Source organism: Nycticebus coucang, chromosome 7, assembly GCF_027406575.1.
Source record: "Nycticebus coucang isolate mNycCou1 chromosome 7, mNycCou1.pri, whole genome shotgun sequence".
In the NCBI taxonomy this organism is placed as follows: Eukaryota; Metazoa; Chordata; class Mammalia; order Primates; family Lorisidae; genus Nycticebus; species Nycticebus coucang.
The window spans coordinates 46,755,303-47,236,389 of NC_069786.1; the positions used below are offsets into that span (position 1 = coordinate 46,755,303).

The following is a 481,087-nucleotide window of genomic DNA, read 5'->3' on the forward strand; positions in this document are numbered from 1 at the left end:
ATCACTACTGTTTACCTTGGAATTTTAGAGGAAGTATAGCTCATTTCTTCATCTTTTATTTTATTTATTTTATTTTATTATTAAGAAGATACTAAGGGACAGGACCATGACCAGAACAGGACCAACCTTATAATATTCACTCAGATCCTGTCAAAGGAGCGTCCAGTGTGGTTCCTCTGATGTAAAAGAGGGAGAAAGGGATGGTATAACTTTCCTTGATGATGGAAGCCTATTTATTTATTTATTTAGGGCACACAGTCTGTTCCCAGGCTAGCGTACCCTGGTGTCAGCCTAGTTCTCAGTAACCTCAAACTCTTGGGTTCAAACTATCCTCCTGCCTCAGCCTCTTGAGTAACTAGGACTATAGGCACCCATCCAATGCCCACCTGATTCTTCTATTTTTAGTAGAGCCAGGTCTTGCTCCTGCTTAGGCTCAGCTCAAATTACTAGGATTACAGGCATGAGCCACCACTCCTGATCAGGGAAGCGCTTTTAGACAACTATATTCTATTAGCACTGAACCATGTGCTGTTTGGGATTCAAAGCGTCAGGGAAGCGCTTTTAGACAACTATATTCTATTAGTACTGAACCATGTGCTAACTGTTTGGATTCAAATCAGGTTCAAACCTAGTACTCTGCAAAGTGCTGAAGATCTAACAGCTTGGATCCCGGACTTTTTTTTTTTTTTTGAGCCAGAATCCTTGGTAGGGTGCCATGGCATCACAGCTCACAGCAACCTCAAACTCTTGGGCTTAAGCGATTCTCTTGCCTCAGCCTTCCAAGTAACTGGGATTATAGGCACCCGCCACAACACTCAGCTATTTTTTGTTGCAGTTGTCATTGTTTTAGCTGGCCTGGGGCTGGGTTAGAAACCGCCACCCTCAGTATATGTGGCTGATGCCGTAACCATTGTGCTATGGGCACCAAGCCTGGACATATTATTACTAATTGTAATTGTTAACATTCACTAAGAACTCTTGGGCATGTTGTAAACCTATTCACATTAATATTAGATATAAATATTTTACCCATTTTGCAAATGGAGAAACTAAGGCTTAAAAGGGACCCATAATTGACCGCGTGCATGGTGGCTCCCACCTAGAATCCTAACACTGTGGGAGGCTGAGGCAAGAGGATTGCTTGAGCTCAGGAGTGAGTGCCAGTGAGACTGGTCTTTCTAAAACTAGCCAGGTATTGGGGTGGGCACCAGCTATTCAGGAGGCTGAGACAGGAGAATCACTTGAGCCTAGGAGTTGAAGTTGCTGTGAGCTAGGCTGACCCTACAGCTCGAGCCTGGGCATCAGAGTGAGATTCTGTCTCTAAAATAATAAAAAAAAAAAAAAAAGGTGACCCCAAATCAAATAGTTAATACATGGTGACATTGGTATCATACTCCACTCTCAACTTATATCTCCAAACTATTCTATGGTACATGGAGAAGATAAAATTTTATAGCCAAATATGATTAGGAAATGCTGCATACAGAATTCACTTTTGGAAATTCACAGTGTATATCAGCACATGAAGAATTATAAGTGCTGGGTGGCACCTGTGGCTCAGTGGGTAGGGCGCTGGCTCCATATACCCAAGGGTGGTGGGGTTCAAACCTGACCCCGGGCAAACTGCAACAAAAAAATAGTCAGGAGTTCTGGTGGGCGCCTGTAGTCCCACCTACTCAGGAGGCTGAGGCAAAAAAATCACCTATGCCCAGGACTTGGAGGTTGCTGTGAGCTATGACGCCATAGCACTCTACTGAGAGTGTTAAAAGTGAGACTCTGTCTCTAAAAATAAATAAATAAATAAAATAAGAAAAAAAATAAAAGAATTACAAGTGCTCCAGGAAAAAATTAAAGCATGCATTTAAAAGGTTAATTTTATTTGACTTTAATTTATCAAACTAATTTGACCAATAAATTATTTTTTTAAGGAACAGCTATTAAAATCTTGGAGAGTTTCTAATGGGGCATTTCAAGTAATGCTTTACTAAATTATACCATCTTCTAATATACAATTTATTGAGTGTTCATCGTGCACTCAATATATTATGTTGCGTGTGAGATGCTGTTGAGCGTTTCATGTAAATCTACATGGATATGAGATATAAATTATATTATGCATTTGTCTACCCCACCAGATAGCAATGAACTCTTCCTAGAATACCTATAAGCACACAGACACACACACACACACATCTGTGTTACACACAGTGTAATGGATGCAATGAAGAGATAAGATACAGGAGTAGGGGTGGCACCTGTGGCTCAAGGAGTAGGGCACCGGTCCCATATGCCGGAGGTGGCAGGTTCAAACCCAGCCCTGGCCAAAAACCACTAAATAAATAATAAAAAAAAAAAATTAGAAAAAAAAAAAGATACAGGAGTAGTAAAAGATAAAGGAGAGAGTAGCCCCCTCTACCAGAGAAGGTCAGGAAAAATTTCCTTCACAGAAGAAGCAAAAACTGAGTTGATTCATTCAAGTAAAGGAGGTAGGCTGAGAAAAAACTAGGTTAAAAATCCCAGAGGCATGGGCAATGAACATTTATATTCACCCAAAATGTGTTTGTTAAAATCCTAACCCCCAAGGTGATGGTGTTAGGACTGGAGCCTCTGGAAAGTGATTAGGTCACGAGGGTGAAGCCCACATGAATGGAATTTGTGCTCTACAGGCCCAAAGGAGCTTGTTAGCCTCTTCCACCATGTTAGAATACAGAGAAAAGGCAGCCTCTATAAATCAGAAGTAAGTTCTGGACAGACACTGCATCTGCCTGAGCCTTCATCTTGGAGTTCCAGCCTCTAGAACTGTGATAAATAAATTCCTGTTGTTCATAAGCTACCAGTTTTTAATATTTTGTTATAGTAGCTTAAATGAACTAAGACAGATTGAGAGTCACCAAAAAGTTAGTGGATATGCAAACATGAGAAAGCTACCCAATATCCACTATATTATACTCTTTCTTTTTTAGAAAATAGGGCAGCTGCCCTCAGAATGGGAGAAAATATTTGCAGGTTATACCTCCGATAAAGGTCTAATAACCAGAATCCACAGAGAACTCAAATGTGTTAGCAAGAAAAGAACACGTGATCCCATCTCAGGGTGAGAAAGGGACTTGAAGAGAAACTTCTCTAAAGAAGACCAACACAAAATCTACAAACACATGAAAAAAAGCTCATCAACCTTAATCATCAGAGAAATGCAAATCAAAACTACTTTGAGATACCACCTAATCCCAGTAAGAGTAGCCCACATAACAAAATCCCAAAACCAGAGATGTTGGCATGGATGTGGAGAAAAGGGCACACTTCTACACTGCTGGTGGGAATGCACACTAATACATTCCTTCTGGAAGGATGTTTGGAGAATACTTAGAGACCTAAAAATAGACCTGCCATTTGATCCTATAATTCCTTTACTAGGTATATACCCAGAAGACCAAAAGTCACAACATAACAAAGACATCTGTACCAGAATGTTTATTGCAGCTCAATTCATAATCCCTAAGTCATGGAAGAAGCCCAAGTGTCCATCGACCCACCAATGGACTAGCAAATTGTGGTACATGTATGCCATGGAATACTATGCAGCCTTAAAGAAAGATGGAGACTTTACCTCTTACATGTTTACATGGATGGAGCTGGAACATATTCTTCTTAGCAAAGTATCCCAGGAGTGGAAGGAAAAGTATCCTATGTACTCAGCTCTGCTATGAAGCTAAATTATAGCTTTCACATGAAGGCTAAAACCCAACTATAGCACAAGACTATGGGGAAAGGGCCAAGGAAGGGGAAGGGAGGCGGGAGGTTTTGGTGGAGGGAGGGTAATGGGTGGGGCTACATCTATGATGCATCTTAGAATGGGTACAGGCGAAACTTACTAAATGCAGAATACAAATGCCTACATACAGTAACTAAGAAAATGCCATGAAGGCTACGTTGAACAGTTTGATGAGAATATTTCAGATTGTATATGAAACCCGCACATTGTACCTATGATTTAACAATAAAAAAATAAAATAAAATAAAAAATAAAAACCTTTATTACTAAAAGTTAAAAAGAAAATAGGGCAGCGCCTGTGGCTCAAAGGAGTACAGTGCTGGCCCCATATGCCAGAGGTGGCAGGTTCAAACCCAGCCCTGGCCAAAAACTGCAAAAAAAACAGAAAAGGCCTCATAGTAACCAAGTCTCATAACCAAGCTTATGCTACTGTTGCTAAGATTTTGGTGATAGGGTTTATAGTTCATCCTAGAGAAAGCTGGAACTTATATCCCAGCATTGGGCAAGATCCTGGGAATTAGGTAATATCATTCTCATTTTCAAGAGGTTTGCCATTGAAATGTATAAATGATAAAAGAAAATACCTTACTCTTTATTCGGCATAAAGTACTATACAGTTAAAAGTATTGTTTTTATGTCCAAAGTGATTTTGAATTCCAATTTTAAGTGACTGACATTTTCTCATCTGTAAAATAGATTTGTGGCAAATAAATTAGAGTCACATCAAGGACTGAGCACATTGCCCTTCGTGTGGTAGCACAAGGCAAATGGTACCTGTTAGCCTTTCATACTATGGTGAGGTAGGGTTTTTTTTCCAATTTTTTCTTGCACATTTCTTTTATGTTTGGTTTTCCTTCCTAGTACTTTTAAGAAAAAAGTCATTTTTTTTTTACAGTTCATGCCTATAATCCTGGCACACTAGGAGACCAAAACCAGAGGATCACTTGACTTTAGGACATCGAGACCAGCCTGAGAAGAGCGAGATCCAGTCTCAACAACAACAACAACAAAATGAGCCAGGCATTGTGGCCAGCGCCTATAGTCCCAGCTACTTGGGAGGCTGAGGCAAGAGGATCACTTGAACTTGGGAGTTGGAGGTTACTGTAAGCCAGGCTGATGACGTGACACTCTGCCTAGGATAATAGAGGAAGACTCTGGCAAAAAAAAAAAAAAAAAAAGGAAGGAGAAGGAGAGAAAAGAAAGAGGAAGGAAGAAAAGGTCATTTTAAAAATTTCTTTTGACGGGGCGGTGCCTGTGGCTCTCAGTGGTTAAGGCACCAGCCCCATATACCAAGGGTGGTGGGTTCAAACCCAGCCCTGGCCAAACTTCAACAAAAAAATACCTGGGTGTTGTGGTGGGCGCCTGTGGTCCCAGCTACTCCAGAGGCTGAGGCAAGAGAATCGCCTAAGCCCAAGGATTTGGAGGTTGCTGTGAGCTGTGACCTCATGTCACTCTACCAAGGGTTAATAAGTGAGACTCTGTCTCAAAAAAAAATTTTTTTTTCTTTTGACAGGTAAAATAAATAAATAAAATAAAATAAAACAATAAATAAAATAAAATACCCCATAAATTTCTTTTATGTTGTCTGCATAAAAGAAAAGTACATAAACCTACGGTGACTATGAATAGTGCATGCTATATAAGTGGTTATTTCTAACTAGTTGTTAAATACCAGAGTAGGAGTCAGATACTCTGGATCCATTGTTATAACCCCTGTGTATAGATTTTTATTTTTGTGTGTGTGAATAAGTTCATATAAGTGAATAAAATATTGTGAAAAAAATCAAATATTTAGAAATAGAAATAAATCCAAGCAGAATAATATTAATAAAATGAAAGAATAAGGGACTTTATCTTGTTGGGAGTCCTTCCTGGGCCACTGATTTATTATATAAACATGATTGATCAGTCAGAAAATTCTGTTGTGATAAAGAATGAAGCTATTGTCTTTGACAGTGCTATAAAAAGGGAACAATTAAAGTGTTTTGGTCATGAACTAAAGGCTGAAAAATAAACATTACCCTTGGTATTCAAACTGGTAAGATCAAGCAGTGAACCTCAATATTATATTAAGGAAATTATTTTAAAGAAATCTGGAAATACTGCTGCTGTGTATTTGCTTGTCTAATTGCAAACTAAAGACTGCTCTGATAGGACCTTTATAGGATGAATTGATGGTAGAAAAAATCTCAACTGCTTGATTTGAACTTAAAATTACAAGGAAGAAAAAGTTCAAAGAATCTTGAGAGTCTCAGAGACTCAAAAAGAATATAGGCTTGGAATGTCGGAAAAATTGAAATATTACCTTCTGATTGTTTTACCATCAAAAATCCTGAGTGAGAAAGAATCCAGCAAAGCATCTAAATAAGACAATTTAGCTTCTCAGAGAACTCGTTTTTATAAGAAAACACGCATAAACGTAGTGAAAACAGCCAAAGAAATAGTAGGAGAAATTTATTTTGCTTGACTACCATTTTTTTTTTGTAATTTTTTTTTAATTTCCTTGCTTATTTTTTATTTTTATTTCTTTGCTTTTTTTTTTTTTTTTTGAGACAGAGTCCCATTCTGTGCCCTTGAGCAGAGTGTGATGGCATCATAGCTCACTGCAACCTCAGACTCGGGCTGTGGGCATCCTGCTGCCTCAGCCTCTGGAAGCCACTGGGATTGCAGGCACTCTCTGCTGTGCCCGGCTGGGTTTTTCCATTTTTTTTAGAATGGGGGGTCTCAGTCTCCCTCAGGCAAGTCTTGAACTCCTGAACTCAAGCGATTCTCCCTTCTCAGCCTCCCACAGTGCTGGGGTTACAGGCGTGAGCCACCGCACCCCGCTTGACTACCTTTGTTTTTTGATTTGGGAATTTGTAGTTTGTTTTTGCCTAAGGAGCTAATTCTAAAAATTGCCAAAAAGCAAGGTCTGAGTATGTTTGAATGAATTGTTTCTGATTATTTCTTCATCTTGCATAGAGCTTTTCAAGCGGAGTCAAATTGTTGCAATGATGAAGGTCACTAATCTCTTCGGAATATTAAAAACCATAACAGACAAAGGAGCTCAATTTTTTGTTCTTTGCTAAATTCAGATTCTGATTGCCTTAGTGGGCTATGATACCTATTGTTTCCCTTGAAATGTGTGGAGAAGAAAAAATGTGTTTTCTGGTCTAGGAGACATCCTGCAGACCCAAGCTTCACAAACTTTAATAAGCATATGAATCAGCTGAGCATCTTGTTAAAAGGCAAATTCTGATTCTGTAGGGTCAGAGTGGAGATTCTGCTTCCAAAAGCTTCGAGGAGATGCTACCGAAGTTGTTCCTTGGATTACAAATTTGAGTAACAGGGCTGTAGAATAATAGCTTCACAAGCACAAAGAACAGCCAGCAGTGGTCACTCTGGAGGTTTCATGTGCTACTTGGCTCACGGGTTCTAGCTATCAGGAAGCACAGGGTCCCCCTCTTAGTTGCCAGTCTGGCTAGTGGGTGCATGGATGGAAAGTGAAGCATTTCTAGGTGTCTCTGGCGTGCTTTTCCTGAGAAAAAAGCAAGAGGCGCTCCCATCCTCTGTGCTGTCTCTCCTTCAGAGAGCGTTGGCTCCTTGCTTGTAGCTTGGCTACCATTGCTCTGATATGGAAAGGAAGGCATAAACAATGAGGGTGAAACAGTCAAAATGATTCCAAAGGGCAGAAAGAGGAAATAGAAGGAGACAGGGGAAAAGAACAAGACGAATTTATTTGGGAACTTGAAAGGAATATTCTTTTCTCATTCATTGATGATTCCTTTCAGTTTATTCTAGTTGCCCCAGTGCACAATGTAACAAGATAGAATGACCTCACATACATAAAATGACTTCATTTTAATAACATGTCATCTGCATGGGACAGTTTGATGGTGTCTAGTACCTAAAGCCAGAGTTAATTTATCCTTCTCAGGGCTTCAACTCCTCCAGGGAAATTATAAATAAAAATAAGCTTCATCTCCAATAAAAATAAAACAAAAAAGTGTCCTTCAGATCTTTCACAAAATTCTGTTTATGAATTGCAATGGAAACATTATTGCCTTTTGGGAGGTTGACCTCAGCTGTTTTTCAGCCTTTTGAAGAATAAGAACTCCAATTTTGGTGCCAATGCTCAAAGAAAAGTTCTCTCAGGTGGATGAACAACAACTGGTAGGTAGCTTGTCATGGAAACTGCCCCATTTTAAAATCACCAGGAGAACCAAAGTGTGTTTTTGCTTTGATTCATACTAGTTCCACGAACTTGGGCCTATATGATGCGCTGAGCACATATGAGGTGCTCAAAAAAATAGTACTACTGATCATATTTCCCCTAAGCTTTCTGAGAGTCAATTCCTCGGTTTCCTCAAGATTAAAAATGAAGATGTTTATTTAACAATTTATAATGTTGTGTGAGGATTAAATGAGCTACATACTCCTTGAACAGTAAATGAAAAATTAAATAGCATGATTCACAGTTAACATTATCTTCTGATTTTGAACTATAATTAGAAGAGTAGAAAGGGGTGATTGTTGGATAAGAGAAAATAGCCAGATAAATTTAATAATAAAATAGAGGACCTAAGTAGAATCACCAAGACAATTGCATAAAATGGCACAGGCTGTGCACGCACAACACCTCCTGATGTCCCCTGCAATTGTGCAATGCATGCTAGCGAGGGATCCTGGGCTGCCTAGACTTGTTGGTTGGTGGTTTAGAATTGGCTAGAACAAGTTAAGTGAAATAATGATGAAACCACCTATATTAAAGTAATGTAGGGTCATAAGACAAAAACTGGGTAGAAGTCTGATTTCTACAGAAATATAGACATAGCTAAAGTTAACAAGTCATTGTTTCTTCACTTGCCTTCCTGTGATGGCTTACCCCTCAGGAGTAAGTTTACAGAAAGCCACTCACTCAACAAGTACCTGCCTGGTATATACGTAGTTCATAAAATAATATAGCAAAACTAAGAGAGGGCCTGAGGTGGTGACTCATGCCTGTAATCCCAGCATTCCTTAATCCCAGATCCTTAATCACTAATATTGATAACATCACTATTGTATAACCTGAGACAGGTCTTTGAGATATTTTCCAGATTCTGTATTCAGAGGGACCAACTGATCCCAACCAGACCAGTGGCCGTGCCTGGGAACTTCCAACAGGTCCTGTGACCCATCTCAGCACAAGAAAACAACGTCTCCTTCCCAGCCAGGTGAGTTTATCGCCAGCCAATCAGCAGACCCAATCCCTTAACCTTCCATCTTCCAAATTACCTTTAAAGAGAGTTGGATCCACACTCAGCTCCCTGTGATATGAAGACATCAAACTCTCTCCTCTGCAACCCCTGCTGTCCCAGTGTACTGCCTGCCTTCCCTCTGTGGGGTGGGCTTGGGACCCAGTCGAGTGATAACAAATTCTAGAAGATATTTCTTTCTTTCTCTCTCCCTTTCTCTCTCTCTCTCTGTTTTGTTCTTTAGACAGTCTCACTCTGTTGCCCTGGCTAGAATACCTTGGCGTCATAGCTCACAGCAACCTCAAACTCGTGGGCTTCCTCTTGCCTCATACTTCCAAATACCCACCACAATGCCCAGTTAGTTTTTCTATTTTTAATAGAGACTAGGTCTCCCTTTTGCTCAGACTGGTCTTGAACTCCAGCTCAGGCAATCTACCGCCTTAGCCTCCCAGAATGCTGGGATTACAGGCATGAGTCACCACCTCAGACTCTCTCTTAGTTTTGCTATATTATTTTATGAACTATGTATAAACCAGGCAGGTACTTGTTGAGTGAGTGGCTTTCTGTAATCTAGTCTCAACCCCACTACCTTGAAGGTACTCCAAGCAGCAATTTGAATTTCTCTACTGTTCACAAAGCACCTTCTGTGGCCACAAACCTTATCTGCCTTCCTCCTAGAGACAATGTGACTGGCTGGCCAGATTTTTTAAGACTCAATCTTAAAAACTCTGTCTAGTCTCATTCCATAGCCAGTGTCTCTTTTTGCCCACACATTCTTGCATGAAAATTCATAATTGATTGCTTTATTCCAACAGGACTTTTCATGATGGCTAATTTACATCTGAGTTTAACTTGCTAGTGATTCTTTCTTTCCTTTTATCCTGCACACCCCTGCCAGATTATTCTTCTGGAAGTGCCATTTTTGTCATGTGGAATACATGTGAAGCACTTGCCGATGACACAGTTTTGAGACGGACTGTGTGATGGTCCATTATTACACTTTCTTTTCTTTCCTTTTTTTTTTTTTTCATAGCCCTCCATAAAGTGCTATGGCAGAAACAGCTCACAGCAACCTCAAACTCTTGGGCTTAAGCAATTCTCTTGCCTCAGCCTCCCAATTAGCTGGGCCTATAGGCACCTGCCACAACGTCTGGCTATTTTTAGAGATGTGGTCTCACTCTTGAATCTGTGAGCTCAGGGCAACCCACCGCATCATTCTCCCTGAGTGCTAGAATTACAGGCATACACCACCCTCGCCTGGCCCCATCATTTCACTTTCAAGTCGATGAAATCCTTTCTGATTCACCCGTGCAAGTTTCAACTTGGTTGGCTTATCAGTGTTGCTGGGAGAGCTTCATTTATTTCTGTCCACACGAATTTTGCATTTCTTGATTGTTGTGGATCTCAAAACTTTCATAATGACCCATGTATACAGCCTAAATTCCAGAGTGTAAGATGTACCCTCCCTCCACACACTCCCAGTTCCAAACTGTTTTCACAACAGGCTGACTATAGCTTGTGTGCCTAACCTCATCAACCATTGCTCCCCTTCAGTTTACAACTCCAGAATAAACAAGTCCTCTTCTCCCTCTTACCATTTCCCTTTCTTGAGCTGTTTTCTTTCTCCTTTCTATCTACTATTTGAGTCATACAGCCAGATAAGTGAACTTTTAACAAACACACATTGCTCACTTTAAATGCAGTGGTGATAGTCAAAATATTAACCACTGGTCAGCATGGAAAGTGAACAATCAGAACAGCTCTCACCAGAGTGTAGGCATTAACCCTTTGATTACTGGATCCCAGGAAGGTGAGGGGCAGGGGGAAGAGGAATTAGGAATTCTGGTGGAGGAATAGGCATGATGGGTTGGTGGAGGTACTGGGGGGAGTATATTACCTACCAATGTCACAAAAATATTGAATTATTTAACAGCTGTTCTGAACATCTAAAGTGTACTGGCTGAACACCAATGTCAGGCTTTGCTGATACATTTCCAGCCCCTCCCCCCCAAAACCATGGGGGCTCCAGTGATCCCTAAACTATTTCAGCCCATCCCACTTACTAGGTACATTTACAGCCTTCCACTGTTAACTATTTTTGAGAGACCATTATAGTGTTCATCTTCCAAGAAGATGGTAATCTTTCCCGAAACAAGAGCAGTACTACAGTTTTGTTTCTCCCCAAAAGTGTCTAAAATAGTGCTGGTCTCTATTAATTCTCTATGTCAAGTAGACTGGGTTAAGGGATACTAAGATAGCTGATAAAATGTTATTTCTGGGCCTGTCTGTGAAGATGTTTCCAGAAAAGAATAGCGTTTGAATTGGCAGGCTAAGAAGATTGCTCTCACCAGTGTGGGGGGCGTCATGTGATCTCCTGAAGGCCTGGGTAGAACAAAAGGCAGAAGAAGGGGGAATTTACACTCTGTGCTTGAGCAGGGGCATCCATCTTCTCCTGTCCTCAGACATCAGAGCTCTGTGCTTGGGACTTTGGGCTTGGACTGTAACTATACAACTGGTTTTCCTGGGCCTCCAGCTTGCAGATGGTAGATCATGGGACTTTTGGCCTCCATGATCACACAAGCCAATCCCTCATAAGTCTCTTTCCATGTATCTATATAGGCAAAGACAGAGATATACATGTAGACATACAGGTTCTGTTTCTCTGCAGAATCCTAACTAATACAATGCCTTTCTCTGGTGATCACTTATCCTATATTTATAAATGAAGATTGACTGAATGATTGGGCACTATATCATTCATGACTGTCGTAATGCAGTCATCCCAAACCACCTGGGGAGTAAGGCAGCAATAGACATCTCTGAGTTCTGAAGACAGTTAGGGATTCTTCTCCCAGCAGTATCCACATACACAAAACTTTACATAAAATTCCAGGGGTTTCACTTATCCCTTCAGCCATTCATACATTCTCGGGAGTCCATGGAACCTAGGTTAAGAACTCTGTAAAGGGAACTTTACATAGCTAAAACAACCTACAGAATTAACACTAGAAATAAGCCAGGCACAGAAAGATAAATATTGCATATTCCCACTCATATGTGAAAGCTAAAAAAGTTGACCTCATGGAGTTAGAGAGTAAAATGACAGACACCAGAAGCTAAGAAGGGTGAGCAGGGAGAATGGAGAGAAATTACAAACATACAGGTAGATAGAAGGAATAAATTGTAACGTTCAATAGCAGAGTAGGGTGACTGTAGATAACAACAATATATTGTATATTTTAATATAGCTAGGAAAGGACCTAAAATGTTCCCAATACATAGAAATGAGAAATACTCAAGGTGATGGATATCCCAAATTAACCTCTCTTGATTATTACACATTCTATGCATGTAACAAAATACCACATGTACCCCACAAAAGTGTGCAAATATTATATATCAATTTAAAAAAATTTAAAGCCAGGCACAATGGCTCATACCTGTAATCTTAGCACTCCCGGAGGCCAAGGCAGCTGGATCACTTGAGCTCAGGAGTTTAAGACCAGCCTGAGCAAAGGCCAGACCCTATTTCTACTAAAAAGAAAAAAAAATAGGCTGGCATGGAAGCAGGTACCTATAGGAGGCTGAGGCAAGAAGATTGCTTGAGCCCAAGAGTTTGAGGTTGCTGTGAGATATGATGATGGCATAGCACACAATCCAGGGCAACAGATTGAGACTCTGTCTCAAAAAAAAAAAAAAAAAATACTGTAATGGTATTTTGGTAATCCAGCGAAGGAGCTACTCTAGGGAATCTCATCCTTTTTCACCTCTTCTAAGTGGCTATCACTGCATCTAAGTGGCTATCTCCTGGCCTTGACCTAGGGAGACAGAATGCAGCAGAGAACCCAGATGGGCCAGTGTGGTGGTCCAGTCTCCTCCCGGGATGTTGTGCTGCTAACTGAAGGCCACAGACAGAACATGCCTATTACCAGTTCTACTCACAGAAGACAAACAACAAGTGCCAGTAACATACTGGAGTGGGACCATCTTTACTGGTAGAATTAATTAATAATTACCACATGCCACAGTACGAAGAGTGTGATTCATGTCTCACTAGGAGGGAAAAAAAAGATGTATGAAAATGTAAGAACAACTTTGTCATAGACAAGACCTTTTTCATCAGAGCAAGCAATCTTTTTACGTAAACTAAAGTGTAGACATGAAGCATAAAATGGTGAGATCATCACCACCAAACCTCAGTGCAGAATCGCCTCCCGCAGAGTTACACGCCCCGAAGGGATGGCACTTTCATCAGCTCCCAGAGGTAATTAATAAGCCTCCCTGTAATAAGTTTCTTTCTGGAAGAAAGAGGAGAACTTATTTACAAGGGAACCTCCCTGCTATGTTACAGACATGAAAGTCTAAAAAAATTATGCTTTCTCATAGTTCATTCTGATTGGCGTCACTCTTTGGGAAAAAGTAGAAAATCTTTCATATACTATTCATCTTAATATTGATTTCAGTCGTCTAAAATGTCTTGGCTCACACTACTAAAAAAAAAAACCAAAAAACATTACATATGGATATTAAAAACAATCCCGGAAAAAAATAAGACTTAAAGAGATAGTTCAATGTATACTAATTAAGATTACAGCCAACCTATGCTTTTCTGGATATAAACCAAAGTTGTATTACTACCAGATATAAAAAGAAAAGTCACTGTATTCCAAGAACTCTCTGGAGAAATTGCATCAGTTCGGAGGACACATGGTGAAGGGGTGTGCAACTGACGAGGTTGTGACTCAGCGGCACTCTGGTTTTTCATCCACTTTGATGACTGTGATAACATACAAAAGGGTCTGAAAGAAGAAAATTTATTCTGTCCACGTCATGCTGTTGAGTGCCATCCCCTGCACCACAGGTTGCTAGATTCTTACCGAAAATACTATGATGGTAATGTGAGACTCAGGGGGGCTCAAGTGGTGCAGGGGAAGAACGTTAGAAGAAGCATCTTCCCTGGTCCTCTTCTGCAGTTTACAACACATCCTCAAAGCCGAGCTACCAGAGTCAGGATAGGGGGTTAAGGAGAGTGGGTTGTAAAGAATGATGGGCAAGCAGAGTGGTCTTCTGTTGTGTCTTGATCTGTAGTAATCCCTGTGTGTGAGTTGAGGGCCCAACTTCTCTCCAAGAGTTGGGCCAAAAGTCTAAGCAGTGTCAGACCCACTGACTTAGCACTTTCATCCACTCTTTTTATGGAAAAGCCATCTGGCATTGTCAATAGAGTGGCTATTATGGCAACAAAGGTGGTGTCTTCCACACAAGAGAGACCAGCAAATACTTGCTAAATAAGGTAATGTAAACCCACTTATACCCCCTACCCCCTCTTTTTCCTAGTTAACCAGAGCCTTAGCCCTAAGATATCCTGCTCTCTAAGAGAACTGCAGCTATGTCTGAGAACAAAAAAACACCTCACAAAATTCTAGGCTGTCAAATAAAGTCAGGAAATATTGGAAAAATCTTTAAGTGTTATGATGGTGACTTTTCTGTTTTTGTATTTAAAAATAAAAAGTAAAAATTTTAGTGAATCTTATTTGCATGCAAGCCTTTGTACAATATTGTAAAGTGATGTAGGTACAATTAATCCCTAACTTTAGAGAGATGTACTGTTTTCAGAATCGTAGGAAAATTGAAGATAGATTTGTATATATGACATTGAACTGCCCTCCATTATATGGCAAGTGAGCTCAAGTTACTTCATATGAGAATTCAGGAAAGAAGAGACTCAGAAAGTTGAGAGAAATTGATGTTCATTTCCTATAAAAGTTAAAAAAAGAAAAAGGAAAACAGAGAAGTGGGGAGAAGAAGAAAAAGATTCCTAACCTTAGCACCCTTCTCTCATGCACGTCTACTCCCACAAGTTTCTGAGATGGAGCAGGAACCCCTCTCAGGAACCTGCTGGGCCCTCCCAGCATGGAAATAAAGGAAAAATCTTTACTCCCTTCAAGGGAAGTTCCAGGTACCTGGTAGCCTTAAAAAGTGAATGGGCAACTTGATGAGAACAGTGGCCCTCCAAGCCAGCCAAAGTCAGGAGGTCTTTTGGTTTCTTATGGAGACTAAAAGATAGCATCTGAACATATGTCCCCTGAATTGTTCTTCAGAACTCCCACCCAGGGCTGGGCACTGTGGCTCACTCCTGTGATCCTAGCTTTCTGGAAGGCCAAAGCTTTCTGAGATTGCCTGAGCTCACAAGTTTGAGACCAACCTGAGCAAGACACCATCTCTAAGATAATAGTCAAGCATTGTGGTGGGTGCCTATAGTCCCAGCTACTTGGGAGGCTGAGGCAAGAGATTTTCTTGAGCCCAAGAATTTGAGGTTGCTGTGAGCTATGACACCCAGCAGAGGTGTCAAAGTCTGTGTCTAAAAAAAAAAAAAGAAAGAAAGAAAGAAGGAAAGAAACTCTCATCCTTAGGCAAAATGCAAAGGTACAGGAAATGCCGGGTACAGTGGCTCACACCTGTAATCCTAGCACCCTAGGAGGCCCAGGCAGGTGGATAGCTTGATCTCATGAGTTCAAGACCAGCCTGAGCAAAATAGGGAGACCCCATCTCTACTAAAAATAGAAAAAACTGAGGCAAGAGGATCGCTTGAGCCCAAGAGTTGGAGGTTGCTGTGAGCTGTGATGCCACAGCACTTTACCCAGGGTGACAGCGTGAGACTCTGTCTCAAAAAAAAGGTATAGTAAAAAGGGCCAGGCACAGTGTCACACACCATGCCTTGTACTCTGAGAGCCTGAGGCAGGTGGATTGCTTAAGCTCAGGAGTTCATGACAGCCTGAGCCAGAGTGAGACCCCATTTCTAAAAATAGCCAGGCATGGTGGCAGGAGCCTGTAGTCCAGCTACTCATGAGGCTGAGGCAAAAGAATCACTTGAGCCCAGGAGTTTGAAGTTTCTGTGAGCTGTGATGGCACAGAGCTCTACTGAGGGTGACAAATTGAGACTCTGACTCAAAAAAAAAGATACAGGAAAAAATACTCTCAAGCAAAAGTGATGAAAGAAGAAATAAGTGCACTCTAATTTAAAATCAAAGTCAAGTTCTTCTCACTTATTAATTATGTTAATTTATTTTAAAACAATATGTAAGGCTGTGATCAGTGACTCAAGTCTGTAATCCTAGCACTCTAAGAGGCCGAGGCAGGAGGATTGCTTGAGCTTACAAGTTTGAGACCAGCCTGAGCAACAGTAAGACCCCGATCTCCACTAAAAAACAGAAAAACTAGGGCGGCGCCTGTGGCTCAGTTGGTAAGGAGCCGGCCCCATATACCTAGGGTGAAGGATTCAAGCCCAGCCCTGGCTGAACTGCAACCAAAAAATAGCTGGGCGTTGTGGTGGGCGCCTGTAGTCCCAGCTACTTGGCAGGCTGAGGCAAGAGAATCACTTAAGCCCAGGAGTTGGAGGTTGCTGTGAGCTGTGTGAGGCCACGGCACTCTACCAAGGGCCATAAAATGAGACTCTGTCTCTACAAAAAACAAAAACAAAAACAAAACAAAACAGAAAAACTAGCCTGGCATAATGATTGCATGCCTGTAGTCCCAGCTACCCAGGAGGCTGAGGCAAGAGGTTTACTCAAACCCAAGAGTTTGAGGGTGCTATGAGCTAGGGTATGCCACAGCACTCCACTCAGGACAACAGAGTAAGACTCTGTCTCAAAAAAAAAAAAAAAATACAATATTTAAACCCAACTGCAAAACATTAAGTCTGAAATGATCCATTTTCTGTCTTTCCCCCCAAAATCAAATGTAAAGGCAGAGAAGAGTCTTGTCTTTGGACTGTCCATGGGAAGACTGACTAGTTCCTCCAGAAGGGACAAGCTCATTTATACCTTATAGGGAGTTCAGATAAAAAGTCTTCTCCTTTTTATCCCCAGTCAAAAAGTTCTGGCCCACGTTTAACTTTCTCATTGGTCAGTTTGAATCAAGCTGGAGAAGCTGGCTCTGGCGGGCTTTCACAGAAGCTGAAGCAAATTTCCAAGTCCCGGGAAGTTAAGTTTCTATAAATTCCTAAGAGCTGAGTCATCACAGGGAGGACATCGCGGGTGTATCCTTGGGGTCTCCTTGAGAAGAACCTCTGTTCTCTTAGACCTTGCTTTTTCTGGATATCCTCTCTCACTACCTTTATTTATATGTGTTTTATAATTTTTATTTAAGCTTCATTATTTCTTCAATGGATGAAGAAAGGTTGTTTTTTTTTTTTTGAGACAGAGTCTCACTTTGTTGCCTTCGGTAGAGAGCCATGGCGTCATGGCTCAGAGCAACCTCAAACTCTTGGGCTCAAATAAAGGAGAGGACATGGCTGAAATGATTCTCTTTTTTTGTTTTCTTGTTTTTGAAACAGAGTCTCACTTTGTCACTCTCGGTAGAGTGTCGTGGTGTCACAGCTCACAGCAACCTCAAACTCTTGGGCTCAAGTGATTCTCTTAGCTCAGCCTCCCAAGTAGCTGGGACTACAAGCACTCACCACAACACCCAGCTATTTTTTAGAGACAGGAGTCTTGCTCTTGCTTGGGCTGGTCTCGAACTCGCAAGCTCAGGTAATCCACCCATCTCAGCCTCCCAACTGCTAGGATTATAGGCGTGAGCTACCATGCCTAACCAAAGAAAGTATTTATAAAGTATGTTTATATACATAAGTGGGTAAAATTGAGGCAATCAGGTATCAAATGACACACAAATTTGCAACAAAACGTAACTATGAATTAATTTTTAAATCTGGGAAAATTAGAATTGATTATGATCTCATGTTTCCAAGGAAAGAGAGATAAGCCTTAACAGGATCACAGCCAAGCCAGAAATCATAAATTTAATGTTGACTTACAGACCACAAAGGGCTCATCTACCCTCTGGGACAACTTTCATTTTCCCCTTAACTTGAACCTCCTCCCAGCTGTTAGTATTTATTTTGTCAAGCATTGTGCCAAGCCTTGGGTGGGAATTCAAAGATGTCTAAGTCTTTCCTAGCCCTTAAGACAGTCACACTTTCTTTTTTTTTGGCTAGAAGAGTACTCCAACAGCACCCTGATGGTCTTATGTAGTAGGTGTTTTCATTTTTTTGTTTGTTTGTTCAGAGCCTCAAGCTGTTGCCCTGGGTAGAGTGCTGTGCTATCACAGCTCACAGCAACCTCCAACTCCTGGGCTTAAGTGATTCTCTTGCCTCAGCCTCCCAAGCAGCTGGGACTGCAGGCACCCACTGCAATGCCTGGCTATTTTTTGGTTGTAGTTGCCATTGTTTTTTGGCAGGCCTGGGCTGGATTTGAACCCGCCAGCTCCAGTGTATGTGGCTGGCGCCTTAGCCCCTTGAGCTACAGGCGCTGAGCCTTTAGTAGGTGTTTTCAAAAGGACTTTAGTTCACCGTATCCCAGTGTTTTTCCATACCTTATGGTCATTGATGCACCTGAAGTAAGAGGCCCAGGAGGTCTCTTCACATTGGCATCTTCCACTTCTGTGATTGCTAGCATCTCAAGTAGACTCTGTGCATCTCCTGCCAGTCTGTTTTGGTGACTTTGCTCTGGGCATTTTAAGTATTGTTAGCCAAGAGTCTCCCCTTTTTGAGGAAAAGGTCTCCCCATAAACAAACCAAAGACAACACTCTTCTCTGCCTTTACATTTGATTCAATAGCTATAAGCAAGGACTTGGAATCTTTCCATGTCCTTTTCTTCTGACTAATACTTAGTACTAAATTCCTGCTAACAAAGGAATTTAGTACTAAGGAATTTAGGAATTCCAGGATGATTTCTGACATCATCAGCTCTCCTTGATGAGTTGGACTCATCAACTGTACATCAAAGGTCTTACTACCTCATTCTGTTTAATCAATTCAAGAGCAAACCTCCAGAATATTCCCGTGTCAGTATGCTTCTTACCCTTCTCCATTGCTACAACCACTGTGCAAGCTCCCATGTGATCAACTCTTCCTAGACAACTGTAGAAGCCTCCTTAGATGACTCTCTAATTGCCTTATAACTCCCTATGTTATTCTCTGAATAGATGCCAGGGAAAATGAATCTGTGAGAAACAAGAACAATGTTTAACTCTAAGAGCTGTCTTAGTTTGTACGTGCTACTATAATAAAATACCACAGACTGGGTAATTTATTTATTTATTTATTTTGTAGAGACAGAGTCTCACTTTGTCACAGCTCACAGCAATCTCCAGCTCTTGGGCTTAGGCAATTCTCTTGTCTCAGCCTCCCGAGTAGCTGGGACTACAGGCGTCCGCCACAACGCCCAGCTGTTTTTTTGTTGTAGTTTGGCCAGGGCTGGGCTTAAACCCCCCACCCTCAGTATATGGGGGCGGCACCCTACCCACTGAGCCACAGGCGCTGCCCCAGACTGGGTAATTTATAACGAAGGGAAATTTATTGGCTGGTAGTTCTAGAGACAGGTCACTGGCATCCAGCAAGGACCTTCTTGTTGCCTCATCACACAGTGGAAGAGGGGAGAGGCGAAGAGATGGAAAGAGTGTGTAACAGTGTAACCCATTCATGACCTAACACCTTTTGAATGCCCCACCTCTTTTTCTTAATTTGTGTTTTCTTGAGAGATGAACTCTCACTATATTGCTCAGGCTGGAGTACAGTGTCTTATCACAGGCACCATCACAGTACACTGGAGCCTCAAACTGCTGCCTCTCACCTCAGCCTCCCAAGTAGCCGGGACTACAGGTGCACACCACTGGGCCTGGCTGGCAACTAAATTTTCATGTGAGTCTTGGAAGGAACAGAAATCCAAGCCATAGCAAATGATATTGTCTGGAAAGAAGCATGAGGAAAAGTTCTCAGGTACTAGAAGTATTCTCTGTCTTGTTTTATCAAAACTTATTAAATTGAACCCGTAATTCTGTGCATTTTATTGTAGGTAAATTATATGCCTATAAATATAATAATAAAGAAAAACAGGCTCAGTGCCCATAGAGCAGTGGTTACCGCGTCAGCCACATACTACGGGGCTGGCAGGTTCGAACCCAACCCCAGCCAGCTAAACAACAATGACAACTGCAACAAAAAATAGGCAGGTGCTGTGGAGGGCACCTGTAGTCCCAGCTACTTGGGAGGCTGAGGCAAGAGAATCGCTTAAGCCCAAGAGTTTGAGGTTGCTGTGAGCTGTGACGCCACAGCACTCTACCGAGGGTGACATAATGAGACTCTGTCTCAAAAAAAAAAAAAAAAAAAAGAGAGAAAAGAAAAGAAAACCAAAAATTTTTAATTAAAGAGTGATCTAGTCTTTCACAATCTTGAACTTTTCTGGTCAATGTTAAATAAAACATGTCAGTCTAACACCATCTCCTCCCAACCCAAGAACCTAGACATGGTAAAGGAATAAATGAGAGAGATGCTGATTCACCAGAGAAAAACTATTAAAAATGTAATCAGTTTGCATGATATCATGTCTGACTAAAATATAGGAATGGAAGAAAGGAGTCCTATTTTTCACTAATAATAAAAATGAAACTAAGATTAGTCAACTACCAACTATTACATAATGCTATTTTTTCCATCCCTTTTCATTAAAAAAATCAAAGATACACAGTATACAGAAAATCTTGATAGAAAGAATTCCAAAAGCAGGATGAGAATTTTTATTCTCTAAATCTAAAGGAAATGATGCTTAATTTTAGTGAATTATAAAATCACTAAAGGGAAAATTATGCCTTTTTTTTTCTTTGACACAGAGTCTTACTTTGTCACCCTCGGTAGAGTGGCATTATTGCTCACAGCAACCTCCAACTCTTGGCCTCAAGAGATTCTCTTGCCTCAGCCTACCAAGTAGCTGGGACTACAGGTGCCCGCCACAACGCCTGGCTATTTTTCAGAGACAGGTCTCGCTCTGGCTCAGGCTGTGCTTGAATCTGTGAGCTCAGGTGATCCACCCTCCTCAGCCTCTCAAGTGCTGGGAATACAGGCATGAGCCATCACACCAGGCCTCAGAAAATTTTATTCTTAACAATTTCTTTTCATTCTCTTCTTTTCATTTTCACCTTCTCTTTAGCGCTTTACAACTAATCATAGACTTCCTCACCATAAAATATTGCTGTTTATTATTTAAAATATTGATTTGGTGGCAGAAAGCAAAGTGAACAAACAAAAAGCAATAAGAGAGGGCAGCACCTGTGGCTCAGTGGGTAGGGCGCCGGCCCCATATGCCGAGGGTGGTGGGTTCAAACAGGGCCCCGGCCAAACTGCAACAAAAAAATAGCCGGGCGTTGTGGCGGGCGCCTGTAGTCCCAGCTACTCAGGAGGCTGAGGCAGGAGAATCGCCTAAAGCCCAGGAGTTGGAGGTTGCTGTGAGCTGTATGACGCCAAGACACTCTACACAGGTCGATAGAGTGAGACTCTGTCTCTACAAAAAAAAAAAAAAAAAATGGCGATAAAAGAGGTTTGTACAAAATAGAGTTAATGTTAATTTCTGTCCCACATAAGATTCTAAGCATAAGGAGGTGGCAGTTTCACAGGGTCTGAGATCTAGATTTTCTATTTTGCTACTCTGCAGAGCTGCCATCCAGGGTGTTTTCTGTATCCCTGCTCTATATTCCAGATAGCAGAAATGGTGCACATCAATTCCATGTATTTCACTGGCCAGAAATTAGCGCCATAGGCAAACCTGCCACTTGGCAAGCCTTGCACACAGAGCTACTATGTACAGTCCTTAAGCATGTAGCCTTATGTCTACCTGAAAATTTCTACTAAAGCAGAATAGGAGGACAGATGGGGAGACCAATTAGCAAACTATGTCAGAATAGTTTTCTGACTCCCTGAGAAGAGAGATGCTCTGTTTAAGATTTATCCTATGGAAGCAATTACCATTTCCATTAGAATGCAAGAGGTTTGGGGCGGCAACTGTGGCTCAAGGAGTAGGGTGTTGGTCCCATACGCCGGAGGTGGTGGGTTCAAACCCAGCCCCTGCCAAAAAAAAAAAAAAAAAAAAAACACACAAAAAAAAAGAATGCAAGAGGTTTGGACTTCCATTAAAATATGACAAAGTAGGGCAGTGCCTGTGGCTCAGTGGGTAGGGTGCTGGCCCCATATACCAAGGGTGGTGGGTTCAAACCTGGCCCCAGCCAAACTGCAACAAAAAAAATAGCCGGGTGTTGTGGATGGTGCCTGTAGTCCCAGCTACTCAGGAGGCTGAGGCAAGAGAATCGCCTAAGCCCAGGAGTTGGAGGTTGCTGTGAGCTGTGTGATGCCACAGCACTCTACCAAGGGCAATAAAGTGAGATTCTGTCTCTACAAAAAATAAAAAGAAAATGAATATGACGAAGCAAAACATTCATTTACCACCATTATCACTCCAAATGTCACTGAAATGATGATAAAGAAAAAATTTTTTTTTTACCCTGGGTAGAGTGCCATGGCATCATCATAGCTCATAGCAACCTCAAACTCCTGGGCTCAAGAGATCCTCTTGCCTCAGCCTCCCAAGAAACTGGGATTACAGGCATGTGCTACCAGGCTAAGCTAGTTTTTCTATTTTTAGTAGAGAGGAGGTCTCCTTCTTGCTTGGGCTGATCTTGAACAGATAAATATATTTTTAAAACTTATAAGCAATCCACCCTCCTAGGCCTCCCAGAGTGCTAGGATTACAGGCATGAGCCACCACACCCACCCTGATAAAGAAATTTTAAAGGTGCAAACTTATGAGAAAACTTGAATAAAAAACAAGGAAAAAACTTCAAAAGGAAAACTTCAAAATTTATAAGCACAGAGAGAATGGGAGAGGAGACAATAACAGCCAAGAGATGTCAGCCAAACAGACTTGCCATAATTGACTTACCAGACTAGAGGAAGCTGACACTAAGTGTCTGCAGTAGGGATAGGGTGGAGGATGCCAAGAACATGCAAATTTGGGCACCAAGCTCTCTACAGGCCCAGAAATTAGAGCCACAAGTTGTCTCCGAATGTGGGAAGCAGACAAGGCTGAAATCAGGAAGACTTGCTGATGGCTGAATAACAGCCATTCACCACCATATCCCCTCACCACCAGCATAGCCAGGTAAAATGACCTACCCTCGGGTGCAGAAGGCTTAAAATTATTTCTGGGGGAGATTAAACCAGAAAAATCTCTGGACGTGGAGATGTGATTGAGATAATTTACTGGCAACAGAGATGACGTATTAGTCTGCATTTTGAACAACTAAAATGATGATAAAGAAAAAAAAATTTTTTTGAGACCGAGTCTTACTCTGTTGCCCTGGGTAGAGTGCCATGACGTCATCATAGTTTACAGCAACCTCAAATTCCTGGGCTCCTCCCAGATCAATCCACCACCAACATTCTAAGAAGAGAGTGGAAAATTCCTTTCTGGAGAAAGTGACCATTGGCAGCAAAGAAGGCCAACAGGTACTTCCCATATTTCTGACCATTTTTTCTGCTATAAACTCCACCACTTGCCAGATCTCATATGTACAGAGCTTTCAGTTGCTAAAGATCATTCAACCTTTGAGAAAATCCTCTTGCTTGGAAGAAAGAAACAGATAAATGTGTATGTGCACATAATGCAAGGAACAGATAAATACATTTTTAAAACTTACAATCAATATTCTCAGAGGAATAAGAGTGTGTGTGGGGGGGCTTTTTTAAGAAAAAGAATCAAGAAGCTTTTAAGCTAGAAATTGCAAGTTTTATAGCAGAATAATTTAATTTAAATTTCAATGGAATGTTTGGAAGATAATATTGAGAAAATCTCCACAAAGAGGAAGAAGACAAAGTGTCTAAAAATAAGACATTTTCAAAGAAAAAAAAAACAGTTTGGGGATTAGTTCAAAATTCCAATATCCAAACAACAGGGATTTCAAAAGAGAGACGATTTAAAGGAGGAAATTAACAAAGTAAAATAGAGAAGAAAATTCTTGGAATGAAGAACATGAGGTTTCACATTCAAAAGATCTACCACAATGAATATAAAAGACTCAGTTGAAGGCTTGACTTTGACCAATTTCAGAACATCAGGGATAAAGAAAAGATCCTAAAACCTTCCAGAGAGGAAAAATTAAGTCACACACAAAATAATGAAAACAATCTTTCCAATGACATTAAAGACTATTAGAAAAATGCTTTTACAGTTCTGAGGGAAAAATGAACAATGTAGTTATATTCTCATGCAAACTATCAATAAAATGTTAATAAAAACATTATTATAATAGGTTAAGTTCTCAAAAATTAAGCTCCCATGTTTCCTCTCTCAGGAAACTCCTATTGCATTAAAATGAGACAAATGAAGAAAGGAAAATACATAAGATCCAACAAACAGTCTCCAAAAGGAGACGACGGAGAGAACTCCCAAGAGGTCTTGAGAGCAACTATCCAAATTATAACAAAGGGGTACAGAAGCCGTTGGTAGGGGTGTCTCTAAGGATATCTAAACTGACAATTTAGCTCATACGTCTAAGCGTATGGAAAGCAGTTTTGTAATTCTGTTTTTGTTTTTGTTTTTAAGATTGAGTCTTACTCTGTTGCCTGGGCTAGAGGGCAGGGATGTCACGATAGTTCACTGCAACCTCAAACTTCTCTGCTCAAGCAATCTTTCCGCCTCAGCCTTGCAAGTAGCTAGGACTACAGAAGTGCACCACCATGCCTAAGTTTTGGTTTTGATAATTTTTTTTTTTTTTTTTTGAGACAGAGTCTCATACTGTCACCCAGGGTAGGTGTCATGGCATCACAGCTCACAGCAACCTCAAACTTGGGCTCAAGCGATCCTCTTGCCTCAGTTTTCCTGTTTTTAGTAGAAATAGAAAAACTTTTGCTCAGGCTGGTCTCAAACTCGTGAGCTTAAGCAATCCACCCACCATGGCCTCCCAGGGTGCTAGGATTACAGGCTTCAGGGACCGCACCCAGCCTTGTTAAAATTTTTTTGTACAACTGAGGTTTTGCTGTGTTGCCCAAGCTGGCCTTAAACTTCTAGCACCAAGCCATTCTCCTGCCTTGGCCTTCCAAAGTGCTAGGATTACAGATGAACCATCACTCCCAAATTGTTCTCTATTTTTACAATTTTATTATTATGGAATAAAATATAAATGAAATTATATATATAGTATGTGAATTTATTTTTTTTTTTTTTAGTATGTGAATTTTTGAGATTAGCTTTTCTCAGCATAAATCCCTGGAGATTCACTTCAGTTGTGCATATCAATAATTCTTTTTTATACAAAGTGGTACTCCAAAGTATGAATGTATCACAGTTTATTTAACCATCCACACTTTGAAGGACATAAGGCTTGTTTCCAGTTTGGGGTTATTATAAATGAAGCCGCGATGACCATTTGTTGTAGGTTTTTACGTGACACTTGTTTTCTGTTTCTCTAAGATAAATGCCTAATTTTGTACAATTTTAGGTCATACAGTAGCTGCATATTTAGGTATTTTTGTGACAGCTATTGCAATGCAATCCATAAAGCATATAATTCACCCATTTGATTCACACAGAGTTGTGGAATCATCACCACAGTCATTTTAGAACATTTCATTATCTCGAAAAGGTACTCCACATCCTTCAACTTTTACTCCCTAATCCTCACAACCATCCTGTCCTAAGTAAACACTCATCTACTTTCTGTGTCTATGCTTTCCTGCCATTCTGAACATTTCACAGGAATATAATAGGATAGTCCGTCATTTAGCATAATGCTTTTATCCACATCCTAACAGGTATCAGTACCGTATTCCTTTTTATGGCTCAAAAATGTTAATTAGCACCATCTAGCCATTGCATACTGTGTACATATTTTACAACACTGATTTATACAATATACATTTTTTTTCCAATAAAAACAATTTATAAGCAAACAAAAAACAGAGAAGTTAAATCCTGGCTGGAAGTCCAAATATTCCATGGTATGGATATACTGCATTTTGTTTACCCATTCATCAGTTCATGGGCATTTGGGCTGTTTCTACCTTTTGATGTTTGAATAATGGTGCTATGAACATTTGCTGCATGTTTTCATGTGGACGTAGTTCACATTTCTCTCAGACATATACTTAGGAGTAGAATTGCTGGGTTACATGTAGTAACTCTACGTTCAACTTTTTGAGGAACTTTTTCTTGTCTTTTTTATTTTAGAGACAGAGTCTCACTTTATCGCCCACAGTAGAGTGCTATGGCATCACAGCTCACAGTTTGTTTTTTTTTTTTTTTTTTTTGTGGTTTTTGGCCGGGGCTAGGTTTGAACCTGCCACCTCTGGCATATGGGACCGGCGCCCTACTCCTTGAGCCACAGGCGCTGCCCATCATCACAGCTCACAGTAACCTCCAACTCCTGGGCTTAGGCAATTCTCTGGCTTCAGCCTCCCAAATCGCTGGGACTACAGGTGCCCGCCACAACACCCGGCCATTTTTTTGTTGCAGTTTGGCCGGGGCAGGGTTCGAACCCGCTACCCTCAGTATATGGGGCTGGCACCCTACCCACTGAGCCACAGGTGCCGCCCCTTTCCTTCTTTCTCTCTTTTTTTTTTTTTTTTTTTTCATTCGCGGGATTGGGATTGAACCTGCCACCTCTGGTATGTGGGGCCGGCCCCTACTCCTTTAAGCCACAGGCACTTTTTTTCTTTCTTTTCCCTCCCTTTCTCCTTCGCTCCCTTCCTTTCTTCCTTCCTTGCCCAGAATGATCTTGATTTCCTGACCTCTTTGGCTAATGATGCTAACAACTTTTCATTTGCTATCTATATACCTTCTTTAGTGCTTTAATGAGGGATATAATCTGTGTGTTTTGCCTATTTTCTTTTCTTTTTTTTTTTTTTTTTCTTGAGACAGAATCTTACTCTGTCACCCTGAGTAGAGTGCCATGGCCTCATAGCTCATAGCAATCTCAAATTCTTTGGCTCAAGAGATCCTCCCTCCTCAGCCTCCCAGAATGCTAGGATTATAAGCATGAACCACCATGCCCAGCCAGCTATAGAGTGTTGAGAGTTCTTTATATGTTGATTTCAAAGTTTTCTTCCAGTTTGTAGCTTGTCTTTTCCTTATGTTAACAAGATCTTTCACAGAGCAATTTTTTTTAAATGTTAATGCAATCTAATTTATTCATTTTTTTTCTTTTATAAATAGTAATATCCAGTTTAGGAACTCTGTCTAGCCCTAGATCGCAAATATTTTCTTCCTTCTTTCCTTGAAGTTTTATAGTTTTACATTTTGCCTTTGACTTCATGACGCTTCTTGAGTTAATTTTTTTTTTGAGACAGAGTCTCACTATGTCACCATGGGTAGAGTGCTGTGGAGCCATAACTCCCAGTAACCTCAAATTCTTGGGCTTAAGCAATTCTCTTGCCTCAGCCTCTCCAGTAGCTGGACTACAGGCACCCACCACAATGCCTGGCTATTTTTTAGAGACGGAGTCTCAAGTTGGTCTTGAACTCGTGATCTCAGGCAATCCACCCACCTCGGCCTCCCAAGTGCTGGGATTGTAGCATGAGCAACCACGTCCAGCCTTTTCTGAGTTAATTTTTGAAAAAGATTTGAAGTTTTGGCCGAGTGCAGGCATTTACACCTATAATCCTAGCACTCAGAAATTGAAACGGTAAGATCACTTGTGCCTAGGAGTTTGGGATCAGCCTGAGCAATAGAGCGACCCCATCTCTACTAAAAATAGAAAAGATTAGCCAGGTTGTGATGGTGCATGCCTGTAGTCCCCGCTGCTCAGAAAGCTGAGGCATAAGGATCGGTTGAGCCTGGGAATTTTGAGGTTGTAGTGAGCTATGAGGATGCCACTGCATTTTAGCTGGGGTGACAATCTCACTCTGTCTCCAAAAAAGAAAAAAAGATTCAAGGTTTAGAGCTAGGTTCATTTTTAGCCTATGGATGTCCAATTATTCTAGCAGCATTTGTTGAAAGTCCAGTCTTCCAAATTTAATTGCTGTTTCATTTTTACCAAAAATTAGTTGGGCCTATTTGTGTGGGTCTATCCTGAGGGTTTTATCTGTTCTGTGGATACACGTGTAAGGGCCTATACCTCAGCCAGTACCTTGCTGTCTTGGTCACCAAAGCTATAAAGCAAGCCTTAGTATCAGGTAACAAGGAAGCCTTACTATCAGGTAGAATGATTCAATTTCTGCCACTCTATTTGTCTTTTTCAAGATTGTTCCAGCTATTCTAGAACCTGTGTCTTTCCATATCATTTTCAGAATAAATTTCTCTAGGTCTACAAATACCCAAATTTGTATATTAATTAAAATGTATATAATTCAATGTAACTTCGGTAATGTATTTGTCTTTTTAAGTTATTTTGATATTCAGAGTACAAGTCAGGTTAAGGCACATGGCTGACACTAATGGACTCCTCAGCAAGCAATTTCAAAGTCTGAGTAAGACATTAAGCTTTTGTATTGTTTCAGATAAGACAATTAAGACAAAAAAAAAGAGCAGAAATTGCCATTTGTTCTGCATATCATGAATGTTTTACTATGAATACATTACTCAGTCAAACATTAAGAAAGATATAACCAACCCAATAGATAAAGTTGACAAATAGCATAAATAGGAAATTTCACAACAAAGATGTGAAGACAGTCAAAACTCTCCAGTAAGTATAGAAATGCAAATTGAAACTATAGGAGACCATTTATCTGGAACAGGATCTTTCAAAATGTTAAACATGAACAGCCTTTATTCTGGGAATTATTTATCATACAGAGATACTTCAATGCATATAGAAATATGTGACATAAGATATCTATGTTAACCCTGTTTACATAGAGAGAAACATTAAATCATCCAAGTTTAGAAATGTGGAATTCATTGAGTTAGTTGTGTTTTAGCCATATTATATAATAGGCTTTTTTTTTTTTTTTTTTAAGACAAAGTCTCACTCTGTGCCCTGAGTAGAGTACCATGGCATCATCATAGCTCATAGCAACCTTAAATTCCTGGGCTAAAGTGATTCTCTTGTCTCAGCCTCCCAAGTAGCTGAGACTACAGGTGCTCACCACAACTCCCAGCTGGTTTTTCTATTTTTAGTAGAGATAGGGTCTCGATTTTGCTCAAGCTGGTCTCCAACTCCTGACCTCAGGCAATCCACCTGCCTCTGCCTTCCAGGGTGCTAGGATTATAGGCGTGAACCACCATACCTGCCCTCATATTATATAATAGTCTTTTTAAAAATGAAAGGGATCTATATGTATAGATATGAAAAGATATATTGGATAAATTTATCCAAGATATGTTGGATAATTTTTTTAAAAGCATGTCACAGCTGGGTGAGATGGGGCACACCTGTAATTCTAGCACTCTGGGAGGCCTAGGTGGGTGGATTGGATTGCCTGACCTCACAGGTTCCAGACCACCCTGAGCAAAAGGGAGACCTTGTCTCTAAAAACAGTGACAACTGCAACAAAAAATAGCCAGGTGTTGTGATGGGTGCCTGTAATCCCAGCTACTTGGGAGGCTGAGGCAAAAGAATTCCTTGAGCCCAAGAGTCTGAACTTGCTGTGAGGTATGACACCACAGCTCTACCAAGGGTGACAAAGTGAGACTCTGCCTCAATAAATAAATAAATAAAATAAAAGCATGTCACAGAGTAACATGTATAATATTACTAAAAACAGGCTAAAATGCACATCTACAAATGTGTGTATGGATAGGTAGAAATAAAAAGTCATGGCCAAGTCAGGAAGAGCACACACATTCAACTGGTAACAGAGGTTATCTATGCAGAATAAGTAGGAAAATGAGGATTGTAGAAAATCATTCGGGCTTTACCTTATATATTTCCGTATTGTTTAAAATTATTTTTTATAGGTCAGGTATATGGCTAACTCTTGTAATCCTAGCACTTTAGGAGGCCAATATGGGATGTTGGTTTGAGGCCAGGAGTTTAAGACCAGCCTAGGCAACATAGCGAGACCCCATTTCTGCAAAAAAAAATTTTTTAAACAAAAAATTACACCGGTCTACACCTGTAGTGCCAGGTACTTTGAGGCTGAGGTTGAAAGAACGCTTGAGGCAAGAAGGGTGAAGCTGTGATCATGCCACTGCATTCCAATCTGGGCAACAGAGTAAGACTCTGTCTCCAAAACAAACATATATAAGATAAAATAAGTTTTACAATAAGATTTTTGTGTCTTTTTTTGTTTGTTTCTGAGACAGTGTCCTACTATGTCACCTTAGGTAGAGTGCCCTGGCGTCACAGCTCACAGCAACCTCAAACTCTTGGACTTAGCAATTCTATTGCCTCAGCCTCTCAAGTAGCTGGAACTACAGGCACCTGCCACAACACCAGGCTATATTTTGTTGCAGTTGTCATTGTTGTTTTAGCTGGCCCAGGCCGGGTTCGAATCCACCAACTTTGGTGTATGTGGCTGGCGCAATAACTCCTACGGGTGCCAAGCCTTTTTGTTTTGTTTTGTTTTGTTTTCAGAGTTTCACTTTCTCATCCTGGGTAAATTGCCTGCTGTGTCATCATAGCTCACAGCAACCTCAGACTCTGGGGCTCAAGTGATCCTTTTGCCTCAGCCTCCCAAGTAGCTGGGATGACAGGCACCCAACAAAACACCCAACTAGTTTTTAAAGGCGCCCAACAAAACATCCAGCTAGTTTTTAAAGACAGGGACTCATTTTTCAGGCTGGTCTCCCTACCTCGGCCTCCCAGCATGCTAGGATTACAGGCTTTATTTATTTCTTTAGTACTTACAGTATTTTAAGATGGGGGAAGCTTAGATTGCCGCTAATGTCAAGTAACTCTTACAGTGAAGCCCTTTGTCAAACTAACTCATTTGACTTAACTGAGTGTATAGGAGTAGTATAATATTGATAGCCCCAAATCAATTTAATTTCTCACATAATTTATTAAAGTCTTTTAGATTTGTGATGTTTTTTGGGGATTGCTCCCAAGTATTACTAAACAACACCCTTGGCATATTAGACAACGACAAATCTGGTCCTCGTTAGTGAGTCATTCCCTTTGGCTCTGGTAAAACAAACATGAGGTTTGAGAGGCAGAGAAGTGGCCGTTGACCTACTCTCAGATTGTAAGCAGGAGGGACTGTAAAAGTCTACCATTGTTTTCAAAGGCAGAACATGCTGCTAATTCATTCCTAATGGGGCACACATTTTAAATTTATTTACTTAGGACCAGTTGGATTGTGTCTCTCCCATCCCAACCTCTACCCTCCTATGGCACTTGCCAATCGTCTTCCTATTGTTGCTGTGTTTGTCAGTCAGAGCTTTTCTTTACAACTGAACACGGCTGACTATCTTAGGTAAAAGGCAAATTTATTAGAAGGTCATCAGGACTGTTGAATTAAGGAGAGGCCAGATGAGCAGGCTTGAGAAATGGGAATTATGTCAGGGAGGGCAGTGTGACCATGTCAAACAACAGAATCTCAGGCAATCATCACCCAACAGGATGGGGTACCTCTGATAAATATGGCCTCCATCTGTTCCCACAACCTTTCAACCCTTGCATGAGAAAGTACAAGAGAGAGTGTCCAATAGATGATCCAAGGTCATACATCCCCTGTATCTGCCAAAGCCAAGGTGGCTACCATCTCCTACTGAGAACACATTTTCCAATATTAGGAGATTTTCCATGACAGTTTGGGTCATGGCCATCGCCAAAGGTGAAATTATCTGGCTTTATTGGGAATTTATTATTTACTTGTTATATGGTGCTTTTAATAATACTCAGGGCACAGTTCTTGAGTCACCCTTGCATTTTTCGTAAGATTGCTCATTTTCATGTAAGAATAATATTTTGCCCATCCCAACAAAATAGAAAGCCAATAAATAAATATTGAGGAATGGAATGCTTTAAAGTATATAGAAGGCAAAGAACAGGCTGCTACGAATCACTCTTTTCAGTCATGAGAAGCTAAAATCAGCTCTAAATAGGAAAAGATGGTGAATTTAACAATGCATTAATACCCTCCCTCTCCTAAAATCCTGCTAAAATGATAATACATGGTTATATTTTTAAAGCTCTCTAATATGAAGATTTGGGAAGCTAGAAAGCAGATCTGAGTGGCAACTACCTTAGCAGTAGCTGTCCTCGTAGTGAGAGAATCTGAGAGAAGTAACTGGTTTATACTATAGAGAAAAGGAAAAAAGGTACAGAAACTGACAGTGCCATACTCATAGGATTGGTAAAAATGTGAGGACTGGCTGAAAGTATGTTGAGGAACCATTGTAACTCCCAGATCAATATTCAAACTCTGATCAGGTTGGCCACTGTCTTTCTCCTTCCTATGCAGAAGACTAGAAGGGGGTATTTTCTTTGAAGAAGGTGATACTGAGGGTCTCTAGACAGAGCTAATCAGTCGCAATGGAAAGTGAAGATGTTCTAAAAACAAGAAAATTAAGCGAACATTTACATAATGAATGATGAGGCCCTGGCCTTCTTCCACCACATAGATCCTAGAACCTGACAGCCAGTCTATACCTCTCAACAAATTATTGGAAGATTATCCCCTATGGGGATTAGGACCAATCCAAGGATTCAGACTTAAATATATTGACTTGAGGGTTTTCCAAAAACATAGCTCAACCAGATCACTCTAGAATGAAGATCACAATTAATAAGACTTACCTGTGTGCTCAGGATTTTCATTCATTTTTCTTTTTTGAGACAAAGTCTCAAGCTGTTGACCTGGGTAGAGTGCTGTGGTGTCACAGCTTACAGAAACCTCAAACTCTTGGGTGTAAGTGATTCTCTTGCTTCAGCCTCCCAAGTAGCTGGGACTACAGGCACCTGCCACAATGCCTGGCTATTTTTTGGTTGTAGTTGTCATGGTTGTTTGGCCGGCCTGGGCTGGACTGGACTTGAACCTGCCAGCTCAGGTATATGTGGCTGGCACCCTAGCTGCTTGAGCTACAGGCACCGATCCTTTTCATTCATTTTTAACTACCAATCCTTAAGTATGAGCAAATGCTCATATTGATTTATCAGTGTGATGAATGGGTTCTCAGGATGGAAAAAGCATTTAATATTTTTAAAATGGTGATGAAAGTAAATGGCAAAAGAAATTTGGAGGAGGTGGGCACAGTGGCTCACACCTGTAATCCTAGCACTCAGGGAGGCTGAAGCCAGTGGATACCTTGAGTTCATGAGTTTGAGACCAGCCTGAGCAAAATCAAGACCCCCATCTCTACTAAAATACTAAAGACTCTGTCTCAAAAAAAAAAAGAGAGAGAGAGAGAGAGAAACTTGGAAGAAACAGGGTCTAAGCAGGGAGAAGAAAATGTTAAAAATCAATATATTGGCCAGGTGCAATGGCTCACTCCTGTAATCCTGGCACTCTAGGAGGCCAAGATGTGAGGATTGAGTGACCTTAGGAGTTCAAGTCCAGCCTGAGCATGAGTGATACCCCATCTCTACTATAAATAGAAAAACTAGCCTGTAGTCCCAGCTACTCAGGAGGCTGAAGCAAGAGGATGGCTCAAGCCCAAGAGTTTGAGGTTGCTGTGAGATATGATAATGCCACCGCACTCTACCCAGGGTGACAAAAATATGATGATAATAATAATGCATATGTACATAGTCAAAAGGAGATATCACATCCTTGAAATATAAATGTCTACTTTTAAGATGATTTATTTAAGGAACAGAGAAGAGGTCTTAGAAATTAAAAAAAAAGCGATAGTAGCAATAAAAACTCAGTATCACTGGAAGATAAAGTTAGAAAAATCCCTCAGAAAATAAAAAAGACAAAGAAACGTAAAAGAAAAGATTAGGAATACCAGAGGATAAAACTATAAGTTCCAACAGCTATTTTATAATGATATGAATGCTTTTCTAGCATTCTAGAAAATTTGGAAAACAAAAGGAGGAAATAGGCAGTAAAATAAACATGAAAAATTTCCAGTACACAAAAGCATACTTGCCCAGATTTTAGGAGCCCACTGTCCAACACAATGGTGGGAAAAGTCTTTCAAAAAGATACAGTTTTATGAAAGTTTAGAACAGGAACAAAGATTTGACAAGATTCTAGTATTGAGGAGACAGAAATTCAGGAATCAATATATCAGACTTCTCAACACCAACAATGGAAGTCAAAAAGCATTGTCATTAAAATTCTGAGCAGGATTATTTCTAACTGAGAATTCTATATGCAGCCAAACTATCAGCCAAGTGTATCAGCCAGGATTCTGCCAGAAAAGAGTTGATGCATTCCATGAGGGTAATGGAGGAGGTCTAATGAACGGACTGGCCATAAAAGTTTAGGCGGAGTGCCATTACCACCCACAGGCAGGCAGGAAGGAACTAGTTCTCAGCCCTCACAGGACAGCTATCTGCAGATAGCCACAAAAGTTGGATTGCATTTTTTTTTTTTTTGGATAGAGTCTCACTTTGTCACCCTGGGGTTGAATGCCATGGTGTCATAGCTCATAGCAACCTAAAACTCTTGGGCTCAAGTGATCCTCTTGCCTCGGCCTCCTAAGTAGCTGAGATTATAAGTGCCTGCCACAATGCCCAGCTAATTTTTCTATTTTCAATAGAGACAGGATCTGGCTCTGGCTCAGGCTGATCCCAAACTCCTGAGCTCAAGCGATCTACCTGCCTCAGCCTCTCAGAGTACTAAGATTACAGGCATGAGCTTCCATGCCCAGCCTGACTCTATGCTTTAGTACAAGATCCAGACAACTGCCTGACAACTGGTAGGAAGGAGACAAGGAAATAAATACCCTAAAATTCACCCTCGTCTTGCCTCTCTCTAATCTCATGCCAGTGCCCCATTAGCCATACACCCCTAAAGGTCACCCAGCAAGCGACCCCAACAATATGCTATAAACCTCAACCTCCCAAGAAGTCAAGTGGGTAGCAAAGATAGAGAATATTATGAAAAATTTATTACCTAAAGCCTTAGAATAAAGTCTGTCACCTTTTAAACATCCAAAATATCTTCCTGCTATTATTGTTGCTAGCTTCATCCTCACTGTTGTCATCAATGGGAAACTACTTCATGTGATTTCACAGGAAATCACACACTGACACACTCTCCAGTTGTTTTATAAATTCCTTTCCTCTTTTCCTAATAAGGTTTTTCAATACAAATATATAAAATTACTTAAAACTTTACTAGCGTAAAAAGCAACTTTCCAGTGACTCCCAGGGACTTCAGTGACTCCCAGGGACTTTTCAGATTTTCTCCAGATTTATTAGCAAACACGTCATTTGGAATCAATTTTTACTGGACTTACTAGTAAAGATGTGTAATTCGGAAGTAGTGCTGAGTGGGCAGAGTTATCTGTGAAAAACTGGCTTGCCACTACCATTTTCCAGGAACATGGTAACAGTACTTTCTGATGAAATAATTTAATCATGTCACCACCGTGCAATGTTTCACGGGATTAAGTACAGTAACACAGTCCCCAGAGGGGCTGCATAGGAAGGGGGAATGGATTGGGGTGGGAGGGGCACATCCTAAGAAATTAATACAATTGGACTGAACTCAAAATATGATTAATTCACAACACAAACAGCCAATACTATACAAAAGTAATCAAAGTAGTGTAAATTAAAATGACAGTAAGATGCCCATTTTGGTGTATCAAATTAGCAAAGATTTTAAAAATTATACTATCCGGTGTTTGATGGAGTAGTGGGGAGAAGGTACTCAAACTAGAAGACTTAATAAAAGTCCTTAAAACATTCATACAAGTCACAGCTTATATGAGGAAGACAGATATGTAAAAAGATACCACATTGTAGAGATGCTTCCCTGGTGCTATGGAAACACAGAGGAGAAAATGATTCAAGTAATTAATCGATGGGGAAGCAAAGAATACTTCACAAAGGAGATGACATTTAGATAGAATTTTGGACAAGTATTAATAATAAAAGTTCATGTAGCAGGGAAAAAAATTTCAGGCATAGTCACAATACTCTTGATCAATACCTCACAAAAACCTGGGAGCATGGAAAGACAAGGCGTCTTAACACAATGGAGAAAATGTTGATGTGGCTGGAGGTTGGTTGGGAGATAGTATTTAAAGCAGTGGTTCTCAACCTGTGGGTCGTGATCCCTTTGGGGGTTGAGCAACCCTTTCACAAGTGTCGCCTAAATATATCCTGCATACCAGATATTTACATTAGGATTCATAACAGTAGGAAAATTATAGTTATGAAGTAGCAACAAAAATAATGTTATGGTTGAGGATCACCACAACATGAGGAACTGTATTAAGGTTGCAGCATTAGGAAGGTTGAGAACCACTGATTTAGAGTTAAACTATTTGATTTTTTGTGTGTTTTTTTGTTTTGTTTTGTTTTGTTTTCTTTAGCTAGCATCTCACTTTGTTGCCTTGGGTAGAGTGCTGTGGCATCATAGCTCACAGCAACCTCAAACTCTTGGACTCAAGTGATCCTGTTGTCTCAGCCTCCTATAGGCGCCTGCCATCACACAGGTTATTTTTGTTTTAGAGACAGAGTCTCCCTCTAGCTCGGGCTGGTCTGGAACACCTGAACTCAGTCATTCCACTGGCCTCAGCCTCTCAGAATATTAGGATTACAGGCATGAGCCACCACACCCAGCCTCAAAGTGTTATTTGAAAACCAACAGACAACGAAGAAAACCATATTGTAGGCCAGGTGCAACGGCTCATGTCTGTAATCCTAGCACTCTGGGAGGCCAAGGCGGGTGGATTGCCGGAGTTCATGGGTTCAAGACCAGCCTGAACAAAACCAAAACCCCTGAGGCAAGAGGATTGCTTGAGCCCAAGTTGCTGTGATGTATGACACCATGGCACTCTACCCAGGGTGACAGCTTGCAACTCTGTCCCAAAAATAAAAATAAAAGTAAATAAATGAATAAGAACCATATTGTGGAGAAAACCTAAGTGATGCCCATCTGTAGTCCTCTTTTCCCCAACAACCAAAAAGCAAAAATAAAAGTAAAACCTTGGCTCGGTGCCTGTAGCTCAGTGGCTAGTGTGCCAGCCACATACACCAGAGCTGGCAGGTTCGAATCCAGCCCAGGCCTACCAAACAACAATGACAACTACAATCAAAAAATAGCTGGGCGTTGTGGTGGGCGCCTGTAGTCCCAGCTACGTGGAAGGCTGAGGCAAGAGAATCACTTATTCCCAAGGGTTTCAGGTTGCTGTGAGCTGTGACAGCACAGCACAGCACTCTTCTAAGGACAACATAGTGAGACTCTGTCTCAAAAAAAAGAAAGAGAGCTGCGCCCGCCTGGCCCCCCGGGAGTCAAAGTGCGGCGGCCACGGAGCGGGTGGGTCCGGGGCCATGGCCAGGCCGCCCCGCGGCCCTAGGCTTGCACAGCGAGATAAAGCATCTGAAGCCTGGAAAAAGAAACGACTTGCCCAAGGACCTCTAGCCTGGTATTTGAGCACTTACTACAAGCCAGACACTGGAATTCAAATCAGAAAGACCCCTGCCCTCCTGGAGCAGGAAAAAGTGGCCCAGATGCAGAAACAGAGGCCCAGAGAGGCTAATAGCTTGCCCAGGATCACCCAGCCTGGACCTGTAGAGCTGTCATCTGAACTCAGGGAAGAGTGAGCCAAGAGCAGAGCTGGGCAGAGGGCAGAGAAGCCCCCCGACCCCCATCCAGGCCCCCAGCTTGCCGCCATGAAGCTGAACGAACGTAGCCTGGCCTTCTACGCCACCTGCGATGTGCCAGTGGACAACGCAGGCTTCCTGTACAAGAAGGGCGGGCGGCACTCTGCCTACCACCGTCGCTAGTTCGTGCTGCGTGGCAACATGCTCTTCTACTTTGAGGACACGGCCAGTCGCGAGCCAGTGGGCGTCATCATCCTGGAGGGCTGCACGGTGGAGCTGGTGGAGGCAACCGAGGAGTTTGCCTTCGCAGTGCGCTTTGCGGAGGCCTGAGCCCGCACCTATGTGCTGGCGGCTGAGAGCCAGGCCGCCACGGAGGGCTGGGTGAAGGCTCTATCGCGGGCCAGCTTCGACTACCTGCGGCTGGTGGTGCACGAGCTGGAGCAGCAGCTGGCGGCCATGCGCGCTGGGGCCTCTCCGCCCCCGCCGCTGCCCCTGCCCCGCAGGCCCAGTGCCCTCCCGCCCAAAGAGAACGGCTACGCAGTGTGGAGCACGGAGGCCCAGTGGCCACCGTTGCATGGCCTGGCCCCAAGCCCCCGCCCCAACCACCCCGCCGCCGGGCCTCTGAGCCCCACGGGCCTCTGGACACCACCCCCTTCGCCCAGCTGCACGAGTGGTACAGCCAGGAGATCCGGGTGCTGCGCGGCCGGTGGCTCACCAGTCGGGCCCAGCCCTGATAGGGACGAGGGCCTGTCCTGGGCCACCCAAGGTCGCTAAGGCTCTTGCCCTAGAGGAACACAAGCCGCAGGCCCTGCTCCAACTAGGGGCTTGGTTCTGAGATCATGGTGGTCAAGACCAGCCCTGCAGGCTCTAAGCGCCTGGTTACCAGTTGTCAAGTGTTGAGAAGATGCTGGATTCTGAGTGAGCCCACCCTGGAGGGGGCCATCGTGCCTGACTGTAAGCAGAATCCAGGCCATGGCTGAGCCTCCTGAAGCTTGTGGTCTCCAGAAAACTCCAGCCACAGGGCTGGCTGGAACTACCCAGCAGGGGCCTCTTGCTGGCAACAGGCTTCACTGGGCTCAGATGGTCCCTGGGACCTGATGACAAATCACAGCCTGAAAGGCAAGAGTCTGGTCAGCACTGGTCCTGGTGGCTCCCAACTGGGCCCTAGACATGGACAAAGGGGTTCGGCCATGGTTCACCACAACTGGGCCTGATTTTGCTCTGGAGTGGCCAGGTCGGCCTGCTGGTTTCAAGGCTTCCAGAAGCACCAGGTGCAGAAGGCAGCTCTGGGGGCTGAGAACGGGGAAGAAGGTGTGACCGGTGCGGTGAGATCACCTGGTCCCCAGGGCTCTTGGCCTGGGGCGGGCTGAGGGAGGACTTTGCCCCAGCCTCTTGCCAGGCCTTGAGGTGGTGCTGCTGGCAAGGCAGTGGCTTCCTGGCCTCCAGCCCTGTCTTTGTCTCTGGTGGCCTTCACCTGGCTCTCCTGACACTCCTTGAATACCTCCTTCAGTCTCTTTCCCCCAGGGAGCCAGCTCTTCCGCCCTAAACCTTGGGTGGGGCCCCTCAGGAGCTGCCTGACCTCCAGTCCTGGGCTGGGCAGTTGTGGCCTGAGCTGACTTTCCAGCAGGTTCATCCAGGGAGGGAAGGCCACAGCTGACTCACTGCCCAGGAAGGGCCCAGGTGCTAACCTGGTGGTAGAGAAAAAGCAGCTGCAAAGCTATATTTGGCTTCCAGCCCCCTTTCTTCTAGCGCTAGACACCCTCTTCAGAACTCAGCTCAGGGGGATTCAGGGTCCCAGCTGGCCTGAAGCTGATGGCTGGGTCACCACCATTCTTCTCACCACAGTGCCCACTATTCACCCAGGAAGAACCTGGAGCTTCAGCCTTCAGCTTGGGTCATGTTTACAGTCCTCAGGGCCCCACATGGGGATCTCCTGAGGACACCTTTATCCCACCTTTATTTCCCTGAAGTCTGCCTTTTGGTGATGGACACACTCGGTCCTGCTGCCCCTTCTTTCTGTCTTTGGAGACTCTGGGGTTTGGGGACAGATGGCAGGGCAGGGCAGGGGGTACCCGTCAGTAATCGAGGCCTATCCAGCTCACTGCTGGCTTGGTGGGCTGGGGCTTCAGCTGGAATTTTATTTTTAAATGCCTAGGGTATATATATTTTGTCCTGGCAACAAAGCTTTTGTTTCCTGTGGCTGGTAGGAAGGGATGGGGGCCCTGGCTCTGAGACAGGCTAGGGTGGAGGGGGGTAGCCTTGGCTGGAGAAGCACAGCTTGGAGAGGCCAAGGTGCCTTGAGAGGGGATCTCACCTGATCCGCCCTCTGGCAGGTGCAACTGGGTCTTGGTACATTTTCCCCTTCTTTGCCTTCCAGAATCTTGAGGGGTGTGGGTGAGGGTGGTGGCTCTTGTCCACAGGTTCTGGAGGAGTATTAGGGGCTGCTCAGAGCCCATGTCCTGGTAGACTCATCAGGTGGGGTGAAGTGTGAACCCCAGTACTGATGTAGGTTTACAGACTCTTATGGTAAAGTGGTCCTTCCTGGTCTCCTGGGAGACAGTAGTGAGTAATACTCCCACTACCAAAGCACACAACGAAGTCAGGGTGCCTCCAGGCTTGGGTGGGGAAGAGACATCAGGTGGCCTGTGAGGGGGATGCAAGAGCTGAAATAAAAGTGTGTTGAGTAAAAAAAAGAAAGAAAAAAACCTCACCTCACTCTGGCTAAAAAAAAAAAAGAAGAAGAAGAAGATAAAACAAATCTGACATGGAAGCAAACATTTAGAAAGCCAAAGAAGAATCTGATGCGGGCAAAAGGGCAGCCAGGTTAGCAAGAAGTGAAAGAATGGGTGTGGTCACTCAGTGACAAGATGCCCAAGATGCTGCATGACAACTTATGATATTAAATATCACGACTGTATAATAATTATATTTATTTTATTTTATTATTTATTTATTTTTTATTTTTTGCAGTTTTTGGCTGGGGCTGGGTTTGAACCTACCACCTCCAGCATATGGGGCTGGCGCCCTACCCCTTTGAGCCACAGGCACTGCCCAGTTATATTTATTTTTATAACAATTAATTGTATTGACTATTTTGATGGAAATTCAGCTTTAATAAAGAAGTGATGTTTGCCATTTTTACAAATGAACTTCTAGGGCGGCGCCTGTGGCTCAGTGAGTAGGGCGCCGGCCCCATATGCTGAGGGTGGCGGGTTCAAACCCAGCCCCAGCCAAACTGCAACAAAAAAATAGCCGGGCGTTGTGGCGGGCGCCTGTAGTCCCAGCTACTCGGGAGGCTGAGGCAAGAGAATCGCGTAAGCCCAAGAGTTAGAGGTTGCTGTGAGCCGTGTGACGCCACGGCGCTCTACCCAAGGATGGTACAGTGAGACTCTGTCTCTACAAAAAAAAACAAATGAACTTCTATAACCATTCATCTGCAAGCCCATCAGGAAGAATCACAGAAATCAGGAGAATTTTGGATGCATTTTTTGCAGGAAGGTCTAAAAGCAGCAGGTATTCGGCATTTAATTGGTATTAACTAAGAGGAAAAAGGGCAGCAGATGTCTGCCTGAATCCTGAGTCTCCTCCCTCGCTCACCCCGTCTACAGTGACTTTCTCTCTCCTCCCTGGAAAATACTTTCTTTCATCTCCCCATCTTTTCCCACTTGGGAAGTCCCCTGACAGAGAAGACCAGCCAGCACTCAGAACACAGAGCACTCTCACACCCTGCTGTGCACAATTTTATGCCAGGAGGGACAAAACCAAGAAGGGAAAGGAGAGAGGAAATTCTTGGGAAAATCCTAATGCATCATGATCTCTGGGAATGGTTTTCTTCTGGATTCCCCCAGCCAAGTTGTGTGAGTGTGTGTGTGCATGTGTGTGAGCATATGTACTTGTGTGTGTGACACAGAGTGTGTTGAAAGTTACTCAGCTGCCAATCGGCTTCTAATCTTGCTGCCACTGACCCTACTCTTCTGGTGAAGGGGGGAAATACTGAGGACAAGGACAACTTACACCGAGGACTTTTCTTAATGGATTCATATTTGAACTTGGCAAAGGAAACACTTGGGACCAGTGGTAGTGTATTCGTAACTGATTATCCAAAATTAAGAATGTTATCTGGGGCAGCGCCTATGGCTGGGTGGGTAGGGTGGTAGGTCCATATACCGAGGCTGGCTGGCTCGAACCCGGCCTGGGTCAGCTAAACAATGACAACTGCAACAAAAAAATAGCCAGGCATTGTGGTGGGAGCCTGTAGTCCCAGGTACTTGGGAGGGTGAGGCAAGAGAATCTTTTAAGTCCAAGAGTTTGAGGTTGTTGTGAGCTGTGATACTACAGCACTCTACCGAAGGAGTGAGACATAGTGAGACTGCCTCAAAAAAAAAAGCAATGGTTATATGAGAGGCAAGGCGCAGGCCTCCAAGAAGCACTGAAATTCTGAGTGAATTCAATGTCATAGCAAAAATATAACCCAGAAACTGTCCAGGTGTGGTGACTCACGCCTATAATCCTAGCACTCTGGGAGACCAAGGAAGGATTGCTGAGCTCAAGAGTTCAAGATCAGCCTGAGAAAGACGGGGACCCCATTTCCGCTAAAAATAGAAAAATTAGCCAGGCAGGGTGGCAGGTGCCTATAGTCTCAGCTACTCAGGAGGCTGAGGCAGGAAGATCACTTGAGCCCAGGAGTCTGAGGTACTTGGCTACATTCTACCCAGTGTGACAGCAACAGAGCAAGACTCTGTCTTGAGTGGAGGAGAACAGAGGGGAGGGAAAAGGAGTGAAGGGAAGGAGAGGGGAGGGGAGGAGAGGAAAGGAGATATAGAAATAAATCACTGTGACACTTGAAATCACTTTTATGATCATAAGGTAGAATTGTGAGTACTGATGATATCTCTGACCTTCATGAGATGCACTGGAAAGGAGCATATCTACAACATCATGACCTCGATCTTAGCAAAGGTAGCCTCCGTCAAGTCTGAGTTGCCATTCTTGCCAATCCTTAAAACTTGACCAGTTTTAGTGATTCAGTCTAACATAAAAAAGAGGATCCAGAGCTAGACATGCAAATGATCCATAGACATATAAGAATATATTGTTTTAGGATCTGCCTAAACAAATGTGGAAAATATGAGCATATAAATCGTGTTTCAATATTTCTATCATTTTTTCAATCTTTCTGTCCTTTTTCATTAAGTGCTGGGATAATTCCTTTCAGAACCCCCACCTTGTATTCAGCCTTCAGTTCTGTCCAGATGCTACTAGGATCATCTCTTGAGTTTTTATTTCTTTCTTTTTTTTTTTTTTTTTGGTTTTTGGCCGGGGCTGGGTTTGAACCCGACACCTCCGGCATATGGGAACGGCGCCCTACTCCTTGAGCCACAGGCGCCACCCTTGAGTTTTTGTTTCAATGATTTTATTGCCATTATCATTCATTGGTTCTCTTTCATACTATTCTGTTCTTATTTCATGATTACAAACTCTTATCTTTTGTTTGCTTATTTTGTTGTTTTTCTTTCTTTTTTTTTTGAGACAGAACCTCAAGTTGTCGCCCTGGGTAGAGTGCCATGCCATTACAACTCACAGCAACCTCCAACTCCTAGGCTCAAGTGATTTTCCTGCCTCGGCCTTCCAAGTAGCTGGGACCACAGGCACTGGCCACAACGCTTGGATATTTTTTGGTTGCAGCGGTCATTGTTGTTTGACAGGCCTGGGCTGGATTGGAACCCGCCAGCTCGGGTATATGTGGCTGGCGCCTTAGCCACTTGAGCCACAGGTGCCAAGCCTGTTGTTTTTATTTTATTAAAACAGGGTCTCACTCTGTTGCCCAAGATAGAATACAGTGGCATTATCTTAGCTCACTGTTAACCTCCAGCTCCTGGGCTCAAATGATACTTGTGCTTCAGCCTCCCAAGTAGCTGAAACTATAGGCATGTGTCAACCTGCATTTTAAAAAGCCCATGGGGCTTCCTAACTTTTGTAGAGGAAGAGTCTCACTGTATTACCCAAGCCGGTCTTTTATTCCTGGCCTCCAGCAGCTCTCCCAACTCAGCCTCACAAAATAATGGGATTACAAGTGTGAGCCATCACTTGCAGTCTATTTTTATTTATGTATTTACTTACTCAGTAGCATCTATATGGCAAAGTATACAAAACATGTAGAGAGGCGTGTGTGTGTGTGTGTGTGTGTGTGTGTGTGTTGCCACTGTGTTAAAAAAATCTCTTCCTCCAAAACATATCAGACTGGGCTCCTGCTTCGACCCAGGGCGCTGCGAGCAGCTGGAGGCCTGGCTGCTTCACATGAGGGCGACTCTGAGTCTCTGAGCAGGGTTGTGCGCGCTACCGTCCTGCGCTCTGGGGTCGCGACCCTGGAGGGTGTTGGGCCCCAGTCCCCTTCGACTGGGAGCCGGAGGAGCAGGAGCAGCAGGAAGTGGAGAGCACCCTGAAAAGCAATCCAATTCCAGAAAATACGGAGGCAAATGGAGGCCTCAGGTTCTCCTCCCCGAACCCTGACATGGGCAGCCGTGGAGCAGATCCGGTATTTACACAGGGAATTTGCGGGGTCCTGGTCAGTTCCCAGGTTGGCCGAAGGCTTTGACGTCAGCACGATGTGATCTGAAGGGTTTGTTTTGTTTTGTTTTATAAATAGATTAGTGTTTTCTAAATTTCAAAAATAAACTTAAATGTAACCTTCTTTTCCTTAAAGAATTTTCAAGATCCGAAGGGATTTAAAAAGCAAGGTTGGGCTTGGCGCCTGTAGCTCAGCGGCTACGGGCACTAGCCACATACACCTGAGCTGGCGGGTTTGAATCCAGCCTGGGCCTGCCAAACAGCAATGACAACTATAACCAAAAAATAGCCTGGCGTTGTGGCAGGCACCTGTAGTCCCAGCTACTTGGGAGGCTGAGGCAAGAGAATCACTTAAGCCCAGGAGTTGGAGGTTGCTGTGAGCTGTGATGCAACAGCACTCTACCCAGGACTTGAGGCTCTGTCTCAAAAAAAAAAAAAAAAAAAAAAGGGCGGCGCCTGTGGCTCAGTCGGTGGGGCGCCGGCCCCATATGCCAAGGGTGCCCGGCCCTGGCCAAAACTGCAACCAAAAAATAGCCGGGCGTTGTGGCGGGCGCCTGTAGTCCCAGCTACTCGGGAGGCTGAGGCAAGAGAATCGCTTAAGCCCAGGAGTTGGAGGTTGCTGTGAGCTGTGTGAGGCCACGGCACTCTACCGAGGGCCATAAAGTGAGACTCTGTCTCTACAAAAAAAAATAGCAAGTTTGTACCCACATTAGAGAAGAAACTGAAGCAAGATAAGAAAGTTCTTAAGAAAGCTAGGTTTGTCCACTCACTGCAGCAGGTCCCTGGCTCTGGAGGTACCTTGACGCCACTCCTTGCCGGTCACTCTGTATCAGGCCTTTTGCTGATGCCAGGGGATGAGGCTTGGTCCAAAGGCCAGAGTCACAGCATGGCTTTGAAATTGATAGAGTCAAACTCTTAAAGTACAAATACACCAAGGAGAAAGAAGGGACAGAATAAAGGATTCCAGAAACTGGAGGAGAGTTTTGCGCCTGTCACTGCAGCCCTGGGTCATCAGAGAGCACTGCAGAAATGCTCTACCAGTGATTGTGAGGGCACCCCATGAGCTCACAGTGATGGATTGCCAAGTAATGAGAAGCTGTTGGAGTTGAAGGCAGGGGAACCAGGTGACCAGAATGTCAGCAACAAAGTAGTGCAGAGCGGGTGGGAGTTCTTTGACAGCGGTGGGAACTTCCTGTATAGAGTTTGAGCAGGGGCCTGACCTGTGGAGGTGCCTCATGAAACACAACTGGGGAAGTTTATTTGTAGCTGCCTGGATTTGTGTATGGATTAGCCACCTTGGAATAGGAAGAAGTGATAAGCCTGGAATGTGGCGGGAAAAAGCTGGTTGAATAGATTCAGGCTTCTTGGGGCACTGCTCCCATCTAACCGCTGGAGACCTCTTTTCTTACTTAAACTCTGTTGAAAACCACCCCAGGTTGCATGCATTGTTACTGAGTTTCTGTGATACTTGCAATATGTTTGGGAAGAAATGAAAAGTTTGCCTTCTGAAAAAAATATGTATATATCGGAGCTCTTAAATCTCTTAAATAAATGCAGTTAACTCTTTAAAAGAATCAGAGTTCATGAACCAGAAAACTTCTTAAAAGCTGAAATAATTAAGGAAACAACCTTGTTCTAGAAAGTTCCTCAACCCTTAAAAGGTGTCCTCCAGGTTTCAGGATAAAATTTCGACTCTTTAGTTTTGCTAAGATTTGGCAAGTGCCTCCCTTGTACCTGATCTTCTACCACTTCTCCCCATCTCCTACTATACCCCTTTTCCCCCAGCTGTTCTCCAAAAGAGTCATCTGTTTCTGTTTCTTTTTTTTTTTTTTGAGACAGAGCCTCAAGCTATCACCCTAGGTAGAGTGCCGTGGTGCCATGGCGTCACAGCTCACAGCAACCTCCAACTCCTGGGCTCAAGCGAGTCTCCTGCCTCCACCTCCCAAGTAGCTGGGACTATAGGCGCCCGCCACAACACCCAGCTATTTTTTGGTTGCAGCCGTCATTGTTGTTTGGTGGCCCGGGCTGGATTCGAACCCACCAGCTCAGGTGTATGTGGCTGGCGCCTTAGCTGCTTGAGCCACAAGCACGGAGCCCGTTTCTGTTTCTGAACCTCCATGTATGTGTTGCCCTTCATTTGGAATATTTGGGCCCTAAAAATAATCTCATCAAGATACTAACACAATTTAAGAATAATTCTTTGTTTAAAGAACGCATTTATCGCTATTAGCTACTATATTGCCTCCCAATATATGAAATGTTTTCTTCCTTTTCAAGGGTGCTATGGCTTATGTGTCAGCCTCCTTTTATCTTAGGTCATTAATATCTCTGAGCTTTGGCTCTGCAGTAACTATCTATTACACAGGCATAAAAGCTTTCAGAAACACCCCCATTTCCCCTCTCCAGGAGATAACATGTTGATTTATGAACATTAATGATTTTCTTTCTTTCTTTTTTTTTTAGAGACATAGTGTCACTTTATCATACTCAGTAGAGTGCTGTAGCATCACAGTTCACAGCAACCTCCAGCTCTTGGGCTTAGACGATTCTCTTGCCTCAACCTCCCAAGTAGCTCCCAAGTAGCTGGGACTACAGGCGCCCGCCACAATGCCTGGCTATATTTTTTGATGCAGTTTGACTGAGACTAGGTTAGAACCCACCACCCTATGTTTCCCTACCCCACGAATGCTGGAATTCTTCATTCTCGTTCTTTATATTGATACACAGTAGTTCACAATACAGCCAGGTCATCATTTATTTACTCATTTCTTTGTTGATTGAAATTACAGCTGTTTCTAAAGTGTTTTGTTTTGTTTTTTTTTTGTAGAAACAGAGTCTCACTTTATCGCCCTCGATAGAGTGCCATGGCATCACACAGCTCACAGCAACCTCCAACTCTTGGGCTGAAGCGATTCTCTTGCCTCAGCCTCCCGAGTAGCTGGGACTACAGGCGCCCGCCACAACGCCCAGCTATTTTTTGGTTTGCAGTTCAGCCGGGGCTGGGTTTGAACCTGCCACCCTCGGTATATGGGGCCGGCGCCTTACTGACTGAGCCACAGGCGCCACCCTAAAGTGTTTTTTTTTTACAAACAACTGTTAGAGTGAACAGTTGTAAAAAGTTACATATTTTTGCCAGGTATGGTGGTGCACACCTGTAATCCTAGCACTTTGGGAAGACAAAAAAGGGTAGATTGCTGAGCTCAGGTTTTCAAGAGCAGCCTGAGTAAAAGTGAGACCCTGTCTCTACTAAAAATAGAAAAACTAGCCAGGCATTGTGACAGGCACTTGTAGTCCCAGCTACTTAGGAGGCTGAGGTAAGAGGATCACTTGAGCCAAATAGTTTGAGGTTTCTGTGAACTATGACACTACAGCACTCTACCCAGGGTAACTGAGTGGGACTCTGTCCCAAAAAAAAAAAAAAAAGTTGTGTATTTTTCTAATGAATCTCTGCTTTACTTATAGCAAAAACACCTTTTTTCTTGGCTTTGTCTTCACCATAAATTAGCTAAGAAGAATAAAAACAAAGGTTCCCAGTATATGCAAACCTTCAGAATTCCCCTTGAGATGGAGGGTAGAGAGGGTGATAGCCCATTCTCACTTGGATGCCATAGGAAATCTAAGAACTGCAACCTGGAGCTAAGCGTCACTGTGGGCAGAAGCCCCTCCAGAAAGGACTCCCTTGACATGAAGGCCAAAGCTGAGTGGGAATGGGGACTTAGAGAAGAAAGTAAACCCTTGAGAAAACTGACTAATCTCTCAACAGGTGAGCTTCTCTGCTTGCTGAGTCACTGGAGACATAAAAACAGCAGGCACCAGAGAATCCCTTATCTTACTTCTTCATATAGCACCGTGGATCTTGGGAAAGAATCTCGTTGGTAATCATTGGCCAGAGCAGGAAGGAACCTGGAAACTTCTGTCTTCTGCTAATATGGGGGCTGCTAAGGGAGGTCAGTGACTATGCCAACATGAGAAGTTGACACTACTATAGGCTCAGTGCCGATAGTTCAGTGGTTAGGGTGCTGGCTACCAGGGCTAGCAGGTTTGAACTCAGTCTGGGCAAAACAACAATGACAACTACAACAAAAAAACAGCGGGGCATTGTGGTGGGTCCTTGTAGTCCCAACTACTTGGGAGGGTGAGGCAAGATATGGCTTAAGCCCAAGACTTTGAGGTTACTATGAGCTGTGACTTCACGCACTCTACCGAAGGTGACATAGTGAGACTCCATCTCAAAAAAAAAGAAAAGTTGACATGACTGAGAGAGAAACTCTGGACAAGTAGAAGGGAGTACAGTGGAACAAAACAGCAAAAGGAGGAATAAGATTAGTCCAATTCAAAGCATCAAGGTGGCCAAGGAAGATTGATAAATTAACTCAAAAGCTACATGAACTACATGAACTGTATACTACAAAATGCCAGGCACTATGCCAGGGGCTTTTATGGTCAACATCCCTTTGTTCTCACTAGGGGTAGCACTCTAGGGCTAACAGTACATACCCCATTGGACATATGAAGCAGAGAGACCTTCATTTGTTTCCTTCCTTCCTTCAACAAATATTTATGGACACTGTGATGGACCAGGTAGTATTCCTAACACTATAGATTCAGAGCTAAACTAGGAGATAAGCTCTTCTGTGCTTTCCTGGACCTATATTTTGGTAGAAGATGACAAACAAACATATGAAATGTGAATAATACATAAGCAAGCAAGGATCTTAGATTGTGATAAATTTAATACAGAGATTTAAAATAGGGTGAAAATGAGAGAACTTTCGGGGGTGATGGAAATACTCTACAACTTGATTGCGATAATGGTAAATATACAACTGCATGCATTTGTCAGAATTCATAGTATTGTATGCCTTGTTGAGAGAGGATACCCGAGAAGGGTGAGGTCTAGGAGAACAGGTCTTCTCAAGGAGACCACAAGGATACACATGCAGGGTCCTCTCCATGGTGACTCAACTCTTGGGAATTTGTAAACTTAACTTCCTGAAAGTTGGAAATTTCCAAGTTCTGTGAAATCCTGTAGTTCTGTGGGGGTGGGAATAGCATCTCCCACTTGATTCAAACTGGCCAATGAGAAGGTTACCTGTGAGGTGGAACTTTTTGACTGTCAATGAAAAGGGAAAGACCAAGGGGAGCGCAGCCATTTGGAATTCTTCTATGCCGTAAGCTCCCGGCTGGTGAATAAAGCCCTTCCTCTTATAAACGTGGTGTTTGAGTGCTCTTTCTCTCCATTGGGCCTTGTCTTCCTACAACATTGTAAGCACTAGATGTAAATTATACCTCAATACTGATTGATGGATGTAAATCACACCTCAATAAACTGGACTTTCTGTCACCCTCAGTAGAGTGTGATAGCTCACAGCAACCATGAACTCTTGGGTATAAGTGATCCTCCTGCCAATAGCTGGGATTTCAGGCCTGCCACAATGCCCCCAGCTAGTTTTTTCTATTTTTAGTAGAGACGGGATTTCATTCTTGCTCAAACCGATCTCACCTCCTGAGTTCACCCAATCCACCAGCTAAACTTGCTGTTTAAAAGATAGGATACTAGGGCAGCACCTGTGGCTCAAGGGAGTGGGGCGCCGGCCCCATATACCCGAGGTGGCAGGTTCAGATACAGCCCTGGCAAAAAACTGCAAAAAAACAAAAAAAGATAGGATCCTACAATAAAAGTGACTGGTTCCTACTTTGGATTACACAACAAAGGCCTCACTGAGGTGGTTGTAATTAAGCTGAGCTTGAGTATAAAAAAGAAGATGAAGGGTAAGATCATTCCAGAAAAAGGAAACAGTAATTGCAGAATCTCTGCAGTGTGAAGGAGCTTGACATGTTCACATTAGAGTTGGGTAGGTGAGGTTAGAGAAATGGACAAGACCCAGAGCATGTGGAGATTTGGAAACCAGGATCAAGAGATCGTATCGTTTTTTATGCTACAGGAGAACTTAAAGGGTTTTTAAGCAGAGAAGTTACAAGGTCTGATTTATGCTTTTATTTTTATTTAATCTATTTTTTTTTCATTTATTTATTTATTTATTTATTTATTTTGAGACAGCGTCTCTCTATGTCACCCTCCATAGAGTGCTATAGTGCTATGGCATCACAGCTCACAGCAACCTCAAACTCTTGGGCTTAAGCAATTCTCTTGCCTCAGCCTCCTAAGTAGCTGGGACTACAGGAGCCCACCACAACACCCAGCTATTTTTTTTTTTTGTTGTAGTTGTCATTGTTGTTTGGCAGGCCCAGGCTGGGTTCGAACCTGCCAACTCCAGTATATGTGGCTGAGCCAGTGCTTTTAAAAGAGCAATCAGAGAGACAACGCATGACAACTGAACAAACTGTGAGGCCACCAGACCCAGGAGCCAAAGACAGTTTCCCATTTTCTTCCTGCATGCATGTAAAGGGATGTGGCAAGGAATGGAGAGAAGTTGGGCCTTTTGCATTTAAGAGGGGTCGGGGAGAGAGAAGAAGTAGGGGCCCTTTTCTTATTTAGAATTTCTTAATCCTCCTCACCTTCCAGATCCCTCCAGTCCATTATTTTTTTCTGCCCTGGGGGTCCTGTTGTTTTTTCTAGTGGAAGTCTTTCCTCCACGCCTGGGTTCCCAGTGAAGCAGAACTAACTAGTCCCTATTCCAAACACAAGAGGGTATTCCCTGGCCTGTGCCTGGTGGGAGAAGGGTGTGGGGACAGCAAAGCCACCATTCAGCAGTTTAAAAAAAAAAAGGTAATCCAGTTGCTATACAGAGAATGGGTTCCAGGGATAGTCCAAGCAAGATTATGGTGTTGTTAGTGGACTGTCACCCAAATCAATCAACAGGGAAGCGGATAAGAGATTAACAGTTTCAGGCAGTGCCTGTGGCTCAAGGAGTAGGGCGCCGGTCCCATATGCCAGAGGTGGTGGGTTCAAACCCAGCCCTGGCCAAAAAAAAAAAAAAGAGAGATTAATAGTTTCACTTTTATCTATAGAAAAGTCAGCAATTTTGGAGAACATCAAGGAACGGTCCTGTTGCCCTTTGTTCCTTTTATTTTCACTGTAAAAGTAAACACCAGTAATGTTATTGCTTCCTGTCAAAAAGGCCTGGTGACCTGTTACTGGCAGCCAATATACAGAGACCTAACTTTATTTGTCAGAGTTGGGGATTCTGGAGAACAGTGAGAGTAGCCTCTCCAAGACTGTTCTGTTCTTCCATTTCCAAAATCACAGTTTCATACATAAAAGTTCAAAGCAGAGACCACACCAACTCCTATTCCAAATAATGATCAGCCTAACTCAATGACCTATGACAACATTCCTATTCAAATGTTAATCTCCTAAATCAATTCACCTAAATTACTCAAGATAGGCATCTTTAGGGTGGGAGCTAAATTTACAAAACAGTAAGAATGGAAGACAGGGAGTGAAGGTCAGGCAGGACCTCAACCACCTGGACCAGCTATGTCATGTCATACCCTAGCCTGCCTGACTCCACCTTATTCTCACTACATGTGCTTTCATTATTACTCATCCTATTAGATGTTAGATTCCTTTTCATAGGTTACAAGTTTACATGATACCTTTCTATCTTAAAGTGGGTATATCTTTAAACTATTTTTATATATTTTTAAAGAGTCAAAATCATATCAAATATTTTATCCAAGCACAATAGAATAAAAACAGAATTTCATGATCTTTTTTATCCCATTCCCCCTTCCTCCTCTCCCCACTACCTCATTCCTCTACCCCATATGTTGTGTTAGCTCATCTACTGTCTTCATATTAGAATTGAGTACGTTGGATTCATGCTTCTCCATTCTTGTGATGCTTTACTAAGAAGAATGTGTTCCACCTCAATCCAGGTTAATACAAAAGATGTAAAGTCTCCACCTTTTTTTAATGGCTGAATAGTATTCCATGGTGTACATATACCACAGCTTGTTAATCCATTCCTGGGTTGGTGGGCATTTAGGTTGTTTCCACATTTTGGCGATTGTAAATTGAGCTGCAATAGATAGTCTAGTGCAAATGTCCTTATGATAAAGTATTTTTTTTCCTTCTGGGACGATGCCTAGTAAAGGGATTATAGGGTTAAATGGGAAGTCTAATTTGAGTTCTTTGAGGATTCTCTGTACTTATTCAGCAAAAGGTTGTATTGGTTTGCAACCCCACCAGCAGTGTAAAAGTGTTCCCTTCTCCCCACATCCATGAGAGCATCTGCAGCTCTGAGACTTTGTGATGTGGGCCATTCTCACTGAGGTTAGGTGATATCTCGGGGTAGTTTTGATTTGCATTTCTCTGATGATTAGGGACGATGAGCATTTTTTTATATGTTTGTTAGCCATTCATCTGTGTTCTTTAGAGAAGGTTCTATTCATCTCTCTTGCCCAGTGATATATGGGATTGTTGGGGCTTTTTTTGTTGTTGATTAATCTGAGTTCTCTGTAGGTCCTAGTTATCAATCTTTTGTCCAATTCATTATATGCAAATATCTTTTCCTATTCTGAAGGTTACCTATCTGCTTTGGTTGTTGTTTCCTTAATGGTACAGAAGATTTTCAGTTCAATTAAGTCCCCTTTGTTTATTTTTGTTATTGTTGCAATTGTCATGGAAGTATTCTTCATAAAATCTTTCCACAAGCCAATATCTTTGAGTGTTTTTCCCACACTTTCTTTGAGGATTTTCAGTGTTTCATGCCTTAGGTTTAAATCTTTTATCCATCTTGAATCAATTTTTGGAAGTGGTGAGAGGTGAGGGTCCAATCTCACTCTTTTTTTGTGAGACAGAGTCTCACTATGTTGCCCTCAGTAGAGTGATGTGGCATCACAGCTCAGAGTAACCTCCCACTCTTGGACTTAAGCGATTCTCTTGCCTTAGCCTCCTAAGTAGCTGGGACTACAGGTACCCACCACAATGCCTGGCTGTTGTTGTTGTTATTGTCATTGTTGTTTTAGCTGGCCTGGACTGGGTTCGAACCCACCAGCCTTTGTGTATGTGGCTGGCACCCTACCCACTGAGCTATGAACACCACCCCAAATTTCACTCTTTTACATGTGGTTATCCAGTTCTCCCAACACCATTTATTGATTAGGGATTCTTTTCCCTAGTGTATGTTCATGTTTCATTTACCAAAGATAGGGTGGCTATAAAAGATAGGGTGGCTTTATCTCATGGTTTTCCATTCAGTTCCAAATGTCAAAGTCTCTATTTTTTTGCTAATACCATGCTGTTTTGATCACTATGGCCTTGTAGTATGGCTTAAAGTCTGGTAGAAAGATACCCCCAGCTTTGTTTTTATTACTAAGAATTGCCTTGGATATCCAGGTTTCTTTCTGGTTCCATACAAAATTATTTTTTCCAAATATTGAAAGTATGATGATAGTATTTTAATGGGGATTGCATTGAACCTGTAGATTGCTTTGGGAAGTATAAACATTTTGACAGTGTTGATTCTCTCCAGCCATGAGCATGGTATGTTCTTACATTTGTTTTTTTATCTGTTTGTTTGGTTGGTTGGTTGGGTTTTTTACAGTTTTGGGCCGGGGCCGGGTTTGAACCTGCCACCTCTGGTATATGGGGCCAGCACCCTACTCACTGAGCCACAGGTGTTGCCCCCTGTTCTTCCATTTGTTAATATCTCCTGCTATTTCATTTCTTAGGGTTTCGTAATTTTTCTTATAGAGGTCCTTCCTTAGCCTCTTTTGTTAGGTATATTCCTAGGTATTTCTTTTCTTTTTCTTTCTTTCTTTCTTTCTTTTTTTTTTTTTTTTAAGGTACTGTGAAGGGAATTGTGTCCTTGATTAGATTCTCATCTTTGCTGTTGTTGGCATATACAAAAGCTACTGATTTGTGGACATAGATTTTATATCCTGAGACATTGCCATATTTTTGATCACTTCCAGGGGTCTTGTGGTTGAGTCTTTGGGGTTCTCTAAATATAAGATTATATCATCAACAAAGAGCAAGAGTTTGACCTCCTCTGCTCCCATTTGTATGCCCTTTATTTCCTTCTCTTGCCTGATTGTAGTGGCTAGAACTTCCAGCACTATGTTAAATAGTAGTGGTGATAGAGGACAACCTTGTCTGTTTCCAGTTCTAAGGGGAAAAGCTTTCAATTTTACTCCATTCAGTATAATATTAGCTGTGAGTTTGTCATAGATGTATTCAATCAGTTTAACAAATGTGCTACCTATGCCTAATTATTAAGTCTTCTAATTAGGAATGGATGCTGAACTTTATTGAATGCTTTTTCTGCATCTATTGAGAGGGTCATATGGTCTTTGTTTTTGCTTCTGTTGATATGGTGCATTATGTTTATGGACTTGTGTATGCCAAACCAGCCTTGCATCCTAGAATGAAACCTACTTGATTGTGATGAATGATTTTTTTAATGTGTAGGTGTAATCTGTTGGCTATGATTTTATTGAAAATGTTTGCGGCCATTTTCGAGTGATGCCTGATCTTAGCAATCTAGCGGGAGGGACCGGATTAGCTGTCTGAGAGTACAGTTACCACTAGGACTGGGCCAAAAAAAAAAAAAAAAAACTCCCCCCATCCCCTGGAGCAAAGGGCAGTCGGCGGCGCTTCGCCAAGGTTGGTGCAGTCGGTTTTGACCTTTAGGAGAGAGCCAATTCTGGAGAACAACCTAACGTCTTTGATTGAATACTCACATAATATGTTGGAACATGCTAGGAGATTAAGATCTAATGATGATAAAATGAAGATCATAATAAAAACACCTTCCACTTAGCTTAGCAGTTCTTACGTTCAAGACGATGAAAGAAGAAATGTTGGAAGTTTGAAAGAAGAGCAGCGATCCCTGTGTGATATTTTAATAGAATGACAGAATGAATGGACCACGATTGCCAGACAGCCCTTGAACCAATTTGTGCTATAAAAGATTATTAGAAAGGGAGGCGGAGCAAGATGGCAGCCGAGTAACAGCTTCCTTGCATCTGGGCACCGTGAATCTGGGGAGATAGGACTCCAGGCATCTCTGGCTGGTGGGAACTGCCTAGCATCACTCCTATGAGGATACAAGGAGTCAGCGAGAGACTTCTGGACCCCAAGAGGAGGACTAAAACAGTGGAAAACCGGCAAGTGGTCGCGTGTGTTCAATCCGTCTAAACCCGCCCACAACTGTAAGTTCAGTAGCAGTGAGACTGCAAACCAGAAAGGCCTTACCTGTGAACTGTTTTGATGTCCTTGGACTTGGCACTGAGTTGAACTGCCCTGGGGAAGGCCTGAGCGGGAGTGCGGAGAACTTTGGCCGTTGTCTAGGGCCCCAGTCTGAGCCGCTGAGCCAGACGGAGCTAATAGTGTTTGGCGGTGGGTCACACGGAACCATTGCCAGTGATCTGCCCCAGCAAGCTCCGCCCTCAGGGTCACAGAGCTAGAAACAGGTGGGAGCTTGTAACCCAGCAACCAAGTAGCCTAAGGGTGGGGTCTGAGCCGCCTTGCAGCCCTAACCCTCAGGGGCAGAGTGAGACCGGTTTTGGCACACTGGGTAAGTGGATAGCCACTTCAACAGTGATTCCAGTGAGAAAGCTGGGAAAGCTTCTGCTCAGCAAGTTTACAAGTTCAAAGTGCCTTTTAAGTGGGCTGAAGAGAGATTTAGGGAGTCTACCTGCTGGGGTTTGAGAAATCAGCAGCCTCCAGTCGTATCAGAACTGTGACTAACATCTCATACCCCAGAAGAACACGTGTTGCCCAGACAATATTCAATAACATATACAAACTGCTTTGTTTTTGGTTGTGTATTTTTTTCTTTTTTTTTTGTTTGGGTGGGTTTTTTTGTTTGTTTGTTTATTTTGACGTTGTTGATGTTCTTTTGCTTTTTAATTTCAATCTTTTCCATACAGATCCCTTTTTCTTTCTCAGTTTTTCTAGTTTAATTATAATTTCCCATTGCTGCCTTTTTTAATAACTACAACTTCATTTTTGCTAGCGTTTCTACCCCTATCATTTGGTTTTTCACCCAATTGTATCCCCGTAAAGTTTTCTGTTTGCTTGTTTTGGTTTGATTTATAGCATTTTTGTCTTATCTCTCTACTTGGTGGAGGTGGGGTACTGTGTCTGATCAGGTTAGCAAAGAGCTGCTGACCTCAAGGGAACCACCCAACTGGGCACCCCCAGAAGGTGGGGTTTTTTTAAGGTTGTGCCAAAGTACCCTACTGTACACCTATATTGCCCTGTCTCCCTCTTTCTGTGCCTCTCTTCTTTTTGTCAATATTCCTTATACCCACCGCCTCTCCTTTCTCTATCTTTCTTTTTTTTCTTATCACTCGGTCCTCCTTTCTTTCATCCCTTTTTTGCTCCTCAACCTTCTCACCCTTCTGGTCCTGTAACCCTTAGTCCACAGGCACAAGAACTTAAAGAGCAAGAGGAAGTGAAAGGAAAATTAGGGCAAGGAAACAGATAAAAGAAATCACTCATGAGGAAGAATCAGCAGAAAACTCCAGGCAACATGAAGAACCAGTCCAGAACAACCCCGCCAAGGGACCATGAGGTAGCTACTGCAGAGGATTCCACCTATACAGAAATGTTAGGAATGACAGAAAGGGAATTTAGAATACACATGTTGAAAACAATGAAAGAAATGATGGAAACAATGAAGGAAACTGCTAATAAAGTGGAAAATAACCAAAAGGAAATCCAAAAACAGAATCAAATCAGAGATGAACGATATGAAGAATATAAAAAGGATATACCAGAGCTGAAGGAAATGAAACGGTCGATCAGGGAACTTAAAGATGCAATGGAAAGTATCAGCAACAGGTTAGACCATGCAGAAGAAAGAATTTCAGAGGTAGAAGACAAAGTTTTTGAGATAACTCAGATAGTAAAAGAGGCAGAAAAGAAGAGAGAGAAAGCAGAACGTTCTCTGTCAGAATTATGGGACTTTATGAAGCATTCCAACATACGAGTTATAGGAATTCCAGAAGGGGAAGAAGAATGCCCCAGAGGAATGGAAGCCATACTAGAGAATATTATAAAAGAAAATTTCCCAAAGATCACCACAGATTCTGACACACTGCTTTCAGAGGGATATCGGACCCCAGGTCACCTCAACTCTAACCGAGCTTCTCCAAGACACATTGTGATGAACCTGTCCAAAGTCAAGACAAAAGAAAAGATTCTGCAAGCTGCCAGGAGTAAGCGCCAGTTGACCTACAGGGGCAAATCCATCAGAGTGACCGCAGACTTCTCTAATGAAACTTTCCAAGGAAGAAGACAATGGTCATCTACCTTTAATCTACTTAAACAGAACAATTTCCAGCCCAGAATTCTGTACCCTGCTAAGCTAAGCTTCAAAATTGACAGAGAAATCAAATCATTTACGGATATACAAACGTTCAGGAAATTCGCCACAACAAGACCAGCTCTACAGGAAATACTTCAACCTGTTCTGCACACTGACCACCACAATGGATCAGCAGCAAAGTAAGAACTCAGAAATCAAAGGACAGAACCTAACCTCCACACTGATGCAAAAGATAAAACTAAGCAATGGACTCTCACCAAATAAGACGAATAGAATACTACCACACTTATCAATTATCTCCATAAATGTTAATGGCTTGAATTCCCCAATGAAGAGACATAGATTGGCTGACTGGATTAAAAAACACAAGCCATCCATTTGCTGTCTGCAGGAAACACACCTGGCTTCAAAAGACAAATTAAAGCTCCGAGTCAAGGGTTGGAAGACAATTTTTCAGGCAAATGGAATTCAGAAGAAAAGAGGAGTTGCAATCTTATTTTCAGATACATGTGGATTTAAAGCAACTAAAGTCAAAAAAGACAAAGATGGTCACTTTATATTGGTCAAGGGAAAAATACAACAAGAAGACATTTCAATTCTAAATATTTATGCACCCAATTTAAATGCTCCCAGATTCTTGAAGCAGACCTTACTCAGTCTGAGCAATATGATATCTGATAATACCATCATAACAGGGGACTTTAACACACCTCTTACAGAGCTGGACAGATCCTCTAAACAGAAATTAAACAAAGATATAAGAGATTTAAATGAGACCCTAGAACAACTATGCTTGATAGACGCATATAGAACACTCCACCCAAAAGACAAAGAATATACATTCTTCTCATCACCCCATGGAACATTCTCCAAAATTGATCATATCCTGGGACACAAAACAAATATCAACAGAATCAAAAGAATTGAAATTTTACCTTGTATCTTTTCAGACCATAAGGCACTAAAGGTGGAACTCAACTCTAACAAAAATGCTCGACCCCACCCAAAGGCATGGAAATTAAACAATCTTCTGTTGAATAACAGATGGGTGCAGGAAGAAATAAAACAGGAAATCATTAACTTCCTTGAGCATAACAACAATGAAGACACAAGCTACCAAAACCTGTGGGATACTGCAAAAGCAGTTTTGAGAGGAAAATTCATCGCTTTAGATGCCTACATTTGAAAACCAGAAAGAGAGCACATCAACAATCTCACAAGAGATCTTATGGAATGGGAAAAAGAAGAACAATCTAAGCCTAAACTCAGTAGAAGAAGAGAAATATCCAAAATCAAATCAGAGATCAATGAAATTGAAAACAAAAGAATCATTCAGAAAATTAATGAAACAAGGAGTTGGTTTTTTGAAAAAATAAATAAAATAGATAAACCATTGGCCAGACTAACTAGAAATAGAAAAGTAAAATCTCTAGTAACCTCAGTTAGAAACGATAAAGGGGAAACAACAACTGATCCCACAGAGATACAAGAGATCATCTCTGAATACTACCAGAAACTCTATGCCCAGAAATTTGACAGTGTGAAGGAAATGGATCAATATTTGGAATCACACCCTCTCCCTAGACTTAGCCAGGAAGAAATAGAGCTCCTGAACAGACCAATTTCAAGCACTGAGATCAAAGAAACAATAAAAAAGCTTCCAACTAAAAAATGCCCTGGTCCAGATGGCTTCACTCCAGAATTCTATCAAACCTTCAAGGAAGAGCTTATTCCTGTACTGCAGAAATTATTCCAAAAAACTGAGGAAGAAGGAATCTTTCCCAACACATTCTATGAAGCAAACATCACCCTGATACCAAAAAAAGGAAAAGACCCAAACAAAAAGGAGAATTTCAGACCAATCTCACTCATGAATATAGATGGAAAAATTCTCAACAAAATCCTAGCCAATAGATTACAGCTTATCATCAAAAAAGTCATTCATCATGATTAAGTAGGCTTCATCCCAGGGATGCAAGGCTGGTTTAACATACGCAAGTCCATAAACGTTATCCACCATATTAACAGAGGCAAAAATAAAGATCACATGATCCTCTCAATAGATGCAGAAAAGGCATTTGATAAAATCCAGCATCCTTTTCTAATTAGAACACTGAAGAGTATAGGCATAGGTGGCACATTTCTAAAACTGATTGAAGCTATCTATGACAAACCCACAGCCAATATTTTACTGAATGGAGCAAAACTCAAAGCTTTTCCTCTTAGAACTGGAACCAGACAAGGTTGTCCTCTGTCACCTTTACTATTCAACATAGTGCTGGAAGTTCTAGCCAATACAATTAGGCAAGACAAGGAAATAAAGGGAATCCAAATGGGAGCAGAGGAGGTCAAACTCTCCCTCTTTGCTGACGACATGATCTTATACTTAGAGAACCCCAAAGACTCCTAGAAGTCATCAAAAAATACAGTAATGTTTCAGGATATAAAATCAATGTCCACAAGTCAGTAGCCTTTGTACACACCAATAACAGTCAAGATGAGAAGCTAATTAAGGACACAACTCCCTTCACCATAGTTTCAAAGAAAATGAAATACCTAGGAATATACCTTACGAAGGAGGTGAAGGACCTCTATAAAGAAAACTTTGAACTCCTCAGAAAGGAAATAGCAGAGGATGTTAACAAATGGAAGAACATACCATGCTCATGGATGGGAAGAATCAACATTGTTAAAATGTCTATACTTCCCAAAGCAATCTACCTATTCAATGCCATTCCTATCAAAGTACCTACATAGTACTTTCAAGATTTGGAGAAAATGATTCTGCATTTTGTATGGAACCGGAAAAAACCCCGTATAGCTAAGGCAGTTCTTAGTAACAAAAATAAAGCTGGGGGCATCAGCATACCAGATTTTAGTCTGTACTACAAAGCCATAGTGCTCAAGACAGCATGGTACTGGCACAAAAACAGAGACATAGACACTTGGAATCGAATTGAACACCAAGAAATGAAACTAACATCTTATAACCACCTAATCTTCGATAAACCAAACAAGAACTTACCTTGGGGGAAAGACTCCCTATTCAATAAATGGTGTTGGGAGAACTGGATGTCTACATGTAAAAGACTGAAACTGGACCCACACCTTTCCCCACTCACAAAAATTGACTCAAGATGGATAAAGGACTTAAATTTAAGGCATGAAACAATAAAAATCCTCCAAGAAAGCATAGGAAAAACACTGGAAGATATTGGCCTGGGGGAAGACTTCATGAAGAAGACTGCCATGGCAATTGCAACAACAACAAAAATAAACAAATGGGACTTCATTAAACTGAAAAGCTTCTGTACAGCCAAGGAGACAATAACCAAAGCAAAGAGACAACCTACACAATGGGAAAGGATATTTGCATATTTTCAATCAGACAAAAGCTTGATAACCAGGATCTATAGAGAACTCAAATTAATCCACATGAAAAAAGCCAACAATCCCTTATATCAATGGGCAAGAGACATGAATAGAACTTTCTCTAAAGATGACAGACGAATGGCTAACAAACACATGAAAAAATGTTCATAATCTCTATATATTAGAGAAATGCAAATCAAAACAACCCTGAGATATCATCTAACCCCAGTGAGAATGGCCCACATCACAAAATCTCAAAACTGCCGATGCTGGCGTGGATGTGGAGAGAAGGGAACACTTTTACACTGCTGGTGGGACTGCAAACTAGTACAACCCTTCTGGAAGGAAGTATGGAGAAACCTCAAAGCACTCAAGCTAGACCTCCCATTTGATCCTGCAATCCCATTACTGGGCATCTACCCAGAAGGAAAGAAATCCTTTTATCCTAAGGACACTTGTACTAGACTGTTTATTGCAGCTCAATTTACAATCGCCAAAATGTGGAAAGAGCCTAAATGCCCACCAACCCAGGAATGGATTAACAAGCTGTGGTATATGTATACCATGGAATACTATTCAGCCATTAAAAAAAATGGAGACTTTACATCGTTCGTATTAACCTGGATGGAAGTGGAAGACATTATTCTTAGTAAAGCATCACAAGAATGGAGAAGCATGAATCCTATGTACTCAATCTTGATATGAGGACAATTAATGACAATTAAGGTTAGGGGGGGAAGCAGAAAGAGGGATGGAGGGAGGGGGATGGGGCCTTAGTGTGTGTCACACTTTATGGGGGCAAGACATGATTGCAAGAGGGACTTTACCTAACAATTGTAATCAGTGTAACTGGCTTATTGTACCCTCAATGAATTCCCAAGAATAAAAAAAAAAAAAGAAAATGTTTGCATTGGGCGGCACCTGTGGCTCAGTGAGCAGGGCGCCGGCCCCATATACCGAGGGTGGCGGGTTCAAACCCAGCCCCTGCCAAACTGCAACGGAAAAATAGCCAGGCGTTGTGGTGCGCGCCTGTAGTCCCAGCTGCTCGGGAGGCTGAGGCAAGAGAATCGCGTAAGCCCAAGAGGTAGAGGTTGCTGTGAGCCATGTGATGCCACGGCACTCTACCTGAGGGCGGTGCAGTGGGACTCTGTCTCTACAACAAAAAGAAAATGTTTGCATCTATGTTCATTAGTGAAATTGATCTGAAGTTCTCCTTTTTAGCTGGGTCTTTTCCTGGTTTGTTATCAGGGTAATGTTTGCTTCATAGAAAGTGTTGTGGAAGATTCCTTTCTTCTTAATTTTTTGGAATAATTTCTGCAGTATGAGTATAAGCTCTTCTTTAAAGGTTTGATAGAATTCTGGTGTGAATCTATCTGGACCAAGGCATTTTTTTGTTGAGAAATGTTTTATTGTTTCTTTGATCTCAGTTCTTGAAATTGGTCTGTTCAAGAGATGTATTTCTTCTTGGTTACGTCTAGGGACAGATTTGGATTCCAGGCATTGATCCATTTCCTTCACATTGTCAAAGTTCTGGGCATAGAGTTTCTTGTAGTACTCAGAGATGATCTCTGAGGCATCTATGTTATTTCCCCTTTATCGTTTCTGATTGAGGTTATTAGAGATTTTACTTCTGTTTCTAGTTAATCTGAACAAAGGTTTATCGATTTTATTTTATTTTTTGAAAAAACAACTTTTTGTTTCACTAATTTTCTGAATTAATTTTCATTAATTTTCTTTTAGAGACAGAGTCTCACTTTATCACCCATGGTAGAGTGCTGTGGCATCACAGCTCACAGCAACCTCATACTCTTGGGCTTAAGTGATTCTCTTGTCTCAGCCTCCCAAATAGCTGGGACTATAGGCGCCCTCCACAATGCCTGGCTATTTTTTGTTGCAGTTGTCATTGTTGTTTAGTTGGTCCAGGCTGGTTTCAAACACTCCAACCGAGGGTTATGTGACCGGCACTTGTAACCACTGTGCTATGGTTGCTGAGCCAGAATAAAAGCCATTTTAATTTAAAAAAAAAAAAAAATCACAAGCAGGGAGAAACAAGAAGAAAAGAAAGAAAGACAGCCTGCTGGGGCTGCTGGATTAGAGCTCCTAAAACAGCCTGAGAGAAAGTACTAGTTGTTCATTCTGACTTTATTAAACTTTCATGTGGTGGCAAAATTTGTTTGAACTTCACTAAACCCTCCAAATAAAAGGACTAGGTTGGACCATCTGGTTCACTAGGATGAAATCATTTAATTCAGGACAAGCAATTATCAATAATTGTTTTAGGATAGTTAAGAGCAGAAATTCTTAGTCCCACCTGCTCTGTATCTCTCCTAGTTCTGAGGTTACTTTGTCAGATTCTGCTCCTTTCTATGACTGTGAGCAAGAAGAGACAGATTCGCTGTACTCAATGGCTCTAAGTCCAGTGTTTCCAGATGATCTCAGAAGCAAGCCGTGTAATTCTGTCAAGTGGCTCATTTTTCTTATATGAAAAGTAAGGTTCTGGCTCTCCGCCTGCCCGCCAGCCAGTCCTCTCAGCACACGCTGGGCCGCCCGACGACGTGGGAGCCGCATGCGCCGGATGAAGAGGAAAAACATGAAGAACGAAATTGCTGCTGTTGTCTTCTTTTTCACAAGGCTAGTTCGAAAACATGGTAAGTTGAAAAAAGAGACAGTTGAGAGGTTTGCTGAGAAATTGACTCTAATAATTCAAGAAAAATACAAAATCACTGGTATCCAAAAAAACCACCGAAAGGACAGGCTTACAGATGCAGTCGTGTCAATTAAGTTTCAGAGAGTTGATCCTGATATCCTGAAAGCTTGTGAGAACAGCTGCATCTTTATAGTGACCTGGGCTTGCCAAAGGAGCTTACTCTCTGGGTAGAGCCATGTGAGGTGTGCTGTCGGTATGGAGAGAAAAACAAGGCATTCATATTTGCCAGTTTTGAAAATGAGGATGAAAACAAGGACAAGATCTCCAAGAAAGTTACCAGGGCCCTTGATAAAGTTACCTCTGATTATCATTCAGGATCTTCTTCCTCAGATGAAGAAACAAGTAAGGAAGTGGAAGTGAAACCCAATTCAGTGACTGCAACACCAAGCCCAGCGTACCAGATTTTGGAACTGATATTCCCACCTCTTCCAGTGTGGCATCCATTGCCCAGAAAAAAGCCAGGAACCTACCGAGGCAATGGCCATCAGAAGCACTACCCTTCTCCTGTTCCATTTGGTTATCCAAATCAGGGAAGGAAAAATAAACCCAACCGTCCAATTCCAGTGACGTGGGTACCTCCTTCTGGAATGCATTGTGACCAGAATCACTGGATTAATCTTCACATGTTAGCACCTCACTAGCTTCTTTTGATTTTGTTGGTGTCATGTTGACAGAAAGGTAGAATAAACCCCTTTACCATGCATTGAAAATTAAAAGTTCATGCTAGTAGCAGTAAAGTTAGATGGACCAAACCATCAAACTTATTTTTACAGAAGTTACTGAAAATAAGCTTTCTTAAAAATATATATGCACTTTATTTATTTTTTTTCTTTTTTTTTTTTTTTTGCACTTTAGATATATTGATATAGTTTGGGAAACATTATTAAAGTTAGTCAATGCCTGAGTTTTTATTATTGGACTTGAGTATTTATATATTGTGCATCAACTCTTGAATATGAGAACACTGTAGAAGTGGATGATCTGTTGTAGCACCTTTGAGCATTTACTTTATGAAGCATTTGCTTTATGGAGTGTATGTAAGTTATTTATATACAAGGAGATCTATTTTATGTCATTTAGAAAAACTGTGTGAAATCATGTAGTTGCCAATAAAAAGTAGTTTGAGGCATAAAAAAAAAGAAAAGTAAGGTTCTATCACTATCACTACTACTATGTATCAAATGAACACACAAGGAAACTGAGGCACAGAGGGAGTAAGCCACTAACTCAAGATGTTCCAGCTAACAAGTGTTGGGGAGAGAGATCTGAACCAAGGCAGTCTGACTCCTGAGCCTGGGTCTGTCACATTGCTCTATGTTGTCCTGGCTACAAACTAAATTGAGAATACACAGTTCTGCTTTCAGGGAGAAGTCCAGGGAAAGCAGGAGAGGTTGGAAGGCCAAACTCTGTCTGAATAAAACTGCTAGCCCTGTGTTTTGAGATTACCCCTTCTACACAGCCCTCCCTTCCCAGGTTTTGAGGCAGCCTGTCAGGATCAACCTATACTTTCAACCTGAAAATGGGTATGTTCATTATTCACGAAAGTGATAGTCATATGGTGATTGTATTATGCAGTTTACCCAGCACTTTTGCTTTAAAGTGCAATAATAAAATTTGCATTTAATAAAAAAAATGAAAAGAAAGAAGAAACAAGAAGGAAGGAGAAAAAGAAAACAAAAAAAAAGGGAAGGGAGATGAAAGAAAATAATTGAAGAATAGGAGAGAATGAGGACAGGAAGAGAGAATGAGAGTGATATAAAAAATGGTTTGATTGGCATGGTGTTAAGGCTACTCCTGTAATTCAAGGATTTTGAGGGGCTGGGCTGGGAGGGTTCCTTGAAATCAGGAGCTCCTGACAAGCCTGAGCATACCCAAAATTTCCTTGTGACCAAAAATACAGGAGTCCTTGCTCTTGATGAAAGTAAAAAATGGAAGTTAAGAATAGAACCAACCAAACAAATTAGCAAAAACAAAACAAGAAAGTAAAAGAAAAAAATCTCCCATACCCCAAAACTGCAGCAACCTCCACAATATAGAAAAGCAGAGAAAAAAAATAAATAATAAAGGAAAAATTTTTTTTAAAAATTAAAAAAATTGGGGCAGCACTGTGGCTCAGTGAATAGGGCACCAGCCCCATATACCAAGGGTTGGTGGCCAAACTGCAACACAACAAAAAAAATAGCTGGGCATTGTGGTGGGTGCCTGTGGTCCCAGCTAATCGGGAGGCTGAGGCAAGAGAATTGCCTAAGCCCAAAAGCTGGAAGTTGCTGTGAGCTGTGATGCAACAGCACCCTATTGAGGGTGACAAAGTGAGACTCTGTCTCTAAAAAAAAAATAAAAAATAATTATATATAACAGAAGAGACCAACATCCAATTTTAATAGAAATATACATATATTGCAATATGTCACCAGAACACCAGGTGGTGCTGTGGGTTTTTTAGGAGATGGAGAATACAGCCAGCATCCTCTATGGTCCTTATTCCTAACTTAGTTGCCTTCAGTGATTGCCTGACTGCTTCCTTAACATTCAGACCTGGCTGGGTTGGGATTTTATAGTTCTCCAGAATTCTTCAGAGGCAGGTCTCACAGTGCCCCCTGATAACAATTCCCATGGGGTGTGGAAGTCTCTCAGCCTGTTCCAAGTGTGCAGTTCTGATCTTGGCATGTGGAATTAAGATGTCATGCTTTAGGCTCCTGCCAAGACCTTCTCACTATCTTCCCACGGTGGCAGCCCTCTGGATGCAGAGACTTTCCGGGTATAGCTGTCTTGCCAGCCACCAAACCAATAGCAAATTGACTCCAACTGGTATTCAAATCTGGTTGCTGAATACTGTTCAAGTCCACCTACTCTTCCAAACTTTCCACTCTACTTGGAGCTTCCCCAGCAAACTGAAAATCAGAAAGACTTCCTCCTGTCCCAGACCTCTGTGTGTGTGTGGAGGGGGGGCAACTGATTCTAGCAGGTTGCAATCACTTGCCTAGTGTATCAGAGTTCCACCACTCCAGATCACACACTGTACCCACCTCACCACCTTTTCACTGTGCTCCCTGAGCTAGGACTCCAGGCAAGGTCCCCCCACCAAGTATTCTCTCTTTTTCCCCAGTTGCACAAGGAGAGCTCAGCTGAACAATCCTTCTGTTCCTCCATCTTTCTCTGCCCTCTTCATGATCTTCTAAAGTATTTTTATTTTATACTAAATTCATAGTTAGTCAATAGTTCACTGGATGCACAAAATGCCTTGGGTCCTTGACTGGTACCATGGAGTCCAGTTCTCTAACATATCTATGACAGTAAGTCTTGGAAGTGAATAAACAATCTCCAGATGTCAGTATGTAGGCTCATCTGGCCTTGTCAGGGACTGACCAGGAAAGCCTTGCATGGAATAGCCAATCAGGTTAACAGTGGCTGGTTACAGTGTCATTGAGTAGAGTGGTAACAAAGAAAAAGAATCAGACCTGTTCATGGTATTGAATTAGTTAGGGAATAAATAAATCTCTATCTCAATGGTTTAAGACAGTAGAATTTTTTTGGTTTTCCTGACTGGGGAAGTCACACAGTGTTTGATGCTTTTTCTACTTTTTGGTTCCACTGTCCTAGAAAGTCCTTATTCAGCCATTAGAGACAAATGAGCAACTACCTTTGGGAGATTTCCATGGGCTTGGTCTGAAAGTGTTTTACTTCACATTAACTCACATTCTCATGGCTGGAACATAGCAATATGGCTGCACAAAATGGTGAAGGGAGACAGGGAAATAAAGCCTATGACTGTGCCTAGGTGGAAACAGAACATGGTGTGGTTCATCAAATCTGACACACTAGTACAATCACTGTCACCATTTTGTTTTGGAGGTAGAGATCAAAAGGACATGAAAGTGGATTGGGGGCCGAGTAACAGCTTCTCTGCAACTGGGAACAGCGAGTCTGGGGAGACAAGACTCCAGGCATCTCTGGCCACTGGGATCTGTCTATAATCATCCCTTTGAGGATAAAGGGAGCCAACGAGGGACTTCTGGACCCCAAGAGGAGGACAAAAACAGTGGAAAACTGGCAAGTGGTTGCATGTGTTCAATCGACCTAATCACGCTGGCAACCGTAAGTACAAGCAGCAGTGAGACTGCAAACCGGAAAGGCTTTACCTGTGAACTGTCTTGGTGTTCTTGGACTTGGCACTCAGTTGAACTGCCTTGGGGAGAGCTTGAGCAGGAGTGTGGAGAACTTTGGGCATTGACTGGGGCCCCAGACTGAGCCACTGAGCTGGGCTCAGGAAGCCATTGTGAAAGAACTGCCCCAGCAAGCTCCGCACTCAGGATCTCAGAGCAAGGATTGGGCGGGTCAAAGTAACCTACTGACTGAGCAGCCTAAAGGCAGGGACTGAGCTGCCTTACAGCCTTAATCCTTAGGGGCAGAGTGAGACGGTTTTGGCACACTGGATCCTTGGGCTGTTGCCCTGGGTAGAGTGCCGTGATGTCACAGCTCATAGCAACCTCAAACTCCTGGGCTTGGCGCCGCCCAGACCTCCATAAGAGCTGTGCAGTGACCCACAACCGATGACCTGCACCCACTGGCTTCTGCATTCCGTGACCAGGAACTGCGGGAGCCACACAACCCTGCGTCCTCCCTCCTTTGTCCTCCCAGCTTCCACACTAGCCCATTCATCTGGACAGGGACTCTGGTAGCCGCGTGCCCTTTGGAGCCCTCCCTGCCTCTGTGCAGAGCTCTTCTCCTGGCCAGAGACTGCTAGAGCCTTGGGCTCTCTGTGCCAAAGTCACCGGGCGCCTAGCACTCCCAGAACCATGCGTACCACCGCAGCCCTGTTGTTTGATGTGTCACAAACCGGAGCTGCTTCCACAACCAGAGCTCACTAGCTAGAGCAGCCCCAGAGGAACTACACAGGGTCACTCCCTACAAAGATCCAGCAATAATAGAGTGATCCTGCTGGGGTCTAATCTTGGAGAGACACCTCCCCAACTCTGAGGACAGCCAGAGGCAATGGTGAAAAACAATCATGAGGCAAAATCAACAGAAAAACTCTGGCAATATGAATAATCAGAGTAGATCAACTCCCCCAAGGATCAATGGGGCAGAAACAGCACAAGACGCCATGCACAAACAAATAGATGAGATGTCAGAAATTGACTTCAGGATCTGGATAGCAAATAAGATCGAGTTAGAATTCCAAAAGTTATCTCAAGAATTCAACGGATTCAAAGACCAAATGACCAAAGATTTCGACACATTGATACAAGAAGTTGCATCCCTCAAAGATCTGAGAAACACAGTAGAATCCCTCAGTAACAGAATGGACCAAGCAGAAGAAAGGATTTCTGACATTGAAGACAAAGCTTTTGAATGCTCCAAACCCTCAAAGAAGAAGAGAAATGGAGAGCAAAAACAGACCACGCTCTCAGAGAGCTCTCAGATAATTTGAAGAAAACCAATATGCATCTTATAGGGATCCCCGAAAGTGAGGAAGTGGCTTCACAAGGCACAGAGTCTCTTCTCCATGAGATTATGAAGGAGAACTTTCCAGACATGCCAAGAGATATTCAGATAGCAGACAGTGTCAGAACTCCAGCACGACCCAAATAAGACATCCCCAGACACATCATAATCAATTTCACTCAAAGTTAATATGAAGGAGAAAATTCTGAAAGCTGTCAGATGAAAGAAAACCATTACCTACAAGGGGAAGAACATCAGAATAACTGCAGATCTCTCTGCTGAAACCTCTCAAGCTAGAAGAGGATGGTCATCAACTTTTAATCTCCTAAAACAAAATAACTTTCAACCCAGGATCCTGTACCCAGCTAAACTGAGCTTCATTTATGACGGAGAAATTAAATACTTCAACGACATTCACATGTTGAAGAAATTTGCCAAAATGAAACCAGCTCTCCAGGGCATTCTTAGACCTATCCTCCATAAAGATCAGCATAATTCTCCACCACAAAAGTAAACCCACACAAAAAATTTTTGATCAAATTCCAACTTACACAGTCGCAAAAGGATTAAAAATGTCCACTGGTCTCTCGAAAGGCTTATCAATACTCACAATTAATGTGAATGGTTTAAATTGTCCTCTAAAGAGGCATAGGTTGGAGGACTAGATACAAAAACTCAAGCCAGATATCTGCTTCATCCAAGAATCGCATCTTACATTAAAAGACAGATATAGACTCAAGGTGAAGGGATGGTCATCTATACTCCAGGCAAATGGAAAGCAGAAAAAAGCAGGCATTGCAATCCTGTTCGCAGATGCAAGAAGCTTTAAACCAACCAAAATAACTAAGGATAAGGATGGACACTTCATATTTGTTAAAGGTAATACTCAATATGATGAGATCTCAATTATTAATATTTATGCACCCAACCACAACGCACCTCAATTTATAAGAGAAACTCTAACAGACATGAGCAATTTGATTTCCTCCAGTTCCATAGTAGTTGGAGATTTTAACACCCCTTTAGCAGTCCTGGATAGATCCTCCAAAAAGAAGCTAAGCAAAGAAAGTTTGGATTTAAACTCAACCATTCAACATCTAGACTTAACAGACATCTACAGAACATTTCATACCAAAAAAAACCGAATACACATTCTTCTCATCAGCCCATGGAACATACTCCAAAATTCACCACATCCTAGGCCACAAATCCAACCTCAGCAAATTTTAAAAAATAGACATTTTTCCTTGCATCTTCTCAGACCATCATGGAATAAAAGTTGAACTAAATAACAACAGGAACCTGCATACCCGTACAAAAACATGGAAGCTAAACAACCTTATGCTGAAGGATACATGGGTTATAGACAAGATTAAGAAGGAAATCACCATATTTTTGGAACAAAACAACAATCAAGACACGAATTACCAGAACCTCTGGGATACTGCAAAGGCAGTCCTAAGATGGAAATTTATAGCACTGCAAGCCTTCCTCAAAAAAACAGAAAGAGGGCAGCACCTGTGGCTCAGTGAATAGGGCGCCGGCCCCATATGCCGAGGGTGGCGGGTTCAAACCCAGCCCCGGCCAAACTGCAACAAAAAAATAGCCGGGCATTGTGGCGGGTGCCTGTAGTCCCAGCTGCTCGGGAGGCTGAGGCAAGAGAATCGTGTAAGCTCAAGAGTTAGAGGTTGCTGTGAGCCATGTGACACCACAGCACTCTACCCGAGGGCGGTACAGTGAGCTCTGTCTCTACAAAAAGAAAAAAAAGGGAGACAAGATGGCGGACTGAAGCCAGCTTTCAACAAAGGCTCCCGTCCAGAAGGAGAGTTAAGGGACAGGAATTTAGTAAGTATCCTGGTGGACTTGAGCCTCACCAAGAGAGAAGGCTGAAGAACGCACATCAACACCGCTGAGGCAAGTTGTGATCACAAGGACGCAAACAAAAGGTACAAACTCCACCACCAAGCGGATGGGAGTCCCTCTCCCCCATGAGACCGGCTCAAGAGCCCCACAATTGAACAAGCGGGCAGAAATTAAAGGCCCTCCCACTACACTCCACGGGAGAGACCTTCTAAACACTGGACCTACCTCCCCTACTGGGGTGCCGTGGCATTCTCCTGCCGGACATAGGGCTGAATAAAACTTTGGGAATCCTTTGCCGGCAACCCTGAATCCCCGGCGCTCCCCTCCCGCCCACAGAGGTCTGGAGGCCTGTCCCCCAGGACTTTGGATCCTTGGGTGATTTCTCAAGGGGAGTGGACAGTCCCCGAGTTGCGACTGGTCAGCATTGACTCTGAGGCGCGCAAGTGAGGAGAGGGCACCGGGCTGAGGGGGAGTCACGCCTTGGCGGCACTTCCCTGCGGTGCAGTGCACCAACCCTCCCCGGGCATACGGGGCCCAAGACTGAATAAGACTCTGGCCTCCCCGCTGAGAGCTGAGAACCCTTACTCTCACTCGGGGTCTGAGGGCCTATCCCCCAGGAGTTCGGCTCCTTGGGTGATTTCTCGAGGGGAGTGCACAGTGCCTGAGCTGCGTCAGGTCAGCGCTGACTCTGGGATACGTGAGCGAGGAGAGGGCACTCTGCTGAGGGGAAATCAAGCCTTGGCGGCACTTCCCTGCGGTGCAGTGCAGGAGCCCTCCCCGGACCGTAGTATTGCGTAAAACTGAATGAAAATCTAGCTTCCCCCCCCCACTCCCAATCGGGGTCTGGGGGCCCATCCCCCAAGAGTTCTGATTCTTGGGGGATCTCTTAAGGGGTGTGGACCCAGCACAAACTGCGGCCGCTCAGTGCTGACTCTGGGGCATGAGACAGAGGAGAAAAGGGTTGCCTGAGTGCACACACCAGAGCAGCAGTTCCCTGGAGGTAGATCAACAGCCGTTTTTTCTTTAACGGCAGAATGCTCACTTCTGGATATTCTGAGGCCACACCCCCTGTCTCCCTGGGCAACCAGAGGAGGCCACCGGCGACACGGCTCACAAACCCGGGAAGCTTCCAGGGCGGGGCCGACCCAGAGAGGTGTTCAGACGCAATTCTCCAACAGCAAAGACGTTTGAACTCAAAACAGCCCGTCTTCTGTAGGCGACAACAGGAACAGAGACAGAACCTCACAAAGTTGTCTGTTCTGTTCTGTTCTGTTAGCAGCATCCATCAGGGATGGGGCTAAGCCTGAGTGAACACCTCCTTCCCATCACCTGCATCAAACACTCAAAGATGTCAGGCCCCATCTCCTCCTGCTAGATAGCGGCAGTCTGCGGGGGCCTGGCAGACTTCCTTGCGATTCAGGCAGGTGCAAACCCCTGGAGTGTCTGTTCACTGCAGGCAACTGGGTTAGCCATCTGCAGAGATACCAGTGACTGGGTCCGACGGAGGGGCAAAGTGGGGAAGGAGACGTCAACCTTCCCAGACTGCTCTGTTTGCTGGGCGGCTCCTCCTGACTCCACGCTGCACTGGGGTGAGCTGTATCAGAGGACTCACCAGGCCCCTGTGATCTAGTTCCCAGAGATCTCTTGAACCCTTCCACCCGAGACAAGTGCCGATTGAGACAGTTGATTCGGACCTTTTGAACTGGGCTAATAGACTGAGGACTTTTCAGGCGGTGCCCTGGGTGTGCGATTGTAGGAAGGTTTGATTCTCCTTTTCCAACTGGGGCCAGAGGTGGGCAGGCAGGGTGACTTAATTGCTGATTTTTCCACACAGCTGAGACTTTAAGCCAGAGTAGAAGTTGCAATAGGATCAAACAGAAACCAGCTGAAAACAAGACAGAACCACTTTGCTCCACCACACCAGACAGGGCCCCAGTTTCTCAGGCCACAACACTGTACGGGCCCTCGATAAAACCCCAGGGGAAAAATCAAAGGGAGTAAACCATGGGGCGGAATCAGCGGAAAAACTCTGGTAACATGAATAACCAGAATAGATCAACCCCCCCAAGAAAAGATACGGCAGATGTGATTGAAGATCCCATTCATAAACAACTGGCTGAGATGTCAGAAGTCGAATTCAGAATTTGGTTTGCAGACAAGATTAATAAAATGGAATTAGGAATTCAAGGAGAAATTCAAAAATTGTCTCAAGAATTTAATGAATTTAAAGACAAAACCACCAAAGACTTAGACACACTGAAACAAAAACTTACAGCCCTCAAAGATATGAAAAATACAGTAGAATCCCTCAGTAACAGAATGGAGCAAGCAGAAGAAAGGATTTCTGACATTGAAGATAAAGTCTTCGAACGCTCCCAATCTCTCAAAGAGGAAGAGAAATGGAGAGCAAAAACGGATCAGTCACTCAGAGAACTCTCAGATAATTCGAAAAAAAACAACGTAAGGGTTATAGGAATTTCGGAGAATGATGAAGTGGCTGCCAAGGGCACAGAGGCCCTTCTACATGAAATTATGAAAGAAAATTTTCCAGCCATGCCTAGAGAATCTGAAATTCAGATAGCTGACAGCTTCAGAACCCCAGCACGATTCAACCCCAATAAGCCATCTCCCAGACATATCATAATTAGCTTCACTAAAGTTAACATGAAAGAGAAGATTCTCAAAGCAGCCCGGCGAAAGAAAACTATAACGTACAAAGGTAAGAATATTAGAATAACTGCAGATCTCTCTGCTGAAACTTTTCAAGCAAGAAGAGGCTGGTCATCAACTTTTAATCTCCTAAAGCAAAAAAACTTTCAACCCAGGATCTTGTATCCAGCTAAACTGAGTTTCATCTATGATGGAGAAATTAAATACTTCAATGACATTCATATGTTGAAAAAATTTGCCATAAGTAAACCAGCTCTTCAGGATGTTCTCAGACCTATCCTCCACAATGACCAACCCAATCCTATACCACAAAAGTAAACTCACTCAGAAACTTCGGATCAAACTCCAACTTCCACACTGGCGAAAGGATTAAAAATGTCCACTGGACCTTTGAAAAACTCGATACCCAAAATTCCACCAGACTTATCAATACTCTCCATCAATGTGAATGGCTTAAACTGTCCTCTAAAGAGGCATAGGTTAGCTGACTGGATACAAAAACTCAAGCCAGATATTTGTTGCATACAAGAGTCACATCTCAACTTAAAAGACAAATACAGACTCAGGGTGAAAGGATGGTCATCCATATTTCAGGCAAATGGTAATCAGAAAAAAGCAGGTGTTGCAATTTTATTTGCAGATACAGTAGGCTTTAAACCATCAAAAGTAAGGAAGGACAAGAATGGTCACTTCTTATTTGTTAAGGGTAATACTCAATATGACGAGATCTCAATTATTAATATCTATGCACCCAACCAGAATGCACCTCAATTTATAAGAGAAACTCTAACAGACATGAGTAACTTGATTTCCTCCAGCTCCATAATCGTTGGAGATTTCAACACTCCCTTGGCAGTGTTGGATAGATCCTCCAACAAGAAGCGGAGCAAAGAAATCTTAGATTTAAACCTAACCATCCAATATTTAGATTTAGCAGACATCTACAGAACATTTCATCCCAACAAAACTGAATACACATACTTCTCATCAGCCCACGGAACTTACTCCAAAATTGATCACATTTTAGGTCACAAGTCTAACCTCAGTCAATTTAAAGGAATAGAAATTATTCCATGCATCTTCTCGGACCATCATGGAATAAAACTTGAATTGAGTAACAACAGGAATCTGCATACCCATACAAAAACATGGAAGTTAAATAACCTTATGCTGAATGATAGCTGGGTCAGAGATGAGATTAAGAAAGAAATCACCAATTTTTTGGAACAAAATGACAATGAAGACACAAACTATCAGAACCTCTGGGACACTGCAAAGGCAGTTCTAAGAGGGAAATTTATAGCACTGCAAGCCTTCCTCAAGAGAACGGAAAGAGAGGAAGTTAACAACTTAATGGGACATCTCACGCAACTGGAAAAGGAAGAACATTCCAACCCCAAACCCAGTAGAAGAAAAGAAATAACCAAAATTAGAGCAGAATTAAATGAAATTGAAAACAAAAGAATAATACAACAGATCAATAAATCAAAAAGCTGGTTTTTTGAAAAGGTCAATAAAATAGATAAACCTCTGGCCAACCTAATCAGGAAAAAAAGAGTAAAATCTCTAATATCATCAATCAGAAACAACAAAGACGAAATAACCACAGACTCATCAGAAATCCAAAAAATCCTTAATGAATATTACAAGAAACTTTATTCTCAGAAATATGAAAATCTGAAGGAAATAAACCGATACTTGGAAGCACGCCACCTTCCAAGACTTAACCAGAATCAAGTGGAAATGTTGAACAGACCCATATCAAGTTCAGAAATAGCATCAACTATACAAAACCTCCCAAAAAAGAAAAGCCCGGGACCAGATGGTTTCACGTCAGAATTCTACCAAATTCTAAACCTTTAAAGAGGAATTAGTACCTATATTACTCAACCTGTTCCAAAATGTAGAAAAAGAAGGAAGACTACCCAACACGTTCTATGAAGCAAATATCACCCTGATCCCCAAACCAGGAAAAGACCCAACAAGAAAAGAAAATTATAGACCAATATCACTAATGAATATAGATGCAAAAATATTCAACAAGATCCTAACAAACAGAATCCAGCAACACAACAAACAAATTATACATCATGACCAAGTTGGTTTTATCCCAGGGTCTCAAGGCTGGTTCAATATACGTAAATCTACAAATGTAATTCAGCACATAAACAAATTAAAAAACAAAGACCATATGATTCTCTCAATTGATGCAGAAAAAGCTTTTGATAATATCCAGCATCCCTTCATGATCAGAACACTCAAGAAAATTGGTCTAGAAGGGACTTTTCTTAAACTGATAGAGGCCATCTACAGCAAACCCACAGCCAATATCATATTGAATGGAGTTAAATTGGAATCATTTCCACTCAGATCAGGAACCAGACAAGGCTGCCCATTGTCTCCATTGCTTTTCAACATTGTAATGGAAGTTTTAGCCACCGCAATTAGGGAAGAAAAGGCGATCAAGGGTATCCATATAGGGTCAGAAGAGATCAAACTCTCGCTCTTTGCAGATGATATGATTGTGTATCTGGAAAACACTAGGGACTCTACTACAAAACTCCTAGAAGTGATCAAGGAATACAGCAGCATCTCAGGTTACAAAATCAACATTCATAAATCGGTAGCCTTTATACACACCAACAACAGTCAAATTGAAAAAACAGTTAAGGACTCTATCCCATTCACAGCCAAAGAAGATGAAATATTTGGGAATTTACCTAACAAAAGACGTGAAAGATCTCTATAAAGAGAACTATGAAACTCTAAGAAAAGAAATAGCTGAAAATGTTAACAAATGGAAAAACATACCATGCTCATGGCTAGGAAGAATCAACATTATCAAAATGTCCATACTACCCAAAGCAATATATAATTTCAACGCACTCCCTATTAAAGCTCCACTGTCATATTTTAAAGATCTTGAAAAAACATTACTTCATTTTATATGGAATCAGAAAAAACCTCGAATAGCCAAGACATTACTCAGAAATAAAAACAAAACAGGAGGAATCACACTACCAGACCTCAGACTTTACTACAAATTGATAGTGATCAAAACAGCATGGTATTGGCACAAAAACAGAGAAGTAGATATCTGGAACAGAATAGAGAACCAAGAGATGAATCCAGCTACTTACCGCTATTTGATTTTTGACAAGCCAATTAAAAACATTCAGTGGGGAAAAGATTCCCTATTTAACAAATGGTGCTGGGTGAACTGGCTGGCAACCTGCAGAAGACTGAAATTGGACCCACACCTTTCACCATTAACTAAGATAGACTCTCATTGGATTAAAGATTTAAACTTAAGACATGAAACTATAAAAATACTAGAGGAGAATGCAGGGAAAACCCTTGAAGAAATTGGTCTGGGTGAGTATTTCATGAGGAGAACCCCCCGGGCAATTGAAGCAGCTTCAAAAATACACTACTGGGACTTGATCAAACTAAAAAGCTTCTGCACAGCTAAGAACACAGTAAGCAGAGCAAGCAGACAGCCCTCAGAATGGGAGAAGATATTTGCAGGGTATATCTCTGACAAAGGTTTAATAACCAGAATCCACAGAGAACTCAAACGCATCAGCAAGAAAAAAACAAGGGATCCCATCGCAGGCTGGGCAAGGGATTTGAAGAGAAACTTCTCTGAAGAAGACAGGCGCATGGCCTTCAGACATATGAAAAAATGCTCATCATCTTTAATCATCAGAGAAATGCAAATCAAAACTACTTTGAGATATCATCTTACTCCAATGAGACTAGCCTATATCACAAAATCTCAAGACCAGAGATGTTGGCGTGGATGCGGAGAAAAGGGAACACTTCTGCACTGCTGGTGGGAATGCAAATTAATACATTCCTTTTGGAAAGATATATGGAGAACACTCAGAGATCTAAAAATAGATCTGCCATTCAATCCTGTAATTCCTCTGCTGGGCATATACCCAGAAGACCAAAAATCACAACATAACAAAGATATTTGTACCAGAATGTTTATTGCAGCCCAATTCATAATAGCTAAGTCATGGAAAAAGCCCAAGTGCCCATCGATCCACGAATGGATTAATAAATTGTGGTATATGTATACCATGGAATACTATGCAGCCTTAAAGAAAGATGGAGACTTTACCTCTTTCATGTTTACATGGATGGAGCTGGAACATATTCTTCTTAGTAAAGTATCCCAAGAATGGAAGAAAAAATACCCAATGTACACAGCCCTACTATGAAACTAATTTGGGACTCTCACATGAAAGCTATAACCCAGCTACAACTTAACAATAGGGGGAAGTGGGAAAGGGGGGGGTGGGTAGAGGGAGGGGAATCGGTGGGATCACACCTGTGGTGCATATTACAGGGGTATTTGCGAAACTTGGTAAATGTAGAATGTAAATGTTTTGGCACAGTAACTGAGATAACGCCGGAAAGGCTATGTTAACCACTGTGATAAAAATGTGTCAAATGGTTTATGAAGTGAGTGTATGATGCCCCATAATCATATCATTGTATACAGTTATGATTTAATAAAAAAAAAAAAAAGAAAATGGAAAGAGAGGAAGTCAATAACTTAATGGAACATCTCAAACAACTGGAGAAAGAAGAACACTTCAACCCCAAATGCAGCAGAAGAAAAGAAATAACCAAAATCAGAGCAGAATTAAATGAAATTGAAAACAAAGAATTATACAACAGATCAATAAATCCAAAAGCTGGTTTTTTGAAAGATCAATAAAATAGATAAACCTTTGGCCAACCTAACCAGGAAAAAAAGAGTAAAATCTCTAATTTCATCAATCAGAAATGGTAATGATGAAATAACAACAGACCCCTCGGAAATTCAAAAAATCCTTAACGAATACTACAAGAAATCTACTCTCACAAATATGAAAATCTGAAAGAAATCGACCAATACCTGGAAGCACACCACCTACCAAGACTTAGCCAGAACGAAGTGGAAATGTTGAACAGGCCTATATCAAGTTCTGAAATAGCATCAACTATACAAAATCTCCCTAAAAAGAAAAGCCCAGGACCAGATGGCTTTACGTCAGAATTCTACCAAACATTTAAAGAAGAACTAGTACCTATACTACTAAACCTCTTCCAAAATATAGAAAAAGAAGGAATATTACCCAGCACATTCTACAAAGCAAACATCATCTTGATCCCCAAACCAGGGAAAGACCCAACAAGAAAAGAAAATTATAGACCAATATCACTAATGCTAAAATACTCAATAAGATCCTAACAAACAGAATCCAACAACACATCAAAAAAAATTATACACCATGACCAAGTCAGATTTATCCCAGAGTCTCAAGGCTGGTTCAATATACGTAAATCTATAAATGTAATTCAACACATAAACAAACTTAAAAATAAAGACCATATGGTTCTTTCAATTGATGCAGAGAAGTTTTTGATAATATACAGCATCCGTTCATGATCAGAGCACTTAAGAAAATTGGTATAGAAGGGACATTTCTTTTTTTTTTTTTTTTGAGATAGAGTCTCACTTTATCACCCTCAGTAGAGTGCCAGGGCATCACAAAGCTCATAGCAACCTCCAGCTCCTGGGCTTAAGCGATTCTCTTGCCTCAGCCTCCTGAGTAGCTGGGACTACAGGCGCCCGCCACAACGCCCAGCTATTTTTTGTTTTCAGTTCAGCTGGGGCCAGGTTTGAACCTGCCACCCTCGGTATATGGGGCCGGCGCCTTACCGACTGAGCCACAGGCACCGCCCTAGAAGGGACATTTCTTAAACTAATAGAGGCCATCTACAGCAAACCCACAACCAATATCCTATTGAATGGAGTTAAATTGAAATCATTTCCACTTAGATCAGGAACCAGGCAAGGTTGCCCATTGTCTCCATTGCTCTTTAACATTGTAATGGAAGTTTTAGCCATTGCAATTAGGGAAGAAAAGGCGATCAAGGGTATCCACATAGGGTCAGAAGAGATCAAACTTTCACTCTTCGCAGATGATATGATCGTATATCTGGAAAACAATAGGGATTCTACTACAAAACTTTTAGAAGTGATCAAGGAATATAGCAATGTCTCAGGCTACAAAATCAACACCCATAAATCTGTAGCCTTTATATATACCAAAAATAACTAAGCTGAACAAACAGTCAAGGACTCTATTCCTTTCACAGTAGTGCCAAAGAAGATGAAATATTTGGGAGTATACCTAACAAAGGACGTGAAAGATCTCTACAAAGAGAACTATGAAACTCTAAGAAAAGAAATAGCCGAATAGTTAACAGATGGAAAAACATACCATGCTCATGGCTAGGAAGAATCAACATTGTTAAAATGTCCATACTGCCCAAAGCAATATATAATTTTAATGCAATTCCTATTAAAGCTCCATTGTCATACTTTAAAGATCTTGAAAAAATAATACTTCGTTTTACATGGAATCAGAAAAAACCTCGAATAGCCAAAACATTACTGAGTAATAAAAACAAAGCAGGAGGAATCACGCTACCAGACCTGAGACTGTACTATAAATCCATAGTGATCAAAATAGCATGGTACTGGCACAAAAGCAGAGAAGTAGATGTCCGGAACAGAATAGAGAACCAAGAGATGGATCCAGCTACTTACCGTTATTTGATCTTTGACAAGCCAATTAAAAACATTCAGAGGAGGGCGGCGCATGTGGCTCAGTCGGTAGGGCGCAGGCCTCATATACTGAGGGTGGTGGGTTCAAACCCGGCCCCGGCCAAAACTGCAACCAAAAAATAGCCGGGCGTTGTGGTGGGTGCCTGTAGTCCCAGCTGCTCGGGAGGCTGAGGCAGGAGAATCGCTTAATCCCAGGAGTTGGAGGTTGCTGTGAGCTGTGTGAGGCCACGGCACTCGACCAAGGGCTATAAAGTGAGACTCTGTCTCTACAAAAAAAAAAAAAAACATTCAGTGGGGAAAAGATTCCCTATTTAACAAATGGTGCTGGGTGAACTGGCTGGCAACCTGTAGAAGATTGAAACTGGACCCACACCTTTCACCATTAACTAAGATAGACTCTCACTGGATTAAAGATTTAAACTTAAGACATGAAACTATAAAAATACTTGAAGAAAGTACAGGGAAAACTCTTGAAGGAATCGGCCTGGGTGAATATTTTATGAGGAGGACTCCCCAGGCAATTGAAGCAGTATCAAAAATACACTACTGGGACCTGATCAAACTAAAAACTTCTGCACAGCCAAGAACATAGCGAGTAAAGCAAGAAGACAGCCCTCAGAATGGGAGAAAATATTTGGAGGTTATACTTCCGATAAAGGTCTAATAACCAGAATCCACAGAACTCAAATTTATTAGCAAGAAAAGAACACGTGACCCCATTTCAGGGTGGGCAAGGGACTTAAAGAGAAACTTCTCTAAAGAAGACTGACGCAAAATCTACAAACACATGAAAAAAAGCTCATCATCCTTAATCATCGGAGAAATGCAAATCAAAACTACTCTGAGATATCACCTAACCCCAGTAAGAGTAGCCCACATAACAAAATCCCATTTAACAACAGGGGGAAGTGGGAAAGGGGGGGGTGGGTAGAGGGAGGGGAATCGGTGGGATCACACCTGTGGTGCATATTACAGGGGTATTTGCGAAACTTGGTAAATGTAGAATGTAAATGTTTTGGCACAGTAACTGAGATAACGCCGGAAAGGCTATGTTAACCACTGTGATAAAAATGTGTCAAATGGTTTATGAAGTGAGTGTATGATGCCCCATAATCATATCATTGTATACAGTTATGATTTAATAAAAAAATTAAAAAAAAAAAAAAAATCCCAAAACCAGAAATGTTGGCGTGGATGTGGAGGAAAGGGCACACTTCTACACTGCTGGTGGGAATGCGCACTAATATGTTCCTTCTGGAAGGATGTTTGGAGAATACTTAGAGACCTAAAAATAGACCTGCCATTTGATCCTATAATTCCTTTACTAGGTTTATACCCAGAAGACCAAAAGTCACAATATAACAAAGACATCTGTACTAGAATGTTTATTGCAGCCCAATTCATAATTGCTAAGTCATGGAAGAAGCCCACGTGCCCATCGACCCACGAATGGACTAGCAAATTGTGGTACATGTATACCATGGAATACTATGCAGCCTTAAAGAAAGATGGAGACTTTACCTCTTTCACGTTTACATGGATGGAGCTGGAACATATTCTTCTTAGCAATGTATCTCAGGAATGGAAGAAAAAGTATCCAATGTACTCAGCCCTACTAGGAAGCTAAATTATAGCTTTCACATGAAGACTATAACCCAACTATAGCACAAGACTATGGGGAAAGGGCCAAGGAAGGGGAAGGGAGAGGGGAAGTTATGATGGAAGGAGGGTAATGGGTGGGGCCACATCTATGGTGCATCTTAGAGTGGGTACAGGCGATTGCACTAATGTACACAACTATGATTTAACAATAAAAAAATAAAATAAAATAAAATAAATAAATAAATAAATAAAAATGAAAGTGGATTGGATGAGATTGGTGAAAGGAAAAGAGGAATCAAGAATGAAAGATACAGGCCGGGCACAGTGGCTCATGCCTGTAATCTAACACTCTGGGAGGCCAAGGCAGGTGGATTATCTGAGCTCACAAACCAGACAAGGCTGGTTACAGATCACCCTGAGTCAGAGTGACATGGTATCTCTAAAAAATAGGCAGAGGTTGTGGCAGGCGCCTATAATCCCAGCTACTTGGGAAGCTGAGGCAAGAGAATTGGTTAAACCCAAGAGTTTGAGGTTGCTTTGAGCTGTGACACCATGGCATTCTACAAAGGGTGATGTAGACTCTGTCTCAAAGAAAATAAAATAAAATAGAAAAAGAACGAAAGACACAGCTGCGTGTGGTGGCTTATGTCTATAATCCTAGGACTCTGGAAGGCCAGGGTGGGAGGATTGCTTGAGCTCAGGAGTTCAAGACCAAGAAGGAGACTCCCCCCCCCCACCATCTCTATTAAAAATAGAAAAAATTAGCCAGGTGGGCCCAGCGCCCATAGCACCGTGGTTACAGCACCAGCCACATACATCAAGGCTAGTGGGTTCAAACCTGGCCCAGGCCAGCTAAGCAACAATGACAACAGCAACAGAAAAATAGCCGGGCATTGTGGTGGGCACCTGTAGTCCCAGCTCCTTGGGAGGCTGAGGCAAAAGAATTGCTTAAGCCTAAGAGTTTGAACTTACTGTGAGCTGTGATGCCATAGCACTCTACCGAGGGCGACATAATGAGACTCTGTCTCAAAAAAAAAAAAAAAAAATTAGCCAGGTGTTGTGGTGGGCACCGATAGTCCCAACTACTTGAGAGGCTAAAACAGGAGGATCGCTTGAGCCCAGGAGTTTGAGGTTGCTGTAAGCTAGTGAAATAGGCAGCCATGGCACTCCAGACTGGGCAACAGAGTGAGATTCTGTCTCAAAAAAAAAAAAGAAGAAGAAAAGTGAAAGATAGGGTCCAGTGCAGTGGCTCAATCATGTAATCCCAGCACTTTGGGAGGCTGAGGCAGAAAGATCATTTGAGGCCAGAAATTCAAGATCAGCCTGGACAATATAACAAGACCTCATCTGTACAAAAAAGAAAAATTAAAAAAAATAGCTGAGCATAGTGACATGCACCTGTAATCCTACAGGCGGCTAAAGCAGGAGGATCACTTGGACCCAGGAGTTAGTATTTGCCTACCACTGCACTCCAGCCTGGATAAAAGCAAAAAAAATAAGTTAAGACTTCTCTCATTTGTGCTGCTTAGGTAACCGAGATGAAAGAAGATCTAGAAGATGTGCTTGATTCCTCTCCTTCTTTTGCCCCTACCTGAAATATGAGATGATAAGTGGAAGTAGATGCAAAGATCTCACTTATAGCAATTGAGCATAACATCAAAGTAGAAAGGGAGGAAGTTGTCTCTACAGGGAAGCTGTCTCTGATGACATTATAGATTATTTCGCTGAAGAAGGATACTGGCAGAGAGTAGCTCAGCTGGATCACTCCTGTAATCCTTACACTCAAGGAGGCCAAAGAAGGAGGATCCCTGAACTCAGGAGTTCAAGACCAGCCTGAGCAAGAGCGAGACCTCTACTGAAAATAGAAAAATTAGCCAGGCGTGGTGGTGTAGTCCCAGTTACTTGGGAGGCTGAAGTGGGAGGATCACTCAAGCCCAGGAATATGAGGTTGCTATGAGCTAAGCTGACATCACAGCACTCTAGTCTGGGCTAGAGAAGAAGAAGAATGCACCCAGCATGGTTAACTATACCTAGTCCACTCCGGGTGGCAGCCACAGCAGCTATTCTTGCCAGCATTATGGGTACTGAAAATAATAAGACCAAGAATTTCCCTAGTAGATGCTCCCATCATTGTGTCAGAGGATGTGGAAGGACAATGGAGCGTAGCAAGTGAAGAATCAAACCAACTTTCTAATTTTCTGAATAGAAAAATGAACTTTGAGATCATATTGTAAATTTTCACATCCCTACCCATTATACGGCTTAATGCTTAATAAACTGTGCCCTTGTTACCGAAAGCTCTGCATGAGAAAAACATGAACAAGTGGTTTTTGAGAAGAGGGAAAGGGAAATTTATTACTTTTCCAGCAAAGGAGGAAGAAAGGCAGACTATTCCTCTCAAAATACAAAAATTCCTGTTCATCAGCAGAAACACAGAGCTTTTAAAGTGAACCCTCAGTTCTAGGCTATTGTAGTTTAATTACAGTTCATGATTCTTATCCCATTTCTGCAGAAGATAAACTGTGACCCTTGCCCACCTGGGAGGCCTATCTGCAATTCTGTCATCCAGGCCCATCTTCTTAAAAGAACAAAAAACACTCCCCTGCCCCTCAGAACCACACCCCCAACTGCTACCCAAGGCAGGGATGCAGATTTCAGTTTCCAAAAAAAAGTGGGGGAAGTTTTAAAGAGACAGAACACATTTTTTTCAGACCATTTCCTCCGTTATATATTCCCCACTCTCAATTTTACACTTCCATAACTATGGCAGGAAGTGTGGCTATTCTGTTACACACTCAGTAAATATTTGTGGACAATTATCTGTGTAGAGACTGTAGGGGATAAAGCAACTCCATCTTGGATGTTAATTTGCCATGTTGACTTCTGATTAACCCTATTTCTGGGAATGCCTCTAGGATTACTATTTTATCTACTGTTACCATAAATATTGCCCTTAGGTCAAAAGAACCTGGAGCATAAATCCTGTGCTTAGGCAGATTCCTACTGCATTCTGACCTTTCCCTTAGGAGTTAACTTCAATTGCCCTACACATATCCTACCGATGGTATATAAGGTCTTGGTTTGGGGACTAATGTTGCAGGGACCCACTGTCTCAGGCTACCAGGGACTTAGTTTCTGTTCCAAAGTTTCATTAAATGTTTCTTTCTGAGAAACTGGATTTTTCAACATCTTTCTTCAGCCACTCATCTCCCTTGCCTTTGGGAGTAGGTTTGCACAGATCTGGTCACTGTGCAACAGAGACTAAGGCCAAGATATAAATCTCAAGTACACTGGAGAATTATCAGAAAGTAACTTTCTGATATAACAATAATAGTTTTAATGTTTCTGTTTTTTTACCATCTTTAGTGGTCTCATTGCCATGTCAATTAAGTCAATGCCTTGAAATACATGTGTGTATATATATACACACTTTTAACATTCATTACACAAAGGCTGGGTACAGTGGTTCACACCTGTAATGCTAGCAATCTGGGAACCTGAGGCGGGTGGATTGCTTGAGCCCAGGAGTTCGAGACCAACCTAAGCAAGAACCAGACCCCATCGCTACTAAAAAAAGAAAAATTAGTTGGATGTCATAGTGGGCGCCTCTAGCCCAAGTTATTTGGGAAGCTGAGACAGGAGGATTGCTTGAACCCAGGGAGTTTGAAGTTGATGTGAGCTAGGTTGATACCACAGCACTCTAGCCTAGAATAGAGTGAGACTCTGTCTCAAAAATAAAAAAAATTAATTACACAGATGATACATGTTTATTACACAAATGATATATATTTATTGAACAAACATTTATAAAATACAAAAATGCCAAAAAGAAGAAATTAGAAAGCACCCAACTATGAAAGTATAATTCAACCATGTAGAAATTTGGCAATTCTGACAGCACCTCTGGCTCAAAGGAGTAGGGCACCACCTCATATGCCGGAGGTGGCAGGTTCAAACCCAGCTCCAGCCAAAAACTGAAAAAATAAATAATAAATTCTACGCCCTCTGCTAACTGAATAGACTCCTCTTGGCCAAGGGACCTCAGAAATAACTTAATTCTGAGTTCCCAGACATAATGGGAGAGTTAAAGCACAATTACATGATTTTCCTTCACAAATATTCATGACTCCTCCTATATCTTTCCTTATGTATATATTTGATCATCTTAGTATAAAATCCTATTGCCTTTTGTCACTTCTTTGAAGCATAGGTACCTGGCTTCTGGCCTGGACTCTGCTTCCTTACCTATGGACTGGCTGCCCAACAGTTTGGTCCTTTTTCTGAAAAATAAAGCTCTCCTTTCTCCAAAGTATAACCCTGCTAACTTTTTTTTTTTTTTTTTTTTGAGACAGAGCCTCAAGCTATTGCCTGGGTAGAGTGCTGTTGGGTCACAGCTCACAGCAACCTCAAACTCCTGGGCTTAAGGATTCTCTTGCCTCAGCCTTCCAAGTAGCTGGGACTACAGGCACTGGCCACAATGCCCGGCTTTTTTTTTTTAACAAGAGAAAAGCAAGCAAGTTTATTAACACACACAGAGTACACATGGTGCAAAAAATACAAAGACAAACCAGACTACAAAAAATAGTTGAAAACATTCGTAACAGATCACTAATATTCAAAATATGTAGTACCTACAGACAAGGAAAAGGCAAAATCAAAAAATGAGCAAAAGATCTGGTCTCAGAAATTGCACAGTCCATTTCCTCAATATCCTAGCAGTTGCAAGTCAGCACTATTCAATGTGAGAGAGGCTATACAAGGGCCTGAATACCCAGAGGCAGGACATCACTGGCACCATCTGGAGGCTGGCCACCACATACACTCTGCTGCTTTGAAAATAAATATGTATTAAAAATATAACAATACGCCGGGCGCGGTGGCTCACGCCTGTAATCCCAGCACTGTGGGAGGCTGAGGCGGGAGGATTGCTTGAGCTCAGGAGTTCGAGGCTTGTCTGAGCGAGAGTGAGACCCCAACTCGTGAAAAAAATGGAAAAACCCAGCCGGGCGCAGCGGCGAGCGCCTGTAATCCCAGCGGCCCCGGAGGCTGAGGCAGCAGGGTGCCCACAGCCGGAGTCCGAGGCTGCGGTGAGCTCCGACGCCACTGCCCTCTGCTCAGGGCATAGGGTAGAACTCTGCCTCGACAAAAAAAAAAATATATAACAATACATACTACTATATGCACCTCTAGGATAATGATTACCTCTAGGGAGAAAAGGGATAAGATCAAAGAGGTAATAAAGTGACCTTTAAATGTATCTGTCATTTATATCTGAAGAAAACACAACCAAATGCTAACATTTATTAAATCTGTGGCAGAAATACATGCATATTCTTTATATCATTCATCTTTCCTGTATTTGAAATATGTCATTTAAAAGTTTTAAAATAATGAACCCGAAGAATGTGGAAATCAAATTTGTATTTAATAAAAGTTTATTTTTGTATATTTTTAAAATGGCAATTTTTAGGATATACGAAAAATGTTTTTCTAATACTGAAATATGCACCTCTTTGGTATAGAAATGACAACGTATGTGTGAGCTTTAAAAAAAATTAATCAAGAACTATGATCTCCTGGCTTATTGTACCCTCAATGAATCCCCAACAATTAAAAGAAAAAAAAAGAACTATGATCTAATAGGCTGAACAAAACTATTCTTTACCCATCCATCTGTCCCCTTCCATAGCCCCATTGTGAGGCTTTATAGTTCTGTACACATCTCTATATTTACAAAGAACTAAGATGCATATCAAAGATGTTCAGAAGTTATATACAGTAGAGAATTAGTTGGCTTAAAAGTTGACACATGGGCTCAACGCCTGTGGCTCAAGCGGCTAAAGCGACAGCCGAGCTGATAGGTTTGAATCCAGCCCGGCCCGCCAAACAATAATGATGGCTGCAACCAAAAAATAGCCGGAGTTTGTGGCGGTTGCCTGTAGTCCCAGCTACTTGGGAGGCGGAGGCAAGAGAATCCCTTGAGCCCAGGACTTGGAAGCTGCTGTGAGCTGTGATGCCACAGCACTCTACCCAGGCTGACAGTTTGAGGCTCTGTCTCAAAAAATAAAAAAATAAGTTGACACATGACACAAAACCACCAAAAAGCAACAGAGGATACAGGACAAACAAAATAGAACATTGTCACTAAGATCAAATAATAAGAAAACAAGCATTTAAATTTGATACATTGAAAGGTAAATTCTTTTTTTTTTTTTTTGTAGAGACAGAGTCTCACTCCATGGCCCCTCGACAGACTGCCGTGGCCTCACACAGTTCACAGCAACCTCTAACTCCTGGGCTTAAGCGATTCTCCTGCCTCAGCCTCCCAAGTAGCTGGGACTATAGGTGCCTGCCACAAGGCCCGGCTGTTTTTTTTTTTTTTTGGTTGCAGTTTGGCCAGGGCCAGGCCTGAACCCACCACCCTTGGTATATGGGGCCGGCGCCCTACTGACTGAGCCACAGGCGCTGCCCGAAAGGTAAATTCTTTACTTATTTTTTTACATATACATGTGTTTATTTGGTTTCCACTTTTTGCATTCACAAAATTAAAAAGGTAAATTCTTTAGAATTACTATATAAACAACTTGCAAAGCTCCAAAAGTAATACCACAGAGCCATACATTTGATAAGGCACTTTAAAGATAGTAATCAAAGATACAAAAATATCAGATTCAAAAAATATTAACTATCAAAACAGTTAACCACAGGAATAAATAGGTAAATATGCATTATTTCCTACAGTCTTTCATTTTCTGAAGACTTTTTTAAAAAACATCATAGAAGGGGGAAAAAATTATATTTTCAAAAGCTATCATTAAAATTCAAATCCCCATAAAAAAGAGAACATTTTCCTTTAAGTCAATGAACTTCTAATTCACACATTTGTTTGAATAATTAGTCTTCATGCTAAATATAGGGAAAAAATATACTTCTCATTTTTTGTCAACTCTTATTCAACAAGTATTTTGCTAGTGTTGACACTATTTTTAGGGGCTAGAAGTAAAAATCACAATCCCTGGCTCCAGAAAACATAGCCTAATGGAGCTAGATTAACCACTGGCAACCTTAAAGTTACCTCCCCCAGTCTATAAGATAAACCTCAACGTCAAACTCGGCCACTGTTACCATCCTGTTGCGAAACATATAATGGGCTAACTAGTTTGCTACTCACAGCACTGTGGCACTATTAACCGTCTACTGATGCAATTAACCTTCATAAAAAATTCTATGGAAGTTTAAAAAGCAGAAACTATTTAAGGTAAACAAGTACTGGTCACCATCAAAAATAATCAGTATTCAATTTTCAAGAAGTCAAGAAAAATTTCATTCTGAGTACACGAAACTGCTAAAAAGAGCATCTTCTATATGTGCAAAATCACATGTGAGGAAGTATGAATTATTAGTCATTATGCAAACAACTAAGCATGTCAAATCACTTGTCGGGCTTCAAAGAATCGTAGCCTTCTTTCAAAAGGTCCCGCCATGTTTCAAGGAAACGTGCATTTTCTGTACATTTGAAGGCAAGCTCTTCCTCTTGAGCTGATACAGCAGACGTGGCTTCAAGAAGTTTGGTTAAGGAAAATGCTGCGCCTCCACCTATTCCAGTGGGTCCACCGTTGGGCCGCTGCTCCAGCTGGGAACTGACAGCCCAAACTCATTGGGAGGCCCGGGGGAAGATGCTGAAGAGGTGACTGAAGATGAAGGAAAAGAGGGAGGGTGCGGGGGCGGCGAGGAAACCCGCAACTCCTTGGGGTCAGCCTCGGGGGAGAGCTGGGACGGCGGAATCAGACCAGAGCAACCCAACCGGCACCAACAGTCTTTCAACTGCTCGCGCCCCAAGTCCGGAAGCCTCGCCTCCTGTGGCCGGAAGTCCCGCCCGGTCTCCTCATGAGTCACCCGGCTTTTTTTTTTGTTGCAGTTTGGCCGGGGCGGGATCGAACCCGCCACCCTCAGTATATGGGGCTGGTGCCCTATTCACTGAGCCACAGGCGCTGCCCCTGGCTATTTTTTGGTTGTAGTTGTCATTGCTGTTTGGCAGGCCCAGGCTGGATTAGAACCCACCCACTCTGGTGTATGCGGCTGGCGCCTTAGCCTCTTGAGCTACAGGCGCCAAATTTTTTTTTTTTTTTTTAGTTAACACTCTGTATATCTTTATGGACTTTCCCTTAATACCCTGTTTCCCCGAAAATAAGACATCGTCGGAAAATAAGACCTACATACAGGGAAGATAAGACATCCCCTGAAAATAAGACCTAGTGCATGTTTGGGAGCGCACCTTAAAATAAGACACTGTCTTATTTTCGGGGAAACAGGGTAGTATATTTACACATATCTTTCCTTTATCAGGATAAGATGACTTTAAACTTAATATTTTAGAATGTATTCTAAAAAAAATTTAAAGGATACATTTTAAGTAAGTATAGTTTCTTTTCTTTCTTTCTTTCTTTCTTTTTTTTTTTTTTTTGTTTGTTTTTTGTTTTTCGTTTGAGACAGTCTCACTCTGCCACCCTGGGTAGAGTGCCACCATGTCATTATAGCTCACGTGATCTTCGTGCATCAGCTTCCGGAGTAGCTGGGACTACAGGTGCCCATCACAATGCCTGGCTAATTTTTCTATTTTTCTATTTTTTTTACTAGAGACAAGGTCTTGCTCTTGTTCAGGCTGGTCCTGAACTCCTGAGCTCAAGCAATCCATGTGCCTTGGCCTCCCAGAGTGCTATCATTACAGGTGTAAGCCACCACACCTGGCCAAACATATTTTAAATTTGTTTTCAAATATGTGTGCTTGATTCTTTGTTTCAGCCTTTATAGGTCATAGTAATTTTTCTTGAAAGCAGATGGAGGTAAAACCTACTCTATTGTAGAATATAAATGTCTTAACACAATAACTAAGAAAATGCCAGGAAGGCTATGTTAACCAGATGAAAATATGTCAAATGGTCTATAAAACCAGTGTATGGTGCCCCATGATCGCATTAATGTACACAGCTATGATTTAATAAAAAAACAAACAAAAACAAAAGACCTATTCTGTTGGCCTCAGTAAAAAAATGAGCCAAAGTTTAAAAAGATTTCAGGTTAACATAAGTAAGGGCAACATAGCAGGGATTCACAACACAGGTAGAATTTGAGGCAGTTATCTCTAAGTTCCCAACATTGTGTTCTGTGATTCTTTGAGTAGTAAGGCAGGCAAACCTTTACTAATCAGGGTGACAGGAAAGAATGTGTATGGGAAAGTTCCAGCCAATCAATTTGGAAGGCCGAATCATGGCAAAATGGAGGAGCTGTGCGTTGTAAGGCTGAGGGGGTCTGGAAGACGGAGGACGTTAAGTCCATTAATCACTGTCTCCTTTTCCTTATCCTCATTTCCTCCTCTTTATCTTTTTCCTCTTGGTCTTAATTTTTGCATCTGAATGTCACTAGCCCCCAACTTTCTGAAGTCACCCTTTGGTTTAATGCCTGTATTGGCTCACTTCTTCATGTAATTTGGGACAGGTTTAGTTATGTTAACAGTAATCAATGACCCCCAAATTTCAGTGACTTAAAACAACAAAGATTTACAGTCCATTCATGTTATAGGGGTCAACAGGGATTCAGGGTGATAGAGCAGCCACCATCACAAACGTTTCCCTCCATGCCAGAAAGAAAGAGTTCTGAAATATTAGCAATCAATCCTGAGATGACATACATAATTTCATTCGCATCTTATTGGCCAACAATAATCACACGGTCACCACAAACCACAGATGGCCACCAGTACAATGCTACTGTGTTGCTGGAAGGAAGAGAGCTGGAAATGTTTGGTGAACATTACCGATGACTATCACACCACATAACTATGGGAAGTCCAATGTCAGTTTCAGATCTTTTTCTGACATCTATTTACCCATAAACTCAAAACCATATTATAATGTTCAGCATTATGCATAGATTTATATTCACGGTCTAAAAGCTGTTTGATATAAAATAATTAAATATTTCATATTCCGAAAGATTTCCCCCAGTGTTGTATTCAGGCTTTGTCCTGCTCACTATAAGTTTGCAATCATTATTGAATGGACAGAATACCACACATTTCTTTTGCCTTATTCTATGCCATGCATAATAATTTTTCTCCCATCACTTTATATCATACTCAAAGGAGATGGGTTTTACTTCTTCTACTGTATTTATTTCCATCCTGATCCTTATGGAGATCCTGGGGTGGGTGGGGGTTTCCTGTATATTATCTCACACCCTTACTAGTAGTGTTTAAGATGTCCTCTATGGACATATTTTGGAATTCACCGAGCTCCACCCTTTTCTGTTCCTGTCTCCTCACTGTGCTTTTTCCTTCTCTTTCCAAGATTACAAAATATAATCCATAAGGACATAGTTTATGGTTCAATTGCCAAAGAATTGCATTTTTCTCATAGTGTCTTGCTATTCAAATCCAGTATAATCAGACCCAGGCATTCAAAACCAGCCTAGGCAACACAGAAAAAGCCTTGTCTCATAAATAAATAAATAGATAAATAAACAAATTAAATAAGCCTCCTCTCTACCTCTGACAAGTATTTGAAATTCTACTACAGAGTTTCATTTTTTTTAATTAAGTTTGTACGATAGCGACATCGCTAAACTGAGGTGTCCGCACAGAACATCTTGAGCTTGTTCAGTGCAGTCTCACCCCAGTGCAGATGTGTAGTTCTCCCCACCATGCCTTATGGTGTCTACAAACTGCTTAGGCTTAAGGGCACTGGAACACTGGAGAAAAGCAACTGAAAGAGGAGTTTCTGGCTCGGTGCCCATAGCACAGTGGTTACTGTGCCAGGCACATGAACCGAGGCAGGCGGGTTCGAACCCAGCCCCGGCCAGCTAAACAACAAACAACTACAACAAAAAATAGCCAGGCACTGTGGCGGGCACCTGTAGTCCCAGCTACCTGAGAGGCTGAGACAAGAGAATTGCTTAAGCCCAAGAGTTGGAAATTGCTGTGAGCTGTAATGCCATGGTACTCTACTGAGGGTGACATTGTGAGACTTTGTCTAAAACAAACAAAAAAAAAAGAGGTGTTTCCTCTACAAAAAGCAGTCTTGTCGGGATTTCAGCCAGGGTGGCAGGTGCAAAAGGAGTCATTGCACACTTGACCCACACATCTGGAGATTGGGAGAGAATAGAGTATTCCTCTATGCAGGCAAAGTATTTGACTGATAAGGTCTTCTGAGCCCTTGAAAGGAACTTTACCAGTGTACCTTCTCTCTGAACTCACCCTGGGTGTTGGGTTGTGGGGAAACAGGCTCCTTAGGTAACTTCCAAAATTAAGTTCATAGTCAACACTTCTTGTCCTCCCTTGGATTACCCTCTGTATCTTTGCCTTATAAAAACCCCATTACTGGGTGGTGCCTGTGGCTCAGTGGGTAGGGCACTGGTCCCATATACCAAGAGTGGTGGGTTCCAACCCGGCCCCGGCCAAACTGCAACAAAAACATAGCCAGGCGTTGTGGTGGGCACTTGTAGTCCCAACTACTCAGGAGGCTGAGGCAAGAGAATCACCTAAGCCCAAGGGCTGGAGGTTGCTGTGAGCTGTGACACCACAGCACTCTACCGAGGGTGACAAAATGAGACTCTGTCTCAAAAAAAATCCATTACCTTTTTTCTTCCACGATAGAATTGAATACCTCCTGAAAACCAGAGTCCATGCCATTAGGCATTGTTTTCTATTTCCTTGATGGTAAGGATGACAAGGTTTTCAAACACTGTGCAGAGGTAAGAAGAAGTATTAATATTTTTACTCATAATATTAATATTCATGAGAGTTAGGAGAGGGGAGAAAGAAATCCTGTACCCCAGATTGGATTAATTAATCAAAGAAACTCATCAAATTTTCTTATTAAAACAAGTTGAACATTCACACCCTGCTATACTTGGAGTTTCATTAAAATGCAAATGAACATAGAAGGGTATTTTCATTGCTAGGTATTTGGCCTAAGTAAAGATTAATTGCAAAGCCTTTCTTGAGAGTAATTTTTGATAAATGAGAAGTAGGGGGAAATTAGGGACTTGAAAGGGCACAGCCAGAGAATGTGACCAGGCAAAGAATGCATAAGGCTGTGATAGTTTTGCTCTACCATTGCACAAGGAAAGTTATATTTACTTCCTAACCCACATATGAAACTACTCATATATGGCTCATATAACTCCACTTTTCAGAGAAATCTCATGGTTTGTTCTAACTATTCTCACTGACCTTGCCTGTCTTCTCCATAGTCACACCCATCTGGTCCTGGTCTAGACTGTAACCCTGTGTACCAAACTTCATTTTTTTTGCAGTTTTTGGCCGGGGCTGAGTTTGAACCCGCCATCTCCACCTCTGGCATATGGGGCTGGCGCCTACCCCTTTTTTCTTTTTTAATTGATTTTCTTTCTTTCTTTCCCCTTTCTCTCTCTCTCCTCCCTCCCTCCCTCCCTTCCTTCCTTTCTTTCTTAGAGACTCATTCTGTCACCCTTGGTAGACTGCCGTAGTGTTATCATAGCTCACAGCAATCTCAGATACATAGGCTTGAGCAATCCTCTTTGCCTCAGCTTTCCAAGTAGCTGGGACTACAAGCGTGTGTCTCTATACCTGGCTAGATGATCTATTTTTAGTAGAGACAGGAGTCTTGCTCTTGCTCAGGCTAATCTCAAACTCCTAAGCTCAAGCAATCCTCCCACCTTGGCCTTCCAGAGTGCTAGGGTTATAGGCATGAGCCACTGCACCCAGCCACTTTTTTACCAAACTGTGATTCACTAACTCTATCTGTGAACTTGACCACAATACTCTCATCTCTCAATTACCACGGGTCCAAAAGAGAAATGTTGAACCTTAGTGACTTCATGCATGCCTCAGGGAGTGTCCAGTAAACTCTGTACCTTCAGCCTACATCCCCACAACTGATCTTTTGAGAACGGATGAGACCAGGACAAGCTTGAGATACTCAATTCAAAGATGCCTAAGGGATTCAAAGCTGATTTCAGACCAAAGGATGTCTGGAAAGTTGGCTTTTTCAAAGGAGTCCAATATCATTGGAGGGATTAAGAAAGCATGGAAGAAATGGTCACTATCACGGGAGTGAATGGGAAGCAGATTACAAATAAGAACAGAGAAGCTAAGTAGCAAAGAATAGCCAATAAAAGACAATCAACCAGGCATGGTCGCTCATGGCCATGGTCCCAGCTGCTTGGGAGGCTGAGGCGGGAGGATCACTGGAGTCCAGGATTTCAAGGTCCCAGTGAGGTATGATTATGTCACTGCACTCCAGCCTGTGCAACACAGTGTCTCAAAAAAAGAAAAGAAAACCTGCTGACAAATGACAACCAATCAACAGGAAATGCTATTAGCATCAGTGGCAGTGGGACTAAAACCCAACATGTTACCCAACTACTCTATACAAAAGGGTTATTTGAATATGTGATCTTTTTACTGTGGTAATCATTACATATTACTTTGATCATCTTCTTCAAAGATCATCTTCTTCTTTCTTCTGGGGAAGCTAGAGTCCTATTTTTGTTTATTTTATTGCAGTCTACCTTTCATTCTCCCAACACTTCAAGGATCTGTGGCCTGAGGAAGTTTGTGTCATAATGGGATGCCTCAAAACTGCTGGGATGTCCTAAGGCTCTGAAATTAAACTGCTGGAAGCCGATATATTTAGTTACCTGCTGACCACAACAAACCAAAAACTGCAACAGATGCCACCCTAGAACAAATGCATACAGAGAATGAGGAAGTCCTGCAGCACTGGAGAAAGGTTAGGGTTTACAAAACTGTGCACACTTTTTGTTTTAAATTTTCTATGCAAGCTAGATAAGAGTAGGGAAAAACTAATGCAACATTACCAGGGTCAAGTTAAAGATTAATGCTTAACCATAATCCCCATGCCCCATAATTAACACTGTAAATAAAACATTCCAGATTTCTCTTAAAATTCCTACTGAAGATTGGCTTTCTTTTAATCACTGCTGAACCCACACCAAATTACACAAACTTTCTAAAAGAAAAGCATTTGTGACTGACAAAATAAATGAACTCCTTTCTGAGTAAGTGAATTTTAAAACGTCGATGATCGTTCTATATCCTTGGTTTTGGTTGCCAATGCAAATGAGTCAGAGGATTTGCTTCAGACACTGAGATAATTGTGTAACTCTACAGCGGAAAATGCCATTGGAGAGTACTTGCTGACCTCACCGTCAAAAAAAAAACTATTTAAAAGATGTGGAAACCAGATGTTTCAGTCACATTTCGGCCGCTGCTCTGAGAAGTTGCTAGGAGCAGTTCCTGATAGACTGTTACTTCTCTGCAACTGGAGACATGATCATCTTAATTTATTTATTTGTCTTGCTGTGGGAAGATGCTGAAGGATGGGGATTCAGGAATGGAATTTTTCATAACTCCATATGGCTTGGTAAGAAACTTCACTCATGAGCTTCTTGTTCTAAATGTCAATTCTTTGAAATCATGGAGTAGTGAATTAAAGCAAGTTTTTCTATTCTGTTCAAGGCTGATGTTTTCAAAGAAAATCCTTAGGAAAGGTAGCCATTGGAATGTATATACCATTTTTTAAATAAGTGGTCTTGCCTTCTAAAATTTTAAAACAGGGTTTTATAAAGTGAACTCCATAGAAAACAATAGTTACAATTTTTATATTCAGTGTAAAATTATATTTAAAAAATGATCAAAGCAGATGTGGTAGCATAGCGAGGAGTATTTTTTTAACCAAACTAAAAACCAACATATTACTTTTTTATTTCAATGCATTTGCAGTTAGATTTCAGAATTATAACAAATTGGTACATACAAAAATTTTATAATCATTACTCCATGTACTCTGAGCTCTAGTGTATATGTTAGTGTTCCCAAACACCTTTTGACTATTTTGACAAAGGCAGCTTGCAATACAGAAAAAAATGAAAAAGATTTCCCCTTCTGAGTGCATTCTTACCACTTTGATTCTTTCTGTTCATGCTAGTCATATAAATAGTTTCTAGACAAGGAAAGTTTCTTTTGTTGTTAAGTATAAGGAATGACATAGAAAAAAATGGTAAAGATAAACAGTAGATCGTAAAAGACAAAATACAGAAAATCTGAAATACCCCTTACAGTACACAGAACAATGCTTTACTTCTCATGATTCAAACTGATAATTGCTTTATGTTCATTATCATGTTTAACAGTAAAAAACATTTGAATTGCTTGGAGAAAAGTTGATATATATTTTTGCATAAAACGAATAAATGAGAGAATTAAAAATTAACTTATATCTGTTTTTATGCTTGTGAAGCAGCACACAGTTGTAGAATATCTTCCCTTTTGGCATGTTTCTCTCTGGTAATAACTACAGCCATGAGGGTTTCATTAAAAAGCCTGATTTGTAATGCACAGCCTTGCCGCCTCTTTTTTTCAGCTTGAGCCAGTGAACTAGTTTCACTGGGATCCATTTGGCCAAGAGGGGTTCTGGAATTTAGTACAGCAATGAGCAAATCTCTTTGTTTATTTTCATTGAACACAACCAAATTTAGGAGGTATATACACATTTGTCAGAAAAATTTTTAAATGTCATAAAACCTATAAGAATTAAACCCTTATCCATAAAGTATGAAATGTCAAACTCTCTAACAATCAAACAATTTGAAGTCTCACTGTTTTGTTTTTTAAGTAATGTTGTATATTTTAGAAATGTAAACCTGAACAATAGAAGTTCTGCCTCAGAGGCAGAGAGGAGCAAACCAAATGTTTGTTAATAGTGTACTGCAAATCAAAGGCTTGGGATAATAGCAAATTGCTCCAACCTGGGATGAATTATTGGCCAGTCAGCCTAGCGCACGTTGTTTGTAGTTGATTGGGTCAAAATAATTTTAGAAACTATTTAAGGAGGTAAAAGAGTTGTATTAAAAGGCAGGACTCTGCTAGCAACTATCAAGAATGGGACACTTTGAATTCTCTGTTACTGTTCCAAACTGGTAAAATGAGAAGGTTGAAGAAATCCATGAGGCTTATTTTTACTGTGGTATCCTTTAATTTCTTAAATAGCATTTTAAAGAAAACAAAACAAAACAAAAACCACCAAAAAAACCCCACTTAAGGACAGAAGATTGCAATCAGTTTATATGCATCCTGAACGTTGAAACTGCACAGATAAGCAATTCTTTTCAGTCATCCTATTTAGTCTGAAAAGAAGGGAAGGGGAAAATGGCATGTCTTGATTTCCCACTAGTGTCCAAAATTATTATTATTTCCATTTGATAGATGAGGCAATTGTGGCTCACCAAGTTATACAAGGTTGTACAATTCCTCCATGGTAGAACCAGCAGTGGAAACCATATTCAACATTCTATTGTTGCCACTTACTAACAGAAAAACAATTACCAATTAAATAGTCTTAATAAATAACTATGGGCCAGAAAAATTAATAAATTATTATTTCGTCTGAAAGATAAAATTAGGATTTATTGTACATCTTAATAGCTTAAAATTCTGAATTGAGGAATACTTTTTTTTTGAGACAGAGTCTCACTTTGTCACCCTTGGTAAAGTGCCATGGTGTCACAGCTCACAATAGCCAGGACTACAGGCAAGGGCCACAAAGCCCAGCTATTTTTAGAGGTGGGGCCTGCCTCCCAGAGTACTGGGATTACAGGTGTGAGCCACCACACTGGGCGTGAATTGAGAAATACTATAAATGCCTTCTTGTTAAATACCTACAACAAGAGTTCTCAATCTGTACACAAGGCAAGATACCAGGAAGTTTGGTGCTCTTTGAGAAACAATATGAAATGTTAACAGTTAATAAATTAAGTTGAAAATTATAACATAGAAAATTTTTGCTATTTTAGTTACTATTTTATAAAGTATCCACAGGTCCCAAAAGTTTAAGAAAAATTAGTAGGAGGAAAATTTCAAACTATTTTTAAAAATCTTTGTTAATTTTTTTTCCGAAAACACCATATTTCAATTTTGGAGTAAAATATCAAGGAAATCAGTTTGAGAAAACTTGACATACATTAAAATAATTTCTAAAATTTTTTTTCAAATAAAGATCTTTTAGTCTGTATTCTTAGTGAGTAGATATAATTTTAACATTTTTGATAATTAGCACCATCTCTCTCATAGTACATAAGTTAAACATGTGTCCCTTCTCTCCCAAAAATGTTTATTTCTTCTATTTCAAGATATACATATTCTTTTTTTTATTTAAAAAAATTTATTTATTGATTGATTTTTTATTTATTATTTTATTTATTTATTTTTTTATTGTTGGGGATTCATTGAGGGTACAATAAGCCAGGTTACACTGATTGCAATTGTTAGGTAAAGTCCCTCTTGCAATCATGTCTTGCCCCCATAAAGTGTGACACACACCAAGGCCCCACCCCGCTCCCTCTGTCCCTCTTTCTGCTTTTCCTTCCCCCCATAACCTTAATTGTCATTAATTGTCCTCATATCAAAATTGAGTACATAGGATTCATGCTTCTCCATTCTTGTGATGCTTTACTAAGAATAAGATATACATATTCTTAATGTTCACTAGTGTCCATGTTCCTCGAGGACAGGACTTGATCTACAGTACCTAACAAAATACTTCATGAGATATGCCGGAAATAACCAAATTATAGACTAATGAAAATTTAATGAGGCTTTGCCATATGAAGGACACCTGGGCAGCTGGTGACTTTTAAAGGATACAACAACTTGACTGGTTATGATTTGATGTTCCTGGCATTCTCTGACCTATGAGCATCAGTTTGCCTAAGGCCCTCTGTGTGTGAATAATGAGTTTTACCATGTAATGTATAAGAGCAGGATCCTTTTGGAGTTCAGATAAACAGAAAATAACAAGCACCATCTCCCATTGAACTGTGACAGTGTCAACTTCCAGTTTGGGGAGGAGAACAAGGAACTCTATTTCCTGATTCATGTCTTGCTGCATGCCAGAAAATATGTCTTCTCATTGGAAATGGTCTTAATGATGGCTAATTGCACAGGTCAGGATACAACCACATCTGGCCGAGTGCATAGGAGGCTTAGGAGAGCTAACCTTAGAGTTAATGTTATGACTATTGCCCTGGGAATCTTTTCACATTGTTTCTACGGCAGAAAGCACTCCAAAGTCAAAACAGTCTGTTTGGTGATCTGTTGGAAGACAACTCATACATGACTTAGCATTGCCTCAAATGTAATGAGAACAACATGTAAATTTAAAAAGATACATCAGATAAAGAACAGAGGCATTGGCCAGGTATAGTGGCTCACTCTGGGAGGCCTAAGTGGGTGGGTTGCCTGAGCTGAAGAGTATGAGACCACCTGAGCAACAACAGCAAGACTCTATCTCTACTAAAAATAGAAAAGCTAGCCAGGGCATGGTGATGCATGCTTGTAATCCCAACTACTTGGGAGGCTGAGGCAAGAGGATCACTTGAGCCCAAGAATTTGAGGTTGCTGTGAGATATGATGCCATGGGCAACGGAGTGAGACTCTTTCTCAAAAAAAAGAAGAATTCAGGTTGTAACTGGTAGTTAGGTGTGTCCAGTTTTTTTCTCTGCTACGCTTGAATTCATTTTTCTTTTTCTTAATTTAGTATTTATTTGCTTTGGATTCCTTCAGGCCTTTCAATAGTTTTTTGTTTACTAAATTCTTAATTATACTGCATTAGTCATTTCCCTCAAATGGATATTTTGGCTTATTTTGCTCCATCCTTATAAGCCTACATAATGAATCCAATTCCCATTGCTTTCTTTGTCTTCACCTCCTTTTGTTCCTCTATTGCTTACTTTTCCAGGTCTTTATGTGACCTAAAGCCAAAAGAAAGCCAAAACATTACTATCTATTGATAGTGTAAAAATATAATGTTGTATTAAAAATATTTTTCAGACTAACTGGTCAAAACCATCATTTAGCCTCAAGTTTCTGTGTTCCTAAATCCCCCTAAAATTCCCCTCATTCATATTTTTTCCAAAGCTTTCTAATAATAAAAGCTTAGCCACCCAAGACAGCTGACCCAGAAAGCTGTTTGGCAGGAACAATAGCTGATGCAATGTTCTAGCTGAGGCCACAAAATTTCCCTGTTCTGTAAGAATAGACAGTAGTGCATTTATGGCTATTGGTGATTTCACAGAACAAGCAGCAGGCGTGTACCACAGAGAAGCGCGGTCTGGCAAATATAAGCTCACCTACACTGAAGCTAAGGCGGTGTGTGAATTTGAAGGTGGCCGTCTTGCGACCTACAAGCAAGTAGAGGCAGCCAGAAAAATTGGTAATTGATTTGACAATAATTTTTCGTGTTCCCACCCCGCCCTTTGGAGGATAAAATCCACCTTACGTGTTATCTTTATTAAGACTTCTCTCTCTATCCCCTCAGACACCTCTGCTCTTTGCCTCCTCCCATCTACCTGCTGAAAGCTGGCAGAAAGTTTCCAGTACCAGCAACTTCTTTGAAGTCATAAGATAGTGTGAACTAATAAAATAAAAGTTAAAAGAAAATGAAATTATCTCAACCTCATTTAAATTTCTCATTGATTGTAAAGTTATTGCTATTCATTTTTAATATGGTTCTACCTCCTCGACTTCTGAGTATGGGTTTCCTCAGCTATTAAATGACACTACAGTGGAGTCTCACAAGGAAATTTAGTAATAATTGGTAGCCACAATAAACAGAGTGGCTTTTTTTCCAATTTTTTTTTTTACAGTAAGTGGATGAATTCAAGGAAGATAAACGATAGCAAGAGAAGAAACTAGAAAGATGAAGATCTTGTGGAAACCCGGGAGACTAACTGTTGTTATTTGCTTTTTTATACAAAAATTGGCCACTGTCATCTCACTGGGACTTTCAGGAGAATGGGCCACCCCTGTTCAGAACTCCTTTGCTGACAGGATAATATCCAGCAAAGCATATGCTCTGATACATTACCGAAGACAAAAATAATGATGTTCTCTCAAATACCCCAAAGCCTCCCCAGACAACTACTCATCTTTTTTTTTTTTTTTTTTTTTTGTAGAGACAGAGTCTCACTTTATGGCCCTCGGTAGAGTGCCATGGCCTCACACAGCTCACAGCAACCTCCAACTCCTGGGCTTAAGCGATTCTCTTGCCTCAGCCTCCGAGTAGCTGGGACTACAGGCGCCCGCCACAACGCCTGGCTATTTTTTTGGTTGCAGTTTGGCCGGGGCCGGGTTTGAACCCGCCACCCTCGGTATATGGGGCCGGCGCCCTACCGACTGAGCCACAGGCACCGCCCAGCAACTACTCATCTTTAATCACAGGGCTGTGGGGGGCAAAGTAATTGTAAAGATGGATACAAAAGCCATGGTATTTACTAGCCATGTGGACCTCTGCTGAATGCCCTCTTGGATAGCATTGGCAGATATTAAAATAGCTTCTAAAACTGAGCAAGGGAAACAGGGCTGAGCCTTCACATGAAACCTATGAAAGAATTTGTCTTTATTCAAATCTCTAAAAATATTACTAATATTTTAATTGATCCTTAAATAGAAATTAATTAAAATTTTTTGTCATGACTTTTTTTTTCAGAACTGATGATAATTTCAGAAATTATCTCAAGGTACTAGATAGGCCCTGAGATGAAAAGAAGCCAGCTCTGAGCTTGGGTTACTTTCATAGCCACAGTATTATACTTTCTAGCCCATCTAACAATTTATTTTTCTGAGTAAGATGTAGTTTTCTAGTAAAAATCAGAAGTCAGATGTTACATGTATTCAAACTTCTTAAAATTGTTTTTTCTCTTTTACATGAACTAGATTTGGGCAGTTGAAAAACTTAACTGTTGGGCAGCACCTGTGGCTCAGTGAGTAGGGCACCAGCCCCGGCCAAACTGTAACAAAAAATAGCCAAGTGTTGTGGCGGGCGCCTGTAGTCCCAGCTACTCGGGAGGCTGAGGCAAGAGAATCGCCTAAGCCCAAGAGCTGGAGGTTGCTGTGAGCTGTGATGTCACAGCACTCTACCGAGTGCAACAAAGTGAGACTGTATCTCTAAAAAAAAGAGAGAAGAAAAACTTAACCGTTGGAAGTGGTCATCTCAAGATGACCTTTGCTCAGCTGAGAGAGTTTAACAGTTTAGTCTGTAACCCTTCTTCTTGCAGGATTTCACATCTGTGCTGCTGGATGGATGGCCAAGGGCAGAGTTGGATACCCCATTGTGAAGCCAGGGCCCAACTGTGGATTTGGAAAAACTGGTATTATTGATTATGGAGTCCGTCTCAATAGGAGTGAAAGATGGGACGCCTATTGCTACAATCCACATGGTTTGTTAAAAATAATAATTTTATGTTTTCCAAAAGCTCTGCGACTCAAAGGTTGTTAAAAAAGAAATGGCTTCTCTGGGCGGCGCCTGTGGCTCAGTGAGTAGGGCGCCAGCCCCATATGCCGAGGGTGGCGGGTTCAAACCCAGCCCCGGCCAAACTGCAACCAAAAAATAGCCGGGCGTTGTGGCGGGCGCCTGTAGTCCCAGCTGCTCGGGAGGCTGAGGCAAGAGAATCGCGTAAGCCCAAGAGTTAGAGGTTGCTGTGAGCCGTGTGACGCCACAGCACTCTACCCGAGGGCGGTACAGTGAGACTCTGTCTCTACAAAAAAAAAAAAAAAAAAAAAAAAAAAAGAAATGGCTTCTCCCAGAAATAATTCAATTTGGTCATGATAATTATTACTAATAACTACCATTCACAAAGTGATTATACTACACCAGATACTAAGTTAAATTCCTTCATTTAAATTCTTAATATTCATAACTCTTCAAGGAACTATTGTTTTACCTGTTTTATGAATCAAGAAACTGAAATTTACAAAGTTAGGTAATTTAACCAAAATCAGAAAATCAATAAGAAGTAGGCAGGTGAGATTGAGACTTCAGATCTTCTCTGTGCCAGAGAACTTCCTGGCCACAAAAATAAAAAAAAGAGAAAAAAAAAACCTAGCATTTTATAAACATGTCGTAATTATCAATAATCAGCTAAAATAATAAAGTGATGCTACCAAATGTTAACTTTACAGAATGAGAAAAAGAAGACAAAGTAAGCAAATTTTTTTCCCTAATTTATTTTTATGCATAAATAGGTAGAGTTCCAAACTAAACTAAGCAACTTTTATCCAGTGGTTTAACAAACAATTATATATTGTATGTACTAGTTATTATTGCATAGTGTATTTTTGTTCCCATTTTTCCAGGGTTGCTTGCAACTAGAAAATATTTGATGAGAAAATTAACTCATAATTAATATAAAGATTTCTTCTTGGCTGAGCGTGGCGGCTAATGCCTATAATCCCAGCATTCTGGGAGGCTGGGGCAGGAGGATCTTCTGAGCTCAGGAGTTCAAGACAACCTGATAAAAACACAATCTCTTAAAAAAATAATAATTATTCTATGTCATGTTCTTGGAGGGAAAAATAGACTGTTCCAGACTGTTCTTTTTGGATATATTTCCCCCAGGACAGTGTTACAAAGTATTATAGTATGTTACAAAGTCTTTGCAGCATTTATGATCATAAACAGCCTCAGATGGTGTCCCATTTGGATTTACCTTATAAGAAATTATCTAATACAGAAGGAGAGTAGTAGTTAAGTTCTAGAATAGTATTATAAAATTTATTATTTAATGTATTAACAATTGGAAAGCAAGTTCTCATGTCAGTAACAAACTTTTATCTCAAAATTATGTATTCCAATTAGAAATATTTTTGCCTAGAGCTGTCACCTAGTTCCACATGAGATGAAATGTGAATACTCAGTACATTTATATAACTTGAACTTTCAAATCACTTTGACATGCTTCAAGCTTATTTATTCCTATACCACACAAAACTTTATTTCGTCCTATATTTAATCCTTTCCTCCCTCCCATTCTTACGTTTTATTCAATATATTTATGGAGGCAACTCTCTTCTTACTCTCATGAGTAACTTTTCTTTTCAAATATATTCTTGTATTTTTCTTTTGCTTGATCAACTTTAGTTTTTTGGGTTTTTTGTTTTTTGGAGGTTTTTTGAGACAGTCTCACTTTATCACCCTCTGTAGAGTGCCATGATGTCACAACAATCTCCAACTCCTGGGCTTAAGCGATTCTCTTGCCTCAGCCTCCTGAGTAGCTGGGACTACAGGCGCCCGCCACAACGCCCGGCTATTTTTTTGTTGCAGTTTGGCCAGGGCCGGGTTCGAACCCGCCACCCTCAGTATATGGGGCTGGCACCCTACCCACTGAGCCACAGGTGCTGCCCTGCTTGATCAGTTTTAGAATCTCTGAGCTCCTAGTTGATTATTTCCATAGTTCAAAATGCATGGCCAGTGAAGAAGTATCCATGAGAGGGTTCTTACAACATTCCATTGGCCTTTTATGAGAATCCCATCCTAACTTACAAACTTTCATAAGTTACTTTATTTTTCTCATAGAAGCCTGAATACTTTCTACTCTGGAAATGTGGGTACAGAATCCTGGGAGACTTGCTCTTACCCAATTCTTAGTACATTTAGTTCACTTTTGGGTTTAGAAGTATGTGGATTATGTAGGATGTGGTTAACTTGAAGGAGACTGCGGACTGCCTCAACCAGTGCTAAGAGAACATCTATTGAAACTTTACTGGAATAAAAAACATCACAATAATGTCAGAAAAATAAAGCAATCATTATTAATTAATCTGTACCCCAGGTTAGAGCTGATCGAGATAAGGATGAAGACAGTCATTAAAAAGTGTTGAGGTGGGGGGAGCGTGGGGACTGCAAAAAAACAAAAGCAGTGTTCATAAGTGTACTTGCTCATTGTGAGTTCTGAATGTGCAAAATAATGTTGACTACCATTGCATGTGAATTTTTGTTGTTTTTAGATAGAGTCTCACTCTGTTGCCCAGGCTAGAGTGCTGTTGCCTCAGCCTAGTGTTTACAGCAACATCAAACTCCTAAGCTCAAGAAATCCTCCTGCCTCAGCCCCCCAAGTAGCTGGGACTACAGGCACCTGCTACAAAGCCCAACTAGTCGTTTCTATTTTTTGTAGAGACAGGGTCTCACTATTGCTCAGGCTGGTCTTGGACTCCTGAGCTCCAGCAATCGACCTGTCTTAGCCTCTCAATGGTGCTAGGATTACAGGTGTGTGCCACCGCACTCCACCATGTGGTGTGAATATTTTTTTTCTTTTTTTGAGACAAAGTCTCATTTTGTTGCCCTCGGTCGAGTGTTATGGCATCACAGCTCACAGCAACCCCCAGCTCTTGGGCTTAGGTGATTCTCTTGCCTCAGCCTCCCGAGTAGCTACAGGCGCCCACCACAACACCTGGCTATTTTTTTTTGTTGTTGTTGCAGTTTGGCCAGGGCCGGGTTTGAACCCACAACCCTCAGTATATGGGGCCAGTTCGCCACTCACTGAGCCACAGGTGCCGCCCATGGTGTGAATATTTTTAACCAATTAACAGTGCTTAGAGACCTAGTTAGTTTGGTAAAGCTATCATTTTCTAAATAGGCAATAGGTGAGGCAATAACTATATGTAACATAAAATACAGAGCTAAATAGATCTAGCTAAGTAGGCAGTCAAATTAGTTTAATATTCTAATTTCTTCCAATCTAATAATACATACAACAAAGATACAATGATACAGGACAAAGAAATTCATTCCTAAAGCTGAAAATGTATGTAGACATACAAACTATGCATTGCACATTTCATTTTACAATAAGAATATTTTACATTTCCATAACATCCTTAAGTTATTTTCTATATTTTATACTCAGAGTGACCCTGTGAGGGTGATAATGGGAAAGGTATAATTATATTTATTTTACCAATGAAGAAAATGAGAAATGGCATAGCACAGAGCTTGAACTATTTCTGTGGCCATATTTTGTTGCTCCTCAACCTTTCTCTTTATTTGTTTACTTGTTTGTTTTTATTATGACTGAAAGCTATAAAATAATAAATGACTTGGAAAAAGCAACTATGAATATCTCCACCAAATCCTGAAGTATTAAGATTAAGGAATACAGAATAATTACAATCATTCCTTTTAATTGGATTAGAATCACCTTTAAAGTCCTTTGAAATCTTAAAATTCTATCATGATTTTCCAAACAATTTATTGGAACTCATTATTCTGGGTATTTCAGTCCCTGAAGACACAGATGTGACACCACAAAATAAAAACCTTGATTGTGTTGTTGTTAGCATGGATCTACAGTAGAACCTCCATAGTTGACCGCCTCCCTACATTGACTCCCTCCTTAACTGATTTTCATAGACTGGACGTGCACCACACGGCCTAGTTCATTACGTCGACCACCTCCATATATTGACTACTTTGTTACAGTGCCTTGGGTGGTCAGCTTACAGCGGTTCTACCGTGTGTGTGTAATCACATATACTATATATCTATCCATCTATAGATGTATTTGTCAAAATACATAAAAGTAAGGCCAGGTGCAGTGGCTCACCCCTATAATCCCAGCACTCTGGGAGGCTGAGGTGGGTGGATTGCCTGAGCTCTGGATTCAAGACCAGCCTGAGCAAGAGTGAGATTCCTATCTCTGCCAAAAATAGAAAAACTAGCTGAGCATTGTGGCAGGTATATATACAAAGGACTTGTGCACTTTAGTTTTAAGAAATAAAAGAAAGCAAAAATGTAAGTAGAAGCATAGGTAATTAAATTACATTTTCAGAATTTATTTTATTTTATTTATTTTTTTGAGACAGAGCCTAAGTTGTCACCCTGAGTAGAGCACTGTGGCATCACAGCTCACAGCAACCTCCAATTCCTGGGTTCAAGTGATTCTCCTGCCTCTGCCTCCCAAATAAGTGGGACTGCAGGCGCCCGCCACAACACCTGACTATTTTTTGGTTGCAGCCGTCATTGTTTGGCGGGCCCAGGCTGGATTTGAACCCTCCAGCTCAGGTGTATGTGGCTGGCGCCAGCACCAAGCCTTCAGAATTTTTTTAATTAAAAATAATTTTTTAGAGGTGGGGTCTCACTGTGTTGCTACATATAGCCTCAAACATACGGGCTTAAGGGATTGGCTCATGTGAGACTCCAAAAAGTAGCTGGGACGACAGGTGCAGTCACAATGGCCAGCTGTTTTCTCATTATTATTTTTACTTTTAAAATAAAAATCTTGGCTTGGCACCCATAGCTCAGTGGTTAGGGCACCGGCCACATACACTGGGGCTGGTGGTCTACTAAACAACAATGACAACTGGACAGAAAAATAGCTGGCCATTGTGGTGGGCACCTGTACTCCCAGCTAGTTGGGAGGCTGACACAAGAGAATCATTTAAGCCCAAGAGTTTGATGCTGCTGTGAACTGTGATGCAACAGCACTCTACAGAGGGTGACGTGGTGAGACTTTGTCTCAAAAAAAAATTAAAAAATAAAATAAAGTAAAATAAAATAAAAATTCACAAATAGTCCATGTTTATTTTAGAGAACTTAGAAACTATTGATGAAAAGCCCATTCAGTTATTAGCTATAAGCATACATATGTTATACATACTATAGATGCTATATATTAAATCATTTCTTCAATATTTCATAACAAGTAATAGATGGCTTGAAAGCAAGTAGCATCTTTAAATAGGAATAGTTTTTTTTTCTAATGCTTTCTTTTTCTTTTTTTCCTTTCTTTTCCCCCATTTCAGCAAAGGAGTGTGGTGGTGTCTTCACAGATCCCAAGCGTATTTTTAAATCTCCAGGCTTTCCAAAGGAGTATGAGGATAATCAGATCTGCTACTGGCACATTAGACTCAAGTATGGTCAGCGTATTCACCTAAGTTTTTTGAACTTTGACCTTGAAGATGATCCAGGTTGCTTGGCAGACTATGTTGAAATATATGACAGTTATGATGATGTCCATGGCTTCGTAGGAAGGTATGTGAGGTTTTCCTATACAGGAAGTTAAATGAATGTCCAACATTTTGTTTCTTGCTTCTTTCATTTTTCCTGCACTGTCCCTGCAATACTGATTTTACAGTATTTCAATTTTCCTACAATACCATATCATTTTCAAGAAAGATTTTCTTAGCTGACTGCTCCATATACTTATTACTAAAGTAGTGATAGTTGCCTTTGATTATTAGTAAGTTGTAAAAACAAGGTAGTCTGGCTCGGTGCCTGTAGCTCAGTGGCTACGGCTCCAGCCACATATACCAGAGCTGGTGGGTTCGAATCCAGACTGGGCCTGCCAAACAACAATGACAATTACAACCAAAAAATAGCAAGGCACTCAGTGGGCACCTGTTGTCCCAGCCATAAGGGAGGCTGAGGCAAGAGAATCACTTAAGCCCAAGAGTTTGAGGTTGCTGTGAGCTGTGACACCATGACACTCTACTGAGGGCGACATAATGAGACTCTGTCTCAAAAAAAAAACAAAAAAAGAAGTAGTCTATTTATTAAAACCTCAAGATTTGACTAACAATAGGAAGAAGAAAAAATACATAAGGTGAAAAATGTGTTGGGGGTTTTAAGTTCTAAGTTATGTTAACTTCCTAAAAACGACTGTAATTTCAGTTAATTTTTGCCTTTCTTCTTTCTACAAAACTTTGTGCTAAGCATTATGTACATAAAGTAAGTAAGCAAAGTATAGCCCCTTCTCTTTTACAATTTAGTTAAGCATACAATAAATACCTTCTTAAAAATAGCTTTCTTTGGCCAGGTACAGTGGCTCATGCCTATAATCCCAGCACTTTGGGAGGCTGAGATGAGAAGATTGAGTTTGGCCAGGAGTTGGAAACCAACCTGGGCAACATAGTGAGACTCCATCTCTACAGAAAAAAAATTGTTGTAAATAAGGAGGTGCAAAAAAAAAAAACTAATAATAATAATAAGCTGGCTGTGATGATGGGCACCTGTGGTTTTACTCAGGCGGTAAGGCAGGAGAGTTGCTTGAGCCCAGGAGTAAGTTCAAGGCTGCCTGAAGCTATGAGCCATGATTGTGCTACTGTCCTCCAGCATGGATGATAAAGAAAGACTCTGTCTCTAAAACTTAATTAATTAAATTAATTTTTTAAAAAGTTTTCTTTGGCATAAGAAACAAATGTTTCCTTCCTCTATATTTTCCCCTTGATTTATCAACATGCTAGAACATAGTCTTTTTCCCCACCCCAAATCTTTAATATAGTTTAAATTTTGAGTGCTTTACAATATATTCAAAGTTAAGGTGTGTACAATTAGGTATTTTATATATTCAGGTCCCCACTTTGTAACATATTTTAGACTGTAGGTTATCAATTATCAATAGGCTATCAAATATCAATTCTCTGTTATAAATGATAGTAATTTAATAGAAGAGAATAATAGTAGGGCTCAACACCTGTAGCACAGTGGTTATGGCACCAGCCACATACACCAAGGGTGGTGGATTTGAACCCAGCCCAGGCCAGCTAAACAACAATGACAACTAAAACCAAAAAATAGCCAGGTGTTGTGGCAGGCACCTGTAGTCCCAGGTACTTGGGAGGCTAAGGCAAAAGAATCACTTAAGCCCAAGAGTTGGAGGTTGCTGTGAGCTGTGACACCACAGTACTCTACTCAGGGTAATATGATGAGACTCTGCCTCAAAAAAGAAAAAAAAAAGTAATAGTAGGACAATTTAAAAATGACAGACTCAACGGATTTTTATGTTGTCTTTGAAACGTGTAATTTAAATACAAGGAAAAATAAATCCGTGTTGTCTAGGAGTTAGGATAAAAAGGAAAAGAAAAAGAAAGGCATTTCTTTTTTTTTTTTTGTAGAGACAGAGTTTCACTTTATGGCCCTCGGCAGAGTGCCGTGGCCTCACACAGCTCACAGCAACTTCCAACTCCTGGGCTCAAGCTATTCTCCTGCCTCAGCCTCCCAAGTAGCTGGGACTATAGGCGTCCACCACAACGCCCGGCTATTTTTCTGTTGCAGTTCGGCCGGGGCCGGGTTTGAACCCGCCACCCTCGGTATATGGGGCCGGTGCCCTACCGACTGAGCCACAGGTGCTGCCCAGAAAGGCATTTCTTGCATAAATGAACAACAGTTTTTGAAGGGAAAGTATGTGTTGTTGTGTTTTGCTTTGTTTTGTTCTTTGGCTGATGACTACGGAACAAAATGCAACTAGTTTTTAAAAATACCTTGGAGAAGACATGAAGTAGAGTTTGAGAAATTCAGAACCAGGCATTTTCTGAAAGAATGGATCTTTCACCTTGGGAATCAAGAGGACATTTTGTTCTAAACCCAGTTTCAGAAATCAATTACAACTCTAGATAAAATTGTAAACTATTATTTTAGAGGTGTCAACAGGCTAATTTGTTATTTATTGGATTCATATTATCTCCTTTTTTTTTTAAGACAAGGTCTAATAAAACTCCATTCTTCTTTAGTCGTGAAGAAAACTTTGTAAATTAATCAGAAACAAATTTTTGGTTTTTCCAAGTAGAGTCAAATGATCTATTATTGCACAAAAGTTTTATAGGTACACAAAGTAGCAAGGCCACAGATCATTTTCTTTTAATTTCATTAATTGTGAGAAGATTACTTCAAACAACAAATTTTGTTTCAACTTTTCTTCTCCCTTACAAATCCAAGTAAAAAAACAAATTTTAATAATTATAGAAAAATTGGCCAGACACGGTGGCTCACTTCTATAATCCTAGCACTCTGGGAGGCCAAGGAAGGAGGATTGCTCGAGCTCAGGAGTTTGAGCAAGAGTGAACCTTCTGGGTGGTGCCTGTGGCTCAGTGAGCAGGGCGCCGGCCCCATATACCGAGGGTGGCGGGTTCAAACCCAGCCCTGGCCAAACTGCAACAGGCGGGCGCCTGTAGTCCCAGCTACTCGGGAGGCTGAGGCAGGAGAATCACCTAAGCCCAGGAGTTGGAGGTTGCTGTGAGCTGTGTGACATCACAGCACTCTACCAAGGGCAATAAAGTGAAACTCTGTCTCTACAAAAAAAAAAAAAAAAGAGTGAACCTTCTGTCTCTACTAAAAATAGAAAAATTAGCCAGGCATAGTCATGGGCACTTGTAGTCTCAGCAACTTGAGAGGCTGAGGCAGGAGAATTGCTTGAGCCCAAGAGTTTGCTGTGATCTGGGCTGAGGCCATGGTACTGTAGTCTGGATGACAGAGAAAATTGAAATGCTGTAAAATTAGTATTGCAAGGACAATGCAGTTTCTGTCTCAGAAACAAAAAAGAAAGAAAGAAAAAGAAAAAAATTATAGAAAAATGAGCCATTAATTATCAGTAAGAACTTTTTCAATAGCTATATAATATTCACTCATGTTACTTCTCTTTTCTAAATATTTCTTTTCAGATACTGTGGAGATGTGCTTCCAGATGACATCATTAGTACAGGTAATGCTCTAAACTGGGGACCAAAACCATAATTTGTTTTGTCACCATAATTTGTTTTGTCAGTGTCAATGACGGTGAAGGACGTTGTCCTAGGGGTTATTATTATTCATTTTTTAAAGCTAGGAAAACTAAGACAAGATGTAACTTGTTAGCTTTTAAATGCAAAGAATTGTTTATTTATACTTAAAGATTTATGCCACCAACTGCTTGCACTAAAAGTATATAGGCTTTGGGGGGGGTTGTTTGTTTGTTTGTCACCCTCAGTAGAGTACTGTGGTATTAAAGCTCACAGCAACCTCCAACTCTTGGGCTCAAGTGATTCTCTTGCCTCAGTCTCCCAAGTTACTGGGAGTACAGGTGCCCACCACAGTGCCTGGTTATTTTTAGAGATGGGATCTCGCTCTTGCTCAGGCTGGTGTCAACTCCTGAGCTCAAGCAATCCACCTGCCTCGGCCTCCCAGAGTGTTAGGATTACAGGCATGAGCCACTGCACCAGGCTGCTATTCTCTTTCAATACAGTGTATGCTGCTTCTACAAAGAGTACCATTTATTTATTTGTTTGTTTGTTTATTTATTTTTGAGACAGAGTCTCACTCTGTGGCCCTGGGTGAAGTACCATGGCATCATCATAGCTTATGGTAACCTCAAACTCTTGGGCTCAAACAATCCTCTTGCCATAGTTTTTCTATTTTTAGCAGAGATGAGGTCTTGCTCTTAGTCTGGTCTCAAACTCCTGAGCTCAAGCAATCTCCCCCACCCCCCACCTAGGCTTCCCAGAGTGCTAGGATTATAGGCATGAGCCACCATGCCCTGGCCAAAGAGTACCTTTTAAACAGAGTAGACAAAATTTCCTGTGGGACAGATTGGAAGGACACAGGAAAAAGCATGAAAGTTCCTTACCCTGGTTCCATGTGGCAATGAAACCAGATTCTACACTTTGAGAACCTATGAATACCGGGAGTCTTATATTCTCCAGTGAGAATGATGAGGTCTTGAATTGTTAGCCAAATCAAAAGGACAATAACATATTTCTTCTTTTGCCTCTACTCTTACAGGAAATGTCATGACCTTGAAGTTTCTAAGTGATGCTTCAGTGACAGCCGGAGGTTTCCAAATCAAATATGTGACAATAGATCCTGTTTCCAAATCCAGTCCAGGAAAAAATACAAGTACTACTTCCACTGGAAATAAAAACTTTTTAGCTGGAAGATTTAGCCACATATAAGAAAAGAAGGATGGAACTCCTTTGATCTCAACTTTATATTATTATTGTTAACATTTATTTATTACTTTTTGAAATGTGAAAGCATTGCCTAATTTCAGACAAATTGGAAAATACAGAAAACTTTAAATGAGAAAGTAAAATCTGTCATAATCTCACTACATACAAATAACAACCATTAACATTTTTTCTTTTTTCTATTTTTTTGTAGTTTTTTATTTTAACATTTGTATGTATTTTTTCTTTCAGTCACTTTTCTATTTGTAGTGTGTGTGTGTGTATGCATTTACATTTGAAATTTTGAAATTCCACTCTGTGTACAGTTTTATTTCATAGTTTTGTTAAACTTGAGCTTTATGGTTTAAGCATTTTTCTGAAATCGTTACGTATTCTACAAAATCATGATTTTGAACAGCTGTAAAATATTCTATGATGTGATTGTTCAATGTGTTATTTAAGCCTGTCTCTAACGTTGGAATGTCAGATTGTTTTCATAAGTATTGTTGTAATAAATATTTTTGAACATACATATCTTTTCAACCCTCTAATCATTTGGGGCAGTGTCCTAGAAGTAGAATTGCTGAATCAGAAGTTAATTAAACTAGAATTTTCTTTTTAGTAGGCAAAAATGAAACATCATTGTGATTTGGATTTCCATTTCTTTGTCCAGGAGATTGATGGTTGGTTTATATAATTTGGGACCAATTTCATTTATTTTGTGAGCTATTTTCCATCCCTTTTCTCTCAGCTATTTTATAAAACAGGTCAATCCTTTCTCTTACTGATTTATAAGATTATATTAGATATATATGGCCATGTTTGTCCTACATGTTACAATTTAGTTTTAAGTTCATAGTTTGCTTTTTATTTTTATGGTTTCTTTTGATATATCAAAGGTAAACATTTATTGCTGTTATATTTATCGATTTGCTAAGGTATCTTTCCTCATATTTACAAAAGACAAAATACTGGGCGGCACCTGTGGCTCAAGGAGTAGGGCACCGGCCAGAGGTGGCGGGTTCAAACCTGGCCCCGGCCAAAAAAAGAAAAAAAAAAAGAAAAAGACAAAATACCTAGGCAGCACCTGTGGCTCAGTGAGTAGGGCACCAGCCCCATATACCGAGGGTGGTGGGTTCAAACCCTGCCCCAGCCAAACTGCAACAACAACAAAAAAAATAACTGGGCATTGTGGCCAGCTGTGGTCTCAGCTGCTTGGGAGGCTGAGGCTAGAGAATCACCTAAGCCCAAGAGCTGGAGGTTGCTGTGAGCTGTGACGCTACAGCACTCTAACGAGGGTGATAAAGTGAGATTCTGTCTCAAAAAAAAAAAAATCAAGCAACACTTTGTTTTAAAGTGAGTGCAGTGAGCAGAGATGTTGTATTTATGACAGAAAAGGGCTGAGGTAAGCAGTGACTGAGTAGATTCATTGTTTCAAGGTTGCTTTTCTTGTGTAAGTTAAATAGAGGGGGCTTCTTTATTGGTAGGGGGCTTCCCTAGCCCAGGGACCCGCCCAAATAGAACTGAGCCCAGGGTCACAGAAAGGAGTGCACAAGTCCCGCCCAAGAAGGAACGAGTGCACCAATCCCCACCTCCCCCAGGCCTTATATTCCCAACCGCCTTCACCCACGTGCTGACTTCTTTTTCGAGCTCAGCACACTCACACTCGGGTGAATAAAGGCCACATTGCCCACACCGAACTTGGATTCAGTTTCCTTTCGTTCATGTCTGGAAATAACCACTAGTTTTGGATCTCAAACCTCTCACTATCATGCCAACTTGTTATGCCCCAACTCCATCTTGCTAAGGGCTGTTAACACTCCCCCTTTAAGACAGGAAGCTCAGCTGAAAGAATTTAGTAATAACTACAAAACCCCAGCTTCCCCTTATAAGGACTCCCCGTACGTACCAGGTGTTGGTCAAAATTGCATTGTCAAGGCTTGCATTACGGATTCCTCTTCCCCTACCGAAAGCCTCTTACCAAAGGTTTCCACCCTGCTTCTAGGGGTCAAGAGACTTTGAGGCATGAGCCGGCTCTTGGCCCCACGCTTTGGGTATAACAAACTAAAACTGGCCTGTTTGGGGGTTGGGCTATTCTCTCTGTCTCTTTCCCGATTTCCTGGAAGGTTGTGTAAACAGCTTAGTTTCAGGTGGTGGCAGGGAACTTCAACATGAGTAATTCCATTTTGGATTGGTCTGTTGGGCCTCATGCAAGAGCCCAGTTCAAACAAATGGCCTCTAATACATTTTATTTAACAAGATGCCTAGTCCCGTTTTAAGACTGGATATTTATTCATCTTCATCTGTATTTGATTTTTGCTATATTACTTCACTTTTTAGAATGAAAAACCCACAGTTATTACTCTGTATGTGAGCTAAAGATATCCAAAATATGGCGCTTTGGCATGTCTCAGAAGCAGTCTCTCTGACCTTCTCCTTCACTCTCTTCCCCTTCCCGCCTGTCTCTCTTTCTCTCTCTCTCCTCTTTTTCCCCCAAAGCAAGTCCTGGAAACCATAATTCCTCTTTCCCAAGGTGATTCATTGAAACTAGAGCTCCTCTCCCCCAAAGCAAGCCATAAACCCCAGAAAGGCCACTCTCTTCCTTCTCCACTCTCTTCCTCTCCTGTTGAAGACTCTCATTCTGCAGGGGTCCTGCCGCATACCCCAGAAAAGGAATGCCGCACAGGCCAAGAAGAATCTGAACAGATAGGCATGCTGGGTTTTCTCCCTTGGTCTATTAACATTGGATCACAACCTTCTGTCCAATCACATTTCTACATGACTGTCCATTCTTCATCAAGCCTAAGCATAAATACACAGTTTTCCCTGGGTCTTTGGGCCTTCATTTCTGAAGCATTACATGTCACGTAAAACTTTCAGTAAAGTTTTCTCTTGTTAACCTTCCTTTGTTATAGGAGCGTTGGCCATAACCTTTCTGAGGGGTGATGAAAGAATCACACCTTTCTGTCCTTATGCAGGCAATAATTACCATCCAATTAAGTTCAGCCAAAAAGTATGCATCAACCACTGTTCTAGCCATTTGAGAAATACCAGAGAACCCAGTGAACATAATCTCCAGGTTAAGAAGCTTATGTTCTGGTGGAAGGAGAGAGATAATAATTAATATACATACATAGTAAATTAGTAAACTGTGTATTAGAAAGTATGTTGCAGGGCGGTGCCTGTGGCTCAGTCGGTAGGGCGCCGGCCCCATATACCGAGGGTGGCGGGTTCAAACCTGGCCCCGGCCAAACTGCAGCCAAAAAATAGCCGGGCGTTGTGGTGGGCACCTGTAGTCCCAGCTACTTGGGAGGCTGAGGCAAGAGAATCGCTTAAGCCCAGGAGTTGGAGGTTGCTGTGAGCTGTGTGAGGCCACAGCACTCTACCGAGGGCCATAAAGTGAGACTCTGTCTCTACAAAAAAATAAATAATAAATAAATAAATAAATAAAATAAAAAAGAAAGTATGTTGCAGGCCAGGCACAGTGGCTCCACGCCTGAATCCTAGCACTCTAGGAGGCCGAGACCAGCGGATTGCTTCAGCTTAGGAGTCAAGACCAGCCTGAGCAAGAGTGAGACCCTGGTCTCTACTAAAAATAGAAAAAAATACTTGCTAGTCCAAGTGGCAGGTGCTTGGGGAGACTGAGGCAAGGTGATTCCATGAGCCCAAGAATCTGAGGTTGCTGTGTTGCACCACAGCACTCAACCCAGGGTGACAGAGTGAGACTCTGCCTCAAAAAAAAGGTCAGTGGCTCACGCCTGTAATCCTAGCACTCTGGGAGGCCAAGGCAGGTGGATTACTTGAACTCAGGAGTTTGAGACCAGCCTGAGCAACAATGAGACCCTGTCTCTAAAAAAAAAAAAATAGCCAGGCAGTGGCGGGTGCCCATAGTTCCAGCTACTTGAGAGGCGGAGGCAAGAAGATCATTTGAGTCCAAGAGTTTCAGGTTGCTGTGAGCTGTGACATCAGGGCACTTTACCTAGGGCAACATAGTGAGACTTTCACAAAAAAAAAAAAGAAAGAAAAATAGAGAAGGAAAAGAAAGCATGCTGCACAATAAATTATCAACCCTGTGTTGTGCCCAGATCCCGAAATCCCCCACAAAGACCACCAGGGAGCCAAGTCCGATGCAAAAGCAAACGGGCTGTTTATTGCAAGTTCAAACTTGGGCTCCCAGGGACTCCGCTACAACGGATCCAAGCCAGGAGCCCCGAGCTCTGTAACAGGGGTGTTTTTATAGTATAGCACAGCAAAGTAGGCCTATACAAGTTAAACAAAGGGACCGCTTCTGGATTGGCTGCCACTGGTCCTGCCATATGGCCCACTCCAGAAGGCAGTTGGACACCGATGGACACTGATTGGACACCGATGACTCAAGGTGGAAAACCAGTGATTTACAGTAACTCATCAGTTTTGAACAAAATGGCTGACAGAAGCCAAAATGGCTGTACCCTTAAGATGGCGTCAGTCTGGTTCTCTCACCTGTGAAGAGTGTCAGTAACTTGGACAGGCAGTTTCGGTGAGGTAGAGAAGACCAAGACCCACTGAAGTGTGATGGAGGAAGAGTGAACCAGAGGAAAGGAATTGGAAATAGTGGGTTTAGCTATGGAGAAGGCGATAGTGTAACCCGCTCTGTAAACAATTTTCTGTGGCCCCTGTGTGGTTTTTTTTTTTCCTCTTCCGATTTATATTTGACTTTGCTTAGGCTACAAAAAAACCCTGTGTGTTTTTTTAACAGTCCTCTCCCTTAATTAACTACTTGATCTTTTGAGTTATTTCCCCCAAATCATTGATTTTCTGCAAGACAAAGGAGCTGAGATTCTGAAGGCCCCTGGGAAGACTTCCTAAGATTCAACACCCCCTGAACCTGCTCCCAATGTATGTCAGGGAGCCCCTTGTCATACCTCGACCTGCCCCAAGGAACGTGGCTCCTCCTTTACAAGCCCATGATCTCTGTTAGTCAGGGAGCCAGATCTGAGGCAGCTTCTCCTGTTTTCTTGGCAAGATGTTGTCCTATTAAAAAATTCCTTTCTGGGTCGGCACCCCGTAGCTCAGTGAGTAGGGTAACAGCCATATACACAGAAGGTGGTGGGTTCAAGCCCCGCTGGGGCCTGCTAAACACCAATGACAACTGCAACCAAAACAATAGCCAGGCATTGTGGGGGGTGCCTGTAGTCCCAGCTACTTGGGAGGTTGAAGCAAGAGAATCACTTAAGGCCAAGAGCTCGAAGTTAATGTGAGCTGTGACACCACAACACTCTACAGAGGGTGACATAGTGAGACTCTGTCTCAAAAAAAAAGAAAAATTCCTTTCTTCCTTGGCAATCCTTGTCTCAATTACTGAATCTTGGTACAATAAGTAACTGGACATAGGTCAAAACAGTTATGGGGTCTTATACTTGATGGTATTGCCTGAGTTTGATGGCTACAAACAGGAAGAGAAGAAAAGCTTCCCTCGGCAGCTGCCTGACCATATTTGCTGTAGGAGCTTTGCACTCTCTGCCCTTAAAAGCCTCCAACAATTTGATGGTTACCTCCTGATTGCCTCCAAAGAAAGGAACTCTGCATTTGGATTTTGACATAGCACCTGGACTGAGAAGCCAAAATGGCTGAACCCTATGACTCAGTGATAGGGTACCGGCCCCATATACTGAGCATGGTGGGTTGGAACCCCAGCCAAACTGCAACCAAAAATAGCTGGGCGTTGTGGCGGGCACCTGTAGTCCCAGCTATTCGGGAGGCTGAGGCAAGAGAATTGCCTAAACCCAAGAGCACCACAGCACTCTACTGAGGGCAACAAAGTGAGACTCTGTCTCTAAAAAAAAGAAAAAGAAAGTGTCAAGGTGTGACTCAAAGGTTATAAAACTAAAAACCCAGGCAAAACAAAATGATCTGTGTTTGTATGATTTTTAATAAGTAAAGCTAAATTTAACATTGTTGGTTTATTAAAAAAAAAAAAAAAAGCTAAATCTCCTGAGTTATCAGCAGAAATACCTACGTGTTTAACTTTAAGGTTCTTACTCAGGTAAAAATGTAGACATGTCTAAACAAAGATACATCAGTAAATTAGAATAAATCCAAAACTAAGTAAATGATAGCACAAAAACAGAAATGTATTGTCAAAGGTTTATGAAGCAATTTTGGTTTGGGTCACTCTTTCTAAGCACTGGTTACAAGATAGGCTGTTAAATGTACATTTTGTTGCCATATCACATGACTTTGCCTACAAAACTTTTTTTTATTATTATTATTTTAGTTTTATTTTTGAGACAGAGACTCACTATGTCACCATTGGTAGAGTGCCATGGTGTCACAGCTCACAGCCACTTCAAACTCTTGGGCTTAAGTGATTCTCTTGCCTCAGCTCCCCAGGTAGCAGGGATTACAGGTGCCCGACACAACTCCTGGCTATTTTTTGTTGCAGTTGTCGTTGTTGTTTAGCTGGCCCAGGCTTGGTTTGAACCTGCCAGCCTCGGCGCATGTGGCTGATACTTTAACCACTGTGCTATGAGCGCCAAGCCTAGAAAACGTTTTTTAGAAGAATACTTTTTTTTTTTTTTTGAGACAGAATCTCACTTTGTCACCCCTGTTAAAGTGTCGTGGAGGCATAGCTCACAGCAACCTCAAACTCTTGGGCTCAAGCAATCCTCTTGCCTCAGACTCCCAAGTAGCTAGAACTATAGGCACCCACCAACCACCTGGCTATTTTTTTAAAGATGGGGTCTCTCTGTTGCTTAGGCTGTTCTCAAACTCCTGAGCTCAAGTAATACACCCGCCTTGGCCTCCCTGAGTGCTAGGATTATAGGCATAAGCCCCTGACCTTCTTTTTTTCTTTTGAGATGGTCTCACTCTGTCACCTTGGGTTGAGTGCTGTGGTGTTAACATAGTTCACAGCAACCTCAAATTCTTAGGTGCATGGGATCACCTTGCCTCAGTGTCCCCAGGCTCCCACCACTGGGCCCAGCTAGTATTTTTCTACAGACAGAATCTTATTCTTGCTCATGCTGATCTTGAACTCCTGAGCTCAAGCAATCCACCCTCCTCAGCCTCTCAGAGTGCAAGGATGACAAGCATGAACCACTGGACCCAGTCTTAAAAAAGAATTCTAGACCTATAATCCTAGCACTCTGGGAGGCAAAGGTGGGTGGATTGCCTGAGCTCACAGATTCAAGACCAGCCTGGGCCAGCTCAAGACCTCATCTCTAAAAAAAATAGCAGGGTGTTTTGACAGGTGCCTGTAGTCCCAGCTACTTGGGAGGCTGAGGCAAGAGAATCAGTTGAGCCCAAGAATTTGTGGTTACTGTGAGCTATGACACCACAGCACTCTACCAAGGATGACAAAGTGAGACTCTGTCTCAAAAAAATAAATAAATAAATAATTCTTGAACCGTTAATTTGTGTATAGTAATTTATTTCAAAGTAAACAAAATGGTTATTCTTAGAGTCCAAAGAGAATCTCAAAACAATCTTATACTTTGGAAGTATCATATGAAATTGAATTTGTATAGAACTTGAACTCAAGTAGAAAAATGTAACGAATTTGAACTGAAGTAGAAAAACGTTTGAAACTAATTACATTGTTTTTAAAATAGCTTGCTCTTGATCCTTATGTAATAAAAATGTTATGACTTCGTGTCATTATTTGACATGCTAAGGATTAATGTTAAAGCCTTATTTGGTCTATAGTTAGGTGAATCATGTCAATACATTTTATTTTGGGGCTCAGCGCCTGTAGCTCAGAGGGTAAGGTGCCAGCTACATAAACCGGAGCTAGCAGGTTCAAATCCAGCCTGGGCCTGCCAAACAACAATGATAACCACAACCAAAAAATAGCCGGGTGCTGTGGTGGGTGCCTGTAGTTCCAGCTACTTGGGAGGCTAAGGCAAGAGAATCACTTAAGCCCAAGAGTTTCACGTTACTGTAAGCTGTGACACCACGGCACTCTACCCAGGATGACAGCTTGAGACTCTGTCTCAAAAAAATAAATAAATAAATAAATAAAATATATATATATATATATTTTTTGGGGGGGATATTGGTATTTTGGGAAGATTACATTAGTTAACATCTTTAAGCAGGATGTGTTCTAAAACTTGTCATATGTATGGAACTTAAAGATGTCACATTTTCAGAATAGCTAGTTTTATTAGAATACTTACATTTGTTATTTTAGTGTGTTTTTTTTTGTTTGTTTTTTTTTTTTTTGAGATAGAGTCTCACTTAGTCACCCTTGGTAGAGTACCATGGCATCATAGCTCACAGAAACTTCAAACTCTTGGGCACAGAAGATCTTCTTGCCTCAGCCTCCCAGGCTACAACATGCAGCTATTTTTTTAGAGATAAGATCTCACTCTTGCTCACTCTGGTCTCAAACTCTTGAGCTCAAGAAATCCATCCCTCTTGTCCCCCCAAAGTGTTAGGATTACAGGTGTGAGCCACCACGCAGGGTTGGGGAGGAGGCACTAGTTCTAAGTCTGCTGCTAAGGTCTGACACTGAAATGTTTATAATAAAGGTCTGAAAAGCAATGTTTTTTTGGTAGCCTGTGATATGTTTGAATTGTGCAACATGATCAAAAAATCTTCCTATGCTGTTAGTAAGAGTTGTGTATTCCTCTTCTGTTACCGAAAGCTCAGCACTTGTTCTTGGAGCCCCATCAGAAAAGAACAGTAGTTTTGAGAAGAAAGAAAGAGAAATTTATTCCTTTGCCCACAAAGGAGGAAAAATGGCAGACTATTAGTCTCAAAGTACCAAATTTTCCTGTACATCCGCAGAAACAAAGAGCTTTTAAAGTGAAGGCCCTCAGTTCTAGGCTCTTGTAACTTAATTACAGTTAATTTTTCTGATCTCGACATTTCTTTGTCCTCTGCAGAAGACAAAATCATGACCTCCTCCCACCTGGAAGGCCTATGCCACACATACACACCTCCACCACCCAGCCAGGAGCCAGCCTCCAGGCCCATCTTCTGTAGTGCAAAAAACGAAATATACTCCCTTGCCCCTTACTACCCTAGGCAGGAATGCAGATTCAGTTTCCAAAAAGAGTGGAGGAAGTTTTAAAGATCCAGAAAACATTTTTGCCACTTTTTTTTTTTCAGGCTATTTTCTCTGTTACTTTTTTTGTTTTTTGAGACAGAGTTTCACTATGTCACCCTTGGTTGAGTGCTGTGTTGTCACAGCAACCTCAAACTCTTGGGCTCAAGCGATTCTCTTGCTTCACCTTCCCAAGTAGCTGGGAAGTAGCCACAATGCCCAGCTATTTTTTTTTTTTTTTAGAGACCAGGTCTCAAGCTGGCTCAGGCTGGTCTTGAACCTTTGAGCTCAGGTAATCCACCCTCCTCAGCCTCCCAGAGTGCTGGGATTACAGGTGTGAGCCACCGCACGGGGCCTTTCCTCTGTTACTTTGAGGACAATTAAGTTCATGAACTCCTCCTAGAAAAAGTGCTGTATACCTCATTGCTTAATATCACTCTGGTCACCTTCCAAACACTAAATGCCAGTGCCTAGTCTGCTTTTCAAAGCACTTTTTCTGGAATGAATTTGTGAACTTAATCGTCAAACTTTGTATGATGACAGCTCTGATGGCCATTCCAGAATGAGTTCAAAAATTGATTTGAAGGGTGCTGGCATCAGTGCAGAGCTTCCCAAGGGCATTACTTCAAAGGTGACTGTAGTGATTTCAGCAATGAGGTATGCAGCACTTTTTCTAGGATGAGTTCTTGAACTTAATTGTCAGACCTCATAAACAAGAAACTATAAACAGAAGATAGTTATTTTTCTAAATTCAGAGAAATTAATTTACATGAATATTAATCTAAGGTTAATACAACATTTCTCTGTTGATATATTTCTCACCTACATCTAATACTTTTTCACTTCTTTGCTCATGAATTTTTTTTACCCTGTTTTTCTCACCTCCATAAGTTTTTTAGTTCTTTACCAGAATCTCCCCTTTTTTGTTCATTTTGGAAGTGATATTTATACAGGAAATTTGAGAATGTGTGTAAATTTGAAAAGTGTAATGCACACTGGGATTGTAAGATACTATAATTATTATTATTATTTTTGAGACAAGAGTCTCACTCTGCTGCCCTGGATGGAGTGCCTTGTCATCATAATAGCTCACAGAAATTTCAGTCTCTTGAGCTGAAGAGATCCTCTTGCCTCACACTCCCAAGAAGCTGGAACTATAGGCTTGCCTGGCTAGTTTTTCTATTTTTAACGGAGACAGGGTCTCTCTGTCTTGCTCAGGCTGGTCTCAACCTCCTGAGCTCAAGCGATCTACCTACCTAGGCCTCCCAGGATGTTAGTATTACAGGCATGAGCCACTATGCCCAGCCAGATATTATAATTATTGATGATGATGATACATGTAAATGCTTTAGGATTTACTAAAATTACTATTCAAATGTGTGAAAGATTTAGAATGATATTAAATGCCATCTATTACCATGCCCTAGATTCCCTATATCTCAATAGAGTTTAGGAAGTAGGATACACAGGGTTAGAGATTGGTTATAATGATGTCCACAGTCTTGGCTGAATCATTTATAAACCTTCCTGGCAAGGCTGAGGATACATTTTGATTATATATCCTAAGATCTATAAAAAGAGTTGAAAAGAAAGAGTTAATATATATATATGATTTTTTTTTCAGTAAATTGCTGCTACCTTCAAGAATATTTTTCAAAACTTAACTTTCTTTATTCAATGTATTATCCTCTTGCATATCTGTTTTATTATGTTTTGTGTCCTAGTAATTCTACTTTATTTCAATGTTTTCAATTTAATATCTGCTCAGATTTATTTATAAATTTTTCTCTATTACTTGGTTTTGTTTGTTATGTTTGTGTGTGGGTTTAGAAGTGGTTCTTTTTTAAATAATGCTTACTTTTAATTTAATCTGATCTTTATATTAAAATTATTCTCTGAATGTAAAACAAACACACTGATGTTGATATATGTATTTAGTATATCCAGTATTTTGTGTAATATAACATTTGAGTTCAGATTTGGGGAAAGGACTTTGTTTTTGTTGTTGTTGTTTACAGTTTTTGGCCAGGGCTGGGCTTGAACTGCCACCTGTGGCATATGGGGCCAGCACTCTACTCCTTTGAGCCACAGGCACCACCCAGGAAAGAACATTTTTTAAAAGGAAATTTTTTAGGAACATGCTTTCTAACTCTTTCTCCTCAAAACCAAGAAAAAAATTCCTGCTCTGTTATTGTGAAAGCAAGCTGTTTTTATGTCTCATGCTGTTTTTTAGATTTCTAAAACATATATCCATAGCCATTTTTTTTTCTGAACAAATGCCCAACAAAGAAAACCACTGAAAGAAATCAGCTCCCACAAAACCAGAGAATAGACAACTCCCTCAACTCCCTTGAGCCTTCATTGTAAAAGTCACATCCTTAACAGTATTTACAAAATGCAAATAATCATTTTTGAGCATTTACTTCAGTGTCGATTATAAATAAGGTCATTACTTGCCTAAGTACTAATAACCACAAAGTGAGTCTATTGAAGCCAAGGAAAAGTTCCACAGTATTAGCTATAATTGAATCAAGATGTTCATTTAAAATAAAAGTTTGCATATAGTACAGTGCACAAACGAATTTTCACATTACTTTCTGAAATTCTACCCCTGCCGCAGTGAATGAGGATCACTTACAAAAGAATTCTTTTTTTTTTTTTTGAGAGACAGAGTCTCACTTTGTCGCCCTGTGTAGAATGCAGTGTACAGTGGTTAGTTTAAAAGTGGGTTGGAAAACAGTTCAGTGCCAGATAAACACTGGCATTCTAGCTCAAATTTTAATGATATGGAAGGCAGAAGCAATGTGTGCTCTCTGCCCAAATAACAGTATCTTTAGCACAGTTAATTATCTACCTACTATACCTGCACAACTAAGATTTATTTATTCTTTTTTTGCTTTCATTTTATTTAGTCTTTGGCTAGTTTATCTGCTTATATTTACAAAGCTTACAATTTACAGATGGTAAAGTATGAAAATTCATCCTGCTGTCCCAGTTCTTAATCTACCCATGATTTCTAGCGTCTTGGCTATCCTTCCAAAGACTGTCCACATTCATAAAAAGTGGACTGAAGACCCCATTCTTGGCAAGGGAAAGCACCCCCAGAAAAAGGGAAAATCAGAGAAATAAGCTGAGCAAGGCGAAATTAAAAGTTTAGCTAGTTTATTTTTAAACCAGCAGCTGAATTACTTATCTGAGCAGTTCCTGCTTGTACTAGAAGCCTGGCCTATAAGGGATACAGCTTGCAAACACCCCTGCTGGGTCTGTGAACACTCTGAAGAAGTAATGGCCATAGAGGAGGCTGCATGCAAGGCCTGGGGAGAAAACATTAACTAGGCCGTGCCTTGCCCAGTCAATAGTCAAAGCAAATACCCATTGTGGGGATTAGTATTATGGCCAGGGCAGAGATCAAGGGAACAGCTCAAGCCCTGAAATATAGGCACAGGGGCTTGTATCTGAATCAACAGAGGAAGACACCTGCAGAGAACACAAGAAAGAAAATTCTCCTGTTCCACCTGTTCCTCAGAGGAGCCTGACACCATCGCATCTGCTCCACGGTGAACTAGTGGGGGTTGACCTGCCCTAAGGAATCTGTGTGTATGACCACAGACAGAAGGTGGCCCCCACACAAGGCTCAGGTTTCGAATTTCTCAAGGCTGCTCAGACCCTTAAAGTTATAGATAGAATAAAAACTAACATCCTTATTCAGAGAAACTGCTGATGGTTTTGTTCCCTTCTTCAGCTTACCCTCTGGGCTAAATGAGATAATAGCCTTCAATAAAAGCTGAGTGGAACAAGCACTCAGGGCCATCTGATGGAACCTCATAAGCTAGTGGTGGTCCCCTGTGTTCCCACCTTTGAAAACTCTATTCTGCCTGTCCTGTCTTTTTATCTCTCACCACTTTTAACTTTATTTTTCTTCAGTTGATTGCCACCAGCTCCACGGGTTTTTTTTTCTTTTTCTTTTTTTTTTTTTTAGAGACAGAGTCTCAGTTTATCGCCCTCGGTAGAGTGCCAGTGGCATCACAGCTCACAGCAACCCCCAACTCCTGGGCTTAGGTGATTCTCTTGCCTCAGCCTCCCAAGCAGCTGGGACTACAGGCACTCGTCACAATGCCCAGCTATTTTTTTTTTTTGTTGTTGCTGCAGTTTGGCCGAGCAGGGTTCAAGCCCACCACCCTCAGTATATGGGGCCGGCACCCTACTCACTGAGCCATGAGTGCCGCCCCAGCTCCACTGGTCTTAAAGGACCCTGCCCCCAGATCAGGACACTGGCAGGAAGAAATATGTATGTATATGTTAAAAGACTGTCTATATAAATACATACATGTACATTCCCTTTTCTCTCTTCCTTACCACTTTCTTTGCAGCATATTATATACACACTCTATTTTATCATAATTAATTATATGTACTATGGCCATTAGCTGTATTATGATACATTACATATAAAATACAATTCACCAATTTGATGTGTACAGTTCAATGAGCTTTGATAAATATATACATTTCTATAACCACCACCTTAAACTAGATAAAGATCCTTTCTCCAAATGTGACCTTGTGACTTTTTGCAGTCAATACTTTCCTGTCATTCCCTGCCCTTCACATTAACTGAACTTTTGATGTTGCTGTTATTATCACTACAGTTCTGTCTTTTCCTTGAATTTTATAAAAATGAAATTACAGAGTATACAGAGTATGTAGTCTTGTGCATCTGGCTTCTTTCACTTAATGTCATGCTTTTGAGATTCATTCATATTGTTGTTTATATCATACTCCATTATATACCACAATTTGTTAATATTCAGTAGTTCCTGGACATCTAGTTGTCTTAAATATGGGGTTATTATGAATGCAGCTGTTACTAATATATTCATCTACAAGTTTTTGTGTGGATAGATATTTCAATTTCTCTTAGGTAAATACTGATGAAAATTACAGAGTTGTATAATAAATTTGTATCTAACATTTTAAGAATCTGCCAACTGTTTTCTAAAATGTCTGTATCATTTTCCATTATACCAGTGATGTGTAAAAATTCTAATTGGTCCATATCCTCATCAAAACTTGGTGTGGGGCTCAGCGCCCATAGTTCAGTGGTCAGGACACTAGCCACATACACCAAGGCTAGCAGATTCAAACCCAGCCCCAGCCTGCTAAACAACAACAATAATCAAAAAAAAAAAAAAAAAAAGCCAGGCAATGTGGTGGGCACACCTATAATCCCAGCTACTTGGGAAGCTGAGGCAAGAGAATCACTTAAGCCCCAGAGTTTGAGGTTGCTATGAGTGATGCCATATCACTCTACTGAGGATGACATGGTGAGACTCTGTCTCAAAAAAAAAACAAAAACTTGCTGTGGTCTCTTAATTAGCATTTCCCTACTGACTAATGATGTTGAACATCTTTCAATGTGCTTATTTGCCATCTGCATATCTTTTTTGGTTGTCTGTTCAACTCTTTTGCTCTTTTCTAGATTTTATTGCTTGTGTTATTATTGAATTGTAAGAATTTTACATTCTGAGCCAGGTGTGGTGGCTCATGCCTGTAATCTCAGCACTCTGGGAGGCCGAGGTGGGTGGATTGCTTGAGAGCATGAGTTTGAGCCAGCCTGAGCAAAAATCAAGATCCTCGTCTCTACTAAAAATAGAAAAACTGAGGCAAGAGGATTGCTTGAGCCCTAGTTGGAGGTTGCTGTGAGCTATGATGCCCTGACACACTATCCAGAGCAACAGCTTGAGTCTCTGTCTCAAAAAAATAAAAAAAAAAAAAAGGATTAGCATGGGTAACATGGTAAGACTTCATCTCCACAAAAAAGGAAAGGAAAGAAATATTTGCCTACTTGTGTGCCACACCTTTTGGGGGCAAGACACGATTGTAAGAGAGACTTTACCTAACAAATGCAATCAGTGTAACCTGGTTTCTTGTACCCTCAATGACTCCCCAACAATAAAGAAAAAGGTAAGGGTCAAGTTTTTGTTTTGTTTGTCTTACATATAAATTTCCAATTGTTCCAGCATGATTATTATTTTTTTTTTTTTTGAGACAAACTCTTAAGCTATTGCCCTGAGTAAAGTGCTATGGCGTCATAGCTCACAGCAACCTCCACCTCAGGCTCAAGCAATCATCTTTCCTCACTTTTTCCATGTTTAGTAGAGATGGAATCTTGCTCTTGCTCAGGCTGGTCTCAAACCTGTGAGCTCAAGCAATCCACCCACTTCGGCCTCTCAAAGTGCTAGGATTACAGATTGAGCCACCTGCCTGGCCACAAGCATTATTTTTTCAAGCATATTTTCCCCTTCTTATACTTTCCCCTACCAAATTGTATAACCCTGTGGAAATTCACCTGACCATACAAATGTGGGTCTACTTCTGAACTCTAATCGTTCCATTCAGCTATCAATAGGTCTACCTTTATACCAATACCACACTGTCTTGATTACTGTAGCTTTGTAAATTTTGAAATCAAGACGTAAAGTCCTTCAAATTTCTGCTTATTCTCTCTTTTTTTAAAGTTTATTTTCTATTAGAGAAAGGGAAGTGGGGAGAGATGAGAAAGAGAAGAGAAGAGAGAGAGGGAAAGGTGGGGAGATGGAGAGCAAAGGAGCGAGGGAATGGCATGACATCCCAGAGAAAGAAAGGAAGCATGCCAGCCAAATTTCTGCTTATTTTCAAAGTAGTTTTAGTTATCCTCTCTTGCTTGTATTACTATTATTTTTGTTGTTATTTTCTCTTTCATTGAATCATGTTTCTGCTTCTTTGTATGCTTTGGGATCATCTGAGTTTTAGGCATTTGAAAAAAATTGCCTCCTTTGCTAGTCATTGTGGACTGGATTTGTACAGGGAAAGATCTTTACCAGTCTGGCTAGAGAGTCTGAGGACCTCTCAAATCTTTTTTGGAACCTATGTTCTCTGGGCCTGTGCGTTTAACTTAGCAGTTAGAGGTTTGCGCCTGCTTCTTCTAGGAGCCTATGATCTCTTGCTCCCCCTGGTGTCCCTTTATAGTACTGTAGTCTGTGGTGATCTGACGAGTGTGTGCCTTTGTTCTCAGCCGCCCTCCATACCACCGTTCCTGTGCACACTGAGTCAGGCGAGACAAAAAACAGCCCTCTGGACAGCCCCCTGGAAAGTCAGAACTTGGACGTTCATTCCACTTTCTTCTTTTCCTTGTGAGGAAGAATCCACAAGTTGAAAGTTTTCTCCCAATGTGCTGCAACCTCTTAATTGGTTTCTGGAGTTTGCACAAAGATGTAGTCTACATATTGTTAAGTTGGGGTTTCCATGGGGAAATAAGACACTGGGGTTCCCTATTCCCAGTTCCCCTATTCTTGTTCACACCATCCGTCTTGTTTTTAGTTTTAATTTTTGGGTGTTTTTGTTTTTTGTTTTTTTGAGAGAGTCTTACTTTGTTGTTCTCGGTAAAGTGCTGGGGCATCATCATAGCTCACAGCAACCTCAAACTTTTGGGCTCGGGCAATCCTGTTGCCTCAGCCTCTCAAGTGGCTGGGACTATAGGCACCCACCATGATGCCCTGCTGGTTTTTTTTTTTAGTAGAGATGGCTGGTCTTGAGCTCCCGAACTCAGGTGATCCACGTGCCCCAGCCTCCCAGAATGCTAGAGTTACAGGTGTGAGCCACTGCACCCAGCCTACAGTAAGGGATTTTATAAAACTTTGGGGAACAGCATATTTTTCAAAGGCATGTATAGACGAACATCATCAACAGAGCATTGTTTACCAGGAGAGGCCGCTGTTGACTCGTGCTCAATAGCATGTTTACTGAAGTGAGTTCATACCTGACTGGCTGACTTTCGAACAGGACTGTTGCTGATTAGTTGGCTTTCAAAATCATGTTCATTGAGGTGAGTTGTCATTAAAACCAGACCTCATGGTTGCTTATTGTCACGGCTTCTGAGGAATTAATGTTTTCCTACATTTGCAATGTCTCTTATTCTAGTCCTCCTTTTTGGTCCTCATTTGGGCAAAGGTACAAAAGAGACCATCAAGTTCAGTTCTTCATCCTTGTTGACAGTCCTTGAAGATGAGGTTTCATTTGTAGAGATACAATTTTCAATTCACACATAGATCATTCTGATTTTATCTTGTTTTTGTCTTTGAGTCATCTGTTGAGTGAATTTTGGTTACATAATTGTATGCTGGTTGAACTAACTATACCTAATTAGTTATATGAGAAGACAATGACAATAATTCATGATCAGGCTTGGTGTCTGGAGCTCAGCAGCTAGGGAGCAGGCCACATACACAAGGGGTGGTGAGTTTGAACCTGGCCCGGGCCTGCCTGCCAAACAACAATGACAACAACAACAAATATATATATATAGCTGGGCATTGTGGTGGGCACCTGTAGTCCCAGCTACTTGGGAGGCTGAGGCAAGAGAATCGCTGGAGCACAATAGTTGGAGGTTGCTGTGAGCTGTAACGCCAAGGCACTCTACCGAGGTCCACATAGTGAAACTCTGTCTCAAAAAATAATAATAATAATAATTCATGGGGAGGCGCCTGTGGCTCAGTGGGTAGGGCACTTGCCCCATATACCAAGGGTGGTGGGTTTGAACCCGGCCCTGTGTAAACTGTAACAAAAAATAGCCAGGCGATGTGGTCGTCCCAGCTACTCGGGAAGCTGAGGCAAGCGAATCACCTAAGCCCAGGTGTTGGAGGTTGCTGTGAACTGTGACGCCATAGCACTCTACTGAGAGTGACAAAGTGAGACTCTGTCTCAAAAAAAAAAAAAATCTTAGTCTATTTTGACCTTTTTTTTTTCAGATTAATATGAGGGTACATATGATTAGGTTACACAGTCTGCTTTTGCAAGGTTAAAATGCAAGTTGTAGTTGTGTCCTTCACCCAGGATATTTTGACTTCTTAGTTGAGGCCTGTAATTGTTCTGAGGCAAGAAGGCTAAACCATTGGTTCTTATATAAGGGGTAGGTTTTACAGGCAATGTTTTATTTTTTTCCCCCTGGATATAAAGTGATGGATTTTTTGTTTTTGTCTGTTGTTTCTTTTTAGAGTCAGGGTCTTGCTCTGTCACCCAAGCTGGAGTGCAGTTGGCATGGTCATAGTTCACTATAACTCAAACTCTTGAGCTCAAGAAGACTAGGCCTTCCAAAGTGCTAGAATTATAGGTGTCAGCCATTATACCTGGCCTATTTTGTGCATATAGAATATCTTTCAACATAGATTTTTTAATTCTTTCTTCATGGATAGATTTGGGCTGTGAACTTTTGGCAGAAATACCATCAAAATGATTTCTCTCTCTCTTTTTTAAGACACAGTCTCAAACTGTCAGCCTTGGTAGAGTGCTGTGGCATCACAGCTCACAGCAACCTCAAACTCCTGGGCTTAAGTGATTCTCTTGCTTTAGCCTCCCAAGTAACTAGGACTACAGGCACCCACCACAATATCTGGCTATTTTTTTGTTGTCGTAGTTGTCATTGTTGTTTTAGCTGGCCCAGGCCGCATTTGAACTCTCCAGCTTCAGTGTATGTGGCTGGCACCCTACCCACTGAGCTACAAGCACTGCCAAAATGATGTTTCATCAGTAAATTGTATCAGGAACTCTTAGCGATACCAGCTTATACTAATCTTATTGCTCTTGTTTAAGTATCTGTACTGTGAAGTTACCATTTATCCTTTTATCATCATTATTATTATTATCATTATTATTATTATTATTTGGAGAGACAAGTTTCATTCTGCTGCCAGGGCTAAAGTACAGTGGCATCAGCATAGCACAACCTCAAACTTGGGTGGCGCCTGTGGCTCAGTGGGTAGGGCACTGGCCCCATAGACCGAGGGTGGTGGATTCTGCCTCAGCCAAACTGCAACAAAAAATAGCCAGGCGTTGTGGCGGGCACCTATGGTCCCAGGTACTCAGGAGGCTGAGGCAAGAGAATCGCCTAAGCCTAGGAGTTGGAGGTTGCTGTGAGCTGTGTGACATCAGGGCACTCTACTGAGGGCGATAAATGAGACTCTATCTCTAAAAAAAAGAAATAAAAAAAATAAAATGAAATAACCTCAAACTTATGGGCTCAAGGGATCCTCCACCCTCAGCCTGCCAAGCAACTAGAACTACAGGCACATGCTAACCACACTGAGCTAATTTTTCTATTTTTTGTGGTGACAGGGTCTCACTGTGTTGCTCAGCTGTTCTAGAACTCCTGGACTACAGCAATTTTCCTCCTCCAGCCTCCCAAAGTGCTAGGATTACAGGTATGAGCCACTGTGCCTGGTCCATTTATCTCTATTAATTGGTAAGTGTTTTATGGGGGGGATAATTTAAGACTGCTCACCATCAAAAGTTTCACTCAGTGGTTTTAGCACCTACTGATTACTGCCCGAGAATCTATTGTTATTATCATTGTTGCAAAATGGTGACTTCCTAGCTCTGTCACTCCTTCTCCTCTTTTTACATATCTGTATCTCTTTAGTATCACTATGACTTGTGAATTATTTTTTCTTTTTCTTTTTTTTTTTTTGCAGTTTTTTTGGCTGGGGCTGGGTTTGAACTCGCCACTTCCGACATATGGGGCTGGCGCCCTACTCCTTTGAGTCACAGGTACCGCCCATGAATTATTTTTTCAATCAATGGGTTATAATTTTTGTTTCCTAATTCACTAATGGGAGCCTTTTAAAGCTGGCCCTTGAGTCCTTTTAATATGTTCTCATCATTTTTAAGCACTTGTTTACTTTCTGGCATAAAAAGATCTTTCAGGCTTTTCTTTACTTTCTCAGCCCCAGCAACAGAATTAACCATTTCTCTTTTCCCATTAAAATTTTTTTTGGGTATTTCTATTTGCTATATTTTAGTATAATATTTGAGTAGCTGCATAATATTATACATATATGGTATAAATGTACCATAACCTATTTATATGTCCTTATTGGTTGTTTCTAATCTTTCAGTATTATAAACAATTCTGCAATGAATAAATGTCTACATAGTTCATTTCGTGTATATTTTTGGGATGATTACCTAGAAGTAAAATTTTTGCATTGAAGACTTTGGGAACTTGTAATTTTGATAAATATTGCAAATTTTCCTTCCTACAAGTTGTACCAATTTATACATATTTCCACGGGTATCACATAACAGCTATCAAGCTTATAAATTTAAGCCAAAATGTTGCTTTTTCCCTAGTAAAGTTACAGGATTTTAAATTTGTAGTTATATTAGTTTACCAGAATAGGAAATTGTGATGTTATGATTTACATATTGGTTTTCATCCACTGTTCCTATGGAGTTTCATAACTCTCATAGTCCTTATCATAATGTTGGGGTGCTTTGGGCCTCAGGAGATAGAATTCCCTTCTCTCTGACTGGCTCCTGTCCTCCTCTCACCTGCCTAAGGTAGGACTCCAATCTGATTGTGGGTCAAAAGACCCTCATTCCAGAGTAGGTTCTGCCCCATATCCTGGAGGAAGGAACACTGCACGAAGAGGCCAGGAAGAATCTCAACAGACAGAGCTCGCTGGGTTTTTAGATCATGTGCCTTTTGTCCAATCACATTCCTACATGGTTGTCAATCATGCTTATGTAGTGAACTCTCCATAAAAACCCAACAGGACTGGGTTCTGGGAGCTTCCTGAGAGCTGAACACTGGAGGTTTCTGCAGTGGGTGGGCCCAGGGAGGGCATGGAAGTTCAGTGCCCTTTCCCTGATTCCTTGCCCTAAACATCTCTTCATCGTATCCTTTGTAATATCCTTTATAATAAATCCATAAATGTACATGTTTCCCTGAGTTCTGTGAGCTGGTCCAGCAAATTAATCAGATCCAAAGAAAAAGGGGGCCATGGCAACCCCAATTTGAAACAGGCTGGTCAGAAGCTCCCAAGGCTTGGATTTGTGACTGGTATCTGGGGGGAGAGGCAACCTGGGGACTGAAATTCTTTTTTTTTTTTTTGGTTTTTGGCCTGGGCTAGGTTTGAACCCACCATCTCTGGCATATGGGACCGGCGCCCTACTCCTTGAGCCACAGGTGCCGCCCGGGACTGAAATTCTGCTGTGGGATTTGACACTATCTTCAGGGAGATAGTGCTGGATTTGAATTAGAGGACACCCAGCTGGTGTCCACTGCTTGGTATATAGGGCAAAACCCCACATTTGGTCCCAGAAGTATTCTATGTTGATTGTTGTGGAGTTAGAGAAAAGCCCCGGTCTGAGGAGTTTTTAGAACGGAAGTTTGAGAACATTTCCTTAACTCAATAATCAGAAAGATAGTGTGTGGTCGGGCGAGGTGGCTCACACCTGTAATCCTAGCACTCTGGGAGCCCAAGGCAGGTGGGTCGCTTAAGCTTCAGGAGTCAGAGACCAGCCTAAATAAGAGCGAACCACCATCTCTAAAAATAGCCAGGCATTGTAGTGGGTGCCTGTAATTTCAGCTACTATTTGGTAGGCTGAGTCAAGAGGATAGCTTGAGCCCAAGAGTTTGAGATTGCTGTGAGCTATGATGCCAAGGCACTCTACTAAGGGTAACAAAGTGAGACTCTGTCTTAAAAAAAAAAAAAAAAAAAAAGAGTATTTAATTCTGCTCACGAGTATCCCTGGTAATAAATTCAAACTGGCTTCATTTTCTTTTGTCTTATTTTTTCCTTAGGAGTTCTAGGCTGGCCTCAAACCAGGAGTCGCCCTCGTTAGAGTGCTGTAGCATCACAGCTCACAGACTCCAGAGTAGTTGGGACTATAGGCACACATTATCGAACCCAACTTCAAATGGGATGTATTTTCTAAAATTTGTGATTATGTGCTTTGTTCAGAAGGCCTGAAGCATAACAATGAGTTGCTTTCCCTTTTGGAGATTCAAGGTCATCAGTGGAATAATATTGAAAAATATTCAATTATATTTGTTAATTCATAAGTGTCTAAAAGATTTTTGTTATCTTGTCCTGGAATATGTTTTCTATATAGGCAAAGTATTTCCGCCATACATAGGTAGAATTTTACAGAAATAGATACTTATATTCCAATTACAAATAAATTTAATAGTTAAGTTACCCTACAAATATTATAGAAAATTTGTGTAGGAATCTCAAACTTTGGAGCTGATAAGAATAATTCAGGGTGCATATAAAAAATGTAGATTAGTGGGCTTATCCTAGAAGTTCTGGTTGAGTAGGTCTGGTAGGTGTGGTCCAGGTATTTGCAAGAAATTTCCCTCATATTTTGATGGATTATAAAGTGTGTCTCCCATAACTTGTGTTCTGATAAATTACAAAATGTATCAAAAAAAGAAAGAAAGAAAGAAATTTCCCTTACAACAAAGAAGTTTCCCTTAGGATTCTGATAGGATAATCCTGACTACACTTTTAAAAATATGATATTAAACTATTGTTGATTTCTTGTAGTTCCATATTTTTATTTTTATTTCTTATTGATTGATTGATTGAGAGAGAGAGTGTGTCTCAGTGTCATAGCTCATGCAGCAATGTCTTGGGCTCAAGCAGTCCTCCTAAATGGTAGAAACTCTGTGCTTAGATCATTGGAAAGAGTGAAACCATTTGTTCAGATAAGGCCTTCTGTCTGTTAAAGGATTAAAGCTCCACTTGGTTGATACAATTTGATAACACTGTGAAATAAGTGTGAATGTAAAGGTAGCAAATTTCATGCTAGCCATAGGCATATTAGCTGTGTATATTTATGGCATATGCACTAGGGATGGGAGGAAATAATCCTAAGGATTTTTTTTTTCATTCATTACTTGTTGAAAAGTCCATCAGTGGATCTTTCAACAGTTCAGAGTTAGGCCGGGCACAGTGGCTCATGCCTGTAATCCTAACATTCTGGGAGGCTAAGGCTGGTGGATTGCTTGAGCTCACGAGTTTGAGACCAGCCTGAGCAAAAGGGAGACTCCATCTCTACTAAAAATAGAAAAACTAGCCGGGAATTGTGGCAGGCACCTGTAGTCTGAGCTACTCGGGAGGATGAGGCAAGAGGATCATTTGAGCCCAGGAGTTTGAGGCTGCTCTAAGCTAGGATGCCACGGCACGCTACCCAGGGCAGTAGAGTGAGACTCTTGCTCTGGCTCAGGCTGGTCTGGAAGCTGTGAGTTCAGGCAATCCACCTGCCTCGGCCTCCCAAGGGCTGGGATTACAGATGTGAGCCACTGCGCCCAGCCTACTTTTTCTATTTTTGTAGCAGTAGGGTCTTACTCTTGTTCAGGGTGGTCTCAAACCCCTGAACTTACGGCTTCTTCTCACCTCAGTCTCCCAGTGTCATAATTACAAGTGTGAGCCACCATGTTCTGCCAGAAAGGTTTTCTACTATGTTTTCTTCTATTAGTATTTTTTGTTTGTTTGTTTGTTTTTGTTTTTGTTCTTGTAGAGACAGAGTCTTGCTTTATGGCCCTCGGTAGAGTGCCGTGGCATCACACAGCTGACAGCAACCTCCTACTCCTGGGCTTAAGCGATTCTCTTGCCTCAGCCTCCCGAGCAGCTGGGAATACAGGCGCCCGCCACAACGCCCAGCTATTTTTTTTTTTCTTCTTCTATTAGTTTTATAGTTTCAGGTGGTCTTACATTTTAGGTACCTAATATTTGTACATATTCATAGGTAGATATGACATTTTGATATGGACATTCAAGGCATGTTAATCAAATCAAGGTAATTGGGGTATCCACCCCCTAATTTTTTTTTTTATTAGAGACAGAGTCTCACTTTGCCACACTTGGTAGAGTGCTGTGGCATCACAGCTCACAGCAACCTCCAGCTCTTGGGTTTAGATGATTCTCTTGCCTCCCAAGTAGCTGGGCCTATAGGTGCCTGCCACCATGTCCAGCTATTTTTTTGTTGCAGTTTGGCCAGAGCCGGGTTTGAACCTGCCACCCTAGGTATATGGGCCAGCACTCCACTCACTGAGCCACAGGCACCGCCCATCCCCCTAATGCATTTATTATTTCTTTTTTTTCTTTTTCTTTCTTTTTTTTGGGGACAGAGTCTCACTATGTCACCCTTGGTAGAGTGCGGTGGCATCACAGCTCACAGCAACCTCCAACTCTTGGGCTTAACTGATTCTTTTGCCTCAGCCTCCCAAGAAGCTGGGACTACAGGCACCAGCCACAATACCCAGCTATTTTTGTTGTTGCAGTTGTCATTGTTGTTTAGCTGGCCCGGGCTGGGTTTGAACCTGCCAGCCTCGGTGTATGTGGCTGACGCCATAACCACTTTGCTACGTGTGCTGAGACCATTTATCATTTCTTTAGACGCATTCTAGTTCCACTATTTTAGTTACTTTTTGTTGTTGTTGTTGTTGTCGTTGCAGTTGTTTAGCTGGCCAGGCTGAATTCGAACCCACCACCCTGGGTGTATGTGGCTGGCGCCGTAACCACTGTGCTACAGGTGCCGAGCCTATTTTAGTTATTATTATTGACTACAGTCACTTTGTTGCACTGTCAAATATTAAATTTGTAACTGATAAGAATTAAACTAGTTTGGTGGTGCCTGTGGCTCAAAGGAGTAGGGCGCTAGCCCCATATTCCGGAGGTGGTGGGTTCAAAACCAGCCCCGGCCAAAAACCACAAAAAAAAAAAAAAATTTATCCAAACTAATCACAGCATTTACTGTACATTTTACTATGTATATAATTTTTACCTCAATCAAGAAGGATACAAACTTCCAGTTAAGAGAAAAAAATTTCTGGAGATAACCACAGTAATAGTTAAAAATAATACATTCTATATTTGAAATTTGCTAGAGGAGTAAATCTAAGTGTTCTTACAAAAAATGATGTAAGGTGTTAGGTGATGGCTATGTTAAATATCTTGAACACAGGAATCATCAAAACACCAAGTTGTACGCCTGAAATGTATGCAATGTTTTATTTGTCAGTCATAACCTCCATAAATAAAAGCTTATTGTATGCCAAAAAAAAAAAAAGAATTAAACTGGTTTATATATTTTAGAAAAAGTTAAGAATTTTTCAATTAGGCGGTGCCTGTGGCTCAGTCGGTAAGGCGCCGGCCCCATATACCGAGGGTGGCGGGTTCAAACCCGGCCCCGGCCGAACTGCAACCAAAAAATAGCTGGGCGTTGTGGCGGGCGCCTGTAGTCCCAGCTACTCGGGAGGCTGAGGCAAGAGAATCGCTTCAGCCCAGGAGTTGGAGGTTGCTGTGAGCTGTGTGAGGCCACAGCACTCTACCGAGGGCGATAAAATGAGACTCTGTCTCTACAAAAAAAAAAAAAAAAAGAATTTTTCAATTAGGCCAAGCATGATGGCTCAAACCTGTAATCCCAGCACTATGAGAGGATGAGGCAGGTAGATTGCTTGAGCTCAGGACTCAAGACCAGCCTGAGCAGGAGTGAGACCCCCATCTCTAAGAAAATAGCTGTCATTGTGGTGGGCACCTATAGTCCCAGCTACTGGAGAGGCTGAGACAAGAGAATCGCTTAAACTCAGGAGTTTGAGGTTCTGTGAGCTATGACACCATGGCACTCTACCAGGTGAGAAAGTGAGACTCTGTCTCATAAAAAAAAAAAAAAAAAGAATTTTTAAATTAATATAATTTATTCTTGAATTTATTTACTGACTAATGCCTATTACGTACCAAGATTTTTGCTAGGCACTGGATAATAATAATTACCACATATTGAAATTTGATGTAGATATATGTATTATTCTTTCGATTTTATTGATGAAGATGTGGCAAAGATAAGCATTTTTCTGGAAGATCCCAAGTCACAGAGTGGCAGAGCCAGTATTTGAACACACATCTACCTGATCCAAAGCTGAGCTTATTGCATTTACTATAGTAATTGATTATAGATGGATACTTTATTTTACTAAATGAATTACTACATGAACAAGGTAAATAGTGAGCTCCTATAGGACTCTTTCCATGAAGTTTTTCTTGCAAGGTTCAAGAGTGTATCTATCATGAAAGCTCTATTGCCACAGTCCCTTGTGGAAGATAGAGTTCTTTTTTGAGACAGAGTAAAGCTGTCCCCCTGGCTAGAGTGCTGTAGCATGATAGCTCACAGCAACTTCCAACTCTTGGGCTCAAGCGATCCTCTTGCATCAACTTTTCTATTTTTAGTAGAGACGGGGGTCCCACTTTTGCTCAAGCTAGTCTCAAACTCATGAACTCAAACTGTCCACCCTCCTGGGCCACACAGAGTGCTAGGATTGCAGGCGTGAGCCACCACACCCGGCTGAGGGTAGTTCATTGACTATTGATGAATAACAGTGGTTTAAGCAGATTTGGAGTTACATGTGACTGGATTAAAGTTCTCTATTTTACTCTTTAAGTCTTAAACATTGCTTATTTATAAATCCAGGAAAATTCCTCATTTTAGAACTACTGTGAGGAATAAATGTAGGGTATCTAGCACTCAATAAAAAGCAGTTTTTAAAAAAGCAATAATACAATATTAATATGTTTAGGTGTAGTTAGGCTATAAATTGGAATCCTAGATAGATATTAGGGAGTAGATATAAGAATTATTGGGTAGCAAGAATCATTAGGACCACTGGGGACAAATCTGAGAAAGATCATTGATAGATATAAGATTTTAGGGTTGATATTTGCTAAGTAATGCATGGTTAAAAACAGGAATGGAGAAGTTAAGAAAGGAATACTGGATTGAGGATTCAGAACTTTCTTTTTTTTTTTTTTTTTTGGTTGCAGTTCAGCCGGGGCCGGGTTTGAACCCGCCACCCTCGGTATATGGGGCCGGCACCTTACCGACTGAGCCACAGGCACCACCCAGGATTCAGAACTTTTTATCCTGAAAGGAAAAATGTTCTGAGGAGAGAAAAGATACAAGATTTGGAAAGCCAAAGATAAAAATTGTCTCTTAGTTGAATGAATGAATAAATAAATTAATACAGGAACAAATTAATTCAGATTATATTTATTGAGTGACAGGTATATGAATTTATTGCTCAGTGGAAGCGGATCCATAGTGTTGCTCCAAAATTTCTATGAAAGAGAAGTTTAGGGACCAATCAAGTTGGAACACTGTGTGGAGAGGGATCTGGGTATGGAAGGGGATAGGTTTTGACTCTATAATCTTTTAGAATTTTAGATGAGATTGAAGGAGGGGTACTGACTGAGATTACGGATGCAATTAATTCCCCTCAGGCTAACCTTCAACTCTTCCATTGCAGATTTCTATAACCAGACAATAATGAATTCGTAAAACACTCATTTTAACAGATCTATAGTATGAAGGCAAAAGCATTTAATTCTCTAAGGGAGGAAGGGTGTCGAGGAGTAGTAGATGAGGAAAGGATTTCAGAAAAAGGTATGATTTTAGTTGATTCAATTATCACTTTTGAAAAGGCGAATTAAGGCACAAGGACTCTTCGAAGACATAGAAAAATTAAGAGATTCTGGCAGGCTACTGGGCTGGGTGCGGTGGCTCACGTCAGAAATCCTAGCACTCTGGGAAGCTAAAGCCCTTGGATTTCTTGAACTCACAAGTTCAAGACCAGCCTGAGCAAGAGCAAGACACTGTCTCTAAAAAATAGCTGGGCGTTGTGGCAGGTGCCTGTAGTCCCAGCTACTCAGGTGGCTGAGACAAAAGGATCGCTTGAGTCCAGGAGTTTGAGGTTGCTGTGAGCTATGACGCCAAGGCACTCTACCCAGGGTGACAAAGTGAGACTGTCTCAAAGAAAAAAAAAAAAGAAGTGGAGTTAATGCTGGAGATGATGGAAACATAATAGGCTTGCTAAGAGTTTTCAAATTCATCTTGCAATTGATAAAAATTGCTGGAGGATTTTAGGCACAGAAGTGAGAATAATAAGATATTATATAACATTTTTGTAAGCTTAAAGAACCTTGTCTGTGAAAGAAGTACAAGCAATGTGATCACCCCAGATAATTTTCTATAAATGAGAAATTAGGGGGAAAAATAAATAAGGAAAAATCCTTCTCCTTATGGAATTTATTATATTCTAATGGGGAGAGGCAAACAATAAAACACATATATAATATCAGGTAGTGTAAGTGCTAGAAAGAACAATTTTAAAGCAGGGTAAGGAACATAAGGCTGATGAATGCACTGGCCTCAAGACATGCTCACTGTTCTTTCTAATCTCATAGTCATCTTACAATGTAATATAGTTGCAAGATCCTCTCAATTTCCAACACAACAGTGCCATTATACTGAAATCTAAATGTTGCAAATGTGCCCATGTTTCTTCCATTGTCTAATAACCTGTCTTTATTTATTTTTTGCTTTTTTTGAGACAAGAGTCTTAAGCTGTTGCCCTGGGTAGAGTGTCTCATTTTTTTTAGTTTAATAGAGACCCGAGTCTTGCTTTTGCTCAGGCTGGTCTGGAACTTGTGAGCTCAAGCTATCCACCAGTCTAGGCATCACAGAGTGCTAGGATTGCAGGCATGAACAATGTGCCCTGCCTAATAACCTGTCTTTAAATATCTATGTTAATTTCCCAAAGCCCAGAAAATGAGGAGCAAATTTCCCTCTCAAGTTTAAAGACTATTGGAACATTTGAAAACCATGTCAGTGATTACTTCCACAGGGTTTTTCTTCATATTTACCTAGACACAACTCTTTATCATTTTTACTCCTTTAATTTCCATAGTGTAGCTCACAAGACCTTGTACGCCTTCCTCTCTCTCTTCATTCATGTTTTTGTTCAAGAAACGTGCTGTAGGCTCGGCGCCTGTGGCTCAAGCAGCTAAGGCGCCAGCCACATACACCTGAGCTGTGGGTTCGAATCCAGCCGGAGCCCGCCAAACAACAGTGACGGCTGCAACTAAAAAATAGCCGGGCGTTGTGGCAGGCACCTGTAGTCACAGCTACTTGGGAGGTGGAGGCAGGAGAATCACTTGAGTCCAGGAGTTGGAGGTTGCTGTGAGTTGTGATGCCATAGCACTCTACCCAGGGTGACAACTTGAGACTCTGTCTCAAAAAAAAAAAAAAGAAAAGAAAAGAAAAGAAAGATGGATGCTGTATAGTACATACTGAGTGCCTGGTCAGGCAGACTTTTGGCTAAGTGCAGATGACACAGAAAAGAGCAAAAAGCAGCCCCCTTTCTTTTCTTTCTTTTTTTGGTAGAGTCTCACTTTGTCGCCCTCGGTAGAGTGCCATGGCGTCACACAGCTCACAGTATTCCAACTAACTCCTGGGCTTAGACGATTCTCTTGCCTCAGCCTCCCAAGTAGCCAGGACTACAGGCGTCAGCCACAACGCCCGGATATTTTTTTGTTGGAGTTTGGCTGGGGCCAGGTTCAGCCACAGGCGCCAAGCAGCCCCTTTTCTAGAGCCGATAGTTGTACAGTTTGTGGGTCGGGGCTCTAATCTGGGGCCAGGAACTCTTTTGGACACCTGTGAATGTTCCACCTCTGTGGGGTTTTAGGGGTTTGACATTGATAAAATCCTAAGAGCTTCTGAGAGCGCTCATATGCATATGAAAAGGGAAGCAGCATATCAATAATAGTGAGAAATGACTACCACAGGGGTTCACGGTGGGTTATTTCTGCACGTAAAACTCCCAAGCCAAATCTACCCTTCAACATCCTCTACCTCCGGGGGCCTAATAGAAGAATGCAGGTGCTGAGAGCTGCCTAAATGCACTGAATCAGAATGTTTAAGAGCGGGCCCTGAAATCTGCCGCTTAATATCAGTTACTTCCCAAGCCTTTGTTCTGTACTGAAAACTCAAGAACCAGGGCCCTCCCTGACCGTTTCTCATTTCACGTACACGTGATGACGTAGGTACTCTGAGCTCTATATTGGGGGGGTGGAGGCCTAGGAAGGTTTAGTCGTGAGGTCACGCAGAACCAGGGTTAGAATCCGTGCCTGCCTGAGATACCGCTCTTAACTTCAACCTAAGAGTACGTTTCGTCCTTCTGCTAGATGATTTGATGCTGTACTTCAACAAGCACTGTATTAAGTCTGGTGAATATGAATAATTCACTCACACTGCGAATTTCTTACCTCTCTCTCTCTCTTTTTTTTTTTTTTTTTTTGAGACAGAGTCTCAAGCTGTCGCCCTGCGTAGAGTGCTGTAGCATCATAGTTCACAGCAACCTCCAACTCCTGGGCTCAAGAGATCTTTTTGCCTCAGTTCTTTTATTTTTAGTAGAGACGGGGGTCTCGCTTTTTCCTCAGGCTGGTCTGAACCCGTGAGCTCAAACTCTCACCTGCCTCGGCCTCCCAGAGTGCTGGGATTACAGGCGTGAGCCACCGCGCCGGCCCCACACGGCGAATTTCGAGATCCTAGCGTTAGGCAAAGCAACGTCACCTGAGGGTGGCCCAAGGGGCGGGGCGGTGCATCTGGCCAGGTAAGGGCAGCCATCGATGACTCCGGTGCGCGGCTGCCTGTTGGATTGGCTCGAGCCTCTCCCGCCATGCCTGCCGCTCTCCCGCGCGCTCGTGGGCCCGCCCCTGTCGCCATCTTGGTCTGGGAGGGAGCGGGCTGCACGCGTGAGTAAACAGCCGGAGCCGGGGAAGTCGAGCTCCGGCCGCGTCCGGGGGCGGAGGGGCAGCGGTGGAGCGGGCCCAGTTCTGGTCTTTGTACGTGAGGGTAAATTTCAGGGACACGGTAGGCTGCGGGGACTCCTCGGTGTGGCTCAGCCTCCGCCCCCTCGCGGCGAGACGCCTGGCTCCCTGGGCTTCTCCCGCCCCCCGCCGGTCTCCTCCCTCTGTTGAAAGCGGCCCGGGAAAGTGGTGGCGGGAGCGGCTCAGGCCCCGGCGAGCGTGGGCCCGGCGTGTGGTGCCACTCGGAAGAGGAGGTTGGGCTCCGGGTGTGGACGCAGCGTGGGGGAGAGGCCGCGGCGGCCGGGCTCCCGCTGCGCGCTGCGGGGCTCTTTCTGTCGGTCACTGGGTTTTCTCCTCTTCCGGTCCCGGCCTCAGGGTGGCCGACATGACGGCCAGGGGTCAGAGCCCCCTCGCGCCGCTGTTGGAGACTTTGGAAGACGCTTCCGCCTCCCATGGAGAGCAGACTGATGCTTACCTGACTCTGACCAGGTGAGGCCCGCTGAGGGGGCTCCGTCGGGAGAAAGAAGATGGTTGGATGGGAGGAGTGAATCTAGAAGTGAGGACGCTGGAGTCGCCGAGCTGGGGAGATGGTGGCTAAGTAGCGTTACCAGGTGCTGTTGCAGCGCTTACGGTATCTGCAAGGAGGGACCCTGCTGCGCAAGTGTCTTGCGAGCGAGGGGTTTTTAAAAGTTTTGATTGGAAGTGTTGGTAGGGGTGGTTTTCAGTATAAACTCGTGAAGCATCGGGGAAAATGTAGCCACTCAGAATTGAGGTTTTAATAGAACCTGGTTTTCACTTTAATTCCAAAATGCTTTAGAATATTTCTGCAGAAATTTATTAAACCTTTATGCAGTTTTTCGTAAGGCTTTAGTAAATTTGTAACTAGGGATAAAAGTTCTCTGTTCTGTTTTTAGAGTCAGACTGTCAAACTTGCGCACTGAATGCAAAAAGTTAATTTTTTTTTTGTGGCAAGAGATAGAAAGTAATCTTCAAAAAAATAATGCAGATATTTTAAGGAGTAAGTAAAGTACTTTTTTGCTTCTGCCACTTGCATAAATTGTGTTCTTTTTGCTTTTTAAGTCGTATGACTGGAGAAGAAGGAAAAGAAGTAATTATAGAAATTGAGAAAAAACTTCCTCGACTGTATAAAGTCTTGAAGGTATGTATGTGTTTATTAAGTAGTTTTTCACTTTTGGTGGCTTTAAAATGTTTTACCAGCGGACCAAAAATTTGAACCTAAAATAAAATAATGGCAGTGCTACTGACTGATTATAATACTGTCTGTTGATTACCTAAAACTTCTAAGGTACTGTCTTCTCAAGTAGCCTGTAGTCTCAGCTGGGAGGCTGAGGCAGGAGAATGGCTTACATGCTTTCTCTTACTTAATTCTCTATACCTCAATGAGATTATTGTTCAGTTACCATTTTGCAGATTAAGAAATTGATCTAATTTGCCTAAAGTCGCCCCAGGCCACTTGAATCCACAGCCCATGTTTTTTAAAGCAATAATTAGAGATCATTTAATTGTTTTGGGAGTGTACTTTTCTAACTAAATGCTTCTAAAATTATAATTGTCTTTAGTTTTTAAAAATATTCACTCTGTTAGACACAGCCATTGTTATGTTACCTTTTTTTTGCTTGTTTTTTTTTTTCTTTTTTTTTTTTTTATTGTTGGGGATTCATTGAGTTTTTTGCTTGTTTTTAAGAGAGATGGTATAGTTAAACTAATGACCTATGTTTTTATCCTTACTTTGATCGCTCACTCCATAACAACTTGATTACTCGGGCTTTGCTACTTGCCTTTCATACCTAACTTTTCAATTTTCTTGATTTTAGAATGAGAAGATTGAAATCTCCAAGGTCCCTTTGAGTTTTTTTACGTCCAATTTTTTGTGCTTTTAAAACAAGTATTGTACATTTTAGCATGATTTCTGGCCAAAACATTTGAGATACTGCTTACTCTAAGTATCGTCATAATTGTTAACAGTTTATGTTCATTTGAGCACACACTTTATTTTGTGGTGGTTACTTAATGGCATTATTAAATAATATCAATGACATTGTTTATTATCCCATTTTCTTAATTATATTTCAGCAATATGATGTGATGAAGATATGCATCTTCATATGTATACCATTTGTAGTATCAGGAAATCTAGTGCATGGATTTTGAGTCAGGTTGTATGAACTGTTTGTACATAGAGTTTGTAACTAAAGTTGCTGATGATTATTTGAATGTACATGGGAGATTGATAATAGAATAAACGAGACGTTTTCCATGCAAATAAGCAATAAAAAGATACTTGGCATTCAGAATAGGAAGCACACTAGGTAAAATGAAATATGGTTCTATGTTGCTGTTTGGAATTCAGGTAGGATTATATCTAGGAACACTTTTTTTTTTGAGACAGAGCTTCAAGCTGTCACCCTGGGTAGAGTGCTGTGGTGTCACAGCTCACAGCAACCTTGAACTCCTGGGCTTAAGCGATTCTCTTGCCTCAGCCTCCCAAACAGCTGGGACTACCGGTGCCTGCCACAACACCCGGCTATTTTTTGGTTGTAGTCATTGTTGCTTGACAGGCCCGGGCTGGATTCGAACCCGCCAGCTCTTGTGTATGTGCCTGGCGCCTTGGCTGCTTGAGCTACAGGCGTCGAGCCGGGACACATACATTTTTGAAGATAAAACGGCTGGGTGAAGTGGCTCAAGCCTGTAATCCTTGCAGTCTAGGAGGCTGAGACAGGAGGGTAACTTGAGCTTAGGGCCTGAGCAAGAGTGAGACATTATCTCTGCTAAAAATAGAAAACCTAGCTGGGCTTTGTGGTGGATGCCTATAGTCCAGCTACTCTGGAGGCTGAGATAAAAAGATCACTTGAGCCCAAGAGTTTGAGGTTGCTGTGAGCTATGATGATGCCATGGCACAGAATGAGGTTTTGACTCCAAAAAAAAAAGAAAAAGGCAGGAAGATAAAATGTATCATCTTTTCTTTTTTTTTTTTCTTTTTGAGACAGAGTCTCAATATGTCCCTCTTGTTAGAGTATCGTGGAGTCACAGTAGTACCCTGGAGTCACAGTTCACAGCAACCTTGAACACTTGGGCTTATTAAGCAATTCTTTTGCCTCAGCCTCCCAAGTACTGGGACTACAGGCGCTGCCTGGCATTTGTTTGGTTGCAGTTGTCATTGTTGTTTGGCAGGCCAGGGCTGGATCGAACCCGCAAGCTCCAGTGTATATGGCTGGCACCCTAGTCACTGAGCTACGGGTTCCAAGCCCGAGGCCACATTACCTTTTCTTTCTTTCTTCTTTTGAGACAGAGTTTCAGTTTGTTGTCCTGGGCTTAACTGCCTTACCTCAGTCTAGCTCACAGTAATATCAAACTCCTGGGGTTCAAGCAATCCTGCCTCAGCTTCTCAAGTAGCTGGTACTACAGGTACCCCACACAACACCCAGTTAGTATATTTTTAGTGGAGACAGGATCTCTCTTGCTTAGGCTGGTCTCAAGCTCCTGAGCTCAAGGGGTCCTCCCCCCACAGCTTCTTAGAGTGCTGGGATACAGGCATGAGCCACTGCTCCTGGCCAAAACATAACACTTTTGAGGAATACTTTCAAACAGATACCTTTCACAGATGTGTGCTATTATCCAGGAGATATAACAATAGCTCTCAAGAGTCACCATCCTTAACTGGTTGCTATTTAACTACTAGCATTTGCTGTTCTCCTTGTTTAAGAATAACAATTAGAGATTCTTGGATATTTGACTCAAAGAGATATGGGGGATTTTGAAGATAAATAACTTTGGAGTATAAAATGATATGAGGAAAGAGGGCACAGAGTTACAAGTAAATATCACAGGATATGTTGAGACTCCATTTGACAGGTTTGGGCTTTTATATGCATAGTATGGGTTGGACCTTGGATTCTAGATTGACATGGATTATGATTTCCTTATATCTAAAGTAGGCCATAGCTCAGTGGGTAGGACGCTGACCACGTACACCGAGGCTGGCAGGTTTGAATCCGGCCCGGGCTAGCTAAACAATGACAACTGCAACAAAAACAAAAAAATAGCCTGGCTTTGTGGTGGGGGCACCTGTAGTCCTCGCTACTTGGGAGGCTGAGGCAGGAGAATCCCTTAAGCTCAAGAGTTTCAGGTCGCTGTGAGCCGTGATGGATGCCTTGGCACTCTACCCAGGGCAACAGCTTGAGACTGTCTCAAAAAAAAAGTTTTTTACTTTCATATTGATATGATGTTTAAAGCTAGCAAATACTAGATACTTAGTAAATGTTACATTCCAGCCTCTTCCCTCTCCCAGTCTTAGAGGAAGAGGGGCCCTCACACTGCACTCTAAAGCTAGGATGTCATCTTATGCATATGAGTCTTTTGCTTACTCTTTAATAGGGCATTTTTCCTTTGTAGTATCTTTAGCATCTTTCATCTTCTTTTTCTTTGCTTTCACAAGTGTAAAGGTGTCTTTTATCTTCATGGAGTTGACCTCTATCTAGTTCCTTCTTCTTTTGGGGGGCCAAGCTGTATTCATGGCTTCTGATCTTACATTCCTTTTGGCTTATTCTCAGAAAGATTTTTGATCAGATTAAAATGTGATGAATATGCTAGTTTTACTTTCTAAAAATTGATTTACAATTGCACGTGTTTGTAATAAATGTAATTTTGTTTTTGTAGACTCACATTTCTTTTTTTCTTTTTTTTTTTGTAGACTCACATTTCTAATCAAAATTCGGAGCTGAGTAGTGCTGCCCTACAAGCCTTGGGGTTTTGCTTGTATAATCCCAAAATTACTTCAGAATTATCAGGTAGATAAATTTATTATGACTTAATATTTTTAGGTTGTATATATAAAGTCTTAAGCTTGAAGTATAAATAGTTTGATACTGGTAAAAATATTATCATCTCTGGATTAGTCTTATAACTAATAGTTTGGAATTTGCTTCAGAAAAAGAAATGCTTAGAATATTATGATCAAATAGACATAACTATAACTTTGACACTATAAAATTTGTTTTAAAAAATATATTTTAAAATTGCAGTGATAGTGGAAACTTTTATTCTAACATATGTAGTAAGGAACATGCTGAATTGAAAAGTTCTTTAATGCTGGGTGTGGAGGGAGGATTGCTTGAGATTAGGAGTTCAAGACCAGCTTGAGCAAGAATGAGACTCTGACAGTCCAAAAAAAAACAAGAAAGAAAAAGAAAAAAGATGATAATATTTTTACCAGTATCAAATTTGTAACTAAAAGTGGTAATGAAAGCATGGTACCTGATGCTTTTGAAGTTTCAAGTCGTCTCAGCTCTTGCTCTGTAGTTAGTAGTTGGCTCTTGTAAAGGAAACCTAGGAAATGATCTTTAGAGAGGAGAAATTAGAAATAGATAATAATGATGTGAAAGTTGTTACCATCTTTTTTCTGAGAGAAAAGATACATATATATGGATATATATATATATATATATATGGATATACATATATGGAAGTGTTAGCTACCTAAAAAACAGGTATAGTTTATTTTGGAGCAGAGATGCAGAATTTATAGCATCTTGCCAAAAATCATCTCCTGTGTTCAAACCTACCAATGATACCTATAGTTATTTGAGTTGCACAAATACTTGTTATTTTGAGTCTACTATTTATTTTCTTTCTTTCTTTTTTTTTTTAAAGAGACAGTCTCATTTTGTCGCCCTTGGTAGAGTGCCGTGGCCTCACAGCTCACAGCGACCTCCAACTCCGGGGCTTAGGCAATTCTTTTGCCCTCTACAACGCCAGCTATTTTTTTGTTGTTGCAGTTTGACTGGGGCTGAGTTTGAACCCACCACCCTTGGTATATGGGGCTGGTGCCCTACTCACTGAGCCACAGGCGCCACTCTACTTTCTCTGAATATACCTTCCCTCTAATCTGAATTTAATGCTTTGGGGAAGTTTTGATATCAGCAGTGGTTCTTTGATCCTTTTCTTTGGATATGCATTTGTTTTATAATTGAAGAGTATGTTATGTTTTATTTATTTATTTATTTTTTTGAGACAGAGCTGTTGCCCTGGGTAGAGTGCTGTGGCAACACAGCTCACAGCAACCTCCAACTCCTGGGTTCAGGCAAGTCTCCTGCCTCCACCTCCCAAGTAACTGGGATTACAGGTGCCTGCCAGAATGCCTGGCTATTTTTTTTTTGGTTGCAGCCATTCACTGTTTGGCAAATTGGAACCCGCCATCTCAGGTGTATGTGGCTGGCGCCTTAGCCACTTGAGCCACAGGCTCTGAGCCATATTTCGGGTTTGGTTTTTTTTTTTTGTGGTTTTGGGCCGGGGCTGGGTTTGAACCCACCACCTCCGGCATATGGGACTGGCGCCCTACTCCTTGAGCCACAGGTGCCACCCTAAAGACATTTTTTTTTTTTTTTTTGGGCCGGGGCTGGGTTTGAACCCACCACCTTTGGCATATGGGGCCGGCGCCCCATATTTCGGGTTTTTAAGGAGTATAAACTGTTCTGCACAATTAAAATTAAACCTGCTTGTTTTTCAGAGGCAAATATTAAAGAACTGCTTTCAAAATTGAATGATATTGTTAAGAGTCCAGATAAAAATGTACGTACGAGGGCACTTTGGGTGATTTCTAAGCAGACATTTCCTACTGAAGTTGTTGGCAAAATGGTGAGTGTAGTTTTGTATATATCCTTTTAACTATATACCAATAAAAACACTTCGAGTTTACTTAATTTGTATTTATTTTGTCTGTCTTTTAGGTACCCAGTATTATTGATTCATTAGAACTATTATTTAATAAAGGAGAAATGCATTCTGCTGTTGTTGATTTTGAAGCACTAAATGTTATCATAAGGTATGCATTTGGATGTTGTACAAATTGGAATTTAGAATTTAGTTCAAGGAGTGGATGTTTTGGATTTAAATTTGAGGTGTTAAAAGAAGGAACTATCTTTTATACTACAAGACTTAAGAAAAAACAATAGCAGGAAGATAGAAGTAGGTATGTATAAGTTGCTAGTATGGTTTTAAAAATAAACATGATTATGTTCCTACTGATAACATACTTCTTGTTTAAAAAATAATCTTTGTTGGGCAGCGCCTGTGGCTCAGTGTGTAGGGCGCCAGCCCCATATGCCGAGGGTGGTGGGTTCAAACCCAGCCCCGGCCAAACTGCAACAACAAAAAAATAGCCGGGCGTTGTGGCGGGCGCCTGTAGTCCCAGCTGCTCGGGAGGCTGAGGCAAGAGAATCCCATAAGCCCAAGAGCTGGAGGTTGCTGTGAGCCGTATGATGCCACGGCACTCTACTGAGGGCAGTAAAGTGAAACTGTCTCTAAAAAAAAAATCTTTGTACAGCTTTTGTAAGGGTTTAAAAAAATACGAATTCATAAATGGGCTATTGGGGGAGGGATGTTCCTTTGGGAAGGCAGTTTTAGTGCCTAGCAAGGAAAAGAAAATTGTCTTCTATTCATCTGTTCTTTTTTTTTTTGTAGAGATAGAGTCTCACTTTGTTGCCCTCAGTAGAGTGCTGTGGCGTCACAGTTCACAGCAACCTCCAGCTCTTGGGTTTAGGGGATTCTATTGCCTCAGCCTCCCGAGTACCTGGGTCTACAGGGTCCCACCACAATGCCCGGCTATTTTTTGTTACAGTTTGGCCAGGGCTGGGTTCAAACCCGCCACCCTTGGTATATGGGGCTGGCACCCTACTCATGAGCCACAGGTGCCTCCCTCTCATCTCTGTTCTTAAGGAAATATACTACCACCACAAACTGACATTATTTTTGTCTTGTTTTTCTTTTTCTTTTCTTTTCTTTTTTTTTTGAGACAGCACCTCAAGCTGTCACCCTGGATAGAGTACTGTAGCATCACTGCTCATAGCAACCTCCAGCTCCTGGGCTCATGCGATTCTCCTGCGTCCGCTCCCAAATAGCTGGGACTACAGGCGCCTGCCACAATGCCCAGCTATTTTTTGGTTGCAGCTGTCGTTGTTTGGCAGGCCCGGGCTGGATTCGAACCCGCCAGCTCAGTTGTATATGGCTGGTGCCTTAGCTGCTTGAGCCACAGGCATCGAGCCTTTGTTTTGTTTTTCATTCCTTAAAGGTTTTTTTTAGTTATTGAGCTATTTGCTTTACGTGGTGTTCTGATACTCTGGTTAATGTTGACCTTGTATAATGTTTCTTTTCAGTAAGAATATTGAATTTAATAGTATAATTAGTACATTGGCCCCTTGTATCTCTAGGTTCCACATCCCAGGACTCAACAACTGCAGATAAAAAAATTCTCAAATATTGAATATTAGGCTTTTTTCCTCTGTCATTCCCTAAACAATATAGTAGAATACTAAGTAGCATTTACATTGTACTAGGTATTAGAAATAATCTGGACATGATTTGAAGTATATGGAAGGGATATGTATAGGTTTTATGTAGATACAGTCAGGCATCACTTAGTGATGGGGATATATTCTGAGAAATGTGTCATTAATTGATTTTATTATTGTGGAAATACATAGTGCCCCTACACAAACTTAGGTATTGTATTAAATAAAACTGTATTGTATTTTATTTATTTATGTATGTATTTATTTTATTTTATTGTATTGTATTGTATTAAATACTAATAAAACTTAGTATTATTGCTCTTAGGCTATGAACCTGTGCAGCAAATTGCTGTACTGAATAGGCAATTATGACACAATTGTGTTTGTGTATAAATGTGCAAACAGAGAAAGGGTACACTAAATAACAGTATAAGAGATTTAAAAATGGTATACCTATATAGGGCACTTTTTTTTTTTTTTTTTTGGAGGCAGAATTTCATTCTGTTACCTGGGCAGAGTATTGTAGCCCTCATCATAGCTCACAGTAACCTGAAACTCTTAGGCTCAAGAGATCCCCTTGCTTCAGCCTCCCTAGTAGCAAAGACTACAGTTGCCTGCTGCAGCACTCTGCTAGTTTTTCTATTTTAGTAAAGGTGGAGTCTCACTCTTGCTCAGTCAGGTGATCTATTCACCTTGGCCTCTGAGACAGCAAGGATTATAGGTGTGAGCCACTGCGCTCAGCTGGGCACCTTCATGAGTATAGAGCTCACAGGACCGGAAGTTGATCTTAGTGAATGAGTAGTGAGTGAATGTGACCTACTATAAACCTTACTTATATAAACACTGTACAATCAGACTACACCAACTCACTAAATATGTAAAAACTTGATTTTTGTAATTTATTTTTATTTATTTATTTTTTGAGGCAGAGTCTCCAGCTGTCATCCTGTGTAGAGTGCTGTGTCATCACAGCTCACAGTAACCTCAAACTCTTGGGCTCAAGCCATTCTCTTGCCTCAGCCTCCCAAGTAGCTGGGACTGCAGGCACCCACCACAACACCTGGCTATTTTTTTGTTGTACTTGTTGTTTGTCAGTCTCAGGCTGGGGTCGAACCCACCAGTGGTGCCCTACCCACTGAGCTACAGGTGCTACCCTTGTAATTTAATTTTTTTTTTTTTTTTTTTAAGAGACGGTCTCACTTTATCGCCCTTGGTAGAGTGCTGTGGCATCACAGCTCACAGCAGCCTCCAGCTCCTGGGCTTAGGTGATTCTCTTGCCTCAGCCTACACAGTAGCTGGGACTATAGGCGCCCGCCACAACGCCCAGTTATTTTTTGTTGTAGTTTGGCTGGGGCAGGTTTGAACCCACCACCCTCCGTATAGGGGGCTGGCACTCTAGCCACTGAGCCACAGGCGCTGCCCTAATTTTTAATTTTTGAGACAGTCCGTCACCCTGGGCATAGTGCTATATATAACTGTCATCATAGCTCATAGCAACTTCAAACTACTGGGCTCAAGACATCCTTTTGCCTTAGCCTCCCAAGTACTGGGACTACAGGCGTCTGCTACAATGTCCAGCTAGTTTTTCTACTTTTAGTGGAGATCAGGTGGTGGTCTTGCTTAGGCTGGGCTGGTCTCAAACTCCTGAGCTCAAGCAGTCTACCAACCTCAGCCTCCCAAAGTGCTAGGATTCTAAAATTTTCTTTAATAATACATCAGTCTTAGCTTACTGTAACTTTATTACTTTAAAAACTTACAATTTTTAACTTTTTGACTCTCGTATTACAACATTTAGCTGAAAACACAAACACACTGTATACCTGCATAAAAGTATTTCCTTTTATTCTTATTTTGCAAACTTTATTTAATTTTTTTTTTAACTATTTAAACTTTTTTGTTAACGATCAAAGATATATATCTGTGTGGGCCTACACAGGGTAAGGATGATCAGTATCACCATCTTTCACCTCCACATAATGTCCTACTGGGAAGCTTCAGGGGCAGTAACAGGCTTGGAGCTTTCATCTTCTAAGTCTGTACCTTCTACCCGGTTTCCCTGAAAATAAGACATCCTCCAAAAATAAGACCTACTTGCAGGAAAGATAAGACATCACCTGAAAATAAGACCTAGCGCATCTTTGGGAGCACACTTTAAAATAAGACACTGTCTTATTTTCCGGGAAACAGGGTAGAATGCCTCCTGTTGTCATAGCTCAAGGACCTGCACAAGTAATTTTTATTTTATTTATTTATTTATTTTTTGAGACAGAGTCTCAGTTTATCGCCCTCAGAGTTCCTTGGCATTAGAGCTCACAGCAACCTCCAACTCTGGAGCTTAGGCGATTCTCTTGCTTTAGCCTCCCAAGTAGCTGGGACTATAGGCACATGCTACAACGCCCAGCTATTTTTTGATTCTTTTTTTTTTTTTTTTTTTTTTTTTATTTTTGGCCGGGGCTGAGTTTGAACCCACCACCTCCGGCATATGGGACCGGCACCCTACTCCTTGAGCCACAGGCACCGCCTCCAGCTGTTTTTTGTTTTGCAGTTTAGCCAGGGCCAGTTCAAACCCGCCTCTTTTAGTATATGGGGCTGGCACCCTACCCACTGAGCTATAGGCGCTGCCCAATGTGCTCTTATTTTTTTAATTTATAAAAACAATACAGAGATGTACAAATTAGCAAGTAAATATTAGATCCATTTCTCATGTGTGGATATATTTTAAGACAAATGGGCCATGCTATGCATACTTCATGTGTCACTTATTTTCCTGGTAGTGAGGTCAAGCTGTTTATTTGTTGATTTCTTCTCTATGATAGGCTAATTGAGCAAGCTCCAGTTCAGATGGGAGAAGAATCAGTAAGATGGGCAAAACTGGTCATACCATTAGTGGTTCATTCAGCCCAAAAGGTACATTTGCGGGGAGCAACTGCTCTAGAGATGGGAATGCCATTGTTGCTTCAGAAACAGCAAGAAATAGCATCTATTACAGAGCAGCTTATGACTACTGTAAGTATTACTCTAAGGATTTTCTGGGTACTTTATCAGAGGGTCTTGTGCTAAGCTTAAAATGCAGTCTGGGCTTGTATTGGTGTAATGATTTCTATGATCTAGAAGTTTAGCTTTGAATTAAAACAAAGAATTGCTTAATAACTTGATAATTTGTTACACGGGAAAAAATTGCTTAAGTTAATGTACTCACACTACTGCTACATAACCACAAAGAAGAGAGCTGTTTGTTCATTTTTACTGAAGTCTAGGCATTTTACCCCATTGCCAGTGAATGGGGACTAGAAAGAGACTGTAATTTTTTTTTTTTCCTTTTTATCAGCTCCCTCCCTTTGCTTAATCGGGATTATATTTCTGAAAAGGAGAGGACATTGATTGATTAAGTGCTGTCTGAGTTGTTACTGTATAAGCCCAGTAGGTAGAAATTTAACATGTACATCACCTTAACTTAGTCTGTACAATTTCCTACTTATTACTTGCCTCAGATTTTAGGTTTTCTGGGCTTTGTTCTTGAAACAGGTATTTATTGAGCACCTTTTAAATGCATTGCATTGTTCCAAGCCCTGTGAATATGGCAGTGAACACAAGGAACTTGTGGAGCTTATTCTCTAGTGGGATACAAAATAAAGTCTTATGATGCATTAGGGAAGCAGGTAGAACTGGATAGAGGGTACTACCAGAGAGGAATGGTGAAGTGGACAGGGAAGTAGAATATGAGTTTTTATGTTCTAATATCTACTCTAAAAAGCAGATGAGCTACAAGAATAGGACATGTGAATAGTGATTTGAAAGCAGTCCAGGTGGTAGCTGTATGGATAATGTGGGATAAGCTCATTCCATGCAAGAGAACTTTGAACAGGCCCTGCTCCTAGGTTTGTGTACCTGGTTGGTGTACACAGGAAACATTGCGGATGTTAGAGCAGTAGCCAAGTGAATGAGGGTGAGAGAGAAAGACGATGATGTCAGAGGAAGAGAGGACCCAATTACATGGGGCCTTGGGGTGGCCATTGTAAGGATTTGGTTATTGGTCTAGGCTATAATAGAAAGCTATATTTGAAGGTTTTGAGCCTAGGAGCGATATGTAATGACTTGGGTTTTAAAGGAAATACTGACTGTGTTGGTCTGTTATATTGAGAATAGACTGGGGTGGGGGCATGCTTGAGTAGAGCAGGGAGACCAGTGAGGAGATAACTGCAATAATCCAGGCAATGAGGGAGCCTTCCAGATTCTAAAATGGGGGGGGGGGGTTTATTTGTATTGTAAATTTGAGAGGCCTCTTGGTAATGTTGAGAGCATAATTGCAAGTTATGCTCCAAGTTGTGGTTTGTTTTAGTCTGACGAGTTCGTTCATTTTTTAGTATCTTACTTAAAATCCTTATAACTTTTTTTTTTTTTTAAGACACAGTCTCACTATGTCACCCTTGGTAGAATGCTATGGCATCACAGCTCACAGTAACCTCAAACTCTTGGGCTTAAACAGTTTTCTTGTCTTAGCCTCCCGAATAGCTGGGACTACAGGTGCCTGCCACAACGCCCAGCTGTTTTTTGGTTGCAATAGTCACTGTTGTTTAGCAGGCTAGAACCCCGCTGTGCCCTACTCACTGAGCTATGGGCCCCAAGCCAAAAAATCCTTACAATTGAGATAAAATATTCGGAGATGTCCGTTGGCCATGAAGCTATTAATGTATTGTTCTTTTCTTTTTCTTTGAGAAAGAGTGTAATTCTGTTGCCCCAAGCTTGAGTGCCATGGTGTCAGCCTAGCTCATAGCAATCTCTTAACTCCTGGGCTCAAGTGATCCTTCTGCTTGAGCCTCCTGAGTAGCTGGGACTACAGGCGCCCACCATTAACACCCAACTCATTTTTTTTTTTATTTTAGTAAAGCTGGGGTCTCACTCTTGCTTAGGCTGATCTTGAACTTCTGAGATTAAAAGTGATCCTCCCACCTTGGCCTTCCAGATAAATAGCATTATAGGTATGAGCCACCGTGCCTGACCTTAATATATTATTATTTGAACTCTAGTTAAGAATGCACATTCTGAAATTATTAGGGTAAAGTATATTGGTAGAAAAAAATATGCTGAGGGCGGCACCTGTGGCTCAAAGGGGTAGGGTGCCGGCCCCATATGCAGGAGGTGGTGGGTTCAAACCCAGCCCCGGTCAAAAAACTGCAAAAAAAATGGTGGATTGAGAGATGATGGTAGAATGGCCACATACTATAACAGTGGTCCCAACTTTTGGTACCAGGGACCAGTTTTATGGAAGATGATCTTTCCTGGGTGGGTGGGGAGAAACGGTTTTGATACGAATCTGAAAGCAGTTGATTTGCTATGGTCTCTGTGCTGTAGAGCCTCTGCTAATTATAATCTGTACTTGTAGTTTCTCCCTAGTGCTAGCATCAGCACTTCAGTTCCACCTCAGATTATCAGGCATTAGTTTCTCATAAGGAGCATGCAACCTAGATCCCTCCTATGTACAATTAACAGTAGGATTCATGCTCCTGTGAGAATCTAAGGCTCTTGCTTATCTGACAGGCAGAGCCCAGGCAGTGATGGAAGGAGTGATGGGGCATGGCTGTAAATACAATTGGTACCAGCGTGTTTAGCCATGGGGAATTTGGGACTGCAGTGTTAAAAGGCAAACATAGTAAAGTGTTAATGGTAAGATCTAGGGGTTTATGTTAAAATATTTATTTACCCAAAACTCTTTCAGATTTGCTATGTGCTTTGGAGTTTGTATTTTGGGTTTTTCAAAGGTGGTATTTTTATTAATTATGCAAAGGGTTACTTGGCTGAGGGAATCAATTTTTGAAACTTAATCTAGTCTTTGATACTGGATTTTTTTTTTCTATTTCAAGAGTTTATTTGGTAAATAATTTTGCTTTTGTTTGCAGAAATTAATCTCAGAACTCCAAAAGCTATTTATGAGTAAAAATGAGACTTATGTGTTAAAATTATGGCCTTTGTTTGTTAAACTACTTGGAAAGGTAAGTGTATAGTTAATAGTCCACAGTTTTTACATGCCGTACCCTTTATTGTCTTAATTTTGTGCAGTACAGTTGATCCTGATTATTTATTCATACATTCCTTAACATATTTACCTACTCACTAAAATGTATTTATGAACTCCAAATAACTACTTGCCACAGCATTTTCTGCCATTTGTCCATAGCCAGAGGACACCCAATATATATGTTCACAGTTGAAGTCAAGCAAGGTTATGCTATGCCTTTTTTTTTTTAAAGGCAGAGTCTCACTTTGTTGCCCTTGGTAGAGTGCTGTAATGTCATAGCTCACAGCAACCTTAAACTCTTAGGCTTATGTGATCCTCTTTGCCTCAGCCTCCCAAGTACCTGGAACTACAGGTGCCTGCTACAGCATCCGGCTATTTTTAAAGAAGGGGGTCTCACTCTTGCTCAGGCTGGTCTCAAACTCCTGAGTTCAAGTAATCCACCCATCTCAGCCTCCCATAGTGCTAGGATTATGGCTGTGAGCCCCATGCCTGTGCCTTTGCTCTGCCTTTTCTGTTTTAGCTCTCACACCTTAAATAGGTATCTTTTTATGGTCCATGTAGTGCCATGTTTTCTGTGTTTTTTCTTTTTTTTTTTTTTTTTTTTGTAGAGACAGGGTCTCACTTTATGGCCCTCGGTAGAGTGCCGTGGCCTCACACAGCTCACAGCAACCTCCAACTCCTGGGCTTAAGTGATTCTCTTGCCTCAGCCTCCCAAGTAGCTGGGACTACAGGCGCCCGCCACAACGCCCGGCTATTTTTTGGTTGCAGTTAGGCCGGGGCCAGGTTTGAACCCGCCACCCTCGGTATATGGGGCCGGCACCTTACTGACTGAGCCACAGGCGCCGTCCTCTGTGTTTTTTCTTAATGTTACTGGCTAAAGCAGTCCTCAGACAAGTTACCTAATGGCAATAAGCTTTGTTATGAGTTAGAGTGCTGTTGTCCTTGATTTTGATGTTAAGGAATCAACAATATAAATGAAGGGTAAGGTATCAGTTAACAGAAACAATATTAAAACAAGGTTATGCTATTGAACAGTTGACAAATGTGACCAGAGACTCAAAGAAAGCTAATGTATATTTCCCAGAAGAGCCATGGCTCAAAATATACTAATTCAGTGTTTGAGGGTGGTGGCCTTCGAACATTAATATGGTGAATAATGAGAACCATTCAGCCCAGTTATAGGGGAAGGGGTAGGACAATATACTTATTTTATTTAGATCTTTGAACCATTTTGAGTTAGTAGTTGGAAATGATATAAGCCACGTAAGGGTCCACATTCATTATTTTGCATGTGGATGCTCTGCTTTCCCAGCACCATTTGTTGAAAAGACTTTGCTCTTTTGAATGGTTGGGGTACCTTGCTCAAGAATGAATTTGAGCACATGTGCAAGGATTTATTTCATGCACAATATTCTTTTGGCCTATATGTCGTTTATGCCAGTACCATATGTTTTAATTAGTGTAGTCATTACCATATGTTTTAATTAGTGTTGTTATATAATGAATTCTCTAATTTTATTCTGTTTCAAGATTGTTTTGGCTACTTGAAGCTGTTTGCAGTCTGAGGATTATCTTACCTTATCTGTGAAAGGCTGTTGGAATCTTAATAGGGATTGCCGTGAACCTGCAGATTGCTTTGGGTAGTTGACATTTTAACAATGTTTAGTCTTCCTACCCATGAACACAGATGACCCCATTTATTTACATCTTTAATTTCCTTTTTCTTTTTTTTTGAGACAGAGTCTTATATGTTGCCCTCAGTAGAGTGCTGTGGCGTCACAGCTCATAGCAATCTGAAACTCTTGGGCTTAAGCTATTCTCTTGCTTCAGCCTCCCAAGTAGCTGGGACTACAGGCACCCGCCACAACACCCAGCTTTATTTTTTTGTTGCATTTAGCTGGTCTGCGCCGGGTTTGAACCTGCCACCCTCAGTGCGTTTAGCTGGCGCCATAGCCACTGTGCTACAGGCACCAAGCCTACCTCTTTAATTTCTTTAATGCTTTGTAATTTTTATCATCTAAGTCTGTCACTTCTTTGGGAAGAACTATTCCTAAGTATTTCTCTTAGGTGCTGTATAAGTGGAATTGCCTTCATGATGTCCTTTTGTATATTGTTCATTGCTGGTGTGTAGAATTACAACTGATTTTTTGTAGTCCCAGCTACTCGGGAGGCTGAGGCAAGAGAATCGCTTAAGCCCAGGAATTGGAGGTTGCTGTGAGCTGTGTGAGGCCACGGCACTCTACTGAGGGCCATAAAGTGATACTCTGTCTCTACAAAAAAAAAAGAATTACAACTGATTTTCATGTGTTGGTATTTTTCTTTGCAACATGCTGAATTTGTTTATTAGATCTTGTTTTGGGGAGAAATGGGGTATGGGGGAGACAGTCTCCTCTCTTGCCTAGCTTAGAGTGTTGTTGTGTCATCTTAGCTCACAGCAACCTAAAACTTCTGGGCTCAAGTGATCCTTTGGCGTCAGCCTCCCAAGTAGCTAGGATGGCAGGCATCTGCCAACACACCTGGCCAACCTGGCCAGTTTCCCTATTTTTAGTAGAGACAGTGTCTCACTCTTGTTCAGGCTGGTCTTGAACTCCTGAGCTCAAGCATTCCACCCACTTTGGCCTCCCAGAGTGTAGGATTACAGGAGTGAGCCACCATGACTGGCCTAGATCTAGTAGTTTTCTTATGGATTCTTTATTTTCAAAGTTATTCTTTGAATTTTATCTTTATAGACTTTGTGTGTGTGTGTGTGTGTGTGTGTGTGTGTGTGTGTGTGTGTGTGTGTGTGTGGTGTGTGTGTGTGTGTGTGTGTGTGTGTGTGTGTGGGTGTGTGTGGTGTGTGTGTGTGTGTGGTTTTTGGCCGGGGCTTGGTTTTTGAACCCGCCACCTCTGGCATATGGGACTGGTGCCCTACTCCTTAGCCACAGGCGCCGCCCATCTTTATAGACTTTTAGGACTGTTAGTGTTCATATAATTTTTTCTTAAAGCATTGTTTATATGTCATTTTTCTATTTTACTCTTTATTTTCCTTTTCCTATAATCCCATTTGGATTATATATAATATTTGGAAGTATTGTTTCTTTTGGTTTTTGTTTTTCTTTTATTTCTCCAGTTTTCTTATTATCCCTTTTGCTATTTTATTATCAAATGTTAAAATATTCTACATTTCTTTTTCATTCATGAACATAGGTCTTTAACCAATTTTTATGCCTATCTCAGTGTATTTGAAAAGGTTTTTATTAGTTTTAGGGCTGCACATAGTTCCCTAATATTGATATTTTTCATACAGATATGTATTTTCTTTTATGTTGCCTTGATAAAGTTTGGAATTTATCTACTTTCCTAATTTTCTCTAACGTTTTACAAATATTCTCTTATCTGTTATCTACTTCATTGAGCTATGTTTTTGATCTTGAATTTTGAATGTATATAGAGTTTAGTATTTTCTTAAATACCTATCATTTTACATAATGTTATCATACTTAGCACATTTTTCTTGTTTATTTTTTGAAACAGTCTCATTGCATTGCTCTTGGTAGAGTGCTGTGGCATTTCAGCTCAAAGTAACCTCAAACTCTTGGGCTTAAGCAATTCTCTTGCCCTAGTCTCCCACATAGCTAGGACTTCAGACACCCACCACAATGCCTGGCTATTTTTTTGTTGCAGTTGTCATTGTTGTTTAGCAGGCCCAGGCCAGGTTCGAACCCACCACCCCCAGTGCTTGTGGCCAGCACTCTAACCACTGATCTACGGGTGCTGAGCCTCAACACATCTTTTTATGTTTTGTGAGTAATTTGTCTTTTGTCTCCCTGTTAGATTATGAGGTCCTAAGTTATGAGCATATGTTAATTGAATGAATGGATAAATTAGTGACTACAGTGCCCTATTTTGTTACATGCAGATAAATAACTCCTTAATGATTTTCTTTTAGACCTTGCATCGAAGTGGGAGTTTCATCAATTCTCTGTTACAGCTAGAAGAATTAGGATTTCGTAGTGGAGCACCTGTGGTTAAAAAAATAGCTTTTATTGCTTGGAAGAGTTTAATAGATAATTTTGCTTTAAATCCAGGTAAGAAAATAATGTTTTAACAATTTTCATTTTCTTGTATAAATTCATTTTATCCAAACAAGATAAAAACATGGAGCTTTTCTGATTCTTTGGATATTTTAATTGAAACTTAGCTGTCACTGAAATTTCTTACTTTTGTGGGAACAAGAATAAATTTATAATGAAAATAGAATTCGAAGGCCAGACACTATTGAAAATCACAAATATAAAATTTGTTTTATATTATTTCAAAAACTGAACAAAATGATAAATACCATTTATGACTGTTTGTTACCACTGAGTTCAGTACTTTGTGTACATCTTAATCTTCACAGTGGATCTGAGGTATAAGTATTAATCACTATTTTAAAGACATTAACTTACCAAAAGGACACACAGCTAGTAGGTGATTGGAGACAATTGTGATTGCCTTTAGAATATAAGTATCTGTGACTGGTGACCTTTTTCTTTCAGAATCTCTAGAAAAATGCCTAATAATGGGTTAACAATATATGGAAGCAATTCCTTTTGATTTACCCTAACCATATCTTCTTGTCCAGTGTTTGATAACGTATTTATAAGTCAAGAGTATTTAGCCAAAAAGTGATTTAATATAAACACTTACTAGCTGGTAGTTATCTCAGATTTAATCAATACTATATGTTTACAGATTTGCTGAGTAATATTGATTTTAATCCTATATTTTTTCTGTCAAAGACCATTAGTAATCCCTTCTCCCTTTTGGTGTGTTTTGTCAGAAGATTATTTGTATTGACTATAATTTTATTAAAAATATAGCTTAAAGTATCGTTTTAAGAAGAATTTGCAGTTTTTGGCTGTGGCTGGGTTTGAACCCGCCACCTCTGGCATATGGGGCCCACGCCTTACACCTTTGAGCCATAGGCGCTGCCTTAAGAATTTTTAACTGAAAATGTCATGTCACCTGGTTTTTGTACTGGTTTATGATCTGGAAATTATTTAGGTCTATCCTCCATACTTAGCATGGTAGAGTAATGTTAGAAATTAAAGTTTGTTGAGGTTACATATTAAAACATAAAATAGAAATGGCTTAAAGAAGGTCAATAAAATTCTATATTGTTTGAAATGAGTGCATAGTTAGAATATATTACCAGTATGGATCTAGGAAGACATGAGGGAATCAGATGACTATCTTTTTCTGTTACCTTCAAGATGCCTTAAATGCAGACTATACGTGTAGGAAGGAGGGAAGGCAGAAAAGCAGAACGGCCTAATCAGACAAGTAGCTAACCTAGAAAGTGCCTCCCAAGAATCCCACACACATTTAAACCTCACTGGGGGGTGGCGCCTGTGGCTCAAAGGAGTAGGGCGCGGGCCCCATATGCCAGAGGTGGTGGGTGCAAACCCAGCCCTGGCCAAAAACTGCAAAAAAAAAGACATTAAAAAAATAAATAAATAAATCTCACTTGGTAGAATAGCTTAATGACAGACTAAAAAAAGAAGTTAAACATTGGGCACCTGTCACTGTCCTGAATTAAAAAATCAGGTTTTATAATAAAAGCAGACTTTTATTGCATAGCACCTAGTAAGTAATCTTTGCTACTGGAGGGATATTATGGAGTTCCTCTCATGAATTAGAAAGTCAGAAAGGAGTGTTCCTGGCTGGAGAGCTTGTTCACACAGAGATCTGGCTTTCTTTTCTTTCTTTTTTCTTGAGACAGAGCCTCAAGCTGTTGCCCTGAGTAGAGTGCTGTGGCATCACAGCTCACACCAACCTCTAACTGCTGGGCTCAAGCGATTCTGCCTCTGCCTCCCAAATAGCCGGGACTACAGGCGCCCACCACAACGCCTGTCTACTTTTTTTGGTTGTAGCTGTCATTGTTGTTTGGTGGGCCCAGGCTGGATTCCAACCCGCCAGCTCAGGTGTATGTGGCTGGTGCCTTAGCCGCTTGAGCCCCAGGCACCGAGCCTTTTCTTTTTTTCTCTCTCTTTTTTTGTTACTGTTGTTGTTGAGACAGAGTCTCACTCTGTTGCCCTGGGTAGAGTTCCGTGGTGTCATAGCTGACAGCAGCCTTACACTCCTGGGTTCAAGCATGATCCTCCTGCCTTAGCCTCCCGAGTAGCTGAGACTACAGGCAACCACCCCTGTGGAAAAACGCCTGGCTAGTGTTTTCTATTTTTAGTAGAGATGGAATCTTGCTCTTGCTCAGGCTGGTCTTGAATTCCTGAGCTCAGGTGATTCACTCACCTCTACCTCTCAAAGTGTTAGGACTACAGGCATGAGCCATCATGCCCATCCTGACTTTCATTTCTTTTCTTTTTCTTTTTTCTTTTTTTTTTTTTTGAGATGGAGTCTCACTGTGTTGCCTTCGGTAGAGTGCTGTAGTGTCCCAGGTCACAGCAACCTCAAACTCTTGGGCTTAAGTGATTCTCTTGCCTCAGCCTCCCAAGTAGCTGGTACTACAGGCGCCTGCCACAACGCCCCGCTGTTTTTTGTTGTAGTTGTCACTGCTGTTTAGCTGGCCCAGGCCAGGTTTGAGCCCACCACCCTCCGTGTATGTGGCTGACGCTGTAACCACTGTGCTATAGGTGCCAAGCCTTGACTTCATTTTCTTACAGAAGTGTTTGAAATAGTAAAATAGTTGTAAGAAACATTGATGAATGACGTTCTGTCAAGTACATGACCTGACTGATGTTTCAAAGTTCTTTTTAAGTCTTTCTGACAAGTTACTTGAGCACAGACTGTATTATTAATTTATGGATCTCCCCTTCTGCTCATGTAGTATACTTTTGAATATTTAAAGGTTAGATTTAATTGTTTTTTTTTTGAAGACAGTTTTGCTTTATTTTATTTTATTTTATTTTATTTTTGTGCAGTTTTTGGCCAGGGCTGGGTTTGAACCTGCCACCTCTGGCATATGGGGCTGGCGCCCTACTCCTTTGAGCCACAGGCACTGCCCTAGATTTAATTTTTTATGATAAAATTTAACAATCTCATTATTAAGGTAGGGCAGACTTAAGTCTAAATTAATCTGTTTAGATTTCCAAAATGGAATTAGTGTCCCCAACAGTACTGAAGTTTGAAAAAATAAATGACTGATTTTTAAAATGGGACCCTTTTTGACATAATTTATTTAAAAATATGCCTATGTTTTGTCAAATGGGGATAATTAGAATGCTAAAGCCACTGGAATAGTATTTCTCAAAGTTTTGACATTTTGCTCTGGGTAATTTGTTGTTGAGGACAGTCTTGGGTTTTATAGGAAATTTACTGGTCTCTGTCCCCTCGATGTCAGTTAGTATGTGCTTACTTGTAACAACCAAAAATAATTTTAGACATTGCCAGACATCCCCAGGTAGGAAAATCGCCTCTGACACACAGTAGCTAATAAATTTTATCTATTACCATTTTAAATCATATTTTAATTATATTAAGTGTTTTGATCCAGCTGCACTGTAGTGTCAGAGTGAAAGTTTTTGGTATAGTAAGAACAGCCTGGTGATAATATTTTTTAGTTTTTTAATCTATTCTCTTGCTTTGGTAAATGGAGAATGTTGCTTAGCTGAGTTTTAAAATTAATCTTTAGCTCTTAAGTCTTTTACTTATGGTCTTATTTTCTTTTAAGATATACTATGTAGTGCAAAAAGATTGAAGTTGCTAATGCAGCCTTTGAGTTCCATCCATGTAAGAACAGAAACTCTAGCATTAACAAAACTAGAAGTTTGGTGGTATTTGCTGATGAGACTTGGACCTCATCTTCCTGCTAATTTTGAACAGGTAATATTTCAAGTGTTGACTGTAATACTTTGTGTGTGTTTTTTTTTATTAGTATGTTCTTAAATTCTCGCTAGTTTTAATTTTTAGTGTTATTTTTTGCTGAGTATTAGCAGACTACAATATAAAAGATCCTTTTTATTCCTGGCAAAGAAGTTCATTTCTTATAAAGGGTATTTTTCAGTTGCCTGAAATGGAGTGCCTTTACTAAAGCCTTTTTTTTTTTTTTTCAGTTTTTGGCCAGGGTTGGGTTTGAACCTGCCACCTCTGGTGTATGGGGCCGGCACCTTTGAGCCACAGGCGCCACCTTACTAAAGCCTTTTTAATCAGCAAATACTCGGCTGTTTTTACTTTAGAACCATTACGATTTTAAAAAGGGACTTCTTCCCCAGATTTTTAAAAGGATAATTGGGCATAAAAGCAACATTAATGAAATAGGAATCAAGTGCTACACTACAAGTTTGATCAAGTTCTTACATTTTGTTTCTCCTTTTCCTAGGCTGCATAGTTACGTGGTGATAACTATGTAATCATATTTTGTAGGGTTTGGGGGTTTTTTTGTTTTGTTTTGTTTTGCAGTTTTTGGCCAGGGCTGAACTACATTTTATGGTAGTTCTTGTCTTTTATCTTACAAATAGCAGGGAATGCATTTTGGAAAGGGGCGCTTAATAATAAGTGTTTTTGAGCCATTTTTAGTAAATTCTTAATTAATATACAGAAGGTGCCAACCTCCAGCATATGGGTCTGGCACCCTATTCCTCTTTGAGCCACAGGTGCCGTCCTCCAATGTAGGTTTTTTAATTGATAGAAAATGATTTTTTAAATGCCTTTAGATTTTGGTATCCTTACTAGTATTTAGATGAAAAAGTTTTATTGTTTTTTTTTTTGTTTGTTTGTTTTTGAGACAGTCTTATTATGTTGCCCTCGGTAGAGTGCTGTGGTGTCACAGCTCACAGCAACCTCCAGCTCCTGGGCTCAAGCAGTTGTCTTGCCTCAGCTTCCGAAGTAGCTGGTACTACAGGCGCCTGCCACACAGCTCGGCTATTTTTTGGTTGTAGTTGTCATTGCTGTTTGGCAGACCTGGGCCGGGTTCGAACCCGCTAGCTCCTGAGCTACAGGTGCCAAGTCTAGATAAAAAGTTTTAATCATTTTTTGATTAACTTTCTGAATTTTTTACAGTTAAATGAAAAGGGGTGGCTCTGATAACTTATCTTTTTTTATTTCTTTGTCACTTATCTTGGATGTAGGAAATACATTTTATGGTAGTTCTTGTCTTTTATCTTACAAATAGCAGGGAATGCATTTTGGAAAGGGGCACTTAATGATAAATATACTTCAGCCATTTTTAGTAAGTTCTTAATATACAGAAGGTGCCAAAAATGTATACACATAATAAGGAAAATAATAGTTGTAACACTTAATACATACTGATAACAAAAGATGAATACAAGTCATGTTTGACTTCCCAATTATAAGAGGTGCTCAGAGTAGTTACTATCATCATCTAGATACTTCTGATTATGACAAAGTTCTGCTCGAGTTACTGTTTGAGTGACATTGACCAAAGTGTCTGCTTATATCACTATGTAGGCCATTTCAGTTTCTTCCTGAAGTACAGCCAGGGTAGCCAGGTTTATACACTTTGCCACATCCTTTAAGGTCCCCTGTAGGTAGAAGTCAAAGGGCGTTAAGTCTGGAGAACATGGGGGAAACTCAACCGTACCTCTTCCCTTGTGCACATCACACACAGTACCATGTCTCAAACTCATCACGAACACGTGCAGTTGTTAAGTGTGTTGGAGGTTTGTTGCATACTCACACCTCCATTGTTGTAATTGAATTCACATTCTTGAATTTCCAAATAACTACTTCCAAATGGTCTTGCGCTCCTCAAACAACAACCACTCTTTGTCCATTTTCTTTGTCCTTCCTGTTGCAGGTGATGCTAGCATTCATTTGAATAATGCCATCTTTTGAGCAGACATTACACTGTGCTTTCCTACTATAATTCAACTTCAACAAGTAATACATAGATTAAACGTGTATACAATTTTTTGACATCCCCAATATTGAGGCATTAAATTTGATATATCAAGGAGTAATTGAAGATAGACATTGATAATGATATGTAATTGGGATCATGAGTTTTCCAATTCTGTTATAAGGTTCTAATAGGCTAATATTATTCATTTGTCCAACACATTAATTGAAATAGTATATTGAGTAAATAGATGTGACTAGTACTAGGATGATCTTAGAAAAGGTTTTTAAGTTGTCTTAGCTCTTATTTTCTAGAGTATGTTTTTCTAGAGTCTGCCAATAATATGTAAAACTCAAAACAACATGTGTAAAAGTCTTGTTTGTTTTTTAAGGCAGAGTTTTTCTCAGTCACCCTGGGTAGAGTGCTGTGGCATCATGGCTCATAGGAGCCTCAAACTCCTGGGCTCAAGAGAACCTCTTGCCTCAGGCTCCCAAGTAGCTGGGACTATAGGTGCCGGCACCAACTAGTTTTTCCATTTTTAATAGAGACGGTCTCACTCTTGCTCAGGCTGGTCTCAAATTCCTGAGCATAAGCCATACACCCTCCTGGCCTCCCAGAGTGCTAGGATTACAGATGTAAGTCACCACACTTAAAAATTGGTTTTTGTATATAAACAAATATACAGATAATACACATTAAGGGCAAATAAAATAATAATACATAAAATAAATAAAAATTAAAATATAAGAATTTTATTTTCCTAAATTTCATTTATTTAGTCTGTCTGTACATGAGAACAATCAATAAAATTTAATACATATCAAGAATTAAGATTGTGGTGGCACCCCAGCACAGTCAGCAGGGCACCAGCCACATACACCAAGGGTGGTGGGTTCGAACCCGGCCCGGACCTGCACAAACAACTACAATCAAAAATAGCTGGGTGTTGTGGGGCTCCTGTAGTCCCAGCTACTTGGGAAGGTGAGGCAAGAGAATTGCTTAAGCCCAGGAGTTGGAAGCTGCTATGAGCTGTTATGCCACGGCACTCTACCCAGGGTGACAGCTTGAGACTATGTCTCAGAGAGAAAAAGAAATGATTTTTTTTAAGAAATTCATATCATGCAAAGCTTTTAAAATACATAGCAGTTATTCAGCTTACAGATAGGTATTTTCCCTACTTTCACCTCTATAGGTTTGTGTGCCTCTGATACAAAGCACGATAAGCATTGATTCCAGTGCTTCACCTCCAGGCAATTCATCTCGTGTAGCTGCTTCTCCGGGTTTAAATCCTATGACTCCTGTACACAAAGGTAAATGGTAGCTATCCTGTTTTTTCTCTTTTACAAAGTTTTCAGAGAAGGTTTTGCTCAATGTTTTTCACATGAAATGAAGGATTTCTTAATCTTTAGGACCCTTACCAAGAATCTGTGTTCTTGTTTGTTTTCTTTGTTACTATTTACTGTTCTGAGTACATTGTTGTGGTTAGAAAAGATGAGTGTTTTTCCACCACATTATATGAAGGACATCACAAACAACTCAGAATGACTAGCATGAACTTCTGTTGGTTTTAGAACCAAATTCTTAGTACTATTATTAAAAATAACACATCTAAGCAGATAAGAAATGTGGCTTAGTGTGTATCATATTTAAAGACACTTATTTGTTATTTTTATGTCATTCTATATCTTTAAAATTTTTATATTTAGTTATAGAAAGGCTGGCATTTAATATTTTAGTTGTATAGATTAATGCCTGCAAAAATTAAACTAAAAATATTTAAAGGTATATTTTATTGAAATGAAATACATGTATGTGTAGTTGAGTAGCTATTATACAATAAAAATAGCTTAAGTAACTTACCCTTTCTTTATTTTTTTAAAGGTGCTTCTCCTTTTGGACCCCCTATAACTCCAAGAATGAACTCGAGTTCCAGTTTAGGTGGAATGGCTGCGATTCCTTCCATTCAACTTTTGGGGATTGAAATGTTGCTGCATTTTTTGTTGGGTCCAGATGTCTTGAGTTTTGCTAAACAAAACAGACTTGTACTGAGCCTAGGTATTTAAATATTATATAATTTTAATTGTTCTGATTTATTTTTAAATTTTTCAAGAGACCAAGTCTAGTTCTGTCAGATTATAGTGTATTGGTGGTGCACTCATAGCTCACTGTAGCCTCCCAACTCCCTGAACTAGGACAATAGGCATGTGTTGTCACTCCTGGCTAATTTTTTTTTAATTTTAAGAGAGATGAGGTCTCTAGTGTAGAAATGGGATCTCTGTGTATCCTAGGCAGATTTCAAACTCCTGGCTTTAAGCATTCCTTCCGATTTGGCCTCCCTCCCAAAGTGCTAGGAGTACAATTGTGAGGCACCATGGCTGCCTAATTTCAGTTATTAAAACAGTCCAGCACTCAGTGTGTCGGGGTGAAGAGAAATGATATTTTCAAAACAGCCAAAATGATTTGTAATAGTGTATGAAATAAGTATGAATCTTTGGAATAGAAAACGCATCTCCTAATCATATAAAATTTTATAGTAAATTTATTTTATACATTGTTCCACATAATCATTGTTTGTTCTCTCCCTTTCAGAACCACTTGAATATACATTAATTAGCAGCCATTCTTTTTTTTCCAAACATGCAAATACACTTATCACTGCTGTTCGTGATAGCTTTGTTGCAGTTGGAAAAGATGCCTCTGGTAAATATATTAAGAGCATTTTTAAAATTATTTGTTCAAATATGTTTTTAAAAAGGTAAAATAGCAGATATTTATATGGTACTGCTTTATTGGCTAGAATGTACAAGAACCTTATGTATATTCATTTAATACGGCAACCTCCTACGTTTGTCTGCTTTACAAATGGGGAAACTGGGTTGTCTTGTGCAAAGTCACATAATTAAGTAGTAGATACTCAAGTTGTATGGCTCCATCATCTGCGTCTAAACCTCTGTCTTCTACAGTTTTATCAAATAGGAATAGAAATTTCAAGATAGTTTGCTGTTTAACTGATGATGAATTGCATTTTTATTGATCCTCAGATACCCTTTTGAATCTGTGTTTTTCTTTGTCTCAAAAGTGAATGTTATTCAACATAGAAGATTGAGAAAATAAAGATAATGGAAAAAAAGATAAAGCAGTAGCTTTGGTTATACAACCCAGTGTTAACATATTATAGTCCTTTTTTAAAAAGTGTTTAATTTTTTTAAACACAACGAGGTGATGTTTTATGAACTTATTAAAGTGTTGAATATCATAAGCAAAATTATATTAAATTATTGTATTCGTTTTGTTACTTCTTTAGTATAAGGCATAAAAGGAAAAGCCTTTGTGATATGTACTTTATTTAAAATACTCAAATTTATTTGGTTTGACAGATGCAGTTGTCAGTGCTATCTGGAAGGAACTTATTAGCTTGGTGAAGTCAGTTACTGAATCTGGTAAGGACCGCTACACTGATCAAATACAAATGATTTTTATAGCATTCAGTGAAATGTTTGGCTTTTGTGTATAAAATTTATTTTAAAATATTTTTTAGTATCACATCTTCTAGACTTTAATTTATAGTTGACCCTTTAACAGTGCTGGATTTAGGAGTGTCCACAAACCCCATACGGTCGAAAGGCTATGTATAACTTTTGGGTCTGTTTTGTTTGTTTGTTTGTTTGTTTTTTAGACTTGCCGTGACATCATAGCTCACAGCAGCCTCAATCTCTTGCTGGGACTATAGGTACCTGCCACACACCCAGCTATTTTTAGAGATAGGGTCTCTCTCTTGCTCAGACTGGTCTCAAACTCCTGAGCTCAGCAATCCACCTGCCTTGGCCTTCAGAGTGCTGGGATTACAGGCATGAGCCACTGCACCTGGCACTCAGATATAACTTTTGATTTTCCAAAAACTTAATAACTGATAGCTACTATTGACCAGAAATCTTACCAATGACATCAGCAATTGATTTGCACGTACTTTCTATATTGTGTGTGTTAATATATATTCTTACAATAATGTAAGATAAAAGAAAGCGTTCTTAGGAAAATCATAAGGAAGAGAAAATGTATTTGCTGCTTATTCAGTGGAAGTGGATTGTCAGAAGAGTCTTCATATTGACTGGGCTTTTGAGTAGGTAGAGGAGGGCTTGGTCTTGCTGTCTCAGGTGGTAGAGAAGGGAAAAAATAATATAAGTGGACCCACACAGGTAAAACTTGTTCAGAGGTCAACTGTACTTTAAAAAATACAATTTTTTTATAGCTAAGTATGTATATTCACCTCTAAAAATGTTTTTAGAACTACACCTTTCCTTTTTGATAGGTAACAAAAAAGAAAGACCAGGTTCTGAAGTTTTGACCCTCTTAATAAAATCTTTGGAAAGCATAGTGAAGTCTGAAGTATTTCCTGTATCCAAAACACTGGTAAGTGCAATACTTACATGTTGGACATTAAAAACCATATTGTGGAGTGGCGCCTGTGGCTCAGAGGGTAGGGCACCAGCCCCATATACCGAGAGTGGCAGGTTCAAACCCTGGCCCAGCTAAACTGCAACAAAGAAATAGTCAGGCATTGTGGCAGGCGCTTGTGGTCCCAGCTACTTGGGAAGCTGAGGTAAGAGAATCACCCAAGCCCAAGAGTTGGAAGTTGCTGTGAGCTATGACAACACGGCACTCTACCAAGGTCGATAAAGTGAGACTCTTGTCTGTAAAAAAAAATTCTGAATTTGAATTTTACATTGAAGATATTGCACAGATCAAGGTTTAGGAAGACTACTTTTTTTTTTGAGACAGTTTCAAGCCATCACTCTGGGTAGAGTGCTGTGGCTGTCACAGCTCATAGCAACCTCAAACTCCTGGGCTTAAGCAATTCTCTTGTCTCAGTCTCATAAGCAGCTGGGACTACAGGCGTCCGCCACAACACCCGACCATTTTTTGGTTGTAGTTGTCATTGCTATTTGGCAGGCCCGGCCTGGATTCAAACCCTGCAGCTCTGGTATACGTGGCTGGTGCCCGCTTGAGCTTCAGGTGCCTAGCTGACTTTTTTTTTTTAATAGAGCCAGGGTCTTGCTTTGTTGTCCATGTTACATTGGGTGGAGTACAGTGGTTCAAGCAAACCTTCAACCTTAGAATTCCAGAGTACTAGGATTATAAATGTGAGCTATTGTACACAGCCAGGAAAGACATTTTTATATCAAATATTTGTCACCAATTTAGTCCTGTTATAATTAATGCTTTTATTTATTTATTTTTTTGAGATAGTCTTAAGCTGTCGCCCTGGGTAGAGTGCCGTGGCGTCACAGTTCACAGCAACCTCAAACTCTTGGTCTTAAGCGATCCTCTTTCCTCAGCCTCCTAGGTAGCAGGGACTACAGGTGCCCACCACAACGCCCACCTATTTTTTTCGTTATAGTTGTCATTGTTTTTCGGCAGGCCCAGGCTGGATTTGAACTTGCCAGCTTCGGTGTATATGGCTGGCACCTTAGCCGCTTGAGCTACAGGCACCAAGCCATAATAAATACTTTTATATTGACTTTAGAGTCATTTGAAACTTTTTATTAAAGTAAATTACTATAACAGAAACTACAGAAATCTTCAATGTGATAAGAAAAAGTCAGCCATACAGAGAAAATGAGGTAAAAAATACGATACTGGAAACTCAAATGTCTGCTATTTTTATGACAAGATTGTTGTGTACCTTATAATGATTTCCTGGTACATTGTTTTAAATGAACTCTCTCCAACCAAGACAATGACTTTGGTATTAAATATCAAATATTTAATATTTAAATATTTAATATTTGATGTTTAATATTTAAATATTTGGTGTTGAAGTATTTAATATTTAAATATTAAATATCAAATATACTGGTTTTAAATCAGTATAGTAGAGAAGGAAAAGTGAATTGGATATAATTTTTATAATAGGCTGCAGGTGGAACTATCAATACCCTATTTAAATTCTTTCCTGAACTGGGTGGGGTGGCTCACACCTGTAATCCTAGCATTTTGGGAGGCTGAGGTGGGTGGATTGCTTGAGCTCAGTAGTTTAAGATCAGCCTGAGCAAGAGTGAGAGCCCGTCTCTAAAAAGTAGCTGGGTGTTAGGGCAGGCACTTATAAACCCTTTCTTGGGAGATTGAGGCAAGAGTATCTCTTGAGCCCAAGAGTTTGAAGTTGCTGTGAACTATCATGCCAGAGCACTCTACGGAGATAAAATGAGACTATCTAAAAAAAAAAAAAATAGTAACAAATTCCTTTTAATTGTCTTTCCTTTATGTACTATGACAACTCTGTTCTATGGTAGCATAGTGATTAATAGCACGGGCTCTGGAGCAGAGTAGGTTGAATCCTGGCCCAACTATTAGCTGAGTGAATTTGGTCAATTTATTTTCTTGGCCTTTAACCTCATTTGTAAAAAGGGTTACAGCAGTAGTTGCTTTGAAGATTAAATGAATTACATGCCAAGAATTATGGGCCAGGCACAAAATAAATGCCATCTGTAAGAGTATGTAAAAGCGTATTTTCACTAACATAACTCTGTCATATTATGACACCTGAGATTATATAGTGTATAGTATTAATACAAGCATTATCATTGGAGGGCAATTTAATTGGCTTAGTCAGATTTTATTTTTTTACTTTATTTTTTTATTTATTTTAATTATTTTATTTTTTGAAGCAGAGTTTTAAGCTGTCACCCTGGGTACAGTGCTATGGCATCAATAGCTCATAGCAATCTCCAACTCAGGCTCGGGCAATCCTTCTGCCTCAGTTTTTCTATTTTTAGTAGAGACTGGTCTTGCTTTTGGCTCAGGCTGGTCTCGAACTCGTGAGCTCAAGCAGTCCGCCTGCCTTGGCCTCTCAAGAGTGCTGAGATTATAGGCATGAGCCTCTGCACCTGGCCTCAGTTAGATTTTAAATTAGCAAGTTTTGTTTTGTTTTGAGACCAGAGTCCACTCTGTCGCCCTGGGGTAGAGTGCCTTAGCATCCAGAGCAACCTCAAACTCTTGGGCTCAAGTGATCCTCTTGCCTCAGCCTCCCAATGCCCACCATAGTGCCTGGCCAGTTTTTCTATTTTTAGTAGAAATGAGGTCTTGCTTCTGCTTGGGCTGGTCTAAAACGTCTGAGCTCAGGCATTCCACCTGCCTCAACCTCCCAAAGTGCTAAGATTACAGACATGAGCCACCGTAGTTAGCTTGAGTTTGCAATCTTAGACCCAACTTTTACTTAGCAGTCCTTTGACTGTTTGCTTCAGATACCAGATATTATATAATTGATTACAGAATGTCTTTTAGCAGTATAAAAAAATAGCCCAAACTCCATTAGTGCTGTTAATTAATTATGGGCATTTACATAGCAGTATTTACAAAAATTGATGGCAAAACTCCATAACAGTAAAATTAAAGGTTAGTCGCAAAGTTAAATTTATCAGTAATGATTTATACATAGTTATATCATCATCAATTGTTTAAAAGAATGTATGTATAACAGCATAAGGAAGTTAAGTGTTCCTTTGTGTATTTAAGTGTTTATGAAAATTTGGAAGATCTGGGAAACTAGATTTAAACTGAAAGTATTGATTATCACATGAGATTTAAAAAGAAATAGTTAACACTGACAGACTTGTACTAATATTTTTAGGGCTAATTTACTGTAATACCTTTTCTTCTTCTTAGGTCCTCATGGAAATTACAATTAAAGGACTTCCTCAGAAAGTATTAGGTTCACCAGCATATCAGGTTGCTAATATGGATATTCTTAATGCAAGTATCCTAAATGTAATGCTTTAAAGATTGGCCCCCCAAAATATTTCCCTTTCTTTACAAAAATGATATATATTTCTCTCTATAAAAAAGTGATACTGTAAAATTCTGAGAGTAGTGGATTTGAAATATATTGCCTAAATTAAAGGGAAAACTGATAAAGTAATAAGTATAAAACTTAAATAGTAATGGTGCTATGTGAATAATGAAAATATTTTTCTTATTTCTTTAGGAGACTAGCACTGCTTTTATTTATAATAATAGTGCTGGTTAATGTTATAAATTTTGGAAGCTTAAGAACATTAGTTTAAGTAATGTAAAATGTACTTACTGTATGTGGGAGGTAGGATTGTGGATTTAGCAATTTTAAGGTAATGTTTTTATATCTTGGAATCTCACCATTTCTTGATTTCTCTTGTAAATGATAAGAATATAAAGGACTGGATTTTTGTGTGTAGTTTTTAGAAATAAATTTACTATCGTCGTATCCTATGTAATGCCAATTTCTTATGCTGTAACAATTATATTTCTTACATAACTGGTAATAGAAAACAAGTGTGCCATTCTTTGTAACTGAGATGACTTCATTTTCTTCTTCAGGGAACTCCAGCTTTGTTCTTAATTCAGTTAACTTTCAGCAACCTCTTGGAATGTGGTATAGAAGATGAAAGGTAAGTTTGTACATTAAATAACCTGAAACTTTATGTTGTTTTATCTTGGAAAAGTTATGTAATGAAAGAGATTTTAAAAATTCATTTATTATTTAGTAAGTTTTTAAAAATCAAAATGACTTTAGAATCTCATCATTTTTTGTTTCTCAGTTACTATTTTTAGAATTTTGTTAAAGTTCAGTTAATGTATTTCTGCAAAAAAGTATTGATTAATGCATTACTTATAATTTTTTCTTCAGGTTTTTTCTCAATCTCGAAACACTTGTAAGCTGTGTTCTTTCTGGTCCAACTTCACCATTAGCTTTCAGTGACTCTGTTTTAAATGTTATTAATCAAAATGCAAAGCAATTGGAAAATACAGAGCATCTCTGGAGAATGTGGAGTATTATAGTCACACCATTAACAGAATTGATTAATCAGGTATGATACAAGTCTGTGACATGTTTGCCCCAAAATTTAGAGAATATTTTCCCTTTATTTTTTTCTTGTTGGAGAACATGGGGAAATGAATAGAAGTTTGAATTTCTTTTATTGTTTCAAGTTAATTTGAGGGTACAAAGAATTAGGTTTCTATGTTTGCATTTGTTAGGTACAGAAAGTTAGTATACAATTTAAAATGATTTAAATTTAAACAATTTAAAATATTCAAACTTTATGGCCACCCTGTAGAGTCCCTCTTATAATTGTCTTGCCCCCAAGAGGTGTGCCGTACACCTTAACATTATTTCCATAAAGTGAGAGCATACCCATCTCCCTCCTGCCTTCTCCCTTCTCCCCTCTCCCCTACTCCCTCTTTCCTCTGCCCCCCACCTTGAATTGATTATTTTTCTCTTACATGGCGTGTATTAGATTGTCTACTGGCTTCATATTAGGATTGAGTACATTCTATTCTTGCTTCTCTATTCTTGTGATACTTTACTAAGAAGAATGTGTTTCAGCTGCATCCAGGTTAATAGAAAAGATGAAAGTCTCCACTTTTTTTAATGGCTAAATAGTATTTCATGGTATATATGTACTATAGTTTTTTAATCCATTCCTAGGTTGGTGGGTATTTAGGTTGTGTCCACGTTTTAGTGATTATAAATTGAGCTTCGATAAACAGTCTCTAGTACAAAAGAAGTTTGAATTTAAATAGAATATGTTAAATACTTTTTTCTAGTGGAATTGGGTTGATCTAGTTGCATTTCTGCTTACTGGTAAAGTATCACTTAATAGGGACTAATCAGGTTCATTTTCTCCACTAGGGATTATAAAACTAGAAGACTCACATAATATGCATCCATTCTTGTGTTTATATTCAGTTCTTTCAGTACTCTTAGTATAGCTACTGATAATAATAGTAGTCATGACTAGGCTATATATTTCTGTGATCAAGATGCATTGCTGATTACCTAAGAGCTATATAGTTTCCACCAAGTCAAAAATTATTTATTCATTTGTGTGTGTGTTTAGCGGTCCTGTCACCTGGTTAGAATGCTACAGCCTCAGCTTACCTCACCGCAACCTCAAATTCCGGGCTTAAGCAATCCTCCTACTTCAGCCCGAGTAGCTGGAACTATAGGCATGTACTACCATGCCCAGCTCATTTTTCTATTTTTAATAGAGACATGGTCTTACTTTGCTCAAGCTGGCCTCAAATTCCTGAGCTCAAGGGATCTTCTTGTCTCAGCCTTTCACAGTGCTAGGATAAGTATGAGCCACTTTACCTAGCCGAGAATTTTTTAAGATGTGACTAATCCATATATTCCTAAATAATTAACAAAAGTAGGACTATCAACAGGGAATAGAGCACAAACTTCTGATTCCACTGTAAATGAGAAGAGAAATGAAGACTGACAAATTTTTACGTTACAGTGAAGTAGCCCTTCATGCTACACAGGGTAGCATTACTATTAAATATACTTCTCTAGAGGATAAATGGTTTACATTCCTGAATAGCTTCCCGCTGTTGGAAGGAGAGTAGAGGCCCTTTATTTTTTAAGTCCTTGGTTTGAATGGTGTGTATGTGTAGTAGACAGTTTCAGAGTTGCCTCTGGGATTCTTTTTAGGACTAAGACATAGCACATTACATTCCCAGGTTTGCTGTTATAAACAAATTACCACAGAGTCACAGCTTAAAACAACAGGAATTTATTTTTGCCATTCTGGAGATCTAGGTGTTAGTGGGACAGGTTCTGTCTGGATCTGTAAGGGAGAACCTAAATACTTATGCCTCTTTGTTGATGGTTGCTGGCAGTCCTTGCCCTTCTATGGCTTGTAACCGTATCACTTGAATCTCTGCCTCCGTCTTCACGTGGTATTCTTTCCTGTGTCAGTCCAAATTTTTCCATTCTTATAAGTGTGCTATTCCTTGGATTTGGGCTCACCCTAAGACAATATGACTTCATCTTCACTTGATTATATCTGTAAAGACTTTATTTCCAAATAGTCGTGTCCCCAGGTTCTAAGGGTTAGAGGTCTCAGTATCTCTTGAATATCTCATCACTGGGAGACAAAATTCTACCTGCTGTATATGTTACGTTACTACTTGTGATAAAAATTAGAAGATAATTTATCTAACTTTATTATTTTCCTTATTTCAGACCAATGAAGTGAATCAAGGTGATGCCTTAGAACATAATTTTAGTGCCGTCTATGGTGCATTAATTTTACCCATAAATCATATATTTTCAGTACAGAAATTTCCTGTGGTAAGCCATTGTCAAGTTCTTATGTGTGAGGAATTTGCAATTATCTGGAAGTATTTTTCACTCTTTATGAGCTCCTATAGTAATTTTTCTTAAAATAAGACTTTCTTATGACCTTACTATTAGCTTAAGAGTAAGGGAAATGGTGAAAGAAGGGAGAAGTTCCTTTGGACCTTTGATAATTGCTGGTATGTCAGCATTATTTTATCTCTTCAATTATAGTGAGATGGGGGTGGGGGATGTTATTTCCTTATGTATTAGTCTCTTCTCTGACACATTAATGTTTCACTATTTTTTAAAAATCTAAAAGATGTATCGAATATGTCAGCTGTTTGACACAAGTATAAATTTATGAAATTTCTTTTATTATTAATATTAGGCCCCTATGAAGACCTTGCTTAGAACTTGGTCAGAATTGTATCGAGCATTTGCTCGCTGTGCTGCTTTGGTGGCAACAGCAGAAGAGAATTTGTGCTGTGAGGAACTTTGTTCCAAGATAATGTCCAGTTTGGAAGGTGAAGGCCTTTTGGTGAGTTTTATTACAGTATTGCCTTTTTAAAATTTAAAGGATTCTTTTCAAGTAAGTAAAGGTCACATTTGTGGACTATTTACTAATGCTTCTGTTTATGAATGACTAAGGTAATCTTGAAAATAAGTACCACTTTGTGAAACAATATTGTGTCTGGGCTCTAAGGTCCATGTTTTAGGATTTATAACAGTGAGGATTTTTTTTTTTTTTTTTTTTTTTAATTTTTGAGACGGTCTCACTTTGTTGCCCTGGGTAGAATGCTGTGTCTTCACAGCTCACAGCAATCTCAAATTCTTGGGCTCAAACAATTCTCTTGCCTCAGCCTCCCAAGTAGCTGGGACCACAGGTGCCTGCCACAACACCTGGTTATTTTTTTTTTAGAGACAGGGTCTCCTCCGGCTTAGGAGGGTCTCGAACCTGTGAGCTCAGGCAGTCCATCTGCCTCAGCCTCCCAGAGTGCTAGGATTACAAGTGTGAGCCACTCTGCCTGGCCTTAACCGTAAGGATCTTTTACTACACTACTGTATACCTCCTTGTGCTTATGCCATTCTAGATTAATAGCACAAGGCCCTTGACTGTTCTGGACCTCGGTTTCCTCATATCTATGTCAGACCTTTAAAGTTAATCCCTTTGGAAGTTTGTAGTTTTAAAAATGTCTCTTTATTCCTTCCTTCTCTCCTCAATAAAGATAACTATACTGTGAATAGTTTGATAACATTCTAGAGTAGACCTCATGTGTAAACTACATATGTAGTGTACATACTGATGCTTGCAGATGTGTGCTGGTATTTGCTCTATCCTTATGGATTAGTTCAGTTTGTATTTATACACTTTTCTTTCATCATGGTGCTCGTTCTCCTTATAATTGTGCATATTTGTCATTAAAGGTTAATATTGATCAATATTGGTAGCCGAAATGTATTTCCTAACCCAAGAGAGAGCCCGTGTCTTTCTGACTTTAATGACAAATTGTAGTTATAGATATCCTTCACCTTTTATTGTGAGTAGGGAGAAATCACCGGGAAATTAATATCTTTCCTATGTGAGTATGTAGTTTGACATTTAGACTGACTTTCCATATCGTTTTCATAGATTGGGGCACTGCCTTCCTCCCTTGTCCCTTACATCCTGTCAGGGAGGCTGTCTTTGGGGCAGACATGTGAAGTAGTAAAATAGACAAATAGCAAGTAACAGAATAAATGGAGAAGAAACAATGGTTGGTTTTATACACTTTCATTTCAGCAGCCCCTTAACAGTTAATCATTGACTTTTTTATAAACATCAGTTTTTTTATGTCTTGTGTTACACAGAGGTTCTGCTAGCAAAGCTCTTAGTTTTTTTGTTTGTTTGTTTTGTTTTGTTTTGTGGTTTTTGGCCGGGGCTGGGTTTGAACCTGCCACCTCCAACATGGGACCGGCACCCTAGTCCTTGAGCCAGCTCTTAGTTTTTTTTTTTCAGGTATTCCCTCTTAGGTCTGTAATTTTGTTCTATTTTTAGTCTCCTTACCCCCAACACCACCTATTAAATTTCCAAGAAGTCTTTTTTTTTTTTTTTTTTGGAAGACAGATTCTTAGTTTTTCCATTCTTGGTAGAGTGCCTTGGCATTATAGCTCACAGCAACCTCAAACTCTTGGGCTAAAGAGACCCTCTTGCCTCAGCCTCCCAAGTAGCTGGGACTACAGGCACTTGCCACAGTACTGGGCTATTTTTAGAAAAGGAATCTTGCTCTTGCTCAGGCTGGTCTTGAACTCATGAGCTCAGGCAATCTGCCCGCCTCAGCCTCCCAGACTGTTAGGATTTCAGGCTGAGCCACCATACCTGGTCTTTCTGAGAAGTCTTCAATATGTCTATGGATTGGTTTTTGTTTCTGTTGGATTAAGAGGTGTGGGGAGGAGGAACAGGTTTGGAGGAGCTTGGGCTTAATGAATACCTTGGCATTTCATAAAGAATCTTAGGAGTCTAGTACTTCCATTCTCAACTTGTTGGTTCATAGTTGAATTTTAAGAGCATCTTAAAGTTGTGTTATTTCCCTAAATGTTGAGGAACAGAAAGTACAGTATTTTTTACATAGCAATTAATTGGAAAGTATTTATAATTATATAGCCATATACCATATAACCTATTTGTCAATAATGACAGTATTATTTATCCAATGGTGGTCCCTTAAGATATAATACTGTATTTTTACTGTACTTTTTCTGTGTTTAGATAACACAAATATCTGCCATTGTGTTAAAGTTGCCTACAGTATTTAGCACAGTAACATGCTATACAGGTTTGTAGCCTAGGAGCAATAGGCTATGCCTTATAGCCTAGGTGTGGAATAGGCTACACCATGTAGGTTTGTATAAGTACACTCTGTATTATTCCCACAATGACAGAATCATCTAATGGCACATTTCTCAAAGCATATCCTTGTCTGTAAACAACATGTAACTTGTCTTTAATGTAGTTTATCTGGGATAAGCTATGGATGTGTTTTATGGTATTTGTGGGAGTAAACGTATTGTATTTTCTTTCTTACTATTGAATACTATGCTTCTAACTATTGTACTTCTCTTCCCTAGAATTTGTTTTTCTTGGATAGGATTGTTCATATTGTTACATTAATGGTTGATTGCATAGACTTCTCTCCATATGATATTAAATACCAGCCCAAAGTTAAATGTAAGTATTTTCTTTACCTTCCTTTGTTGTGTGCCATCTTAATATTTTATAAGCACTTCTAAACTATTGTCAGGGAAAATCCTAATCACATTACCCACCTCATTTTACTAACTTTAGAACTTGTTAAGCCATGTCATTTACTGTGCTGGGAATGCATGTTCTTGTTCTCCCCTCCCCTACACACACACGAACACACACATGATGTCTTTGTTTTTTAACAAAACAGAAATATAATCCTAGTTAGAGATTGTCTAATAATACAAATGATTTTACTCATTCCATCTGATACGAGGGATTATTTGGACAAGAAATTTAGACATTATTTAAAATGTTTTTATTTGGAAACCTGATTTAAAAATAACCATTAGATTAATATTAACTTTGAAAAAGAAATCATAGAATGAGTTGGTTATTATTTTATAGGAAACAAAATTATCCTAACAAGTTAGCTCAGTTTTTATCATTTATTGTTAAAATTGACAAATAGAATAATAGCAAGTCTGATTTTTTGCCTAAAACTCTATAATTTCTGAAATGATAGTTGACATTGTTTCATTTGATTAAGTTTGTATCAAGATATTTATCTCTGTCAATTACATTCTAAAAGCTGTACCTAGTTTTGATTAGTTGTCTCATTATATTCCTATAAGCATTCCAGAATTACTTGATTTAGCATTACTAGATACTCATCTCTTCCAGGTATAGGTAGCAATGTAATATAAGTATAGTTTCCGTGTTCCCTATTTACTTTATTACTGTGAACTTCTGGATTTCCATTTCATTCAGTGGGCTTATAATTCATTATTTTAATGTTGAAGCTGTCCCAGATTTAGGAACTAAGAGTCCCTTCATATTGGCTCTTAAGACCTTTAGATATGTCTCCATTTTTCTTTGAGAGTATTGGTATAAGATATTCAGCCTTGGCTCGATGCCTATAGGTCAGTGGCTAGGGTGCCGGCCACATGCACCGGGGCTGGTGGGTTAGAACTCAGCCTGGCCCTGCCAAACAACAATGACAACTACAATGAACAAATAGCCAGGCGTTATGGCAGACGCCTGTAGTACCAGCTACTTGGGAGGCTGAGGCAAGAGAATAGCTTAAGCCCAGGAGTTCAAGGTTGCTGTGAGCTGTGATGCTACAGCACTCTACCGAGGGTGACATACTGAGACTTTTTCTCAAAAAAAAGATATTCAGTCTCATCTTATGCTTTCCCTGCAGCCCAGAATTAGCCAATTCTCTAAGGAACATGGTTCTTTTTATCTGAGAGTGCCATTTAGAAACTAAGATTTATTCACTGTTTACAAAGTTGTCCTTGTTTCTGTATCCTCTTGAGTGGGCAAAGCTGGGAAATGGGGGTGAGTGATCACACAGCTATACTTGTTTATTTAAAAACTTTTTTCTTTTCTTTTCCTTTTTTTTTTTTTTTTTTGAGACGGAGTCTCACTATGTTGCCCTCAGTGGAGTGCCATGGCATCACAGCTCATAGCAACCTCCAACTCTTAGGCTTAAGCAATTCTCTTGCCTCAGCCTCCCAAGTAGCTAGGATTACAAGCACCCACACAATGCCCAGCTGTTTTTTTTTTTTTGTTGCAATTGTCCTGGTTTAGCTGGCCCTGAGCTGGGTTTTAACCCTCCAGCTTGGGTGTATGTGGCCAACACCATAACCACTGAGCTATGGGCGCTGCCCTGCTTGTTTCTTTAGATGTACCTCCAGGTACCATCTAATATCTCGTGGTTTATACTAGTCATTATCCTTTCTGTATTTTCTTTAACCGAAAGAAAATATGGAAATTACCATTGCCTCAATTTGTTGACAAGTTGATCCAGTTACACATGGATTGTCGCCTGAGCTTTAACATCCTAATAATTTTTGAGTGTTTTCCAGTGTACATTTATGTCTGAGAAACTGATTATGGGAAGAAAGGTTGACTTTCTTTTAGTAGCAACACTTATTTTTCATTTTACCTCATGAGGTTGATTTTTCTGTTTGTTTGGGTTTTTTTTGAGACAGCGTCTCACTATGTCGCCCTTGGTATGGTGTGACATAGCAACCTCAAACTCTTGGGCTTAAGTGATTCTTTTGCCTCAGCCTCCCCAATAACTGTGACTACAGGTGCCTGCCACAATGTGGCTATTTTTTGTTGTTGTTGTAGTAATCATTGTTTAGCAGGCCCAGGCCAGGCTCAAACCCTCCAGCCTCAGTGTATGTGGCTGGCGCTCTACCCACTGAGAGCTATGGGCGCTGCCCTGAGATTGATTTTTATTTATTCATTTTTATTGTTGGGGATTCATTGAGGGTACAATAAGCCAGGTTACACTGATTGCATTTGTTAAGTAAAGTCCCTCTTGCAATCATGTCTTGCCTCCACAGGGTGTGGCACACACCAAGACCCCAGCCCTCTCCCTCCTTCCCTCTCTCTGCTTTTCCTCCCCCGCCCCCCGACCTTAATTGTCATTAATTGTCCTCATATCAAAATTGAGTACATAGGATTCATGCTACTCCATTCTTGTGATTCTCTACTAAGAATTCTTTACTAAGAATAATGTCTTCCAGTTCCATCCGGGTTAATACGAAGGATGTAAAGTCTTCATTTTTTTAAATAGCTGAATAGTATTCCATGGTATACATATACCACAGCTTGTTAATCCATTCCTGGGTTGGTGGAGGTTTAGGCTGTTTCCACATTTTGGCGATTGTAAATTGCGCTGCAGTAAACAGTCTAGCACAAGTGTCCTTATGATAAAAGGATGTTTTTCCTTCTGGGAGATGCCCAGTAATGGGATTGCAGGATCAAATGGGAGGTCAGCTTGAATGCTTTGAGGTTTCTCCATACTTCCTTCCAGAAAGGTTGTACTAGTTTGCAGTCCCACCAGCAGTGTAAAAGTGTTCCCTTCTCTCCACATCCACGCCAGCATCTGCAGTTTTGAGTTTTTGTGATGTGGGCCATTCTTTCTGGGGTTAGTTGGTATCCCGGGATGGTTTTGATTTGCATTTCTCTAATATATAGGGATGATGAACATTTTTTTCATATGTTTGTTAGCCATTCGTCTGTCTTTAGAGAAGGTTCTATTAATGGCTCTTTGCCCATTGATATATGGGATTGTTGGCTTTTTTTGTGTGGATTAATTTGATTTCTCTATAGATCCTAGTTATCAAGCTTTTGTCTGATTCAAAATATGCAAATATCCTTTCCCATTCTGTAGGTTGTCTCTTTGCTTTGGTTGTCGTCTCCTTGGCTGTACAGAAGCTTTTCAGTTTAATGAAGTCCCATTTGTTTATTTTTGTTGTTGTTGCAATTGCCATGGCAGTCTTCTATGCTTTCTTTGAGGATTTTTATTGTTTCATGCCTTAAATTTAAGTCCTTTATTCATTATGAATCAATTTTTGTGAGTGGGAAAAGGTGTGGGTCCAGTTTCAGTCTTTTACATGTAGACATCCAGTTCTCCCAACACCATTTATTGAATAGGGAGTCTTTCTTCCCCCAAGGTATGTTGTTGTTTGGTTTATCGAAGATTAGGTGATTGTAAGATGTTAGTTTCATTTCTTGGTTTTCTATTCAATTCCAAGTGTCTATGTCTCTGTTTTTGTGCCAGTACCATGCTGTCTTGACCACTGTGGCTTTGTAGTACAGACTAAAATCTGGTATGCTGATACCCCCAGCTTTATTTTTATTTCTAAGAACTGCCTTAGCTATATGGGTTTTTTTCCTGGTTCCATACAAAACGCAAAATCATTTTTTCTAAATCTTGAAAGTACGATGTTGGTATTTTGATAGGAATGGCATTGAATAGGTAGATTGCTTTGGGAAGTATAGACATTTTAACAATGTTGATTCTGCCCATCCACGAGCATGGTGTGTTCTTCCATTTGTTAAAATCCTCTGCTATTTCCTTTCTGAGGATTTCATAATTTTCTTTATAGAGGTCCTTCACCTCCTTCGTTAGGTATATTCCTAGGTATTTCATTTTCTTTGAAACTATGGTGAAGGGAGTTGTGTCCTTAATTAGCTTCTCATCTTCACTGTTATTGACGTATACAAAGGCTGCTGACTTGTGGACATTGATTTTATATCCTGAAACATTACTGTATTTTTTGATGACTTCTAGGAGTCTTGTGGTTGAGTCTTTGCGATTCTCTAAGTATAAGATTATGTCATCAGCAAAGAGGGAGAGTTTGACCTCCTGCTCCCATTTGGATTCCCTTTATTTCCTTGTCTTGCCGAATTGTATTGGCTAGAACTTCCAGCACTATGTTGAATAGTAAAGGTGACAGCGGACAACCTTGTCCGGTTCCAGTTCTAAGAGGAAAAGCTTTCAGTTTTACTCCATTCAGTAAAATATTAGCTGTGGGTTTGTCATAGATAGCTTCAATCAGTTTTAGAAATGTGCCACCTATGCCCATGCTCTTCAGTGTTCTAATTAGAAAAGGATGCTGTATTTTATCAAATGCTTTTTCTGCATCTATTGAGAGGATCATATGATCTTTATTTTTGCCGCTGTTAATATGGTGGATAACGTTTATGGACTTGCGTATGTTAAACCAGCCTTGCATCTCTCCTGAGATTGATTTTTAATGAATGACCACTGGATAAGGATTTTCTTTTAAAATGAGATCTTTCCTTAAAAGAATGGGTTGTCTGAGAGAAACAAAGGTAATTTTGGAATGGGCAAGAGAAGTGTGGGTTTATTCCTCTACATATTTCTCTGGAGAGATGATGTAAGAAGGATACGAAGGAAAGTCAATGCTTTTAAGACACATCTTCCTTGAAATCTTTTTCTTACAGGATTTGGATCTGCATTGTTCAGTGTTATTTATAAGGATTAGTGTACTATAGATGAGACAGGAAATGGCCATTTCCTAATGGCAATTTTTTCTTAATTTAATAAGTAACTTTTAAAATTTAATATGGAAATCTATCTTATGTAATTTAGTACTTCCTACAAATTAGTTTTGAAATGCTAAGGAATGTCAATAAAAGTTTGAAATGCATTATATAATTCGTTAGACAACATAGACTTTTTCTGGAGTTCTTATTCTAGATCTGCAAGTAGTTTTCTTTTCTGATTTGTAAAGATGTTGATGTTCTAGTGATATTTAACTTTTAACAGTATATCGTTTTAAGGTTTACTTAGGCTATGAGTCAACAAAAAAGCACATCTATTTGATGAATCTATCATTAAATGTGAGAGAGAAAATGTAAAGGTGGACACTATTTCCAGTATACTTGAATTCTTAATCAATTCAATTTTATCTTAGCACCACAGAGACCTTCAGATTGGAACAAAAAGAAGAATGAGCCCTTAGGGAAATTGACTTCTTTATTTAAACTTATTGTGAAAGTGATTTATTCTTTCCACACTCTGAGTTTCAAGGAAGAACATTCTGATACCCTCTTCGCTATTGGCAATTCAGTCACCAACATTCTTTCCAATGTACTTGGACGTATTTCTTTGCCATCTATGACCCGAAAAATATTTGCAACTTTAACACAACCTCTGATGTTATTTTATGAAAACTCAAAGTAAGTATTTGGGGTTAGTAGCTTTGAATGAAATGTATTCAAATTTATTTTCTTTTCTTTCTTTTTTTTTTTTTTTTGAGACAGCCTCAAGCTTGTCACCCTGGGTAGAGTGCTGCGGTGTCACTCTAACCTCCAATTTGTGGGCTTAAGCAATTCTCTTGCCTTAGCCTCCCAAGTAGCTGGGACTACAGGCACCACCACAATGCCCAGCTATTTTTTGGTTATAGTTGTCGTTTGGCAGGCACGGGCTGGATTCAAACCCGCCAGCTCTAGTGTATGTGGCTAGCGCCTTACCCACTCGAGCTACAGTCGCTGAGCCTTTTTCTTTTATCTTTTTTTGAGATAGTCTCAACTTTGGTGCCCTTGATAGAGTGTCGTGGCATCATAGCTCATAGTAACCTCAAACTCTTGGGCTCAAGAGTAGCTGAGACTACAGTCACCTGCCACAGTACCTGGTTGTTTCTTAGAGATAGGTGTGGGGAGTGCAGGGGTGTCTCGCTCTTGCACAGGCTGGTCTCAAACTCATGAGCTCAAGCAATCCACCTGCCTCAGCCTCCCAGATGCTAGGACTACAGGCCATGAGCCACCCTGCACTCAGGCCTAAATGTATTCCATTTAAATAGAGGTAGCAGCTTTTGTTTTCCTATCAGCTTTTTTGTTGATGGTAATCTTATTTTGTGTAAAAGGTAATATGCTTTTGTTGAAAAGGTGGTTAAGATGTAGTATAGAAATATGAGATAGAAATTAAAAGTACTTCAATTTCGCACGTTATTCTACTTGCCCTTTTCTGCGTAGAGCTAATCTTTTCAGAATTGCTTAAGCAAACATCTATTAATTGCATGATAGACATGATGAGAGCATAAGTGACATGCTACTCTTGAAGGTAAATATATCACAGTGCACTCAATGTAGTCCCTCTGCATTTGTGTGTTCTGCATCCATGGTGTCAACCAATCCTGATTGAAAATATTTCGAATGGGCTTGGCACCCATAGCACAGTGGTTACAGCACCAGCCACATACACCAAGGGTGGCGGGTTCGAGCCCAGCCTGCGCCAGCTGAACAACTGCAACAAAAAAATCGCTGGGCGTTATGGCGGGCACCTGTAGTCCCAGCTACTTGGGAAGCTGAGGCAAGAGAATCTCTTAAGCCCAAGAATTGGAGGCTGCTATAAACTGTGACGCCTTGGCACTCTACCGAGGGCAACATAGTGAGACTCTGTCTCAATAATAATAATAATATATATATATTTAGAACAATAAATAACAAAAAGAATGTGCATTTTAAACTGTAACTATTTACATAACATTTACATTGTATTAGGTACACTAAAAATGATTTTAAGTACTAGAGAGGGTGGACAAAGGTCGCGGAAACAATGCATATACTGAAGGTTTTGTGTATTGAATGCTGCTTGTCCCATTTACGTGAGAATTTCTTTTTTTTTTTTTTTTTTTAGAGAAGGAGTCTCACTTTGTCGCCCTTGGTAGAGAGCTGTGACATCACAGCTCACAGCAACCTCCAGCTCTTAGGCTTAGGTGATTCTCTTGCCTCAGCCTCCAAAGTAGCTGGGACTACAAGGGCCCATCACAACGTCCGGCTATTTTTTTTGTTGCAGTTTGGCCTGGGATGGGTTCGAACCCGCCACAGACAGCATTCAAGAATTTCACTTTTTTTAATGTCTGCATAGGGTTTCTTTAAACTTTCTGCCTGTTTTTTTTGTTTGTTTGTTTGTTTGTTTTTTCAGTTTTTGGCTGGGGCCTGGTTTGAACCCGCCACCTCCGGTATATGGGCCCATTGCCCTACTCCTTGAGCCACAGGTGTCGTCCTGATTTTTTTTTTTTTTTAGATAAGCCTCAAGCTGTCACCCTGAATAGAGTACTGTGGCATCACAGCTCACAGCAACCTCCAACTCGTGGGCTCAAGCGATTCTCTTGCCTCCGCCTCCCAAGTAGCTGGGACTACAGGCACCCGCCACAACACCCAGCTATTTTTTTGGTTGCAGCTGTCGTTTGGCGGACCCAGGCTGGATTCAAACCCGCCAGCTCAGGTATATATGGCTGGCACCTTAGCCGCTTGAGCCACAGGTGCCGAGCCAAGCCTGGCTATTCTTTGGTTGTAGTTGTCGTTGTTGGTTAGCAGACCCGGGCTGGATTCAAACCTGCCAGCTCTGGTGTATGTGTCTGGCACTTTAGCCGCTTGAGCTACAAGCACCAAGCCTCTACCTGATAACATTTGCCCCTCATCATACTTTCTACCCAGTTTTTTATTTGGCAGATAAATGTCTTTTCTAGCATTTTCCCCTCAAAACAAATAGTGGAACATTATTTGTAAATAAATCATTGACCACATTAGTCACTATTTCTGTAGAAGGTGATTTTTAAGGGTAAAAATGTTGGTTGAAATGATACATGTATTTAAGTTTGTTTTAATTTTTTTTTTTTTTTTGTAGTTTTTTTTGGCCAGGGCTGGGTTTGAACCTGCTACCTCCAGCATATAGGGCTGGTGCCCTACTCCTTTGAGCCCCAGGCACTGCCATATTTAAGTTTCTTAATCTCTAAGAGTTTTAATTAATTCTACATTGCCCTTTACATTCAAAATAAGCAGTACCTTAAAACCTGAAAAAAATTCAATAATGTAGTTACAGAAGTATTGAAAGGATTTATTAGTATTTTTATAGTAGGCTTGTGTGGTTCAATTATACGGTTTATTTTTTATAAACTAAACTCATAGGGAATGTTTTAGAAACAGATTTTATAAAGCACACAGCTAAGTTCTTATTTCAGCAAGAATAGTTTATGCTTTGAAAAATGTGCAGGAACAAGTAAGTAGCATGAATACTTTGAGGAGTATTTTAGATACTTTCTGTGATTTAAAAGATTGTTTCATGCCTAATTGGCAATTTGATTTTTTTATCGTTAAACCTTGGAACACATTCTGGTATCATTATGTATGTATTTCATATTATGTCTGTGTTACTTCATATTTAGGTTTAGATTGATAAATAGTAGTGTTTACTTTCTAAAATATAAACAGTACTCTTAATTTATGTGTTTTTCTTCCCAGGCTTGATCAAGTTCCTAAAGTGTATAGTTGTCTGAGTAACAAGGTAAAAATACACAATTGTCTGTATATACTTACATGATGGAGTTTATTTTTTTAATTTGGAAGACAGTGTTTATTTGTATGTGTAAGTTCTGGTATTTTGAGAGGAGGAGACATAATTATTCCCATTTTTACAGATCAAAGTGTAGGCATGGAGCATCCTAATTATCCTCCTTCCAAAATGGTGGAGTTTAGATAAATTGTCTTCCTTAAATTTAAGTCTGCTCTTTTTTTTTTTTTTTTTTTTTTGAGACAGAGCCTCAAGCTGTCACCCTGGGTAGACTGCTGTGGCGTCATAGCTCACAGCAACCTCCAATTCTGGGCGTAAGTGATTCTCTTGCCTCAATCTCCCAAGTAGCTGGGACGACAGGCACCCGCCACAGCACCCGGCTATTTTTTTTTTTTTTTTCTGGTTGTAGGTGTCACTGTTGTTTTGCCAGGCCCGGGCTGGATTCGAACCCATCACCTCTGGTGTATGTGGCTGGTGCCTTAGCCACTTGAGCTACAGGCGCTGAGCTAATCTCATTTTTAAGGGAGTTTTTATACTTGATTTTTAATAGACATTCACAGATAGTTTTTGGGTTTTTTTGTTTTTTTTTTTTTTTTTATTGAGACAGTCTCACTTTGTTGTCTTCGGTAGAGAGCTGTGATGTCACAGCTCACAGCAACTTCTAGCTCTTGGGCTTAGGCGATTCTCCTGCCTCAGCCTCCCGAGCAGCTGGGACTACAGGCGCCCGCTGCAACAACCGGCCATTTTTTTGTTGTTGTTGGAGTTTGGCCAGGGCTGGATCCGAACCCGCCACCCTCGGTACATGGGACCAGCGCCCCACTCACTGAGCCACAGGTGCCACCCACAGATAGTTTTTTTTTTTTTTTAAGGATTTAATGATGTATTAATTCATTAACTCATATCTCATATAGTATTTTGCCGTGTAAAATGTGCTCCTGTGTGTCACGTGCACCCACATTTTTGACCCAGCCCCTCAAGACATTGGCCACCTCTCATTTGGAAGAGATATATCTGGGAGAGGCCTAATGCTCCCCTGGCTAAGGTGCGGATCGCACCACCCTCCCATAACTCCTACTCTGTGAAGGCTGCCCTTCCTTCTCTGCATGAAAAAATGATGGAGTTTATTTTTTTAATTTGGAAGACAGTGCTCTTCCCTCTCTGCCACATCCAGGGCCCTGGACAAGAGGGCCATGAGCTGGGGTCAGAGCATCTGAGGCTGCTCAGCCCACATCTAGGCAGGACCCTGGGACCTGCCTGTAGTCCACTCTTGTTTGGCTGGGCCTTGGCTCTTGCCCCACACAGTTGCACCCACCTCATGAGCCAAGCCACCACCCCTTCCCCAGATTGTAGTGCTCAGTGGAGGCTGCTCTGTTCTGCTCCCACCAGATCCCAAGCATTCCTGGAATAAGTACAACTGGCTCCAAAGTTTTCTAGGTGTTACTTGTGTGGGCACTTGTTCTTGTTAAAATCATGCAAAAACAACTTTTTTCCTTTTATTTTTTCTTTTTTCCTAGTTAGAAAAGCTACTAGGAGAAATTATTGCTTGTCTACAATTCAACTACACTGGAGCATATGACAGTGAACTTCTTGAACAACTCTCTCCACTGTTATGCATAACATTGCTGCATAAAAATAAACAGATTCGAAAACAGAGTGCTCAGTTCTGGAATGCCACATTTGCTAAAGTGACAATGTTGATTTATCCTGATGAGTTAAAGTATGCCATCAAAACTTTTATATAACTAACTATTGTATTGTGATATTTATTAATTGGTATCTTGGTTTAAACTAAACTTTTCTTATGGGGAATTATTGCAGAGGATTTCTTAATTGAAATACTATTATTTGGAGTAGAAGGAAATTACTAAACATTATTTGACCTTTTCTTTGGTGCTTAGAGTAATCTTCATTTCAGTAACCAAGAAATCAATTTAAAGTTATTCTTAATAAAAGAAACAAAGGGAATAAATGGATGGTTTTTGAAGTTAGACATGAATACTAGATGTAACATTTGTACTTTTGTTTAACATTTGCCATTGTAAAAATTTGGAAAGTTTGGTAAGTTTTTAAAGAAGAAATTTGAAAATTCAGTAAAGTATAAGGAAAGATATAAAAATTATCTAATTTTTTCCTAGTTTTACATATGTATAGAAAGATGTAGCCTTTAAACCCAACGTATTTTGCTGCTCTAAAATTATAAGTAAAGTGCTCTTGTTAGCATGTTCGCTGGTACTTGACTCAAGGTATATATGTTTATGTACTTTTTAAAAGACCAGTACTAAGACAAGCCAAACAAAAATTTCTGCTTCTGTTGCCTGGTTTGGAAACTGTTGAAATGATGGAGGAATCCAGTGAACCATATTCAGATGCAGTAAGTTTTGAGTTTTTATTGCTTTGTTTTGTTTTTTTAACTTTTGAATGATGTTTGAGTAGTTTGCTTATTGTAAGTGCTGAACATGTGGAATCTGAACAGAAAAGAGTTCTGTAACATGGGATTTCGTATTGTTCATTGTCTGGCCTAAAATACTTTATGAATTAAAGGGCAAAATTTTTCACTAGTGATTCTCATCTGTAATCTTTAATTCTCATTCATTAATCTTTTTTGAACTCAGGTGCCTTATGTGTACCATGTTAGTTTGTGATTGTTAAAATACATAGTTAAGTATTGATTTGAAAAAAAATTAGAAATAATAGTTACTAGTCCATGTCTAAGCAAGAGCTACCCTCATTTTTTCTTATTGATTTTCTCATTTTTTCTATCAGAAAACATGTCTTTGTTATCACATCATACCTTAGGACTAAAATTCTTCAATACTGCCTGAAGATCTAGGATTTTAGAGGAGTAAAGTCATGGGTATTATATACTCATGAGGTAGAATATCCTTAGAAAACATTTTTTTATTCAAGAACAAATGAGGTGTCTGGGTGCTGTGGCTCATGCCTGCCATCCTAGCACTCTGGGAGGCTGAGGCAGGTAGATTGCCTGAGCTCAGGAGTTTGAGATCAGCCTGAGCAAGAGCAAGACCCCCATCTCTACAAAGTAGCCAGGCGTTGTTGCAGGCACCTATATTCCCAGCTACCAGGGAGGCTGAGGCAAGAGAATTGCTTTGAGCCCAGGAGTTTGAGGTTGCTACGAGCTATGACATCCCGGTATTCTATGGAGGGTGACACAGTAAGACTGTCTGAAGAGAAAGAACAAATGAGGTATAGCAGTTTTTTGTTTAGATTTGTTAAAAATATATATAATCATCTAAGTACTCTTTTGCTTTTGGTTTTAGCTAAAATAAATTTACCACCATATAGCCGTCAAGACTTACTCAATGGAATTTGACTTATAAAGGCCAAATATTCTGTTGAGGGAAAGTGTGTTTGATGCAGTAATATTCTTTTTATTTTTTATTTGTTAATTTCAGAATATTATGGGCGTATATAATGTTTTTAGATACAAGTAATTATTCTTTATTATATATGCATTATTAACCCTCTTTTTATTGGTTTTGGTTTTAGACAGTTTCACTGTCACCCTAGGTAGAGTGCTGCATCGTTATAGCTCACAGCAAACTCAAACTCCTGGGCTCAAGCTATTCACTTGTCAAGCGCCACAAGGCCCAGCTAACGTTTCTGTATTGAGTAGAGGCAGGTCTTTCTCTTGCTCAGGCTAGTCTCTATCTCCTGACCTCAAGTGCTCCTCCCACCTCAGCCTCCTCTTTATTGTTTAATGTGTAAAGTTATGATTTTCAGTTTTCTTTAGGATACTCCCTAAAAGTAATAGGTAGAATATTTGAGTTCAGTAATTTGATTGACATTCTAGTAATTATGTATTTCTTATTTTCAGAATTCATAAAATTAAATGGTGCAAAGCACCTGCTCTAAAGTTAGAGATAACAAAGCCATTCGCTGTTATTGAATTAATAGGTTTGTTTTCTTTGATTTTTATAAGACTGAATAATCAGAAATTTGACATTATTTGAAATGAGTACTTACTAGATTAGAATTTTTAAAATGTGAAAAGTAGTAAAATAATACAATTGAACTTAAAGAAATTGTTTTATTTTCAATAAAACAGACAGAAAATTCACAATTAAATATGAAAATAAGTGGCATGGAAAGAAAATCAAGTGGTAAAAGAGATTCCTTATTGGCACAAACAAAGGATAAGAAAGAAAATATGAAAGCACCAGCCAAAGTATGTTGTCAAAGCTATATTTATTTACTAACATACATACTTATTAACTGACTGATCTGTTTGTTCATTTATTTATTGAGACAGTATCACTTTATCGCCCTGGGTAGAGTACCATGGAGTCATAACTTGCCACAACCTCAAACTCTTGGGATCAAGTGATCCTCTTGCCTCAGCCTCCTGTGTAGCTGAGACTACAGGTGCATGTGCCCAGTTATTTTTAGTGCTGGGGTTTCACTCTTGCTCAGGCTGGTCTCAAACTCGTGAGTTCAAGGGATCCTCCCTCCTCAGCCTCCTAGAGTGCTGGGGTTATAGGCGTGACCAACTATGCCCAGCCCCCAAACTATATTTAATAGTTTCTATAGATTAAGTATATAGTAGCCAGAGGATATGCAACTTTTAATTGGAAAAAAAGTTGTAACAGGCTAAATAAGAGATGATAAGGGGATGATAGAATTTGGTCTAGAAAGACTAAGTTAGCATGGGAATCTTGAAGCCTTAGGAAATTGTTTCTTACTAAAGTAAGTTTCTATGTAATCCTTAATGCCTATTACCTACATATATGGGTAGCTATTCCAGGTGGCAGTCTTTGAGGTAGAATGAGACTAGTTATGAGTAACTGACAAAAAGTAGCAAAAAAGAGAATATTTTAGACATTTTGTAGGAGTATTTTTATATTAGAACATAGTATTTTGAATAGGAATAAAGAAATAATACCTAGGTAAGACATTTAAGCCAATGCAAAATCTATGCCAGATAACAGATTTTTAGAGAACAATAGTTCTTTTTGATGAGAATCTTGAGCCCACATAGCTCTAATGAAATGAAAGAAAAAAGTTATTTTTTTAAGAATAACTGACACAATTTTGTAGCAGCTGTGAATAAAATAAAAACAGTGGTTGCATTGAAAATTTATAAAGATAACATTGTAGTGCCAGAGCTCCTTTTAGGCCTATAGGTCATAATATTGGCAGCTTTATTACTTCAGCAGTTCTTCCACTCGAGAGCTCCAGATATTTTCCCCTCTTGCCAGATTAAGTGATTTGTGTTGTTGGCCTGACAAACATATTCATCCACACTTTGTAGTTAAGCAAAAACTTGCCTACTTTGTAAAGAGGTCTATTAGCTCTGACTTTCTCAGCATTTATGAAGCAGATAGAAAGTGGGGGAAATTGTGCTGATTTTAGTGGTGTCATAGTTCACAGCAACCTCAAATTCTTGGGTTCAAGTGATCCTCTTGCCTCAGCTTCCCAAGTAGGTGGGACTACAGGCGCCCACTACAATACCTGGTTTTTGTTTTTGAGGCAGAGACTCCAGCTGTTGCCCTGGGTAGAGTGCTATGGCATCATAGCTCACAGCAACCTCCAGCTCGGGCTCAAGCGATCCTCTTGCCTCTTTCTATTTTTAGTAGACACAGTCTCACTTTTGCTCATCCTAGTCTTGAACTCGTGGGCTCAAGCAATCCACCTGCCTCGGCCTTCCAGAGTGCTAGCTAGGATTACAGGCATGAGCCACCACACACAGCCATATTTTTTTTATTATTAAGAGACTGGTCTTACCATTGTTTAGGCTGGTCTCAAACTCCTACGCTCAGGCATTCCACCCACTTTTGGCCTCCCAGAGTGCTGGGATTTATAGGCATGAGCCACCACCCTTGGCCTCATACTAATTTGTTAATGGTCATGAATGTTACATGGGCTTGAACTTTAAACTTTTCCAATCATTATTGAAAAACTATATTAGTATTAGCAAAGAGATTGATGGAAGTGTTGGCAAATAATTTGGAAACTAAAATGTACATTCACCTTTTTTTAATCTTTAGCTGAAAGTTGAATCTTCGTCTCTAAAAATAAAGAGTGAAACGGTTTTAGAAGAAGAAAAGTCTACTGACTTTGTGTTTATACCTCCAGAAGGAAAAGATGCAAAGGAAAAAATACTAACTGAACATCAAAAAGAAATACTCAGAACGAAGAGGTTTGTAGGCATTTTGTAACTGTTTAGAATTAAGATACTGTGTGTACCAAATTTTAATGTCAAAACATGCACCGTATATACATAAAATTTCTTAATGTATAACACTACCTACTTACATTCAATTTGTTAAAAATTGAATTGCTTTACTGAATCAGTAGATTGGGAGATTGCTTATTTCATGGAATGTCTGGAAAATATCCATCTAAGTCTTGATATCATACTGTTTGTAAAAGACCACTTAGTGGTAGAATTCTAAGTTTTCATTTATAACTGGAGGTATAGCATCGGAGTTTTGGAGTTATTTAAGTAAAATCTTTTTCAGGTGTGATATTCCTACCATGTATAATAATTTGGATGTTTCACAAGATACCTTACTTTCTCAGAACAGTCAGGAAGAGTCTATGTAAGTATGGAAGCTGTCAAACTTTTTATTTCTGTTGTACTAATTTTTAAGTAATTATAAAATCAGCATTTTAATTTATATAATTATTTATTTCAGGGAAACCCCTACTTTAAGCAGAAAACAAAAGGAGGATTCCAAAATGATGTTAGAGGTATATTTGATATTTCGTATTTCGGGGTTATTAGAATCATCCGGTCATTAAAGAGACTCCTAAACTACTGTAAGGTTGTCTCTAAGCCTTTTTTTTTTTTTTTTTTTTCTGTAGAGACAGAGTCTCACTTTATGGCCCTCGGTAGAGTGCCGTGGCCTCACACAGCTCACAGCAACCTCCAACTCCTGGGCTTAAGCGATTCTCTTGCCTCAGCCTCCCGAGTAGCTGGGACTACAGGCGCCCGCCACAACGCCTGGCTATTTTTTTTGTTGCAGTTCGGCCAGGGCCGGGTTTGAACCCACCACCCTCGGTATATGGGGCCGGCGCCTTACCGACTGAGCCACAGGCGCCTCCCGCTAAGCCTTTTTTAAATTAGTTCTAAGATTTATTCTATAAGCTCTTTACTCCCAATTAGGTACTAATAGAATTATAGCTGGTGTATACCTTACAATAAATGTATTTAGCATTTATTAAGTATTTATAATTAGGAATACAGATTAATAGGCACCTGCCACTACCTTTGGAATGTGTGTTGGGATCTACACTGTAATTTTCCCAGAAAGTCAATCTTGTTTGCTGGTTAATCTTTATATGTACTTTTTCTGTGCAGGAGGAACAAATGGAAAGTGATAATGTCGTTCCTCAAGATGTCACGGAAAACTGTGGTATGGATGAACATTTTGAAAAGACTTCCTTTTCAAATTATGAGTGTGGTTCTGTTGGCAAAACCAGTCCAGAAAAGCTAAGTGCTAAAAATGATTCCAGAAAAAAATCTTTAATTTCATCAAAGAAAACTTCAACTGAATGTGCATCTAGTGCAGAAAATTCTTTTGTCAGCAGTAGCTCAGTTGCTAATGCCACTATTTCTGGAACTTCCCCACACCCTGTGAGTCGGAGGCAAACTTTTATTACATTGGAGAAGTTTGATGGTTCAGAAAATAGACCTTTTAGCCCATCCCCCTTGAATGACATGTCGTCAACTGTTACAGTGAAAAATAACCAGGAAAATATGATTAAAACAGATATTCCACAAAAAGCAAAGCGAAGAGAAATGACTCCTTCAAAATCTGATTCTGAAAGAACATCAAATGCAACTAAGAGATCAAGCCGGAGAGTGGGTAAAGCTGAACAAGCAGGGAATAAAAGGTCTAAGTTCTTAATGAGATCTGAACAGGAGAAAAATACTGAGGAATCTATTGAAGGCATGGTAACCTTAGAAAATAACCCACCTTGTTTGGTTAATCAAACAGAATATACATCAGATAATCAGGTTCATCTTTCTCAATCTGCAGTAGAGCATGAAGATACCAAGCTTAAATCAACCAATCAATCAATTGATACCAATCAATCAATTGAAAATGCTGTCTCGTTGGAAAATAATACCGTAGAAGAGAAAAATGTAGAAGTTAATTTGGAATCCAAAGAAAATACACCCCCACTAGTAATACCATCAGACCAAATGGTAAATGAGGATAGTCAGATTCACATAACTCCAAATCAAAAAACCCTTAGGCGATCTTCAAGGCGACGATCAGAAATATCAGAATCTACCACTGATATTCAAGATAAGGAAAATAATCATCAAAAAAGGGAAAGACGTAAGGAAGAAGAAAAACCTTTTCAGAAGAGTCCATTGCATATGAAAGAAGATGTATTGCCTAAGCAAAAACTGATTTCTGAACAAATTGTGCAGGAGAATTTAGTTGAGAAAGGAAATAATTTACATGAGAAGACTTTAGGGGAAACCAGTGCTAGTGCAGAAATTGACCAAAATAAAGGCAAGCCAGAGGGAGATTGTGTCCAGGACATTGCACATAAATCTTCTGAGAAACCAATAAGGGGCCGAACACGGTATCAAACAAGAAGAGCATCTCAGGGTTTTCTTTCCAGCATTGAAAACTCAGAGTCCGATAGCTCTGAGGCAAAAGAGGAAGGTTCTAGAAAGAAGAGATCTGGAAAATGGAAAAGTAAAAGCAACGACAGTGTTGATGTTGAAGATCAAGAGGAGAAAACAGTAAAACCAGAGTGTATAAAAGCTGAAAATCAGACACAGGATTGTAAAGCAAGTTCTGAAGTAGACATAACATCTCAGGTTTGTGAAAAAAAAGATGAAAGTAGTACTGTAACACTTGAGGATTCTATATCTTCAGATTTACAAGTTTCTGATGATGGAGCAAATACACATGAGGGAGAAAGTAAAACTAGCAAATGTGGAGAATACTGTTTTTCAAGTCCACCCCTGCCAGAATCAAATCTAAGGACTAGAAATGCCAATAAGAGATTACATAAGCGAGACTGTGTTGATAACAATAGTGTAGGAGAATCCTCAAAAATAGGGACAGCAGACATGTCTTTGCTTCCTGAAAAAACTTCTCAAACCCTTGAATGTCAGCATAAGAGAAGTAGAAGGGTGAGGAGATCTAAAGGTTGTGATTGCTGTGGGGAAAAATCACAACTTCAGGAGAAGTCATTCATTGGGTTAAAGAACACGGAAAATTATGATGTAAAGATTAGTGAAACAAAAACAGATGTACAGACACCTGTAACTATATCAGAAACTTCTAAAGTTAATGTGTATTCTGAAGCAAAATTTTTAGATGAGCACCACAGTGTGACTTTTCATTTGGGTCTCAAGGAGGATAATGATGCTGTTAGTAATTCATTAATTGAAACTGAATTGAAAGAAAATACTACTAAAGAAACTCTTTCTTCTGAGATGATAAATTTTAAAGAGGAAATTTGTGATATGGATTCTAGTGAAATGCCTCTTCAAAGTGAAGAGCCACCTAATAAAAAATTAATAGCTGTTGGCCCTTGTTTAGATGATTCCAAAGATACTTCACAGGAATGTTCTTTAGAGACTAAAGAAGAAAAATTAGAAATTACCCTGAAAGGGGATTTAAGCCTTCAGAATGTTGTTAATGTTGGAAAAAGTTCATGTAAAATAACAGAATCCAATCTAGAGGAAGTAGAAACCATGGAATTCAGTGTACAAATTGATAAATCTGAAGCTAGCATCTCTGAACAACAGAGTGCCAAAACTGGTATTTCTGAACCAGCAGCAACAGAGGAAAACGGTGGAAGAAGTGGTGAATCTGAAGCAGACATATCTAAAGAACTGAATGCCAGAGAAGCAACAACTGAGAAATGTAATTCTGATAATACTGTACCTGTAGCAGTGAATGCGCAGATATCTGAACAAACAGCAGTTGGAGAACTAGATGGAGCAAGTGCTGTATCTGATGAAGGTTCCTCTGAAGAAATGAATGTTGAAATGGAAAATTATGAACAAACAGTGATTGATGGGGTGAATACTGAAACTGACCACATCAGTGAAACAGAAGTTGAGGACATACCCATTAAAACCTGTAGATCTGAAGAAATGCAGAGAAAAAGACAGAATGTAGAAATGGACAACTTAGTTTCCAACACACTTGAAATGAGCACTGAAGAAGGAAAGATTGACTGTAATAAAATTGAAACAAATACTGAACTTAATATAGCTGAAGAAATAAAAGCAAATGACAATCAAATGGTAGTGGGAAATTATATTTTACAGGAAGTTCACACTTCAGAGAGAGTGGAGGAGCCATCAAAATCTCTAACATCTGAAGCAGGTATCTCTGAACTGGTAATAGAAGATAATGCATCTCCTCAAAAATTAAAGGAACTTGATCCTTTGCTTGTGTCTGCAAATGGCAGTCCTAGTGGCATGCAGACACGCTGTGTCTGGTCACCTTTGGCTTCTCCATCCACCAGCATTTTAAAGCGAGGACTAAAAAGACCCCAGGAAGAAGAGGTCTCATCACCTGTTAACAAGGTAGGGAAAATGAAGCTGAATGTTTAGGGGCCCAATATTTTATTGAACTATTTTGGTCATTCAGTGACACCTGGTGATTGACAAAATACTAGAATTATGTGATCACGCGTATTGATTATTCACCATGTTTGCTAGAGGAAAGAACTGGTAGAAGGAAAAGTGTTGAAAAGGATACTGAAGCTCTTTAGATATTCTTTAATTTCACAACACTAAATTAGGTCTTTATGTACCTATGCATTGTTCAACTTTGGCAAGATTAGTTAAGTCTTAAAATCTTTTCTACTCCTCATATCGTTGTATCATAGGAACAGATTTAGGAGCTTGGGTAACACTGATTGCCATTAATAATGCAAGTTTAGCACTTACTGTGTGCCAGGACATTATGCTATTTTATCTAGGTGTTTATATGAACTCTTTTCCAGACCATGTCTAATTTTTTTTTTTTTTTTTTGAGGCACAGTCTCACTTTGTGATCCTTGGTAGAGTGCTATGGCATCATAGCTCACAGCAACCTCAAACTCTTGGGCTCTAGCAATTCTTTTGCCTCAGACTCATGAGTAGCTGGGGCTATATGCACCTACCACATCGTGTGACTATTTTTAGAGCGGGGTCTCGCTCTTGCTTAGGCTAGTCTCCAACTCCTGTGGTCAAGCAATCCACCCGCCTTGGCTTCCCAGAGTGCTGAGATTACAGGCATCAGCCACACGACCATGTCTAATTTAAAGGGAAAAAATCTGTTAAGCTGTACTTTCATCAGTTCGTGAATGTGATTTTTAATTATTTATATGCCAATTCCTGACCTGAATTATAGCTCCTTTAGAAAACATGGATTATCTATATATCCGCTTTGGCTTTTGGCCCTATACCTTGCTTATAGTTTGTTGGATGAATAAATAAAGTTTTAAAAGGGAAAGTTACATGTGCTACAAAGCTTGGCTTTGTTGTGAGAAGTGATGTTGACATTTCTTAGTTTTGAAGTTGAACCTGCACTTTAGTGTAGAATACATGTTATACATACTCATGTATGTAAACATGACATCTTGCCTTTTGTATTCAGCAAGCACATTTTGAAAACTTAACCTTCTTAATCCCTGTTTATTACTCTTATGACTTTTCAACTTTCCAAGATACTGAGAATTCTCCTGTGAGTTCAGAGATTATTAATTTAGGAAGACCTAACAACTCATGAGCTTTTGTTTTCTCTTGTATATAGGTTATTCGTAGTTTTTGAGGGTGTTTGTTTTTAAGTATCTTAAGTTTAATAAGCCATAAAAATTCTTAAAGTTTGTGAGGGTAGAGTACCTTAGGATTGATGTCTTTTGGGGAGTTTTTTATTATTTGTTTCTTGGTTGTTTGGGCTCTGAAATTTTTCAAGATTACAGAAAGATTTTTTTGCCTTCTGTATACTTTAGATTGTTTTTTTTTTTTTTTTTAGAGACAGAGTTTCACTTTATGGCCCTCGGTAGAGTGCTGTGGCCTCACACAGCTCACAGCAACCTCCAACTCCTGGGCTTAAGTGATTCTCTTGCCTCAGCCTTCCGAGTAGCTGGGACTACCGGCACCCACCACAACGCCCGGCTATTTTTTGGTTGCAGTTTGGCTGGGGCTGGGCCTGAACCCGCCACCCTAATAGCAGTTAACTAGTTGCTTTTTGATTGATGGTAGTTAATGCTTAATATTTATTTAGGCAATAGAATAATATACTGTAGTTTTCTGTAGCAGGTATGTATAAACTGCACACTCTGTAAATCAAGATGAGAAGCTACATAAAAACATATTAATGGAATAAAGTGCTCTATTGTGTGTTTATATTAAATAGCTGAATGAGTGACTACCTGTAGGTATTTAGAAAAGATCAGAATTACTTCAAGTTGGGCCTAAGAGAAACAAAAATTGTACCCCATTTCTGTGAGTCTGGTACCCTCAAAGAGTTTAGAATAGAGCTTAGTCAGATGTACCAGAGGACAGTTACTTGTTTTTACCTCTTCATATTGTTCCTTGAGATCTTTTTAGTAATACCATAAAGTTATTAGAGTGAGATTACAGTTTTAACTACCACGTGCAGTTTCATTGAATTTCTGCTACTGTGTGTTTCACAATCTTTGGTGTTGTATTATGCAGAGGCAGTTTAAAATCTAGATAATTAGGATGAACTGGTATTGAGCAATATATGTGAAAGCAGTCACTGGGAAAACCAACCACTATGTGCAGTTGGCTTCCAATGAAATTTAACTAGTAGTTAAATGTTCTATTTTTAGTAATGTCTGTGTTCTGTTTTTTAGTAACCTTATAATGAGAATTTATGGTTTCAATTTTTTTAAACTTTAATTTTCTGAAATAAAAACCTGACCTATGTTTTCAGGTTCGCCGTGTCTCCTTTGCAGACCCAATATACCAAGCAGGATTGGCAGATGACATTGATAGGCGATGCTCTGTTGTTAGGTCTCATTCTTCAAATAGTTCCCACGTAGTAAAAAGTGTTAAAACTTCTCCTACTGCACAATCTAAGGTAAGCTATTGGCTTTAAAATATACATAGATATACAGACACAGGATGGCATGTTCATGATTTGTCTTAAAAAGAACTATTTGAGGGCGGTGCCTGTGGCTCAAAGGGCAAGGGCACTGGCCCCACACACTGGAAGTGGCGGGTTCAAACCCAACCAAAAACTGCAAAAAAAAAAAAAAAAGAACTACTTGAACTACTTGAGAAACAACTTTTGTGGTTGGGATATATTCTTTTATAAGAACTTGGTAAGCAGATATAAAGAGAAAATGTGGGAAGAGGCAATAATGATCCAGCAAGTAATTGGTTAGGTAGTAGATCAGTCTTATGTTTTCTGAAATTTTAAAGAAATAATTGAGTTTTAGATTGTGAAAATAAAATTGTTCAATTATAGTTATCTAGGGTTCTGAGTTTTTTTTCTCTCCTTTCTTCTGTCTAGCATAATACCACTTCAATCAAAGGATTTCTGTCCCCAGGATCACGTAGCCCTAAATTTAAGAGCTCAAAGAAGTGTTTAGTAAGAAGTGCTTTAGTTTTCATGTAACTTTATATTTTCATGTTCAGTCAGGTGACCTCTATTTAATGACTTTTGAAATTTGTTCAAGATTACAGAAATGGCCAAAGAATCCATGACATGTCCAACAGAAAGTGTTTACCCAGCTTTGGTGAACTGTGTGGCACCAGTTGACATAATTTTACCTCAGATTACATCAAATATGTGGTGAGTGGTTATTTAGGCTTCTGGCTGATATTCCAAGATGCCACTTATTTAAGAGAAATATTTGAATAGTTAGGGTTCTCATAGTAAGAATTGATTGATAATGCCCTACTCCGACATACTTTTTTTAGAAGTGTAAAAATGTAGCTAGGAAGATGGACCAAAGACAATAAATATTTCCTGTATTGCCCTAATGTAATAAATATGTGATTAATATTTTAGGTATTGTGTTGAGCTCCTTACATTATTTTGTTTAGTCCTAATGTAAACACTGAAGAATATGAGTATCATTTCCACTTTTATGTGAAGATTACCACCAGAATCACACAGCTAATGTGAGCATGTATAGGAAGAAAGAGGTTCATATACATAAAACTTGTTCATGAGCTCTTTTATGCTTTTTTTATTTTTAATTACAAGTTTATTTCCTTGATTTGAGTCTTGGAAACTTAAATGCTTGTGCCTAGACTATTCTAGCTATTTTAGAATACTGTATCTTGATGAAACAATGTTTCAGGTAGCTTGTGATGTCTTGAGGTACTTTAATTGTATTACCAGGCGCCCTATCATGGCATAATGGCCAAAGATAAAGTGTTTTAAAACTTCTTCAAAGAATTTAATGATTCAGTAATACAATATGTCAGGCATACCAAGTTCTTTTCTTTCTCTTCATCTTTCTCTTTCCTTTGGTCACAGGGTCCTCCCTGTTGCCTAGGCTTAGAGTACAGTGTGGCATAGTCATAGCTCATTGTAACCTCAAACTCCTGGGCTCAAACAATCCTCCAGCCTAAGTCTGCTGAGCAGCTAGGAATGCAGGCGCGTGCCACCATGCTGGGTAATTTTTTTTTTTCCTTTTGGTACAGACAGCCTCACTTTATCGCCCTCGGTAGAATGCTGTGGCATCACACAGCTCACAGCAACCTCTTTAACTCCTGGGCCTAGGTGATTCTCTTGCCTCAGCCTCCCGAGTAGCTGGAACTACAGGTGCCCACCACAACGCCTGGCTATTTTTTTGTTGCATTTAGCCTAGGGCTGGGTTTGAACCCACCACCCCATATATGGGGCCACAGGCACCGCCTATTTTTCTTTTTTTTTTTTTAATAGATGATGTTCTCACTTTGTTACCCAGGCTGGTCTCAAAACTCCTGGCCTCGATGCATCTTCCCACTTCAGACTCCTTAAATGCTGGGATTACAGGTGTGAGAAACTATGCACAGCCCTGAGTCCTCTTCTGATTACAGCAATTGGGGAGAGGGAAAATAAAAGGGGTATAGGTTAGGTTAGGAGAGGTTTAAAAAAAAAAAAAGTGAGGAACCTGAGCTATGAACTTGGAAGCATAGCGGGTTTTATCTCTCTATCCTACCTGTCCATGTTTATGATCCACCATTTAGGAAGCTGTTACATATGTTTAAAGAAAGCTGAGAATCTCTGTATTGAAGAGAATAATGTACATAAAGTATGAGGTATGCTATATAGCCTTAGATTGTTTCCAGTGCTATTGCTTATGCCAAGCATATATTTTAGATTCAGATTTTAAGTTAAACATATAATATACACACTTGTCCTCACTGTGGCACCAGGTGGGCCTGTGTAAACAAGCTTAATTATCATAGAACTTAGGGAAAATACAATGAGATAAGCTCTTGGAAATAGTGTATAAATAAAACCGTATGATTTTTTTTTTTCCTTTTTATTTTTTGTTCAGGGCAAGAGGCCTGGGACAACTCATTAGAGCCAAGAATATAAAAACAATTGGTGATTTGAGTACTCTTACAGCATCTGAAATAAAAACTCTTCCTATCCGTTCTCCAAAAGTGTCCAATGTAAAAAGAGCTCTCAGAGTTTATCACGAGCAGCAGGTAAAAACTTGGGTATTAGTTAAAGACACAGGAATACAAAAGTTAAACTGTTCTTGTTTAGAAGCCCATTTTATTCCTTCACCCTAGTCAAGAGTAACTTAAAAGATGACTTTATAATGAAACAGAGAAGTTGCTTGTTTAGTTTTGTCCTGTTTTTATATAATACACCTCAGGTTTGTTTTAAAACTGTCTTAATTTGAATTCTTCTACCACTTTTCCTTGTTCATTTCCATTTGGTGATTAATTCCATGGCTACTATTGCTAAAACCTGGATATTTAAATTTATACATAAACCTTACAAATTGGTAGGACACAGTATTTTGATTTTGATGTCTAGCACGTTTGTGACTTATTTTTCTTATTTGTTCTTCCTGTCCACATTTTATATGTAAACATTTTTGGTGATCAAGTTTTTGAGATTCTGATCAAAGCTAAGCATCTTTCCCATAAAAATATGTATAGCCGATATTGCACATAATTTCGAAAGGATTCACAGGCTCCTAAAACACATTCAGAGATCCTCCATTCATTGACACTGCAAGTTGAGCATTCCTTATCCAAAATGCTTAGGGACAGAAATGTAAGGTCTGGTCACAGTAGCTCACGCCTGTCATCCTACCGCTTGGGAGGCCAAAGTGAGTGAATTGCCTAAGCTCTCTGGTTCAAGACCAGCCTGAGCCAGAGTAAAGCCTCGTGTATAAAAAATAGCCGGGTGTTGTGGCAGGTGCCTGTAGTCCCAGCTATGTGGGAGGCTCAGGCAAGAGAATCTCTTGAGCCCAAGAGATTGAGGTTGCTGTGAGCTATGACGCTACGGCACTCAATTGATGGCAACAAACTGAGATTCTGTCTCAAAAAAAGGAAATGTTTTAGATTTCAGATCTTTTTGGATTTTGGAATATTTGCATTATGTGGTTAATGTATGGGCTGAGCATCACTAACCCGAAAAATTCAAAATACTCCAATGAACGTTTCCTTTGGGGTGTCATGTCAAAAAATGTTCAAAAATTTTTTTAATTTTTTATTTTGAATTTTTGAATGTATATTCAACCTATATTAGAAGTCATAAGTAAATGAAAAGTAGTGTATGTTATGGGTGAAAAACAGTGTTCTGTAGTGGAATTTTGTCAGTCTGGGTTTTGGCAGCTATTGAAGACATCTTCTGTATTTGTGAAGTCCATGATTTTTTATTAATTTTTTTGTGGTCTTCAAAAAACATTTGTTAACCAGTAAACGTATAAACCAAAAACTATGATAGTAATTTTCAATCTTATAGATAAAGAATTTCTGAATTTCCATGAGCCCTGGGAATTTCTATGAAAATTGTATGTGTGTGTTTTTAACAGCTTTATTAAGATACAATTCACATATTTAAAAATTCACTCACCCTTAAATGTATACACAATCATCCTCATCATCTAGTTTTGGAACTTTTCTTTAATCCTCAAAGAACATTGACCCCATTAGCTATCACTCCTCACTTTTACCCCCTGAGCCATAGGCAGCCACTAATTTATATTCTGTATGGATTTGCCAATTGTGGACATTCTATGAAAGTGGGGCCATACAACTGGGATCTTTTATAGCAGGTTTGTTTCACTTAGCATAATGTTTCCAAGGTTTATCCATGTTGTTGCATGCTAGAATTGCTTTTTTAAGAAAAAATATATTTGTGGGTGGCACCTGTGGTTCAGTGGGTAGGGCACCGGCCCTATATACCAAGGATGGCGGGTTCAAACCCAGCCCTGGCCAAACTGCAACAAAAAAATAGCCGGGGTTTTGGCAGGAGCCTGTAGTCCCAGTTACTCGGTAGGCTGAGGCAGGAAAATCACCTAAGCCCAGGAGTTGGAGGTTGCTGTGAGCAGTGTGACACCATAGCACTCTACCGAGGTCGATAAAGTGAGACTATCTTCCCAAATAAATAAATAAGAAAAAATGTATTTGTTACGTGGATATACTACATTTTGTTGTCCATTTGTCAGCTGGCAGATGTTTCACTTGTTTTCAACTTTTGCCATTATAAATAATGGTGCTATTGGCTTAGCGCCTATAGCTCAGCAGCTAGGGCACCAGTCACATACACCGGGTCTGGCAGGTTCGAACACGGCCTGGGCCTGCCAAAAAACAGCGACAACTAAAATAGAAAAATAGCCGGGCATTGTGGCAGGCGCCTCTGGTCCCAGGTACTTGGGAGGCTGAGGCAAAAGAATCACTTAAGCCCAAGAGTTTAGGTTACTGTGAGCTGTGATGCCACAGCACTCTACGAGGGCAACGTAATGAAACTCTTATCTCTAAAACAATAGTACTATAAACATTCATATATAACTTTTTGTGTGGACACATGTTTTATTTTCTTTTGGATATATACCTAGAAATGAAATTGCTAAGTAGTAACTCTTAACTTTCTGAATGTATAATAGTGTTTTCTCAGTCACTGTTCCTTAGGCTTTAGGGACTTCTATGAAAATTGTATTATTTTTAAAAGAAATGCATATATTATTTAAGCTTGGAAATCTCTGCCGTCAATTTGTTTTTTCCTCCACATTGTTGAACTTGGGAAGTATAATGTAATTTTCTCAGTTACCCTCTTTTTTCTGAGAAAGCCACTGTGGCATATTGTAAATTTCCAACTCTCTTTGAGGAAGTAATTTGCAATGCTTGTGTAGTTAGTAGAACATAATTTCTTAGCAATATTAAGAAATTAATTAAAGTGGCAGAACACATGTTTTGTATACCATGTCTGTACTGTCATTTTTATTAAGTAAATTTTGATTTGTTGGTTTTTAGCTTTACTTATTTATTCATTCATTTTTTTACTGCTTTGAATGTATAATCAAGGTGAAAACTCGTGGACTAGAAGAGATTCCAGTTTTTGATATTTCTGAAAAAACAATAAATGGAATAGAAAATAAATCTCTATCTCCTGATGAAGAAAGACTTGCCTCAGGTACATTTTAGCAAAGGGGGATAGCTAACTTTCTTGAAGAAATACTATTTTGTGGGCAGCACCTGTGGCTCAAAGGGGTAGGGCACTGGCCCAGAGGTGGCGGGTTCAAACCCAGCCCTGGCCAAAACCTGGAAAAAAAAAAAGAAGAAATACTATTTTGTTAGGCTTTTAACTTAATTTGATCTTGCTTTATTAATATGTCAGGATTTCTTTGTGCTTGATGTCAAGTATGAAAAATAACTGTTTTCCTTCAAGTGTGTCTACTTGCTTTTCTCTTATTGTCTGCTTGTAGTCCATAAAGGTCTCAAATAAGGATAATTCTTTAATGCACAGAATAATATGCTGTAATAGATTTTTCTGTCACCTCATTTCCTTGAACAGCAGGGAGACCTAAGCCATCTCTCTCAATTTGAAACCTAGGCACTTAAACTTTTTATTGAGTTAGAAGATGACCTAACAATTTATTTTTTTTCTAGTATAGATATCATTGTGGGTTTTTTTTTTTTCTCTTTTAGATTTGATTGATCCTGTTAATTTAGAAACTCCATTATCTAAAAATCTTTTGGCACAGATCAGCGCTCTTGCTCTTCAGCTGGATTCAGAAGATCTCCATAATTACTCAGGAAGCCAGCTGTTTGAAATGCATGAGAAGCTAGGTAGCATGGCAAACTCTATAATAAAAAATCTGCAGTCACGTTGGAGATCACCAGCCCATGAAAATTCTAGTTAGTATTTTCAGAGAAAATTGGAAGTTGGGTTTTTTTTGTTTTTTTTTTTTTTAAATCACTGGATTTCTTTGTTGATGAAACAAGTTTGGAAATACAGCACAATTTCAAAGAGACTATTTATAAAGTTGATAGCATTTCAGACACTGAAAAATAGTCACTTATTATGTAAGTTCATTATGTAAGATTCCCCCCACCCCACCCTGTATAATGTATCTTGGCTGCTGTGCATAATTTTTCGAGAAATTTAATTATCTTACTGAGATGTTAAAGCAAAAACTAGAAACAGAAACATACATTTTATTGTACACTTTGTTAAATCATACATACTCTGGTTGAAATATGTAATATAAAGTAAGTAAAATTGAAAATTTTTATTTGAATTATTGCCGAACTGATAAAGGTATTTATATTTGATTTTTAAAAATTAATACTTGTTGTGACTGAGCCTTAGGAAATTTTTCTTGATGAAGCACCTGAAACATGCAGAAGACTTGAAACTTTTCCCACAGATGTCAACTTTGGGCAGCCTTTGAGAAAAATGCCAAAAGTTTTAATTTCTGGGTGTTAAAGTGTTAGTGCAGATTTGCTGAGATTCCATTCGTTTGCATTAGCAAATATTTGTGCAACAGCATTTGCGTGTGAAAATTTATTCTTAGGAGACATAGTATTCATTTTTAATGCATGACTGTACATTATGTATAGATGACGATGTTTTTAATTTATAAATTTTTATCTTGATTGCATGAATTTTCTGCAGCTTCTTGTGAATAGCTTAGCTTTGTTTAATAGAAACTTTGTATATATTAAACATAGATAATATGGACAGTAGAAGCATTTCATGGGCTTGCTGCAGATATTTGTAGAATTCTGTATCTACAAATGAAACAATAGTTTTGTACTTAATTAATAGTCTTAGTTAAAACAGGAGTTTATTTTCTAAAAGTATCCAGAATGAGTAAAATTATAGAAATGAGAAAATGTTAGACAACTACTTTGCTGTTTATACCCTTACTTTTTTTTTTGGTTTAGAAGAGGGTATCAGCCACTAGAAAGTGTGCCTCATTGCGTATCTTCTTCATGGAATATTAGTTTGAATATTTCATGGGAGTTGGACAATAAGAAATCTATAAACTTTATCTGCTTTGTTTCACCTATACCTAAAAGCAAATTTAGAAGAAATTTGAAGCTGTTCTTTTTAATATGTATATGTTTTGTTTTAAAAAAAAAATAGGGTATGTATAATTAAAATATTTGTACATTTTACCAGCTAGTATTAGTGCTTGACTTCCCATATTTGTTTCTTTTTTTTAACTGAGAATATATTGCTCTTGTTTTGCAAATAGAATGAGTGAATGCTTCTCCCAGTTTTCACTTTATTCAGAACGTGATTCCTATTTAGAAAGGCACATTCTCTAGCAAGTCATTAGAAAGTTTAATCGTACCTAGTTACCTCCTATATTCAGCAGGAGCGTTAGTGTCCCTTTTATAATCATAAGACAAAATGTTAGTGTCTTTTTCGTAATCATAAATCCACCACCATTACAATTTTTTTTTTTTTTGAGTCTTAATTATGATACTTACGTACTAGCTTTATAAAGCAATTCTGGGATCACTGAACTAAGGATTGTAGCTTGAATAAATAACTAATGAAAAACATTGATTTTTAAAGGCAGAATTATAATTGTAGTTTACATTGTTCATTTATATCTCAAATTATATTTAATAGTGTACAGGCACATGAATTTTTAGAGAATAGGTGTGAATAAGAAGGGTTGTGTATGTGTGTGTTTAAGGACAGGTAAGGGGGTACTTTAACACAGGTTAGATTTAGAATTAGCTGGTTTCATGACTACATGCCTTAACATTTGTGTGAACTAAACTTATTTGCTGATTGAAGGATGTTCTTGTAAAAGCTAAACAGTACAGCAGAAAATAGGACCAAAATGATTGTTTACTTAAACCACTGAATTTGATATAAGCACAGGTAGTAATTTTTTAAAAATTACAGTTCAGCAAGGGTTATTTAAATATTTGAATATACATATAGACCAGCTTGCTGAAACTTCATTGTTGCTATGGCTGTATAAGCATATATTTGAGGTATCATATTTTCAGTATTCTTGCCTTAAAGTTTTCTCAGTTTTCTCCCTGAATAGTTCGTAAATAGCAAAACATTAATATTCCTTGATCAGTTCCATTGTGTTCTTTATTAAAATGGAGCCTGTTTTTCCAAATCTTTTTTCATGGTTAATAAAACAGATGGCAAATAAATCTAAGAACACTCCCATGGTTTCTTAATTTGTGTATTTTAAAAGCTCTAGTGGCACATAGGATAAGTAACTTTTCATAGCTATGAAATCTATTTTTGGGTTTCATAATGGACTTAAATTTTCAATAGTATTTCAGTGAGCTGCTTATTAAAGGTACTCTGCCTTTTGAACAAGCTTGAAAGCCATTATTGAATGGTATACATCCCTTTTCTAATTGTAAATAGCATAGGATAAGTCAAGTTAAATAATTTCGTTACATGATACAGTCAAAAAATGTGATTTAAATCAGAACATTAAAAGTATGATAGATTGTGACATTGCTCAGCTTGAAGATAGTCAGGGATTCTGTTACATACTTAAGCATCATAAAAATGTCAAGTGGCAAGAACAAATTGGGGGAATATAAATATATAAGAGAAGTTTTATTTTTTTTTAATAAGAATGAAAATATAAGCTGGCATAGCTGAAATTTTAGAAAAAATACAAATGAGCTAATAATTTCCTTTAACGCCATTTCTTCTAACTTTGACTTTAATTCAGTAAGAAATGCCTAAGTCTCATCTCATTTTCTGCTGATGTCTGCGTACTGCACTTGTAGTAAAGCAGGTAGTCCTAAGAAGCTTCAAGCTGTGAATTAGCTTTTGATAATCGAAGCAGATTTAAGAACTTGGATTACTGCCACAAATGATGAAAAAGGTAGATGGACTTTTATAGCTGTTCAATTTTATGATCGTGAAGTCTTCAAACTAGGTTCACAACTTTTAAGAAAGTAAAATGTAGAAGGTCCATTTTTTTTTTTAATAGGCAGAGTTAAGGATTTCATGTTAGAACCTTATTAGTAAAGCAGATTTAAGTGCTTTCTCTTGAGTATTGGTGGATTATGTTCTCATTTTTGTTAATATAAATTAATATAATAGTAGAATTTTAATTATTAGAAGTATATTTAGTCTCTAAATCTTGCTTTCTGTTATGGGTCTTCCATTATTTTATTAATAACCATTGAAAATGTATACTACCCTAAGGCTAAGTTTTTAGTGCCATGATGAAAACATCACATCAGACAAATGTTCCATGTCATTCTGCTGAAAAACCTCTGGTAACTTAATTTGCCATTAAGATACATGCTTGAGATTTCCTGTTTTCTTGTGGAGTTTGAAAGAGTTGAATAATATGATTCTCTAAAAGTGAGTTTTTCTGGAATTCTTTTAAGATGAAAAAATTCTTAAATTCTTCTAACATTTCCTCACGTTTAGGTAACCTGTTTGTAAGAACTTCATTCAAAGCACTAAAAGTTGCTAGAAATAATGGGTTTCACAGATTGGTTTATTAAAATCTATTGATAGCTTAATGTATAACAAAAATTGGTTTTGTGATTTCTGATGGTCCAGTTAATGATGTATCTATTATGTTCCACATTTTATATTTTGCTTTTTAAAAGTAGCCATTAAAATACAAGTCTTTCATGTTTGAAGATTTATAGCTACTTAGTATAGTAGTCTAACAGAATTAGGCAAATTTACTCAATCCTTGGAATAGAATGTTGTATTTTGCAATGTCTTCACCATTTTTTTCTGTTACACTAAACCTTTCTCCACAGAACAGTTAAAAACCAAACATGACACAGTATGCTGTAAGTGTTTACTCCTGGGAAATACCATTAAAATAAAAAATAACCCTTGCCTTTACCTGAGACTGTAAAATTGAAGGCAGTATTTTCAGTTGTTGAAGTCACAAGTAAGAAAAAAATCTGTATAACTTTTATACTCATAGAGGAACTATTACTTAGGGCCACAGTTTTTCCTATTTATAATAGTGGATAAAACTAAGCCTATAAGATAGTAAGTTCATATGCTGATAGAAAATGATGCCCTGAGAAGTAATAAGATGAAGAGGCAAGGCATTTTGATCTGAAATTTTAAATAATGCATAGTCCATTTAATGTAGTGACAAACAATCCTATACACTTTGAAAATGGCTGATAGTCAATAGTCCCTGAGAGCTTTTCTATACATAACACAGTATCATAATTGATGTTCATAAATAACCTTGAATGATTATTAAAAATAAACATTAATACTCTGCTTCCTCCAAATAATACTTTCCAACAAAAGGCAGCTTTGTTTCTTAATAGATGAAGGACATATAACTAGGAAGTAAAAATAAAGTCTCATGGAACCGAAATAGTATTAACTTTTTGATACATAATTGAATATTAAGTGCCTAAAGAATTTATTTTTATAGAATGGGAGTTTTCCAAAAAGAAATGGTATTAAGAGCAGAATCAGTTTTGAGTATAGAAACTGAAGGATAGCAATCTTAACTAGTAAGGTCTTTAACAGAGCAGGGGTTGGCAAATACCTGTTTTTTTGTGCTACCCATAAATATGGCCATGTTCATTTATTTTTTATTTTATTTGCAGTTTTTGGCCGGGGCTGGGTTTGAACCCACCACCTCCAGCATAGGGGCCAGCACCCTACTCCTTTGAGCCACAGGCATCACCCTGGCCATGTTCACTTACTATCTTTGCTTGTTTACTACTGCAGCAGCTGAGTACAATAGTATGAAAGAGCCTGCAAAATTTAAAATCTTTTCTGTGTGGCCCTTTACAGTTTGTCGGTCCCTATTACAGTGGATGGTTTTGCTCATACATGGCATGTAGCCAGTTTGGTTATTTGCTTCTTGCTGGCAGATTGGCATCTTGATTGCTTGCCCCTGTTAGATTTTATTTTTTATAAAACAACTTCCCCCGATTTTATTTATGTCTTTTACTGTTGCTCAAATACTTACATGCTAAGAGTTAAAGAACTTGATGGTCTGAGAGAGAGGCATCTGGCAGCAATAGGTAAAATCACACCTGTGAAATAAATTGGGATATATGAGTTTGCTGTCTGGAGTTGGTGAGTTACCTATCAGTTGCTTTCGGCCTATCTTCACACTACCTCCTGTGGATAGACCTGACTAATATGCACTTAGAAAAAGACTGAGCATAGCCTCATCAGTCATTTATTAACCCTGTGATATTTCTGAACCCATCACTTGGTAAACTGTTTCTAAGAGAGCTTAGTTTTACATTCATAAAATATTTATATTTGATAAATCTTAAAAATGATTTAAGTTGGAATTTAACAGAGGTACTTGTTAATTCCTCAGTTTCTGCACTAGTAAATGGGAAATAATGGTGCATTTTTATTTGATTGTGTAATGCTTTATGTTTGAAGCAGACAGACCTACACTTAATAGGTAGTATTTCTGATTCACTTTGTGTTGAGAGGGGTCTATGGTAACAATAAAACCTTTCATGAACCATTGGGAGTTGACTGTTACCACTTGCCAAATGAAACTGGATATTGAAACACTTTACAAAATGCACTTTTACCTGTAATAAAACTATTAAAAACTGAAATTCTGGTGCTTGTTTTTATTGGCCGCATTAGGGTGTTTTGTTTGTTTTAGTGAGACCTGAAATGAGTATGAATAGCATAATTCAAATGCCAACGTAAAGCAAACATTGTGTCCATCTACAAACACATGTACGATTCATGTTCTTTTGCCCCGTTCATGCCCCATTCATGTTTAACTATAGAGGTTCTCCAAATTATTCATAGTTTTGTTTGTTTGAGACAGAGTCTCACTTCATCACCCTTAGTAGAGTGCTTTGGAGTCAGCTCAGAGCAGACTTGTGGGCTCAAGCAATCCTTTTGCTTCGGTTTTTCGGTTTTAGTAAAGAGAACTCCAGAGCTCATGTGATCCACCTGCTTCGGCCTCCCAGAGCGCTAGGATTATAGGTGTGAGCCACTGTGCCGGGCTGAATTATGCATAGTTTTGTGGGTTTTATATGCCATCATTTTTTTTTTTTTTTAGAGATGAAGACTCTTTCATCGGGGTGGCGCCTGTGGCTCAGTGAGCAGGGCGCCGGCCCCATATACTGAGGGTGGTGGGTTCAAACCCAACCCCGGCCAAACTGCGCCTGTAGTCCCAGCTACTTGGGAGGCTGAGGCAGGAGAATCGCCTAAGCCCAGGAGTTGGAGGTTGCTGTGAGCTGTGTGACGCCACGGCACTCTACTGAGGGTGATAAAGTGAAACTATGTCTCTACAAAAAAAAAAAAAAAGACTCTTCATCCATGCTGAAGTGCAGTGGTGTCATAGCACCCTGCAATCTCAAACTCCTGGGTTCAGGGGATCCTCCTGCCTCAACATCATGGTAGCTGAGACTAACGGTGTTCCCCACCATGCCCAGAAAAAGTTTTGTGGTTTATGTAGGATTGCAGTTGTCCTGCTCTTGCTTGAACTGGTCTCAAACTCCCAGGTCAAACAGTCTTCTGCCTGAGTCTGCTAAAATGCTAGGATTACAGTTAAAACTAAGCCAGTCAGTTGTAACTGAAACAGCATATATTAAATACTTTAGGGTGTTCTAAGAAGTTGCAGAGTGGGGAACCTGAAGCCTTCTGATTTCAAGATTGTTCTTTTTTAAGCACCAAAAAATCTTGACAAGAAAAATTTCATCTTTCTCTGCTATACCCTTTTTAATTTAAAAAAAAAAAACTGTGTTTTGTAAAATTTGGATTCAGTCAAAAGGCCACACTCAAGGAAGTAGGAGGCCACATGTCCTCGAACCCAAAACAGTCTGTCTTTTCTTGGGACTGGAGGACTCCTGAGTTCATCACTTGAATCCCAGCATTGTGTACAGTGCCTGGCAGACAAGTGTACTCTCGATCATTCACAAGTGTGTGCACACTCAGACATTGAGAAGTTGAGACAGTAGCATTGATATAGCCGTAAAGTAACAGGGACGCATCTTGCTTTTTAGGAAGTATTGTATAAAGTATCCTTTAGCATTAAGCCATTATTGGTGGCTTTCCAACCTTTGCCTTTGCCATATACTGCCAGCACACCAGATGCAGATGGAAAAGATGTCCTGACCCCACAGTTGTTCCCCAAACTATTATGTATAAGGGAAGCTTGCTAATACAAGTAGGGATACAGTTTTGAGAACGTCTACTTTTAGTCATTTTTTTTTTTTTGTAGAGACAGAGTCTCACTTTATGGCCCTCAGTAGAGTGCCGTGGCCTCACACAGCTCACAGCAACCTCCAACTCCTGGGCTTAAGCGATTCTCTTGCCTCAGCCTCCCGAGTAGCTGGGACTACAGGTGCCCGCCACAACGCCCGGCTATTTTTTTGGTTGCAGTTTGGCCGGGGCCGGGTTGAACCCGCCACCCTTGGTATATGGGGCCGGCGCCTTACCGACTGAGCCACAGGCGCCGCCCTACTTAGTCATTTTTAACAGTACATTTTTTTAAAAAGATACTAAGTGTCCATAAGGGATCTGCTTTAATCAATGTTTTTATTGGTCAATCTTAAAACCACTAAAAGTAAATAATGCTCATTGTACCAGCAGGGTATGTTGCAGAATTATAGATTTTATTAGTTAACCACTTTAATCACCAGTTTATATTGACTATCAGCTTTATATTTTCAGAATTGGATTAGAAATACAAGCTAGCAATCAGTAAGAAAGGAAAAGATGAATCTCTGCCAGTTAATGTGTTTGACATGTTCAGAATATCCGTTTTAGAAGAGAAAAAAGGTTAACCATTTTTATGACAGAAAGACTGGGTTGATAACAGCAATAATACAACATTCCAGAATCATCAAAACTGTCTATTCAGAAATTAAACATTTTAAAACAGAAGAAGGATGATACTACCATAAATCATACTGACACAGAATAACCATGGCCAGTTTGAGAACTTGGGTAATAGTGGAAAGTCTAAACTGAAATCCAACTGCAGGGTTTGTAGTCCTGCAGACAGGTGTGATTCTCTGAAATGCCTAAAGAGCTTCAACATAGTTGGCCGGGAGCATGCCAGTCCTGCCGGTCCTCTGCACGGTGCCATACATCCAGCCTTCATCAATGGCCTGGACATTTATGATAGCATCTCCATCTTTGAAGGACACCTCATCGGCGTCTGCAGCCATATAATCATACATGGCACGGAAGATTTTCTATTCATGAGGATGGAAAAAGGGGAGAAACGTTATATATTGGATTTGCAACAATTAACCCTAATCCAATTGTAAGATTCCTCATGACATACTCCACAAACTTAAGTTGCACAAAAGAGAATGTGCAACCATCACCAAGAAAGTAAAAAGAACACAAAAAATACCAGAAAATGTTTGTAAGTCATACATCTGATAGGGGATTTATATCCAGAACATACAAAGAACTGCTACAACTGAACATCAAGAAAAAGGCAAAGAAATGAATAGACATTTCTCCAAAGAAAACATAGAAGTAGCCACCCAATAGCACATGAAAAGATGTTCAACATCATTAGTTATGAGGCAAATGGAAGTCAAATCCACAAGGAGGTCCACTCTGCACTTGCCAGAATAGCAACAGGTGTTAGGATATGGAGAAATTGATTGGATCATCAATTGCTGGTAGGAATGTAAAATGACGCAGCCACTTTTTGTAAAGAGTCTTTCAGTTAACACATGTTTATAAATACAGAGTTACAGCAATTCCACTCCTAGGTATATACACAAGAGGAATGAAAACAGGTCTGCACAATAACTTGTACATCCACGTTCATAGCAGTGTTACTCATTTAAAAAGTGGGAAAACAACCCAAATGCCCACCAACTGATGAATGAATAGATAAAATGCAGTATATCTGTACAGTGAAATAATATTTAGTGCATAGAAAAAGAAATGAAATATAATAATACACAAGTCAACACAGATGAACCTCGGAACATTAAGTAAAAGAACCTATGCACCAAAGTATACTAATGTTCTGTGATTTCATCTATATGAAATGTCCCAAATAGCCAAGCTTATGGAATCAGAAAGTAAATTAGTGGATGTCTAGGACTGGGTGATGCAGGAAGGGAGAGGCTGGAGAATAAATGCTGATAGGAACAGAGTTTTTTTTTTTTTTTTTTTGAGACAGAGTCTCGTTTTGTCGCCCTCAGTAGAGTGCTATAGCGTCACGGCTCACAGCAACCACAAACTCTTGGGCTGGAGTGATTCTCTTGCCTCAGCCTCCCAAGTAGCTTTGACTATAGGCCCCCACCACACACCTGGCTATTTTTAGAAACAAGGTCTCACTCTGGCTCAGGCTAGTCTGGAACTCATGAGCTCAGGCAATTCACCCACCTTGGCCTCCCAGAGTGCTAGGATTACAAGCATGAGCCACTGCACCCAGCCCAGAGTATTTCTTTTTAATGGTGGTGAAAATATTCTGGCTCGGTGCCTGTGGCTCAAGCGGCTAAGGCACCAGCCACATACACCTGAGCTGGCGGGTTCAAATCCAGCCCGGGCCCACCAAACAACAATGACGGCTGCAACTGAAAAAATAGCCTGTAGTCCCAGCTACTTGGGAGGCAGAGGCAGGAGACTCACTTGAGCCCAGGAGTTGAAGGTTTCTGTGAGCTGTGATGCTACAGCACTCTACCCAGGGAGACTTGAAGCTCTGTCTCAAAAATAAAAAAAAGAAAAGAAAATATTCTAAGATGATAATAATTAAGCAATTCTCTGGTGGCGCCTGTGGCTTAGTGGGTAGGGCATCGGCCCTATATACTGAGGATGGTGGGTTCAAACCCAGCCCCAGCCAAACTGCAACAAAAAAAATATCCAGGCCTGTGGCAGACACCTGTAATCCCAGCTACTCGGGAGGCTGAGACAAGAGAATCACCTAAGCCCAGGAATTGGAGGTTGCTGTGAGCTGTGTAAAGCCACAGCCCTCTACCGAGGGTGATAAAGTAAAAAAAAAAAAAAATTCTCTAAAGAAAACATTAAATTGTACACTTCAGATTGTGAACTGAATACTATGTTAATTATAAACTATATACTAAAATATTAAGCATAAATCATAAATCACGTTCATAGCAGTGTTATTATATACCATAAAACAATGTGTGTATAGAGTGAGAGAAAAAAAAGGGAATGTGTGTATGGGCAGTGCCCATAGCTCAGCGGGTAGGGTGCCAGCCACATACACAGAGGCTGGTGCCCCAGCCTGGGCCAGCTAAAACAACAATGACAACTGCAACAACAATAACAACAACAACAAAAATAGCTGGGCATTGTGGCAGGCACCTATAGTCCCAGCTACTTAGTAGGCTGAGGCAAGAGAATCGCTTAAGCCCGTGAGTTTGAGGTTGCTGTGAGCTGTAACGCCATGGGACTCTACCCAGGGCAACAGCTTGAGACTGTCTCAAAAAATAAATAAAAAAGGGGGAGTGTGCTGCTAACTTTATGTATGGTCTTTTTCTCCCTTTTGAGGATATCAATTTTATGTTTTGGAGAAGAATTTGAAAAACTATACCAATATTGCATGTTATCACTCACTTTGGAAACTTGGGAGCAGAACAGTAGTAACAGTTTCTACAAGCTATCACACATAAAGAAATTGTAACAATTTGGAGGTATAAATTAGTGACAATATCCGAAGACGACGCTTTGGAAGGTACCATATATTTTTTCACACATTCTGAAATATGCACATGTATATTCAAACTCAAAAACAGATTTTCCCTTTCCCTCTGCGTAAGTGGAACAGTACGATAAATAATACTCTCATTTGTTCTTTCCATTTAATACAGCTTGGAAGACTTTTCATATAAATATAGTTCTATTTCATTCTTTTTGCTGCAGAGAATTTCACATTTTAGTAATATCACAAATTATTTAGCCATTTTCATTTTCCTGGACATTTATTTGTCACCTTTTTCTTTCTTTTTTCTTTTCTTTTTTTGGAGACATAGTTTCACTATGTTACCCTCAATCTTCAATAAAGTAATATGAAATCACAGCTCACAGCAAACTCAAACTCTTGGGCTTAAGTGAGTCTCTTGCCTCAGCCTCCTAAGTAGCTGGGACCACAGGCTCCCACCACAAAGCCCGACTATTTTTTTGTTGCAGTTGTCATTGTTTAGCTGGCCTGGCCGGGCTCAAACCTGCCACCCTCGGTGCATGTGGCTGGTGCCGTAACTAACCACTGTGCTACGGGCGCCGAGCCCATTTTTTTTTTCTTATATGAGCATCCTAGTGTTTATCTTTGGACAAATAATTTCTTAAGAACAAGCTTAGAAAGGTGAAAGTGTTAGGGCAAATAGAATACGTGTTTAAATTTTTTTAAAATTTTGCTACTTGGGTGGTGCCTTTGGCTCAGAGGAGTAGGGCACTGGCCCCATATACCGGAGGTGGCGGGTTCAAATCCAGCCCAGGCCAAAAACTGCAAAAAAAATATCTTGCTATTCTAATGTTCAAACATGGTACAATATGATCATATTTGATTCAATATGCTTTGTCATTGTATACGTTATTATAATTTGCATATTCTTAGTTACTGAGCATGGTGAACAGCTTTTTGTGGGCCATTTTTATTTCTTTTGCAACAGATTGTCTATTCATAATCTCTCAGGTCCTCCTTATTTTGAGAGGAAAGGCAATAATTTTTTAGTGAATTTTAGAGTGCCTTATCTTTTTAGATATTAATCATTTTTGTAACATATGCTGTAAATATTTTCTCCCAGTCTGACATCTTCTTTTTGTCATAAAAACACTTACAATTTTATGGTCAAATCTGTCGATCTTTTCTTCTACACTTCTAGATTTTAGAACTTGCTTAGGAAGGCTTTCTCCATCCCTTAATTTAACTGCAAAAGTAGTCTCTCTTTTTCTGTGCTTTTGCAATTTTGTTTTTTATATTTAGATCATTGATACAGCATTTAATATGTTTTGAGATGGGTATCTAATTATATTACTTTTTTCTTACTAAATTTATAACTAGTTACGCCATGATCATTAATTACTTAACAGCCTTTCCTGCTGATTTGTAATTCTTTTAGGGCCCATCTTTGGCTTCATCTATTTTTGTATCTGTTATCATGGTAAATCCATATCTAATTATTATAGCTTTTAGTTGTGGTATGTTTTGCTATTTTATAGGTAAGTACTTAGAGATAAGTACTACTTATTTTATTTAATTAAATAAAATTAATTAATTGAATGATTAATTGATTAATTAATTAATTTTTTGAGACAGTTTGAAGCTGTTGCCCTGGGTACAGTACCATGGCCTCACAGCTCATAGCAACCTCCAACTCTTGGGCTTAAGTGAGTCTCTTGCCTCAGCCTCCCAAGTAGCTGGGACTACAAGCACCTGTCACAACACCCGGCTATTTTTTTGTTGTAGATGTCGTTGTTGCCTAGCTGGCCCAGGTCAGGTTTGAACTTGCCAGCCTTGGGGCATGTGATTGGCACTGTAACCACTGTGCTACGGGTGCCGAGCCTGCTTCTCCATCTTGAAGCACTCAATTTTCAAAAATGATACTGGGGTTTTGATTGGAATTGAATTTATTTATTTATTTTAAGAGCAATTGATAACTTTACAATATTCTCTTCCTTAAATATGTATAATGAGTCTCAACATTTATTTATATTTTCTTTTATGTCCTTCAATAAAGATAGTTGTCTTCATACATTGTTCATTTCAATCCTAAAGTGTTATGTATGTTTTTGTAATGTTATGAATGGAATACAGTATTTAAACTCAGTGTTTTAAAGTAGACGGGTGAATTGTGAACATGGTTTGGCTTACCTCTTCAGTAGGCTATAAATTAATGGGGAAGATCTAAGATCTGGCATGTATATATGTGTGTACATGTCACTGTGCACACATACATACATTTTCTTCTTCTTCTTTTTTTTTTTTTCAAAGACAGGGTCTCACTCTGTCACCCAGGCTGGAGTATAGTGGCACAATCGTAATTCACTGCAGCTTTGAACTCTAGGCTCAAGCCATTCTCCTGCCTCAGCCTCCTGCCTCAGCCTTCTAGTGGCACAGCTAATTTTAAAAATTTTTTGCACAGACAGGGCATCCCTACATTGCCCAGGCTGGTCTCAAACTTCTGGGTCCAAGTGATCTTCCCACATCAGCCTCCCAAAGTGCTGAGATTAAAGGCATATGCCACTGTGCCTGGCCTGTATATACTTTTTTTTTGTTGCAGTTTTTGGCCAGGGCTAGGTTTGAACTCGCCACCTCTGGCATATGGGCTGGCGCCCTGCTCCTTTGAGCCACAGGCGCCACCCCCCTGTATCTACATTGTAAAGAATGATTCTAAGCTGCAAATGTTTAGTTTAAGATAGTTGTGAGACCAATGAGCCAAAACTGATGGTTGACTATAGCTTCTTTTAAAAAAATCATTGAATAATGCTTTTTTGTTTTTTCAGACAAGAGTCTCACTTTATCACCCTCAGTAGAGTGCAGTGGCGTCACAGCTCACCGCAACCTCCAACTCCTGGGCTTAGGCAATTCTCTTGCCTCAGCCTCCCAAGTAGCTGGGACTACAGGCGCCCACCACAACGCCCAACTATTTTTTTGTTGCAGTTTGGCCCGGGCTGGGTCTGAACACACTACCCTGGGAATATGGGGCCAGTGCCCTACTCACTGAGCCACAGGTGCTACCCTGAATAATGCTTTTTCATTATTTTGTATTTAGCAATGAATGTTTTATGATTAACGTTAACACAAAATGTATAGCAAAAGAGTATTATATAAAACATAAGGTTGGTTTAAAAAAAAACCATAATACTTAAAATCATTTTTGCACATATCAAAAAAAAGATTCATTATTATCTTTATTATTTACTTACTCCAGCAGTAGATGGATGAGATGGGATAGAGGATACCGTTGTCTGTTGGGTAGCAACTGAAGAAGATCGTTGTTGTGGGAGTACTGTGGTTTTTGCATGTTTATAAGCTGAAAAGAAAGGAGAAATGTTTTGTTTTTGTTGGGGGGTGGTTTGAGACAGTCTCACTTTGCCACCCTCGATAGAGTGCTATGGTGTCACAGCTCACAGCAACCTCAAACTCTTGGGTTCAAGTGATCCCCTTGCTTCAGCCTCTTGAGTAGCTGGGACTATAGGCGCCCACCACAACTCTCAGCTACTTTTAGAGGCGGGGTCTCGCTCTTGCTCAGGCTGGTCTCCAACTCCTGAGCTCAGGCAACCCAACTGCGTCGGCCTCCCAGAGTGCTAGGATTACAGATGTGAGCCACCGTGCCCAGTCTGAAAGAAATGTTTTATAAAAAGAAATTGTGGCTAGATATCCTTTAGCTGGTGTTTAGTGGCTGGGCAGTGTTCTTTTCCCCCAACTTAGAAAGAATGATTTCCAAGAAGGGAGGATCTAATAAGATTAATGAAAATGAAACATCTAGCTCCACAGTTCTAGTCTCTTCTCATTAGAAGAAAGGATCAAGATTAATTAATTATTTATTTATTTTACTCAAAGCATCTCTTACAGTAACTGTCAGCGAGCTGGCTGGCCATGACGGCCTGTACCTGATGAGGTTGTAGAGAAGAAGACGCCTCCATCACTGTAGGTGGACAGGTGGTGGTCAGCAGCTTCCGAATGCTCAGACTTCTCCTCACCCCCACTGATGCTCAGTGCACTGGCAGATCGTGACTGATCTCGGCTCTTGCGCTGAGCTTGGACTGGAAGAGATGTGATTGGGAGCGATGTAGCAGAGATGAAATTTCTGTGGCATAATGCCTAAGAGTAATTCAATCTTGGAGGTGGTTATTTTTTGCCAAGCATGGTTTTAAGTAGTTTTCTGTGGATTAAACCCTCACAACTCTTCTGATATATGGTCGCTAACTTGATATTACAGATTAGAGCTGAAGTAAACAATTAATTGGTACAGTCAGGTTTCAAATCTGAGAGTCTGTCGATAACTACCACTCTTTCCCTTCACCTTGCCCATTTTCCTAGCTCACCAACATCAACAGACAGTAACATTCACATTCAATCTCCATCTTCAACTTCTCCAGAAGGTCCTTCCTAATGTCCAAATTAATTTAGATACTCTTTCTCTGTGTTCCCAGAATATTGTGGGCATGTGTCGGGTGTTCCTGTCTCTCTTCATCAGTAGACGGGGGCTTGAGTCCCCTGAGGACTGGCACTATGTTTCACTCTACGTTTTAACATGCACAGAAGGCATAAAGGTGTGCAGCTTGTTCTGTTGAAGGAATGATCTTTCTTGACTCACGAGAGATCAGAAAGTCCCTAAAGATCAAGTTCATTACCTTCTATTTGCCTGTATATTTTATTTCCATTCTTTCTCCAATAGAAAGAATTACTACCTTTTTCTTTAGAGGAAAAAAAAATGAAAATAATGGATTCTGAAGGAGACATGCAGTGAGGCAATGAAACAAAAATTTTCTCCAAACTTGAGCTTGTTTAGAAAATGAGTTTGACCCACTGGTCAACAAGGTGTTTTATGCTGAATGGGCAACTCAGAAAACAACACTCTGGAGGGAAAGAACTTCAGGGCCTAAGTCATTGAGTGTAGCCCACTGCATGGTGATTGTATGTGGTAAGCCTTCTGCAGCATAACATACCATTAATCTTGTGTAAGCTTCGGGATTGAATATTATCTTCTGCAGGATCATAGTCAAAAACTGAACCAGGATTAGTACGCCAGACACGTAAACCTGAAAGGGAACCAATGATCAAAACATTGGACTTTTCCAATAACTTGAAAACCAAGTTATTTTTAACTTGGATTTAAACAGTCACAGAGAATAGAATCACTCCTATTCAGCTTTGGGTCATGTCTTCTCCGAGAACAAAGATCATGTGGAAGAGATGTCAGCCTTAATAGTAACTTTCCTGCAGACCTAACGGAAACAGGTTGAGGTCCTTTATACCTGGACTGGATAGACAGAATGACACTTTTGTTTTTCTATCCTCCTGAAAGTTGATCAGCCAGCCAGCCACCTGGGCTCACTTACCTGTAACAGTTTCCTGATCCTGGTCACTGCGTTTTTGTTCCATTTCTACCACTTTCCTTTGAATACCTCGGTAGCTAATGTCACTGAAATCTTGCATGTTCTTTTTCACTCGTTCAGTGATGGGGTCCGTTACCACAGGTGTGAAGCACCCCTTGTGTTTCTCAAAGTCTTCATGATATTTCACCTGAAATGTCAGGAATTCACTTTATGAAAATATAGGATGTGACCATTTCCCTTTTTACATGTTCTAGAGGGCTGGCCAGCCAATCCTCCACAATCCCTCACTCACCGTGGAGATATGCCGTTGGGTCTCCCTCACCCGTCTCATCTCGGGAGTGTCCAGCACGTAGGCGGCTTTGCCTTGTATTTGTTTCCGGAAGCTATCAGAATAAAGAACCTGATGGAGGAGGGACACAAATGAAGACATGAATGGTGCCACCCTAATTCCGAAGCAACAAAACCTTTCCAACAGGTGGAGTATAAGAAGCTGAAGAGGGTTGCTCCAGCCAACTGAAAAGACCCAGGAAGATACGTGGCTCACAGTGGAACAGGCCTGAGGACGGGGAGGGCTAGCAGCAGAAAGACGTGCTTTCACTTTGAGAATGAAACTCATTTTCATTTTTTTTTTTTTTTTTTTTTGTGGTTTTTGGCCGGGGCTGGGTTTGAACCCACCACCTCCGGCATATGGGACCGGCGCCCTACTCCTTGAGCCACAGGCGCCGCCCCTCATTTTCAAACAGTAAGGGGCACAGTATAATTTTGAAAGGAAAAGAAAGAAAATGGCCTCTTGAATTTGCTGGGAATTATGGCATCAGCACCAGCATATTTGATGGCATTTATCTCTAAATCTGATACTAAAGGGATTCGAAAAAACTATCATTTAAAACAAGTGAGCCTTTTTTCTTAGGTTAAGTCCTGATTGCATAATCCAATATGCTAACATAAAAATCAAAGTCCTCGAGACACTAAAAGCCCAAAATAATCAAACCCAAAGAAGATATCTATTTCAAAGTGTTACCCATTTCATAAAGTATCTTAAAAATAAAGGACAGCAGAAGATTAAAGATGTTAGGAACTACGTTTGTTATAGTGGGTTATGTAAAACTACTTTAATTAAAATAAAAAGGGGGAGAAAACATTGGCAATTAACTTGTTTAGTATGATCATTTGAAATTTAAAAGCACATTTATGTCAACTTTAGTGTAAATTTTCAGTTGAATAAGAAAGTGCACATTTTTATGGTGTTAAAATGTTATTTTTCAAGATAATTGCATTTCTATCTCTTTTTACATTTTAGTGGTTTTTTTTTTTCAGCTGAATGAGAAAGGCGTGTTTTTATGATGTTAAAATGTTATTTTCCAAGTTGTTGCACTACTCCTTTTTAATGCTAGAAAATACCGAGCTAATGTTTTCTTGGTTGCGCTTAGCTCTCTCCATCTCTGGAGTAACAGGTGTCGGAGTTGCTTTTCTCATATTCTCTTTGTACAATACCTAGGGGAGCCAAAAGAGCATCCAGGAATCAGAGAGCAGAAAACATGTTCAGAAAATCATCATGTAGCTGGTGTTATGGCTCAATTATATCACACTCTACAAGGAACCCCTCAGGACGAGAAAGCCATTAAAATGTTATGGTAGAAAGCGACAGATTAAGAAAGAAGTATAATCAGTGCGAGCTGCTGGGGTTGGGTGCTGGGTTTTAAGTAGGTAAGGAAGAATTTCTAAAGGTGCACGTAAGTTTTGGAAACACTGTGAGATAAATTAGTGGGATAACCATGTTTGCCGGGCTTGTTAACATTTTAACACTTTTCCTCTCTGAGATACCGAGCTAAAGTTTTCTTGATTGCGTTTGACTCTTTCCATCTCTGGAGTAAAGGGTGTGGGGGTTGCTTTCCCCAGGTTCTCTTTGTATAACACCTGTGAGATACAAAGTGGTACCCGAAAGTCACTAGGAAGCAATATTTACTATTAAATATAATGCGATTTGGGGGGGGGAACACTATGATTAATCTATTACTATTAGTGAGAACAGCTCTCTGGAAGAAAGCTTAAAAGATAGCTAATGGCAATGGTACAGGTGAGATTGAGATGCAGAAGTAACTGGCATTTTGTTTGTTTTTAACCTGGGATGGGGTTAGGAGCAGGCCAAACTGCAGGGGTTACTTTGCAAAATCAAAAGCACTTTTGGTTCTCAAGACAATACCGAGCTAATGTTTTCTTGATTGCGTTTGACTCTCTGCATCTCTGGAGTGACAGGGGTTGGGGTGGCTTTTCCCACATTCTCCTTGTACAAAACCTACATGAGTCCAATGGATCCAAAACGCCAGAAAGAAAAAAAGAGTTACAGTTACCAAAGGAGGAAAGGGAACAACAGATAACTTTTTTTTTTTTTTTTTTTGGTAGAGACAGAGTCTCACTTTATGGCCCTCGGTAGAGTGCGTGGCCTCACACAGCTCACAGCAACCTCCAACTCCTGGGCTTAAGCGATTCTCTTGCCTCAGCCTCCCGAGTAGCTGGGACTACAGGCGCCCGCCACAACACCCGGCTATTTTTTGGTTGCAGTTTGGCTGGGGCCGGGTTTGAACCCGCCACCCTCGTTATATGGGGCCGGTGCCCTACCGACCGAGCCACAGGCGCCACCCACAACAGATAACTTTTGACGATGCTCAAGCTACCCAGCTGGCTGGACAATAAGGTTAGATGGAAAGCAGTGTGTTCCCAAAGGGAGTTGAGCGTAGTTACAGCACCACACACATTTCTACGCTGGGACACTGCCCTAAAACCCTTGCGGGTTGCAAAAGAGAACTGTGGTGTTCTCCCACTGTTATTTTACCGTTAGTCTATCCACATCAAGCCACTGGCAAATTAACTGAGCAGGAGTTACAGGCCTGGGCTTAAAATCACACTGAGAGAGCTGAGGCTGCTCCTACTATAGCAGCCTTTGACAGGAACTTTTTGTAGCACTTAAACTCCTATAGACTCCCCAGTATCAGTGAAACTGTAGGTACTCAGACAAGGCAAAGAGTTTCCCTACTTCTTTTTCCTTGTCCCTGTGCTTTGTCTCTTGAATTAGTTTAGTACAACATTGAGCTTTATCCATAAGGAAAAATGTTTTTGACACTTTTATTGCTATTATGTTGTATCAATAGGAGACATAGTAACATATCATGACAAATCCTCCACTTCCATGTCTCCCCTCAGTGTCATTTCTGGAAACCTTGGAGATTTAGGAAATGGCATTCAAGAGGAAGAATTCTGTGAAAGTAGAGGTTCTCAAAGTGGGGTCCCTGGGACAGGGAGTCACCTGGGAACTTGTTAGCAATGCAAATCTCTGGCCCTGTATCGGACCTACAGAATAAGAAACTGGGGCCCCCCAAACCCTCCGGGTGATTGTGGTGCTAATGTTTTAGAAGCACTGTAGTCAAATATTGGACAAATCTGCAGACAGTGTAAATGTGGAGGGCAACAAGGCTGTTCACTGCTGAAAGCCGGAATCCCCACATAAACCTCTCAGGTCCTGATGGTTTATGAACATATGTAATATCTCAGACCACAGACTGACAGGAAATGGTTTGCCAAAGTTAGCAGTTGAAGACAGTGTTAAGAGAAAAACAATAAATTTTAAAAGAAATGAAAAGTAGTAAAACCAAAAAGATATTCTGGTGACAGTTTCCTATTATTATTATTATTTTTTTTAAGAAAATTGACAATCAATTGCCCAAACCACTACTGGATCATAATTTGAATCATTATCCTTGAAGGAAAGGATCAGGGGTTATTTTTCTCAAGGTCTCTTTGTCCAAATCTGACAGAGTAAATTAGAACCTGAAGTCATGCAACATAAAAATACAAGGAAATCACGATTCCAATATTCAAGACAGAGATCTCCTCGTTCATTCCCACCCTGAATTTCAAGAGTACCTAAAACAAAGAGACCTTGGGGGTAGTGGATAGAGAGTAAGTTCGGGAAGAAATAAGCAAAAGGATGTTTTATGGAAACATCTGTTACTTTTTAATATTAGAAGTTTCAATTATGGATTAAAGCAATCTTGTTATTATGGGGTTAGGCTTGGAGAAGCCCAAAAGAAATGAGGATAAATGTGGTGAAGAAATTCACAAAATTAAGTTGTTTTTCAAAAGTAAGGTTAATATGTATTATTTTAAATCATGAAAGTAGTTTTTTAAATCATTAAAGAAGTAGTATTTTTTTTTTCTTGCCAAAGTACCGAGCTAATATTTTCTTGATTGTGTTTGACTCTCTCCATCTCTGGAGTGACAGGTAAAGGGGTTCCCTTGCCCATGTTTTCCTTGTACAACACCTGTATGATGAAAAAGCATCCAGAAAAACAACCGTAAGGAACATTTCATTTGTTGGAAGGTTAGGGGTGAGGTCAACTTCCTTTTTACAAAATAATAGTAGTCCAAGAAAACAGAAGTTAACAGTTGATAAGATGCCACATACTACTTTAATGGAAGCCGTTATGGGGATGAGGACACAGCCCCTGTAGGGAAGCAAGGACCTCAGCCGTGGGGCAGGGGCCTTCAGAGTCATCAGTGTTAATTTTTCCATTTCTATAAGCACGGTGCCTCCTAAACAATCACGTAAGGATTTGAGATTGTTAGAACTCAGTTTCGTTGTTATCTACACAAGCTATAAGACTCATTATTTTTCTTAAATGTATATAATAAAATACCCAAATTAACTGTATTAGAGAAATAAAAAAGGACGAGTGTTCTTTTGCTAAGCTATATTAAAAGCAAAGGAAGGGAAGTGGGTTTAGAAAAAGAATAAATGTTAAGGATCAATTTAATCCTCAAGTCAAGCAGCTTTTTTTTTTCTTTCCAAAATACCGAGCTAAGGTTTTCTTGATTCTGTTTGACTCTCTGCATCTCAGGAGTGATGGGGACTGGAATTCCTGTCCCCAGGTTTTCTTTGTATAGCACCTGTGTGAGAAGAAAGTGTGCAGAACAAAGAAAGACAACAGTCACTTTCCCGCAGCAGCTGGAGGGGGGGGGGGAGGCGGGGGGCAGGAGAAGTGGGAGGAAGAGCGTGAGTTAGAGGAAGTGAAGTATCAAAGGTTTTAGATTCAACCTCTGTGAACCTAAAGACAAAAAGCAAGGGAATGGAGGAAAGAGCGGTGAAAACTAAGAAATAGCAAAGAATAGGAAAGAAAATTGGGTTATTTTTGTTGTTTGAACTCTTCTCTGCAGCACTGAGCAAGGAAGAGGATCATGAAAGGCAGCAATTAGTCTCCCCAGCTTGTTATGAAGAGTGAAGAGAAATAGAAACAGAAACAAAACCAAGGAAGTTATTTTTGATTTGAAAACGCTATTAATGAATAGGGATCTTTGGGTTGTACAAACATTATGTATTTAAAGATACACACAAATCTTCTTTTGTTGACTTTCAAAAGAAGTCAAAGTATTTAATTTTTAGTTTGGGTGAACATACTGGGAAGAATTATGTCTAAGGCAAATGGAGACCAGTGACAAGATATTAAAAAAAGAAACTTTAAAATACCTGTACAAATTGCAGTAGGGACATAGAAAGTTAAAGTAGGAAATGAGGCCAACAATAGGATCTGTGCACAATAATTTTTTTTAAGCTTTAGGTTCAGATCAAATTTGCCAAAGCAGGATAAAGATGAATGCTCAGACACTGAGGATGTTAAATTTTTTAAAAGCTAGAATGCAATACTGGACACTTTAAAACATTAAGCCAAATGGTTATATGTGTATCGATGTTTAGCTAAAATGAGGAAATGGATTCGTAGGAAATGGCAGCATTAAGTTGGGAACAACATGAGTAAAATTTTTTTATTGGGATAAGTTGATTAGATTTTTAAAACCTAGCCATTAATCTTTTTAAAAACATTTTTTAAATAGTTAAAGGGATTTTTTTTTTTTTAAATACCGAACTAAAGTTTTCTTGATTGAGTTTGACTCTCTCCATCTCTGGAGTGATGGGGATTGGAATCCCTTTTCCAACGTTTTCTTTATACGACACCTGTACAACACAAGAAAGCATCCAGAAAAAAACCAGGCAGTCAAAAGAGCCCTTTAGTTTATGTCATAGGGGACCTAGTATGAAGCTACAGACATTAAACAGGAAAAGCAAATTCACCAGGTCAACCTTCCTGTGCAGACACTGATCTGCATGAGAATATGTTTTGTATTTCTTTAGCTGATGTGCCAGTGTATTTCATGTTCATCTTTTTACTCTAAAATCAAATATAAATGCTTATTTCCTATGTCAGGATTTAAGGGAAAAAATACAAATAATTTCATAAGAGCACTAAAATGCTCAATGTACAATATAAAAATTATTTTAAAAATTAAATTAGCTGAATGTATTTATCTTCGTTTGTTCTTTATGAGGTTTTTGTTTCTAGTCCTTATCTTAAACATTGTTATTGTTACTAAATTTTAAGCCTTTTTAATTTTGTGAAGGCAAAAAGTGGAAACCTAATAAACATATGTATACGTAAAAAAAAAAAAAAAAAAGATTAGCTGGCTGGGTATGGTGGCTCATGCCTGTAATCCTAGCACTCTGGGAGGCCAAGGCAAGCGGATTGCTTGAGCTTATGAGTTCGAGACCAGCCTGCGCAAAACCGAGACTCCGTCTCTACTAAAAAAAATAGAAAAACCGAGGCAAGAGGATTGCTTGAGCCAAGTTGGAGGTTGCTGTGAGCTATGATACGACAGTACTCTACACGGGACAACAGCTTGAGAATCTGTCTCCAAAAAAAAAAAAAATTTTTTTTTTGATTAGCAAATATTTATTCTCCTTACACAGAATGTTTGTCTTATAGTAACAGATATTTAAAACCTCAGACCAGGCTCAACGCCTGTGGCTCAAGCAGCCACATACACCTGAGCTGTTGTGTTCAAATCCAGCCCAGGCCAGCCAAACAACAATGACGGCTGCAACCAAAAAATAGCCGGGCATTGTGGCAGGAGCCTGTAGTCCCAGCTACTTGGGAGGCAGAGACAGGAGAATCGCTTGAGCCCAGGAGTTGGAGGTTTCTGTTAGCTGTGATGCCATGGCACTTTACCCAGGGCAAAAGCTTGAGGCTCTGTCTCAAAAAGAAAAAAAAAAAAAAAAATCTCAGACCAAATCTATACAATATAGCAAAATTGGTCTTTGTTAAATAAGTTCAAGTTGTACACATGGTTGAGTCTAAAAGCTAATATTTTAAAACATGGTATTGTTTATGTTTACTTTCCACAGTATCTAAAAGGCTTTTGCACCACTGAACAATTTTGCCTCAATGCAACCCGAATAAAAATTAACACAAATGGTTATAGAAAAAATAAGTTGCCCAGAACCATCAAGATCTTTAAGCTTTCAAATAGATACAAACAATAAAATATTAGTCTAATATAGAAGAAAATAATTTTAAAATAATTTTTTAAATTGATGCAATATTATTATTACTTTGATGAATAGTAATAATCATAATGAACCCACAGGGAAAACAACGAATACAACATTCCAAAAGACAAATTAACTTACATCAAAAATATAACAAAATTGAAGAATTATTAGTGAATAGTAATTAAAAACAAACAGAACAAAAAGACAGTGGGACCAAATAAAGTTACTGATCTAATTATGTGAAAGAATCAAACTTTTAGAAAATATTTAAACTGACAATTAAAAACATTTTGGCTTAATCCCCAACTCACTCCACAAAAAAATCCAGCTATATTTTCCTAATGATATTTGATTCTCCATCTGAGGCATAAATGAACCTAAGATCCTTGCACAGAAGTTTCACAGATTATTTGTATCTTATAGAGGTTTTCAACAACAATAATGTTAATAAAAGAGAAAATAAGATTAAATATAAATTCATGATCTGTGTATTTAAAACTCATGATTTGTGTATTAAAAAGAAAAAACGCAAGCCTTTGATTTCTATTTATGAGATGGCTTGCTTGAGACAAGAATTAAAATAAGATGGCTTTGGTCCCAATGTTGAATGATCTTGTTTCTCTGTGCTTCTGTTTACCTGAATCCAATCTACATTACTGTGACCTCTGCTCTCACGCAAGGGCCACCATTTCTACATATGGCTTGGAATAAAGTATCTTTTCTTGGAATGCTAAACCAGAACTATGAGATAAAAAGAGTTCCACGGAAATAAGAGTTTGGTGTTTGGTTTTTCTTTTTTAGACATCAATTAACTTCAAAGTCCCTGCAGTAACTTAAGGTGAAGAGAGAAGGAAAGAAACCAATAAAAAATTTCAAGGGACATACAGAAAGTATAAAACGTTAGAATCGTATGGTAAGTAGGAGATCCAGAAATTGGAAAGATTCAGTTGGTGAGATAAGGAAAAAAAGAGATTTTGTTAAATTGATTATTATAAAGGAACAAATTTTGCTTTATAGAAATTATAATTTTTTTAATATGGAGTTAAGGGAGTTTTCTCCCAAATACCGAGCTAAAGTTCTCTTGATTGCGTTTGACTCTCTCCATCTCAGGAGTGACAGGTATGGGGGTCCCCTTGGTCAAGTTCTCTTTGTACAATATCTGTGTGCACAAAACCAACAATCAAATCAGCCTGGGCCCATCTTCAAGGTAGACTTAACCTTAAAAAGACTCTAAAAGTGACTGTTGTTGTTTTTATGATAAAGTAAAATAGACTTAAGTTTAAGTAACCTTAAGAAATCGAGCCCCTGGCTGTCTGCTTTAGTCACACACAGTGTGAGTCTGTGTCTAAGTGGCATCAATACACACACAGCGCCAGGCTGAGGGCAGGAGTGGCTTGACTTACACAGGCCTTCTCTCAAAGACAGGATGAGGCCTGATCAAATCGCACTCAATGTATGAATTAATATCCATAATGAGTTGTTGGTAACACTAAGTTAGAGAACCCAATAAAAGAAAGAAAGAGAGAAAGAAGTTAGGGGAAATAAAATATATAATAAATATTAAAAATAAATAAACGTTAGCTATCAATAAGCCTGAAAATATCTCAAAGGAAACTTGTTTGTATCTTTCACGGTATATACAAAAGGTTGTGGAGACAAGTGAATTTGTATTTCTGAGTTACTGTGAATTGCTATGTTGTCTTTGAAAGAAAATGTTTAAGAATCACATTGTTTTAAGAAAAGCTACAGACACAAAGAATACATCAAATAAAACCACAACAAAGACAAATACAATTCCCATTAACAGTGTCCTGTGGAAGGGGTGTTAGATTTAACTTTTGACTTGTGCCATACCAGTTAGAAACACCTATTGTTATTAAAGGAGGATCGGAGGAAGGAAACACTATTACAGGATTTTAAGGAAAGTGATAAATATCTACGTTTTAGAGAAAACACAGTTAAAATTTCACACCAGGACTAAAGTAAATACTAAATTAGATTTGCATTGAAAACCGAGGTAATATTTGGTACCATTACGTTCATTCTATGAATTTAGTAATTTTATGTTTGTAATGTGTTATGATTTTAAATAAGAATTCAGGGATTTATTTTCCCCCTAAGAAATACCGAGCTAAAGTTCTCTTGATTGCGTTTGACTCTCTCCATCTCAGGAGTGACAGGTATGGGGGTCCCCTTGGTCAAGTTCTCTTTGTACAGTATCTGTGTGCACAAAACCAACAATCAAATCAGCCTCGGCCCATCTTTTAGGTACAATTAGCTTTGAAAAGGCTCTAAAAGAGCTTTTTTGTTGTTTTTACCCTGAAATAAAACAGACCTAAGTAACCTTAAGAAATCGAGCCACTGCCTGTCTGCTTTAGTCACACACAGTGTGAGTCTGTGTCTAAGTGGCATCAATACACACACAGCGCCAGGCTGAGGGCAGGAGTGGCTTGACTTATTATATAGGCCTTCTCTCAAAGACAGAGGATGAGGCTTGATCAAATAGCACTCAATTTAATTGAAATTAACATTCGTAATAAGGCCAGGTGCAGCAGCTTATGCCTGTAATTCTAGTACTTTGGGTGGCTGAGCTGGGTGAATTGCTTGAGCTCAGGGATTCGAGACCAGCCTGAGAAAGAGTGAGACCCCGTCTCTACTAAACATAGAAAAACTAGCCAGGCATGGTAGCCCAGGCTTATAGTCTCAGCTACTCAGGATGTTGAGGCAAGAGGATCTCTTGAGCCCAAGTTTGAGGTTTCTGTGAGCTATGATGCCACAGCACTCTACCCAGAGCAACAGAGGAAGATTCTGTCTCAAAATAAAAAACAAAACAAAACAAAAACCCAAACATATATTCATAATGAGCTGTGGATAATACTAAATTAGAGAACCCAAAGAAAGAAAGAGAGAAAGGTTTAGGGAATAAAGTAAATAGTAATAAATATTAAAAGCTAAATAGATACTAGCTTTCAATAAACCTGAAAATATCTCAAAGGAAAGCGTATTTTACACCTTACATAGTATACAACAAAGTTCCTGAGACAAGTACATTTGTATTTCTGAATTACATGTACTGTGAATTGCTGTGTTGTCTTTGAAAGAAAATGTTTAAGAATCACATTCTTTTAAGAAAAGCTACCGACACAAAGAATACATCAAATAAAACCACAACAAAGACAAATACAATTCCCATTAACAGTGTCCTGTGGAAGGAGTGTTAGATTTAACTTTTGACTTGTGCCACACCAGTTAGAAACACCTATTGTTATTAAAGGAGGATCGGAGGAAGGAAACACTATTACAGGATTTTAAGGAAAGTGATAAATATCTATGTTTTAGAGAAAACACAGTTAAAATTTCACACCAGGACTAAAGTAAATACTAAATTAGATTTGCATTGAAAACCGAGGTAATATTTGGTACCATTACGTTCATTCTATGAATTTAGTAATTTTATGTTTGTAATGTGTTATGATTTTAAATAAGAATTCAGGGATTTATTTTCCCCCTAAGAAATACCGAGCTAAAGTTCTCTTGATTGCGTTTGACTCTCTCCATCTCAGGAGTGACAGGTATGGGGGTCCCCTTGGTCAAGTTCTCTTTGTACAGTATCTGTGTGCACAAAACCAACAATCAAATCAGCCTCGGCCCATCTTTTAGGTACAATTAGCTTTGAAAAGGCTCTAAAAGAGCTTTTTTGTTGTTTTTACCCTTAAGTAAAACAGACCTAAGTAATCTTAAGAAATCAAGCCACTGCCCGTCTGCTTTAGTCACACACAGTGTGAGTCTGTGTCTAAGTGGCATCAATACACACACAGCGCCAGGCTGAGGGCAGGAGTGGCTTGACTTACACAGGCCTTCTCTCAAAGACAGAGGATGAGGCCTGATCAAATAGCACTCAATGTATGAATTAATATCCATAATGAGTTGTTGGTAACACTAAGAGAATTCAATAAAAGAAAGAAAGAGAGAAAGCAGTTAGGGGAAATAAAATATATAATAAACATTAAAAGATAAATAAACGTTAGCTATCGATAAGCCTGAAAATATCTCAAAGGAAGCTTGTTTTTTTGTAGAGACAGAGTCTCACTTTATGGCCCTCGGTAGAGTGCCGTGGCCTCACACAGCTCACAGCAACCTCCAACTCCTGGGCTTAGGCGATTCTCTTGCCTCAGCCTCCCGAGTAGCTGGGACTACAGGCGCCCGCCACAACGCCCAGCTATTAGGAAGCTTGTTTATATCTTTCATGGTATGTACAAAAAATTGCGGAGACAAGTAAATTTGTATTTCTGAGTTACTGTGAATTGCTATGTTGTCTTTGAAAGAAAATGTTAAAGAATCACATTCTTTTAAGAAAAGCTACAGACACAAAGAATACATCAAATAGAACCACAACAAAGACAAATACAATTCCCATTAACAGTGTCCTTTGAAAGGGGTGTTAGATTTAACTTTTGACTTGTGCCACACCAGTTAGAAACACCTATTGTTATTGAAGGAGGATTCGAGGAAGGAAACACTATTACAGGATTTTAAGGAAAGTGATGAATATCTATGTTTTAGAGAAAACACAGTTAAAATTTCACACCAGGACTAAAGTAAATAATTAGATTTGCGTTGAAAACTGAGGTAATATTTGGTATCATTATGTTCAATCTATGAATTTAGTAATTTTATGTTTGTAATGTGTTATGATTTTAAGTAAGAATTCAGGGATTTTTTTTTTCCCCCTAAGAAATACCGAGCTAAAGTTCTCTTGATTGCGTTTGACTCTCTCCATCTCTGGAGTGATAGGTGTTGGGGTTCCTGTCCCCAAATTTTCTTTGTACAAAACCTGTGAGATACAAGAAAGTACCCAGAAGACATTCAAAACAAGCACAAAGACTAAGGAAGGGAGGAAACTAGGGGAGGGGTCACGCGTGAGGAGGAGATTTCTTAGTAAGCAATATTTAGTGAAGATAATCTTTTTACTTTTTTACTTCAGTATTTTAAGGATGAACTCTACAATGGTAATTACGGGAATGAAAAGGTACGACAGAAATCACTAAGTTATAGGATATATGAGTATCATGAGGAGAAGTCTTTGTTAATTCTACTTACAATATTTCAGATCTACGTGCTCACACTAGTCAGCTGCTGAAAATGTTAAAATATAAGCGGAAATGTGAGTTATTTTGCATTACATTGGGATAGTCTGGGTCACGTAATAATACACACAGACACACCGAATTGTTAAGATGTTACTTTAAGAAGAAGGATGTTGGGTTATTTTGGTAATTTTTTTTAATGAAAAGTTTCTAAATTATATATTTGTAAATACCGAGCTAAAGTTCTCTTGATTGCGTCTGACTCTCTCAATCTCTGGCGTGACTGTAGTTGGAGTGCCTGTTCCCAAGCTGTCTTTGTACATTACCTGTGGAAAATAATCAGAATATTCAAAAAATATAAAATGACCACAAATCCTTTATGCTGCAGCTACATGGTAGGGCTATTTCATAGAAATTTATAAAAACAATCTAGTTTTCAAATGTAAGGGAATAAGGAAAAGAAATTCCATAAATATTTATGTTCTCTTCAGAAATACTAATTTTACTACTTTGAAAAGTGAGTAAAAAGTCATGCATTTTCAATAACTAACACTAGTGCGTTTCTAAAATGCATTAAATAGTGATGATAAATTTAACAGGGAGAATATTCTAGTCATTTCATTGCATCTGGTATTAGTGCCTTGAATATAGTAGGCCTACAGTAGATGATATTTAACCTTGCTTGGCATAAAATTTTCTCAGTAGAGCATACTCTATCATTTTAGGGCTGTTGAGAACTTTCTGTATTTTGTATTTTCTAGTGAACATTGCTTGCTGGCTCCTCGTCTGTAGGTAGCTTTGATATGAGCAGACTTAATTGCTTATTTTTCAGGAAGAGCAACTTTTCTTGAAATTTTTATTGATGATTGCTGGATCAAATGAACCAGTATTTTTGAATGAGTAGAAGTCCGTTCGTTTTTGTAGAGAGTCATGACAGAAGTAAGGAACTTCTACTTTCTGAGCCACTTGCCTCCTTTCCTCTTAATGCTAAAACCTTTCAGCCTAACGGAAGGAATGAATTCTTTTGAATTCCTCTTGGCAGGAGGAAGAAGCACAAGAGTGAGCCAGGGTAGCAATTAGGATGTGGTTTATCTATGGTGTATTGGTGCATAGCATGGGGAGCAATACAGAAAACCTAGGAGTTTGTGTCATGAATTAATTCCTAAATCCAGTGACAAACTAGCAGAAATAGTTTCGTTTTGCTATGAAACATTTTTTTATTTTTAGAGACAGAGTTTCACTTTGTTGCCCTGGGTAGAGTGCCGTGGCGTCACAGCTCACAGCTACCTCCAACTCCTGGGCTTAGGCAATTCTCTTGCCTCAGCCTCCCGAGTAGCTGGAACTACAGGCACCCACCACAACTCTCGGTTGTTTGTTTGTTGCAAATTGGCCAGGGCCGGGTTTGAACCTGCCACCCTTGGTATATGGGGCTGGTGCCCTACTCATTGAACCCCAGGCGCCCCCCTGAAACGTTTAGTAGTCTTTCAAAATCTACCATCTTGGCAACAAAGTTGCACTTTTTTTTTTTGCAGTTTTTGGCTGGAGCTGGGCCTGAACCCGCCACCTCTGGCATATGGGGCCGTCGCCCTACTCCTTTGAGCCACAGGCACCGCCCCAAAGTTGCACTTCTTTATCCTTTACCTAGCAAAGCGGCAGAACTGACCATGGACAGCACAACAAAACAAAATTAGAGAAAAGCAAGAAGTTACATTCCAAAGCCTAGATTTCTTGGATTAGTGGACATTTAAATGAGGTGTGTACCACAAGGAAGAAGCCAGAGTATAAACAGAGAGTGAAAAAACAAGGAGATGTAAATAATGTGAGCAACCTGCAAGAAAAATATTAACACCGAGTATCTTTTAATGGAACTCAACTAAGAGTCAGTCCTCCAGTGACCAGGGGAATCTCTGTTACCTTTTTTCAGCCATCAGCTATTTCCCAAAGTTGACAGAGTCTCTTGCTAGTAGCCAGCAAGTGCTTAGAGCCTGCTCATGAATGGGACAGGGGTGGGGGACGGAGACAGGGCTTGCTGGACAGGAGGTCAGGAGAAGCAGAAATGCGTTACTATCTGAAATTTCAGGAGTGTGGGGCACCCTCCCCCCACTCTGCACAGGAGCCTGAAGTTCCTGATAGAGATTAGGCTTACTATAAATTATTCCATTGTTGGTAGATGATAGGCCAGACCTTAAACATGTAGTTCATTTACAAGAGGGAGAAAGTAGAATGCTGGGCAAGAAACCCTGAAAGGGAGGGAGACTGCTGCGTAGACCAGTCTTCCTGGACGTCAGGGAATTCCATCATTCATTTGTAGATATTAACAAAATGACCTTACTTTTATGTTTATATGTGTATGTTTCTTGAGCTCATCCCAATAATCTTATTACTAGTGTCACACATTTTACTTTAGAGACTAATGGCACGATGATCAATTTAGAAGCCATGACCCTTCTGGTCCTAAGGGAAGACAGGTTGCTTTTCCACTTTTGCAAACTGCAGTGCTACCCCTCAGGACTAAGGGAAAACTGACAACATCCCAAGGCTTGGGAAGCTCTTGGTAGCAGGAGGAAGCATGAGAGAGAGGGCGGGCAGCACTTGGGAGGTGGCCAGTCACACAAACACGTGCTGAGAATATGGGCCTCTACCGAGCTAATGTGCTTCTGGGTCTCCTTGACACGTTTCACTTCAGGCAGGTCCGAGACAGGCGTTCCTTGTCCAATTGTTTCCTTATACTTCACCTGCAGATATAAAAACAGGAAAAGAAAGGTACTATCACATGCTGGACAGTTATTCTTCCCAACACGTACATATGTTTTATTAGAAGCTCCACAGTTTTTAAAATCACAATTTAAACAGCCAGCTTAGTATGTTGGGTCCACTTAGTGTGAACAGGTCCACATTCCGATACTGTGTCAGAAGAGGGACAAGGACACTTAGTTTCTCTCTTGTCCCTTCATGGGCAGGGGTGTGGGCCCTTACTAGTAGCCTACAGCTTTTTCTTTTTCTTATACATACACCCCAATGTTTTATGCCTAACAGTTTATTTGACTAGAACAAATAGACTCACAAACGTGGGTCCAAGAAAGCTGATTTTTATTCTTTGATTCTCACATATTCGACTTTCTCTCAAGCCTCCCCAGTTTTCCTATCTAACGCTTCCCTCATGAAAACTGTGACAACACTTCGTTGAAGAGGACAGGACCCTAAGCCCTAGCACACACCATATGGTAGGGGTACACTGGCACCTATTTTGGCAGCATGAGCCTTTCCTGGTGACAAAGGTTTTGAGTGCAACTCGAAATCATTGTCAATTATCAAAGGGAGGCAGAGAACGTTGCCGGTGAGCACCCTGAGCCTTTACCGAGCTAATGTGGTCCTGTGTCTGCTTCACTCGCGTCATCTCAGGGGTCTTTCCAATCGCCGTTCCGGGGGTGACATCCTCTTTATATAAAACCTGCACATTCAGAATCGAGACCATGTTACACAGAAGAAAGGCAAGCCCCACAACTCCTGGAGAAAGATTAGCAAATGTGGCGTCAGTGAAAACAGAAGACACTGGACGATGTTCCCAGGCAAGGGCCCGAGTAGCGCGTCTGACATCTCCCAACATCAGTGACTCGTACTGTATATATGACACAGATTTTGAGATACAAGATGAGAAAAATCAGAAAGTGCTGAATGACAACTAAACCCTTCCATATGAAATAGAAAATCCACTGAAGAAGCGCAAAGTCAGTCAGTTATTTTGGGGTGGGACAGCAAAAGAAATCACAATGTCAAAAAAAAATCCATCTTCTTGGAATAAGACAACACATGTTACTGCTCTGGGATTAAAAAATTTCAAATGAAAGAAAAGCTACTTTGTGAGCAGATTTATGTTATTTCAAGTGATCTCTGGGAAGATGATTGTGGAGTGGCAAAGTATGAGGTATTTTAACAAGTAACTGCTAGTATTAACTGAAGAGGTTAGATGTTAAGTGTATCAACATGAGACTACTATATTTTAAAAAGAAGAGAATGGAATTATTAGGTTAGCATTAAATGGAAAATAAATAATAAATATACCGAGCTGAAATTCTTTTGATTTTCTTTAACACGAAGTATTTCTGGCGTGTCTTGAACAACTGTAATTTTTCCTTTACTGTTTTTGAGGTCACACTGGTATTGGAGCTACGAAGAAAGAGTAAGCATCTTGTTAAATTTTCAACACGATTTTAGTTTTTAAAAAATTGTCCACTATTGTGTAAAGGAAGTTAAAATCCTATATTTTAAAAAGACTTTATGCCACAATAATCATGATCCGATAGCTCAACAGAAATTATTTGATAACAATTTTGTGGAGAAAGTCATTTTTAAAAACTTACGTATAACTACATTCTTTTTCTTTTTAAATTATCCATTACCTGGACTTGACTTTGAGAAAGATAGATGTCACAACTAACGGAAGAAGGGGATGGTTCCTATTCAGTAACTGGAAGCCGTGGGAGGGGTTTGGGACATGCTACCCCAGAATATGGCACCTTGGAATTTGAGAAAACAGTAGAAACAGTAAAGTCTCTCTAACCTTTCTCACTGTTTTTCCCTGAGGCAGATAATAAAATAATTCTTTTGTCTCCCTCTAAAGTAGGTCATAAGCCCCTCATTGCAGAGAGGGCCTCCCTAGACTAAGAGAAAAGGAGGCAAAAACAGAGACACAAAGAAGAATCTGAACAAACGGGTCTTGCTGAGTTTCCTCATTTTATTGCCATTAGATCACACCTGCTTTGTCCAATCTTTTCTGCACAACTATCCATAAAAATACACAGACTTCCCTTGTTTCTTTGGGTCTTCACTTCTGAACTTCATGTGTCACGTAAAACATGAAATAAATTTGTTGCCCTTGGTAGAGTGCTGTGGCGTCACAGCTCACAGCAACCTCCAGTTCTTGGGCTTAGGCAATTCTCTTGCCTCAGCCTCCCGCCACAATGCCCAGCTACTTTTTTGTTGTAGTTTGGCTGGGGCTGGGTTTGAACCTGCCACCCTAGGTATATGGGGCTAGCACTCTACTCACTGAGCCACAGGTGCACCCTACTTTTCTCTTATTAATCTTTTGTATTAGGAGTCTCAGCCAAGAATCCTGCAATGGAGGAGGAAAAGATACTACATTTTTCTCCCCCATACCACCAACAAAGAAACAGATGGGTGTTTCATGCTAAGATTTGAGATTGCAATATGAGGTGAGCACAGAGAAGAATTGAGCATGCATGTCCTGGGGCGTGGATGGGAGGTGTGGGGGCTGCTCAGTTGCCCTGTTGAAGGGGCAGGATACTCAAATGTGTACCCAGAGGTGACATCCTCCTTGCCCTGACCAGGTACTGGTGGGCTCTGCCTTAGATACAATAAAAACTTACAAGGCTGAAGTTCTTTTGGTTCTCCCGGACTCTCTGCATCTCTGGGGTATCCAAAACAGTTTCATAATAGGACATGGACTTCTCAGCATCTTCCTTGTACTTTTTCTGGGAACAGATTCCAAGAAATAAGGAAGGTGAACACCATCTAGGCTAATTAGGACATAGGCTAATGGGACCTAAAATAGCCTTTCTGGCTCAGTAGAGGGAAAGTCCCTTGTATTTTCTTGACTGTCCAAGGATTTTAGGGACTTATAAAGCAGAGCCCTCTTGATCAATGAGCATTAAACCTTTTCTTAGAAGGAGAATTTAATAGGGCAAAACTGGCAGAGGGAGGCACCTGCTGGCTGGTCCACACAAGGAGGTCATGGCCAGAGGCCTGGGAGGAAGGTGGGGCTGCCTCTAGTACTCAGTGCAGAGATGGACAGAGCCATTTAGACTATTCTACAGGCAGGTGGAGGGAAATTGGAGGGTTAGGAGCTGAGCGCATGGCCTCCAGAAAGGCTTAGCTCAGAGACATTCACTGAGCCATGAGCAGGCACTGAGCAGGCATTTCCAGAACATGGCGCTGATGTACAAGAGCTTGGAACACATCCCCCACAGATAAGGGGGGACTATCATATACAATCTTGAATTTGTGACTTCAGCTCACATTGTTTGCCTCAGCCCCCAAGAATGAGGTTTAAAAGTTATAAAATGCAGATTCTCCATTGCAATCAAGAAGCACTTTTGTAGAAAACACAAGCACCATTTCACCAGTGTTTACCACTCAAAGGCAAATACTGAACTGGGGAAGAAGCAGCCCAATCTGGCCACGTTTTAGACCATGAGAAACAAGCCAAAGAGAGCCCCAGGAGAGCAGAATAAGTGATGTAAGCCCTCCCCAGGGCAGGCTTGCATGCTGAAGTTTTCCTTAAAGATTGACAATGTCAAAGCAGGTCGTAAAAGGCAAGTGAGCCTCTCTTGGCCCACAGAATGTCGGCCTTCCTGGTTCCCCCAGTGAACACAACATGGTCTGGAGTCCATATAATTTTTGTCATTTTAAAAAAGTTAAATTATTATTTTCCATGCTTATCGCCCAAATAAAAGATTCTTTTCTTCTATTTACATAATCTTGTTTCCTAATTAAAACACAGTGTAGCGGTAACTGTATTTTTCAATTCTAATTGTATGATATGCAATTCTACGTTGCAAATAAAAAGTTTAAATCTATGATTCTTCAAACTGTTTGGTCATTAAGAGATCATCAATGAAAATTAAAAACAAAAGTGGATTTCAGAGTTGGGCCAGGGAATCTATACTCCCAAATGTTTATAAAGCACAGCCAGCCCAGGTAACTATTGTTTTGGAGCTCATTGATCAGAAGACAAGCAAAAATTTTAACTTGGGGCTACTCAAATTGGAGACTCTTGATCATTATTGAAGATTATTAACACAAACGGGTCTACCATGATGTATGAAGAACATTCCACTTTTCTTTCTCTAGTTGTAGGAAGATGGAGAGTTGTTCGACATGGGAGGAATCACGGTCAGAGCTAAGGACACAATCTCAATCTTGTTAGAGATTGCTAATCCAAATGTGAGCTGTCCACTTTGTTTCTTTCATATTTGCAGACAAATTTTAGATCTGCATTATGAGAGACTTTACATGTTAAAATATTGATTCATTAAGTGTGAGGTGTACCATGTCAGAGTTCTTTAGTACTAAAAATTCTCACTTATTGATCTCTTCAAAATCTGATACAGAAATCTTAACTCTTATTCAAAGCTGTATCCCTTCTTTTTTATTGGGAAAAAGTGTGATTTGAAAAACCTTCCTATTAATGAAAGGACTTTTTCACAATTGGGTTCTGTGAGTGACAGGCTGATAAATGTACTTACCTGGCTTGACAGGTTCTTGACTTGTTGGGCATGAATGATCTCCGGAGTATCAACCACAGAAGTGAAATTGGCCTTTTCCATTTCTGCTAATTGCTTATACTTAATCTGTAAGAGGGCACCCAATTATCAGATAAATGTTTACAATGTGTACAACATTTGCTGGCTTGATTTGATTAAGAGGTGATCAATTTTTTTCCCAAGAGGCTCTCATTAATTTGACATTCAACAGACATTTCTTTCCATTATGTTTATAGCTTTATATTAAAGAGTGAGAGTCAGAGAGAAAAGTTGAGTCTTAGCTGTGGAGACATTTAACTTTCTAGTGCTATACAAGGTGGGGTATGGGCAAGGAGAGAAATAATCAACAGAAAATAAGACAAAGATCGTTTACATAGGAGCTGGGAGGATGACAAAGAAGCAAAAGATCCACATAAATTAGCATTAGACAGGGACAGAGTAGGGTACCTACAGTTTTTCCAACTTAGGGCTTGACAGGAGGGAAAGAAAAATTCAGCAAGGTATTCTAAGCAAGGATTTCTTGGCACTGAATGAGGAATGGCTTGACTAAAAAACAAGGCCAAGGTGTCAGAGTCTGTCATAGCTCTAAGCAGCTTTTTGGTTCTCAACTGCCCTTCTCTCTGAACATGCCCAGTGGCTGCAGACTCAGAAAGGCAGACTGAAGCAATCTGGCAGAAGGTCCCTCACCCCTTCCTTGGAATGGATTCTACCAGGCAAATGTTCAAGAATGCCATTGTATGCATTTGACTGTCATTGACCGACAAGTAAGATGATAGAGGGACAACACTGTGTTCTTCAAGTCACAACTACTCTCTTGAAAGACTAACAAAGAACCGTAACACTGACCTGACTGGCAATATCAGTAGCATTCTTGGCCCTCATAAAATCTGGAGTTTCATTGGCCATGGCATTCAGGCCTCTTCCTTTGACTTCCAGTTCCAGGTCTCGCTTATACTCTTTCTATAGTAGTATTAATAAAAATAAGTTACCTAACCTTCACTACTGGGTCAGAAACGTACAGAGTGACTATAAACCCACATAGGTAACATGCCACCTGTAGTATCATGGGCAGTGTCTCTTGTTAGTTAAGAAGATAGTTCCCTTTCATTGTCCATGTGGTAGGAGGGAGCGGGTCTACAGAAGCCCACTGCAGGACATGATTCTACTCAAGTCATTCATTATGAGTCAACAGAAGGTCTTATTTTGAATACAGTTAGTATTCTCTACTTAGAAAATTAGAGTGTAAGTTGGAAATATGGTTTGGTACACAACTAGTATTAAACTTAGGTGCCTACCACTCCAGTGTGGTGTTTTTATTTAGATGAGTATACCAACTATGTCAAAGTAAAATGATATTAGATAAAAAAAAAATAGGTTATAATAACCACTATAGAAACATACTGTTATAATATCCACTTATCAGAAATTATGATATACTTCATCAATGGTTAATAATCATGTTAGACACAGAATGTGAAAATCAGCTGTCTTTGTAATTTGGCTAGAAGGGAGAAGATGCTCTGTTCGCCACCTGCAGGCAGTGGCTGTGGACCTACCTCATTGAGGATCTGAGTGGCGTTCTTTGCTCTCAGCATGTCGGGCGTATCTTCCATGTCAGTGAGACCCTTCCCACGGATGCTTTCCTCTAGATCTTTCCTGTACTCTTTCTATATCACAAAATAAAAGCAACGACACAGACAAGGAAGCCTGAATCATTCCCCTTAGGTGAAGAGCAAAAAAAAAAAAGCAGAGAAAAAAAAAAAAAACCTTCTAATTTTTAAACAGCTTACAATGTAGTAAGTAAAGATATAAAATAAGTAAAAAATAAAAGCAGGGTATAAGCGTCATCAGTTAATATTAAATATCAACTAAGAAACTAGAAATTAATGAAAAGCTAAGATAAGCACATTTTATTAGGTAGTCCATTAAAACATTAGAAGAATTAACATGGGCAATAGATTAGGTGGTAGTACCAGGCAGAGGAACCCAGCCTGAAACCCCCAGTTAGGTGGTGCTGATAGTGGTAGAAGGAACACATTACTGAGTGCCATTAGTGCAATTATTTGGATCAAGTAGGAAAGAAAAGACCAGGTGGGCACTACCTCGCTGGCTATTTTGGTGGCATATTTGACATGTAATAAAGCTGGTGTGACCTCCAGGCCAGTCAGGTTTCTGCCTTTAATGGACTCTTCATAATCTTTCCTATATTCTTTCTAATGTGAGTAGGAAGGAAAGACAAGTTAAAAAAGAATCTTTATGACAATTTAATCTCTAGGTCCTAGGAAGAAAAGAAAATCACACTTCTTTCTGTGTACGATGGCCTCTTTACTCAATCATAGCTCTGCTAATAGTCACACATTTGAAACATGTATGATTGTTCTAGAAACACACTGTCTTGAGCAAACGGCCCCAAGGAAACTCAGAGGTTGAGAAACTGCTCTGTCTAACCGTGTTCTGACCAGGGCTGGCTGAGCAGAGGATGAACACACACACCATCAGGAACTGTACCCACCCACTACCCCCCCTCCACAAACTCCCCCTTATCTTTCTGAAGGTGACAAAAGACTATTTCAGAATTAGAAGTAAGTGACTCAAGGTGAAAAAAACAATCCCAGGGGGCGGAGAGCCTGAGCGCACTGAATGCAAAGTTGGCCTTTGTTCATAATCATGATCTATTTTTTTTTTTTAATCACTGAATAGATGAGGTGGATGATGAGGCCGGAGAACTGTGGCTTTGTTCACCTCTCTCCCCTCTTCAACCCCCAGCCCAGACTGTCCCACAGAGAGGCTTAGAATAGATGTGGAGACCCCATTTTTGTAATTTTTAAATTTTAGTAGAATTTTAAATTTGCAGCAAAGTTGCAGAATAGTACAAGAAACTCAGATTCAGCAATTGTCTAAAAACAATTCTAGAGTTTTAATGACCTATCATTCTAGATACCAGAAAACTCCACAAACTGCTACTTTTGTTGAAAATCATTCATCTTTATAGTTGGATATATGCCCCTATATATGCAACAGAGGCAGGCAGAAATCCCAAACAAGCCCTTTTCCCAGTGAAAACAGACTTTCTAAGATTCAGAATTAGGTGCCATTTTTCACCACTCTTGGTTAAAAATAGTAAAAAAAAAAAAAAAAAGTTTTTTATTATTTATTTATTAATTTGTTTGGCCCCTATATAAATTAGAAACTGTTTACTTTTTTGTTGCAGTTGTCATTGTTGGCTAGCTGGCCCTGGCTGGGCTCAAACCCCCAGCCTCAGTGTACATGGCTGGTGCCATACATGTTACTGGCACCAAGCCTATTTCTTTATTTTTGAGACAGAATCTTACTTTGTCACTGTTGGTAAAGTGACATAGCATTGTCAGCTCACAGCAGCTTCAAACTCTCGGGTTCAAGCAATTCTCTTGCCTAGCTTCCTGCATACCTGGGACTACAGGCGCCCGCCACAACACCGAGCTGTTTTTTTTTTTTTTTAGAGATGGGGTATTGCTGTTGCTCAGGCTGGTCTCAAACTCGTGACCTCAAGCAATCCACATGTCTTGGCCTCCCAGAGTGCTAGGATTACAGCCATGAGCCACTGCACCCAGCCAAAAAAAATTATTTTATAAATGCTTCTGCTTATAATTCTAGAAAAAAAAGCATGACACTTTGACTTTTGATTTTCTGGGGTCTTGATCACTGATCCCCTTAAAAAGCTCTGTCATCTACCACTTTTGGATAACAGAAGACTGGATATGTTTGTGAACAGAGCTGTGTTCATTAGCTTGACAGCATCCTTGCTGTGTGGTGTGTTTTTGTAGGACTTACCCCACTCTGCATCTGCTGAGACTCTTTGGCAGTGATATATGTTGGTGTTTCAAAGTCCAACATGGGCTTTCCTCGTTCCTTTTCATACTTTTCTTTGTATTTCACCTGGTGATAAAAAGCCTTGTTAGACTCCTTACCCCTGGCCAGTTCCTAGACAAAGACCAGTTGAAGGATAGAATTCTTCTTCTTCTTTTTTTTTTGGCCAGGACTGGGTTTGAACCCCCCACCTCCGGCATATGGGGCTGGCGCCCTACTCCTTTGAGCCACAGGCACCGCCCCATAGAACTTCTTAATTGATACAGTATGTCCATTTGGATGTCACCTCACATCATTGCCACTCAAAACCAGTTTCCTGTTGTGTTTCAGATTCACTGCCTTTTGCTATTAGGGCGGGAGAAGGATATTACTACTGCCTGCAAAGTGTAATTAGGATTTGGATTCAATTTGAGGAGAAAAAAGTCATTGACAACAAACAGCTGAGAGAAATGCTGAGGCAAGAAAATCAATGGGGAAAATTGCTCATAGATAAGGTTGGCCAAGGGTTGATATGTAGGTGTAAACACTTTAATAATAGCGTTCATCAATATATATATGTATAGATGTATATATATGTGCATATATATATGTACATATTTTTTTTGGCCAGTGAAATTTAGCAGTGGGGGGGCTGAATACCAACTTTAGCATTCATTAATATTTCTGATAAAAATCTTTAGTTTTTCTTCTATAAGAATGTTTATCAGAGGATTTTGACTGAAGAGAAAACCCCTGCATTTTTTTTTTGAGACATAGTCCCACTATGTGGCCCTGGGTAGAGTGCCATAGCGTCACAGCTCACAGCAATTGATACAGTATGTCCATTTGGGTGTCCTCCTCAAACTCTTGGGCTTCAGTAATTCTCTTGCCTCAGCCTCCCAAGTAGCTGGGACTACAGACGCCTGCCACAACGCTGGCTATTTATTTTTTTTATTGTTGTTGTTGTTGTTGTAGTTGTTATTTGGCAGGCCTGGGCCGGTTTCGAACCCACCAGCCCCAGTGTATGTGGCTGGCGCCCTAGCTGCTGAGATACAGGTGCTGAGCCACCATGCAGTTTTCTTTATAAGTAAACAACCCTCTCTGGTCATATATTTAATGCAGTCAATATAAATTTTGGTATAAAAATGAAAACTAATTTACATGTTGACTGACTTGTTTATAAAACTGACATTCTCGAAAGACCTCTAAGACTGTTCTACAAATACAATGTCCTTGTCCTCCCAACATGTAATTAGCAATGGGGGGAGCTGTACAAATATTCATATTCTACAGAAGAGACACACAAAGACAGAGAGGCAAAGGCCCTTGTCCGTACAGCACCTTAACAGCAACGCTCAGTCTCAGTGCTCTTGGTTGTAACTAGACATCAGAATAAAAGCCTGGAGGCACATGCTATTTTACAGATGACAAGAGTACATTTCTAATAATTTAGCCCTCTTGGTTGTCCAACAGGTGTCCTCAATAATGCTGAATTGGTGACATAGGAGGTCATCTGATAGCAAGTTCTTTCCCTGAGAATTTTCATTTATGGTCATGAGTTGTTTAACGACTAGGATCTATTGTGACAACTGCATCATTGGGCGATTTCATCTTTGTGTGAACATCATAGAGTGGACTTGCACAAACCTGGTTGGTACAGCCTACTAATGCTCCTTGGCTATGCAATATCACCTACCGCTCCTCGCTGCAAACCTGCACAGCATGCTACTGCATGGAGCCCAGCAGGTGTTCATGTACCTAAACATAGCTAAACACACATAGAATAGGCACAGTGACAATACAGTGTCAGAGACTAAAAAGTGGCACACCAGTACAGGAACAGCTCCTTTATCACCTACGGAACTGTCATTGACCAAAACATCATACGGTGCATGACTATATTTTACAAATTTAGCCATTTCTTAAATTCCCAAAGACAACTCCAGTGGTAGATCTGATGTTATCACTTCTCTGTTTGAAATCCTCTTAACTCCCCATATCATCCATTACAGTGTTTCCTAACCCAGGACACAAACCCAGGGGGCACATCAGGGTTCCTGTGAGGGATTCGTCTTCCTTCATAATATAACCTTTATATTTCTAGGCCCTGTCAGTAACCTGAATTACATATATTGCACATATATTTCTCCACTATATGCAGATGCTGTCATAATTCCAAACATAAGCATTTGGTTCAAATTGTTACCAGATTCAAAGCCCCTTCTAGCTTTGTGCACCTCCTTGAACAATGACTATAAGTAGCATGACCCCTGTCCTGGAAGGAATCTATGGATTTCTTCACAGGGTACTGTCGATGAATGTGCATTAAGGAGAAAACTGTCCCCGATCAACTTACTATACTCTGCAACTCTGTGGCCTCTTTGAGGTGCAGCTGCTCCAGGTTGTCAGGAATGGTGTGATAGTGGCCTTTACTCTTCTCATACTTCTTCTTGTACTGGTACTGAGGGAGGGGGGCAAAAAGGCACATCCGTGGGAAAGCTGCTCAGCACGCCTAGTTTTCCTCTTTAGTTTAGACATTTGCACAGCAGCAATGTTAAGACCAGACTAAAATTAGCAAACACTTAAAGTGGGGATTTAGAAAAAGTTTTAAAAGATGAGGATCCAAGTTCAGTATTGTCAGCTCGTACCAGAGGTAAACACTCAGGTTATGTGGCTTATTTAAAGTAGGTGATATAAGTAAAAAGTTAAAGGTGAAAGAAACATCCCAGATGGTAGTTCTGTGTCCTTAGAGGGAGAAAGGGGAACGGTTAATCAAAAAACAACCCCGAAGTTTAAATATTCTAAAAATAAAAATAGTTTTACATTCCAAGAAGTTATAGTTAACATAGAATTGGTAGATTAATGCTGTAATTTGGAAGAATACACTCAAACAAGGGAACACCTTTGTAATAAATCTAATGTATCAGTAGCAGAGAAGTACATGTGACCTAGGAGGGAGAATTTAGTTGTTAAACAGGTGAAACAAGCTTTTTCTAGATCAAATGACAGAGCTTACAGAACTGGCAAGTTGGCTTGTGCTCAGGACATGATTCATGATCAAAGATTCCTTCATGTCAGTCACAGGTTTGTGAAGTTTCTTCAGGTCAGCTTTGTATTTAACCTACATGGTAAGAGGGGGAAAAGGAAATCACATAAATAGGAAATGGAAAACAGCACTAATGGAAATCATAGATATCCCACCACAAAACCAATGCTGGAGATGGTGGGAAAAACCACATTTCATCCATAGTACCCAGAAAGTGGAAATGACGTAAGTGTCCATCAACAGAAAAATGGATAAGCAAAATGTAGTATGCACGTATAATGCAGTATTATTCAGCCACAGAAAGGAAGAAATTCTGATAAATCCTACAACATGGATGGACCTTGAAAATATTTTGCTAAGTGAAATAAGCCATACATGAAAGGGCAAATACTATATGATTATATTTATACGGAATCTCTAAAAACAGGCAATTTACAGAGACAAAAAGTAGATTAGATGTTACTAGGAGTTGAGGAGGAGAGAATGGGGAAGTCCTGCTTAACGGTTAAAGAGTTTCTGTTTGTATGGAAAAGTTTTAGAAATAGATAGTGATGGCAGTTGGGCAATATTGTGAATATAATTACTGCTATTTAATGGTACACTTTAAAATAATTAAAATGGCAGTAAATATCATGTTATATGTATTACCAGAATTTAAAAAACATACCTCACTTGCAAGATTATTAGCATCTTTCATGACTTTGTACAGCTGGCTGTCTTTTGGGTTGTATTTAGGAGTCTTGCCCTTCTCTTTGTCGAAATTTTCCCGATATTTAACCTAACAGCAAATGAAAACATCTAGATTATTCCTGGACATCAATCAATGTGGGAACTGAGGAATGGTGGAAACCTAAATGCCAAAGAATATCCATACATGAAGTGATCATATAATTTGATATCTTAACTGGAACATTTTAAGACCAAAAGGGGACACATAATTGTTATAATATATGAATATAGTTATTCATATATATGAATAACTATATAATAATAGTCACAGCAAGAGTCTGTCAAGCATGAGATTGTGTGATACAGTATTGGCGTTGCCCACTTTAATATTATCAAGAGATATAAAAACTTCTTTCTAATGAAAAACAAAAATGTGGAAAAAGCTTCAGTCTAAATTCAGAAAAGTGATCCAACATGCCTGATTTAGAGTGTTTTGGCCCTTTTACGTAGCAAAACCAAGAGCATTTTAGGTCTGCTGGAAGAAATTCAAAGAGTCATTGTAAATGATTGAGAAGATTGAAAAGTAAGGAATCTGTTAAAACTAGAAGAATTGATTATTATTTCAAAATAGTACTTTGGTTATATCATTTACAATTTTTATTATTTTTACATATACATGTGTTTATTAGGTTTCCTTTTTTTGCCTTCACAAAATTAAAAAGGCTTAAATTTTAATAATAATAACAATGTTTAAAATAAGGACTAGAAACAAAAACCTCGTAAAGAACGAATGAACATAAATACATTCAGAAAAGGAATCAGACAATTGCTACATTGAAACATTAAGTGATAATAATAATAATGCAAAGAAAGTGACATTCACATTGTCAAATAAGAGTATGTCTATTATAGAATGCTTTGACTCTGAGGTTCAGTAAGGAGTCATCGGTCAACTTATTATTTTTTTTAAGTCTCAAAAAATAAACAACTAATGTTTATAAGTAAAAGTAACAGATAATTTTGAAAAACAGATCATGCCAAGTCTTATAGACAATAGAAAAAGAAGAAATGCTTCACGGGCGGCGCCTGTGGCTCAGTGAGTAGGGCGCCGGCCCCATATGCCGAGGGTGGCGGGTTCAAACCCAGCCCCGGCCAAACTGCAACAAAAAAATAGCCGGGCGTTGTGGCGGGCGCCTGTAGTCTCAGCTGCTCGGGAGGCTGAGGCAAGAGAATCACGTAAGCCCAAGAGTTAGAGGTTGCTATGAGCCGTGTGACGCCACGGCACTCTACCAGAGGGCGGTACAGTGAGACTCTGTCTCTACAAAAAAAAAAAAAAAAAAAAAAAAAAAAAAAGAAATGCTTCAAAATCATTCTACTTGATCTGGGTAACCTGATATTAAAATTGAAGAAAATATATTATTATAAAGGGAAAATTGCAAACATATGTCACTTATAAATGAGGACGCAATATCCTAAACAACATATTAATAAGTTGAATTAAAAATTAATGTTTAAATAATGTACTTTGATCAAAATTAAATCCAATTTATGTGAGAATTAGTCACTATTTGATTCACAGGGATCAATCCCTCAGTCATTTCTGATTGAAGTTACTAGAAATTTTACTTTTTTATTTCTAGTTAGTCCAGTCAAAGGTTTATCTATTTGATTTATTTTTTCAAGAAACCAACTCCTCGTTTCATTAATTTTCTGAATGATTCTTTTGTTTTCAATTTCATTAAATTCTGATTTAATTTTGAATATTTCTTTTCTTCTGCTGGGTTTAGGCTTAGATTGTTCTTCTTTTTCCAATTCCATCAGATGGCTTATGAGTTTGTTGATGTGCTCTCTTTCTGTTTTTTGAATGTAGGCTTCTAAAAAAATAAATTTTCCTCTCAGGACTGCTTTTGCTGTATCCCATAGGTTTTGGTAACTTGTGTCTTCATTGTTGCTATGTTCAAGGAAATTAATGATTTCCTTTTTTATTTCTTCCCGCACCCAACTGTCATTCAGCATAAGGGTATTTAACTTCCATGCCTTTGTGTGAGGTTAACCATTTTTGTTGGAGTTGAGTTCCACTTTTAATGCCTTGTGGTCTGAGAAAATGCAAGGTAAAATTTCAATTCTTTTGATTCTGTTAAGGTTTGTTTTGTGTCCTAGGATATGATCAATTTTGGAGAAAGTTCCATGGGACGATGAGAAGAATGTATATTCTTTATCTTTGGGATGGAGTGTTCTATATACGTCTATCAAGCACAGTTGTTCTAGGGTCTCATTTAAGTCTCAAACATCTTTGCTTAATTTCTGTTTAGAGGATCTGTCCATCTCTGAGAGAGGGGTGTTGAAGTCTCCTGTTATTATGGTGTTACATGATATCATATTGCTCAAACTAAGCAAGGTCTGTTTCAAGAATCTGGGCACATTTAAATTGGATGCATAAACATTTAGAATTCTAAACAATTCTAAATATCATTTACAATTTTTAAAACTTGGCCAAATGACAACTTCTGACTTAAAAAAAAACTAGAGTTTGGGGGTTAGTAGTTTCAAGTATGATTTCAGACTAGACTAAAGAAGACAGGGAGAGCCTATAGAATAATAAGGAAATTAAGATTAAATACAGTGTCTCATGCCTGTAACCCCAGGACTTTGAGAGACCAAAGGAGGAGGATAGCTTGAGCCCAGGCATTTAAGACCAGCTGGGCAACATAGCAAGACCTCATCTCTACAAAAATTAAAAAAAGTTAGCTGGTGTAGTGGCGTGCACCTGTGGTCTCAGCTACTCAGAAGACAGAGGCAGAAGGATCACTTGAGTGCAGGGGTTCAGCATTATAGTGAGCTCTAATTATGCAACTGTACTGCGGCCTGAGTAACAAAGAAGATTCTATCTCAATAAAAATCCCTATACTGCATATGGGTCTGTGTGTACTTTTAGGATACAAAAAAGTAAAGATATGAAAAGAGCTAAATAACCCTAATTTTAAAAATTAGTAAAATATCGGGTACTAACAGTTGCTGGATAAATGCGATTTGATTGAAAAAAAGAGATATTCATCATGCCTAGGTAAAATATCTTAAGATGATGGTTTGTTTATAGGATTCAGCAGAATAACTGCAAGTGACATATATGTTTTCCTTTTTTTTTTTTGAGACAGAGTCTCACTATGTCACCCTCGTAGAGTGCCGTGGCGTCACAGATCACAGCAACCTCAAACTCTTGGGCTTAAGTGATTCTCTTGCCTCAGCCTCCCAAGTAGCTGGGACTATAGGCACCTGCCACAACACCCAGCTATTTTTTTGTTGCAGTTGTTTTAGTTGGCCCGGGCCGGGTTCAAACCCGTCACCCTTGGTGTATGTGACTGGCGCTGTAATCATTGCACTATGGGCACCGAGCCAGACATATACATTTTCTTACTGAAAAATAGATTGATGACTTTGTTATTAGTATTGTAGGAGTAAGTCCAGAAGTAGAATTCCACTACTTATTCACTCTAGGAAGCATGGAAATTAGCTCTTTCTAGATTTTAAGCAATTAAAAGGGCAATATCTGACTCTCAGGGAAATCTATAGAGTTTCTGTCGTTGGTAAGATGAAAGACTCACTCATCCAAAGTTAGCATAGTAGAATCCATCCCCTGGTACATTTCCCTCTGCAGACATTGAAAGCTAGTACCCTCCTGCTTCCTCACTGCACTTTTATTTCCCTGCAACTTGACACACCCAGCAGAGCAGACAGGAAATGGGACCACTCAGAGGTTAAAAACAATGGACTCTGCCACCTCAGAGAGAATGCATTCACAGGACTAAGACTCCTTCACTTCGAATAAACCCTGGGTAGAAATGCAGAGAAAAGATAAGCATGCAGAATAGTTCAGCATGATGCAGGCACACAGCCACAGACACACAAAGGCAGAAGCAGAAATAGGACATGTGGTGATAAAAAAAACAAAATGTGAACAAATGCTACAATGGCTTTTCTCTGAAAGAGATTCACTGTGAAGAGGAAGAAGTGGAAAGCCTGCTAAGAAAAGTCACAGGTGGGGCGGCGCCTGTGGCTCAGTCGGTAAGGCGCCGGCCCCATATACCGAGGGTGGCGGGTTCAAACCCGGCCCCGGCCAAACTGCAACCAAATAATAGCCGGGCGTTGGGGCGGGCACTTGTGGTCCCAGCTACTCGGGTGGCTGAGGCAAGAGAATCGCTTAAGCCCAGGAGTTGGAGGTTGCTGTGAGCTGTGTGAGGCCACGGCACTCTACTGAGGGCAATAAAGTGAAACTCTGTCTCTACAAAAAAAAAAGAAAAGAAAAGTCACAGGTGGTGTGCGGGGGTCCAAACCAAAAGGCAACTTTCCCTAAACTTGTTAGACCTGTTAAACACAGAAAAGCAAAGTAAAGCAGATGTGCAGAGTCAGAGTGGGGAAGAAAGAAGCAAAAGCCCATCTCAGATGAGAGAGAACTCTGTTTCTTAGAGAAGTGTGCTAAAAGTCCTTTTTCTCTTTGTTAGAAAAATAACTTATTTTGAAATAAATATTTAAAGAGTAGCAATTCCATTGGTTCTAATTTAGTTTCTTTTTTTCTGTTCATTTCAAATTAACTTACATTCCCAACTTTTTAATTGCAGAAGACGTTATGCCTCCTGACTCCATCAGGAGAAGGCTCTCAAGCAAATGCAGCAAGCACAGCTACTAATATGAATGAGTTGAGCACTTCCGGCTTCCTTTTTTAGTAGATCTTAAAACTATTGCATTTTGAAAAATAAAGATACACATCAGATTCAGGATTCTGGGAGTTCTTAGTATTGGACTAGCAGTAATGTAGGACAATCACAGGCAGCATTATGGAATTGTGGCATTGTCAAGCCGCCTTCTTCTTATAAACTGTGGAAGCCAAGAGGCAACTGCATGACGCCGTAGATCAGCAAGTGGCAATGCAGGTGCTTCTAATGACGTCGGGCCGGATGCTGGGCCTGACATGGCTGCAGTGTAGGAAAGTGATTTTGAATAAATTATTCTTTCCAGAGGTTACTTGTATTTAAAATCTAACATCTAATCGTTCGGCTCTTTTCAGGAACTTGAACTTTACGTTGGTGCTTATAAAGACTAAGAGCAGTCCCAAGGATGGGAACGGCTATTAAAAGCTTATTTTGTATGTAGGGGTGTATGGCACTTTTGGTATGGGACACAATTACAAGAGGGACTCTGCCTAACAAACTCAAATATTGTGGCCTGGTTGTTTGCACCTCCACATTAACCTGAAGTAAAAATAAATAAATAAAAGCTTATTTTGTGGATTCCTAGTAGGCCTGCACTGAAAGACTACGTCGAATACCAGTCCTAGGGTGAATAACCTCAGAAGAAGCAGAGGTTTTCTTTGTGTGGTTGGAGTGAGATTCTCAGTACATTTTTATTTCATTGTTGAGGTTCATCAGTGTCAGTAACCCAGCTACATCTCCACGTCCTTCCTATCCCAAGTAGAATGTTCCAGAGGGAAAGTTTCATGAAACTACATCTTTTGAGAAATTTCCACAGCATTCTACAAGTTCCAACACAAAATTAACAGCAAAGAGTGCAACTTTGTCCATCCGTTGACCAACGCCAAGGAAACAGATAAGAGAAAGACACAGATATTGGCTTGTCGGTCTCAGTCTTACATCGCTGATGAACACATTAATTTTCTTAAGACGCCTCATCCTACGGGTGTCATAAGTTGCGGTGCTTTGCCCTCTCCTTTGGCTTTTGAGGTATTCTACCTAGGGTACAGTCAGGCAGCAAAGTCAGGATGGGGAGAGCCTACCCACAGCTGAAGCTTTCTTGGGCTGGGGCCACACCAGGAAGCTGCCGATCTGAGACAAGCCTTCCCCAGGAAGTAAGAGAGTCCAGGAAGCTGAACTCCCAAAGGGATCTTGTTAGGTTCCCTTCTCCATCCCACAGGATCCACTTAGGATCAGAAACGGAGCCTCTCAGTTTTCCAAAACAGTGAAGTGTTCAAAATATCAACCCCCAAGTCATTTCTTTGTTTTTAACTCGATCATGATATAACCTCGGACATTTAAAAATGTACACTTTTTTCACATTAGTAAGTTATTACATTTCATTACACTCAAGAGATTCCACTGGTTTTTGGTGAATTTATGTCTTGGTTTCAAATGCTTATACAATTTCATTAATTTATAATAAAAAACTACATAGGAATTTTAAATTTGAAAATCATATTTGCTTGTTATCAGTCATCTGAACCTTTTGTCTTTTCATAATTCTGGCTTGTTTTGTTACTTCACGTTACTACTTTCTTTGTACCTTCCATGTTTGGTACTGCAGAAAGTCACATACAACAACTAAATGTATCTCAAACTTATTTCTCTCTTTCTTTCTTTCTTTTTTAAATCAAATTTATTACTTTAAAAAAATACTTGGGAGAACAAGAAGAAGAAGATTGGGTATCTAAATTGGGGGAGAAATAAGATATTCTTGAGCTAACGTCCTTTGGAACCAAACTTGCTCTCTGAAAGATGTGGTAGTAGATTATTGGGACTTTGAGCTTAAAAAGTCTTAAAAACCTGTCATAACTGGAGGGGATTTTCGATAATTGATCCAACAAGGGAAAGTAGGTAATGTGGTAACTATGTTTGGGCAACAGGTTTCTTTGTCCATCCTCTCAGTAACATGGACTACTCCAGAATAAGGCATTCTCCCTCAGCACCCTGTGAAGACCTGAACAAATACTTGTCACAACAAATTGTACTTATTTATCCATGAACATGTTGTCTGAAGATACCTGCTCATCGCCAGTCCCTGGCTCAGGCAGTAAATATATATAGATTGAATTTTTTTCATCTGGTTGGGCTCTTGAGGTTAGAATTTCATGACCCTGTGTGTTAGCAAATCTACCATAGACTTTCAGGATGGAATTCTTATTGTCTGTGGGGAGGTTCCATGAGGCCTCATGTGCTGATAATCGATCCAATTGTGACAACTTTTTGTCACATGAAGAAAGTTAAGCACACAGACACCTAGACAAATGCCCATGAATGGAAAAATGGAGAATAAGAAAGGCAGAGACAGGTCAGAGAAGGTCCTCAGTACATTTTTCAACTTGTCAAAGCTCTGCCGTGCCATTAAAGACCCAGCATCTCTTTTCCTGATAATGTTGCACTTGCATTCTGGGAACCACTTCTTCCTGCAAGGTTGTTAAAATCTCCTGGCACTGGGGCTGCTGCGTGCCCAGCTGCATTACCTGGCTGCTCAGCCTGGCTGCCTTCTTGGCCATTTCGATGTCTGGACGACCGAGCATGCTCAGCCCGTGGCTGCCTTCCTTGCGGTGCTTGGCTCGATACTCGACCTGAATCAAAGAAAACCAAGACGGGCAATAGGTGGTGGGTGCCTTGTAGTACTTGTCAGTGGCCACTGGGGACCAGGGACATTTTAACTACATCCTTACCTCGCTGGCCTGTTTGGCCGCCTGGGTGGCCTTCTTGATGTCTGGCCGATCAGCCACTGTGGTGTAATGCAGGTTCTCTTTGGCATCTTTTCTGTAAGCAACCTTGATTGGGGGAGAGAAACCACTCACTGGAGAGATACGCCATGTTTCAAAAAGTCATCAGTAAGCCCAAGCAACTTTTCCCCTTAAAACCAATTTCCACCACTATAGTTTCTAAACCACCAGATTAAAAAAATTAGGGCGACCAAACTCTGGCATAAAAGCACACACCAGTTTGGGATCCCCTCCTCCAAAGGGGGCCCTAAGAGTTCTGAGAGGGGAAACTCACGTCACTTTGCTTCTTGGCCACGTCCATGGCATGTTTTACATCTGGTGGCTCCAGCATGATGGAGTAGTTGGATTTTCCTTTCTCCTTGACAAACTTCTTTTTGTAATTTGTCTAAACAGAGCAGCATTACTTATGTGAGCAGGGGAAGGCGGGGACAGAATTAGTTTACTTTAAGAAATCCATGGCTTCTTCTTTTGGCCCCAGTCTGGGATGTAGACCTCTGACCTACATTCCAAGTTCTTCCTCATCATTTCCATCCTGGAACCCTCCACTAGAACCACCCAGCAATGTTTGGAAAACTGAGCTCAAGCCAATTAAACTCTCATTTATCATGTCTACCTTTTAAAACTAAATGGAACCATATGGTACTCATATAATATCAGGTTTACCATAGCATCATTGATAAGGACAGAGTGGACAGAGAGCACTGAGGCACAAAGAGGTGATTTTTACCTCTCCAAAATTGATTAGTAGTTTAATGATAAGAGAGGCTGCTCCTTATCAGTAGCATCTCCTGCTGCTATTAGCACTAGGTTAGTATGAACGACATCTTGCATTGCTAGATAACGTGTCCTTAGCAAAACCCACAACTGTCATAGCTGCCAGAATTGAAAAGCCAATAAATACTGGGTCCTTTTTAAAATGAGAGTTTCAGATTCATGTATAGGTATCGATGATCAGACTGAAGCCACAGAAAGGATAGCACGCATATGCAAAAAGGCAAAAAGGCAGTTCACAGTCTTTCACTGGGTTCTACAGTACTGCGGCATTGCTGTTGCCAAGTGTCCTGTGGCTGGTCATTGGTCACTTACGTCACTGACATGCTTGGTCACTTCCTTGACATGGATGGTGTCCCGGGTCTTTGGCAGCGTTGTGTAGGAGCCCTGGGCCAGGTGCTTCTTGACATAGTCCTTGTACTTGTTCTGGGGTATCCAGAGAGCTTGTTAAGGTGTCTGCTTGGGGCCTGAAGGCAGAGCATATGGGCTGCAGGGATGGGGGCTGAGGGTGGCGGGGTGGGGTGGGGGGAGTTACCTCGGACACCAGATTGCTGACGGTCTTTGCCAGGAGAATCTGAGGCGTGTCCGGCACAGCATGGCAGCTTCCCCTTTCTTTGACGTGTTTTTCTTTGTATTTCAGCTGTTTAAGGGTAAAAAAATAAGCATTTCTTTAGCTCCCTCAGGTATGCTGCAGATTTTTTTACCCCCAAATTACTAGATCATAGCTGGGAGAACAGCACTGTTGACAAACAAGGAACTCTAAATTCAGTGAAAGACTTGATGTTTGGAAATCTTGGGGGGTTATTTGTTTGTTTTGAAGCAAGAGTCTCATTCTGTTGCCCATGGTAGATTGCTGTGGTATAAGCTGAGCTCACACCAACCTCAAACTCCTGGATTCAAGCAATCGTCCTGCTTCAGCCTTCCAAGTAGCTGGGACTACAGGCACCTATCACAACACCAGTTAATTTTTTTATTTTTAGTAGAGACAGGGTCTCACTCTTGCTCAGGCTGGTCTTGAACTCCTGAGTTCAAGCGATGTTCCCGCCTTTGCCTCCCAGAGTGCTAGGATTATAGGTATGAGCCACTGCACCAGGCCCAAGTTGTGGTTTTCATTACAATTTAAATAGATTTCATGATGAATCTTTATATAGACAGATCTTAATTCAAAGTATTCTTAAATATGTCATCGCCCCTCCCATAAACCCTGGAAGGCATTATTATTCCTTCTTTTCAGACGAGGGAGCTAGAGTAAAGGAAACGTGTGATCCTGCAGGAAACGAATGATGGTTTCCACATAGAACCCACCCAGCCTTCAGAGTCCTGACCCTGCCGTATGCTTTCTCTGGTGGTACGACACAGATCAAGAACTGTCATCTGCTGCTGTCCTGTCTGACCACTGGTGTCTATGGAGGGCAAGGCCAGATTTCAGGAGCCACACCTGAGCCCCAACTGAAGCGGCTCTCCTCTGTCCTTCCCTGGGTGTTCCTGGACACTGAGCCATGGAAGCGATGGCCCTGCATGAGGCTGGGCACTGGGGAAGGAATGGGATACTCACTTCACTTTCTATTAAGGTGTTCCTGAGCGCCAGCACTGTGTTTTTATCATCAGTGACAGACAGCTTGCAGCCTTTGAGGAACTCTCGGTCCAGCTTATATTCAAACTGTTACAGAAGAAAGGCAGAGAGGGGACAGGAAAGGGTCATAGAAGCAGGAGAAAGCCAGGGCTTCTCAGCCCTCACTACCCTCTGTGCTTCTCCTTCCCCACTGGGAGTCACCCCCTAGGGTCTCCTGGTGTCATCAGGACTCTGAGTCTCCCGTGCTGGGCCCAGCCCAGGGGAGAGCAGGCTCCCTGGCCAGGTTTGCTTTCTGAGCTTGCCTTTCACTCCCGCAACCCGCCTCTCTTCCTTGGGTCCCAAATGAACTTGGGTTAAGCCCACGACAGTGTTATGAGTAATTGCTAATTTTATTTCTCAGGTCTTCTCTCCTGTCTTACGTCGCTCTGCTGCAGGGATGACTTGGCAGCCTGGATGAAATCCGGTCGGTCAGGGGTCCACCTCCAGTGGGCCTTGTTGGCTTCATACAGCTTCTTGTAGTCCAGCTGTTTCCAACAAGAGGAAAAGAAGTCACTTTGTTCAGGAGGTTGAATTCAAAAACACACACATCCGATACGGCACAGAGGGACCCTGGCAGGTGACTACTCCACAAGTCATAATTCTTCACCCAGTTAAAATTTCTGCACATTTTACGCAGCTAGTCAGTACTCAGAGGTCATCTGCTGGGAATTTTAGTCCCAAAATAAGAGGTTATAATTTTAAAAGGCCTCCTGGTGAAATGATTCTCCTATCTTCCTCACACTACTGGTCTAGCCAAATTACCCTCAAAATAAAGTACTTTTAATTTCTAACCAAATTTAGCCTTAATTTTTTTTTTAAATTATCGAACATTTAAGGTATTTATTCTGTGTCAGATGTTTTTCTAAGTGCTTTATAAATTACACAATTAATTAAACAAATTATAAAATTTCATAAAATTAACTCATCTCATCTTTATAACAGCTGCAAGGAATAGACAGCTGAGGAGCTCTCTAGAAGAGTCAGGTAACCTGCCAAAGGCAAAACAACTAGCAAGTGGTGAAGTGGGGGGTTCAAACCTGGGCAGTCTGGCTTCAGAAGTGCTGGCACGCCTTCTAGACTCACTGGGACTGGACAATTGGCTGCCTCGGGCCCAACCTGAGCCATAGAAGTGTCCGTGGGAGGGAACTAACAGGTTCATTTTCCCCTTTATACGTTTCCTTTCTCTTTTTGTCATGGTATAATTTGTACACAATAGAATGCATATGCTTTCATGTAGACTATCCAATGAGCTTTTTCCAATGTTACTGATGAATAATTTCAAGCATACTTAAGAGGTGCCAGAATTCTCTATAAAGAGAATGCCTATTAACTCCCACTGGATTTTATAATGTAGGTTTTACTGCATTTGCTTTATCCCACGTCTATTCCTCTTGTCTCTCTTTCCTCCCTCCCTTAATCCATCCTCAGGATAGGAGCACTGCCAGCTCCTACAGGCATTTCAGTTTGCTTGCCCTAGTAATTAGATCTTTCCTCTGGCACTAGCAGGCACTCACTGGGGAACAATGATTTTGTTGTATCAACCATTTAATATATTTTTAGAGAAGTCAGTGCTCATCTCAATGCACAAAATTTTCACTGTGGTGAGGCTTTAAGATGCCCCCAGCAAGGAAATGAATCAGTGCAGGTGCTTCTGAGCGGGAGGGTCGGGGTTAACTCTTTATAGCACAAAATGGCAGGCTGTGGCATTTGGGGCAGGAGGAGGGTGCAGGGAGGGCACAGGGAGAGATGGACATGCGCTGAGGCACCTTCCAACATGGAACCTTCATTTCAGAATTAAATGTCCTATTTCTCAGCCACCTCCCACGAGGCTGAGTGGGAGTGGCTGTGGCAGGGGAAAGGCTCCCCCTGCTCTTCCCCAGGATTCTTTGTGAAGACCATTTAGCATCGCCACTCCTGATCCTGGGACTTGGCTCTTGCTCTGGACTCACTAAAGCTCAATCATCTGAAGAGATGTGAAAAGAGGCCAAGTGTCCTAAAGAAGCTGATAAATTCCCCACCAGGCTTGGGGGAGTTTCTGGAACCTACGTTGGTGTTGACTTTGTAGGCGTCCTTGGCTGCTTTGATATGGACAGCATCTGGCTCGATGGTGCAGTTAGATTTATTTCTTTCGTAAACTTCTTTGTATTTCAGCTGTGGGAGGAAACACAGTGACAAGGTTAATTTTTTTATAGCCACGTTTTAAAAACTAAGACATTATGCATGACTGTAGTACACAATGCTCCTTAGGATAAAATAAAAAACATCTGATGTGAAGAATGGATGTAGTTATGCAGAGACGGATTTTTCTATCTCCGATCTTAAAACCAGTTCCGCAGGGCACATTGACTGTGGTCACCAGTGTTGCCCTATAACATGTCCAGAGCGGATCTGAAAAAGCCAGTTGAACAGCTGTCCATGCATGCATTTCTCTTTCCTAAATCAAAAATCCTCAGTTCAGAACATGCTGAAAACTGCAGGTGGAAGAGAAGCCTCCCCACCCCCAAGCCCAGCTCACTAGGACAGAATTAGTCTCACTCCCTCTCTGCGCTCCCACTGCTCTAGCTGTTATCATGTCATGTTGTAACTGTTTATCTGCCTATTCTTTCCATCAAGCTGAACCCGTTAAGGGCAAAGATTGCATGTTCATCATCTCATTCCTAGAGTCAGGCACATGGAAACTCAATAAATACTTGAACTGAATGAACTGAAGGATGTCATCACTGCTGTCACTGCTGGAGATGTATCTAGCAGGGGAGGTGGAGGGAGAGGCACTGGAAGGCTTAGCTTCTGTAGGCCTGAGAGGTAGTTTCTTCATCCTGGGCCAGGGACTTCTAACTTTATCCACTTTTTCTCCTTTTAAATTTAAAGGTCTTAGGGCCCAATCTGTGCCTTCTCACTAACTATTGGATCCTAGGTTTTAGTGTGATGAAGGTCAAAGTAAACTGTTCTAAGTACACTGTTAGGTTACGAACCAAAGTATGGTTCTAAATTAGAGGAGGGTTTACTAAACTGATCCTATGAATCACACTTTTCTGGGCTTCACCATAGATCTAGTTTACTAAAATTACTAATTAATATCTTCAGGGGAAAGGCATGAAAATTAGTATCTTTTTTATCAGTGCCCTATTCAAGCCATGTGGAGAGACACTAGGTGATGGTTCGAGGCATGTGAAGAAGCCACATGGACAGTTCCTGTCTGTGCAACTGCCGAGCTCCCAGCCCACAGCCACCATCAACTTCTGGCCAGGGGGGCAGCCCTGTTGGGTGTCTTGGCCCAGCCAAGCCTCCGAGGTCTGCCAACAACACATGGAGTAGGACCACCCAGCTGTGCCCAGTCAACTGATAGAATCACACACAAAATAGATGACTTAATTTAAGCCACTAAGTAACAGGGTGGTTGTTACACAGGAATAGATAAGTGGACCATGGTTTGTTACATCACAAGATGAGAGGAACTGTCAACCGTCTGGTCCTTACATCGCTGACTTCATCCTTGACCTTGCGAACGTGCAGCAACATGGGCGTGTCGTGGATTGTGGTGTAGCCTCTGGGTTTGGCTTTGTTGTATTCCAGTTTATAAAGTATCTGTGGGAGATTAAAAAGCAGAAAGACACAGTGTCATGCTTCTCAATTTACAATATAAAAATCTAGACACAGAGGTTGTTTTGAGTAAATATAAAGAAAAGATAATTCTATAGATTCAACAGGTACTTTCACGCTCTCTGCTAAGGTCTCAGTGTTTGCCAATCCGGTTGGATCAATTCTATACCATGAAAGAATCTTGTGCATAGCAGGAGATTTAGCATCCCTGCCTCCCTCCCACTAAGGGGCACTGGTCTCCCAGACATTGTGACCACCTAAAATGCCCCAATGCATTTGCAAGTGGCTCCCAAGTTCGCGAGTCTGTTCAGTGCTTCTCATACTCACATCACTGATTTGTTTGTTGACTTTTGTAGTTCGCACGTGTTCGGGGGTGTCCACAACTGAAGTAAATTTGTCCTTTGATTTTTCATAGTTTTTCTTGTACTTGATCTAAATTGTGAAAGAGAAGAATGAACTAACTTGAAGACATCAAATAGAAGGCTTAAAGGAATCTAATTTTCTTCTTGAAACACCAAAGTGGGAGATGGTGTCATGGCAGCTTTGTCTTTAAATCTTAACTGAAAATGTTAAATATAAATCTATTGATAGAAAAAGTGTAATAGAATTTGCAGATAATCATATCAATAATTTCCAATATGTTTTATACACATGGAAACTGAGGCCCCAGAAGGTTATGAGAATGAATTCAGAGGACTAGGGCCTTGATCTCTGTCTGACAAGGACTATTTCACTTGCAACATACCGCGTTGAATATGTGCAGTCTGTTAAGGTATTTTTCCATATCAAGATGAAACAGAGATCTAAAATAAAGAATGAGTATATATGGTTTGAAGTGTTTATCGTTTTTATTTTTGAGACAGTGTCTCACTCTGTTCTCAGACCAGAGTGCAGTGGTGTCATCAGAGCTCACTGCAGCCTCCAATCTTGGGCTCCAGCAATCCTCCTGCCTCAACCTCCCCACCATAATGCCAGCTAAGTTTTCTATTTTTCTTACAATATGGTCTTACTCATGCTCCTGGCCTCAAGAGAGCCTCCTGCCTCAGCCTCCCAAAATGGTGTTTATCATTTTAAAAAATACATTTGTTTTTATAATTTTCAAGTCAATTTTTCTCATGCACATAACATAAGCTGTTCCAAGCAGGACAGATACAGAGAGCGCAACAAAATTTCATGCACAACTATCTGAATGATCGTAGGACAAATGAGGAAGTTCAGGCGAATGGAATGTTTACAAGAAAAGCTTACCCTCCTCATTTTTTGTGTTGATTTGATGACAAATTAAAATGATAAAACAAGTTGCTAATATAAAAGCTTGATAGAAAGCTTTCTTTGTTTTGATCTGGGAAAATGATCTGGTGGTTAACCAATTCTCACTGTTTATTGCTGCTGCAAGTTTACCTTGCAGCATGGGATGGAAAGTGGGTGCTTCAGTCGGCCTTCTAGGAAGGCAGGGCTAACAGCCACCCTGTGAATGAGTGTGCACTGGAAACAACCTAGCAACTCAGCATCAAACTCAAAAGCCACCATGAATATGCACAATACTCATGGGAATCCTCAGCTCTCCACTACAGTTGTAGCGATAATTGAACAATGGAAACATTCGATGAAAATATCAAATATTCAGACCTTTTAAATGTTGTTGAATCTACTTAACATCCACAATACCTAAGGAATCTATGTCTTTGAGGAAAATACTAAAAAGTGTAAATTAATGTTCTATCAATTTGGAAAGAATGTTTGAGAAAGTTAATCTTATAGGGAGTTCCAAAAGAGTCAGATGACGAGCAGATGATGGCTGCCTCAGCATCGCCCTGGGCCACGTTCCGAGTCCATTTACAAGGAAGGAATATTTATGAAGCTTTGTCATGTGAAACCAGCATGGGTGTGGAGCAGGGAGAGGAAACCGGTGAAAGCATAAAAGGGAATGCCCCCACGGCTTATAGAGCTTGTCCTTCCCTCCCGTCAGACATTACCTGGCTCCACATGTGTGTATTGTAGAGCGCAGTCAACATATCTGGACGCAGAATTTCATTACATCCTTGTTTCAGAAGCATCTTGGCACTAGATTTATATTTTCTCTGTCCATGCAAAGAGCAGTGAAGCACAAAAGAGACTTATAAAGACAGAAAAGAACACGGCACTATGTCCCAGTCACCTCTGAGTGAAGAGATGTAGGCCAACACACTTCATGTACTCACATATCTGTGTGGGTGAAGACACCGATTTACACTAGAATGCCAAGCAGAATGACTGCAGTACCTGCAGCTGATGGTCCACAGTCCTTGTGAGTGGGGAATGGTATAGCTAGTCTCACTTACTTTACCACCAAAATTGCCTTTATAGATAAGAAGACAGCTTTGCAATAGAAAAGTACAGTAAGGAGTTGTGTCTTCTTTCCTTCTATTAAGGTTTGTTTGTTTTTGTTTTTGCAACTCAATTTGCAGTTTACAGTCACAGTGTACAAACAGGTTCTCCAGGAGAGAGTAAGGGCAGGAGAACCCGGCTTTTCTTTTCATCTTCACCACAGCTCAAGTGAGCACACAGAGCAGGGACTGGCACACTCAGAGAGCACTGGGGCTCTTTGGGTGGCTAGACAGATACTTTGAAACAGAACAGCCCAATATCATAGGCAGAACCTATGACATCCTTGCAGCAGACAGGACGACATCTCATGAGAAACCGGAGCACATCCTGCCTGGGCCAGCTGGCCAGCCCTGTCACAGTACCTGACTGATCTGGTCGCCTGCGGTCTTAGCCAGCAGATGTCTGGGCTCATCGACCACCAGGTGGTATTTATCTTTCCGCTGCTCATAATCAGCTCTGTATTTTTTCTGCTCAAATATCATATCATATTATAGCAAGAGCACAACTTCAAGGCTACACAAATATCTCAAGAGTAAACACTCCAGAGAGCCAGAAACAAGTCATTTCTAGAAGTGGGCTCCCAAAATGGGCAATAAAAACAGGGGAACAAAGAGGGTGAAGTGAAGGAAGGTCATCCAGAGAAGGCTGGAGTGTGGGCAGATCCGTTTTATACACTGAAATTGGAGTGCATCGCTTCTCGGCCTTTTGGCTAAGATCAAGTGTTTATGCCTAAACACTTTCCATCTTTATATATGATGCCATTAGTGACAATAGGTTTTTCAGCATTTTACAATGCATTTAAAATAAGATACTGAGAAGCTTTACTATCAAAGGCCATAGGAATCCAAAAGCATATCTGATGCTAAAATATTCATAGAAAAATCATAATAGTCTTTTAACGCTAGTTAACATGTTTGTCTATAAAAGGGACCTGGCAATACCTCACAAAATAGAAAACCAGAAACAAAATGTATCAACACTGTCCTCCTAGGAAGCTAGTGACAGTAATTCTTCAGAGTTGTCCAGCCTGGAAATCTACTGAAAATGAACTAGAGCAAATTAAAAAACAACAAAAACAAATTTTAAAAAGTCATACATTTAAATAAATACACCATCAGCTACATTGTCTTGTTTAGGTACATTTTACTAATAGTCTAACAATAGTTTTGAACTTATATAAATCTATGGAAAAATTGAAAATAGAAAAATTAAATACAAGTTTAATTATGAAAGCATCCAAACATTATAAATCTATCTAAATGTACGTAAATTCATAGCTTGCTCATTTCAGCCACCTTGAACTAAATTTTGCTTAAATTACTGCAAAGGTGGTCACAGGAAAGAGCAAGTAGAATAGAAAGAAAACGTTCTGATGCAAATGGATAGCTCTGTGCACCTCCGCGTGTGGGGCAACAATGGCAATGCATCTGAAGCACGGATCACACTGTCCCCTCAGGGGTAACTCTTCTAACCACTGCCATCTGGGGGCTTTAGTAGGGGATCCTAAATTAATCTTGAACTTCTGGGTCTCCCAAATCTATACAATATTACGCAAAGGAAGTTCAGCTGATAGTTGACAAAATCAGTCCCCTCCTTGGTCTCACCCCCATAGGGTTTGCTGCCCTGTGTTAGTGCAGACAGAGGTGCTGGTGGCTGTGGCCCTCACAGCACTCTGCACAGCTGCTGCACACATCTGTTCATGGTTTTGGCAGAACCCACCAGATGGCGACATTATAGATACTTTCCAAATCTTTATTTTGAATGAAGACTTAAAATGACTTTCATTCTTTGTTTTGGGCTTTAATCAAATAACTGTATAGACCTCTTAAAAGAGTTGAATAGGCTTAATTGGATCAGTTCATACGTACCTCATTCATCAACTGAGTTGCATACTTGAAATGCCTATTGATCGGACTGTCGGCGACATACTTGAAATCTGACTTTGTTCTTTCAAATACCTCTTTATACTTATACTAGAGAAAAGAGAATGTGATTACTTGATAGCAGGCTATATCATCTTAAAAAATGAGACATGCTATTTATCTTATCATGTAATTATGATAATTTATTCACAGAGCCAACAAGTATTTACAGAATTTTTTTTTTTTTTTTGAGGCAGAGTCTCACTTTGTCACCCTCAGTAGAGTGCTGTGGCACCACAGCTCACAGCAACCTCCAGCTCTTGGGCTTAGGCGATTCTCTTGCCTCAGCCTCCCGAGTAGCTGGGACTACAGGCACTCACCACAACACCTGGCTCTTTTTTGTTGCAGTTTGGTTGGGGCCGGGTTAGAACCCACCACCCTCAGTATATGGGGCCAGCGCCCTACTCACTGAGCCACAGGTGCCACCCTATTTACAGCATTTACTTTGTTACCCAAGGCAATGAAGGGTATACCTGCTTAGGTGTCTTAAAAGCTAGCCCAAAAATACATACTAGAAAACACTTCCTTGAGTGAATGTCAAATAGATCTATATTCCATATTAGGAAAAATCTAAATCAACTTATTCTTTGTTTCTATATATCATGAATATTATTTTACTTTTAAGGTATTTTCATGTGCACTTTGAGGGCAGTTTTTACTTCATTAGTTTGAGTACTATTTTCCAGTGATTAATCAGATAATCATAATCTTTTAGAGCAGGGGTGTGCCAACTATGACTCATCCGGCCACCACCTGTTTTTAAACAGCAGCATGAGTTAAGAATGATTTTTAAGGGGTTGTAACAAAGAATGATATACACTAGAATGAACATGACCTACAAAATCTAAAATATTTACTACATGCCACTTTTTTTAAAGAAAAAGTTTGCTGACTTCTGTTTTAAAACTCAAGGGAAGTGAATGAGACTTAAGAACATTTTATAAATAGAAAAATGAGGCCATAAAAACCAAGTGATTTGCCTTGTCAACATTGCTTGAGGGTTATTATTTTCCACTTTATATTTGCTACCATATCAGCTCTAACAGGGTAAATTGTCCAGAGACATAAATAGTGAGGGAAATTTAGAAGAGTCATGAGGAGCTGTGTTGAGATGACTGTTCAACAAATCAAATAAATGACTATATTTAATGAGGTTGGTACTAATGAAATCTCCTGGGGAGAGTAAACAAGTCAGTATGCACTCCAACTATAAGGTCTTGAAGCCAGGATAGGATGGAAATAAGAAAGGTTATTTCCTCAGCGCTAATTCCCTCTGTGGGTAAGGTCCATGTGGAATAGCCATTCTCCTTGAGTATAGATACCTTGCTGTAGAGAGTCTTGTTCTTTTCAGCCAAGGTGAGGTCGGGAGTATCATAGGCATAGCAACCAATGCCTCTAAGCCAGGTCAAGTCTTCTTTATATTTTACCTGGGAGAAGAAACACATCATCAAAGAATTTTAAGAACTTATATCCAAACAGCAATAAGTTAGTATCTATAGAAGTGGAGCAAATTTCAGCTCTAACTCATGAAATATATGAAACAATAAAGTATTAAAACGATTATTAAAAATAAGTTTCCAGTAATATTGATTTCTGCCCATTTTATGGTGTCTTATTTTATAGTAAATAAAAATTTTCATCTTGAATACTATTGAAAGCAATTCAAATTTAACAGGCATGCTTTCCTAGAAAATACGGCATTAGTTTGGCAGTTATATTTTCATATAGAGAATTGAAATTTCTTTCTAAATAAGAATCACTATGTGTCTTAATTAATTCATCAAGTTTCTTCAATGTTTCTTCAATGGATCAAAAATAGGTTATTTTCCAGGTGAAGTTTATAACTTCCAGTTATGCAATATATCATATATTGAGAAGAAAAATAGGTTTATATATTTGACTATATTTTTCCCTCTCTAGTTGAAGTTCACTTATTCAATAAATGAGTTTTATAGCTTAAAACACCCATGCACAAGGTCTGACATCTAGCCAAGTGTTATGCGGTGATTGACTTTGTAACTCATATGGAAATATGAAATTTTATGTGAAAAGAGACGACATCCACACTTACATCGCTGACTGAATCAGTGACTGCCCGGTGGTGGAAGTGCTCGGGACGGTCAGGGATGGAACACCAGATTCCCAGCTGGCTCATGTAGTTCTCCTTATATTTTACCTGTCAGAGAAGCACAAAGACAGCTACACGGTCTTACCCAACATTAATGTCAAAGTGTCTACCTCTTTCTGGAGAATTCTGGAAAAGGGAGATTGCCTTAAAAAAAAATTGTAAAGGGTTATAGAGCCCAACAGAAGCAGAAATACTAAGGGACGTACTTTGCTGATGTCGTCTGTGACTCTGCGATGGTAAACAATGTCCAGAGCGTCCTTCACAGTGTGGTATTTCCCTTTGGTCTTTTCGAATGTTTCTTTGTAGCGTAGCTGGAAAGGGGAAAAGCATAATGATTATGAAAACTACCAAGGGAAATAACTGAGCTCTTCTAAACTTGAACTCTCTAGTGTCTTCTCTCTTAGTTTCTCCTATGTATATATATTTAGAAAAAATTTAAAAACTTATTTCAGAACCCAGAACAAAACAAGGACATTGGAAAAAAACTAACAAAGGGCGGCGCCTGTGGCTCCAAGGGGTAGGGCACCTGTCCCATATGCCAGAGTGGCGGGTTCAAACCCAGCCCCAGCCAAAAACCACAAAAAAAAAAAAAAGAAAAAGAAAGACAGAAAAAGAAAAAAACTAATGAAATTCAAAGTATGAAGCTTAGTTACCATAATTTAATAACTAAATAACCAATATCATTTAGTTATAATAATACTGTATCGATCTTGGTTCAGCGGTTATGACAAACTTAAACAATGGTAAAATAAGGTGTTAAAAATAGAGAGAAATGGGCGTGGATCTCCTAGGTGAGGGACACAACTACAACGGGGACCTCACCTAACAAACATTGTAACCTAATTGTTTGTACCCTCATACTAATTTGAAATTAAAAAAAAAAAAAAAAAGACTAGGTGTGGGATATGTCAGAACAGTGTAGTATCTTTGCCTGTAAATTTAAGACTACTTAAAAAGTTTATTTACATGTAAAACCTAAGCCAAAAGCTCATTTGGGGGAAGAAAAACCCAGACATAACCTTGCTGAGCCAAAGACATGGGAAGTGGAGAAAGATTTAGTTTCTAATTCCCTGCATTAAAATGCCTCCTCCACACTAACTAGTTTTAAAAATTTATTTCATTACAATCTTTATCTTTGTAATATTTCAAGAGAAAACAGCTTTGACCCTAACCTCAGACGCATCTCATCTACACAAGACAGGTGCTTCTCTGAGCTGCTTATTTTCAGCTTCTAACAGTTCATTTCTTTTGGGGTAGCTGAGCAAACGCATAATGAAAGATGCCTTTTGTCTGACGTTATAGTTCTGTTCTTTTGATGAATAATTGCATCAGATTGTCTAGATTTGCTTGGGGGTGAGTGGAAAGCCATAGTTGATATACTGAATTTAATGCTGGAGACTCCTTTGTTACAGGAGACTATTTTAAAAATCAGGGTTATCAGAACTGGTATTGATAGATCTCTGGGGATTGGGTTGTACAGTGGGGCAGAATGGGCCCAGGGGCCAGTTTCACTGAGTGACCATTCAAATGAATATTCAACAGTATCCCTGAAGCAATAAAGACGGGGGATGCCAAAAGAAGACTAATAATATTCCAGGGGACAGATTTGAGGGGAGCACATGACTCTCTGAGCTTATATTTTCAGTGCTAACTGGCCATGACCTCTTTATAATTAGTAGCCTCCCTTCTGCTTTGAATGCAAATTTCTTTTCTTTTCTTTTCTTTTTTTTTTTTGAGATAGAGTCTCAATATGTCGCCCTCAGTAGAGTGCCATTACGTCACAGCTCACAGCAACCTCAAACTCTTGGGCTCAAGCGATTCTCTTGCCTCAGCCTCCCAAGTAGCTGGGATTATAGGCGACAGCCACAACACCTGGCTATTTTTTTGTTGCAGTTGTAGCCGGCCTGGGCCACGTTCGAACCAGCCACCCTGGATGTATATGGTGCCGTAACCACTGTACTATAGGTGCTGAGCCGAATGAAAATTTCTTCTAAACTTTCGGAACTGAGATATTGCTCCAGTGTGCCCTAACCCCTCACATTCCTGCATAGGACTCCTAGAGCTACCCTGCTGAGTTGAGGGGGTAATGGAGTTGGCTTGAGCTTTTGGCTCAGTTCAAGTCCCAGTGCGTCCAGTCCTCTAGGGGTTCTGGTCTGGCGACGTGGGTACAGGGAATTCCTGGTTGAGCTCTGCCTGGGGTGGACTCATTTCACATCTCCATTAACAAATAATCTCATACTGTTGAAAGGCAGTGTTATCCTTGGGATTATATGATATGGGGAACGAAAGTCTGTCCCTCCTAATTCTGACTGCTATGTCATGCACCATTCTAGTGATCTTTATTTAGGCCAGTGAGAGAAGAAAGAGGACATTTTCCTTATGTCAACTAAGAGTCCCACAGCATTTTAGAAACATCACACAGGTTATCTTATTTAGTCTTATTTAATTATCATGATTCTCATCCTCACTCTCCACACAAGAAAAAGGCTCAGAAAAATTAAACTATATAGAATCATACAGCAGGCAAGTGATAGTACCAGGATTTGAAACTATGTCTGGTCGACTTCAATATCGTGATTTTATGGATATGTAAATCGGTTGTCAAGCATCCTTAGAAAATGCTACTAAAGAAACACAAGAAAGGGTCCCATTTTTGCCCAGGAGAGAAGTGAGATGAACACACTTCTACCATCTCTGGTACGTTGCCAACTGATATTGTTTGAGCCAGTTTTTTTTCTTTAAAAATTTTTTTGCATTTTTTTCCTGATCAATCATGTGGGCCATGACTTTGAATCATGGTTATGACTCAGATAACATCTTTTTCACAGGTACTTCAACCTCCGCTCTCCCTACCACCCCAAAGACAAAAGGAAGGGCTGCATACATCACTGGCATTCCAGTAAGCTTTCTTGGCTCTGATGAGGATCGGTGTATCTGGAACCGGGGTATACTTGTCCTTCATCTTCTCATATTGGGTCTTGTACTTTTTCTAAGAAATAAAAAGAGAGAGACAAACTGAAGTTTAAGACTTTCATCAGTCCCAATTCACTACCAAGTCACAGATCTAACGAAGGGACACTGTATATACTGCTGCTGAAGAACAGCCTTGCTACTCCACATTTTGACACCTCTGAGCACAATTTATAGTAAGGAGCTCTCAGATCAGAGGTAACAGGAGAGAGTTTTAACAAAGCCTCTCTTCTCTGACCCAGCACCTCACGCTGAGCTCGTGTCTCACCTCACTGACCATGTCCTTCACATCTCTGGCATGCTTCAAGGCTTTGGTCTGGTTTCCAGCGTGATGATGAGGTCTCTCTTTGGTGGCAAGTTCAACATACAGATACTGAATAACAAGAGAATAGGGTGAGATGTTAACAGGGAAGGATGTTCAGTCTTTGATATTCAGTCTTCTTCATTCACTTCTAACTTTTCGATGAGAAGCGTGTTTCTGTTTGTTGTCCTTTTTGTTTGTTTGCTTGTTTGTTTATTTTTTTGTCATAGGTGTTTTTGTTCTTTGTTTGTCTCTGTGACTTGCATTTGAAGCACATGTACAAGCTCCAGTTATGCAGGGTTCCCACCACTCAGTATACGAGATAAAGGATATCAACAGAAGACTCAGGTTTCTGATAGAGCCCTTAACGTAGTTTCCTCTCCATTTTTGCTTAAATGCAAAATGTGGTTTCATAAGATAGATCTTAAGGAAGGATCAAGCCACATTTTTACCACTTAGAGTCCATAGACTACTCATCTGATGATAGAAGTTGTTTAGCCTTAGAAAAGAAGACATGGCATCTCTTGTTAGGGTAAAATGTAACTGTGATTATGTTGTATGATGTCCCAATTTTCTTTTGCTTCTTCTTCCTCCCCCCCACCCCCACCCCGAGACAGGGTCTCACTCTGTTGTCTTGAACTGGTTGCAAGTGATCATCCTAACTCAGCCTCCCAAAGTGCTGGAACCTCAGGTGTGACCGCTGCACCTGGCCAGAAAACTGTTTATTTTATTTTATTTTATTTTGAGACAGAGTCTCACTTTGTCACCCTTGGTAAAGTGCCATGGCATCATAGCTCACAGCAACCTCAAACTCTTGGGGTCAAGCGATTCTCTTGCCTCAGCCTCCCGAGTAGCTGGGACTACTGGTGCCTGCTATGGCTGTCTCACTCTTGCTCAGGCTGGTCTCTAACTCATGAGCTCAGGCAATCCACCTGCCTCGGCCTCCCAGAGTGCTAGGATTACAGGCATGAGTCACAACTGTTTTTTATTAACCAGTACAATGTAAACCTTCCAAATTGTATATGAAATCAGCACGTGGTACCCCCTAAATGCATTAATGTACACATGATCTATCTCTTTATGATTTAATTTAAAAAAAAATGTGGAACGGCAATGAACATGAGGTTACAGCAAGGACAACCAAGTCTGCCCCTGGCCAGGAGAGACCAGGCACACACAGCCACCCTGTAATGCCAGAGAGGCAAGTTTATACACCTTTGTTAGCAAATGAGCTTACCTGACTCTGAAGCTTCTGCCCTCGCTTGGCTCTTAAAGTATCAGGAGTCTCAGGAACAGAAGTGAAAATCGACTTCTGCTTCTTGCCCACAGCTCTGTACACCAGCTAGACATAAAGGGAGAGTCCGCATCGCTTCTGCATTATTGACATGTTATGTTCTCTGCAGATACCTATGGCTTACTCATAGAGAAGGCAGCCCCCCTACGACAATCTTAATTTCTTCCCAATAAACCAATCTTTTTTTTTTATTTACCTTCTGAGCTCTCCTCTTTTTTGTTCCCTTGTAGCCAAACAAGAGATATTCTCTAGCCTGTCCAGAATCCAAGTCTCCTCCTGCTCGATCAATGGTCTCATTCTTAGTTGTCCCTTCTAGACAATTACCACCTTCCCCTCTATACCTTCAGCCTTTCCTTTTTTTCCAGCCCTCTCATCTGCAAACAGACCCAAGTTTCTCCCTTCCTTAAACGTTTTTTAACCTCTAGTTCAGCCGTTCTCAACCTGTGGGTCGCGACCCCTTTGTAACAATGAAAATACATCGCAGCATTAGGAAGGTTGAGAACCACTGCTCTAGCCTAAATCCTCCTTCCTTTCTTTTTCATCCAAGCTGCCTATGTATTTCTTCATTTCCTCTCTTTGGATTCATTTCTCAAGACCATAGTTTAGACCCCAGCCAACCACTGGGGTCCAGTCATTGAGACTACTAAAAAAATCTGATTGCCAAACACAACAAGAACACTTCTCTTTAGCAAACTGATCTGTTCAGAGTTCCATTCCCCCAAACTCCCTTCTCTGGCTTCCATTTCCCCCTTCTTCACTGGGCTCTTCCCCTGCTTCTCCGCATTCCTCCTCGGCCTCCCTCTGTGGTTCTGCCCTCCCCCAAAGACTGCTGTCAGCAGGAGTTGAGTTTCACCCTGTATGTTTTCCTTAGGTGTCCTCATCTGCACCTGGGGCCTCCGCCATCACTTTAAAATTCATGACTTTCAAATCTACATATCCAGTGTTTTACCTGAGCTCTGGACCCAAATTTTCCACAACTTTCTGGATGTTGATGATTTATCATATTCAATGTAGAATTCTTTATATTACCCCCATCTCCAGCCCAAATCTGCTTCCCATCCCATTTTATCTGTATTGCTGACTTCTTGATCTCCCAGTTACCCAGGCTATACACTTGGGTGATCATTGTAGATGCTTCCCCCATTCCCACATTAGGTCATGAATCCTCGCTCCTAACATTGTGGTGTTCCTGAAATGTATTCTTCTATTCCTTTCCCACCACCACTTTCAGACTACCATCTTGTTTATTTCCTACACATCCTTAAGGACTCCTAGATCAACTTCTCAGTTCCATGACTAGCTACTTACTCTACCTGGCTAACCCATCTTTCACAACTCTGAGTGACAGCTTTGTTTAGCATTCTGATCTATCCCACTTAGAAATAATTCATCAACAATTTTTATAAAGCCCAAGATCATTGATATAACTGAAAATTTCCATGAGTCTTGACAACCTGGACCCTCCCATGTTTGTAGCTTCATTTCTCAACTTTCTTCAAAGCCCTTCATGTATAATTTAAACTATTCCCAGTTCCTAGAAGTCATGATGCCATTTTCACATATTATCTTTCCTGCCTAGAATATTCTCTCTTATTTGCTTAGGAAACTTCTAGAATCCAGGCTGTCTCGATTATTCCTGTACAATACTATTTATCACATTGATGTATGTTTCTTCTCCCAGACTGGGGCCCAGAAGCTCAGCTCTACAACCCTGTCATCACCTAGAGTTTAGGCAAAGGGCCTGAAAAATAGTAGTCCACTAGTAAATGTTGAGGGAATTTAATATAATAAGGTAAGCTAGAAAGAATAAATGGATACCAAATAAATTTTTATCACATGTACCCCAGTTGAATAATTATAATGTAAGAAGTAAATATTATATATGTGTATGTCAATTTTTTAAGATCCAAATTATATGCAAGTTAAAGCAAAATGTAATTCATATGTTTGGGGCTTTTATATGTGTGTAGGGGTGTGTTACTATTGAAAGGAAGGAGATAAAATAAATGCAAATTTAATGTTTCTTCCAGGTTAAATTTTAAGTAAAGCAACAAACTCATAGAATTTTATGATAAAAGGAGCCCAAATAATCATCTAATTCAATTCTCTGGTTTAGGAAATGGGGGTACCAAAGTTGTGGATTATATAAGGTCACATAGCTAATCAGAAATAAATCTGGGACTAAAACCCGACTCTCCCTAACCATTTATTTTTATTTTTCCTTTATTTTTTTTTTTTTACTTTTTATTTTTTTTAGAGACAGGATCTCACTACATTGCCAAGGCTTTACTTGAACCCTGAACTCAAGCTATCCTCCCACCTCAGCCTCCTAGTAGTTCCTCCAGTCACCCACTAATGCCCTGCACTCTCCCATGCCATTTCAATAATTTTCTTTATATTATTTTCCCCCTGAACCTAGCTACTCATTGTTTATGCTTTGTGGGACAATGTTCCTGCTTTCTAGTACTACAAATGTATACATGTCAAGAGTCTGCAATTGAAAGTCAACCCCAAAGTCAATAACCTGAATTTCTCTTGGCTATCAAACTTCTTACTAAGTCAGTGTTTCCCAGATTTTCTTGATACTAAAACCCCTAAAGGTCTTATCAAAAATAGATTTTTAGGCCCTATCTCAGCTTTTCTGAACTCCAGGTAGTGGTTTAGGTCAGCATTTGATCAGCCCGGTCATTCCTACAAAGAGGTAGACATGGCAGAAACTACACTCCTGAAAAATACCTATTCTTCTTCCCCAACGCTGATTACAACATGCCCCAAATCCCACTAGGAATTGGGAAGAGGAGAAACTAAAGTTTTAGATAATTCTGAACCCAGAAAGCCAAGAGAAGTAAAGGTATTTCAGAGCTGTCTCTACTCTGAAGCATTGTCCATTACCAAATCAATTTTTTATTAGTTGGTGGCTGAGGAGAGATTTGATACAGTGGTTTTCAACACTGGAATCTGTGTGGAGCACCTAAAAGCTCACAGGTGCCCAAACACAGAGAATCAGAGTCTAGGATGGAACTGGAAGTCAGAGCCCTCTCAGCGGTAGTTTTAAATATTCCACAGGTGACTTTCATACTCAGAGTGAGGAAGAACAACCTCACTGGGATACAAAGGACAGAAGTGTTCCTGAGCGCGAGCACTGGTTTGAAACAACACACGGAAGCTTGCAGGAAAGCAAACGGGTTCAGTGTAGAGTTTGCCAGAGCTGGAGAGTTACCCATCCTCTGACTCTGGCTCACTAGGAACAAGGGAAGCTACATGTCCCCTCCACTGAGAGCAGTTCTGGGTATGCCAGGGCATCTTCAAGTCTAAGGGCATCAAGGTCTTCATCAGTAACTACTCGAGCAATTCAGAATGTCAAGATGGCCTGCAGCCATGTTCAGCTTGATGAAGCCACAATACAGACTGATGGCAGAGGAGAAGGGACAGCCAACCCATGAGAAAACCACTTATACGTGTGGGATGCACTTACCTTTAGTCATTGGCAGACTTAGGCATCTGTCATGGCCAAGACCCTATGGGACCCATATGTAAATAACATGGGGGTTAATCCTCAAAGAACTGATGGTCTAGGTTGAGGATCAGAGCCATTCACAAATAACTGTACTCCACCAGGAGCCTCTGTGCCAGGCAGGCAGAGGGAAATGAAAGCAAGTTTGGGATTTACTGAGCAGGCAGTAGAGCTACTGAAGACGTTGCAAATGGCTCTATCATGATAGATTCCTCAGACCAGGGATTAAAGAGAAAGAAAAATCTTAAATAGGTTCAGTTCAAACTACAACAAGAGAGTAAGATAAAAGGGCTTTCTAATCTACAAAATCACATAAAACCTCTCATCAGCCCTCCTCATAAGAAGGGCACATATCAATATTCTCATCTTACCCAAAGGGAACAAAATAAATAAACTGAGGCCAAGTATTATCCACAGTTAAGGCCAGAGGGGAAATCTCTTACCAGCTGTAGTCACCTGAAAATGATTGCTAGAGGAACCACAGACTTTTTGAACGATTCAGTTCATGCTGGTCTGTTGGATTGACGTGTGGAGACAAGTCAGCCATCCTTACCTCACTCAGGTGTGTCTTCAGTTCCTGCACTTTCCTGTATTCTGGAGTGTCAAGCACCACCATGTATTTGTCTCGCATCTTCCTGGCCTTATCAGTGTACAGGTAATTAGACTTAAACAAAAACAAAGATACAAGTTGATTAATCATTTAAGGAATTGCATGAGACGCTGTCTTTCAAATGGCTGGTGCATGCAAGGACATGGGTCCTTCACGTGTCCCCCGTATCTTCCTAGGCAGAAACAAAAACAATCATCATTTAAGCTCATCACTGTTTATAGCAGGCACAGACCATCCTAAGTAGGCTGTGACCTACTCAAGTGGGTTAATGGTAAATTTCCTTTTAAAAGTGGTTGCAGGCTAAGCTTCTTTCTGCCCTGCCCCTGGAGGCCTGGGATGGAGGCCCTGTGCAGGGGTAACTCTAGGTGGTAAAGGTGCGAACTCACCCAGAGTTTCCGCAGGTGCCGGGAGCGGACCATGTCAGGAGTGTCGTACAGGAAGCAGCCAAACCCTCTCAGGATCCGCAAGTCCTCTTTGTATTTAATCTGTGGGGCAAACACAGAAGCACAGCTGCTCACAAGTGAATGTAAGTCAGGAAGATGAAAGACAGAGCAGTGACACTCCTTAATGAATCCGTCTTCAGTTTTGGTCCAACAAGTCCACCCTGCACTCTCAGTTTACTTCACTCAAGTAAGTCATGGGCTTTTATTCATTTCAGCTTCCAATCCAGAGCTAGGAGAGAACACTGGTATTCATTTGTTACTATCACAGTGATGGGAAAAAAGCAGAGAGAATAGATTGGCTTTTTTGGAAGAGGAAATATACAAGGAAAAGTTTTAAAAATGGAAGCAGGAAATTGCTAAAGGGGGTGGGAGAAGGAGGAGCAAGAGGGAAATACTGAACTTGACCTGGGCCAGATGCTACTCGCTACTCAGGCAGTGAGGAGGTGGAATGACTGGGCGTGGGACGTAGGATGATGGCGGTCACTGAACGACGGAAAATGGTGGCAACTCTTGTCTTTCCTGAGTTGCCTTCCGTTTCTTCAGCTGGAGAACTGTGCAGTCCGTCCTGCTCCTATACTACCCTCACCTCTGAGCTGTCCACTTAGTTCAAAAGTTCTCAGTGGGAAAGGCTGTTTAAGGATCACTGGTGTTTTAAACACTGAAAACAAACCCGCCTCTTGCTGAGACCCCCTCCAGAAAGGCCCCCGAGGTGCTTACATCACTGGTGATGTCTCCCACATAGCGACAGTGGAGCACTTGGGGTGTGTATGGCAGGGAGATCAGGTGGCCCTGCATCTTGAAGAAGTCTGATTTGTAGATCAACTAAAGGAGAAAATACCAAGACGCACACATTGAAGATCAGTGGGTGACGTTCACCCCTGAGCGCCACACCTGCCCCTCCTAGGAGTGTACCCACCTCACTGACAGCCTCTTGTGTCTTCTTGACTTGGCGGATTTCAGGTGTGTCGGGAGTTGTATGAATCTTGTCTTTCAGTTTGTGGTACAATTCCCGATACAGTCTCTACAGTGGAGGGAAAACCATTCAGGGTTTAGTAGAGGGCGATGAGGGCGTCTATTGAGTATACAACAATCAAATATTTTACAGGAAGAACCAGGAGAAAAAATATGAATATAGAAAATGATTGAAATTAGGGGAAACATAAAACTGATATGTATTTCATTTAGGTGAATGGCTCTGAGCACAAAGTCTTCCACTTTCTATCAGATGGTTGCAGAGTGGATCATGCATGCAAAGCAATAGTTAACATAGAAAACGAGGGTCATGAGTCAGACTAAAATGCAACCTTATTAACAATTTTTGAATACAAATGTCAAAATGTTCTCTAGAAGATTTTTGCATCCTAATGTATGGAACCAAGCCTCTGCTGTGGCATTACCCATACACAGAAAAACACTGCCAAGGGACACCAATGTAAAAATGGGAACAAAAAGGACCCTCTTCCTCCTTGCTGATGTGTAAACTCACAGCTGAAGTATAGTATAGTTAATTCTTAATCTGCTTCAAACAAAGCCGTGGCCTTTGAAACTCATTATGTCCCCCAGAGAATGAGCATTCATGGTACCTCACTGGTGACATTGTTGACTCTCCGGACGTGGACAAATGGAACATCTTTGGGGCCAAGCGTATACCCATTTGCCTTGATGTGTTCATAGACCTCTTTGTACTTGAACTGCAAAAATAAAGTCAGAGTGAGCACAGTGGTGGGTAAACGAAGAGCAACACTGCATTTCTCAAATAGAAAAGAGATGCCACCTTCATTTGAACATTGCTCTTTAAGCTTGAAGTATAAGGAGAAGTCATTAACAAAATTTCAATTGTTATTCCTTTGTTAGTCAATTGTTATCATTATGCAATTTTTATTAATAATTTCAATTATTGATCCAAGCCTTGAAAATTATTTGTTGGATAATAAAACCAGGTCCAGAGAGGAATAAAATAACCTTGGCTACGTCAAATCTATTTGTAGGCGGGTATGCAAAATGCAAGAAAAACCTCTATTATTTTTAGTTCCAGTGTGGCTAGGAAATTAGAAATGCAAGGAAGGAACAAGAGAATATATTTAAGACTAATGAATGGCTTTGTGGCCTGATTAAAAAAAAGATGTGTTAGATTATTAAATCCATGACTGTCTGCTTTGGAAGCATATTATTGGGCCACAGTCTACTGGACCCTTTCTGGCCAGCAGGTTTGATGCCCAGGACCCTGAAGAATAGCATTATTCAGGGAAGGGAAGCTTGTTCTTCATCCAATGGCTGGCTGTGACCCGAAGGCCAGAGTCACTGAACTTCTCTATGTGTTGCCCATGGGGTAAATGTAGCAAGTCTCAATCTGGTACTTTTAAAAAGTAGAGAGAAGGGTAGTATCAGAGCCAACACTTGGGCAAGCTGCAGGTAATGAGAGCCTATCTACCCACCAGCTTTCTATGCACAGAGCACAGAGGATGTGTAGTGAAGCTACAGCTAGGCAAGAATTGTCAAAGGAATGCTGTGATGTTGCGTCTTCTGCTGTGAAACACAACAGAAGGAAAGCAGTGCTATCGCTGCACATCAGTAGTGTGTCAGTAGTGTGGGTGCCAAGCTGCATTTCCGATAAGTGGCTTGGGATGGTTCAGGGTGCTTCTGTGCTAAGTACAGTAGTGGAAGTAGAGGGTCATGGTGGGCACGGCCCCCGAGCCAAGGCTCCCACCAATATCCCATCCTAACCCACGGGCTACCCAGGCACTACCAAATTACAGGAGTGGCCAGTTGCACAGCACCCCTGAAAAATGTGCGGTCTCCCCCGCTTCCTCCCACCGTCAGATCATGTCCAACCCAGGGTATCACTGGGGCATTCATCAACACCAGTTTCCTCCCACCTCACCTTCAACCCCCATCTCAATAAGGAGGATACCACTCACATAACTGCTCATGTATCGGGTGTTCTTGGAGTGTTTGAAGTGAGGAGTATCAACTGGAAGCCTGTATCCCTTGGGCAGGAAGCGCAGGCCGGTTTTGTATAGATTCTGCCAGAACGAAGAAGAGCAGGTTCAGTGACACCTAGTGTCAAATGACTGATCGGAGCTCAACAAATCACACACAGCTCGTGTTAAGATCTGGATTAGCTATTTAATCTACTTAGGCTCATTGAATTGGTTTCAGGGAGAAATTAAATAAACGTTAAGAGTCAGATTACTCTTTATGATTTTGGAGAAAGAGAACAGTAAGGGAAATGGTGTATGGAAGGTAATTCCTCTACTTTAGAACATTTGCCCAGTTGACTGCAGGGCATCTAGCAAGAATTTGGGAAACTCAGAGAAGACAGGCAGCCAAGGGCCACCTCTGTTGCTGAGCCGCCCCCCCCCCCTTTTTTTTTTGAGACAGAGCCTCAAACTGTCATCCTCGGTAGAGTGCTGTGGCATCACAGCTCACAGCAACCTCTAACTCCTGGGCTCAAGCGATTCTCCTGCCTCCACCTCCCAAGTAAGCGCCCACCACAACACCCGGCTACTTTTTTTGGTTGCAGCCGGCATTGTTGTTTGGCAGGCCCAGGCTGGATTCGAACCTGCCAGCTCAGGTGTATGTGGCTGGCACCTTAGCCACTTGAGCCACAGGTGCTGAGCCTGTTGACCCCTTCTCAGTGACAATGTTCAAGCCATCACTGGTCCCTGAGACAGTCACAGTTCCTGGGCACATCTCTGTATCACCTTCCTCCCTCCCTCCTTTCCTCCCAAACACAGTGTCTTGACATAGAACTGCACATATTCCTGAGGGAGTTCCCGTCTGTGACCTTAAATACTCTGTCTCTCAGGGGCTACAGAACTAAGGCTTATGTGTGGTATATTCAAAACCAAATTATCTTTGACAATTAAGATGGAAAATAGCAATAAAGATCGAGACCAAAGCAGCACCACTGGCTAACATGAAATAGGGAGATTAAATAGGCGAGTGGCAATACTACTATGACATCGATATATAATCACCTACACATTCATACGGATGGTACAATATAACTATAGTCCAGAAAGTAGAAGGGAAGACCTCTACTACCAGTAGAATACCCCCTGTATGTGGGGAGACCTCACCTAATGTGCATGATGCAATGGTACATTTCAAAACTATTAAGAAAAGAGTATAATAATTGTGATGGACGTGTTGATCGGTGCAATGTAAGCATTTCACGTTGCATATCAAATCAGTACACTGAACCTCATAAATGCATCAACGTACACAGTTATGATTTAATAAAAGCAAAAAACAAAAATAAACTAAATCAATAAAATAAATATGCGAGTGGGATCCAGGTCCTTTCTCTTCTGAATTCCAACAGCAATTTCGAGCTTTATCTTTTATTGTTAGTTGCCATTTATGACTAAATGCCTTGTCTTTGTCATCTTGATTTTAAGCTTTTTGAAAGCAGGGAAGGCATACGGGCCCTCTTCTTTGTAACTTACAAATATTGCTCCACCCCACACTGATTTGTTGTTTGATTATTCCGTAGAAGGCTTTTGCCAGCTGGGAAGGAAGACAGGCTATGTCCTCCCTATTTTTGTTTTTGTTTTTTCAATTTATGTCACTGGAACAGCACTTATGTTTTACAAGGTCAGGTCAAGGGGATGCCCAAGCCAAGGACACCTCCAGAGAGGCTGACAGGTTGGATTTCTGCCGGGCACTCTCAAGTTCTCACTGCTCACCTCACTCTGGAGCTTGTATGCATGAAGGGCCCGGTTCAGATCCACGGTTTTCGTAGTTGGGGCCACTTTGCCTCTGACACTGTGCACGTAGTCATGGTGGTAGACGACCTGGTGCAAGAGAAGCAGAGCGAGGTGACTCCAACCGCAGCATCATTGTTAGAAGCAAAGTGAGTGGAGACCCAAGTCCTTCTTTAAAGAAAAACGAAGGTAGCCTGCTTCCCTTTGCCTGGACCACTCTATCTGATCCCTTCCTGGGTCTTATCCAACATGATCAGAGGCAGGGTGTGGACACCCACGCGGAGAAGTGAGTGGAAAAGACAGCTCAGGCACAAGAAAAGGAAGCGAGGGCATTTTACACTGGGCTTTCCAGAATCACATGTGTCAAGCTTTGAACTCACAGCTGGGACTTTCTCACCAATCTGTGGAGGTGTCGAACAGCAGGGTTGTGCCTGATCCGCCCGCCTGTCAGTTACAGCAGGCGCTTCACATAACTCTCCTGTTTGACACCCCGGGACACTGAGGCCCAGCAGGGTAACAGCTCTTCACAGCCTCACAGATGTGGGACTTCAAGCCACATCTCTAATAAATTCTGAGCCTGCTTGCTTCTTAGTCTACCACACAGTCAGCTTGCATTTATTAGGAGGCCCAGAGAGTGAGAAATAAACTGTTGCTCACCACACAGGGCTACAAACAGCAACTTGGGAGCAGATCACTTACAGTCAGCGAACAGACTGAACAAATCAAATTTTGGAAAATGAAACCAGCATCTTCAGTGCCGTCCAAGGTGCCAACCATGGTTTCCCCATTAGAAAAGGGCTGGCCCCGCACTGTCTATGGTTTGTGTCACTTCTGCTTACGTGTGGTCCCGTCTTTACCACTGTCCACAGTAAGCGCCCGCATGAGCACTTACGTCACTTAGCTGTTTCCCACTTTTGACAGCCTGAACGTAGACTGGTGTGTCAGTGACCAGCTTGTAGTCATTCCTTGTTTTCAGCCCTTGAGCTTTGTACTTGATCTGCCGAGAGGAAGAAAACAAGTGGGTCAGACCAGTCATTACCTTAGAACCTGCTGGTTCCCAGAGAGTTTGGCTGTTTTTAACTCAGGAGATTACATTCATCAGCACTTATCCTACAGATCAAGGTGCATTTGAACTTCAAAATGATCAGTGCAACCAATGTGTATAGTCATATGGGGCTTCTAGAGTCTTCTAGGAATCTTGACAGCTACACTTCCAGGAAAGTTTAAGCTTTATTACGGAAATCATTATCACAATATTTCATTTTCCTGGCAAAATCTTTCTTTATAAATAGATTCTGTCTATAACATCACAAACACATGACTATACACATATGACATTTCCCTATAATGAGAATTGTGTGCTTATTAATATAATCCAAATAGTCCGAAAGGTGGAGAAAGATCCAGAGTCCCTTCTCCATGAGGACCATGGCACAGCTGGACTGCCCTATGAAACAGGAATGCCACAGCGTTCCTGAGAAATGGCTGCTCTGCTTCTGGCACCTTTTTCCAAGCTCAGCCACCATCAACATGCCTTAATCCATAGCTGGTCTGTGAAGGTGTCTCTGTTTTACAAATTCTCCCATTGACTGTAGACCACATAGAGATAGAAATATACTAAAAGCCCAAACAGAACAAGATGACTCACATCATTGCGTAGATCATAAGCGTGTTTGGCATGGAGAATTTCAGGAGTGTCCCAGACAAAGCAACCGATGCCTTTCAGCCAGTTGAGGTCATCCTTGTACACAATCTAGGGGGGTTTTGATAGAGGGGATCAGAAAATAAAATTTGACTGTAATGATAAAAATATAGGCATACTCTAGCCTCGGATAATTTGGTGGTTTTTGAAAAAGGCCTCATGCAAAGAGGGTGAGGGTCCCTTGGAAACATGGGTGGAGTGCCCTGCTTCCAGGGACAGCTGTGAAGCCAAGTCAGACCCAGGGCTGTATGGGAAAGGGTTAGTGAGAAAAGGCTCAGTGAAGAGACAGGTGAGTCTGCAGTCCTTCTGGTGGTTATGTAGGGTGAGGGCCGGCCATAGACTGTGCACTTTACATCACTGATCTGATCCTAGACTGTGGGCTTACATCACTGATCCGGTCCTAGACTGTGGGCTTACATGACTGATCTGATCCTAGACTGTGGGCTTACATCACTGATCCGGTCCTAGACTGTGGGCTTACAATACTGATCCAGTCCTAGACTGTAGGCTTACGTTGCTGATCTTGTCTTAAACTGTGGGCTTACATCACTGATCCAGTCCTAGACTGTGGGCTTACTTCACTGATTCAGTCCTAGACTGTAGGCTTACGTTGCTGATCTTGTCTTGAACTGTGGGCTTACATCACTACTCCGGTCTAAACTGTGGGCTTACATCACTGATCCAGTCCTAAACTGTGGGCTTATATCACTGACCCGGTCCTAGACTGTAGGCTTACATCACTGATCTGGTCCGTGACTTTCCTGACATGACTGTTCATTTTCAAGTCGGGGTGGCAGATCCATTCGTGGAGGTGCAGGCGGTAATCCACCTCACTGACTTTCTTCTGAGTATCCTTGGCAGTAACCATCTCTACCATGTCCGGCACAATGTTGATTTTCATCTTGTTCTTTTCATACACGGATCTATATAGGCGCTGTGAAGTTAAAATTGCATGTTGTTTATACAAGAAACTGTGCCAAGGTATCACGGCAAGACCTGCGAAGTCAGGGGGACCGCCTAACAGCAAGCAGCTGATGGCAGGCTGGGGAGTGGCCTGCCACTTTCTATAGATTAATATCAGGGAAAATAATTTTTAAAAAGCAGCATGGGCTGAAATAATGCCTAGCTTCTTTACATATGAATAACTAATACAATAGGTGTTGTTTAACAGAAAATGTTGTGATTTATAATACGTGTCGATTTTTTTTGTTTCTATTTGAAGAAAGGCCTTTGGAATTATAACCATGTGCCACATACATTTTGATCAATAACAGATCACATATATCATAGGGGACCCATAGGATTATTATTATTGTTTTGTTGTTTGAGATAGAATCTTGTTCTGTTGCCAGCACTGGAGTGCAGTGGCATCATACTTCACAGCCACCTCAAACTACTGGGCTCAAGGGAGCTCAAGTGACCCTCCTGCCTTAGCTGGGATAATAGGTGCATGCCACTATGCCCTGCTAATTTTTAAATTTTTTAAAGAGACAGGGTTTTGCTATGTTGCTCAGGCTGGTCTTGAACTCCTGGCTTCAAACAATCCTCAGGCCTTGGCCTCCTAAAATGCTAGGATTATAGGCATGAGTCACTGAGCCCTACTCCCCATATTATTATTATTATTATTCTTTTATTTTTTGCTTTCAATTTCGGCTGGCTTGTTCACTCTTCTTAGTTTGAAGTTTTTTTTTCTTCTTTTCTTTTTTTTTTTTTTTCTGTTCTTCCTTTAGCGATTCTCTTGCACTTTGTCTCCCAAGTAGCTGGGATTACAGGCACCTGCCACAACGCCCGGCTTTATTTTTGGTAGAGACGGGGTCTTACTCTGGCTCACTGCTGCTCATACTGGTCTCGAACCTCTGAGCTCAGGTAATCCACCCGCCTTGGCCTCCCACAGCGCTGGGACTACAGGCATGAGCCACCACGCCCGGCCTATTATTTTAATACTATATTTTTACTGCACCTTTTCTTTGTTTAGGTATATTTAGATGCACAAACACTTACTAATGTGTTACAACTGCCGGCAGCATTCAGTACAATAAAGGCTGTGCAGGCCTGTAGCCTGGGTGATAGGCTCCACTGTGCAGGTTTGTGTAAGCCCATCCTATGATGTTCCCACAAGGACGAAATTGCTGACTGGCACGTTTCTCAGAATGCACCCTTGTCGTTGAGCGACATGTGACTGTACTCACATCAATGTTGAGCTTGCCAACTCGGAGGCACCGTGCCGTGTTCGGGTCATCTTCGACACTTCTTGGTAAAGTATAAAGAGCTTTGAACTTCTCATATTCTTCCCGATATTTGACCTATAGAGAATAAGTAGAAAGGAAGAAACAGTGAATTTATAGTGTTACGAGAGCACAAGAATACACGAAAAACCTGACTCTGAAATACAGCCAGGTGGGGACCCCACTCCTCTGAGCTCATGTCCTCATCTCTACAGAGAGATTTGGTGCCAGCACCAGCCTCAGGGTTAGGGGGAGGCTACTCAAACCTGGCTGTATCCAAAAATACTTTAAAACTGCAGAGCACTATAAAATTTTAGGTACTGCTTTGAAACTACTATATCAATACTAGTACTTTTACTGTACTACAAGTGACTCATTTTAGAGATTATACAATTTTAAAATAGTCTCTTTTGCAATAACAGCTTTGTTTTTATTACTACTGTAAGTGAAAGATTAAAACTCTGCTTGGGAATCTCTTTGTTTCTAATAACTGAAAAGGGTGATGCTTAAGAGACACAATCCTTGAATTTTTGTTTCTTCTAGGGCTTTACAAACTATAGAACAACCAACTTCTGTGGGAAGACTTTTAGTTCTTAAGCCATGTTGCCTGTTAATTAACACTCCATGATTATATGAACTAGGTGATAAGGCAGAGACTAAGACTCAGTCTCCTAACACATGGTAACGAAGTAACAATTCTCATATGACTTAGAGATGGGCATCTCAATAACACAAGGGAATTGGGAGTACATATTTGTACCAGAATTCCAGCAGCGCCCATTGATTCCTACCACAATTCCTACCACAATTTTCCAGTACAGAAAACTCCAGGTTTTTAGGTCTAATCTATTTCCCAACTTGAAACCCGATAGTATTTAAAGGTGCTCTTTTTATGAAAAAAAAAAATCTTCTTTTTTTCTAAAATAAGGTTGGAATCTTTCTTTTAGAGGATTAATCTTTCTCTGCCTTACCTTGTTTCAAAAATGTTTTTGCCAAGAATCCTGCTTCTATCACTTTCTTCAAGGCTCAAGGAAAAAGCCTCTGCTGGCTTTTAAATCTTAGCTATAAACCTTTGCTTTGCATAGGAAAAGTTTGCTTCTTTGAGATAATCTTTTTGCAGTTTTCTAAATAGAGTTGAGTCTGGGTAAAATCATGTATCTTACTTTTTCCTCTAGGTAAAAATTAAATAATTTCATACACTGTCTTACAAAATTTTTTTTCTAAAGTGTGCACCTCTAAGCCCATTAGAGGGCAATTAAATCAATTTATTGGGTCACTAGCATTTTAATAAGTAGAATAGAATTGAAATTATCAGAGTGCGCTGTCTCTACTATGCAGTCAAAACTTGTCTGTGTGACATACAAGTCAGAAGAAACTCACATGAACTTCAGCGGTGTTAAGTATGTGTGTGTGTGTTGACCCAAAATAAAATATAAATTTCTCATCATGGGTCATGGTCAAGTTTGAGAAATGCTGATCTAAAGTGCTGGATAAAATCTTCACAATTAAGAGGTAAAATCTCTAATTGTTCTGAAAGAGAACGAGGCTTAGAACTACAGTGAAGGTTATAGGGAATTTTACAGTAAAAGGTTTTACTTGAGAGCATTGAACAGAGGTCATAAAGCTTTAAGGCATAAAAGGTTACAGATCATATGAATTTCTACGATCTTTATATTTAAATAGCTTTCTTCTTTTTATATTTAAATAGCTCTGATGATTTAGGGCTTGTTTTTATTTTTTTAACAATTATGTCTATAAGAAAATGTATGCTTCAAAAAAGTAGAATTTCAAAAGATTTTAAAAGTTTTATATTTCTTTGTTATAAAAATAATTTACTATTTATTTATTTTGAGACAAAGTCTCACCCTGTCATCTGGGTTAGGGTACAGTAGCACTATCATAGCTTGCTGTAATCTTGAACTCCTGGGCTCAGGTGATCCTTTTGCCTCAGATCCTTAATAGCTGGGACGACAGGAGCACACAGCCATGTCAGGCTGCTTTATTTTTATTTTTATTTTTTGTAAAGACAGGGTCTTGTTATATTGCTCAAGCTGGTCTTGAATTCCTGCCTCCACCTCCCAAAGTATTGAGGTTACAGTTGTGAGCCACCCTGCTAATTTGCTATTTAATCACTTATTTGGGGATGGGGTAATGACCAGTTATCATATTCACTGGCTTATTTTTGTCCAAAGTCTACTTTGTATGGCAGAGTATGTCTTCAGCCCATCTTCATTCTGACTGTCACAGAGACCACCCATCCATGTCATCTGCAGACAGGCAGCCTGAAAGGTCACACACGTGTCCTTCTTACAAGTGTTTGAGATTCTTGTGCAAAACTCTGGACCATAGGGCCCTGACTTGCTGGACTTGCTGGGAGTGCTGGGGGTACTTCTGGGTAGTGTATGAATCGGTCTGCACAATTCTTGGAGCTGAGCTCAGGGGAGGGCCGCGAAGGATGAGAAGGCTGTAGTGTGTTTACACGACTTACACGGCTGGGCAGATGCTTCTGGTTCTTGGCATGTGTCAGGGCCAGGGTGCTGGGTGGCAAGATGTAGCTGGTGGCTTTCACTCTGTCCCAGGCCTCCTTGTACAGGTTCTGTAGTGGGTAAAAACCTTCTTGTGAATATGGAAAAATGCATTCTGGTTAGCTTCACGTTGCGAATTTTCCTCTGTTTCTGTCCTCACACATTCACTACCAACCCTCGAAGCTTCTCTTATTTATTTGTACATACACAGATTTTATAAGATAAAGTAGAAATTTGAAGGTTCAGAAAAAAAAAACCAAAAAACTGGAAGAACCTTTGGTGCTGTACCATGTATTCTCTTTTTGTCCCAGAAGGGAACAAGGTGGCTCATATATAAGAGGACAAAAGCTCGACTCACACTGCTAAAAAGAGACTTCAGATTCTTGGTTCTGTCATAATCCACTGTTTTCAGAACTGTTGTATACTTGTCCTTAATCTGATGATAATTTTCTTTATATTTCACCTACAGACAAAAAAGAACGGGTTATTCACTCCTGTTGTGAATACAGAACAACGAGAAACGGCTTGTCCCTGGAAGAGAACCACAAGACAACGCACCTCACTGGCATTAATGCCACTTTGAAGAGCAGTCACGTAAACCGGTGTATCTGTGACCATATTGTAGTTTTTCAGATTTTCTTTACCTTCTGCTGTGTATTGTAACTGTGAAGGAAAAAAACAAGTCACCGAAAATGGTAAAATACAGGTCTGTAGTAAGCGTTAGCTGTTTGTGCCAACTCGGACGTGCCTTTCTTTCTGGGTTTCTGATTTATTTTAATAGACAGACTGTCATTCTGTAGCCCTGCAGACTTTGGACGGCTGCTAGAACCAAGTTTCTCTTCCCAGGCTTGGGATCTGGACCTCCACTGTGCTGCCTTTTCCATGCTTGTATTCTGCCCCTGACAGCAGCCCCTCGACTTTAGCACCCCATTACATTTGCTCTAGCTGAGCTGAACCATGTGCAGGGAAATGTTTCGGATATTTATTTTTCCTTTCAAAACTTATCTACCTGTCATCAAAGGATGCTTTTGCATCCCACTCTCTGCAAGTTAACCCGATCGACTAAAGTACAGATGCTTGAGAGTAGTTCACTATGAAACACCTCCCAGATAACTTCTGTTATAAATGTGCACTGCCTTCAACCACAGGAGAGACTCATATTTAGAAGGTTAGCGCCAGGGCAGGCTGCTAGGGGGAGGTCTCCCTGGGATGGTGGGGACAGCTTCGGTTCTGTTAGATCATACACTGTTACAGCAGCTTTCCCTGCCTGAGCATAGAAACAGCTGGCCATCAGCCCACTGACACCACCATGGGTTCCCAGGACCCCTGGAGAGTCAGCCTTCCAGTTAGGTGGCTCACCTGACTCTGGAGGTTATATGACTTCTTGGCGTGGAGGATTTGGGGTGTATCCCAGACATAGCAACCAATGCCTTTCAACCAATTCAAATCATCTTTATACACATTCTGCAAAGAGAAAGAACAATGAAAGGTTATGAATTTCCAGTTGAGTATTTTGATAATTTCCTATGAGCCCTTGTTTGGGCTCAGTGCTTAGTGGATGTGGGATGGGCCTCTTACCAGCTGGAGGGGCTTTAGTCCTCTGGTCTAAAGACTCTTTAGAGGAGAGTGATATCTAAGTCTTAGTCTTAGTTACACAGATTAAGTCTAGTTAAACAGATTAAATAGTTAACATGCATCCTATGCCTCAGAGGGGATTCTTATACCAAAAAGGAATCACTTGTGTCACTGTGTGTTGTAGAGCATCAGGGTTTATGAATATGGGGACCACTGTAGCGTGGGGGGCATGGAGGGAAAGGAAGGCAGGGCCAGGTGAAGTCTGTGGCGAAGTCCATGGCTAAGTCAGAAAGAACATCATACATCACTCAGGATCTCCTGGGCATTCCGGGCACGTATAACACTGGGCTCTTCCAGAAGAGATGTCCACTGGTGAAAGTAGTGTCGATACTCCAGGTCACTGAGGATATACTGGCATTTTTTAGCCAGCACGTGATTCATCATATCATTGGGGATATGAACATTTGCTTTGGTGTCCTCATAATTTTTTCTGTAGTTCAACTAAAGAATAATATTTTTAAAGACAAAAGCAAGAAAGGAATTAAAATGTCAGTTATTCGGCTTAATCTCTTTTAGAGCCTTATTTCTGATAAGAGATTGGTACTTGTAGACTAAGGTTTAAAATGGGATACTTTCATATATTATTCTTCTTTGTAAATCCCCCACCCTTTTATAACACAGGGTACATAGTGCTCCACTGTTCTCTCCTTTTCCAGCCACAGAGTCCTCACTGCGTGTTTGCTGGTGGAGGGGGGGGGAAGGGAGGAAGCACATAGCCCCCACATCCCCCAGGTCCCCAAGGGTGGGGAAAACTTCAGGGCATGACTCCACACTACTGTCTCCCCCAGTTGGTCTTGAACCAAAGGGAGAGCGATAAACAGTCAGACGCAACAGCACTCTTCAGGTGCACACATCCTGTGACAGAGTGAACGTTTGCTTACCACACTCCTCATCTTCTGAAAGTCCAGACAGTGAACCACACCAGGGAACTCACTGATTTCTTTTCCAGCCAGGTAGTGACCTCTCTGCTTCACGTATGTCTCTTTGTATTTAAGCTGTGAAGTGGGTTCAACATTGAGAATTACTGGAGTTTTCTAACCAGCCCTTTGCTCCCCAGTAAAGACTTCTGCATTAAGGAGAGAAGGCCGGACTGACCTCACTGTTCACCAGATCGGCGTGCTTGGCTCCCACAATGGGAATATAGCGCTCGTCCAGGGTGTAGCCGTAGGCTTTGGTTCCCTCCCACGCCCCCTTATACAATATCTAGAAGAAAGAAATGCGTGTCAGTGAAAGTTTGTGTTCAACTTCTTTCAGATGCCACTAAAAAACTGGTAAAATTAAGGTAGAACATGTATGCTCAAGGCAAGGCTCAAATCTTTATTTAAAGCTGTTACTGTATCTACTAGAACAGGAAGGTCATTTAGTTCATTGCAAAGTAAACCTACAGATTCCAGGCATTTTTTTTTTTTAAATTTCAGGGTAATGTGAGGGAGACTCTAGGTATTTTATATAACAGAGTTGATTCTATTTATAGTTCCAGTAAAAGTGATGATAAATTTGCATTTTGGGAGAGAATTGCCAAAGACTGCTCCCCACTGGTATGCAAGTGAGGGCATGAGCACGTGCACCCCATTATCTTCCTTTAAAGTAGCCGAATTAAGGTTTGGAGGGCAAGTCATTTACAGGGTGGCTGGAAATGCTCACGCCTGATTGCTAACGAGGGACCAGCCTTTCCTCCCTTTTCTCTGTTGGTACCTTAGGCCTGTGAGCGCCCAGACCCCTTCTAGCACCTGTTACATATTATCTATATGCCTGTTTATGTGTCTGTTCCTCTCACTTGTCTCATTAGGCATCCACCCCTCAGAGCCTCCTCCAGAGCCTGGCACATAACAGGAGCTCAACAAATACCCACTGAATAAGACCCATGCTATTTGGCAGCAATGATGTGCTACTTCTAATAAACAGTATAAATGTGATGAAAATAATAGGTCACCTTATAAGTTCAGCTGTTCATCAAACCAGCCAAGAATATAAACACTGACAAGAGCTTTAAACAAGGAACTAAGTAATTGCAATTATCACATGGGAGAGAACGTACCGTGCTGTAGAGTTTCCCCATGTCTTTGGAGTGGGAGATGTGTGGTGTATCTGGAGAAAATGTGTACTTGCCCTTGGCTTTATTAAATGTTTCTTTATATTTCACCTAAGGGAAGAAAAAAAAGCAGAACATTTTATTACTATAAATGTATATTTAAGTTCCTATAGGATCTACCTAGCCACATAATAATCTATCTACATTTAGAGATTAAAACTAACCAGCTGATTGAATTTCAGTCCATTTTAATTAATTTGGACAAGAATACAGATTTCTAGAAGTTGGTGGAGTATGCCACCTGTGAGTGACCCTTATTTTTCATTTTTTAATTTCAAAATATTAAGAGGTACAAATGCTTTTATTACATAGATACACTGTATAATGCTGACCTCAGGGCTTTCGGTGTGCCTGCCACAGGGACAGTGTTCACTGTACCCAACAGGTAAGTGCTTTTCTCTCATCCCCCTCTCAGGTTCTCCCGTTCATAGTTTCCAATGGCCTTTAGGTCTTTTTGTGCCTATGTGTACCTGTCACTTAGCTCCCACTATTACTGAGAACATATAATATTATTTTTTCCATTCCTGAGATACTTCACTTAGGATAATGAACTCCAGTGATATCCAAATTGCTGCAAATGACATCATTTCATTCCTTTTTATAGCCAAGTAGTACTTTGTGGAATATGTATCACATTTTATTTATCCAGTCATGAATTGATGGGAACTTAGGTTGATTCCATGTCTTTGCAATTGTGAATTGTGCTGTGATTTCCCTTTGGGTAAATACCAAGTAGAGGAATTACTGGATCAACTGGTAGGTGTATTTTTAGCATATTGACGAATCTCCGTACTGTTTTCCACACAGCTATACTAGTTTGCAGCCCCATCAATTTACTAGTGACTTTTAAAACACTGCCCCCTCAAAATATTATCTTATAATTTACCACCTCCCAATTTCTTACAAATGATTATCTAGAGTTAAGTTAATCCATTCAATGCTAGATGACTAACTCCCCAGCTAGTACTTCAGCATATACAAAGCAAACTTACATCACTTTGATTAATGGAGTTAATCTTGGCCAAAACAATCTCCGGAGGATCCACCACACTTGTAAAGTTAGGATAGTTTTCAAGAGCGTCTTTCTTATATTTTATCTGCAAAGAAACAGAGACGATTAATAAGACGGGTGTATCTATCCGCACCTGGCAGGTAAGGAGGGCAGGCGTTGAAAGGAGAAGAGCCTTCACGTACCTTATTCACCATTTCCTGGTTCCTAGTAACCCTTACATGCTCCACAGAATCCAGGGGCATCCAGCCAATGCCTCGGAGCCACTCCAGGTCAGCTTTGTAGATATTCTGAGAGCAGCAAAAGAGACAGGACAGAGGAATGAATGACTCAGACACAGGCGTACAGACAGCAGATTACAATCCATTTGCCCAGATGATTTTGAAGGATTTCTCAGCGGTTGTCTCATTCATGCAGGCACGATTCTCTTGGGTGCTCAGTGCTTTGTGGGGGTAAGTGTGCAGCGGGAGCCTGGGAGTGGACAGAAGTCATTCATGAATGGAAAGCGGCTGAGTGCTATGAGAGCAGGACCTCTCCAGTGCTATGAGAGTCCAGGGTTGGCCGCTACTTTCAGCGGCTGCCGTAAGAAAAGGTTCATCAAAGAGGTTGCCCTTCTAGACAGATCTGGTACCTTCAGTTATGCAGAGTACATGGGGCATCTAGACTAAGTGAAAAAAATTACTCAAGTATGTGCTCGTGTATCGGGATGGGGCAGAGTCCCCTGCTCCCCAACCACGGCTATTTTTGTCCTGGGCCTGATTAGCTCCCCCCGCACATAGCCTTTGTTTCTTTTTTGTAATGATGAAGAGACCCAGGCAGGATTAGCTTCTTCGTGCACCTGAGCGACTAAGTTGCTGCATCACATTTCTTTCTGTTCTGCACCTCCCGATGGCTGGTGACAAGTAGAGACCTTCATTCGGGCTTTAGTGGGAGGAGGCCTATGTCACATTCTCTATCCTAACTTTATCAAAGCTCTGTTGGAGGGGTGCTGGGCCCTCATGCAGCTTAATCAGTACTTTGTTTCTCTTTTGCTTTGATTCGTCTTCATAAATGCCCTGAGGAAGGAGATACTCGGCAAAGCAGGAATGGGGCCTGCCTGGGTCCTTAACTGTACTGCCATCTAATATTGTCAAAAGCCCAAGACAATCTTAATTCCCACCCAATCCAATCATTTTAAACCAGAAGGTAATTTTTCTATTTAAATGAGAAGTGAGGAGTTGCTAACAGCAGAAATGGTACAAGAAAAAGCTTATTTAAAAAACATCAACTTGCAGAAATGCAGTCAGTAGGCAAAGCCTGATAGCAGTCCGGCACTGCTTTGGATCTTTTTCTACTTTATAAGCAGCCTCAGTTCCCTTCCAGGTTATAAATAAACTAAATACACATGGCTCAAAGACTGGTGGATTGGGAATGTTGCTTATCATTTTCAGAGTGTACCATACACTTCCAGATAATGAAGAAGCAAAAATCACTCACATCACTCTGTAGGTCATAGGCCTTTCTTGCTTGAATAACATCATTTTGGTCAGGATGACACGTCCACTGGTGCAGGTAATTACGGTAGTCGATGTCACTGACAAGGGACTGCCCCTGCTTGGCAGCCATGACCGACACTATATCAGCCGGTATATTGATTTTGGCCTTTGTTTTGTGATAGTTCTCTTTGTACAGTCTGTCGTTCTGAATATGGCCTGCATGCTCAAACCAAACCAGTTTAGGGTCGTCTCTCATCGTCGGGACACCCACATAGTGACCTTTTTGCTTTACGTGTTCAGCTTTGTACTTCAGCTGGTGGGAATAAGAACACAGATCTCATCAGGTTTAACAAGCATGCACAGCAAAGCGTGGCTGCCTGTCAAATTCAGCCTCCCAGCTTTTTGTTTGCATCCCTCCCCCAAGAACAAATAAATTCGAAATAAATAAACGAACAAATATGGAGAAATAGCCATTTAAAAATAGAAAAAACATGAACTTGTTCTCTAATTCTGGAAATACTTTTATTCTAAGACCTAGATTTTATGGAGGACAGAGAATATGAGAAAAAGTAAAGAACTCAAACAATTGTAGAAGAAGGAAGAGAAGAAGGAGAAAAAGAACAAGAACAAGAAGAAAAGGAGAAAGAAGGAGGAGGAGGAGAAGAAAGCCCACAGCTCCTGGGGGAAGGACCACAGGGAAGCAACTCCCAACACCCCCAAGCCCACCAGGTCTGTCAAGCTGAAAGGAAACACCTATAAGGTGCTGTCTAGGCCTGAGGCATAGCTGGACTCTCCGGTGGGCAGGCCTTTCTTCCGCAAAGTGCACTCATCCTGGGACAAATTACCTCACTCTGAACATCGCTGGAGTGATGAGCATGAACAAACGGCACAGCGTCTGGAGGCAAGATGTAGCCCGTGGCTTTTTGTTTCTCCCAGCCTTCCTTGTAGAGGTACTAGAGGGCAGAGACACAGTACTGGGTTAGAACGAGGAGTCGGAAGGAAGGGACAAGTCGTGTGCCTAGCTCTCCTACAGGTTCTCCATCCCGCCACAAAGTACCAGGCACCCTGGTAAAACCCATACCTGGTCCAGTATCCGGGCAGCCTCCTGGGCAGCATGCAGCTGGGGGGTTTCCGTGAGGGTGTAATTGGATTTGGTGTCATTCCAGTTTTTCCTGTATTTAATCTAAGTGAGAAACAGGAGGCCCATTTAAATATGTCGTCCAAGCAATTGCTGACAGTAATAACTTCAATCATTAGAATCTGTGACATCTTCACAATTGTGCATTTTTAAAACAGCCATGTACTTACATCATTGAGGATCTCACCACTTTGTTTTGCGGTCACATAATCAACTCTGTCGTCCACAGGGGTAAAGTTGAGGGTTTCTATTTTTGTGCGGTATTTTTTCTGTGGGAAGGAAAATGTCTTTTAGATAGTTGCTATTTCTGGTGGTGTGTGAGCAGAAAAAGACACACTAAATTTAGAGTCCTCTATTAGAAACATGGAATGCCCATATTTGAATGGCATCTTGGTTACTTGGCTTTCTGTTTCTTTCCATTTTATTTTATTTATTTATTTTTATTGTTGGGGATTCATTGAGGGTACAATAAACCAGGATTACACTGATTCCATTTTACTTTTTAAAACAAATGTGGTCTTCTTATATCTTCCACAGACCTCAAAGTAGCAACTTTGCTTAGCTCCCAAGGGTATGTAATGTAACATTAAACACAATAGTATGTGTAACATGACAGTCAGTACATTTTTCCAACTGCAAAAACTTCTCCCAAGTATATTGCTATTGCAGATCTAAGGATTCTTCCAATTAAATAATTCCAAGCATTAATGAGTGTGCCAGATATTATTATATAATAGACAAGGTCCCATAATGTGATAGGGACAGTACAGGATTATTGTAGAAAAATACACATCTATTATATAGAGAGATGACTGCATTTTGACTCCTGTATTTTTGTTCAGACTCATGGAAAATGTACTGAATGACGGGTGAAATCTTGGAATACCTCGCTGAAGATATCCGCAGCATGTTTGGCATGATTGACGGAAACAGAATCATTTGGCATCCACCCAATTCCTCGTAACCATTCCAAGTCGGCCTTGTAAATAGCCTGTGAAAACAAGGCCAGAATGAATTCAGCAACCTGGGTCAGACGGCCTATCCACTGGCCTGATGAAGACTTACAATTTAAACATTGAATAAGCCAAAGGTGACACACTCAAGCAGCTGGGCAGGGAACATAAGAAAATTAATTAGGAGGCCAGGTCAGATGGCAAAATGGAGGAAACAGTTTCTGTTTAAAGGGACTTAGCCTCAATTCAGTTCCAGGTTATTGCTAGCAAAGTGCCGTGCAGCTCCAGAGATACAACCTCTGAATTATTCTAGAGAATGGGACATCCCGGATTTTCGCACAAAATGTCCTTATTTAAAAATCTTGGCAACTTAATTTAAAATTTCTAAACACCTTGTTAATTCAAAATGCATGAGTGTGCCGCCCTCTTGTCCATGGACTGCCGGTATTTTACTTGCTATATCCCTATATTGCTGTCTACATTCTATAGAAACAACCTTTTCACAAGAGTTTTCTTTAGCCTGATACAGTTAAGACCTGTATACACTCTGCCATCTATTTCTTGACACCAAGTCTAGATCCCGCCTGGCTTTGATGATTTTGATACTCTACTGTAATCTAATGTCAAATTCTTGGCTGTATAAAGATGTGAAATGTGACATGAACTTTCTGGGACTCAGGGCAAAGTGAGAGAGGCACTCATCCTAACATGCAGCCCACTCACGTCGCTCTGCAGGTCGTAGGCCTTCCTGGCCTGGATCACATCGTTCTGGTCCGGCATGCATGTCCACTCGTGGAGGTAGTTGTGGTAGTCGATGTTGCTGACCAGGGCCTGGCTTGATTTTGAATGTTTGATGGAGAGCATGTCTGCAGGGCTCTGGATCTTGGCCTTCCATTTGGCCCAGTCCAGCCGGTACTCCCGCTCATTCTGGATCTTGCCAGCGATGAGGGCCCATCGGATCTTGCTGTCATCCCTGGCTGTAAGAGTGCCCACATAGTGCCCCTTCTGCTTCTCATGGTCAAGCTTATATTTGTACTGGGGATGGAAACACAAAGCAGATGGGTCACAGCACGTCCTCTTTGTGTGCTTTGGACTTTAGCTGACAATGTCCTTGAGAAGTTAAAAATGACCACTCACATCACTGGCAATCTCCCTGGAGGCCTTAGCCGCCTGGATGGGGATGGCATCCAGCCGGACATCGCAGCTGGCCTTCACTTCATCCCAACCCTCACGGTAAATTTTCTGAAGAGGAGAAAAATAAGGTATCATTCCAGATTCAAATCTACCAGTCTGTCCAGGGGCTCAAGTAAAATTAGCATCTTAGGGGTACAGTTTTGAAGCCCCAGGACTTAAGAGCAATTAAAGAAAAGAGAATAGGTGAGAATCATTCTATACACTCCTGTCTTGGAACATGAAATGGTATCTGCAGACCAAAGGTCTGGGTCTGACAAGACTCCATTCTTTTTCATTTGAACAGCAGCCTCCATGTAGTGGGTCATGCTTTATAATCTCATCCATAATGTAAAAGGGTTTTGCTTTCTTTTCTCGTGTTGGTGTATTGGTAGCATTGGGATGCGCTCAGACTTAAAAAAAAAGTTATGGTTAAATAATTTTTAATTAAATAATTCAATTCATTTATTTCTTTAATTCCATTCAATTTTATAATTTTCAGAATTGTAAACATAAATTTGTGTTTCTTTTTTCCAATATGGCTGTTTAGATCTTCTGATATGATTGATGATGTATATTGTTTGGAAATGTTAGATCTTTGCTGAAGCACAATTGGATGTAACAGATATTTTTTTGTTTTTAAAGAGAAGTTAACTAAAGTAGCAGGTATTTAAAAATAGTCTTTAAATATATGTTCATAATGTAATGGATACATTCTGTATTAAGAATGGCAGAAAGACTCAGAAATAATAGTAATTTAAGTATATAATTCAGGCTGGGTGCGGTGGCTCACACCTGTAATCCAAGCACTCTGGGAGGCCCAGGTGGGTGAATTGCCTGAGCTCACAGGTTCGAGACTAGCCTGAGTCAGAGTGAGACCCTGTCTGTAAAAATAGCTGGGCGTTGTCACAGGCACCTGTAGTCCCAGCTACTTGGGAGGCTGAGGCAAGAAAATCACTTAAGCCCAAGAGTTAGAGGTTGCTGTGATCTGTGATGCCACAACCCTCTACCAACGATGACAAAGTGAGACTCTGTCTCAATAAATAAATAAATAAATAATTCAGAAATCATCACAGTTGGAGAGCTTCCACAGTACAGAAAGAAGTAAATTTTAATTATGGAAATTAAATTACTGAATTATTGAATAGATTACAAAATTGCTAAATAAAATTATTGAATATTAAATTACAGTTTTATAGTTTTTGCATATCTGAAACATGAGTGCTCAAATTGCATGCTTGTAAGCATGGACAAGTTTTGCCTGGGTTTTTGTTCAAGTTCTTTTTCTTTCTTCTTCTTTTTTTTTTTTTTGTAGAGACAGAGTCTCACTGTAACGCCCTCGGGTAGATGTACTCACTCCATTCTCTGGGCTAAAATACAATGTTGCCATCCTAGCTCACAGCAACCTCAGTCTCCTGGGCTCAAGTGAACCTCCTGGCTCAGCCTCCCAACTAGCTAGGACTGCAGGCACCCACCACACCAGGGTAATTTTTTTTTTTAAGAGATTGGGTCTTACTACATTGCCCAAGCTGGTCATGAACTCATTAAAAAAATTTTTTTTTTGAGACAGAGTCTCACTTTGTCACCCTGGGTAGAGTGCCATGGCGTCATAGTTCACAGCAATCTCAAATTCTTGGGCACAAGCAATCCCCTTGCCTCAGCCTCCCAAGTAGTTGGGACCACAGTTGCCCACCATAACATCCAGCCATTTTTAGGAACAGGGTCTTGCTCTTGCTCAGGTTGGCCTCAAACTTCTGAGCTAGGTGATCCACCTGCCTGGGCCTCCCAGAGTGCTAGGGCTATGGAGGCATGAACCACCTCACCTGACAATTCAAAATTTTGTATGAATTTTACGTGGACCTATTTTAACTCTTGACTTGTTTTCTGTATAGAAGAAAAAGCTCCATGTTTAAATATATCACACTAGAGAATATTTAACATAGATACATTATGTAATCTTTTTGCTTTTTATCTATTCTATTATAGTTATCACCACACTATTTTTCATTCTTTTTTTTTTTTTTTAACCTGCTGATCTCTTTGGAAGGAATGTTACACTATTCTTACTTTTTTCTTTTTAAGGCACAATATCTAGCAATACACTATTTTTCTTATGTAATAGTTAAATTTTTGTTTAGATGCACAAATATGTTTTTTCTTTGAGTTAAACACACACATACACACAGACACATACACACAAAACCCAGGCCTAAGGGTTTGGTTTTCACCTACTAACTTTGAGAAGAGGGGCAATTTTTTCTAACTTTTTAAAAGTCTCAACTTTCCAATCTGATTAAAAACAAAATAATAATATGTTGAGGAGGCAGAGACAAGACGGCTGACTGAAGCCAGCTTTCCACAGAGGCTCCCGTCCAGAAGGAGACTTAAAGGACAGAAATTTAGCAAGTAACCTGGTGGATTTGAGCTGCACCAAGAGAGAGGGTTGAAGAACGCACATCAACACCACTGAGGCGAGCTGCGACCACAAGGATACAAACAAAAGGTATAAAATCCATCACCAAGTGGACGGGAGTCCCCTCCCCCCATGAGAATGGCTCAGAGTGCCCCACAAACAAACAAGCAGAGTTCAAAGGTCCTCCCACTACACTCCATGGGAGAGACCTTCTAAAAACTGGACCTACCTCCCCTACTAAGGTGCCATGGCTTTCTCCTGCTAGGCATAAAACTGTATAAAACTGTATATATTCTCTACCTGCAATTATGAGCTCCCAGCACTCCCTTCGACTCTCACTCTGAGGTCTAGAGGCCTGTCCTCCAGGAGTCCAGATTCTTGGGTGATTTCTCGAGGGGTATGGACAGGGCCTAGACTGCAGATGGTCAGTGCTGACTCTGGGGCATGGGAGTGAGGAGAGGACAGTCACTGAGAGGGAACCACGTCAGAGTGGCAGGGCCCCAGGGTGCAGAGCAGCAGCTGTCTTTTAGCAACAATAGGGCTCACTCCCAGATATTCTGAAGCCACACCCCCTGTCTCCCTGGGAAACCAGAGAAGGCCGGGCATCTACTCAGGTGGCAACCACCACGGAACAGATCTGGGATGGAAACGCAGGCCCCATGAGTAAAGGGTTTGCCTGAGGCGGTACCAGCCTGGGTGGAGCGCAGGGACTAGAAATGCATGCGTAGAGACAGGAAGTTCCCAGGGAGGGGCTGAACCAGAGGACTGCTTTACTAAGCCTAAGATGCACCGGGCCCTCAGGGGATCGTCAGCCTATAGACAAAGGAATACGGGAGGCTAGAACTGACAGGTAACTGAATACAAACCTGCAGGAACAAAGACAGGGCCTGAGGTGCAGGCTCTGGGAACTCAAAACAGCTTCTCTTCTGCAGGGGAATTTAGCAGGGACAGAAACAAATTCCCCACAAAGTTGTTCTGTTCTGTTCTGTCAGTAACATCAATCAGGGGCAGGGCTGGAACTGAGTGAAGACCCCCCAGCCTCCATCAAGTGCCTGAGGTTGTCAGGCCTCACCTCCCCCTGCTAGATAGAGGCAGAGTGCAGCTGCCTGGCTGAGCAGAAATAGATTTCCTTGTGATTCAGGTAGGTACAACCCCCAGGAATATCTGCTCATTGGAGGCAACTGGGTCACAGCCCTTCGGGGCTATCAGTGACTGGATGTAACAGAGGTGCAAGGTGGGGAAGGAGGCATCAACCTTCCCAGACTAATCTATTTGCTGGATGGGTCCTCCTGACTTCATGGAGCACTGGAGCAAGTCATACTTGAGTTGTCAGCAGACCCCAGCGATCCAGTTGCCGGAGACCTTCAACTCTCCCACCTGAGACAGGTGCTGCCTGAGACAATTGATTTGGACCTTTTGAACAGAGCCAATCACCCGAGGACTATTCAGGTGGTGCCCTGGGTGTGTGGTTGTAGGAAGGTTTGATTTTCCTTTTCCAATTGTTGCCTGTGGGGGGCGGGGTGACTTAATTGCTGGTATTTCTCCACAGCTGAGACTTTAACCCAGAGTAACTATTTCACTAGGGTCGAACAGAGAACAGCTGAAAACAAGACAGAACCACTTAGCCCCACCATACCAAACAGGTCCCCAGTTTCTCAGGCCATAGCACTGTATGGGTCCTCAACAAAGCTCCAGGGGGGAAATCAAACAATCATGGGGCAGAATCAGCAGAAAGGTGTAAAACAATCATGGTGTAAAACAATCATGGGGCGGAATCAGTGGAAAAACTCTGGTAACATGAATAACCAGAATAGATCAAACCCCCCCCCAAGGAAAGATATGGCAGATGTAACTGAAGATCCCATTCATAAATAGCTGGCCGAGATGTCAGAAATTGAATTCAGAATTTGGATTGCAAACAAGATTAATAAAATGGAGGAAAATTTGGAATTGGAAATTTGAGCAGCAATTCAAAAGTCGGAATTAGAAATTTGAGGAGAAATTCAAAAGTTGTCTCAAGAATTTAACAAATTTAAAGACAAAACTACCAAAGATTTTGATGCACTGAAGCAAGAATTTGCAGCCCTCAAAGATCTGAAAAATACAATAGAAGCCCTCAGTAACAGAGTGGAGCAAGCGGAACAAAGGATTCTGACATTGAAGACAAAGCCATTGAATGCTCCCAAACTCTTAAAGAGGAAGACAAATGGAGAGCAAAAACAGATCATTCTCTCAGAGAGCTCTGGGATAATTTGAAGAAGGCTAATATCCGCCTCATTGGAATCCTTGGAAGTGATGAAGTGGCTTCACTAGGCACAGAGGCCCTTCTCCATGAAATTATGAAAGAGAATTTTCCAGACATGCCAAGAGATTCTGAAATTCAGATAGCAGACAGTTTCAGAACCCCAGCATGACTCAATCCCAATAAGGCATCCCCCAGGCATATCATAATTAAGTTCACTAAAGTTAATATGAAGGAGAAAATTCTCAAAGCAGCCAGACGTAAGAAATCCATTACCCACAAAGGGAAGAATATTAGAATGACTGCAGATCTCTCTGCCAAAACTTTTTAAGTCAGAAGAGGGTGGTCATCAACTTTTAATCTCCTAAAGCAAAATAACTTTCAACCCCAGATCCTGTATCCAGCTAACCTGAGTTTCATTTATGATGGAGAAATTAAATACTTTAATGACATTCATATGTTGAAGAAATTTGCCATAACCAAATCAGCTCTTTAGGATATTCTCAGACCTATCCTCCATAATGACCAGCTGAATCCTCTACCACAAAAGTAAACTCACTCTGAAACTTTTGATCAAACTCCAACTTCCACAGTGGCGAAAAAATTAAAAATGTCCACTGGACTTTCGAAAAACTCGATACCCAAAATTTTACCAGACTTATTAATATCTCCATTAATGTGAACGGCTTAAACTGTCCTCTAAAGAGGCACAGGTTAGCTGACTGGATACAAAAACTCAGGCCAGATATTTTCTGCATACAAGAGTCACATCTTACCTTAAAAGAAAAATATAGACTCAGGGTGAAAGATGGTCATCCATATTTCAGGCAAATGGTAATCAGTAAAAAGTAGGTGTTGCAATTTTATTTTCAGATATAATAGGCTTTAAACCAACAAAAGTAAGGAAGGATAAGAATGGTCACTTCATATTTGTTAAGGGTAATACTCAATATGATGAGATTTCAGTTATTAATATCTATGCACCCAATGAGAATGCACCTCAATTTATAAGAGAAACTCTAACAGACATGAGCAACTTGATTTCCCCCAGCTCTATAATAGTCAAAGATTTCAACACTCCTTTGGCAGTGTTGAATCGATCCTCCAATAAGAAGTTGAGCAAAGAAATTTTAGATTTAAACCTAACCATCCAACATTTGGATTTAGCAGATATCTACAGAACATTTCATCCCAACAAAATTGAATACACATACTTCTCATCAGCCCATAAAACATACTCCAAAATCCATCACAAGTGATTAGGTCACAAGTCTAACCTCAGTAAATTTAAAGGAATAGAAATTATTCCTTACATCTTCTCGGACCACCATGGAATAAAAATTGAGCTCAGTAACAACAGGAATCTGCATACTCATACAAAAACATGGAAGTTAAATAACCTTATGCTGAATGATATCTGGGTCAGAGATGAGATTAAGAAGGAAATTGCCAAATTTTTGGAACAAAACAACAATGAAGACACAAATTATAAGAACCTCTGCGATACCGCAAAGGCAGTCCTAAGAGGGAAATTTATAGCAAGCCTTCCTCAAGAGAATGGAAAAAGAGGAAGTTAACAACTTAATGGGACATCTCAAGCAACTGGAAAAGGAAGAACCCAGTAGAAGAAAAGAAATAACCAAAATTAGAGCAGAATTAAATGAAATTCAAAACAAAAGAATTTTACAACAGATCAATAAATCAAAAAGTTGGTTTTTTGAAAAGGTGAATAAAATAGATAAACCTTTGGCTAACCTAACAAGGAAAAAAAGAGTAAAATCTCTAATTTCATCAATCAGAAACGACAAAGACGAAATAACAACAGACTCCTCAGAAATTCAAAAAATCCTTAATGAATATTACAAGAAACTTTATTCTCAGAAATATGAAAATCTGAAGGAAATTGACCAATACTTGGAAGCACATCACCTTCCAAGACTTAGCCAGAATCAGTTGGAAATGTTGAACGGGCCCATATCAAGTTCTGAAATAGCATCAACTATACAAAACCTCCCTAAAAAGAAAAGCCTAGGAGCAGAAGGCTTCACGTCAGAATTCTACCAAACCTTTAAAGAGGAATTAGTACCTATATTACTCAACCTGTTCCAAAATGTAGAAAAAGAAGGAAGACTACCCAACACGTTCTACGAAGCAAATGTCACCCTGATCTCCAAACCAGGAAAAGACCCAACAAGAAAAGAAAATTATAGACCAATGTCACTAATGAATATAGACGCAAAAATATTCAACAAGATCCTAACAAACAGAATCCAGCAATACATCAAACAAATTATACATCATGACCAAGTTGGTTTTATCCCAGAGTGTCAAGGCTGGTTCAATATACGTAAATCTATAAGTATAATTCAGCACATAAACAAATTAAAAAACAAAGACCATATGATTCTCTCAATTGATGCAGAAAAAGCTTTTGATAATATCCAGCATCCTTTCATGATCAGAACACTTAAGAAAACTGGTATAGAAGGGACATTTCTTAAACTGATAGAGGCCATCTACAGCATACCCACAGCCAATATTGTATTGAATGGAGTTAAATTGGAATCATTTCCATTCAGATCAGGAACCAGACAAGGCTGCCCATTGGTCTCCACTGCTCTTTAACATTGTAATGGAAGTTTTAGCCACCGCAATTATGGAAGAAAAGGTGATCAAGGTTATCCACGTAGGGTCAGAAGAGATCAAACTTTCGCTCTTCGCAGTTGATATGATTGTATATCTGGAAAACACCAGGGTTTCTACTACAAAACTCTTAGAAGTGATCAAGGAATACAGTAGCATCTCAGGTTACAAAATCAACATTCATAAATCGGTAGCCTTTCTGTATACCAACAATAGTCAAGCTGAAAAAACAGTTAAGGACTCTATTCCATTTACAGTAGTGCCAAAGAAGATGAAATATGTGGGAGTTTATCTAACAAAGAACTTGAAAGATCTCTATAAAGAGAACTATGAAACGCTATGAAAAGAAATAGCTGAAAATGTTAACAAATGGAAAAACATACCATGCTCATGGCTGGGAAGAATCAACATTGTTAAAATGTCCATTCTACCCAAAGCAATATACAATTTTAATGCAATCCCTATTAAAACTCCACTGTCATACTTTAAAGATCTTGAAAAAATAATACTTCGTTTTATATGGAATCAGAAAAAACCTCGAATAGCCAAGACATTACTCAGAAATAAAAACAAAACAGGAGGAATTATCCTACCAGACCTCGGACTATACTATAAATCGATAGTGATCAAAAAAGCATGGTACTGGCACAAAAACAGAGAAGTAGATGTCTGGAACAGAATAGAGAACCAAGAGATGAATCCAGCTACTTACTGTTATTTGATCTTTGACAAGCCAAGTAAAAACATTCAATGGGGAAAAGATTCCCTATTTAACAAATGGTGCTGGGTGAACTGGCTGGCAACCTGTAGAAGACTGAAACTGGACCCACACCTTTCACCATTAACTAAGATCAACTCTCACTGGATTAAAGATTTAAACGTAAGACATGAAACTATAAAAATACTAGAAGAGAGTGCAGGGAAAACCCTTGAAGAAATCAGTCTGGGCAAGTATTTTATGAGGAGGACCCCCCGGGCAATTGAAGCAGCTTCAAAAATACACTACTAGGACCTGATCAAACTAAAAAGTTTCTGCACAGCCAAGAACACAGTAAGTAAAGCAAGCAAACAGCCATCAGAATGGGAGAAGATATTTGCAGGTTATGTTTCTGACAAAGGTTTAATAATCAGAATTCACAGAGAACTCAAATGTATAAGCAAGAAAAGAACAAGTGATCCCATCGCAGGCTGGGCAAGGGACTTGAAGAGAAACTTCTCTGAAGAAGACAGGCACACAGCCTGCAGACATATGAAAAAATGCTCATCATCTTTAATCATCAGAGAAATGCAAATCAAAACTACTTTGAGATATCATCTAAGTCCAGTAAGATTAGCCCATATCACAAAATCCCAAGACCAGAGATGTTGACATGGATATGGAGAAAAGGGAACACTTCTACACTTCTGGTCGGAATGCAAATTAATACATTCCTTTTGGAAAGATGTTTGGAGAACACTTAGAGAGCTAAAAGTAGATCTGCCATTCAATCCTATAATTCCTCTACTAGGCATATACCCAGAAGACCAAACATCACATCATAACAAAGATATTTGTACCAGAATGTTTATTGCAGCCCTATTCATAATTACTAAGTCATGGAAAAAGCCAAAGTGCCCATCGATCCACAAATGGATTAATAAATGGTGGTATATGTACACCATGGAATATTACGCAGCCTTAAAGAAAGATGGAGACTTTACCTCTTTCATGTTTACATGGATGGAGCTGGAATATATTCTTCTTAGTAAAGTATCTCAAGAATGTAAGAAAAAGTATCCAATGTACTCAGCCCTACTATGAAACTACTCTATGGCTTTCACATGAAAGCTATAACCCAGTTATAACCTAAGAATAGGGGGAAGGGGGAAAGGGAGGGGAGGGAGGGGAGAGGTGGGCAGAGGGAGGGTGATTGGTGGGATTACACCTCCAGTGCATCTTACAAGGGTATATGTGAAACTTAGTAAATGTAGAATGTAAATGTAAGAAAATGTCAGGAATTCTATGTTAACCACTGTGATGAACATGTGTCAAACAGTCTATAAAACCAGTATATGGTGCCCCATGATTGCATTAATGTACACAGCTATGATTTAATAAAAAAATAATAATATCTTACTCATGAAAGTTATGTGAGAACTAAATGAGTAGATTTAATATGAATTTGCTTTGTTAACCATAAAAATCACATAAATATTCTGCAAAAGCTTTCTGAATGATGGCAGCAGTTTTGAAGAGGGGATTTTATCAAGATTGTAATGATAGTGGTACCTTGTTAAAAAGTTTGTGCATTTTGGTTAGCATTCAAATGGGATGTTTGATTTCTTCCAAAATGCAAAGCCATTCTCATTAATACCTAAGTATCTAAAGTTGATAACTTTTCTTTTAGCACAGTTTTTGCCTCTTTCTTTTTTTGCCCCTTCTTCGCAAGATTAATTTCTTATTTTTACCCTCATGTAATTGTATTTGTATTAGTGAGAACAATACTAGTGTTGCTCATGTCATGGTATCAATGGTAGAGTTCTGCTATTTTCAGCTAAGAAATGTATCGTGCAAAAGAGAGTATATGAGACTTTCCAGAATTTTCTTGCTACAGTTACCTATGGATTGAACTGGAAAAGGAATCTATGCCACAGTGAAGAACTGATTCAGCCACTTGACAACAAGAATGCCTTGCACCACGATATTGATTCTAGTCTAAACCAGAAAATATGTCAGAGCCCTTCCCAAACATTGGAAAAAATTAGTCTCCCATGTGGCTCATTACAGCAGAATTTATGGAGAAGTCTGGCACAGGGTGAGGACTCTTTGCTTGGAAGGCTCCTTCTCTCACAAAGATTTATTATTCTCCTGAAAGGATGCAAAGCACCAAACCTTGGTGAAGTGCACTGGGCTAATACCCTTCTGCTGGGGTCACACCTCCTCCACATACATAAAATCCCTGGGATCCAGGAGGTGGCATCTTTCTTGACCTTTCTTACATTGTGCAGCTAGCCAATAACTGAATTCATTGTATTCATTAATAGATGTGTTCAGTTGATTCTTTTGTTTGCCTCTTTCTTTCCAAGATTAATTTCTTACTTTTACTCTCATGTAATTATATTTGCATTAGTGAGATGCTTACTCGCATAACCAACTACTTCCAGCAAATATTAAGTAATGAAGCTGCCAGTGGGTGTCCTTGTTTTAATCCTGACTTGAATAAGGAGCTGACTTGGGCTAAGCTGGCCCTTTGATTTGAGATTTGTTTTTTTAGTAAGTGTCAAGAAAATATTCATGTGCTCTTTTTGCGCTACGATTTTATTTTTTAAAAAATAAGAATGGATGTTGGATTTTGTCAGATACCTCTATAATGGAGTAACATGAGTATTTAGGTTTCCTTTTTGTTCTGTGACATCATTAGGCTTCTGAATATAGAACTCTCCTGGTATTCCTGCACGAACCCCAGTTTTTTATATCATATTATTTGAATGTACTGCTTAATTTGTTTTGTTCATATTTGATTTAAGATTTTTCCCATTATTATTGGTCTGTAGTCTTTAATCTGTGAAGCTATCTTGGATGAAGTTTGGCAATTCTGTTGTTTTCCTTCTTTTATTAGGCTCCATGGTAGTTTGTTTATTTCTCAGAGTTTTGAAAGAATTCTCCCAAGAAACCTTTGGGGGATCCTGGCTTTTTCTTATTTTGTACAGAAAAACAAAATAGAAAACATATAGCAAGACTTGTTACCAAAATTGGTGATTTGTAATATTCTAGAAAATCCCCCACTGATTCAGGTTTTAAAATGAATTCATACAGTTTTGCAAAGAATTCTCCTAAGTATTTGCAGTTTATCTGCATCTGTCATTTATTCTCCTTTCTTGTTTGTACACCTCTTTATTCCTCTTCAATCTTCTTTTGTCCTTATTCAAAAAGGACAAAAAGGGAGATTGTGTTGTGTTAGCTTTGGCTCTACAGTCAGCAGTCTTGCCCAGTGACTCAGACAAGGATCTCCCTTTCTTTCTTTTTTTTTTTGACAGAGTATCACTTTATCACCCTGTGTAGCATGCAGTGTACAGCGGGGTCATCATAGCTCACTGCAACCTCAAAGTCCAGTGATCCTCCTGCCTCATCTTCCAAAGTACCCAGGACTATAGGCACAGGTCATGATGTCCAGCTAATTTTTTCTATTCTTAGTAGAAATGGGGTCTGACTCTTTGCTCAGCTGGTTTTAAACTCCTGAGTTCAAATGATCCTCCCACCTCGACCTTGCAGAGTGTTAGGATTACAGGTGTGAGCCACACTGCTGGCCTACGATCTCCTTTCCTCACTCCTGGTCAAGGGCTGATGGCAAGGAGCCTTCCCCATCCTGCCCCCAGACCATGTTCTCTCCCTTAGCTATGAGGCGTTTCATGATCATATTAAAGCATCAATAGGTAACTTTCTGAACAAAAGGAGTCTGTTGTGGTACTTACATTGCTCACATTAAGAGCATTTGCTCTAGCGAGATTAATTTCTGGAGTATCTGGCATTACGTGGATTGAAGTTTTGTCCTTGTCCCAAAGTTCTCTATACTTTGGCTATGGAAAGAAACAACAGAAACAAAATTACTTAGCAATTTGTAATTTTGCTAGCTTCAGTGCAGAACTTTTAACTTTTCTTTTGGATTTGCTCCAAAATCTTTTCATATTAGGGAAAACATTTCTGGAATCTTTTCACAAAACACGAGATTCCAGAAATTTTATATGAAATCTGTATTAATACTTTTTATTAAGACTTTGCCTTTTTGTTTAAAATTAACAAGCAAAACAGAAAAAAATGCTATCAACATAATTTAATAACATTTCTGTTATTATCAACATTATTATTATTGTAGAACTGGATCAGCAGGATATTAACCATATGCTTATAGCACTAACTCAATTTTAATAGGAAAAAAACCTGACTTACAATGCTAACATTCTCAGCATTTGATTTAGCAAGGACAACGTCAGGTGTGTCCACGATGCTTGTGTACTTGAGATTCACCACAGGTGTCCGGTAGACATTGTCACTTAGAATGTTCTGGGCGTTTTTGACTCTCAATACTTCAGGCGACCCTTCAGGCATCCAGCCGATGCCGCGCAACCACTCCAAGTCAGCCTTGTAGATGGCCTGGCAAAGAAAACAAAGTTAAGCAGAAGCAGGATTTGATTTTGTTTGGCTTTTTTGTGTGGGAGGATAAAATAAGAAAGCCTTTTTTTAATGTTACATTTTATCCCCCACAAACAATAATTAAAGCAGAGCACTGGCCTGACAAACATAATTCCACATACACACACAGCAGTGTTTTATTTTCCTTTGTTTTCCACAGCAGTGCATCTGTGATGGGGTGTTCAAGTCCATTACAAAAAGCAGGAAGCAGCTCTGCATTAAGGGGTATGCGTGGGAGACTTATTTTATTTTATTTTTTAAGAAACGGAATCTCTTTCTGTCACCCAGCCTGGAGTGATCAATGCATGATCACAGCTCTCTGCAGCCTCCAACTCCTGGCCTCAAGCAATCCTCCTGCCTTAGCCTCCCAAATAGCTGGGACTACAGGCACGTGTAATCACTCCCAGTTAATTTTTTGTAGATATGCAGGTCTCACTATGTTGTTCAGGCTGGTCTTGAACTCCTGGGCTCAAACGATCCTCCCACTTCAGCCTCCCAATAGGCAAGACCCTCCCAGCCCAGGCTGATTTTGAATAACAGGCATTCATCATACTAGCCATTGTGGACTTTTTTCTTTTTGAGACAGAGTCTCACTTTGTCACCCTCAGTAGAGTGCTGGGGTGTCACACCTCGTAGCAACTTCAGACTCTTGGGCTTGAGTGATTCTCTTGCCTCAGCCTCCTAAGTAGCTGGGACTATAGGTGCCTGCCACAACAACTGGTTACTTTTAGAGACAGGTCTAGCTCTGATTCAGGCGGGTCTTGAACTCGTGAGCTCAGGTAATCCACCGCCTCAGCCTCCCAGAGTGCTAGGATTACAGGCGTGAGCCACCGCACCCAGCTGCCATTGTGGACTTTAAAGGCACAATAATAGCTCTCCAGTAAGTTCTCTACACAGCAGCCAGAATGATCTAATTCAAATCTAATGCCACAACCTTCCCCCGACCTCTGGCTTCCCACTGGTCTTAAGATAAGATCCAAATTCCTTTGGTCTGAGGTTAGCATCTGCTCCCTTTGCATGCCGTGGTCCTCCTGCAGGAATGCCCGCTTGTCCTCCTCATGGAGCCAACTCCACCCCCCTGCAGGCCCCTGCGAAACCAGCACTCTCTCAGGGGAGCTTTACCAACCTCTCTTCATAGCAATCCAGATCACTCTTTCTCTGCCACCTCATTTCTTAAGGATAGTCCTAAACTGACACCCACTTTGTTATCAGTGTGAATGCACTAAAGTCCAAAGCTGTATCTTGTTTTTTCTTCTTCTTTATTCACCATTGCATCTTTAGTGTTTAGCACAATGCTTGGTACATGGTGTATTTAATAAGTGTTCTTAAAAGGATGATTAAGCATTCATTCGTGCCACAATTTTGGTCTCCATTGAGTTTTCTAAGCTAGTACCTCTCTTTAAATTCAGGTTTCCACGTTCTTAGTTACCTAAACCTACTTCTCCAAATATAGATAAGTGGATAAGCTCTATCATAAACACTAGTGGGTTGATTAATTTAATGTAGTTTTAAAATTTGAATATTTAGAGATAGGGTCTTGCTATGTCATCCAGACTGGACTTGCACTTCTGGATTCAAGGGATCTTCCAGCTCAGCCTCTTGAGTAGCTGAGGCAACTGGTGTTCACCACTACACCAGTGGTTAATTTCAATGCAACTTGACTGGGCTAGCCAAATAGCTGATAAATCATTATTTCTGAGGTACGTCTGTGAGGGTGTTTCTGGAAGGATCAGCAATTGACTCAATGGACTGACTAAGGAAGATCCACCCTCAGCCAGTGTGAGCAGGCACCATCCCAGACAGAAGGAGGAGGCATAGGGAAGGTGAATTCTCTCTCCTGGAGCTGGGCTACCTTTCTCCAATGCTTGGATCTTAGAATTCCAGGCTCTCTGGCCTTTGGATTCTGGGACTTACACCAGGTTCTTAGGTCTTTGGCCTTGGACTGAGAAATACACCATTGGTCCCCTGGTTCTCAGGTCTTGGGACTTGGACTGAGCCAAAGGGCTTCCTTGGGGCTCTAGCTTGCTGATGGGTTAACCTGGGCCTTCACGCCTCCACAATTGCGTAAGTCGATTCCCTTAATAAATCCCCTCTCATAAATCTACATTTACATCTACATATATTCTATTGGTTCTATTTCTCTGGAGAACCTTAACTAATATAACCAATTATTCATTTTATGCAAAGCCATTGTGTTGCTCAGAAAAATGGTATTTTTCAATTTTTTTTTTGAAAAATGGTATTTTAATACAGTTAATAGGATACGAATGTCAGGCTAAAAGCATAGCAAAAGGAGTGAAAAATGTTGGGAAATTTCTACCTTAATGAAGAATGGCATTATGTGTTTTAATGTTTAAAGTGTGATGGCTATTCAAAATTCAAAGACGGGATTATCAATTGAAATTACATACAGATTCTGAAGTTTCCCTTCCTTATTCTTTAAGCACTTGATTGATATGCATATCTCAGTGGTTCATATTAATGAAGAGACTATATTTCTCTAGGAACTGCCTTATATCTGCCACTTGGCAATTCATTTCAAGTGATGAGCTCTCTGTCCTGGAATGAAACCATTCATTACAAGAAAGTATCTCTTTAAGTTTAAAAGAACCAAGGTCACATAATCTTTAAAAGTTATCCACTTTGTACAAGAAGTAGATAACCTCACAGAATCCATCATTTCTAAAATACTGAAAGGACAAAAAATGTGAATAAATCTAAAACTGCCTTGGGTAAGTTTTTTTGTCAAAGACAGTCTCACTTTGTTGCCCTCAGTAGAGTGCTGTGGTGTCACAGCTCACAGCAATCTCCAGCTCTTGGGCTTAGGCGAATCTCTTGCCTCAGCCTCCTGAGTAGCTAGGACTACAGGCACCCACCACAAGGCTCAGTTATTTTTTTGTTGCAGTTTGACCAGGGCTGGGTTTGAACCCACCACCCTCGGTATATGGGGCCAGCACCCTACTCACTGAGCCACAGGCACTGCCCTGCCTTAGGTAAGTTAATGAAACACCACATCATGTAAGACCACCAAGTTGAAGGAAAGGAAATAAGTGGCTTAGAGCATGTTTCTCTGCTAACTTTAGAAATCGATTTTTCTTTCTTTTTTTTTTTTTTTTTACTCTATCTCCCAAACTAGAGTGCAGTGGCATCATCACAGCTCACTGCAGCCTCAAACTCCTGAGATCAAGTGCTTCTCCCACCTTCACCTCCTGAGTAGCTGGGACTATACGCACCCACCATCATGCCTAGAGTCTCAAGCTGTCATCCTGGCGTCACAGCTCACAACAACCTCAAACTCTTAGGCTCAAGCAATCCTCCTGCCTCAGCCTCCCAAGTCGCTGGAACTACAGGCACCCGCCACAACGCCCGGCTATTTCTTTTGTTGCCGTTGTCATTGTTGTTTTAGCTGGCCTGGTCTGGGTTCGAACCTGCCAGCCTCGGTATGTGTGGCCAGCACACTACCCAATGAGCTATGGGCACTGCCCAAAGATTTATATTCTTTTCTCTTTTTTTATTGAGACAGAGTTTCAAGCTGTCACCCTGGGTAGAGTTCCATGGCGTCATAGCTCACAGCAACCTCCAACTCAGGCTCAAGTGATTCTCTTATATCAGTTTTTCCTATTTTTAGTACAGACAAGGTCTCACTTTTGCTCAGGCTGATCTTGAACTCGTGAGCTAAAGCAATCCACCCACCTCAGCCTCCCAGAGTATTAGGATTACAGGCATGAGCCACTGTGCCTGCCGGAATTGAAATTAATTTTAAGGAAGATAGTGCTGCCCTACTTCAACACATAGTTGAAGGACCATGGGCATTCTCACATTTAAGAAACTACTAACACTGCACACATCAACAAATCTATAGAAAAATTCTGATAGGCAGCACCTATGTAGTGAGAGTTGTGTTTCCCAGAGCATTGGAAGGAGTCCTTTGACAAAACCATGGAGGGCTGCTTCCTGGGGACACACTCACATTGCTCTGCAGGTCATAGGCCTTCCTGGCCTGGATGACGTCATTCTGATCAGGGAAGCAAGACCACCGGTGCAGGTACTGGCGGTAGTCCACGTTGCTGGCTATCGCCTGGCCTTCCTTGGCAGCGTTGATGGACACCATGTCCACCGGGATGGTGATCTGGGCCTTGTGATCGTTGTAGGCCTTCTTGTACAGCCTGTCATTCTGCATCTTCAACACCTTTGCTGCCCAAACCAGTTTAGGGTCTTCCTTGGCGTTGCATCCAATGTAGTGGCCTTTCTGTTTCTCATAAGCGGTTTTGTAGAGATACTGGTAGATGTGTAAGGAAAAAAAAGGGTGGTCTTTCCAAACTCATTTTTTTTCTAGAGAGCCTACTCAAAATAATCCCATCTCCCTTAGATTACCTTTTGTGGGAATACTGTTTTTCTTATTTTTATTTTATTTTATTTTATTATTTCCATTTCTTTTGAGACAGAGTCTCACTTTGTTGCTTTTGGTAGAGTGCCATGATATCACAGCTCACAGCAATCTCAAATTATTGGGCTTATGCAATCCCCTTGCCTCAGCCTCCCAAGTACTTGGGACTATAGGTGCCCACCACAACACCCAGCTAGTTTTTAAGAGACAAGGTCTTGCTCTTGCTCAGGCTGGTCTCAAATCCCTGAGCTCAAGCAATCCACCTGCCTTAGCCTCCCAGAGTGCTAGGATTATAAGTGTGAGCCACTGTGCCCGCCTGGATACTCTTTTTCTTTAAATTTCTACTATATGTTTTGATATATTAGGTTGTCTTCCATGTCTATGGGCATAAAAATATCATGGGCACCCCAAGGCAACAGCTGCACTGCTGGATTATCTCCCAATATAACCCTGCCCAGTTTTTCCTGAACTTCAGTTATTGTGCCACCTTCAGATGTTTTGCTGCAAACAAGTAACACCTGTACTTCATATTACTTTAAATTGAATTAATTTTGTTTAAATAAATTTATTGTTAAATTGTAAACTTATTGTAAAATTTTATTTTAAAATGTATAACCCTATCTAACTGGAGAAAAATCAGTATTTTTCTAGCATATACTAGGAAAACCACATAACTATTTAAAAAATACTTGTCCACGTACTGCATAAAATTATCACAGAAACTACTGGTAGTATGCATGCCACGCTTTGAGTAGCAACAGAATTCTTTGTATGCAAAGAATTAAATTTCTGTAAGTGCTTGTAAATTAAGTGATATTGAGGAGATATTGAAAAGGAATTCAAAATCTGTGCTTGGATATAAGAATTATAGAACCAGTCATAAATGCAAGAGGATCCTCAAGTTGTTGAAAGAATTATACTTGAACTTGGTATTTTAAAGCATCCTGATAACAATGAGTTGCATTCTATTTAAGTGTAGTCCCTAGAGAATTAAGTTCATCTCCTGTGTGTCTACTAGTTAGCATTTGTTAAGGCTGGGCGAGGAGGAGCTCTTACGTCACTGGCGATGTCCCTGGAAGCCTTGGCATGCTGGATCTCAATGGCATCTGCTCGCAGGTCATAACCAGTCATCTTGACGTCTTCCCAAGCTTGCTGATAGCGTTTCTGCAAGTGGAGGGTGCAATGTCACAGTCACTCTGAAGAGGGAGCTACTCACCCTTACGGATGGGCTCAAAACTAGATTTTAACAGTTACACTGAACATTACTCTCCCTCAGATTTATAAAATAGGCTTGTTTCCTATTGAACTTGAGTTCCAGGAGACTTGTAACAACATTTAGTAGAGCTCTCTGCCAATAATCTTTTCTTTGTTTGTTTTAAAGAAGGACATTTAGGGGATAATAAACCATGTAAAAATTGGAAGAAAAAATAAGTATTGTTTGGCTTCTCATACAAAAAAGCAATGATGGCCCTTCTACTGATGGAAGAAATAAATATCAGTATACATGTATCTAAAAGTTTTAAGTCCTGTTTTTGGAGAAACTATCACATTTTTTCCTTCCAACTGTATTATAAACAGCCACATAGACCCACACAGCTATTTATCATTACCTTAAAGACTAAAAATAAAAAAAAATGGTGAAAAAATGCCTTTTGCCAAACTCTCTTTGGAGTTTATCAATAAAAGTGTGGGCTAGGCAGAGAACATTCTGAAAAACAAACGTAGGTAGGGTGTCTCACATTGCTGATCTGCACACTGTTGAGTTTGGACTGCAGCATCAGTGGCGTATCAGCCGGGATGCTCACATTCATCTTCTCTCTCTCCCAGGCATCACGATACAATGGCTGGTACAAATGAAAAACAATGACGTGGTGGATTTAGTATTGAATCAGTCACCACATGAACTAAATTATAAACTCATAAAATATACTTGAATAAATTTATAATGAATAAAATCATAAGTAATTTATACAGTAAATTAAATGAATAAAATTATAAGTAAAATTAAAATTTTAAGTAAAATTAAATAGGTAAATTTAATTTTAAATTTAAATAAAAAGGAAAACTTCTTTTGGAGTATTCTCTGATCTAAGGTATAGATCACATTTTGACTTCATTTGCATTTTTATTAATATTTAAAAGGTGCCAATAGTGACTTCACCAAGAATACATTCATGGGAGATACAATATGCATTTAAATATGCATACAATATGCAGAAACGTGGTAGTGAAATCATCCTTTGCCATTCATTCACATATAATTATCTGACAAGTAAGTGCACATTGCAGATAAATGTGATAAACGCCCATTGCTAATCAGAACCTGACTTTCTTGGCTCAAAGATTTTTTAGATATCATAATATCTAATATTGGGGCTATCCCTGGACTCCTCAACCTATCTCACAATTGAATGATGATTAAAAAGGTGGCAATTTTGTGATTTTGATATTGGGATCAAAGTGCGTAACAGCATTTGTAGAAAGTAAAGATGCCCATCATGCTTGTATTGACCAAAGACTTATCAAAGCAAACAAAATACAGAGACCACTAATTGACTGATTATATAAAGATCTATCTGGATACACGCACATTCAGCATTGGCTGACCTTAGCAAGGTAAAGTTCACATTTAGAAGTCTTTAGATTTATTCAGTTTGTCTGAAAACATCATCCAACCAGCTTACCTCACTGATCTGTACAGCATTGATCCTTGCCCGGATTACTTCTGGAGTATCAACAACGCTGGTGTATTTGAGGGCCTCTGGCCTTGTACGATATAGCCTTTCATTCAAGAGATTCTGGGCATTCTTCACTCTCATCACATCCACAGACCCCTCTGGCAACCATCCAATACCCTTCATCCATTCCAGGTCAGCTTTGTACAGGTTCTACACGAAAGTGAGGAATGAAAGGGCAGAAGAATCAAATTAGTTCACAAGAGTTTGAAGTTTGCAAACACACACCACGTCTGTTTAAATCGTGGGGGGGGACAATCTCATGACACTCAAAGACCAACATTAAATGCTAACATTTGAGTATTATGTCCCTGGCACTCAACTCTGGCAGAAGCTCACAGCCTCCTGCAGTAACTGGAACAAGGCTCACAAGAGGCACTTGGTGGAATGACAGACAACAATGGCACATAAGTTTGTTTTTAGATTAGGTTGAGTTTCTACACTTACCACTTAAATTCTGCCTTTTATGTACCACTGAGAACAAGATCTATAGGTTTTTAGGAGGAAAAGAGCCTTAGATGTAGGCATAATGAGAAAAAAGATGTATACATCCTCCCCCCTACTCTCATCTTAGGAAAACATGAAATTCAACATTTCCTTATGCTTAACATCTATTTCTGAAATTTAGGCACCTGGTCATGCAAAGGTAATTGATCAGAAGAGTTGCAAATGAAATTTTCCACCAAATTACATAGAATCAGAGACTGATTTCATCTTCGTGAATAAAGTCTTGCTACTATAAGAAGCAATCTTATATAGGATAGAAAATGATTGTGAAAAACTCTACTATCATGCCTTGTACAAAATATGTTAGGTTCTATTAATGTTATCATTTAAATTATGTCTCTGGGGAACGCACTGTGGTTAAACACACACACACACACACACACACACTCACACACACACACATACACACACACACACTTCCCCAGGTCTGGTGACAGTATACGTACATCGCTCTGCAGGTCATAGGCCTTCCTGGCCTGGATCACATCATTCTGGTCTGGCAGACATATCCACTGGTGCAGGTAATTGCGATAATCAATGTCACTGACCAGGACCTGGCATTTCTTGGCTTGAACAATTGACATCATGTCCAATGGCGTGTTGTAAATTCCTTTAGACTTCTCATAAGCTTTCTTGTACTCTCGGTCACTCTGGATCTTAGCAGCATGTATGGACCATACCAACTTGGGGTCATCTTGCAGGCTGCGGAAACCCACGTGGTGGCCCAGTTGCTTACGGTAACCTTCTTTGTATTTGTACTAAAGTTGTGAAAAATCAGATTTTAAGAAAGACATAGGAAAATAATGTATTAAAAGGATTTTTCTTTCAATGGTTTCAGAACATTTTCTTTCTTTAAATGTAAATTGACTCCACATTGGTAGTCATGTATTTCAATTCACTTTAAAGACATTAGATAGGACTATTTTAGGTAGCTTCATAGAGGATATGAGTAAATCAGGAAGGAAAAGGTATGGTGAACAAGAATAATAAAAATAAGCCATCCCCAACAATAAAAAAAATAAAATAAAATAAAAAAAAATAAGCTAGGATTTTCTGAGCAATCACTGTGACGAGGACACTATTGTGAGTACTTCAAGTGTCTTAGGTTGATCCATATGAAACTACTGAGTTTTTCAGTCAAAAATCATTAAATAGCAGCAATTATAATTGAGTTGATCCTCACAATGTCTTTATAGGTACTGTTATTATTGTATCTATCAGATGGGGAAAACACGATACAGTGAGGGTAACTGCCATCACCAAGGTTCCCTAGTAAGTGCAGTATTAGGTCAAATGTTGTCCCAGTAGTATTAGAGATTCCTAAGGTAGGAGACAGGTTATGTGTGGTTTTGGAGACAGACAAGAAAGATGTATGTTTCAGAGATGGAGAGCAAACTCATTGGTTTGAATCAGAATACAGCAACAAAGTCTGGTGACAAGTGTGGGCAAGGCCATCTGAGGCATGTCTTACAACTCGAGTAAGATGCTTTCTTTTTTTTCTCTATTTTGGACAACTTAGACAAATTTGGATGAGAAGGAGAAAGAGAAAACTGGAAATAAGGTAGATATTGTGGACCAGCCATAATTATTAAAAATAACAATAAGGAACTAGAAGGAGGAAACAGCTGCAGACATGAGATAAAAAACAGAAAAGACCCATAGAAAAAGACCAAGGTAGCTGAAAGGTTTTGGAACGGGGGATGGGGTGGACTTGGTAGGATGATTATTCAGACTGTTAGTAAGTTTTAAAATTAGAGTTAAGTAAACTCAAAGGTTACTAAGAGTATTCTACATAAGCCCCCATTATAAAATTTTGAATATAAAATGTGACTTCAGTCTTAAGTCTTATATGAAACTATCTTCCATGATTTTTATTTATGGAGAATGTCAAATATTTGAAGGACAAAAAGACATTGTATTAGTTCCTGAATTCTCCTGAAGAATTTCATATAGACACTTCGTGTACTACTTAGAAATAGCATCAAAGCCCTAATAGTTTCCATCCCACTTTCATATTTTTAAAATAGAGAAAGCCTTTAGCACAAGACAAAATACAATTGCATAGATTTTAAAAATGCATAATTCTTGGAGTGAGAGCAAGATGGCAGCCGAGTAACAGCTTCCCTGCATTTGGGCACCATGAGTCTGGGTAGATAAGACTCCAGACATCTCTGGCTGGTGGGATCTGCCTATAATCATCCCTTTGAGGATACAGGGAGTCAGCAAGGGACTTCTGGACCTCTGGAGGAGGACAAAAACAGTGGAACACTGGCAAGTGGTTGCGTGTGTTCGATTGGTCTAATCCCGCCGGCAGTTGTTAAGTACAGCAGCAGTGAGACTGCAAACCAGAAAGGCCTTACCTGTGAACAGTTTTGGTGTTTTTGGACTTAGCACTCAGTTGAACTGCCTTGGGGAGAGCTTGAGCAGGAGTGCGAAAATTTTGGGCGTCATCTAGGGCCCCAGACTGAGCTTCTGAGGTGGACAGAGCTAATAGTGTTCAGCTGTGGGCTGCAGGGAGCCATTCTGAGAGAACTGCCCTAGCAAGCACCGCTCTCAGGGTTGCAGAACAAGGTTTAATAACAAGAATTCACAGAGAACTCAAACATATAAGCAAGAAAAGAACAAGTGATCCCATTGCAGGCTGGGCAAGGGACTAGAAGAGAAACTTCTCTGAAGAAGACAGGCGCACGGCCTACAGACATATGAAAAAATGCTCATCGTCCTTAATCATCAGAGAAATGCAAATCAAAACTACTTTGAGATATCATCTAACTCCAGTAAGATTAGCCCATATCACAAAATCCCAAGACCAGGGATGTTGGCATGGATGTGGAGAAAAGGGAACAGTTCTACACTGCTGGTGGGAATGCAAATTAATACATTCCTTTTGGAAAGATGTTTAGAGAACACTTAGAGATCTAAAAATAGATCTGCCATTCAATCCTATAATTCCTCTACTAGGTATATACCCAGAAGACCAAAAATCACATTATGACAGATATTTGTACCAGAATGTTTATTGCAGCCCAATTCATAATTGCTAAGTCGTGGAAAAAGCCCAAGTGCCCATCGATCCACGAATGGATTAATAAATTGTGGTATATGTACACCATGGAATATTATGCAGCCTTAAAGAAAGATGGAGACTTTACCTCATTCATGTTTACATGGATGGAGCTGGAACATATTCTTCTGAGTAAAGTATCTCGAGAATGGAAGACAAAGTATCCAATGTACTCAGCCCTACTATGAAACTAATTTATGGCTTTCACATGAAAGCTATAACCCAGTTATAACCTGAGCATATGGGGAAGGGGCTGAGGGAAGGGAGGGAGGTGGGTGGAGGGAGGGCAATTGGTGGGATTATACCTGCAGTGCATCTTATAAGGGTATATGTGAAATTTAATAAATATAGAATGTAAATGTCTTAAAACAACAACCAAGAAAATGCCAGGAAGGCTAAGTTAACCAGTGTGATGAAAATGTGTCAAACAGTCTATAAAACAAGTGTATGGTGCCCCATGATCGCATTAATGTACACAGCTATGATTTAATAATAATAATAAAGAAAAGAATGGAAGAAAAAGTATCCAATGTACTCAGTCCTACTATGAAACCAATTTATGGCTTTCATATGAAAGCTATAACCCAGTTATAACCTAAGAATATGGGGAAGAGGGAGAAGGAGGGAAGGCGGGGGGAGGGTGATTGGTGGGATTACACTTGCAGTGCATCTTACAAGGGTACATGTGAAACTTAGTAAATGTAGAATATAAATGTCTTAACACAATAACTAAGAAAATTCCAGGAAGGCTATGTTAACCAGTGTGATGAAAATGTGTCAAACGGTCTATAAAACCAGTGTATGGTGCCCCAAGATCGCATTAATGTACACAGCTAGGATATAATTAAAAAATAAAAATTAAAAAAAAGGAAATGTTAGGAATGACAGAATGAGAATACACATGATGAAAACAATGAAGGAAATGATGAAAACAATGAAGGAAACTGCTAATAAAGTGATGAATAACCAAAAGGAAATCCAAAAACTGAATCAAATAAGAGATGAACGATATGAAGAATATAGAAAGGATATAGCAGAGCTGAAGGAACTGAAGAAGTCAATTAGGAAACTTAAAGATGCAATAGAAAGTATCAGCAACAGGTTAGGCCATGCAGAATAAAGAATTTCAGAGGTAGAGGACAAAGTTCTTGAGGTAACTCAGATAGTTAAAGAGGCAGAAAAAACGAGACAGAAAGCAGAACGTTCACTGTCAGAATCATGGGACTTTATGAAGCATTCCAACATACAAGTTATTAGAATCCCAGAAAGGGAAGAAGAATGCCCCAGAGGAATGGAAGCTATACTAGAGAATATTATAAATGAAAATTTCCCAAATATCACTAAAGATTCTGACACACTGCTTTCAGAGGGATGTCGGACCCCAGGTCGCCTCAACTCTAACCGAGCTTCTCCAAGACACATTGTGATGAACCTGTCCAAAGTCAAGACAAAAGAAAAGATTCTGCAAGCTGCCAGAAGTAAGCGCCAGTTGACCTACAGGGGCAAATCCATCAGAGTCACCGCAGACTTCTCTAATGAAACTTTCCAAGCAAGAAGACAATGGTCATCTACCTTTAATCTACTTAAACAGAACAATTTTCAGCCCAGAATTCTGTACCCTGCTAAGCTAAGCTTTAAAATTGACAGAGAAATCAAATCATTTACGGATATACAAACATTGAGGAAATTTGCCACAACAAGACCAGCTCTACAGGAAATACTTCAACCTGTTCTACACACTGACCATCACAATGGATCAGCAGCAAAGTAAGAACTAAGAAATTAAAGGACAGAACCTAACTTCCACACTGATGCAAAAGATAAAACTAAGCAATGGACTCTCACAAAATAAGATGAATAGAATACTACCATACTTATCAATTATCTCAATAAATGTTAATGGCTTGAATTTCCCACTGAAGAGACATAGATTGGCTGACTGGATTAAAAAACACAAGCCATCCATTTGCTGTCTGCAAGAAACACACCTGGCTTCAAAAGACAAATTAAAACTCTGAGTCAAGGGTTGGAAGACAATTTTTCAGGCAAATGGAATTCAGAAGAAAAGAGGAGTTGCAATCTTATTTTCAGATACATGTGGATTTAAAGCAAATAAAGTCAAAAAAGACAAAGATGGTCACTTTATATTGGTCAAGGGAAAAATACAACAAGAAGATATTTCAATTCTAAATATTTATGCACTCAATTTAAATGCTCCCAGATTCTTGAAACAGACCTTACTCAGTCTGAGCAATATGATATCCGACAATACCATAATAACAGGGACTTTAACACTCCTCTTACAGAGCTGGACAGATCCTCTAAACAGAAATTAAACAAAGATATAAGAGATTCAAATGAGACCCTAGAACAATTGTGCTTGATAGACGCATATAGAATACTCCATCCCAAAGATAAAGAATATACATTCTTCTCATCACCCCATGGAACATTCTCCAAAATTAATCATATCCTGGGACACAAAACAATTATCAACAGAATCAAAAGAATTGAAATTTTACCTTGTATCTTCTCAGACCATAAGGCACTAAAGGTGGAACTCAACTCTAACAAAAACATTCAACCCCACACAAAGACATGGAAATTAAACAATCTTCTGTTGAATAACAGATGGGTGCAGGAAGAAATAAAACAGGCAGTCATTAACTTCCTTGAGCATAACAACGACGAAGACACAAGCTACCAAAACCTGTGGGATACTGCAAAAGCAGTTTGGAGAGGAAAATTCATCTCTTTAGATGCCTACATTCGAAAAACAGAAAGAGAGCACATCAACAAACTCACAAGCCATCTTATGGACTTGGAAAAAGAAGAACAATCTAAGCCTAAACTCAGTAGAAGAAAAGAAATATCCAAAATCAAATCAGAGATCAATGAAATTGAAAACAAAAGAATCGTTCAGAAAATTAATGAAACAAGGAGTTGTTTTTTTTGAAAAAATAAATAAAATAGATAAACCATTGGCCAGACTAATGAGAAATAGAAAAGTAAAATCTCTAGTAACCTCAATCAGAAATGATAAAGGGGAAATAACAACTGATCCCACAGAGATACAAGAGATCATCTCTGAATACTACCAGAAACTCTATGCCCAGAAATTTGACAATGTGAAGGAAATGGATCAATGTTTGGAATCACACCCTCTCCTTAGACTTAGCCAGGAAGAAATAGAGCTCCTGAACAGACCAATTTCAAGCACTGAGATTAAAGAAACAATAAAAAAGCTTCCAACCAAAAAATGCCCTGGTCCAGATGGCTTCACACCAGAATTCTATCAAACCTTCAAGGAAGAGCTTATTCCTGTACTGCAGAAATTATTTCAAAAAATTGAGGAAGAGGGAATCTTCCCCAACATATTCTATGAAGCAAACATCACCCTGATACCAAAACCAGCAAAAGACCCAACCAAAAAGGGGAATTTCAGACCAATCTCACTCATGAATATAGATGCAAAAATTCTCAACAAAATCCTAGCCAATAGATTACAGCTTATCATCAAAAAAGTCATACATCATGATCAAGTAGGTTTCATCCCGGGGATGCAAGGTTGGTTTAACATACACAAGTCCATAAACGTTATCCACCATATTAACAGAGGCAAAAATAAAGATCATATGATCCTCTCAATAGATGCAGAAAAAGCATTTGATAAAATCCAGCATCCTTTTCTAATTAGAACACTGAAGAGTATAGGCATAGGTGGCACATTTCTAAAACTGATTGAAGCTATCTATGACAAACCCACAGCTAATATTTTACTGCATGGAGTAAAACCGAAAGCTTTTCCTCTTAGAACTGGAACCAGACAAGGTTGTCCTCTGTCACCTTTACTATTCAACATAGTGCTGGAAGTTCTAACCAATACAATTACACAAGACAAAGAAATAAAGGGAATCCAAATGGGAGCAGAGGAGGTCAAACTCTCTCTCTTTGCTGACGACATGATCTTATACTTAGAGAATCCCAAGGACTCAATCACAAGACTCCTAGAAGTCATCAAAAAATACAGTAATGTTTCAGGATATAACATCAATGTCCACAAGTCAGTAGCCTTTGTATATGCCAATAACAGTCAAGATGAGAAGCTAATTAAGGACACAACTCCCTTCACCATAGTTTCAAAGAAAATCAAATACCTAGGAATATACCTAACGAAGGAGGTGAAGGACCTCTATAAAGAAAATTATGAAATTCTCACAAAGGAGATAGCAAAGGATATTTAAAAAATAGAAGAAAATACCATGATCATGGATGGAAAGAATCAACATTGTTAAAATGTCTATACTTCCCAAAGCAATCTACCTATTCAATGCCATTCCTATTAAAATACCAACATTGTACTTTCAAGATTTGTAAAAAATGATTCTGTGTTTTGTATGGGAACTAGAAAAAATTCCGTATAGCTAAGGCAGTTCTTAGTAATAAAAATAAAGCTGGGGGCATCAGCATACCAGATTTTAGGCTGTCCTACAAAGCCATAGTCTTCAAGACAGCATGGTACTGGCATAAAAATGGAGAAATAGACACTTGGAATCGAATTGAAAACCAGGAAATCAAACTAACATCTTACAACCACCTAATCTTTGATAAACCAAACAAGAACATATCTTGGAAAGACTCCCTATTCAATAAATGGTGTTGGGAGAACTACATATCCACATGTAAAAGACTGAAACTGGACCCACACCTTTCCCCACTCACAAAAATTGATTCAAGATGGATAAAGGACTTAAATTTAAGGCACGAAACAATAAAAATCCTCAAAGAAAGCATAGGAAAAACACTGGAAGAGATTGGCCTGGGGAAAGACTTCATGAAATTGCCATGGCAATTGCTACAACAACAAAAATAAACAAATGGGACTTCATTAAACTGAAAAGCTTCTGTACAGCTAAGGAGACAACAACCAAAGCAAAGAGACAACCTATCCAATGGGAAAGGATATTTGCATATTTTCAATCAGACAAAAGCTTGATAACTAGGATCTATAGAGAACTCAAATTAATCCACATGAAAAAAGCCAACAATCCCATATATCAATGGGCAAGAGACATGAATAGAACCATCTCTAAAGAAGACAGACGAATGGCTAACAAACATATGAAGGGCTAACAAACATATGAAAAGACGTTCATCATCCCTATCTATTAGAGAAATGCAAATCAAAACCACCCTGAGATACCATCTAACCCCAGCGAGAATGGCCCACATCACAAAATCTCAAAACTGCAGATGCTGGCGTGGATGTGGAGAGAAGGGAACACTTTGACACTGCTGGTGGGACTGCAAATTAGTCCAACCTTTCTGGGAGGAAGTATGGAGAAATCTCAAAGCACTCAAGCTAGACCTCCCATTTGATCTTATAATCCCATTACTGGGCATCTACCCAGAAGGGAAAAAATCCTTTTATCATAAGGACACTTGTACTAGACTGTTTATTGCAGCTCAATTTACAATCACCAAAATGTGGTAACAGCCTAAATGCCCACCAACCCAGGAATGGATTAACAAGCTGTGGTATATGTACACCATGGAATACTATAGCCATTAAAAAAAATGGAACTTTACATCCTTCATATTAACCTGGATGGAAGAGGAAGACATTATTCTTAGTAAAGCATCACAAGGATGGAGAAGCATGAATCCTATATACTCAATTTTGATATGAGAATAATTAATGACAATTAAGGTCACGATGGGGGTGGGGGAAGGGGAGAGCAGAGAGAGAAAGAAGGAGGGAGGGGTGGGGAAAGGAAGAGCAGAGAGAGGGAAGGAGGGAGGGGGGTGGGGCCTTGGTGTGTGCCACACCTTTTGGGGGCAAGACACGATTGCAAGAGGGACTTTACCTAACAAATGAAATCAGTGTAACCTGGCTTATTGTACCCTCAATGAATCCCCAACAATAAAATAAAATAAAGTAAAAATAAAAATGCATAATTCTTGAACAGTAGTCTATTTATTTTATAGTGGAGAAAAACGGAAAGAAACTAGAAGGTCGTGTACCTGACTGGCAATGTCCCTGGAGACTTTGGCTTGCTTGATTTCAATGGCATCAGCTTTTATGTCATAACCTTTCTGCTTGGCCTCATTCCAGTCTTTTTGGTAGAGTTTCTATTGAGGGAAAATACAGGTTTATTTACAAGATTGGAAAATAAATGTTTGCATTCAAAGTCATCATAACATAAATCATAAGCCACAATGAAATGTAGGCAACAAGAAAAAAGCATTCATTTTCAAGTTCTTTTGCTTGTTGGCTATTTACTTTGTGGGTTACAGGACCCTTCTGATTAAAAATTCAAAGCTAAACATCTAACTCTATAATGTTTGAATATCTGCATTTATTACCTTATGGCATTTATTTGAAAGCATCTCACTTGCCATATACGGAAACTAAGAAATCAATGGAGAAGCTAGAAAACCTTCATCAAGGTACCAGAGAAAAATCTGAAGAGTTTTTTTTCCTAATTCTGCCCTTCGAGTTTAGAGAGGTTTCTGCTAACAGGGGATGTGACATAGATTTCATAGGTATCTTGCCGTTTGGATGTAATTAAAAGTTGCCTTTTGGCTTTCTTAGGCCATTAAAATGTCAAATAAGAAAGTCTTGGATTAATCAAAAGACCTAAGAAGCCACAGAGACTGGTTGAGAGTGAAGGAGGAAGCCAAAGGGATTCAGACATCCCAATGCCTGTGGTCCAGGCACCCGGCCACGTATCTAAGTGGACGTCTACCAGGGAGAATTTTCATTCGTATTGGTTTGGGATGGTAGCTAAAGAGGAAATGCCTAGCACCAAAGCCACAAATGTTCAAAGGTGGCTAATCTGTCCATTATAAAACCCCGTCCCCATAAGCAGACAGATCCTGCTCTGTACTTAAGCCACTTACATTGCTCATTTGCAAGGCATTGATTTGGGCCTGCAGCATGGCTGGAGTGTCCGAGGGAATGGTGATGTTGACTTTATCTTTGTTCCAGGCTTCTTGATACAGTTTCTGTGGAAAGAAGGGAAATGGAAAATAGATAGCTGAGACATTAAGCCTTAGCAACTATTGAATTTGGAAAAATGTTTTTATGTATGTTTATAATGGTTAATTTTATATGTCAACTTGGCTAGGCCACAGGACCAAGGTATATGGTCAGACATTATTATAAATGTTTCTATGAAGGCATTTATTTCAGTAGAATTTGAGTAAAGCCGCTTTTCCTTGTTAATGGGGGTGCCCTTGTCCAATCATGGAGGCCTCCTGAGCAGGAAGGAATTCTGCCAGCAGACTGTCTTTGGGCTTAAACTGCAATTTTTCCATGGGTCTCCACCCTGCTGACCTAAGCTGCCGACTTTGGACTTGCCAGCCTGAATCAGCCAGTTTCTTAAACTCTCTTTCTCTCTCCCTCTCTCTCTCTCTCTCCACACACACACACATCCTATTGGTTCTGTTTCTCTACAGAACACAGGCTAATACAATGTTACTGTACTTACTATGTCCCATCAGCTGCGTGTCTTAGTACTTGACAGAAGTTAAGTGTTTGTTATCCTACATTGCCTTGGATGACATGTTTCACTGTAGAGCTTCAAGGCGTGCACGTGTGGTAGTGTTCAAGGGGCATGTTGGCATTTGTCAGAGGTCTACTTTGTACGTGCCTTTACTAAACTACTCAAGAGATCTTAGTGTTGCTCCTATAACCAAAATTCTTCAAAGAGGAACAGTCTACTGGCTCAGTTTGGGTGGCATCACCTTAAAATAGAATCCAGAACAAAGAAATCGTGGTAGTCAGATAGTTCTTACCTCACTTATTTGCAGAGAATTGGCTTTTGCCAGGACAACTGCTGGCGTGTCAACGATGCTGGTGAATGGCAAAGCTTCTGGCCGCGTCCTATATTGCCTTTCATTCACGAGGTCTTGAGCAACCTTCACTCTGTTCATTTCCACTGAGCCTTCGGGCATCCAGCCAATGCCACGCAGCCACTCCAGGTCTGCTTTATACACGCTCTGTGAAGATGTCAGACAGATGTTAGACATACCTCCTCCCAGGAGAAAAATAAAGCAATGGGGTTGTGGGGATGATAAGCACAGGAGATGGCTCTTCCCAAAAAGCAAGGTGTGAGATCTTAACATGATTCAGGGTTTTTAATATTCATGACAGAAGTAATTTGCAAAAGCACAATTATTTATACCAGCCAGGAATAATGGATATTTCAAAAAAATTATAACTGAAAAAAAATTTTTTTTTTTTTAGAGACAGAGTCTCATTTTGTTGCCATGGCATTGCAGCTCACAACAACCTCCAGTTTCTGGGCTTAGGCAATTCTCTTGCCTCAGCCTCCCAAGTAGCTGGGACTACGGGCACCCGCCACAATGTTCGCCTATTTTTTGTTGCAGTTTGGCTGGGGCTGGATTTGAACCCTCCACCTTTAGTATATGGGGCCAGTGCCCTAGTCACTGAGCCACAGGCATCGCCCACTGAAAAAATTTTTAAGGGAAATTTTGTTAAATCTCATTCCATTTTAATCCTGTAATACCTGACCCAAGGATATGCTGCTTAGTACTTTGCATCTAGCATAATAGCTGTAATTATTTTTTAAATTATTCAGGTGATTTATATTTATCTTAAATATATTTTCATTGCCAGACATTACAGATGACACAAAGAAAACAGTTTGGAATCTAGGTCATGGAATAAAGGACAGGACCTCAGTGGGGTTCTTTGCCTCTATTTTTGCTTCCTATGACATACTCTTTTTTTTTTTTTTTTTTTTTTTTTGTGGTTTTTGGCCAGGGCTGGGTTTGAACCTGCCACATCCGGCATATGGGACTGGCGCCCTACTCCTTGAGCCACAGGCGCTGCCCTATGACATACTCTTAAATGGTTTGTATTAACTATGTGAACGATGCCTCCTGCCCCTCACCCAGGTTTGTGCAGTGCCCCGTCTCTGAGTCTGTCCACACAGGCACTGAATGGACAATGAACAGATCTGCATCCTCCCACTCCCCCTTGCCCAAAGCTGATGTTACATACATCACTCTGCAGGTCATAGGCCTTCCTTGCTTGGATAATGTCGTTTTGATCAGGTAAGCAGGTCCAGTGATGCAGGTAATTGCGATAATCAATGTCACTGACCAGAATCTGGCATTTCTTGGCCAGCAAGATGCCTAACATGTCCACGGGGCTACTGAACTTGGTCTTCCACTTCTGGAATTCCTTTTTGTACTCCCTTTCACTCTGAATCTTCCCTGCGTGTATAGCACACATGATCTTGGGATCATCTTCAACGCTCCGGGCTCCAATGTGGTGGCCTCTCTGTTTCACATGTGCTTCCTTGTATTTGTACTAAAATGACAGAAGTACAGGTTTAGAAATCCAGTTTTAGAACCACACTCATACTGACAATTACAGATAATAGGAAAATGGGCAAAAGTTTCATGTCACAGACATTTGTCATCTCTGAACTAAAACTATGTTTTATGGTCGCCATCATAAAAATAACTACAGTATAATCATGTATCTTCATTGGTGGAAACTTGCCCTGTAGCAACTCTTATTACACCTCCAAAATGTATTTTTCTTCTCTGTATCAGCAAAGGGAAATGTCTTGGAAGGTAGGACGTGGAGTTGGGGGAACACATGTCGAAGCAATTAATTGTAAAGTGCGATCCACCAATCACAGTAGAGGCTGTTCAGTATTGTGGAGACCAAGGGAAATGAGAAGGAAGGTACTCACGTCACTGGCGATGTCCCTGGAAGCCTTGGCATGCTGGATCTCAATGGCATCTGCTCGCAGGTCATAACCAGTCATCTTGACGTCTTCCCAAGCTTGCTGATAGCGTTTCTGCAAGTGGAGGGTGCAATGTCACAGTCAGGGAGCTACTCACCCTTACGGATGGGCTCAAAACTAGATTTTAACAGTTACACTAAACATTACTCTCCCTCAGATTTATAAAATAGGCTTGTTTCCTATTGAACTTGAGTTCCAGGAGACTTGTAACAACATTTAGTAGAGCTCTCTGCCAATAATCTTTTCTTTGTTTGTTTTAAAGAAGGACATTTAGGGGATAATAAACCATGTAAAAATTGGAAGAAAAAATAAGTATTGTTTGGCTTCTCATACAAAAAAGCAATGATGGCCCACTAAAAGGAAGAAATAAATATCAGTATACATGTATCTAAAAGTTTTAAGTCCTGTTTTTGGAGAAACTATCACATTTTTTCCATCCAACTGTATTATAAACAGCCACATAGACCCACACAGCTATTTATCATTACCTTAAAGACTAAAAATAAAAGAAATGGTGAAAAAATGCCTTTTGCCAAACTCTCTTTGGAGTTTATCGATAAAAGTGTGGGCTAGGCAGAGAACATTCTGAAAAACAAACGTAGGTAGGGTGTCTCACATTGCTGATCTGCACACTGTTGAGTTTGGACTGCAGCATCAGTGGAGTATCAGCCGGGATGCTCACATTCATCTTCTCTCTCTCCCAGGCATAACGATACAAAGGCTGGTACAAATGAAAAACAATGACGTGGTGGATTTAGTAAATGAATCAACCACCACATGAACTAAATTATAAACTCATAAAATATACTTGAATAGATTTATAATGAATAAAATCATAAGTAATTTATACAGTAAATTAAATGAATAAGATTGTAAATAAAATTAAAATTTTAAGTAAAATTAAATAGGTAAATTTAATTTTAAATTTAAATAAAAAGGAGTATTCTCTGATACAAGGTATAGGTCATGTTTTGTCTTCATTTGCATTTTTATTAATATTTAAAAGGCGCCAATAGTGACTTCACCAAGAATACATTCATGGGAGATACAATATGCATTTAAAATGAGTCAGAAATGTGGTAGTGAAATCATCCTTTGCCATTCATTCACATTTTTTTTGTGTCTGTGTGTTCAACTTTTTATTTTAGCAAAATCAGAATAAACAAAGCACATGCAGTGCTAGCATCTAAAACTAATACAATATGCAATCACCTAGCTCACAGTGACTTGAGATGATGCCATGTTTACATTCAGCAAGTTCAATCTATTCTCATTTACTGAAAATATTGCTGGCTGATAAAACTGAATGTAAAAGTCACTAACTATGGCAATACATAAGATAACCACATGTTGGAAGATTTCAAATACGCCAGACAATCACCGAAAACCAAACTGAACAAAAGCCTAACTAAAGAAAACTACAAAACCTTTTGTAGTGGACACTTCTTATCAATCTATAGAAGTGCTTCATTACTATCTTAAGAATATCAAAACCTTGGCATATTTTAATTTCAAGTTGCCAATTCTGTCTTAAATTATGTCAGAAAATAATAGCTACATTGCCAATGCCGGGTCTGCTTAATTTGACTCAAGTTTCATAGGAATTAACATTAAAAGCTCACACTACCCCAAATATATTATTTCACATACGGTGACATTCAACATTCAAGTGCCAGTGTTTTTTGTACTGTCTTTTGGTCAAGTTTAGCTTTCAAAGAATCAATTTTAGGCTTACAAAAATAAATATTAGTCAAAATGTTCAATAAACAGTACATAAACCAGCAGCAAAAGTATCTAAAATCTGTCAGGTGCAAATAGTTTTCTTCTTAGCTGTCATTCCATGGTCCCAAATAAAATTTTAGATTCCGGTTCTTGGCAAGCTGCGTTCAACTATCTCCAAGAGACAAAATACGACTGGAAGTTTGAGGACACTTACACAAGACATATATATATATACACATATATATATTCTCTGAATGTGCAATAAAATAACTACTTTGTAAACAGTAAAGGGCAAAATGTACAAGAGTCTAAACCTAGACTAATTGAAATAGCACCGAAAACAAATGACCTCAATACTATCAGGTGCAGCTACTTTAATAAATTTTCAGAACAAGGCACAATACATTTGAAATCTATTGCACTTCTGAGAAATTTTTGCCAACTTCTTATGCCACTGTCAAGATTTGTTTTAAAACGATCACTACATTCTGGCCACAAAATCAACACAGAATTCCAAGTGAGAGAGGTGTTTTTAAACAGTAGACAATCATCCTTGGCCAAATTCAGCATAAACAGACTACCACCACAATGGAAACCTCTGCAACTAAAATACACTAAAACTGCATTATATAGAACCTTGTGTAGTTTGGTACATATTTCCAACCTGTGTGATCTCAAGGATTTTAGTTATTCTTTTTTTTTTTTTTTTTTTTTTTTTGCAGTTTCTGGCTGGGGCTGGGTTTGAACCCACCACCTCCAGCATATGGGGCCAGCGCCCTTTGAGCCACAGGCGCTGCCCGGATTTTAGTTATTCTTAGATTTACAAAGTCTACAAGTGTAAGCCATTTTAACATTTCAACGCAGCTTTAACACAGCAATGTGAATCTGCATTAATATGAAGCCTGCTGCCTAATCCTTTCTGTTTATAACCTCTTGACCAAAAAACATCAACACTAGCACGCATTAAAGACCAGAATCAAACCAGGCCTATAAGGAGGACTGGTCACTGCCATGGTCAGCCACTCTAACATTTCAATTTTATTTATGGCAGGCATGAAAAAAATCTAATTCAATGATCTCCCCCAAGCAAATTATCAGACTTTTAAACTTTTACTGTAAATATTCTCACATTTGCCCAGCTTAGAATAAACTGCCTAAAGATTAAATAAGAAATTAGTATATTTACTAGAATTAACTTCAAAGAGTGCTTTCAAAAATGTTACAATGTTCTTATATCCCACCTTATCATGACTGGAATGGCTACAATATAAGGTTCTTAAAGTGCCTATCCAGGATAGAGTAAGCCAATCAGAACTTAAATCTACCACAATTCGCCACTTTAGAAAGAAACTATACTTTATGATGTTTTCTCCTCCAGTTTGCCAAGTTCTAGAAAGTCTTAATGAGGGCTACTATCTTATTTTTCTTTAACATATTTAGGAATGAATTGATAATTCCTATAAAGTGATATCACACCCATGTGCCAAGGTTTGATGTTAGCCCAAGTTCAGTAAATTTATTTGGTTTAAACAATTGGTATCTTGAGCATTACTGAGCCAAAAGGACATCAAAATAATAAGTTGTCTAAAGTTAAAGTCACAGTACATTAATAAAAAAATGATCCTCAGTCACAAAATTATAAATGCAGTTTGGGGTGGGACTAAGCAGGAGGGGAGAGTTAAAACCAAACTACAGCAATTAAGTCTTCAAATCAACTTCCGAATAGAGCTGCTGATTGTTCCTTTCATTTCTTTTTGTGACTTTGCGCTCCCTTGAATGTTCAGAAGAATCACAGCTGATAATGTACTGAAAAGTTCTTGAAGCTACACAATATAGTCTGGCTAAGTTACATGTGGTTTCCGTATTAGCTTGTTTGAAAGGTGGCTTTTTTTTGCTGCAAAGCAGATTCAGTTGCCCCACCAGTCAACACCCTGGGAGTTATAATTTTTTCCATATCCATCACTATTGTAGAAGCCTCCATAGCCCCTTCCACCAAATCCTCTGCTGCTAGAACGGCCACCTCCACCACTGCGACTGCTGCTTGCACAACTACTACCAAAATCAGAACTGCTGGAACCACTACTCTGTTGATGGTCTCTGGCACTGAATCCTCCACTGAATCTACTCTTAGAACGTCCACAACCGCTACCCTTCTAATGGTGTTCATAAGCCATATTTTCCAACCAAGATGGCACTTCTTGTTTAGCTTCAACAAGAAGATCCAACAAGTCCTTTGTAATATTTATATTTCTTTCATTAAAAAACGAGGTAGCAAGGCCAACGTTCCCCACACGTCCTATACGACCAATATGATGTACATATTCTTCAATATCACTTGGCAAATCAAAATTGATAACATGTTTCACATTTGAAATATCTAGTCCTATTGCTGCCACAGCTGTAGCCACTAGCATTGGGCTTTTCCCAGAGCGGAACTGGTGGAGGGCCTCCTCTCCATCTCTCTGTGATCGGTCGCCATGAATACTGGGTACAAGCATATCCTTCATGGTACGAGAAATCCTCCAGAGCATCTGCACCCTTTTTTGTTTCCACAAACACTAAAGTTAATGAATCTTTCCTTGTTGCATTTAAGAGACCAAGCAGAAATGACCGTTTATCTGACTCTTCCACCCACACTACTTTCTGGGTAATAGTCTCAGAAGTTGAGCCTACTCTCTGCCTACAGCCAAAAAGATACATTCATCCAAGAAGTCACGAGCAAGCGTCTGTATTTCCTTAGGAAAAGTAGCACTAAACATCATGGTGTGACGAACACCCTTTGGTGGTATAGTATCTTGTTCAACATACAACAAATCTGAGGTTCAAATCCCATGTCCATCTTTCTATCAGCTTCATCCAACACTAAGTATTTGCAGAAGTCTAACCAATTTTTCCTCTTTCCATCATATCCACCAGGCGTCCTGGAGTGGCTACTAATAAGTGGCATCCACGTTCTAAGTCCTGAATCTGCTGACCAATATTACTTCCACCATACACTACACAAGGACGAGCTCTGGATCGGTACGAAAATTTTCTGGCTTCCTCATAGATCTGAACAGCCAACTCCCTTGTTGGAGCTAAAACCAAAGAGATTGGGTATTTTTTTGCAGCATCCATATTTTCCATTTTCCTTCACAGCTTTCAAAGCCTTGCCTGGACCATCTGTATATATCTGACTCAGGATGGGCAAAAGAAATGCAGCAGTTTTACCAGATCCTATTTGGGCACAAGCCATTAAGTCTCTTTTTTCTTTAATACTGGGAATAGCATGTTTTGGCACTGGAGTAGGATGAGTGTAACGAGTAAGCTCAATGTTCCCCATGATAATTTCTCCCATCTCAACATCACTGAAACTTTCAATACGTGGAGGGCAGTTATTGCCTATTGCCTCAACTGGTACGTCATCATATTTCTCAAAGTTAATCCCAGTGTTTCCTCCAGAAAAATGTTCCTGTTCTAAGCGTTCACTTGGTGGAAGTGGTTTTGACTAATCAGCTTCAGCTGATTTGTCACACCAATGACTGTGTCCACTCCGTTCAAATTTGCCAAAGCCAGTTCTGTCACCACGACTACCAAGACCATCATAGTCATTTCATCCCTGATCATCAAATCTTCCCCTCGATCCACTTTCATGATCACTGAAATAATCAGGCTTTCCTCTTGAATCACAAGACCCAAAACTGCGTATGCGTCCTTATCTTTACTACAACTCCCTCGTGAACTGTCCTTATCATATAACCCTTTAGATGCTTCTCTGTTCCTTAAGTGAGGAGGTATATAGCGCCCTTCACTTGCTGTACTTCCTCCTGCACTCTGATTATCAGAGGAGTTCAGGTCTAGACCAGCAAACTGCTGGTCCAGCCCAAGTGCATTTTCCACCACCACCATGACTCATCCCTGAAGAGAACCGAGAACTTGTGGTTTCTCACTGCAGGTCTGAGTAATGGAGTACTCAAGGATCTACTACAGCAATCCATTCATTCACATTTAATTATCTGACAAGCAAGTCCACATTGTACATAAATGTGATAAACACCCATTGCTAATCAGAACCTGACTTTCTTGGCTCAAATAACCATCATGATATCTAATATTGGGGTTGTCGTCCCTGGACTCCTCAACCTATCTCATGATTGAATGATGATGAAAAGGTGGCAATTTTGTGATTCTGATATTGGGATCAAAGTGTGTAACAGCATTTGTAGAAAGTGAAGATGCCCACCATGCTTGTATTGACCAAAGACTTATCAAAGCAAACAAAATACAGAGACTGCTAATTGACTGATTATATAAAGATCTATCTGGATACATGCACATTCAGCATTGGCTGACCTTAGCAAGGTAAAGGTCACATTTAGAAGTCTTTAGATTTATTCAGTTTGTCTGAAAACATCATCCACCCAGCTTACCTCACTGATCTGTACAGCATTGGTCTTTGCCCGGATTACTTCTGGAGTATCGACAACGCTGGTGAATTTGAGGGCCTCTGGCCTTATACGATATAGCCTTTCATTCAAGAGATTCTGGGCATTTTTCACTCTCATCACATCCACAGACCCTTCTGGCAACCATCCGATACCCTTCATCCATTCCAGGTCAGCTTTGTACAGGTTCTACACGAAGGAGAGGAATGAAAGGGTAGAAGAGTCAAATTCGTTCACAAGAGTTTGATGTTTGCAAACACACACATCTGTTTAAATCATTGTTGGGGGGGAAATCTCATGACACTCAAAGACCAACATTAAATGCTAACATTTGGGTATTATGTCCCTGGCACTCAACTCTGGCAGAAGCTCACAGCCTCCTGCAGTAACTGGAACAAGGCTCACGAGAGGCACTTGGTGGAACAACAGACAACAATGGCACATAAGTTTGTTTTTAGATTAGGTTGAGCTTCTACATTCACCACTTAAATTCTCCCTTTTATGTACCACTGAGAATAACATCTGTAGGTTTTTAGGAGGAAAAGAGCCTTAGATGTAGGCATAATGAGAAAAAAGATGCATAAATCCTCCCCCCTACTCTCATCTTAGGAAAACATGAAATTCAACATTTCCTTATGCTTAACATCTATTCCTGAAATTTAGGCACCTGGTCATGCAAAGGTAATTGATCAGAAGAGTTGCAAATGAAATTTTCCACCAAATTACATAGAATCAGAGACTGATTTCATTCGTGAATAAAGTCTTGCTACTATAAGAAGCAATCCTATATAGGATAGAAAATGATTGTGAAAAACTCTACTATCATGCCTTGTACAAAATATGTTAGGTTCTATTAATGTTATCATTTAAATTATGTCTCTGGGGAACGCACTGTGGTTACACACACACACACGCTTCCCCAGGTCTGGTGACAGTATACGTACATCGCTCTGCAGGTCATAGGCCTTCCTGGCCTGGATCACATCATTCTGGTCTGGCAGACATATCCACTGGTGCAGGTAATTGCGATAATCAATATCACTGACCAGGACCTGGCATTTCTTGGCTTGAACAATTGACATCATGTCCAATGGCGTGTTGTAAATTCCTTTAGACTTCTCATAAGCTTTCTTGTACTCTCGGTCACTCTGGATCTTAGCAGCGTGTATGGACCATACCAACTTGGGGTCATCTTGCAGGCTGCGGAAACCCACGTGGTGGCCCAGTTGCTTACGGTAACCTTCTTTGTATTTGTACTAAAGTTGTGAAAAATCAGATTTTAAGAAAGACATAGGAAAATAATGTATTAAAAGGATTTTTCTTTCAATGGTTTCAGAACATTTTCTTTCTTTAAATGTAAATCGACTCCACATTGGTAGTCATGTATTTCAGTTCACTTTAAAGACATTAGATAGGAGTATTTTAGGTAGCTTCATAGAGGACATGAGTAAATCAGGAAGGAAAAGGTATGGTGAACAAGAATAATAAAAATAAGCTAGGATTTACTGAGTGATCACTGTGACGAGGACACTATTGTGAGTACTTCAAGTGTCTTAGGTTGATCCATATGAAACTACTGAGTTTTTCAGTCAAAATCATTGAATAGCAGCATTTATAATTGAGTTGATCTTCACAATGTCTTTATAGATACTGTGATTATTATATCTTTCAGATGGGGAAAGGTGAGGGTAACTGCCATCACCAAGGTTCCCTAGCAAGTGCAGCATTAGGTCAAATGTTGTCCCAGTAGTACTAGAGATTCCTAAGGTAGGAGACAGGTTATGTGTGGTTTTGGAGACAGACAAGAAAGATGAATGTTTCAGAAATCTAGAGCAAACTCATTGGTTTGAATCAGAATAGAACAAGAAGGTCTAGGGACAAGTGCAGACAAGGCCATCTGGGGCGTGTCTTCCGATGTAAGATGTAAGATGTACATCTTCCGAGTAAACTGCTTTCTTTTTTTTCTCTATGTGTGGACAACATAGGCAAGTTTGGATGAGAAGGAGAAAGAGAAAACTGGAAATAAGGTAGATACCGTGGACCAGCCATAATTATTAAAAATAACAATAAGGAACTAGAAGGAGGAAACAGCTGCAGACATGAGATAAAAAACAGAAAAGACCCATAGAAAAAGACCAAGGTAGCTGAAAGGTTTTGGAACGGGGGATGGGGTGGACTTGGTAGGATGATGATTCAGACTGTTAGTAAGTTTTAAAATTAGAGTAAGTAAACTCAAAGGTTACTAAGAGTATTCTACATAAGCCCCCATTATAAAATTTTGAATATAAAATGTGATTTCAGTCTTAAGTCTTATATGAAACTATCTTCTGTGATTTTTATTTATGGATAATGTCAAATATTTGAAGGACAAAAAGAAGACATTGTATTAGTTCCTGAATTCTGAAGAATTTCATATAGACTCTTCATGATATTTTGTTTCTACTTAGAAATAGCATCAAAGTTATTTATACATATACCTCATCTGTGCTAACCTTAATGTTTTCTATCCCACTTTCGTATTTTTTAAATAGAGAAAGCCTTTAGCATAAGACAAAATTCAATTGTTGTATAGATTTTAAAAATGCAGAATTCTTGAAAAATAGTCTATTTTATAGTGGGCAAAAACGACAAGAAAATAGAAGGACGTGTACCTGACTGGCAATGTCCCTGGAGACTTTGGCTTGCTTGATTTCAATGGCATCAGCTTTTATGTCATAACCTTTCTGCTTGGCCTCATTCCAGTCTTTTTGGTAGAGTTTCTATTGAGGGAAAATACAGGTTTATTTACAAGATTGGAAAATAAATGTTTGCATTCAAAGTCATCATAACATAAATCATAAGCCACAATGAAATGTAGGCAACGAGAAAAAAGCATTCATTTTCAAGTTCTTTTGCTTGTTGGCTATTTACTTTGTGGGTTACAGGACCCTTCTGATTAAAAATTCAAAGCTAAACATCTAACTCTATAATGTTTGAATATCTGCATTTATTATCTTATGGCATTTATTTGAAAGCATCTCACTATGCCATATACGGAAACTAAGAAATCAATGGAGAAGCTAGAAAACCTTCATCAAGGTACCAGAGAAAAATCTGAGAAGTTTTTTTTCCTAATTCTGCCCTTCGAGTTTAGAGAGGTTTCTGCTAACAGGGGATGTGACATAGATGTCATAGGTATCTTGCCGTTTGGATGTAATTAAAAGTTGCCTTTTGGCTTTCTTAGGCCATTAAAATGTCAAACAAGAAAGTCTTGGATTAATCAAAAGACCTAAGAAGCCACAGAGACTGGTTGAAAGTGAAGGAGGAAGCCAAAGGGATTCAGACATCCCAATGCCTGTGGTCCAGGCACTCGGCCACGTATCTAAGTAGACGTCTACCAGGGAGAATTTTCATTCGTATTGGTTTGGGATGGTAGCTAAAGAGGAAATGCCTAGCACCAAAGCCACAAATGTTCAAAGGTGGCTAATCTGTCCATTATAACCCCCCGCCCCCATCATCAGACAGATCCTGCTCCATACTTAAGCCACTTACATTGCTCATTTGCAAGGCATTGATTTGGGCCTGCAGCATGGCTGGAGTGTCCGAGGGAATGGTGATGTTGACTTTATCTTTGTTCCAGGCTTCTTGATACAGTTTCTGTGGAAAGAAGGGAAATAGAAAATAGATATCTGAGACATTAAGCCTTAGCAACTATTGAATTTGGAAAAATGTTTTTATGTATGTTTATAATGGTTAATTTTATATGTCAACTTGGCTAGGCCACAGGACCAAGGTATATGGTCAGACATTATTATAAATGTTTCTATGAAGGCATTTATTTCAGTAGAATTTGAGTAAAGCCGCTTTTTCTTGTTAATGGGGGTGCCCTTGTCCAATCATGGAGGCCTCCTGAGCAGGAAGGAATTCTGCCAGCAGACTGTCTTTGGGCTTAAACTGCAATTTTTCCATGGGTCTCCAGCCTGCTGACCTAAGCTGCCGACTTTGGACTTGCCAGCCTGAATCAGCCAGTTTCTTAAACTCTCTTTCTCTCTCTCTCTCTCCACACATACACACATCCTATTGGTTCTATTTCTCTACAGAACACAGGCTAATACAATGTAACTGTACTTACTATGTCCCATTAGCTGCGTGTCTTAGTACTTGACAGAAGTTAAGTATTTGTTATCCTACATTGCCTTGGATGACATGTTTCATTGTAGAGCTTCAAGGCGTGCACGTGTGGTAGTGTTCAAGGGGCATGTTGGCATTTGTCAGAGGTCTACTTTGTACGTGCCTTTACTAAACTACTCAAGAGATCTTAGTGTTGCTCCTATAACCAAAATTCTTCAAAGAGGAACAGTCTACTGGCTCAGTTTGGGTGGCATCACCTTAAAACAGAATCCAGAACAAAGAAATCGTGGTAGTCAGATAGTTCTTACCTCACTTATTTGCAGAGAATTGGCTTTTGCCAGGACAACTGCTGGCGTGTCAACGATGCTGGTGAATGGCAAAGCTTCTGGCCGCGTCCTATATTGCCTTTCGTTCACGAGGTCTTGAGCAACCTTCACTCTGTTCATTTCCACTGAGCCTTCGGGCATCCAGCCAATGCCACGCAGCCACTCCAGGTCTGCTTTATACACGCTCTGTGAAGATGTCAGACAGATGTTAGACATACCTCCTCCCAGGAGAAAAATAAAGCAATGGGGTTGTGGGGATGATAAGCACAGGAGATGGCTCTTCCCAAAAAGCAAGGCGTGAGATCTTAACATGATTCATGGTTTTTAATATTCATGACAGAAGTAATTTGCAAAACACAATTATTTATACCAGCCATGAATAATGACAAATAGTAATAGGCTGAATTTCATGATATTATTAATGGATATTTCAAAAAAATTGTAACTGAAAAAAATTATTATTATTTTTTTTTTTTAGAGACAGAGTCTCATTTTGTTGCCATGGCATTGCAGCTCACAACAACCTCCAGTTTCTGGGCTTAGGCGATTCTCTTGCCTCAGCCTCCCAAGTAGCTGGGACTACAGGCACCCACCACAATGCTCGCCTATTTTTTGTTGCAGTTTGGCTGGGGCTGGGTTTGAACCTGCCTCCTTTGGTATATGGGGCCAGTGCCCTACTCACTGAGCCACAGGCACTGCCCACTGAAAAAAATTTCAAGAGAAATTTTGTTAAATCTCATTCCATTTTAATCCTGTAATACCTGACCCAAGGATATGCTGTTTATACTTTGCATCTAGCATAATAGCGGCAATTATTTTTTAAATTATTCAGATGATTTATATTTATCTTAAATATATTTTCATTGCCAGACATTACAAATGACACAAAGAAAACAGTTTGGAATCTAGGTCATGGAATAAAGCACAGGACCTCAGTGGAGTTCTTTGCCTCTATTTTTGCTTCCTATGACACACTCTTAAATGGTTTGTATTAAACTATGTGAACGGTGCCTCCTGCCCCTCACCCAGGTTTGTGCAGCGCCCGGTCTCTGAGTCTGTCCACACAGGCACTGAATGGACAATGAACAGATCTGCATCCTCCCACTCCCCCTTGCCCAAAGCTGATGTTACATACATCACTCTGCAGGTCATAGGCCTTCCTTGCTTGGATAATGTCGTTTTGATCAGGTAAGCAGGTCCAGTGATGCAGGTAATTGCGATAATCAATGTCACTGACCAGAATCTGGCATTTCTTGGCCAGCAAGATGCCTAACATGTCCACGGGGCTACTGAACTTGGTCTTCCACTTCTGGAATTCCTTTTTGTACTCCCTTTCACTCTGAATCTTCCCTGCGTGTATAGCACACATGATCTTGGGATCGTCTTCAACGCTCCGGGCTCCAATGTGGTGGCCTCTCTGTTTCACATGTGCTTCCTTGTATTTGTACTAAAATGACAGAAATACAGGTTTAGAAATCCAGTTTTAGAACCACACTCATACTGACAATTACAGATAATAGGAAAATGGGCAAAAGTTTCATGTCACAGACATTTGTCATCTCTAAACTATCTAAAACTATGTTTTATGGTTGCCATCATAAAAATAACTACGGTATAATCATATGTCTTCATTGGTGGAAACTTGCCCTGCAGCAACTCTTATTACACCTCCAAAATGTATTTTTCTTCTCTGTATCAGCAAAGGGAAATGTCTTGGAAGGTAGGACGTGGGGTTGGGGGAACACATGTCGAAGCAATTAATTGTAAAGTGCGATCCACCAATCACAGTAGAGGCTGTTCAGTATTGTGGAGACCAAGGGAAATGAGAAGGAAGGTACTCACGTCACTGGCTATGTCTCTGGAAGCCTTGGCACTTTTGATGGAAATAGCATCTGCTCTCAGATCATAGTCCTTCATCTTTGATTCATCCCATCCCTTGGTATAAAGTTTCTAGGCAAAGGACAACACAGAAAGGAAAATAAAAGTGTTTTTAGGAGGTTAGTAAGCCAATTCCAGAGTGGGAAAAGTTTTAATCACTCCCAGAAATGTTAAAATAACAATCAGGATATCTCTCACTTGGCTGATATTGGCAGAGTTGCTCTTAGCCAGCAAGATTTCTGGGGTGTCCGGCATCACGTGGATGAAAGTCTTGTCAGCATCCCAAGCTTCCGTGTATAAATGCTATGATGAGAGGGGGTGGGAGACCATTTGTTAAAGCCAATAATGTTACAGTGATTATCAAATCTAACTATAAAATAGCTCTTTTTAAGACCACTGGGAGGCAAGGAAAGCAAAAGTGTAGTGGGAGAGTATAGCATGGTAGTATTTAAACAGTTGTATGATGGCTTCATAACTAACATGAAGCCACAGTTGGTTTTAATTCTTAATTCTTTTCATCCAAGGTGAATCACAAACTTAGGACCTTTAAAGATGGAGCTTGATTATAGAACTATGATACAGTAGAAATTCTCAGACTTCAGAGATTGTTCAAATTTAAACCAAACTCCATTATTTCTAAGCTGAGTGATCTTGAGAAATGTATCTAACTCCTCATGCTCTTCATTTCTAAAAGGGGGATAATCATATCTTTTTTATTGAGTATTTTCGGAAGCTTAATCATAACATATGTAAAATGCTTGAGTCACAGTAGGCACTCAACAATTTTTATGGTGTGTCCTATTGTTATTATCATTGTGGTTACAGATAATGACTGTGGTGTAAAAGAGTTTCTGGAATTTTATGCACCTAACTCTGAACTTTGCTTTCTGAGGACCCATTTCAGTGTCCCTGCATTGGTTACTCAATCCTACTGCCAAAATGATTAGAAGGTATCCAGGCAGGTCTGAGAGAATTTAGGTAGGTTCAAGTCAATCTAAAATACACATATTAAGGGCCTTTACATTGGAGAAAGAATAAATGGATTAACAGAACTCTCGAGGAAAGACACGATCATCTATCTTGTTCAATAAAAGGGAGAGCAGCCTTGGTAGTTTGCTTGCAAAACTGGACTTCCACATCGAAGGTGGAAGGTCAGACCAAGCAGCCAGTCTGAGTGTATACTGGGCCTACTATGAAATGCTGAGTGTTTCCAGCCTTTAGAATGAAATATAAATGGCTGATATCCCTTACCAGATGGACAAAGACACACCAATGGCCAGAGTCTGCTCTGCCTAGGAGAATGTGCAGGGACAGGTAAAGCATTTATGATGTCTCAGAAGGGTATATGTCTTACTACAGGGAAATCATCCCAACCTGTGCTTTCTCATGCACAGGTTAGCGTGCATGGTGTTAAGAGCCAACAGGGCCAGCTAGAAACTCAGGCAGAAGCTTGTTGAAGGTCTGCGTGAGAATCAGGTCCCTACCTCTGCTCTCTCAGGGGACCCTTCTGGAAATTTCCAACTTTACGTATGCACCAAGTCCGTGAATGATTATGACTCTGGCAACAGGAAACAGCTGGACACTCACCTTGCTCATGGTCAGGGCATTGTTCTTTGCCAGAACAATTTCTGGGGTGTCTGTAATGCTGGTGAATTTGAGCTGCTCTGCAGGCTGGCGGTACTTCCTCTCACTAAGGATTTCTCCTGCTCTCTTGACCTTCTCAACCTCTATGGAGCCAATGGGAACCCATCCAGTGCCTCTCAGCCACTCGAGATCAGACTTGTAAATAGCCTAAAAACGAAGTAATGTCAAATGACATGTACAGAGAGCATATACCTCTGAATCTTTTTTGTGCCCATGATTGCATCACTTTGCAGTAGAATGGCTGGTTAAATGCCCTGTCCCTGAAGGTAGCCAATATTTACTGTTTTAAACACCCATACAATCTGTTCAGTGATAGAAAACCACTGTAAGGAAATCACTGCCTGCCTCCTGAAACAAAGGTATTTGTTCTCTGATTTGATCGCCCACACCTCCTTCTTGGATTATACTGTGTTAGGATACATCTGGGTCCTGTCTTGTGGGGCAGTGGAGCCTTCACAGCCGGTTGTGTTATATCAAGAAGGGATGAGCGCTGCTGATGGACCACAGGTTGTGTTAATGTTTTTTCTCATGACAGCAAAAATGGCATCTTTTTTGTCTGATTATATGCACATGCTTCTAAGTCCAAGAGCATTTAATCTTTTTACTCTTATCCTTTATCCTTGTCTTAGAATTCAAGTAAAAAATATATTTTTTCTTCTTTCATGTTTCTTCTTTGAATTTGATTGGTTGAAGAAGAGTTTTTCTTATATAGAAGGGGAACAATTCTTAAAATTTTTTATGGCTTTTTGAAAAACTCTTTTTTAAATAATGCCATTACTTTTCTCATCCTTCAAAAGTTACTATTTAGCCAAAGCTTGATTAAAAGAAGAAGCTACTATAGCAATGCGGTAGTATTTGAGTCCCCAGAGGACAATGTGCTGTCCAAAACAAAAGTACCTAACATTTCTATTGTTTTTAGTTGCTTAGAAACTAATCATTGTCTCAATATGTAGAATTCATTCTTAAACTTTCATTCACAAGTTATAGTAGATATTTCCTATGAGTTAAACAGACACAGATATCATGATGCAATTGACTTCTTTGGAAAATTAGGTTGCTTTAAACCTGGGATTCTTGACCTGGTATCAAAGGACTTGGATAGAAAAAAATACAACATCCTTATTTTCATTAACCTCTAACTGAAATATAGCATTTCATTCTATTATACGTATAGGCAATGAAATATAGTATTATGGACAGTACATGTGACTTTGTAAGCAATAGAAATCACAAATATTTTAATATTCTGTTAGAGCTGTGGACATCTTAAACTATGCTCATCACTTCTTTGAAATAAGTAGTTTTTACTTTCATTGCTACAACTTTTTATTTAATGTATTAATAAAGCATAGATATTACTACATTACAGATGCAGTTTAATATTTTGATAACAATATTTCAATATGATTGGTTTCTTTTGAAACTAAATGTATGTTTCATTTTATGCATTTCATAACGTTATCCTGAGACAGTGTCTATAGGTTTCACCAGATTGTCAGAAAATTTCATGACACAAAAAAGAAGACTTTTAAATACACAGCTGAAGAAAATGAGACCCACTCACATCGCTCTGCAGGTCATAGGCCTTCCGCGCCTGAATGACATCATTCTGATCAGGCAGGCAGGTCCATTCGTGTAGAGGATGCTTATAGTCTATGTCGCTGACCAGAATCTGGCACTTCTTGGCCAGCACCAGGCCCAGCATGTCCACTGGGCTGCTGAACTTGGTCTTCCACTTCTCAAATTCCTTCTTATACTCCCTGTCACTCTGGAGCTTGGCCGCATGGATAGACCACATCATCTTGGGGTCATCCTGAATGTTCCGAGCCCCAATGTGGTGGCCAAGCTGTTTGCGATAACCTTCTTTATACTTGTACTAAAAAAAGAAAAGGAAACGAAGTCTAATGAGAAGAATATCTTTTATATTATGTTTCTGAAATGCATACATTATTTCTTTTTATTTTCCCTATCACTATCATGAGGAAGAAAGGTGAATATTATCAATCACATTTTATAAAGCAGGGACCTGCAATTTAGAGGGGTTAAGTGATTTGTCCAAGGTCACGTCCCAAATAGGTGGCAGGGCTGAGCCTGGAATGGAGAGCTTCTCATGCCTAATATCTTTCCTGCTGTCTAAACTGCTACTCAGTTTAGTTTATCTTTGATTTTTTTAACAAGTAAAGATAAAACGCTTTGTACAATCTAGTAGAGCATCTACTTAAAGACATTGTTATTTTTTCTAAAGATGTTTGATATTAAGAATATTTTAGAATACTCCTTCATTTTTAGAATTTATAATAAATTCCTGGTCACGGTAGCGTTTATATGTCACGAGGATAGGGCTCCCTTATTAGCTTGTCAATGTCACTGAGCTTTCACCATGAGAGAATCTATCTACTTTTAAAATTCAGGAATAATACATTATGTTTCATTTTACCATAAGATGATCAAGGTGTGAGCCTCTCCAGCTTAAGAGCAAGAAAAAGTTTTGATCATAGAAGGAACGGCACATAAGCCCAAGGCATAGGCCCTTCCAGAAGAAGGAAAGTATGGATTTGGGTACTGAGGAGACCTGGTACAGAATGAGGGCACCTCAGCAGGTGTTTCTCACGTAAAGAAAACAGAAGAGAGAAGAGGCGAGTGGGTGCTGAGAAAAGCTTTGCCTACTGTGCAATCTGTTCTCGTGTCCAGGTAGGGGCATCTGAGTAAGAGGCCTTCCCCAACAGTAACAAAAGAGGAAACAAAACTCTAAGACATATTCATCATCTAGTCTGCTTTTAATGCCAGAGTGAATGGATAACAGTAGTAGGGAAGAATTCACATTTTATTGGCTGATTTTGTGTGGTATTAATCTCTTTAATTTCACAAACATGCTCGGTTAACTGCCACTCAGTTTCTGAGGCTTCAAAATATAAACCCATTTTTAGTGTCCATAAAACACTTTTTAAAGATAACATGCCTCTATTTTTGACAGATTGAAAGTTATAGTGGACATAGAATTTTGTACTTTTGTGGGGTTTTTCTTTTCTTTCTTTTTTTTTTTGGTCCGTTTGCAACTTTGCATATTGTAAGAGCAACTAAATTCCTGCCAAGAAAAATTCAAAAGCTGCTATTTGTCAGCATCTTTGAGTAAGAAACACCTTTTCCAAAAACATCAACTTACATCACTAGCAATTTCTCTAGAAGCCTTGGCTGCTTGGATTGGGATGGCATCGTAACGCAAGTCATAGCCTTCCTTCCTGGAGTCTTCCAAAGCAAGTTTGTAGAGTTTCTGTGGAAAAGAAAGTCATTATTTGTCACTCCATTCATAAAAAATGAAGCTGTTTATTAGTACACTTTCTCTGTCCTCATTGAAACTACAGAAATGATCCACAATGCCAAGTGTTCAGGCAGGTTTATAGATAGCTTTGCTTCACAGATAGATGTTCAGGGATTTTAGAGGCACATGTTCTTAACTTCAGGATTTTATTGACTTATAAATTTCAAAAAAATTGGAGGAAAATCAGCATTTGGTTGCCAAAATTTTATTTTGCCAAACAAGCACATGTAAAATTAGCTATTTAATATTTCCTTCATCATATATATGTACATATATATATATATATATATTTTTTTTTTTTTTTTGAGACAGAGCCTCAAGCTATCACCCTGGGTAGAGTGCCATGGCATCACAGCTCACAGCAACCTCCAGCTCTTGGGCTTAGGCGATTCTCTTGCCTCAGCCTCCTGAGTAGCTGGGACTACAGGCACCTGCCACAATGCCCAGCTATTTTTTGGTTGTAGTTGTCATTGTTGTTTGGCAGGTCTGTGCTGGATTCGAACCCGCCAGCTCTGGTGTATGTGGCTGGCACTACAGCCGCTTGAACTACAGGCACCGAGCTTCCTTCATAATATTTTTAAAAGGCCTTCTTAACACTAAAGAAGGAGAAAGAGTAAGGGTAGTATTTAAAAACTGAATATATTTGGTTTTATAAAAAACTCAGCATATTATGCTTATTTTTTCTCTTTTTGCTGTGGACTCTCCTCTCAGACCACAATCAATTTGTAGATGTAGATTTCAGGATCACTGACCTTATGAAAATGTTGGTGTTGACAGAGGTGCCTACAAAAAATGTTTGCAAGTAACATTAAATGACAACTAGATGATATTGAAGTAGCAAAACAGTGTGGGACTTGATAACTCACTGGGTTCCAACCCAGCATCTGCTACAGTTGTTGAAGAAAATAATGGCTCGCTATCCACACTGATCTGTTGGGGGAAGGCTTTAAAAGTATAATTTTTATTGAGATATTTATTTGTAAACTTTCCATTACCTGACAGCCTGTTAATAAAAGGCTGGCCTACTTCGTGGACCTACCACAATAACTGTGAATTGAATCAAATGAGAACTATTTCTTTTACTTACTATGTTAATTTGGAATATGTCTAATAAATCAGTCAAGATATTTCACCATATGATTATGATAGTTCATTTTTTGCCTTTCTGTTCATTGCAAGAACAACAGTTTACTCACATCACTGTAGTTTATTCGGTTGAGTTTGGCTAACATGATTTCTGGTGTATCAGGCATGACATGAATTGTTTTCTTGTCATTGTCCCAGGCTTCAGTATATAAGTGCTATAAAAAAAAAGAAAAATTATTTTGGTGTTCACATACATTTTTCTTTGGATCGTGTGCCAGTCACCTCTCTTGTCCTTGCAGTCCCTGAGTTACAAACATCCAACTGATGTACATCTTGCATTTACAAACAGAAGCTATTACAGCTAATAGGTAAATGTGCCTGTTCTAATTACATACAAATTCAGCTTAAGAACAAACCTACAGAACCTATCTCCTTTGTAACCCAGGAATTATGAAAGCTGAATACCTACTTCGGAATGCTTACTTACTTGGACAGCAAATGGCTTTAGGAACCCATTTTAATCCCTGTGACAGCAGACACTCTTAGCTCTGCATGTCTTGTAATTAAATGGCTCTGGCATGGAGGCAAAATGCACCCTTAAAGGTTGGGTAACACGACCATACAGGCCTCTGCCATGATGCCTCACATCCACCCAGAGAGAATGAGCCCTCTGAGTTAAGACGTTACGTTATAAGGTATGCACAGATAAAGGGCGGGTAGTAGTTGAAACTGCTTATGTTGACTCCAGCCATCTGAGGGCTGGGTCTTAGTTAAGAGAAAATGATCACTTTACGATCACTATAAAGCAAGAAGGGTGGAGGGATGTTCACCATCTGAGGAAGGGAACATTGAGAATGGGACACTGGGAAGAGGCATAGACTTGGGGTAGCTGGGTGGAGCCTGTGACAGAGAAATGAGTGGATTCTGCAGATGAATGCCTAGGTCATGGTTTTTCCTGCAACTAATCTAAACTGTAGTTAAATTACACATATGTATTGAATAAAAAAGGTTGAAATTTCAAAAAAAAATTATGAAAGCTGCAGAAATTCCTACTTTTGTTTCTTATTAAAATTCTTTGAAGAATTTAATTCTTTAACTGTTAAAGAATTTAATAGCTATAGAAAGTATAATTGGATTGAAGTGTTTAAAATACTATCTAGGAAAGAATTATGAAATAATTAAGGCACATAGTATTTTTAACATGAGTATTTGAAGTATCACTAAGTAACTATGGTATTACATTGGAAATGCATTTAAAAAGGTATCGTGACTCTTCCAGTAAACTTTAAGTGTAATGATGCTTGAATTTTTACCTTGTTCTGTGGTAACTTCTGATATCTAATGGAGAGGATTGATAACTCACCTTACTCATGTTTATGGCATTGCTCTTTGCCAGCACCTGCTCCGGAGTGTCGGTAATGCTGGTAAATGTCATTGCGTCTGGACGCTGACGGTAGATATTATCACTCAGTATCTCTGTGGCTCTCTTGGCTCTAACCACGTCTACAGAACCGATCGGAACCCAACCAATTCCCTTCAGCCATTCAAGGTCTGACTTATATAAATTCTGCAGATGAACAGATAAAAACACACTTATTAATTAGTATTTCAGATTCATAGTCAACAAATGAATGGGTCACACTAGAGAAGTACAAAAGTATTGAGAGTAGGTACAACTGCAAGCATAGTTAATTACTCACTCACTCACATTATTATCATTATTATTATTTTTAATTGGTTTGCTTGATGCTCTGTTGAATTTTTCTTTTTCTGAGGCAAAGTCTCACTCTGTCACCCTGGGTAGAGTGCCATGGCGTCATCACAGCTCACATCAATCTCAGTCTCTTAGGCTCAGCCAATCCTCTTGCCTCAGCCTTCCCAGTAGCTAGGACTACAGGTGCCTAACACAATGCCCAGCTAATTTTTTTTTGTTTTTAGTAGAGATAGGGTCTCACTCTTGCTCAGGCTGGTCTCAACCCCCTGAGCTCAAGTGATCCACCCACCTCAGCCTCCCAGAGTGCTATGATTACAGGGGTGAGCCACCACACCCAGCCTATTTTTTCCTGAAAAAATATATATATATATATATATATATTTTTGGTACAAAGGAGTACACTAAAAATAATGAAAGAATTTTTTTTTTAATTTGTAAAAGTAAAAGACATAGCCTTGCCCTGGAGAGTATTATTAGATTTTTACATGGGAGCAATGCTTCTTTAGCCTTGGAAAATGTGCTCTCATAACTCCAAATAAAAACACACCTTCAGACCAATGATGGGTGACTATCACAATCACAAAAACTCTTACGGTTGTTTCCATCTTCAAAAATCACAAAACACAATGTACTCAGCCCTACTATGAAACTAATTTAGGGCTTTCACATGAAAGCTATAACCCAGTTATAACCTAAAAAGGGAGGGGAGGGAGGGGGGAGGTGGGTGGAGGGAGGGTGATTGGTGGGACTACACCTCCGGTGCATCTTACAAGGGTATATGTGAAACTTACTAAATGTAGAATGTAAATGTCTTAACACAATAGCTAAGAAAATGCCAGGAAGGCTATGTTAACCAGTGTGATGAAAATATGTCAAACGGTCTATGAAACTAGTGTATGGTGCCCTGTGATCACATTAATGTACACAGCTATGATTTAAAAAAAAAAATCACAAAACATCAAGTATGTAAAGGAAATGTGGTATAGCAGAAATAATATAGTAGATATTTCCTAATTACTCACTTTATTTCAGTCTCAATAGGACATGCTAAGAGGATTACTTGTTTTTTTTGTTTTGTTTTGTTTTATTTTGTTTTTTGAGACAGAGACTCACTCTATTGCCCTGGCTACAATGCAGTAGCATATTCGTAGCTCACTGCAACCTTAAACTGTTGGTCTGGAGCAACCCTTCTGCCTCAGCCTCTCAAGTAACTGGGACTCGTTACTCGTTACCTGTACAGTGTACAGGTATGCACCAATACACTCAGTTTTTTCTGTTTTTTGTAGATAGTATCTCACTCTTGCTCAGGCTGATCTTGAGCTCTTGACCTTAAGTGATCCTCCTGCCTTGGCCTCCCAGAGTGCTATGATTTCAGCCATGAGCAACTATGCCTGCCTAATGATTGGTTTTAAAAAACAAAAGGAAAGCAGAAAGAGGGACGGAGGGAGGGGGCTGGGGCCTTGGTGTGTGTCACACTTTATGGGGGCAAGACATGATTGCAAGAGGGACTTTACCTAACAATTGCAATCAGTGTAACCTGGCTTATTGTACCCTCAATGAATCCCCAACAATAAAAAAAAAAAAAAAGGAAGACTTAGACAGTTCCTATCTGTGAATATAAAATGTAAATATTTATTTAAATAATTTAGCATAATACATTTTTCTTCCTACTTTCTCTATGCTACTACTCTCTGCCGCACCCACAGACATTTCCATTCCTTTGGCCAAAAGTTTGTAGTGATATATTTTTAAGGGCTAATTTCCATCTGATTCAGACAAAAGAAAACTGAATCACTAGGAAGATTTATACTTGTGTAGAATTGATAAAATTTATTTTATTTCCTCTTTTACACGTAACTTTTGGAAAACAAAATGAATTCTAAAATAAATTGCAGTGTTTCCAATGGGAAACTCCAGCTGTATAGTGTTTGAAATATACAAACAAATTCCAATCCATGGGCACTAGTCAGGATCCACGGACGTATGTCAGAATTTGCTTTTGACATGCAGAGCCAGTACCAAAGATACTCACGTCACTCTGGAGGTCGTAAGCTTTCCGGGCCTGAATGATGTCATTCTGGTCGGGCAGGCAGACCCACTCATGTAGGGGGTGTTTATAATCCACATCGCTGACCAAGGTCTGACATTTCTTGGCCAGAACGATACCAAGCATGTCCACCGGGCTGCTGTACCTCGTCTTGTATTTCTCAAATTCTTTCTTGTACTCACGGTCACTCTGCACTTTGGCAATGTGGAGGCACCACATTATCTTGGGGTCATCGTGTACTGCCCGGGCACCGATGTGGTGACCCAACTGTTTACGGTAAGCTTCTTTGTATTTGTACTGCAAGAGCAAAGCCAGTGAATAAGAAGGAGGCACCACTGGATATTCCCTTTTGTTCTTTCTGTGGAGATGTTTTCTATGAAATCTTTAAGACAACAGGGGAGCTCAACCAATCATACTGATGAGATGCTGCACATTGGTGTGCTGTGCTCATTGGCACATCTCTATGGAAGAATACCACAATGATTCCTTAATATATGCTAGAGGATTCTGTGTTGGCAAAAAGTGATAAGAAGGGAACATTGAGAGGAAAATCCCAATTACAGTGATAAACCATGACAGGGTCTCTGAAGTCTGTCATGTGAGTAAGCCCATTTGGTAAGAATAAGAACACAGCTGGGGTGTGTGTTTACACGGTTCATTAGAATTTTTTTCTAGGGCAGTTTGAGAACTAATGTCCTCTTCACAAATAATTGAAGAAAAGTAGCTTAAAAATGACAATTTCTGTTGCTTAATGGATACAGTTTCAATTTTGCAAAATGAAAAAAATTCTAGAAATCTGTTGCACAACGGGAGTATACTGAACACTACCAGCACTGCATATGTGTGCTTGGAAAGGGTGACGACAAACTTTATATTGTGTATTTTTATCATAAACTAAACATTTTAAGAGCCTGTAAATGTGGACAATTTTACTACTCTTTAAATTAAGTTTTAAAATATCCAGGAATCCGATGACTTCATTTTAGGGTAAAGAAATATTGATTCTGTAGACCCCATAGAAGGACAGTTTCAAATTTTTTGCTATCCTATGTTTTTCAAGTCTCCCCTATGAGTTAAATCTGCTTATTTTCTGGCATCTCTGTCTTGAGTGTATCCCAAAAAGAGCTCATGAATTTTGTAAGTAGCTCAGCATATGGGTATCTAACTTTAATCAAGATATTCACTCCTATTATGCAAAGACTGAAAGACAAGAGTCAAGGAACTGCATTCCCTTCTAGGCTTTGCCACTAGGATGCTTATGGTCTCGGGCAAGCTCTCTATTGTCTCAAGCCTCAGTTTATTTGGCTATGTGGCAGCTGTGGCTGGCCTGTTGGTAACAAATGTCAGAACTTGATCAGCGCTTACATCACTGGCAATATCCCGGGAGGCCTTGGCAGCCACAATTGGAATGGCATCGCTTCTCAAGTCGTAGCCTTCTTTCTTGGCTTCCTCCATGGCCTGGCGATAGATGCACTGAGGAAAGAAGAAGTAGCTTTCAGATAGGGAACTCACGTTCACTCTAAAAACCGTATTTTTGTTAAAAAAAAAAAAGGCTATTTTTGGATGCAAAGTTGCACTAGTATGTTCAGCCTTAAGTTAAAAAAAGTTCTTTCTTTAACTTTGCATTTATCCAACCTATCCGCTTAAATGGAAATGTCATATGCAGCAAGTTTTAACATGGGAATTTCTCTTTAAACAATTTCTTATAGGTTTTGTACATTAAATCAATAGCTCTAGACGTGTTTAGGTTGTTCAGCACTTGCTTTTTTTCATGAAATAATTAAGACATGCTGATTTATTTAACACTAAATTTGAATCAGGAACGGTTTTACTAGTAGAGAATAAGAATAGCATGAGTCCATAATCAAACAGGGCTCAACTAAGAATGAACCACTGTTTCTGAATGTCTCTGCTAATATTGATTTGCCTCCTATGTATTCATTTTGTCAGCTGCTGGAAATTGTTAGCAGACACAGGCATAGCAGGTACCAAAGATTTATGAGTCAAACACACAAACTTGATAAAATTCTGATCATCAAATTTTTCTGTGAATCGAGAAAACACCACCACTGTTCAGTCTTGTGGCAGGACAGATGCACCAGAGAGACCAAAACACAGGTGTTCCATGGAAGCATAGTTTGAAAACCATGAATTAGGCAATTCATCTTTACCAATAGTCTCTAGTCCTTTATGTTTGTGAGCCACTTACAGGAATTTTGACCAATTCTGTATCCTCTTAAAACGAGATAAATTTTAAAATAATCGCTAATATTAGTTCAATACATCAAATGAAATATACACTTTGATAGTTTTTTAAACACAAAAATTGAAATTTACTGTATCTCTTCATGAGATTTTGAAATTATAGGAGCTCATGGTGCTTTGATTCAGAAAGTTTTGATAGGCACTAAGGAATTAAGCTGTTTGGCAGGGGGTTTTGTTGTTTTAATACTCTCAGGTATACATCGCAGTAACTATCAGGGTGTATATGCCTTTTCTTTTCCTTCTTTTGAAAAATGAAATCTTTATAAAATAATACTTGGTCAAATATGTTGATGTATGATTCAATATTTAGAAATGTAAATTTTCCACATTTTGAAAAATTTCAAACCTGCAGAAAAGTTACAAAAATGGTACAATGAATACCCAAATATCCAATTTATTAACTTTTTTGCCATATTTGATTTTTTTCTCTTCCTCTTTCCACACGCATGTGTGTGTGGGGTATATTTCTTCTTTTTTCTTCTATTTTCAACTGTTCAACTGATTAAAAGAAAATTGTACATATCATGGCCTTCATCCCTAAATGCTGTACAATGAATGTATCTCCTAAGAATAAAGAGATTTTTACATAACCAGAATATACCCTATTTATCAAATTCAGGAAATTTAACACTGACACACTATTACTGTCTAATATTATTCTCTTTCATTGTTTAATATATAGTGAATATTCAAATTTCACCAATTGTCCCAATAACGTTCTTTATAGCAATGTTGTCTTTCTATCCAGAATTCAATTCAACAGATTGAGTAGCATTAAGTTGTCTAATTTCTTTTCAGACCTTTAAACTATGCCTTTCTTATTTTAAAGGAAAGAAGAATGACTATGAAAGAAGTGAAACATCACTTAAACTGCAGGGGCCTTCTGAGGTAGATAATTTAGAAGAGTATATGTATGAAAATTGAAGCTATGTTAACTGACTTACTAAAATGATCCATGCCGGAATACCCCTGGGAAAGCCTTCGTATAATCAAGGGTAGCTGAGGTTTGAAGGCAGCTCATCTCTATACCCAAATACAAAGACATGGCTCTTACATCAGTCTACAACTAATTTAATCTTTAATTTCAGTTTTCCCCTTTCTTCCATTAGGAGAATTCCTGAATTAGTTAAAGTAGACACAGTATCACTAGGTAGTTCTGGAAAAGCATTTAGAAATAACTTTTTGTTTTATGGGAGAACAACAATAATCTATACTTTTAAAGGGTTTTTTCTTTCTACTTTGTATCAGTGTACTTTTCATTGTTAAGGCTGTGTAAAGACAAAATCTTAAATGTAAGGAAAATCTTCAAAAAGGGCAACACAAATAATTGCTTCGGTTTTATGTCCCTGTCTCAAATTAGATTGAATTAAGAATGCTGAAATCGCATCTGCATTTTAAATATGACACAGAAGTGCTTAATTTTCAGTGACTTAAGAGTCCTAGAGGCACATTATGATATATTTATAAAGTAGTACTAAGAGGTATCAGTTTGCATCCTTTCAAGATGAGATTTGATAAGAAAAATTTAATGTAAAAAAAAAAAAGAAAAATTTAAAGTGAAAATAATGATAAATCTAATATCTCTAGGTGAAATCCAGTAGGTATTGGTTTTTTTCTAGAAAATTTCTAAAAATGTTTCTTTCAAAACTGGAAAATCAAATATTTTATCTATTAATTATTTTGAAGAATAAATGTTCAATTTCTTTTATATTGTAAGTTGGAAGCCCTCGTGGCTTCAGGGCAAATAGAGTTCTGCAATTCTTCCAACATTTGAAAAAGACTCCGTGCTTCAAAGAAGAAAGCACTTTAGCTATCAGCAAGTCTACATTTTAAAGCTGGTTACCCAAGAGAACAAGAAATAGGTAAATGAGAATTTAAGAGACAAAACAAGATGCATGTGTTTTATTTTATTTTACATTCATGAAGTATGGAATAAAGGTATCACTGACAAGGGTCTGATAACAAATTCAAGTGGGTGATTGCAAAGTCTAATCTTCGGAAGACAGATGATTAGGTTACGTTATTTGCGTTTGTTAGGTAGAGTCCAAGTTATAGTGGTTGTGCCCCTCTGTTCATGAAATTTTAAAGAAAGCAAATCCAGACAAAAATTTTAGAATTAAGAAACAGCCCAATTTCCTCTTACCCATCTGGAAAATTACCAAATTCCTTAGTGTAAATAAATGGGAGAGCTTACGAGCTTCATTACAATCTGGGATAGAAACTAACTTTATCCGCCAGGGCTAGGACAACCCTCCCAGGGAAGCACATCCAACTGAGAAACTCTGTGGCTAAGAGAAAACTGCTCGTTCAAAAGTGACTGAAGCCAAGGCCAATCAAATACTTAAGATCAGGCACATCTTTTGGTCTGTTTTTACAATGGTGGAGAAAGAAAAATCGTATCTTTTTCATTTTACTTGTCATGGTTATTTGATATAGTGTGCCTCCTCCTTAAATCTACATTATTATAAGCAAGAGTAATTAATATGAGTAAAATAATAAATGTGGTCAAGTCCTTTTTTAAAAATGATTTGGGCCTTGTCTAGTGGCTTTTATTTTATTTTATTTTATATTTTGAGACAGAGTCTTAGTTTGTGTCCCTCAATAGAGTGCCATACCATCATAGCTCACAGCAACCTCAGACTCTTGGGCTCAAGCAATTCTCTTGCCTTAGCCTCCCAAGTAGCTGGAAATATGGGTGCCTGCCACAACACCTGGCTATTGTTATTATTATTTATTTTATTTTTTTTTTTTTTTAGAGACAGGGTTTCACTTTTGCTTAGGCTGATCTCGAACTCTTGACCTCAGGCAGTCCACTGGCCTCAACCTCCAGGAGTCCTAGGATTATAGGCATGAGACACCTCATCTGGCTATTTGGTCAAGTCTTGAAAATGAATAATTAATTTTTCCAATATTCTAAAACTGAAGAAAACTCTGTCCTTCTATTGTGCTTTGTTTTAAAAAATGAAGACAGATAAACATGTAGGAAAATTAGTATTCTTCTGGAATCAACCATATAAATTCTTGATTTTGGCAAAAGCAATTGAACAAGAAGCTATTTATGCAACAGTATTTCTGGACTGCAAAGATGTGCAACAAATGAAGCTGGAAATAGTTCAAAAAGAATGAATTTTATTGTCCTCAGGCAATTTTGAAATAAGTTGAATTTAAGAATGCTCATTTCAGTTCTTGTAAATAAACCTCAAGTTATTTTTGAGCATATTAAATAAATCTAATTTTCATGGTGATTGGAGCATAAAGGCATGAAATTAAAATTTATTAAACAACTATTTTGCACCAGGCTCCATACTGAGTATGTTATATTTTTAACCTCCTTAAGTCTTTATAAAAATTTGTCAAGATAGACATTTTTAACCCATTTTATAGCTGAGGTAATTATAGAAAACAAACTTACAGTACAAATTTTTAAATAAGTAGTGATTTGATAAATAACAATAATTATTTTAAATTAAAATTATGATATGTTTCAGTCATTAATAGTTAATTTTGAGGAGTTTTTCCCTTCCTGATAAACATTTTTGTGATTATTTATCAATCTATCTACCTATTTTTAAAATAAAATAATACGTACATTTCAAGGTAAGAAAATAGGTAAAATAGGTATAAAAATACCAAAACTAAGTTAATTGGCCTCCATGAGGATTGACTTCTTAATTCTGACTTTTCTATCTCAGGAAAAATCACTATGATCAGAACAAAGAAATAAAACAAATGGCCTTACCGCACTGTAATTTATTTTATTTTGTTTTGCCAACATAATTTCAGGTGTATCAGGCATAATATGAACTTGGGTCTTGTCTTTGTCCCAGGCTTCTGTGTATAAGCGCTATGAAGAATAAAATAGTCAATGAATTAGGAAAATGGTTGTAAACAGGAGTTTTCAGTTAAGAAATCACGATAAACTTGAAAGTCAGCCTCCTTGCTTTCTGTGCTGTGTGCTGCGTGTTAACATCCTTTCCAACCTCTTTGATTTTTACATGATAACTAAATATAAATGCATACTAAGTTATAAAAAGAAAAAAAAATTTGTGTGTGTGTGTGTATAATCAACCACAGGCACATGCTCATAGGTGTGTGTTTGGTAACCAGATGACCCCCACGCCAATTAAAAGCAAGTATTTCCCAAGCAGACATATGCATGCATATCTGTACCGTGGCTGTATTAACCAATCCTCCCCATGGTTTTGTTTGTTTGATGTTGTTTGCTTTAGTTTGTTTATTAACTGCAAATGTACCTGATATGCCATATATAGATTTCTTTTTGATAAACGTCATGGAGCTCTGCATCTTACTAGTTTGTTCTATGCTTACCTAAATATGTACCCAGCAAGAAAGAAACCTTGATACCAAAGAATGTCTGACTAATTCTCACATGCTTCAAACAATTTGAACCCAAAATAGCTGTCGTATTCTTAACTCTGGCTATTCCACAAGAGATGTCAGAGTAGAAATGCTCCCATACATCTTTGGAATCCTTATGTAACAGACTAGAGAACGCAACCAAATCACTATACATTGGATAGCAGTTTAATTGGATAAAAAAAAAAAAGACTAACTTAATCAACCATCGATACTCTAAAAGACATACAACCCTGTTTTATTTTCCTCCAGATTGGGATCTCACCTTGTTCATGTTGATGGCGTTGTTCTTGGCCAGCACCTGCTCCAGAGAATCAGTCACACTAGTAAACTTCAGCTGGTCTGGAGGCTGGCGGTAGATGGTATCGCTCAGTATTTCCGCAGCTCTCTTGCACTTGACCTCTTCCAGAGACCCAATGGGGATCCAGCCAATGCCTTTCAGCCACTGAAGATCAGATTTATAAATGTTCTAGTGAGGTCAAACACAAAAGCAAGCATTACTGGAATGGAAAAAGAAAAAGGACTGGAAAGTTTAGATAATCAAACTTCATGTCTGTGTCTTTTAAAATATGAAGGTCAAATTGGTATATCCTCTTGGTATTATGGCCTCTTTCTCTAAAAAGCATCAAGGGCTGAGAGGCCTAACAAATGGGGAGCAGAGAGAAGTGGTGTCATCCCTTCATAGGGTTTTATCTGATCGAGACCACTGTCTATGTGTTGCTATCATAAGCATGGTTTCATGGTCCTCATGTGCACTCACATCACTCTGGAGGTCATAGGCCTGCCGGGCATGGATGACGTCATTCTGATCAGGCAGGCAGGTCCATTCGTGTAGAGGATGCTTATAGTCTATGTCGCTGACCAGGATCTGGCACTTCTTGGCCAGCACCACCCCCAGCATATCCACTGGGCTGCTGAACTTGGTCTTCCACTTCTCAAAGTCCTTCTTATACTCCCTGTCACTCTGGATCTTGGCCACATGCATGGACCACATCATCTTGGGATCATCTTTGATGTTCCTGGCTCCAATGTGGTGGCCAAGCTGCTTACGGTAACCATCTTTGTATTTGTACTGATATAAAAAATTCATTTCAGAAACAAAAATGAATAGAAAGAGTTAAAAGTCTTCTTAATTAAAAACTTCATTATCTGAAAATTTCTTTTTTTTTTTTTTTTTTTTTTTGACACCGAGTCTCACTTTGTCACCCTCGGTAGAGTGCAGTAGCGTCCTAGTTCACAGCAACCTCAAACTCTTGGGCTCAAGCCTCCCGAGTAGCTGGGACTACAGGCACCCACCACAATGCCTAACTAGTTTTTTTTGGAACTGGGTTCTTGCTATTTATTGCTCAGGCTGGTCTTAAAACTCCTCCTGAGCTCAAGCCATCCACCTGCCTCAGCCTCCCAGAGTGTTAGGATTACAGGCATGAGAAACGGTGTCCTGGCTGAAAGTTGCTAATTATTGCAGTGAAATGGAATCATCTGAATACCAATTTATCTCCTCATCCTAGACTCTGATTAGACTTCATGGCTAGTCTAATGAAAAGACAGACCAAACTACAAAGTCCTGTGGTTTGGAGACAATACGTTCCTAGAAATGAAGGAAGCAACCCTTTTCACTAACGCAGAAATCTTCCATATGATTTTGAGAATGCTATTCCTGAGTACATAGACACCACCAAACTACCCATCACTTCTCCCAAATCTGGCTCTGCTGACTTTCACTGGGTCACATGATTCCCTGACCTGAGTTGGATTATGTCTCCATCCTGTGAGCCCTGCTCAGTCAGATACCAAATTTGGCTGAGGTTTGTTTGGGACTCCTCACATGAGAAAATGGACCATATACCTACAAAAAAGCATTTTGTTGGTGGTGCAGGAAGGTCTGACTCTGGATATGCTCCCTCTGCTTCAGGCAATAACACCACTTATACAGAAGTGGTGATACAAATCACCACTTATACAGAAGTCTCCCTTCACCACCAAAGGACCCACTTCTTTCTGAGACAGCAGAAGGAGAAATCAGGCCCACCAATTTGTTGTTTTTGGTTGTTTGTTATTTTCATTTTAAAAAGAGCCAAAAAGGAAGTATCTAAGGTAATTTTTCAAAGAAAGAGTTGGCAAAAATACAAAGCAGGTTTGAGGTAAAGTAAATTTTCCTAGACTTGACAATACCAGCTCTATCTGACGTTGAACTGATATATGTTATCAATCTTTTTTCTCAAACTGGCATTTTTAAAATTTCTGTGAGGCTCCATGCTAAAAATACAGAAATGAGTTTCTTGTAATTATAGATATAAAAAACTATAACATCAAATTCAATTTTATACCAAAGTTTAGGACATCCCCCTTCCTATGGGACCTGGATGCTAAAGTCTTTTGGACTTAATAATATGGATTTTTTCCAAATGAAAAACATATCTTTGGTATAGAAAAATAAGTCAATAAATGTGGTCTAAGTGGCACCCAGACACATCTTCCTGTGATAGTAATTATTCTGCCTCCTGAATAATTGTCCATGTAAGTATCTGGGGTGTTGCCACTCACATCACTGATGATGTCCCTAGAAGCCTTGGCTGCCACGATTGGGATGGCGTCACTTCGCAGGTCATAGCCCTTCTTTTTTGCTTCTTCATTGGCAAGTTTGTACAGACTCTATAGAAGGATTAAAGAGAATTAAATCTAAAGGCTTGACAGGACAATCTGTGGATTATCCAGAGATGTACACCAGATAACTTAAAAAAGGATAGAAACTGGAAACAATCTAAGTTTCTGGCAATAGTGGAAAGCAAATAAATTATATCCTAACAAAAAATACTATACAGCCTTAGAAACAAATGGGACATATCAATGACTATTGACAAAAATTGATATATCAATCTATTATATATCAGTATAGATTAATATCACACATAGATGAATATGATATACATACATCAACATAGATTAACAAATCTCATACTATAGATTGATGAATGAAGCATCAATCCATATATACTGCTAAATGAAAATAAAATGTCAGAACAACATGTTTGACATTATTATTCATTTATATGTAGAAATACATACATTTAAGTCTTTGTTATGACTTAGCATTTGATAAAAATCATGTAACATTTTATAATGTTTTTATATAATAAAGCATATCAACATATAGTTTACCTGATTATAATCACAACTTTAAGATGCTAAATTTTACTTGTATCATGTTGGTATAACACACATCCATAAAATTATGTTTTACTTTTTAAAAATTTAGTAATCAAAAAAAAAAGAAAGAAAAATAAATAAAAATTCAGTAATCAGTGTTGTTGATGGAGAACTTTCCCCCACACGTAAGGTTTCCTTTCTATAAAGGAAGCTCAATCATTTTACCTGTGGCCTTTCTCTGTCCCTTTATTCTCTCTGCCCTGGAGGGTACAATGATTGACTGATACTAATTGTTAGGGATGGGATTGGTCAGCATGCCCTGCCCCGAGCTTCACCTCTCCTCTAGGGTCCAGCCTTATGTCCAGCTCTGTTTCTTTGTGCCTTAACCAAAGCCACACTGCTGGTGAGGGATCATCTGCTCCCAAGCAGCTGGGTCTGGGGAGGGAAACCTAATCCTCATATTCAATTAGCAGGCTCATTTGGCTCTCAGCCAAATGTATCTTTTAACTTAACTTTAGAAGTAAAAAAAAAAAAAAAAAGGGAAATTTTGACTTCTATTTCTACTCCTTCATTTTGTTGCTTAATTTTATTCAGGAAATTTTCTTTTCTTTATTCAGGAAATTTTATTCAGGAAATTTTCTAAATCTGTTACCCTTACTAAAATTTTCTAAATCTGTTACCCTTACTAAATTAGAAATTTTCTAAATCTGGGGAAGAGGTACACATCAGTACAGACCACTTTAGTAAGGGTAACAGATTTAGAAAATAAAAATACAGTAAACCCAGTTGAACTTGAGCTTCAGATGAGTAACAAATAATGCTTTAGTATAAATAATGACCTAACATTTTATCTGATAATCCTACCCCTTGGAAATACCAAAAATACTACTCAGTCCCACTGATTCACACTGGAAATGGCCATAAACAGAAAAGAAAGTATAACTTCAGTTTGCCTATGGAATCCTACAAAACATAATATTCAGCCCAGAGATGAAATGTTGGATGGGCTGAGTGTTCATACGAAAGAGCGACAGGCACGCACAACTAAGGCCCCAGAATCTCCACAAAACTACGTATCGAAAAACAAATAACAACAACAAAGTTTAACTATGGCACCACAGAATTTTGCCCCTACCTCACTGTAGTTGATTTTGTTCTGCCTTGCCAACATGATCTCTGGTGTATCAGGCATTATATGAACCTGAGTTTTGTCTTTGTCCCAGGCCTCTGTGTATAAACGCTACAAAAGAAGATAAGATATTGATCAAAAGTCATTTGAAATAAGAATTACAAAAAGTCAAATTAAAGTAAGGTTAATATTGACCTAATTAGGAAAAAGAAGCCAGAGTTGGAAGTTTGAGTCTTTTTGCTAGTTATCAAGATTGAAATCAGAAATAATGGAAATTATTTAGAGGATCTCACATATGTGATTTAAAAGGTAAGTGTGTCTCTGTATCTTCATGGATAACTTTGCCTCCACCAGTCATTAAAGGGTAACAGTATCTTTTGGCATCTTGGAAAAGCTTGAGGCAGCTGGGGCTCACCTTGTTCATGTTGATAGCATTGTTCTTGGCCAGCACCTGCTCCAGAGAATCAGTCACACTAGTAAACTTCAGCTGGTCTGGAGGCTGGCGGTAGATGGCGTCACTCAATATTTCCGCGGCTCTCTTGCACTTGACCTCTTCCAGAGACCCAATGGGGATCCAGCCGATGCCTCTCAGCCACTGGAGATCTGACTTGTAAATATTCTGAGAAGAGGAAAAAGGCAGAAACTCTTCAATAAGACCAAAAGATTTAGGGTAAAGATGCAAATGGAGTCAATAAAGTGTAATTCTATTTTCTTTTTATAGAAAACAAGCTCACTGTATTAGGCAGACTAAAAGAGCAACTATGTTCAAAAATGACCCAGAAATGTCTCTTAGCCTAAATAAAAAGTTATCCATTATTTCAAGTTCTTAAGAGTGGAATGATCAAAATCGGTATCTTTTGTCAGTAGGTTGAGTGGATGTTATTACGATTACAACATCCATGTGCAGGAAAAGAATGCCAACTCAGGCTGAGAGCACCCACACACGTGTCCAACAATGGGCTGTCAGTAACACAATTTTAGGCCTAGTCAAATAAAACACTCTGTAGCTATTAAAAGCCTCATTTTTAAAGACTGGATGACATGTCAAAGTGTCAGTAATAGAATATTAAAAGAAAAAGTAGCATGTGAAACAATGTGGGTAGATAAATTATAGGAACAGAAGTGGGGTTTTCTAGTGATTGGATAATATTGGATTATTATTGCCTTCCATGTAGTTTTTCTTATATTTCAAAATATCTGTAATGATCTTTAAAAAGAGAGAGAGAAGTTAAAATATAAAAATGATGTAGAATCTCTGAAGCTCCCAGGCAGACCCTTGACGGCCCTTACCCTGTCTGTGATTCAGGGCAGTAAATGACCATTTCATTAGTCTGGGTTCCCAGTCTCTTCCCCACAAAGTTCTCAGGATGGAAGCACAGACTCCTGTATAGAATTATCTTGCTGTGTCATTATTGTTACATTATTTTAATTTGTATTTTTTTGCTAATGATTTTTATATGCCCATTAAGTATTGGTAACTAATTTACATCCATGGTATTGGATCTTTGCTCAGCTCCTTGGAAGGATTTCACCTGTAACAGCAACTAAGTAGAAAGTAACAACTGGTATTTTGTAGTCTAGACAAATAGCCTGTTAAAATTGCTCTGCGCTGACTAATTACTGGCCCTAAATAACAACAGCCAGAATGAAAACAATAACATTTTGTACCTCTGGAGTGCGTTTTAACTTTCAAATATTTCCCACATTATGAAGGCCGTATCGCAGACCAAGGAAGGCAATCTAGGGAAGGTACCCAACAAATAGACAGATGGAGAGCAATCTGTCAGTGTTGTCACTCTGTGGGTGACATCAACCCTTTTAAACTCCTTTTTATCTGCAGGCAGAGCCTTTCTTTTTGGAGAGATTGCAAAACACAGAGTTCTGTATGTCAAACGCTATAGAACAGATGTGGGAGTTGTCTCAGGTGGGCTGTAAGTTTCTAGGAACAACCAATTAAAGCATAATTATGATGAATTAGTTTTATTCTCCAAAGCTCTGTGATGCTTTAATTCCTTCAAATGTTTATAAAATATATCACGCAGGAAATGTGCTTCTCACACCCAGATCTGAGATAGCGCATCTGCTTCCAATAGGCCCCAGGTCCCAGGTGGCCCCTCCATAGAGACAGCCACACAAAGCAAAGGAAGGATCCGTGAAACAGTCCAATAGCTTCTGGACACAGCAACTTCTTTTATTTCATAAGAATAATACCTAGCATTGCAGTGTGCATTAGCATTCCAATAGTTATAACCTCACTTGTTTTATAAGGAAATCAAAAACAAATCCCAAATTAATTTTCTTTTTTAAATGAAAATTTTTTTTCTTTAAAAGAATTCAAGAAAATGTCTCCCTCTAGTGGATCCTAAGTCCTATCATGACTTAATTCCAGTTTTTTGTAAGATCAGGTCGACCCTGTCAATTTCACTTCCTTATAAAGCCTATCAGTATACTCATAATAAGGCAATAAACTGTATTCTAATTCAAATCTCATTCACTGACCAGTACATCTTAAATTGAATAGGTCAGTGGATTGTATATAAAAGTAAACGTTCACACAGTTTCGATCATTTCTACACAGAACTCCGGTATGGATACTACACTCACATCGCTCTGGAGGTCATAGGCCTGCCGGGCATGGGTGACATCATTCTGATCAGGCAGGCAGGTCCATTCGTGTAGAGGATGCTTATAGTCTATGTCGCTGACCAGGATCTGGCACTTCTTGGCCAGCACCACCCCCAGCATGTCCACTGGGCTGCTGAACTTGGTCTTCCACTTCTCAAAGTCCTTCTTATACTCCCTGTCACTCTGGATCTTGGCCACGTGCATGGACCACATCATCTTGGGATCATCTTCGATGTTCCTGGCTCCAATGTGGTGGCCAAGTTGCTTGCGGTAACCATCTTTATATTTGTACTGAAATAAAAATGCACAAATAGGGTTTTTATTCTAAGCTCTTAGAGGCCACAAGTCTGTACAAAATCATCTTATTTACATCGTCAATTGAGTTTTGTTAATAAGGATCAAGCCAGTAGCCTGGCCTTTATTCTGGAAGCCTGTCAAGGTAGTAAGATAGATAAAATTGGGCGGCGCCTGTGGCTCAGCGGGTAGGGCGCCGGTCCCATATGCCGGAGGTGGTGGGTTCAAACCCAGCCCCGGCCAAATTAAAAAAAAAAAAAAAGATAGATAAAATTCATATAACTGTAGTATATACACAAATTCGCCTATAGCCTGGTGATAAGGAATAATTCTGGAAACAGTAAGCACACATGGTGAGGAAAGTTCACCTGTGGAAGTCAGGGGGAGACCCTTTGAACCAGGGAAGCTGGAGAAATTGGATTCTATACATAAAAGAGTGTCAGGAAAGGGATGCATTTGGTGGTATTGCATGTTTAATAAGCAGTAAAATGAGTGACCAACTCCTGCAAGCATGGTGTACTCTAGGTCAAGAACTACCCGTGCAAGCAACAGAAGAGAACTGATTATTTCATATCGGATTTATGCTCTCGGCAGCAGTGGCAAATTTTCAGCATCATTTTGAAAACTCATCATGCTAGCAAAGCTGAAAGGCAACGCAATGGATTACAGCACACTCTTCATAAGTTTATGGGCTCTAGTCCTACATGAGCCAATGATGTTTTTATTATTCATGTCCAGGACTTGGCTCTGGAATCAAGTCAGTTGTCCAAATTACAGGCTTCTCATCTCAGAGACATCTGATTGAGAAAGCATAGGTAAACCAGCGGGAAGCATGATGGTGTCGTCCAAAAGAATGAGATCGTCTGGAGTCTAAGATTCACCATCCACTAAGAGTTTGATTTAGGCAAGTTGCTTAAATAATCCACTAAATGGGGATAATGATGAAATCTACATCCTAGGGTAATTATTATAAAAAGAATAAAGGAGATAATGGGTGTAAAGCTCTTAGCACAGAGTTTTCGAAACTTCTTGGTTATTATTAATTATTTACTATTATGGACATAAATCTATTTGTTGGGAGGACCTGACATACATAAATGAAAGTGTGTCATTAGCATGGTATTCCAGTGTAAAGTATGGCATATTACACATTACTATAATCCTGAATATTGGGCCTTGATTGGCAGTAATCTGTTCCTCAAGAATCGCAGAGGGAAGGCATGATAGCTTTACTCTGGGAGGTATGTGCTACCTGGCTAGGGGCTAGTGTGAAGGACATGAGCTTGAGTCAGTACCCACCTCTGGCACTGATCAACTACCTTCTTTCAAAGGTAAATTGTAATAGCAAGTGTCATATGAATTTTTAAATATTGTGTATTAAAATGCTACATAAAGCCAGCCCCTGCTTCTCACTGGAAGAGGTTAAGCTTGTGAGTTATGCTTTCTATATGCTTTTCTAGAAGCATAAAGGTAATTTTTACATTAGCATCTCCACGCCTGCAGTTGCACTCTAACAGTTTACCTGGGAACGAACCTTTCTCTCTTCTCAGTGGGCCAGGTTTCACCAAAGACACTGTATTCTATGGGTTATAAACCCTTTTTTAAAAACATCAAATTTTTATTTCCCTGTAAACTAAGTTTTAAAAAATTCCCAAATACATAAGGCTATATTTTCAAAAGCCCAGGAAAGTTCTTTTTCAAGATTTAGTTAGGTGAAAATGTCACCTAAGTAATGTCACCTAACACATCAGACTGACCACACATTTAGAATAGAATTGGCGACTCACATCACTGATGATGTCCCTGGAGGCCTTGGCTGCCACAATTGGGATGGCGTCACTTCTCAAGTCGTAGCCTTTTTTCTTTGCTTCTTCATTGGCGAGTTTGTAAAGACTCTAAATTGGGACCAAAAAAAAATTAGTGATATGTTGACGTCTGTATCCAGAAACTGACAAGACTGAAGTAAGTCACTGTGTTCTCCAGAGATAGTGCCTACGAGAATCTTACCTTCGAAAGTTCTAAGCCTTCAGTATGTTTGCTGAGGTGAAGACTTAAAAAGATTGCACCTTTATTTTTTATTTTTATTTTTTTCTAGCACCTTTATTTTTTAATACTTATGTTGAATGAACTAGCTATACATATTAAATATTGTTTTAAAATTTTTAGTTCAAACAATGAATCAGGTTTGAAAATTACTGGAAAACTCCAGCTGAAACTCACATCCCTAAGATGGCAAAATGTGGGTAGAAGGAAAAGACTTGATTAACTGGTGACCATGACAATGAATTCCATTCCCATTTATTCTGCACTGACTCAGTGTTTGTGACAGCCTTGGGTATTTGGGAATTAAAGATGAGGTTGAAACCTCTTTCAACTTAAGGTTCCTGGGAGAACTGAGGGAAAGACCAAAAACCCTCGGAACTGACTGCTGAAAAGTCAAACCACGTTTTTAAGGAAGAGCTCCGGGAAAGAGTAATTTATTCCAACTGGAGAATCAGGGATGTTCTTGCACATGGGAGTGACCTTTGAGTTGGACCTGGTGTGATAAGCAATGTTTCAATAGACATCAAGGGCAGAGGGAATCACACAAATCAGGGCCTGGGGCAGTGGAAGCCAGTGGGGTGAGGCCCCAGGGACACGTGGCAGGAGAGGACTCAGGAGAGTCTGGAGTCAGACTTTGAACAACTGATACTACGATAAGGAGGTGGTGCTTAATTCTATAAAAAACAGGAAACCAACACAAAAGTCTTTTCTTTTTCACATGAGAGAGGAGTGATTGGGCAAGTCCCAGTCTGGGTGGGTGGAGACTCTCTCAGGGGAGTCTGGAGGGTGGAGCGGAGACTCGCAGGGGAGTCCGGGTGGGTGGAGTGGAGACTTGCAGGGGAAAAGAGGAAGATTGCCTGGGCCTCCTTGAACTGGCAGCCACATTATAGCATCTCTGACCTTTTCCACAGAGACAGACTTGAGAATTCCAGACATGCTGAATGGCTAGAGACAGGGGTTCTTTGTCTCCTAAAATTTCTGTACATACAATGCATGCTTCTCATAAACAATATAGGAACTATATTACAGGTTTAGCTAAAAATTCAATCCTTTCTGATTTGTGAGAAGGATTTGATGTTTTTAGCTTTCGGTGACAATTAAGAGCTATTTATAGAAGCACTAAAATTATGCTTCCAATATCACTTCCAAATCAAAATTAGTTAAGATGGTGGCAATCCTATCTAAATTCTCTGAAATATATTTCACAGAAAAGCAAGGTAGTATTGATCTATGCTGCCACAGAAACAATATTTTCATTCTGGTGGCACAAAGCCAGGTGAAATACCTAATATGTCTATGCACAGAATCTTAGATTCACAGAAATCTCCACAGGCCTAAACCCATACATAGGCCAAGTCTAAGAAGACGAGATTGGGGCGATATATATGCCAATCTTTGAACTTAAAGGACAAAATGCATAAATGCAAGATAAAGGAAATGTACGATTAGCCCACATAAAGTGTCTTAGAGTTAAAGCTGATCCAAGTTCTGTGTGCACCACCAGTGGCAACTGCCAGAGTACCCTGATGCGCTCTGGGTGCAGAAATGGAGGTCGAATGTCCAGAAGCAAAAATCAGCTATATTCTACACCAGTCATTCCTCACTAACAGTATTTTGTTCAGTTCTGAGAGTCACATCTTACCAGGGATGTCCTGTGAGGAACACCGAGGAATGTGGATTAGAAAGAGAGTCTGGGGTGGAGGCAGGGAAGACTCCATTTCCAAGGTGGGCACAGACTTGTTCTGTGCAGTTTCAGAGGACTATGTGGATTTGCCTAGAGAAGTGCTATGAGTCGATGTATCAAAAGCACTTCTAATAAATTTTCCAGAACAAATGGACTGATTTATGAGATAAGCCACTTGTTACTGAGAACTCTTAGGGAAAGGCATTTCAGCAACCTGTTGCATGGTGGGGGTGGCAGGCAAACTCCTGCACTGGAGGGGAGGCTGAGCTCTCTGCCTCAGCACCTGTGGTTCTGGGATGAGAAGCCAGGTACACATGTTCTCATCTATACACTGAACAAGTGTCCCCTCGCCCCCCTTTCCACTCTCCCTCTGTCCTTCTCCCTGTCTTTCTCAGTGTTACTTGGTGGTACCACAATTTCAATCCCTGACTTTAATCTTATACACTAAAAATCTTAAATTTGCCCCTAAGCTATGATTTAGGAATGATATATCATATACAGGAAATATGTTACTATAGCTATGTTTTAGCATGAGGGGAAGATACATGTATATTTGGTCTATTGCTAATTTCCTAACTTCAAAAATTAATAAAATAAAATGGCCTATATAATCTTATGGATACTACTTAAATCATTGGCTCCTGTAATTTGTACTTCCTAGATGATTATTCATATTCCTTAAAGTTTAACACTTATGATAGTGATTAAGAAATGCAAGAGTTGTTATTCACATGAAACTAGAAAAGAAAAGCTTCTTTGTAAAGCTGTCATTTGAGATTACATGGCTATGGAATAGACCAATTGAAATAAGAAGTAGCATGCAGGTGTCAAAGAATTAACACGTGCTCTCACCTCACTGTAGTTGATTTTGTTCTGCCTTGCCAATATAATTTCTGGGGTGTCTGGCATTATGTGGATCTGAGTCTTGTCTTTGTCCCAGGCTTCTGTGTATAAACGCTAGTAAAGAAAATATATAAATTGATCAGAAAAAATTCTGTGTATAATTAATAGAAATTTCAGGGCCACAAAAACTTTATGAGCAAAAAACTAAGGATGCTTTTATATACAGCATGTACTTATACACATCTTTAAATAATGAGTTCATAGTGGAACAGATATGTATAAGTGTCTTCTGATAATCTGAAATGTATGTTAATTAAAAGGAAAATGAGAATAAGCATCTTTTATGCAAAGACTATTTTGCTATAAAAATATGCCATTTTACTATGAAACAATAATTGAAGTAAACGTCAGAATATTTACATATATAACATACATCGAGTAGATGATAGACAGATAGGTGATAGATGCGTTTTGTTGCTCAGTGCTCTCTTTTCTCCAAAATGCTTCTTTTTCATTGTGTGAGTCCCCGTGCCCTATCCTGACCCTCTGAATTTTGCAGCCTCACCTTGTTCATATTGATGGCATTATTCTTGGCCAGCACTTGTTCTAGAGAATCAGTCACGCTGGTAAACTTGAATTGGTCTGGAGGCTGGCGATAGATTTTATCACTCAAAATTTCAGTTGCTCTTCTGCATTTTTCCACATCCAAAGAGCCAATGGGCACCCAGCCGATGCCTCTCAGCCACTGGAGATCTGACTTGTACATATTCTGTTGACACAAACAGTCAATAAACATTTATTCCTGCATTGGGAATGCATTTTCATCTGAGGATATGAAACCACATAAAAGCACTCTCAAAAATACAGTTTGGTGGACAGAGTGTTAGATAATATTCCATTTTGGTCTGGAGGGTTAAAGGATGAACTCTCATTTTAAAAGGGAGGCATGCTGTTCTCCCCCTGCAGGGGCAGTGGCTCGGTATTGCCTATTGCTCTTTTCTCTGAAGGGTGTTAATTTACGGATTTCCCAGCTTTGCATGTCATTATGATCCTCACTACTCACATCACTCTGGAGGTCATAGGCCTGTCGGGCATGGATGACGTCATTCTGGTCAGGTAGACACGTCCACTGGTGCAAGTAGTTCTTGTAGTCCACGTCACTAACCAGGGCCTGGCACTTCTTAGCCAACACCACCCCCAGCATGTCCACTGGGCTGCTGAACTTGGTCTTCCACTTCTCAAAGTCCTTCTTGTACTCCCTGTCACTCTGGATCTTGGCCACATGCATGGACCACATCATCTTAGGATCATCATGGATGGCTCGGGCACCAATATGGTGGCCCAGCTGCTTACGATAACCTTCTTTGTACTTGAACTAGAAGAAGGAAAAGACCGATAGTCACCTATTTTAACTTTTAGGAAAAAAGCAATTACTAGGTCTAAGTTTTTCTATTCATTAAAAAAAGAATTTTGCTCCAAACATATAAATTATACACAATTTGTGCATTTTGTAAACCATTTATAAAATAAATGTCATATATATGCAAAAAAGAAAATAAAAATTAAGACATGATTCTGCCACTCAGAGTTACTTTTTGTGGTAACTCTGGTGCATGTGTATGGGGAATAAACTTAGGAGTCATACTGCATATGGGTTTGTGTCTGCTCTTTCCAGTTTCTGTACAAGCATTTCTCTATGTCAAATATTCTTCATAGGCTCAGCACCTGTAGCACAGTGTTTATGGCATCAGCTATATACACTGAGGCTGGCGGGGTTTGAACCCAGCCCAGGCCAGCTAAACAACAATGACAACTACAAAAAAAAAAAAAAAACAGCCAGGCGTTGTGGTGGGTGCCTGTAGTCCCAGCTACTTGGGAGGCTGAGGCAAGAGAATCTCTTAAGCCCAAGAGTTTGGGGCTGCTGTGAGCTGTGATGCCGCAGCACTCTACCCAGGGTGACATAGTGAGACTCTGTCTCAAAAAAAAAAAAAAAAAAAACAAATATTCTTCATATACTTGACTTTTAATGGCAGCAGGTATTTTTATCATGTGAGTGTTCATTAATATATCTGACTCCTCTCTGATTATTGAACATTTATTTTTAAATTCTAATGATTAATTTTTGTATTTTGAAGATAAAAGAAAAATGTATTTTTGACTTAATGGACAAAAGAAATGGAAAGATAACAAATCTTAAAAATGTGAGAAAATCCATCTTTTAAAGAAAGCCGATATTCACAACCAATTACGGGATGCAGAGACAAACATGGTCCACATAGATGGTTGAACTTTGGATTCACTCGGCCTTTGTAGATTCCTTTTTTATAGAGTGTAAGTTGGTAATATACAATTGTTACAAGAAATATACTAGAAAGGAAAGAGTGGGAGTGGGGTGAGGGCAGAAAAACTACCTATCAAGTATAATAAACTCTACCACTATGCAAAACCTACAAAGCTAAAAATCCCTTGTATCTCTGAATCTATTGAAATAAGAAAAAACAAATCCATCACTGGAAAAGCCAAAAATATCTGAACTATGGCCGAGGATCCAAAGCTTTTGTTCAATAGCAAATGGATATGTTTTGAAATGCCTGTTGGTGTAGATTCAATCATAGCTAGAATTTGCCCCTTGTATTGAGAATTTCATCACCATTATTTTAAACCGTTTATGAAAAAATGCACAGTTAGCAACAGCTTTAACCTCATAGCTTACTTGCTCCACAATAAAAAATTCTTTGAGCCAGATCCAAGGCAAAAAACCTTCTGGGTGCACTTACTTCACTTGCAATGTCTCTGGAGGCCTTGGCTGCCTTGATAGGAATGGCATCCAGCCTCATATCACAGCCTTTCTTCCTGGTTTCTTCTAGGCCAAGTTTATATAATTTCTAAAATAGACATAAGTAATCATAAGTTGGATCTAAAAAGTGCATTATGAGGGAAATATATCATGCACCATGAATACTGCTTACCTCACTATAATTTATTTGGTTTTGTTTAGCTAGTAGAACTTCAGGGGTGTCTGGCATAATGTGGACAGTGGTTTTATCTTTATCCCAAGCTTCCGTATAGAGGCGCTAAGAGAAATGAAAAGATAGTGACTAATAGAGGCCAGTGATCAATAAACATGAAAATAAGCTGATAAAGAAATTCTGCTCATGAGTTGGTATTTGTGACACTTTGAGGTCTTCTCTCCTTCCAGTGGAGAAGCACAACACTCAAAACCACATTAATATCAAGCAAAAGAATTGAACCTCAATTTTTTTATAGAAACATTTTAGTGTTTTCATTAAGAAAACTAATACTTTCCTCAAAGAAAGAAAGGACTTACATGATTCATGGTAATAGCATTGTTTTTTGCCAAAACCATCGGTATGGAGTCCATAAGGCTGGAAAATGTGAATTTATCTGGATGTTGACGGTAAACATGGTCACTTAAGATCTGGGTGGCTCTTTTATTTTTCTCATCCTCTAGAGAACCAGTGGGCATCCATCCAATGCCTCTTAGCCACTGAAGGTCAGACTTGTACAAATTCTGCAATTGCAAGCGATAAATAAATGTAAGCATATGTCCCTAAAGAAATAACGTTTATATATTTTAATACTTGAATTACTGGGAAATTTTAAAATTTTGATATGAATTATATCAACAACGTATTCAGATCAGAAGTATATTTTGAAAAACATTTTAACAGATACACACAGAAAGCAACTCAATTCTTCATTTAATTTCCCAGATCAACAATCTAGAGACTTCCACCAAAACAATGGGGGCTTTTGTGGCTCTTTCTTTGTGGAATTATGGTTCCTTAAGATGTTCAGGTGACTAGCTAGAACTTAAGCGTCCATCCAGGAAAACAGAGCTCAGCTGTGTAAACTCAACTGCCTCACCATGGGAGGACTTTCCTATTTCGGAAAGCAGATATACTGTTTTGTTGGACGAAGGAAGACTTTAGACCAGGCATCCTCAAACTGTGGCCCGCTGGCCACATGAAGCAGTGTGAATTGTATTTGTTCCCGTTTTGTTTTTTACTTCAAAATAAGATATGTGCAGTGTGCATAGGAATTTGTTCATAGTTTTTTTTTTTTTTAACTATAGTCCAGCCCTCCAACAGTCTGAGGGACAGCAAATTGGCCCCCTCTTTAAAAAGTTTGAGGACGCCTGCTTTAGACTCACATCACTCTGGAGGTCATAGGCCTGCCGGGCATGGATGACATCACTCTGGTCAGGCAGACACGTCCACTGGTGCAGGTAGTTCTTATAGTCCACGTCACTGACCAGGGTCTGGCACTTCTTAGCCAGCACCACCCCTAGCATGTCCACTGGGCTGCTGAACTTGGTCTTCCACTTCTCAAAGTCCTTCTTGTACTCCCTGTCACTCTGGATCTTGGCCACGTGCATGGACCACATCATCTTGGGGTCATCTTTGATGTCCCTGGCTCCAATGTGGTGGCCTAGTTGCTTGCGGAAGCCTTCTTTGTACTTGTACTAAAGAAAAAAAAATTTGTGTCATTCCTTGAATGTTGCCATCTTTATGGCGATGTACAAAGCACATTAACTCTAAATATTATACTTGGCCTGGAGAGCCACAGTTTTCAGTTTTTCGATAAGAAAAATTAAAGGCTGAACTCAGCTACAAATTTCATACATAATAAATGCATCCTTGATCTTATCCCTATTCCTTTAGATTTTGTTCAATTTAAAGTTAAATTGAGGCTGCTTTGAAAAGTTGTAATCAAATCAATATCAACAGGGGATAAAGTCTTACTTCGCTAGCAATTTCCCGGGAAGCTTTCGCTGCTTTGATTGGTATGGCGTCGACAGGAAGATCGTAACCTTTTTTCCTCAGCTCCTCGTAACCCATTCGGTAGAGTTTCTGTTAAGAAATAAAGAAGATCACTTTGGGAAAACTGTTCTCCACAGACAAAAGCACCACAACAAATTCAATGTGCTAAATATTTTAGGAGTCCATGAGAATAGCATCTGTGTTCTAGAACAGTCAACGGTAAGTGCAAAATAATGCCCACTGATTGCCAACGATCCTATTTTCAACTTTAAAGCTGCTGAATCACCCAGATCAAAAGTAAAAGTCAGCTCTTCACAGATACCATCATGTATTGCTTAGTGACCAGTAGATGTTCTGAGAAATGCATCCTTAGGTGATTTCACCATTGTGTGAACATGGTAGAGAGCACTCCAACAAACCCAGGTGGAATAGTTCACACACACCCAGACTGTGTGGGACAGCCTCCTGCTCCCAGACACCTGTACAGCATGGGACTGTACTCAGGACTGCAGGAAACTGTCACACAATTGGTAAGGGTGTCTCTCAATGTGGAAAAGGTACGGTAAAAATACGGTATTAGGGCGCCGGTCCCATATGCCGGAGGTGGCGGGTTCAAACCCAGCCCCGGCCAAAAAAACAAAAAAAAATACGGTATTATAATCTTATGACCTCACTGTTTTATACTGCATGTGGGCCGTCATTGTCCAAAATGTTTTCGTGTGGTGCATCACTGTTCTCGCGAGAATCAGGCGGGAGTAAATTGATAGAGAAACGAAACATTATTCAGGTGCAGTTTTCCAGTTACTATTGAATGTTTTGTTGTTTTTTGTTAGAAAAACATCTAACTCCTCTAGTGGAGAAAAAAACACACCTAAGAGGCTATGTCTTCAGCGTAGCTGATGTGCTGTAAAATAGCATCTACCTCACACGATAGGGCCACCCAGAATAGAATCCACATCTGTAGGCCAGATACATAGCGCTTCATAATTACTAAAACTTCAGGTGTTTTAAAGAAAGTTAAAATAATTAATGAAAAGGTTTACACGAAATAAGGTTTCTTCAGATTTGTGACAGAATAAAATAATTGAAAATATAAATTCACTTTTACACAGAAAGCAGATTATTTAAAATGCCTACTAATCTTGGACTTGTGTTCGTATTTTAGTCCTTTGTGGCATTAATTCATGCATTCTTTAATGTTAAAGTCATTCTATAAGGGCTATGAGTTTGTTTTTTAAATATTTAATTTTTGTATCTATGAATTTTAGATATTTAATTTTTAATTATTTTAATTTTAATTTTAAATATTTAATTTTTATATCTATGAATTTTATAAAAATCTATAATTTTTATATCTACGAATTTTACGATGACAACAAAAATAAAATGAAGTTCTCCTGCATGGGTCTTGTGTGTTTGCTCACCCAAAATTTCACTGACTACCTGCTACATGTCAGGCACAATGCTAGGTAAGCAACTGCAGATTCAGTAAGAATTGTCTGTGCCTGAAAGGAGTGCTGATCCACAGCAGGGAGAGTGAGAAAAACATTACATTATGATGAGATGCGGAATAACGAACCGCAAGGAACAGATGGTGCAAACTCTTAATTCTCAATCTGAAGGCCACTAAATAAGGAATCTAAGTCACATGTAGTTTATTAATTAAAATGATTCAGAGATTCAAAGGAACTTTTAAACAACTTCACTGACTTAGAAGCAATTAAAGTGAGCTCTTGGAAGACATGTGCTGAACTTGAAAACTTACATCACTTGTGTTGATTAAGTTTGCTTTAGCCAGAGCAATTTCAGGTGTATCAGGCATGATGTGGATCTGAGTCTTGTCTTTGTCCCAAGCTTCTCTATACAGTCTCTAAAAGGAGAAATAAAACCTTTTCAGTGGTGCTGTTAGATCAGGGAATGACATTGTTGACTTCAAAGAAGAATTTCTGAATTCATTTAAATTAAACATTATACAGAATTGATCACATTAGCAGGCAACATAAGCAGAAAATGGATGCATTATTTCTTGACTTATCTAGGACATAATTCCCTTTTGAAATACAGGTTATGGGTCACTTTTTCCAAAGTTAGATAATCTTTCCTTTAAGACATTAGCCCAGGTGATTAGAGTCTTTGGCAATGTTAACAAATGGAACACAGTTCTCCACTTAGTGGGTTTTTAAAAGGCCTCCTCAGTGACCTATTCAAAGTATGCCTAGAAATTAAGAAGTCTCATTTCCCATGTGGCTTATTACTTATTGTTAGACCTCATGATTATTTTGGAAGATTGAGATTAGAAAATGTATCAGAATTTCCTGGATATCCCAGAGCCATCCTGTCTGTCTTCAACAAATGACAAAGGAACCCAAGAAAAATCTCACTGATTTACTCAATAAAACCAGGGGGTAAAAACTGGATGAAAAATATAACATTTAGACAGTATCAGAAAATATCTTCACCAGATACCTCATCAACTACAAAGGATAAAATGGTTACTTGACAGTGAGGGAACATGACAGTGTTGTTTTAACAAAGTGATCAAAGTTAAAATTGACAGCAATGGGCCAAATTGACATCCTGGGCCTCCTGATATGATGTACTGAGGAAGACAGGTGTGAAATCCTTCTGAAAAGACATAATATAATCACCAAGTCACACTAGAAACCCCATACCTGATGGAGATGCCACAAAATAACTAGCCTATATTCTTGACAAATGGAAGACAAGGAACTAGTGAGAAACCAGTTTAGAGTCCAGAAGACAAAACACCCGGTAAGTAATGCAATGGGTGGTCTTGGATTAAATCCTGGATAAGACAAAGTTTTTTCTTTTGCTATAAAAGACAGTAGTGATAAAATCAAATAAATTCTGTAAACCAGTATTGTGGACTAGTGGACTAGTCAAAATTAAGTTTGTGATTATAACCATTACACTGTGATTATGTAAGAGAATATACACTGAACTATTTCGGGGTAGAGGAGCACGATGAAGCGATTTACTTTCTCATATGGGTAGATATTTGTGCGTCTAGACAGGTACACATAGATGCAGACATAGACAGGAAGGGGGGGAGGGAGGAAGAGGAAAAGATAGAGACAGCAATGTGGTAAAATATCAACGTTCGGGGAATCCGTGTGAAGCTATGTGTCTGTGTGTGTGTGTGTACATACATATGAATTATGTGGACTATTTTTAATTTATCTGTATGCTTAAAATTATGTCAACATGAAAATTTTAAAAATCTCTTTGATTTCTGTCTGTGCCAATTTCTCTTTTAGGTGTACAATACGAGATGTATGAGACTGGCACTTTCTTTTTCCTGAACATGATTACTATGGTGTATATAACTCAGACAAGACCGTCAGGACAAAAAGTAAGGCCGGAAATCTCCATAAACATTTATCCCGGGTCTGCACGAACCTTTCTGATTAAGTAACACAAGAGCTTCTTGACCTTCTAACTACCAGTACTATCAGCATTGCACATGGGGTTCTTTGCCGTGGCGGGGGGCTTCCCCGTGCACTGTGATGTTTGGCGGCATCCCTGGCTTCTACCCACCACATGACAGGAACATGTCACCTCCAAGTTGTGAAAACTAATATATGTTTCCAGATAGTGCTAAATGTCCTCAGGGGGACAAGATCGTCCGTGGTGGAGAACCACTAGCTAGACCATTTATTCAATGCCATGTGCCCCTCTCACCCTGGAACACAGAGAAAATGCTCATACTGTTTGCCCTGGGACAGATATATTGGTGGAGGGCCCCAGCTGGCCCAGGTCTGCCCAGCTGTCATGAGGCTCGAGCAAACCAGTATTTCAGCAATTCTCAAGCTAGAGCGCTGTGGGGGACATCTGTCCTGGGACATTCGCGTCAACAGACTTTATGACCCACAGTTTCTCTCATAGTCACAGTTTCTTTCCTGTTTCATGGTAAAGAAAGAAAATTGGATTCTAAGAAAAGAGAAATATTTTGCACAATTTTTTTTTTTTTTTTTTTACAGACTAGAGTCTCACTTTGTCGCCCTCGGTAGAGTGCTGTGGCATCATAGCTCACAGTAACCTCCAACTCCTGGGCTTAGGCGATTCTCTTGCCTCAGCCTCCCAAGTAGCTGGGACTGCAGGCGCCTGCCACAATGCCCGGCTATTTTTTGTTGCAGTCTTGCCGGGGCCGGGTTCAAACCTGCCACCCTTGGTATATGGGGCTGGCGCCCTACCCACTAAGCCACAGGTGCTGCCCTCACAAATTTCTTTCTTTCTGAGTCAGTCTTTTAGATTTAAACTGCCATCATAAAAAAACAATAAAAGAACAAATGATTCATAATAAAGCTGACAGTTCTGAAAAATCAGAATTTCAAGTTTTGTGAGGAGCTGGTTGGGAAGAGAGCAGCTATAATTTATCATTACTCACTATAAGCGGATTAAGAGCTTATGTATAAGTTTAAAAACTTCTAATATATATGATTTATATAATGTATAGCATATTACATGTGGTGAATATATTTAGATCCTCCCAAGACCCAGATGATAAGACTACTATATACACAAACTTTCTAACCAGCTCCAGAATCTCACTACACATAATCTGACTTTCTGTAATGTTCAGGGTTAGGCTTTTCACTGAGTAGTGATGAGTAATCTTTTCCTTCTTTGTATAGAATTATTCTACATTGTTATATTTGCTTTATTCCACAAATATTTGTTAAGCACCTGCTATGTGCTAAACACTGGTGCCAGTGCTGAAGAAGAAAATAAGTTGAATATAGAATACACAATATATTTGTTTACTGTGCTATATAATTATCGAGTTATTTTGATTCAGCTGAACTAAATGCATTATAATCATTTGGTAGAAAATGCACTCTTTATAACATATCCACTGTGCCTGTGTAAGATGCTTAGAATCTTTCCCCCTCATATATACTCCAACCAAAAATCTGGGTCTTTTGTGCCCTCAAGTTTTAATAGTTTTCTCATTATATCCTGGTTAACTAAAAAAACAAATAAGTTTTTGGATGACAAAAATCAACATTAACCCATTTTACATGATTCAGCATAGATAGTTGATAATTCAAATAAAGTGACTCTATGTAAACCATCGTGCCTTGCAGTGTGAGGCAAGGCTTTGCTGTTGTATTCACTCACTCAGTACATGTTATCGAGCAACTACCAGGTACTATAATCCATCTTATTCATTGCCAAGAAGTTACTCACATCACTCCTATTTTTGGCATTGGTCTTTGCCAGAACTATGTCCATGGCATCAGGAATGCTGGTGAACTTGTTTTTGTCTGGAGGCTGACGGTATTTCTTCTCGCTGATGATTTCTGAAGCCCGCTTATTTTTTTCTGCCTCCAAAGAACCCAGGGGACTCCATCCTATGCCTCTCAGCCACTCCAGGTCAGACTTATACAAATTCTGTGAATAGACAAAGCAAGCCGTCAAAATCTCATTTTCACCTGGCCACTTGACTCAAGTGATTCTCTGCATTTCAAACAGATGCACTTTAGATTTCTTTTTCCAATTTCTTCATCTCTATGACTAATTGGTTACCCATGTGAAATAAGAAGTGATATATAAACGATTGAATTTCATAGGAACTGACCTCACTTTGTAGTTCATAAACTTTTTTAGCTTGAATAACATCGTTCTGGTCAGGCAGGCACGTCCAGCCGTGTAAGTAGTTCCTGTAGTCCACGTCGCTGACCAGGGCCTGGCACTTCTTAGCCAGCACCACCCCCAGCATGTCCACTGGGCTGCTGAACCTGGTCTTCCACTTCTCAAAGTCCTTCTTGTATTCTCTTTCACTCTGCATTTTGGCTACATTCATGGACAGCACAAGCTTTGGGTCATCTTGCAGACTCCGGAATCCAATATGATGGCCAACTTGCTTTCGGTAGCCTTGTTTGTATTTAAACTGGAATGAGAGAAAACACAGTTCTTTTGTTAACATAAATACAGGCCATGTTCAGTTCAGTTCCCTATGTTTTCATAGTTGTTTTCCAACACTGAAATGGGAGAAGATATATCTGTGCTAACTTGGTAAGAAAAATGTACTTAAACAAGTAAACCTTAAGTGGAGGCTTCCAAAAAAACCAACACAGTTGAGTATAAAGAGAGCTTATGATAAGAAATTATGTCCAGCTAGAGCCACAGATATATGCTTAGACCACTATACAATTCATGCATTATCAAAAACCACTTGTACTCCCTAAATCTATTGAAATTAAAAAATAAAGAAATATGTGCTTGGATGTGCTGGACTTTATGTATGCTGACTTTAGCATAGCCTTTAATAAAGCTCTTATGATATTTTTACAAAAATGATATCCTTATGGAAAAATATATAAGCTGAGTGACAGAAAAATTAGCAAACCACATGATGCAGTGAATAGGCCTGGTAGTGTAGAATTATTTATTAAATAGCAAGAGTTTTAGTGGTTTGGCATATGGTCATGTCACATAACTTTGTCCTGTTTGGGACACCTTGTGCGTGCAGGTCGTTCAAAATAGCTAGATATGTTAGATCAGAAAAAAAATTCCACAAGAGCTCAACATACTACCAAATGGGTCGAAATGACTGCATAAGTTTAAGAGGGTAAAAATAAAATCCAGTATTTAGATTTAATTGAGAAAAATTACTTTAGTACTGGATGATACAACAATTGTAATAATAACGAGTGTAATAATAGCACTTACTTGATGTTATGTACTGAACACATAACTCACTAAAGTGGTTTCTACTCTCTCACAAGATCCAGCCTCTTGGTTTTCTACATAATACATATATATATATTTATAAATTTACGTATATTTATATGTAATGCTCAGGGGTTAAGTTGACTATAACCTCAATACAAGCAAAATTGCTCATAAAAAACCAGCTCCAGTTCATTTGTAGGGGGCACAGATAAGCTCATTTACTCCAGCCTGAACTCCTGTATCAAGAAAACGATGTTAAATATTTTTTTAGAATATAAAAATATAAGTTCATTTTGTATTAGAGAGAAGGGAAGTAGTGGAGGGAAGAGAAGAGTAAGGTAGAGAAAGAGAAAAAAGAGAGCAGGGAGTGAGAGAGGGGTGACAGGGGTGGGGGAGAGAAAAGGAACAGAGAATGGCATGTTATCCCAAGAAAGCAAGGGAGAACACTAGCCAAGAAAACAATGGTAAATTTTGAGGCACTCTATTTTGAGATGAGTTTTGAAAAAATGGGATACATCACAAATAGAATGTTCAGTATAAAACTGAAACCAAAGGAGACAAATAAGAAACTTTAAATGTTTGAAGAGCTGTCAAGTGGAAGGGGAAATAAGCCACTTTGCATGATTGAACAGAGACCTTGAGCTGATTGGTAAAATTTTTAGATAAAAGTAAGGAAGTATAAATGGTAACTGGAGATGTCCCCACAAAGAAATGGCCTGCGCTGAAGGACACCAAAATTCTTATCTTTGTAAATACTCACAGACTGTGTGGGACAGAAGAAGGTAGGTTACTGAGTGGGAAATCAGATTAAATAATCTATATGTTATCTTCTAAATTCTATGATTCTGATTTATTAAATTAAGTACTCATCGTTACAACTTTCTGAAATTTTGTAAATATAAAAACATTTGAAATTGAGAGTAGATACAATCTTTAAAATGATGGCAAAGTTCACTAATAGTTGATTTAATTTTAGAGTAAGATTTTTAAAAGTTCTAACTATGGGTCCATGTGAAAAGAAGTTAGCCACTATCAATTGTTGGGTGGTTAGAAAATTACTGATGCTGATTCTTCCCATCCATGAGCATGGTGTTCTTCCATTTGTTAATATCCTCTGCTATTTCCTTTCTGAGGATTTCATAATTTTCTTTATAGAGGTCCTTCACCTCCTTCATTAGGTATATTCCTAAGTATTTCATTTTCTTTGAAACTATGGTAAAGGGAGTTGTGTCCTCAATTAGCTTCTCATCTTCACTGTTATTGGCGTATAAAAAGGCTACTGACTTGTGGACATTGATTTTATATCCTGAAACATTACTGTATTTTTTGATGACTTCTAGGAGTCTTGTGATTGAGTCCTTGGGATTCTCTAAGTATAAGATCATGTCGTCAGCAAAGAGGGAGAGTTTGACCTCCTCTGCTCCCATTTGGATTCCCTTTATTTCTTTGTCTTGTGTAATTGTATTGGTTAGACCTTCCAGCACTATGTTGAATAGGAAAGGTGACAGAGGACAACCTTGTCTGGTTCCAGTTCTAAGAGGAAAAGCTTTCGGTTTTACTCCATGCAGTAAAATATTAGCTGTGGGTTTGTCATAGATAGCTTCAATCAGTTTTAGAAATGTGCCACCTATGCCTATACTCTTCAGTGTTCTAATTAGAAAAGGATGCTGGATTTTATCAAATGCTTTTTCTGCATCTATTGAGAGGATCATATGATCTTTATTTTTGCCTCTGTTAATATGGTGGATAACGTTTATGGACTTCTGTATGTTAAACCAACCTTGCATCCCTGGGATGAAACCTACTTGATCATGATGAATGACTTTTTTGATGATAAGCTGTAATCTATTGGCTAGGATTTTGTTGAGAATTTTTGCATCTATATTCATGAGTGAGATTGGTCTGAAATTCCCCTTTTTGGTTGGGTCTTTTCCTGGTTTTGGTATCAGGGTGATGTTTGCTTCATAGAATATGTTGGGGAAGATTCCCTCTTCCTCAATTTTTTGAAATAATTTCTGCAGTACAGGAATAAGCTCTTCCTTGAAGGTTTGATAGAATTCTGGTGTGAAGCCATCTGGACCAGGGCATTTTTTGGTTGGAAGCTTTTTTATTGTTTCTTTAATCTCAGTGCTTGAAATTGGTCTGTTCAGGAGCTCTACTTCTTCCTGGCTAAGTCTAAGGAGAGGGTGTGATTCCAAACATTGATCCATTTCCTTCACATTGTCAAATTTCTGGGCATAGAGTTTCTGGTAGTATTCAGAGATGATCTCTTGTATCTCTGTGGGATCAGTTGTTATTTCCCCTTTATCATTTCTGATTGAGGTTACTAGAGATTTTACTTTTCTATTTCTCATTAGTCTGGCCAATGGTTTATCTATATTATTTATTTTTTCAAAAAAAACAACTCCTTGTTTCATTAATTTTCTGAACGATTCTTTTGTTTTCAATTTCATTGATCTCTGATTTGATTTTGGATATTTCTTTTCTTCTACTGAGTTTAGGCTTAGATTGTTCTTCTTTTTCCAAGTCCATAAGATGGCTTGTGAGTTTGTTGATGTGCTCTCTTTCTGTTTTTCGAATGTAGGCATCTAAAGAGATGAATTTTCCTCTCCAAACTGCTTTTGCAGTATCCCACAGGTTTTGGTAGCTTGTGTCTTCATCGTTGTTATGCTCAAGGAAGTTAATGACCGCCTGTTTTATTTCTTCCTGCACCCATCTGTTATTCAACAGAAGATTGTTTAATTTCCATGCCTTTGGGTGGGGTCGAATGTTTTTGTTAGAGTTGAGTTCCACCTTATGGTCTAAGAAGATACAAGGTAAGATTTCAATTCTTTTTATTCTGTTGATAATTGTTTTGTGTCCCAGGATATGATCAATTTTGGAGAATGTTCCATGGGGTGATGAGAAGAATGTATATTCTTTATCTTTGGGATGGAGTATTCTATATGCATCTATCAAGCACAGTTGTTCTAGGGTCTCATTTGAATCTCTTATATCTTTGTTTAATTTCTGTTTAGAGGATCTGTTCAGCTCTGTAAGAGGAGTGTTAAAGTCCCCTGTTATTATGGTATTGTCAGATATCATATTGCTCAGACTGAGTAAGGTCTGTTTCAAGAATCTGGGAGCATTTAAATTGAGTGCATAAATATTTAGAATTGAAACGTCTTCTTGTTGTATTTTTCCCTTGACCAATATAAAGTGACCATCTTTGTCTTTTTTGACTTTGCTTTAAATCCACATGTATCTGAAAATAAGATTGCAACTCCTCTTTTCTTCTGAATTCCATTTGCCTGAAAAATTGTCTTCCTACCCTTGACTTGGAGTTTTAATTTGTCTTTTGAAGCCAGGTGTGTTTCTTGCAGACAGAAAATGGCTGGCTTGTGTTTTTTAATCCAGTCAGCCAATCTATGTCTCTTCAGTGGGGAATTCAAGCCTTTAACATTTATTGAGATAATTGATAAGTGTGGTAGTATTCTATTCATCTTATTTTGTGAGAGTCCATTGCTTAGTTTTATCTTTTGCATCAGTGTAGAGGTTAGGTTCTGTCCTTTAATTTCTGAGTTCTTACTTTGCTGCTGATCTATTGTGGTGGTCAGTGTGTAGAATATGTTGAAGTATTTCCTGTAGAGCTGGTCTTGTTGTGGCGAATTTCCTCAATGTTTGTATATCCATAAATGATTTGATTTGTACATCAATTTTAAAGCTTAGCTTAGCAGGGTACAGAATTCTGGGTTGGAAATTTTTCTGTTTAAGTAGATTAAAGGTAGATGACCATTGTCTTCTTGTTTGTAAAGTTTCATTAGAGAAATCTACAGTCACTCTGATGGATTTGCCCCTGTAGGTCAACTGGCGCTTACTCCTGGAAGCTTGCAGAATCTTTTCTTTTGTCTTGACTTTGGACAGGTTCATCACAATGTGTCTCAGAGAAGCTCGGTTAGAGTGGAGGCGACCTGGGGTCCGATATCCCTCTGAAAGCAGTGTGTCAGAATCTTTGGTGATATTTGGGAAATTTTCTTTTAGAATATTCTCTAGTATACCTTCCGTTGCTCTGGGGCATTCTACTTCCCCTTCTGGGGATTCCTATAACTCGTATGTTGGAAATACTTCCCAAAGCAATCTACCTATTCAATGCCCTTCCTATCAAAATACCAACATTGTACTTTCAAGATTTGGAAAAAATGATTCTGCATTTTGTATGGAAGCAGAAAAAAACCCATATAGCTAAGGCAGTTCTTAGTAATAAAAATAAAGCTGGGGGCATCAGCATACCAGATTTTAGTCTGTACTACAAAGCCATAGTGGTCAAGACAGTGTGGTACTGGCACAAAAATAGAGACATAGACACTTGGAATCAAATAGAAAACCAGGAAATGAAATTAACATCTTACAACCACCTAATCTTCAATAAACCAAACAAGAATATACCAGGGGGAAAGACTGCCTATTCAATAATTGGTGTTGGGAGAACTGGATATCTACATGTAAAAGACTGAAACTGGACCCACACCTTTCCCCACTCACAAAAATTGATTCAAGATGGATAAAGGACTTAAATTTAAGGCATGAAACAATAAAAATCCTCAAAGAAAGCATAGGAAAAACACTGGAAGATATTGGCCTGGGGAAAGACTTCATGAAGAAGACTGCCATGGCAATTGCAATAACAACAAAAATAAACAAATGGGACTTCATTAAACTGAAAAGCTTCTGTACAGCTAAGGAGACAACAACCAAAGCAAAGAGACAACCTACACAATGGGAAAGGATATTTGCATATTTTGAATCGGACAAAAGCGTAATAACTAGGATCTATAGAGAACTCAAATTAATCCACATAAAAAAGCCAATAATCCGGGCGGTGCCTGTGGCTCAGTTGGTAGGGCACCGGCCCCATATACTGAGGGTGACGGGTTCAAACCCGGCCCCAGCCAAACTGCAACCAAAAAATAGCCGGGCGTTGGGGCGGGCGCCTGTAGTCCCAGCTACTCGGGAGGCTGAGGCAAGAGAATCGCTTAAGCCCTGGAGTTGGAGGTTGCTGTGAGCTGTGTGAGGCCACGGCACTCTACCAAGGGCCATAAAGTGAGACTCTGTCTCTACAAAAAAAAAAAAAAAAAGCCAAAAATCCCATATATCAATGGGCAAGAGATATGAATAGAACCTTCTCTAAAGAAGACAGACGAATGGCTAACAAACATATGAAAAAATGTTCATCATCCCTATCTATTAGAGAAATGCAAATCAAAACCCCCCTGAGATACCATCTAACCCCAGAGAGAATGGCCCACATCACAAAATCTCAAAACTGCAGATGCTGGCATAGATGTGGAGAGAAGGGAACACTTTTACACTGCTGGTGGGACTGCAAACTAGTACAACCTTTCTGGAAGGAAGTATGGAGAAACCTCAAAGCACTCAAGCTAGACCTCCCATTTGATCCTGCAATCCCATTACTGGGCATCTACCCAGAAGGAAAAAAATCCTTTTATCATAAAGACACTTGTACTAGACTGTTTATTGCAGCTCAATTTACAATCACCAAAATGTGGAAACAGCCTAAATGCCCACCAACCCAGGAATGGATTAACAAGCTGTGGTATGTGTATACCGTGGAATACTATTCAGCTATTTAAAAAAATGGAGACTTTACATCCTTCGTATTAACCTGGATGGAAGCAGAAGACATTATTCTTAGTAAAGCATCACAAGAATGGAGAAGCATGAATCCTATGTACTCAATTTTGATATGAGGGCAATTAATGACAATTAAGGTTATGGGGGGGAGGAAAAGCAGAGAGAGGGAAGGAGTGAGGGGACGGGGCCTTGGTGCGTGCCACATCTTCTGGGGGCAAGACATGATTGCAAGAGGGACTTTACCTAACAAATGCAATCAGTGTAACCTGGCTTATTGTACCCTCAATGAATCCCCAACAATAAAAAAGAAAGAAAGAAAGAAAATTACTGATGCTATTTCTTCAATTTCTAAACTATCTTTAGCATATAACACTAGATGAAAATGAGTTTACTTTCTGGGGAAAGTAGGTTCATCACCTCATCAACTCTTTTTAATGAGGGATTGACCTGTAAACCAAATAATAATAATGTATCATCAAATTAACTTTCCAACATTTCTGGAATGCCACAAATTAATTGAGTTAGCTGGAATCTTCTCTTGTATGTTTGGAGTCTCTTGTCAGATTCTGTTTTTAAGCACTCTTTCTCTCCACTCTGTATTCAATTTATTATCTGTTCATTTGAATCTGTCTGAAATAGATAAGTAGAAAACAGGAAAACTGTATTTAAGTAAGGTAGGAAATCTCTGATTCCTTTGGAATATCCCAAAACATAGCATCTTAATATAATGGATCTTACGAGTCCTCTGGCCCAAACTCTATTCAGGAAGCTCCTTTTCATATTTGCAGGGTGAGAAAAAAGAGTGAATTCCAGGCAAACCAAGGCGGTAAGAGAAAAGAAAGAGAAAGGGAAGATTAGGTAAAGCCTATCCATTAAAATTGTTACCAACCTTACATTAGCCGATTCAGATTAAAACATATCAATTTAGAAGTCAAACTAGTACTTACATCACTAGCAATGTCACTTGAAGCTTTGGCCAGCTGTACGGAAATTGCATCGACTGGGAGATCATAGCCTTTCTTCAACGCTTCTTCCCATCCTAGTTTGTAGAGTTTCTAAAATTTAAAGAAATTCTTTATCATTATTCTGTCTATATAAAAAATCCTAATACATTACTTAGCAGAAGTGTACACAGAGAGTGGATATCAAATTCTAAGATCATCTACCTACCCTATCTTTAAAGATAGAGATTAAAAAAGAAACAGAATGTTTAAACATGTAAAAAAAAAAAGCACTGACTGAGCTGGATTTAATTTTTTCGGCTCTGAGACTCCTTGGTGGTATATGTGAGCATGGCTTTTACGGATCAGGAGAAACAGGAATATGGTCATATCAGGTATTATCAGTACCCTTCCCTTTGCTGTTAAGTACAGTCTTGGGGGGGGGTCATGATTTTGGACACAGATATTAAGATAATTGATAACAAAGGTGAAATCAGATCAGAAAATTTTAATTATCTAAGTGGCAAAAGTAATAGATGATAAAATGCCTTCCATAAGCTGCAATAAGTGAGTTAAATCTTTCTGAGTCAAATTCACTGAATGGATGTATATGCATTGAAACTGTTAAAATGCTAATAGTCATCCATCCAATGCTTTCTATGTGCCAGGCACTGTGCTGAGGGCCTTATATGGAACTGTTCCTCATGGCAATTCAATGTGATAGGCACTTTTATGGTCCCAGTTTTAGGGATGAAGAAACTGAAATATAGATAGGTAAGTGATTTCTTCAATATAAAACTCATTAATGGCAAAGCTAAAACTCCCAGCTAAAACTGCACCCCTTTTTGATGCAATATTTATTTATCTGTTTATTTATGTAATTTATTAGAAATGGGTGTCTCCCTATGGAGACCCAAGCTGGACTCACACTCTTGGGCTCAAGGGATCCTCTTGCCTCAGCCTCCTGAGTAGCTGGTACTACAGGTGTGTGCCATCACACCCAGCTATTTGATGCAATTTTTCAATAATTATTTATTGATTTCCTACTGTGCAGCAAGCACAATGAGCACAGAGAGGAAAAAATTGACAAAGAACCTAGGCCTCCATGGAGCACACAGCTGTCTAAAGCCCTTGCTCTTAATGCTATGTTACGCAACATCTCTAGGCTAACCAGTTTGAGTCATTCTCTTTCATTGCTTCAGCATTATATTGGATATTTACCATTACATGCTTTTGTAAGTTTAATAAGTTTCAAGGCAAAACTTAACAGCAATTTTTTATATAGCTTTACCTGACTATATAGCGTTTGATTCTGCTTGGCTTGTAAAATATCCGGTGTATCAGGCATCACATGAATCTTGGTCTTATCTTTATTCCAATCAACAGTGTATAAATACTAGGAAGTGGGGGGGGGGGAGACATAGTAAATTTGAATAAATGTTCAGGACAAACAGGAAACAAAAAAATATATAATACTTAAATGCACACAATTTGAAGTAGTAAGCAGTAACTAAAATAGAATATAAATTCTAATATAAAAGACACAAAAGGAAACTCAAAGTTTTAAAAATTATGTTTTCAATATTTTCTATCTTGTAGAATGGATGGAAAATACTTAAGACATAATAATTAAGGAAATAAATAATTTCTAACACAATTAGAAGGGTAAGAGAAGAAAAATTAAGGGTGGGCAGGAGAAGAAAATGGTGTATGGCAGTGGTCCCCAAACTTTTTGGCAGCAGGGACTGGTTTCATGGAAGACGATTTTTCCATGGATGTTGGGGGATGGTGGGCCTGCAGCAGGGAGTTGGTTTTGGGATGATTCAAGCACACTACATCTCTACCTCACATTATCAGGCATGAGATTATCATAAGGAACACGCAACCCAGATCCGTCACATGCACAGTCCATAGTAGTGTTCACACTCCTGTGAGAATCTAATGCCACCACAGATGTGACAGGAGGCAGAGCTCGGGCAGTGATGTGAATGATGGGTGACGGCTATAAAGACAGATGAAGCTTTCCTTGCCTGGTGCTCACCTCCTGCTGTGTGCCCAGTTCCTAACAGGCCATAGACAGGGACTGGTCCATGGCCCGGGAGGTTGGGGACCATGGGTATGGGGCTGATCTAGAACGGTTTATCACTGCCTAGGAGCAGTGAACCCAAATCTAATTTCCCAAACCAGATCCAGAACCTGCTAGCCTTTTGTCTCTTAGGAACTGTGTGGAAGGGCAGCTTCCTCTACCTTGTTCATGGTGTGCGCATTCTGCTTGGCAAGCACCATGTCCATGGAATCAGACAGCTTCTTAAACTGGAAGTTGCTGGGGTGCTGGCGGTATTTCTGTTCACTGGCATACTCAGTTGCTTTCTTGGCCTTTTCCACTTCTAGAGAGCCAGCCGGACTCCAGCCAAGCCCTTTGTACCATTCATTGTAGTCCTGCTTATACACATTCTAGAAAGAGAAGAAGCAAATTTCAGTTTATTTTTATCAATTTGACCTAGAAGTATGGCAATCAAGATTATATTCTCTCTTTCCATGCTGGGATTCCAACTATTGTGTAAACAGAGGGAGGCTTACATCACTCTGTATGTGATTCATGTTCCTGCTCAGCTCGATGTTCATTGCATCAGGGAGGAGGATGTATTTGTGAATCAGGTGCTTGTAGTTGGTGTTGGTGATGTTGGCTTGGGCATCCTTAGCGGCCGTGACACTGAGCATGTCGGCAGGCGTGTGGTAGCTGGTCTTTGTCTTCTCATAGTTTTTCTTGTACTCCCGATCAGATTGCATTTTAGCCACTTGCATGGAATGGACTAATTTGGGATCATCCTCAAGGCTGCGGAAACCAACCATTTTCCCCTTCTCCTTTTCATAATTGTACTTGTATTTATACTGTGAAGAAAACATGAACATGTATACAGAACAATTCCCTTGACTACAAATCATTTTAGTGTTAATATTCTGCCTTTCATAGGAAGTAACATCTGTAAAGAGCTCTCCAGTTCACAAAACACGTTTTCCACGTTTACCTATGTAACTTGATAATCACAACTAGACCTTGTGAGGTGGATAGCAAAGTTTTTATTCCTGCTCCCATTTGACAGATGAATAAGCTGGGACCCAGGGAGGTGAGTGACTTGCTGAGGTCACTAAGGATTAGAGCCCAGACCTTGAGATGAGATACCACACTAGCCACACACATACTCTGTTATTAGTGCTAAAGAGGCCTTTCATAGGTAATAAGAACATGCAAGAGAGAGAGAGAGAGAGAGAGAGAGAGAGAGAGAAAAATTATTGGAACAGCCAGTCATTTACTGATGAGGACAAGTTCAGCTATGAGGTACTCAGCATAATTTTAAAGTAGCCTTGTATTTGTGGAGCTCTTTTTCTTTTAAGACTCTCTAAATTGCAATAATGGGGAAGAAATTTTAGTATTTATCATTCCAACTTTCCTCTATAGAGGAGAGAGCATAGAAAGCTCCTTATTCTGCCCCTGCATAGAAAGCTCCTTATTCTGCCCCTGTCCCTGTGAGGTTGAGTATACAAGTAAAGGTGTAGGAACTTAGACAGTGAAGTTACTATAGTGGAGCAGAGGGAGAAGAATTTGGAGTGCTCAGGATAACAAGTGGGCAGGGCATTGGGCTGGATAGAGAAGGAAGATGAAGGCCAGAGATGGGAAAGGAGAGAGAATTAAGCTGGAAAAGAAATTATAGTCAAAGAAAGAGTGCTCTAAACTGTGTTTTCTATCCCAGGATCCCGAAGTCATTAAATCCTCCCTGTGAGTGAATTTCTTGTGGAAACCACCAAATGAAAGAATTGAATTTCATTAGGTGATATGTTAGGACAGCAGTGTGCTGGTATACTAGTTTTCAAGGGAGTGAGGAGAGCCCTAATTGGTAGTATTTGCCAATTCCTGTGGTGTAAAGATTCCCATCCTAGCTAATGTCAGGCGACTATTGTGTAAGAGCTGCTTTGCAAAATGCCTAATTATTTAACTACCAGATGTCAGGAGCTCAAACGACCAGGGCACCACTGCATGAAACTTCCCACTAGGAAGTCAGATCTGAAGAAGCAGCAGGTAAGAATAACACAAACCTTTCATTAAGAAAACTGTGTGAAAGGCTTTGAATGTCTATAAGCCATGACCTTGGTGACAGTGTTCAAGGAAAATTCACCTAGCCCTCCCGAGTCAGGGAGCTGGCATCTATAAGGATCATAATGTGGTTGGCATAATCCCCGCCCCCCCCGAAATATCAAAGAAAACACAAAAGCAAGGCTAATAAGCATTCACAGAGCAAAGTGAGATGCAAGTTTTTTCATATTTTATCCACTCAATGTTTCTAGAGCTCAGCCTTATTATTTTGGTTGATTAAAAAACCCCCGCGTGGTGACAGCTTTCCTGCAGACTTACATCACTTGCAATGTCTCGCGAAGCCTTGGCAGCTTTGATAGGAATTGCGTCAGTTCTGAGATCATAGCCCTTCTTTTTAGACTCTTCCAAAGAAAGTTTGTAGAGTTTCTGTAAAGAGAGGCAAGCAGAATAGGTTTCTTTTAAATAAGAAAGCCTGGGCTTTTTTATTTTTTTTTTTAGAAGAGTAAACTAGCACTGTGGCATCTTTTGAAAGAAAACCTTTTACAAAATTAAACATTCTCATGACACTACCAAAAAAAGTAAAAATTACTTTGATCCTCTTACATCAAAAGAAAAGTCCACTGTTTTTACAATCAACACTTTATTTATATAATTATGTGATTCTATAATTTTTTAAAAAAGGCTTGGTGATTCCAAATCCCTATAGAAATCAAAGAAAGAAAATAAAAAAATAAGAGGATGAGAGGATTTCCTAGCAAATATGGTTAGGATAAGAAATGAAATGAAATAAAACACCAATGCATTTATTTTCTAGTAAATATGGCACATCCTTGTTATGGGGCTTGCCCCAAATTTTTCAAAATGTTCATCTTCCTATTCCATTTAACCTCTTCTTTAGAACCATCCCCAAAGCTTGATGGAGATGCTCTCTCAAAATGAGGTCCCTGAACTCTAGCTTCCTTTTTCTCTTCTCCCGGCCCCCGTGCCCTTCTTTTCCTACCAAGTCTCATAGTTTGACAAAGAGAGTCTGCACCTGCAACAAAATTCAATCCCCCTTCAAATCCCCAACTACCTGGTCCAACCCTATTGACAGGCCTACTTCAGCTCCTAGCAAATCTCATTTGTGCGTTCCCTCTGTTGTTTTTAAAAAATTTACTCTCATAATTGAGAGAGATGTTAGCTAATTTATTTTGTTTTTAATGTCAAATCGGCTGGAAAGAACAGCAACAATAGGGGAATTATACTTACATCACTCATATTAATTGCATTTGCCTTTGCCAGAATAATCTGGGGGATATCAGGCATGATGTGGACTTTGGTCTTGTCAGCCTCCCATGCTTGTTTATACAGGTGCTAGAGAAAGAAAAAGTGCAAGTTAGTGTTTAAAATCTTCAAAGGAGCTCACTTACTACATATCCATCATTGTATATATACATGTATATATCCATATTTTGCGTATTCTTATTCGCTAGGTTTTTAAAGCAAGTTTTTAATGAAAAAGTTGTTCATTCAAACTGCAGTAGAAGGGATGTGAGGTGCAAAGGAAAAGCACATTTTCCCTCATTTATAGACTGGAGACAGCAGCACCTGCCTAAAATTTTCTTCTGCATAGTCAAACACATCTATAGTCCCTTTTAGATATAAATGAGGTCATGTAATACACATGGTTCTACATCTTGCTTTATTACTTAATAATGTAGGATGGATGTCTTTGAACCTTCTTGTAACAATTTACTTCATTCATTTAAAGAGCTGCATAGGATTTCATTAGGAGACATAAACCGATTGATTTAAACAGTTCTCTGCTGATGGATATTCAATTTGTCATCTCTAGTCTTTTTCTATTAACAGCAAGAAGGTCATGATCTTCACAGTGGATGTGGAGATGCATCACCCAGACACTTACATGAGGAAGGGCTTGATGCCCCTGCTTTTGGTAGAGAGCCCCTAAGTTCTCAGATGTCTTTCTCAAGAGTATGCCCTTCCCAGATGGCCATATCCAACTACTCGTCAAAGTGCAGGGATAAAGGTCTTGCCATTGCAACTTAGCTCAGGACACTACACACAGACAAGACGTGAGAGCTCTCCATGGGACTGGCTGAGGCTTTGTGGGGCCTGCATCATAGATCAACTTCTCCCCCTACCCTGCCCTTTCTCCCGATCACTGAAAAATACCCTTTACCCCAAATTTCATCTCAGCCTCTTCTCAGAAACCCTAAACTTCAAAAAACATTATTTTGTGTATGTATGTATAATAGGTGTATCTTTGCACACATTTATAAGGATTTCTATAGGGTAATGAACACCTGAACTTTTTTTTTTTTTTGAGACAGAGTCTCAAGCTGTCACCCTGGGTAGAGTACCATGATGTCACAGCTCACAGCAACTTCAAACTCTTGGGCTTAAGTGATTCTCTTGCCTCAGTCTCCCAAATAGCTGGGACTAGAGGCACCCGCCACAACGTCCAGCTATTTTTGTTGTTGTTGCAGTTGTCATTGTTGTTCTAGCTGGCCCGGGCCAAGTTTGAACCCACCAGCCTTGGTGTATGTGTTTGACGCCCTACCCATTGAGCTACGGCCTCTGCCTGAACTTTTAATTTTAACAAATTTCCCATTAAAAGTTCACATTAACATTAACTCCCTTATTGACACTATGTATAACACAACTTTTTACTCTTTGAAAATCTGATAGGTGTAAATGATACCTCTTTGTTTTAGCTAGGCTTAAATATAACAAAAATGACTTTCTTCTAGACTAGGAGGTGGAAAACATTTTCTGTAAAGCGCCATATAGTAAGTATTTTAGGTTTGGGGGGCCATCCTGTCTTTGTCGTTAACTACCATATTCGGCTTTCATATAGTGCAAAAGCAGCCATTAACAATATGCAAATGAATAGCTGTAATTGTGTTATGATAAAACTTTATTTACAAAAACAGTAATTTTCTGACCTTTATTTTAGATCAGCTCTACCCAGTAGAACTTTTGGCAATGACAAAAATGTCCTATACCACCGATATGGTATCGCCCCTACTCACACAGGGCTACTGACATGTGGCTAATGTAAATGAGAACTGAATTTTTTTTTTTTTTAAACAGAGTTTCATTATGTCGCCCTCGGTAGAGTGCTGTGGCATCACAGCTCACAGCAACCTCAAACTCTTGGGCTTAAGCGATTCTCTTGCCTCAGCCTCCCAAGTAACTGGGACTATAGGCACTGGCCACAACACCCAGCTATTTTTTGGTTATAGTTGCCATTGTTGTTTAGCAGACCAGGGCTGGGTCTGAACCCGCCAGCTCTGGTGTATGTGGCTGGTGCTCTAGCCACTGAGCTATAGGCACCAAGCCAAGAATTGAATTATTAATATTTAATTTAATCAATATAGATACAAATTGGCACATGTGGCTAGTGTTTATAGTATCAGACAGCGCAAGTCTAATGGAAAGAGCAGTGGCTAGTCATGAGAAGCTCTGTTCTAGTTCAGACCCAACCTTTAATAACCTTTAACATGCTCTGTGTCCTTGGGGGAGTTGCTTTGCCTCTCTGGACTATACTTTCTCAAATGTGCACTGAGGGATTCAACTTGACAATCACCAAGATAACTCAATGCCAGTATTTGCTATTTCTATGATTCTTCTCTTAGCATCATTATCCTGAAATGTTATTAACACTGAAAGAAACAAAAGTATCTAATTTAATATTTAAAAAATAAATGTATCCTCATGATAGTTCAGATTCTAAATCTTAAAAGGTGCACTGAGATTCTTGCCTTGTCTTTTAGGCAAGTCCCTTTCAAGGAGATTGAGCTTGACAAAACAGTCTGTTTTCTAAAGACTCCAGGGGGGTTACTGTGCATCTCCGCATAGTAAGAGATCCATCTTTCTAGTGTAACTAGGACCATTATTTTCTGCAACTGTTTAATGTTATGGTACAGATTATTTCCCCCTTTTTGTTAATCAAAGGCATCTCTAATTATGATCCACATGGTATAACCAGTGCTGCTGCAATTATTTTACTATTTTAGGTATCCGAGGTCAATTTGCTTGTTGGTCTTGATATCTTATGGCAAATGAATGTAAAAATACAGTAAGGTTTTTCTGAAGGCTAAAATTAATGAATCAAAGAAATACAAATGTAGAATAATTGCTTTCATGATTGCCCAGGGGCCCTGGTTTGGAAAGCTACCACTGCCAAAGTCTAGTTTTCTCTGTTCCCTTCAAAGCAGCTGGGAAGCAAGGAAGGGCTACAATACCAGCCGTGCTCAGGCAATCTCCCAATTCAGCACCATGAACTTCTGCTCAAACCCACCTTAGACAAACACGACTCACTTTCAAGATATGTATTAGAAGACAGGGTCCCTATATGTGTGTGTATATGTTTATATGTGTGTGTATATATAATGTGTGTGTGTGTGTGTATATATATTATATATAATATACTTGAAATGTGGCTAATGTAAATAAGAACTGAATTATTAATATTTAATTTAACCAATGTAGATAATGTGGCTAGTGTTTATAGTATTGGACACACACACATATGTATATGATTTTTTTGAGACACTGTCTCCCTCTGTTGCCCCAGGCTAGAGTGCCATGGAGTCAGCCTAGCTTGCCCAAGCGTCAAACCCTTGGGTGCAAGCAATCCTCCTGCCTCAGCCTCCCCAGTAGCTGGGACTATAGGCAAATGCCACAACGCCTTGCTAATATTTCTATTTTTAGTAGAAAGAGGTTCTTGCTCTTGTTCAGGCTGGTCTCAAACTCCTGAGCTCAAGTGATCCTCCAGCCTTCGCCTCTTGGAGTGCTAGGATTATAGGCGTGAGCCACTGCACCAGCTGGGGACCTATATTTTTGGTTATGTCTATGAGACAGGATGTTTCATTAAACATTTGGGGTACACTAATTGGGAATAATTCCTATCTACTTTTAACCACAAGACTCTTTTCTCAAAGTAAAGCTCAAGTGTGATGCCCTGTATGTGTGTCCGGGAAACCTTAGGATTACATGTCAGATAGACCTAGATTCTCTCTGATGCACACGGGACACCGCATTACTGAAGGACTTACTTCATTCATAATTTTTGCATTATTCTGGGCCAAAACCATGTTCATGGAGTCCATCAATGTGGAGTACTTCAAAGTGTCTGGGTGCTGGCGGTACTTCTTCTCACTAATGATCTCCATGGCTTTCTTGTTCTTCTCAGCTTCTAGGGAGCCCAGAGGGAGCCAGCCAATACCCTTCATGAAGTCAGCATAGTCAGCTTTGTACTGATTCTGCAGAAGGGAAAAATGATGAGAAGGAAAAATCAAAACCATACCGCTTCCATTAGGGCACTTACATTATTCCTTGGAAATTAACAGCTCAGCTTTAACATTCCCAAAAAGAAATGCCGTCTTGGTGTGGTCTGCTTTGGATTTGTAGTTTAAATTCACTTCCTCTGACCACCAAGTGGGGTAAATTCTTGACTCTATACCCTCTTCCCTATATTCATTACTCCAAATTGCAAGGTTAGAAGTATTAGAATGGAAGTTGGCTGCAAGTGCAGGACTGTAACTACCAGCTTCTCTTTCCCATTGATCCCTCTATCAGTAGCCTGTCGTGCTTTTGATCATCTTTGCTGGACATACTTCCTTCAGTATGTTCTTCCTGAGACCAAATTTCATTTGCTACTGCTGACTTCAGAATCCAACAATGCTCAAACAGTAATATTAGAAAATAAAACTTTAGTTGCTAGAATTGATCTCCTTTTGTGAAAAGAAATCAACCGAGGGTTACGAATACAACTCCTCATTGGAAAATTGCACGTGAATTTCTTTCAGGGTTTTCAAACCGTTATTACTATGATCATCCACAATTTGCTTATCGTCCAGAGTAAACACTCTGCAAATGTTACGGCTTTCACGTACATCACTTTGAATCTGCATCATATTTTTGGCCAATTCAAAGTTCATGGCATCGGGAAGCATGTTGTAGGTATGGATCAAGTTCCTGTAATTGGTGTTGGTGGCCACTTCCTGAGACTTCTTGGCTGCCACCACACTCAGCATGTCCACGGGGGTGTGGAAGGACGTCTTGGACTTCTCATATGCCTTCTTGTATTCCCGGTCTGACTGCATCTTGGCCACCTGCATGAAGTGCACCAGCTTGGGGTCATCTTCCAGGCTCCGGAAGCCAATGTGCTTGCCTTTGGCTTGTTGGTAGGCTTGCTTGTATTTGTACTGCGAACAGAGGAGAAACCATGGAGATGAAAACAGTGAAAGGAGAACAAAATACCCTTCATTAAGTGACAGTAGCTTTGTCATAGGTGAAGGGTATTAGAGCTACTCTAAAATTAGACAAGGAGCTGCTTGGGAGGGGCAGGGACCAAAGTCTTTTTACTTCAAATTTCCTTGCAGACTTCAGTCCCTGAAAGAAAACAAGCTTAGCGTTAATCAAAAAGATGTGTAAATAAGTTGGTTTAGGGAGATTTAGAAAGCAGATTTTCCTGCTCAGCAGTCTAAGTGACGGAAAAGACTGCGGGCATGATTTCTCATGGTGCATCTTTAAATTCAGCAAAGCCTGGTCATGGGTCCCCTGGGTAAAATGAATAAACTGCATTCTAACATTTGCTTAGAATTTTCTACGAATGACTTGAGTACTCTAGAAGCAACTTATTTTAATAAGATTTAGTCATTTTTTACATTAAATAATGAGAAAGCAAGAGGGTACTTGGATTGGGTGAAGGGAGGTGTGTCTTGTGTCACAAGGATGACATTGCTACCAGCCCTGATGATGCTGACCACAGCTCTGGAATATACCCAAGGGCAGTGCAGCTGCTCTGTTCCCTCAGCCTCAAGAACACCCCATGGGAGCACCTACATCACTGGCAATGTCGCTAGAGGATTTTGCAGCCTTTATGGGGATAGCATCAGGCGTCAGGTCATAGCCTTTCTTCTTTTCTTCTTCCCAGCCAGCTTTGTACAATTTCTAAACAATGAAATAGAAAAACAACAGCATCTTGTTATTTGTGTTGGAATGGGGATCCTGCCTCAAAGCAGTTGGCAGGTGGAAGACAGATATCCATTATGTGTTAGCTCCCTTCAACCTTTGCCCCCACTTTTGTTGCTGTTAATCCACTTACATCACTCATGGTAATTTGGTTCATTCTGGAGAGTAAAATATCCGGAGTATCAGGCATGACGTGAATAGTGGTTTTGTCTTTGTTCCATTTTTCAGTATAACGCCTCTGCAACAAAAAAGTCAGGTGCAGGATTACACAGTAGGACAAGTTTGCCATAGTGCTACCGAAAGGAAGAGCTTTGCATCTCTCTGGTAGAAGAGGTTAAATCTGATATTGGAAAAAGAATGAAATAGCAAGAAGGTGGGCTGAGGAAACTGGACATGCAATAGGAAAAAAAGCATCACATAAAGGAGCCCTCTTCCCCTGAAGCAGCAGATGCCATCTTGCTCCCATAGCACAACTATGGAGTTTTGTGGATCCATCCGTCGTAACTATGTCGTAACATAGTGTTAAGACTCAGCCAGAGGGTCAATGTGAGAGGACGCTCTCTAGACACGATGAGAGCTACAGAGTTCCCTGCTCTCACCACAACGATCAGAAAGGTAAAAACTCTGAAGAAGAGGAGAGGGCAATTGGCAGGCTCAAGGGCAGCAGCACTTGAGGGTTCTCTGGCCAAGGCTGGCAAGTGAGTCCTCACCTTGTCCATCGTCAGTTTGTTACTTTTGTTAAGTTCCTGTTCCATCGTGTCCATGGCATACGTGAACTTCAGCTTCTCTGGGTGCTGACGATACCTCTTCTCACTAAGAATCTCTCCGGCTTTCTTTGCCTTCTCCACCTCCAGGGACTGAATTGGGATCCAGCCAATCCCTTTCATCCAATTGGTAAAGTCAGATTTGTATAAATTCTGTACAAGAAAAAAGAAATTTCATTTCGGAAAGAGTCAGGGCTTGGATTTCGTTGCCTACATGATTTACTCATTGTCAAAACAAAAAGGGGGTGGGGAGAATAATCTATTTTTCACTCCTTGTGGATTTTTAGGAAAAAAATCAATTATAAATGTGATTTATTCATGGCAATTTCGAAAAGGGAGTCCTGACTTGGCATTTCCTTTAAAAAAAATTTTTTGGAGGAAAAGAAAAAGTGAACAGAATTTTACACTGAAAGATATTTTATATATATATCACCCATTTGAGCCTCTTAATTTTGGGGAGATTACATCATATGTTGTTGGGACTAACATCCAAAGTTTTAAATATATGTAATAATAATAAATAACAACAATAAAGCTACATGTTATTCAAGTGAGTGTAATCCTACAAGTCCAAGTTTTGGAGACGATTCTTAATTACATTTACAGTGAGTGCAACCAGGTTTAGGATGGAGTAAGTGGGCAAGTGGTTGTTTTTCCTTCCCACCCACTAGAATGGATGACTAACTCCATGCTGACCGCCCGGTGACTGGTACGTACATCACTCTGAATCTGCATGGCATTCCTCGAGTGTTCCACATTCAAGGCATCGGGAAGGAGAGTGTAGTTGTGGAACGGTTGTCTGTAGTTGGTGTTGGTGACGGCCTCCTGAGATTTCTTTGCAGTTGTCACACTGACCATATCCAAAGGTGTGTGGTACCTGGTCTTGCTGGCTTCATAGCCCTTTTTGTACTCACGATCCGACTGCATTTTGGCCACATTTGTGTAATGAACCAGTTTAGGATCATCCTGAAGACTGAGAAATCCAATTTGCTTGCCTTTGGCTTTCTCGTAGGATTCCTTATATTTGTACTATTTGGAAACAAAGGGAAGACAGAGGTTTGAAGGGTAGAAGTTTAATATAAATCAAATTCATGGAAAGATTAAAGAAAAGCTAAATTCAGTCTGAATCTAGGTAACATCTAGCCCTATTTAGTAAAGTAGAATTTCCATTTCCTCCCTACCTTCCATCTCCTTAAGTTGACCTAATTTTCATAGACTGGATATGCAGCACATGTAATCAATAGAAGTTTCTTACGTTTACCACCTCTGTATGTTGACCAGTTTCTCACAGTCTCTTGAGTGGTCAACTTACAGAGACTCGGTTTTTAATTAACAACTTGCAATTTTTTTTTTTTTGATGTTAAGAAATTTATTTGCTAATTTCCCACTGGGTAAAATATTTTTAATGGATGGTTTTGAGATCTGCTCTGAGGACAATTAAGAATGTAATAATTAGTAATTTATATCTACTTTGTTCACAAGTAGATTCTTTGAATATGCTCAAAGTTTCCTACAAAGTTTTATTTATTAAGCATTTAATGTATTTTTTATTATCCTTTCATTATTATAAAATATTTGCATAATCATGGGTAAATTTCCACAAAGTTCCAATACAAATTAGTATATTATACTTGAATGAGTTTTTACTCTATCAGGCATTTATTATATCAACCTATAGAAAATACAACTTATTTGGAGAAAAATAATTATTTAATTGAAATCCTACTATTTTATCTATAATTCTTCCTGGTTTTCACATTTTACTCAATTCTTTCATTGTGGAAATTATCCAGTTAAAACATTGCATTCTTTAAAAATACTTGGAAATTTTTTTGATTTAGTGATAGTTTAATATACCAAGATTTTTTCTCTTGATAAAATTCAAATAAAAATGGGGTTTAAAGTTCATGACAATAATGCTAATGAAAGTTCTAAATATTTCATAGTTCGCAAACAAAAAGTTTTCTTCTATGTAACAACTGTGTTAAGTTTTCAACGAAATTTTAAGCAAAACAATATAAAAATCATTGGCACTTAAGACTTTAAGAAATATTTTTATATTATAATTTCTTTACTTGCTTCTTTATATAGTCATATAGTCTCTATAGCATGTATAGACTTTATAAATATACAGAGATAGTGTTTACCACTTTCAAATTAGACTTACATCGCTAGCAATGTTCCTTGAACTTTTTGCCGCAACAATTGGAATGGCATCTGGTCCCAAATCATGGCCCTTAGCAATGGTTTTCTTCCAGTCTGCTTTATAATGAGACTTTAAAAGAAAATATTATTTTATTATCTGATATTATTAAAAGAGAAAGAAAGTGAGGTGCCAAAATGTTTCTTATAAAATGTTATGAGGTATCCCTTTCTATTAAGAGAACCCATGAAGTTAGGATTATCTTCATCCTCCATGTATCTATTAAAAAGCATCAGTAAACTGTATGTGTAGAATAATTCAATTGATCAAAAAATGTGTATGTTTGCATAATGAAGCAATGGAAAGGTAATGCTTTGAATGTGAGTTAACAGATTTTCACTTTTTTAAAATAATTTTCTATATTTCCAACTTTTCTATAATAAGTACATAATACTTTTGAAAAGTTGTTTTTTAATGAAGCATTTCAAACTTACAGAAATGTATAGACACTAAAATTAAAGATTCACCTGTAGTACTACCCAGCTTTAATTGATATTAATACTTACACATTACTTATAAAATGAGAAAAAAAATTTAAATTTTTTAAATTTAAGTATAGAAATGTACATTTGGAGATAAAACAGAGCCTAAGAGAATGACTTAGGCGCTTAGGAGAATGACTAAGGCACTTTTTTTTTTTTTTGAAACACGGTCTCACTCTCACCCTTGGGAGAGTGCCATGGTATCACAGCTCACAACAAGCTCAAACTCTTGGACTTGAACGATCCTCTTCCCTCAGCCTCCTGAGTAGCTGGGACTATAGGTGCCCAACACTACGCCCAGCTATTTTTTCTATTTTTTAGAAGAGACGGGGTCTCATTCTTGCCCAGGCTGGGCTCAAACTCCTAAGCTCAGGAGATCCACCTGCCTTGGCTTCCCAGAACACTAGGATTACAGGTATGAGCCACTATATCTGGGTAATCTTTTTTCTTTTTTGAGGGGGTCTCACTATGCTGTGAAGCTCGCTTGCACACAGTGGCGCTCCTTCTTAAATTCTCAGTGCAGGTGTTAACACAACTCAGTGCAGAGGCCAGTGTGAGCAGTGTCAGGCAGGCTCCAGGTGGCATACTCACATCGCTCATGTTGAGGGCGTTGACCTTGGCTTGAATAAACTGAGGCAGTTCAGGATCTATGGTGTACTTGTGCTTCAGCTTCTCCCCCTCCACCTTGTAGTTCAGCTGAAAATAAAGGAGGCAGCGCTGACTCAATGTGACTTTCACCAAGCACACACTCGTTTCAAAAGGAAGGTTAACATTTGTGTTTTCCGTGTAGAAGGCCAATGCCTACCCTACGCCACCACAGGGAAGGGGCTCTGGCAGACATATTCATGTCCTCATTCTACCAATATTTATGGAACAGCACTGTAGGCCAGGGGGATGGTAACTTCTGTGTTAAAAAGGGTAAGGTAGGGGTGGAGCCTGTGGCTCAAAGGAGTAGGGCACTGGCCCCATATACCGGAGGTGGCAGGTTCAAACCCAGCCCCAGCCAAAAACTGTTAAATAAATAAATAAATAAAATAAGGGTTAAAAAAGGGTAAGGTAAGACATTTTTAATTTACTCTTACTTATTTTGAAGTGCACCCTTGCCTTGTGCATGGTGAGTGAGGTGATGGTTATGCTAATCAGTTTGATTTAAGCTTTCTATGTTGTATATCAAATCATCACATTGTACTTCATATCTGATTTAATAAAAAATTAAATTAAAAAAATAGAAGTACTAATTTAAAAAAAGGTGGGGGTAAGGAAGGCAGCTCTTGGAGCATGGAGTCCAGGAGAGGAGACAGACAATGAATGTGCAAACTGCAAACTATTGCTAGAATTTGTGTTGTCAGTAGATAACTATCGCAAAGAAACGAGGCTGGTCAGTGAAGGGTCTCCATGGAGGTAACATTTACGGTCAAGCTTGGAGAAAAGGGAAGCGGGTGGGTGGAAGAAGACCATTCAGGGCCCTGCAGCTGACAATGGCTTGGCCACCTTGAGGAACTGGGAACAGCCAAAGTCACAGCCAAACTGGTCATGGGTGCCCAGCAGAGGACTAGACAGAGGGGAGAGCGGGGCCACAGAGAGGACGGCCTTTTTAGCCAAGTTCATGAGTGTAGACTTCACATTCAAGGGGAAGCTCCTAAGAGGTTTTACATGTACGAGGGACGTGATTTAGGACCTCCGGTTGTCATTTGAGACATCGGGCAAGGAGGTCAGCTAACAGTTCATTGCAGCTACCCACATGGGAGATTGGGAGCTGGAACTAGGGTTGGGGGTTGTCTCTCTCCAACAAACCAGCGGAGAGAGACACAGGCAGCCGACCGGCAAAGGGACTGAATGTCGGAGTTCATGCAAGCAGGTGTTAATGGGGACTGCCGAGTTCCTGGCTTGAGTAACCAGGTAGATGTGGATGGAGTTTACTGGGTTGGGGAAGACTTAACATAGTGATCATACAGTTTTCTCAGTGAACTGAAAAAACACAAGGAGAAGTGATGCCTCTCTCAGGGCAAAAGACATCGAAAGAATCTACACCACTTATTTACCCATAAAATAAAATTAATCCTTAGATATCTGCAGTAATATGGGACAGGGGTAACCCTAAGAAACAAAATCCATGAATAACCCTCACATCTGACGGAGTGAAGCATTCCAACATCCGGGGCTAAAAAGACAGAAAGTCATCCTGTCTTTGCTTTTTCCTTACCTCTCTCTAGGAGGCATTTAAAGAGAACTCTGAAGTCACCAAATCATGTGACGTACTGAGCATTGTCATTAGCCTCTGACTGACAGAATAAGAATCCAGGTAGATGTGGTCTCAGAACAAGACCCAGATGATTTCAAATAAACAGCTTATCTCCTCCCAGAGGCCTCCTTCTAAGGTTGCATCTGAGAACACGAGCTGTTCAGCAAGGGAACTGGGACTTGATGCCTCTTGCTATGTAGCTAGATAGAACTACCAAGACGCAGTGCAACCAATGGCTTGCTTTGCAATTCAGAGTTTCAGATAATAATAGTAACAATGTCATTTCATATGTATAATGGGCAGTCTGCTGATGAATAGCACAGACCATGTTTGGAAAATAAAGGAAATTTGGAAGATTCTTCCCCTTTCTCCCTCCCCTGCGTTCAAGTTCTCAGTTGCTTTCAAAGTAAAACCTTTCTCTTGTTCCTTTGAAAGGAGCCTATTTGCTAACATAGGTGCAGACACATGTAGTGAATTAAAAAGGATGGTGAAGTGGCTCAGACTCAGGCGCGGTTGGGGGGGTCTTCATGAACCTTTTGAAGGGAAACCACTTACATCGCTCAGCTGCTTCGTGTTCTGCTGAGCCAAGACCATGCCCATGGAGTCAGGCACACTTGTGAACTTGATGGTATCAGGGTGCTGCCGATACTTCCTCTCGTTTAAGGCATCGCCCGCTTTCCTGACCTTCTCAACCTCCAGAGAACCAATAGGGATCCATCCAATGCCCTTGAAGAAGTTGTTATACTCATCCTTGTAAACGTTCTGTAAAAGAGTCAGCTCCTGTGAGTAGACACTCGGGAGGATATTCAGAACAACGCTTCAGCACGCTCAAGTCTAACTACATCTGTCCTAGAGCTTATTACCTGAATTTTGGTAATAAGGAAAAGTTCTGTTGTTAGAGTTTATTGCACAGCACAGAAGGGAATCTAGGTCAGATAATTCCTTGGTTACTGCTAAAAAGAAAACAAGTCACTTTTGGCAATAAATTGGTAGCTTTCAATAATGGTTGTTTATTCTACAGTGTATTTTCAAATACCTTACTGTATTATAAACCCTAAAATAATAGAGAGAAATGATCATCCTTTAGAGTGCATTATACAACCCCAAAGGGAATCTAGGTCACATATTCCCATGGGTACTGCTAAAAAAATATTTTGTCACTTTTGACAATAAATTGGGCTTTCCTTGTGATTTTACTGAAGACTTCCAAACTGAACTTCACCCACACTGTCTACCTAGGCTATTCCTGATCTCCACTGGGGAGAGAGATTTTCACTGAGCACCAATACATGAATATTGCTTCTTTCCTTTGCAGAGGACAGGTCTTACAGAAACCTGCTCCTGCGGGGGGAGCTGCCCTGCATGTTAAACACCTCCCTGTGCAGCTCTCCATGAATCACACTGCAAGCACAAACCCTTCCCGATTCTCTTTAGATGACTCATTACCTAGTTTTACACAGATGACAGCGTGACCTTGGTTAAAGAAAGCCTTTCCTGAATTCAGAAAGAATAAAGAATTCCTGTTTTGCATTTTATATCTGTCACGCCTGAAGCAGGCCCACCAGAAGCACCCATTTCCTCACATAGTGAAAAATGGCTTTGTCTTTCCTCCGTGTGTTAACAAAGACAAGGTCAACAGTTCTATAAGTGCAAAAAGCCAGCCACAACGTAGCTTGTCTGCCATGCTTTCGTAGTCTCTCATAATGGTTGTTTGTTCTAATGTGTATTTTTCAAATATCTTACTATATTATAAAGTCTAATAAAACGGAGAGAAATGGTCATCCTTTAAGTACAAACACTTGTGGGTCTGTTACGTCACATACTTACATCACTCTGAATTTGATTCACATTCCTTGTATGCTCAAGACTCAAGGCATCAGGTAGGTATGTGTAATGATGCAATGGCTGCTTGTAATTGAAATCGGTGACAACATCCTGGGCCATCTTTGCAGCTGTAATGCTAACCATGTCCCCAGGGATGCGGTAGCTGGTTTTGGTGTTCTCATAGTTCTTCTTGTATTCACGATCAGACTGCAACTTTGCCACATTCATATAGTGGACCAGCTTGGGATCATCCTGAAGGCTTCTAAAACCCACATGCTTTCCCCTTGCCTTCTCATAAGCTTCCTTGTATTTATACTGTGGAGACAGAATTTGATTAGCAAAGCCCTGGGCATGGGTAACATTAGCACAGCAATTATATTCATACACACAAGCACTCAGAATATTGTGACTTTCTGAAGAGAGTGAAAAAAAAAAATCAAAGCACACCCACCTGCAGAGTGAAAAACATTTATTTCAAACACTGCTGGGGTTTCAAGGGAATATCCTGATAAATTCAAGACCAGTTTCTTGTTTTTTGCTATGATTCCCACAGATGATTGGCACATAGGACTTTATCTAAAACCAATTGAATTTTCACACTTCATATGAGCTCAACACATTCCAAGTAAAAAATCAATAGCTCCTGGTTTCACAAGGATGTGAATTTTCCTAACCCAACTCATTATTTCACATCATGGATGTGAGTACCAGCTATGCAGGGAGCTGGACCTTCTCCCACCCCCTTTATCAGTAGCTCACTGCTGAAGTAGCTGCAAACGAATTAAGGAGACACAGTAAGGGCAGGAACTGCTGTGAGGTTTCCCATTAATAAAATCCTAAAAGAAAAGGTTCTGCTGTCCAAGGTTTCTCATAGCCGGGATCATCAAGGGGATAAAGATCGAGCTATCTCATAATACAACAAAAACGTAAATTTTTATGCAAGAGAATTCAAATCCGCCTAAACACTGCAAACTCAGCTCTTACAGTTTAAGCATCAATTCATTAACACAGGCTTAGCAAGCAAAATAATTATCAAGTAATTTCCAGGTATGTCAGAAAAATCACTGCGCAAGTGCTAAAAAAAAAAAAAAGGGAAGTGATTTTTAAAAAAAGAGAAAAGGGAGACATTAATATTTTAGACCTTAGCTCTCTATTTAAACTAAATTATTTCATAGCAATGTGCATTGTGTACAGACCATTGAGGAAGATAATTTCAGGACCATCCCTACAAGGAAAGTTACACAGTGTTACGTCTCTATCTCCCACGTGGTCTGTACATCTGGTTGGATTCTTCCTCTCTTTTCTCAATCCAAGATTGTAGCCCCTGGAATAGTATGTGGCAGTGAACACTGCAGGGCATGTTTGCTTTATCAAAATGTTGTTTTTCAAACATGGGAAGAAATAGAAGGGCATACTTTCTCTTTTATGAATGAAAATGGGCATCAATTTACATGAATCAAAATTATACCCTCACGAGTAGGCCTTTTCCCATGTGGTTTATAAAAACCGTATATTTTATCTAACATCTTTCAATCTTCTTAATACAATTATGACACAGTCAGTCGTTTGGATTTAACGTGTTAGTGTCAGTCAGGGTGTTCTCACTGAAAATAAATGGGGGCCGTCAGGGAAAAATCTCAGTGAAGACAATTTGGTCTATGAATCAGAGGGAAAAGCTACTATGAGATTTATGACAGCATTACCACATGGGGCCAACTGAAAAGAATCACAAAAATGTTTAAAAATGACAGATTTTCAAAACAATATTTTGTGGAGAATTTTAATGGCGTTAATTCAACATACTGTTTCAATAAGATATCAATTCAAAGAAGTACACATGTGATTACTTTTTTAAAAGGCTACCACCTAAGTGTCACCTAAGATTTTTACTCACGTCACTGGCAATGTTTCTCGATGTCTTGGCAGCAGCGATGGGAATGGCATCACCCAGCACGTTGGGGCCCTTGGCTATCAAGTCGTGCCAGTCACGCTTGTAACAGACCTGGATGGGAAAGCAAAGAAGGATGTCGTGTCTGGGGATTAGTCAGCTGAAGTGAGTCCTCAAGTGTTTTGTTCTTTTCTAGATCTAAGTTAAAGGAATCCCCTGTGGTACAGACTGTTTTAGGAAGTCACATTAACTAAGTGTCACACTTTGTGAGAAGCATGAAGTCATTGGACTCTGTGCTAATGACTCACTCAAAGCAGTTTTGGCACATATTGAACAGGGAATATGTTGGAAAGCTGGAGTGGATCTAGAGGGAAGTAATGAAGGTTCTGGAAACTATGCTATGCAAGGACCAACTAAAGAAAATGAAATTTCACAGTGTCTCTCTCTCTCTTTTTTTTTTGAGACAGAGTCTCACTTTGTCCCCCTCAGTAGAATGCCATGGCATCACACAGCTCACAGCAACCTCCAACTCTTGGGTGTAAGTGATTCTCTTGCCTCAGCCTCCTGAGTAGCTGGGACTACAGGCGCCCGCCACAACGCCCAACTATTTTTTGCTGCAATTGTCATTGCTGTTTTAGCTGGCCAGGGCCGGGTTCAAACCCACCACCCTTGGTATATGGGGCTGGTACCCTACCCACTGAGCCACAGGCACCACCTGAAATTTCCCAGGCTTTTGGGAGGAAGGTAGGAGAAGTTCCAGTGGCCAGCGTTAGAAATTTTAGGGTTGTTTTGGGAAAAAAAGGATTTGATTTATTCTTATTTTTCAAAGGATAATAATCCTTCCTAAATGCTAAACTAGGAAAACTAAGTAGTAGTTTCAGGGGAATAGATGGTAACTCTGTGTGAAGAAGAATGTTATACCCTCTAGAGTTGTCCTGCCCTTGAAAGGGCCAATGGGAGAGATTAAGAACCATTACCATGGGATATGCACAGTGGGGGTTATGTAGGAAAATGACCTAAATAATTGTCAATGCACCATCTTACTCTAAAATTCTATTATTTTATTGTCAGGTTGGGATTTCATACCCCATCAAAGACCCTACTTACATCGCTTATATTGTAAGCATTGCACTTGGCCTGGAGAAACTGAGGAAGATCAGGACTCATAGTGTATTTATGTTTCACATCTTCTCCTTTAGCTTTGTACAAGATCTGCAATAAAATGCATTACACATAGTGTCAAAAAAGTCTATTAATCGTATACTTTAAGAGTATTCCTAGCACAATTCCCAACTATTTTCTACTGTTAAAAATTCTCTTAAAACAAAAAGCATCTCCTTATCTTTAGGAAAACCTACCAACTCTGTGTATTAAGAGAGAGAAAAGGAGAAAGAAAAAAAGAAAGAGAAAAAAATCCTTAAAAAAATAAAAATCTTCGACTGCCAAAGATGAATGGAAAGTCAATTCAACTACAAACCCTAATGTGAAAGACAGCATTCATAAAGCCAGTGAAATTTATTCTTGGCCAGTGGTATTAAGAACTATTTAAGTCTTGTTAGTTTTTTTGTTTTTGTTTTTTTATCCCTTGAGAGAAAATAGTACCTAGAATGAATCTTTCACTTCTGCTAAAAACTTTCCAATCATAATTGTATCAGCAAAAATGTATAGTAATTTCCTCATAATATGTGGGTTCTTATATGTAAATCCAGTATATTTAAAAGGTTTATCACTTTATATTTGCCCTAGATTATTATTTTAAAGAATTATATATACTTTTCACTGAAAGTTGTCAAAGTAAATGATGTAGAAATCTTACTGTATCCTCCCATGGTAGTAGAAATAAATTGCTTAATTCTTTATTTATTTATTTATTTATTTATTTTGCAGAGACAGAATCTCACTTTATCGCCCACCCCCCACCCCTGTAGAGTGCCGTGGCATCACACAGCTCACAGCAAACTCCAACTCCTGGGCTTAGGCAATTCTCTCGCCTCAGCCTCCCGACTAACTGGGACTACAGGTGCCCGCCACAACACCTGGCTATTTTGTTGTGGTTGCAGTTTTGGCCAGGGCCGTATTTGAACCCACCACCCTCGGTATATGGGGCTGGAGCCCTACCCACTGAGCTACAGGCGCTGCCCAAATTGCTTAATTCTTAAAATTAAAATAGAACCAGAATCACAAGTAGATTTCCAATCTCTTAATTGCCCTTTATCATATATGCCCCATTTCCCAGGCATGTCTATGTGAAATATCATATGTAAACTGGTATGTATGGACCAAAAGTAAAATCTGAAATGGCTGATAACTAAATTAATCCCCAATACTAAACAATGTGTTCTAGGAACCCAAGCATTATCTTTAATTCCTCACTGGATCTATTAACAGTGTCTAAGCACTCACAGAATCTCATCAATTCTACCCTCTAAACCTCTCCTTCTTTCCGTCATTAACTGCCTTAGTTTATGTCCAACTACGTCTTCCTCGTCTTCCTTGGGATTTCTGTAGCAGCCTTCTATGTCCTCTTCCTGCCTCCAGTCTCTCCCCTCTACCAAGTTTCTGCTCTTTTTGCTAGAGTTATCTTTTTTTTTTTTGCAGTTTTGGCCGGGGCCGGGCTTGAACCTGCCACCCCTGGTATATGGGGCTGACCCCCTACTCCTTGAGCCACAGGCACCGCCCTGCCAGAGTTATCTTTTAAAACACAGACCTGATAATGCAAACTCTATGGATCAAAATCTTCAGCACCTCCTGTAACCTGACCCATAATATCCAGACTCTAAAAATCAACACACGAGACACTCACTGATCAGGTTTATAGTCCTGGACCCTTTACTGTCCTTCCATTTATTCCTTCTTGATTGTTCCATTCATTATCCCCTTTGCCAGGAATGTGCCCTTCCTTTATTTGTCAGGGAAACTCCCGCAGGCAATTACCCTTGTACAAGGCACAGTCCCTTGTGTTTACTTAACATCCCTCTCCTGCAGCGCCCGTCCCTCTGCATGGCAAAGGTTTCTTTGTACACATGTCTTTGTCTTACGCTCTTTCCTATATTCTGGTGAATTCCGATGTGCCACCAACCCTCATCTGTTTCATCTTTACACCAGCAACACATAATACAGTGCCTGGCACATGGAAGGCATTCAAAGATCATTCATTACATGAATTAACAAGTGACTGATTTTGATGTCTCTTTAACATTTTTATACACCAAACTTTTCTTTTAGAAACTTTGACTTTAGCCAGCATAGACACTGTTCACGGACAGGCAGGCAGGCAATACTAATCTCCACTAAAACGTAAGTTAGAGGTCTCTAGAATGATTGCATATGCTGAATTCTTAGGAGCAAAAACATGCTTTCCTGTGTATGATTTCTCTATATTAATATTTGCTATATGAAAAGCAAAGATGAGCAACTTAACACATAGAATTGAATACAAAAAGTGTGCCACGGTAAAGTGTCTGGAATCGAAGCTTCAATTCTGTGTGTGTGTGGTCCTAGAATAGAACTTTTCTCACCATGTCAAATTTATCCAATAACATAGTACTTCAACAGCAGTCAAAAAAGAAAAAAATTTTAAAAGGGAGTTAAAAAGCGAGAAAAAGGAAAAAGAAAATGTTATTAACTAAACTAAAAACAATTCTGATTTTATTTTTAAGCGAAGGAAACAAAATAAAAGGAGAAGATATTGGCCCAGAAGAATAAAAATGCTGAACCGACATTTACTTTTCTGAAGAGCTTCCTTCCATATCCTCTGCCTTCTCCCCTTTGTTGTACTCACATCACTGACTTGCTTAGTGTTCTGTTTCGCCTGCACCATAACTGGGGAGTCCACGATGCTGGTAAACTTGAGAGTGTCTGGATGTTGTCTGTACTTCTTTTCATTCAGAGCATCACCCGCCTTCTTAACTTTTTCGACGTCGAGACTGCCTATAGGAATCCAGCCCACGCCTTTCATCCAGGTGTTGTAGTCTTCCTTGTAGGCATTCTACAGATGGGAGAAATGAGGGGTGAGGGCCCGGGCAGTGGGTTCCTTCCCGCACTCTCTGAACTTACAAGGGGATTTTCTTGTGGGTGAATGCCACTTACATCACTCTGGATGTGCATCATGTTTTTAGACAGCTCCAGGTCCATGGCATCAGGCAGGTAGGTGTAATGATGGAGATTATGCTTATAGTTGACATTGCTGGCCACATCCTGAGCTTTCTTAGCTGCCACGACATTGAACATATCATGGGGTGTGTTGTATTTAGTCTTCGTCTTCTCATAGTCCTTTTTATACTCCCGGTCAGATTGTATCTTGGCCACATTCATGTAATGAACCAGTTTCGGATCGTCTTGGAGACTTTGGAGGCCAACCATTTTCCCTTTAGCTTTTTCATAATCTTTTTTGTACTGAACCTATTGGCAACAAAAATGGGTGTAATTTAAAATGTCACTTTGAAGGTTTTACGGAACAATAAGACCATGATTAGGAGTGATTGAACTTCCCAGTAATGGCTTGATATTTCAACAACCAAACCATTAGCTATTCAGCTGTATATAACTTGAAATGTAGCCTATTAAGATTAAAATGTTACTTAGAACCTGTTCCATTGTCTATAGCTGCTTCTGTTACCATAATTCAAATCAGTGAAAAAATAAATCTCTTTATTGTTCCTTTTCACTTAAACACTAGTGGAGAAAAATGCAAAGGTAAATATTTCACAATCTCTACCAGTTAGACTGTGCTGCTTGAGCCCCAAGTAGTAGTTGGCTATTTGATTAGTCATAGAATTTTAGTAGTAGTGGTAGAATTTTAATAAATCCTCGGATACTCAAAGGGACTCCCAGAGCCAAGAGTGAGAGCACCCCGGGACCCTGCGATGCGTGAGAAGGTTTGTGGTAAATAAGGAGCAGCCACAGAGGAAAGGGGCCAATGAGAAATTCTGGAGCGGAGGCCTTTTCAGAACAAGGACATTTGTTAGCAATTGTAACTTATTCCATTGATGCAAGGTAAACCTCATTTCAAACCATCAGTAAAGTTGTGCTTAGAATTGGGAAAATTTTAAAAAAGAGGTCTGTGCTTCATCTTTGTGTCATACAGAACAGAAAGAGAAGTGGATCCACAGGAGAAGAGCCCGGTGAGCTCAAGAAAAACCATCACGTGCAAACCGGTTGCTAGAGAGAAATGCAAACGTCAGAACATTTGCAGAAAATGAGGAGGTGGGCGCAGGGAGGCATTCCACTTCCTACAGGATAACAGGTGGAACTTGAGTCCATTTTATATAAATCTCAGAGAGCAAAGTGATTTCGGTTCATATCCAGATTAAAGTAAACTAGAATAAGGAGTAAAATTCTTGACTTAAAAAAAAAGTTGCTCTCATAGCAGCAAAAAGTACAACAGAGGATACTAGAGTCTGGGAAGGGGAGAAAGACGGGGAGACAGGGAGAGATTTGTAAAAGGTTATAATTATAGCTAGATAGGAGGAATAAGTTCTAGAATTCCATACCAATGCAGGAAAGTTAACAATAAAGTATTATACAGTTTCATATAGCTAGAAGAGGACTCTGGATTTTTCCAACCCAAAGAAATGATAAGTGTTTGACGTGATGGATATGGTAATCACTCTGAACTGATCACTGTACGTGATATGTATCACCGTATCACTATGTACCCCATAAATATGGACAATTAGTATGAGTTAAAGTTTAAAAGTTAAACTTCATCAAGTTTAAAAATGAGAAAATAAAAAAATAAAACTCTTAAATTTAATGGAACCTAATGACTGTTAGGGGTTGTTGGAGCCAATTCACCCGTCTATAGAAGTAATGAAGAAAAAAGAGAGAGAAGGAAAATACGGAAATCATATAAATTAAGAAAGTTTTGAAATAAAATTTTCTCATCAGGAGGCTATTATGACTTAAATGGCATGTCACTTTATAGATGATAATTTTAAATTAGGGGCTTGATTAGAATTGATTAGTAGAAAGTTACACAGAATCCTTTCTCCCAAGAATATCCAGATCTATTTGGGGAACGTCCTTTCCTGAATGGTTTTCAGCTAGACCTGCTTCCAGTTGGGGACAGCACGCAGAGCAACTTTTGGGTCACAGTACAACCTCAAGTCCACATTCCCTAGTTACACATGTTTGACCACAACTGGACTTACATCGCTTGCCGCCTGCCTGGCAGCTTTGGCGGCTCGGATGGGAATTGCGTCAGTTCTTAGGTCATAGCCCTTCTTGGTCAAGTCTTTCAAGTCTGCTTTGTACATATTCTGAAAAAAAAAATGCCATTTGAATATAACTCAGAGGCCACATGCGTGAGGGCTGGACATGCCTGTGAGTCCACTACGCACCTCACTGATATTGTAGGCATTAACTTTAGCCTGGATGAACTGGGGCAGGTCTGCTGGCATGTTGTATTTGTGAATAATGTCCTCTACTTTGGCTTTGTAAGCAACCTGGAAAGAAAAAATGCATAAACAAACAAATAAATAGAGAGAAACATTTCATGACTCCAGAAGATTAATTTCATAGTTGATCCTATTGCACAGAGATGGTTTTAAGGGACTCTCTGCATATTCCCACATTGTGTGCAAATATCTGTAGGCATTCAAGGTCACACATACAGTTGCATATGAGGTTCCTGCCTTAGTGCTGGGTCAGTCTTGCAAAGACCCCTTGGTATGCACTAGGAATCCCTGGACCTGGGTAGGGACACCTGGTGGAAATCAGCCCAGAGAGGTGACCCAACAAATATGTTAACCTTCAGACACTTTCCTGAGCACAGGAAAGGTTAACGGGGTGAAATACACCTACATTATACTGTGTGGGCCATTAAAGGGACTCAGGGTGGCTTTGATTATTATGATTCTTGGTTTAGCTCTGACTTAAAATATAACCCCTCCATTTCATGTAATGCCAATATTCATTCTTTCTGGCATTTCCTAGAAATAGGCTGTGGTTTTTCTTGTCAGTGAAAGAAATTGCTTTTGCCTTTTCCTTAGAAAGCAATGTCAAATGGCTAAAATCACAGTACAGTATGTGGTATACATTGCTCTTAAGAACTGAATTAGGTGTGCTTTGGTAATGAGCAGCTGGGAGTTATACAGTTGCTCGTAATAACTGCAGGTGATTGGTACCTTTGAGATACAAATTAATTTGTATGAGTACTATTTATTAACATATATATATATGATTAATACTTACATCACTCCTCTGGGCCTGGTTAATTTTGGACTGCACAATAATCGGATCATCTTCAATTGAAGTAAACTTGAGTGTGTCTGGATGTTGGCGATATTTTTTCTGTTTCGCAAATCAAAAAGAGAAAGACAATTATATTATTTTTCCCTATAAGGCTAAGATGTCAAATCCTTGAAATTTATTTTGGAGGGGCAAGGAGGATTTTTCCTAATTTTAAAATGTAAAAGTACTAAACTCTTGATTGTTTGATTCATACAATACAAAAATCAGCATTTTAAAAATGGATTTAATTTTGGATGGTTTGGGTCAGTACAGACACGTGCAGCTCCCAGGAGTCAAACAGACTCCTCTCTTAATTTCTTGCCTATGACAACAAAGAAGGTACTCTCAGCTAAGAAGAATCCAGAAACATCACAGAGTTTTCCAAAGGATTAACAGAAAAGCAAGCTAGGAGATCTGGTGTGTCCTCGCATGACACTAATTAACACATTCTCAGGAATGTCATTTTCCCTGTTACTCAGTCAGCCACTGGCATAAAGGAGCTCTCCAGTTGACAGAGCAGGAACTGAGGAAGTAGAGCAGCAGCTAGGGATTATTGAAAAGAAAGGCATGACTTTCGCTTTTTGAGCCTTAATACAGTGAGTGCACGGTTATCCTTGCAGTGCTGGAGAGGCTCAGGCAGCGGGCCTGGGGAAGATGTGCCGACTGGGAGCTGGCAACTGCTAGCTACCCTCGTTCCTGTAATCTTTTCTATTTATTTGTCCAGGCCTCCTCCTTTGTACATCCCACCTTTGCACATACAGTAACAGCTTTTTCAGCTTCAGACTTCTGAAAACCACCCACCCAAAAGAATGTTTTCTGAATGATCTCTCAGCAAACAAATGGTTTTTGCCAAAAACAAACAACAGTAGTAAACAAGAACAACAAAATCTTGAGTGCTGAAGACAACCTTCGTTCAGCTCATCTGATCTTTCAATCCTCTTGAGTATGGCTTCTCGTGACAACAGCAAGAGTTTTTAGCTGTTGACGGAGGAGGGACAGAGAACTGTGCTGCTTCATCAGCCTCAAGATCATCACTGCGATAATTTATATACTACTTCAAAGTCATCCAGAATGTGATATGGGGTACAATTCTTCAAAGAAGATTTCTTTAACAGCCGAATTATTCATAATCACCAAAAATTGGAAACAATCCACATGTCTACCAACTGGCAAAGAGATGATAAAGATGTGGGCTGTGTATCCATACAAAGAATTGCTACTCCGGAATAAAAAGGAATGAATGACAAGCACAGGCAGAATTAGGGCTGAACCTCCAAAACATCCTGCAAAGTGAAGGAAGCCAGATAAAGAGAAATCTCTTGAAAAGGTAAAACTGTAAATATAGAATGCAGGTCAGTGGCTGCTGGGCCTGAAGATGAGAGCAGGAATTTTCTGATCAAACTGTTTGGGGTGCCAGCAGCATTTTAAAAATCCCACTGAGGTGGTGAATACATGATGATAAGAATTCACTAAACCTGGTCAAGGCAACGTAGATGAATGTTACGGTATGCAAATTAGACCTCAGTACAGTTGTTGAAAGTATTTCTGTCATGATTGGTTAACGTAAGTGATTTGGGTAATATAATGGTTGGTTTTTGTCTATCTGGACAATTTATGCATATGGTTAAATTCTTTTCCTCAGAGGCAATGACTAGAGAAGAAACCAGCGAAGGAGGCACTTTCCACGGCTTTGAGGTTTTTAACACAACACATCCCAAGGCTCCTTCCCGCACCCCGGGGCTTTACCTCGTTGAGGATGTCTGAGGCCCGCTTTGCCTTTTCCATTTCTAAGGACCCAAAAGGCACCCAGCCACAACCTTTCATCCAGCTGTTGTAGTCAGCTTTGTATTCGACCTAAAATATCAAGAGAGAGGTTACATTTCTCTGCTCAGTGTCATCCTTATAAAATCATTAACATTTTACCCAAAGTGATGTTTTTAAGATTTCTGACCACTCCAGACACTGAGGTTATTTTAGCTATTTCTGTGATGATAACTTTAACAGCCCATAGGTTTTTGCTTTTCTTATAACTGGAATGTTAAAAGAAAAGAATTCCATTTCATCCTTATTTTCCAACTTAACGGAAGTATGTGGAACTCTAATTCCAATCTGGAAAATACTCAATTCAAAGCTGCATTTTTTTTTTTTTTTTTTTTTTTTGTAGAGACAGAGTCTCACTTTATGGCCCTTGGTACAGTGCCGTGGCATCACACAGCTCACAGCAACCTCCAACTCCTGGGCTTAAGCAATTCTCTTGCCTCAGCCTCCCAAGTAGCTGGGACTACAGGCGCCCGCCACAACGCCCGACTATTTTTTTGTTGCAGTTTGGCCGGGGCTGGGTTTGAACCCGCCACCCTCGGTATATGGAGCCGGCGCCCTGCTCACTGAGCCACAGGCGCTGCCCTCAAAGCTGCATTTTAAAGAATAAATGAAATTGTTATATTTAGATAATCAAATGTGAGAGGCTCGCTCCCTAGAACTCTAGTAGGTTTCTATGGCCACTTATCTGCAGGCTACATCAAAGGTGGAAAATTTGCTCATTTTTTATTAGATAAGACTTGATAGCAGTTATTTGTACTAAATGTTTGCAGGCATGGCCCTTCATGTATATTGGTCAATTCTTTCTATATTGTTTCTATATTGCCTGATAAAACACTTTAAAATACTTGTCCTCAGTAGTTTGCTTAATGAAACAGTTATTATTTGGAATTGGTCCTATTGGGGGGACAGTTACTGGATGCTATTAAAATAATGAGATGCTCTAATTGTCTGACAATAGATGATACCTAGAACTTATACTCTAAATGTAAAATTTGAACTGTTGTTCTTTAGTGTGGGCCTTTTAACTGAAATGAAAAATCAAGAATGCAATTGGATCCTATCCTGGAGAGGCTTACAATATATTTGGTTTGAAGAAACACAGCAAAGTAAACAAATAACAAATAGGAGAACCATGCATAAAATACAGTTATTGGTGGGAGGAATGTAACATTGTGTGGCTGGTATGGAAAAGAGTATGTTGGTCCCTCAAAAAATTAAAAATAGAACTTCCATATGATCCAATAATTCAACCCCAAAGAACTGAGAGCAGAATCTCAAAGAGGCATTTGTACTTGTATTCATAGCACCATTATTCAAAGTAGCTAACAGGCAGAAGCAACTCAACGTCCACCAATAGCGAATGTATATACAAAATGTGGTATATAAATACAAAGGAAGATTATTCAGCCTTTAAAAAGAAAAGATATTCAGGGCGGTGCCCGTGGCTCAAGGAGTAGGGCGCCCGTCCCATAGGCTGGAGGTGGCGGGTTCAAACCTAGCCCCAGCCAAAAACCAAAAAAAAAAAAAGAAAGAAAGGAAATTCTGACGCAGGCTTCACCATGGGTGGAACTTGAGGACATTATGCTAGTGAAATAAGTTGGTCACAAAAAGACAAATACTGTATGATTTCACATATACGAGGTATGTAAAGACATCAAACTCATAGAAACAAAAAGTAGATTGGTGGTTGCCACATGCTAGGAAAGGAGGAAAATAGGAGTTGTCCTTTAATGAATGTAGAGTTTCAGTTTTGGAAGATAAAAGAGTTCTGAAGATAGGTCATACAATAATGTGAATAATTTGAATATACCGAACTGAACTGTACACTTAAAACAGTAAACATTGTAAAATTTGTTATGTGTATTTCACTATGTTTAAAAAAATAGAATTGCAGGCTCGGCACCCATAGCTTAGTGAGTAGGGCACCCACCACATACACCAAGGCTGGCAGGTTCGAGTCCGGCCCAGACCTGCTAAACAGCAATGATAACTGCAACCAAAAAAAAAAAAAAAAAAGCCAGGCACTGTGGCAGGTGCCTGTAGTCACAGCTACTAGGGAGGCTGAGGCAAGAGAATCACTTAAGCACAAGAGTTTGAGGTTGCGGTGAGCTGTGATGCCACAGCACTCAACCAAGGGAGACATAATGAGACTGTCTCAAAAAAAAAAAAATAGAGTTGTTAAGATAGAGTACTCAGTGGTGGAACTTAGATTAATTTGACTAAATAAGTTTTGTTCTATGGAAAAAACACAGTTATAAAAAATGATATTGTAAATGATATATTTTCTTTTTAGATGAAATAGCAATCTAAGTAAAAATTATTGATAATGATGAATGCAATGATTACATTAATGGTGATGGTAAGAACAGTGAACGTTTATTGAGAACTCACCAGGGCCTGCACCATACTAAGTATTTTGCATGCATTTAAATCCTCCCCCCCTAAAATTTTTTTAAATTTCCATTTTAGAGAGGAGGACTCTAGAATCAGCAAGGCTGATTACTTTCCCACCAGGAAACAGTGATGGAGTGCATGCCAGACCCTGGTCTACCCAGCCCTAAAGGCTGCGCTCTTACAGAACCACATGGGACATTTTCCTATTACAAACTTGCTTACTACAAAAGGCAACGCAGATCTCTCTGAGACGTGACACAAACCTCACTCAATTTAGAAATCCTTTTCAGTTTCCACATTCAAAAGAGGGCTAGAGAAAACCTGGTCACTCACATCACTCTGCAGTGCGTAGGACTTCTTGGCGAGATCCACGTTGATGCTATCTGGGGGGTAGCTGTAACTGTGTAAGACGTGCTTATAGTCCACGTCACTGGCAATTGCCTGAGATTTCTTAGCCTGGGTGACTTGCAGCATATCAAGAGGTGCTGTGTAGACAGTTTTTGACTTTTCATAGTCTTTGCGATATTCACGCTGTAAATAGGAAATGAGCATTTATTACCACAAATTCTCCTTCAATGCATTTCCAGAAAAGCACAGAGATCTCTCATGAACAATAAATACAAGTCACGGAAACAGATTTAAACATCTGAGTAGTTACTCTGCCCTCAGATTTGTTCATGTTACACACCATTAAAACAACCTGCTCCCCGAAAATCACTCAGATCATCCCAAATCAAAGGGCAAATGTAGAGAGTCACAGCAGCCGGACATGAGAACAGGCACAGCTTCTGTTTCCGCCAGGAATTTTTTTTTATTTATTCTTTTTCTCCTAATACAGTAACTTTTTTTTTCTTAAAAATTTTTTTTTATTGTTTCAGGTTAATTGAGGGCACAAAGAATTAGGTTATAATGTTTGCATTTGTTAGGTAAAGTCCCTCTTATAGTTGTGTCTCAGGAATTTTATTTTATTTTATCTTCTTTTTTTTTTGAGACAGAATCTCACTATGTTGCCCTGGGTAGAGGGCTGTGGCGTCACAGCTCACAGCAAACTCAAACTCTTGGGCTTAAGGGATTCTCTTGCCTCAGCCTCCCAAGTAGCTGGGGCTACAGGCACCCACCACAACACCCAGCTATTTCCTTCTTGTAGTTGTCATTGTTGTTTAGCAGGCCTGGGCCGGGTTCGAACCTGCCAGCCTCAGTGTATGTGGCCACTGAGCTACAGGCACCAAGCCAGGAATTTTATTTTTTAAATGATGTTTCTCAAGGACCGCTAACAAGTATTACTTCTATTAATGTAATCTAACCTTAGAATAGTTTTCCAATAAAGAATTTTTTTAATTAATGATAATCACATAAAATATGATTTTATAAAATGACCACTTCACACAGCCGGGTTGTAGACTTAACTTGTTGGCTTTATAGAATCTTTTTTTTTTTTTTTCTGGGAGGCTGAGGCAGGTGGATTGCCTGAGCTCACGGGTTCAAAACCAGCCTGAGCAAGAGCAAGACCCCGTCTCTAAAAATAGCCGGGCGTCGTGGGGAGCACCCTGTAGTCCCAGCTACTCAGGAGGCTGAGGCAAGAGAATTGCTTGAGCCCAAGAGTTTGAGGTTGCTGTGAGCTATGACACCATGGCACTCTATCAAGGGTGACAAAGTGAAACTCTGTCTCTAATAAATTAATAAACAAATAAAAATAAAGAATCTTTTTTTAATTAATGATAATCACATAAAATATGATTTTATGAAATGACTACTTCACACAGAGGGATTGAAGCCTTGTTGGCTTTGTAGAATCTTTTTTTTTCTTTGAGACAGCCTCACTCTGTTGCCCTAGGCTAGAGTATTGTGGCATCATAGCTCACTGCAACTTCAAACTTCTGGGCTTAGGCAATCCTACTGTCTCAGCCTCCCGAGAAGCTGGGTCTACAGGGTCTGCCACAACGGACTAATTTTTTCTTTTCTTTTTTTTTTTTCTTTTTTTAAGTAGAGATAGGGTCTTGCTCTTGCTCAGACTGGTCTCAAACTCGAGCTCAAGGGATCCTCTCACCTCAGCCTCTCAGAATTGCTAGGATTACAGGAGTAAGCCACTGTGCCTGGTCTACAGAATCATTTTTAAATAGATAGTTACTGATTTTTCAATCTACTATGTTCTTGACAGTAGATAACGCCTACGGAGAACCCCAGAGGTTTTTGTCATACCAAGTTTAATTTTGTAGTGCAATAAGAAGCTTTAGATTGCAGCAGTTAAAAGACCTCAAAGGAGAATTTACAATATCTGGAATATTTGGACACGGTACTAATTAGGTCAAATTCCCAACTTCATCATTTCCACTGACCAATTATCTCAATAGACAGAAAAATTCTGACCCACCATCTTCAGAAAAATTCTAAACTCATCTCCCCATAATCACGTACGTGTTAAAGACAGTGACCCAAGCTAGCAAGTATGCATTACAAATCTTCTGTAGCAGTCCCTTATGCATTTGATCTGTCTTTTAGCTTTCTTAGGGATATTGGTCTTTCTTCTCATATTTTGTAGGGAGTCATTTTCACTGAATACACTTTTCACTTAATTAAAAATCTAGAGAATGGTTTATAAAAATTAAATATGGTAACTTTCTGATAGGGAACATTGAAAAAATGTTTTTATTAGGAATAAACTGATAAAAACAACATTGCAACAGCAGTTAGTGTATGAAAGTGTTTTTGACAAAATTGTCTTGACTCTTTTGCTTCTGTTCACACCAGCTCCACATACCATCACATATATAAAGTGTAGCCAACCATACAAATGGCTATATGACATTCTTTTTAAAAAGCTACACATGTTTTCTACCTGCAGCTTAGTATCAAGCCTGGATATTATGGGAGGATGGCTCATTTACTGTCCCTTTTGGTCACCAACATCAATCAATTAACAAACTTTGGTCGAACAGTTATTATGTGCCTACTGTTGGGTTCTGTGACAGATTTTGATGGGCCATGTGATTTGTAAGCACTGTAGACTCAGTGTAGAGTTACTAGAGAAATTACTGAATCGGATGTTTTAAAGCGCTGTGTGACTATAAAGTAAATGCAAAATGAGTTAAAGAAGGTGAATCATTACATGAAGGCATGGTTAACATTAAAGTAAATGATACAACCACCTATACTGAATATTCTCACCACTCTTAAGGGATTCTCTATACATTTTTAAAACAAAGTATAGACTGTAATTTGCAGTAGTAACTGTTCATCTCTCTGTGATAAGAATTTTAACTGGGAAATGATATATGACCTATATACAAGCCTTCGGGAAGTGATGGGTTCCCTGAAATTCAGGCAAAAAGTATGGAAAAGAATGTTCATTTTCTAGACAGACAATCCATTTTTCTTATCAGATTCTCAAAGGGACCTATAATCCCTGATTCACAGAGTATTTGTCTTGGATCTAGACCAACACCAATTACTAATGTCAATAAAGAGCCAGGACTGCCAGCATAGTGGCTCCCCTCTGTAATCTACCGGTGTGGCGGCTCAACCCTGTAATCTGCTGGCGCGGTGGCTCACCCCTGTAATCCCAGCACTCTGGGAGGCCAAGGCAGGTGGATCACCTGAGCTCAGGAATTTGAGACTAACCTGAGCAAGAGCCAGACCTTGTCTCCCCTTACTAAAAATAGAAAAACTAGCCAGGTGTTGTGGTGGGTGCCTATCCTAGCTACTTGGGAAGCTGAGGCAGGGGGACCTCTTGAACATAGGATTTTAAGGTTGCTGTGAGCTATGATGATGCCATGGCACTCACTCTACCCAAGGCAATAGAGTAAGACTCTGTCTGAAAATAAATAAATAAAAATAAAGAGCAAGAATAGCTATATTAAGATCTTTTTTTTTTATTCGTGACTCACGAATTTCTTTCAAAGTAAAGATAGTTTTTAAATTATCATTTAAGGGAGGAGGGAGGGTAATTGGGGTATCTCACTGCCCTTGCACATCGTGAGGGTGTTCAGCACACCCCTGGCGTGAAGGGCTCAACTACAACTTGAAACTTAACTTAGAATTGAAAACAATGTAACCTAAAAATTGGTCCCCTCATATTAATTTGAAATAAAAGATTATCATTTAAAACATATTTTTCAATTAGAAAAAAATATGAAAACATCTATCTAGTGATGTTTTCTCCACAGTTTCGAGAACTACAATCAATATTCTATTAAATATTGATGGATACATTTGTCAAAGTGAAATGGACATCAAGTCCAAATTAGTAATTTCTTTCCTCAAATGTGAGAGGTGCAAGAACCGGGGGCGTCATTCTAACATTATTGACAGCAGACTTTGGGGAACATGCTAGAGCCATGGGCGTGGAATCCTTTTACATAAACCAACCCTCAGGCATGTTAATAGGGAAGCCATCTTGAAAACAAGACAGAGAGCTGGAACAATTCTTCTTAGTAAAGTACCTCAAGAATGGAAGAAAAAGTATCCAATGTACTCAGCCCTGCTATGAAACTAATTTATGGCTTTCACATGAAAGCTATAACCCAGTTATAACCTAAGAATATGGGGAAGGGGGAAAGGGAAGGAAGAGGAGCGGGGAGGATGGGTGGAGGGAGGGTGATTGGTGGGATTACACCTACAGTGCATCTTACAAGGGTACATGTGAAACTTACTGGATGTAGAGTGCAAATGTCTCAACACAATAACTAAGAAAATGCCAGGAAGGTTATGTTAACCAGTGTGATGAAAATATGTCAAATGGTCTATAAAACCAGTGTATGGTGCCCCATGATTGCATTAATGTACACAGCTATGATTTAATAATAAATAAATAAATAAAAGAAAACAAGACAGATGTGCAGACACTCACATCACTCTGGTTTTTGGCCGTCTTCAAGGAGTGCAGAATCTTGGGATCGTCCTCAATGCTGAGGGCCCCAATCATTTTCCCTTTGTTCTTTTCATAGTCTTTCTTGTACAGCACCTGCAAAGACACCACATATGCCAGAGCCCACCCACGAGGAAGGTCCCTGAGGCCCGCCCTGCCCAGGTGCCCGGGCCATACTCACATCACTGGCGTTCCTGCTGTTGGCTTTGGCTGCCAGCAGGGGGATGGCGTCCACTTTAATGTCAAACTTCTTGGCTTTGCTCTTCTCCCAGTCATGCTTATAAACATTCTGGACAGGAAAAAATTCAGCACAGGAATTGTAAGAACAACACTGAATACAAATTAATCCAGTAAAAATAAAAAGCAAATCAAAATGTGTACATATGGACTTATTGCACCTATAAATACTATATTCAGCAAATGGTAGCACAACTATCCATTTATCTATCATTCACTTTCTTTCTCACTACCACTAAATAAGTATAATATACTCTTTTTTTTTCGAGACAGAGTCTTACTTTGTCACTCTGGGTAGAGTGCCATGGCATCACAGCTCACAGCAACTTCAAACTCCTGGGCCCAAGCTATTCTCTTACCTCAGCCTCCCAAGTAGCTAGGACTACTGATGCCACCAAAACAAACACCTGCCTATTTATCAGAGGCAGGGTCTCACTCTTGCTCATGCTGGTCTTGAACTCCTGAGCTCAGGCAATCCACCAGCCTCGGCCTCCCAAAGAGCTAGGGATTACAGGCGTGAGCCACCACTCCCAGCCAATGTACTCTTTTTAATGTTCCATAAACATTCTATAGACTCTGCTATCCTGATACATAAAGGCTAATATAAAATGACAACCGCTTGGAGAAGGCAAAATGTGACATTTACACAGGAGAGATCTTGTAAAGCTCTGGGGATTAGCGGAGGTAGTTAAGAGAATGCTTCTGACAATAAGAAAGACTGTGGGAAATGAAATCTTCTCCAAGTAAGAGTCTGAAGAGCATTTGGCCTTAAAAGCACAACTTCTCTGATAACAATGTCAGGAGTTGCTTATTTACATCAGTCCTAATCCTATCTTTTTAACTCCTGTCGTATTTTCTCTTCCCATGTACAGCAAACCTAGCCTCCTGTGGCCTGGCACTCACATCACTCAGATTGTAGGCGTTGACTCTGTGCTGGATAAACTGTGGAGCGTCAGCTGGTACGTGGCACTTGAACTTCTCGCCTTCGTGTTTCGCTTTGTAATTCAGCTGAAAAATAATAAATGATATCCACGCGGTTTAGGATTGGCAAGAAGTCTTAGTGTGTACATGACAGACCCTAATGAATAAGTAAGCTGTTCCCACTAAAAATCAGCGAATTATTGGAGAAATAGTAGTAACTTTTATTATCATCTAACACTATTTTCCTCAGGCTACCATTCCACTCAGCAGCTTCCTTTGCATTTTCTTAATAAGCAAATCCTTTAAAATGACATCCTTGGGAGGTCAGATAAGTCCGTGAAGATTAAGCATGTAAATTGAGCAAAGCACTCTGGTTCCCCACACTTGCATTAACCAGTACACTTACATCACTAAGATGCTTCGTGTTGAGCTGGGCTTGCAACAGTACGGGAGTATCAGTGACTGCCGTGAACTTGGTCTTATCTGGATGAACTTTGTAGGCATGCTAGAAAAGAAGACGCTCTTTAATGACATTTTATAATGTATCTTTATATTCTTGTTTATGTACACACTAACACATAAAAAGTTTCCTGGCAAAAGTCGTTTGTTTTATTCCTGAAAACTTGGGTGAAATGTTCTCATTTCCTTTCTCTCTTCTTTCTCTCTCTCTTTCCTTTCTTTCTTCCGCTCTGTTTCTCCCTCTCTTCTGAAGTCGCCTTTGGTCTACCTGCTGTAACTCAGCAACCAGATTAATCTTCCCCTGACGAAGGCTTCCCCCGGCTTTTCCCAGCCCAAACAGTACCTTAGCTTATGAGCCCTGCAGACTCCCGCCCTCCCTCCGCTCCTACCATTTCATCTCGTGCTGCGGCCACCTCCCCGACCCCTCATCCTCAATGCAGAGCTTGTTCTCACCCTCGGCTGTGCTTCCTGCTACTCTTCCTTTGATCCTGGAATACCCGCTGGACATTCCTATCCTAGCCCTCCCTTGACCACCAAACTAACATGCCCATCCAGTCTCTCTCTCTCTGTCATTATCATCATCCTATTTTAATTCTCTAGCATCCCCCTACCTTAGCTTTGGCATCCTTGCCTGCTATCTTTCTTGTTTCTGGGCTTGGTTTATTGTTTTCTCTTCGACTCCACTGGAAGCTCTCTCTGCAAGGCAGCCCACTCATTCCCTATTCTTTCTTAGCACCAAGGACAGTGCCTGGTACGTGCTAGCATCACCTGTACATTTGTTGAAGGATGGACACCTATCTCTCCCAAATCGGCATGCCCTCCTTTTACCCCAAATCTATGTATATACGAACTAGTGGAAACAAAGATTCACAAAACAGGAACTTATTTAACAACAAACACATCTCTTTCTAGTAATTGTTGTGTCCCTTAATTCCATGCTCCCTCCCCACCACAAAAAATTTTTAAATTGAATATTGCCTGCTAGCAACTAGATGTTAGCATTTATCCTCCTGCTAAATTTACCACTAGATGTCACACGAAACCCAGACCCAATTGCAAGAATCCAGGGCAGTTGACTCACATCTTTACACTGGTCTAGCTTCTTGATTGCTTCATATTCTTGTGTTATTGTCTGAGGGAAATAGCACTTGCTTTTATCCTCTTCATATTCTGCCTTGTAACTTTTCTATAATGAGAAAAACCAAAACCAGATCATCACTGTTGGTGCTCCCTGACAATGCCACTGCGAAGCCGGAAGGGCTGTCTGCAGACTTACGTCACTGTTTTGAGCTGAAACTTTCATGCAGTGTGTGTAATACGGATCCTCAAAACTGCCCACATAATGTCCCAAAATGTTCTTTACATATGAATCTTTATATTTAGCCTGAAAAAGAAAACACAGGTCTGTGAAGTTAACAGCTATTGTCAGATGATAGGAAAGCCCTGCAGCCCAGAGGTGCCCAGGCGCCTGCCAACCTCGCTGAAGTTCTTCAGCAAAGTATCGAGTTCGTATTTCGGTGTCTCACAGTAATTCATGCTCTTCGCCTTTGTCTTCTCATAGTTTTCCTTGTATAGTATCTGTCAAAAGGAAAAGAAAATAAAAGAAAAATTCATCTCATTGAGTAACAGCCTATTATTAGCTTATGTCTTTGCTATTCTTTAACCAGAGAAGCCAAATTTGCATTTTCTCAGCATCTATTTTCCATAAAGCAGAAACCAAAATGGATGTGGTCGAGGCTCACGTCTTGTATAATCTCATCATATAATATGTTTTTAGATCGACTAAATTAGAGCACACCAGTTCTTATCTATTTAAACAAGTTTTTTTCTTAAAATAATTCTTGGCATTTGAACATATTTGAAGAAAAATGAATTTTAAGCTCTAAGGTGGACCTTAAATACCTAAGCCTAGTCCTGAAAAAGTATCCAGTTTAGTACTTGGTGAAAATACATTTTGTGGCACCTCTGGAAGTTGGTTTTTATCATCAAGACTTTTTTTTTTTTTTTGAAACAGTGTCCATTTTGCTGCCCTTGTTAGAGTGCCATGGTGTCATAGCTCACAGCAACCTCAAACTCTTGGGCTCAAAGGTATTTTCTTGCCTCACCCTCCCAAGTAGCTGGGACTACAGGCGTCCACCATAACATCTGGCTAGTTTTTCTATTTTTAATAGAGATGGGGGGTCTCACTCTTGCTCAGGCTGGTCTTGAACTCCTGAGCTCAAACAGTCCACCCACCTTGGCCTCCCAGAGTGCTGGGATTACAGGCATGATTACATTTTTCTTAATAGCAATAATATCATATGCTACATTGTATATATCATATATTTCTTCACTTTCTTCTTTAATGCTCTCATCTAAAAATGCAAAACTAAACTCAATAAAACAAGAATACTTGTAAATAATATGGAGTGATAGGGAGTATTTTTTTGTTAGCAATTAGAAAAGCAATTTCTGTAAATGAGTATTATTTTATTTTTTAATAAGTATTTAAGGTCTTTAAAATGAGACCAATATTTTACAAAATTTTTTAAAAATTTATTTTGTTTTATTTATATAGTTATTTATTTATTTATTTTTTGAGACAGAGTCTCACTATGTTGCCCTCAGTAGAGTGCTGTGGCATCACAGCTCACAGCAACCTCAAACTCCTGGGCTTAAGCGATTCTCTTGCCTCAACCTCCCAAGTAGCTGGGACTACAGGCACCCTCCACAACATCTGGCTGGGTTTTTTTGTTGTTGTTGTCATTGTTGTTTTAGCAGGCCTGGGCCGGGTTCAAACTTGCCAGCCCCAGTGTATGTGGCTGGCGCCCTAACCCTTGAGCTACAGGCACCGAGCCACAAAATTCTTAAAATAAAATACTTTGCCTTTGAGCTTATGCTTCATTTAATTTTTCCTACTTTATTTGTTTTTAAGCTTTTTACTTTCCTGAATATATTTTTTAAACTATGATACTTTAATCAGTTCAGGACATTAAATGAATACAAACATGTACACATACATATATTTATACCTACTGACATATTGAGTTCATTTCTAGGAAAAATAATAAAATGATATTACTAGCACATTTTTTTCTCCTAATAAAATGGGACATTAAGGAGATTAAATGCACTTTTGCAATATTCAATGGCATCTCAAGGTACAGAGACATCAACAAAAACGAAGAAGTTCGCCTTCCTTTACCACCTGGATAAAGGTTTCACATTTCATTTGTCATCCTGCATCTGAAGTTTCAGTTAGGCTAACATCCTATCCAAGGTTATTGTGCAACAGCAAATCTGAAAACAAGACGGATGTGCAGACACTCACATCACTCTGGTTTTTGGCCGTCTTCAAGGAGTGCAGAATCTTGGGATCGTCCTCAATGCTGAGGGCCCCAATCATTTTCCCTTTGTTCTTTTCATAGTCTTTCTTGTACAGCACCTGCAAAGACACCACATATGCCAGAGCCCACCCACGAGGAAGGTCCCTGAGGCCCGCCCTGCCCAGGTGTCCGGGCCATACTCACATCACTGGCGTTCCTGCTGTTGGCTTTGGCTGCCAGCAGGGGGATGGCGTCCACTTTAATGTCAAACTTCTTGGCTTTGCTCTTCTCCCAGTCTTCCTTGTAAATATTCTGGACAGGGAAATTTTAGCAAAGGAATTGGCAAAAGTGATAGGCATGTCATCATCTTTAAAGACTAAAAAGGTAAGTAAATCCCCTGTCGTAATGTAAAACAAACAGATCCTTTTCAATGTCCAGGAAACCATGCACGTTTTAGGTAATTCTCTTCAAGCTGGACCTTCTAATTCTCCAAGAACAGCTTTCTTTACTCTTTACCAGAATCTTTCATCAAAGTAACTTAATTCTACTTATCATACTAATATTTAACTTCTAATATTGAATATTTTACAGAGTGGCACAAATACTTTATCGTTAATAGATGTTTATGATATAAAGGCATTACTCTCATGTGATCTCTAAGTCCCCTGCAAAGTTTACTTTGTGAGTCAACACAATACTCATGGATGCTGGATAATCTTAGCATCCATTTACAGAATTGTGGAAGAAATTGAGATCACCAAAGATAATTTGACTTTTCTATAAAATTAAGTTTGAAAAATTAAAGATAGTAACAGATAGTTGGCCTTCTGCCCTTTAATACTCTGTATCTTCATTAGAGCAAGTTCTCTTACATAGCGAAATAAGTATCATTTGTATGAAATAAGGGACATTATAAGCCTACCAAGTAAATGAAATAAAATTGTATCTTAGAAAAATCAGGCCCTGAAAGAAAATGAATTATAGTATAATGAAAATATGACTAAAAGATCTAACATTCAGATCTGCAATTAAGCAATAATGAAGGCATTTGAGAAATGGTTAAAATATATTATCTAATTGTATGAAGCTGCTTATAAGATTGTTGTACACTTTTTATAAGGTGAATTCAAAGTGATATTGGCAGAGACATGGGAAGATGATACAAATATTAACGGTGCTTCCCATTTTAACATTAAAATATTCCTTGAATAGCAATGAACCAATTAAAAAATAAAGCACAGGTTGTCGGTGTATCACATACACTACGGTGCATAAGGAACTCACATCACTCAGGTTATAGGCGTTGACTTTGTGCTGGATAAAGGCAGGAGTGTCAGGGGGTATATGGCACTTGAACTTCTCACTTTCGTGTTTTGCTTTATAATTTAGCTGACAGACACAGAGAGAGGAAGAATTAGTTCAGAAGGAGAATTATTCTAAAATACAAAACCTCTTATGTGGTACATTTTGTAAAGTAAGCGACGAAGTTGTTAAGATCAAGAGACATCCCAAGCTTGCGTAGGCCACCCTGCATTGCTGAACCTTTGTGCTAGATGCTTGACACCTGTCACCGCAGTGACCCTAATGGGATAAGACGGCTCTTTCAGGCACCTTCCAGCATAGCACAGTGGGCCCTGTAGATTCTGAAAGAGACACAGCCCTGTCTTTCTGCTCATTGTCAGAGCTCACTTACTGGAGAAACTTTCTTTTTTTTTCTTTTCTTTTTTTTTTTTTTTGAGACAGAGTCTTATTATGCCACCCTCAGTAGAGTGCCATGGCGTCACAGCTCACTGCTACCTCCAATTATTGGGCTTAAGCGATTCTCTTGCCTCAGTCTCCCACGTAGCTGGGACTACAGGTACCCGCCACAATGCCCGGCTATTTTTTGTTGCAGTTGTCATTGTTGTTTAGCTGGCCCAGGCAGGGTTCAAACCCGCCAGCCTGGGTGTATGTGACTGGTGCCATAACCACTGTGCTATGAGCGCCAAGCCTGGAGAACCTTTCTTAATAAATCTGGTGCGTGTCCCCTCGCATACATCATGGCTGTCAAAACTCCAATTGAAGCCTTCATTTCTAGCCATTAAGCTACTGAGGTTACTTTTACTTTTATTCTTTTGGTTCAACACAAACTTGGAGATCCATACTTAAAGCTTCTGGATAAAACTTGTCTCAAAGTCTCCATTTCCCAGAAATGCATTTGGGAGAGAGAAACCCATGTACTGAGTATTTGCTCTGGACCAGAGTGTGTGCTACACAATGTCTCCCTTCACCTCATCTTCAGAACAGTGACAAATTAGGAAAGGGAAAAATAAGGCAGAGAGAGGCTAAATAATTTGGCCACCCAGACCGTATAGGACAGAGCTGGGATTTGAATGCAGTTTTGTCTGACTCTAGAATTCATCTTCTTTTCAATGTTTTAAGCTACCTTTGTTTCCTTCACAGAATCATTTTCCTATAAGTGTTATCTGACTAAGACAAAGGCAACTAAATAGAAAAATATTTTAGGTGATTACAAACATAAGCAAGTGAAACTTGCTGAAACTTAGCCTTTTAAAAAATAAATGTGATAAGTCTAGAGTTAGAGTTAGAAAATGTATAGAGTTAGAAAATGTCATCCCTTGTAATTGAATTTCCTGGCTATGGAGAGGAACTTACATCACTCAGTTGTTTGGAATTGACTTGGGCTTGCAGCAGAACAGGAGAGTCGGTGACTTGAGTGAATTTTGTCTTATCTGGATGGACTTTGTAGGTATGCTGTGGGAAGGCAAAGAATTGCTTTAGAAATATCATCTGTCAGATCCAAGTGGGCCTTTTTGGTTGAGCAAACAGAACCTCATCCCTGCCCCCAAAGAAAAGAAATTTATAATTAATAAAAAACTTGTTTTTTTTTTTGGAACTAGACTGCAGTTCCTTTGAGAGGTGATTTTGCAGCTGTATCAATATAATCCTGTATCTTCAGATTCCTGATAACCCTTCTTTAGGAAAATGAGCTAGAATTGATTGCTGAAACGTAGGGATGCCAACAGGAGAAAATAGTACAAAACAGGGTTGGTTTCTTACAATTCCCATGCTTACACTCATTTGTAAAAGTGTCAGAATTTTAAACCTATCTTGACCACAGGATGCTGTGAAGGCAAAGTCCGGACAACAGACTCACATCTTTGCACTGATCTAGCTTCTTGATTGCTTCATATTCTTGAGTTATGGTCTGGGGGAAGAAGCCTTTGCCTTTGTCTTCTTCATATTCTGCTTTGTACTTTTTCTATGAAGAAAAGAAATCAGACATGAGGTTGTAACCATTGCTTTTATGCCACCAAAATACATCTGGAAAATCAAATAGTTGTCTTAGAACTTACATCACTGTTTTGAGCTGAAACTTTCATGCAGTGCAACTGATGTGGATCCTCAAAGCTGCCTACATAATGTCCCAAAATATTCTTTAGGTAGGAATCTTTGTATTTAGTCTGAAGGACAAAACAGATCTCGGTTATTAATTGGTGAAATTGTGGGTCTTTTTCTTTAAACACAAGAAGTGATGGTGAGATTGCTTACATCACTACTGAAGTTCTGTAGAACTGTATCAAGCTTAAATTTGGGAGTCTCACAATAATTTATGCTCTTTGCCTTTGTCTTTTCATAGTTTTCCTTGTACAGTTTCTGCCAAAGAAAAAAAATCAGTTAAAGTAGATCGTCACTCCCACACTGATTATAACACACGTATTTTCTAACACTAAACAAAAGAAGAAAAGCTACCAGCTGTCAACTGTCTTGAAAACTGACGGTCTAACATGAGTGTCATGAATCATAAGACTTTTCTATTAGCAACTGTTTAAGGCCTAAGTTCTTCATGCTCTCAAAACATTAAGAAGCCAATGTGCCTCCTCTGACCCAGCCTTTGGTTGCAGAAATACCGTGTGTTTCTGAATTGCTGCCTCCTCTGTCTCTTGACTCATGCGCTCTTTCCTCACTGGTGGAGCCACAGAAAACAGGGAGGTTTAGAGCAACAGCAAATTATTTGTTTTTTTTTTTTAATAACAAAACTCCACGAAAATGTTAATATCGGCTGAAAAATATTCCTCCTTATACCAACGGAAATAATGTCTAGTTACATACAAAGAGCCTTAAAAATAAGGTACATACAAGGACTCAAACTACGAGTTGTTATTAACTCTTCTTTTCTGCTAGGATTTGCCCTTAGCTTGAACAGCGATAAGAAACAATTATTGGTTTTAAATATACAATATTGATATAGCCAACCATTGTTACTTTTTCATTTAGGGTTTTCAAAATGTCAATGAAATTATTCCTCATTAATATTTTTATATTCCTGTTTTTATCAACACAGTAGATTTGAACCTAGCCTTTTACAGGTTCAAATGAAACCTGTAAAAAGATGTTTGAAAAAGATGCTTTCATTTAGAAAGCAGAAGTGGTTGGCATTGATTTCCCAGAAGAGCTGTTTGCACAGGTCCATTTATACTTTGTCACCTGGCACTTCACCCTTCCTCGTATGAGCACACATTTCCTGTGGTGCTGACTTAATTCAAGGGACAATGAAAAGATAACGAAAGCACACAGACAGCTCCATAAAATCCTCAAATATTGGGAAAGCTTAATACAAACCTAATCATAAGAGAAAAACTCAAATGATCACATATTCCATCTCTCTCTGTCTGTACACACACATAGAGAGATTTGTCCCAGGCTGACTGTGTTTTAATACCAGGCCCAGTCTCTTTTATGTAATTTATTTATTTTTAATCTGAACATCTTTAATAAATTCTACAATGCAGGATTATCAATCTTTTTTTATTGTTTGGGAATCATTGAGATACAAAGAACCAGGTCACACTGCTTGCATTTGTTAAGTAAAGTCCCTCTCATAACTGTGTCCTGCCCCCAAGAGGTGTGTCACTCATTGCGACTTCCCACCCTCCCCACACCGCCATGTCATTCATTTTAAATCTAATAGCTTAGTCAGACTCTCAACAATTCCACAAGTGGCAATTCCTGTGAGGACATAGGGAGCCATCTTTTAAGTTCTATTGTCTGCAAATGATGGTCTCCCAGGACAAGATCTATCATTAAATGTCTCCTCTCCTTCTGACTCTGTCAAAATACATCACAGCTTCAACATGGTTTTTGCACATATGGAGGCCCAGGTACCTGGAGCTTGTAAGCAAATGAGGAGTTCCCTGCCCACTGAACTCAATCTACAGGTTCACCAAATCTGAGGCGCATCGGAACTCAGAGGCACTCAATGCCTTCCTGCGGCTAGATAGCGCCAATGAAACTGCCACTCCACAATTTGAAGGTATTGCAAAGTCATACATCCATTTAGTCATTACAGAAGCAGAAAATTTTCACCACTCTTACAGCTGAGGTTTAAAAAACGCCTTGGACAAGAATAAACTTACATCACTTAGCGCATTTCCTGCCGCCTTCAGCTGCTTGAGCAGAGGGTTCTCTGTAGCAGGAAGTACATTATAATCTGCCTTCCCTTTATTCTTTTCATAGTCGTCTTTGTATTTTACCTGTGGGAGTGAAATAAAGTGATAAAAGAACTCTCCGGGTTATTTTTGCCCCTCTCTCTATTATGGATATTATGACATAGTTCACAAATCAATTTTCTCTCTAGAAAAATGGCAGCTTGACATTTTATAAACAAAATACTCATAGTAATTCATAACAGCAGTTAAGGAACTGCGTAAATTTCCAGAGTGCACTTTTCTTCCCATTCATTTATTCTTTCAAAATTATCCACAGGGTGTCAATTCTGTGCCTAGCCCTGGGACTGGTACAAGAAAGAACACGTGGTCCCCGTCCTCAAAAAGAGAGAAAGATATAAATGAGGGGAGAAAGATACACAGGGACAACTCATTGTGGCACAGACACCTGGGGCTACAGAGCCCTTGTTCAGCTCTTTTTTTTTTTTTTTTTTTTTTTTTTCTTTTTTTTTTTTATTGTTGGGGATTCATTGAGGGTACAATAAGCCAGTTACACTGATTGCAATTGCTAGGTAAAGTCCCTCTTGCAATCATGTCCTGCCCCCATAAAGTGTGACACACACTAAGGCCCCACCCCACTCCCTCCCTCTCTCTTTCTGCTTCCCCCCCATAACCTTAATTGTCATTAATTGTCCTCATATCAAGATTGAGTACATAGGATTCATGCTTCTCCATTCTTGTGATGCTTTACTAAGAATAATGTCTTCCACTTCCATCCAGGTTAATACGAAGGATGTAAAGTCTCCATTTTTTTTAATGGCTGAATAGTATTCCATGGTATACATATACCACAGCTTGTTAATCCATTCCTGGGTTGGTGGGCATTTAGGCTGTTTCCACATTTTGGCGATTGTAAATTGAGCTGCAATAAACAGTCTAGTACAAGTGTCCTTATGATAAAAGGATTTTTTTCCTTCTGGGTAGATGCCCAGTAATGGGATTGCAGGATCGAATGGGAGGTCTAGGTTGAGTGCTTTGAGGTTTCTCCATACTTCCTTCCAGAAAGGTTGTACTAGTTTGCAGTCCCACCAGCAGTGTAAAAGTGTTCCCTTCTCTCCACATCCACGCCAGCATCTGCAGTTTTGAGATTTTGTGATGTGGGCCATTCTCTCTGGGGTTAGATGATATCTCAGGGATGTTTTGATTTGCATTTCTCTAATATATAGAGATGATGAACATTTTTTCATGTGTTTGTTAGCCATTCGTCTGTCGTCTTTAGAGAAAGTTCTATTCATGTCTCTTGCCCATTGATATAAGGGATTGTTGGCTTTTTTCATGTGGATTAATTTGAGTTCTCTATAGATCCTGGTTATCAAGCTTTTGTCTGATTGAAAATATGCAAATATCCTTTCCCATTGTGTTGGTTGTCTCTTTGCTTTGGTTATCGTCACCTTAGCTGTACAGAAGCTTTTCAGTTTAATGAAGTCCCATTTGTTTATTTTTGTTGTTGTTGCAATTGCCATGGCAGTCTTCTTCATGAAGTCTTCCCCCAGGCCAATATCTTCCAGTGTTTTTCCTATGCTTTCTTTGAGGATTTTTATTGTTTCGTGCCTTAAATTTAAGTCCTTTATCCATCTTGAATCAATTTTTGTGAGTGGGGAAAGGTGTGGGTCCAGTTTCAGTCTTTTACACGCAGACATCCAATTCTCCCAACACCATTTATTGAATAGGGAGTCTTTCCCCCAAGGTAAGTTCTTGTTTGGTTTATCGAAGATTAGGTGGTTGTAAGATGTTAGTTTCATTTCTTGGTGTTCAATTCGATTCCAAGTGTCTATGTCTCTGTTTTTGTGCCAGTACCATGCTGTCTTGAGCACTATGGCTTTGTAGTACAGACTAAAATCTGGTAAGCTGATGCCCCCAGCTTTATTTTTGTTACTAAGAACTGCCTTAGCTATACGGGGTTTTTTCCGGTTCCATACAAAACGCAGAATCATTTTTTCCAAATCTTGAAAATACGATGTAGGTACTTTGATAGGAATGGCATTGAATAGGTAGATTGCTTTGGGAAGTATAGACATTTTAACAATGTTGATTCTTCCCATCCATGAGCATGGTATGTTCTTCCATTTGTTAATATCCTCTGCTATTTCCTTTCTGAGGAGTTCATAGTTTTCTTTATAGAGGTCCTTCACCTCCTTCGTTAGGTATATTCCTAGGTATTTCATTTTCTTTGAAACTATGGTGAAGGGAGTTGTGTCCTTAATTAGCTTCTCCTCTTGACTGTTATTGGTGTATACAAAGGCTACTGACTTGTGGACATTGATTTTATATCCTGAAACATTACTGTATTTTTTGATGACTTCTAGGAGTCTTGTGGTTGAGTCTTTGGGGTTCTCTAAGTATAAGATCATGTCGTCAGCAAAGAGGGAGAGTTTGACCTCCTCTGCTCCCATTTGGATTCCCTTTATTTCCTTGTCTTGCCTAATTGTATTGGCTAGAACTTCCAGCACTATGTTGAATAGTAAAGGTGACAGAGGACAACCTTGTCTGGTTCCAGTTCTAAGAGGAAAAGCTTTCAGTTTTACTCCATTCAGTAAAATATTGGCTGTGGGTTTGTCATAGATAGCTTCAATCAGTTTTAGAAATGTGCCACCTATGCCTATACTCTTCAGTGTTCTAATTAGAAAAGGATGCTGGATTTTATCAAATGCTTTTTCTGCATCTATTGAGAGGATCATGTGATCTTTATTTTTGCCTCTGTTAATATGGTGGATAACGTTTATGGACTTGCGTATGTTGAACCAGCCTTGCATCCCTGGGATGAAGCCTGCTTGATCATGATGAATGACTTTTTTGATAATAAGCTGTAATCTATTGGCTAGGATTTTGTTGAGAATTTTTCCATCTATATTCATGAGTGAGATTGGTCTGAAATTCTCCTTTTTGTTTGGGTCTTTTCCTGGTTTTGGTATCAGGGTGATGTTTGCTTCATAGAATGTGTTGGGGAAGATTCCTTCTTCCTCAATTTTTTGGAATAATTTCTGCAGTACAGGAATAAGCTCTTCCTTGAAGGTTTGATAGAATTCTGGAGTGAAGCCATCTGGACCAGGGCATTTTTTAGTTGGAAGCTTTTTTATTGTTTCTTTGATCTCAGTGCTTGAAATTGGTCTGTTCAGGAGGTCTATTTCTTCCTGGCCAAGTCTAGGGAGAGGGTGTGATTCCAAATATTGATCCATTTCCTTCACATTGTCAAATTTCTGGGCATACAGTTTCTGGTAGTATTCAGAGATGATCTCTTGTATCTCTGTGGGATCAGTTGTTATTTCCCCTTTATCATTTCTGATTGAGGTTACTAGAGATTTTACTTTTCTATTTCTAGTTAGTCTGGCCAATGGTTTATCTATTTTATTTATTTTTTCAAAAAACCAACTCCTTGTTTCATTAATTTTCTGAATGATTCTTTTGTTTTCAATTTCATTGATCTCTGATTTGATTTTGGAGATTTCTATTCTTCTACTGAGTTTAGGCTTAGACTGTTCTTCTTTTTCCAATTCCATAAGGTCTCTTGTGAGATTGTTGATGTGCTCTCTGTCTGTTTTTCGAATGTAGGCATCTAAAGCGATGAATTTTCCTCTCAAAACTGCTTTTGCAGTATCCCACAGGTTTTGGTAGCTTGTGTCTTCATTGTTGTTATGCTTAAGGAAGTTAGTGATTTCCTGTTTGATTTCTTCCTTCACCCATCTGTTATTCAACAGAAGATTGTTTAATTTCCATGCCTTTGGATGGGGTCGAGCATTTTTGTTAGAGTTGAGTTCCACCTTTAGTGCCTTATGGTCTGAAAAGATACAAGGTAAAATTTCAATTCTTTTGATTCTGTTGATATTTGTTTTGTGTCCCAGGATATGATCAATTTTGGAGAATGTTCCATGGGGTGATGAGAAGAATGTATATTCTTTATCTTTGGGGTGGAGTGTTCTATATGCGTCTATCAAGCATAATTGTTCTAGGGTCTCATTTAAATCTCTTATATCTTTGTTTAATTTCTGATTAGAGGATCTGTCCAGCTCTGTAAGAGGTGTGTTAAAGTCCCCTGTTATGATGGTATTATCAGATATCATATTGCTCAGACTGAGTAAGGTCTGTTTCAAGAATCTGGGAGCATTTAAATTTGGTGCATAGATATTTATAATTGAAATGTCTTCTTGTTGTAGTTTTCCCTTGACCAATATAAAGTGACCATCTTTGTCTTTTTTGACTTTAGTTGCTTTAAATCCACATGTATCTGAAAATAAGATTGCAACTCCTCTTTTCTTCTGAATTCCATTTGCCTGAAAAATTGTCTTCCAACCCTTGACTCGGAGCTTTAATTTGTCTTTTGAAGCCAGGTGTGTTTCTTGCAGACAGCAAATGGATGGCTTGTGTTTTTTAATCCAGTCAGCCAATCTATGTCTCTTCAGTGGGGAATTCAAGCCATTAACATTTATGGAGATAATTGATAAGTGTGGTAGTATTCTATTCGTCTTATTTGGTGAGAGTCCATTGCTTAGTTTTATCTTTTGCATCAGTGTGGAGGTTAGGTTCTGTCCTTTGATTTCTGAGTTCTTACTTTGCTGCTGATCCATTGTGGTGGTCAGTGTGCAGAACAGGTTGAAGTATTCCCTGTAGAGCTGGTCTTGTTGTGGTGAATTTCCTCAATGTTTGTATATCCGTAAATGATTTGATTTCTCCATCAATTTTGAAGCTTAGCTTAGCAGGGTACAGAATTCTGGGCTGAAAATTGTTCTGTTTAAGTAGATTAAAGGTAGATGACCATTGTCTTCTTGCTTGGAAAGTTTCATTAGAGAAGTCTGAGGTCACTCTGATGGATTTGCCCCTGTAGGTCAACTGGCGCTTACTCCTGGCAGCTTGCAGAATCTTTTCTTTTGTCTTGACTTTGGACAGGTTCATCACAATGTGTCTTGGAGAAGCTCGGTTAGAGTTGAGGCGACCTGGGGTCCGATAGCCCTCTGAAAGCAGTGTGTCAGAATCTTTGGTGATATTTGGGAAATTTTCTTTTATAATATTCTCTAGTATGGCTTCCATTCCTCTGGGGCATTCTTCTTCCCCTTCTGGAATTCCTATAACTCGTATGTTGGAACGTTTCATAAAGTCCCATAATTCTGACAGTGAACGTTCTGCTTTCTCTCTCTTCTTTTCTGCCTCTTTTACTATCTGAGTTATCTCAAAAACTTTGTCTTCTACCTCTGAAATTCTTTCTTCTGCATGGTCTAACCTGTTGCTGATACTTTCCATTGCATCTTTAAGTTCCCTGATTGACTGTTTCATTTCCTTCAGCTCTGCTATATCCTTTTTATATTCTTCATATCGTTCATCTCTGATTTGATTCTGTTTTTGGATTTCCTTTTGGTTATTTTCCACTTTATTAGCAGTTTCCTTCATTGTTTCCATCATTTCTTTCATTGTTTTCAACATGTGTATTCTAAATTCCCTTTCTGTCATTCCTAACATTTCTGTATAGGTGGAATCCTCTGCAGTAGCTACCTCATGGTCCCTTGGCGGGGTTGTTCTGGACTGGTTCTTCATGTTGCCTGGAGTTTTCTGCTGATTCTTCCTCATGAGTGATTTCTTTTATCTGTTTCCTTGCCCTAATTTTCCTTTCACTTCCTCTTGCTCTTTAAGTTCTTGTGCCTGTGGACTAAGGGTTACAGGACCAGAAAGGTGAGAAGGTTGAAGAGCAAAAAAGGGATGAAAGAAAGGATGACTGAGTGATAAGAAAAAAAAGAAAGGTAGAGAAAGGAGAGGGGGTAGGGATAAGGAATATTGACAAAAAGAAGAGAGGCACAGAAAGAGGGAGACAGGGCAATATAGGTGTACAGTAGGGTACTTTGACACAACCTTAAAAAACCCCACCTTCTGGGGGTTGGGTGCCCAGTTGGGTGGTTCCCTTGAGGTCAGCAGCTCTTTGCTAACCTGGTCAGACACAGTACCCCACCTCCACCAAGTAGAGAGGAAAGATAAAAATGCTATAAATCAAACCAAAACAAGCAAACAGAAAACTTTATGGCGATAAAATTGGGTGAAAAACCAAGTGATAGCGGTAGAAACACTAGCAAAAATGAAGTTGTAGTTATTAAAAAAGGCAGCAATGGGAAATTATAATTAAACTAGAAAAATTGAGAAAGAAAAAGGGATCTGTATGGAAAAGATTGAAATTAAGAAAGAAAAGAACATCAACAACGTCAAAATAAACAAACAAAAAAACCCAACCAAACAAAAAAAAAAAAAGAAAAAAAAAATACACAACCAAAAACAAAGCAGTTTGTATATGTTGTTGAATATTGTCTGGGCAACACGTGGTCTTTTGGGGTATGAGATGTTAGTCAGAGTTCTGATACGACTGGAGGCTGCTGATTTCTCAAACCCCAGCAGGTAGACACCCTAAATCTCTCTTCAGCCCACTTAAAAGGCACTTTGAACTTGTAAACTTGCTGAGCAGAAGCTTTCCCAGCTTTCTCGCTGGAATCACTGCTGAAGTGGCTATCCACTTACTCAGTGTGCCAAAACCGGTCTCACTCTGCCCCTGAGGGTTAGGGCTGCAAGGCGGCTCAGACCCCACCCTTAGGCTACTTGGTTGCTGGGTTACCAGCTCCCACCCGTTTCTAGCTCTGCTACCCTGAGGGCGGAGCTTGCCGGGGCAGATCACTGACAATGGATCCGTGTGACCCACCGCCAAACACTATTAGCTCCGTCTGGCTCAGCGGCTCAGACTGGGGCCCTAGACAACGGCCAAAGTTCTCCGCACTCCCACTCAGGCCTTCCCCAAGGCAGTTCAACTCAGTGCCAAGTCCAAGGACATCAAAAGAGTTCACAGGTAAGGCCTTTCTGGTTTGCAGTCTCGCTGCTACTGAACTTACAGTTGTGGGCGGGTTTAGACGGGTTGAACACACGCGACCACTTGCCGGTTTTCCACTGTTTTAGTCCTCCTCTTGGGGTCCAGAAGTCTCTCGCTGACTCCCTGTATCCTCATAGGAGTGATGATAGGCAGTTCCCACCAGCCAGAGATGCCTGGAGTCCTATCTCCCCAGACTCACGGTGCCCAGATGCAAGGAAGCTGTTACTCGGCTGCCATCTTGCTCCGCCCCTCCCTTGTTCAGCTCTTAACCAGCCCCAGCTGACTTCCCCGCCAACATATTTTTAAAGAAAGGAAGCTACAAGTACCCAGCCATCCTTGAATGCTTTGCCTGTGTCTGTTCAAAGCACACATGAATTTACTATACGAGCAAGAAGAGGAGGAAGAAGCTGGGCTGGGATGAATAAGGGCAGCTTCTCCTTATGCCCATCCAACTTTGCACCTTTAATTCCTGCCCTGGCAGTAAGTTGGTGGGGGATGGAGGCAGGTCATCTAAAAGCTCCTATCAGAAGCATGTGGTGGATTAGAAACCATTTCTGGTTCTGGCCACAATCCCCTGTATAAACCGTTTATTCAGGCAACATAACCACAGAAGTTCAAGGAATCCTAGATCAATCCAACATGTAAGAACCTCAGAGACCAAAGCCAATCAGGGTGCTACCCAGGGACAGAAGATGCCCACAGCTGCACACAGACACACCAGCTCTGCAGCCTGCCCAGAGGCGCACTGGGGTACTCCACAGGAGTGGAAGGCTTAAACAACCAACCTTGCCACCTTGTAGAATTGTATATTGCCTTGAAAAATGAAAATGAAAACCCTACTATCCCCCTACCTGGACCTGGGATGCATAGCCTTTTCCTCTGTCACGTGAATGAACTGTCAGGGCGAGTGGCAAAGCCATCCCCTCCTCTCAAGAATCAGATCTCTTCCCCTTTCACCTGCTCCACCACAACACCCCAGCCATTCTTCCTTCTCCAACATCATCACATCTTCCCTCTTGGCTGGATTTTTTCAGCAAAGAAACATGGCATTTTTGTTGGCCAACTTTAAAAATTCCTCTTACCCACTTTTCCATCAGCTACTCCCATTTTCTCCTTTTTCTACCAGGAAAATACTTTGAAAGAGTTGAATATACTTATATCTTCCATTTCTCTCTTCTCATTTAGATGAACCTTCTCCAAACAGACTCAACCAAGTTGCTCTTATTAAGGTCACCAGAGGGCAGACATTGGTACATCCGTCTCAGAAACTTTGACACATGTGACTACGCTCACTCCCTTGATGCTCTCTAGTGCTGTGACATCAAATACTCTTTGTATCCTGATGACTCCCACATTTACAGAACATTCACCTATGTCTCCCTTGAAATTTCAGACCCATATCATCAGCTGACCACTGATATTTCTACTTGGATGTCTAACTCATCTCAAATCTAACGTGTCTGAAATGAGCATCTGTTTCTCCTCCAAAAAAATTACCCACGTCTTCTACCACCTTACCTATCTCAATAAAGGGAAACCTCATTCATCTAGGTGCTTAAATAAAAACCTTTCTCTCATACCCCATATCCAATCCATCAGCAAATCAGGTCATCTCCGCTTTCAAAATATTTCTCATCACCTGTCCTGTTACCTTCCTGGTCCAAAACACCACTACTTTGCACTAGCCTTCTAAGTGATGCAATCTTGCTTTCTCTCCTCTAGCAGAGCCCAGGCCAGGATTGGAACCAAGTGTAGTAGACTTCAAAGTTTATGCTCTTTTTAGTGACCAGCCTGCTTTAGAACACTAAGGAGTCAAACTATTCCCCAGAGTCACTCATGGAAGATGCCCATGGATTTATAAGCCTTGTCTGTGAGTAGGTTTCTTTCTCACTCAGTGGGAAAATAAGAAAAGTAATGATAATGAAAGTGTTGGGTATAGAAGTGTTTGTTTTTGTAGCAAGGCTGCCAATTGTCTTTTCCCGGGGGAAGAAGGCCTGCTAATTGCAATTACAGCCTTTCTCCTTCCGATAGCAAAAGGAATTGAAATATTTTACTCTACAAAATATTAAGTTTAGTAATCAGGTACAGTTACTGCTCATACATTACAAAATAACAAGATTTGAGTAACCCTACTATAATTCCAAAATACTTTTTTGGTTGTTCTCATTTTATTTCTACTCTTCTTCAAGGCCTGGGATACACTGGTCTCAGTCTTGATAGTTCCCCCCAAAACCATACCTCCTCCCCATATTCATGACATACTAGAGCCAGAGTTACAAGAAATTCACCCACACTCAAACCATCAAGAGAAAGGCAAAAATGTCCTCGTACCTTGCTGGCTGCCACCCCAGCCTGTTTATTCGCTTTGTACTCTGGGGTTTCAGTCTGCATGAAGTAAATCTGGTCTTTCATGCTCTCAAAATCTTCCTGGTATTTCCTCTGCAAGACATTAAATGCGCTGGAGGACTAATGGAAACACACTGTGCGGGGGCTGATGTGGGAGACACAGGGATTTGGAGAAGCTGCCTTCCCCTGGGTAGCCAGGTCAGATTTCAATTAGAGAATGTGGTACCTTTGCAAAATGAGGAGCAATTTAACAAAGATTTGGAACAATTAGAATAGGCTGAAGGCGTGATTAGAAGGTTTTTCTTGGCCACCAAGAAAGAGCTCTTGAAGGGTAAGAGTAGAGAATTTAAGAAAAAAGAATAACAATAATTACACTTATGTTTTCCAATAAGAAGAAACTGTGCAGTTTGGTTCACCAGCAAAGAATAAATTTAGAAGAGCCTCTTTAACTTGTACTAATTACACTTTGCAGTGAGAGGGTCTTGCCATATTGCTCCAATGAAAGTTGAGATAGAAATAATTAGGATTGGCCAAAATAATAGTTCTCAAAGGGAAAGTGAATGTGGGAAATTTCTTTCTTAACAGGATCTCTACACCAGGTCTTGACCCTAAGAAGAGGAGTCTCAAGTGTTCTGGTGGTACAGCAGGTGGTATCCCCCTCCCAGGATATCAGTAATCCCTTTCCTACTCACTGAACTCAAGTTATCAGCATTCATTCTGGCGTTTGCAACTTCAAAGCAAGGTGTCTCACTCCATTTGCCTTTGATTTTATTGTCATAGTCTTCTTTGTATTTTTGCTAGGAAAAAAGAAAGGAAAAGAGAATAAGATAAGTACATCCCAAAGTCGATAAATAAGACAACAAATTAAGTAATAATGATTAACAGTTAAAAAATATCTTGAGCAGGCCATTCTTAGGTCCTAAATACACATCTTCAAAAACTCTTCCAGTGTAGGCTCAGTGCCCGTAGCACAGGGTCATGGTGCCAGCCACATGCACTGAGGCCTATGGGTTTGAGCCTGGGCCCAGGCCAGCTAACAACAATGACAACTGCAACAGGAAGATGCCTGGGTGTTGTGGCAGGTGCCTGTAGTTCCAGCTGCTTGGGAGGCTGAGGCAAGAGAGTCGCTTGGGCCCAGGAGTTTGAGTTTGCTGGGAGCTGTGATGCCACAGCACTCTACCGAGGGCAACATAGTGAGACTTTGTCTCAAAAAAAAAAAAAAAAACCTCTTCCAGTGTAGTGTCAATTCACCCAATAAGAAAGTTAGGTGAAGGGGTCATACATGTTTGTTTAACTAAATACACTAAACTGAACTGAGACCATGATAGATGGTATTGAACTACCTTGGCCTAGGTGTTCTTGGAACAGAATTCATCTAGTCAACCCCAAACCTGAGCCCCTGGGCCAAAACCTGAGCTGGGTTAGAGCAATTTTCCCTCCATGATTCATAGAAATGTGCTAACAGACATAACAATGGGTCTCGAGATGTTTGTATGTTAACACTCCAACACACCCTTCAAGGAGAAAGAACGGTTTACTGGTATGCTTTTAGCAGAACAAGCCCTAAGGGTAAGTGTAGTGCTCAGCCAATGAGCTAGAGTTCAAGGAAGCCCAGCCATCTTTGAAATGCTCCATTTGCTTTTTCTCAAAAAGTTAATATGCAGGCCAGACATGGTGGCTCACGTAGATCGCCGGAGCTCAGGAGTTCAAGACCAGCCTGAGCAAAAGCAAGACCCTGGATCTACTAAAAGTAGAAAAACTAGCCAGGCATTATGGTAGGCACCTTGTAGTTCCAGCTACTGGGGAGGCTGAGGCAGGAGGATCACTTGAGCCCAGGAGTTTGAGGTTGCTGTGCGCTATGACACCACAGCACTCTAGCTCCAGAACACAGACTCTGTCTCAAAAAAACAAAAAGTTAACATGCAAAAGAATGGCCAAGTGGGTTTTATAGCTATACATTTTAGAGCCCCATGCCTGGTTCAGAAACTCTGGGCTCAAGACTTAATCCCATCATTATAAAGGTGTGGCAGACTCCCCAAGCTTCAATCTTCTCAGCCACGAGTGCAGGCAATGACACGTGCACAGAGGACTGGAGTGGGTGATAAGATTACACACCAAAGGCTGCCTTGTCAACGCCACAGTGCTAAACAAATCTGGGGTTTAATAATTGTAAAAATTATTATCCTTATTATCATCAGCATAACAGACAGTTAGAAACTCTGCAAAAAAAGACAATTGTACACATATGCGGTGGACAATTCTTCGATGGAAATCTTTGCTGAGATAAGATTTGCATCATACTGCCAATTAATTTATCTTCTCCTCTTTGGAAGCTTTAAAGAATAGAAGTAAATAATACTGATTTTTGGATTTGCTAAGACCGTCTATGGAAATGTGTCTATTTTTTTGTGCAACCTCTTCAAGATTCGAAGAAGATACTTCACAAATGCAACTTCAGAGGTTCCTGATGTACACGCACCTCAGGTTAAGAGCTCCTGATCTGTGATTTTTAGAGGGATAGTGCCCTTCCTCCCGCTTGCTGACAAAGAAGGAAAACTCTAGGATGGGGAAGGAGCAACTGGCGAGATGCATACCAAAGTGAGAAACAGAGACTTTGGTAACATAATAATTTAAAGCTAAGGAGCTGAGCAAACATTCTTAAGGAGGTCTAAACACTGGGATATTACAGAAAAAGGTACCACATATGTAGATTTGTTGAGGAAAATAAAGTAGGAAATTAATTCTCATAGTGAGAGATAGATGTCTGTAGTTTTTTTGTTGTTGTTGTTGTTTGTTTGTTTTGCAGTTTTTGGCCGGGGCTGGGTTTGAACCCGCCACCTCCAGCATATGGGGCCAGTGCCCTATTCCTTTGAGCCACAGGTGCCACCCTAGGTAGATTTTTTTTTTTCAGTTTCTGTCCTTAACGTACCATTGACTTTGTCCTGACTGGACTTATTTATATCTTACCGAGTCTGGGAAGTTTTCACTACACAGGAGGAGGCTAGAGCTTATTAACCACTGGGGAAGTTATGGGTTTCCTCTCATTTGTGGGTAGGAGAGAAGTTGAAAGGACAAATAACAAGAAGAGTGAGAAGAAAGAAGGTTTATATCTGAGTGGGACCCTCTCTGCCATTCAGAGGAGTCTCACTCTGTGTGTCTGGCCACAAGGCCTGAGTTTCTATGAAATACAATGTTAATGTGTGATATAAACATGTAGCTTCATTTTCTGCTGTCCATTGCTACATCTGCAGTTTTTACATGGTTATTGAATAAAAAGGATATGAAGCCAATTAATCGCCTTTTTCTTTTCTGTGAGTAGCTAAACACTGAGACTGATGATGCTCCTTTCATAGAAAAGTTATCCTTCCAGGGTGGGTGTAAAGGATCCCAGTCAGTATTGCCTACAGTGGGCCCAGAACCACCTTCCTGTCTCAACCAATTTCTTCTGGTGAAATCTATGGAGTCTCCCTAATCCTCTGTGATAGGAGAGTTTCCATGGTTTCTGAAGATCAGATCCTGGCATTTTCATGCTGTGTAACAATATGTCACTAAAAGAGATTTTTTTTTTTTTTTTTTACTTTTAAATTCCAGCTGGGCATCAACTGGAGATTCCAACCTGAAATCCTCTATTTTTCCTACTGTGAATCTGGAAGGGAGCAGAGAGGAAGCACAGAGGAACTGGTGAGACTTCCCAGTGTTGCACGCCAAGCCCCACTTTCAACTGGTCCGGCTGTGCACTGTTTCCTCACCTGTAATGCCTGCGCATGTGAACAACTCTGCCTGTCCATTTATGTTAGAGCCACAAAAGGCGGCCGAGCCAGGAGGTGCTGCCATATAGACAGTGGCTTTGGCCAAAGACCAAGGTGACAAAATTGACTCTGATAGGTAAATAGCAAGGAAGGCTGGTAAACAGAACGTAACATTAACATAATCGTTGCAGATATGTGATCATTACTATTTGAACTAGAAGCTGTACAACAAAGGATGGATCAGGGAGACTCAGTTTTAATTCACAAGAGTGAGAAGATAAAAGAGGTTATGGTGCTGCTGAAACATGAGTCAAATATGCTTGGGAATGGGGAAAGACTTTACACTGGCAAACCAATGGGGGGAGTCAGGGACATGTGAGAACAAATGGTCCTGATTCCCCTCATTGGTATGTGACTGTTAAGAGAAGGGAAAATAGTCCACAGATAAGTCACTCTCAGATGGTATTTTTGGATGGACTTCCACCAATCATGAGCATTTTTCCCAACATGACTATTATTTTGGATGCATAATAGTCATTAGGAACTTTGAAGTTAGGTAAGAATGGGATGAATAATGTCACCATGGGCTCAGCACCCATAGCATAGTGGTTATGCTGCTGACCACATGCACCCAGGGTGGCGGGTTCAAACCCAGCCCGGGCCAGCTGAACAACAGTGACAACTGCAACAACAACAACAAAAAAAAAAAATAGCCGGGCATCATGGCAGATGCCTATAATCCCAGCTACCTGGGAGGCTGAGGCAAGAGAATCACTTAAGCCCAGGAGCTTGAGGTTGCTATGAGCTGTGACACCATGGCACTCTACCAAGGGCCACATAGTGAGGCTCTGTCTCAAATAATAATAATAATAATAATAATAATGTCACCATGGTCAAATCTGTTAACCTTCATCCACAGCCACCCTTCCTTTAGCTCATATTATTATTCCACAAGGGCAAATCCAGGTCTGGCAATATGCCCAATGCTGTCACCCTACCTAACGAGAGGGTGCGGTATGAGGAACATGTAATGCAAGCTCTCTTATATCTTCAATGTAAAATGAAACAGGTGAGAAAGGAACATTAATAATATATTATTATATATCTAAAAATACAAAATATATTTCACTTAACCCAGTAGATACAAAATATTCACATTTTAACATGTAATCAATATATAAATAATAAACTATTTCACAGTCTTTTTTTTATAGTAAGTATTCCAAATCCAGAGTATATTTCTTATATATAGATGACTCTGAGTGTTATGAGATGAACTTCATGTCACTCTCAAATTCATATGCTGAATCCCTAACCCTCAGTGTTATGTTATTTAGACTTTGGGAAGTCATTAGGTTTAGATGAGGTTATGAAGGTGGGGTTTTCCATGACAGGATGAGTGTCCTTATAAAAGAGACCAGAGCTCCCTCTCTGTCTCCACTTTGTGAGGACACAAGGAGAAGTCCCCAGCAGAAAGCGAATCTTTGATCCTGGACTTCCAGCCTCCAGAACTGGGAGAGATAAATGTGCATTATTCAAGCCACCTGGTTAGAGAAGCCCAGGCTAGCTGATACACTCAGTTTGTATTCATCATATTTCAAGGGCTCGCCAGTCACCTGTGGCCACTGGCTACTGCGCTGAAGAGAACAGCTCTAAACTAACTGGCAAGTCTGAATTGGGGCAGAGAAGAATTACAGCAGAGTATGGAAGTATTTTTTTAAAAATCACATTTAAGTACCTACACTGCACACTCCAATAAGGTAAAATATATCTTTTACAATAGAGTTTAAGTAAAAATTTAAAAATAGATTTTTTATTTCTAAATAATCACTTGAAAACAACGCCTTTTTATTTTTCTTCCAAAAAGATTGTCTTTCTCCCAATCTTATTTACAACATCAACACTTTTGGTGGACTATCTCTTTATGCACAGTTCTAAAATTAGCATCTGCTTAGCCCTGAGCAACATTTCCCAGTTGGCCCATTTCTATTAATGAAATGTTATTGTACTTCCTAGATCTTCTGGCCGCTCAGCCCCTGGTTACACAGTTAGGTAATCTGCAATATCACACATTAAAAAAAATCTGTATCTTTTCTTCCTTCACCTCTACTAGACAAATACTTTCCCCAAAAAATACTTAAGCAAGATGGAAATCTTGAGTTACATCAAAATTCAAGCAGGCGACCAAACTGAGACGCAACTCCACAGACAGCAAAGAAAGGTATTTAAAAGCAGCTGTATCCCAGGAGAAAGAGGCCTGATTTGGACCAATTCAAAATAGGAACTTAGCATGAGCATTTTCATCAGTTGAACATCTGTTTCTCTGCATTCCTTGACAGGGCTGCATTCTTCAGAGCTAGTTTACCAGCCTAAATATAGCCAGACTGAGCTGTTTGTTAGGGCCTTAAAAGTTAGGCAGTGCCCTACCCACTGCCATCCACCAAGCTCTGTGTGGGAGCCCACTCGTGCTTTCCAACCTTCCCAAGTCTGATTGACAGTATGGAACTATATGAGTTCTCCACACTGAATTAAATCAGATCCTTGGCTAGGCGTGGTGGCTCACGCCTGTAATCCCAGCATTCTGGGAGGCCAACGGGGGTAAATTGCCTGAACTCACAGGTTCAAGACCAGCCTGAGCCAGAGCAAGATGCCACTCTAAAAATAGCTGGGTGTTGTGGTGGGCAAGAGGCAAGAGAATCACTTGAGCCCAAGAGTCTGAGGTTGCTGTGAGCTATGATGTTATAGCACTCTACCCAGGGCAACAAAGTACAAAGGATGTGGTTAACTTGCTTGCTCTGTTAGCAGTACTCTCTTAAGTGAAAATGTCAAGTGACATTAGGACCTGGATTCTGTTTTCAGAAGGGAACTTTCACATTTTTCAATTACTGTCTTCAAGCTGGCTACACATTCATTAACATAGTTAATGACCTTCATCAGTGTATTGCTTTTGTGTAGAGTTTTTTGGAGTGAAAATACTCTTTGTGTTTATGTTTTGTCTTTAGGTTTGCCTTTAGTTTCTTTTTCTGATGGTTGAAATGATTAAGCAGAGTTGTCAAGGGAGACAGTGTCCCCGCCCTATTTACTTACCTTGCTCACTTGTCTGGTTACTTTTTTTGCAAATTCTATATCAGGAGGATCAGCCAGAGGTGTGAACTGAGCTTGCTGTTCAGCCAAACCTTTTTTGTAGGCAACCTGGTAAAATAAGGCAGGGATGTTCATGAGCCACTGAACATTATTTATGTCCCATGTCCCACGCGTAGGCATTTTTTTTTAAGACTCTATTTCCATCTCTATTTAAATCTGAAATTTTACTATACCACATTGCCTTAACTTATCCTCCTAGATGTGACACACCCTTGCTCTCAATACTACTAGTGATTTATGCTTCTTTGAGTTTTTCCTCCTATCCCGGGCTCATGGCCATAGATCTGTTTCCATTTGTTGCTGTGAATTCCAATTGCAATTATTTTCTTATTCAGCTTCCTCGAGTCCCACTTATCTTTTTATCACACCCACTTCACAAACCCCCAGCTTTAGATCAGCTCAGCTCAACCGTGTACTTCTGTTTCTTATATCTGAAATGCCACTGAAGAAAATCACATAACACTATGGATTGGGCAACGGTACCATGGTAAGTATGGCTAAGAGGGATGCAGAAAGAAGCCCAGAGCAGGGAGCTGCTGAACTCAAACACTTAGCTTGCAATCTGTGCGCCTAACCACTGGTATGTTCTGGGAACTATAGCCTGCTGGGGCTCTGGGCCTGATACTCCCTGACTTCAATTGTCACTTTGCCTTCATCGAAGTTTGAACATCCCATGATGTGTTTCTGGTCAGCTCCTACCCCCAGGGGCTAATAGAAAGCCCATCACTGTCCATGAGTCCCCAGTTAACTCCATTTCACTCTCAGCTTCCTCTTCTGCACAATAAAGTCTGTGCACTCGTCCCCTCCATGCTCCCCTCTGCCCTCCCGTCCCTCACAGAGTATGGCTCGCACACCAAGCTGCCATCAGCTCTGGTACTTCCTTTTTGTACCCAGATCAATCAGTCATTACTTCTCTTCTCATAGCTTCAACCTCCCCGTCTTCATTAGCCCCTTCCCTGCCTCCTAGAAAAGGCCTCTACCTCTCACCTTCAAGTAAGTATGGTGTCCTGAAATCAGGCACCCCTCACTCCTGCTCTCATTTCTTTCTTCATTATGACTCCTTTGGCTTTTCTTCCACCAGTCATGATCCCTGCCTCCCACAATGCAGAACTATTCATGGGTCCCCCAGCACATGAAGCCCTAAAATGCCTCAGGATCTCAGACGTGCTATACTTTACGTCCTCTCCTCATCCGTCCGTGAGCTATTGCTTCCTCTCCACGGCTCAGGACAGGCGGGATTTCCCCTCAGAGCCCTCCCTGCCTCCTGCAGCAGATGGGATGGCCTTCCCCTGGGATCCCACTCAGCTGGGCTCCAATCTTTCTAAAATGAGTTTTGAGATGATACTGTTGCTGGCAGTTTACCTGCCTGCCACTGCTTAGGCTGTGAACTCTGGGGTGGCAGAAGGCAGGTCCTCTCCTTGGGAACCCTGTGGCCCCCATAGTACCAGATTACAACAGGGATCAATGAGTGATTGCTAACATATGCCTTCCACACTGAGGCCACAGAGATAGTCTGCAGAGAAGAATTATCCTCCCATCTCTTCTACTGCACAAATTCTACAGATGATTTTTCTTCCACATACTAATCTTATTTATAAAGTAAAGGAGTTGGATAATTTCAAGGTCCCAATCATCTTCATGCTCTGACCAAATCTGACTGAACCTTATCCTAATACTATTTACCTAGTGCCTGTGACAAAAGCTTCCATGAACATTAAATCAGTTGAAATACAAAACATAGATTTTAAAATGTGCTTATATAAATTCAATTGCTTAACTTCTTATATGTAAGTAAAGACTTTATTTTAGGTGTAGGACAACTTGATTTTCCATGGCTGGCTAAGTCCTTAGGGACAAAGCCACATTTGAACAAGAGAAATGCTTATTAAATATGACATCCTGTCAAGAAGTTTCAGAGAAATCAGATCCAGAAGTCCTAACTTCTCAGGAACCTTGTTCAGAATTCCATCTAGTTAGAATTCTGTCCTCTGAATCAGCCTAAAGATTCTCTTAGTGTGTGCAAAGTATGTCTCTGCTTAAACAATAAAGAAAACCTGATAAGTAAGGTTAGGAGGGACATAGGAAGAAGGAACAGGAGAAGGAGAAGGAACCTCTAAACTCAAGTCCACAGCCAGAAGTCCAGGTCTCCCCAGGGGCATGCTCTGTGAACACCAGCTTGCTTAGGAGTCTATGCCAGGAGGATGGAGAAGCTCGTGGTGCTGACAACAGTATTAATAGGCGTGTCGGTAATCTGAGCCTGAGCACATACTTGGTCTGCAATAAAAATAAAAGCTATGCCTTCACTGCCAAGTCTTTCTGAGGAACGGTGTGGAAGGTTTCACTTCATTATTGTATACTCCCCTTCATTATGTCTTCTACTGTAATAGATCAAAAATCAGGGCCAACCTTTCCAAGTCCACAGCACCGGAATGGCATAGAGGGAACCCTTTGTCCCTCCCTTTTGTGGATAAAGGGAAACAGTGAGAGATTAAGTGTCTTCTTGGAAACCTCTCCCTAGACTCACATGACATGGCCTTTTCTGATTCCCCTTCAGCCTCTCTGTTTGTTCTCTCATCTTTTTGCTGGCCTCTTCCCAGATGGCCTAAGTATGGATATCCTCCAAAACTCTGCCCTTGGCTGTGCACTATTCTGCCTCCCTCGTATATTTTCATGTCTTTATCTACCACATTCGTTCTGATGACACTCAGATATTAGTTTTTGTCCTGATCTCACACCTATGCCATGGTACTAAATTTCTAATTTGTCCATTGCATGCCCTAATTTGAAAATTTCTTCCTTTATGTCAACTCTATTTCTGTCACCATTAATCCGTCTTCACCAGCTGAATCACTATTTGCCCAGGCTACTGGTCTATGGTCAGAAGCTCCTCTGTGGCTTCTTTCTTTCCTTCATATCCAATGTTCAATGTCATTAACACTCGTTAATACTTACTATCTTCAGATTCCTTTCTTCCTCTCCTTTGCCCCCATCACCCCTCTCATCCATGTATATTACAAAAATAGACTACTACAAATTATGTTCTTTCCAGTTTTTCCTAGTCCCAAACCACCATACTCCCCATTAAAATTCCTCCAGATTCTACCATTATCACATTGTTTTCCTCTCCAGAATCTTCTGATGCCTTTTATGGTCCACCACACTAACGTCAGAGCTATTTGTTTCATTTTCTAGGTCCAGCTGCTGGCATCTCAGAAATGCCCTCCAGATGAGGCAAATACATCATTCACTTACTTTGTCCCCCAAAACTCCAGACTCATATAGCCTCTGTCCCCTTTCTGAGGACTCCCTCAACTTGAAATGCCTGCCTTCCTCGTCACCACCCCTCCCCCAGGGATCACCAGCTCCACATGGCCTTCTCTGATGACTCACATGTGTCCTGTCTTTCTCTAGCAAGAACTGGACTGTTGGGCTTTGTTTGGGTCTTAACTTGTTTAAGATACAATGTTTTGATTTTGCCATCCTGATCATAAATTCTCATAGGAAAGAATGAAAACTTCTTGTAGTACTTTTCTAACTTGCCAGATATGCATTCATAATAGAGTTTCAATAACTACTGATCATTTGATAAAGGCCACACAGCAATATTATGAATCTATGAGATACAGAACCAAAAAGCTAATCTTAAAAGAGAAATAAGAGGTACCCACACCCAAAAACTTACCATGTACTACATGACTTCAATTTTTTGTTATGCTTTCTCTATTTCCTAACCTACTTATGGAAGAATAGGAGTGTATCTGTGCCATTAACCCATTACACGGAAAGTGGGATAGAAAATATATACATTAATACGTATTTGATAACTCTGAAATACCCTCTATGTACACTGATAGCAAGAGCTCTTTGTGGGACAACTACTAAAACACATTTTGACAAGTACACCAGTCAGGTCCCCTAAGTAAGCAAAGGGACATACACACAATTCAGCCTTGGCAATTAGGACAGCAGGGCAAAAACATTGATAACAGTGTGTAGTTAAGAGATTTGGGAAGGTGTCTGTGATGCCAATAGTTTTTTTTTATTTTTTTTTTGACATCTTCAAGAGATTATTCGATAGGTAATTGAGACATGTTCATTAATAGGCTCCATTGAAAAATCAACAGAATATATATTAAACATATGCCCTAGTATCTAAAAATCACTAAGAAGTATTAGGAATATTGATTTCATCTCTCCAGTTACTTTTTTTTAATTCTAAGTCTTTATAATTATATTAAAATATCAACCAGAGTAGTAGTTAGGAAAAAGTTGTATTGCTTTGTTTTGTTTTCTTTTGCTTTTTAAAGTTAAGACCTTAGAATGGATTTAGATAGTATAGAGGACTTAACAACTATTAGACCTTTTTTATATTCTATAATTTAAACCAACAATTAAAATTCTCAGTTGCCACATCAGGTTAATGAGCTATAAAAGGATATAAACAGGTAAGAACACATTTAGATTATATTCTAGGCATGGGCCAAGGTGGTTGAAAATGGTCAATTAAGAATTTGTTTATTTATTTATTTATTTGTTTGTTTATTTTTATTAAATCATAGCTGTGTACATTGATGTGATCGTGGGACATCATTTACTAGCTTCACAGACCGTTTGACACACTTTCATCACACTGGTTAACATAGCATTCCTGGCATTCTCTCAGTTACTGTGCCAAGACACTTACATTCCACATTTACCAAGTTTCATATATACCCTTGTAAGATGCACCGCTGGTGTAATCCCACCAATCCCCTTCCCTCTACCCACCTCCCACCTCCCTCCCCTCCCTTTCCCCTTCCCCCTATTCTTAGGTAAAATATCTCAAGAATGGAAGAAAAAGTACCCCATGTACTCAGCCCTACTATGAAACTAATTTAGGGCTTTCACATGAAAGCTATAACCCAATTACAACCTAATAGTATTTTTTTAAATGCCACTCTGTTGTCACAGAACCCCTCCAACCAGAGCAAAGAAGGACGCACACTCTGGTGGAAAGAGTATTGGGATCACAAATCTGGGTTCTGCCCCTAACTGACCATGTGACCTTAGACTCAGGTTCATCACCTTCAACAAGAGAGAGTTAGACTAGATTATATTTAACATAAAATGTAAATTAGATATCATAATCATATTGATTTTAGATGTACTCTTATGCAACACGGCATGTCGTCTTTTCTAAACAGGAGTTGCAGTGAACACCTGGCCAGAAGTTGTAATTCAAGTTTTCCCAACTCTGTACACCTAAGTGGTGCCCATCATATTTTACTTACGTCACTGAGAGCTTTCTGGGCTTGGGCAACCCTCCTCAGTTCTGGGCTATCATTGTAGGGGTAAAACAAACTTTTGTCTGCTTCCCAGTCTTCAGTGTACAGTTTCTAAATCAGAACAGAGTGGAAAGTTATGAGAAAGTTATGTGATCACACTTACACAAAATACATACATACTTTAGAATACATCCATCAATGACATAAAGAACCAAGGGCAAGGGGCGGCTCCTGTGGCTCAAAGGAGTAGGGCGCCGGCCCCATATACCAGAGGTGGTGGGTTCAAACCTGGCCCCGGCCAAAAACTGCAAAAAAAAAAAAAGAACCAAGGGCGAGGTGACAGCCTTGGTAAGTGAAATCCACAGATAACCTCCCACTTTCCATTGGATCCAAGTCATTTTTATTAATAGCATGTCCTGCTTCTCCTGACAAATCTTATTTTCAGAGGGGCAGAAGTGTCTGATTTTGTTTCATTTCTTCTCTTCAACTTCACCCGCCTCCTGCAACAAGTACTAGTTCAAGTGTAAGGAACCAGGAAGCACTTAACATAGTTTCCATCACAAGATAAACCTCTAATGAGAGTAGTAGCTGGGAAAGTCCAAAGTCTAACATAGGGTCCACAGAAAAATTTAAAATATTGCTTTGTAGATTTCTCTGCAGGTTCTCAGGTGCACCTTTCTCTTCCCCACTCTCCACCCTCATCTTTCTCAGAAGTACCCTCTACATCACTCTGCCCAGATTTCCTTCCCCCCAACCTCGCACCCCATGGTCACATGGGGAACTGCATTCCAGATTATCAAGCGTTTCCCAAGAATCGCTGTGAACTATATGGCAGGATGATAGAGGAAGCAGAGGCTCTTACCTTACTGAACATGGCTGTGTTCTTAACGGCCTGGACAAGTTCAGGGGCATCAGGGGGAAGCAGGTACTTATCCTTGGTGTCTTCCCAGTTTTGCTTGTATAAAACCTAGACAGAAAGAGCAGAGGATTTGTGGCTTGATGTCCCATCCAAGGGCACGAGGATTTAAAGAACACACAAGGGGGACCTTGCACAATGGCTGCCGGTGTGTTACTAGGAAAACATTAATCAAGTCAATGTCCTATACTACTTCCCCTGCAATGGTAACCTTTTGTTGGAAAATTCTAATTTTTTGAACTAAAATTATGATTTCCTATAGATTCCTTTCAAATGGTGCAACTGATCAGTCATTGACTGGATTTTGCAGGCAGATGTGTTTCTTTTGCTTTGCATTGTATTTAAGAATGTTTTTAATTAGTTGTCTACATTTGAAATATGGAAATTTTTTATTAAAAAAACTTAGCTCCTCAACATCTTTGAAAAATAAATAAGAGACACTGGTGATACTGGGACTGTACTCTGTATAGCAATTGCCTGGAGCTGAACTGTGGCTACCTCTCTGGGCAGGGCACAAACTCTTTTTTTTTTGAGACAGAGTCTCACTTTGTCGCCCTAGGTAGAGTGCCGTGGTGTCACAGGTCACAGCAACCTCAAACTCTGAAGCAATTCTCTTGCCTCATCCTCCCAAGCAGCTGGGACTACAGGTGCCTACCACATTTTTTTTTTTTTTTTTTTTGTCACAGTTGTTACTGTTGTTTAGCAGGCCTGGGCTGCGTTCAAACCCACCAGCCCCAGTGCATGTGGCCCGCGCCCTAACCACTGAGCTATGAGCACCAAGCCAGGGCACAGACTCTTTCGTCTACCCCTAGCTCCTCCCGGCTGCTTCAGCTGTCTGCGCAGCTTCCCTGAGTACGCGGGCATTACGTTCACGCTGCCCGGGGCCTGGTGTTCAGGATTAGGCCTGTCCAGTTTTCTCCTCTACAGCAAAGGTAATGCACATGGTATGGAGTATTCCCACCAACAGCACCGTGGCCTTACCTTGCTGACTTGCTGCGACACTTTCTTTGCATGTTCAATATCCTTTGCCTTTTCATCTACATGACAGATAGTTTTAGCAACATCGCCATCCATACGATACTTGACCTGCAGAAATAACACGTCATTAGAGTTCACAAACATATGAATATCTTACAACCAAAGAACATTGAGCTAATGACTCTTTCTCTGCACTGTAGCTAGAAAACTGTGATCTTCGAAGATCCCCAAAGCGCCCACTTGTCTACTTTCCAGGCTAAATTTCCAGCCTGCGGCTGCCTGGCCTCACTACTCTCCAAACACAAAGGACCACAGTGGGTTGGAGTTTCTGTCTCACAGTCTCCTCTTAAGATAACTTGCTAACCCATGATTTTAGACGTCTCTCTGGGTTCACATTTAGAGCAACATAATCTTTGGCCAATGCTTTTTTAGATTTCTGGACTAGCTCACATTAATTTGACTCCTGGTTCTTTTTATACATATTTAAAGCTCTCCATCTCCAGTGCTGGGCATATTTTTGAAATGTCTCTCTCCTCATGTTAGCAATGCAGCCCACCTCGCTGAGTTGATCCTGTACTTTCTTGATTCTGCGAAGTTCTGGGGTATCGGTTGTACTGGCGTATGGCTGTCCTTTTGCTTTCTCAAACTTCTCCTTGTATTTATTCTGAAAAGAATATCAGATATTAGCCTAAAACCTGACAAGACAGTGGCAGAAATTTCAGGCAACACACACAGCCCTATTTAGAGAAAAAAAATCCTTCAAGTTATAACAATTATCAGTTCTAATAGCTTTCTTTTTGTCCCCTACCCTGACTCTCAGCAAAAACTAAAATAGATTTCTTAATTGTTCTTTCTAAACATAGTTGGATCCTGGGAGCAGCACAAATTTATTACAGACTATTGTCTTGGAAATGTACTAAAATGATTCTCTCAATTTTTTTTTGTCTGATGCACGTATAAAAAGCCTGAACCTCAATTATTTTAGAAAATAAATATAGAAATTAAGTCTGAAAAGATCTGATTGCTAATACAATGCAAAAAATTTCAATTCAGAAGTTGCAGCTAAACCTCAGTGGTCTGGATAGCTGAGACACCAGCTGAATTAATGGCAAGTCTGAAAGATGGAGTATTTTGTAAAGAAATGTGGTCTTATTATTTCAGCTAACTACACAATGAATTCTTGCTTTAATAATGTATATAATTTATCATTATAAATGCTTCATGAGTACCCTTGAGTGAAGTAGTCAACAACCTAAATTATACTATTGACTTAGTTACTAACCACTTTAAAAATACTTTGACAATATTCTGTTCAGAATATCAGAAATTCTAGGTTCATAGCATATGAATTAAGGAGATTTTATGGTAATAAACTGACTGGAAAAATTTCTGTCTTGATAAATACTGCAGCAATTTAAGGAAGCAAGAAAATCTTGCTTTTAGTAACCTAAGTCTTAGACTTAGATCACTTTAAGGCTCTGAACTAGAAATTTACCAGACAGTCTCCAGGAATTAACACTTAATGAAAAGCAAATATTTATTGGCCAACCACAACAGGATGCTTTTTGACATAAAATTTAACCCTACATAATCCAGTGTTCCCGGAGCTACATTTCCTTTTTCTAAGCCTCCAGAGGACACACCATTGAGCCACCTCAGCTCACAGTGGACAATCAACAAATTAGGTCCATTGAAATGGGTCTAAATCTGTGGCTCAAGGAGTAGGGCACCAGTCCCATATGCCGGAGGTGGCAGGTTCAAACCCAGCCCCAGCCAAAAACCACAAAAAAAAAAAAAAAAGAAAGAAATGGGTCTAAATCTGCTGGCAATCAGCGTGACCTACAGAACTATTCCTGGAGATTTAAGGACCAGGGACCATCCAGAGCAATGGTCTTTAGCCCAGGCTGCACATTAGAATCACATGGGCAGTTCAGAAAAATCTTTGTGCACAGGTCCCAACCCCAGACAAATTCAACTAGAGTGGCCTGAGCGTCAGTAGTTTTAAGGCTCCTGGATGGTTCAGCCGCCATTATAACCACTATTCTAAGTCGGAGTGGAACAGTCCCATCCTGTGTTTCAAATGAGTTCTTAGCCTGATCTTCATTTTTCTAAACTACATGCTCTTCTTCACCATATATCTCTTAGAGATCTTTTTATATACTGTTAGCTAGTTTACTTAAAAGACTATTCTGCTCATAAATGTTTAAATAGGTCATGTAGTATCCATGAACTGACTTCAATTAAATCTACATTTCTGATTTCATTTTTCTAGATGAGCTAACTAATAGTGATTAAACACGAACAAATGCTTTATAATTGGCCTTATAATGCTTATTTTGCAAGAATAATCTCCTTAATTTTAATAAGAACGATCTCTGATGCTGTAATAACATAGAAGAGTTGCATAAAAGGAAAATTCAAAAGTCCTAAGAGCCTATATTTTTGCAAAATCAGTTTTTGACTCATACAAGGCTGAGAAACAAAATCCAGCCACCATTCAAAACAGAGTCAGTTGAGATCAGTTATCTTTCAATAATGTAACCAGGTTAGTAGAAGTTGTTTGAAACTTACTGGGCTAAAAAGATCCTGCATTTTCTGACTGTGTGCAATGTATGGGGTCATGAACTTGGAAGGGTCCACCTTCTTCCGGATGACCTTCTTCCTCACCACTGGCTGTGCTGACACAGGTTGTGCCGACACTGACTGTGCCGACACTGACTCTGCCAGTGCTGGTCTGGAAATTTTTGGTTGCTCATAGTCAGATGTTGTCGTTGTCGTAGTTTCATAGAACGTTGTTATTGTCTGAAAATTTAACATACAGTTCAACATTGTGATGGAAACAATCTTGGTATGTATTATTAACTCCAAGTCATATTTATATTCCTGATGTTACTTCTCCATATCTAAAATAGGCCAAAGCAGGAAACCACACACTGTATCCATATGAAGGTGCATTATCTTCCATAAATCTAAAGGCTGATTGTTAGAGATTGTGTGGAGTTAAAAGGTTACTCCTTATTAGTTTACAACATCGCCTTAAAATGGCATTTGCAGAAAGACACTCAAATATCTCAAGGTAGGATAAAAATAAAAAAATAAAAAATTCTTAAACATTCTTGTTTTATTACGAATAAAATATTCTTAAATGGCCTAGGTAAAGTAATAGCAAACTTAGATTGGGAAACAAAAGGTTAAGACAATCAGATGAAGCTCAAATTCTTAACTTCAACTTTTATATGACTAAGAGAAAAATGATTGGTTGTTCTGCAGGCATCTGAGGCTTTCTCCATAGTAACATGAGACAAAAAAAATGCACTTTAGAAAGTGAATCACATCAATATCACAAGAGATTACCATTCTCTTGACTTAGTTAATTAATGTGACCGGGGGTGTCATTTACACCAATAAATGCTTACTTAGGTGGACAAGAATAATAGTGACAACATACTGGGATAATTAGCTTTGGAACAGTCCTAACTATGTTCTCTATAGGAAATTACTGTTTCTACAATAGGCTATAGTAGAAGAAACTAAGATTCCAAGTTGGGTCTAGTTCAAGGTTAAAAATACTGTCTATAAGAAAAGAAGGCAAGGACCCAAGTCTTCAAACCATCTCACAGTATCACTTCCTTCTCAGCTTATATTATCTGTACAAAGGAAGAGTTCTAGCATCAATTATGCAGACAGAACCTAATAAGGAAATTGTACATCCACGAAAACTCCTTGTGGGGTTGTCAAATCATTGCAAATAGGGTGCTTTCTGCCGATTACCACCAATGCATCATTGGCTGTGATAAACTAACCAAGTCACAGCATCCACAGATGTTAGTTTTCGCACAGTCACAGGTTCTCTGAGCAGGCTTCCCAGCGAACCATCCATAGCACTGTTTGTCATGCTCAGAGAGAAACAACTCCATGCACAAAATAAAGTGTAATGGAAGTATTTTACCTTGACAACAAAAAACTTTCGATTTGGAATATTTATGGAAAAGGCTATCTCAGAATTTGTAATGTGCTAAAATCTGAGTAGCATTTCAATGCCTTACCAGGAACAAGGCCTTGGCAGCACCATCCCTGCTGGTGGAGGTAGTGTCCTACAAGTTACAACTCTACACAAGAAAACTGCTGGTCCCTGTGCCAATCGCAAGGCCAAGGCCATCTCTCTTGCTGTAGTCAGAGAGTGATGATAGCCATTGATGTTATCCAAATTAGCATCATCTACACAAAAAATGTCATATAAGCAATGGGGGGAAATCTCCTGTCTTCTTGTGTATGTCGAGTAGCAAAAACAGTGGAATAACTTGCCAAACAGGTAAGGTTTGTGCTTTAACCATCAATTTCTGGGCACAGATGGAATGAATGATCCTCCCTTGAATAATCTCTTTTGCCATTGTGTAGCCTTGGGAGTCTGGGAGAGGAGAAGGCTCCTCCTGCTTTACTGAGAATGTAGGTCACACAGGTGTGGGCTGGGCCTTACCTCCCCCGGCACCTCTTCGTAAATTGTCTCTTCTGTGTAGTACTGCAAATAGAACACAAAGGCATTATCATGAGAACCAAAGTAGAGTCATCTCTCCTTTGCCTCAGCTGAACCACTGAGTTTACTTCACTAGCTCAGCCGGTTGGGTGTATCTGAGGGCAGGAAGTAGGAGAGGGAGCCTGTTCATTACTGTGTGGCACTTCAGGAAAGCTAAAGTGAGTGCCTTCAGCCTGGGCACAGAGATGCAGAGGGATAAGAAAAGCATCTGAGGCTGGTTTGTAATCAGGAGACGCTCTTTTCCTGGGACAAGTAAAAATTTTCCTTATGGTCCCCAACATAGAAGTTGCTCACTAAAGAATGCAATAATAAAATCCCGAGTGTGTGGGCTGGGCAGAGAGGAACTCACTGTTTACTAACAATGAAACAAAACAGAAACCCCAGTGTGGATAAAGTTTTGGATGGATTACATCCTGGAAATAATAAGCTCCAAAAGATACACATCTTAATTGTTCCTATACCTGTCTGATTATTAAGTAAGAAGAGATTCTTCTGGAGCAATGAGTGAATCCTTTGCAAAAGTACCATGGCCCTAAATGGGGTGCCAAGATGAAAATTTATAAATGCCAAGGGAAGAAGGGAAATTAAGAAGATTCCTCACTGCAAAATGTGGAAAAGGTAGGCTACAGTTTGCCACTGGTGGCCCAAGGTGCCCGCAGCCTGGACCTGAAACTGAGTCTACTTTTGTTCTGCTTCTGACATCACCAGAAATAAATAGATGCCGAGAGGAACTGGCTGACATTTTGTTTCAGATGTGTAAAGAGAGAGGAATCCTGACCCCAGCCTCACCCAGCCTTGCCGGGTGAACAGAAGGAAAGGCTCTTTTCGGTCAAGGCACACAGAAAAGGGATAAAAATGAAACACTTGGTTCATTTTCTTAGTCAACAAAATGTATAACACTTTTTGCTTCATTTTTCTTATCTCTGACACCAAAACATACACAGTATTGAAGGAAGGAGAAAACCCCAAGATGCACAATTTCCCTCTGTAGTTTCCCTTCTTCTGCCCTTGGTCCAGTGAGTCATCGTCAAATTATCTCATAATTGTCCATAGGTCACCTTCAGGGACAATCGTATAAAACATGTCTGATGTCCTTCGTTCCCATGCTTTCTTTGCTCTTGAGCTTTTTTTTAGATTTAAAATCTAATCCTGTCTGCGTGTCTTTATACGTAGTGACAGGAACCACAAGCTCTCGCAGGACAGAGACTTGCTCTTTTATAGTTGTGACTTTAGCACGTGAGAAACACCATTTGGACACTGTAGGAAAGATCGTTTGATGCTGATGCCACATGGAGCCATTCCTCTGGTCACACAAACCATCAGTGTCTTGACAAGAAATATTCAACTAAAATGAAAGATTCACGACTATTTTGGATTTTCTGAGCAGCCAAGTAAAAGCTTGGGGAACTATCCAATTTTACCTTTGCTGAACTCTCACCATTGGTAAATATATCTTAGAAATAAGTTTATAAAAAAGACAACGTTATCCAAATGGTTGGCATTAACTTGTATGCCAAATCTCACTTTTTTTTTTAGAGCTGTGCCACTAATTAGATAGTACATCCTTGCTTCTTTCTCTTTCTTTCCAAGTTTGAGGACAGAGTGACAGTAATATTTTATTTCAGACATCCAAGATCCCTAAGAGATATATTTTTAAAGCTAGTTTCTCTCTATTTTCTGGACTCTACCCTGACCATTTTTTCAAATCTGCTATCATCCCATTCTCGTGATCTTTTCTGAGATCAAAGGGACCTCAGTTCAACACTCTCTGGCGGGCAGTCTATTAGTTTATCACCTGCTGGTCAGACCCAGAGGCAGTAATGAGAACAAAATAGCAGGGATGGGACACCTAAAAATAACCCCCTGCATTTTTATGACATGTAGTTACATCAATCAAGTCTAGCACTGAGGACAATTTCCAGTGGCAAATGGACACAATTATGTTAAGAAGGACAAGTGATATTAAAGTTGGAGGCTAAAAAGTGTTCCTGGTGTTATCATCATAAGGAAAACAATTTAATTTATAGTGTTAGTGTTTGATAGTGATTATTTCAACCATTGGGAACATAAGTCAACTATATACTAGTGATAATATTGAACAGGAAAGATGTTGGCAGAGAGGTTGAATGTGGCATTGTATGAGATTCATGCTGGGGGCTTTTTGGGTATATTTCTGTAATAAAAGAAATTTTATTCATAGAATAAAATAAAATTGTTTTCATCTAAATATAAACTGGTCACTAAAATAATTTTCTAAAAACAAAGTTTGGCACAATCATCTGGAATTTGGTCCTGGGCAGCTCTTTCAGTTAGTGTCAGTCTTTAGTTACAAAATAAATAAATAAATAAAACGAAGTTTTCAAAACCACCTTCAAGTGTCTTAGGCACTTGGAAATTTTCATTTTTAGATCATTCTCAGTAATTGGTAATTGTTAAGCATATTCAGATTCATGACAATGTATTTATATGGATTATAGTTCCAAGCCCATAGATTTTATTTCTAGAATGTGAAGCTAAAGGTAAGAGCTGGTGAGAAAAAACCAAAACATGATAAAAACACAATGATTATATATAAAAGTAACAATTAACAACTTCATAAAATGGGTCAGATGTCCCCTAATAATTCCAAGGAAAATTTTCAAGATACCTACGGTGGGCTTTGTCCTTATTCAAAATTCAAAAGCCGAAGCTGATCTTGCTCCTTTGGGTAAATATAATGGAATTGGTGGACAAGTGTGGCTGTGACTGTCCCTGTGATCTCCATGAATTTATTTATGTGTAAATAAATAAATTTATTTATTTTTTGTGCACATGCATGCATATATATACAAATATAATCTCATATTTATGATTATTCTGAATATTTAGCCCATATTACCCTATGGATTATCAACTAGTCGAAGCAAAGAATAAGAAGTAACTCTTTTCCTCTGTGGCTAGGCAGACACTAACAAACAGACTTTTTCTTCATCGCCTCCATCCCTTTGATCATGGGAGAAGAAAGTAGTTTTAGAAGACAAATTAAAACCTACTTTTACCTCCATGCTTTGTTGTTTTTTTAAATGTGAGTTTAAAGAAAAGCAAAAGTGAGAAACAGTGATATTCCCTTTCAATTCTAAATCCCACGTAATTATAGTGAAACTGAACGTAAAATATTCCTTTTTTACGCTTTAATGATGATTCTTTGTGAACTTAGACAATGCATTTTTTCAAATGATTAGCTCTCCTACCCAGCTTTGATTGTCACTACACAAAATACTTGGCTGTCGGTTTTTCTTGACTCTTACCTCCACCACCTCCTCATATTCTTCATCATCTGCCATTTTCCCAGAGTAGTAGCGGCACCTACAAACTTCATATTCCACAAAATGAAATGAAAATGCATTAGAATCTAATCCCATGACGGAAATTATCTGGTGACACTATAAAAATAGAATTTTAAACTAATCTATGCTACAAATTTAGTTATTTTTGCAGGGTAAGGGAGAGAAGGCATTTCAAATACAGGTCTAAACAACAGAAGCTTCCAATTTCTTTCTCCTTAGGCCTCTGCAACATGTTGGGCATTTCTACTTCTACATGAGCAATTTAGTTAAAGTTGTAAAAGGAACTTGAGGTGAGGAAGTGAAAGGGTTTGGACTCAAGGAACAGAGAATTTAAATTTTTAAACACTTGGAGAAAAAACATTCTCCAGCAAAACATTTAGGGAAAGGAAGGTCAGCTTAGCTTTCAGAAGTTGCTGGAATTTTTCCTCAGAGCACCAAAGTTGTAAGGGGCCTGACTTAGCTTAATACACTGCTTGAATCCACCGTCTGCAGTATATTTTATGCTTCAAATTAGAACGCGTAAAAACACATCGGTTGATAGATTTAAAAGAAAAGTAGAAACCTCAAGGCAATGGGGTTATTCTCTTCCCGAACACCATTGGCTCATACGGGCTTTTTCTTTTTGTTTCTGCAGCTCGTTCAACCCTGAAAAATAACAACATTTTAAAAGCATTGGTGAAAGTACATATAAGATTGTAGGTCTTTGGCCTGAGCTTCTAATTCAGGAAATACCAAAAAGATCTCTCAAGGCCTTTTCTGTTTGCCGCCAGAGAGTAGGACTCTCCATACGAGTTGATGATGACTCGAAGCAGCTGTCCCTTCGCCCAGAGATGTTTGCCATGTAAACCAATACCCCGTGGTGGCTGGTTTTGTTAAGCTAGCGAAACAGCCACTCCTGAGGCAAACCAAGTCCAGTGGAGCAGGATAAATATAGGAACATAGCACATAGATTCTTTTCCATATTAATATATTTGGGTGAGAGGTACAATCAAAGGTAAGAAATGAAAAAAAATTGTTAGACAAGAGCGCCAACTCAGCTGAGCAATACATTGGTTAGTATAAGACTTGACTCTAAATCATACTGTCTACATTATCAGATAGTTAGAGGGCCTTAGTAAGGTAATGATGGGGTTACAGACTTTCTTAGCCACATTTCCATCACTAATTTCGCCAGTTGGGACCCCAAACCTTCAAAACTACTTCAAGGAAAGTTGAGGACTATCTCCTGACAGAACATTACAAAAAGAGCCAGAAACCAGCCTTACCTTCAATCTATCAAATAAATTTCCTCAGCAGCAAAGCCTCTCCTAACTCTCCCCTCCTGAGAACCCCAGGCAAGAGCCGGAGTGGTGTCTGGGCTCTGAATTATCATGTGGCAAGAGTGGCCAATCAGCTCTTGTGTTGCTCAAATTTCAGAAGCTAAATATACTGAGTGATCTTCTGAAAACCACCTGTTCATCAATTCCACTAAAGGATAAAGGGTAACAAATTGCTTGCCTAGAACTATTCACATGTAATGGAATTTTACCTAATTTCCAGCCTATGGGATTCAAATTTAGGTTTCATTTTTTATGTACTCAAGCTCCATTCAATACCATATCCACGTAAAAGAATTTGGAAGAAAATGAGCATGACTTTGAGAGGCTTTGACTCTTCTGTAACTGCTGTCTTTGTGTCATATGTCCAATTTTCACGGAGGTAAATAAACATGCTCACCCTCATAAGGCTCAGCAGGCAAGTTATTGATATTGATTTGAGAGAAATTGAGGAATAAGATGCAGAAACCCTCGAGTTGGAAAAAGTGATTTTTAAAAGTGTGATAAAGTTACAGGTAGAAATATTTGATGGTGACATTAGCTAAGGTGGGTGTAATTAGAAAGATTAGCCCCCATCCTTTTTCTGTTACTAAACCAGGAGAGGTTACCAAATTACTTCTCCCTCCCTAGGTAAGGCTCCTGCTAGGAATGCAGAGCTTCTTTTACACAAAACTCAGTTACTGATTTTCTATTAACCCAGATGACTCCTGGCTCCTGGAAGCAAAGTGTGAATGCAGACACAAGTAGGCCCAATTTCTGAACACCCAGTGCAGACAGAATGGAAATCAGTAAATTACAAAGAGAAAATAATGCTGTATTAGGTAAGTCCACATGTAAGACATTTACTTTGTACAAATTATCTAACAGTTTTCTTAAAACTTGCCTAATGTCTGCTCGGCACCTGTGGCTCAAACAGCTAAGGCACCAGCGGCTCAAACAGCTAAGGCACCAGCCACATACACCTCAGCTGGTGGTTTCAAATCCAGCCCGGGCCTGCCAAACAACAATGATGGGTGCAACCAAAAAATAGCCAGACATTGTGGTGGGCGCCTGTGGTCCCAGCTACTTGGGAGGCAAAGGCAGGAGAATCACTTGAGCCCAGGAGTTGGAAGTTGCTGTGAGCTGTGATGCCACAGCACTCTACCCAGGGCAACAGCTTCAGGCTCTGTCTCAAAAAAAAACTTGCCTAATATCTCTCACTCTTGTACTTTCTTTGCTTCTGAACAGTTTTTTAAAACATTTTGAAATCTAAATCTTCTGTATGTCCTTACACATAGCAATAGGAATCACATCTCTTCCAAAACAGAAAATTGCTCTTTCTCTGGGTTGCTCCCGTACTGAGGAAAAATCCCTGTGAGTCATCTATATCTTCTTATGGATTTGAGATAAACATATTGTAATAGTTGTTTTAAGTTAAATGTTAAAAAGTAATCTCATATTTCAAACATATGTACCTTGCCCCCTTCCATGATTCATATGGTGGTAAATAAAATTTAACACAATTCTAGCATCTTAACTAATGATACCTGTTCATCTTGAGTGTTCTTACAGGTCATATGACCCTAGGATATTTAAGTAATATGAGATCATTCACTTGGTAGCTGCAAACTAGCTACAATAGTAAATTGTGATTTACTATTCATTCCATGCTATACAGTATGTTATTGAATCGAAAAAGAATACAGACCATTTTCTATGAAACAGTACAAAATTATATAAACATATGAACACAGACCTTCTTAAAGGTAGTCAATGTAAAGACTCAGATATTTTCATTATAGATATTGACATAAATTTTTTTATTTATCCATATGTAATGGGCATCTTTTTGAAACTTCACATAGATTCGTTGTACTCTAATTTCCAAAAATAATTCTATTGATTGGTTAGAGTATAATTACTTAATTATTATTTTAGTCATGAACAATTAGGTTGTTTCAAGTTTTTTGCTATCAAAAAATACAGCAAAACAATGTAAAACAAAAACACACAGTAAGCATCTCTGTACATTATTTTTGCATTCTTGTATATAATGTATATCTCTGTAAGATAAATTTCTGGAAGTAGAATTATAGGCAAAGGTATATGCACATTTTGAAAATTAATGGCTATTATCCAGTTGCCATCCGAAATAGTTGTACCAATTTGTGTTTCACCAACAAAGGATGAGAATTTCTGTGTCACACATCTCAGGGTCCTTAGGGATTATCAACCTTCTAATATCTGTGCAATTGGATGGGAGAATATTTACTCTTCTGTTGTGGGCTGAATGTTTGAATCCCTCCAAAAATTGATAGGCTGAAATCCTCCCCTCTAATGTGATGGTATTAGGAGGTGAGGAGTTTGGGAGCCCTCACAAAAGAGGCCCCAGGGAACTGCCTCGCCCTCTTCCTGCCATGTGAGGTTACGAGGAGACAATAACAATCTGTAATCGCAAAGAGACTCCTCCCAAGAACCCAACCATGCAGACACCCTGGTCACAGACAACCAGGCTCCACAAAGGTCAAGAAGTAAATTTCTGTTGTACATAAACTACCCAGTTCATGGTATTTCTGTTATAGCAGACCAAATGGACTAAGACATTCTTCATATATTATTTTTTAATCCATTGTAGTGTAACAAGTGGGATTCTAGATGAACAGAACCTAAAATTCCATTTATAGTGAAGTGTATATCCCAGGAACAGGATTTAAAAAGTTAGGGGGTCAGGGGTGAGTCCACATGAAAACACCCTGGCTTAGACCTCTTGAGATCAATCCCTCCTAAAAGAAAGCCCCAAAGCCTAGCTAAATTGGCTTGCTGAAAGTTGTTCTGAAAATTTGCAAAGGCAGGTTACACAAGGGCAAGTCACAAACAAGCAGCTTACATTTTCCTCCTAATCACCCTACAGAAAAACACTGCCACTGCTTTACTCAATTCTGCAGATACTAATCTGGAATTACGTCCTCTAGGGATGAAAGAACAGCTCTATTTTCCTGGCCTCTTTTGTGAAATAAGAATAAATTGTCGTCTTTATTTACTGGTAGGTTCTTATTACATGTCTTGTACCTAAGTACTCAATAAATGTTAGATACTACTATTTTTATTATTACTATTTTTAAATTTTATTGGAGTCTTAACTCTTTACTCTGTATTAAACTGAAGCAGCAAAATATCACAAAGCTGAAATCAAATACAAAAGTCTGATTTCATCTAGTCTTCATCTAAGAATTTTTGAATAGGCTTGACGCCTGTGGCTCAAGCGGCTAAGGTGACAGCCACATACACCTGAGCTGGAGGGTTCGAATCCAGCCCCGGCTTGCTAAACAACAATGACGGCTGCAACCCAAAAGTAGCCGGGTGTTGTGGCGGGAGCCTGTAGTCCCAGCTGCTTGGGAGGTGGAGGCAGGAGAATCACTTGAGCCCAGGAGTTGGAGGTTGCTGTGAGTTGTGATGCCACGGTACTCTACCCTGAGTGACAGCTTGAGGCTCTGTCTCCAAAAAAAAAAAAAAAAAGAATTTATGAATAAATGGGAGTTTGACTAGAAGCCTAGGCAATTGACTACATAACAAGGCAGGGTACAGTCAAGTAACAATAGCAGAATTTCAGATAATGTTTTCTAAATATCTGTGCAAAAGTGTCATGCCTGGGGACCAGAAGAGATTTGATGAAGGAGATGGCATTGTAACAGACTTTTTGTTGTTGTAATTTCTTTTTTTTTTTTTTTTTTGTAGAGACAGAGTCTCACTGTACCGCCCTCGGTAGAGTGCCGTGGCGTCACACGGCTCACAGCAACCTCCAGCTCTTGGGCTTACGCCATTCTCTTGATTCAGCCTCTGGAGCAGCTGGGACTACAGGCGCCCGCCACAACGGCCGGCTATTTTTTTTGTTGTTGCAGTTTGGCCGGGGCTGGGTTTGAACCCGCCACCCGCGGCATATGGGGCCGGTGCCCTACTCACTGAGCCACAGGCGCCGCCCTGTTGTTGTAATTTCTTTAATTCATTACTTTGATCAAATTGCATATGCACATAATTTAAGAATCAAATAGTTGTATGAGGTTTGTTATTTAAATCAGCACTCCCTGTTTCTATTATTCTTCCCCTTTTCCCTTCTAAGAGACACTACTTTGACCCTTTTAGCTGAGACTTTTGTAACAGACCTCTACATATTTAGTAATAGCCACATTACTCTTTCCTGATATTTCAGTCATAGACATCACATGTTAAGTTCCCACCGGAGAAGGTAAGGCTTTAGCTTTCTTTCAAATAAACTTATATACATATATACTTACTATATATATATACACACACACACATACAAATACACACAGAGAGAATTTAATGTTTGTATTATTGTGATTACCAAAAGGCTATTTGCAGCTGAACCCCATAGATCACAAATAATTTGCTTTTCCTGAACAAAGCTTGGTTTTCCTGGGAGTTGATATTTTCTCTGTCTCTTTTATTGTCCTCCTTGGTTTAATTTTTCTAGGCAAGTATATCTGGGAGAACTTTCCTCAGTGGTGGAAATGTCCTATACCAGCGCTATAGCCAATAAGGTAGCCAGCAGCTGCACATGGCTATTCCGAATGTGATGTGTGTGACAGCAGAACTAACATTTTAAATGATTTAATTCAAACTTAAACTGCCACATGTGACTGACTGGTAGCAATGGTGTTGAGCAGCACATTTCTAGACATCTAGACATTTATCACTAACCACCTAAAACTTGGTGGCTAAATCTGCTCTCAGTATTTCCAGGAAGCGGCATCCCATCGTTCTAGCATTTCATCTTCTTGGCTCTCTCAGGGAGTCCCGTTCCATCGGGACCAGCTCCCTCTGCAGCTGGTACTCAGCCCTCGCCTTGATCCCCTTTCTCTTCTTCTCCCTTCTGGATTAGTCCTGGGCTTTCCCATATCCCATGTCTTCCTCTGCCTCAATTAGCTTTCTGATTTTCATAGAAAACATCCTTCAGTAGTTTTCTGAGAAAGGATACGGAGGATGTAAAATTGTAACATCTAGTACATTTGAAAATACCTTTGTTCTATCTTCGCCCTTGGCTGGGTACAGATTTATGTTCCTTGATCATTTTGAAGTCACTGCCCCATCCTAGTCTAGCTTCCAGGGCTACTGGTTAAAACGTCTGGAGCCATTCTGATCTTCCATGGACCTGAATGGAAGTCTGTAAGCTCTCTTCTTCATTTCCAGAATTCTGAAAGTGTGTCTCCCTCGGGGTGGGTCTAGTTTTACCCATTGCTCATGGCACTCAGCAGTCTGCAGACATGTCAGTTCCGGGAGATTGTCTAGAATTCTTTTCATGGCCTCGTCACCTCTCTCTGGAATTCCTATTATTCAGGTGATGCATCTTCAGAACTCATCTCCTAACTTTTCTCATCTCTTCTCCCTTATTTTTATTTTATTTTATTATTATTATTATTTTTCTTTGAGACAGAGTCTCACTCTGTAGACCTCAGTAGAGTGCTGTAGCATCACAGGTCACAGCAACCTCCAGCTCTCGGGCTTAAGTGATTCTCTCACCTCTGCCTCCTGAGTAGCTGGGACTACAGGCGTCTGCCACAGCGCCCGGCTAGTTTTGTTGCAGTTGCTGCTGCTGTTTTAGTTGGCCAGAGCCGCGTTCAAACCCACCGCCCTCAGTACATGGGGTTAGCGCCCTACCCACTGAGCCAAAGGCACCGCCCTCCCTTATTTTTAAATATCTTTGAGTTGTTGCTTTTCTTCCTAGAAGAGTGTCACAGCTCTACCTTTCAGACCTTCTACTGAGTGCTCTTTTCTGCCATGGTGAGGTTTTTATTTTTGCAACTTTCTTGTGCTACTTGAACTTTCCTTTTGAAGTATCTTTTTCATAAATGCAATATCTTCTTCCATCTATTGGAGAATATTAATAAGAAGATATCTTAAATAGTTTTCTTCTTATCACACATTCTCTGCTTCCTACACATTGCTCCCTGCCCCCCATTCGTACATTCTCGTTTACTTTTCAGCCATTTAATAATCCCTGCTGTTCTTTGTGCTGTCATATTCAGTGAAGAGCTGCTGGACCATGCTCTGAGTCTGTGAACAGGGCTTCTTGAAGCTGAGGTTCACTGTAGAATGATCAGCCTTGGCCATTTCCTGGGGGGGCTCCTGGTGCTAGAATGTATGAGTTTTTTCTCTTGGATTAATGGTATTCCCTCAGAGAAAGATCTCCTGCCTTGTGTCAAGAGAGCTGGTTGCTAATAACCAGTGAAGACAAAGGGCTGAGGCAGGCGGTAGGGGTGGAGGGAGTCTCGGCATCCAACGTGTGCAACGTGCCCTTTATCACCTGTCTTCTGTATCATGATGGTGGCCTTAACTGTGCCTGAAATATCCCAGTAAGACCCCACACTCACCTTATTTATTTAATAAACCTGCCATTTTTTGCTGTGGAATGAAGCAGACATTCACTGGCTCTGCAAAGTACAAAGGGGAATCCAGCTTCACCTTAAACTGCCTTTTAACCAGTTCTCCTGTTTGGAGTTCACTTCTCTCCCTTCTTCTGAACACACCTGACACTGCATCACTTCATCTTTTGGGGAGGATGCAGAGTTACTAAGTCTGCATCTCAAAATCAGGTTAGAACTTGTTCTGCCAACTCAGTTCTAGTCATCATTCTGTGTTTTGCCTTCCAAAATGTTACGGTGATGAATGATATTCCCTCCTGTTCTTTTTGTCTTTTTTTGTTTTTGCCCCCAAATCCACTTATTGACATTTTAGAGAGGTTTAAAGGAAAAATATAAATACATGTGTGGAACATTATTTTACTTAGTGGAGTATTTTCTGAAAAACTGTATTGAAAAGTTACAAATATAGCAAAGTTAATACAGTGCAAATATATGTCCCATTGCATTTTTACAAAGTAATATACATAAGTAACCATCACT

General features: G+C 39.9%; 3 protein-coding genes and 5 pseudogenes across 23 annotated transcripts; 5 read left to right on the forward strand and 3 right to left on the reverse strand.

Annotated features, from left to right (window-relative positions):
- Positions 1-37,247: 37,247 nt before the first annotated feature.
- Positions 37,248-38,154, forward strand: LOC128590547 (sesquipedalian-1-like; annotated as a pseudogene).
- A 5,666-nt stretch (positions 38,155-43,820) lies between these two features.
- LOC128590744 (neugrin-like) lies at positions 43,821-45,194 on the forward strand (annotated as a pseudogene).
- A 17,999-nt stretch (positions 45,195-63,193) lies between these two features.
- LOC128590807 (protein BTG3-like) lies at positions 63,194-63,951 on the forward strand (annotated as a pseudogene).
- Positions 63,952-88,953: 25,002 nt separating this feature from the next.
- On the reverse strand, positions 88,954-93,780 carry LOC128589700 (renal cancer differentiation gene 1 protein-like; annotated as a pseudogene).
- A 1,992-nt stretch (positions 93,781-95,772) lies between these two features.
- TNFAIP6 (TNF alpha induced protein 6) lies at positions 95,773-113,553 on the forward strand. The gene is made up of 6 exons (XM_053597377.1): positions 95,773-95,944; positions 100,652-100,789; positions 102,633-102,794; positions 108,154-108,382; positions 111,787-111,827; positions 112,883-113,553. Exons 1-6 carry the CDS (start codon positions 95,851-95,853, stop codon positions 113,050-113,052), a joined length of 834 nt encoding a protein of 277 aa, XP_053453352.1. The 5' UTR covers positions 95,773-95,850; the 3' UTR covers positions 113,053-113,553.
- Positions 113,554-143,473: 29,920 nt separating this feature from the next.
- On the forward strand, positions 143,474-214,542 carry RIF1 (replication timing regulatory factor 1). 6 transcript variants are annotated; one of them, XM_053597611.1, is made up of 36 exons: positions 143,474-143,587; positions 143,917-144,030; positions 144,622-144,700; positions 148,253-148,349; positions 150,068-150,195; positions 150,288-150,382; positions 154,664-154,853; positions 157,745-157,837; positions 161,792-161,930; positions 165,515-165,666; positions 168,837-168,954; positions 169,526-169,699; positions 170,234-170,344; positions 171,022-171,084; positions 171,954-172,054; positions 175,307-175,393; positions 175,994-176,064; positions 176,304-176,484; positions 178,647-178,754; positions 179,131-179,280; positions 181,848-181,947; positions 187,206-187,470; positions 190,537-190,579; positions 192,100-192,302; positions 192,857-192,956; positions 194,652-194,771; positions 196,591-196,742; positions 197,065-197,145; positions 197,242-197,296; positions 197,907-201,116; positions 203,479-203,625; positions 204,061-204,138; positions 204,227-204,342; positions 206,045-206,198; positions 209,034-209,142; positions 209,658-214,542. In XM_053597611.1, exons 2-36 carry the CDS (start codon positions 143,927-143,929, stop codon positions 209,870-209,872), a joined length of 7,389 nt encoding a protein of 2,462 aa, XP_053453586.1. In that variant the 5' UTR covers positions 143,474-143,587; positions 143,917-143,926; the 3' UTR covers positions 209,873-214,542. The 6 variants fall into 6 exon arrangements, 5 of the variants coding, with proteins under 5 accessions (XP_053453586.1, XP_053453587.1, XP_053453588.1 ...); XM_053597612.1 differs by having other exon boundaries at positions 143,474-143,577; XM_053597613.1 differs by having other exon boundaries at positions 143,474-144,030; positions 175,307-175,369.
- A 2,996-nt stretch (positions 214,543-217,538) lies between these two features.
- Positions 217,539-474,215, reverse strand: NEB (nebulin). Of its 16 annotated transcripts, XM_053596363.1 has the most exons (175): positions 474,138-474,215; positions 473,435-473,517; positions 472,834-472,898; positions 469,490-469,531; positions 467,584-467,814; positions 465,569-465,676; positions 465,016-465,120; positions 463,981-464,085; positions 463,125-463,229; positions 457,798-457,902; positions 451,654-451,758; positions 450,947-451,054; positions 441,694-441,810; positions 439,829-439,933; positions 439,633-439,740; positions 439,434-439,538; positions 438,932-439,030; positions 437,561-437,665; positions 436,481-436,588; positions 436,282-436,395; positions 434,448-434,549; positions 434,248-434,355; positions 434,053-434,157; positions 432,919-433,017; positions 432,495-432,599; positions 431,536-431,643; positions 431,337-431,450; positions 426,824-427,021; positions 424,022-424,129; positions 422,237-422,335; positions 421,384-421,488; positions 421,195-421,302; positions 419,132-419,443; positions 418,824-419,030; positions 416,150-416,254; positions 415,049-415,156; positions 413,158-413,469; positions 411,886-412,092; positions 409,680-409,784; positions 408,571-408,678; positions 407,121-407,432; positions 406,350-406,556; positions 405,773-405,877; positions 405,511-405,618; positions 404,559-404,870; positions 403,719-403,925; positions 399,904-400,008; positions 398,974-399,081; positions 397,143-397,454; positions 396,810-397,016; positions 395,854-395,958; positions 394,569-394,676; positions 386,894-387,205; positions 386,503-386,706; positions 383,057-383,161; positions 381,274-381,381; positions 380,682-380,993; positions 379,836-380,039; positions 379,477-379,581; positions 379,285-379,392; positions 377,571-377,882; positions 377,073-377,276; positions 376,517-376,621; positions 373,725-373,832; positions 371,623-371,934; positions 369,434-369,637; positions 369,025-369,129; positions 367,287-367,394; positions 365,503-365,814; positions 365,008-365,211; positions 364,105-364,209; positions 359,466-359,573; positions 358,086-358,397; positions 355,703-355,906; positions 354,450-354,554; positions 353,098-353,205; positions 351,499-351,810; positions 349,878-350,081; positions 348,489-348,593; positions 348,255-348,362; positions 347,548-347,859; positions 346,395-346,598; positions 345,508-345,612; positions 344,628-344,735; positions 342,921-343,232; positions 341,962-342,165; positions 336,447-336,551; positions 335,777-335,884; positions 335,074-335,385; positions 333,843-334,046; positions 332,946-333,050; positions 332,067-332,174; positions 323,425-323,736; positions 322,421-322,624; positions 321,476-321,580; positions 320,793-320,900; positions 319,320-319,628; positions 315,107-315,310; positions 314,632-314,736; positions 302,849-302,953; positions 302,435-302,746; positions 301,645-301,749; positions 300,929-301,027; positions 300,702-300,803; positions 300,466-300,573; positions 299,622-299,933; positions 298,331-298,435; positions 298,129-298,233; positions 297,083-297,187; positions 296,140-296,247; positions 295,926-296,039; positions 295,288-295,485; positions 294,769-294,873; positions 293,968-294,072; positions 293,768-293,872; positions 293,373-293,480; positions 290,849-290,962; positions 289,396-289,593; positions 288,606-288,710; positions 287,850-287,954; positions 286,940-287,047; positions 285,167-285,271; positions 283,832-283,939; positions 283,165-283,269; positions 282,966-283,070; positions 282,192-282,290; positions 281,749-281,859; positions 277,625-277,729; positions 276,355-276,459; positions 276,001-276,105; positions 273,323-273,427; positions 273,060-273,164; positions 272,311-272,415; positions 270,935-271,039; positions 269,429-269,533; positions 268,676-268,780; positions 267,027-267,131; positions 266,577-266,684; positions 265,146-265,250; positions 263,480-263,584; positions 263,043-263,147; positions 262,023-262,127; positions 261,803-261,913; positions 260,991-261,101; positions 260,663-260,764; positions 260,459-260,563; positions 253,229-253,339; positions 252,532-252,636; positions 251,872-251,976; positions 249,501-249,605; positions 247,793-247,903; positions 247,247-247,357; positions 246,537-246,650; positions 245,673-245,777; positions 243,795-243,899; positions 242,470-242,574; positions 241,766-241,858; positions 241,050-241,142; positions 238,641-238,733; positions 238,062-238,154; positions 236,840-236,932; positions 235,448-235,540; positions 234,387-234,479; positions 231,857-231,949; positions 230,794-230,886; positions 230,169-230,261; positions 228,146-228,238; positions 227,767-227,859; positions 227,344-227,436; positions 226,235-226,342; positions 225,946-226,129; positions 225,553-225,645; positions 224,494-224,646; positions 223,807-223,913; positions 217,539-218,144 (listed from the first exon to the last, which is right to left on the reverse strand). In XM_053596363.1, the coding sequence occupies exons 3-175, from the start codon at positions 472,867-472,869 to the stop codon at positions 217,971-217,973; spliced, it is 24,243 nt and encodes an 8,080-aa protein (XP_053452338.1). In that variant the 5' UTR covers positions 472,870-472,898; positions 473,435-473,517; positions 474,138-474,215; the 3' UTR covers positions 217,539-217,970. The 16 variants fall into 16 exon arrangements, with proteins under 16 accessions (XP_053452338.1, XP_053452323.1, XP_053452322.1 ...); XM_053596348.1 differs by lacking the exon at positions 268,676-268,780; XM_053596347.1 differs by lacking the exon at positions 269,429-269,533 and having other exon boundaries at positions 474,138-474,196.
- Positions 339,460-341,440, reverse strand: LOC128589638 (ATP-dependent RNA helicase DDX3X-like; annotated as a pseudogene).
- Positions 474,216-481,087: the final 6,872 nt, after the last annotated feature.

Excerpts from the sequence above, each read along its gene's own strand:
- TNFAIP6 (XM_053597377.1), top strand. The coding sequence starts at position 95,851 with ATGATCATCTTAATTTATTTATTTGTCTTGCTGTGGGAAGATGCTGAA. Across the intron at positions 102,795-108,153 it reads CTATTGCTACAATCCACATG|CAAAGGAGTGTGGTGGTGTC; the intron begins GTTTGTTAAAAA and ends CCCCCATTTCAG. Across the intron at positions 111,828-112,882 it reads AGATGACATCATTAGTACAG|GAAATGTCATGACCTTGAAG; the intron begins GTAATGCTCTAA and ends CTACTCTTACAG.
- RIF1 (XM_053597611.1), top strand. The coding sequence starts at position 143,927 with ATGACGGCCAGGGGTCAGAGCCCCCTCGCGCCGCTGTTGGAGACTTTG. Across the intron at positions 150,196-150,287 it reads CTGAAGTTGTTGGCAAAATG|GTACCCAGTATTATTGATTC; the intron begins GTGAGTGTAGTT and ends TCTGTCTTTTAG. Across the intron at positions 150,383-154,663 it reads GCACTAAATGTTATCATAAG|GCTAATTGAGCAAGCTCCAG; the intron begins GTATGCATTTGG and ends TCTCTATGATAG.
- NEB (XM_053596363.1), bottom strand. The coding sequence starts at position 472,869 with ATGGCAGATGATGAAGAATATGAGGAGGTGGTGGAG. Across the intron at positions 380,040-380,681 it reads CCTATGACCTCCAGAGTGAT|AATTTGTACAAGTCTGACCT; the intron begins GTGAGTCTAAAG and ends TTGCAATTGCAG. Across the intron at positions 346,599-347,547 it reads CCTATGACCTGCAGAGTGAT|AGCGTGTATAAAGCAGACCT; the intron begins GTATGTAACATC and ends ACATCTTCACAG.